The 553,091-nt window shown below is 45.0% G+C and overlaps 6 protein-coding genes and 1 long non-coding RNA gene across 15 annotated transcripts; 5 read left to right on the top strand and 2 right to left on the bottom strand.

Annotated features, from left to right (window-relative positions):
* The first annotated feature begins 5,269 nt into the window (after positions 1-5,269).
* Lats2 (large tumor suppressor kinase 2) lies at positions 5,270-58,755 on the top strand. Its single transcript, XM_021639069.2, has 8 exons — positions 5,270-5,400; positions 16,276-16,816; positions 46,197-46,329; positions 48,256-49,538; positions 50,808-51,390; positions 51,837-52,019; positions 53,950-54,056; positions 56,484-58,755. The coding sequence occupies exons 2-8, from the start codon at positions 16,478-16,480 to the stop codon at positions 56,964-56,966; spliced, it is 3,111 nt and encodes a 1,036-aa protein (XP_021494744.1). The 5' UTR covers positions 5,270-5,400; positions 16,276-16,477; the 3' UTR covers positions 56,967-58,755.
* A 26,295-nt stretch (positions 58,756-85,050) lies between these two features.
* Xpo4 (exportin 4) lies at positions 85,051-180,673 on the top strand. 4 transcript variants are annotated; one of them, XM_021639070.2, is made up of 23 exons: positions 85,051-85,189; positions 103,117-103,222; positions 108,383-108,524; positions 112,900-113,038; positions 122,677-122,793; positions 123,498-123,651; positions 137,024-137,136; positions 142,208-142,365; positions 142,611-142,785; positions 150,612-150,788; positions 151,526-151,668; positions 152,141-152,286; positions 153,215-153,392; positions 158,153-158,312; positions 158,779-158,948; positions 160,858-161,032; positions 164,176-164,469; positions 165,240-165,420; positions 167,292-167,410; positions 168,604-168,734; positions 169,380-169,497; positions 170,615-170,707; positions 172,730-180,673. In XM_021639070.2, the coding sequence occupies exons 1-23, from the start codon at positions 85,121-85,123 to the stop codon at positions 172,925-172,927; spliced, it is 3,456 nt and encodes a 1,151-aa protein (XP_021494745.1). In that variant the 5' UTR covers positions 85,051-85,120; the 3' UTR covers positions 172,928-180,673. The 4 variants fall into 4 exon arrangements, with proteins under 4 accessions (XP_021494745.1, XP_060247100.1, XP_060247101.1 ...); XM_060391116.1 differs by lacking the exon at positions 85,051-85,189 and adding an exon at positions 108,120-108,274; XM_060391118.1 differs by lacking the exon at positions 108,383-108,524 and having other exon boundaries at positions 85,174-85,189.
* Positions 180,674-181,564: 891 nt separating this feature from the next.
* On the top strand, positions 181,565-198,219 carry Eef1akmt1 (EEF1A lysine methyltransferase 1). Of its 2 annotated transcripts, none has more exons than XM_021639073.2 (5): positions 181,565-181,679; positions 186,125-186,323; positions 191,069-191,151; positions 197,002-197,282; positions 197,781-197,958. In XM_021639073.2, exons 2-5 carry the CDS (start codon positions 186,180-186,182, stop codon positions 197,915-197,917), a joined length of 645 nt encoding a protein of 214 aa, XP_021494748.1. In that variant the 5' UTR covers positions 181,565-181,679; positions 186,125-186,179; the 3' UTR covers positions 197,918-197,958. The 2 variants fall into 2 exon arrangements, with proteins under 2 accessions (XP_021494748.1, XP_021494750.1); XM_021639075.2 differs by having other exon boundaries at positions 181,649-181,672; positions 197,781-198,219.
* Positions 198,220-201,895: 3,676 nt separating this feature from the next.
* On the bottom strand, positions 201,896-219,581 carry Il17d (interleukin 17D). The gene is made up of 3 exons (XM_021639086.2): positions 218,633-219,581; positions 217,984-218,279; positions 201,896-202,706 (listed from the first exon to the last, which is right to left on the bottom strand). The coding sequence occupies exons 1-3, from the start codon at positions 218,645-218,647 to the stop codon at positions 202,388-202,390; spliced, it is 630 nt and encodes a 209-aa protein (XP_021494761.2). The 5' UTR covers positions 218,648-219,581; the 3' UTR covers positions 201,896-202,387.
* A 4,196-nt stretch (positions 219,582-223,777) lies between these two features.
* Ift88 (intraflagellar transport 88) lies at positions 223,778-318,954 on the bottom strand. Of its 5 annotated transcripts, XM_060391119.1 has the most exons (27): positions 318,799-318,942; positions 316,887-316,962; positions 314,911-315,006; positions 311,405-311,467; positions 309,068-309,124; positions 307,966-308,019; positions 307,338-307,401; positions 305,564-305,633; positions 303,511-303,601; positions 299,431-299,535; positions 297,213-297,315; positions 295,779-295,893; positions 293,838-294,069; positions 291,105-291,175; positions 288,337-288,423; positions 273,310-273,409; positions 270,389-270,475; positions 268,652-268,838; positions 266,393-266,501; positions 264,193-264,343; positions 263,479-263,594; positions 256,861-256,913; positions 255,601-255,666; positions 248,921-249,027; positions 237,687-237,753; positions 224,602-224,712; positions 223,778-224,366 (listed from the first exon to the last, which is right to left on the bottom strand). In XM_060391119.1, the coding sequence occupies exons 3-27, from the start codon at positions 314,998-315,000 to the stop codon at positions 224,245-224,247; spliced, it is 2,478 nt and encodes an 825-aa protein (XP_060247102.1). In that variant the 5' UTR covers positions 315,001-315,006; positions 316,887-316,962; positions 318,799-318,942; the 3' UTR covers positions 223,778-224,244. The 5 variants fall into 5 exon arrangements, with proteins under 5 accessions (XP_060247102.1, XP_021494751.1, XP_021494752.1 ...); XM_021639076.2 differs by lacking the exon at positions 316,887-316,962 and having other exon boundaries at positions 318,799-318,954; XM_021639077.2 differs by lacking the exon at positions 316,887-316,962 and having other exon boundaries at positions 318,741-318,942.
* A 5,720-nt stretch (positions 318,955-324,674) lies between these two features.
* Positions 324,675-333,499, top strand: LOC132656586 (uncharacterized). Its single transcript, XR_009594339.1, has 3 exons — positions 324,675-324,864; positions 332,421-332,534; positions 333,369-333,499. It is a non-coding gene; the product is annotated as an uncharacterized LOC132656586 (long non-coding RNA).
* Positions 333,500-335,273: 1,774 nt separating this feature from the next.
* Cryl1 (crystallin lambda 1) lies at positions 335,274-444,794 on the top strand. Its single transcript, XM_021639068.2, has 8 exons — positions 335,274-335,406; positions 346,759-346,866; positions 362,381-362,507; positions 412,701-412,862; positions 419,766-419,960; positions 436,207-436,312; positions 443,778-443,884; positions 444,244-444,794. The coding sequence occupies exons 1-8, from the start codon at positions 335,366-335,368 to the stop codon at positions 444,355-444,357; spliced, it is 960 nt and encodes a 319-aa protein (XP_021494743.1). The 5' UTR covers positions 335,274-335,365; the 3' UTR covers positions 444,358-444,794.
* Positions 444,795-553,091: the final 108,297 nt, after the last annotated feature.

A 553,091-nucleotide genomic window follows, 5' to 3' on the forward strand; every position in this document is an offset into this window, starting at 1 on the left:
CTGAGACAAGATCTCACTGTGTAGCCCTAACTGGCCTGGAATTCACTATGCAGGCCAAGTTGGCCTGGAATTTACTGATCCGCCTGCCTCTGCCTCCCAGGTGCTAGGATTAAAGGCATGTACCAATACACCTGGCCTATTTCATGTTTTTTTAATTAAAAAAAAGTTTTCTCTCATATATGTCTGTGCACCTCTTTTGTATCTGGTGCCTGAAGAGACCAGAAGTTGGCATCCCCTGCAACTGGAGTTATAGCCAGTTGTGAGCTGCCTGATAGGTGGGTCCTCAGAAAGGGCAGTTAGTGCTTTTAACAACTGTGCCATCTCTCTGGCCCCTGTTTTTGTGTCTACCCCCCAGGGGGGGGGGCTTGTTTTCTTTTTTTACTGGAAGGTTTTAGACCATACCAAAAAAAAAAAGCATCACCTTTTCTTCGGAACTTCTCCAGATACAGACCTGGAGGTGACACAGAAGTTGCAGGCAACCATAAATGTAATGGGGACACTTGAATACAATCAGTCGGCTGCAGAAGGGCAAGGCCAAAGATGGCATGTGTTAGAAAGCTGTCTACCTCATTCACATGAATTGTCAAAAGAATGGCTTAAAGCAAAATGTGACTCCATCTTCAAGAAGCTGCTGCTTTGAGCTTTCCTGGGAAGAATTCTTACCTTATTGAGCAATGCTGACTTATGCAACCGCACACTTCATCACTCATCTGAGAAGCGCAGTGGCTATTTGGGGAATGAAAACACCTAGGGAGGCATCTGGAAGAGCAGGTCTGCGGGGTCCTGCTTCCTGACCTGCCCCAGCCATACACAGGAAGCTCGTGAACATTTCTAGGACATGTACATTTCTAGGTCTCTCTTCTACAACGGCTACAAGTAAAGCAATTAGAAATAATTTAAAATCAGGGAAGAGTTCATTTGCCCGGCTTTAACACTGTAAGAAAAGAGTGAGAGCTACTATTCTAGGGATTTAGCTCTGACATCCAAACTGTTACATTGCTGAAAAACAAACAAACAAACAAAAAACTTAAATGTAGCCCAGGGCTGAAAAATGTGCTTCCCTGGGAGAATGCTTGAAAGGCCCTGGGTTAAGATGGTAACTTTTGTTGTGGTGGTTTTGGCTTTTCTAAAAAAATTTTTCTCACATTTATTTATTTGTTTATTGTCTGTGTGTGTGTGTGTGTACATGCCACTGCAGTCAGTTCTCACTTTCCACCACGTGGATCCAAGGGATTGAACTCGGGTTGCCAGGTTTGCTGGAAGCCCCTTACCCACTGAGTCTCACGCCAGCTCTTCTTTGCTTTTCTGAGATACCATCTCACTTGCTATGAGGTGGAGGATGACTTTGAGTCCTAAGCCTCTTGTTACCATCTCTGGTGTGCTGGGGTTCCTGGCCTGAGCCACCACATCCGCAGCCAGACTTCTGATAGAAGAGCTAAAAAGCAGCTGACTACAGAACTGGGGGAAACTGAGGCATATGAAAAGCGTGGCAAAAAAATGTTTTCCATTTTCCATTTATACTCCACCTTCTTCTGTTTGCCAAAATGTGGGGAGTGTTTTCTAGACACCAAGCAATTCTCTGTAGATAAGAGTGTCCTATAGACATTTCCTATTGTCATTGGGATAAAAGTCAGATTCCACTGCTTGAAGGCTGTGCTATTTTAGATTCCCATTGGTTTACAACCATCTGTAACTCCAGCTCCAGGGGATCTGTTGCCCCTCTTCTGGCCTCATTGGGTACTGCTTGCAAATGGTCCATATAGAATGAAAAATAAATAAGCTGGTGTCTGCCTCACGCCTTCACTCCTGGCACTCCAGAGGCAGAGGCAGTTGGATCTCTGAGTTTGAGGCCAGCCTGCTGTACAGAACAAGTTCCAGGACAGCCAAGGCTACACAGAGAAACCCTGTCTCAAGAAACCAAAATGAAATAATTAAAAAAAAAAAGTTTTAAGGGCTGGAGAGATGGCTCAGTGGTTAAGAGCACTGATTGCTCTTCCAAGGGACCCAGGTTCAATTCTGAGCACATGGAAGCTCACAACTGTAATTCCCATTCCAGGGGATCTGAAACCCTCATACAGACATACATATAGTCAAAACATAAAATAAAAAAAAAAATAGTTTTTTAAAAAGATAATCATAATTTTATTTAGAGTTTCAAAGAAATGATTTTTAAAAAAAGTTTAAAAATGAAGTTAAAAAACATCCTGGAAACGTATCACCTAACTAGCAAAGGCCATACGTGGTTATGTGGTTAACTCTCTTCCTGGAGTTATACACGTTTTAGAACCAAAACAACCAAAGCACAATGGAGAAGGAGCTCTCCATAGCTGACTCAGAAGCAGGTAATACTTCAGTCACGCATTCCTACAGGCCTCTTGATGTAGTCCAAGCTAGGCTGGAACTCTCCGTCTCCCTACCTCAGTACCCTGCATGCTGGGATTGCGGGTTTGCACCTCCACACTTGAGTAGACACAGTTCATGCTTTCCACTTTGATATCTGACATAGTAAAGATAGCTTTAAAGTACATCTGACATGCTTGAAGAGGTCATAGTTTCCTGTTGTGCAGCCTGGTTAATGGGACAAAACACATGGGGATAAACCAGCCCCCAAATGAAAGGCATCGGTGTGGCATGCCTTCTTCCTACTCATCCAGGTCTTTCATGATCTGACCCTGCTCTACATTTCCATGAGAGTGCAGAGGGAACCATTCTCCAGGGAGGCAGATTTGCTGAGTCTCCATCACACTGGTGATAAATAAGGAGACAAGAATGTGCCTGGAGATAGAGCCTGTTCTCCAAACAACTGAGGTATGAGGGAGGCTGAGGAAATAGCCAGGTGTTTTGCACTCAGAGACAACATAAGCAGGGTGTTAGTCTTGGGGGACATTCTCCTTGAGTGGACCCCTAAACTATGTTATCCTTACTTCACTGGTGAGTGCCAGCCAGATCTATGACCCCTGCCTCTGCTTTGACCTGGTTTTTGTGCTCTTCTCTTCCTCCACAAACATCTCTTCTTTCTGACACTCCTCTCTCTTCAGACACTACTGCTGGGGGTATGGCTTAGTGGCGCAGTGCCTGTCTAGCATCTGTGAGGCCCTGGCTTCCATCTCCAGCAAGAACACTAAAAGCATGAAGGGGTTAATTTGGCTTGTCTCCATATTTGTAAGTACACTGTAATCATGGTTTCTGGTGATTCCCTGGAGAGGGCCTAGTAATTCAGTGCTCCCGAGGTCCTATGTTATATCTACCTAGATTCAAATCCCAGCTCTTTGATCCAGCTGGGCAAATTACTTGGGCTCCCTGCAACTTCAAGGACTTTTATCAGAAAGGGTTAATAACAAGGTTCCTTTAAAGATTGGATGAGATAATGCCTAAGTTTAGAGCATCACTCTGGGAGAACACTGCAACATGGTACATTCAGATAATATAGCAATCTACACGTGGTGATTTTATTTGTTTGTTTATTTATTTATTTGTGTCTCTCAAGGGCTGGGGCTAAAGGCATGCACCATCACCACAGCCCGGGTGGTGGTGGTGCATACCTTTAACCCCAGCCCGGCTATACACGGTGATTTTGTCACTAAAGAGGATCTTGTCCTCAACCGGCCTTGTGTTATCCCTTTCTCTCCTCAGCTACATACATCATGTGAATGTACTTACTTTGCTAACTTAAAAATATTTTTTGTTGTTGGCTATCCTACTATAGATGTATCAAAAGTTATAAGACAAAAATATCACCTAGAATTCCTACATTCAGAGACTATATTTTTCTATTATTATTTAAAGGTTTTTTTTTTCTGTTTTGTTTTTCGAGACAGGGTTTCTCTGTGTAGTCTTAGTTGTCTTGGACTTGCTTTGTAGACTAGGCTGGCCTCGAAGTCACAGAGATCTGCCTGACTCTGCCTCCCTGAGTGCTGAGATTGCAGGTGTGGGCCACCGTGCCCAGCTTGTTTTGTTGTTGTTGTTTTTTTTTTTTTGGAGAAAGAGTTTCTCTGTGTAGCCATGGTTGTCCTGGAATTCTCTCTGTAGAGCAGGCTGACCTTGAACTCAAAGATCTGCCTGTCTCTGCCTCCGGAGTGCTGGTGTTGGAGGCCTGCGCCACCACCAACTGGCTTAACATTTCTTACCCTTTAAAACACCCCGGGAAGGCTGCCGCTGTGCTCGGTGTTGGGGCAGGAAGTACACAGGTGTGTGCCAGTTGGTCGGCTCCTCTTTTACAGACCATCAGCTGGAGGTGCACTGGGCAAAATGTCAGTGTAACACACAGGGTCAGACTGACAAAGGAAATGGGTGCTAATTTGCAGGAGGTTTAATTATTAAACTTCAAAGGATAGAGAAATGAGGACCCTGAGGAGATTCTCTGGAAAAAGCCTTCAGGGAAGTTGACAAAAGGGGGAGGGGTCGATGAGGGGCAGAACTACAGGCTGCCGAGGCAGTTAAAGCAGTCCCGATACAGCTTGAATTTGGCTTGCGTTCCTTCCCCAGTACAAAAATAAAATAAAAGCTGGAACAAACGAACTTCATCATTGTTTCTTCCGGAGCCGAAACTTCAAATGTCACGTTGTTCAAGAGGAAACCGGATTGACTTTTAAAACCATTAGTCCTCACCATCACTTACCACAGAACCGTAGGTGGTGGCAAGCGTGATGTCAGAGAGCCAACAGGATGAAGGACTTGGCTTCCACGCTGTTATTTCTTCTCAGCGTCTGTCCCTGGACCGCATCCCTAAATGGAGGATCAAGGAGTGGCCGAAGCGTAAACGCCAGGTTCACGGGTTGGTTCGCGCGTCGCTGTTGGGTTTCCCAAAACCAGAAGGTACTTTGCGCGGAGCGTGCTCGGGGAGCGGGCTGGTCAGCCTGCGCCGCCGGGGCTGTGCGACGCCTCAACGGCCGGCGGTCCCGTCCGTGGCTGGCGCCGGGGCCTGTGAACTTACTTTCCTCATCGAGCGGTCCGAGGCGCTCGGGGAAGCCGGCGCTCGGGGCCGCCGACTTGCGACGCGGGCGGAGCGCAGGGCAGGTGGCGGCCCGGGCGGGCGGGCGGGCGGGCGGCGCAGGAAGCGGCGGCCGGGGCGGAGCGGCCGGCGGGGAGCAAGGCCGCGGGCGCCCCGCCCGGGCTGGTATGCGGCCGGGAGTGACGCGGGAGGAGGGGTCACGTGACGCCCGTGGAATGCCAACAATGTAGCGAATGTCCCGCTCCGGTCTGCGCGTCGGAGCCGCGGCGTGAGCGGCCCGGGAAGATGGAGCCGCCGCCGCCAGCGCCGCCGCCGCTTCCCCGGGCTCCCCCGACCCTCCGGGGCCAGCAGCCGCCGCCGCCGCCGCCACCGGCGCCCGGTCTCCCCGCGCGCGAGGTCCCGGAGCCGCGGGCCAGGACGCCGCCGACGGTGTGAGGGCGCTCGCGGAGGTGAGGGGCCGCGGCCGGGAAGTTGGTCGGGACGGGGCTCCGCCCGTCCGCCCCCGCGGAACGGCCGGCTCGCGGGGAGCCCCGGGCGGGCGCGGGGCGGCGGCGGGCGGCTTTGTTGTGCTGGCGTGGCGGCGTCCCGAGGCCCGGACCCCGCGCGCCCCGCGGCGCCGACCCCGCCCGACCTGGGCCTCGGGCCGCCGCGCCGTCCGCCCCGCGCGCCCGCGGCCTCGCGCGCCGCACCCCGGGCCCTCGGCGGCGCGGTGCCCGCCCGGCGCCCCGTCCCGGGCCGCGCCGTCCGGCGCTCGGTGCGAGGCCGTTGCGTAACGCCTCCGAGGAGCCGCCGCCTCCCGGGCCGCCCTGCCCGCTGCGCCGCGCCCCCGGCCGGGGTCGAGCACACGCGAGCCTCTTGCGTGGCCGGGCTCTCGCCGGGGCCGCCCGGCCGCCCCTACCCGGGGCCGCTGGCTGAGGACGAACGCCTGGGAGGGTGAACCGCAGAGAGCGGGACGTGCAGATTTTGTTGACGAAAAGAGTTTGAGCGCGACTTTCACGTCTTTCAGCCTTTTCCTGCGTGCCCGTTCACTAGCGAATCTACTAAATCTTGCTCCGTATTTTTAGTTTAACCCCAGGTTAGGTCTGTAAGTGATGCTCACCGTTTTTGAGTGCTAAATGTGGAGACGAGGGTACTTCTTACGAATTTTTTTTTTTTTTTAAAAGCAACTGTTGTAATAAAAAGCGCTGACAAAAAAATTGCAGAACAGGAATGCAGACACTACTTAGAAAGCCTGTTTTCACGTAACTCTAATTAACAAGACATTACAGTGTTCAGCCTCTGGTAAAATTTTGTCTGGTTATTCAGGTATAGAAAACACTGTTGTGCGAATCCGCCATGGTTCCCTTGAAGTTGCTTAACTTTGACCGTATTTCCAAATGTCAGCTTCATGTGGTACCAACAGAGGTTGCCGTGCAGAATTATTAGGAAAGAGTTACAGAATCACAGAAGTTTTGAGCTGAGAGTTATTCTTCAGCTTCCCCAGCTAGTTGGAATAATGTGAGTGAGAATTGGAGCTGTCGGTATTTCTCTCCTTCGCGAATCACAGCCTTGGTGGGAGGGACTTTCCGTGGTAGGCGGGGAACAGGTTTACAATAAAATGCCTTGTTATTTTAAATGCTGTGTTGTAAATAGCCTGCCCTAGGCTCTTAAAACCCACTGGAGAGTGGACTTGGAGGGGTTGGAGCTGGTAAATCCACAGTAAACGCGTACGAAAGCTTTGGGGGAGCTTGGTGGGGGAGGGTAACGGGGGGGTAGGAGTTGTGTTTGCATTGGGAAATTTGGACCGACACGACGTTTTGTATTTTATGCTTTTGATAACGTGAGACTTCTAAGCAGTATTCCATACTATTTAAAAATAGTATGCTTGAAGGACTACAGATGAATGCGTTTATATTGTCTTGGCTATAAATCTGTTCTACGAACGGATAAGCCGTTTCTAGTCCACAGAAGGATTGGGTCAGCTTCATGGAAGCTGTAGAAATTCCCAGAAATCTCTGTCCTTCTAAAAAGCCCATCGCGTGGTGTTTTATCTGGGGCATCTGGAACTGAGAGCAGTGTAGGGGCTCTGCTCCTTTCCTGTGGGCGCCTGGAGTTAAGGACCTGCTTGGGAAGCTGGCTTCCCTGAATGCTATTCCGCTGCTCCCTCACTGCTTGTAAGCAGAATGGTATTTGATTCATTGTTTCATCTTGAAGGTATAATAAAACAGTAATGTTGGAAATGAAGGTAATTGGTGGTGATGCTAAAATTAGGAGGGAAAGTTGGCGTTGCTTAATGCTTGCCATTCACTTGGCAAATGCTTTATGTTGGTTAATGTCTAGACTGTGTCGACTTAATTGTGAGAGTGGTGGGTATTTTTTTTTTTTTTGTAAAGTTAATTAACAAGTAGTTTTTGTTCGTGTGCCAATATTTGACATACATAAGGATTTTTCTGGAGGAGAATGAAAGCCATCGTGTTTCATAGCTGGAGTTCGCGTTTCTTGTTAGCCCTGACTGCTAAGCGGCCGTTGCAGACCCTGAAGAGTGGAAGTTGGTTTTGAATGACGTGGGCCTGGCTTTAGAATACTGAACCTCTGCCTCCTGGCAGTTATCTGAAGCAGGAACGCTGAGGGCTAGCACTTCCCATTACTAATTAACTCCATTCTACCTCCTGAGTCTTTCTCCTGTTTTATTTTATTATTTTAACACCACCTGCCTCTCCCCAGCATTGTCTGACTGCCCTGATAATTCCTCACTCGTGGGTGTTCAAGCCTTCACCCAGAAGTTGGAGACTCCCAAGAAAGAGCAGCTCCACACTCCTCCATCAGGCTGCAGTCCTTCAGCTCTCTCAGCTGGTGTAGAACGTGGTCGTTCACCTGAAATAATCATGCTCCTGCATCAAAACGGGCAAATGTGATTTAAATAATAACTGGAGGTTTTGGTCTAACAAATAGTGTTTTAAAATATACCCCCCCCACACACAAACAAGAAAACAAAACCCTAAACCATATAAACAAGAAGAGAACTGGAAGTGGGGTGACATTTGCCATTCCAGTGCAGGGGAGGCTAAGGCGAGTTTGAGGTCAGCCTGCACCACATAGGGCATGTTACAGACAAGGCTGGCAAAACAGCTCGAATTTAATGACCTGAGTTTGAGTCCCCAGAACCTACATGGTAAAAGGAAAGAGCTAACTCCTGCAAGTTGTCCTCTGACCACCACAGGTGTGCTGTGACGGACACATACACACAGGAAAAAATAATTTTTTAAGTAGAAAGACTAAACTGGAACCAATGTGTATGATTAGTGTTACCCCAGCAGGTCCAGCTTTTGGCTGGTTCACTGTGCTTGATGTGTTTGGTGGCCCTTGGACTGGGAAGCATGAGGAGAAAAGAGAGTAAGAATTCTGGAACATCTGCTAGCATTCTCCAGGATGGGGTTGAGGACTGGACCTGGGTTTGGTAGGAAGCATGGCAGGAATGCTTAAAATGCTGCGCTCAGTTGTTGGGAGCCGCCCAGCTCAGCTGAGGGTTTGGTAATGGGCTCCAGTTTCGCACTGAAATGGTGTTATTTTGTCATTTGCTACAGATTTTCTCTGTTTGGGGTCTTTGTTTTGCTTTGTTTGAGATAGGGATTCATTGGGAAGCCCTAGCTGCCCCAGAACTCTCCAGGTTGGCCTGGAACTCACTGTGTAGACCAGGATAGCCTAGGACTTTGGCAGTCTTGTTCCTTCCTCCTGAATGCTGGTATAACAGGTGTGAGTTACTTGGTTGTTTCCTGTTTTCTGTTTCAGTGTCTTGTAGTTTCCTTTAAAATATATCTAAATCAGTAGTTAATGCCAAACATTTCAAAAACAAGGTTTACTTTATTTGCTATTCCCAAGGGTCATATTTATGAACGTATTGATGAAGGAAAAATCCCCATCTGTCAGGTCTTGTTAAAATGGTGTGGGAGTAGCTCAGCAAAGCGCATCTCCAGCTGTCGTCTTCGTTTGACTGATGAGTATTTCCATGAAAATTCATTTAAAAGTTTAAGATTTGGCTATGAAACCAACTGTCTTTAAGCTGAACCTTAAAATACAAGGTCTCCAAGCCGAGAAAAGAACTTCTCTTTGTTGTGACACTGAAAGCGTGCTTCTTTCTAAATGGTTCTGTCAGGGACCCGGGACACCAGTAGGTGCTGTTTAACCACCTGTCAAAAAGACAGAGTTCCCTGCAGTGTTCAGGACTGCAGGGAACAAAACGTTGGGGAGAGATGGGGAGAAAAGGCAGAGCACTGAGGAAAACCAGGTGGTATGTGTATGAGGTGCCAGGAAAGAGTCCTCCTTGCCTGCTGGGCTTCACATTGCTCATGAGCCTGGAAAGGGGAGGCTGAACCGAAACACTTGACTGCTGCTGCTCCAGGCCCGGTCACCTGGGCTTTCTTAGCTCAGCTGCGCTCTGACAGAGAAAGGCCTTGACTTTTCCTGCTCTGGTACACTGTTTTTATGTTTTTATTTTGAGACAAGGGCTCGGATAGCACAGGCTGGCCACACACTCACCATGTAGCCGTGGGCTCTGGACTCCTGCCCTTCCCGGGCACCCCCCTTGGTGGGCTTTGTTCTGTTTGTTGGGGGAGGGTGGGCTGGTTCGGAGTGTTTGGAACACACAGGGCTACTGTGTAGAGGTCTTCCCTTGGTGTTGCAGTGTCCGCCTTAGAGTGGCAGAGGGGCTAGCATGGTGTGGGAACCTCCCCTGCAGTTTAGGCTCCAGTCTGAGTGGAGCTTTGCCTCACTGTTAGGACCCAGTATCTAGGGTCAGATATTTCATCTATGAACCATGGTTTAGAAAGAGAACCAGTGTGTGTGTGTGTGTGTGTGTGTGCGCGTGTGTGTGTGCGTGTGTGTGTGCGCGCGCAACACGTATGCATGCTTGAGTGTGCAACTATTTACAAGTGTGTAGTTTAGTCATTTGACATTAAATGTGTTCTTGTCATTGTGGCAAACAGTACTTGTCTATTACCCAAAACTTTGTCATGGTCCCTCAGTCAGTCACTTCCTGTTCCCTTGCCCCTGATTAATCTCCGCTCTTCTGTCTCTGCACTTGCCTGCTGTAGGTATGGAGGGTCAGCGGGATGGTACGGTATATTTTGTGAGCAGCTAATGTCACTCAGCACCATGTCTCTAAGGTCATCTACCTTATGGCCTGTAACGGACTTCCTTCCTAAGGCTGAATGTTAGGGCATGGACATATGCTGTGTGATGATCTTGGAGAACTTGCCTTTTTTTAAAAAAATTAATTAATTAATTAATTTTAACAGAATCTCAGTATGTACCCCTGGCCAGCCTGGAACATGCTGTGTAAGAATAGGTTGGCATTGGACTCACAGAGCTCCACTTGCCTCTACCTCTGGGATTAAAGAGGTGCGCCACCATGCCTGGCCCTGCTCAGTCACATTTTTTTTTTTTGGCCTTTGGAGTTATACTTAGAGAAAGGGCATTGCCGTGGATGGAGCGCGTTCCTGCCCAGCCTAGACCTCTGTGCTCTGCAGAAGCTGCTAAGGCCCTCGGGGGAACTGCTTCTGACAGGTGTCTCCTGAGTGTGTGTGGCCTTGTGTCAGGCAGCAGAGAGGGCGAACAAACAGAATGCTCCTGCCTGTCTTATACCTTGATTGCAGAAGAACACACTGGTCTCTCCTATAGGTAGAGATTGCATTGGGTTAGTTGTGGAAGTGACAGTTGGTCCCTTGGGTCAGGAAGGCCCTGCTGGCAGTCTCAGGGTCAGTGAACCAGCCAGATATTGGAGTCTCTCCTCAGTGGAATATAGGCCGGTGACATAGAAGTGAGGAAAGACCTGGTGCTTTTAACGAGCACGGGATCTCAGACGTGTGCAGCCTGGTGCTTGGCTGCAGGTCTGTGTTTCATTTGGCTTGGGACATGACTAGACTGGCTTTTTTTCCCTTGTACCTTTCTCTTCCACGTACAAAGAAGTCCACTTTCACTTTCCTAGGCCATCTCACACCTAACGAGAGAGACGCATGGATGTACCTGCTCTGTGCTCAGCTTGGCATCTGTTTTCAGCCATGCTGAATTTTGGCTATTTCTCGTCTCCTGCCCTGAGTAAAATTTTGTGCCTGTTCATGCTGAACCCTTGGGTGTGTCTCTGTCCCATACTTCCTCAGCCCTGCCCTGTGAACATCATTAGTTCCAGTGGGTCCTACCTCTTGGTGCTTTTGGGCTGGACTGCTTCTCTTTACTTCCAGATACTAACCTGTTTTACAGCCCAAGATTTTTTCTCTCTTTTTTTTTTTTTTTAAAACAGGTTCTCTCTATGTAGTCCTGGTGCTCCTGGAACTCACTCTGTAGACCATGCTGGCCTCAAACTCAGAGAGCCACCTGTCTGCCTTTCAAGTGCTGGGATTAAAGGCGTGCACCACCATACCTGGCCTTTTTGTCATTTTTTCATTAACACGTTTTATACAGTTCTTAAATAATTATTTTGTCTGTCTCCTGTCTTGAAGTTTACACTGCATAGTCAGAGGGTGGTCATTCTCTAATTAAGCCGGTGAGAGGGGCACCTCAGGAGGCTGTTCAGTTTGTGCGCTGGTTAGAAGTCCTGCATGTGTGAGGGTGCACCTCATATCACAAATATAGCGGTTCGTCTGAGCGTGTGCTCAGCATAGTTGAAGACGGGGCCACTCTGAGGACCTGCACAGCCACGCCTTCCTTGATAGCGCCGCGCACATTCTCTGTAAAGTACACATGAACACCCTCTTCTGGGACTGATCCCGTTTTGCCAGCGCCTGGGAGTTGGTCCAGTTTCTACCATCCTTTGATTTAGACTCCTGCCTGACTCTGCCAGGCTATGACAGGTGGTATCAGAGTTGGCTGTATGTGGTCAGGGCTGTGCCTACCAGATCTGGAAAGCATCCCAGGGCAAGAGCTGATGAAACACTTTTTTCACAAGGTGTCAGTCATATCAGCTGCCATGGGCCCGCCAGGGACTCTTAAGAAGTCTTGGTGGGGGAGTGTTGTCTTGAAGCAGACCACTCACTCCTCCTCCTTAGTCCAGACCCCAAGCTTATGCCAGTGTGGCCTGAAAGGCAGCGGCACCATGTCTTGGTTAGTTCTGGGAGATTTGCACAGGACAACAGTACCTAGCAGTGAGTGACGGCTGCGGCCATATATGGCATGGATGAGTGAGCAAGAATCACACCCACAGTGGCTAAGCAGAGGCCAGAGGCTGCATAATCCTACAGTTAAAAGCTACAAAAGCTGGCCAGACTGATCCTAGGGGTTAGAGGTCAAGAATATTTCTTGGGGCTGGGCAAGGGGTAGTAGTGGCCCGCCGCCTGTGTGGCTGCTGCTTCTGCGATGGGAGCTCCCCTGAGTGCTGTCAGCCTGGTGTGTGTGCTAGGAAAAGCTAGGAGATCCCCAGGCCTCCTGGTCTTCCTGGCTTCAACAGCCTGGTGTAGAACAAATCCCTGGGGAAGCTTGGAAGGCTTGAGCCCACCAGGATTCCTTTGTTGCCCAGTGACCGGCCTTAGCTATGGGATGGGCAGGAAATGCGGCTCGCTTTGGTTTTAGAGAACTTTGTGTGGCTGTTTCCTTCATAGCACTTGCTCTGGCCTAGCTGTGTGAAAGGGCTATCCTTCTCCGTAGTCTGCTAGGTCCTTTGGTGGTAAAGTCTGGCCTGTCACAGACCGTACCTTACCAAAGGAATGTTCCAGGAGGGACTTCTATCCTCTGTCCTTTTGACCCTATAGCATGTGTGAATGGGTAGTTACAGGCTAGTTAATGCCTGAAACTTTTATGGTAGCTACCTGAGACTTTAAGCCCAGATCTTTGGCTGGGTGTGGCCAGGTCCTGAAGCTCTGTTCCACATCCCAGCATCTGTGGACTGGAGTGCTGCACTGCTCAGTCACCCTCAGGATTCCTGGCCAGGGCCCTGCTCCTAACCCAGCTGTGCACATTTGCCAAAGGCCCTTCTAGAAGGAATCCTGGTGCCTTTGTGGTTTGTCCCCAGTCCCCAGTTCCCAGGAAAGTCCCAGTCTCACTGTTCTGAGCCCTGTGGAGGAGCTTGCATTCTTCCTTCCAGCAGGAATTTTACCCCTCCCCCCTCCCCAGGCAGACTCCTTACCTCCGCTCAGTTTCTCTGACTTTCCCGCCATCCTTCCATTCTGTGCTGGGTTCCCCTCCTTTGGGGCCTCTCTTTCTCTGTAGCTCATTTGCTGACCTTACCCTCTGCCTCACTTCACTGTAAATTGCTGAAGGGGAGGTTCTTAGTCACTGTCAGTGCCCGAGGCTTAATAGGCCTAGAATCTAACCTGTAGGGGAGGCTGAGGCAGGAGGATTTTGAGTTTCAGGTCTGCCTTGCTATTTAGCAAGGCCTTGCTCAAAAAGAGATGCCCCCAGGGGCTAGAGAGATGGTGTTCTTCCAAAGGTCCTGAGTTCAATTCCCACATGGTTCACAACCATCTATAATGAGATCTGGTGCCCTCTTCTGGTGCACAGGTACACATGCAGGCAGAGTGCTGTATAATCAATCAATCAATCTTTTAAAAAAATTATCCCCCAGGGGCTAGAGAGATGGCTCAGGGGTTAAGAAAACTTGTTGCTCTTTCAGAGGACCAGGGTTCCATATGTGGTACCTACATGGGCCTCAAAATCATTCATAACTCCAGCTCCAGGGAGTCTAATATCTTCTGACTTCAGAAGCACCAGGCGTGCGTCAGGTGTGCATACATACGTAGAGGCAAACCACTCAGACACAGAAAACAGACCTCCCCTCCCCCAAAAGAGTGGTGAGTGGAGGGCAGGGAGGCTGCACCATGTCAGGTCCTCTTGCACTGTTGTCTGTTGTAAAGACAGGTGGTTTTGCTTTACCTGTCACCTTGACACAACCTAGAGTCCCTGGGACCGCTTAGGGAGGGATTGCTTGCTTGGTTTGTCCTGTGGGTCTGTTGGCTGGGAGACAGTTTAGATTGTATTCACTGAAGCAGAAGACTCACCCACGTGGACCAGGCCATTCTCAGGGGCTCCTGGGCTGTGTCAGTGTGAGCAAGCAGGAGTATGTGCACTTACTCTCTTTGCATTTGACAAGTTCCCACTGTATAATGTCCCATAATGATCTGGGCTGTGACCTGGAATTGTGAGCCAAGCAGACCCTTCCTCCCTAATTGCTTTTTGTCAGGTGTTTCTCCTAGGTGTGTTCTCTGTTTTAATGTTTGAAAGAAAGGGAAGGAAATGAAAGCTTAGCAGCTGGGACTTTTGTGTGAGTTCTGAATGGGCAAGCAGCAGTCTCTGCGAGTCCAGCAGCGCTAGCCCCTCCCGGGGTCCGCCACACATGTGCTACAGCCTCTTAGAAAGCCTTCTGTTTCTGTTGGAATGTGAGTTATGGTTTTAGAAACCTAGGTCTTTCAGAGCAGATGCTCTGACCAGGAAGCCCCTGGGAGTGAGTTGTTTGCAGTGTGCCCCATTTTCCATCAGTTAAGCAGCGCCCTAGGCTTCTGGGCCATAGCCAACCTGGGACCCAAGAACTCAGCTGTCCCGATCTCATAGTCCACCATCTGCATTGCCTTACACCGTTTCAGGGCCTCAGAGTACTAGAAACCACATATTAAAACAGATTTCATGTTGAGAATTTGAGTCTGGTTCTTTTAATGGAGTCTCCTCAATTGTACTGAGAAAGGGGATCCAGCAGTGAAGATGACTGTCTAAACAAAACACGGTCATTTTAATGTCAGTTCTAGTGTTTCCTAGTCTATATGGTTATGTAAGTTAATGCATATAAAGCTTCTGACAGTGTCTATCCTGTAGTAAGTGGTTAGGGTGTTCTTCACCAGAGCTAGAAGTCCCAGTTCTTTGCCTGTCTTTAGAGGGAGTTCTTTTGGGAGTCAGTGTGCTTTGTTTATTGAAACTCCAAAGTATGTCCTTTGAAGTCAGCTTTCTGAGTTCCTTAGAAAAGGAGAATCGGCAGGAGGAGGGGAAAAGACAGGATGGGTAAGGGGGCATTGGGCTTTGGTACGATCTGGAGTGTGCCATCCTGTCTTTACCACAAAGAGCACCTCTGCAGGTGAGGACAGTTTGTGAGTGAGTGAGGGCACAGTGAAGAGTGCCAACGCCTCACTGTTGGCATTATCCGTGCTCCTGCTTTGTGACTCTGTTACCTCTTGATAAATGCATCATCAAGTGGAAAATTGTAACTGGAAAACACATTTAATCCATAAAGCCTACAGCTCAGCTCAGCAACACGGCACGCTGAAGAGCATCATGCTTTCTTCTTGTCATCTCAGGGCAGCTGGTAGCTGTGGCCACTGACTAGCATGGAGAGGAGTCTCAGACCACACAGTTAGCCCAAGGAAAAGTCCAAGTGCAAATCCTGAGGAAAGTGTCCCCCAAGGGCCTGTTTCTTCTGGATGACCACAGTTCAAGACTCCTAAGCACGATTTTCCTAAGTAGAGAACTCTCTCTAGCACTCTGTCTTTTTAAAGATGTGTTTATTGCCAGCATGGTGGTACATGCCTGTAATCCCAGCACTCTAGGAGGCAGAGGCAGGCGGATCTCTGTGAATTTGAGAACAGCTTGATCTACAAAGTGAGTCCAGGACAGTCAAGGCTACACAGAGAAACCCTGTCTCGAGAAACAAACAAACAGACAAAACTTTATTTCATGTGTGTGAGTGTTTGGCCTGCATGTGTGTATGTGCACCATATTGTGGCTGGTGCCTAAAGAGGGCATCAGATCCCCAGAACTAGAGTTAATAAGGGTTGTGGCCGACCCCATGGGTGCTGGGAATGGAACCCCGGTCTTCTGGAAGAGTGGCAGGTGCTGTTCACTGCTGAGTCAACTCTGCAGCTCCCTCATGGTCATTCCCAAGGTGTTGTGTGGAGCACTGTGAACTGCTGTAGAGGATCCTTTCAATGTGAAGGTTTTTTCCCCCCCCAGAAAAAGGGGAGGGCTTCATTAGGAAAATTTTCAAAAAATGTGAAGGATCAAAGCCTCAGGTGGGTGAAGATGTTGGACAGTGGGATGGGTCAGGAATTGGTTGGTATTAGGAACAAGCTTGAAATTTACTTGGTGTGTTTAACCCCAAATCCTCAAGCTGTGGTTTTCAGAAGCACATGATAATGGGCTTAGCGGTTGTCAGCCTGTGTGGTGTTTGTGGAGACGCTGGCTGTGGGCTTCCTGTTACTGGAACCTTCCTGGGACAGCTCCAGAACCAAATAATAGTACATGACACTTCAGAGATTGACATGCCTTTTCTTTACTTTCTGGGTCATATTTTCCAAATCACCATGCACTTATGGAAAGTAGCTTTAACATTATGTGAAATTCACAAATGAATATTTTTGTCCCATTTTCTTTTTCAGAAAGTGATGCTCTTCAAAATGAAAACTCTGGAAAATATTAGGTTTTCTTTAGGAACTGCAGAAATTGAAGGACAGAACATTTTTGAAAGGAAGTTGTTCTGAAAGCATGTTTACAATTAACTGACACTATTGACTGTTCTTTTTAAAATAATAAGACACTTTGAGAAGATTGTATTTATGGTAAAAGGAAACTGGACTAACGATGAGGCCAAAGACTTTTCCTGCCACAACTTACTCTGGAAATAGCCGGCAGCGATTGCAAGAGATCCGAGAGGGGCTGAAGCAGCCATCCAAGTCTTCTCCCCAGGGGCTGCCACTGGGACCAAACAGTGACACTTCCCTGGATGCCAAAGTCCTGGGGAGCAAAGATGCCTCCAGGCAGCAGCAGATGAGAGCCACCCCGAAGTTTGGACCTTATCAAAAAGCGCTCAGGGAAATCCGGTACTCCCTACTGCCTTTTGCCAATGAATCAGGCACTTCAGCGACTGCAGAAGTAAACCGGCAGATGCTTCAGGAATTGGTGAATGCAGGATGCGACCAGGTGGGTCCAGGCGCCAGCATCCCTTAGCAGCAGCTCTGTGGAAACTTTAAACTGTTTAACACCTGACCTTTTTGCGTGTCCCTGAGCCAATTGCCACCTTCCCTCCAAGGGTCTTAGCCTCTCTTCCTCCTTGAAATTGTTCCTTGTGCCTTTTTCCTTGTGTGCATGCATGGAGCCCAGGGCCCTGCGCATCCGCTTCCCTGCTTAGCTGTGCCGTCTTCCAAGTCTGTTCTTAGCCCTTTCCTTGGGACCTGCTTGAGATTATTCTGAGCTTCTGTGGGGAAGAGACAAGCTTCTCTTGCCTTGTTTTTGGTTTGTACATTTATTTCTTTCCTGTGGGAGTGCTGCTTATATTTAACATGTATTAGCAATTGCCTCTTTTCTACTATTTTTTTTTAATTTTATTGTTGACAGTTTTATACCTGTGCTTATTCTGATTTATTATATTTACTTAATTATTTTTTAAAACAAAATGCCATATAGTTCGCGATGGCCTTGAACTCCTGATCTTCCTGCCTGCACCTTTCTAGTTCTGGGGTTATAGGAGTGTGCCACCATAGGCAGGAGTTTTCTCCTATTTTAAAAAATGGAATGTACGCTGTTATGGAAGATACAGCCATGTTCATAGGGTCAGAAGCATTGTTAGACAACATGGGATCGTGAAAATGTGGCTGCACACCCTGCCTTGCCAGGCTCAGAGCCAGCGTTGTCATTGGTGGAGTGTACCACTCAGAACTGCATGTTTAGGACCCCTTCACAGTGTGTGTATCTGACTGTCATAGCACAGGCTAACCATGTCACCCTTCACTTCTGGAAGGAATGTCAATCCTCATGGAGCTTACTGCCTTAGAATTTAGAGAACTGACAACTGAGATGATGTGTTTGTGAAACAGCCCACTTTTGGTGACGGTCGTCTGACACTTAGGGATGTGCTGGAGTTAGCTTGGCCCCTACAAGCAGTGTTTAGTGGAGGCCCTGTCATTCAGCACAGCATCTTGAGTGATGGATGGCCTGCTGTAGCAGTGCAGGCTGACAGCAGCTGCATGGCCTGTCTTCTTGTGAGAGTGTGAAGTTAAATACGCTGCCAAATGCTGCTCTCTGACAGAACATGGTAGTTTAAAAGTGAGGAAGAAAAAAAAAAAAAGAAAAACAAACAAAACAAGAAGTGAGGAAGAGACTGCAGAGTGAGGGTGAGGGGGGAGCTTTCAAGTCAACAGCAAATCTTAGGATCCTCTCCAACTATAACTCAGTTGGAAACAAAAGAGACAACCAGAGCCTGGTGGTTTTTTGGAGTTGTACTTCAAATGTAAAAGAAGCAAGTCAAATAAATGATCCAGAGTACAGGTGGCATCTTATTAAAGTAAAATCCATTAGTGATAATTGCAGAGCAAGAAATGAACTGCGTGCTTCTCTAAACAGTGAGATACAAATCCAGGGCAACTAAGGCTTGAGACGCCTGCACAGACCCCTCCACGCCTAATTTATGTTAATTGCCAGCAGAAAGGCCTCCCATTTACCATATTTAATCCTCCTGAAATAATCAGTTTGCTGTCTAGTATTACTTTAAAACTTAAAATAGCTGTGCCTCCCCCCTCCCCTTACCATCCAAGTCAGACAAGAGTGCATTTGCTTTGGGAAGGTTCTGGTAGGAAAGTCATTATGTGAACACAAACAACAGGAGGGGAAGATTGACAGTGCCCTGGAGCTGTGTATGGGTGGGTGGAAGCTCATTGTTTCAATCTGGTGTGCTAGGTGAAGCGCATTCTCGCTCGCACCTTTTTCCTTTGTCCCCATTCCATTAGATGCACTGCTTAGATGCAGCTTGGTTCTTCCCTGCTTCGCCTTACATCTTTAGGTTTCCTGTAAAGCAGAGCGGCTGTAGGACGGTGTTCCCCATGGGGCGCAGTGGCGGGGTCCCATGCCTTTTCCACACGCACACTCTTTTCTGAGCCAGGTTTTGATACATGTCTAGGCTGGCCTTGAACTTCTGACCTTAAGTGAACTGCTAGTTTTGCTCTACTGCAGTTAACTCCACAGGTAATATCTTTTTAAAATTTTTATTTAATTTTATGTGCATTAGTGTGAAGGTATCAGATCCCATGGAATTGGGGTTACAGAATTGGAAGAGCAGGCAGTGCTCTTAACCACTGAGCCATCTCTCCAGCCATAGGAAATATCTTACCACCTGTACACATGTGTTTTCCTATATTATTTGTACTGTGAATAGTTGAAAATAGTTACTTGAGTGCTTGAAATGGGAATTTTCTGTTAAATATCCTATAAAATAAAATTTACATCTTAAATGTGTATAATTTATGAACTTAGAGCCCCATGAATTTTCACACATTAATTATACTCATATCTGTTACACACCATATCTAACATGAATAATGCTTTTGTAATTAACCCTTTTAAGATGGAAGTATCTGGAAAAATGGAAAGATGCTAGGGTATTTTCAATGTAACAGCGTTTGCCAAATGATGCACTGTGTACAAAATATGCATAAGATTTGCAAATAAATCTCTGGGGCCTTATAGATAGGCAGCTAGGTTAATACAGGAGGAGCTAGCTGTTCTTCAGCTAGAGATTGAGGCCTCGGAAGGTGAGGTGGCTTGGAGTTCGGGCTTAGCCATGTAGTGTCTGTCACTAGGCTCAGTGCTAGGTGGCTGCTGGCTTTTCTGTGTCCTGTGACTTCTCCCTCTTGTTCCCTCACATCCACTGAGGGTGTAGGGTAGGTATAACATCTGCCTCCTCTTTTGTGGCATTTTGCTGGCCGAGTGCACAGCCCTTGCAGGCACTGGTGTCCCTAGTGCTGCAGCTGCAGATCTGATCCTCAGCATACTCCAACTGCCCATTCTCCACCGGGGACAGACTTTGTTTATTTGAGGAACGGGGTACCCTTTTGTAGCTTCCCACCTTTTTCCTAGAGGGATCCTAGTGCCCATCAAGCTTGTTTTATTTTAGCAGCAGGCTCTTCCTGAAGCCCCTATGTGGATCTGAGTTGTTCCTGTTTAGCCCTCCATAGCAATTTGACTCACAAGGCACTTGATTCTGGAGCCTGTGTGGGCAAGGTGTGGGTACTGTGGTCTCACTTCCCCACTTCTGAGGTTCCTTATGAAGACTGGGTAACATGAAGAGAGCCATAGAGAGCTGGATATAGTATGTACACCTGAAAACCAGTGCTGAGTTTGAGTCCTCCCTGGGCTACAGAGGGAGACCTCGCCCTCAAGTAAGGAAAAGAAAATAGAAAAGACTGAAGAAGGCTGAGCGGAGCTGCTGTCCTCAGCTTTGTGAGGGGATCTGCCTCAGTGAATCTCTGAAGTACAGATACTGGACAGTGAAAGGACAGCGGATCTAGATCTCAGACACTGCCTCCTCCTCCTCCCCTTCCTTTCTGGAAAGGGGTCTACTTTTCAACATGAATGCTCTCCTGAAATACGAGTAAGTGGGGAAGGAGGCAGGCAAGCTTGTTTCACTTCACGACACTAGTGACAGGAAACGGCTCACAATGGTCTTTGGGTGTGACAGTTGTTTGCTTTACCACCTTCTTCTTTTTTTTAAAATGACTTTCAAATCAAGTTTGGCACTGCCAAAAGGTAAAGCACATACTTTTTGAAAACAGATTTTTAAAAAGGATTTCAGGGTAGCTCAGTGGCAGAGTAGTGCCTAGCCTATGCAAAGCCCTTCATCCTACCAGCACCTCAGCCAGCCCACTAAGAAAAAGACTAAAGTTAAAGTGACTTTGAGGAGACGCAAGAGTTTCTGCCTCTCTGTCATCCCCGCTCTGCAGTCTTCTCTCTAACTGCTTGGTAAGGAATGCCCCTCTGTGGTCGGTTAGCAAATACAGACATTTGTAAGACAAGAATAGATTGCCTGTAGTATCCCACTCCAGTCTAGCAAGGCCCAACCCTGCTTTTAGCTTTGGAGATTGGGTATATTCAGGGTACTGTGGCTGTAGAGAGATTGCTTGTAATTTTATAGACATAGATATGACCACTCTGTAACATTTTGGGTTTAAAATTAGTCGGTGTTTTTCTAATTTAAAAAAGTTTGTATTATGTTAAGCAGTATATGAATATAGTAGACATGCCTTTTTTGTTTGTTTTTCGAGACAGGGTTTCTCTATATAGCCTTGGCTGTCCTGGAACTCACTTTGTAGACCAAGCTAGCCTTGAACTCACAGAGATCCACTTGCCTCTTCCTCCCTGAGTGCTGGGATTACAGATGTGCACCACCATGCCTGGCTGACATTTTGTTGTGTTTTTTTTTTTTTTTTTTTTTTTTTTTTTTTAAACAGCAAATTAGGCTTATGTTGTATGTAGTAGCTAGTTGTGGCTAGCTTTCTCCCTTAGTACCCTTGGGTCTTTTCACTTCTGGAAGCATTTCCCACCATCCTCAGAAAGGTGCTGGAGAACCCCTGTCCCTTTTGTCCTGCTCTGGTCCTATGGATTCTGTTCTCAGAATTCCTGGTGCTGTCCTCTCTGCTCTACCCCCAGGCTGTCTGCAGGCAGTGTTTCAAGTGAGCTTTTCCCTCATCGTCTCTTCTCTTATTATCTTGTAATTCTTTCATAGTATTCAGCAGAGCTTGTTGTTGAATGCTAGAGCACTGTAGGCCTTAGCTCAGGAAGCAACAACTTTTTTCTAGCCACCATTTTCTGAAACTCAGAGCCAAGCAAGCATAAAAATACCCGTAAGCCAGTCAAGGGGCAGACGTTTCATCATGAACATTTTCGTGTCACTTAATGCCATTTCAAAACATGACTTTAAAGCTTGCATTGTAGTCTGCTGCTCAAATAACTGTGTTGCATATTTTATCATAAAAAGCTGGAATGAGCCATGTGTGGTGGTGCATGCCTATAATCCCAGCGCTCAGGGAGGCAGAGGCAGGTGGATCTCTGTGAGTTTGAGGTCAGCCTGGTCTACAAAGCAAGTCAGGACAGCCAAGGCTGCACAGAGAAACCCTGTTTAAAAAAAAAAAAAAAAAAAAAAAGCTGAATGAGCATCCTTCTCCATGAATTTGAACAGATGGCACTGATTTTCTTGGTGTAAATTTATATTTTTTTTTACCTGTATTGCTGAAGTAACAGAATAATAAGCTTAGGCATGCATTTCCTGGTCACCTGGACTACGAAACAGCCCTGAGAGAATTGTTTCTCTATGTACCCACTGCAGCTGCCAGGGTACAGAGGTGTTGACCCTCGCCGTCCCTCAGTGAGCTGAGAGCCTGACCTCCATGCCTCTTCCCCTGGCCCCAGCCCTCAGCATAGATGCTAGTGTTTTCTATGTGCACCACAATAAGAAGATGGCTGGCAATCACAGATAGGTTTACTTGAAGCCCATTTTGTCACCCTCAAGTTTTTGTCACAATTATGTGGTGATCAGTTGGTCTTCCAGGCTGTAGCACAAACGTAGCTCAGGTTAGGAATCCTAGCAACCTGACAGGAGGTCCAATGGGGGCAAGGCTCTGAGTTCTAGCCTTTGATTTGCAAGGCCAGTTGAGGACTTTTAAAAAACTTTCTGTTGTCAGCAAACCATTTTGTGGACGTAGAATAGAGAAGGGGCTGGAGAGATGACGCAGTTAAGAGCACTGACTGCTTTTCAGAGGGATGGATTTGATTCCCAGCACTCATATGGCAGCTCACAACTATTTGTAAGTCCAATTCCAGGGGATCCAACTCCCTCTTCTGGCCTCCTGAAGTACTGTATGCCCAGCCATAAATGCAGGCAAAACACTCAGGTTTTGTTAAGTGTTCTTTATGTCTTTCTTGGGGTGTGGGAAACAATGGGAGGCTGCTTTTTGACCCATGTCCCTCAACTCAGTGCTGCTTTAACAGCCAGCCTCACTGTGTCAGAAACAAGGTGCTCAGTGATGCTCCAAGTGTCAGAGGCAGGAGACTGGACACACTGAGCTTGCTGGCCTTGTCACTGCTGCTACTAGATCTGAAGCTCCCGGGGTTACTGCTGTAGGTAGATAAAGGCTGCTGGGGCGGGGGGGAGGCAGGATCTGCTGTCATGTAGGGTCCGTAGTGTCTTTAAGGACCTGGATGCCTTTTGACTGCTCTTACAAGTGCGGCTTTCCTCATCCAACATGACGAACAAGAGTAAGTTGGGGCAGCAAGAGCTTGTACTCTGCTAGCTCATTGTTCGATAGCTCCCGCTGAGCTAGGACCTGAGTGCTGAGGAGCCTCACAACAGGCCCATCACAAGGCCACTCCTAACAAAACTGTGCTGTCAGTCAGGAAAAAAGAGAAGACAGATCTTGTTAGGGTGTCTGTATTGTAGCTGCATCATCTGACATTATCACCAGAGAAAATGACTGAGTTAAATGCTCCTACATCATGGCTATCTTGAGAAGTGGAAAGAATGCCTGCCTGCCTGCCTGCCTGCCTGCCTGCCTGGTGGCTGGGACATGTTGGAATATGGTGGCAAAACCCAATGCCATCTGCCATATTTTGTTAAATAATAAGATCATTGTCCTCTGAACAGCTTTCAGGCTTCTGGTCCCCGTTTCTGTGGAATCATATGACGATTTCCTCATACCCAGAGATCTGTAGGTTGGATAGCCATACATTTGGCTGTTATGCTATTACAAGAATTATTAATCATGTGATAGACATAGAAGTTTCATTTAAAAAATAAGTGATTAACAACAAAGATTTTACCCCAGCCAGCAATAAACAGTCAGTGTAAATTTGACATAATGTCATCTGGTTTATAAAAGCTTTTATTCAGCCAGAGAGCTTTGGCTTGTGGCATTTGACATCTAGGAGTTCCCAAGAATGGGGCAGAGAACAGATTGAGCCCTGGATGTCAGTGGTCACTCTTACAGTGTCTTAGAGGAATGCTGTGTGGCTCTGTCACCTTCCCTCTTTGCCTCCAGCCTTCCTTCAGCCTTGCTGTTGCTTCATGGTTTTCTATGTTTCTTTGAAAATGTTCAGGCAAGCAGCAATAGCCTCCCCGTGGCTGGAATGAGCCAGTGAGTCTTGGTGGGATGGTTTCTGATTGGCTATATTTACAGCTCTGCCTTTGGGCTTACCAAGAGATTAAGAGTTAGAAGCAGGGAACCACACCTCTTCAAGACGCTACTAATGATTTTGGGCTCCTTCCCCAGGCAGGAGGTTCCTCCACTTCTGCTCTCTCTAGTGCCTCTCCCTTCCTACAGTGCTTCTTGCCCCCTTACCCTCTCCCTGGTCCAGGAAAGCCCCAGACATTCCTCCTAGTGTCTGTATGACCTACTTGGGTTTGGCACTGTTATCCACTTCAACCGTTGTGTTAGGGGTGCTCTCCTGAGCACTGGCTACTTTTTCAAAAAGCTTTGAAGCATGTGTTTTCACTGTAGATCCCTGCTCAGCCTCTAGGCTCTCTCATGCTGTTGCCTTGGCCCAGTGGTTCTTCCAGCAAGCTTCCAAATGTAGCATCCAGCACCTCATTTGGTACCCTGTGTCCCTCTTCCCCATTCCTTCTGATCTCACTTACCTGGTAGATCTCTATTTCTTGTGTTCCTGGTTCAGGCCTCATGCTTCAAATGGGTCTGCCCTTTTACACCCTTTCACTTAGCTGTGTGACCTTATTCTTTCTGCCTTTTTTTCATATTGTCATTGCAGCTGGTGTAAGCTCCTACTCAAGCCACATAGTCAAACTCCCACTATCCTGTGGTCTCTGCAGCCATTTGGTTTAGTGCAGGCTGGCCTCTGTGTTCTCAATTCCTGTTTGTGTGGGTGCCATGCATGGAATCATGGTAGATTCCCCCTACAAGGGATCACCACCTCAACCCAGTTTGTCCATAGTTATCTGAGGTGATGTCAGTGTTAAACTGCATAGAGCCGGAGCTATGGAGGTGTGCAGCTGAGCTGGGGTCGGGGCAGGGGGGAGGACTGTCCCTTCCCACTTAGTACAGCATAACATCCTCACATAGGAAGGCTGAGCCATCATCAGCCCACCATAGACAGTTCCTGTGACTTTGGTTCTGTGAGTTTGTAACCTTGTTTTAGAGAATTTCAGGAAGACAGATAGCAAGTGCTGCTCCATGCTCTGTGAGCTAGGGTTTTCAACAGTGTTCTTTCTGCTTTCTCACCTAATCTGTCTCTGGCTTTTTAAAAACAAAACTTCAGTTGAGGTTTAGTATCTAGGTGTTTACAACCAAATACCGGCATGCAGCCCCTCATAGACACTCACATGTACTCTTCCCTAAGTGACACGGAACACAGGACCGTGGGCTGGGAAGGCGGCTCCATGGGTAAGTGCTTGTGTGCAGGTATGCAGACCTGACCTTAGATCCCCAGTACCCACATGAAAACTGAAAGTTCAATGTCAGCCTGGGCCACATCATGAGGCCTGGTCCAAAAAACACCATTTTCATCACCAACACACTTCAGTGTTTGTTTTAGAGATTAAAAATGCTTATCAAAGCTGGGAGTAGTGGAACATACCTGTAATCCCAGCACCTTAACATTTGAGATCAGCCTAGGTTACATACTGAAGATCTTATCTCAGAAAGCAAAAGTGAGCCCTTGGGGGGTAGAGGCAAGTTCTGTAAGTTCAAGACCAGTCTAGTCTGAAAACATAAAATAATTTCCTGTGTACAGTTCATGTTCTAAGAGTGTCACAGTAGTAAGCAGTTACTCCTCTCCACTCTACCAGGCCTCAGATTTGAAATCTAAGGTGTATGCGGAGGAGACTGTGAGGTGGCTCAGTATGGGAAAGCACTTGTGACCAAACCTAGTGGCCTGAGTTTCATGTCTCAGGACCTACATCATAGGAGAAAACTGACTTCCACAAGTTGTCCTTTGACCCCCACCTGTGCTGTTGCACGCACAGAGACACATTGACAAAAATCTCTAAACTCTTGAAGAAGCCAAGTCAGCAGGAAGCCTGTTTCACATGGGGATTACCCTCTTTGGAGGTAGAAGAGATGGCTGACCTAGGATTCAGGTTCAAGGCCTTCAGTTCCCTGCAACCCTGTGCCAGTTGCAGAATGGATGCATAAGAGAGAGGGACCTGAGAGGTTCTGAGTGGCAGTGGCTGTTGGACCTCTAGGTAAAGAATATCAGACTCCAGTGAGGATGGCCTCCCGGAAGATGCTGCTGTAGGTAGATGCATGATCGAGGAGACCCCATTGTCATGGCCTGGGTGGCCTTCGCTGAAATAGTTCACCTTCCCTCCCACCTCAGCCCTGGGTCTGCCTTGACTGTAGTTGCTGTTTTCAGTGTTGAGCCTCCTCTGGTCGTCCCCACAGGATTGCACCCTGACCTCAGCACCCACATGTGACAGTTGTTATGGCCACAGTCTCCTGCTTCAGATCAGAAAGGTGTCTTCCTTCAGTCATGTAACAAGGTGTTTTGTTTTTAGCAAGTACTTGCATTCTAATTGAATTCTGAGTATTTTACATTTGCTTTAGAGAATGCCTGAGTTTTAGAAGCTTTTTGGTTTGACTACCAATTTACATAACTGCTAACCAAAAAAACTTCCAAGTCAAAACTAGTCCCCATCCTCTGTGTGCCGGGAGCCTAGGGAAAGTGATCCAGACAGCCGACACAGAGGCAGCTAAGCTGCTTTCAGTTTGACGGCAGAAAGAGAAGTTTGCTCCTTCACCAAAGGGATGGCATTTTCCAAAGGCACGTTTTTAAGTTTTATTTTTTTATTTTATTTTATGTGTATGGTATTTCACCTGCATGTATGTCTGGGCCCTATGTGCATGTAGTGCCCATGGACACCAGAAGAGGGCATCAGATCTCCTGGAACTCATGTTACAGATGGTTGTGAGTCACCATGTGGGTTCTGGGAATCAAATCCAGGCGGTCTGGAAGAGCAGTCAGTGCCCTTAACCACTGAGCCATGATATTTTGTTCTGTTTTGTTTTGTTTTGATGCAGAGTCTATTATGTATTCCAGGCTAGCCTTGAACTCACGGAGATGTGCTTGCCTCAGCCGATGAGCTGAGATTTAAGGCCTGTGCCAGAAATGAGTCTTCATAGGCCTGAAGAGATGGCTCAGAGGTTAAGAGCACTGGCTGCTCTTCCAAAGGTCCTGAGTTCAATTTCCAGCAACCACATGGTGTCTCACAACCATTTATAATCAGATCTGGTGCCCTATTCTGGCCTGCTGGCACACATGCTGTATAAGTAATAAATAACTAAATCTTAAAAAAATAAAGAGTAAGAGCTCTTCCTGAGGACCTGAATTCAGTTCTCAGTACTCAGTAACCAAGCAGCTTACAACTACCTATAACTCCAACTCCAAGGCAGGCAACACCTCTGGCCTCCACAGACAACTGCACTCGAGTCCCATAAACTGATACACGGACGCATACACCTAACTAAAAAGTTGTATATGTAATCATAAAGGAAGGTGTCAGTGACTGATCACCCCCAAGCCCATTTTTCAGGCTGTGGGGAAAATCGAGCTGGCAACTGGTGAGTACAACCATTACAAGCTCTCCGGGGATTCGGTCCAGGACCCTTGAGGACTAAAATCTGGGGTGCTTAAATCTCCTATATAATGTTCTGTTTTGTTTTGTTTTGATGCAGAGTATCGACATGAACTGTAGTCCCTGCAGACGCAGGCTTTGTCTAAATGGCTTAAAATATGTCATACACTGTAAATGCTGTGGGAGTACTTGTTTTATACTGGGATTGAACCCAGGATCTTGGGCAGTGGTTACATTGTATTTAGTGAATAACAACAACAAAAAACCTGTACTTCTTGAATCCAGACATTTTTTTTCTGTTAGCATATTCATTGTACAAAGCAGTAAGTTCCATGATGATATTTTTGTACATGTACTTTGGTCATACTGTCCTTTATTCTTCTCCCTCTGTTTCCCCAAGCACTCTTTCTACTTAATTATTTTTCTTAATTATTTTCTTAATTATTTGTCTTAATTATTTTTCTTCTCTCTCTCTCTCTCTCTTTTTTTTTTTCTTTTTTTGGTTTTTCCAGACAGTTTCTCTGTGTGGCCCTGGCTGTTCTTAATTATATTCTTATTTTAATTTTTTAGTATGTAATATGTTTAAGTAATGTATGAATATGTGTGTGTGGTGTGTGTGTGTGTGTGTGTAGATCTGTACATTTGTAGTATTTGTGAATGTAGGCAGTGTGAGCACACGTGTGCAGAGGTCAGAGGACTTCCTTGGGTAACAGTTCTCATCTTCTCTTGTTTGAGATGAATTTTTTAAATTTCTGGATGCATATGCCAGATGCATGCACGTCTCTGGAATTCTCCTGTCTCTTCTGCCCATCTCCCAAGTAGCAGCACTGGGAGTAAAGAGACACATACCACCACGGCTTTGCCAGGTTTAACTGGGGCTGGCCTACAGTTTCAGAGGTTTAGTCCGTTATCAGTATGGCAGGAAGCACGCCCGCAGACATGGTGCTGGAGGAGCGGAGAGTTCTGCATCCTGATCTGCAGACAGCAGAAAGAGACTGTGAACCACACTGGGCAAAGCTTGAGCATATATGACCTCCAGGCCACACCTCCTTCAGCCAAGACCATACCTCCTAATAGTGCTGCTCTGCACAGACAAGCATTCAAACACGAGGGTCTGTGGGGGCCATTCCTGCCAAACCACCACATTGGGAATTAGTAAGGCCAGAGTTCATTTGCTTGCCGTCTCGTGCCAGCACTGTGTCAGGACGTCTGGAGTTGTGAATGCGTGCGCGCTGTGGTTGGGTTGCAGTCCACTGTGCTCGCTGTTCTGGATGATGCACGGCTGTTTGCCTCAGTTCCGTCTCCGGCATTGTGCCCTCTGAGGGTCAGCTCTTCAGTACACTCTAGAAGCCTGCTGTCTTCTGTATCTGAACTGTGGGGTGTCAGGAGGGCCAGGATCCTCAGCAGACCCCACCCGGCTCTCCTCCAGGCACTGGAGCATCTTTCCACTCTTGTTTCATCCATGCAGCTGACCTGGACTGCCCTGCCACATGGAGAAAGGAAGGAATATGGTCCTTTCCAGCCACTCACAGCAGTCTAAACCTCGGTCAGTGCAGAGAATTGGTTCTGAGACTCGTCTCCTGTGAAAAGCAAACTCCGTGGGCATTTAAGACTTGGTATAAGGCTGTAGTAGCGGGGTTTGATGGGACATGTAATCCCAGCGCTCAGGAGCCCGAGGCAGGAGGCTCAAGTGTCTGAGGGCAGCCTGCACTATGTAACTCTGTCTCAAAAACAAAAAGGCTAAAACCACAGAATGCCCACATAGCATTTGTTCAGAGCATATACGCACTGCCTGTGCAGTTTAAGTAGTCTTTGTACGATGTCTAATGTTTGATTTCATTGAAATGCCATACACGTAATTGTTACACTGTGTTGCTTAGAGAATAACAATAGAAGTGTGGACATTTTCAGTACAGATGCAATTAATTTTTAAATTTTTATTTTCACAGGCTATAATCTAGTCTGGCCCCATCTCACAATCCTCCTGCCTTGGTGTCCTGAGTACTGAGATCACAGGCCTGTGCCACCACACCCAGACATTTTTTAATATTTTTGTATGAGTGTATGGTATATGTGTGTGTGTGCATGAGTATATGTGCAGGGGTGTGTGTCATGTGTGTTCATGTGCAAGTCACAGGAGTGCCAGCTCTCTTCAAGTCACTGTCCACACTTGTTTTGAAACAAAGTCTCTCAGTGACTCTGGAGCTCACTGACAGGCAAGGCTGGCTGGCTGTTCAGCAGGACCCCAAATCCCCATTTCTGCCCCCAGTGCTGGGTTTGTAGGCATGTGCTACTGTGTCTATAGTCTTTTACGTGGACGCCAGGGGTCTGACACGGCAGCTGAGGCCTGCAAGACGCTGATGGAGAGCCCTGCTGTGAAGCCTTCCTAATGGGAGGTTTCCTGCTGGAGATGTTTGGGCACTGCCTCTGCTCCAGAACACTTTCTCTCATATCAGTCCTAAGGTTGTGCTGGATTCTTAGGTCAGCATTCAGCTAAGGCAGCCTCAGTAGTAGCAGGCCTGCAGAGGTTTAACAATGGTGTGACGCTTTCAGTGCCTAGAATGTTCCAGTACTGGACTTTGATTTGTATAAATGACCTGCAGAGAATAGCTGGGTGCATGACTAAAGTGCTCCTGCTGACATTTGTCTATGGGAGAGCGAAAAGGAAGGCCACTCGATCTTGGAGGTGCCCATCGGGGTGGGTAGAATGAGAATGGTCCGCTTAGGCTAATCTATTTGAATGCTTGGTCCATAGTTGATAGAACTGCTGTTTGTGTATGGTGGTTTTAATGAGAAATGTCATTCATAGGCGCATGTATTTGAACACTTGGTCCCCAGTGTTTGGGGTGGCTATGGAATTTCTGTGACGTGGACCTTGCTGGATGGAGGAAACACGTCACCATGCGTGCTTTGAGAGTTTATAGTCATAACCCCATCTCCAGTTGCCCTCTGCTTGCTTCTGCCATCATGGAGTCTCCCCCCCAGCATTGTAAACCAAAATACGATCTTTTTTCTTGAAGTCGCTTTTGGTCATGGCATTTATAATAGCAGCAGGAAGTCACAGGACAGAAAAGGACATCGCAGAAACTCCTCCCTACAGTTATGCTCAACAGTCAATGAGCAGGGTCTAAGCCCTTGAAAACTTACAAAGGAAAGGGTGGAATAAGAGGCCCATAGGATAATCGATGTTGATGCAGGGCCAAGTGCTGCAACAGGCTGTAAACCCTGCCAGCATCCTTGGAAATAAACATTATAAGCCACATTTCAAAGTGGCCAAGAGCCAGGCATAGTAGACACATACATGCAATCCTAGTACTCAGGAGGCCGAGGCACAGTGATTCAGAGTTCAGCTATGCCTGGGCTATGCACAGAAACCCTGTCTTCAACAAACAAAGGAGCCAAATCAAAAACTGCATTAGCAGTGTCCCCAGAAACATGGTTGGGAGGTGAGAGGGGAAAGCTGTTCTAAGCGTTGGTTTCATCATAGAACAGCCAGTTCAAAGAGAGAGATCTTGAAAGGGGCAGAGAACCTCCCCTATCAGTGGACTGGGGTAGGGTCATGGGAGGAGAAGAGGAAAGGAGGGTTGAAGGAGGGTGGGTTTGGGAGGGGACGAAGGACATCGCAGAGAGTAAATAGACGACTCCAGTATAAACACAAGAGGCACCCATAACCAGCGAAGGCCAGGGACATAACTGATAAAGCTTTCCTATGCATGGCACCCGGGAGCCCAGGCACTTCTTGTGGCCCAGGCAGCACTGCTCTTCCCTTTGGATTTTCTTAGTTTGTTTTAGGGTTTGTTTTTTTTTTCTTCTTTTTTTCTAAGACAGGGTTTCTCTGTGTAGCTTTGGCTGTCCTGGACTCACTTTGTAGTCCAGGCTGGTGTCAAACTCACAGAGATCTGTCTGCCCCTGCCTCCTGAGTGCTGGGATTACAGGCATGCTCCACCACGCCCTGCTTATGTGTTTGCTTTTTTGAGAAAAGATCATACTATGTAGTCCAGGCTAGCCTCCTGCTGCTTTATTGGGGCTATCATTGGTGTGAAGTATGGTGCCCAGTTTGATTAGTGGCTTTGCATGACAGAAAGATAGCTGAATATCATGTAGAGGCTGTACCATTGAGCTATAGCCGTAGCCCAGATACAGCTGAGACCATAAAGTCACTCACTGGAAAGATGTCTCTCTTTGTTTTTTTTTTTTTTTTTCTTTTTCTGTTTTTGTTTGTTTGTTTGTTTTATTACAATTTATTCTCTTTGTATCCCAGTTGTAAACCCCTCCCTTGTCTCCTCCTTCGTCCCCTCCCAAACCTACCCTCCTTCAACCCTCCTTTCCTCTTCTCCTCCCATGACCCTACCCCAGTCCACTGATAGGGGAGGTTCTCTGCCCCTTTCAAGATCTCTCTCTTTGAACTGGCTGTTCTATGATGAAACCAACACTTAGAACAGCTTTCCCCTCTCACCTCCCAACCATGTTTCTGGGGACACTGCTAATGCAGTTTTTGATTTGGCTCCTTTGTTTGTTGAAGACAGGGTTTCTGTGCATAGCCCAGGCATAGCTGAACTCTGAATCACTGTGCCTCGGCCTCCTGAGTACTAGGATTGCATGTATGTGTCTACTATGCCTGGCTCTTGGCCACTTTGAAATGTGGCTTATAATGTTTATTTCCAAGGATGCTGGCAGGGTTTACAGCCTGTTGCAGCACTTGGCCCTGCATCAACATCGATTATCCTATGGGCCTCTTATTCCACCCTTTCCTTTGTAAGTTTTCAAGGGCTTAGACCCTGCTCATTGACTGTTGAGCATAACTGTAGGGAGGAGTTTCTAAAATAATGGTAAGGTCAGGACCAGCACTAGATAGAAAATCTAGGGGACTTGGGCACTTAGTGAACAATAATATACAGCAGTGTGTCCTCTTTTTATTTGTTTTTGGTTTGTTGTTGTTGGGGGGGGGGTCTTTGTTTTTGTTTTAAGCTTTGAATTAGACAATAGCCCGCTAGTATTTTGCCCCTGAATTTTTCGACTCAGGAAAAAAGCACAACGGGTATTAATTCCTGGAGCATGGTAGAGGCGCTTAGCAGCAGCAGACACTGTGGCCCACCCTGCCATCACTTCTCACACAGGCACTCGGCGGTTCAGAAGAGCCGTCTCAGGGTGCGTCCACTGGGAGATCCGTGTGAGCTTCTGCCGTGACTGCCCTCTTTTAATGTGAGCGTATGTGGTGGCCACATTAGACATGTGAGTTTCAGAGCCAGAAAGTGGCTCAGTCGGTACAGTGTTTGCTGGGCACGCCTGAGTTCAGAGTGGAAGCGCTTAGTGAAAAGCTGGGCATGGCAGTGTGTTCTTGTGACCCCAGCACAGGGAAGTAGGACCAGGAGAACTCCCAGGAACTCCTGGCCAGCCAATCTAGCTGAATTAGCCAGCTCCGGTAAAAACCCAGTGGGCAACAATAGAGGAAGACAGAGAGTATCAATCCCTGTCTTACACACACAGACATCCCCCCAACACCAAAACAAGACAAAACCCCACAATGCTCTGTTAGGAGACGTGTGTACCTCAGAAGGCTCCAGTGCAGCAAAATGAGAGAGTCCACATTTCATGAGTGTGAAAGCCCTTGGGAGAATTCAGTGGACGCAGGGACTTGGATTTGGACTGAGCCAGGGCTGACACATGCTGAGCCCTAAGAGTGAGAAGCGGCAGAAAGCCTCCTTGTCCTGGCCCACTTGATGCTTCACCAGTGCCTATTTCTGTAGAAATGATCACAGCCGGTGCTGTGAGGGAGCCACCATTGCCATGTTGACACATCTTTGCCAGCATTTTTTTTCATACTAATCTTACAAAAATAGAATCATTTTGTACATACTGTCTATTTTAGCTTTGTGTTGGGAAGCTTTTTTGAAGCCCAGTGATTTGTAGTATTCCTATTTGGAATCTCTTGTCTTCCTTTGTCCTTTTTCCTCTCCAACCTTTTTTTTTTTTTTTTTTTGACTATTCACTCGACTTGAGGCTTACTGGTTCAGTGAGTAAGCACCCTGAGGTGCTGTGACAGTACCTGGGGCCTCGCTTGAAGAGCAAGCCGCATCCTCAAACTCCTGCACCTGGAAGGGTACTTCTGTTTGGGCATTTGCTGTGCTTTGGATCGGATTGCCATCTATGTTTTTGTTGCACACTTTGCTGATGACGTTGTCTATTTAACAATAGTTGTCATTACATTTTATTCCATAAAACATAAAAAACAGAACAGTGTATTCTACTGAAAAGATTGCAGAACTTTGCAAAGACACTGGATTATTGGCAATTTTTTATCTATAAGCAGAACTCTGTGTTCTTTTAACTAACTGTTTTGAATTCTGTCTACAATAAGCCTAAGTCCTTAGACATCATTTGTGAGAATAAGAAAAAAAGTCACGTGGTGGGGAGCTGGGACCGGGTTTCAAGAGCAGTCTCTGCAGAGCTTCTCAGAGGAGAGGGTGGCGAGGAGCAGCCCCAAGGGAGAACTCCATGATGCTGAGTCAGGGGGAACAGCACCTGCCCACCTCTTGGAGCCGACGGTGCAGCGGTGAACTGAGCAGGGCTGCCGTGCTTCCCTGCCTTTCTCTCCCTCCTTTCTACTTGGAATGGAGCCTTTCATGCTGGCTTGGAACAGTGGCCTTAAGCTCAGTTTCTGACCCAGAGAGCTGGCAGGACGAGGAACAGCACAGTGGCCAGTCTTGGAACCCACAGCCTCGGTTTTTGCTGTCGCTGCAAGACACCCAGTTGGTGATGTGTAATGTCACCAGTGCTTATGAAAGCTGTAAGGGTAATGTAGCCTCTTCTCGTGTTTGTTTCAGAAACTATTCATGCATGAGCATGTGAGTGCATGTGGAAACCAGAAGAGGTCAAAAGAGGGCATCAGATACCCTGGAACCGAGTTACAGAAGTTGAGAGCCTCCATATAGGTGCTGAGAACCAAACCTTGGTCCTCTGCAAGAGCAGCCAGTGCTCTTAAGCATCTCTCTTGCCCCTCCAGAGACTTTAAAATCAAGTGCTGCGTGGCATGTACCACAGGGCTATCTATGCTTTTCACAACTCTTCCCATGTGCCCACTCCACAGAGCTTCCCTCCTCAGCCAGACTGTTCACCCATACTCTGTTTTGGCTTGTTATCCAGAGACAAACTATATCTGATTTACGTGGTAGGATTTTGTGATCTGTCTTCTCCATTGTGTGGTTGCAGTTTATCTGTGTTGATGGATGAGGCCAACTCATTTTAGCTGCTGAGTTGTGTGTGGTGACACGTTGAAGAGCATTAGGTGGCCTAGTTACCATGTAGACAGGAGAGGTGCAAGCCTGCCTCTGCTTGTGTGGGGCAGTCACCAAGAGGGTGAGCATGCCATTTCGGGCAACTTTGAGTGTCTTTTAACTTTGGCCTGTGTGTCTCTCTGCAAGTCCCCAGCCTTGCTGCTTCTCTCAGGCCTCCTGAATATTTGCCAGTGTAACGGGTGCAAGAAACCTCTCCTATTTTATCCAATGAAGCTCTGTGTTTACCAATGACAGTCAGTGTCTTGACTGTCACTATTTGGGTTTGGGTTTTGTCTGTTAAAGGTCCCTGGCATTGGAGCTAGGATCTTGCTCTTACTAGGACACACATCCTGTCACTGGGCTCCAGCTCCCATTCAGACTTTACCTGTGTGAACCCAGGAAATGACTATTCATACTGAGATTCAGTCTCTTGATTTTGAAAGCTAAATGCCCACAATTTAGAGTAAGGAGACATAGGGACCATGATCACAGTTTCTGGTTGGTTTTTGCTGTTGTTGTTTGTTTTGATTTTTCGAGACCGGGTTTCTTTGGTTAGCCCTGGCTATCCTGGAACTTGTTCTGTAGATCAGGCTGGCTTTGAACTCATAGAGAACCACCTGCATCTAGGCTTGTACCACCACTGTCTGGCTCAGTTCCTGGTTCTAAGCACGTCTTGGTCTTGACTCATTCTGAGGGGTGCTGCCACCCAATGGGAGAGACCCCAATGTCTGGAGTAGCAGAAGCTAGACAAAGGGATTGGTCAGGACTGGCAAGACCCTCCTGAGAGCCCCAACAGAGTCTCAAGAGGACTGTCTGGACCATAGTTCAGGGTGGAGATTGGCCATGGCTGCTGGACACGATGGTAAAACCACAGGCACTGGCCTGTTAGAACAGATGGCTGCCTCTGCCCCCTTGGATAACTGTCCACAGAGTGGTTGAGTGGTCCATTATACGTAGTTGAGGATGCAGAAACACAGCTCTTACGTCAAAGGAACTAAGCTATATTCATTCTGGAGCCAGAATCAGAGCGACCATGGTCCTGGAACAGAGATTTAGGAACCACCAAATACATGTTCCAACTTGTTAATGGTCACATGAAGTTTTATAGTAACAGAATAAAGAAAGTCATAAACCAAGACTCCTTCAGAGGTCATTGGTGGAAACATCAGGTGGGCAGAGCAGGAAGATAGCAGCTGTTGGCCTCAGATGCCATCTGATGCCATTCTTAGCCTTTGGGATGGTGGAGGTTAGAGGTCTGTTTGTACATTGCAGAGGGATTTACCTCATAGTCACAGTTGTGTTAGGTCGCACACAGGTGGATGAGGAATGGCAGCTGGGGGAATTAAACATAGTGCAAAGTATGCCAGGGGTGCTAAGTGGCTTTTAAATGGCTGGGTCAGGAGAGGGGACAGGTAAAAGGGGACCCGAGTTCCCTCAGTGGTGGAGACTGCTTGTGTGTGTGCTGTGGAGGAGTGTCAATAGCACCTTTACAAACCTGAATATATAAATGATACAGAATTCGAGGGAGTCTCATCTGGTGTCAGCACACAGGAATCCCTGTCCCTGTGCGTATGTTCGTTCTCCAGTTGTAGATGCTTTCAGTGTGCTTTGGATGAAGAACTGGAGGCCCTGGTTCAAACAGTGGAGACAGTTGCCATGGAGAAAGTTGTAGGCAGAGGTACACATGATTGAACCTTTTATTATTTTGTCAGAAGGAACTTATATCTTAGTTTCCAAGCATGCAGCACATCAATTTCAGGCCCCTTTTATTTTTTAAGTTTTTAGGTTTTGTGTTTGATGCATGTGTTTCAGGCACATGTCACGGTGCACATGTGCAGGTCAGGACAGTTCTTGGGAGTTGATCTCTTGTGATGCCTCGTGGGATCTGGGGATTGATCTACCTGCTGAGCCGTCTCATGGGCCCAGGCCCATCATTTAAGAAGCCGCTTACCTAGCTGTGTTTCTCCATCTTTCTCCTTGGCTGGATTTATCTGTAGAGGCCTGGCATGCTTGTTCCCTGCCCAGAAGAATGATTCTAAAAGGGTCTTCAGTGTCCAGGTCACTATTTAATAGGTGTGTGTCCTGGAGAAGAAGAAACAGTGTACTTTCAGCCAAGTGTTAAATGGAACCATGGAAGCTGTTGCAGAGAGTCTGACCCTTTGATAAGCAAACAATGGGGGAGGCTGAGGTGGAGAATCACTTCAGCCCAAAAGTTCAAGACCAGCCGCCAATATAGCTCCCATAGGCTCGGTCTAACAAACAGCAAACCCTACTGATGTGCTGTCATTTTAAAATCATACTATAGTGTTCAGAAAAACACGTAGGAACTAGGCAGAATGTGTGCCTAGTTTGTGCAAGGCTGTGGTTCCTGTCCCTACCACTGAAGGTGGGGGCACTCTATAAAATAATTGAAGTTTCATGATTAAGATACTTGTACATTTTCCAAAGCTCCATGGTGTTATGACTTTTTCAAGTGCCGTCTGGAAATACAGGAGGGTGCTGTGGCCTGCAGCTTTCCACAGGACACGGGTCACTGGCTGCATTTTGCAATAAGTTTAGGGAGGCAGGCTTTGAGTGAGCTGCATCATCAACCTCTTCCCTTGGCCTTGTAGGCTGCTCTCCTCAGCGGTAAAGTGAGGCAGCAGTGTCTCACTTCAGCTGAGCGCACTGAAGCCAAGTGTGCTAGGCACCCTTATAATCCTAGCACTGAGAAGGAAGAGACAGGAGGATTCTGTGAGTTGGAAGCTAGCCTGCTCTACATATTAGTTCCAGGCCAGCCAAGGCTATATGGTAGGCCCTGTCTCAAAACAAACAAACAAAAAACAAGGGGTAGGGGCGGCAGTGAATGGCCTCCCAGAAGATGGCATGAGGTTGTCCTCTGGCCTCAACATGGACATAGAGGACAGGGTCTCTCTCTTGCATACAAATTACATTTGAAAAAATCTAAATAGTAAAACAATTGTGGCAAGTTTCTGAAGAGAGTGTGTTTGTGTGTGTGTGTTGGGGGTGGGGATAAACTGTGCCCTTTTCAAATAAGTGGGACTGTCAGAGCAGTAGCAACACTTGTCTGTGAGTGAAGGGCCGGGGGCTGCCCTTCTGCTGAGCTGCCTTAGCTCCAGAGCCATGGTGGGCTCCCAGGCCACAGGGAAATCTGAGGCTGTTTGAACCTTGGCCCTCTTGACTCCGTGATGTGCGAGTTAGTCCTTTCTAAATGTAGTCTCAACTCTACCTGGAACACAAGTGGGAAGATGATCCTTCCCCAGGAGCAAGCCTGCCACCCTTGTCCACTTTGAGGGAAGCAGGCAGCAGGCTGTGCGAGCGGGGCTCTGCTCACTGACCGCACTTTATGATTTCCCAACTCCAGCAATCACGCCAGAAACCACTCTGTTACTACTAAGGTGCCCAAGAAAAGTGTGAATTAGAACTCCAGGTAATTCCCGTCCGAATCTCCTCCTGCTTCAGTCAGCCTCCAACTCTGGCAGAGAGCTCCTTTTGTCTTAGTCAGCTGTTAGTGTGCACCCAAGTCTGGGGAGTGTTGGTCGATTATGGCGGAGCCAGAGGACTGAACTTCCATTCTGACAGGGAGAAGAGTGCTCCCCAGCCTTGGACTACAAGAGGGGTGCTAGGAGCAGGCCCTGGCTGTGTCTGCTCCGCCCTGTTCAGAACCCACTGTCAAGGTCAGGGTGCTTTCCTTCCAGTGCTGTGTACAGTCCTTCAGCATCTTTTAGGTGGTAGTTTGTAGAGCAGCCTCCTGGCTCCTGCCTAGCCCCACCCCAGTCGGACATGCTGGCCTCTACCTCAGGTCCTGTCTCCCTAGTTTGGTGTTAGGTTTTTCTCATGGGCATCTGCCTACTTGACAAATGGTCTCTAGAACCTTCCTCAGCACTCCTTTTCTACAGATCTCTCATCCCTCTGCCTGCAATGTACCTCTCCAGGGCTGGCTGCAAAAGGCTTCTTGGTAGTCTGTCTCTGGGTGATGATCCTGGCTTGGCCCAATAAGGATTTCTTTCCTTTTTTTCTTTTAAAAGGGGGGTTACTTCCACTGAAAATAAAGTACATGGTTGCTCCCTCTGTAGACTTTGTGTGTTTGCTTTGTTTTGTTTTTTGGGGTGGGGGCAGGGGCGAGTCATGCACATTAGCCTACGGAGTACCTGATGTCCTTAAAAGCAGGAAGGTCTTGGTTGAAGGATAGAGGTAGATCCTGTTGGGTGAGGCTCCATTGTAGGCTCTTGTGAGTTGTCATCTGGGGTTGTTGGCGCGGAGGACTTGCTGCCTGCAGCTTGGAGCTGCTTTCCTCCGAGAGGAACTGGCTGCATGCTCACACATGCTCACCCCTGAGGGTACCAGTACTGTTGAGAACGTGGCAGTGGTCCTTCGGTAAAAGCTACAGCTGGGACTGTGTCAGGTGCTGCTAGAGGCTGAGTCTCCCTCCTTACCTGAGTAGGTTTTGTAAGAGCTTTTTCTGTCTTGTTGGATTTTATTTTTTAAAGATTGAAGTGCCTTTTTTCACAGAGATTAGACATTAATAAGAGTTTGATATACCTTTAAGAAAAAAAAATCAAGCTATAACAGTGCTTTTGAGGTAAATATTAACTCAGTTAAATACTTTAGAGCCCATAAAGACACAGAGTGGTAATAATACTTCAGTGCTGTTTACTGATGGAGTTGTAGGAAACTGGACTGGGATACACTGAGGTGAAAACTCAGTTTCTACTCTCACTCACTGCATCAGCAGGCAGCATCGGATTAGTATCCCATTCCATGGGAACAGTGTTAATAGCGTAAATTTAGTTTTTTAAGAAAATATATTGATCTTTTTTTGAGGTGTTTGGTTTTGTTTTGTTTTGTTGAGAAACTAGCTCTTAGCTGTCTTGAAACCCATTATGGAGACCAGGCTGGCCTCTAACTCACAAAGATCTGCCTGCCTCTGCCTCCAGAGTGCACAACTATGCCCAGCAGATGGAAATAGTTTAACCTGAAGAGCAAGTTTGAGTTTAAGCAGTTGAAAACTTAGAAGATCAAATCACTCAAATTTTCAGATCTCCAGGGGGTTGTATTTTCCAGGTTACACACAGAGAAAGCGTGGTTGTCAGTTACTGGCGCTGAGTAGAGAGCCATCCTGTGGCTTGAAAGCAGCAGTGATTTCTCATCGCGTAGGACTAGGTTGGCTAGGCCCTGCTGAGCAGCTTGGTTCTGCAATGTCTGTCTGCTGGCCTTCCAGAGAGCTGGGAGCTGGGACTGGACGGACACAATAGCTTCACTCATAGGTCACAGCTGCAGCATGCTGGCTGTGTCAGCTGGGTGGCTGGCTGCATGGGCCCAAGGAGAGGAGACGGAAGCCACCAGACTTACTGAGGGTGAAGCCCAGAACTGGCATAGCATTGCTTCACGTCAGTCTATTGTTTGGAGCAGTTAGGAGATCCTTGGCTTGTGCAGACCGAGCGGGGGAGGGGAGGGGTTGCGGATGCTCATATTTGGTCACATAGCCAGGGAACAAGCATAGAAATATGGACCCACAAACCCTGACAGATGTGTGTAGTGTGTAAAAACTAAAAGAGGTTGTGGATAAGTTTCCATCAGCTAAACCCTGGGTTCTTATATTTGTCCATGGTGGCAGAGTTTTTCCTTATTTTGTCAGACGTCTCTGGATGTTTATGAGTTGAATTATAGGGTTGAAAAGACTTTAGGTCTACTTAACTCACACTCGTCTGATTCACTTTTAATCCGGACAGCTTCTGTGATCTGTCCGTCCATAATTAGGAAATAAAGGAGCACAGGCAGTTTTTATTCTAGTGAGATTTCATGTAAGCAAATGTTCTTGTCTCTAACAGAAAAGGAAGTTATTACTTCAAAATGAAAACAAAATTAAGCCAGACTTATCTTCCCTGTGTTCTACTTAAGCTCTGTTCACGAGCCTCCTTGGTTGGTCCCGGGAGACAGTGTTCTACCCTTGTTCACACTGATCTTCTGCAAGTATCTATTGATGGAATCGTGACAGTGGGGCTTCTGCATGCCTACGAGTTCACTAGTAATTAGCCTTCTTCACTACTAGACATTCAGGGTCTCTCTTCTTCCCACTGAGGGGCAGATAGGCTTTGACAGACATCATTACCGAGATAGGCTTTTTAACTATGGCTCATTTAAATTAGCCTAGAAGTCAATTTCAAGAAGAAAAAAATTTATTTTTTTTTTAACTTAGTGTATGTGTTGGTGCCATGTGTGGGAACAGCCTGCAGAAGCCGCTTCTGACTATGGGCGTCCTTGGGGCACACCTTCTCCTGAGATGTCTCACCAGCGTAACTTTTCACTCTTTTTTTCCAGAATTATTTGATCTGCATGCTTTGTCTACATGCATGTCTGTATGCCACATGTTTGCCTAGTGTCAAAAAAGGGCACCAGAGGCCCTGGACCTGGAGGTGCTGCTGGTTGTTGACCGTCGTGTGGGTGCTGGGAATCTAACCCAGTCCTCTGCAAGAGTAACAAGTGCTCTTAAGCACTGAGCCATTTCTCTAGCTCGTAACTTTTTATTCTTAAAAATATTTGCTTGAAAGTAGTTTCATGGTTTCTACTGCCTCATGGCTGTGACGCCATACCAGTCTTTTAAATATTTACTAACCTTATTTTGGTGCTGACAAGCCAGGAGATGCTGTTTTATTAGTGTTTCTTTGATCATTGGCAAGGCTGACAATTTTTCATGTTGGTTTAGTTTTCGGACAAATTTCTTCCTCATTCCCTACTAAGTTATTTTTGAAAATATATTTTCCTCAGCAGTGTTTAGCATAGAGCCCAAGGGCTAAAGAAAGGTAGGTGGCTGAGCTGCGCCTCCCGCACAGGTCCAGAGGCTGTCAGGGCTGAGGCACTCCTGCGGTCGCACAGGTGTGAAGTAGTAGCTCTGTTTTCTGTCTTGTGCACCATCTGAAAATGCCGAGGCTGCTCCTTGCCTCTCCTGTGCTTCTGGCTGGGATGTGTTCTCAGAGCCCTGCGGAGCCCTCTAGGCTGTCTCAGAAAGTGCAGAGGCTGCAAAGATGGATGTGCAGCCTGAGTTTTACACAGCCCTCGGGGCCCCTGTTTCTGGTTAGAGTCGACCACTGTCAGCTGGTGCTCTGATACACTGAGTTCCACTGTGCTTCCAGAAGGTTCCTAGAAGCAACTTAGAGAAAGGCAGCAGTAAGCCTAAGAAGGACAGTGGGTGGAGCAGGAGGCCCTGGCCACTACTTAAGCCTCTCTGGCATCCCTCCACCCCACCCGAGCCTGGGGAGCCACATTCTTCCCCTTTTTTCTCTGTTCTCTCCAAGAAATGTAATCCTTCAGGCTTTGAAACAATAGTCACCACAGCCTGCAGACCCTGCCCCATTAGCCACTCTCTCCCACCCTTGGACTAAAATCACAAGTTCTGTGAGAGACCCAGAGACAGGCAGACACAGACTGATTGAAGACACTGGAAGATCTAGCAAGGCCAGAGCACTCCATTTCTAGTTTTTCAGCCAAACCTCATAGTTGGAATGTTAAAAGCATGGGATATGGTTTTGTAATGTTTGAAAAATGCTTCCTCACCAGGAAGGGCTGGAGAGGATCTGCATAGGAAATTCTTTCCTTTATACATAATAAATTGTCACTGAATTTAAATAACTTGCAGTCACAAGGGATGCCAATAAAACCATTACACTCTATAGCAACTTTAAGTAAACCCAGCTTCTGCCTGCCTCTGAGCTGGGCGAACCTGTAAGAACAGACTCCATCCCACAGCAGTCCCTCTGGCCTTCCTCGTGGTGGGGAAGCAAGCCACAAAGTGAGATCACTGGCGTTTCCAGCATGGTGGGAACCTCCCAGCTGGTTGGTTCCTGTCATGTGGGTAGCTGGGCTGACAAGGCAGGGCTTCCCATCCCGAGGTGTGCCTGGATGGGGAAGACTATGAGTGGTGATGCAGCAGGAAAGGAGGACTATGAGAGCAGGAAAGCCCTGGAGCTGGGCAGGTTCCCTCAAATGACAGGCCAGTCTTAAGATTCTGGCAGGGTGTCAGGAGGGCAGCCGAGCCTGGTGCCCAGGAGCTGAGTTCCTGCACAGCAACCAGGGACTTGACCTGACTGGGGCTACAGGGCAAGGGAATAAGAAACGACAGCCAGACTTGGAGAAACAAAAAAGCTGGCATGGGGATGTCTAAGCTCTCAGACAGAGGAACTGTAGTGTCTACGGTATACAGTTGAACAGAGAGGCGGGGTCACTGCATACAGCCGAGCAAGGAGGTGGGCTGGTACATACAGACCAACAAGGAGGCAGGTTCTCCTAATGTCAGTAGGAGCAGACTCTACAGGAGCAGTCTTCAGGCTGTCATGGTGGAAGGAACTCTGATGGACAATCTGTGCATGCTATCAGCATCCACGCATGGACCAAAAGGGCAGCATGGCCAGCTCCACAAGCCTAGCCTGGGCTTGAAGTAACCCAGACAAAATCAGAGAGAGGTATTGGGCCTGCTGGAAGGAGTTCAACACGTTGCTTTATGTAATTATGGCTAAAAGAACAAAATATGAAGTATTAGAGGTATTTGATGCCAAATGTGCATGAATCTACAACTGTCATCTGTGTTTTCTACCAGAGACTCATGAGATGCTTCTGAGAAGTCTACCAGCTGATGTTGAAATGACCTTGGAACACAGGGACACCAGTGGTCTCCCTCAGTCCTTAGAACAGCCCTAGGTAGCCTCATTTCCCAGATGAGGAAACAGATGCTCAGAGTAGGTAGAAGATTTGTAAAGGCTGCACAGATGCTCGGGGGAGAGAGAGAGCGCACATGTATGCGCATACCCATTGAATAGTTTGCCTCTCCACCTGAGCTCAGCACTATCTTTTGGAATGACCGTAGAGAGTTCTAGATCAGGACTCCACACTGGCTCAATGTTCTGAGAAAGGAAGGGGAGAGGTCCGGTTACTCTGCTTGAATTCAGCCACACCCATTGTAACTCTGAATGTACTGTCCTTGAATGCTGAGACCTGTGCTCCTGGTGGGCTTGGAAACAGATTCCTGGCTTCCTTTAGCTGGGAGGAGAGCTCAGTAATAGAGCAGCACCAGCACATGTGAGGTCCTGGGTCCCACCCCCAGCACCCCAAAAAGAAAAGCTCATAATTATTTGGATATGTGCAGGGGCATATTTAGTTAGTGTGTACAAATTGCAGATTTAGCTGGGCGGTGGTGGCGTATACCTGTAATCCCAGCATTCGGGAGACAGAGGCAGGAGGATCTGAGTTTGAGGCCAGCCGGGTCTGCAGAGTTAAGTTCTAGGATGACCAGGGCTACGAAGAGAAACCCTGGCTCAATAAACAAAAAACAAACAACAATAACAAAAACCCCTACGGATTTGCTAGCCATGTAGTGATAGACAGATATAAAGGGCAGAACTAAAAGTTTCATTTGTAAACATGTCGGCTCATGAATGTCACTTGGTTTTATGATTTAAAACATGCCTGCCATTCCAAGTCTTCACCCACCGTTACAGTAGGCTCACAGATCTTGAAGTTGAGTTTAGCTTCATACACAGGTGACAAGCTCTTTTCTGCTGCTTTTGCTTCCCTGGCTGTTGACAGTTCCTGAATGTGAAGAGCTTAGGCAGGTAACTTACCCTGAAAGGACAGAGCCAGTTCCTGAGAGCAGCTGCAGTGTTAGTGCCAAAAGGCCTGTGGTTAGGGGCAGGGACAGAAGACTCCCAGGTGGGAAGCTCAGATGCAGCCATAGCAGCCTTCCCCCAAGTACTTGAGGGTTGTGTAGACATGACCTCATCACATAGCTTAGCCGTGAGGTAGGAAAGGTGAGGTGTTACCACCAGGCTCCAGGTGAGCTGGAAAGTGTTTCATGTCTGAGCTGTGCTGCCGTCTCCCCTGGCAGTTCCACAGTGAACGCTGGGCCTTCTGTCAAGCAGAGCTCTGTCTCATGGACTCCCCACCCCTTTCCCAGCCTACTTCTTGAGCTCTCGCTTCTCCCCTCCTCTCTATGTAGTGGCACCTTGCGGCTCTATGTAGGCTCATCCCTGCTTCCTTTGGCCCTGCCATCTCGCTAAATCCCAGGTCTGGCCAAGAGCGTTACAGTGAGTCCAGCCACTTTTCTTCTTCGTCGTGCCACTCATCTGTCAAACAGCCAGGAACAGAGAACATGGTTTAATGTTAGATGCTCACACGGTTAGTATGCAGTGCTCGGTTTGTTCTAGGCACCGTGTGAAGTGGGTGGATGAAGCTGAGAGTGATGTGGACTTTTAGACTCTGCCAGATTTCTTAGTGTCTTATTTTTTTTCTGGTTTTTCAAGACAGTTTCTCTGTGTAACCTTAGCCTATGTAGCTAGTCTTGGCCGCCCTGAAACTCATTCTGTAGACCAGGCTGGTCTTGAACTCACAGAGATCTGTCTGCCTCTGCCTCCCGAGTGCCAGGATCAAAGATGTGCACCACCATGTCCAGCTGGTTTCTCCCGGTCTTAAAGAAGTAGACTGAGATAAATGATAAATGACCAGGTGCCATCAAGCCTGGCCAGGAACAGTGAGGAGCGTGCTCTCTCCCCACAGGATTTCTCTGTCCCATAGCTGGACCGCCTACTGCTGAACAGCCATGCATGTGTGTGTATGTGTCCCTGTATATTCTCACCAATCCTGCCCCCCTTTCGGGGCCTTCTCCCACATTTCCCTTTTACCATGCTTGGTGCTCTGCCACAGCCCCCAAAGCCTCCGCTGCTTCTTTTGCCTGCTGAGCTGTCATCCTAGTCCATGCTGCCCTCGCTGTGTGCCCTTCTGCTTCCTTGTTCTCTCCCCCAAGCCTGGAGTACTGCCCTTCACTACCCCCCCAAACCCTGCTTCATCTTCAGCTGTGAGGGACATGTTTGAAAGTTCCCTTGGTGTTGCAAATAGGCAAAGCCCAGAGATGGCCCAACCCTAGATGGGGGTTCCTTGTCACAACACATGCCCCTGGTGTTGCTACCACCATCCTGGCGTGCCTGTCCCATAGCTCCTTCCTATTTAGTCTGTCAGCCCTGAAGTAACTTGCTTCACTTGGACCCTCCACCTTCTCCAAATACATTTGCACTTGAAAGAAGCTCTGCACCTACCCATGTCTAACCTTTGGATAGAGAGGAGCCATCTCCTCAGCTCCTGGCCACTTCACCAGCCCTCTCCTGTTACTTGTTCATTCTACAAACACGTTTAAGGGCATGTCCTGTGCAGACAGAGCTTGAAGGGCTTCACAAACACTGCCTTGGGTAACTCCTTAACTGCTCTGGATGGCAGAGGATCTTGTCAGCAGGAGGTAAGCATCTCGAAAGTGACTTGAGCAGCTTCTCGCCGCACCCACTGCATTCCCACTGATTGCAGAGGTCACATAGATGAGCTGCGGCAAGGCTGGTTTCCTACTGCCATGCTTCTTCTTTAAGGTAAACTTGTCTGTTTGAGCTTCATTCTGGATCAGCCAGTCGAGTCACTACAGTTCTGTAAAGAGCCTGAGTCTCTTTCAGATCCACCACCAGAGACCCTGCACATTCTTGACACAAGCTCTTATGGTCTGCAGTGTGCTCTGTGCAGATGATTGCAACCACTTGGGTTGCCCCAGGTGGTCTGCAGCACGGGACAGGGCCCCAGCAGCCCCACAGAGGAGGCTCTGTGTTAGTGAAGGTGATAATGACGCTGGTGACATCCCTTGCTTCCTTCCTAGGAGATGGCTGGCAGAGCACTCAAGCAGACAGGCAGTAGGAGTATTGAAGCCGCCTTGGAGTACATCAGTAAGATGGGCTACTTGGACCCCAGGAATGAGCAGATTGTTCGAGTCATCAAGCAGACCTCCCCAGGTGAGGCTGGCTGTGTAGTAGGAAATGATTCGTGGTCTGAGAGCAGGAAGTCCTGCCCAGAGAAACCAGACCTAGTCAATCCTGAAATTTAACCTAGGCTCACTTGACCCCCTGACCGCCTTTACAGCAGCCTGTGTTACTATCTAAAGAGTTGATGTCTGCTGAAGACTTCCATCTTTCAGGGGAAGAAGAGTTCAACTTTAAAAAAATCTTTTATTGGGCCTAGGGCGAGTCTCTGAAAAGAGAGGCACATCAGCTCTAAACACCACACTTTTTCTCACATTTGATAGCAGGCAGCTCTCAGGGCCTGCAGCTGTGAGGCAGTGTGTCAGCTCTGGAGGGTCTGGGCTGCCACTCTGCTTCCCTGGCTGTTTCTTTGTTTGTTGTGGGTTTCTTTGTTTGTTTGTTTTGTTTTGTTTCCCCCTGTCCCCCCCCCCCCCCAAGAGAGACAAGGTTTCTCTGTGTAGCCTTGGCTGTCCTGGATTCATTTGGTAGACCAGGCTGGCCTTGAACTCACAGAGATCTGCCTGCCTCTGCCTACCTGAGTGTTGGATTACAGACATGTACCACCTCGTCCGGCTTTTCCCTGGTTGTTTTTGATGTTCCTGTTCAGAGATGGAGTAGGTGGCCTGTGGTTTCTGGGGTATGATAAAGGATTTATGTGATCTCTGTTGGGTGGAAGAGATGAATGAGAACATGGCGAGGGCTTTCGAAGTGTTTGTTGTTAGGAGATATACAGTTGAGGTTTCTTGAGAAAAGGCATTTCCTTCAGCAGGTCCTAGCTGGCCATTGTTCTTGGAGTTCTGGAGTGTGTCCTGAAGAATGGTGGTGCTGGGCAGTAGGCCCAGCTCTGTAACTACTGCCTTCCTAGTTGGCCTTGGTGTGTGTGTTAGTGGTATTTGCCGAGCAACGCAAAGCCTCTCATCTCCTGTAACTCCTGTTCTGTGCCAAGGCTGCTGGGTATTTCTATCAGGTGTGTGTGTTAGGGGGTGAGGTGGGGTGGGACTTAGGCCTACAAGTGGATAAGACTTTGGATTTCAGGGTCTTCTGCCAGATCAAGCAGAGGAGTCCATGTAGGAAGTGAGAGGGCCATCGTCCTTTCCAGGCATCTACTCTAAATGAGGAGAGATTTTTCAAAATGGAGATGTCAGGGATAAGGAAGCTGCAATAGCCATCTGTGTGTCTGGGTATTGGTAGAAAGAGGGATTCTTTGTAAGAAGTTTCTAAGGAATTTTTTTAAAGAATTTTTTTTTTTTTTAAATGAAGGGTACACTTGATTGCAGTATTTCCCTAGATCTGGAGTCACAGGCAGTTTGGGAGCTGCCTTGACGTGGGTGCTGGGAACCAGATCTGGTCCTCTGCACTCTTAATTTACTGAGCCATTTCTCCATCTCCTCTTCATGCTTTTGTTCTTAGTTAATGCTGGGGTACATATCCCCTTGTTTGTCCTTAAAAAAGACAGAAACCCAGCAAATTTTAAATTTGGAAATAGGTGAAAGAAAAGTGAGTATAAAAGTGAGTGAAAGAAAAGCGTGTGTGAGTCTGCCCATTGTTAGGGAAAAGTAGACTTAACCATGACAGTTAAGTAAATTTGGCTTCTCCCAAATAACTGCATGTCATGGGGAAAACACTGTTGGCTGTTTTGTTAGTCCCCTAGCATGGCAGGAGACTGAACTAGGGTGCTGTGTCCCCTAAGGCACTGTACTCTCTCTGGCCCACATCCCTCCCATTAGCTCTTGGCCTTCAGCCCCATCATCCATTTTCCCCCTACCTCGCATGGATGACCAGTTACTGCTGGGACAGGATGAGCCCTGTTGGCCCTCCTCCATGTACCCAAACCCAAATTTAAGGCTAGTGTGAAGACGGGCCTACAGGTAGCAGCCCACTATGTGTGCTTAAGCTGACTTCTCATTCTTTCCTCTTTAGGAAAGGGCCCGGTGCCCGCTCCGGTGAGGCGGCGGCCCAGCTTTGAGGGTGCAGGGGAAGCATTCCCACCCTGCCACCAGTTGGGCGGTGCAAGCTATGAGGGCCCCTCCCCGCTGGAGGAGATGCCCCGGCAATATTTGGACTTCCTCTTCCCCGGGGTCAGTGCCCCTGCTCACCAGCATCCTCCCAAAGGCTACAGCGCAGCAGTGGAGGCGGGTGCACACTTCCCGGGCACGCACTATGGCCGTGCTCACCTGCTCCCGGAGCAGCCTGGGTATGGGGTGCAGCGCAGCCCCTCCTTCCAGAGCAAGACACCACCAGATGCCTATTCCGGCATGGCCAAGACACAGGGTGGCCCTCCCGCCAGCCTCGCCTTCCCTGCCCATGCCGGGCTGTACACCTCGCACCACAAGCCGGCAGCTGCTGCGCCCACAGCCCACCCGATGCATGTGTTGGGTGCCCGGGGTCCCACGTTCGCTGGCGATAGCCCCACACAGGCAGTGCTGGCACCATCCAGGAACAGCCTCAATGCTGACTTGTACGAACTGGGCTCTCCGGTGCCCTGGTCCGCGGCCCCGCTATCACGCCGAGATTCCCTGCAGAAGCAGGGTCTGGAGGCCTCCCGGCAGCACGTAGCCTACCGGGCCAGCCCCAGCAGGACCAACTCCTTCAGCAGCCCGCAGCCTGAGCCCTCGCTACCCGCCCCCAACACGGTCACCACAGTGACGGCAGCGCACATCCTGCACCCTGTGAAGAGCGTGCGCGTGCTGCGGCCCGAGCCCCAGACAGCTGTGGGGCCCTCGCACCCCGCCTGGGTGCCGGCACCCACAGCACCTGCCACGGAGGGCCCAGAGACCAAGGAGGGCAGTGCAGGCCAGCACTTGCTGGAGGTGGACTACGGTGGCTCCGAGCGCAGGTGCCCTCCACCCCCTTACCCCAAGCACCTGCTGCTGCCCAGCAAGACCGAGCAGTACAACCTGGACCTGGACAGCCTGTGCACCGGTATGGAGCAGACCCTGCGCGGCGGTGCCGAGCAAGACAGGAATGACAAGAGCCACAAGGGTGCCAAGGGGGACAAAGCTGGCAGGGACAAAAAGCAGATCCAGACCTCCCCCGTGCCAGTGCGCAAGAACAGCAAGGATGAAGAGAAGAGAGAGTCTCGCATCAAGAGCTACTCCCCGTATGCCTTCAAGTTCTTCATGGAGCAGCATGTGGAGAATGTCATCAAGACCTACCAGCAGAAGGTCAGCCGGAGGCTGCAGCTGGAGCAGGAAATGGCCAAAGTAATGTCTCACTTCCGTCTTCCTCTGTTCCCGCGCCCCTCTGTAGCAGCTGTGCACCTTCATCCCATGCCCAGCTCCTAGACCTGGGGAAAGGACACACACTTGGAGAGGCCACAGATAGTGGTCTCCCCCTCTTCCTCCCAGCCTCAGAAGAAGCTGAGGACCCTGGCTAGCAAGTAAATCAGCAAAGTGATTACTGTAGTGTGTCCTTCCTCTTGAAGAAAGCACATCTAGGATTACCTGCTATTAACATTTTACAAGGATGAAAAAACTTTCCCAAGTTAGGTGTTTTAGAGAAACCTACAGTATCATTGGTCTGTTAATCCAAATTAGTAAACAGTGTTTTTGGTTTGCTTCTTTGAGACAGTGTCTCACCTGCAGCCAAGAATGAACTGGGTCTCCCAGGGCTGCCCCAGCTTCAAGTGCTGGGGCTTATGGGCATGTTTCCAGCACCAAGCTCGGGGTAGTTGTTCTTGTTCTCTCTCTCGGCTCTGCCCTCTCTCTTTCTTTCTCTCTGTGTTTTAGATTTCTTTTCATGTGCCTGAGTATTTTCCCTACATGTGTGTCTGTATACCACGCTTGTTCCTGTAAAGTCCAGAAGAGGGCACTGGATCCCTGGAACTGGAGTCACAGGCAGTTGTGACCATGTGGTGCGGGGGACTAAATCGGGTCCTCTGGAAGAGTGGCCAGTGCTCCTAACCACAGAGCAACCTCTGCAGCCCCAGTAAATGTTTTAAACATTCTAAATTGACACTGTAACGTACTAGAGAAGGTAACTTTTATGACATTACTTTAAATTTAAATGTGACAGTAAATTTATATCACATAGACTAGTCATTTCAAATTCTAAAATGTAAGTTTGTGTCTCCGTTTTTGTTCATCCAGTGTCACTGATTGTTTTGTTTCCCCATTCTCTTTGAACTACTGAAATCCTAACTAGATTATAGATTCCAGGAATGTTTTCCACAGGATTTCTTTTTTTTTTTTTTTTTTGTAGTGGTGGTAGTTTTCCTTGGTTTTCCCCCAGAGAAGGAATTTTGTTTTGATGTCATATTTGCATGAATGTGGATGACTGTTGTGTATAGAGACAGATGTCCACCTCCACATATAAAGATCAAGGCTGGCTGGCAGCTCTCCTGTAGTCTGGCAGGCCTAGTGTCTGTTCTTTCTGAAGAGTCCTCGAAGCTTCAAGGCAGCCCTGCTCCACCCCCTCACACTTGGCTGCTGTGGGTGCATATGACATGACTGTCTGATTTTCCTTCTGTGCAGGCTGGACTCTGTGAGGCCGAGCAGGAGCAGATGAGAAAGATCCTCTACCAGAAGGAGTCTAACTACAACAGACTGAAGAGGGCGAAGATGGACAAGTCCATGTTTGTGAAAATCAAAACTCTGGGCATTGGTGCCTTTGGAGAAGTGTGCCTTGCCTGTAAGGTGGACACTCACGCCCTCTATGCTATGAAGACTCTGAGGAAGAAAGACGTCCTGAACCGGAATCAAGTGGCCCATGTCAAGGCTGAGAGAGACATCCTGGCCGAGGCGGACAATGAGTGGGTGGTCAAGCTCTACTACTCCTTCCAGGACAAGGACAGCCTGTACTTTGTGATGGACTACATACCCGGTGGGGATATGATGAGCCTGCTGATCCGCATGGAAGTCTTCCCTGAGCACCTGGCCCGCTTCTACATTGCAGAGTTGACTCTGGCCATTGAGAGTGTCCACAAGATGGGCTTCATCCACAGGGACATCAAGCCTGACAACATCTTGATTGACTTGGACGGTCACATTAAGCTGACAGATTTTGGCCTCTGCACTGGATTCAGGTGGACTCACAACTCCAAATACTACCAGAAAGGTACTGCTTTCCTGCTCCCGTGTACATCTCCCACGCCCACGTGGTGGGTAGCTGCTCCAGGCAGTTGCATAGCCCTCCTGGCACCTACCCATTTCAGAGTCATCTGTTGTGTTGTTACTGTAATTTGGTGTGGCGTACTCCCCTTTAGAGAGGAGCAGTATGATGTGTGAGGGTGTTTTCTTTGCTAGTGGGCTTTCTTACTATCTTTTTTGACCACTAAAGGCTTTGATAAAGGATCATCACACTGCCCTATTAAAAGAAACCTTGGAAAATAAATGTCAAGGCTCCTGGAGTAGTTGCCCAGTGAAAGATGTGACTGGCATGTAGAAAGCCCTGGGTTTGTCAGTGAGAGAGGAGTTTGTGCTGACGTGAATTGATGGACTCGCTGCAATGTTGAATATCAAAATTCATGCTCTTTTCTATCACTTCACCTTTTCCTGGAAAAGGGAACCACATCAGACAGGACAGCATGGAGCCTGGTGACCTCTGGGATGACGTTTCCAACTGTCGTTGTGGAGACAGATTAAAGACCCTGGAGCAGAGAGCCCAGAAGCAGCACCAGAGGTGTCTGGCGCATTCTCTAGTTGGGACACCAAATTACATCGCGCCTGAGGTGCTTCTCCGCAAAGGTATGGCCCACTGCCCTCCTCAGCTCCCAGCCTGCTCCCTCTTCAGCTCACCACCTGACTTTGTAATTCATCGAGCATTTGATGGTTTCCCTAGCAACAAGGCTCCATCATCTTCTCTATGTTCTGGAAGGGTCTTTGCTTCACCATGATTAAGCCAGTATTTCCTCACGAGGAGTGTGGGTTGTGGGCTTTCTACCTCAGATCCAACCTAGTAACTCTCCAACTAACTGGCTTTTTCAGTGTCAGCTAGGAGTTGGGGAGATGATGATGGTTAACTGGTTAAGAGCACTGCATGCTCTTCCAGAAGAAACAGGTTCAATTCCCAGCACCTACATGGTAGCTCAAAACTATCTAACGCCAGTTCCATACAGTGCCCTCTTCTGGCTTACACAGGCACTGCATGCACTTGGTATACACACATACATGCAGGTAAAACACCTATACCCATAAAAATAAATTAATTAGGGGCTGGAGAGATGGCTCAGAGGTTAAGAACACTCGCTGTTCTTCCAAAGGCCCTGAGTTCAATTCCCAGCAACCACATGGTGGCTCATAACCATCTATAGTAAGATCTGGTGTGCAGGCAGAATGTTGTATAAATAATAAATAAATCTAAAAAAAAAATAAATTAATTAACGTAAACAAATACAGTCAGCTGATGAAACTGTTTGGGGCTCTGGGGCCACTGCCCTCCGTCGCCCATTTCCACACTCTAGCTTACCTCTCCTTTGTCCAGGCTGGGCTATTCCATGTGTGGCATATAAATTCTCCCAGTTAGGCCCAAAATTTCTAGGAGGTGATATTACCTCCTAGGTAAATTCCTATGAGGTAAAAACCTTAATAGGCATCAGGTTACTACTTGCTGGTGAACTTGGTTTCCTAGCTAGATGGCCTGGAAAAGTGTCTGCTTCAGAATTGGAGGGTCGTGGCGTGGGCGTTTGTGGTTTGTAGTGATAGTGAGCTGTCAGCTTGACCCTGTGGTTAATCCAGACACAGTCTTTTTGTTCACATTGTCCGACCAGTTCAGGATGAGGTCTTCTGTCCCATGTACATGAAGGTGTCACCTTGCAAGTGCTAATTCTGGTGCCCCAAGAGGTCCCACACCACAGCCATGAGTGCTGATCTGTAGGAACTATGGGCTGGGGTTCTTCTGCAGCCACCAGTGTGGGGGTGGGGGGCTGATGACGAAACAAAGGTAGGGTCCAAAGCCTGAGCCAGCTCCTCCTGTTCCAGAGCTTCCTAGCAAGTGGCTGAGAGTGGGGCCCTGAGGGACAGTGGGAGGGCATCGGAGATAAAGGCACCTGCTCCCCAGCCTCTGTAGGCAGCTCTGGGAGGACGCCTGGTGAGCTGCTCTGTTGTCCACTGCCACGGTGGCCACCTACTTTTTTGTTTATTTTTGTTTTTGAGACATAGCCTCCATGTTCTTCAGCATCATTTTAAACAGATTCATAAACTTCCCCGGGAAGCCATTCTGCTTTCTGCACCTGCCACATACCCAGTAGGTAAAGCACTGCCAAGTCTGAGTTCAATCCCTGACTCCCACATGGAGAAAGGAGGAAACTGAATCCCCCAACTTGTCCTCTGACCTCCAAACATATGTCGTACTTACATACAACTACTCAAAGTTCTAAAAAACCACATTAATTCCTTAGCCTTGCCTTCTTGCTATAAAAGCATTCTGTGTTTATGAAGACCAGTGATTAAAAAGAAAATCCAGAATCCTAGTATCCGTGGCCCCATGGTACCTGTTAGCGCCTCTGTGAGAGCCCATGGAGCTGACAGTCTGAGGACCGCCTCAGGACATGTGTTTATGTGGTCTCTCCCTTTAGTGCAGTGCTAGCTCCGAGCCCTCTCACGCCGTCACAGTCAGCCCGGGTGCTCAGGACCTGAGGAGTCTGGACAGTGGGACTGAGGCAGTGCTGTTTTTCAGGGTACACACAGCTCTGTGACTGGTGGAGTGTCGGTGTGATTCTTTTTGAGATGCTGGTTGGGCAGCCACCTTTCTTGGCACCTACTCCCACAGAAACCCAGCTGAAGGTAAGCAAAGGAATATATGTTCATACGGTGCAGAGCACTGTGCCTCTGCAGAGCGCTTGGTTGGCTTTGGGTAGACTAGAAATGGCAGTTATTCATAGTGGGGGTTTCCAAAAAAAGGTTCTCCTATTTCTACTCTACATTTGAAATTTTGATAACAAAACAACAGAGCTAGACCTGAGTTTTAATGTGTTTGTAGACCTGTACTTTTATTTAAACCGTTGATAGCTGTCTGCCCTCTGTTGTTTCCCTGCAAGAATGACACACAGATGTCAGTGGTGGCCATGAGTCAGCTCCCTGACTGGCCTGCCCTGCAGAGAACACACAGCTCTGCGGCTTGAGAAGCCTCACGAGGCTGTAATTACCAGAGAGGTGGTCGGCTAGTTGTGTGTGTTCCGGTATGCTCTGGAAATCATCGAATCTCTCGGTCATGTAGTGATTCATTTAGATTCACAGCCACTTGCTTTCTGATCTGTTAACTCTTCCTGGTTCAGCTGAAAGGCTGAGCTTGTTAGTTAGTGCATTTACAGAAGCACACTTCTAGGGACGTTTCTCTTTTTAATGTCCAGATCAGTCCATGGCAGAGCAAAAGAACTTTGGATCAGCTGGGCATGGTGGCACATACCTTTAATCCCAGCACTTGGGAGGCAGAGGTAGGCAGTCTACAGAGTGAGTTCTAGGGCTACACAGAGAAACTCTCTCAGGAAAAAAAGAAAAGAAACTTTGAATTAAAACACAATTGTTTTTCCATGTTTTGCTAACTAGTTGAATTGCTGAACTAATTTGCCTACAGGATAGTAAGCCAGATTCTTTTATTATAGTGGTAAAATAGATATGACATGAAATTTACATTAGCTATTTAGAAGTGTGTGGTCTGTTGGCCTAAGTGTGTTCACACAGGACTATACAGACCATTTCTGATGTTTTCATCTTACATAGAAACTTTGTACCCATTAAATAACTGTTCCCATCCCTTTTCCCCAGCCACTTACAACCTGTGTCTCAGGATTTGCTAGGTGCCTCATAAATGAGGAACTGTTCACTCATTTATCTTAATTGCCTTCTTTCACTTAGCATAATATCCCCAAGAACCTCAAGGTTCATCCCTGTGCGTGCGTGCGTGCGTGCGTATTTCTTTGCTCTTTTTTTATTTTTTTGAGACAGGGTTTCTCTGTGTAGCCCTGGCTGTCCTAGACTCCCTTTGTAGACAAGACTGGCCTCGAACTCCTCTCTGCCTCTCGATCCACCTGCCTCTGCCTCCCCAAGTGCTGGGATTACAGGAGTGCCCTACTGATGACAGGAGTGCCCAGCTAATTTCCTTCCTCCTAAGACTGAATTGCAGTCCTTTACCTAAGTGCCCATGATTTGATCATCCGTTCATCAGGAGTCTGGATGGCCCCTGCCCCTTGGCTCCTGTGAGTAGTGCTGTTGTGCACACGGGTGCACAGTCCTCACCATCATTCTGGATTTATACCCAGAAAAGGATTTCTGTTTCCCTCTTAGAACTGCCAAACTATTAAAAACAACCACACTATTTGATATTTATGTATTCACTCAGTCCTCCTGTTTTGTTTGTTTGTTTCTGAGACTGTCTCACCATATATAACCCAGTCTAGCTTCAGACTTGAGACATCCTGCTGTCTTAGTGTCCTCAATTCGGCAGTTACACATTTGAACCACCGTGATTGGTAGCGTGTTTTATGTTCGCTCCGATAGTGTGCCCGGGCTGTTTTATCCCCATCCTTGCCACCACTCAGTGGTGTCCATCTGCCTTGGCCTCCTGAGTGCTGGGATGGCAGACATGCCCCGCCAAGGCCAGCCTCCTTTCTCTCAGTGAGCTCTTAGATGCGTATCCCCAGCTGTCCTGGAGCTCACCGCCATAGACCAGACTGGCCTTGAGCTTGCTGCTGGCCCGCCCTGTCTGAAGTGCCGAATCACTAGGTGTGTACCACCACACACAGCACAAAAGTTTGTCATTCTCATCAAGTGCAACGTACTCTCTTTCCTGGTGGTGTCTCAGTATCCAAGAAGACCTAAGTGACGATTTATAGTTGTAGCCGTCTAAAACACTGTGTAGACCCCCTCTTCACACAGCAGTCAGTTACACTGTCTACTTCCACTCTGGGCTTGAGCCTGAACCATGCCAGACGGTCAGGTTTTTCTTCACAGTATACACAGCTTCATGACAGATAAATGTAATGACCACCCAGGTGAGGACCAAGCCAACGGGGGCCAGTTACCTCAAAGAAAAAAATTCCAGAGACCAGCCGCCAACCTCAGTAAATACCACGTGAGGACTGTGGTGGCGCAACGAAAACCCATTTTCTTAGCCGAAGTGTGAGAGGCCCAAACACCCTTGCCGTCTGGGGCCGCAGCTCTGCAGGCTCAGGAATGGTGGAAGAGGCGCTAACCCAGCTCTGCTGCCCACAGGTTATCAACTGGGAGAACACGCTGCATATCCCCACGCAGGTGAAGCTGAGCGCGGAGGCCCGCGACCTCATCACCAAGCTGTGCTGCGCAGCCGACTGCCGCCTGGGCAGGAACGGGGCAGACGACCTCAAGGCGCACCCATTCTTCAGCGCCATCGACTTCTCCCGCGACATCCGGAAGCAGCCCGCGCCCTATGTCCCCACCGTCAGCCACCCCATGGACACCTCCAATTTTGACCCGGTGGATGAAGAAAGTCCCTGGCACGAGGCCAGCGGGGAGAGTGCCAAGGCATGGGACACGCTGGCATCCCCCAACAGCAAGCACCCAGAGCACGCCTTCTATGAGTTCACCTTCCGCAGGTTCTTTGATGACAACGGCTACCCTTTCCGGTGCCCGAAGCCGTCAGAGCCGGCCGACAGTGCAGGCCCGGGGGCTGCGGAGCTGGGGGCTGCGGCTGAGGGCTGCCAGCCGGTGTATGTGTAGACAGCTGTGGCCTCAGTTATCACATTGAGGGACTCTCGTCTTTCTAAAAAAAAAAAAAACCAAAAACCAAACCATTTTTTTTTTTTTTAAGAGACAGACTCACGTTTAGAAATCGTTCATTTCTAGTTCTGGTTTAATGGGCAACAGGGAGGGCCACCATGACTTCGGATTGGCCCTTTGAGGACCTTCACTGCATTAAAACGATATTTTTAAAAATTTAGTACTATATGGAAAGAGCACTTATTTTATGGATACCCATTTTTTCTTACTAAATTATAAGGATTAACTTTGACAAATCATGCTGCTGTTACTTCCAGTTGTGTTTATCTGATAGCACTTGTCCACATTTAGAAAAGAAGTAAGAACTGAAGAACATGTGATAAGAAATCTGTGCAATAAGTGAGCGAGTGAGACTGAGCTCTGCTCCGAGTCACGAGGGTGGTTTATCTCCACAGTGGCTTTGCTTTGTATTTTCCCACATTTCAAAATTGTCATGTAATGTTTAAAAGCTGCTTTTGTGGTTTTTTTCCTTCGCATATCATAGTTACTAGGAAGAGTGAGCAAAGAGATGGTGGGTGTGACTCCCGCGTCTGGTGTGTGGAAAGTGCTGCATGAGCAGAGTTTTCTATTATAAAATTACCGTATCTTGCCATTCACAGCAGGTCCTGTGAATACGTTTTTAAATGAGGTATTCTAGACAGTGTGCCGATATGTATTGTGTGGGTGATGAGTGTAGCGTTATTGCTAAAGAAATGCATATGTGTAACTGAAGTGTGATTTTTTTTTTTTCTGTGTGTTTTGGATATGACTGGGTTCTTTGGTAGACAAATGTAAACATTTGTCATATATAAAACACATCAAAAGGGATTAAGTCAGCTATGCCAAAACATTGAACATAGTCGTAGCGCTGTCCATTTCTCTAGACCAGTGTGCTGTCAGTCTTGGTATGTGGAGAGTTGTAGCTGGGACCCTACTACTTAACCTTTTCACAAACAGGGTTCCCACAAAAGGTGAGGTGAGCATTGTGCTTCCTGCTAGTCAGCCAAGATGTCACCATGGAGCTCCACCTGGTGTTTCTGTCACACATTGAGGTGTCGAATCTTAGTACAGCTTAAGCAATACGTTTTTCTAACTTTGTACAAAGAAAGATTTTCTTCCAAGTGAAATTGGACTACAAAAACAAGCCATACAATTTTTTCTTAGACATATGGGTGTATATATAACTATAGGAAAACACACAAAATATTCCTTATTTCAATTAGTAATGGTTCCTACTTAAAGTGATTGATATTTGAGTACATGCAGTTTCTTTTGCTTTTTAAAAGATGGAATGCAGCACATTTTCACTATACTATTCCACATATTTCCTTAAGGTTCTAAGCATAATGTATCCGTTACTTAGGATGTATCTAGGCAGAAACACTTACAAATTTATGTCTAAGAAACATTCCGGTGTCCTGGTTTACATTTGTACGGATGGCATATTCTGGCGTCTGCTGCGCTTGTATCGTGACTTACAGTGTTTGTACGGATGGCATATTCTGGCGTCTGCTGCGCTTGTATCGTGACTTACAGTGTTTGTACGGATGGCATATTCTGGCGTCTGCTGCGCTTGTATCGTGACTTACAGTATTCTTGCTATTGAGTTGTAGTGCCGTGTTACTTACAGCGCCCTGACATAGTTTCATGTGGTAGGTTCTTTCTCAGGAACTCAACTATTATTTATTGATATATCATTGCCTTTTAAAGCTTCTACTGGCACAATTTCTTATTAAAACTTTAAACCCAAGCCTCTCTGTTGTTGGTGTTTTGTTGGAACTTGTAAGGTCGATCTAACATAGTGAGAATGCCGGAGCCTCCCCGATGCAGCTTTGCAACATCAGAGGCAGAGAGTCCAGATCAACCCGAGACCCATCACGTGGCACCACCTGTAACCTGAGGAGAAAACAGACCTGGCTAGGGCTTTGAGAGGACTGAGATTCAAGTACAGATGGCGATAAGCTCCAGTGTGAACAGCTCAGCTCCACCTTGTTGTCATGACAGCCACGGAAGAGCAACACTGTAAGGTCTGAATATGCAGTGTCCCCTCGGGCTGTGGATGCTGGAGAAGTAGCTAGATGCCCTGACCCTGGTGGCTACAGGTGCTGAGTGCAGTTTTAAAGTAATCATCGGCCATTGTGTTTCGTCTTTGTTCTGTTTAGTAGCCCTTTATTGATTTTACGGTCTGCCTTTTTATTTAATTTATTTTCTTTTTTGGTGTTAATCTAGGCCACAGATCTTTTTCTCATCCTGTAGACAGACCGTATTAGTTATCTTTTGTTGCTGTGATGAAATGCGTCGGCCAAGGCAGCTTATAGAAGAAGGCGTTTGTTTGGGCTTGCAGTTTAGAATGGCCTTGTCTCAGAGCCTGCCTTTAGTGACACACCTGCTAAGACTCCTAAACACCGCCAACTGGGGACCAAGCATTTGATGCCTGTGCTTACAGAGGACATCTCATTGGAATGATGACACAGATGTCTCTTCACTCCCAGTTCCCTTCTCTAGCCGTCCAGCCTTAGCCTTCTGTGTGCTAAAAGGAAAGGTCTATGCCATCACACCCAGCTTTATGTGAGTACTTGAAAAGTACATTTAAAAAAAGAAATCTTTTTCCATCTCTTGCTCCTTCTCTCCAAACAACCATTCTTGCCTTCTGCTTTGTTCTGGGATTTCCATTATATCCTCAACATAGTTTAGTGATTTATCTTTATTTGCTTATTTTAAATATTTTCTTTAATTTCCATTACTCTCTTTAAATTTTCAGAGGGTTTGGTTTTGTTTGAGTTTTTCCTTTTTTATGGGGTAGGGGTTCCTCCCCCCCTTTTGTTTCCTGTTTGAGTCTCTCCAAAGCATCTGCCCAGAGCCAGGCTCCTTCCAAGAGTGCAAATGCCTCGTCCTCCCACAGTGTGGATGAGGTTGCTTTCTAACCCTGACAAACAGCTGTCATCTCTGGAATCCTCTTTGTCTCTTTTCCTGTGTTGGATCCTAGTTTTTAATGATTTGTGCCGGGGGAGGGAGGATTTTTGTGTAATGAAAATAAATACCCCTTTTCCTACCAAACTGAAAATGTGCTTTAGCATAAAATTCTAAAGTAAAAACTCAGCATCACAGCCTCTATCCTCTTACTCCCTGCTTCCAGCATCACAGGCATCTAAGACCATTCTGTTTGTCTGGTTGCTTTGAGTCAGTCATGCTATGTAGCTGACCTCATGCTCATGATCCTCCTGCTGTTGGCTCAAACCAAGTCTCACGGTTATGGGTGTACCCCCAGCTCTGCTCCTCACACCTGGTGGCTGCTTTCTCTGAGAAGCATCCAAGATGTTCTCTTAATCCTTCATGAAGATGGTCCTTGCCAGAGATTGTTGCCCCCCTTCTTCAACACTCAGAGCTGTCATCCTTGAGACTGGTCCTTTAATTTTTAGAAATGCAGTGATACAGTTTCTTTGACATTTTGTTTGTTTGTCCTTGTTAGGGTTGCTACAACTGGGGTGAAACTCTATGATCAAAGCAACTCCAGGGGGAAAAGGGTTTATCTGGATTACAGTTCCACACTGAAGTAGTCCATCACTGAAGTAAGTCAAGGCAGGAATTAAAGCATGGCAAGAACCTGAGGGCAGGAACTGACGCAGAGGCCATGGAGGGGTGCTGCTTACTGGCTTACTCTCCGTGGCTTGCTCAGCCAGTTTTCTTTTTAAACAGTCTCACAATATAGCTATGGCTGGCATGAAATTCAATACATAGGCCAAACTGGCCTTGAACTCACAGAATTTCCCTGCCTCTGCCTCCTAAGTGCTGGGACTAAAGGCTTTTGCCACCACGCCAAGAACTCAACTTGCTTTCTTATATACCCCAGGACTGCCCATCCAGGGGAAGCACCACTTCCTGGAGGGCTGGACTCTCTTATATAAATCATTAATCAAGAAAATGCTATATATAACTTGTCTACAAGCCAATCTGAAGGAGGCATCATCTCAGTTGGGGGGCCCTCTTCCCAGAGGTCTCTAGCTTGGGTCAAGTCAATAAAAAGCTAACCAAGACAACATGATTGAATCCATCCTGGCTGTGGAAGACAATGTACCCCTCAGTTCCTTTCTCTTCCCCAGAGCTGAGGAAACAGCTGAAAAGTTCCAGCCCTCTAATCCTGCCGTGGTCTTTCAGATGACCAGAACCCAGCCTCTGCCTAGGAGCCAGCAGGCAGGAGTCTACCATTAACAATGACAAGGTTTGGGGAGCTGTATTGGTTAGAGCTGTCTTTAGGAAGTAGCTGTATTAGTTACATTTCTCAATGCTGTGGCCAAAGCAACTACAGAAAGAGTTTATCCTTGCTCATGGGTCCACAAGAGACATAGTCCCTCATGGCGGGGAAGTCAAGGCGGCAGGGCTGTGAGGCAGCCGTGTCCCCTCAGAGAAGGAAGAGAGTAGACAGGAAGTGCCTACCTATAAAACCTCGAGCTTTGTTCTCAGTGACCCACTTCCTCCACTGAGGTTCCACTTCCTAAACCATCCACAACCTTCCCAAACAGGGGAACATGTGAGCCTATGAGGACACTTCACAGTCAAGCTACAATAAAAATCAAATACATATTTCAGAATAATCACAACAGCTTGCCATTTATCTCTTTTAATACCACTTTATTGAAGGTTCCCTCGACTTTGTCATTCAGCATTGGATTAAACTTTTTGAGGTGTAGGCGTTTTTTTCATTCCCCAGAGCTCATTCTTGTTTGCTCATCCATTCATTCTTGTCTTATCCCCTGATTATTTGTCTTTGTCTGTTCCCTCTAGGTTCTTGTGGAGGTTTTCCTCGCACGATTCTATCTTATTTGTTTGAAATAATACCATTATTGAGATATAATCCACATGTTATGGAACTCATCCATTTAACGTGTCTAGTTCTTTCAGTGTGGTACATATCTGTAATCTCAGAACTTGAAAGGCTTAAGCAGGAAGAGGTGGCTCAGCAGTTGAAAGTACTGGCTGCCCTTCCAGAGGACCCTGGTTGCACCTCCAGCACACACTTGGAGGTTTACAGTAGTTTTTTAACTCCAGTTAAAAGATCCACTGCCTCTTCCGGCCTCCAGAAATGGTACCACATGCACACGGTACACAGACATAAAGGTAGGCCAACACCCATACACACAAAAATCTAAAAAAAAGAAAAATTAACAGGTCATCAAAAGAAAACAAAAACATACAAGTTAGTATGTTCCCCACATATGTAGTTGCACAATGAACATAGCTCTGTCACTTCCAAAGAAACCCTGTTCCCTTCAGCAACCACTCCTCGCTTTTCTCTCCCCTCTATGGATCAGGGAGCCATGGGTCTACTTTCACTCTCTGGCTTTGCCTCTTAAGTACCATGTGTACGGTTGTTTCTAGCTTCTTTCACTTAGTAAAATATAGAGGACTTTTAATTAAGAACACGGCTGTTCTGGCAAGCGAGCACATCCAAAGACCTTTTGGGTCTATCTGATCCAGCTGGAAGACAAATATGCCTTTAATCCAGGAGACAGGCAAGGAGTTCTGAGTTCAAGGCCAACCTGGTATGGAGCAGGTTTCAGGTAAAGAAAAGCTTAGGTCCAGGTGTGGTGGTATGTACCTTTAATCGCAAACAATGAAGGTGAAGTTAGTTTGTAGAAGGAAGCCCATGTTTGAAAGTGTTGTTTAATTGAGTAGCAGAAAAAAAAAAAAAAAAAAAAAAAGATCAGAGGAAATTTGACAGAATAGGATACGGCCAACTCATAAGAAGAGAGAGGAAAGGGGCAAGGAGAAGAGGCAGTTTTACTGGGACAGTAATAGAGAGGCAGGTTGTAGAGAAAGAACACAGGTGAGGATTGAATGAGCCAGAAAGTGAGAAGGAGCCAGATTAAAGCAGATTGCTTGAGTTAGTTTGAGGCCAAGAACAGCAATTCAGAGGCTGAGAGAAAAACCAGATTGAATAGGTCAGCTGGGAGAGGAGTTTGAGCCAGAACAGCTGAGTTGACCAGCCAGCCCAGAGCTCAGTAAGATGAAGAAAGGGTGAGCTTATTCAGCAGTAAGTCTCAGAGGCTAAAAACATTTGAGGCCTAGGTTAGATTGTATGGAGGCCAGAAGTTCCCAGGACTAGGTGTAGGCTGGCAGAAGGAGGCAGTAAACCTCTGGGACAACAGTTGAACCAGTGGAATAAAAGAATAAAAGTTACTTTAAAAAAAAAATGTTACTTTTACAGAAAAATGTTTATCTGCACTGTAGCACCTGTTGGCGCTTCATTGCTTTCATGGCCAAGCAATGTTCTGTTACGCGGATATTTTCTTTGTTCCGTCATCAGTAGATGGACACTTGGGTGGTTTCCACACTTGTGGGCAGTTTTTGGATAGGCATGTTTTCATTCCTCTTGGGTATATCCGAAGTGTAGAACTGCTGGATCAAATGGTAACTCTGTGTTCAGTTTTTTGAGGAATTGCCGAACTTTTTCCAAAGCAACCTGCCCAGCCTGTATCCCAGGAATGCAGGGCAGCACCTCGCTGTCCCCACCCTCAGTGACCTTTGTCATCCATCCTTAAGCTGTAGGTGGCCAGGGAGTATTATTTCATGGTGGGTTTCATTTGCATTTGCCTAAAGACTAATGATATTAAGCTACTTTTCATGTTATTAGTTGGTTTTATGTCTTTAATGGGAAAATGTCTCCAGATTCATCACCTGTTCTTTAATCAGATTTTATTTTGTTCACCGCTTATGAGAGAGATTTATATATTCTGTACAAGTACCTTATTGGGAATCATTCCTAGGACATTTTGATTTTCATGTTTATTATTTTATTATTTTGATTTTCATGTTTATTTTTTATGTGTATGAGTGTTTTGCCTGCACGCATCTGCAGTGCCCACAGGGGCCAGAAAAGGGCATTGAATCCCCTGGGATTGGAGTTACGGATGGTTGTGAACCACCATGTGGGTACTGAGAATTGAACCTTGGTCTTCTGGTTCAAGGGCAGCCAGTGGTCCTAACCACTGAGCCATCTCTCCTGCCCTACTTTTTTGTTTTTGTTTTTCCTTTTTCTTTCTTTTTCCCCTTTTCCCTTTCCTTTCTTTTCTCTTCTATTCCCTTTCTGCCTTCCTTCCTTCCATTTTTTGAGACAAGGTTTCTCTGTGTAGCAGTGGCTATCCTGGAGTTTGCTATGGACAGCAGACTGGGCTCCTCTGCCTCCCAAGGGCTGCCACCACCACCCTGCTTGATTTTCTGTTTCTGAATGTTGTCTTTTCAAGCACAAATATTTAAAATTTTGATAATGTACATTTTTCTTGGCAGTACTGGAATCTGCTACTGACCTACCTTCCCAGCTTTTCTGAGGTAAGATCCTCACGCCATGAATGTGGCCTTGAATGTGATCCTTCTGAGCTGGTATTACAGCTGTCTATGCCAGGATGCATCTAATAACTGATTTCTTCAGTTGCTTGTGCTTTTGGTGTTGTGCCCAACAAGTTTGTACTTAATCCAACATGGTGAAAATTGTACTCTTTTATTTTTCTCCAGGTATTTTCTAATTTAACTCCAACAGTTGGGTAGATCTGTGATTTTTGACTGGTTTTGTGGGGTGAGGAGGAGGAGCCAATTTCATAAGCTTGAGTTGACCAGAGCCACTTGTCCAAAAGATTATTATTTTTAAAGTTTTCATTAGCAATATTAATTATATATAATAATGGGTTTCATTATAAAGCTTTTATGCATGCACATAATGTGTTTTTACCGTGTTTACCACCATTAACTTTTCTTTTTAAAAATATTCATTTGCTTTAGTATGTATATGAATATTTTTCCACAGGTGTGCATGTGCACCAGATGCCTAAGAAGGACAGAGGAAACATTAGATCTCTTGAAACTGGGGTTATGGATGGTCGTGAGCCACCATGTGGGTGCTGGAAACAGAACCCAGATCCTCTAGAAGAATAACAAGTGCTCCTAGTGTAACGCAGGTTCACGGGACCCTTAGAGACCACGAGAGCTTTATTACGAGTGATCAAACTCGGGACCCAAGTCTCACTGATGCAGCAGTAGAGAAGTGGGACCCCAAGCTCTGAGTGAACTGGATTTTTAAAGGGAAAGTCTGTGAGCAGGGGGTTTCCATGGCAGCAAGCAGGGGGGCACAAACAAGCTTTAGCGTTACAGGATTGGATAAAAGTTAGAGGGGCGAGGTGACCTTCTCTGAGGCACATAATCACAATTGGTAAGGCTTATACTCACAATGGCTATTCTTTTAAACTCTATCTGAAAACTGGGGAGAATTTTCCCACCCAATTCCCAACCGATTCTCATTGATTATTGCCAGGGAGATTGTCTCTATTTTCTATGAAGCATTTATTCTGTATTATTTCCTGGAGGCTGTTGCTAGGAGAGTTAACTTTGTTGTCTGCCAAGTGTACATTCTGTGATATTTCCTGGTACTGAATCCAGCTCTAGTCAAGATGGCTCTTTATTTCAAAATGGAGTTATACTCAGGCTAACTCAAACTCTTCATTAGCCCTTGAGCCATCTCTCCAGTCCCTAAATTCTAAATTCTTCTGAATACTAAGACAATTCAATGGGGAAAAGAATAGTCTTTTGAGGAAGGGGATAAGAGGGAATAGAAGGGGTTTAAGAATGGGTAATGGGGGCTGGAGAGGTAGCTCAGTGCTTAAGAACACTGGCTTCTCATGCAGAGGACCTGGGTTCAGGTCTCAGCTCCCACATGGCAGCTTATTACCATCTGTAACCCTAGGTCCAGGAGATCTGATGCTCTCTTCTGACCTCCGTGGGTACCAGGCATGCACATGGTTCTATACAGACATACAGGCAAACCATCCCTAAGATAAAAATAAATCTAAGAAACATGCAACAACAGAACACAGAAAAGCAGTTTACTAGGCTGGACTATTATATACTCAATGATCCAGGCTCCATCTCAAGTACTAAATAAATAAGCCATCGATTCAGAGGTTTATTTCTGGACCCTAAATTGTATATAAATATATTTCTGCCACCTATTCTTTTTTGCCATTTTTGTTTTGGGTTTGGGTAGGTGTGGTTTGTTGTTGTTTTGGTGTTTGTTTTCTTGTGGTTTTGTTGTTTGGGTGTTTGTTTGTTTGTTGTTTTGTTTTTTTTATTTTTGAGATGAGGTCTCACTCTGTAGCCCTGGCTGACCTGAAACTTACTCTGTAGATCATGCTGGCCCTGAACTCACACTGACTAGTCAACCTCTGCCTCCTAAATGTGTACCACCATAACCAGCTCCCCACCTTTGTTTGTTTTTTTTTTTTTCTTTTTTAAGTTTGGGTCTCACTACTAACTCCGGTTGGCCTGGAACCTGCTGTGTAGACCAGGCTAGACTTGATTTCACAGTCTTGCCCACCTCTTCTCCATCTATTTTTATATATAGTATCAAGCAGGGCAGAAAGCTCCACTTGCAGTCTGTGAGTACCTGTGTCTGCAGTCGCTCTCCGTTTAGATTCCAAGACAGGGTCCCTCCCTGAGCCTCTTGCCTGCCAGTTGGCTAGGCTGGCTGGTCAGCAGACTATAGGAATCCTTCTTCTGTCTCTGCCCTCCTCCATCAAGCTCTGGGACTGTAGGCACACGCCAAGGCACCTGGCTTTTTACATGAATGAAGGGACCCTAACTTAGGTGCTAAAAGGTACTTTTCTAAACCACCTTCCGAACGCTTCCTGTACTCTTTTTCTTTATTTTTTAACTTAATTTTTCCTGGACTTCATTCTCCCTTATTCAATCAGCTCTTTTGTTGAAGAAAGCAAGGGTAGGAGGCAGGAGATTATTTGAGTTCTAGTGATTTGCCGAACAGGACTTTATATCAGGAAACAAGGCATCCTGAGTTAAGGATCCTTCCAGATCCTTCTAGAAATTGCTGGGAGTGGGAGCCACCTGGTGGCCAAGGCTATGTGATTAGGCAAATGCCTTAGGGTTGCTGGCTATGGTAATTCCCAAAGTATCAAAACTGTTCACTTAGGACGCTGCCCTTTTTTTGCTTTGTTTTTTAGACATTTCATTCGCATATAGTTACACCAAACAATGAGCTCTAGTGGAGCATGTGGCTCACACCTTCAGTCTCAGCGTTTAGAAAGCTGAGCCGGGGCTTACAGAGTTCCAGACCAACCTGGGCTACAGTGGGAGAGCCTGTCTCAAAAGGCCAGTAGTACGGGGAGCCAAGCAAGGTGTTCAAGGCCAGCCTGGTCTGCAAAGCAAGGTGCAGGACAGCCAGGGCCACACAGAGAAATCCTGTCTCAAACAAACAACAAAACAACAAAGATCTAAAGATAAATGAGTGAATAAAGAGACTTTATTATTGGGATTTGAGTATAGCTCCAATATACAGTACAGTATAGTAACTAGACACCGTTTCTGAATAGTATTTTGTCTTGTCTGTTAGGGGATCACTGTCCATAGTCTGCTAGAGTACTGTTTCTGTGGCTGCAAACAGAATAGAGCTGTGTGGCCTTCAAATCCACTGGGAGAAACTAAAGACTTAGGCTCAGTTCAAAGTTAGGTTAAATGAATTTATTCCTAATGTTGGCAGAAGGATGGCCGTCTTAGAGCCGATACAGCATGCTGTCTGGAAGAGGGGCTAATGTGCAGTTTTAAGCCTGACATCAGAAAGGTGTGTATTACAGCTATCCATGAAATCCACAGCTGGGCGGGAAAACATGTTTTACTTTCCTTAGTTGTTTATTGCTTTCCCGCTACATAGTAATGAAAGACCATTTCATCCCTTTCCCACAATGATGGGCAAGTTTTACAGAAGCAAAGGCAGCTGTTAATACTTCACAGCCCATTACCTGTTCTCACCCCCTCTGCGGCCACTAGGATCTCCCAGGCATCCCAGAGCAAAAGGTCAGTGGGTGACTTCAATACCCAACTCTCACCAATAGACAGATCATGCAGGCAAATCTAAACAATTTCTGGAGTTAAATGTCATAAATAAAATGGATCTAGCAGAGATCTAGAGAACATTTCGCCCAAACACAGAAAAATACACTGTCTTCTCAGCAACTCTCAGAGCTTTCTTTAGAACTGATGACATACTTGAACACAAAGCAAGTCTCAGTGCATATAAGAAAACTGAAACAACATCCTGCATCCTATCTGGCCACATGGACTAAGCCTGGAGAGGAACAAAAACAGAAAGTAGGTAACTCATGGAAATGGAACAACTCACTTCTGAGTGAACAAATGAGTCAAGATAGAAATCAAGAAGAAAACGTTAAACTTTGTAGAGCTGAATTAATTGCGAACACAACATACCCAAACCTCATGGGACACCATGAAGGCAGTTCTAAGAGGTAAGTCCATAGCACCAAAAAAATGAGACCTTACATTAGTAACTTGACAACACAACTGAAAGCTCTTGAACAACAAGAAAAAATAATACTCAAAAAGGGTAGATGGCAAAAAAACAGTCCAACTTATGGCTGAAAGCAATGAAATAGAAACAAACAATACACACACACACACACATACACACACATATATGTTGGTATAATGTTCTTTTGAAATGTATGCACCTTACCCTTGTTCATTCAAATGCTGATTTCGCACCCCGCCCTGGTTTCAATCCTGATATTGTATTGTGAAGCATCCTGTATCAGCTTTGTATAAACAGGCCAAAATAAACCAACTAGCTACGATGTTGTGCAATGGGAGGAGCCAGGGGACAGGAAAGAGAGGAGGAGCAGAGGGCAGGAAATGTGTGGGAGGAGAAAGGGCAGAGGAGAGCGAGGAGAGAGAGCTGGAGGAGAGATCTTGGAACTACACAGAGAGATAGACTGGACCTAAGATTTCACAAAAAGCAAGTATAATGTGGAAAATCTAAATGTTAGGAAGCTATGAGGGCTTGGAGGTTTAGGATAGAGTAACTATTGCCCAGCATTGTATTCTAGGTTAACTAAATAAACCCAGTCTCTGTGTGGTGATTTGGTTCTACAGCTGTTTAGGATTAACAGCAGAATTACCAGAAGATATATCAATAGCAAATATAAATCACCGCTTACAACATATATATATTACATATATATATATATATATATATAATCAGTGAAATAAAGAGTTCATTTTATGAGGAAATCAGTAAGACTGAAAAAACATTAGTCAAATTAAAAGATGGAGAGCTGGTGTGAGGGGGGCCGCTGTTGATCCCAGCACTCAGGAGGCAGAGGCAGGTGGATCTCTGAGTTTGTGGCCAGCCTGGTCTACAGATCTACAGAGTGAGTTCCAGGACAGTCAGGGCTATACCAGAGAAAACCTGTCTTGAAAAATAAAAAAAATAAAAATAAAAAAAAAAAGAGGAAAGAAAAATCCAAGTTAATAAAATTAGAGATGATATGGGGGACATTATGACAGACACTGGGAAATTCAGAAAAGTATAAGGACATATTTTAAAAACTTGTATTCCACCAAAATGGAAAACCTAAAAGAAATGGATAAATTTTTGATATACACAACCTACCAAAGTTAAATCAAGATCAGATGAGCAATTTAAACAGAACCATAACCCCAAGTGAAAATGTCCAAACCAAAAAGAGCCCAGAGCCAGTTCTTTCAGTACAGAAAGAACTCTACAAAACCTTCAAAGAATTAGCATCAGTACTCCTCAAACTACCCCACAAAACAGAAACTGAGGGAAGATTGCCGAATTCTTCTTTTAAAATTTTATCTGCACAAGTGTGAAGGTGTCAGATCTCTTGGCTTTGGGCGTTACAGGCTTTTGAGCCACCATGTGGGTGCTGGGAATTGAACCCAGGTCCTTTGGACGAGCAGACAGTGCTCTCAACCACTGAGCCATCTCTCCAGCCCCCCAAGTTCTTTTTACTAAGCCACTAATAAGCTGATACCTAAAAACTCAAAAAAAAAAAAAAAAAGAAAGAAAACTACAGACTGCTGTATCTTATGAGCATAGATGCAAAAATTCTCAATAAAATACTTGCAAACTGAACTCAAGAACACATCAAGAATATTGTCCACCATAAGTAAGCAGGATGCATCCTAGAGAGGCATCGTTGGTTCGACTTATACAAATCAATAGATGTAATTCACTAGATAAGCAGTTTGAAAGATTAAAACCACGTGATCATCTCATTGCATGCAGAAAATGCCTTTGAGAAGTTCAACACTCTTTTATGATGAAAGTCCTGAAAGAATAGAGATAAAAGGTGTAGACCTCAAACCCAGCAAAGGCATTTACAGCCAGCCCCACAGGCAACAGTGAAGAGCAACTCACAGTATGGTCATTAAATGAAGGATAAGACAAGGCGGTCCACTCTCTCCATACCTATTCAATATAGAGCTGGAAGTCTTAGCCAGTGCAGTAAGACAAGTGAGGAGGATCACAGGGATGCAAGTAGGGCGGGAGGAAATCAAAGGATCTTTATTTGCAGGTGATATAGGGGTATACATAAAAGATCCTAGAAACCCTATAGGAACTCTTACAGCTGGTAAACTGTTGCAGGAAAGTAGAAGAATATAAAATTAACACAAAAATCAGTAGCCCTCCTGTACACAGACGACAGACTGAGAAGTCAGAGCAACACTACCGTTCCCAATAGCCTCAAAAAAAAAAAAAATAATTGGGATAATTCTAACCAAGCAAGCAAAAGACATATAATAAAAACCTTAAGACAGCGAGCGAAGAAAGAAAGCGAGGAGGGCACCAGAAAATAGAAAGTTCTCCCGTGCTCACAAATCGGTAGGATTAATGCAGTGAAAATGGCCATCCTACCAAAAGCAATCTACAAATTCAACCCCATCTCCAACAAAATTCCAAAACAATGCATCAGAGCTTTAAAAAATAATTTTTTTTTTGAGACAGGATTTTACTGTGTAGCCCTGACTGTTCTGGAATTCACTCTGTAGATGAGGATTACCTTAACTCACATAGATCTGCCTGCCTTTAGAGTGCTGGGATTGAAGTTGGTGCCACTACTGGGCTCACTTTTTTAAAAAAATAATATTTTTTTATCACTTTTCTTTTTTTCTTTTATTGAAAATACATTCAGGGGCACAGGAGAAGAAGAGGGAGGGAGGGTGGGATTGGGAGGAGGTTGGGGAGGGAGCTGCAGCTGCACTACAAAGTGAATAAACTATAATTAATAAAAAGGAAAAAAAAGAAAATGCATTCTTTTTTCATACAGTATAGCCTAATTGTAGTTTCCCCTTCCTCTGTTCCTTAGAGTTCCTCCCAACCTCCCATTCCGTCTGGATCTATTCCCTTTCTGTCTTTCATGTGAAAAATAAATAAATTTATTTATTTCAATAATATAGAGAGAAAGAAATTAGGAAAAACAATACATTCCCATAAGTCCCCCTAAAATTAAATATTTAGGAATATATTTAACCCAAGAAGTGAAAGACCTCTACAATGAAAAACTTCAGTATATTGGAAAAGGGGCTGGAGAGCACTGGCTGCTCTTCCACAAGTCCTGAGTTCAAGTCCCAGCAACCACATAGTGGCTCCCAACCATCTATAATGTGGTCCAATGCCCTCTTCTGGCCTGCAGATAGAGCACTCATATTTTTTTTTTTTTTTTTTTTAGATCTTGGAAAAGGAAGTCACAGAAGAGAACTAGATCAGAGTTTCTCAACCTGTGGGTCACAATTGCTTGTGCGCCACCTGAGCTTTTCACTGGGTCGCCGAAGACCACTGGAAAACACAGAAATTTACATTATGATTCGTGCAGTAACAAAATGACAGGAAGTAGCAATGGAAATAGCTTTATGCTTGGGGGTCACCACAACATGAGGAACTGTATTAAAGGGTCACAGCCTCAGGAGGGTTGAGTCAGAACCCCACCTTACTGGATGATGGAAAGACATTCCATGTTCCATGATTGGCAGCATTAATCCTGTGGAAATGACTATACTGCCCAAATACATTTACATATTTAATGCGATACCTATCAAAGTTCTAATATGTCACAGGTTTAGAAAAAACAGTACAGGAATTCCTGTCGCCAAACCAACCATGGAGAGCTATTGCAGAAGAGGAGGCACACGGCGGGAGGTACCCAAACTATGCTGTAGTATATAACACTACAGAGCTGTAGCGATGAAGACAGTGGTCCCTGCACCAAAACAATCGGGGGAGCCATGGAATAGACTAGAGGACCCTGAAATAAACCCACAAAGATATGCCCGCTTCTTTTGTTGTTGCCTTGGCTTTTCAAGACAGGGTTTCTCGGTGAAGCTCTGTCTGTCCTGGAACTCACTCGACAGACCACGCTGGCCTCAGCAGATCCACATGCCTCCACTTAATTTTTGAGAGAAGGGAAAAACTTAGAGATCCACATGCCTCCACTTAATTTTTGAGAGAAGGGAAAAACTTACATTGGGAAAAAAAAAAAAAGATAGCATATTCAGTAAATGGTTCTGAAAATGAGAGTTTTTGCCTCCAGCAGAATGAAAATTGAATTCACATCTTTCACTGTGTACAAAAACCAATTCTAAGTGGATCAAAGACCTTAACTTAAAACCAGAAACATGGGGCTGAAGAGATGGCTCCGCGCTTAAGAATGCTCTTCCGGAGGACCCAGGTCCAATTCCCAGCACCCACATGGCAGCTCACAACTGTCTGTAATGCCAAGGTCTGACACCCTTACACAAATGCAGAAGGAAAAAAAAAAACCCACCAATGCACATAAAATAAATAAATTACAAAAAAAGCAATAAACAAAAAACTCAGAAACACTGAAATTTCTATGAGAAACACAGGGATACTGTTCAAGATACTGGGGTAAGCAGGAGCTTTCCAAACAGAGTAGCAACAGCTCAGGATCTAGCCAAGTATCAACAAATAGGACTACATGAAAATAAAAACCTTTCCATAGGGCAAATACCAGAAGAGCAGCCCAAATTTAAAAAACAAAGATTTTTTAAAAAATTATTTTGTTTTTTTTTTTGAAACAGGGTTTCTCTGTGTAGCCCTGGCTGCCCTGGAGCTTGCTCTGTAGACTAGGCTGGCCTCGAATTCCCAATCTACCTGCCTCTGCCTCCAGAGTGCTGGAATTAAAGGCTTGTGCTGCCACCACCCAGCTAGGCGCCCCCCCCCCCCAATCTTTTAAAAGTCATTAAGAATAAATGAAATGGGATGTGAAAGAACAATACGAACAACCAATTTAAAAGAAAATCAGCTCTTTTACAAGACAAACAAGATGGGCAAACCCTTAGCGAAACTAACCAAGAGAGCAAAAGCCAAAATCGAGATTAGAGATGTTAAACCGGCACCGATGAAATTCAAACAGCAGAGGGAGCTGTTGCTACGCTTTTGCAAGGGAGGCTTGCGTTCATTTCAAAGGCTCGTCGGATTTCTGGGCAAATGTTTCCGCTGAAGCAAAAGTAGTGGAGGGAGCTGTCTGAAAACGGCAGGGTTTTTTTTCCTAGTGATTTTCTTATACGTTTATGTTTTTCTCAGAAGGTATTGTTAATACTATATAGTCACTTATATAGTTAATACTATATAGTCACTTATATGGTGACTTACATTGCAGCTTCCGTTTACTTGAAGGTTTCATTTGGCGCCACCTCTCTTCCAGGCTGAAAACAACGTAACGGAATAAGCTAACCACTCTCAAACGGCAGTGTTTTACTGTCTTTGAACTATTTGAGCATATTCATTCATTTCATGTTAAAGCATCAAAATGATGGCGGGCAGTGTTATTCTGAAACATTGTTCTGAGCATCGTTTTGCTGAATGGCTGAACGAATGGCTGAAATCGAAGCCTAAACGTTTGCAGAACTTACAGGGGGTGCAGCACGTCCAGAAGTTGGTCACAACTTTGGGTATGTCCAAAGAATAAAGCAAACAGGCTTATCTGTTTGGTTACATACTTCAGGTCATTATTATTCACTTTTTAATTTAATTCAATTTTTGTACCGTTTAACCCCCTGACTTAACATTTGGACCTTTGGAGAAAACTTGACACTATGGAAAAAACAGGGAATTGCTTCCAATACAACTCTTCATTCTGAATAAAGATAATTACTTGACAGAAGCTAAAGTCATTTGGGAAGAGGGTCTCCCAATTGAAAAAAAAAAAGGCTCCATAAGATCGGGGGGGTTCTCCACAAGCCTGTAGGGCATTTTTAAAAATTATCATTAGTGATCAATGCAGAAGGTCCAAGCCCATTGTGAGTGGGTCTGGGTGGTCCTGGGTGCTATTAAAAAAAAAAAAAAAAGAGCAGGTTGAACAGAACAAGCCAGTAGATAACACTCCTCCATGGCCTCTGCCCAGTTCTTGCCTCCAGGTTCCTCCCCTGACTGCCTTCAACTATGAACTGTGAGGGGGAAGTCTAAGCAAAATAAACCCTTCCCTTCAGACATATATATAATTGTGAAGTAACAGAAAACAAGAGCCAAAACGATTACAGAGTGGAGTTATAGTTTACTTTTTATGTGTATTGGTGTTTTGCCTGCTTGCATATATGTCTATGTACGGATGCCAGATCCTATAAACACTGGGTGCCAAATATGACCAGACTTTCTTGGACTCCTCCCACCTCCAATTTCTTCCCAGAGTTGCCAGAGTTCCTATCTCTGCCCAGAAGTCCTGCCTTGGTCTCCTTTGCTATGGCCATTTAGCTCTTTATTAAACCAATCAGGTGTTGGGGGGAGTATTTACAAAATATGATGCAGCCAAGGAATAACAATACCAAAGTTCTGTCTGTACTCTCTTCTGCTGCTGGAAATTGAACTCAGGTTCTCTGCAAGAGTGGCCAGTGCTCTTAACCACTGAGCTATCTCTCCAGCCCCAGAGTGAGAGAGTTGAAAGGTGAAGTTCTCAGATCTCTCTAGCTTTATCAGGCTCTGTGTTTTGTATGTTAGGGAGGGGCGCGTGGAAGCTGCTGGTTTCTACAGCCGCAGTGTTCTTGGCATTAATTATATCTCACTTAGTGATACCCCTTTTCTTAAAACCTGGAATAAGACAACGATTTCTGTTCCCAGCACTCATATTGGAGGATTTGAAGCCTTTGCTGCAGGTAGGTTTGATTTTGGACTCTTTTCAATCACAAAACAGGGGACATCCTGTGTTTTGACCTCTTTGAGAAGTAACATCAGCCCATGAGTCAGTTATCTGTCTTCCCCCATGTCATCAGTAATCCCTCCTTACTCTCCACTGCTGCTAACCATCCAGTTTCTGGACTCTAGCATCCCTCTTTCAATGGTCCCTTTTCACTTGCAGCCCAGAGGCACTCTTCAGTTCTGGCAGTCCCTAAGTCATTCTAGGTTTCAGACCCAGCAGGCTTGACCTTGATAAACTTTCCAAGAAATAGCACTGTCCACTTGAAACACACCATCATCAAACAGTAACTTCTTGAGCTTTTTACATGTATTATTCACTTTTCTGTTGCTGTGATGAAATACTCTGATTTTGGCTTATCGTTCCAGGAGGATGGAGTCCATTGTGGTGGGAAAGACATGGCGATAGTCAAAGAAAGCATGGTGCCAGGAGCAAAAAGCTGGCTGATCATATTCCATCCACACATGGGAAGCAGAGATGTAGGTGCTCGTTCCTTAAGCCTTTGCCTTCCTTCCACCAACCCCCAACACTCTGTAGGAGAGAGAGATGGTTAGAAAGGAGAGGGGCCAGAGATCTCTTTAGCTACTTCTGGTTTATTAGGGTTGCTGGGTTCTTTGGGGTGATACCAATCTCAGTTGCCAGGTTATCCGGCAGCAAGCATCCTTCTTCCTTTTCTGACCATGTCCACGAAGCACCCCCCCCCGCCCCCGGTGTGTGTGTGTGTGTGTGTTTTCCTGGAGGTATCTGTTCAAAGCTGTCATCAGCTATGGATAACTAAGGCAGTCCCATATCCCACACTTGGGATTAAAACAAAAACGTATTTACATAACATGAGTTTTAAAAGTATTTTATTTATTTATTATTTATACAATATTCTACCTGCATGTGTGCCTGCATGTATTGCCTGCACAACAGAAGAGGGCATCAGATCTCACTTTAGATGGTTGTGACCCACCATGTGGTTGCTGGGAATTGAACTCAAGACCTTTGGAAGTACAGCCAGTTCTCTTAACCTCTGAGCCATCTCTCCAGCCCCCCATAACTGAGTTTTTTAAAAAACCAAACCTTCTACTACACAGAGGTAAGACACAGGAACTGGGGTGAAGCTATGAACCCAAATCCTGCTCCCAGGGATATATTTCCTCTGGCAAGGCTCCACCTTCCCAAACAGCACCATCAACTAGGGACCAAGTGTTCAAATACATGAACCTGTTCTGTTCAAACCAGAACACCTCCAAAGTACAACACTGTTCTGAGAGGGTCCTTACAGCAGCCAATGAGTTCTTTAAAGCCTTTGAATAACTGTCATTAACTCAAGTGAAACTCCCAGCACTTGGGAGGCAGAGGCGAAGAAACTAGCATGTGAAACCTTGGAACCAGCTGTGTGGTGTCAGAGTGGGTGTAGAGTGATTCAGCTGATATGTATGTATACACATGCACACAAGTAGAAGATGATTTAGCCTTAGAAGAGAAAGAATAACATACACCACAATGTGCGTTAATCTTGAGGACATCATACAGAGATGATTCCATTTCTTTCCTGTTTTGGTTTCTCACTTATCTTTCTTGCCTACTTGCTCTGCTGATGCCTTTCCATATTGTACTAACTACATACACAAGAGTGGGTGTGGTACAGATAATGAAATAGTGTTCTTTCCTACATCAGCTGAGACCATCATGCCACTTAGTTTTCTCATCCGTTAGGCTGGTATCTTGCATTTACAGATTTCATGTTCGATGCAAAGATTTTTTTTGTGTGTGTGTGTGTGTATGCATGGATGCGTGCATCTGTGGGAGCAGATTATACATATATATGTGTATATGGTGTGCGTGCACATAGGTCAGAGGACAACCTTATTTTATTTTTTGAAACAGAGTCTCTCCCTTACTTGGAACTCCTTACTAGGCTAGGCTGGCTGGGAAGCATAGGGATCCATCTTTGTTTTCTTTGTGCTGGGATTATAAGCACATACTAAGACCAACCAGCTTTTCAAGAAATTATTTACTTTTATTTATGTGTGTGTGTGTGTGCCTGAGTGTGTGCATGCACACTGTGTACACGCACGGAACCCATGGAAGTCAGAAATGGCACTGGATTCCCTGGAACTGGAGCCATGGGAGCTGTAGTGAACTGAACCTGTGTTTTCTACAAGAGCAGTTGAATGTTCTTAGATGCTGAACCATCTTTTCAGCCCTCCCTCCCCCCCATTTTTTTTCCTCTCTAGGGACTGAGCTCAGGATCTCATAGTTGCAAGGCAAGCATTTTATGGACGAGTTATCTTCTGTTCTGGGTTGCTTCTCTATTTCTGTAAGAAAAACCATGACCTTGAGGAAGGTGTTTATTTCAGCTTGAGGAAGAATGTTCATTCAGTTTATGGACCATCATTGAGAAGCCTGGGCAGAAACCCAAGGCAGAAAGCTAGAGGCAGGTACTGAAGCAGAGACCGTGGAGAAATGCTGCTCACTCACTTGTTCTCCATGGCTTGTTTAGCTTTTCTTATACAGCCCAGGATCATCTGCCCAAGGGGGGACCACCCACCATGGGGTAGACCCTCCCAATTAAGTCAGGAATCAAGAAAATGTTCCATGGACGTGCCCATAGGACAGTCTAATGGAGGCAGTTCCTTTCCCCGGGTGTCTCCAGTTTTTACCAAGATGACAAAAACTAACCAGTACATTTTCTTCAGTCCCACAAAGGTGATTTATTAGTCAGCATTGCATAGATTACTAGTGGAAAAAATACAAGTTTTTTTTTTTAGCTTATGGCTTTGGAGGTTCAAAGTTTAAGACTAGGTAGTGGTGAGTGTTGTTAGGCCTCTGTGAGGGCAGTGAATTGCAATGACAGAAATAGTCAGACCTCAAGGCAAAGTAGAGAGACTGGCAAGATTCCACATCCTTATGCCCTGTAGCTGGGGTACTGGCTCACACCTCTAACCCCAGAGGTGGGCAGGTCTCTAAATTCAAGGCTAATCCTAGAGTTTCAGGACAGCCAGGGCTAACAGAGAAACAAACAAAATCTCAATAGAACTTCCCAATGCAGTTATCTGATTCTGGGCTTTTGTGCCTGGGTTTGTTGTTGCCAGAGATCTGGATTACTGTTCCAAGCTTCTTGTTTTGTCTATTCTGATTTTCAATTTTTATTTATGATACAGTTGTTGGAAGATTGTGTATCTTTAAAAATATTTATTTATACAGTATTCTGCTTACACGCCAGAGGACACCAGATCACATGATAGACAGTTATGAACCACCATGTGGTTGACTGGGGATTGAACTCAGGACCTTTGGAAATACAGCCAGTGCTCTTAACCTCTAAGCCATCTCTCCAAGACTGTGTGTTTCTATGATTTAAATTTCACCTAGTTTATCCAATGTGTTGACATACAATTCTTTATAGTGTTCCTTATGTTTATTTCTGTAAAATCAATTTTAATGTGCCATTACATTTATGATTGATTGTACTTTTTCCTCCTTAAATGACCTAAAAGTATAGTTTTGTAAATATTTTCAAAAGCTACTCTTAGTTTCTACTTTTTTTTTTTTTTAGTTTTTACTTTTCTCTACTGTTTTTAGCCATTTATTTCTGATTAAAATCATTATTGTTTCATGTGTGCATACGTGTATGTGTGATTAGAGAACTTGGAAGCCGTTTCTCTCCTTCCATCATGTTGATCTGGGGATTGAACCACACACAGGCCATTAGACTTGGTAGCAAGCACCCTTATCCATGGAGTAAGCTGGCCTGCCTCTCCTTAATATTTATTATTTCTTCATCCATGCAGTTTTAGTGTAGTTGTCCATTTTTCCTAGTTTAAGTTTTCTTTTAAGAAAAGGATTTTATTTTTAATCATGTGTAGGCGCTCAAGAGTGCAGGTGCTCTCAGAGGCAGATTTCCTGGAGCTGGAGTTACAGATGGTTTTGAGAGAGTGGACTTACATGCTGGCAATAGAACTTGGCTCCTCTTGAAGAGTAATAAACTCTTAACTAATGAGCCATCTCTCTATTCCTCTACTTTAAGTTGTAATGTTAAGATTTAATTTTTTTTCTTCCTTTCTGTTTTACAAAGTCTGTGTAGCTTAGGCTGGCCTTGAACTTGGGATCTTCTTTCTTTAGTTCCCTGAATGGAGAGACTGAAGGCATGTACCACTATGCTCAGCTTTGTTTTGTTTTGTTTTGTTTCTTTTTTTCCTGTGTAGCCCTGGCTGTCCTGGAACTATGTAGGCCAGGCTGGCCTTGAACTCAGAGATCTGCTTACTTCTGCCTTCCCAGTGCTAGGATGAAAGGTGTGGAGCACTCTTTGTTTGTTTGTTTTTTAATGTTTAGAACTGCACATTTTCCTCTTTTTGAAATTACGTTTATTTGTTCGGGTGTATGTCTATGTGTGTGGGGATGTCCGTGCCATGGAGCACCTCTGGAGCTCAGAGGACAACTTGTACTTCTCTCCCTCCATACTGTGGGTCCTGGGGACTGAGCTCAGGTAGTAGGTTCGGTGGCAAGAACGTTCATGCATACAGATACTGTAACTGTTAAGTATTGTCTCATAGTGCTTTCCAGTTTCCCTGGTGGATTCTTCTTGACCAGTTGGTTGTTCTACATGTGTACTGCTTAATTTCCACATAGTTTTAGATTTTCTAATTTTCCTTATGCTATTGATTTCTAGTGTCATTTTTGGAAAAGATACTTCATGTTACTTGAATTATTTGTTTTTTTTTTTTTTTAGACAGAGTTTCTGTGTGTAGCTCTGGCTGTCCTGGAACTCGCTCTGTAGAGCAGGTTATCTCAGAATCCGGCTGCCTGTGCCTCCCCAGTACTGGGATTAGAAGTGTGTGTGTGTGTGTGTGGTGCCTGTGTAGTTCAGAAGAGGGTGATCCTCTGCGACTGGAGTTACGGGCGTTGTGAGGCACCGTGTGGGTGCGGGGAATCAAACATGGGTAGCCTGCAAGAACACGTGCTCTAGAGCCAGGGAGTGGAGGTGGGGTGGCAGCAGCAGGCTGGGGTCACACCTTTAATCCCAGCACCCAGGAGCAGAAGTAGGCAGACCTCTGAGAGTGAGACCAGCCTGGTTTATAAAGTGAGTTCCAGGAGAGCCAGGGCTATGCAGAGAATCCTGTCTCAGATAAACAAAAAACCCTGAAAAAGAACAAGCGCTCTTAATGGCTGGAGACAGCACTCCAGCTCCAATAATAACATTCTTAATACCCCAATAATCTGTATATTGATCTGTGACTCTTTGACACCAATTGTTATCCTACAATTCAGTTAAATTCTAACTACTTGCTGGGTGCAGTGACATATGCCTGTAATTCCAGCACTTGGGAGGGCAGAGACAGGTGGATCTCTGTGAGTTCAAGGTCTATAAAGCATCCAGGATAGCCAAGGCTACACAAAGGAAACCTTGTCTCAAAAACATATAAATTAATTCAAAATAAATTAATTCTAACTACAGATTCTACAGATCTTGTTCCAGGTTTCTTACTCCAAATGCCAGTCAAAATTCCATAGATATGATCTATTGTCTATAAATTGAGAGTTAAACCTCCCCCACTCTGGTTTGGTAACTGGCTATAATGAAGGACAAAAACTCAGAAAAAATATTTACTTCCCTTGTCTGTTGCTGTGACAAATACCTTGACAAAAGCATCTTCAGGGAGGAAGGGTTTACTTCAGCTCACAGTTCAAGGTACATCCTGCTAGGGAAGTCAAGGCAAAGGCAAGAGCTTGAGGCATTGGCTAGACTGCATCCACCGTCAGGAAGTACTCCTGCTCCTCCACAGAGGCCACTTAGGGAGAAAAAGTTCCGATCCTCTATCTGATGGCTGGATGCTCCTAAGCTATTTAGGTCCCCCATCTTGTCATCTCATCAGCTCAAACTTGAGGTGTGACTGAAAGTGGCTAGTTAATGATGACTAAAGGTAATTCTGTCCATCACTCAGCAAATCCCAGGCTTTTGGATGCTAAGAATCAGAGCAAATATATTTTTAAGTGGCATAGCTGGAAACAAGTAAGATGACAGAAAACTAATTATTTAGAAAGATGCATATATTCTGTGCATCACAAGCATGTCTGGTGCCATGGGCCCCTGGAACTGCAGTTACAGTTTTGAGCTGCCATGTGGGTGCTGGAAAGACAGGGGTTCTCTGGGTAGCCCTGGCTGTCTTGGAACTTGGTCTGTTGACTGGCTGGTCTCAAACTCTGAGATCTGCCAGCCTTTGCATCTACATGGTGGCTCATACTTGCTAGATCCCCTGAAATTGGAGTTCTAGACAATCATGAGCCACCATGTAGGTGCTGGGAACCTAACAGAAAGAGCAGCCAGTGCTCTCAACCACCAGTTCCCCTCACCTGCCCTGTCCAGTTGGTGCTGCTTGTTGGGATGTTGACTGATTCTGCACAGAAAATCATAGCTGCAATGAGCTTACGGGTACAATGGCCATGTCATGTCCATGGCATTTCACAACATTCTCCTGATTCCCTGACTCTTACAGTCTTTTCACTCCTCTTCTGGATGGTTCCTCAACCTTGGGGACAGGGGTTGATATAGATCCCATTTAGAACTGAGAATTCAATAGACGCGAATTCTCAACACTTTGGCCAGTTATGAATGTGTATTAACTGCTGACTAGTATAGAGAAGCTTCTCTAGCCAGGGTGGAGGGCAGGACTAATCTATGAATATAAACGTAAATGTGTGTGTTTAAACTCAATTGGTCTATTTTTACCAATAACAAAGACCCAGGAGCCAGATGCTGGGTGAAAACTGCTAGTTCAGAGAGGCAGAGAAAGCACCTAGCTGGCTTTCCTACTCAGCCAGCATCCCAGAAGGAAAGAGCCCTTCTCCATGCTGACTTCAAAACCATCCAAACAGAATGTCCCTCCTTTCTATTTCCTGTGCATCTTTTTATCCATCCTCCAGATTTCCTCTTATTCTGATTTTTTTTCTATGTTCACTTCCTGTGAACTGGTTGCTTGCTCTGCCTCTTGACTATTGGCTGACTTTATTTAATCCTGTTTACAGAAAGCTCTTGGATTAAAGGTGTATGTTAGGGATGGGCCACACCACAACTAGAAACAGGTTTTCCAGTACACCATCTCAGGGGTTCATAGTGTAATCAAATATCCTGCAACAAATATGTTGTTTAACAAAACAACAGATTGTAGTTTCTTCCCTAGGAGCTGGACCTGGACCTCCTAAACTGCTGGGATCTGACCAGCTATAAATATATATATTTTATATTTTTATTAATTACAGCTTATTCACTTTGTATCCTACCTGTAGGTCCCTCCCTCTTCCCCTCTCAATTCTACCCACCCTCCCTCTTCTCTACCTATGCTCCTCCCCCAGTCCACTGATAGGGGAAGTCCTCCTCCCCTTCATCTGACCCTAACCTATCAGGAGTGGCTGCATTGTTTTCCTCTGTGGCCTGGTAAGGCTGCTCCCCCCTCAGGGGAAGGTGATCAAAGAGCAGGCCAATCAGTTCATGTCAGAGACAGTCCCTGTTACCATTACTAGGGAACCCACTAGGACACTGAGCTGCCATGGGCTACAGTTGCAGGGGTTCTAAGTTATCTCCAAGGATGGTCCTTGGTTGGAGTATCAGTCTCAGAAAACACCCCTGTGTCCAGATAAATATATATTCTAAAGGATTTTATGAATCTAAGCAGTTATCTTAGTGCTTCACATAATGATGCTTAATAAATACTTGGCCAATTATAGCAATCTGCAAAAAAGATTATAATATGATTGTAGCAAATACCATTGTTCTTCTGCAGAAATATGACAAGTGATTATCTTATAAAAATGTTGAGGCTTAATAATGCTTTAGGTGGGACCTTGGATTCAAAACATTTGTTTTCTGAAATTAAAGAAGAACTTTACAGTAAGAACTCCTTTAAGAAGGTGGAAAAGTATTTTATCAATGTCAGGGTGAATGTGTTTCCTTTCCAGCTAATATTAATTTTAATTGTGTGAGTTACAAATATCCCATATAACTTGGAACTGAGAGTTTTGGAGAAAATTTAAAGTTGTAAAATCTCGGTGTTGGATAACACTTCAGAATGTATCCACTTAACAGCTCCCTCCGGTGCAGTGCCTGACTCTCATCACTCCTTGATTTATTAAGCAATAGCACTTTGGAAACTGAGGTGCAGACATATGTCAGGCAAAATGCCTACACACATAAAACAAAATATATATATTTTTAAAGGCAAGGACAACCCATCATGACCCACAATGGGCTGCCAAACCCACATCAACCATTAATGGAGAAAGTGCTCCACAGACCTGTTCATGGGGTACTCTGATGGAGGCAATACTTCAATTGAGATCACCTCTTCCCGGATAAGTCTAGGTATCTGTTGACAGAAACTAACCAGCACAGTGTACATTAAGGTCATGTGAAGCAGACAAGGCTGCAGAGGTGGGAGGGCAACTTTACAGAGTCAGTTGTCTCCATCTGCTGTGCATTTCAGGACTGAAGTTAGGTCCTCAGGCTTGAGCCATCTGGCTGGCCCAGGGTCACACAAATGTTAACAGGAAAAACAACAACCATTTTAACTAACTTTGCATCTGGTAATGAAGTGAAAGCACTTTATTTCTCAAGCAATATAAAACATGTTATTAATTTACTTTCTAAAAATTAGTAGAGAAGTTTAATTCAAGGGAAAAAAATTAGCTGTACATGGTGGCGAATACTTTTAATTCCAGTAGTGGGGAGGGAGAGGCAGGTGGACCTTTGTGTGTCTGAGGCCAGCCTGGTCTACAAAGTGAGTTCAGGACAGCCAGGGCTACATAGGAAAATTCCATCTCTCTCTCTCTCTCTCTCTCTCTCTCTCTCACACACACACACACACACACACACACACACACGAAAGAAAAAAAAGGTATGGGGTGGGGTGGGGTGAGGAGGAGGAAAAAATAATCACACCTGTTTCAATACAGTTAATAATGCAATTCTAGGGGCCGGAGAGATAGCTTAGTGGTTAAGAACTGGCTGCTCTCCCAGGGAAGCCAGGTTCAATTCTCAGTGCCCACAAGGCAGCTCACAACTGTCTGTAACTCTAGTTCCAGGGATCTGACACTCTCACGGTGACAAACATGCAGGCAAAACACCAATGTACTCAAAATTTAAACGAATAGGTCATTCTAAAATTAATGCAATTCTGTTTCAGACACACACACACAGAAAGGCTTTCAACAGAAGGGACTCACAAACGTGGATGTAGTTCCAGAAGGCAGAGCGGGCACTCATTAGCAGACTCAGAAAAAGGAGATGTCAGCTCAAGACGAGCGCGACCTTTTGAACACTGAAGTAGGTGAAGTCAGGACCACTTGCCTGGATGTAGACTTAGAATAGCAAACAAACGAAACCCGGAAGGACTGGAGAAGACCGCGTTGCCGTTACTGTAACGCACCTTTCATCAGAGATTGTACACTTAGCATTGCTATTATGAACTCCTGAGGCATAAAGCTGGTGGCAGCTGAGCTTTCACTGGATTCGGGAAACCAAGCGGCTAAGGAGAGGGTTTCAGTCCAGGAAACCAAGCGTTCCATCCCTGGATGCTCCCTCCGCAGAGCAGTAGGAACCGCGAAGCGAGAGGCAGGAAACGCAGGAGTTCTGGGCTTGAGAGCGATGGGCGACCGCTTCCCAGGCTAAGACATGCAGTTTGGCGCTGGGGGGCTACGCGCGAGAGAAGCAGCAGCTGCACTGGCCGGGCACGGGCACCTGAAGCCCACGGGCGACGGGCTGCGCGGCTGGGACCCCGCACCGCGCGGCCCCTCGGGGCAGGCACTCGCGCATGCGCAGAGCCCAGAGCGGCGCGCGATGCCCGGCCACGGCTGACAGAGCCAACCGCCCGGCCTCGCCCGGTGCCGGCTGCCGCCGCCCTCACGCCAGCGCCGCGACCGGGCTCACGCTTGTCTCCTCCTCGCCGCTCAGGACTCCGCGGTCCCGTCAGGCCGCCGAGGGCTCGACGCCGACGGCGGCTGCGACGGCCCCGGAGGCGCGAGAGGCGCCGTGGTCGCGGCGGCGATTGGCCGGCCGCGGCGCCTGCTCCCATAATGCAGCGCATGGCGCGTCATTGAAGAGAGACCATGATGGCGGCGGCGCTGGGGCCCCCAGAAGTGATCGCTCAGCTGGAGAACGCGGCCAAAGTTCTGATGGTGAGGATGCTGGGGCCCGAGGACCGCGGGGTCAGTGGGACTCCGGCTGGCCCTCCCGCAGCAGGCCTGCTGTCCGCTGGGGTGGTGGCCGGGAAGGGCCTCGGGATGGACCCTGGAGTGGAGGTGGTGGTGGCGTGGCGCAGGATTCTCCATCCTACTTTCCTCCTGCCTTGGTCCCTCACTTTCTAGAGCTGTGCCCTTTACTGACCGCCTTGCTCCTCAGCCTGGCAACTGGGGTGTAGTGGTGTAAGATGGGAGTTTCCTGGGCCGCCTGCTTCGCTCTACACCGCGCTGGGCAGACTGGGTAGCAGAGCAGAGCATGGGGAGGGAGATTGGGGTGAACCTCGCAGGACTTGGGTCAGGGAACATTCTTGGGACTGCGTTCAGGACTCTGGGAAGTTGATTCTGTTAGACGAGGGATGGGATAGTCTGGGTACTCTTTGCAACCCTTGTTCCTTTCCTTGTGCATGGAGTTCCCTAGCTCTTTGCCTGACATGCAGGCAGTTCTAGGTAACCGCAGCCGGCGGCACGTGGACGGACCGGCAGGAGGGAGGGTAATCTTTAGGACCAAGGTCGTTGGGGCAAAACTTGGTTCAAGACTGATCTCCATGTGGGTTTCGAGTTTTGGAAAATTGGCTCTATGGTACTCCTTAACTGAAGTCTTACAACTACTACTAAATAGTTGGATGAGTTTGTTTGAGCAGGATGTCGGGATTATAAACAGTTCTACACAAGAGAGCAAAACGAAGTATAAACTTTGTTCAGTTACTCAGTAAACTGTGTGTCTTATGCTTGCTGACTCACCTTGACTTTTTTCTTTTTAAAATAATGACAACTGCGTTTGTAGACTTTTTTTTTTTTTTTTAACTCAGATGTCTATTTTATTTACTGACTTGACACGACTTACACTTTTATTGAATGCAACCAGATTTTGTTTTTACCCCGGAGTTTTTTTTTTTTTTACTTCAAGGTTAGTGTTAAGGATTGTGTTGGAGCATCGTGTTTAAGGAAATTTTAGCTTGGATCTGGAGAGATGGCTCAGTGCTTAAGAGCACATTCTGCTCTTTCAGAGAACCTAAGTGGATTCCCAGCACCTTTGTCAAATGGTTCAGCCACTTGTAACTCCAGTTCCATTACAATACATATTCTATAGTTTTTCCTTTTTATTTATTTACTTTTTCATAAATGACATATACTATGAATATTATCTGTGACTTAAAACAGTGTTAGCAATACCTTTGTGAACAGTAGCAACTCAAGCTATCCAGACGTGTGTGTGGATGTAGGGACAATTACAGGTTCCTTACACCTGTTTCTGCCACTCTTCAGAGATTACTGTTTCTTGAGTCTCCACATGGACCATCTCTAGTATTATAAAAACATACACACAGGCCTACTTACTGTGGTGGTTTATGCCTTTGATTCCAGCACTTAGGAGGCAGAAGCAGGAGGATCTCTTTTAGACTAGGCCTGTTCTGCATGAGAGTTCTAGGACAGCCAAGGCTACTTGGCTGTTAAAAAAAAAAACCAAAATAACCTAAAACCAAATTAAAACGAAACTAGTAAAAGAAAATATATCAGGAAGAATAAGTATAAAAATAATAATTTTAAACTTTAAGACAGGTTCTCTATATATTCCTGGATATTCTGGAACTCACTACACCTAAAACACACAGATCCACCTGCCTCTGTCTCCTAAGTAAGGGCTGGGATTAAAGGCCTGAACCACCCTGTCTAGAAAAAAACAAAACAAAAACCAAAATGTAGATCTTATAATATGTGATAATATATAGTGTTTGTTTGTTTTGTTGCTGGGGGAGGCACAGTTTGAAATGATCAGGCTGTCTTGGAACTCCCTATGTAGATCAGGCTGGCTACAGAGTCACAGAGATCTGCCTATGCCACCACACCCAGCCTGATTTTTTTTTTTTTTAAATGGAAAGATTTGAATGGATATGGAAAGATGTTCAAGATAAGTGGGGTAAAGGTACAGAAAAGAATTTATGACCTATTTTGGTTTCTTTAGAAAAATTAGCAGGGTGTGGTTGCTCATGCCTTTAATCTCAGTACTTTGGGTGTTGTAGACATGCTGGATGCTAGCCTGATCTACGAACAAGCAGTGGTTCTCCATCTTCCTTGTACTATGACACTTTAGTGCAGTTCCTCCTGTTGTGGTGACCCCCAAGCATAAAATTATTTTTGTTGCTACTTTATAATTTGCTACTCTTATAAATTGTAATGTAAATGTGTGATGTGTAGGATATCTGATATGTGGCCCCTGTTTGTGACCCAGATGTTGAGAACCACTGGCAGAGAGTTCTGGGACAGCCAGAGCTACACAGTGAGACCCTGTCTCAAGAAACCAAAAAGCCAAAAAAAGAAGAAGAAAAAAATCTGTGTATATTTGAGTCTACAAAGAACAGCAATGGAAGGTCTGAACTAAATAGTTCAGAATGATACTGTAATGTGATTGATGTGACAAGAGCCCTCAACTTCTGCTTTAATATGTAACTTGAAATTTTTATAATATAAAACATTATTTAAATCATAAATAATTTTTGAACTCAGGTCTCCTGTAAGAGCAGTGCATGCTCTTAACTGCTGTACCATCTCTCTTGTCCCCCAGAATTAAATTTTTTTAGTTGATCATTGTATGTATTTTGGGAGAACCAGGTGATGTTTAGATACATACATACATGTACATATACAGCATAATGTTCAAATAAAGGTCTTTTATCTTAAAGAAAATTAGAAGTGTGTCATAGATCATATTAAGGCTGGGTTTGTAGTTTTGCATTTGTAGGTCAGGTTATTTTGTTTCTATAGACTTGTGTAATTGCTGCTAGCTTATCATAATTTTGTCAACAAATACAGAAATGCCTTTCAAGAGAAAAAGTTAATAGAAGGGAGACAGGGATTTACTCTATTCACTTGTAATTGTGGGAAAAGTGAGGTCAGCTGTAAAATAATAATATTTCAGAGGAGAGCCTTTCAAAGTTTAGAATGTGTATAATCAGTCTTGGGTGACTGTTAAAATTCCAGATCCTATTGCCTTGCCTAGAGAAGTTCTGATTAAGGCAGTATTTCTTTTTATTTCCTGGTCTTGGATGGCCGAAAGCCTTAAGATCTGAAAGCTCAGCAGAGTTGTTGGCTCCTGCTGTACAGGCCAGCTATAAAGCTCTTCCTACCAACTGGCTTGGTGTTCTACCAGGGCTAGCTACATAATTTGCAGTGCAAATGAAAATGTTAAAAAGGGGATTGAAAGTGCTGCTGAAAGTTGTAAAATAGTTAAATGTTTTCTTGTAAAATAGGTGGCAGGAGATGGCTTAGTTGTTACGGTGCATACTGGGCGGGCATGAAGACCTGCATCCAGATCCCCGGTAGCCAGATGCGGTCAGACATGTCTACTCCCAGTACTGGGAGACACAGACAAGCAGATCCCTGGGACTTGCTGGCCAGCCATTTTCAAGAGTTGGTAGGCTCTGGGTTCAAAAAGAGACCTGTCTCAAACAGGACAAGGTGGAAAGCAGTAGAGGGAAGCACTTGACATCAACCTCTAGCCTCCACAAAACACGTGCACATGTGCCTACTTGATACACATGTACATACACATCCATGATAGGCATAATTGTGACTTATGAGCAAGACAGTTCACAAAACATGGTATTTTGGTGTCACAGGGTTTTTAAATTATTATGATTATTATTAAATTTATGTGTATGGTTGTTTTGCCTTAGGTATGTCTGCACCATGTGCATGCTTGGCTTCTGCTGAGGTCAGAAAAGGGTGTCAGATTCCCAGGAGTTCCCAGGCTCACATAGGGTTGTGAGCCACTATGGATATTTTGAATTGAACCTGGGTCCTCTGGAGGAGCAGCCAGTGCTCTTTACCACTGAGGCACCTTTCCACGCCTCATAATTTTTATATAATATAGTAGTAGTTGATGTGATATCTTGACTGGTCATGTTTTTCTGTAAGTCTATTAAGCTTATTGGTGCTTTTGTTTGTTTTGTTTTGAGATAGGGTCTCACTATGTAGCCTTGGTTGGCCTGGAACATATACCAAGCTGGCCTTGAACTCTAGAGATCTACCTGCCTTTGCCTCCCAAGTGTGTGCCATGTGCCAAGAATTTCAAAAAATTCTTTTTGTAAGTTGATTTTCAGACAGTAGAGTTGAAAGTGACATGAGTGGCCCTTGCCAATCATAAGAAAGACTGCAGTTTTTTTAATTTTAGAAAGATGTTTCTACTGATGCATCTATTACTGTAGCTGCTATATTTTAGTATTAGTCACATTAGAGTAGTTTTCTAGTTAATTATTTTGAAGTATATTTGGAGCTTAGGATTCTTGCAGATTTTTTCCTAAAGTTTTTAACTCTATACAAAGCAGTCTTACATAAATTTGAATTTAGTTTAGATGTAAATATATGTAGTATTTTTGTTTTTCTTCTGACAGTTGTTCTTGGTAGAAGTCATACAGTACATTCTTAGAGAGTCACTTCATGAGCTGTGTATAATTAAGAGTCCCTGAGTAAGCCAGGTGTGGTGATGCACACCTATAATCCAGCGCTCAGGAGGCAGAGGCAGGCAGATCTCTGTAAGTTTGAGGCCAGCCTGGGCTACAGAGTGAGTCCAGGACAGCCAAGGCTGTTACACAGGGAAACCCTGTCTCAAAAAACAAACAGAACAAAACAAAAAACCCTCTGATTATACATCCTTCTGTTTTATCTTTAATTACAAGAAAATAATTTTAAAGTTCTTCCTCAATAGAAATTAGTTCATGTAAAGTTTGTATTAAAATAGCATCTTAGGCTGGTAGGATAGCTATAAGTGGTAGAACTCTTGCCCAATGTGCATCAGACCCTGTGTTCAAAACTAATTTGAAGCTGGGGCAGCCCAGGGAGACCCAGTTCATTCTTGGCTGCAGGTGAGACACTGTCTCAAAGAAGCAAACCAAAAACACTGTTTACTAATTTGGATTAACAGACCAATGATACTGTAGGTTTCTCTAAAACACCTAACTTGGGAAAGTTTTTTCATCCTTGTAAAATGTTAATAGCAGGTAATCCTAGATGTGCTTTCTTCAAGAGGAAGGACACACTACAGTAATCACTTTGCTGATTTACTTGCTAGCCAGGGTCCTCAGCTTCTTCTGAGGTTGGGAGGAGGAAGGGGAGACCACTATCTGTGGCCTCTCCAAGTGTGTGTCCTTTCCCCAGGTCTAGGAGCTGGGCATGGGATGAAGGTGCACAGCTGCTACAGAGGGGCGCGGGAACAGAGGAAGACAGAACAAGTGCAGCCAAGTGGTGGTTGCCTGGTCTTTAATCCCAGCACTCGGAAGGCAGAGGCAAGCATTTGTGTGAGTTAGAAGCCAGCCTGATCTATAGAGTGAGTTCTAGGACCAGCCAGGACTACACAGAGAAACTATTAAAAAAAAAAAGATTTTCTGAGTTTTTAGTTACTTACTTTTTTGGTAGAAATTTAAAATTAGTGCTTGTAAACTGAAAATTTTCTTAAAGTGATTAATTCCCTTGCTTTGTTCTATAATTTATTTACCCAAGTTCACTCAGTGTGGGTGGCAGTTTCTGTCCTGGTACTTTAGTGGCCAGGCTCTGGTGATCGATTGGTAAGATGGTTTCCTAATGGAGGGTCCTGCACAGTCTGCATATGAAGTACCCTAGCATGTCACTACTGCCACTCAGGCCTAGGTCCTACTTCAGCTACTGGGGGGACCTTGGTGCCCCAGTTTATCCTCAAGTATGTACACATGTGGTTGGCCAGCATTCTGCCGTTACAATTCACATGCTAGTTTTATAGAAAACACAAGTTCCAAGATAAAATTATTAAGAATTTCAGGACAGTGACAATAGTGATGCCCATTTGAGAGTAGGGTCCTGTGTGACCATGTAGAAGCATTTGAGAGTAGGGTCCTGTGTGACCATGAAGCCAGCTTGTCTCTTGTGTTAGTGGGCTACCATCTGTCACCGTAGAGTCTTACTTGTCTGTTCAGTTGGCTTAAGATGGCCTTCTTTGGCCTCTGCCTGGTTGACGGTTTATTTCTCTGTTCCTGGAGTTGTGTTTTCTGATCTAGACTGAGTGCTTGTTGGTGGCCCCCTTTGCTCTGGTGACATTCCTTAAACGTGCAGTGATGCACTGTGGGACTGCTGCAGCTAGCAGAAAGTCCCTGGAGCTTAAGGGGTCCTGTGAGTTGCTAGCTCACTTTGGCCTGCAGCAGTGAGCTTGTGGAGGGCCACCGTCAGTCCTCTGCGGTGGGAGTATTTGAGCAGGGTGCTGTGGGGAGGCCGGGAGTGCTGTGGAAGTCTGGACACAGTCTCAGGTGTGAGCACATCTTTTTTCTTCCAAAGGACAGCAGCAGGCTTTGGATAAGGTACTGGCTTGCCAGGCTCCTTAGAGCATTTCTCTCACTGTGTTCTTCCTCCACAGTCATTTCACAGACAGTTCCTTCCCCTGAAGAAGGTTCTTCACTTTTCAGGGAAGCCTTTCTTTGTTGACCGGGAAGGTGAGACTCAACCTGTCCTATACTGACCTACATTTAGAACTTCCAAATGTGTTATATGATCAATACTGGCCTTCCTTGGTAGATTCTTAATATGTATTTAGTTTGGGGACCTTTGCTTTTCTTTGATAGCTTATACCCAGCTTCTGTCACAAGGCTTGTCATAGAGTAGTTGCTTTAGTATATGTTGAATGAAGAAAATGAATGATTAACTGCAGAAGAGAGTAGGCTGTTGTGACCCAAAGTATAGGCAGCTGTGGCCTATACTAAGTCCTTTTGCTATTATAATTACTTTGAGTTTGCCTTGGAAGTTGTGGAAAAATGTAAGACTGTTGAAGGTGGCCAAAAAAGGTGGTGAGATAGATTCTGAACAAGATTGGGATGAGGAACTTTTTTTTTTTTTCTTTTTGAGACAGGATTTCTCTGTGTAGCGTTGGCTCTCCTGGACTCACTTTGTAAACCTGGCTGGCCTCGATCCTCCAGCCTCAGTCTCCCTGAGTGCTGGGACTACAGGCGTGTGCCACTGAGCCTGGCTAGGGGTGGGGAATATGTTATTCTTAACTTTTTTAATGCCAAAATAACTGATGAAGGAGAAGTGACTTTATATATATTTGGGGAAGCTGAGGTCTACTTTCCCAAACAGGCTTAGACTTTTTCCTCAACGTTCATGTTAAAAATTAATAAGAACCTTATTATAATCTATAATATAGTCATGTTTAATTATGAAAGTATTTCACCTGTCAGATGGCATCATAGAAAAGTCACACAGTGTGTGTATTTGTGTGTGGTGTGTGTGTGTGTGTGTGTGTGTGTGTGTAAAATCACATGTAGGAAAGTTATTAAAGTCAGGAATTGAAAGGCGATATGATAAAGGGTCTGGAATATGTTTTTATTGTGAGAATGATGGTCTGTGATTATTAGGAAGTCAGGTAACCTTGGTGTCTGTTTTTCAACTAAAATAGGGAAATGAATGGTACTGGAAACATGGCTGAGTGGCGAAGAGGACCTAACTTCAGGTCCCAGCACCCATGTTAGGTGGCTTACAACCTCCTTTAACTCCAGCACTGGGGATCCTATGCCTCTGGCTTCCTAGTGCACCTGTACTCACGTGCACCCACACAGAGACCCCTTCCTAAACATAATTTCAATTAAAATAAATCTTGCAAAATTAAATAAAATTGTCAATGAATTTTTTAAAAAGGATGAAACAAAATTAGGGGTCAGCTCAGCAGGTAAAAGTTCTTGCCATCAAGCCTCATGACCTGAGTTTGTTTCCTGAGGCCTGTATGGTAGAAGGCGGGAACTGATTCCTGTAAGTTGGTATGCTGAGATGCACACATGCGCACCCACACACATAAGTGCAACATGTTAAAACAGGATGTCTTGGGGTTGTGTAAGATTAAGTAATTTATGTTAAAATTGCCTAATATAGTATCTGGCACATAGTACATACTTTATAAATAATAGCTAGCTTTTGTACTTTAATGTATCATATAGCCTCACATCCAAAGCGAATAAAATCAAGGCAGCCTTAGAGTACTAAATGCATATTTATTGACTTCATGTTCGTGTACTGTGACCTGCTGGAACTTGCTTTGCTCTCCAGTGTGGCCATGTGGGGCTGTTGACATTTGAAATGGTGCACATGGCAGTTTGCCACATCCTGTGTGGCTTGGGGTCCTAGAACTCTTGCTAGAGGAAGCAAGGGAATGAAGACAGACAGATGCGTGTGTAGTGAAGCTGCAGTCGGTGGAGGCTCTTTAATGCTCCCACTCTAGTGGGCCTCAGTGTGTATGTTAGGTGTAGCACAGGGAGAGGGGTTAGCTAGTCTGGGTAGGAGTCTCTGTAGGTAAGCAGTCTCAGTGTGTATGTTAGGTGTAGCACAGGGAGGGGGTTAGCTAGTCTGGGTAGGAGTCTCTGTAGGTAAGCAGTCTCAGGTGTATGTTAGGTGTAGCACAGGGAGGGGGGAGCTAGTCTGGGTAGGAGTCTCTGTAGGTGAGCAGTCTCCGGCTGCAGACACCTGGGAGGAGGGAGCTGCAGCTTCTTGTTTGGCACACATTGTTCTGAGCCATACTTGGACTCCCAAGAAAAGCTTTGCCATTTCTCTTTTGACTATCCTGTGTGGGGAATAGCTCTGTTAGTTTCCCAGGGGCTCATTAGTCTTGAAGTCCGCAGCAGGCTGTGCCCATGTCAAAACACAGAAAATTCACTCAGGACCTTCCTCACTTCGGGCTTCCTCTGTACCCTGCAGTAGTGGCTCTATGCTATACAGCACATGGCTAGAGTACCACTGTATCCTACACTGTACTCTCTTTACACCCATCTTCTGGTTTGTACATTATTGATCACTATTTGAAATATGCTGGCTCATTTCTCCCAGTTGTTGTCACTCCCACTGTCCAAATACACTAGTAATAGAGTCTAGACATCCATTTTTAAAAGGTCATGTCTTCCTATTCTGGTTCCTTTTCTTGATCTTGTATTATTAAAACATAACACTTTAAAAACATTGATAGTACACATATTGCTAAAGAGAAGATGGATATATCTGTTGCTTTGTGTTTGTAAATTTCATTTTTAGATTTATAAAACCAATTAGAATGATCTCACAGGCTGGATATGGTGTGTATATCTTTAATCTCAGCACTTGGGGAGCAGAGGGAAGTGGTTTGTGAGTTTGAAACCAGCATGGTATAAATAGTGAGCTCCAGGCCAGCCAGGGCTATATTCTAAGATCCTGTCTTAAAAAAAACAAAACAAAAACAAATGAACAGACAAAACACAATGATCATACAATATTTTTTTTAACAAAAATCCCTTTTAAAATATCTTTATTTTGAGGCAGTTCATCAACTTATATACGGTCTCAAAATAAAGTTGAAAACATGTTACCATATTTGTGTATCTACTGTTTTGAGGCAGGGTCTCACTACATAGCCTTGGCTGGCCTGAAGTATGAAGAGATACCCCTGCCTATGCCTCCCCAGTCCTTGGTTTAAGGGTGTATACTACCATGTCTGGCCATCCTCTTGTGTTTTGAGGCCTGGTTCCTTTTCAGGACCTGGGGATGATTAGGCTAGTCTGGCTGGCCAGTGAGCCCCAGAAATCTGCCTGTCTCTGCCTCTCCAGTGCAGGGTTGTAGGTGTGCCCCACTACATGAAGCATTGATGTAGTGCTGGAATCGGAACTCAGCACTGACTGTGTCATTTCTGCAGCTTCTTAGATATCATTGCAGCAACATAGGTTGCTCTGTATGCTTGACATTGAAGGAATTCTTGTATTAGGACGGACTGGATAACAGTGCTTACTTTGTTGAGAGAGATTTTAGTGTGTGTGTGCGCGCGTGTGGATGTATTCATGTGTGTGTGCCTATGGAGACCAGAAGAGGGCTTTGGATCCTCTGAGTTGCAGGCTCTTATTGGTACTGGGAAGAGAACTCTGGTCCTCTCCAAGAGCAGTATGCACTTGAGCCATTTCTATAGCCCCCATTCTTTAACTGGTTGTATGATGTGAGATGCATTTGTTGCTTGTGGCCCACTAATAGATCCACCATTTTTATGTGGTTTTAGCAAGAGAGTTTAGGTTTCAAGTTAACAGAAAAGCATGTAGACTCTCTAACATACCCTTGTACCCCTTTTCTACATAGCAAATCTTGATACATTTTGTTTAGTCTTCCAAAAAAGTATAACTCTTTGACACTGTTCCTTTGCCTGTTTCTTCTTCCACAAAGGTACATAGAGTTAAAGTTACTTTAGCTTATGTGGAGGTGAGCATCTAAAATCTCAGCCTTTAGGGGGTTGAGTGTTATGCTAACTTTTTTAAAAGAAGACACATTTCTGGTTACTCCAAATAGGTCACAAAAGACAGATCAAAGAAATTATTCCATCCACATGAACCTTAGTGAACCAATGGGATTAACTGGAGTTCCCTATAGAAGCATGGGTGAGACACTACAACAGGAGCATGGGAAACTTTTGGGTATTGACATAAATGAAGAAAAGTCTATCTTCCTCAGCAAGTGCTCTAGTGGCTTCCATATACTTGAGGACAGGCAAGACCTGGTGTGCCTGGTAAGTCTATGGTGAGCTCTCTGTTGGGGGGCGTCGTATATCCCATATGTGTGATCTGTGAGCTGCCTTATGGGCCTTCCAAGCCCTTTGTCCACAAGGGAATGATAGCTTTGTCTTGTGAAGGTCTTGTGCAGGTGCTTAATTATAGGTACCTCTGATTTCAAGAGGACAGCAGACACATCCTACCTAGAGCAGTGTGCAAAACACTGAGGCAGGGGAGCTGAATCTCAGTCTAAAAATGCCTCAGTGTCTGAGTGCTGGATCAGGGTGTATACTACTAATCCTGATTTTGAGTGTGTTTGTGTTTATTGCTTATTTTTACTTTCTGCTCTAAATTGTTTAGCATATTGGCCATTTTTCTATTGTATTTTGATTTGCTTGGATTGGATTTGACAGTGTAGAACACAAACCCCACAAAGAACAGCGTCTTCAAAAAGATAGCTTTGGGCCAGCAAGAAGACTCAGTGGGTAAAGCTGCTTGCCACCAAGCCTCATGTCCTGAGTTTGATCCCTGGAATCCACTTTGTGGGAGGAGAGAGCTGAAGACAGCTTTATTTTTGTTTCACATAAAGTATGGAGTTAGCATTGATCTGGGATGCCCTCAGGTGCTCCAGATTCTTTCCTCTCTGTCTTCTTACTCTCAGGGCAGGTGTGTGTGGGGTGTAAGCAAGGAGAAGATCATTAGGAAATATAATTTTAGCAGGGTGCGTCGCCCTGTAACTAAAGTTGGGGTTGTCTTACTGGAGAAGAATAGGCTCAGATAATGAGGACATGAGTCATCTTGTTAATTTTTTACAAACTTATTAATTTCTTATTCATTTAATTAGTGCATAGGCATACTTTTACTAGGGTGTGCTTGTAGGGGTCAGAGGACAACTTGGTGACATTGCTTTTCTCTATCCTGTGGGTCATGAGGAATCAAACTCAGGTTGTCAGGCTTAGTGGCAAGCACCTTTACCCATTGGGCTATCTCACTGACCCTTTTACAAAATAATTTAAAATAATTGCAAAGCATTAGTTTCTGTTAGGTGTGTTTTACTCCTTTCTGGGAGTTTTCAATTTTTGCTTAGTGACCCTATGTAAATTATGATGCAGTCTCTTATCTTCTAAAGATTGACTGGTCTTTCATTTTATTTGTGGTGACTTTAATGTTAGAAGACGAATTGTAATATAATTGAGTTTATTAATTTTAAAAAGGATTTGTACTTGTTATTTATAGTTTAAGAAGTCTTTTCACTACTCTGATATACATGTATTTTCTTCCTAACATTTTATTAAAATTTTGTGTTTCATTTTTAGATCTTAAATTATCCTATATATAAAGTGAATTTATTACTTTGTACAATATGTGTAAAGATTTGGTTTTATGTCTTTCTTTAACATATCCAGTTGTCACTGCACTGCCAGCTTGGCCAGTCTAACCTGCCCTCATCAATGTGTCTTACTTAGGTCTAACTTGGATTCTTTAACTTAGGTCTGTTACTTGGATTCTTTCTGTTGTAGTGTTTTTCTTCAGAGGCTAGGTGCGTGTGCATGTGCTGCAGAGATGGGATTAGAAGCCAGGCTTCTCTGATTGTATATTTAGAGACTGTCATCAGAGTGAGGCATAAGGCTGTGTAAAGGGTTCTGAGACAGTGTAGAACTGTCTGCAATCAGGAAAAAATTAAGACGGAAGAGGAAAGATACATAAAGAAATATATAAAGCTGTGTGGAAAAAAGGAGGGCGTGAGTTAAGACAAAGTTGTGAGGAATATTTGCAACAAGTTGGAGAAGATGGTAGAAGATGAAGGGAGTCTTAGCAAATGCAGAAATAGAGTTCAGCATCCTGGAAGGCTTTTAGGTATGGTTCTCATGTATTTACCAAGCTTGGTTCTTGATATACAGTAAAGTTTTATTTTATTTTTATTTTTATTTTTCCTTTGAAAGTAAAAAGATTATTTCTGGGAGAAAGTCTGTCTGAGAGGAAGACATAGTTGGAAGGATAACTTTGGAAAATGTACTGGAGGAGCTTGAGGGATTAATCAGGGCCACGACTCTCACTTGTTAGCAGAAAAAGACAGTAGCTGAAATCTGTAGAACTTTTTGTAGAGCACTATGAAACAGGATAAGCAGGCTTTCTTATTATTTATTTAATTATTTGGGTTTTGCTGTTGTTGTTTTTTGAGAGAGGGGCTCAACTATTAGGCTGGCCTTGAACGCATAGAGATCTGCCTGCCTCTGCTCCTAGTGCTAGGAGACAAGGTCTTCCCTATGTAGTCTAGGCTGGCCTGCAACTCATAGGGAGCCATCTGCCTCTGATTCCTGGGTGCTGGGATAATAGAATAAATGTGTCAAAATCAAATCATCTCATAGGACTAGTTGTAAAATTAGATAACAACAATTCTAAGAGCCAAAGGTTCAAGGAGATATAAAGGGAACACTGAAAGTTGAATAAATTCTTATTAAATCTTCACTGATTGAGTCAAAGGCTACTAATTTGTGTGTTTGGATGGCACATGTAATTAGAACATGAAGTCACCTTCATGTTCTAAGAAAGTGTTAATTTCATGTTTATGCTATGACTGGGCATTGGTGGCACACAGATTTAATCCCAGTACTTGGGAGGCAGAAGTAGGTGGATATCTGAGTTCAAGACCAGCCTGGTATACATAATGAGTTCCAGGACAGTCAGGCCTACGCAGAGAAACCCTGTCTCAAAAAATTGAAAAAAAAAATTTTTTTTTAATGGTATAACTTCAAACCATGTTTTCTCTTATCTTCGTAGTATATTTTTCTGTCTACAAATAGTATCTGATTATTCAGTCTTTTTTATGACCTGTGCATAATAATATATATAATAAGCTAAGAATATTAGTTAGCATTTTCTGCTGGGCATCTGAGAGGCAGTACTTCTCAGTGTTTATCTCTAGGGTAAGGTTTTTTGTTTGCTTGTTTGTTCTTTTAGACAAGGTTTCTTTGTACAGCTTTGGCTGTCCTGGAGCTCTAGAGTTCAAAGATCTGCCTGCCTCTGCCTCTGAATGCTGGGACCAAAGGTGCACGCCACCAATATCCTGCCCTGGGATAAATTTTAATGTCGTGTGAACTTGAGATCAAATTCTGGTTATGATTCTTACTGACTTGACAATCTCAGGATCTAACAATTTCCAAATCTTAGTTTCTCCATTTAAAAGAAGGAAAATGATTTGTACAACAATGTTCCTGGAATTAAGAGCTAATATGTGAAAAGAATTTATCATTTTGCCTGACTTTTTATAGTGATTGTAAGTTGTGACTATTACAGTTTAGAACATACTCAGCTGCTCTCTAGGGAAAGAGCAGAAGTCTGTAGACTGGGGATTGGAGCTGGTGTTTGTTCTGAAGAAAGGCTTAGCAGCATGGGAGTAGCAGCAGTTAGAATTGGCATGGTGCTAAGTATATTCCATGTCAAACACATTTGGATAGAAGCCATTCCAAGACTTTGACTCCCTATACATATTCAGTATACTAAAGCAGTGGCCATGTCGTTTAACCCCTGCATTAATAAATCTCCAGAATTCCAGTTTTGGGTTCTTCTGCCTTTGAGTCACTGTAGGTGTGTTTACCAGACTTTGTAAACGGATGATTGCTTGTCTGTGCTGGTGGGATGGTGAAGTTGAGACAGAAGTAGGAATCTTGTATTTGGGTTTGTGAGCTCTGGGTCTTGTGCTAGCCTATATTTATAGGCACATATTCAGTTTTCTCCCACCCTGGCCTTTGTTTTCCTCAAGATTGAGATTGAGCTCCTGCCTAGCGCTGCTCTATGCTGCCACCTCCCATTGCTGATAGCAAATGTGAAGTGGGAGCTTTTGCTGCTATTATCAATGAGAAAAACTAAACCAAAACAGCTGCCAAAAGGCCTCCTTGACCATTCTTTAGTGAGTTTTACAGGCCGTTTAAAGCATCCTTGTGTCTGAATTGGGTCTTGAAGAAGACTTGAGGGACGTCTGCTTTTCTTTGAGCCATCTAATGTTTTGTTCAGTGAGAACTTGTTGTCATACTGCCTGGATTAATCCTAGTTCAACTTGGTATTCTAGTGTGGCCATGGGCACACTACTGACATTTTCTGTAGCTTAGTTTCCTTGTGAAGCACAGGGGCCACTGTGCATTAGTTTCTTCATGTGTAAGAGGTACATTTTAGGACACTCAGTGGATGCCTAGAATCTGTAGTTTCTATTGGTTTCTCTTGTATAGTTCCCCCTACATATTCCTACCTATGAAAAAGTATGATTTATAAATTAGGTTCAGAAATAAGCAGTAATAATAGATAGAGTAGTTGTGGTAGTATGGTGTCTTAAAATTGCCAGCATCATTACATTACTTTTGTGTTTTGGACTCATTGTTATGGAAAATAAGTTTTGCTTGGACATAAACACGGCGTACTGTGACAGTTGGCCTGATTATCACTATGGCTGCTAAGAAACTAATGTGTAGGTAGTACATGTGCTGGTCAAAGAAATGATTTTGTTTCTCTGTCTGGATGGAAGGGTCTGGCACCAGAGTTAATCATAACATTACTTAGAATAGCACATATTTCAGAATTTATGGGTTGTTTATTTCTGGAAGTTTTATCCTCTCTCCCCCTCCCCCCCCAGATTACAACTCACTTGTACATATGTGAAATGTGAAGACCTACAGGAAGTACTGTAGAGTACTGAGGTGGGGTGGACCGTTGCATCTTCCTAAACGTTGTCAGAAAGAGTGAGATTATAGATCCTTTCTTTCACCATCTGTTTCTTCTAATAATGCTTGCAATGCTAAGCATCTCTCAATGTTAGGTACCTTTATTAAGTGCCGCTTTCTTTTCTATGTGGTAGTTTCAAGGGACTCACAGGTGAGTAAAATTAAGTCCCTGGTGCCAGAGAGCCAGCAAGGCAAAGGCAAGAAGCAAACAGAGCCTTTATGGAGAGTTGGATTCCTAATACAGAGAGAGGAAGATTGTGTTCAGTGAGGGAAGGATGACAAAGGGCTGAAGAAGGTTTTTGAAGGCTAAGTTGGGATTTCTGAAGGGAAAGAACTTAGGCAAGTATGGAAGGGTACTATGTAGGTCAGTACTACTGGGGGAACTTTGAGGAGAAAATATATGTATTTTATCATACATGCACACTTTGAATAGAAGCTGTTCAAACAAAAACTTGGTGTGAACACACACACACACACACACACACAGTCATGCTTTTACTTGTTCTTTGGGACCTGGCCAATTTTTAAGTTTCCTCATCTCCCACTCTCTCTCCCTGAGTGTCTTCGCTTGCTCTGTGCCTTATTATCTTGAGATGCTGAACATGAAGCTCACTGGCTCAGTGGGGCTGGCTGATCAGGGAGCATCCGGGATCTGTCTCCCACCCCTCTTTTGATTCTCATACTGAAGTGACAGGCATGCATAGTCATGCCCAATTTTTACATGGATGCTGGGGATTTGAACTCAGGTCCTCATGCATGCATATAGTGCTGTTACCCATGGAGCCATCTCTGCATAATTTTTGTGATTTTCTTAATAAGATAACTTGCTATTTGGAAGTCATTGCCGAATAATTTTTAAGCACTTTTACAGTTGTTGAGACTGCATATCCTTTTATTACCCAGGCTGCTTTTGAACTCTTGCAGTCAAGTAATCTTTCTGACTCAGCCTCTCAAGTACTTGGGACTATAAGCACACAGAACATTTTTTTTTTTTTTTTAAAGAAAGAATTCACAGTTTTGGATTTAGGAATCTAAAGTAAATCCTGCCAGATGTGTTGACATGGTGATTTTGTGTGTATAATATCTAAATAGGTGGTTAAATACTAACCTTTAAGTTATGTGCTATCTATCATACCTTTGCTTTTTATAACGTATATTTGAAGAGCAGAGTATTCTTGCACCATTAGCTGGAGAAGGAGTTTTTATTTATAGAGTAACCAGCATAAGGATAATGAGAGGAAAAATGATCCAGACACTGCCCTGGTAACTCAGTGTTGATTTATGCACGGCTGTATGAGTGGGCAGTGTTTACTAATATGTAGTGTTAATGATGGAAACCTTGAGAAACACAACTAATTTTGTTCTCCTGATGAGAATAAAGAGTTTTCAGACAAAAGGACAAAAACTTTTACTGTAGCTAGTTGCTCCCAGCATTTTGTTACTAAAACCTTATTGAAAATATTAAGGAATTCAACTCAGTTCTGTAATACAAATACCGTTTTTCTCTGGAGACCTGTAGAGGGTGCTGTGCACTTAGGAATAATGTGCACTAGCTTTAACCAGCTGCAGGAATCCACAGAGCAGTCAGTGTTCAGAGAGACTCGCATTACAGGTTACTCTGCTCAGCTGAAAGATTTGTTTTCATCTTTAAGATTCTTTGCTATAGTTAAATTTATGAGCTCTTCCCTTCTTTCTCTTTCTCCCCCTCTCCCCGCCTTTTTTTTTTTTTTTTTTTGAGATAGCGTTTCACTATTTAATATGTGTCCTTGGCTGGCCTGGAACTTGCTCTATAGACCAGGCTGGCCTGAAACTCAGATCTACCTGCCTTTGCCTCATTTCAAGGAATGCACCACCTTACCATCGTGATTGCCTTTCATTATATCGATTGGAATATGTGGTCCGGGTAGACTGTAGAACAATGAACCATTCCCAGTCTCTTCTCTTATCTCAGGTCTTATTTCAAAAGAATTAAACCATGTAATGGGAATATATTTTATCCAAATCTTTCTCAGTAGAGAAATAGCTTTGGAAGACGTGTTATTGCACCAAAAGGGAATTTTAAAGTCTGATTGAATTTGTTATTCAGAGAATGTGTACAATGTTCCATGAATTCCCAACTTTTAGCATTTACAGGTTTTTGGTAACTTAGATTCAATTTCTGCAGTTCTAAACGGTTTTGGCGTTTTAAGTTTTGAAACAAAGGATGATATTTTTTTGTTGTTGTTGCTTTTGCTTTTTTGCGTTTTTGTTTTTTGAAATGGTTTCTCTGTGTAGCCTTGCTTGTCCTGGACTCAATTTGTAGACCAGGCTGCCCTTGAACTCAGCCGCCTGCCTCTGCCTCTGCCTCCCTGAGTGTTGGGATTTGTGCTACCACGCCTAGTTACCTATTAAAAAAAAAATGGTCTAGCTAAATATCTTTTCTTCAAATTGTAGGCAGCTTTAAACAGTTCTGAGGCGAAGCTTGTTTCTTTGCAAAACTGTATTTTTATATTTATTTTGAAGTTCTGTACTGTAGTTCCTTAAAAACTTACGTTTTTCCCTTCTCCTCTGCCCCCTAAGTGAAAAGGTTTTCTCCGCAGTGGGTGAAAGGATTGCTGTCTACCAGCCTTCTCATTGGGTTGCTGTTTTTGTTTTTACTCTAAAGGCACCACCTTCCATGGTCAGTAATGAACAACGCCAGCATGCAGAGCATATATTCCTATCATTTAGGAAATCCAAATCACCATTTGCAGTTTGCAGGCATATTTTGGGTAAGTTTTCACTTTTAAAATATTTTTGCATAATCAGAGCTGTTTTTTCCTATCTTGAATGTTAGTTGTTATAAATCCCTTTTAATACAAGCTGGTTTGTGCAGTTAATAATTTTCACTAAAAATTTTCCTATTGTAATTGATGTATTTAAAGTGTTTTGTGAGACCAGAAAGGAAGGTTAGGGAGACAGATCTATTTTTTTTTTTTTCAAATGGCATGCCATTATTACAGGAATTGCAATTAAGTTTTCTAATGTGAGTTTGAAAAATAAAGGTTGTTTAGGGGAAGTTCTGTATTTTCTCTTTTTTAGTTTTTTTTTTTTTTCAGTTTTTCTTTTTAAAAACTGGTGTATACTCAGCTTCCTTAGCCAAATTAGTCACTTCTGGGAAGGTTATCAATATAAATAAATAAGGCAGCGATTTGTACTTTGTTTCGATTATTTTATGAGTTCTTATGTCTAACATATACAGAAATGGTCTCTTACAAACCCAGGAATGAAAGTTCTCTTGTCCAAGATGGCCTTTTTAAAGAGTTGTATATGATGTTGCCATTCGCCTCTTCTCTGCTTTTTGATGATAGAAAGGGAGATTTTTGGGGTTTTGTTTGTTTTTGTTTTTCAAGGCAGGGTTTCTCTGTGTAGCTCTGGCTGTATTGGAACTCGCTCTGTAGACCAGGCTGGCCTTGAAGTCACAGAGCTCCACCTGCCCTGCCTCCTGAGAACTGAGATCAAGGTGTGCGCCACCCCTGTCCAGCATTGCTTTTATTTTATGACCTGGTTATAGTTGGCCTTTTTGCTTAGTTGGTGGTATCTTTTAATGTCTGCATTTAAAGTTCAGAAACTTTTTGAGTTGGTTTATGACTACAAAATTGATGACTTGGTAGGAACTAAGGCCTGTTTATCCCTGTGGTTTGGTGGGTTACCTGTTACCAGTGCTCTGGCCCCCATACAGAAAGAAACAGGGATGGTCATCTCTTCTAAAATGTTTACATACTAGGCTTATAAACTGAGGGTCTTAAGTTGCAGTGGAAAGGGTTCTGCTAAACTATGAGGTCTGGCTGCCAGTGGTCCCTCTGCTCATCGTCAACTTGAAGAGGCCAACCTCTGGGCCTCTGTCATCTGTGAAATGAGAACGACACCATTTGCCTTCATGTGAATAGGCATGGCTATCTTAATGTCTTGGGAAGTGCCTACGTTGACATGTATGAAAAAGCATTTTGTGGACAATAAAGTAAACGTAACCACATTACTTTTGCTTGTTTATTTATTTTCTAAGAAGACAGTCTAAAATATGTGGCTGTTTTGGCTGTCAGGAGCTAGCAGCAGTAGGAAGATAGCTGTGTTACTCAGATCTTACCTTTAGAACAGAAGTTGTAATAACTGCCTCTAATGCAAAACAAAGCCATTTTAATGGACTTATCCATGGTCGAGTTTTATTCTTGAATGGATTGTTTCTGTTATTAAGACATTTTGTTCTTTTGCTCATGTAGTGTATTTTAATTAATGCTAAATAAAAGGAAGAACTGGAACATCAACTTGAAGACTTTAAAAGGGCTAATACCTCATCCTTAACCTGGAATTATCGAAAATAACAGATGCGAGAGACCATTGTGTTAAGCTATTAACATAAATAATTGGAGTTTGAGTTTAATGGCAGATAACTTACCTGCCTTGTCTAGGGTTCCCCCAGCTTTTCATCTGCCTTTTTGTTGAATGCAGCTGTCATTGTCGATTATGTTATAAGCATTTTATTTGCTTATAGCACTCTGGTTTCTGAGCGTGTGTATTTATGATATATGGTGGCTTTCATAAGAGCTGAGCTTGTCTGGACACACTGTAATGAGCAGTATTGCTAATTCTAGTTGTGCTTTCAAAGTCAGCTTGGATCTCACCTGTTAACTACTTGAAAGATGGAGTACACAGCAACATGCACTATCATTAATGTACTGTGGAGCCCTGGGTTACATTAACGTTTGCATCTAAACTTGACCAAAAATCTTTTTAACCCCTTACTCAGTTGCCACCGGCACAGAAGGGCAAATTCCTCTAAGAAGACTTCTCATACAAGTGGCAGTCAATCACAACTCAGAATTTTCACATTCTTATTTAGGGATTATGTGTCATTTTGTAGAATGTCTGGGAAATATGTTCCGATAAAGGGAGAGTTTTCTCTTTGATGCTTCCCACTACTGTCCTCTTAAAACTCTTCCTCTCTTACTTCTGGCTTCAGTTTTATGTGTTTCTTATTTTACCTCATTTCTTTTTCTTATTCCTGTTTTTTAGTTTTTGCTTTCTTGTATGTGTGTGGGCGTGTGCACCTGTGTTGTGTTGTACACGTGTGTGCCTACTGCATGCTTGTGTGTTTCGTTACTGGAGCACTTTTAGGTTATTTCACTTAAGAAATCTTTGGCACTTACAGGATCTTTCTAGTTTTTAGGGTTAAATGTTTCTTTTAAAAACAAACAAGGCTAAGTTTAATTCTTACTTAAAGAATTAACAAAGAAATGAGAGGGATTGTCTTATTACTTCTCAAGTTGTAGCACTACTTTGCCTCCTCAGAAAGAAATGGATTCTACTCACTTATCTTGGCAGCCAGCACAAAATGAAACACACCAGCATATTCAGTTGGGCTAGTTGACTTCTATATTTGGAAAATTGTCATTGGTAATGCTGCCAATGTTATCTTCCTCAGCTGAGACTTTGCTGCTGGTCAGTAAATGCAGGTGTCACCATGCGAGCAGAGCTGGCATTTCAGATCTCATAGCCCTGTTGTTTGAACAGAAACTCTTGAGGTCAGACTACAGTGCTGATCATCTAGAGTAGGCTTGCTTTTGTTTTTAGAACATTTTTTAAAATTAGTTTCCCTTTATTTTTAATTTTACTTCCGTTTTTCTCCAAAGGGTACAATCACATTTCAGACAATTTTTATCATAGAATAAAAATGATGTATGGCTCCATAATTATTAAAGTTATTATGGTAGCAAAGTAGCCTCCAGTAGTTTATCATAGCACTGTGGTAGCCAGCCACAGCTCTTCCTGAAGGAATGTAAGAAATTCTAGCTGAGGTGTGAGTTCAGCAGGAAGACCTCACAGTGCTGGCATCTTCGTGCAGAGTGAGACGAGGCTTGTGTGTCTGCAGGAGTTCTGCTAGTGAGTAGTGGCCAGTGTGCAGAGCCTTTCCCAGCTCCTCTCACAGTTCTGCTGTGTGTTTATCAGAGGATGTGATACTCAGTTAGGAAGAACGCTACTTTTTCAATTAGGAATTTAGCTTTCTCTCCAGAAACAGCTCTATCCTTAGAGACAGCTTCTTCTGTAAGTTAGAGATTCTCATTTCCTGCTAGGTAGGTGGTGAAGAAAATTTCTTGGAATCTTTCCAAGAATGTTTCTTGGAATCTTTCAAAGGTTATTCTTGTGTAGGACAGAAAAGGGCTAGGATAGAAGTACAGATAGTTTAAGGTAAGTGTGTCTCAGCTGATAGAAGGTGCCTTCTTGGTCTTGCCTTTGGTGTATGCTTAGCAAGGACTAACGTTACTTAGGGAGCCATGTGACCTCACATTTCCTCTTTCTGTTGCCAGCTAGCATCCTCTAGCTGTTCTTCAGCTAGAGGATGGAACAGCTGAATAAGATGATCTTTGCTGTTTCTAACATTCTGTGAGGCCTTCATATTTGCCTTCTTGTTAAAATCTGTAGTTAAGGATTTCACTTAGATGGAAGTGAAAGACAACACCTCAAAAAATATACAGTGAAATTATTTAACTCACCTTTCTCATACACAGCCATATTTCTTCCTAAAGGAGTTAGATATAACCTGTTTCTGGCTAAAAATTGTTGGAATCTTTGATCAAATCTACCACTCCATCCTCACTTCTGAAAAGTTAAACTTTTTTTTTAATAATGTCACATTTTCAAAAGCTATTTGCTTTTAAAATTAGTCATTTATTATATTTTAAAGTTCCTAAATTTTTTTTACTTCTAATCATCTCAATCAGTTTATGTTAAGGTAGTAAGGACTAATCAAACCTTAGAAACAAAAAAGGCCCAGATTGGTTCTTTCTACTTTTGGTGTATCCAGACCACCTGTCTACAATGACATGTTCTTACACAGGCACACCTTCCTCCAGTATTTTCACAGGTAATGTGTTACGAACATTGGTAACATTTTTAATGACCTGAGCTTGAGTTAGAAACCAGTGCCTGACAATACTTCTTGCTCTTCTGAGTTCTTGAAGGCACCATTCTTGTGGCTTTCAGATACTCATATTCAGGGATTTTGGCATATAATCTAAAGTCTAATCAGACTTTTTAAGAGTTTCACGTGGTTATTTTTTAGACCTTACGAGAATTTCTGCTTTTTCTTGACTTTATTTTGACTGTTTCTCCCTTTTGATAATGCTGTTTAAAAACTGTAGCAGTATTTACTAACAGAAAAAAATAGAAAATTAATATAAAATATTTCTTCAGCATGTTAATTTTCTATTTCCCCCCGATTCAGGTTTTAGTTCAGATGCTATACTTGCTAGGTAGGGCTGGGTCTTTCTAAGTGTAGCCTTGGGATTTTACTCAGTTTGATCAGTACCGCAATCAGAAAATTAACAAGAACTTCTCACCTTGTGTAAATGTGGCTCATGGTATTTGACCATCTTGAGACAAAACTTGGATGTGGTTGTTTATTTCTGAACTTGCTATTGAGGTGGGTCATCCTGCTGAAGGCTTTCTTACTGAAAAGCTACAATATTTTAGCAGCATGGCTCATCACAAATAGTAATGTTCTAAGACTGGCTTAATAAGATACTTTTCCAATAAAAAGGTCCGCTTTTGCACAGAGTGAGAATCTCTTAGTACACTTTCTGATTGCTTCATATTTTTATTTTTACTTTTTAAAGCTGTGTTATTTTTTAGTTCTTCATGCTTTGGAAGTAACAGTTGAAGAGAGGTGAGGAAAGTTTGTGAAAATTGTGATCGGTGATTAGCTGCCACCTGCCTGAGGTGTCTTCTGAGAGGAACTAACCTCTTTGTGGTGCTAGAGCAAGGTCACTGGATTAAAAACAGAACAGGTAACCATCTTGTTCCTTGTCTGAAAAGTTCTGTCTTAAAATTAATAAATGCAGAGTAGACACGGTAACCGGAAGCACTGCTTAAAGAGGCTTTAATTTCCTCCCCAGAAACCAGTAAAGTGGACTATGTCCTTTTCCAAGCTGCCACAGCCATAATGGAAGCCGTTGTCCGGGAGTGGGTTCTCTTGGAGAAAGGCAGCATCGAGTCGCTGCGAACATTCCTCCTAACCTATGTCTTGCAGAGGCCTAAGTAAGTACGTGGGTGGCACCGCCAAAATACCTGTGCTCAGCCCTTGTATCTGTCCTTCCAGAGCCCTACTTCAGTGGAAACGTCTCTAGGCAAGCTCTGCTGGGCTCCTCGTGTGAGCATTCATGCACGTGATTGTAGCTTGTTTTCATGCTTGTTGAAAATCACCTTTTACTTAAGTTTCTGATACTAAAAAAAAAAAATTAAAGATACTGTTCTTGTTGAATTTTGAAGAATTTGATTGAGAATAAAAGCTGACTTTTGACTGTCAAAACTTATATTTGCTTGTTCTTCGATGCTTGGTAGGATATTTTATTGCTCTAGTATGTTTGGGAAGTTTAACATGGGCTGAGTATTATAAGATGTAGCTGCATATCTACAGAGAGGAAGAGGAAGAAATTAAGCCACCAGCCAGCCACGTGCTACATATATATGTACATAGAAATACTTTAGAAGAAACAGCACTAAATTCTTTGTTTATGTAGAAAAAGATCAGATTTCAGAAGTGAGGTAAAGTGAATTTTCTTTAGTGTTTAAACATTTTTACAAGAGTATAAAATGGCTCTTGTGGAATTGACACATTTTTGCTATATTTTACTAAAAATGCTGGGTTTTTTGATCTTTGCACTGACAAAATAATTTGAAATACATTTTGATAATGTATTCTTGTAGTTAAAAGTAGTAGAACTAAACATGAAGGTCCATGTTCATCTAAGTGATATTTTTAAAAAGATTAGGGCTAGCTATGTAGTGCATGATTTTTCTCTTTTTTTTTGCTTTTTTCTTTCTTCCTTCCTTTTTTTTTTTTTTTTTTTTTTTGCGAGGAGTGTTATATCATACTTAATTCCAGCCCTTGGAAAGCTGAGGCAGAAGATTTGCTAAGACAGGTTTCAAGTTAAACTGGCCTGCAGTATAAGACTGTTTCTAAAAACTGGAAGGAAAAAAAGAAAAAAGAAAAGAAATATGCCACTAGTAGCTTTAGTATTTAGGCCCCTATGTCTGAAGAGCACTCATTGTGGCAACCCCTCACTGCCACCCATGTCTGGTTATTGGTATAAAGCCTCTATTTTTCTGGGATTTTGTTCTGTTTTTACTTTCATAGAAGTGATTTGATGACACTTTTTATGTGTTTGAGTCAACTGTCATAACATAGTGGTTTTCCTAAGCAATGAAGGTCACAACAGAACTTCAGGCCTCCTTGACGGCCTTTTCCTACTCCATTACAGGAAGCCCAGAACTCTGCAGAGTAGTATGGTATTGTATAATGTATAATATAATATGTATGTAATCAAGATATTCTTGATGTTTGCATTTGTGCTTTCGTATGCTATCCAAATCAGTTCCATTCTTCAATCATTTTCATTATTTTAGAAGCCATCTTAGAGTTGATTACAAAAGGCTTTAGGTTGAAATAGTTAACTTTTTCTTGACTGTGTGTGTTTGAGTTAGTGCTGACTGTATGGTTTTAGGTGGTGGAACCCAAGATCTTATGAATGCCAGTTAAACACTGCCTTCTCTTTGTACTTTTTTGAAATTTTTTTTCTTTTTTTTTTTTTTGAGACAAGGTTTCTTTGTGTAGCCTTGGCTGTCATGGAGTTGGTTTGTAGATCAGGCTGGCCTCGAACTCACAGAGATCTGCCTGCCTCTGCTTCCCTGAGTGCTGGGATTACAGGCGTGAACCACCACGCCCAGCTTTGATTCTTAAAACTTTGAGCAAAGATGACACAGTCAACACCCACTCTTTCTGTGGAAGCTCAGTTAACATTTTGTCACATTTGAGCAGATTGCACGCCCACTTGCAGTGCTTTCACATTTAAGCACTTGAGTATGTCTCACACTTCCATATTCTAGACCTAATTGTCATCCTTATGTTATTACTTAACATGATTCTGATTGTATATTCCAAGTTCCTCAGTTACTTTACTAATGTCAGGTATATTTTCTTACTAATATGCAGTTGGTCTCTGGCTCTGTTAATGTTTGCTTTCTATATTTAGGAAAAATATATTGTCTGTCTTTTCAGTTCAGGATTTAATTACATGTTAGATGTTATGTTCTGTTATCAGCCTTTTTTTAAGTTATTTTATATGTGTGAGTACTTTAATTTTTTAAGATTTATTTATTTTACTTTATATATATATATGAGTTTTTTGCTTGCATGTATATTTATGCACCACATGTGTGCCTTTGGGGGTCAGAAGAAGGCATCACATCCACCGGAACTGGAGTTATAGATGGTTGTGAGCTACCATGTGTGTGCCGAGAACTGGACTCATGTTCTCTAGAAGAGCAGGAAGTGCTCTTGACTACTGAGCCAGTCTCCAGCTGCTGTGTATGAGTATTTTGCGTCTATGTATGTGTGTGCACATTCTGCATGCCTGGCACCCAAAGAAGTCAGAAGAGGGCTGGAGAGTTGCAGGTGGTTGCCACTGTGTGGGTGTTGGGAACAAGCCTAAGTCTTTTGCAAGAGCAGCAAGTACTTTCACCACTGAGCTAGCTCTCCAGCCCCTGTCACATCTCTTTACAGCGTGAGTAATTCAGCTCATTTTTGTCTTTAGTGACATGGGCATTCTTATTTTATAGAATGCTCTCTGATGTGGATTAGAGTCAAGTAACAAATCTTGATGTACTTACTATACAGGTAGGATTCTACAGACAGCTTATATAGTATGTACTGTCTAGTGTACTTAGGGAGTGTGTATTTGTGTCCTTATCATTACATGTACAGGCTTTTTCCTTACATCCTGATTGAGGTAAAGTTTGTATCGGTTTGATACACCGTGCCTCCTTTTCAAGAGATGGTATCATGATAATCAAGAAAGGAATGTATATTCTCATTTTGCCACACTTGCTCAGTTTGTTATTAATCTTTTTACATTAACTTTCTGATAATTAATAGAGTTAATAATATTTCTTGAACATGTTAATTTACAGAAACCCTTGCATAAAACTCAGTAAATGTTTTAGTTTTCTAATTCTTGCCAGTAGAGGTTGTTGTTGTTGTTGTTGTTGTTGTTTGTTTGTTTGTTTTTTAAAGGCAGGGTCTCACTAAGAAGTCTTGCCTTGGCTGGCCTAGAACTTGCTATGTGGACCAGTGCTTTGCCCCCTGAGTGCTGTTAGTAAAGGCATATGCTACCATCCCTGACCCAAATCTGTATTTGGAAGGAAAATTTTGACTTTAGTCTTGATGTAGGGCCACATGTTTGAAACTGTGTAATAAATGGCAAATCCTGAATTGTACATATGCTAGTGCCCTTAGAGTAGGGTGGTTGATTTTCAGGATAGAGTTAAGTAGTAGTAACGGATAAGTCATGTCACATGCTGGTACCTTGGGAGCCTTTAGTAATAACTTTCTGGAGAAAGTGACATCAGAATTTTGGCAGAGGGAATAGAAGTTCATAGGCTTGGAAGTATAAAAGTGTGGAGCCAGGAACTGAGGAGTTCCATATGCCTGCTGTACTGAGTATATGGAAAGAGTGAGGTCAGAGAGCAGAGCAGCCACTTGGCTGTCACAGATTTTAAAAGCTCATGACTGTATGTTTTAACTTGTGCCCAAACTGTGACACCTTTGAAAGTAGCACTTTCAATAATTATGTCAGACAACAGGACACAGGACTTTTCTAGGAAAGCTAGGACTGGTCTTGTTGCCCATGGTACGGGATGTGGCTTGCCCCAAGGGCACACAGTCGCATCTTTATGGCATTTGAGAGGTTTAATTATATAGTTGGTGTTTGGGACCCTGACCTTTAAGAAGGGCTTCTGAAAAGGCATTTAAGTCTAGGTTCCCCTGTGATTGATAGGTGTTATATGGTCAACCAGAGGTGACACCTTTCTTAGGGCCTTGGAGAGTAGGAATTTGCCTTTTCTCATTAAAGGGCAAGGGTTGAGAAACTGTTGATTGGAGATGGTACAAAATCAGAATTATCTTAATCTTACTGATACTGCCACCTTAAATACTCAACAAGGAGCCGCCTAAAGCATTTGGTCTGTTTGTAATGGATACAATTCTAGGGTTGAACAAGTTCTGTTGTTTGTTTGATGTTTGCTGTTTTAAACAGGTTCTCATGGTGTGGCCGAGCCTGGCCTGAAATTAACTGTGTAGCCTTAGAGTAGGATAGAATGCCTTTTTACAGTAATTCTGACTGTTATTTCCATTTCAAACAAGAGAAATAGACAAAGTGTCTATTCTGGGCTGCCCAGGATTATGCAGCTAGTAAATAACAGAGCCCATCAGATCTGTGAGTTTCTACATAACTTAATAGACTATGTTACTCTCAGGTGCAGGTCATATTATCAGTAGCTTCTGGTATAGTGAGAAACTTGGTGAGTGTTCCCATCAGATGTAGGTAAATGTCTTCACAATTTTTATGTTTTGCAGCCTCCAAAAGTATGTTCGGGAGCAGATTCTATTAGCAGTAGCAGTGATTGTAAAAAGAGGATCATTAGATAAGTCAATTGACTGCAAAAGCATTTTCCATGAAGTCAACCAATTGATAAGTAGTGGCAATCCCACTGTGGTAAGTATGCTTAATGCTTGCATCTGTAACCATTTTTCACTCAGCCTGTCATTAGTAGGGTTCTGGTAATAGTAGTATAAAAGAAAGGTATGCAAACTAATGTGCCAAGGAGTTTTTATTTGTTCAGAATTTCATTCTGATCTGTAAATATGCATGTGTAATGCAGATACACTTAGTGTTTTCATTTGAGTCAGTGTTTTTCTGTGTTGTCATTGTGCTTGTAATCATTTTAATTGATTGGGAAACTTGATGAGTCAGTATACCATAATAATCTTTTTTTTTTTTTTCTTTTTCCTGTGGGTAGGGAGACATGGACTTAGTACGTAGCCCTGGCTGGCCCGGAATTCACTCACAGAGATCTTCCTGCTTCTCTCTGCCTCCTTAGTTCTGGGAGTAAAAACATGTGCCACCACACTTGGGTTTCAAAATATTTTTAATCATTCTATTGAATATTTCTCCATTTCCAGTTTTAATAAGCTTTGGAAAGTACCAAAATAATTATAGAAGTGGTTGAGTTAAATATAAACAGTATCTGGTGTAATAAAAATCATTGATTACACTATGACTTTCGGGTGGTTCTATCAGGTGAGCAGATGTCAGGCCATTGTTCGTGACCAAATTGCTTAAAGGAGCATGATTTCCCCATCCTGTCCACATTTAGAGAATGTCTGGCTGTAGTAAGTCATCAGAGGCTGGAGGAGCAGGAGGTGCTATCTGACCAGCTCTGATCCTTGGGGGATCCCTATAGAACTGGAGTTGGTAGTGCCTGGCTATTCTGATTCTTAGGTATCAGATCTTTAAATATTCTCTGTAGGTTTTTTAATTATCACAATTCGTTTTTTAATTACTTGAGAAATATCTGTGTGAGGAGTTACAGTTCTTCAGGGACCCTTCTGTAAGGAATGATACTTGTTTATTTGTCGTAGTGGGACTTGAACCCAGAATGTCAGGCAAGTGCTGTGCTGCTGAGCACTGAGGCTGTCTCTGTTTCTGAAATGATGATCAGATCACTTGCATGGGCTTGGTAGTATTCCTTTTCACGGTCATGGATGCAGTCTGTTGGTCATGTCCTGCATGCCCGGAGTTGAGTTACTGCTCCCCTTTTAGATTTTGCTTTGGGACATCTTGTTGCCTGTTGGTAGTCTGGCTTGCTGCAATGTACAGGATTAGACTGGAGCAGTGCCATTGAGACCTGTGGCTAATGCTCCTTGCCTTAGTTTGTTGATTCTTGTAGGTAGAGCTTTGGTACAGGGGTTTGCAACTTGCCCTTCCCTCCTGCATATCTCTTCGCCCTGGGAGAACGTAGCACAGGTAACTTGTCCTGCCTTCCTTAGGAATGAGCACGCTAGGAGCAGAATTCTCTTCTTCCTTTTCATTTGGGTAGATGTAGCACAAAAAGAGGTTTATGGCAACTTGACAATTAGTCTTGTTTGAGCCACTGATAGAACTGAAGTTCTATAAATGATAGAATAGACAGTGCAGTTAGAGAACATTTTGCTATATTCACAGTACATACATTTGGATAAATTTAACATTCTTAATTTTTTTTTTTTTTTGAGACAGGGTTTCTCTGTGTAGCCTTGGCTGTCCTGCACTTGTTTTGTAGATTAGGCTGGCCTCAAACTCAGAGATCAACCTGCGTCTGCCTCCCAGAGTGCTGGGATTACAGGCATGGCCCACCTGGCTAGGTGCATATATGAATAAATACATGAATATATATGTATATATAAGAATATATATAGCTGGGTGGTACAGTGCAGGCCACCATGCCTGTCCTCGATATTCTTGAAATAGTCAAAACAAAGACACATATACACATTTTGTGAGTCAGGGTCTTGCTTTGTTACTGGCTAGTCTAAAACTCAATGTTGGGATAGACTGGATTCGAACTCTTGAACTTTTTTTGTTAGTCTGCTCTGTCCTAGGACTGAAGGTATGTTCCACTGTACCAAACAAGATTTTTCTTTCCAAAGTAAAATTTCTGAATAATGGGACCAAGAAATTCTACAGTATTAGCAACTCAGTTTGTCTTAATGATAGGGTGAAATGATTTTGCCGACCACATTGAAACATTAAACTTAAAAAGCTCTCTGTTATGTGGTGAGTGAAATGCATACATTGTTCACACATCTTTGTCCTGTAGTGAAAACAGCTCCTTTAGGAGATCCAGAAAATGATATTGTAGAGCAGTGAGATGTTTTAATGTATCTTTCTCTTGGACAGTGAAGAATTTGTGGAAATGGCTCAAAAATTTAAGGCTTCCTTTGTCTCAGAGACATGAATAACCTTAGAAGAAAGGATTAGGGCTTTGGTAGGAAAGTTGTGTGTGGAAACAGTCAGTGGCCAGAAACCTTAATATATGGTAGTTTATGTGATACATGAAGAGATGCCAGTAATAAAAATCATCTGGTGGCTTTTTTGTTTAAGCATTTTAAACTTCCATTTACTATTGTATGTATGTACATGTGTACATGCCATTACACATGTGTGGAGAAAGGATTGTTCTTTCCTTCCACCAGGCGTTCCTGGTGGTGGGTGGCAATCACCTTTATCTCCTATCTCCTGAGCCATCAGCTGGCCCTATTTGATGGTTTTCTGTAGATTAAGAAAGCGTTTTCCTCAGGGGCTGTTAAATCACACAGCTCAGCTCCCCTCCTACCACTTTTAAAAATGGCGTTCCACGGACTTCCGCTGCCAGAAACTATAATTTGGCTGCTTCCCTTCAAAACATTGGCGTTGGTTGTTTATCCTTCAGTACTAGTCTCGTGGACAGATTTCCATGGATTTGGAGCAGATAGTTGTAGAGCACTGATTCTTTTATTACTTAGTTACAGCTCTGCCAATTACTACCTACTTCTCTGGAACAAATAAATTCTGTAAATTGGCTAGGCGTATCCTCTCAGAAGTGTTAGCACAGTTTCCGTAGTCAACCTTCCCTTAGAGGATCTTGGGAACATAAGTTCTAATAAATCAGCCTATCTAACTATTCTAAGTGTTGAAACACAGAAGACAGTACCTACTAGTGAAAGTTTGACTATTTGTGTATTTAAAAAAATATGATAACCAGCACATTAGCTTTCCTTTTAAGTGCTTTAAAGGATTATCATGACAGTGGTTTCTTGAAGATAGGTTTATGAAAAGTTTCATAAATCTATAAAACCTTGGGAGAGGACATTTGAACATATTGCCTTGCTTTACCACTATGCTATATCTTTAGCCTTCATAAAACCTTTTTAAAATTAATTTTTATTTTTTAATTGGAAATAGATGGTTTTATATAATATATTCTGATTATGGCTTCCTCTTGCTCAACTTCTCCCATATTCTCCCCGCCTGCCCAGATGTACACCCTTTCTTTTTCATTAGAATACAGTTATCTAAAAATAGTAATAAATTAAAATAACATAAAACAAAAAAAAAACCAGGATAGGACATAAAATCTTTTCTAAGGAGCATTTCTTAGACAGTAGAGCTTTCTGTATGCTGTGGTGTATTGTTGGTGTAATCAACAATTAATGTACATACAGTTAATAACTATGTCCATCCAAGTTAATCCTTGTGAGCAGGCGGTCTTACTTCCATGGCTGTGATGGGTCCTGTGGTAATTCCATCTCAGCTGGGAACTGTTAGGCCAACTGTCAGTACAGTTGAGAGAAAGGAAAACTCTCCTTCCTAGAAAAATAGCTTAGATTATTTTTTTTAGGCTGACAGACAAACTAAAAATTTAATCTATTTATGTTTGCCTTATTTCCTTTGAAAGTAGCAAGCCTATGCTAAATCATTTTCAAAGATAGTTAATGCAGCATTTAAGCCTCCTTTCTTCCTCTTTTTCATGTTGGGCAGAAGTGGGTGTGAAATTCACTTGTCTACCCAGGGCTGCCCTGGAAGTGATAGCCAAGTTAATCTCCCTTATCGCAAAGTCTCATTGATGTTTTCTTAGAAGAGCAGCTGGAGGTCTGCTCTATAGTAGGGCGGCCTTTCATACAGTTTATTCTTGGTAATAAAGACCCTAAGGCTAGAGCCGGGCTATTATAAGAGACAAGCCTCCCTCGGACATGTCAGCTGGAGTTAGGGTCTTGTGTTTGTGAACTGGGAAGGCAAGCTGTCTCTAAGGGGGCTTTTTCCCCCCCTCTTTTCCCACAAGCATGAAACAAATAGATGAATGGCTTTGACGAGAAATGTAAATGCAACTATAAGAATTTTAACATGAAGACAGTTTTCAAAATTGTTGTCCAGTGAATAAACCTTTGAATTTGTAGTACTTCAGAGAAAGAAGCAATACTTTGAAAACAGTTTTTCTTTAAGAGCAGGTGTCATGTATCCCAGGTTGACCTAAAAATTTAGGATAGAGCTATGGATACCTCATACTTCTGAAGCTTCTGTCTCTGTCTCCTAGGTACCGAAATTGCAGCCATGTACCATTAACACTCAGTTCCATGAAATGCCTGGGGCCAGAACCAGGGCTTCATGCACACCAGGCAAACACTCTACCAATGAGCTGTATTCTCAGTTTATGAAGACTTCTTTTTGTAAGACAGACCTTATTGCCCTTTTTGCTTCATTGATCTGAATTTATAAACAGCAAAAATGGGAGTGGGACTTAAGAGGAATTATTCAGTAGTTAACAGTACTTCTTGTGGATGATCTGGGGTTGGTTCCCAGCACCCATGTGGCTGACAACCGTCTGTAACTCCTGTTCCAAGAGATTCGATGCTTTCTCCTTCTGATTACATACATACATGCAAGGACTCATACATATATAAATTAATATTTAAAAAGAATTAGGAAACTTCGTATATTTATTTTCTACCTCCTTCTGTATCCCGTGCTAAATACAAATAACAGGATTCGTTGATTGAAGCAATATTTAATGAGCCTCTTTTTTTTTAATGATCCTCTTCTAAGTGGTAATTTATCTTGCAGTTCTAATTTCACAGAACTAGACAGCAGTCAAGAGGTAAGACTAAAACAACCCATTTATATGACAGTTACAAAGATAATACCTTCACTCTACCTTATCCTAATTGCTGCTTTCATTTAACACACATCATTTCCACCCAGAGTAACTGTATTAGGTAGGGCGGAAAGTAGATGACTTTATCAGAATGATAGATGAAGTGCCTTGCCTACAGTTAAATGGGAAACACTGAATTCACATTTCTGTTTCCCTGCTCTAAACAATAGTTTTCTTATATTCCTACGGATTCCTACAAACTATTTTTACCTGTAATGTATTTCAGACATAGGCATAATAGGCCTGTTCCTTGGTTTCTAGATTGTTAGCAAATAAGGATGATGAGTGCAGAACTGCCTGCTGGTGGTTGTCATGTCGCCGGCATCAGAGACTGTAGACTGCCACAAAGGCCACTTGAGGAACCCTGTGAAGCAGACATAAATCAGCACACACTGGGATCTGATAGCCCCTTGTCGAAGTACCGAGGGCCTTTCTTCTTGAGTGGCTTCAACGCAGTCATTATTGCCATATAATTGCTATAAAAGGGCGCCTTCTAGAAAAATGTACAGAGTGAAAATTTTATTTAAAAATATTTTTTGTTGTTGTTGCACTTAGAAAATAACAGATATGTGTTCTTAGATAAATGAAGCATTCTTGTGCTAACTTCTTAAATTCTGGAAAGTTTGTTCTGTGGTTTCAGTCAGATCCCTCTCTAGTATGAAAATCTCCCGTTTCTCAGCCAGTTTTCATCAGATTTCACTGAAATTCCTAACGATGGCTTTTGTTTTTACTGTGTCGGTCACTGTCTGTAGCATAGAATGCTGTCTAGCCGTGACTGACAAAGGGCAGGGACAGCACTTGAAAGTGCTGGTTGTTGGAGGGGGAGGAAAAGGCACTGCACTTGTGTCCCCTGAGCACTGAGTGCCTGCAGCAAGCAGACAGGAACCTTCTTCAGTGGTAAGTGAGACCAAAGTGGATGCCTTTTCCAGGCAGGGAGAGTTCTGCATGGGAAATTCTCCTTTGGAGCTGCTTTTTGCTTTGCTTTCCTGTCTTATTACAATACAATGAGGGTAACTTCACCTTAAGGCAATTACTAAGTACTGAAAGTGAGTAAAGATAAGAATTAGAGACTTATACATTCATGATATGCTTAATTCTCTGTGAATAGGATCAATTATTTTGTTGATACATAGCAGAGTGTTTTGCTTTGTTCCTTTATAATCAGTACTTAATTCACTTTATTAATTCTCACATATCACTGATGATTGTCACTTTAATCATTTAAAAGGAAGACATTGTAAAATGAAGATTATTTTACTTGCTAAATGTTTGAAGAGTAAAGACAGGGATAAATTCCTCTCTATGAGAGGTGCCTGTGCCCGATTTTTCAGACTGTCTTCCTCAGCCCCACAAAGGTATTTAAACAGGCAGAGATTTTTCTTGAAGATTTGGGATTGAGGGAACTTTTGTGTTAAATTAAGTGTATATTTTGAAATAATTGAATGTGAGGGAAATGAATGAGTTTATTCATTTGTTATCCTTTAGTTAGAGTAGTATAGTATAATTAGAGTTTATGATACTAACCTCTTTTCTATACAAGATTTTCAAATTAACGAGAAATTGAGCTGTTGGTTTTTTTGTTGTTTGTTTTGTATTGAAAATATCTTGATTAATTTTAGTTCTTTGAAAAGTGAACGTTTTAGGTATGGCTCAAAACAGCATTTGATATCTGCATGCTGTATAATTATCTTCATGTATTAAGTTTCTAAATGATGTAATGAAATACAAACAGTTTGTACTTAGAGATTTCTTTTTTGTTTTAGAACTAAAGTAGAAAAAGGAGTATAAAGTATATAAATTGTTAGTGTTCTATAACTGTTTACGTGTATTAAGAAACTAAAGAGCTATAACTTACAGACTAGCTCCCAGACAATAAGATTATAAGTAATTTTATTTTCTTTTAACTTTTTTTAACCTTCTAGTTTTTCTAAGATTAAGATATGCTATATTATTTTCATAGGCTGAAAAAATAATTTAAAACAGTATATTTATGTTCAGGAAGCTAAATCTGTGATGAGAACACATTTTGTTTTTGATGCCCACATATTGAGAAAAAGGGCTAGAGGGCTGGCTGTTCCTCCTTACGAGCCTCTCCCACCTCAGGAGTGCTTTTCTCACTTTTCCTTAATCAATGTACATTCACTCTATAAAGAGTGAGGGTGGGCTAGCGGGAGGGGGACTGAGATCATATTCTCACTTCCCTTTGTGGGTTAGTGTGCATCTCCTTAATGTGAATTTCCTTTGTTGGATGGTAATGTTTATTGATGCAGCTGGCCTCTGTCAGCTCCCTGTCTACTGAGCTTTACTTTAAAGCTAAAGGAAACCTACTTGTTGGAAGCCTTGGGCACCCAGGAAGGGGCACTAGCTTTGCCTTATTTTTTCTCCATTTATTTGACAATGAATATAAGCTTAGGGAATATTCATTTCATATGAAAGCAAATCTTTATTGTGATTATATGTTTTAATAATTAGGCATTGTACTGAAAATCTGAATATGACCATAGTTTTAAAATATGACACTTTGTGAAAATATATGGTAAGCTGTAAATTACTTATGGAAACGTATTATAGAGCATTATTTATAAGGATGACGACAGTTTGTATTTAACAAGTGCTTCTGGGTTTTCAGAAGCTAAGTTAATGTGTCAGTTGTGTTCAGTAATTAATAATCTGAGATTCTGAAGTTAATTTTCTTGCTTTAGGAAGACATGTTTTCAAATATTTTATCTCTTCATAATAGTATAGTCAGCGAGCTCTTATTTAGAAAAGATGGATGGCAAGTAAGGCTAAGAGTTACAAAAACATAGGTACTAAAATTGTCTTCAGAATTACAGAATCTTAGGAGTTACTAGGTCTTGTGAGTTAATGTTTTTCTCCAAGTTTTATTAATTTGTATACTATTTTATTTAGTATATTTCCCCACCAAATCTCTCAAATACACACATGTGTGTATGTGTGTTTATGTATATAATCACATTTGAAGATAAGCAATCTCATATAAGTGTATCTGTGAAGTATTGACGGTTGGTGCTTTTATTTTCTTTTTAACTTTTTAGGGAGTATTTTTGAGGCAAGGTCACACTATATATAATCTTAAGCTGGCCTCAAATGATCCTCCTGCCTCAGCTTTCAAGTACTGAGAATTTGCCTCTGCTTGGCTAATGATTGGGACTTTAATAATTTAAAAGAAGCCATTGTAAAATAAAGATTATTTTACTTGCTAAATGTGTGAAGAGTAAAGACAGGGATAAATTGCTCTCTTTGTGAGGTGCTTGTGCCTGATTTCTCAGACTGTCTTCCTCAGTCCCACAAAGATATTTAAACAGGCAAATTTTTTTTTTTTGAAGATTTGGGGCGGAGGGAACTTTTATATTAAATTAAGTGTATATAGTGAAATAAACTTTGAGTTCATTTCTAAACTCATCATTAGGAGCACTTGCCTAATGATCGTAATGACCTGGGTTGAACCCTCAGTACAGCCAATAAATCTTAACAAAATGTAAATGCGTGCACAGGAGTGTCTCGAGAACCTTCATCACTGCAGAGGGCCCCTTTGGTAGATACTGCTGGGTTCTGCAGCCGCATGGAGCTGCTCACCTGTGCTGTGCTTACTCCGATTGAGTAGGAGATGAATAGTAACTACTTCCCTGGAAACTTTTAAAAAAGTTTTTAGGAAAATTGAAAGTGCTTTAAAAAAGTACATCGTTCATCCACGTAACTGTTACTTACCTTAAGCTCTGCAAGTCTTTAGGAATTTAACTTTATGTATATTTGCTAGGATTTGCCAAGCTAAGCATCTGTAAGGTCAAGGTACTAACATGAGAAGCATTTCTGAACAAAGATGCTGCAGTTGGTGGGTGGGTCCCACTGTGCTCAGCTGTCGAATGAGCCTGCAGAAATAGGATCATCTTGACTTTAATCTTTCGGGTGTTCAGAGGTAGTGTGCATATTTCTGCTTAACCCCTGGAAATGTGCCAAAATAATTCATAGCCTTATCTCCATCCTTGTTACCTTGACTCTGAATGGTCTGTGAATTTGATTAATGAATTGGTGGTCTCAGTCTGTCTGGATCCAATGAAAAGGAAGTTTCTTTCTTTAATTTAAAAAGTTTTGAGGGTACTACCTGTTTGCTCTATTTTGGAGACTAAAGTCTTTGTTACCTTTCCTCTGTTTGAGAATACATTTTACATTCATCAGATCATAGAGTGGGGACATGAGTCTGGATGGTGGTGGCCTCCAGTAGTCCTCTGCCCTCTTCAAGTCACAGTTCTTTCAAGAGTGAAATGACATACTGACTATTGTGTAAGTTAAACAAAACCACATTTAACAGCTATTGAATTATTTAACAATTATTTAAATGCCAGTTGGATTCTAATTTGAGTAGAATCGTGTCCTGAGTTCCAGTCCTGTGTTGAGAGGCATAACTGGAGTCCGGATGCACTGCCAGCATTTGCCACACTACTTTGAAGGGAGAGCCAGTCTCCTTAGTCACACCCAGTTTTCTGCTGGCTGGTTAGGGGCTCTGAAGCTGTAACACACAGAGAGATTATGGTTGAGCAAAGTGAAATGTTGAAATAAAGCTTTGAAGAAGTAATGGCTTACAGTTATTTCTTATTGAATATAGCAAACTCTGGCCTGTTCTATTCTAACTGCTCTGTTGAGTGAATTCTCAAGTTCAAGTAAAACTAGCAACATTGGACTGAGTATGGAATTCCACGGTAACTGCAAACGAGTCTTTCAGGTATTTATAATATTATTTTGTGTTTTAAGTATCGGACAGTCCACTTTTTATGTAGTTTGTCCCTACTACTACATTTGTAGTAGTGAGAGCATTTGTTTTAGATGTTTGAATGGTAGCTTATACTTGAAAACTTGTGCTGAGATTTTATAGGGTATAGTAAATTGCTAAGTTTGATTATTGTAATTGATAAATTAAAATTATTCAGTTCTCATCTTTAGGCAATGAAAGAGAATATTATAATAAATATCCCTTGGTTTCTAATTTTCTTATCATGTTTAGATATAACTATTTCAATTGATAGGGTTCTGCTGCTCTTAAAAATAGGACTGGCCCAGTGCCAGAAAAGGTCATGTATTTAAAATGTTATTGCAGATGGTGTGGGCTTTGTCTCTAGCGTGTATTGTTTGGCTCTGGAGTAGAGTTATGTGAAGGCATTGGCTTAAGTCCTAAGGCTCTGCACTATAGCAACTGACTGCCAGCTCACATTCAGCCTCAGCGGCTCTCCTGCATGGAGGTTCACTTGTATGACAGTGAATGGTGTCATTTGAAAGCACACTGATGTTAGAGGCCTCAAGATGGAAAACGTTCTTAAGGAAGTAGTGCCATCTAATGGAGACCTTAAGGTTCTTGTTTGTTTGATGATTTTAGAAAGGAATGCATTTTGAGTAAGCGTCATACAAAACTGTGTGATTTATTGACCATAGGAAGAAGACCTTCGCCAGATCTTCATGTTAACGGTTGGAGTTCTGCAGGAGTTCAGCAGGCGGGAGAACCTCAGTGCTCAGATGTCCTCAGTGTTTCAGCGGTACCTTGCACTTGCCAACCAAGTCCTGAGCTGGAATTTTCTCCCTCCAAATTATATCCTTTTAATAACGGGAAGGGTTGTATTTGTGGTGACTGTGTAGAAGATGTAATCATGAATTTCAGTCCTTTATATCCTTAGATTTTTTTTTTGTGTGTGTGAAGCATTCTATTGAATGGAGGCTTGTTTTTTTTGTTTGTTTGTTTGTTTTTTTAAAGAAATGGAATGTATTCTACCATAATATAGTAGACTGTAGAAAGTGTAAAGTCGTGTTTACTATGTTGAAAGCATATGTATGAAAGCATTTGGTGGCTAATAAGGCTGTAGCTGACTGAGGAGAAGCATAGTATTCCTGGGAAAGAAAAGACAGATTGTGCAAAATGAATTTTTAATCAGCAGTAGAACCATTTTCTCCTCAGGTATATGATTAAATTAGATTGTTTGACTGACTTTTCTTTGTTAGAGGGCTCTGGTTTTGTCTTTAAGGATATTGCTGTTGAAAGTCATGTGCTTTGGAATACTGTGGTGCCTGCTTGGAACATCAGTCAATCAGGCAGACCTGGGTTCGAGCCTCAGCTGATCTCTAGCAAATTGCCAAACCTTTCTGTTTACTTGGTTTTTTTTTTTTTTTTAGGCAAGGTTTCTCTCTGTAGCCTTGGCTGTCTTTGAACTCACTCTGTAGAATAGGTTGGCCTCAAATTCACAGAGATCCACTTGTCTCTGCCTCTTCCTCCTGAGCACGGGTATTACAGGTGTGTGCTGCTGCTGCTGCTGCCATTTTTGAATCTTAATTTTTCCAAACAGAGAATATGTTGGTTGTTGACTAAATTAAACAGTATAGACTAAATTAAATAAAATAGAATAAACACAGAAATTAGCTGCTGTTATGGACCTTTAATCTGCCCTTTCCTGGGGCTCTAGGAGAGGCTGTTTCAGAGAAAAATGCTGCTTCTAAGAAGATCAGAAATGGTTACTAAGTTTTATCAGAACTTTGGGGTGAAGTTTATCTTTGTTTCAAGAGTTAAGATCTGTTGCGTTCACATACATAGGTTTGAGACCTGTAAAACTAAGTCTTAAGGCTCATGGTAAGCTGTGATTTCCATTTTCAAGTTACTATATTTACCTACTAGAAAACTAACTGTAAAAGGCAGGTGGTATGAGATAAAGTGAGCCACTGACTCGTTAAACCAGGAATTCTCCGGGCTTCTTTGCCAAGGCAGTCACATTGGAATGAAGCTTGATATCAAATTAGTCATACTCTCCTTTATGCCTGTTCTTTATCTTTCACCTGTTAACCAATTTTATGTCCTTAATTTATACATTTAATTCTTTCAAATTGTAAATTCTTTAGAGTTGTTCTTTTTTGCTTGGATTTTTGAGAGAACTGATTCTGTAGCCCAGGCTGGCCTTGAACCCATAGCTATCTTCCTACTTCAACTCTGTAGTATGTTAGGATTTTAGGCCTGAGTTGCCACTCCTAGGCACATAGTTTCCTAACTTCATTTTAAAAATATTTTTCTTTCGAATATCACATTGTTTGCTTCAGGTTTTATTTTCCTCCCCCCCCCCCCCCTTTCTTTTGAGGTAAGACAGAACCTTTAAATCTAGCATCTGGTCTTGAATTCATGTTTTTTTGTTTGTTTTTGTTTTGCCTCAGTTTCCCAAATGGTAGAATTACAGATATACGTTACCACTTCCAACTTTGTTTTTGTTTTTTAATTTTATACCTTTATTTACTTTTACTGTGTGACTATTTTGCCTTGCATGTGTGTCTTTTCACCACATTTGTGCCTGGTCCCGTTGGAGGTTAGAGGAGGTTATCAGATCCCCTGGAACAAGGGTTACAGGTGGCTGTGAACCATTATGTGAGCAATGGGAACACAGGTCCTCTGCAGAAACAGCCAGTTCTCTTAAACCCTGAGTCATCTTTCTAGCTCCTTATTTTGTTTTTAAATGATGGTTTGGCAGACTTTATTCAAAAGAGGCTATTGTTATAGTTTAAGTACCACTGTAACAGGATTTTATTATAAAGAAAGATTAGACAGTTTTGTGCCCTAATTTTTTTAGCTTAAAAAAACAAAACAACTGAAGGAGCAATCACTGAGCCTGCTGGACTGTGCATGACTGTGTGAGTCCTCTTAGAATATGTTATGGTTCTTAGCTTTGTGTTTTTGTGGGACTCCCACAGTGGAAGTCAGGGTGTCTCTGACTCTTTCGCCTGACCTTGGGACCTTTTCCCTCCTACTGGATTACCTTGTTCAGGCCTGATTTGTATCTAGTCTTACTGTAACTTATTTTGACTTTGCAAACTAGGGTTTCTTTGTGTAGCCCTTGCTGTCCTGGAACTAGCTCTGTAGACCAGGCTGGCCTCTAACTCACAGAGATCTACCTGCCTCTGTCTGTGCAGGGATTAAAAGTGTGCAGCAGGGGCTGGAGAGATGGCTCAGAGGTTAAGAGCACTGGCAGATCTCTCAAAGGTCCTGAGTTCAGTTCCCAGCAACCACATGGTGGCTTGTAGCCATCTATCTGGTACCCTCTTCTGGCCTTCAGGCGCACATGCTGGCAGAATACTGTATAAATAATAAAGAAATAAATCTTTAAAAAATAAAATAGAAGTGTGCAGCAGTACAACTTGGTAACTTGTTATGCTGTGTTTGGTTGCTATCCCTGGGAGGCCTGCTCTTTTCTGAAGGGAAACAGAGAAGTGGATCTGGGGAAGAGGGAAAATTGGGATGGGGGTGCTGGCAGGAGATACTGCGGACAAGGTGTTTAAAAAAAAAAAAAGCAAAACAAAACAGGTAGAAAGCAGTTAGGAGCAGTGGCTGTTCTTCTGGAGGACTGTGATTCAGTTTCGAGTACATAACCATTTGTAACTCATTTCAGGGAATATGATGCCTTCTGACCTCCTCATGCACCGACACTCATGTAGTGCACAGACATACATGCAGCAAAACACCAGTGTACGTGAAGTAATTTTTTATAAGAATGTCATGTATGATAGCACATACCTGTAATCACAGTATTCACTTGGAAGGAGGATTGTTATGAGTTCAAGGCCAGCTAGTTTCATAGCAAAACTGTATTTTAAGAAAATCAACAAAACATAAAGGTATTGAAAAAACTTGGAACAGATTTTAAAATATCACTAGTGTCTTGTTTTGGGGAAAAATATAGTTGGCAAAGTCACTATTTTGAAAAGAAAACAGTTTCCTGTTTGGAATTTGGAAACAAAGTTTGACTCATTAAATATTTTGTGAAACTTAGATAAAGCGTTGAAAAATAAGCACTGCTTCAGTGTTGCCAAAGAAAGTAATTCTCCTCTAAAGGCCTTGAGGGTTCCTGGGTGAGCTGTGCAGTCTGTAATCTCTGCCTTCATGGGTTAGCGGCAGGACAATCAGAAGTTCAAGGTTATCCTAGCCTACATAGTATGTTGGGGCCAGCTTGGATACATGAGACCCAACAGAAGGGAGAAATCAGGAGAGATAGCTAATCTGGTTTAAAATTAAAAAAAAAAGAAAAAAAAACCTGCTTCCTGCTCTTCCAGAGGATTCGTGTTTGCTTCCCAGCACCAATGCTGGACAGTTAACAACTGCATATCTGGCTCTAAGGGGTTCAATACTCCCATCTGGTCTCCATGGAAACCCATACACACATGCACAGATACATGTAAATATTAGAAAATAAAAGAAAGAAAAAAATTTGAGACACTGGCCTTCATCTCTCAGTTCTCGTGCCTCAGCCTCAAAAGTTCTGGTGTGCATCACTGTGCACCCAGCTAGGAGGTACATTTTTAGTTGGTACTCTTTTTAATAATATTCTGTTGAGTGGTATACCAGTTTTTAGTTATCATTCATCACTTAATGAATGGTTGATACTTTATGGCTTTGTATGTTTTTGATCCACTTTGAGTAACTTTTCTTGTATAGAAAAGATATAAAATAGATATCCAGGTGTTGAGGAGGTGATTATTAACTAGAAAAGTAGAAGAGCCTGGTACAGTACCTTATTGGTCAGGGCCTCTATAATTATTGGTTGGTGCCTCTATAATTACCAAGCCAGGTCATACTGCTCTTCAATTTGGAGTGCTGAAGAGTCCCTGTGGGAGAAATTATTTCTTGGAATCATTTGGCTTATAAAAATAAATATACTTATTCATCTTACCACTTTGGCATTTACTTCATTACCAAGTGCCGTATACATAAGTGGGAGGGTGAGCAAGTCATAATTGTTGTGTCATTGGTAGCACATGGGAAGAGACCAAGGCTACTGTTAACCGTGAAGAGGGCACAAGAAGTCCTCTACAGCAAATAGTTAGCAGATCCTAAATGTTAGTAGTCACCTAAACAGAAACGCCCGACTTCAGTGTTCACAGTAATATTCTCCATAAAGTGCAAACAGCTCAAAGTCCATCAGCTGAGAAGTGAATAAATAAAATGTGGCCTATCCATATAATCAAAAATTATGTTAGTTAACAGAAATAACATACATGCTGATACAGGTAAAGTTTGAAAACACTGTACTAAGAGTCAATTTTGAAAAAAGCCATTTAGGGAGAATGTTAATACATGATTGCATTTATTTGCAATGTTCAAAACAAATTGGATACAGAGTACGTAGAGGTTAACCTAGAGCACTGGTGTTTGGGAAGATACAGGAGATAACTGCAAAGCATACCAAACTTCTTTCTGGGATTATGCGTTTGTTCTAAAATTAGATGTGTCGTGGTACATAACTGTGAATATAGTAAAACTATTGAGTCACTGAACAAATTGTATAGTATGTGAACTATGAGTCTGTGAAGCCTTTAGAAATACCTGGCATGCCAAGGCTTGTCATGCTGCTTCACTGGTTGGTTGGTGTCCATCCCTCTGCCTACCTCTTAGTTTAATTGTATTGGAGGGAATGGTTTGCAATGGAGATAGAACCTGGGGAGTCATTACTGTGATATGGGCCATAGTCTTAAAAAAACAAAAAACCAAGGACACTGAGACCAGCCGAGTACATGGGAGAAGCGAGCCAAGAGAATTGGGGAAGAAAAGATAAGTTTAAAATAAAGATAGTTAACATCTGTTTCCAAGGGTTACCTGGAGATTGTTATAAATGCATCTCAAATCTTGTAGAATTAATTGAACCTGTGGAAATCTGTTTAGAGGGAGAAGGGCAAAGGTGTGCTCAGAGATTGAATCATGCCTAGTGAGTGGAGAAAGAGATAAAGTGAGTGTAGAGATTCCACGGAATATCAGCTGTGCTGCCTACAGACTGGGAGTTTGATTCAGGATGTGACTCATCTGTACTTGAAGTACTGGAGAGGAGAATGTTTATTGTCCAAGGGAGAAGAGAAGTAAGGGTTTCCGAAAGATGTGATGCTGTAGTGTTAGGCTAGTGATACAGTGATACAGATGTTCAGATAGTGTAGACTCGGCTGAGGTAGTTAAGGAAGGGAGGAAGCCGTTCATGTGGGGACATGCTGTTATGATACAGGGTTTTATTAAATTCTGGTTGGGTCAGCCCTGTCTAAGACGGTTTCAGACTGGAGGAACACAGTGTAGAAATTGGCATCTGGTAGAATATTTAAAGATGTAAAGCAATATTTTGAAGTATTTTCTTCAGTCCTGAGTAATTTGTTTCACAATTACTGTTTTTATTGCTATCTTATATGATACATTGGAAAGAAAGTAGGTAAAGTGTAGAGGAATTTTAATTCAGAACATGGCTGCTCTGGCAAGAGATCACATCCAAAGACCTTCTAGGTCTGTTCTGTGTGATTCGGCCAGAATACAAACATGCCTTTAATTCTGGAGACAGAGACAAGCAGATCTCTTGAGTTCAAGGCCATATATATCTCTGGTACAGAGCAAGTTTCAGGTAAAAAAAAAAAAAAAAAGCTTAGGTCTAGATCTGTTGGTACATTCCTTTAATCCCAAACAATGAAGGTAAAATTAATTTGTAGAAGGAAACATCCATGTTTGAAAGTGACTCTAATTGAGTAGCAGAAAAAAGTGATGAATCAGAAAGATTTGACAGAATAAGATAATTCCCAACTCCCACGAGAAGGAGGAAAGCGAAGCTACAAAAGGGGCAGTGCAGAGAGGAAAAAGAGGCAGTTTTATTGGGACAGTAATAGAGAGGCAGGTTGCAGAAAAAGAACACAGGTAAGGATGGAATGAGCCAGAAAATGAGAAGGAGCCAGAAGATTAGAGCATATTGCTTGAGTTAATTTGAGGCCAAGCAGAGCGGTTCAGAGGCGAGAGAAATCAGATTGAATAAATCATCTAGGAGAGGAATTTTACGCCTGAATAGCTGAGTTGAACCAGCCAGCCCAGGCCTCAGTAAGATCAAGAAAGGGTGAGCTTATTAAGCAGCAACTGTCAGAGGTTGAAAACTTTCTAGGCCTGGATTAGATTGTATGGAGGCTAGAAGCTTCCAGGATTAGGCCGAGGCTAGCAGACAAAGACAATAATCCAAGACAGCAATTGAAACAGATGAATAGAAGTTAGAAGTTACTTTTACAGTAAAGTGAGTAATCAGTACTTGAAATTATGTATGCATTGTCCTTGTCAGAGGTGTTTCCACATTCTAAAAAGGCCAATAAGAAACACATTAAAAAAGAAACAGCAGAGTTTCTGACTCTGGACCATTGGGAAGAGTGAGTCATTGAACTACAGATGCTTTAGTCTTTGTGTACAGTTAATTATGTTTATTTGTATCGCTCTTGGACATGTTCTTCCTGCCTGCCTTCCTTCCTGCCCCATGATGTACCCTGTTCTCCCATTGGCTCTAGACAGTGCCGTAGCTATCACACAGTGCTTCTATGTCATTGCAATACAGGGGTGGTTCCAGTGCAGGGACATGGAGCAGTGGTACTCAGAGACAGAAAGGAAGGTGAACCAAATTGTTTGTTGCTTCCAAAGCTGGTTTACATTCTCTTTCTAGCCCCACACCGTGTTCACATAGTACTTTGTGTGGTTTAAGTTAGTGCAAGAATAGAAGGAATGGAATGAGTATCTTTTTTTAAAAAAAGTCTAATATGTGAACTTGCTTTTATAGTCTTACCTCAACTGCTTAGAAAACTTAGGCCAAAGATGTCTCAGAAGCTGAAGCGTGTGTGTCAGTGGCAGCCTTGCTTGGTACCTCTTACATTTTGGCTCAGGAACGTAATTCATTTATTCAGTTGTAAGTTTGGGCCAGTCAGATTTAACTAGTATAACTATATTTTTCAATAGAAAAAGATTCATTTAAAATTAATTAACACTTGTAGGGAATTCTGTCTGCTGAGTTCTTAATTCCGTGAGCCAGCCTAGGTTATTTTGGTTCAGTCATTCTCTATGAATGCCACAGTAAGGCTGTCACGGAGTGTGCTCTTCAGCTTAGGGTGTAATGTTGCTTCATTTGGAAAGTGTTAGTGGTGTGAATAGAGCTGCCCTGTGAATTATATAGGGTTTTTGTTTTTGTTTTTTTTTTTTTTCTGCTTTAAGTTTAACTGACAGGTGAGTCATAAAGAAATCAGGACTTATGTGAAGAGTTTTGGCTTATTGAGTCCTAAACTGAATCCCCGAAGGCCTTTCTGTGCGTTTTAACTTAGGTAGCAGAGTCTTTGTTGTTTTTAGAAAGCATATCCTGACCATGTGAGTTTAACCCTTTTCAGGACTAATTGAGGCAATTTTTGACATATGTAGTAAACCATTAGCAGATTTGTATTCCTAATTGCACCGGTGAAATGGCAATATAAATCGGTTACCCTTAATGGAAAATACTGGTTCAAGCATTTGAACATACAAAGGTGGTTTTACATGTTCTTCTAACAGTGCTCTTGATAGTGTTGTATGTTTCTTTAGGTAAAGATCACATATATTTGTTTACAGAAAGATCACATGTTCTCATTGAAAGAGGCTCAGTGATTAGGGTTAATACTGTGATTCCAGTTCATCTCAGCTTGAGCTGTTTTTTGTTTGTTTTTAATTCCTTGAAAGAGTGAGCATGGTGATTGGATGAAAAATGGCCCCCTTAGGCTCATATACTTAAATGCTTTGTCCCTAGTTAATGGAACTGTTTTTTAAATTTTAGGAGGTGTCACCTTGTTAGAGGAGGTTTGTCACTGGGTTTCAAAAGCCCATGTGTTCCCAGTTAGCTCTCTTTCTTCTTCATACTTGTGAATAAAATATGAACTCCTAGCTATTACCCTAATGCCATGACTGCCTGCCTGGCTGCTGCCATGTTCCCCACCATGACGATAATGTATTAGCCCTATGAAAGTGTGAGCAAGCCCCCATCAATGCTTTCTTTCATAAGTTGCCTTGGTCATGGTATTATCTCCCACCAGCTTTGATGATTAGCATTGCAGTTCTAATGCATGAAGAAAGAAAGCTAACTGGGAATGTAGAAAAGAGCTTAATGGCATAGAAATGTAAAATAAAGGGTTTGGGTTTTCTGCGCCCATTCTAGCTACCAAATCATGACACGGAGACCTATTACATTTGTTAGTAAGCTTCAAGCACTATAATTGGGCAGCTCTTGAGCTATTTTAACTTATCCACGCTAATCTGGACTACTTCCCAGCCATTTGCCCTGTTATCTGCCATCTTAATCTTGCCCTGGCTGCTCCTGCTCTATCTGTGTCCTCATATCAACTCTCTTACTGCCACCTACTCATGGCAGCTTTCTCCTCTGTCCCCCACCTGGGACCCTCCTCCTGGGATTGCAAGTCCCATCTTAGGTCTCCTGCCCCACTGTAGTTTGTTCAGCTCTTTATTAACCTGTCAGAGATGATGGAGAACAATTTTTACACAACATAAACCAAGAGATGCTTTAATAATAATGACAGTGCCCACATCTGGACTCATCCAGATCTGTGGATATAGAAGCCACCATCTGAACACACAGTGCACAAAACCATCCCCAACAGAAAACCCCAAGCCAACCTCCAAAGCAGCATCCTTGTCATCAGTACCGAATTGTGTATGGTTTAACTGAATAAAAGTAATGTCAGAACAATTATTATATACAGTTGAACCAGGACGCAGCATTACTGCATATACCTGTGGTATATAGCTGAATTGAGGAAGCAGCCTAAGCTAATGTGGGTAAGAGCAGTCTCTGTTCATGGCCACGCTTAAGGCCATGAACATGAGGCTGTAGGGGAAGCTAGCTTGGATAGTTTCTGCACAATATCAGCACTATCAATACATTTGAACCAGAACAGAAAGCTTTGCTATTCCCCTGAGCCTGTCCTATGGAAGGTTTTGCCATTTTCATGGGTCTAAGGCATTGGTGGGGACCTTAACATAGCTTCTCTGATATTTTTGTTGTTTTGGGTCTGTGGGTGTTTTGAGGACACGGTCTTTCGTAGCCAAGGATAGCCTTGAACTCCTGATCCTTCTGCACCCGACTCCTAAGTGCTGGATTACAGGTGTGTGCCCCTCCTGGGTTGGTAACAGCCTTGATCCTGATTCTGTAAGAACTGTATCTTCATGATTTTGAGCATCTGCTGCATTGTTTCCCATAGCAGCTGTGCCATTTTGCATTATTCTTGCAGTGTACAAGAATATACCGGGTCTTCCATGCCCTGTATCCTCATCTGCACTGGTCTTTGTTTCTGTGGCCATCCTCCTGCCTGTGTCACCATAGTGCTGGGATTATAGGCATGTGTTCCCAGTTTATGCAGTGTTGGAGATTGAACCCAGGTCTGCACGCAGGCAGAGCGATCACTTTACCAACTGAACCACATTCCCATATTTTTCATTCTTTCACCATCACAATGTGATACCCTTACTGAAGGTGTTGGTAAATAAACAAGAACTTATTTGCATGTGTAAGGACCCATGTATTTTCAAACTAAAGTCCTTCCCTATAGTTGAGATGGATGTACTTGCTAAGAGCCGTCTGTTATTCAAGAACGTGACACAGAAGACTTAGTAGGATTAGCCAGTGAGAGTCACTAGTAGGGAGTGATTAAACTTGTCCTCTGGCTCTTGGCCTGTTTTGTGTTTGTTGGTCCAGTGGTTACAGAATAGGGCAGGTGGTATGGATGTGTTTTCTATTTCTCAGAAGTTTGTGGGCTTTCTGTGGAAAATTTGAGAAGCTCTTTGTGGAGGGGGTAGGGAATATAGACTTAGTTCCTGCTCCAAGATACAGTAGAATTTAACATGCAGCTCTGGCTGATTTTCCAAGGGATTAAGATGGCGCAGAGTTTGGAAGCCTGGTTGAGTTTTAGCACCTTAGATCCTTTGCTAGAACCTGGCTGGGAATGAGTGGGCTTGTGCTTAGCACAGTGTCAGAGCCATGCCCTGGGACACAGGATTAAAAACAGAATGCAGCTCTTTATGGATATCTTATAAGGTTATATTTTGTTGGTTACAAATGAATTATATAAAATATAAATTACACACATATTTAAATACTTAGAAAAATAAAGCTCAGGAAAATTTGGGATTTACATATATTTGTTTTGGTAAAATAATAGCTGTTTACTGCTGTCATTATTCTTGTGCTACATAAACTCTACCTTCTATGTCCTACATAAATGAAAGTTTGTTTAGAAATTGATCAATTATCGACAGACCACTCTTGTATTGATGACATGTTTTTAAAAGGTGACCAATATAATATCTATACATTAGATAATATCAGAACATGTTTCTTTAGTCAGTGCGAACCAAACTTTGTGATTGTGTAAAAGAGCAATTGTTTATTGAAGTTATCTTTTAACCAACTTTGTTTTATTTAACGTTCAAATAAATTTTTAATTAAAAGTACTTTATTGTTATTATATGAGAGAAAGTAAGCACATGCTGTCTTGGCACAGAGCTCAAGTACCACGATACGTGTAGGGTCAGAGGACAAAGATTGGTTTCCCTCCTTCTAAGTCAGGCAGGCCATCAGACGTGCACAGCTAGTCGTTTCACTTTCTGAATGATTTTGCCAGTGCTTAGCTTTTATTGTTTAATTTTTGTTTTTTTGAGACTGGATTTCTGTGTAGCTCTGGCTGTCCTGTAACTCACTATATAGACCAGGTTGGTCTCAAACTCACAGAGATCTGCTAAGTGCGGACATTAAAGGCGTGTGCCGTCACACCTGCCTCAATATTTTTTTAGGACATTATTATAAGAGTAGAGAAGTTAGATCTCTAGATTCTGACCATTGTGATTTTATCTGTTTCTTTCTTTCTTTCTTTCTTTCTTTCTTTCTTTCTTTCTTTCTTTCTTTCTTTCTTTCTTAAATATATTCTACATGAGAATTACTTGGGATAGAAATAGCATTTTGAAATACCTTAAAATAAAAAAAAATTGAGAATTACAAAGTAAAAAATTATATTACCTTAGTTCTTTATTATCTTAGTTCTTTATTTTGATATATATGACTTATCTACATATATTTCAATATGTCTAGATCTGCAAGTATGTGTTCCCCTCATAGTGCCATGGGATCTCTGAACTATACACATCAAACCATTTCAGGCCATGCAGCACTTAATAATTGAGTATATTTCATTACTGACCTTTCCCAAAGGAAAAAAAAATTACATTTAATAAAATGGCACTAAAACTCAGAAGATAAATGGGTTTGTTTTCTGTTTCAGAAGGTATAGAGCCTTTATTTCTTTGCCCAGATACTCTGTTGAACACCTGCGTTATTGTTAGTGTCAAAGGCATATCAAAGAGAATAGCTAGTAGACTACTTTAGAAATAAACAATAAATGTCATCAGTAAATCTTTCAGTCTGCTTTTCAAAAAGATAATCAGACTCCAGCTTGTGTGCTGTATTGACTTTTAGCTAGTGCCTTTGAGGATATAAATTCACTTTATATAGGTCCCTCTTCGGTGTTGGCCAGTTGGTCTTTGCACAGCTCAGGCTTCCTTCCCTTAGGGTTTTATTCTTTGTGTCCACAAGGGGGCAGATAAAGGAAGAGAGAAAAGCTTAATGAGCCTGTTCAGAGTTTTACTTTCATTAGTCAGAATAGCAGGAGTTTGGGGATGACAGAAAGAAGAAACAGTGATTTTCTTTCTTAGTACAATTCAACACCCTTCCAACCCCACTTCAGAGACAAAAGCATTTTCACAAGCAACCCTCTTTTAAAGAATGATTTCCAAAGCTTGGGCTTGGTGGTGCATGCTTGTAATCCCAGCACTTGGGGAGGCAGAGGCAGGGAAATCACTGTGAGTTTGACAGTCAAGGCTACACAGAGAAACCCTGTCTTGAACCCCCCCCCAAAAAAAAAGTTTTCCAAAGCGTTGGTATAGTCTTCAAGTTTTTTCTATAAATAATTTCTCTCTAAAAATGAGTTGGATTTAAGAAAATGTTAGCATTTGAATATATGCCTGATTTTTGCAGTGTTATCTTAGATGCCTCTATTAAGATTTCTCATTGCCTAGATCAAACTTTGCTTCTCAAAGAAGCAACATTTCCATTCCAGGCAGCCTTCTCGTTTGTTAAAGCCTCAGTTACTGTGACAGTGCCATTGTGTGAAGCACATTCATCAGCATCTACAAATACATGGATATGATTGTTAATTTATTTACAGCAAATTTATTCTATTTTAAGCGTATTTGATATCGAATACCTCACCACCTCATATACTGTTTAAGTCTGGAGAATTTTACTTATATGTGCATGTGTGTGTGTGTGCATTGGTGTACATGTGTATGTGTGTATGTCTATGTAGTGGACAGAGGACAATCTTAGAAGTCATTCCTTGGGAGCTGTCCATACTGTTTTTGAGACAGGGTCTCATTGTCCTAGAACTAAGTGGCTTTCTGGCCGACCAGTATGTCCTGGGATCCAGGCCTCTCTTGAACCCACGGGAATTTTAAGTAAACATGTGTTTTCTGTCAACTGCTTAAACCTTTGTTTTGACTTGGTGTTAGACTACTGTGACCTCAGGGTTTTGGGGAGTCAGGGTTGTTTTATTGTTGTGTTTTGTTTTGTTTTTTTCCCCAGTATGGGTCATAGTTGGTCTTTCATGTTCTTTTCTTGTGAACATATTTTTTTTGGAAAGCTTTTTTTTTCCTATAATCTATATGAGGCACATTTTGTGTATATGATTTTAGCTGTTTAAGATATTGGGTGAAGTAATGGGGCACATTTTCAGAAATTAATTCTTAATTCTTTGTGTTTAGATTCTGGTGTCTGTTTTTAAGTCATGTTTTTTTCTTCTGTTGCTCTCTTAAGGTCTCTAATGTCAGGATTTCTATATCCCCACAGTGTGACACACACAATGACTGAAACCGTTATGTTACATTCCTATAGCATTCTTTTTTTCAGCACTTAATGCCTTTTACTCCTTAGCTTCATGCATGAATTATGTAGCATATGTGAAGAGGCTTAAACTGTTTCCATTGCATTCTTTCTTGCTGGCTGCTGTTATATTTAGGGTATACTTATAGTTTAGACGAAGTAAGAATGTTATTGTTGTTGACCTTGACACTAGATAACTGGGCAGACATTATATAGCTATGTTTGAATCCTCACAAAATGTGCTGTTGAAGCCAACAGAGTCCTGGCGGGAGACTCTTCTGGACAGCAGAGTTATGGAGCTTTTCTTCACAGTAAGTCCTAGTCCTCAGCTCTGGTAGCAAGGGACGTGGTGAGAGGAAATGCCTTTGTGTTTCTTAAGTAAAACAAAACAGATTTCTACTTTTCATCGTTGGTGTCTCTTCTCACTAACTGACCCAAGAATTATATGACAGAGTTCTCACTACCGTACAAATACTGTCTCATTAATAAAGGGCTTAGATGCTACAGCAGTACTTCTTAGGCTGTATCATCACCAGACTCCTGTGCATTCTTAATTGAGAACTTTGTACTAGCTTTTGTTTATGTGGGTTACATAGCTATTGTTACCTAATACAGTGTTATCTCATTGCAAATTCAAACTCATAGACACAGAAGAAGATAAAGTTTTGGTCTTTGTCCAAAACATAGCATGTTTGTCCTTCCTTCCTTCTGTTCTCCCCTCCACCCCTCTTCTCTCTCTCCCTCTCTTTCTTTCTCTTTCTCTTTCTTCCTCTCTTTCTCTTCCTCTCTTTCTCTTTCTTTCTCTCTTTCGTTTTTCTGTTTTGTTTGTTTTGTTTTTAAGTCCTGAACTTGGCTCTGTGGAGCAGGCTGGCCTTGCTGAACCTCACAGCAGTGCTCCACCTCTGCTTCTGCTGGGCAGAGTCGTGTGCCGCCACAGGCTTGGCATCTTCTTAAAGTAAAAAGCAAACTGAAAAGTTCAGACTGAGAACTTTAAAAATATCAACAAGATACTGCTGTATCATAATATAAATGACCTCAATGAACAAATACTTTGGAAACAAGGGTAGTGAAAATAAAACTACCGTAAATGGGTTTTGTTTTGTTTGCTTTATATTTTTGCAAGTCTCTCTAGCAACTGGTTTAATAAAAGACAAAGAGATTTTTCTGTTTTTTTTTTATTTTTAATTATACTTTATTTACTTTGTATCCCCCCTATAGTTCCCTCCCTCCTCCCCTTCCAATCCCTCCCTTCCTCCCTCTTCTCCACACACTCCCCTCCCCAAGTCAAGTGGGTTCCATAGTAATGGGAATAGGGACTGCTTCTGACATGAACTGATTGGCCTGCTCTTTGTTCACCAACCCCTGAGAAGGGAGCAGCCTTACCAGGCCACAGAGGAAGACAATACAGCCACTCCTGATGAGACCTAACAGACTAGGATCAGAAGGAAGAAAAAGAAACCCTCCCCTACCAGATTTTTCTGTTTTATATTTCATTCACTTGGTATTTTAAACAATGTGAGCCTCAGAAAAATCCTCTGTGAGCATGTATGCAGCACATAAGAAAAAAGAGAGGTGGTTAATACTCTTATGGACATGGTCTGCAGTGGCTTAGCTTGAGGTATCCCTGACCTACGTTTTGAGAACTGTTCCCCTAGTGGACTATACTCACAAGACTTGAGCTAAGTTAATATTTAAAAGCAATTTATCTTAAACATTTCAATTATAACTTTAAAAAAAGGCCTCGTAGTATCAGCTAGCTACAGGAAGCCAGCAGTGTATTCCCACATGTGCCAGTGAGTTTTAGAATTAAAATATATGTGTGTATTGGGCATTAATTTACAATTACAGAATAGGTATATAGTTAGATCAGTGACTTGTACAAAATAAAAATCAATAAAATCTAGGTAAATACCAATTAGAAAGAAAATAATAAGATATTTTTATTTTTAATGTATGAGTGCTCTATCTGCATGTACACCTGCATGCCAGAAGAGAGCACTGCCCTTTATAGATGGTGGTAAGCCATTATGTGGGTGCTGGGAATTGAACTCAGGACCTCTGGAATAATAGCCAATGCTCTTTTAAACCCTGAGCCATCTCACCAGCCCAGAAAAAGACACTTTTGTTTAATCTGAATCACTATAGTTTATCTTTTCATGTGTTTTGAAGTATGAATGAGCCTTTTGTGATTGAACCATTTAAAATATTTCAGTACTGTGATATCTGTTTTAAAATGTCCAAAACCTGTTTGTTCATCCTTGGGCATACACAGAAAATGCTTTTTCTGCTGTAGTGGCTTGTTTTGGAGTTCTGGAGATTGTACCCAGGGTCTTGTGTGTGCCTTTAAGCATTGTGCCACTATGCCTTGTCATGCCCTTTATAAAAGATGTTTCCTATGGAAATGTTCAATCTACGCATTAATCACCTTATAGTTTCCTTTTTAAAATCAGAGAAAAAAAAATTGAAAACATAACCAAGATCCAGTGGTACTTGCAATTAAATTTTAAGGACTTTGTGGGCCACCTCATCTCACAGAAATTATTTTGACGAGTTCAAGTTGACTTCTTTGTAGTTGCTGAACAGAAAGTAGGCCTCCCTCCAGCAGTTTGTGAATAGGTGAAAAACTTGCTGGCCTGCTGCAAAAACTCCACTGGGTCTGAACAGCTGTCTAGACAAATCAGACAGCTGCTCCTGTCAGCTGTGAACTACCACATGCAAATAACTTTGAATTCAAAAGTTAACCCTTTTCTATTTTGTCATTTTAGTAGTTTGAGTGTAGCTCTTTGCATTTTAAACAATTTTAATTTGTTGCAAAAAAACACGACTTAATCTTTCTATTTTAGTTTTGCTAAATGTACTGTCACTTATTAGATACCATTATTTTGCTAATTTCAGTAGATAAATATACTGTTGCACAGAGTGAAGACTTGAATTTATTGACCGTGTCTAAAATTTAAGATGATTTTGGTTGCATCGCTCCTCAGAAGTTTTCAAAGTTGTCAAATTTTTCTTTTCCTCCTACTCTCTTAGACAACACTTTTCCTGATTGTGACTCTGGTATTTTGCCCTCTGTGTGGATAGTAGCTTTCTTCGCTCTGTGCTTTGCTATCTCTTCATACTCCACACTATCCTTACCTCATAATCTGCATGCTTACTGGCTATTCCTATGTTGTTGGCACACTGACATCTGTTGTTTAAGCACATCAGACGGAAGCAGAAGTCTGTTCTTGGTGACTTATGCCTTCTATATGCCTATCGTTGAATGGCCTCTCCGTTTGTCTTCCTGGGTGTCCATCTAGACTTGATCTCTCCTTGCCTTGCTCCCTTTGTATACAGAGGTGGTAGATCAGTTTTTTACTTGTTTGGTACCATTTAGATTGAAGTCCATGCTTGATTATGAGGGAATGCTTTCATAGTGCTAAAACGAGTAGACCATAAGTCTGTATCAGAATAATTATGTGTTTAACATGAGTTTTATGTGGCCCCTATTTCAGGAAGCAAATTAACCGTTCGTATCAGGAGAGTTATTTTTATTTTATTTTAAATTGTCAACACTAGCTCTTTCATTAAGCACATTTTTTTCTTTTGTATCTGTCTTCATGCTGGTTCAGGAATGGTCACCAGGCTCCTGTGTGGAGCAGATTATGTGACAAGTTTCTCTGTCCCACCCTGAACTCTATATGTTGGTAGAATCTGGCCCTGGGCATCTCAGTGAACTTTTGATTAGGATTCAGAGCACAGACACAGATTTATTTGTTTTGTTTTGTTTTGTTTTTAAGATAAAGAGCTTAAAAGAATATATTCAAGAGTATGCAACCAAGACGTACATAGGATTTTGTGTGTTGTATTTTGAATTTACTGTGTAAAGCTTAAAATACATTTGTTTATAGGTTGGAAAGTATTTTTGTTCTAGACCAGAGATTGGCAAACTCTTTCTATGTGTTCTTAGGGCCCACCGTAAATATTATAGGCTCTGTATATAATATGGTCATACTCAATTCTGTCAGTGTAGTGAGGAATCCCAAATGCAAAATCAACAATCAAGACAAGCTGGTAGTCTAGTCAAATTTTGTTGATGGTTGTTAAAATTGAGAACTTTGTATAATCCTTGATATTTTTTTTTGAACTGTGAAAACACGAGAAAAACCTAACCTCTACATCCACCCAGACATATGCAGGCAGCCAAGTTTGTCCCATGGGTCAGTGGCTTGCCAACCCTTGTTCTGGATCAGAGTATAACATCTTAAGCCTATTCACAAGTCATTTAGCTATATTTTTAGGGCTATTCTACTGGTTTAAATTTCTAAATTTGACCTTAAGAAGCCAAGAGGGGAAGGTTAGTGGAATCAGTTCTCAAGGATTTACAATGTTCACTGTGTCCCATACTGTACCAGTGAATGTATTTCAAAAACAAAACATTCTGGTTTCAAGTAATTCACAAATGACTGACAGAGTTGACGACAGCGTAACCTGAAACAGAGAACAGTGGTTCAAAAAAGAAAGAGAGGGCTAGAGTGCTTCAGTTAAATGCCTGTGGGAACTAGCAGATGGCCAGTCGGACTTGGACATGAAGATAAATAGCCCCTTTATCATTTCTTCCTGGCATTTTCTGTTGTATTTTAATGTTAGATCGTAGAAGTGGAATCTTTAATATCTGAAAACTTAGTTGTACTGAAGTTAAGGAGCAATAGAACCTTTTCTTTAGCGAAAGCACTGTGTAGTGGATGAGTATCAGTATGACATCATTGAAATAAAATCTAGTTGCACACTTAAATAGATTTATGTATTAGATACAAGTTTTATTTAAAAAAAACATTTAGTATTAATAGGGATGATTTGGATTAAAATGAAAGTCATACAAATCAGAGTGTCTCAGAATTTATGCATTTGCTCCCTGTCTGTGAATGGATGATGTTCAGGGATGGATGAGAGATACCTTTGTCGGTTTTCTAAGTGTGCAACTGTTCACTTCCTCTAAGGCAGCATCTATATACTGGATTGAACTTGTCTGCTAACTTTAGCAAGAAGCTGTGGCAAGGCATAGTTAGCATAATACAGATGACTGTCGTCGTTGCTGTTTTTAGCAGAAGCAGTATGTCTGACTGGCTAGCATCTGTTTTCTCTCCTTGTCGTAATATGCCGGAGACAGTTCAATTTTCAAAATGTAGGTAGCCCTCAGCTAAACGGTAACTGATATGTTTAAACTCATGGCCTATAATGTCAGTTGGACTGAAGGATGATTTTCGGGTTTAGTTTAACTGAGTTCTTTTCTAGAAATGACCAGCTACAGTGAATTTTTCTCTTACCTCATTTGACATGGTTCACACGTGACCCCTACAAAAGAAGAGTTTATTTTTATGGATTGGCAATTCTTTCTAACAGGTACATCGAAAAATCAGAGAAGATTCAGATATGGCCCAGGATTCTCTGCAGTGCCTTGCCCAGTTAGCTTCTCTGCATGGACCCATCTTCCCCGACGAAGGATCCCAGGTTGATTATCTGGCACATTTCATTGAGGGTTTGCTGAGCACAATCAACGGGTAGGTATGCTTATCTTCAGAGCTGACAGGGAACCTTCCCTTTCCTCTGGTGATTACAACGGAGGTGGGGGAAAACCACTAAGGATTTCCGGCTTTTTCCTTTTCTGTGTACTGAAGTAGAACCATGTGGCTAATCTGAAATTAATAGAGAGACAGGCCTTTAAGAGTGAATGGGTGTGATATTTTTGTGTGGAAATGTAACTTGTCTGCTACTAAATTACTTATCCTCATTCCTTGGTTTATAGAATTGAGATAGAAGACTCTGAAGCTGTAGGGATCTCCAGCATCATTAGCAATCTGATAACTGTGTTCCCTCGGAATATTTTAACTGCCATCCCCAGTGAACTTTTCTCCTCCTTTGTTAACTGCCTCACACACCTCACTTGTTCTTTTGGGCGGAGTGCTGCGTTGGAAGAAGTGGTGAGTGACTGCTCTAAGATCTATCTCTATCTGTTTCTCGTAGGAAGTTTGTGCTGCCTTTAGAGCTCTGTCTCATGACAAGCATTTTAACTGAGTACTAGTGGTTACTGTTAAAGTTACATTTTTGTATGTAAAGTAGTGCAGAGTGTATGGAAACATTTGCTTTAAATTTTTGTGAATTTAAGTTAGCCTTGGAAATTATAATTTTGAGATAAGTAGAATTAAATGTTTTGTTGAATAGCCCATTTTAACAGTATTTAACAAGCCTACAAAGTACTGCTAAATTATATATAATTAAATTTTATGTTATTGTAATACTTTTATTTATGACTTATTTGGAAATTATGTGATGTGTATTGTTTAATGCTGTATTTTGGTAAACTGATTTATAGTCAGACTGGTAATACTAATGATTCTGGGGGCAGGTATAATTTTTCAGATGCTTTCCAATTTCTATCTTTAACTTTAGGAAATATTTATTAAAACCTTGACAACACAGATGCTTTGTAACAGTTACTATGATAAATAACTGCAGTGATCATTAGAAATAATTGACTTATTTCTACAAAGTGGTTACTTGTTTGTTGAAATTGATTTTTCTTGTTATAAACTAAAAGGATGTTAAAAAAATCACGAGAGTGAAACACTATTTGTAGATACCTGTTGGAATTTCATGTTAAATCCTGAATTTAAGTCTTACTCTGGCAGTGTTTGGCAGTTTGTAAAGCTTCTGAGCTGTTCAAAGAGTTAGGGATCTGGGAATGATTGTGTTTCTATAATTAGGCGCTTTCAGGATTTAATGAGTGGGTGCGAGCAGGGAGGACAGGGCTTTATGTGATGGGAAACTGCACCTTAGAGTAGTAGGGTTTATAGGCATCGTATGTGGAATTTGCATTTCTCAGGATGGTAGTTTTTGTTCTAAACATGGAAGCCCATATTGAAGTTAAATGTCTCAGCTTAGGCAAAGCCCTTTCACAGGCGCAGACTCAAATGTGAGGTTTCGTGTAACATGGCTTCATTGTGTTCCTCTGGGTTTTCCCCTTTTGGGCAAGGTGGAGTCAGGATTTAGTATATTGGTCGCCTGTTTAGACATGCAGCTACCTTAGGTTCTCTAAGAGGGCTCTAGATTTCGTGGACTGGCTAGAAGAGATATTTTTGGTTTGAAGATTTTATCTTTGAAATTTATTTTGAGCAGGAGATTTTCTCTCAGTTTGGTGTAGAAGTGTCAGAATACAAGAAGCTAAATCCACTTTCAAAGAAGCAGATGCTTCTTATGCCTCTCGAAGGAGAAGGCATGCCATGCTCAATGCTAGGATGTACCTAATGGGTTCTGCTGAAGAAAGTAGTTCTTTATGTTTTTTAGTTCTCTCTGTTTATCTGTTTATATTTGAGTTATTTCTAAAGGCAACTGGCTTCTAATTATATAGGACAGAAAGAGTAAAGTTGTCTGAAGCTCTGCTGTGATTGTGGAGGCCATGCTAGGAAAGCCTGGGAAAGTTGACGGTTGAGGAAGAGTTAAAGGCCCTGTCATGGGGCCTGCATGAATACTGAACAGATTTCCTTAAAAGGCAGTTAAATCTCCGTGTTTTATCATCTAGAGAATGATGTGCATACTAGAGACTATTCAGCTCATAGCTGAAGGTCATAAACAAATCCAGCCAGAACAGATTGGATCTTCTTACTATGTCATCTTTTGTTTCCTTGGCTACTGGGTACCAGTTCATAGTTGTTGCCCTGAGATGGAAAACAAATAATTTTTAAGGAAATGTTGGAAAAAGTGAACATATAAATAAATCATTCCACATGGTGTGGACTGATGATACATTTGGAGGGAGACAGTGATCATAAGGGCTGAGTGATCATAAACATGGGCTGTTGGGTGACTTTTTCATCTTTGTTTAGTGTGTTTCCTCCTCAGTGAAATCAGACCAGGCTGGCAGTTTTTGTGGTGCTCCCCACCCTCCAGTCGGCCTGTTTGTTTTGTGGGGGGCTGGGATGAGTTTTGAGAGGGTCTGGATATGTAGCATTGGATATCAGTCTGTGTTTTCTGCCTCTGCTTCTGCCACTGAGCACTGGGATAACAGGTGTGCGCTGCCATACCTGGCTTCCTTCTGGTGTGAAAATGTTCATTTGAGGCCAGTTTGTGCTCAGTGAGACAGACTGTCAAGAAAGGGGCTTTTTTAAAAATGTGCTTTAAACTAGGGAGCAGAAAGCAGCGTTACTGGAGGAGATGATGGTGCAGTGTAACTGTCTGTTGTGGGTGACTGATTGAGAAGCCTCCCCAGCCCCCACCCCCACCCCACTGTGATTCTGATCGCTGAGAAGGCACACACTGAGGACATTGTAGCCCCTGCCTACTCTTTGTGCTTGCATTTCTTTAGCCTATGGAATTGTAGGAAAAGCTGGAGTGAGGCACCGAAATATTTTTTAAACTTTGCATGTTGAAAGAATATTTTTTCAAAAGATAGTGATAATTTTGGCTCTATAAGAATATTTGGAAGAAAACTGGCAACTTTTGCATCTTAAATAAAGATTAATATTTGAAAGTATTTTAAGATTGAAAAATTGGATATGGTGGTGCACATCTTTAATTCCACACTTGGGAGGCAGATTGGTCCATAGAGTTCCAGGACAGCCAGTGCTACACAGATAAACCCTATCTTAAACAAGAATAAAGAATTACTTGCCTTATTTAACTCAGATTGGATCATAAATCTTACTATGCAATGCTTTTTTATTTGGAGTGAATCAATTTTAATGCTTTACATGTTTGTAAGTCTTGGAAGACTGTACTGGAAGTACTGAGCCATTAGAGTAAATCTTATTTACCTCACCGTCTCAGTGTTCTTTAATAGGGTATTCATTGTTTTATTTTTATTTGATGTATTTATTTGATGTGTTTGCCTCTATGTATGCCTATGAGGGTATCAGCTCCCTGAGAACTGGAGTTACAGGTAGTTGTGAGTTGCCATGTGATTGCTGGAGTTGAACCAGCTAGTTGAAAAACAGCCAGTTCCCTTAACCACTGAGGTATCTCACTATCTCCTCTGTTGTTTTTTTTTTTTTTGTTTTGTTTTGTTTTGTTTTTTAAGCCACATTTAAGTGAAGTGATACACACTAGAAAAGAATCTAAATACAACAGATGAATAATAGCATAAAAAATATGGTTCTTAAGTCTTTGGTCTATCAGTGATTTTATTGGTGTTATACTATACAATACAAACACTGTTTGTGGTGTGTCATTTTGCATGGGTTGTGCCACTATCTAAATATTTTAAACATTGTGAAATATTTTATTCATACGACATATACATTTTGTGTTTAAATGTAAGGGTAATATAGAGAGATACCCAGTGTGGCGCAATGGTTCATGTTGGTAAATCCTAGCACTCAGAAGGCTAAGGCAGCACTATGGTAAGTTTGAGGTTAGTGAGGACTTCACAGCAAAGAAAGAGTGTGTTGTTAGAGCCCCTTTCTCACCTATACTTGGCTGTGGAATGTGTATTTTTCCTTGCTCCCCTTCTGCTCCTATGATCAGGTTTCTGTTACATAACTTGATTCTGCCAAATGATCCCTTTACCCCAGCTGGTGTACATGGCACTTTATTTTTCTCAGTCATGTGTGGTAATTAACTTTATTTTTATTCTCAAAGTTCTTATAGGCTGGAAGTAGGAAATTCTGGAGTTCAGTAAGACTAAGGAACTCCCTAGAAATTCTCCTTATAAATAAAATTCTCTGTGAAATTAATTGTTCACATCAATTTTATTGCATTTTTTTTGTGTACATGAACCATACTTAGGAAAATAGTCTGGATCTGTGTGGTGGTCTCAATAAGAATGGCTCCTGTAGACCCAGTTGTTTGAGTGCTTAGTCATCAAGGAGTGCCACTACTTGGGAAGGATTAGTAGGTGTGGCCTTGTTGAAGGAAGTATGTCACTGAAGGTGGGCTTTGAAGTTTTAAAAAGCCCAAGCCAGGCTCAGTGGCTCTCTTCCTGTTGCCTGTGGATTCAGGTGTAGAACTGTCAGCTACTTCTGCTCACCATGTCTGCCGTGTGCTGCCTTGCTCCGCACCATGACGATGGACTAACCCTCTGAAACTGTAAGCCAGCCTCAGTTCAGTGCTTTCTTTGTTTGCTGTCCATGGGGAAAAGCATAGGGGATGGGTTGTGGATGGCATCATTACTAGTAGGGGCGAATCTGGAATTGTCCATAGGTAGCAAGCAAACTGGTAGGTACCTCAGTATGATGTTTACTTGTCTACCTTGAAAATATTTGATACTAAATTTATAGAAATAGATAGTGATATAAAGACTGTATCTAATGCACCTCAAGGGTCACAGTCAAAACATAGAATGATTTAATACACTCTTCCCTTACCATCAGTCTGCCACTTCAAGCCTATATCAAGGCAGTAGATGTGTTATTGCTGGACTTGCATTAACACATGGTTCTCACCCAGAGTCCATGGATTCCATGGGGCTCATTTTTGATGGTGCAGATTTTATTGTTGTTGTTATCACTGACAGGGTCTCCCTATGTAGTCCTGACTGTCCTGGAACTTGCTATATGTCTTCCAGGCTGTCACAGAACTCACAGAGATCCACCTGCTTCTGTTTCTGCCTCCTAAGTGCTGGGTTTAAGGCATGTGCTACTGTGCCAAGCCTCTTGTTGGTATAAATGCTGTGGGTTTGGGCACACGAATAATGACATATGTCTTACCTTAAATACCATTTGATGGCTGTAAAAATGCTGTGTGCTTCATCTATTCATCCTTCTTGGGCAATGAATCTTTATCCTCTCCCCTCCCCCCTCTTCCCTCTTCCTTCTTCTTCCCTCTTCCCTCTTCTCTCTTCTTCCCTCTTTTCTCTTCTTCCCTCTTCCCTCCTCTCTCCCTGTCCCTGTCTCCCAAGTGGTGGAATTTTAAGTGTGTGCACCACCACATCCAGCCATACTACTCTTGCCTTTCTCTGAATGTTTTCTACTTGGAATCGTATAATGATGTTGGGATTTAATCTGAAATTACATTCATTGTCAGGCAGAGGCCAGAACAGATTCCTGTACTGAAAAAAAAATTTTTTTAAGATATATTTATTTTACGTATATGAGTGCTCTATCTGCATGTATACCTGCATGCCAGAAGAGGGCATCAGATCCCAGAATACATGGTTGTGAGCTACCATGTGGTTGCTGGGAGTTGAACTCAGGACCTCTGGAAGAGCAGACAGTGCTCTTAACCGTTAAGCCATCTCTCCAACCCCAGAAAGATTCCTTTTCTAAACATTCACTTGAGAAAACATTTCACTATTTTTGGAATTATGTGTTCAACATTATCAAAGCACAAATGTACATTTGTTTTCTGTGTCTGAAGCACTGTATATCCATGTTTCTCTACACCTTCAACTTAGTTAGAGGCAGGGAGAGAAGTGCTTATAATCATCTTTTGATTTCTACTCTCCCTTCACATTCAAATGAAGTAAAGTGGGGTCAAGTAGGTCTCATAAGCTCTAAGCCCCTCTCCAAAGCCCTTCTGGCAGAAGGCCTGACAGTGCCCAGAGCATGAGCACATAGTGTCTAGATCAGTCTCCTTAGTCATCTGTCCACATGCTGCCAGCAGGCTTCTGGGTCTGGGCCAGAGTGGCCATGGAGCAGAGCCAAGGTATTATGAAAAAGCACCAGCTTAGGTTTCACGTCTCTGGGATTAGAGTGGAAGATCCATTTGCCAATTGTCATCAACCAAATTTCTCACACTTTGCATGATGAGTTACTTTATTTGGTATTCAGACGGAACCAGATTTTTTTTTTCTTCAAAAAAGAAGCTCAGTCTTTACTTTAAATTACTGTCCAGTGTATAAGGACTTGTGTATTCTACTTGAGACCATTCTAAGATTGAGGCTTCATGGAGGTATTATGGAAAATTCTTTTAATAATGTGCATGTAAGGCTTTAACTTTTTAAAAAAGACTTACGTTTTCATGTGTCTTGAGTATGTACTTAGAAAAATGATAGTAGGTCTTTAAAAAATGTCCTGTTTTTCTTTTTGAGACTAGTTCAGAGGATGCTACTCCTAAGTCCTGTTAGATATGTTACCAGTCTGTTTATTTTGGCAAGATAAACTGTTAAGACCTGACAAATGATGTCTGCAAAGCACATGCCTTGTTAAGTATATAGACAAGCCACAGATGTTTCTATGGGAAGAAAGCATCCCATTCACTTCAGGGTTCCAATGCTTAGCTCTTAGTAGTCAATGAAATTAGAGAGGGAACAGAGCTACCTTTCCCATTGCTTATAACCAAGATTGTGCTTTGGTTTTCAGCTGTGTTTTTGTTTTTCCTGACTTTAAAAAACAGTGTATCTTAAATGAACAGAATAGTTTTCACATGTGTGTGTATATCATACTTTGGTCATATTCACCTGAGCTACTGCCATATTGCACAGTGCAAGCAGTATGGGTTTTCTTTTTAAAAAGCTGTGTCATGTACTTTTATGTATATTACAGTGGTTTCTTGCAATTAAAGGGAAGCTTGATGTCTGCATTCCTCCCAAGGCCATCTGGCCTTCCATCTTACTCTGTGAGAGGGCAGTGTCTTCTCAGTTGCATTGGCATGCTCTGCTGTGGTTCCAACTCATCCCGCTTTTGGACCTTTGTAGCTTCTGAAGTAGTGTTCTTGAAGCAGGGTGTTAGGTCAGTCTGAGGAGGGATTTTAGACCACAAATAGCTCTGTAGTCTGTTAATGTATGTGTCTGTTTTTGGGAAATACATCCCTTATATCTCAGTGGTGTAGTTTGGGCATGAACTTTTTACAGGGAAAGCAGCTATTCATGAACAAGAAAAAAATGGAAAATGCAAATTACAAATAACCACCTGAATAGTTAAGACCATGACAGTCTGTGCAGCATGGGGGTCTTGCCAGCAGACACATCTGTAGTATGGTGGTGTGCATGCCCATGGGGCAAGAGGAGTAGCACATTCTCCTTTATAAGAAAATACTTGACTGATGAAAAGAAGAATCATTCATTTTTGCATTTCTTAATACTCAGCTAACTCTAGTGAATGAGATACCTTTCACATCTCTGTATTATGAGTGAGTCAGAAGCTATTATGTTTCTTGATATTCTTTCCCACTCTGTCCTTTTTACTAAATTCTTTCTTGTTAAGGAACTTCTGTGAGGTCTTTTTTTTCTCATATAGTTCTTAGCTATCTGACAGGTCAGTCCTTTTTTTTTTTTAACCAATTTTGAAGTTTGTAGCTCAGTGGTAGAGTACATGCCTAGTGTATATGAAGTCCAGTACTGAAAAAAAAAAAAAAAAAACAAATATATAAGAAGTTTCTTAGCTTTTCCAAGGCAATACTATTTTTTATTTTGAAAATATGCATTCCATGGGGGTGGAGAGATGGCTCAGTGCTTAAGAGCACTGTCTACTCTTCCAGAGGCCCTGATTTCAATTCCCAGCAATCACATGGTAGCTAATAACCATCTATTAATGTGATCTGGTGCCCTCTTCTGGCATGAAGGTGAACATGCAGTTAGAGCACTCATACATAAAATAAGTAAATAAATCTTAAAAATATATACATTCCACAAAGTACTGAACAGTTCATCTTATAAACATTAATTCCACATTGCCAAAGAATTATTTCTTTTGAAATTAGGGAAATTTTAGAATGTTTAATGAATGCTTAATATGGAATAAAAATAGAAATACGTATTTATTTATTTTTTTTCTAAAAACATTCTTAAAACTGTTTTTGTGCATAGCTGTATAACCCTTGCAATGCCCATTTTCTTTCTCTGGACACTTGTTCTATGAATGCTCTTTCCTTTTAGCTTGATAAGGATGACATGGTATACATGGAAGCATATGATAAGTTGCTGGAGTCCTGGCTGACTTTGGTCCAAGATGACAAGCATTTCCATAAAGGCTTTTTTACACAACATGCAGTTCAAGTTTTCAATTCTTACATTCAGTGTCACCTTGCTGCTCCAGATGGCACGAGGAATTTGGTAAGTTTTAGGCAAGGTGGGATGAAAAATCACCATAGGCTCTATTTAACCATATTAGACAATATGAAACACTAGAAATTTGGGATAAGTTCCTTCAAAGATTTGCTCAGAAAAATGTGGTTCCTTTTATCTGCTGGCTTTTTATATGTGGGATGTTACTTACAGTCACCTCCCTTTTAAGTTTCCAGTTACCCACTCTATCTTGCTGAGATATTCTATAGAAATAACATCCTATAGTCAAAGAACTAGATAATTTTTTTTTAATCTGTTTACCTTTATTTTATGTGCATTGGTGTTTTGCCTACATGCATGTATGTGTGACAGTGACAGATCTTGGACTTACAGAGGTGGGTGCTGGGATTTGAATGCTGATCCTGGAAGAGCAGTCAGTGCTGTTAACCGCTGAGCTATCTCTCTAGCCCCTAGAGAATCTTAAGATGCTAATTTGTTTTAATGCAGTGGCAGTCCCCAGTATAAGAGATAGACTATAGTTATGCAGCTAGCTATTAGCATGTGCACAAGGAAGCATTTCTTTCCTTCCTTTTTTTCAAAGCTCTCCTCATCCTTTTGATGGCTACCAGAGCTGCTGTCATGGTTAGAAAAGAGTCCTAGAAAGCTGTACCTGCAGGTTGACTCTCTCTAGCTCTTCCTGAAGCCATTTGACAGGGCACAGGCACATATGGCTTATAGAACATGATGCTGCATTTCCTCACTATTTCTCCTCTTTTACCAAATAGACTGCCAATGGTGTGGCCTCTCGAGAGGAAGAGGAAATAAGTGAACTCCAAGAAGATGATCGAGATCAGTTTTCTGACCAACTAGCCAGTGTAGGAATGCTGGGAAGAATTGCTGCTGAACACTGTATGCCTCTTCTGACAAGGTACACACAGTCCAGGAACTGTGGAGAAAGCTCTCTGTTCTCAGTTCCCTGGAGAGCTTAAACACCCCACCCTGTGTCCCAGCACACTGGACCCAGTGGACAGAGCATGTTGTGATTGCATTCTTTGGCTTGTACAATTGGAGCCCAGGCACTGTAGCATAGATGGCAGGAATTATGGAAAATGTCATGAGAAATGACCTGGAATAACCAACTTCAAATGCCTGTCATAAACATTCCTTGTCTGTAAAGTGTTATTTTAATTCTGTGTCACAAAATATACATTATAATTCCTATAGTGCTCTTGAGGACAGTTGTGTACTATAATATTTTTGAATATATGTGTATGTTTCGTGCTAACATCTTAGTTTGTGGGTTTTTTGTTTGTTTGTTTGTTTGTTTATATGGAAGTTATTAATTGCCGTAGGCCTTCCTAACCTGAACTTATGAAGCTATTGTTTCTTTCCTCTTTTAGTTTATTAGAAGAAAGGGTAACAAGACTCCATGGTCAGTTACAACGACATCAGCAACAATTACTTGCTTCACCTGGATCAAGCACCATTGACAACAAAATGCTTGATGATCTCTATGAAGATATCCACTGGCTTATTTTAGTTACAGGTTAGTTACTTTTTTCTTCTTAAAATGTAGTTACCCGTGAAATCATTTAAACCCTAAAAGAAGCCTCATATATGAAAAATAATAGTTTAGAGCTGGGTGTGGTGGCATATCCCTGTAATTAATTGTAGCCCAAATGGAAGCTGAAGTAGGAGGATTGTGATTTTTGAGGCCAGCTTGGGCTACATGGGGAGACCCCATTTCAAACATCAACAAATTATATATAGTTCATACATGGTATTGAATGGCTTGGATACAGCTGCTGTTTGACAGAGAGCAATAGACATTTTTTATAAACCACTGGCTACTGTGTATCCAGGCCTGTTATCTGCCAAGTGTTTGCTTTGGATCTCACTGTAGCCTGCCAAGTTAGTACTGTTGTTCAGTGGTGTTATTCATCATCATCATCATCATCATCATCATCATCATTCCCAGCTCACAGACGAAGAAGCTGAAAGTATAAGAAATGGTCATAATGCAGTTAATTTTGGAGCCAGAATGCAAATCTAGGCAGTCTGACTTTTTCCTTGACCACTAGACTTAATTAGTGATTCTGTATTGTAATCAAGGAAAGAAAAAAAAACACTTGACTTTTAAAAAGTTATGTATGGATAAATTCTGATATAATAGTAGAATTCCCATTAACTTAACAGAATAAATTGCTCACGTTTTCAAAGCCTACATGTCACCATGCATTATGAGATTGTTGACTAAAACATTTGTCCTTTATCCTTTGCTGTATTTTTGAGGGTTTTAATTATCTGAGAAATTGACAGTTTCTGCACCTCATCTTGAAATTAACAGGTTAACATTACAATTTATTTTTACATCAACCTATATGATGTATATAAATCAAAACTGAAAGCATTTATAGTGCAATTTGATAAATAGATTTGTTAAGTGTTCATTTTTAATTTTTTTTAAACTGAAGGCTACCTCTTAGCTGATGATACTCAGGGAGAGACTCCGCTAATACCTCCAGAAATAATGGAATATTCCATTAAGCATTCATCTGAAGTTGACATTAATACAACACTTCAAATTTTGGGATCTCCAGGAGAAAAGGCTTCTTCCATCCCAGGGTACAGCAGAACAGATTCTGTGATTAGGTAATATGAACTCTATAGCTGCGCTCTTGTAATTTATGCTGTCTCATAAACTCTTGAGTTGATGGGTAGATGACTGGAGGGGTAGGCTCACTGTAAACTGGATACATGAAAGAAACGAGAACTTGGAGAAGCCTTGAAACAAGGATGGCAAGGGTACAGTAGCAGGAGTTGGCAGGGCTGTCCAGTGCTGAAAAGAATAAATGTAAAATGATTCTGAATGCAAGACTTAGAAGCAGGCATTCACTATAATTTATTTCAAACGTAGTGTTTGTCCATCAGTAAGCAGTCATGATGTATTTACAGGCAACCTTCAGAGGAAAAAATAGTTCTTAGAAAGCAGGTGAGCCTCAACAAGTATATATTGCTTATGAAATACGGAAACTGTGTCAGTGGCTTCTTAAGGAAAACTGTCATGATATTACAGAAATAGTTATCTTAAATATGTGCAACTTGAGAGCACTGTCACCAGTGACTACAAGACAGCAAGAGTGCCTCTGAGGATTCACTTTTGTCTTCCGATTAGTAATGGCAAGTTTTCTTTAATTCTTAATGATGGAACTAAAGAAGTAAATCTGAATTAATGCTATTCCTAGATCTGAAAATTGTGTTACATTTTATTTCATTGTCTTTTAGTCTCAGTTGCCTGTAGTGATAGTAGGGATGATAACAGCACTGAATTTTGTCAATTACTCAAGGTTTGGTCCCACTTTTTTTTTTTTTTTTTTTAATGCAAACAGAAGTGGACATTTAAACCTCTACAGTGGAAGATACAGTTTTTGTTGTTGTTGTTTTAAGTCCAGATATTAAGCTGATACCAAGGAAATGTTTAGAACTTTATTTTCTTTATTGGTACATTTTCTTGTTTGCCATAATATTAGAATTCTTAAGCAGAAGTTTCTTTCTTTTGAAAGAAGTTACTGTTGTGATTAGATTTTATGCTTTTGCTTTGGTTCATATCCTGATGACTGTTATTTCTAGGATGGTTCATTGCAGAGCTCTACCATGGGTGCTATGTTCTATTTCTTGTAGTAAGTACCATGAGGAGCATTTCCCCTGTATTAGGGGTGCTTCTGATTTTGCAGATCAGAATTGTAAGTGTGACAGCAAATCGTTCTCATATTTGAGAACATAGACTATGGAGTGTTGGAATGGCTAGGCTTTTGTTGCTGTTTTTAAAGAGCTAATGTGAATTGATTTGATATATGGGAGAAGCAACCTGTGCTTCACCAAAAACGTAGATCCTATTTCTTGAAAGAAAATGTCATTTAAGAAAGAATTATTAGCTGGGTGTGATGGCATGCACCTTTAGTTCTAACCCTCGGGAAGCAGAGGCAGGCTCTGTGAGTTCAAGACTAGCCTGGTCTACAAAGAAAGTTCCAGGAGAGCCAAGGCTCTATTACACAGAGAAACCCCATCTTGGGGGTGGGGGGGAATTATTAGTGCCTTCATGGCTTGGTCCCTTTGTGGGCACATGGGATACATTTATGAAGAAAAACAAACAAAACCTGCTTCCCCTTTTGAGTTCTTGTTAAGGGAGGACAGATGAACAGGTGATGGGATATGTTAGAGAACAGGAAGTACTGTGGGTGAAGAGCCAAGTAGGGCAGGGCACCCGAAGCACAGACTGCTGCTGGGGCTGCTGTGATCTTAAGTAGTATGATTCACATAAGCTGTGTTTCCATGACTTCCGAGCAAGGATTAAGGTTGGTAAGAGAGTCTTGAATGTGCCTGGGGGAAGAACATTCTAGGCAGAGCAAAAATAAAATAACTAATGCAAAGGCCCTGGCCATACTTGCCATGATCAAGTAGCAGCCAGAACGCTATGGTAGACCAAGCTGAGAGAAAGGGATTTTTGTAAGAGATGAAATTGTAGCAATAAGTAGGAAGAAAACAATTATAGTCTTCAGGTCTTGTAAGACATCTTTGCAGTGAAGAAGATTGGGATACTGCTGTAAATTCTGAATAAGAGAGTAAGCCACACATTCCAGAGCTTTCCCTAATTACCACTCTAAGGGAGAGTGTTGGACATGGGGAGGCTGCCTGTGGATCTTGGTCATAGTTATCAAGGAAAAACATGACAATGTCCAGACTAGGTGACAGCAGTAGGCTGTGAGATGGTAAGGCCTGCCTCATCATGCTGACTTTTGGGTGATTATATTTAGGATGCAAATGTAATAAGGGACTGATTTGGGAAACAGAGTACTGCTAGAATATAAAGTATTTGCGACAGTATACCTGACAAGGGTATTTAACAAGAAATATTAACAATTAAAAAGTATTTGGCTCAGTTGTCTCTTCAGCTCCACCTTTTGATGAGACATAAGGATTCAGGAGTCCTACTTTATCTGATCTACTGGCAGAATACTTGGCAATCAGACTGCTACTTGAAGGATGAGAGGAAAGAAGGCAAAAGTGGCAGGAAAGGTCTTGTGTGACTGTGATTGTGGGGTGGAGAGGCTAGAGAGGCATTGGGTTCATGAGATAGGATTTGCGGGAGGGAAGTGAGCGTAACTGTTTTATAGCCACTGTCTTGTGGAAGGTAGAGTTAAATGTGATAGGCCAAGTTGGGAAGTAGTTAAGTTTGAGTCTTGGGGAGAAGATGGGAACTGGCCCTTGGGTTTGAGTAGTGTATCTGAGAGAATTCTCTAGGCTGCTACTGGTTTCTTTTGTGCATGGTGTAGAGAAGGGAAAGTATGCAGGAAGACTCTGCTGCTACTACCCTTTCACCTTTCTTCCACTAGACAAAAGAAAGGCTTGAGCTCACTTAGTCTGAATGGGCTGGCAGGTGTATGGGTGCCCACAGAGTACCACAGAAAGGGTAGTTCCAGATACCTTTGTTGATGGCCATGTAGCCAACAACGTGTCACACCAAAGGGGCCTGACACTGACTTGATCTTGAGTTTTGTCATATAACTTGTAAGTAATTCAAATAATGGATGACCTTGCTGTTTAAAAAATAACTTCTTTTGGTAATGGAAACAAGTTTGTTTGTTTGTTTGTTTGTTTTCTTTCTTTTCCCAGTGTTTACATCTCTTAAATGAGAAAGGAATCAACTTTTCCTCCACTTTGGCTCTTTCTGGCAATGAGTAATATTTATTCACAAGCTTATAAATCAAGTAGGAAACATAAAACCTTTGTGTGTTATCCCCAGGAAATACACAAATTGGGCTGAGAATGTGGTAAACCACCTTTGCCTAGCATGTGTAAGCTTCTAGGTTGGAACCCTAGCACTGGGGGAATTGTTTCTTAATGTAAATTTGTGTTACATTTTGTTCTACTATATGCTTTTGTTAAGTATATAATAAATAATAAATCAACCCAAAAGGCCTTTAAAATACTGATAATTTTATGGTCTTTGGAAATTCATGAAAAGTATAACAAATATTTGTATTATAGAAAATAGTCTAATTGGTCAGTAATATTCTTTGGGGAAATTAAAGTTCAAATAAAAAATTTTGTTTTGAATAGATTAGCAGTGGCTGTCAACACTACAAAGACTGAATTGCAATGTGTATTTTGTTTTGTTTTGTTTTGTTTAGTTTTGTTTTTTCGAGACAGGGTCTTTCTGTAGTCTTGGCTGTCCTTGGAACTTACTCTGTAGACCAGGCTGGCCTGAACCTCACAGAGATCTAGTAGATCTCTGCTTTCCAAGCGCTGGGATTAAAAGTGTGTGTCACCACCACCTGGTGCAGTGCTTACATTTAAAGTACCTATATAATAATTTTATTTCAAATTCCGTTAGGCTTTCAATTATATTTAAAATAATTTACTCTTAGAGGAAATTTTTAATACAGCATTTTTGATAAAATGTTATTAGAATTTCTCTTACTCTTGTTCACATACACTCTAAAATTTAGAAAGTTTGAACACTGGTTTATGAGAAGCATGTGGATAGGGAAGGGGAAAGAAGCTTTTAGGTAGAACTTTTCTGATTTAAAGAAAGCCCTGAGAAGAGTCTCCATAAAGACTGGGAAGCAGTAAGCAGACAGATGGTGGGGCATGGGAAGTGGTCCCAGCACAGCCATGGGGAGGAGCTCTTTCACAGGGGCAGGGCTGTCAGCAGCACCACATGTCCATCTAGTTTGATTTTGCAGGAATCTCAGAGTTCTGGAGAGCAGGAAGGAATAGAGCAGAGCCAAACTGTAGTGATTAGAATTCTACTTTGGGCACTGACGTTCATTGCAGCCTGTGCTTCCTTGTCTTTTGGCTAAAGTCAAGTTAAAAATGTGTGATTTTGGCTACATTCCTTCCCCATTCTCATAGTACGGGAATGGACAATATTTTTACCTTAGGTTAGTTTGTTTCAGGAAGGCTTTTGTTTTAAGATACTATTAAGAATCATGATTGTGAGACAATATGCAAGACCATGAGTTTTGAAGACAAGCCCCGGTACTAATAATACTTAGTTCTTAAAGCAACAGAACCCGTCCTTTGTGATACGGAAATATAAACTGTGTCCCAGAGGAGTGCTGAAAGGTTATGGTTCACACTCTGAACATTTACTTGTATATGTTCCTTCATTTCGAATCCGGGAACTGCACGTTAGACAGTGGTGCTGAGGCTTACATCCACAAGTTACAGCCTGAGCAGAGGGTGCTTCTCCTCCCTTCTTTGTCTTTACTCTGGAAGATCAGAGATAATGTGAGGGCTTTATCTACAACCCTGTTGGTGGAATTTCACACATAGCCTGGGATAAAGAAACAAAAAAGATTTCTTTGGAAAAAAATAGGGTTAGCAGAACTTGTGTTTTCTCCCCACAGGCTGTTGTCTGCTGTGCTAAGAGTCTCAGAAGTTGAATCTCGAGCAATAAGAGCAGACCTCACCCATCTACTAAGTCCTCAAATGGGCAAAGACATCGTTTGGTTTCTAAAACGCTGGGCCAAGACTTACCTCCTGGTAGATGAAAAACTGTATGATCAGGTGAGGAAGTAAACCCATAACTCTTTCTGGGCTTATGGTCGTGGCAGTTTAGAGGTAGGATGACTGTGGCTGTTGGTTTCACTTGGCCGGGTTTGGTGGTGCACGCCTTTAGTCCCAGCACTTGGGAGGCAGAAGCAGGGGGATCTTTGAGTTCCAGGACAGCCACAGAGAAACCCTGTCTTAAAAAAAGAAAAGGAAACATTGCCATTGTCATCTTCATGTCTATATTTATTTTTAATATGTCAGTTTGTTAATAATTACTATGAGACCAAAACTGACAGAAAAATTAGTTGAAAAACATGGATGCATTGAGGTTTATCTTTTTGATTCAACAAATGAAAAATGATAAAACTAATGTGAAGTGAGCGCCTCCTCCGGCATTGATGTTAGTTTCATTGTTGATTTTCTGTGGACTAGTTTTTAGTTGACCTTTCTAACTTTAGAAAATTTTATCTTTTCTCTTAAGATAAGTTTGCCATTGAGCACAGCATTTGGAGCAGATACAGAAGGTTCCCAGTGGATTATCGGCTACCTCTTACAGAAAGTCATCAGCAATCTGTCAGTCTGGAGTAGTGAGCAGGACCTTGCGAATGATACTGTGCAGCTCCTTGTCACTCTGGTGGAAAGAAGAGAAAGGTAAGGAGTGAGGAGGAGCAAGTTAGCTAACTAGCTAGTTAATTAACTTAAACACACACACACACACACACACTTTCAGGATCTGGTGAAATGCCTGAAAGGTTACATACACTGGCTGAGCTGGGTGGTCGTGGTGCCTTTAATCCTAGTACTCAGAAGGCAGAGGCAAGTGGATCTCTTAAGTTTGAGCTCAGCTTGTGTACAGAGTGAGCTCCAGGACAGCCAGGGTTACATGGAGAAACCCTTCTTGACAAACAAAATAATAACAAGAGAACACTGGCTACTCTTCCAGAGGACCCTGATTTGATCCCCAGCACACAGTGGTAGCTCACAACTGTAAGTGACTCTGGTTCCAAAGGATTTGATGCCCTCTTCTAGCATCTTTGGGCACCAGCCATATACAGTGTACACAGACATACTTGCAGGCAAAACACTGATACACATAAAATAAAAGTCTTTTAAAACCCCATTTTCATGTATAATATTCTCATCTGATATTTTTGAGTGTGCCTCCCACATACACCTTCTCTCTCTCCCCGACCCACCTACACACACATAAATACATACACCCACACGCATAAATACCTAGTACATACTCATACAGGGTTTCTCTGTGTAGCCCTGGCTGTCCTGGAAATCACTCTGTAGATCAGATCCGTCTCAACTCATAGATCTACCTACCCCTGTCTCCTAAGTGCTGGGATTAAATGCATGATCCCCCATGCCTGATTCAGTATTCCCAGTTATTAGTGAGAACAACTGATGTTTAAACTGATTTTACAAAGTAAAACTTTTAGTGCTTTCTATAGAAAATTGTAGGTGTACTTGAACTTTTCTTAATACATGGGAATGTTATTGTTGTTGATGCTGTTGGCTTTGACTGCTGTTTGAATATTGCTCATAAAGGATCTACCTTCTTGAGCATGAGATTTGGTACTGTTCTAGCTTCTTGCCCTTGTTGCCTTGTTCTCCCTGGGAATCTGATTCTACCTATTCTAAACAGAGCGAGTTACCTGTGGAGCTTGCAGGGCAGCTCTATCACCAAATGGCACACCCTCCCCTGGATGACTGCTCACTAGAGCCCCTTTCACAAATTGGGGGCAACCACAGCACCAAAGAGTCCCCTTAGCCAGCAATCAGTCACCACTCTAGAAACTGGAAACAGGTTTCCTTGGTCTTAGCCGTTTCCTAAGCCTCTTCCCACCTTCCTTCCGATGGAAATGGCTACATAGCCATGCTTATTTCACAGCCTGAAAACTAAGTAAAGACTTTTTTGTTCTTGATCAATTTCTGGGCTCTGAATAAAGACCAGTGTAACCTCAGAGTCCATATTGAGCTTATGATACTGCTCTTTAAAAATTATATTCAGAGTGCTGAAGAGGTGGCTCAGCAGTTAAGAGCTCTTGATACTCTTCCAGAGGACCAACATTTGGTTCCCAGAATCCACGTTGGGTGGTTCACGGCCATCTGTAATTCCAGTTTCAAAGGATCTGGTAGTGTCTTCTGGCAGCTATATATGTGCGCGTGTACACGTGTCACACATAGACATACAGACACATATGACATGGATATGACGAGTTACATCCAGTCATATCCATGTTCTTAGTCTTCAGGGGGCTGAGGAGGGAAGATTGCCAAAGTGTGGCCGGCATGGAATAAAGCAAGGTATTGCCTCAGATAGTTTTAAAATTAGATGCCTGTGCTTCATCCCTTCAATGTGTGTGTTGCCCGCATGAGTTTGCGTGTACCAAGTATCTGCGAATGCCTGAGAGGCCACCTGATATCCAGAAACTGGAGTTGTAGGTGGCAGTGAACCGCCATCATGGCTACTGAGCCTTCTCTCCAGCCCTGTACAGTTCTTATTTTCTTAGTAGATATAATACAACTTACTTATAATTTCTACTTGTAGGGCAAACTTAGTAATTCAGTGTGAAAACTGGTGGAACCTAGCAAAGCAGTTTGCAAGCCGAAACCCACCTCTTAATTTCTTGTCAAGTCCAGTGCAGAGGACACTGATGAAGGCCCTGGTCTTAGGAGGATTTGCACATATGGACACAGAAACCAAGCAGCAGTATTGGACGGAGGTAAAAAGTCCCTTCTCTTCTGGCTCTTCTGTCACCCTGCAGATGTTAGAAGATAGTCTGGGGGCATAAATAGCTCAGCAATACCTTGTCTCATGATCTTTCTCCTCATCAACCATTTGAAGCTTATCATTTGACAAATATTGTCTTAGGGCTTATCCAGCCCTGGTTGTTTGACACACGGTTTCTATTCATCAGGTACCTTTTCCCAACCCAGATGAGAGCATGAATTGGTGTGTCTTTATTAAAATGTTAAAAGCATGGTGGGTAGTTCACAGATAAAGCACTTGCTTTAGCCTGCCAGTGCCTTGTTAGTCAGCCTGTCCCTAAGAAATGGAAAAAAAAAATGTGTCATGAAGAACTACAAGCCATTTTTTGCCTTGAAAAGGAGATGAAAATTACAGTGTGTTTTTCCTTCCTGGCACTTCTCTTACCATAATGGCCTAAGCAACAGATTCTCACTGCCTTGCATTTAGGAGGATGCCTGCACGAACAAAGAAAGTTTTAAAGGTCTATAAGGATGAGTCTATGGCTTCTGGTAGTTAGTGACAACCTTTGGTACTGTATATCCAAATTTCCTCAGTATATAAAACACCGATTTGGGACTGGAGGGATGGCTCAGTGGTTAAGAGCACTATCTGTTCTTCCAAAGGTCCAGATTCAGTTCCCAGCACCCATATGACAGCACACAACTGTCTGTAACTCCAGTTCCAAGGGATCTGACACCCTTACACCAGTGTGCATAAAATTAAATTAAAAAATAAAAAACCGCTGTATTATAGTAGGGGTATATTCTCTATTAGGAACGCATGCCAACTTACTGCATTTCAAATTATTTTGTTTATGTGAGGTCACTTTTTGAGCTTTGAATTCAATGTGGGCATTTTCTATAATAATTTTTGAATCAAGTGTATTTGTGGAGGTCTGGCCTCTGGTCCTTATGTCTAGAGTTAATATCTGTGGAGGCAAGGGCACAAGAGCAGACAATTATCTATGACCTCATAGCTAAGCTAAACAGACTGACTTTTTTCTTTTCAAGATTTAAAAAATATTTCCCCCATGGGTCCATAGAAATGATTCTTTGGTTAAGAACACATACTCCTCTTCCTGAGGACACAAGTTTGGCTCCTAGCGTCTACTTTGGATGGCTCACAGCTGCCTGTAACTTCAGGTCCAGGAGACCTGATGCCTCTGGTTCTGTGAGCACCTGCATGCATGTGCACATTACCTACCACATACAAGTGGATACATGTAACAAGAGGTTGACCATAGTCATCTTCCTCAGTTGCTCTCATCCTTATTTTTTGAGATAAAGTCTCTTACTCTATCCTAAACTCTGATTTCAGCTAGGCTGGCTAGCCAGCAAACCCCAGGGTCCTCCTTGTCTCTGTTTCTCAGCACTGGGATTATAGGCACTCAGTTTATATGTGGGTGCTGGGGTTTGAACTCAGGTCCTTACACTTTATGTGGTGACTTGGTTACTTTTCTGTTTTATTGCTTGGAGAACACACCATGACCAAGGCAACTTATAAAATAAAGTATTTAACTGGGGGCTTGCTTACAGTTTCACAGAGTGAGTCCATAACCATCATGGTGGGGAGATGGCAGGAGTCTGGCAGGAATGGCACTGGAGCAATAGCTCATGTTAAGAAAACCGTAGAGCAAATAGAAGCTAACTAGGAATACATCCTAACCCTCCAACAAGGCTATACACCTTCTAATCCTTACCAAACAGTTCCATCAACTAGGAACTAAGTATACAAATATGAGTTTATTGGGAGCCATTCTCACTCAAACTACCACATGTAGCAAGTACTTTACCAACTAAGCCATTTCTTCAGGCCCATAAATACTCTTAACACCAGAAGAGGACCCATTATCTCAAGTTGTATTCTATGCCAAAAATTGTGGGGAAAGGAGGGAAAAAGCAGACAAGGCCCTTATATTTTGGTTGTATTACAGTAGAAATTGGCAGACTGGCTCATAGACCAAACATGGTTGCTGTGTCTATACGTGGGCTTTTCTCAGTTATTTATTGCTCAGTGTTCATGTGGCTCTGCCAAAATGCAGAGTATACAGACTTACTCTCTGGCCTGTGTGGAGTAAAAGGTTGTAGCTCCCCTGCTGAGAAGTTCTGTTTTGTTTTTTTCTTTTCATCTTTATAATTTTCTCTCCAATCACCTGGGAAAATATGGAGAGGAGTGGGAGATTTCAAAGAATGAATTGAGCATGCACACACAAACATACACACACCTCTATAATCTCTTCCCTTCTGAAGCAGAGCAAGAGGATTGACACCAGTTTGAGTCCAGCCATGGATTCACAGTGGAACTATTAAAAAACAGAAAGGGGAGCTGGAGAGATAGCTCAGTGGTTAAGAGTTCTGTCTGCTCTTCCAAAGGACCCGGGTTCAATTCCCAGCATCCACATGGCAGCTCACAACTGTTTATAACTCCAGTTCCAAGGGATCTGACACCTTCATACTAAGGAACTTAAATTATTTAAAAAGGAGGGAGGGTTGGGATGGAGAGATGGCCAGGTGGATAAAGCACTTGTCCCATAAGTTTGAGGACCAGAGATGCCCAGCACCATCTAAAAAGCTGAGTGTACATGAAGGTTCACTTAAAATCTCAGCACTTAGAAAACAGGGACAGTATCCCCAGGGCAAATTAGCAGGCTCTAGATCAGAGAGATGCCTTGCCTCAGTAAAGAAGACCCCAATGTAAACACACGCGCAATAAAACGAAAGTGAAATTGTGAGAGGATAAGTGAAATATTAAAAAAAAAAAAACTTTCAAAAAAATGGGATTAAAAGAACCATATTCTGTGACATGGGAGTCGTTTCTTTGTATATGTCATAAAGTGCCATATCCTCAAAATGGGCATCATACCTTAAACCTGTAATTCCAGCACCTGTGAGTCAGAGGTAGCATTCCTGAGAAATCAAGACCTGGTCTCCCCAGCAAGAACCTGTTTCAAAGACTTAAGGGATAGGGAACTTAATGGTTCATATAGTCTCTTTTTTATAGTCTCTTTTTTATGTGCTCAATCTGTTTGAGTAGAAATATTTTGGGAACAGGTATTCATCTAAGTTAAGGAGCACACTGTGCATGTTAGGAAGTTCATGCTGTGATGTGCCTCCACAGGTTCTGCAGCCTCTGCAGCAGCGATTCCTGAGAGTGATAAACCAAGAGAACTTTCAGCAGATGTGTCAGCAGGAGGAAGTCAAGCAGGAGATCACTGCCACACTGGAGGCCCTGTGTGGCATTGCTGAGGCCACTCAGATCGACAATGTAGCCATTCTTTTTAATTTTTTAATGGACTTCCTTAACAATTGCATTGGGTTAATGGAAGTATACAAAAATACTCCAGAAACTGTCAATCTCATTATAGAAGTTTTTGTTGAAGTTGCACATAAACAGATATGCTATCTTGGAGAGGTAAGCACATTCTAGTTTTATTCTTTCAAGATTAAAAGTCTCTGAAGCAATGATACTTTATTCTTTGCTTCACTTATAATGCATATTTGTATTTCTCCAAAATAGAAATTCAAGCTGAATGAATACAGTTCTTATATGCAAAATGTTATTGTTAGAGAAGGGCTAATATATTAAATATAGCTGTACTCTTACTATAAGTGTACTTTTATTATTGGTCTTTGGTTGTTTTATTATTGTTATTTTGGGGGGATTGTTTGTTTTTGTGGTAGAGTCTCCCTATGTAGTTAAGGCTAGCCTCAAGCTCACAGAGCTCCATTTGCCTCTGCCTCCCAGGTGCTCAGATTAAAGGTGTGTACCGCCAGTTCCAGCTCCTTTTATTATTGTTAAGGTTAGGTTAAGGTTATTGTTATGCTGTGTGCATGTGGTTTTTGTGTCAATGTGTCTGTGTGTGCCAGAAGTCAAGGGTTGGGTATCTTCCTGTATTTCTCTCCACTTTACTCTCTGAGACGAGGACTCACCCCTACAGCTCCTCACACCAAGTAGGTGGCAAGGCACTCTTGTCTCCTCCGCCCTGGTACTAGGATCATAAGCATGCCCCACCGCTGGGAATCTGTGTTCAGTGGTCATGTTTGTTTGCCAGACACTTTACCAACTCTCAGCCCTTTAGTATTATTAAAAGTAGAGCCACCCTTCTAACTCTGAGTAGATTTAAATTTCAGCTTATTTACCAGATCCTACCAAGTAATATCACATGTCCTATTTTCTTACAGTCCAAAGCTATGCATTTATATGAAGCCTGCCTTACTTTGTTGCAAGTATATTCTAAGAATAATTTAGGGCGGCAAAGGATAGATGTTACAGCAGAAGAAGAGCAGTACCAGGACCTGCTTCTTATTATGGAGCTTCTCACCAACCTTCTCTCAAAGGAGTTCATAGACTTCAGTGACACAGGTAAAGTTTCTTGTAGTAGTGTTTACATTTTGTACTTTAACCGTCTTTGTTAAAGCCACAGGTCATCTTCTTGCAGTAAAACCCCATGAGGAAGTTAAGTTTTACAAAACAAATGGAAGTAAATCCCTTCGGTTGAAATGATGTTAAAGCTGAAGACCTTTCTCTTGTCTACTTTCAATATGAATATGATTTTTTATTTATTCAGTTCTCTTTTTTTGTATATAAACCAGTTTATTCTACAGCTTCCAGTTTTTATCTAAAAGAAAAATGGCTTCTGGTTCCCTTTTCTTCCCTGTTAATTCAGTTGTTAATACGTGATAACTGCTGCTTTTCTCACAATGCTATTCTGACCTTACTGATGAGAGAACAGTGTAGTCATTAGATCACTCACCCACACGCATGGAGCTTAGGAAGTTTGAATTCCCATTCAGAACTCAAATATGTATCTGCACACCCTAGTCTGTACAGCAGTGGTTCTCAATATGCAGATAATCCTGCATGCCAGGTAATTACGTTATGATCCATAACAGTAGCAACATTGCAGTTATGAGGTAGCAATGGAATAATTTTATGGTTGGGGATCAACATGAAGAACTTCATTAAAGGATTGCAGTATTAGGAAGGTTGAGAACCACTGCTTCAGAGGGATATTTCATTGGCTCTTCTATGTCCTCTGAGATGATTGCCCATCAAACCCAGCATTTTATGGATACAGCATGGGAAATTCCATTGAGGTGGGAAGTACTAGATTCCAAATTTGACAGGCTACCTAATATTGTTCTCCAAGAGTATGATACAGGGATAGTCAACTAATCTGTGCCTTTCTGCGATGAGTGGGTAAGAAAATAAAGGCCTTTTAAAACATTTGTTTCTTGCCAGCAATTTGTTTCTTGCTTGGCAATCAGTAGATTAAAATATAATAATAATAACAACTGTACTTGGGCTGGAGAGATGACTCGGTGGTTAAGAGCACTGGCTGCTCTTTGAGAAGACCTGGGTTCAATTCCCAGCATCCACACGGCAGCTCACAACTGCCTGTAACTCCAGTTTTCGGGGATCTGACACCTTCACACAGACATACATGCAGGCAAAGCATGAATGCACACGAAATAAAAATGAATAAATTCTTTTAAAATAAGTGTTCTTAAAGACAAGGACGGCCAGTCAGTGGCTCTCACTAGTGCGGCTCACCTCTGCTCTCTTCATGCGCTGCTGCAAGGAGAAGGGTACAGGCAGGGAGGGCCATTTATCCTTTAAATGCTCACTCACCCTTGCCTTCAGTGCAAGCTCTCCACAATGCTTTGAAAGTTTCTCCCCTCACTCGTTAACGTGACCACCCAGCCAACTTTGCCTTCAAACCTGAGAGATTATAGTGTTTTATAAGGGAAAGCATCATCTCTAGCATTGTGTCATGCAGGCATTTGTGATCAGAAATATTTTTTGATTTCTGGTGAGGTTCTCTAAGCTGGTGCTGTAGCAGCCCACATTAATCACTGTGTCCAGTCCTTGATCCTGTTGTAGCTCTGTTGGCTTTCTTGGTTCATTTTTTCGTTCACTGCCTGCCTTGTTGGTTTCACAGTTCACCAGGCTTACCTAAGTTAGCTGGAGGTACTTAAGTAAGATGCCACGCATTAATGTTAATTTTGATTTCTAGAATGTCTCTTGCCCTTACTTAGCCACTATTACTGTATCCCCTAACAAAATACAAAATATGAAAGGATGGCATGGGCTGGACTTATCAGATTTCTTTGTTATCCATTAAAGAATTTCTTCAAGCTTTTGAGTTTGACTGTTATTTGTGTTTTCATAAAGGAACATGAGCTTTGGAAATTTAAATTACAACAATACAAATAAGCTTTTTGTTTTGATAGATGAAGTGTTTAGAGGACACGAGCCAGGACAAGCAGCAGGCAGATCTGTATCAGCAGCTGATGTCGTCTTATATGGAGTGAACCTTATTCTGCCCTTAATGTCACAAGATCTTTTGAAGGTAATTAAAATAATATGAACATAAGCATATTAACATTTCTACTTCTGTAGTTTTACAACACTTCACTGTGCTTAACCTCTTAGTACACCGGCCCTGTGCATACCGATGGTTAATGTCAGAAATATTTTGCTACCAGTTGTAATTGTATTAGAATTTGTCATTTTGTTTTTAAACTTCATTCTTGGCCAAAGGAGCCAAACATGGTGGCTATTTTCTGAGCCCTTCCATGAAGAAATGTGATAGTAGAAGCGAAAGTTAGTATTAAAAAGTTTTGCACATTATGACTGTATCGTGCCTTGGCTCCACCAGTTGGTCTTGAGGGTGGGTGCCTGTTGAGGTTCCAGAAGCCCTCCAGGGGAGAGCAGGTTATGTGTTATGCATTATCACAGAAAGACAAGGACAAGGCAAGAAAGAGCACGGACATTCTCGTGAAGAAGAACGGGCGTGTGTCTATGAGTGTATCACAGGCACGTTTGTGCTCAGCTTTGCATATGAGAAACACTGTGGGAGAGGTAGTGGGACAGGAGAGCAGAGGCAAACATCTGGATGATGAAGATCAAGAGAGTTAGGGGTGTCTCTCCCTATGTATTTTTCTCCCTGAGGAAAGTCTATTGGGCAATTCCTGCGAGCCCATGAGTTTTGTGACAAGTCTTAAGAATGAGAGACTTTATTCAGATTTGTATACTGGATGGCTTTTAGTGTTTGCCTGTTCCCTTATGTCAGCCATTGTAAACATTTGGTACACATTTTCTCTGGTTAGACTAGAATGTCTACTTTTCCCTCAGTTCTTCAGGGTTTTCCAGGTAGAAAGATAGAAATGGACTGACTTTTATGCATGACTTTTAACAGTTTAACATGTTTTCTAACATATTTAAGTGGAAATTAACACATTAACTGAGGACTTTGTTCCCAGATCATTTAGTGTGTTTGACTGCTTTGTTTATTTGTTCAGGGTCAACATGGAATATCAGGACTTGTCTGTATCTCCCATTAGCCTCCCAGAACAGAATTATTTCTGCTATGTATTTTTCAAATAACAGTTACTGAAACATTCCCTCTACTATAACTTATTTTACATTTCTTAATGTTTTCTATATTTTGTATACATCTTAGATAAATTTGTGTGCTATTTAAGAGCTTATTGTTTTATTAGACAGTATTGAATATAAAAATATTTAATATTTCTTTTTCAGTTTCCAACCCTTTGTAATCAATATTACAAATTGATCACATTTATTTGTGAGATTTTTCCTGAAAAAATACCCCAGCTTCCTGAGGATCTGTTTAAGAGTCTGATGTATTCCCTAGAACTAGGAATGACGTCGTATCCTTTAAATGAGCATTGTTACTTGGGGAGGGGAATGCCTAGTTAAAGTTTTTTAAATGATTGTTTTCCTCAATCTTTATTCCTTTCTCAACTTTATTCCTTCAAAAAGCTATACCCTCTGTAGTTGCTTTAATTTCTTTTTTTCTTCCCTTTTCTGGAGAAAGGTTTTCTCTGTGTAGCCTTGGTTGTCCTGTAACTCACTCTGTAGACCAGGCTGGCCCTGAGCTTAGAGATCCACCTGCCTCTGCTTCCCAAGTGCTGGGGTCAAAGGTTGGCATTACCATGCCCAGCTGTTTCTTTTGTGAGTTTACATGATCTGTTCTTTTCATACATCTAGCACCTGGCACCTGGTCTTAAAGTCATTCCTTCATTGGGTCATGTGATAGATACAGTGTAGCTGATTCTCTAGTCTTAGCTTGCTGACATTATGATTTCATCATCTGTATGATCATGTGCAGAAACAAGCTAGATATCACTGGACCTGGACTCAAAACTCTGAGAGACCATCTTAACTGCTAACTCAGTCAAGACATTGCAATACCCCCACCGTTTGTATTCATGTGTGTAATGTAGCTGTCATTTTCTGATCATTTATAAAGTCGGGTATGTCTGATACAGTTTGCTCTTTGACCACGTGTTCAGAATGAGTTCGGAAGTATGCCAACTCTGCCTTGAGGCCTTGACACCATTAGCTGAACAGTGTGCTAAAGCACAAGAAACGGATTCACCACTCTTTGTAGCAACTCGGCATTTCCTTAAGGTAAGATGTTTTGTTGATAAGTTGGAAAATCATCTGCTTAGCCAAGCTGAGTGGTACTTGCCTGCCATGGCAACTAATGAGGAGGCAGAGGCACAGTACTGCCTCAGGTACAGAGTGAATTCAAGGTCATTCTGAGCAACTTAGCAAGACATCCTCCCAAAGTAAAAAGAGGAGCTTTTATTTTTATGTGTGTGGTGTTTTGTCTAGATAGATGTCTGTGTCACATGAATACCTGGTAACTGTGGAAACCAGAAAAGGGCATCAGATCCCCTGGAACTGGAATTACAGATTGTTGTGAGCTACCATGTGAATGCTAGGTCCTCTGGGAAGGCAGCCAGCACTCTTAACCATTGAGCCATCTTGCCTGGCCTATGAAATTCTTGATTCAAAAATAAGATGTACTTACATGCGTTTAGATAGGAGCAGGTATTTTATTCACTGTTTGTTGTTGTTGTGTGTTGGTTTTGTTTGGTTTTGGCTTTTTCAGACTGGGTTTCTCTGTATAGCTGTGGCTATTGGGGAACTTGCTATATAGACCAGGCTGGCCTCAGAAATTCACTTGCCTTTGCCTCCAAGTGCTGGGATCAAAGGTGTGCGGAAACCAGTTCTTCAGGAACGTGTTCTTTTCCACTTCTATATTGGGTTTTTTGTTGTTTTGTTTTGTTTTTCAAGACAGGGTTTCTCTGTAGCCCTGACTGTCCTGGAACTCGCTCTTTATCTTTAGACTTGGCTGGCCTCGAACTCAGAGATCCACATGCCACTGCCTCCCTGGTGCTGTAATTAAAGGTATGCCCCCTCCGTCCGGCCTATTTTGTGTTCTTGAACTATCCTGTAAATATCATGGGGAATTTGATACTTTTACTTTAGATTCCACAGAAAATAACATCTGTGTGTTTTCCTTGGATTAAAAAAATGATTGCATAAATTAATTGGTTAATGCAAGAAATAGACTATAATTGCCATCCCTTTTTCAGGACAGAGGGACCGGGGTTTAAATAGTTATGTATTGCTCACAACCATAAATATAAGTTTGGTTCCCAGCACCCACAGCTGTCTCTCCAGCCACCAAAAAAAAAAAAAAAGTGTTTTATGGATATGTCTTATTATGTACTTTCAGCTGGTTTTTGATATGCTGGTCTTGCAAAAGCACAACACGGAGATGACTACTGCAGCAGGAGAAGCTTTCTACACATTGGTGTGTTTGCACCAGGTATTGTACCCCCTCTCCCATGTGGGGAGAAGATGGCCTTGCACACCAGCTCTCCATCAAGCCAGGACCGAAGACCCAGTTCCATGTCCCCCAAGGAGGTGTTTCTCAGATTCCCCATGAGCACTAGGATTGTGTTTTATATTTATGGACAATTTGTTTGTCAGTCAAAAGAGTTCTTTTCCCATCTCTGTTTTGAGCCAAGAATTTGGCCTTGGCCACCTGTGCTAGGAGGTAGGTGAATGTATGCAGTTGAGTGGTGTCTTTGAGGGATTGAGACTTCATAAAAGTATCAAGGTCAATCAGATTGGGAGGCAAGAGTTCGCCTTCAGAGAGTGTTAAGAACAGAGTAGTGTCTTGTGTAGTGTTTTGATTATTTGTTGATCTTTTAAGATCCTAAAACACCATTGCTGTGCGATTAGTGTAACAGAAGCTCAGCTGTTCTCCGATCTGAAAAAAATGCCTGCCATGTATATAAAGGAACAAGTTGGGGCATGCACAGCTTAATTTTCCATTTCCCTCATACCTCTTAGTATGGTCAAGTGATTGGTGGAGAAGCATTGCCTTCCTAAAACCAGTAGAGCTTAGTAAAGGCCCCCTCTTCCAGACACTATGTACTGTGCATACCCCAGGCCGCAAGTGCCCTCGGCCTTCCTTTTCTGTGCTGGTCTCCTGTGGCAGCTTCCCACCAGTGTTTTCTTACAGCATGTGCTCCTTTCTTTCACATTGGTTACTAAGACATGATGGGCTTCTTTTCCCACGTGTGTGAGTCAGTACATTCTAATTACCTTTTTGAGGGTCTTTAGATGTTTTAGAGAAGCACAAGAGGGACTGGGAGGGTGGCTCAGAGGGCACTTTAGGTACTTGCCACTAAGCTTGACCACTGGAGCTCACGCCTTGAGTCCTGTGTACATGTGCAAGGAGGGAACCAGTTCTGCAAGATGTTTCTACACACACACAAATAAAGAAATGTAAAACGTTTCTTAGAAATAATACTGAGAGGGAGGGTGAGACTGCGAGGAGAGAAGGGAGGGGCCTATGACCAAGATGTAGATTTAATTAATTTAATTAATTAATAAAAAGAAGTATGAGCATGGTGAAAAGAGAGGACCAGTTCTGAAAGCACATATATATAGCACAGGCACTTTGGAGCTGCCAGTGTGACTCTGCGTGGCCCCAGAAGCGCTGCTCTTTCTTGGCAGATGGGAGATTGTTTGAGATGATACTAGCCTCCTGAGCAGACCTGTCCTTTGCAGAAGGCAGTTTAGGCAGCCACCCTGGCTCTGTGCTGTAGATAGTAGGGCCAGGGTGTTGGGAGACTGTACCCTACTTCCCTTTACTCTATATAGTATCTAATTTTCCAACTTGGATGTTGTAATATCCCAGGAAGCTCATGAAAATTAATGTCAGGCCAGCTTTCTCCACAGCACTTCTCTGTCCTAGGTGACTTTCCGTTAAGACCCTGCCACTCACCTGTATACTAATGTATGAAAGAGGATATTAAAAATAGAAGATGCCATCACTGTGTTATCTGTGTCCTTTATCCAAAGCCTTGTCCATACAGTGATGGCTTGACTTTCACAGTGTTCTGCTTCTACTTTGAAAGAGTTCTCAGCCCTTCTCCATGTTCCCTGCTGCTGTGCCTCTGCTGTCCTCAGAACTGGGAGGACAAGCTATTTATTTACATGTGCTGCTAGTGAACTTTTCACCTTCATATTACAGGCCTAGGAGACACATGCAAAATGCAGACTAACTAGAAGAGGCAGAACCACAAAGCTGGGACCATGTGGGCCTGGAGCAGATTACTTGTACTCTTGTTTCATAGCAGTGTGGTTTTGAGTGTATTACCTCATCTGTAAATGGAATATTAATAGTGTCTCTCTTATAGAAACATAGGTATTAAATGAATTAGCCCACAGAGAAGGCGAGAATTGTACCCAAACACTAAACTATTGGGAAGAGTTGTCTGCCCTGGCTAGGATCCCCAAGAAAGACATTCTTATGGCTATCTTGTTTTTCCTGCAGGCTGAGTATTCTGAACTGGTTGAGACATTACTGTCAAGTCAACAAGACCCAGTCATTTACCAGAGATTAGCAGATGCCTTCAACAAGCTCACTGCAAGCAGCACTCCTCCTACCCTGGATCGGAAGCAGAAGATGGCCTTCCTAAAGAGTTTAGAAGAATTTATGGCAAATGTTGGTGGTCTCCTTTGTGTAAAATAAACAACAGAGCTATATGCTTAACTTAGATCCTTTCTGCAAAGTGCACTGAATTGCTGAAAGTTGACTTGAGTCTTGTCCTGTTCCTCAGTTCATTTGACCATTTTGGATTTTGGAGAGCCTGAGACTTTGACGTGGAGATGGTGAAACAGGAGAGGTCAACTTGAGATCAGCTTCTGTCATTAGGTGTTGGCCATGATCTGCCATATACTTGTCTTCTAGATTCTGAATGGTGATTTAAAATTTTCAAAATGCAATTCTGTGTATGTGCATACAGATATGGGCACCATGAAATTCATATTCAGTGCCTTTTCCCCTTTTATCAAAGCATAGATGGCTAGCCAAAGTTGATATGTTCTTGGCGTTATTTTTCAAAATGTCTCCCTCATCACTTGAGCTGGTTGTAGGAATGGATTCTTGGGCCCTGCTGTGCATCATCAGAATATTTGGTTGTTAGACTCTGCAGTCTCTATTTTAGTAAGCTCCCACCCCCATCGTTACCCTCAAAGTTTTGAATCAATGCAAGAGATGCTATAAGAGATTTTGTGCTTTCCAACATTTCCTTCCTTCAGTGATTATGCAGGAAGAAAAGTCATCACCAGGTGTTTGTTAGTTTCACAGTTCATCTTTTCCCTGCTTCCTCACTTCCTTCCCTTTCATCCTCAGTGTTGCAGGTTTTGTATAATTATTGCAGGTTTCTAATCAGACTGTGATGCCTGAACTTGAGGAAAAAGTGTGTATATTTTTGTTCCATAAGAATAACTTTAGGAACTGTAGCCATTTCATTGCCTTAATTTTAAGAGGAAAAGAGAAACCAGATTTGTTTTAGAGCGAAATTAAGCCTTGACACTTAAAAGTTGGCTTAGGGTATTAGCTGCTATGAACCACTTGCCCCTTTGATTATGTATTTATGTAAGTTTATCAGTGAAATGAAAGGAGCATCCCTGTGTGGTTACCTTTCTCAGTGTGTTTCTGTCCAGCCACACAGCCCATATCTATTCTGAATGGCTTGCTTAAGCAATAACTTTTTACTAATTGCATAGACTATTGCACATTGGGGCATTAGGGGCAATAATTATGCTAAAGTGGGTGTTATCCTCATGTCACAGGAGCCACACTAATTCAATTTCAAAGACTAAAAATTTAACCTTAGCTAGGCATGGTGGCACATGCCTATATTCCTAGCATTTAGGAAGCTGAGTGTGATGGCCAGGCTAGTCTAGGGACAAAGTATGATCCGTCTTTTAAAAAGAGAAAAATTCACTTTAGATTCTCTGGCTTTTCTAATCAGGATTTTTATACTGCTGCCGTGTTCCTCTTAATTTTTGTGCCTGCTTTAATTATTGAAAGGAAAGCTCATTTATACACAGCAGGCCTCTGACCTGCCCACTGCTGAACAGGCACACAGTGCAGTGGCAACAAGAGGTCTCTACCCAGGTGCATCCGAGACTGCCGTGGAGGGGCAGGCTCCTCTGCTGATCTTTACACCTCTCTGCTAAAACATCCAGAGGTACTGGCCTCCTGCCTGAGCTGCACAGTGTGTGCATCTTAACAGGTGATGCTCTGGGAATTTTCTGTAACGGTATAGACAGAGCATCTAAATTCCATCCCCCCTGTACATGTGACGGTAGGTGTGCACGGATACAAAGCTGAGGGCCGTGAGTTTATTGAGAATCCTTTATTGGTCACCATTTAGTAACAGTAAGTACGGAGAGAAAAAATCTAAACATTGCAAAGAAGAAAAACAATATTCTTTTAACTACATGCTTTCTATTTTAAATACTTGGAAAGGTTGTTTTTAGAGCTTTTTTTTCCTCTTTACTTGAAGTGATCTGCAGCAGCAGTCACTCTGTTCTCTCGTTCTTGATGTTTGTGTTTCCTCAGCAGGTGTTGTTTGTGTGTACCTGTGTGTGTGAAGGGTATGGGCCTTTTGCCAGAAGGCCCTAAGATGCAACCGAATAGATAGGTCACTGCCAGGACAGAGCAGTTACCAAATTCAAGTAGACATGTGTATGAATGCTTTGGTAAATAATCAGGCATCTTCTATGTATAATAACTTCTATTCAGACAGAACTATATTTATTAAATTTGCCCAGATCCTGGTATGATGCTCCAATTCTGTTACACCTTCAAAGACTTATTTTAGATTGGACCAAATAATGCTCAAATGATCACCAGAATGTTGATTAGTGGCAAACTGAGGCTAAAAAGACACCGCCATATTTTAGATAATGGGACTGCCACTTGTTGTACCACCTAGACATTTCAGGGTGTTTGTGTATTTTGTTTGCTTTATTCAGTGTTTAGTTTGTTTTATTTTGCCCAGTTTTGTTTTTAGCTTTGTTTACTAGGGCGTCATGAACTTCTGACCTTTATAAAGGCTCTACTTTCTTGATGCTCTTGCTCCAGTGAGTGTTGAGGCCACTGAATTCATGCTTAAGAGCTACTTTTTCAAATTAAAACTGACTGTTAAGTTGTTGAAAATATTTTTGAAACAAAAGCTATATGTGCCCTTTTAAAATACGTATTAAAAGGACGCTGTTAAGTATTTGATTTTTTCAATTTTTGTGTTAAATTTCATTTGTTCCTAGAGTATCTTTTGGCCTCTATTTTTTCAGTCCTTTTGTTTACTTTGCCTCATTTTATGCTTATTCACCATTGTTTCCCAGGGCACAATCACTGAGTAGTCACACGGTCACTAGGGAGGCTGCGTGCCAACAGTGGTGCTGATGTAGCAGCTCCTGCCACTGGGCTCTGTAGGGCTCTGGAAACGGTAGGGATTGATGTCTTTGTGTTGGGTTGCTGGCTCTCTGGATAGCTCAGCTAATTGATAGTATTTGACAGTGTCCTTTCCAACATAGTAGCTGACTCTTATTCTGGTGGAAGACTGTTACGTCAACATGACTGCACTGTTTTTGTTGGGTACAAATGACATTTTGTGTATACTTTGTAATTTTTACCCCAAACTTAACTTTAAAACTTCAGATTTATTATATGGAAAAATATCTCTTACTCTGTTCAGATGAGTTAATTACTACTCTGTCACAGTTTTACCCAAAAACCAAACAGATACAGTTTTCAACACTTTTTTGAAGCTCCTTCTGTATAGTCAACCTATCTTTTGTTTGTTAATAATTGTATCAGTCCCTCAAGGACTGAAGGGAAGCTAGCTGTCAGTTTTGAGTTTTCGGGCCAGAGTCCCTTAGGGGATAGATAGTGTTGATTGAACCCTGAAAATATTTTTCTTACATTTTTACATACATTTTGTTTGTTATCTCTGTTATTAGAGGTAATTGTCATTGGCCCTTCCTAAGGTCAGCTGTGTCTTACAAGTAATTATCAATATTGGTTTCTGAATAAAACATGCAGCATTTCAAGTCTGAAGGAACTGCAGTGTTATGCAGGGGTGTCTCTCTTTTTTTTTTTTTTTTAAGGAAGAGTAATGAACTTATTTGGATATGAGGTTTTTAATATTATAATTTTCTACAAAAGTTCCCACAGGATAACAGAGATGATTTGGGGATGTAATAGTATTTTAAATTATTTGAAAATGTAAGTATATGTTCTCTTGACTTTTTCTGAAACACTGCATTTCTTTAAAACTTGACTTTCTAGAACTAGAAAGAAAAAAAATATCCAAATTAGACATCTTGTTGCATTTAAGTTTATTTAAAGGGCCGTGGCTCAGGTTGAATTTCATTTTACTTTCTGCATAAGAACTGTGGCGTCTTCCCGAGTGATTATAATGGGAAACCATGACATTTGTAGCCAAAGAATATATTTGGTTCAGGTAAAACTAGAAGATTAATAATGGACATTCATTTTGTTACTTTTGAAGATGGATGAAGAGATGTTTCTATTGTGTAGATGTGTATGTGGAGTTGTGAAGACTAAGGTCTTCAGCTGTGGTGGTGATTCCCGCCTGCAGAGTGGGAGGTGTATGGCTGGCATTTGGCAGCTCCCTGACCCACTGTGGCCTGTTCTTCACCTGTTTCCAGAACTTCCCAGTTGTGGGATGATTTGGATTTCTTGTCCTGTCTGCATTTTAGGCCTTTTAGCTATTAGGAGCTGTCAGGTGTGTTCTGGCGGCAAATTACCCTAGCTTGAAGTAATTTACCATGTCTGCACTATGTACCTACTGGGGGTGGGGGTGGGGAATCTGACCTCAAGTGTGCTCTGAGCCCAGGTTTCCTGGTGTGGTGTCTTTTACCACGAAATTATGACAAATTGCAAATCCTGGTATGGTGATCTTGTTCTCTGTACAAAGAAAGAAGCTCTGTGCAGTGAGCTGTGGTTTAGTGGCCACAGAGTGTCAGCACGTGTAATATTTTTACATTTCTAAAGATTAAACTTTTAAACTTACACTAAGACTTTTTAGTTTTTTTTTTTAAGAGACCCAGGGATGAGTATACTGTTTAAATATTTACCTCTATTAATATAACTAATGAAGGCATTTAATTTTTCAAAAGATACTGCAGTATGATTTTAGGAAATAAACCTAAATGTGTTGAACCGATTATAACCTGAATATCAAATTGATAAAACTTTATTTGTATTTTTTAATCCATCAATGGGCTTTAAAATATGTGTTTTCACTAAATATTTTTATTACATTTTTGGTTTGACCATGTGTGATTTATTCATGGGTGCTGTCTTAATCAGGGTTCTATTGCTGTGAAGTGACACCATGACAATGGCAATTCTTGTGAAAGAAAGTGATTAATTGGGGCTGATTTACAGTTTCAGAGGTTTAAACATTATTATCATGGTGGGGAGCATGGTGCATCCAGATCTGCAGGCAGCAGAAAGAGAACCTGTCTTGGAGCCCACTTCTTAACACACTTCCTCTAATAAAGCCACACCTCCTAATCCTTTCAAATAGTGTCACTCCCTAGTGACCAAACATTCAAATCTATGAACCTATAGGGCCATTCTTATTCACACCACCACATTTTACTCCCTGATCTCTATAGGCTTTTAGCAATATCATAAAGACTGCAAAATTCTCCATAGTCTATTATAGCAGTCTCAACAATATTTAAAAATTTCAAGTCTCAAAAAAAAAAAAAAGGTCTCAAGTCTCTTCTGAGACTTAATGGAGCTCCCTTAAATGTAATCCCCTGTACAATAAAAAAGTGGGTCATATACATCCAACATATAGTAACAGGATATACATTACCATTCCATAGAGGAGCATAGGGAGGAAATACTGGAACAAAAACAAGAACAGAAACCACTAGGGCAGACTCGTTGTCTGGTGTCAAAGTGCTCTTCAGATCTCCATCTCCTTTCAGCTTTGTTGATTGTAGCACACATCTCCTCTTCCCTTACTCTTGCTTCCCCCCCCCCCCCCCGAAGCTTTTCTCAGCAAGTATCCCACAGCTGTAACCTCAACATCTTGGGGGCTCCAAGGAAATCCTGGCTCCACCTTCACAGCTTCATACAATGGCTTCCCTGGACATCCATTCAGAGACGTGCCTGACATGTTTGTGACCTCAGCAGCTTTGTTTAGTCATGGAGAAAGATTGCCAAAACCCTTTTATTTTCTTTATTTTTTGACTCTAAAGCCAGAACCATGTGGCCAAAGCTGCTAAGCACTGCTGCTTGTTGGGGCTGGCACTTGGCTTCCTAGTTCCCTACTTCCCTTACATTCGAACTGTTGTTCATGGTTTCCTTTCCTGCTTAAGCTTTTCTCTATTTCCTTTTAGCTGGGTGTGGTCTTGCCCTCAGGTTGCCATACCCTTTATCCCATCTAGCATCAGGCTTTGCTTTAAGTTTTTTGTCTCCTTGAGCACTGACTTTAGCTCCATCACAGTTCCTGGGGCTCTTTTTTCCCTCAAACTACATTTTCTATTTTTCTTGCTCAATTTGTGCCTTTTCATTACAGATCTGCATAAGACTGACCAGTAGTAATCACATGACAGTCAATGATACTAGGCTGCTTGAAATCTTCTCTTCCAATGACAGTAATCCACAACTTCAGTTTAGCCTTGGGCAGATTTTTGGACAAGGGCAGAAAGCCATATCCATATTCACCAAAATATCACAAGAACAGTCTCAGGAACTTGAGCCAGGCCAGCCTAAACTATAGCACTCTCTTAAATGCTCCAGGTATGGCCCATTCAACCCACTTAAAGCATTCAACAGCTTTCATAATCTGAAGATCACCAACAAGCATATTAGTCAGGCCTGTCACAGTAATACCCCACTCATGGTACTACTGACTTGTTCTATTGCTGTGAAGAGAACCATGACAACTCTTAGCACTGGCAATTTCAGTTTCAGAGGTCTAGTCCATTATCATCATGGTGGAACATAGGTAGACAGGGTGCTGGAGAAATAGCTGAGAATTCTACATCCAGATCTGCAGGCAGTGGGAAGAGAGAGCAACTCTGGGCCTGACTTGGACTTTTGAAACCTCAAAGCCCACCTGCAACAAAGCGACACCTCCCAATTCCTTTGAAATAGTGCCACTTCCTGGTGTACAAACATTCAAATCTATGAGCCTATGGGGGGCTTTTATTCAAATCACTGAAGGTGCTTGGTTCTCTGTGATGTGTAGACACTACACTAGGCATATTGTAAATCGTTAAAATTGTTTCTAAGCGGTGACTCTGAAGAGTTTGTGTGGGTGAGTACAGGGGTGGGAAGAAGTTGAATGCCCTAGAGCTCAGGTATGGGCATTTGTAAGCTGATGTGGGAACAGTATGCGGCCTTAACATCTGACCTATCTCCAGCCCAGGTTCACCCCAAATAATTTCAAAGGAAATAGATGATACAACTGAAATCAAGACCTGCATTACTTTGTAGGAATATCCCAGAATCCTCAGGATATCTAGTAACTCAGAGAGAAATCAAAATGTTCCTAATCATCTCTAGTGTTCTCCCATCCCATGGCTTAAGAAATAATTTCAATATGATTGGTTAAATCGGGGGTGGGGGAATTAAGAGTAAAGGGCTTAGGGGTTGAAGTCCTCTTTGGCCTTCCAGGGTGGTGGGGAATTGCCAGGGTTTTTCTGCACACCTTCATTCTTTGCTCTATTTTAAACCCTCCATATACATGGAGTAGGAACCAAATGTCGTGTGTGTGTGTGTGTGTGTGTGTGTGTGTGTGTGTGTGTGTGCGCGCCCACGCGCGCTGCTGTGCACTCCAGAGCATGTGAGCACACCTGGGCAGAAAGGCAAGAGGAGGATGTCAGGTGGCCTGCTCTATGACTCTCAGTCTTAACTCCCTAGGGTCAGGGTCTCTCAGTGAGGTTGGGTCTGGGCTAGCAGCCAGATGCCTAGGTGATTCTCTTCTCTCCCCCAAATGGTGCCAGGGTTACGGACGTGCACAGCCACAGTAGGTGGATGCTGTGGGTGCTGGGATTTGAATTCAGGTCCTCCTAACATATGCTGAACCATCTGTTCGGCCCCAGAAGCTAATTTCAAAAAGGAAGAAAATGTAATTTGAAAATATATATTTAACTTGATTTTGTTTTGAATAATCATGTTTCTTGTGTTTGGAATTTTGTTTCCTCTCTCCATGTTACAGGCAGAGAACCATATATGTAGGCACGAAACATCTGAGGGCTAGCTGGAAAGGTCCAAAATATAAAATTGTTTTTTAAAAGTTATATTTAAAACTACTAAATGGTATTTTACGTAAATGCAATATTAAATGGTTTGGGTTTGACCTATACATGTTGATTTCATTATGGAAATGTTTCTTTTTAAATATATTTATTAAATGGAAGATTCTTGATAGGATCTTGTGCCTTCTGTATTACCTAAAATGACATCTCCATTAAACTTTACTTTAAAACTAAGTGGAAACAAAGAGCATAGTTGATGAAATCCAAGAGGTAAGTCTTGTGCTTGAAATTCTATACTGCATTTGCTATAAATCTGAGCAAATAAGTCAGCAACCTACTCATCTGTGTGGAGTGGATTTTAACAGAGAGCATGACCAGCTGGGTAAAATCACTGGCGTTTCCAGAGATGACTAGGGGGGAAACTACTATCAAGGCAGGAGAGATGGTGCAATGATTAAGAACGCTTGTTCATGCCGAAGAGCCAAGTTTGATTCTCAGCATCCATATGATGGCTCACGACCACCCACCATTCCAGTTCCAGGGGATACATCATCTGTCCTCCTGAGCTCTGAATGCATATACTGTGTAGCGTACACGCACACAAAACACCCACACACAAAATAAGATTTTTTTAAAGCCCTTTATCAAGTTGCTGAATGGCACCAGCAGCTGAGCGATTCATTCATGTCACCAATGATTTAGAGCCGCTCACCCAGATCACGAAATCCGTGAGAACAACAGGCACATAATGTAGGGCTGCCGTTGGGGAAGGAAGAAAATGACCTGTGATCTGACAACTGCTTAGTTTCAATTAAGGCCTACTGTGTGCCAGCTACCATGAAAGGTAGTTTGGTTGGTGTAATGTGTTCATATACTACCTGTGACTTCACCGAAAGTTCTGAAAGGCCAACGGGTTTGGAAGATTTTCTGAATCCTGTTGATATTAGGATCCTTGATTGTTTCAGTCAGTGTTTCAATTGTAAGACTGCCTGGACAACCACTGGTACAAGACAGCCAGACTACCCCAACCTAATGAACGCCCTCCCTGGGGAAGCCACCCGGAACCCGCCATTGGGCGGCGAGAGCCCGGCAGGGCCGCCTCCGCCCGCTCTGCGCCTGCGCACACGCGGCAGCGCCGCCCCACGCACGGCTTCTTCCGGGCGGACTGCGCATGGTCAGTGGTGAGTGGCGGCCGCGGAGTGGGGCGGCCGAGGGCTGAGGGCGGTTCCGGGTGGGGTTTGTGGAGACGGAGCGGCCACGCGCAGGACACGGGCCTTAGCGAGGGCTTGGCCGCCAGGGCCGTCCATCCACCTTAGCACGAGTTTGTGGCTTGCGTTCTCGGTGGAAGTTTCCTCTCGGGTTGTGACTGGGTTCATTATTTTGAGAGCATCTCACTGGAGCCAGGCTGGCCTCGAACTCGGTGATCCACTAGAGCTAGCGTTAATGCCTGCCGTCATCACACCCAACAGTCTTTCTCTTAAAAATAAATTAGAGGATAAGTTGTATTCAGAAGCGGGAGGGCAGGTTTGGCTAAGACAGACAGCCTTGTATGAAAATGAAAGCACACGACTTCATAGCAGGTTGGGGAGTGGGGTGGCAGCGCACTCTTTAATCCCAGCACCCCGGAGGCAGAGGCAGGAGAATCTATGTGAATTCGAGGCCAGCCTGGTCCACACAGCGAGCCCAGGACAAGGCTACACAAACAAACCCTGGCTCTATAAACAAATAATTTTTTTTAGAGGATATGTACCAGGCACGTTTAACCTTTGGCATTGCAAAATGACTGTTGTCCACAGAATCCGTGCTCAGAAAGGAACAACTGAGTTGCAAAAAAAAAAAAAAAAATTTATCCTGGGCGCACGTGTCTGTGAGCCACAGGTTGAGCATGCCTGACAGGCGGTTTTCTTCCATCGTCTGCTACTATAGGTCCCCTCCCCCCCTGCAGTTACTGACGACCCTGGGGTGAAACTTTGGTAGATTCTCTTTCTGCTGGCTTATGCTGTTTTGACCTAAGTGTCTTGCAGAAGTTAGGATAGTGCTGTATGGAAACATACAGCATAGTCAGCTTTTTGATGTTGTTTCAGTAATAGATTTTTATACAAAGAGTCCCAGCCAGGCGAGAGGGTGGCACACACCTGCCTGTAATCCCAGGAGGCAGAGGCAGGCGGAGAGCTATGAGTTTGAGACCAGCCCCAGCCTGGTCTATAGAGCAAGTCCAGGACATGCAAGGCTACATAGAGAAATCCTGTCTCGAAAAAAAAAAAAAAAAAAAGAACCCCTGCTACTAATGATCTTGCAGACTTCCTTTGCTCTTGGCGTCCCGTCTTCCTGTAATCCCGTTCCCATGCCTTCCTGTCAAGGTAAACTGCCACTTGCTGCTTTACTTCTTTCAGCTGGTCCCCAGTGCTAAGCCAGACTGTCACAGAGCATTCCCCACATTGCCATTTGTCTCCGAGGTTTCTCAGCCTCAGCATTAAGGACTTCTCCAGCTGGATATGTCTTTAAGTGGAGCGCTGTCCCATGAGCTATAGAAAAGCCAGCAAAGGCCAGCTACAGCTGTCTACAGCTGGCCTTTACCCACTGGTTGCCAGCATTGCCCTTGATTGTGAAGCCAAAAATCTTTGCAGATGATGGCAAGAGTTTCTCCAGAAGAGTTACTCCTGGTTCTCCCGGGGGAACCACTGACCCAGAGCCAGGAAATACCAACGGCCCTTTCAGGCCTGCTTGACAGAATTTCACAAACCCACTGTGTAGAAACAGTATAAAACAGCCACATGGGGTAGCACATACCTGTGATCTCAGGAAGCTGTGGCAGCCGGTCATGAGTTTGGGTCTAGCCTAGGCTACATAGGACAGTCTGGGCTATATAATGAAACCCCTTCTTCCATATTCCTTCCCCCACAAAAAAGGTTAATAATGACAGAAACTTCTGCCTTACACTGCTACTTTAGTAAACACAGAGGTAAGCACTATTTAATCTTACGGCTGTGATGTACTTGTTTTCAGTTGCATACTTTTGGGCTCTACTTAAATGAAGTTGCTTGTATTTTCTGTGTGTTGTCCTGGGCGTTAACCAGTTTTGCACATGCTGTACGAGCACTCTGCTACTAAGCTATACCCTAAGCCCTCAGTATTTTATTACAGGGTATCACCAAGTTTTAGATATGTATATTCATATACATGTATGAGTATGTATATATGTAGGATAGATTTTTAGGACGAGGAGGGACTGCGATAGGCAAGACTGCTGTGTATGCAAATTTAAAATTAATATTTTAGCCTTTTTCTGGAAATTGGTGGGATTTAAAAAAACAGCAATATATGAAGGTCTTTTTATACTCGTGATCCTTTCTCACCTAAGAAATTTTTTGGCAGCCAAGCGTGGTGGTGCGCTCCTTAATGCCAGCACTCAGAGAGGCAGAAGCAGGCGGATTTCTGTGAGTTTAAGGCTAGCCTTGTCTACAAAGTGAGTCCAGCATAGCCAAGGCTACACAGAGAAACCCTGTCTCAAAAAACAAACAAAAAGTCATCTTTCATACATATGCATATAAAATAATGAAATCAAACATTTACTGATAGTAAGCATAAATTTTATTTTTTATTGTCTATGCTTGGGCCCTTTGCATGTATGATCCCTTGGAGCTGGAATTACAGATGAGCCAGCACATGGGTGTTGGGAACTGAGCCCAGGTCCTCTGCAAGAGCAGCCTCTGCTCTTAACCACTAAGCCATCTCTCCAGCCCCATAAGTTTATTTTAAAGCAATTTGCTGTACATACAGTTTTACTATTCAACAAAAAGACAGAATTGCATACTAAGAGACATACTTGATTCTTTTTACATAATGGATTAAGTCATGGCTGAATATTTACTACTGCAGGATGTAGAGTGTCACCAACATTTCCAAGAGCTGGTCAGCTGTCTTGTCATTAGTTAGAACACTTCAAATAAGTGTGTGCTGTGAATGGTAGGTATCTCATGAGTGTCATCGCAGGGACTTTAATTACAAGGGAGATTTTATTAAATGACTTTTTATGAAACTCAAGTTGACTAGTTCCAACACCATTTTGTTTTTCAATTTTAAAAAAAATTCTGTGTCCTTTTGTGTGTATGCGCAAGTGCCCAAGGAGGCCAGAAGAGGCACGGATCCCCCGGAGCTGGAGTTACACAGTTACCAGCCTCACAGTGTGGGTGCTGGGGACCAAACTCGGGTCCTCTGCAAAAACAGTGTGTGCTCTCAACTGCTGCACCATTTCTCCAGGCCCACAAACAACAGTTTTAAAAATCAAATATCCGAACTCAGCACAACCCAAAGATACTAATTTGATTCTTAAGTGCTGAGGAATGCAGTAGGAAAATGTCAAGTCTGTTTTCTGTGACTCATTCTGTAAGAGCAGAGAACTGCAGAGAGCAGACAGCGCGGTCGTGGTGTGGCAGGCTTGTGTCTGCGCTGAGCTGTTCGAGGCAGCACGCACTGGCGTTGTGCAGTTTGATGCTGGGCCTCGTGTGTGCAGAAGCAAGGCAGTTGTGAAGCGCAGCACGGTTCCACACAGGACAGCCTCGGAGTCATGTGCTGACTTTTCAATTAACTTTTGGTTGTTGCTTGTTTAGTAACCTTTTACCAATGCCACCCCACCCCCATGCACATTTAGCTATGAAGCCTCATGGATGAGGTCACAATCCTCAGTTTAAGGTGTTAAAGAACATCTAGGCTATGCATATATGTTTTTCAAGGCTTTGGGCACTAGGTAACTAAGCACAGTGACCCCTTCTCGGGGACCAGGCATTCGTGTGGTGCACGGACATACATGAAGGCAAAACACCCATACAGGTTAAAAAGAAAAACGAAGGGAAAAGATTAAACATAAAAAAAGCTGGCTTAGTGGCACACACCTTTAATTTCAGCACTGGAGAGGCAGAGGCAGTGTATCTGAGACTGAGGCCACCTGGCCTACAGAGAGAATTCCAGGACAGCCAGGGCTGTTACACAGAGAAACCCTACCTCGAAAAAAAAGAGAAAAGAAAAAAATAAAAAGCAACCAAACAAAAGAACATTTTAAGTGTAGCTAGGAAAAGGCTTCCTGTTTGTAGAGATGAAAACTGCAATGTCAAAGAGGAAAATTGGGGGATTGCTGAGGTGGTTCAGTGAGGAAAGCCTGTTGCCCTGAGTTCCGTACCCAGAGCCCACATGGCCAAGGTTTTTATCAAAACGGATACAAAACTGTAAACTCCACAGGTCCAAGGACCTCAGTAAACCCAAAGTACTAGTGACCTATAGAAAGTGCACCAGGGGCAGAAGTAAATCTTACAGAAAACTTACAGACTGCTGGGAAAGAAAGACGCAAACGTGAGTGCTTTCATTAGAGCACACTGTGTGCACACATGCAGGTGTGGGTCGGCACCTACGGGGAGGTCAGAGGACCCCTCCAGGAGGGGCTCCTTCCTAGTCCTCCTTGTTTGCTTGTTCCTCTCCGAGACAGTGCCTCCATGTAACCCTGGCAGGCGGAGCTCTGTGAGTTCGAGGCCTGGTCTACAGAGTGAGTTCTAGGACAGCTAGGGCTACACAGAAAAACCCTACCTCAGAAAATAATAATAATTTTTTGTCCTCATTGTTTCTGGGTGGACAGAGGAAACAAGTCCATCCACATATTCTTGCTCTGCACGTCGCTGACAGTTTGTGAGATGAGTGATTCGGAAGATGATGAGATACCGCAGCTTTCTTCCCACACCTTAGCAGCTCTCCAGGAATTTTATGCTGAGCAGAAGCAAGCTCCCAGCCCAGGAGGAGATGACAAATACAGCGTCGGGGCAATAGAGGAGAACTGGGTGAGTGAAAGCATCCATATTGGGAAGCAGCACCTTGCCGCTCCCCGCTGCCTGGCCACTGCCCTGCCTGTCTTCCCTCTACCCCCTGGCACGCAGGAACCGAGAGCTGTATAGGGAGCAAGGGCAGAAAGCAGACATGGCCGGCCGGGACAGTACGTGCAGGTCTTCCTGGCTCTGACCAGCAGGCCGGCTGGCCATCAGAGGAGGAGTGTACCGGTAGTGGGACAAGAATGTCCGGTCCATAAGTAACTAATGCTTTGTTCTTGGGTAGAGGCTCACCCTGTTGGTTTTCATAGAACCCGGCAGGCCAGGAAAAGGGGTAGCTGAACTGAAACGTGCAATGAGAGGCTGATGAGAGAATTTTTAGGAACAGGATAATTTCTGATTTTATGCATTAAGATAGTACGGGGCAGTGGTTCATACCTGTAATCCTAGAGCCCAGGAGGCAGGGTCAGGAGGGTCAAGCAGCCTTAGGTCCACCTCGGCTACATCGTGAGTTTCGGGACAGCCTGGGATACATAGCCAACCATTGTCTCAAAAAAATTAAAGTTAAAAAGTAGGAATTAAAAATAAGACTGTTGAGGAAAACCCCTAACCTGAATACTTTGAAGTATCAGCTGAGTAACAAGGTCCTAAATGTGTCTGCTGACTGTGAAGTAACGGTCTTTCCCTGTCACTGGGTAGTGGAGAAAGGTCTTATGTCTTGTTTGTTTGCTTTTTCTTTCAATTTTTGGCATTTTGTTCCCAGTTTAGAGCTTTAAGGTATACCACTCCCAACCCCACTTAAAACCACATTATAAAAATGTTCCTTTTCCTTTACTTCACATGTTCTTCCTAATCAATCGCCTCGTTCTCATGATCTTCTTTCCTTGTGTGTTTTTGTTGTTTTGTTCAAGGCTAGCCTTGAACTGCTGATCTTCTGCCTCCACCTGTAGGTATACTATCACACCTGACTTTTCAATGTGTTTTCACCTTTATCTTAATCTTCTGTGGATAAGTAGCATGAATTTGAAGTATTATTCTTTGGGTGATCTTTTTCTTCTGCTTAATCTTTAGAATATTACATAGTTCTTTTCTGACTACAAAAGTAATGTATGGCTGTTGTACAAAATATATAAAAGCATGAACAAAAGCTAGTTCATTCTCACTACTTGCTTATCTAGTTTTGAGGCTTTCATTTAGTTTGTTGATAAAATTGAGGAAATACCCCAAGGGGAAGGGAATTTTCTTAATCCCAGCACTCAGGAGGATGAGGCAGGCAGATTTTTGAGTTTGAGGCCAGTCTAGTCTACAGAGTGAATTCCAGGACAGCCAGAGCTACACTGAGAAACTCTGTCTCGAAAAGCCAAAAAAAAAAAAAAAAGGATTGGGCTTTAGTCCCACCATTTTGTTGGTGTTTGGAGGTGGGGTTATGTAACTGGCAGACTTTGTGGGTTTCTTTTTTTCTCTTCCATGCTTCTCCACCCTTTTACTTCTCACTTTCCACCCCCTAACACTAGCTAGGAGAGAAAAAAGGATAGAGGGAAAAGGGTCATCATGTTGTTATTTCTAGACCACTTCCTGCTGATTGGAGGTGCCAAGCTCCTTGGGGCAGGTTTGTCTCAACCATCAGGACATCTAATTTCCTCTGGGTTCTTTGCACAGGACTGCTTAACAAACCACAACCAACAGCAACCAACAACAACCCCTACCATGGCTCTGGCTTTATACATATTCTGAAAAGTTCCCAGGATTCCAAACGTCACTCACTCACAGAAGCCATCTGCAGCTGGCAAAACCACGCCTCTGCTAGAGCACGAGGCAAACCATAGTCAGGAGCTGCAGAGCAGCCCCATGCTCCCACACCTGGGGTTAAAACAAAAACATTTCTATAATATTCCTGTGTTTTTAAGGAAACTAAAATTTGGGCCTGGAGAGATGGCTCAGTGGTCAGATGGCTCACTATCTACTCTTCCGGAGGTCCTGAATTCAATTCCTAGCAACCACATGGTGGCTCTAAACTATTATACTGGGATCTGATGCCCTCTTCCTGCATGCATGTGACCTGCAGATAGAACACTCATGTGTGTAAAATAAATAAATCTTTAAAACAAACAAACAAAAAACCCAAAATTATCAGTACAGGGGTAAAAGGAGCAATAGTTCTTGAATGGAGTTGGGGAAGGAAAGAAAGGAAAAAGAAAAAAATTATTTTTCTTATGGAATGACAAAAGGAGAGCGAAAAGCATTGGCCCCTGATAGTGTTGGATGAGGAAGAAGAGGGGTCGTTTGGAGCCTCCCTGCAGACAGCTGTGTGGCTTAGCTGTCCCCTGCCTCTGGTGCAATGAAAGGCTCCTGTGATGTTCCTTGCCCTGGGGGGCTTTCCACCAACAATCCACGTAGAATCTGTGTAGACACAGACATGAATTCATGTGTACAGGGAAATGCATATGCACCTCTGTCTTTGGAACCATTTGAAACTTGTTAAGAAGCACATATTCAGCCATTGCTATGCAGACTAAATGTGAAATACATAAGAATCCTGGTTTTCGTTAGTCAGAAAATGTTACTGATATAAAGAATTGTGCATACTTTCATCCCATTTGCTATTTTGAGTAACAAATTTACTTGTGGTAATTTTGAAGGCTGCCTTGTTTTGAGTCATACAGACCTGTGACTAGTAAGCCTTTCCAGATAAGCCTTTGAAAGGACCAGGAGTAAGACTACATGCTGCTAGGGCTGGGGGTGCGGCTCGGTGGCTAGAGTGCTTGTTTTCTGTGCATGAGGCTCTGGGTGCTTGCCCAGCCCAGCACATACAAAGCCCTGAATTCAATTTCAGGAGTCCAAAGGAAAAAGAAAAACATTTAGCCAGCTTGGTAGCTCACACCTGTGACATCAGCTTTCCGAGGGGCTGAGGCTATGAGTGTGACATCAGTCTGGCTACATGAGAAGTTCCAGCCTAGGTTGTAAGCCCCGTCTCCAAATAATGATTTAATACCAGTAATACAAAGCAGCAACACCAGGGCTAGAGAGACTCACAGGCAGCTGACAACTGCTTGTCACTCCAGCTCCAGGGCTCAGACACCCTTTTCTGGCCTCTTTGAGCACTCACGCACACACACAGGAGCACACAAATAAAAATCCAAAAATAATATAAGTAAATAAACAATCAAGGATAGGGTAATAGTAAATATGGCAGGAGTGATGGCTGCTGTGATGACAAAATGCTAGAGTCTCAGTGTAGACATGGCCTCAGTGGGGCAGAGGCCATGGAGACAGCCCAGTGTGGCTTCTCCAGAAAAGAAAACATCCAGAGTGACAGCAAGTAGGGGAGCTGCATTACCTCCACTTAAACTTCAGTCCTCATTGTCTGCACACAGAACTAGAATCTGTATGGAGTAAAGTGTTAAGTAAAAATAATAAAAATGTTAAGGTGCAGTATTTGTGATCTAGGGTAAGAAACAGATGATGGGTAAAATTGATGACATAAAATTAGCTTGTAAAGAGACAAGACAAGGAGTGTTGGCATGTACTGCTACCAGCCTACAGAACCATTCATTTATTTTTGTGCGTGTGAGTGTTTGCTTGCATATATGTATGTATATGTGCCATGTGCATGCCCAGTGCCCAAGAAGGTCAGAAGAAGGTATTGGATCTCCTGCTTCTGAAATTGTAGATGGTTGTGACCCACCACATGGGTGCTGGGCATGGCCCGGGGTCTCTGCAAGGGCAACAGGAGGTCTTAACCACTGAGCTCTCTCTCCAGCCCATCAGTTTTCACTGCCTCAGGAGGAAACCCACCTCTCCCCTTCAGCTGTTAGGGCACCATTCTGCAGTCCTCCCATTGCCTGGCAACCCTCATCTACTTTCTGTTCCTGTTCTGTTGCCTCTTCTGTGTATTTCATAGGAGCGGAGTCACTTAACACGTGGGATTTTTAGTCTGATTTTTTCCCCCGGTGTTTTCTCAGTGTTTCCAAGACTCCTATACATTGTAGCACATGTCGGTGGGCCCCCTGGATGGGCCATGGTCCACTGTGTGGGTACACACTGCGTTTTTGTTACCTGTTTCTCACAGGGCAAGCTCTTGGCTTGTTTGTATCCTTGACTGATTTTCATTACTTTAAAGATAACCTGCTAGAAGGAAGATCCCCATTCATGCCAGGCAAACACTGACCTGCACCCCCAGACCTTGGGCAGATGGTAAATCAGAGACTGTGTTTGCATGACACCTTGGTCTTGTTAGGAGAGAGAGGTGGAAAACTGGGCTGACCACAGAGGAAAACCAAAGTGCTTTTCCGACAGTAACAACATCCTTCACTTACAAATACGAATATGTAAGTATGGACCACCAGAAATTTAAAGACATCAAAACTAAAACCACAGCTGTAAGGAACAAAGCAAGTAACTTGGGAAACATGGAGGAGGTGAAGACGGGAAGCTGTGGAAAACACTGGCCGGCCATAGGTGTCCTCAGCATGTTCTGCCTCTGTCTGGAGCAGTTTGGGGCGGCTGGCTCTGAAAGCCTAATCTGGTTCAGGTGGGGTACCTGCCATCAGGAGAGCATTGGCTGGCCATCGGTGCTAGCTCTGTGACCTTAGCGGTCACTGGTGGAGATTGTGTTGGTGTACTGGGGTACTGGACCTATTAATAACTTAGAAGAAAAGTCAGTTGCTGACAAGTTAAATATGTGTGCACTGGCTGATGAGGGACAAGCTGAAAGGCCGCTTGTGGGAGTGCTGAGACGGTGTCAACTGTTTGTGTTGTAGCAGCTGAGCCAGTTCTGGTACAGTGAGGACACGGCCCTGCGACTTGCACAGGAAGCGATTGCTGCTGCAGGAGAAGGCGGCAGGTGAGGTTCAAGTTTGTTCCTTTTTCTCTTCCAGTTTGAGGAGCACACGGAAACACAGTCATGTCACGTATGCACAGATGAATGTATAAATGAATTTTGAATGTCCTTCCTAAATAAGATGGTTTCTTGAAAGTGTGGATTATAATATGTAAATATTGTCACTCGGGGAACTGGGATTAAAGGTGCACTTTCACCACTGCCTGGCAGTATTCAGAATCTTGATGTGCAACTTTCCTTTGTCAAACTGGACCCTAGAGCACCCCAAAAGCCCACATTTGATTTGGGAGGTTATCTTAAATTATTTCTCTGATTTCCCACATCACTACTGCTGTGTGTGTTTGGTTTGTATTCTTGTTCTTGTAACTTCTATTACTTAAGGATGGGATATGATTCTCTCATCTCCCCTCAAAGACTCATCCCTAGTGACCACCTATGACCACCTACTAAGTATCCCCTCCCCTCCAGATGACATCCAGCTGGATACTAAGCTTTCAGCTCATGAGTCATGTCTCCTTCCTGTACACCCTCTGTTGATACTGAAGTGATTTTTCCTGTTTATTCGATATTAGGTTTCTATTGGACTTCAGATGTTTACTGAGACCCATCTCTTCCTTCATATCCAAGAGTGGGTGAGACACTAAAAAGCTGAGAGAGCTGACCTAAGGGTGGACCTCATCTATTCACTCTGTTTGGCCTGTGCTGGGGAGTAAGTTGAGGGTCTACCCATGAGCTCAGCTCCCAGCCCCTCCTTCTGCTGTGTTCTCTATAGTGAGATCAGGATGAGCTATTTCTCAGGGAGCCCTAGGTATTTTCCATTATGGTGGTTGGAGGTCCAGGCAAGATTCTCCTCATTCCTGTTTGGAGGTTACACAGTATCTGGTGCCCGGAGGAAGAGTGGCTTCCAGTTGGTTCACTGTGCCTAATTTCTCTTCTTCTTCCTGCCACTGTGGTGCTAGAGCCCAGAGCCTTTCTTGGATGCTCTTCCACCAGCTGCATCCGGGCCATCTAATTCCCACAGGGTACCGCTCTTATCACCTGTGTCAGGCATTTCCCTCCCAAGCGTCCCCCAAGCTACAGAACATTCCTCCAGGTTTCTCCAGTTACTTCAGGGAATGGGGACATGAAAGAGAATCCTGGGAACAAGCTGTTTCTTAAACAAACCTTTCAACAGCTTCTGTTTATAGCCCCACCTCCACTCCTGGGTCTTGAGTTTCCTGGGTCTGCGTTACCCTGCGCCCCTGGGATGCCGTGACCTAAGTGAGGACTGCTCAGCTCCCCTGGCTGCTAACACCAGGCCAACGAGCCAGCCACCACCCCTGCCTGCTCCTCAGCCTCCTGAGTGTAGCTGCTTTAATCCCTTGTCCTGTTCCCTTTGGTCTCAGAAACGTATGTCCAAACAACAAAACAATGAAAATTTGCTTGTTTGCTTAACCTTGGTGGTAATACATCTGGACTGAGTGTGCTCCATATGTCTTCTTCAGCTGGAAGTCTTGTTTGTCTGTCTTTTGCTGTTTATTTGTTTTTTTCTTAGCTTGTTGACTTTCAGCCACTGATAAATACTTGAGACAGTGGCTTATTCAGGAGGTTTTGGTCATGGTGGGTTGCCTATGGGAAGCAGCACATTAAGGCAGAGGTGACCAGAAAGCAAAGCAGGGAAGCGTGTTCCAGTGACCCCGCTTCCTCTCATAGCCCCTTCTCAGGCCAGAGGCCAGAGCTTCAAACTACGGATCTCTATAGGGCATTTGAGGTTGAAGCTATAACATTTGGTGATAGTATTTTCTTAGTTATGTTGGATTTTCCCATTAACTATTGGTTTTATCACTAAATATTAATCGGAAGCAACTTTTTTTTAAAGAGGGTCTCATCTTCTTGCCTCTCCCACCCCAAATGCTTGGATTTTAGGTGTGTACCACCAAACCTGACAGCTTTCTTTCCTGAAAGGTGAGGTCAGTGTCTGCAGGACACTGTAAAAGCGGCACACACTGAGGCCTGCTGACGCCTGCCCTCCCGTTGTCCTCACCAGCGTCACTGCTGCGGCGACACCTCTGGGGTGCTTACTGTTATACTCTGCATTTTTTTTAACTTGTAGTTTTTTGGTTTTGGGGTTTTTTTTTTTTTTGAGGGAGGCCCGTTGCCTTATGAACCTTTGAGAATGCTGAGCAATGAATTTTGATTATATTTACTGCCTACTCCTCCCAGGTGGCGCCCTTCCCACCTGCCCACCTTAATTCCTTCTTTTCTTTTTGGGCCAGTGGTTTTTTGAGACAAGGTTTCTCTGTGTAGCCTTGGCTGTCCTGCATTCACTCAGGCTGACCTCAAACTCACAGAGATCCTCCTGCCTCTGCCTCCCCAAGTGCTGGGATTCCAGGTGTGGGCCACCTTACCGGCCTTTTCTTTTTTAACCCATCAGGTCCAGTCTGTATGGACTACGGCCTTCACTGGAGTGTGATCAACCACCAGGGGCTGTAGCCTTAAAGAAAGCTGACTGTCCCTTTGCCAGCAGTGTCCACTGCCAGAAGCTCCTTAGCTGGGGGTGGTACTTGGTGTCCACCTCTCCTCTCTGTGCTGCAGTTTTGTCTGACCTGAGCTTGCACATGTCTTTCTGTTGCTACTGTTTTGACACAGCATCTCACTGTGGAGCTCTGGCTGTCCTGAAATGCAATATGTAGACCAGGCTGGCATTGAACTCACAGAGGTATGAGCCGCCACACTCAGCTCCCTGCACAAGTCTTGAGCGTGCTGTCTTAAATGCTGTGAACTTGTGTGTTTGAGTGCCATCTTCGTTCAGACAGCGCTGCTTTTCTTGTAGTCATCCATCACCATGACTCCTACATTCTTTCAGCCTTTCCTCCCCTCTCCCCAGGGAATCCCAGAGCCTTGGGAGAAGGGAGTATGATATGGATCTTTCAGTTAGGGTTTATCCTCTACATATTAAAGTTGCCACTGAGGCCACAGGGGTGTCACCTGTGTGAGGTCAGCTTGCAAGGCATGGCCAAGCAGGTATTTGCACACAGTCCCTCTGGTTCCACTTCCTGAAAACCCTCATGCCAGCCATCTCTTCCTTGCTCTCTTCTCTCATTTCTTCCATTGTTATTTGTTGTTGTTGCTGCTGTTGTTTGAGACAAAGCCTCATGATGTAGCAATGGTCAGAACTGACTGGCCTTGAACTCCCAGCCTGATAACCTCCTGCCTCAGCTTCCTGAGTGCCAGGATTTCAGGGATACACCATCTCAGCCAGACCTTACTCCTAACAGTGTTACCATGCCCTGCCTGAAGTATTTAGAACTTCTAGAACCTTTAGAACTTTTCAGGTGTGACCTGCTGGGAGCCAGGCCTTCAAGTAAAACATCGTTACTTTCTTCTCTTCCTTAAGCCCCTCTGTGAGCATCCATCCGGTCCTCAGCTGCTGTTATCCTCATTGAACAGTGGCACTCTCTCCTGCCCCGAGGCTCCTTCTGCTTTTTTGTACTGTACACGGGGCTCCTGTCCTCCCCTGGACACAGGGTGTAACACAGGGGGTTACTGTCTGCTGCAGGAGTGTTTGGCCAGCAAAGCCCTCACAGCCTCTGCAAGAAGCGTGTCTGGTTGGAGAGATGGGTAGGAGTTAAGAGCACTCACTGCCCCTGCAGAGGCCCTGCATTAGCTTTTTGGCACTTGCATGGTGGCTCACAACTACCTGTAACTCCATTTCCAAAGGATCTGAGTCTTATGGCCTCTGAAGATCATGAATGCATGTGTGTACATACATGCATGTACACATACCCAAACACACACATACATAACAGATAAAACAAGAGGTTGGAGAGATGCCCCATGGTTAACTTAAGAGCGCTGGCTCCTCTTCCTGAGGACCTGGGTTCAGCCTGCCACCCACATGGAGGCTTATAACTGTAATTCCAGTTGTAGAGGAGCCACGCCTTCTTCTGGGCACCACGTGTACATGTGGGACACAGACATGTGTGCAAGCAAAACACTCATACACATAAAGTGAAAATATGTTAAGTTTTTAAAAAGAAAAAGAAAGAAAAAAATCTCACATTCTAGAAGCTTAAATGTAAAATTAACTCCTTTTCAAGACATACTTGTTTCGGTATGTGTTTCTATATGATGTGTGTATACACGCTTGTGTGAGGGTACAAGCGTGCCACAGCATGCATGTGGAGGTCAGGGCACAGCCTTGGGTGCCCATTTCATTTTCTTTACATGGGTTCCAGGCATGAAAAATAAGGTCATCAGGCTTTACCAGCAAATGCTTTGCCTGTCTCTCTGGGCCGTAAGTCTTTTAAACATGGCAGTACATGCACATAACACAATCCAGAAGCCAGAAAGGGCACAGAGGGAAAGGGCTGGGAAGGCCAGCCTCTCTTCCCTGTAGTCTCCAGCGCCAGTCCTCCCCCAGAAGTCACCGAGGGCTCTGTGCCCATGAGAGCTGGGCTGGAGCCCAACCTGCAGCCCTAGCACTCAGGAGGCCCCGGGCAGGGGATCAGAAGTTCAGCATGACCACAGCTGCAGATCAAGTTTGAGACCAACCTGGGCCGTCTCAGACAGACAAACCAACCAAAAAGCCCACAAAGACTTAGATTGGGCTAGGGTTCAACATGAAATAATAGGTGACCTCAGGCTTTGGGTTAACTCTATCTAACTTTGGTCACAATGTGTCTCTGATACGTTTTAATACTTTCCCATAAACTTAAGTATATACTTTCATGCCTCAAAATTATGAATTCCATGTTTTGGGTTTGATGTTTTGGTTTGGTTTGTATGTGTTGTTTTGTTTTGTTTGTTTGTTTCTCTGTGTAGCCCCGGCTGTCCGAGAACTCTGCAAACCAGGCTGGGACTAAAGGCGTGTGCCACTACACCTGGCTGCAGCCAGACATTTTAAATATCAGCTTCCTCAGAAATGAAGACTGTAAACTTTTTTAAAACATCGCTGACATTTACTTACACTGTTACTTCCTTTAAGAAAATGTGAGCTTAGCTTGTTAAGAAAAATGTTGGTTTCTGTATTAGCAAGAAAGGCGTCTTTAGAGTTCCTCTCATCAGGCAGAGCTGGAGAGCTTATAATCCTACATTTTATTTTCAGAGTTTTTCTTTAGACCGAAGGAACTGGGCTAAAAACATGGGCGCTCTCAGTGTTCAGCTGCATTCTGTTGTTAGTGGCTTGTATATTTTGTACAGGTTTCTAGTGATTCTCTTCTTGTGTTGATCTCACCAAGAAAAGTTGAAGTTTGAACATGTGCAGTAAATGCTGTTTACAAATACTGAGATTTAGAAGAAGACTAGAGATCTTTGGTGTAATTTTGTCTAATATGAAACATAGTCACTGTACTTGATGCCCTAGTAATTGTGTGAACTGACAGAAACAGCCTGCAGACTAAACAGGGCAGCCGTCACCAAAGCTCACACACCAGGAACTGCGTGGCTTAAGGTGGTGAGGCTTCAGGAGACCGACTGCAGCCTTATGTATGACGCCTTCAGAGAGACTAGCCTTAAACCATCATGAGATGTCCCTTTTAGGGAATGAGCATATGCCATGTGAGATGTTGTGAAAAGGGATCAGGTGCAGCAGTCATAATTACATACAGTGAAGTAAGTCCTAGACTTCACATGGATGCAAATGCAGTGGATGGAGGGACAGCATATAAACCACTGAATGGGCCTGAGTGTCCTGTGTGTGGAAATGTGGATGTGTGTTCACTAAGGGGATACGGAATCTTCTTTTAAGCTTTAAGTGGAACCAAATTAAAATACTTTTTCTAAAATCAGAAAAAAACAAAATCTGAGCACAGAGACTTTTTGAAAGTTTTTATTTACACCATTTGTGATCTCAAGTCACGCACTCACTTCCAGAATCGCGTGTGTGAGCGCGCCCAGTGTGTACCAGAAGCTCCGGGCGCTACACAGGCAGCACGTCTCTGCACACATCTTTGAATACGACAGGCGGTTCGCCATATATGGGGAGGAGTTCATCTTCTATGATTACAATCATCCACTGGACTTGCCTGGAAGAATCGCTGCGCATAGTTTCGATATTGTAGTTGCAGATCCTCCTTACCTGTCTGAGGAATGTCTCAGGAAGACATCCGAAACGATCCGGTTCCTGACTCGGGGCAAGATTCTGCTGTGCACGGGTGGGTACACCTTCACACCCTGAGAGCCTGGGTCAGGGTGCCAGCTTTAAGTTTGCAGAAACCTTGGCACTGCATCCTGAATCTGCCACTTACTGCATGACCCTAACCAAGTCATGTGACCTCTCTGTGCCCAGAGGGCCATTACAAATTGAGTGATGTGGTCCATGTAAAGTGTTTACCATGGGCTGACCTACACACATGGATACATGGTAACTATTCATTTTTGCATAGCCACTACCATATGAGCACATACATGCACACACATAGCACATCTATGTATCACACAACACATACTTCCACACAAAAAAATGTAGGCAGTTTACAAACATGTCAGAGGAAGTAAAGGAATATAAAGACTGTATTCTGTGTCCAGTGGGACTGTCCCTTCCTGCATGTGCCAGTTATGTGGGAGTCTTCCTCTAGGGCCCACACAGAGCTCAGATCGGCCACACTTAGGCTTTCATTTGACTCTTAGCTCACTTGGTCTGTTCTTCACAGGAGCCATCATGGAAGAGCAGGCAGCCCGGCTCCTAGGTGTGAAGATGTGCAAATTTATTCCAGAACACTCTCGAAACTTGGCCAATGAGTTCCGCTGTTATGTGAACTATGAGTCTGGGCTGGACTGTGAAACCTGAATTCACATGGCATCATGTTATAATAAAAGGACTCCAGGTGACATGTCCATTTCCTGCTTTATTCTCTTTCTGTTGACACATTGTGACCTCCCTCTCTCTGCCCTGGACTGGGACTCTATTGGCTTTGGTTTTTCAAGACAGGGCTTCTCTGTGTCCTGGATTCACACTGTAGAGCAGGCTGGCCTCAAACTCATAGAGATCTCTTGCCTCTGCCTCCCAGAGCACTGGGACTACAGGATTGTACCACTGCGTCCTGCTCTTGCCTTAATTTTCAAAATAAAATAAAACTTATCTTTGCTGTTTCTGTTATAAGCTTGGGCTGTTTGCAGCGACCCTGGCCCAAGGACTCAGAGTGGAGAGACATGTTAGAAGCTGTCCAGTTGTTCAACACCTGTAAAAACAGAACGTGCAGCCTTTCCTGTGTAGTCACTGGAGTGTCCTGGCAGCTACTCAGAGACCTGGCCTGCCTCTGGGAAGCAGGTTGATCCAAGCAACCAGAGCTCCAGCTCATCCTGCGCTCCACCTCCCCTCCGCTCTGAGGTGAATGTGGCTGCTAACCCAGCATGTGGCTCAGCTCAGCAGCTCCCTCCAGACTGAGAGAGTGATGAGTGCCGAGCCAGCCTCCAGAGCTGGAGGTGTGATCCTTGCTGTGACAGCTCTTTCCATCCGTCCATCCTCCAGAAGATACACAGCAACCAAGATACAGCTGTCTGGGACAAGGCAGCGCCTGTCGGTAATCCCAGCACTAGAGAGGTTGAGGCAGGAGGAGTGTAAGCTTGAGTTGGCCCGGGTCACATAGCAAGTCTCCAAACAAACCATGGCTATGTAGAGCTTGGAGAGCTCTGAAGGGACATCACACTTCGTGGGAAACCACCTTCCGTAAGTTTCCCATCAGTGTTTGCCAATGGAGAACAGGATAGCAATGCCAGGGATCAGGACTGGGCATGGCAAAGAAGGCTGAGAATGGCCACAAAGGGGCATTCTCTGTGGTCCTGGGATGTTCTGTCCTTTTCTGTGGTGGCAGTTTCACAGATCTGCTGTGATCATGTCACGTGGTGCACATGGATCTGGCTGACGCCAATGGCATCAAGGACAGAGTCAGCACCATTCTCCAGGCTGTGACATCACACTACAGTTACCCAACATGCTACTTTCAGGGTGCCAGGTCTCAGGCCCTCCACATGTTTAGATATGAGCTCTAGCTGGACTGCAGAAGGATTTCTGATGGTTAGATAAAAGCCAGTGTTCCTCTGGAGCTCACGAAACCAGCCTTCTATCCCCCAAAGGAGTCCCTCGCCCCAGCTAGTCTTTATAGCCACATGATCTGTCCACCCAAGCGCTCTTGCTATCTCACCACTCTCACTACCTGTTCTCTGCTCTCATGCTCTCTCACTATGTCCTGTCTCTTGCTATGTCCATTATCCTCTCCCCCTGCCCTGGCCATGTCCAGTCTGGCTTCCTTTCTCTGCTCTGGACTCTCCCAGATGCCCCTGGATAGATGCTGTCTCTTGCCCACAATAAAAACCTTTCCCCTAATGGAGCCATCATGTTGGCACCCTTCATGGAAAATGTTAGAGGTACACAAGGTGGTTTGGTGATTTTTGAGACCTACAATCTGTCAAAATCGAAAAAAAAAAAAATTAAGCCCCGTCTCTGGGAAAGGATGCCTTGCTTTGCCGACACACGTCACCCCCCCACCCCCCACCCCCACTGACCTGATTCTCCAGGCAGAAGCTGCTCTATCAGCTAGCCCTGGGCGGGGCCGCCATTGACTTGCAGGAGAGGAGAAATGATCCCGGCCGTTAGACACCTATGCTGGCTAGTTTTGCCCATGAAGTTTCAGGAATCACTCAGTCTGAAAGTTTTTCATAAAAGGATAGCAAGAGCACTGAAATGAACTAAAAAACGAGGCCATTGACAAGGGGCCATAGCCACAACTCACGATGCATAGCCTGGTTCAAGTGTATGCTGGCTAGTGTTTTGTCAGCTTCTATAAGCTGCAGTCATCAGAAGGGGCTTCAACTGAGAAAATGCCCTATAAGAGATCAGGCTGGGCCGGGCGGTGGTGGCGCGTGCCTTTCATCCCAACCTTTTGGGAAGCAGAGGCAGGCGGATTTCTGAGTTCCGGCCTGGTCTCCAAAGCGAGTCCTGGACAGCCAAGGCTACACAGAGAAACCATGTCTCAAATAAACAAAAACAAAGAACGAAAGCAAGCCTCTGGGGCATTTTCTTAATTAGTGGCTGATGGAGGAGGGCCCAGCCCATTGTGGGCTCATGGCCCTGGTTTCTATAAGAAAGCAGGCTGAGCAAGCCAGTAAGCAGCACCCCTCCATGGCCTCTGCATGAGCTCCTGCCTCCAGGTTCCCGCCCTGCTTGACTTCCTTTCTTGTCCTGACTTCCTTCAATAAGGGGCGATGCAAGCCAAATAAACCCTTTCCTTCCCAGTTTCCCCCGGGCCACGGTGTCTCCCCGCAGCTACGGTGACCCTAGCTAAGACGATGGGCTTGCCTCTGCAGCAGAAGCCTGTCTCAGCTAATCCAGAGGCAGAGCCCTGGCACGTGGGAGTCTGTGCTCAGGAGCAGGGGAAATCTGTTACCGCTCCTCAGACGCTGGCCGTCCTGTTCCCACACAGCAGCACTTTAAAAGAGTGCTGTCTTTATGAGGCACCTGGCACATGTTGTATGTTGTTGTATGTTCTTTAAACAACAGTCCCTGTGTTATTGTTTCCATATGAACCAATTTGCCAGAAAGACATTAAATGACAAATTATGTGTAGAAATGAAATGTCCAGTTGAGGAATTGTACACAGGGGAGAAATCAGAAACCGCATTGTCCTGTAAGCTAGTGTTTTCATCCAAGAGGCTGTGCAACTGTTCTAGGAAAGAGAGGCAGGGTACAACTTGACTCATCAAAAGTGTCAGGCCTACAGAGCCAGGTCACGAACTGCAACCCCCCCCCCCCCCCGCCCTCAGTGCCTGAGCTTGAGCAGGGCCCTTAAGCATGCAAGGCAAGCACTCTAGCAGCTGAGCTTAGCCCTCAGGCTTATTTAAGAAGCAGGCAACATGCTTCATGGCCTTTGGACCCTGGATGCTCTTCAGCAGTGGTCAATCTGTTCATCTGTGAGCCGTTTCTGAACCTCATCAAGACCTGAAGCTGTTTGGGCAGCTCTCTCAAAACCGGTGGGGTGCATTTCTTTGGTCCTTTATGCAGACCAACTTCACCTCTCACGCTTTTTATGTGGTTTGAACATTAAGTGCCCCCTCCCCCCCCCCCACATCACACACACAGGCTCATGTGTCATTTTCAATTGAACAACTTGTGGACCAGCCTGGGCTACAGACATGAAAACAAACAAAAAGGTCATCAATCATTGCAGAAGCCCCGGGGGTCCCTGTGCTCACAGCTAAGCACTGGGGAACCAGGAACGTTAACCACCCAGGATTGTTCCATTCAAAGGAAAGGCCGCATAACCTGTTACCTGCCCGGAAGGCTGGGGCAGATGTGGTTAATGATCTTGGCACTTCCTGTGTGATCCTTGTTTTTCTCGCTCTGTAGACCCCATCTTTATATACTTAGAGCTGCGATGTAGTCACATCAGATCGTTTATTAGCTTTCCTTGTGCTTTGCCGTGCACACGGGACTGAGTCAGTTATCACTGGGAAAGTTTGTCCTTAAACTACTCCAAACAAGTTCACCTAAGCAAAATCGGATGGTTACACTGGAGCACAGCTAGTGGAACCAGCTACCATGGCTTTAGCGATTTAAAAAGAACTTTTACAAATTTGCTCAGGGGCAGACTTCCCAGCTAGCCGGGAGGAAGCTCAGTTTAATGCCTGAGACTGGAGACAGGGCCCTTCCCCTTCCTCTGCCTCCTCAGGGTTGGCTTGATCCAAAAGCCGGTAAAACTAAGCCTTGTGTGAGCTCCCTGAGAACTAAGATGTCACCTTCCACCCCCTGCCACAAACTGAGACCAGCGGCTTTCAAAATCGAAAGAACAGCACCAAAAAGTTTAATTGCCATAAAGTTGAGACCATCCATATGCTAAAGAACAAGAGCGAGTTTGGTTTCTGGAACCTGGAGGCGCCTCACATCGTCCTCTCCCTGGACCTGGGAAAGGCTGTGCACAGACCCGGAGCGTCCAAGAGGCTGAACTCAGCTGCCCGGCGCAGGTAAAAGAAGTTCATCTGAACACCACAATTATACACTCAAGAATCCTATTAGAGGACATCGGAATGTTTGTGGTTTGCTTGTAATATCAAAATATTTTTTAAAAAAATAACATGCTCGCTCTAAATTGCTAGTATGAAAACAGTTCCTGCTACTCTTCAAAATAGTCATAGGCATGTAGTGTCTACTTTGAAAAATAAAAATCTATTGAAAGCGTATGTAGCTGTCCCTTTGGAAAAGGCAGCCGCGGGAAGGTTGGGGTACAGGGGACTGGCTGCGCGCAGGAGCTGGGCCTGGCAGGCCTCAGCGCCCCGCCGGCCTGTCGGCGGGCCCCAGCAGCAGCTTGGCTCCCGGCTTGTCCAGGCTGGAGTTAGCGCCGTCCGTGGCCTTGTCCGGCTCGGGCACGCAGGTGCAGCCCACCGGGATGGTGACGTAGTGTTCGGCGTACACGGAGCGGCCCCCCGCGCAGGCAGCCGTGCGGCGCAGCACCACGGCCGGGGAGTAGACAGGCGCACTGCGAAAGCGGAAGTCCTCCTCTCCGAAGAGCCCCGTCAGGCAGCCGCGGCACAGGCAGTAGGCCTCCGGCAGGTACCTTGGAAAGCGAGCAGGGTCGTAGGAAATTCTGCGGACAGAGTGAGAGAGTGAGGGCCACGGCAGGGGCATCACCCTGAGTTCAAGGCCACCTTGGGCCAAATGAGGATGGTCTGAGCTAGGCTGGGCCTGACGTAACCAGCAGTTAGCATCCAAGTCAGGCCTACCCGAACAATTACTCCACAGGGCTAAGATTGCTCCACCATGGCGCTTGACCTCTGTCATATTTCAGACACGGAAGGCAGCATGGGCCACTATCCCCGAGTGCCTATAAAACTACCCTTTGTCAAGGTCATGGGCACCACGGGCAGGTGACCACTGTATCAAAACAGGCCATCCTGCCCTCCCAGGCTGCTGGGTCAGCCCTGAGGAACCACCTCTGTCAACCAACTCCCAAGCCTGCCGGGCTCTGCAGCTCTAGCTGTGGTCCCTTCTAGGAGGCAGGCAGGTACCAGTTCCTGCAGATGGCCACCCTGTGCAAAGGCCGTCCAGTGGCCCTGTCCCGGTGTGTGCTCTCCAAAGGTGCTCAAGCAGCAGCAGGGGACAGACAGGAGGGCCGCCGGCCAGGGAGATTTGAAAAGTGAAAATAATGGTTTCAATTCCATCACTCTGATTTTTCTCCGAGTCTTCCAATTCAGATGCCAAATGTAAACATCTCCAGGATAGCCTGTGGCCAGATCCCGGGAGAGGCCACAGGTCAGCTACAGGTGGCTCACTTGGAGACAGACATCCTGGGATAGCACAGCAGCCACCTCCACAGCTGCAGAAGCCCCTTCCTGACTGTCCCCCTGCAGAGGGCAGCATTGTCTCCGTTGCTCCTGAGACTTAGGTGTGCCTGAAATCATGTCCATTAGTCTGTGCATCTAGAACACAGGTAATCCCTATGGGTCTGTGTTTTCCTCTGGGCTCTAGAGACTCTTGAATCCATCATCATCGCCTTAACCTTAACCTTGCTAACATGTCCAGCAGCAGACACATCTGAAGACCCACTATGTGCCAGCAGAGGAAGCGCCACAGGGCAGCCTCTGAATCTGATAACGAAGGCAAGATGGAGAGGGGGCAGGCTTGGCGCTCTTTCTGTTCTAGACCTCGAGGGGGGTGGAGGGGGCCACTGGCTGTAATGCAGCTTAACCTTGGCCACCCAAGGGCATGCTTTCTCCCTGGTCCTTAATACTTATGAGTACACTTGCCAACAAAAAGACCTCCCTTTGCACTCAGTGCACACATGCCAAGGAGGGAACTGGCCTGCAGAAAGAATGTCCTGGAAATGATGGTGCTGTCTAGGAAAGTGGGGTCTGGGGGCCAGGAAGGCGTCCTGGGCACGGCACCTTTCGACTCCCTTCTTATACTGTTCCAGGGAGCAGAGAAATGGCTGGGTGAAAGCATATGTTATGGGTGGAGAGATAAAGGCAGACATATCCAAGCAAACAAACCCACTCTGCCACCTGTGCCTCCCTCCAGCACAGGGTGGAAATCTACTTTAAAGGTTTGTTGCTACTGTTTGCTCAGGTTCCACCTTCAGGAGTATGGGAGCAGAGTGAACCCGGCACACCCTTGCCGGGACCCATCTGTCTCCTGACGTCCTTAATAGCTGGGATGCGTGATGTCTCTGATCATCTCCAGCGTTTATCCAGCTCATATGTGAGTTCTATTTCAGGCCGTTGGAATTCAGGCAGAACACCTCTGTACCATCCAAAGACGCACACAAAGAAACAGCTGGACTGCCTGGCCCAGATCAAGGGGGTAGAAGGGCATTTGGAGAAGAGGTCAAAGTCAGAGACACATGTCACAGTAGGAAAGCACAGGGCGAAAGGTGCAGAATGAAGAGTGATGCCTGTGTCAAGAGCGTGGATCAGACCCTGACAGGTTCAGGGAGTGAAGCGACCGACCCACTACCACTTCAGAAGGATCCCCCCAACTTCGTGGTAGAAGCATGTCTGCGACAAAGAGGAAGATCTTGGGGTTTGAATCTGGGGATATGGTTCGTAGTTAGATGAGAGTTCATGGGGGTGTATGGAAGGGGAGCAGGCAAAGGAGGAAACACAGTCTGCGCATAGAGACTGGATCCCCAGGCCAAGACAAAGCAGAGCCTGTGAGCAGGCTGCTCAAAAACTTCAATGGGGGCAGAGCCAGCCCGTCAGACATACTGATACAGATGCGGCCACACGCTATAGCTGTAACTTTCTGCTGGAGACCAGCTAATTCATAAAGAGCAGAGGTTTGCGTGGGGATGGTGGCACATCCCATCCCCGGGAGGGAGAGGCAAGCAGATCAGAGCGGACTGCATGGTCTGACCTGACCACTCTCTAGAAGAGAGCTGTGTTTAGCATTCAGCTTATTGATTCTGGAGTCTGGGAAGCTCAAGAACATGCCTTCCTGAATGGTGGGGCATATCAGGCGGTGTTTAGGACAGAATGATTGTGTGTAAGCATGTGTGTGTGAACAGAAGCACTGGTAGAGGCTGGGTGTGAGATATGAGAGCAGGTGTGAGAATGTAGGCGTGCTCCAGAGGACCCGTGTGTGTAGATGTGAGGCTGTGTGAGCACGTGTGGTACACAGATGGGCATGAGCATGTCTGAATGTGTGACCATGTGAGACGAGAATGTATGTATGTATGTGTTGATCGTGAGCGAGGACATGAGAGCATGTGTACTCATGTATGTGGTGGCAGGCTAGGGTACAGGTGTAACAGTCTGAAGGGAGTAAAGGAATTTGATCCCGAAGCTCCCTAGATGGGAAGAGAAGACAGGCCGACCAGCACCCAGTGAGAACCCAAGGGAACTCTCGGAAGACCTACACGAGGTGCTTCTCTTCGGCATATCTGCTTGCCCTGAGACCATCACCAACCCCTTTCGATCAATGCCAGCCAACATCCTGGTGTCCTTCGGGAAGAGCCAGCACTCAGGTGTCGCTCTGGCTAGCTATGTAGGTGAAGCTATTCCTGCCTGGGTGCCTGATAGCCAAAGGCTCATCCCACTAAAAATATCCAGCCTGGCATCCCAGCTCGTCCCCAGGCCAAACCTTAACTTTAAACCCTTCGGATTAAGGCTAGTGACAATCCCCCACCCCACCCCCACCTGACACCTGGGACAGAATGAAGGAATGAACATGGGTGTTCTCAAAATGTGTCTTTGAGACCTGGATTGTTCCTTCACACAGGAAGGTACTCAGCACAGAGAGCAGATGAGCCGTCCATGGTAGTGGTCCTCACTCAGAGGGGCCAGCACCACAGAGAGGCAAGTACCTCCCCCCACCCCCCACCCCCGCCACCAAGTGTGCAGACGCCAAAGCTTCCTGCCAAGTCAGGAGAATCACCAGCTCTGTGGGGAAGAAACAGCAAGCAAAGCCACCATCGGGACCCTTTCTCTTCCCAAACATGGACATGTAGCCCAGCAGAAAGCCAGCCTGGCCTCCGAGGCCAGTCCCCTGCTGTCTCCACATTCGCTGAATGCTGCTCTGTGCAAACTTAGCCCAGGCCCTGCTTGAAACACATCAAGTTTTCCCCACTGACGAGCCTGAGGATCAGCCCTGGGCGAGTGTGAAGTTGGCCCGGGTGAGTGGCAGCTGGCGGGGCTTAATCCAAGAACAAAGGACAAGTCCTCCAGAGCTGATTAGAGGCGATGGAAGCTGAGCTCCCGGAGGACCGAACGTAAGTGACAGCAGAGACAGAAAAAGAACACTGACTCTGCGGCCTGGGCATGGTAGGAAACCATTCTAAGCTGCCAAGGCGGGACTCAGAGAACAATGAGCACGTTCCCAGCAGGAATCTGCCACCTGATGTGTGCCTGTGAGGGCCAAGTGTAGCTGCCATTGGCTCAGTCTCCCGCTTCACAAACATTTCCATCTCTTAGCAGCAGAGCCCAGGCACAGCTGATTCTCTCCAGGCGGCCCAAAGATCTCCACGCCAAGCTAGCACGCCAGGGGGTCTCGACCAGAAGTCCAGGGCACCCATGAGTAAGCAGGGACGAAATGGCCTCAGTAGTCTGAAATCATCAGCACTGAGGGCTAGTGAAACGAGTTCAACCCAGCAGATTTTCTAGAAAAGGCAGGAAACAGTCATATATCAGTCCTGGGAAGAAGATGTTGGTCCAGTCTAGTCACTGACCAGTGACCCAGACCGATTCATTGCTGCTGGTTGAGGGGCTGCTCTGACAGGAAAGCTACCTCTCAGGCTTCCTGATGGCCCTTGGACCCAGGCCTTGAGTCCCCATGATCTTGGAAAATTCCCTCAAGTAAGCATATTCCTTTAGTCCATAACATCAGCACATCTTTGAAAATCCCAGCTTAGAACTTGGCAAGCTGATTCTAAAACTCACAGGGAGGAAAAAGGGCCAGAATTGTCCGGACACATTCCAGGGAGAATGAGGGGGTGGAATCTCCAACAACAGACTGGAGAAGATTAAAAGACTATGGGAAGACAAGACGGTGGGTGACCCCCAGGGACCTCTAAAGGATAAGCAGCTTCCTTCACTAAAAGCTGAGGCTCCTCTGAAAAGACCCCGTCAGTGCAAGCCAGGAAGGACAAACGAGGCCACCAACATGGGGTTTACATGGTACGTGCATTAGAACCAAGCATGACAAACATGGGGTTTACATGGTACGTGCATTAGAACCAAGCGTGACAAACATGGGGTTTACATGGTACGTGCATTAGAACCAAGCGTGACAAACATGGGGTTTACATGGTACGTGCATTAGAACCAAGCGTGACTCTTGTTTAAAAATGCAGGTTCTGGCAGAGTGTAGGATGTGACACACAGGTCAGTGTACCACTCAGAAGGCTGAGCCAGGAGGACTCTAAATTTCAGGCTAGCCTGGGCTACACCTAATATGGAACCCTGTTTCCTGAGAGATGTGCCAATCATCCTGACTTGTTCATTATATAATGCACCCATGTATGGAATCCTTGCACGTTGCCTCACGGTTATGCATAATTATTATGCTAATAAGAGTTAGTACATATCCTGGAAGACCAGAAATGAATACGATTGCCAGTCTCCTTGCCCACCATCTGAGTATGCGGCTCCGTGCTCACTCCCTGTCTCCTGATCTGTCCTGCTCACTTAAACGCGGCACCCTGTCTCGTCCACCGAAGCCTGGCTGTGCTGAGCAGCAGTGTCCGACCACATCTGCACCGGACGGCTAGCCATGTCTCCACAGACAGAGTGATGGCAGCTGGTGTGCAACAGCTGGACCACACGCTTCCCAGGGCCTTTTCTGTACGAGCAAACCAGTCCCAGACTGCCCTCCCTGCCGACAGCGGTTCACACAGAAGGTCATTATAAGCCGACTTGGCACGGCCGTGGGACGGCTGTGGGACTTAGTTGTGCCTCGCTGGAGGCACATAAGTGAGGTTTTTAAAAATAGCAATGCTCTTCCCCCAGCCCCTAGAGATTCTGAATTAATTGCTGTGGAATGGAGCCAAGACATTGCTACTTTTTAAAAAGCCTCCCAGATCATTCTCAGATAGCCCTGTTCAGGCTGTTTGGTCTCCATATTTAAGAAAATGAAGCCAGAGCTGATGATGCACAATTGCAATCCCAGCATTTGGGAGGCTGAGGCAGGAGGATTGCCACAAATCTGAGGCCAACCTGGGCTATGTAACAAGACACACTGTCTCAAAACAAAAAGAAGTAACGAATTACAGAAGGTTTGAGGGTTGGGTCTACAGTGCTGGCCTCATATGAGAGAAGCTTTAGGCTCCATTCCCAGCACTGGGGAGGAAAAAAGGGATTTGTAACCATTTAATCGTCCATATTCTCTTTGGAGCTAGCCCTGGCTGGGCCTGGCGGGGGTCACTTCACCACAGGGAAGATCTCCCTGTGGATAAACTACTGTGCAGGGATCCAAGGCCTACAACAGTGGGCTCTGTGGATGGGCAGGGCTAACTGGGGACACTGGAGGCCACAAACAGCTTCCCTCTAGGGGGAGGCTGTGGCCAGCGGGCACATCAGCTCCACCCTCCTTCCATTTGCTAAGGCCCCAGGGAGCCAAAGCGCTGCTGTGTCTGCTGCCAAGAAGCACTGAAAAACACTTCTCTGGCCGCTGGAAGAAAACACCGTGCATTTCTCATGGAAGAGGACATGGAAAAGTTCGGCAGGGATGGCACAGTCCTGAGCAGGACCTAGATCCCATGGGCTCCGCCTGGCCAGGGAGAGTTGGAGGTCAGGTCTGCCCTCGCTGTGCCACCCGAACCTGGCAGAGCCTCGGCTAAGCCTGAGGCGGCTCCAGGCAGATGTGGCTCTTCTGCCAGCGAGCTACCCAGGGCTCCGGCATCAGGGAGGCTCCTCTGCCCCCCGCCCCCTCACCTCTGTGGGGAAGTAGAGGTACTGAGATGATGGCACCTGGCCAGCTGGCTCAGCCTCGTTGTCATCACCAGGTGGCCTCTGGGTACTTAGCATCTAGCCCACATCTGCCACATGGGGACGGGCCAGCCTGAGAATCCACCTACTCGGTGTAAAACCTATCCACAGGTGGCCAGCAGGACAGGGCACTAGGAAAGAATCTGCAGTCCAGGGCGCAGCAGCGGGGTCTTGCACAAGGGAAGAACGGAATGGGAACGGCAGCCCAGATTTCTCGAAGGCTTTCATTCTTTTGTCATGGCAAATGTGACACTCGAGCAGCTGGGAAGCATCTCTTCAAAGGAAAAACTCACTCATGCCCACAGGATGGCTCAGCTCTCCAAGGGAAGCTGCAGAATGTGGGTCCAGAGCCACTTTTGATGTTCCCGACCTTGGGACAATGGGGGAGGCGTCTGGGTGTGCGAGGGAGGAGCCCACCTGGTTCAGCGGGGCAGCTGTCGGGTGGAGGGGCGGCTCACATACACTAGCCTGGCCTCTACCCTCAACCCTGAGAGTGCCTGGTATTTTCTCCTTGACAGCTTAGGAATTCTGGGAGACGTGTCCTCTCTCCTTCACCTTTTTAATGTGCCATCTGTGGAGGACAGATATCGGAAGGAATGTCACTTCATGGCCTGTGTGGGACTGCCTGCATTTGCCCAAATCCTTCTCTTGGCATGGGCACACACATTCTATTCAGGTGAAGAGCGCTGAAAGAGGTATCCAGAGAGTGAAATATTGTCATCCTCCCTGGCAGCACTCTGCATGCTAAGTAAAGCCCCGGCCCTGGGAGCAACCAGCCATCAAAGCTGATGGTAATCCCGGAACAATGCTCCATGACAATGCTTTTATTTTTATTCCTTGACAGGTGATAGGTGCAGCAGAGCTGGCTGTATTCTGAGCAGCCCACTGGAGGAACTCAGCTCTGTACTTGAGCAAAGTCAAGGTCACTTGTCCATTTCAATATATATGTGTGTTGTCTATGTTGGTATATATAGCTCTAAAAACACCAACATCTCTTAGTTAAGCTGCTTGGGGTGGGGGGAAGTATGCTTCCAATAAGGATGAACAATATGAAGACTTCCAGCCAGGTCAAGTATTCTCTCTGCTCAGGTGTCTGTCCCTGTCCCTGTCCCAGTCACCCATCTTTTTCTTAACAGAACGTTATCTTGATAAGCTGGTGTAGGAAGGACAGAGTTCCTGTGCTACTGAAGCTTGTCCAGAACGTTAGCTAAAACACAATGCAGATATTCCTGGAGGGCAGAGAGGTTTGTGACGCTGGCTTACGGTCATCTGGAGCAACTCGCAGGCATGAAGCACAGACACAGGAAAAATGAACTTCCTAAAGCAAAACAACCACAAAGAAAACTTGACTTACGAAAAAAGCCTCTCCACCGTAAGTTGCAAAGAGATGAGAGTCCCTGGGCCGGGCCCCGGCGCTATGCTGCCCCCTGTTGGCCAGAGTCACCTCTGCAAGGACTCTCTGGTCAGTTCATGGAATTCTGTCCTGGAGGCTTGGCACAAATTTGAGAGCGCATAAAGGCAGGAGGGTGTTTTTAAAAGGCAAGCGGGAACCCTTTAAGAGCGGACCCGCCGTGGGCATGGTTTCCTCTACTGTTAAGCTGCAGACTCCCCTTATCACCCAGTAGATGCTTTCCTAGAAATGTGCCCCCGCAGGCCGGACGTTTACTGCTTATGAATTAAAGCTTCGTTTATAAATTAGTACTCTGAGTTAATGGAAATAAAACAAAACCGTCAATGCTATAATGAAAGCTGTGTGAGCCTCTTTGTGCTGTACTCACCCTTCCCATGAGAGGGTGAGTACCTACCCGAGATGCAGGGAGCGAGGCAGGTGCCACTAGCCCTGGGCGGCTACACACGGGTCACCTGTACACAGCAGGCAGCGCTGGGATGTCACTGTGATAATTAAGGTGGCTAGTGAGGGGCTGCAGAGAGGGCCGCACGCAGTGTGGGTGCCCTGGGCAAGGGGTGGCGGTTCCTGTCCCAGGAGGGACAAGGCTTGGTGACGCCACTGAGGTTGTCTGCATTTGGTGTTCTCAGATCTCGGCTGACTCTGGGTCATTCACGTCACTGACAGGGAAGTCGAAAGGGGGCGAAGGCAGCAACGATCTTGATTTCTTTGCCTTTTTCCAATGTTATATCTATTTGACGTCTGAGACATCAAATATGTAGTCCAATGGCCTCGAAAACATGATTCTCCTGCCTTAGCCTCCTGCAAGCTGGGATGGCAGGTGTGAGCCATACCCCCTTGCTGAGCAGAAACTGTTGATATAAAGTGGCACTGGGGACCGGTGACGTCCATGGTTCCAGTGTGGGCCTGTAACGCCCTTGTTGACATTTGGTGGGTAAACGTGACCTCAGGTTTGGGAAAGAGGGAATAACTAATGGCCATTTTCAGGGCAAAGGGCTGCCTTTCCTTCTGAGACTGTAGAAATCAGCAGCTGCACACAGCAGACCAGTTTGTCGGAGCCCAAGAGCACCCTGGTGGCTGAGCCATCAACGGGCAGGGGTAACTTTGTCTGCTCGCTGGTACAGGAAGTGGAGACCACAGGACCTGCACAAGTACATGCAGAGAGCGGAAAACTCTCACGCACTGAGATGCGCTGCACCCTGAGGGCAGACGCTGGTGTGAGCCCCTCCTCCCTTGCTAAAACTGTATCTTCAGACACGCTGGTGGTCACGTGTCTCAGGCTGTTCCATCAGGATGTTGGAAGAGGTGTCAAGGCCAACCTCAGCAGGCTGGCACAGAGCAGCCAGGGTGCCCAGGAAAGGGTGGGCTATAAAGAGAGCCATCGCAGCACGGGTTCTGGCTGAAGCCAGTGGGATTTCTTCCTGTGGAGAACTCTGGGAGGAAGTTACCTTGGAAGGAGGGAAAAGTCAGGAGCATGTGGACTCACCTCAGGGCCTTCCAGAAAAGCGCACAGACCAAAGAACATTAACAAGGGCCTAAGGTCACCTCAGCATCCACCCACACACGCCTGCCGCACATTTGCTGGCTGTTGGTCACCAAGAGCAAACAAACCCTGTTTGTTGTGAAATAAATTTAGGTGTAGGCTCTTAGCGTCTCTGCAGGAAAAGTTATATAAAAAAGCAACAAATAAGGCCTAAAAATAAACTATTTTACATTGTTCATATCCTGGAGAAAACATGTTTTTAGCTTAGTACTGGAAGAACAGACACGCTGACACTGCTTGGAGTACCTGCAAGTATTTCTCTCCGGTGTGTCGGCACACAAGCTGCCTTCAAGTCTACAGACTCAGTGAGCCAGCGGGAGAGTTCAGAATACATCAATCTGCTGTCTAAAAAACCTTCCTGCGCAAGCATGTTGATTTTATTCTTGGCATTTTTGTTTCTTAAGCAAAGGAGAAACAAACATATTATGCCACAGGGTAAATGAGAAAGTATTTTTATGTTCCAGGAGATGAATGTTGCTTTCCTAATAAACACCCCGGGACCTGGACGGATGAAGTCAGAGGTGTCTGTTAGGTCTGTTACCTGGTGACAATCTCTTAATGTCCAAGCTGTGACATCCTCAAGTTTAGCTCAGTCATGGAACCACAGGCCTCTGCAAACCCTACCTCAATGTTCACAGCACCCCTTCTGGGAGGCCCCAGCCTGTCACACCAATGCTCTGGGCATGTCTCCGATGCAGCTTCTGCCTTTTTCTCATGGCTGGGAGACTTCCCTTCTCTCCATTTAACAAAGAAAACATCTTCAGTAGGCTCAGTAGCACAGGCCTGCAGTCCCAGATACTCAGAACACTGAGGCAGGAGGATCACTTCAACTCAGGAGTTTGAGACCAGCCTGAGCAACACAATGAGACCCTTCTCTTTAAAAAGCTGCTGGTAGAGACAGGCATGGTGGGGCACGCCTGTAATCCCAGCGCTCAGGGAGGCAGAGGCAGGCAGAGCTCTGTGAGTTTGAGGCCAGCCTGGTCTACAAAGTGAGCCCGGGACAGCCAAGTCTACACAGAGAAATACATAATAATAAATAAACTTAAAAAATAAAGAGTGTCATGATGTGTGTGCTGTGCCAGTTCTCTTTCGGCACAGAGTGGCTGCGTGCTAGTCGCACCTTTTCCCTCAGGGACGCCGACTGATCTCCCGTCCGGATCTAAAAGCTACCTCCTTCTTCATAGCTCTGTTTTACACAGCTTCTTGTCTACTGGTGGACAATGTGATGCCTTCCACCCTTGCTGCCACAGCAGCGACTAGTAGCCTTGCCCGCCAGTCATCTGGTGTGTAGACACCTGGGGCTGTAGAGAAATACTGATAAGTCAAATCATTGGGCCCGCGTGCTGTCTGACCCTGAGGGGGAACGGGTGCGCGAGTGCACACACTCGGAGGTGGCGGCAAGCCTGGAGCCCAGGGCCTGAAGCATCACGGGTAACAGCCAGACCTCCTCTCAAGACATACTTTGATAATTACATTTCCTAGTCTCCTATTCCAAGTCATCCCAATTCCACCCCCACCACTACCCCCCACCGCCACCCCCCCCCACCCCCACCCCCGCTGCACCAGGACTTCCTCGGCTCCCTTCTTCCTCCACTTTTGTCAAAGCAGCCTGGTTGATGGGTGCAAAACACAGTTTCTCACTATGGTTTCCACATGTGTTTCACTCCCTGGACTGCAGTAATCGGCTCTTCACTCAGAGAGAGGAGCATCACGTGATTTTCCTTGCCTGCACGTGCCCTGACCTTGGCCCACCTTCCCATGATGTCACTGGCTTTACTGGCTCATGGGAGCTCACTGGGAAAGGAGCCCTTGTGACATGGGTTGCAAACATGTCTCCCTCTGGCTTGCTCTGCAGGCCATCCTGTTCTGCCAAGACGACATAGCATATAATTATATAACTGCATTTCTTAATCTTATCTTTTATGATGTCTGGGACTGTGAGCTGCTAAACAAGCCTCCTCCACACCAAGATTATAAATAAAATTGCTCGTGTTTTTCTTCCTCTTTGTGGCCTTATTTTTTACACTTCAATCTTAGAAGCATCTGGAATTTGTTGCACACAGCAGTGAGATCCAACCATGTTTTCTTCCAGCTGGAGACCCAGCGGTCCTGAAACCATAATCCCCATCCCCACTCCCAGAGGCTGCTGATAGTTCAGTGCCTGCTTTAAAACCTGGATTCCACCTACAGTGAGTGAGCTTGCCTGTGCTGTGGTATTTCTGACTATGCCTGTTTTCCTACCCATCTTCCTTAGCATTCTGCTTTGCCTAGAGGAATATGGTCATCTCAGTCCTCCAGCCCCACAGGGATTGGGTCTGGGAATCTAGGAGAAAAGCAAGTTCCCCAGACACTGGGGTCCCATCTGTACAGTGGTGTAGACTTTGCATAGAACCTACACAGTCCCATCTGTAGCCATCTCCACATGCCCGGTAATGTGACCTGCCACAGCCATGCTCTGTGCACTGCTGTAGACTGTGTTGCCTAGGGAGTACTGAGGAGAAAGACCCGCAGATTCAGCACGGATGTGAGCTTTCCCAGACAGCCTTGATCTACAATTGGTTGGCTCTGCGGATGCAGAATCTGCAGCTCTGAGGATGGTTGAGTGTGCCACCTCTGCGGCAGGTGCCACTCCTGTACCCGAGCTGGTGGCATCTGGGGGGCGTACTTCCACTCAGCCACCGAGGCTCTCAGAAGCTCCTTCCACATCCCTCTCACAGATGAGTCTCCGTACTTCCTGAATTGTACTTAACTCAGGAGGTGAATGGCAACAGGAGGGAGTGCACAGAGAGGTGGGGAGACAGGGCTAGCTTCAACAGTCAGCATCTGCAACAATGGCCCAGCATGGTCCCCGGAACCCTGGCTCCCTTCTAAGCACTGCAAGCTACTGTTTGCTCACAGGGCAGATTTGTGTGTGTGTGTGTGTGTGTGTGTGAAGAGAGAGACAGGGACAGAGAGACACACACAGAGAGACAGACAGACAGAGACAGAGAGGGAGACAGAAGGGGAGAGACAGAGACACAGACACACATAGACAGCGAGAGAACTTGTCACTGCTGTTGAATCCTGTAGAAACACCCAAAGCTATCTGATCTGGCTAGTGGCAGATGGGAGCACCCCCACCAGATCCAGTCACCCCAAGTTAGGGGCTCACCAACCACTTCCCTTTCTGCCCCTTCCCTTCTTTCAGATGCGGCCATGGAGAGCACCAGTGCCAGGCTGCAGCAGGAGCAGCCTAACCTAACTTTCCACGTAGGATGCCAGAGAAAAGAAGCCCCAGCTTGTCTTGCAGCTTTGTGCTCTCTCTCTCATCCATGTCACCTGTCCATCTCAAAGGCAACAGGACTCAGCAGGCACAGGCTTAATTCCATGCTTCCTCTTCAGAAACTTATTAGGGACGGTGCTCTACGGCCTTGTCCAGGACCAGAGGACTTGGGACCTGCTGTGGGCTAAGGCCTGCAGGGCCCTTGAGGCCAGCCTCAACTCCAATACTGCCTCCCTGAAGAGCTAGGATTTATGACAGAGGGTCTCCCGTGCGGGCCCACTTCCACGGGGGCAGAGCTGTGAGAAGGGACGGACTGCAGGTGGACTTGGCTTGAGGTTCAAGTGGAGCCAAGAGGAAGTCTAAGCTTCAGCTTCCTTTGGCAGCTGAAGGGGTTGGGGAGCTGGGGGAGGAGCACAGCTCAAGGGAGCTGACTAAATTGGCCCCAGCAGTTACCCAGGACATAGTTCATGCCCTTGGTGCTCCCTCCCTCCCTCCCTCCCGCTCAGCCAGCCTCTCACCAGCCTTCTCTTTTCATTAGTATCTGCCCTGGTCCTGTTTCTTTCCACTGTCTCCGAGGAGGCCCGGCTGTCTGCTGGGAGCTCTGCAGCATGCCCGCCTGGTACCATGTGTACCCGCATCCCTCACTGACCTGCTACAGTCTGTGTCTTAAGTACCCCTCCAGCAGAGGCTTGCTCCTCGGGGTGCTGTACTGGAAGGTTGTGGAGCCTTTGAAGATCGGGTCCAGCTGGAGGCCTTTCTGTCACTCAAGTGTGTTCTTGAAGGAGAAGGGGACTCTAATCCCTTCCCCTTTCTCTCTTTTGCTTCCAAGGAAGGAGGTTCTGCTCTGCCTCCTCTCCCCGAAGCACTGCCCTCTGGTGTCCCACCAGAAGCCTAAAGGCATCAGGTCTGCCTGGCCATGGACTGAAACTAAAACTGAGCCAACCATTTTTTTTCTTTTCAAGTTCATTGTCTAAACTTTTTTGCTGTTTTTGTTTTGTTTTGTTTTCTCTGTTCGAAAGAGCCCTGGCAGCCCTGGACTTGCTCTGTAGCCCAGGCTGGCCTCAACCTCACAAAGACCTACCTGCCTCTGCCTCCCAAGTGCCTCAATTTAAGGCCTGCGCCACCACGCCCGTCAGCTATTTGTTTTAATTATTTACTTACTTACTTTGTGTATGAGGTGGTAACCTTGATATGGAGGTCCGGGGACACTTGCTGGGGTCTATTCTCTCTGTGTGGATTCCTGGTATCAAACTCAGGGCCTTAGGCTTGCCAGCAAGCACCTTTATCAGCTGAGCCAACCTGTTGCCCCAGGTCATTGTCACAATAATGGCGAACTGACTAATAGCATCCTCTCTGGAATACAAGAGCAGACTGCCGTATGGTCTGGGTAATCAAGAACCGTGTGTGATTCCAGCACCCAGGGGCATCTCTGTGAATCTGAGACCAGCCTGTCTACACAGAGAGTCCCAGGACAGCTACATAAAGAGACCCTGTCTACAAACAAAACAAAACACACAAGGTGAATAAAGTGTAATTAATAAAAACAAAAAACAAAACAAAAAAAACCTACGCCACTGGGATGGGGGCAGCTCAGTGGCGGACCACTTTTTAGCAAGAATCAGGCCCTGAGTTCTGGATCTGGCCTGACAGGGCAAGCGAACATAAGCTCTGACGGTGGCTCTCTGTAGTCACCGGGTTCTTCTCTGCCCTGGCCACAACTGTCCGTCCCCGGAGCCACCCCCATCCTCAAAAGCTCTTGTCTGAGGTGCGTATCTTTCTTATCTGCAGGGCAGTGTGAGGGCTCCCTCCTCAGTGCTGCTTTTTGCCTTCTGCCCTGAGCTCAAGGGACAGTGGCAGGATCTGCCCAGGTCACGGGGCCACACTCTAGCTCCGTATCCGCACACTTCCCTTGTTTAGACTCGACCCCTGGATCAGGTCATCCTCAGACTCCTGCCATCCTCCACGTGTTTTGAATGTCAATTTCACCCTCAAAACGACGTTCTCTTCCTCCCTCCACTTCAAGCTACCACACACTGGCAGCTTTGCTCGGCACCTCATGTTCTGTCCCCAGATGAGTTTCCCCAGACACTCTCTCAGAAGAGCCTCCTAGCTCTCCGTGCTCAGCACCTCCAGATCACACTCCCACAGGCCTCCTGTGCGAAACCCCGTAAGAATTAATGAAGGGTCATTTGGCTTGGTTCCTCGTGGTGTAGCTCGCAAAGAGCAGGTGCTCAAATGGTATTTATTGCATAACAAACACAAAAGAGCTGGCAGGAGGACACAGCGTTTCTACCTTTGTAGAGAGCCTAGTTATCCCACCTGCCTCTCCTGGTTCCTTCCTGAGCATACAGACCAGAGGACACCAACCCTACCTCGCCAGCCTCCCATGGTTCATCCCAAAAGTTCCACCCTGCCCCACCCATCAGATCCGCCCCGCCCTCCTGCTCCTCAGACCCCACCCATCGGGCTCCACCCCACCTGACTTGCACCCCCCACCCCCGACGCCCTTGCCACACCCCTCCGGCTGCAGCGGGTTCCGCCCCATGGCCCCGCTAGTTCCGCCAAGGCCCCTCAGGACCCCGTCCTCCAAGGCCCGCCAGGCTCCGCCCGCCCCCGCCCCATCCCGCTGGCTCCGCCCACCCCGGACCCCGCCCCTCCGGCCCCGCCCCTCGGGCTCCACCCTGCCCCACCCACCTGCCTGCAGGCCCCGCCCCGCCCCGCGGGCCCGCTCACCTGTACGCCCAGGGCGACACGCTGCGCAGGTTGGTGGGCGGCCGGAAGCGGCGGTCGGCGGGCCTGCCCCCGGCCGGGCAGCTGGCGTTGCGCGCCTGCTCGCGGGGCCCGAGCTGCAGCGTGTGGTGGAAGGCGCTGAGCACGCCCGCCGCCAGCCGCCCGTACAGCTGCTCCAGGAGCTCCTCCGGCCGGTCCGCGCAGTCCCGCGGCCGCGCCGGGCGCCGCCCGGGCCTCAGCGCGCCCGCCGCGCGGCCCGGCGCCAGGGCCAGCAGGAAGCCGACGGCGAGCATCCAGACCTGCGGGCCAGGCCGCGCTCAGCGTCGCGGGACCCCGCGCACCGTGAGGCCCTCCCCGAGCATGGGCGCCGCGCGGGCCGGCCCCCGAGCGCCGTCCCCGCCCGCCCGCCGCCCGCGCGGCCCCCGGGGCCCGGCCCGCCGCCGGCCCGCGCGCCCCCGGCCCCCGCCGCCGCCGCCGCCCCGAGCCGCAGCCCGCGCGGGGGGCGGGTGCGGGGCGCGCGTGCACGTGTGCGTGTGCCTGCCGGGCTGCTGCGCCGCGGGCTGCGAGTGCCTGTGAGCGGCCGCCGCGCCCCGCGCCGTGCCCTCCGCCCCAGCCCGGCCATGCCCTCGTCGCTGCCCGCGAGGGCTCTCACCAGTGTCCCCAGCATCGCGTCGCCGAAAAGCTTCCCGGACCTGCTAGGAGGGGGCCTGGTGGCTCTTCTGCGAAGTAAATAAAGGCGCCGCGCGCGCGGGGCGTGTGGCCTGCGGGCTGGGTGTGCCCCTGCACCAGTGGACGGGCGAGGTCCGCCTGGCCGGAGGAGGAGGTGGTGACTGGCCTCGACGTCTCCGCACGGACCAGTGGGGCCGCGGGGATGCAGGCGGGAGGCCGACTTTGGCGCAGAGGAAACGGAGCTCCCTAGGTATTAAAGCGGGCCAGGAGCTGGACAGGCCACTTGGAAATGAATGAACGCAAACCTGGAAGGACGCTCCTCCTAGGGACCACTTCCTCTTCGGGGATTGAGATTAAAAAGCAGTTCTGTTCGGCTGAGGAGAGAGAGACTGTTTTCCCCTAAATACTCATAAAATGACTCCGTGCCTCTTATGCAGCTGAAGGCAGAGTAATAAAACCCTCCCCCAACTGACACAGGGCTGTAAGTGGGCATCACTTGGTCTAGCTTTGCGGTGTTGGAGAACTCAATCATGATAATTAATTGTGTGAGCAGACATGTAAAAGGAGCCTAAGGTTCTGTGAATAAATTCAGGACATCAGCTCAAATGAAGGACTATATTGTATCTTAAGAGAGCTGGCTCGCTTACTTGTTCATTCTACAAATATGTCTTGCTTGCCAGGCATCCAGCTAATGAATATGATTACTTTTGAGCATTTACGCTTTGAAAATAAAAACAAATGGTTGAGACTTAATTGAAAGCTTTTTGAAAGTGTGTGGAATATTTTTTGACGCCCTAAAATGGCTTACACCTTTGGGTTTTAACCAAATTGTAAACCAGTGTTTAAACTGCATTTCAGTTAGGCTGTGCAGAAAAACATTTGCCTTCGATGTTTTATAACTGAAATGCTTTGTAACAGCTTTTACCGCTAAAAGCCCCTCTGGACCTTACAGCTTTAAACAATTTACAGTTCCTAGTAAACACACATTTGGGTTTATGTGAAAAGCTTTTCAAACAGCGCATAAATTGTTAACATTGTCTCCTTCCTAGTAAACGGGAATAAAGACCTTGGCACTCGCTGCTGCTTATTTTCTTTTTGGAAACATAGTGTGGGAGTATTTCAGGGGTGAGCTTGTCATTACCAGAGTCCCATGGGACTACTTACCACTGTGCCCTGCTTCAGCATCCTTCCCACTCCTGGTGGCACAGGGCCAGTCAAAGTACAGTCCAGTTTCTCCTCACTGGACAACTTTTTACCTTCCAGATTACCTGTAACAGTTTTCAGTTTGGAAGGTCCCAGTTACTGAAAACGTACACTGATTATAAGATTCATTGTGATTAAACAGACGCAAAGCTTATACACAGGTGCAGGTTCTTTAAAAAAAAATCAACTAAACAAAAACCAAGTTCTTCCCAGATCCCGGCATTCTATGAAGATATAAGACACATATTAATGATGAGTTCAAACTTGAGGCTGGGGAGATGGCTCAGGCTTATGGAGTACAGGTGGGCCAAGATCTGTCCCTGGAGCCCAAATAAAGCTGGAAGGAGAGAACCCACTCCACAGAGTTGTCCTCTGGCCTGCGTACAGATATCTTGAGGTACGCATGCAATGTGACATTTGTGCCACCACACACACCATTTCACACACACAATAATTAAACAGTATGTTAAAGATTAATCCAGTTAAGAGCACTGGCTCTTGCAGAGGACCTGTGTTTGGTTCCTAGCACCCAAATGGTGACTCACAACCATCTGAAACTCTAGTTCCAGGGGACTGACACCTTCTCACCTCCGAAGACACCTGGTACACACACGATGCACAGACATACATGCAGGCAAAATATTTCGTAAGCATGAAATAAAAATTTAAAAATTAGTCTAAATACATAGTGGTGGGAAAGTGTTGGAGAACACAGTCTCCCCGTGTTCCTCAGGTAGCGGCGCGTGGTCCGCGCATTCTTAGTTCTGTGTCTCCGCTACTGTGGATTTAGCTTGGTGTTACGTCCCTTGCTTCCCTCAGCTGTCCCAAATCTAGCAAAGCTGCAGGACCGGCCTTTGAGGTGCCTCTGCCTCCTGAGTGCTGGGATTAGAGCTGTGTGCCACCACCACCCTGCTGTTTTTGGTTTCTAATCCTGCCTCATCAGCCTGAACCCAATAGCAGCCGGGTTCTGAGTGCCCAGTTGAATATTTCTTTCTCCCTTGTCTGATCTCTGCTACCAAATCGTGTGGCCATATCCAAGGTCCCCTCATCAGTGTCTGATTCCAGCACCCAAAATATGTCCTGTTCTGCACTTCTCAGACTTCATCTGTCTTCAAGTCATGCCATTCTCCGTAACATTCCACTTCTTGGTCCTTAGTTCTTGTCCAGTTTCATAGCCCATCTTTATCACATTCTTATAATCACATTCTTTTAATCTCTTATTTTGCAGTACTTGTCTGCACTTAATCCACCTCTTAAAATAAGAACCACATGGGCTGGGGAGATGCTCAGCCAGTTAAGTGCTTGCTCTACAAGCACAAGAACCAGAGTTCAGCACTCCGGAATCCATGTAAAAAGCTGGGATCAGCATTTGTCTCAGATTAGCTTGTCTGTTTGTAGACATGTCCCCCAAGGTCTGTGTATTCAAGGTCAGTCACTGGGGCTGTGTCCTTGAAGGGGTGAACCAGGAGATGACGAGCTGCTCTGCCACAGGCTGTGCCATGAGGTGCTTACAACACTGTCTGAGTCAGTGTTCTATTGTATGAAGAGACACCGGAGCCACAGCAACTCTTAGAAAGGAGAACATTTAATCGGGGGCCGGCTTACGGTTTCAGAGGTTTAGTCCATTATTGTCACAGCAGGGAGGGTGGTGCTGGAGGAGGGGCGGGGAGTTCTACATCCAGAGCCACAGTGCAGGAACAGAGGAACTATGGGCTTGCAACGGGCTTTTTTGAATCCTCAAAACCCACTCCAAGTGACACACTCCTCCAGCAAAGGCCACACCTCCTAACCTTTCCAATTACGCCTCTGTCTGGTGATCAAGCATTTGAACGAACATATGTGGGCCGTTCTTATTCCTACCACCACGGTACCTGCACAGGCTCAAAGCAATAGGACCAAGTAACCAGAAACAAAACCAGAAACTCCGAACTAAGACACCCCCAGAGGCTGGCTACTGCAGGCCTTCGTCATGGTAGTGAAAAGTGAATTACATTAGTTATTTTTTTCATCACTGGTCAAATACCTGAAAAAAGCAGCTTTAGGGGAGACATTGCCCTTAACTCATTGAGAGAACACAATCCACTGCAGTGAAGCTGTGGCAGCAGGATCTTCAGTGAACCAGGAGGTGGGCCAGCCTGTGGCTCCCACGAGGTGCCACCTCCCCCAGGGCTGTCACCAGCTGTCCGGATGTTCAAGCCCACGTGCCGGTGGAGAGCATGTCACATTCCGTCAATAACACGACCACAGCCTTCAATACAGATACTCTATTAAACTTCCTGCCTTGACCCATTCATTTTATTTGTTCTCACCAAATCTCTCACGTTCTTCCATAGACACGTGTGAGCCATCGTCACCATCGGTGAACAGTGGCCACCTTGCACGGGCACTCCTGACTCTTCTGTGATGCATCTTAGGAGCCTTCTTGGCCCCAGGGATTAACACTGGCTTGTGTTGTCTGGGGTTCTGAAAGCCTCATTTCCAGCTTCTCAGTATACTCTAGCTAGGGACCTTTCCCCAGTAGCTCACCGACTTTGACAAGGGCACAAGGTGATATAATAATAATACACAGCACAGAATATTGCCAAAGTCAAATATCTTAATGAGAGTTTCCATGTAAAAGGCTGACTGCTCTTCTATGCCATTGATCGGACTGAGCTTTCCTGGCCTTTCTGTCTCAATGTACCTATACCCCATATATATTATATATATGTAATATATACAATAAACATTATATATAAATATATAGTAATATATTTATTTATTTATATTAGATAGAAATTATACATAATATATAAACATTTTCGAGAATTTCAAACATCTCTATCACCCTCTCTCGTCCTCCTCTCCAATTCATGATCTATTATTATATGTATATACTTATATATTTGTACATGTAAACATAAACTACTGAGTCCGTTTAGCTTTGTTTCTGTGCAACCAGGGCTGACAGCTGGGACTGGACAACCTAGGCAGGCGTTCACCCCTGGAGGGGACAGATTCTCCCTCTCGGCAGGCACTGACCGCCTGAAGCTCTTCTAGAGGTGGGACCCTGTGGAATTGTCCCTGTTTGCACTGGCATGTCAGCTGGTAATGTCATTACGCTGATCTTGTTCAGGCGGCCATACCATTGAGAGCTCATGTATGCAGCTTCTTCGTCATACATGGAAGACACTCTCATGGCAGTCTTCTGCTCTTACAATCTTTCCGCCCCCTCTTCCATGATTTTCCCTGAACACTGGGTGTAGGGATTGCACTGGGGATGTATTAGTTGGGCTTGGGCACCCTACAATACTTTTAAAGTATTTCCGGGTGAGGTGGCATTTGCTTAGAGTCTTTAGGTACTCAAGACGCTGAGGCAGGAGGATGATTTGAGCCTACAAGTTCAAGACCAACCATCCTGGACAAGAGTTTGTCTCAAGGTAAACAAATTGGAGTGGCCAATTCTTTGGAAAGTCTAGATCCTCACAGATATATTTAAAGGAAAACACATGCCATCCTGCCCCAACCTCATGCCCTAAGCCAGGAGTGGGCCGGCTAGTTCTGAGATGGCGCTGCACTGTGCCTACACTAGTGGGAACCACTAAAAATAGCAAGGTTACTGTTAGGTGTTTTCTCCATTCTGTTTTGTCATGCTGCCTTCAAAATAGAACCGTCTTAATAATGAGACAAAATGCCAACAACTACAAACAAAACCTTCCAAACTCCAAGTAGCTTGAATAAAGATCACACCTCTATCTTAATAATTTCTACACCATGAAATATAGGAAGCTCACTACTGGAGCTTTATATATAGTAATGAAGGTAAATTTTATTATTGTGTATGCATCCTTTGCTGTGGGCGTGCAGATGCTATGTTCTACAAAACTGCTTTCTCACTGCGGGTCAGCGTTACTAGAAAGGTAAGGAAGTCATTAGCCTGAGGGAGTAGTTTCCTGGTTTTTATTCCATAAAAATGGCAGCACAAATCCATCCTCAGAGAAACAGAATACACTTTTAACAATGTACAAAATTGAAGTTTGGATATTTGATCCCAGGTTTAACATGAGCATTACTTTATAAGGCAACTTCTTCCTTTAGTAACTGACTTATTGGGCCAGGGAGATCACAGTTGGAAAAGTGCTTGCCTTGCAGGAGGATCTGAGTTCAAGACCCAGAGCCTATTTGAAGAAAGCTGGGTGTGGTGGCAAATGCTTTTAAGCCTCAGCACCAGGGGAGCAGAGACAGGCAGATCCCTGGGTTACTGGCCAGCCAGCCTTGCCTTCATGGAGAGTTCCAGGCCGGAGAGACCCTGCCACAAATCAACAAAGATGATGGACAGTGCCTGAGAAACACCCGAAGCTGTTTTCAGGCCTACACACACATACACACACAAAGAGAATGTTGGAGTTTGTATTATTCTGGAAGCAAGTCATCTCCTAACTCTTCATCAGCAAAGTCATCCTCGTCGATTCTTTTCTTGGCTGCGGTTTTTGGTCTTTCTATTTGAGGGCCCAGTGGATCCACGTAGGAGGCATCTAGGTTTCAGAAGAGATCACACCATTAGAGTAATAGAGAAAACAAGAAACCTGAAAGCAGTCTAACTCAGTCCAAACCCAATGACTCAGAGTGAACAGAAATGCTCTTCCAAGTCTGTGACGTCAGTCTGCACACGTCAGGTTCTCAGCAGTTCCCCAGGACACACTTGCCACCTCCCGGTCTTCTTTAGACCAGCTGTGCTGGAGGAGCTGGGCGGGGGAGGCCAGCACTTGCCTATTTCTTTGTTACTGCTACTTTCATAAGGCTCATCCGTCCCAGGCAGAGCCCTGAGCTTGGCACTCAGTCGCTCACTTTTACTACCGGCGCTATTGCTCTGGCCACTATCTGAAAACAAAGATAAAAAGGCATTTGTTTAATATGCCGAGGAGTCATGACACCGCATTTCACGTCTCAAATCATAGCGTCTGCCAAGAAACAGGTATGCTGTTTCATCAGAAGCCAGCTTCTGGGGAGGAGAATTCATGTTTGAAAGATATCCCCTGTTGAAAATCTGAACACTAGGAAACGGCACGCGAGCATCTGGGATCTGCAAATGTGCTCACCTAAGTCTCAGTTTTGTTTTACTCGAATTTATTTGCGTGTCTGTGTGCACTTGTATGTGAATGGTGGTCAGAGGATGACATGTGGGAGCAGGCTCTCTCCTACCGTGTGGACCTCGGGGAACTGAACGCAGGTTGTCAGCCTCGGTGACAAGTGCCTATCCCTCCGGGAGGCCATCTTGCTGGCCCTAGGTTTAAAGAAGTCATAGGAGCTGAGCAATTGCCCTGAAGGAAGGACAGACAGAACAGGCAAGACCAGGTTCATCTCAAGGCTGGCCAGCGGCCTTGAAGGCGCAGCACCAGCTGTGAGGCTGTTGTTCACGCGTTTCTGAGATAGGGTCTCATGTAGCCTGGCTCAGGCTGTGCTTAAACTCACTTGGCAGCTGAGAGGCACCTGGATTTATCTTGCTGTCCTCACTTCCCTAGTGCTGGGACTGTGTGTGTGACACCACGCTGGGCTGTCAGCCTCTGGAAACTGTATTGCAGGCTGGTCATCTGAACCCAGGGTGGTTAGAAAACCTGCAAGCACTCAACTCAAATTTTGGTCTTGAGTTCTTAATGAAAGCTTCATAATTGAAGCTGGAGAGGTGAGAGATGGCTCAGTGGTTACGAGCTCTTCCAGAGGCCCCAAGTGCATTCCTCAGCGCCCACGTGGAGTGGCTTACAGCCACCAGTCCAAGGGATCTTGACCTCATGGACACTGGAACACAGGTGACACGCACACGCACATACCCATAGACACATTAAGAAAATCTTTAAAAATTCTATTTCCCCTTTCCACTGACATTTCTTAATTAATATGCGAATGAGTCTATGAGTATTTTAAGTTAATTTGTACTTTCACTTTCTGGTAGAATGAAATCAATTCTCCACACAGAAGTAAGCGTAGGTCACTGGAAACTCTCATTGCACAGGCAGTTTTTTTTTTGTTTTGTGTTTGAGACAGGACCTCTATTATATTCTTCTGGCTCTCCTGGAACTCACTATGTACACCAGGCTTGCTTTAACCTCTGATCCACCTGCCTCCACCTCTTGAGTGTTGGGGTTAAAAGCGTGCTCTGCCTTGTGCAGCTTGCTGTAGACAGTTTGTTCTGGTGTTTTGAGACAGGGTCTCACAGCTTGGCTCATGATGCACCTGAGGGTATGCTATGAATACCATCCAGCACAGAAGGTTAAGAAACATGAATGAGTCTGAGTGGATTCCGTGCTTAAATAATAAAATGAAGGCCTGCTGAGGAGATGGCTCAGTTGGTAAAGCACTTGCTATGTAATCAGGAAGACCTAACTCCATTCCCTAGAACCCACGTTTAAAAAGCCAGGAGTGAAGCCAGGTGCAGTAGCATGTGTCTTCAGTCCCAGCACTTGGGACACAGAGGCAGGCAGATCTCTTAGTTTGAGGCCAGCCTGGTCTGGTCTACACAGCAAGTTCCAGGAAAGCCAGGGCTACACAGAGAAACCCTGTCTCTAAAAACTAAGAAAGAAAGAAAGAAAGAAAGAGAGAGAGAGAGAGAGAGAGAGAGAAGTACCTAATCTCATTGGCAGACTTCACGCCAATCAAAGAGTCTTAAAAACAAGATGGACTCTTCTGAAGACAATGCCTAAGCTTGAGCTCTGGTCTCCCCACGTGTACACACAGATGTATATCCACCCACACGTGTGCGAGTGTTCATGAGCGCGTGTGCACAGCCCCCACTAACATTAAATCACTGTGAGATTGCCTGCTTCACCGAATTGAAAGCCAGTGAGTGACTGGTATTTCTGAGGGAAGCTATAGTATGAGTCAGGAAATACAGGTCTGGGGAGCAGCTCTTCCTTTCCGCGGCCACGGCCGGAGAGGCAGAGGTCTGGACCTTGCCTTGGGTTACCTCAGTTTGTAAACCTGGTTTTCTCACTGTGCCTTGCCCTGGTGACTCCCTCCTAAGTACAGATGGAAGGCAGGATGACCGACAAGGCACAGGCACATATGTAAGTAACTTCCTCCTAAAGGTCAAAAGGTGCTGCTGGTAGGTTATCTAAGTATACTGAGACCTTGTGAGCACACAGGCATAGCAGAACTGTCATAAAGACCAGCCTGTCACCTGACCATCTGGCTTGTACATGGGACCAACATCAGAGGACCTCTGCCATCTGTCCACTATTTACCCATCACTTCTGCACCTACCTTCACGGTAGAGCCCTACATCTCACTTTTGCAGTTGACCTAACCTTGCGCCTTGTTTCTGCAGATGCAGAGTCTCTGGAAGCTTCTCCAACAAGGTTCTTTATCTAACACCCCTACCCTGCCCCTACCTCAACCCACAGACTATCTGCATCTCCATCAGCCTTCTGCCTTTGACTCTAGAAATGCCTCTCTGAACTCTGTGGAGCCTCCTTAATTCTTTAGTAATCATTATGTGATCTACACATGCATACATGTAGACATAATAACTGTGTGACATGCAACTGTTATCTGGGTTAATGTTAGTTCTTAAGACAGGGATCAAAGAACTTAAGTTTGCCCAGCCATCAATCAAGGAACTTCAAAATTACTTGGCAAATTGCACCCAGCGTAACTTTGTTGTTTAATTCTGACATTGTGGAAAGACACAAATGTGTCCATGTATGTTCCTGACATAGTGTGCTCATGACAGTAACCCTGCAATCCAGGCTTCCTGAGTGCCAGCCCAGCATCACATAATAATAGCTGTCTAGCTGACAGAAGGTACAGCATGTGACATGCGGCCTTTCTTCGTATGCATAACCCTACCTTCTACAGTTCCAGCCTAATAATGTAGTGGGTTCTACCAACTGTGGCTGTCTTAGTACATGGAGTAGCTGAACATTTGGAAAAAGTAAACAGATAAGCTCTCTTCTCCCCCACCCCTCCACCCCCCATCCTCAGCCCTGTTCCGCTCTGGAGCAGCGTGGGCTTCTTGGCCCTTGCGCTGGTCTCAGGAATGCTCCCAGAAGCTTGCTCACAGCAGTGCTGCTCGGCTGGACCCAGCCTGTCCTGGTGACCAGCTGTAACATTTTTGTGTTACAGTTTTTACATGTGCATTTTTCCCCCTCGTGACAAGGTGATCTTTAAAAACATTTTTAGATTAATTTTATGCCTATGAGTGTTTTGCCTATGTGTATGTATGTGCACTGTATGAATGAATGCCTGATGCCTGTGAAGGTCAGTAGAAGGGATCAGATCCCCTGGACTGGAGTTACAGATGGTTTGAGCCACCATGTGGGTGCTGGGAATTGAACCTGGGTCCTCTGCACGAGCAACACATGCTTTTAAGCCCTGAATCATCTCTCCAGCCCCCATGACAAAGTGATCTTTTCAGCACAGAGTCTACTCACTAAACTAAGTAAGGTTAGGGTCTAACTATACACTTCTACCATGTTTTTTGTTTTGTTTTGTTTTGTTTTTGTTTTTTTTCCAAAAGTAAATTCAGTTCCCGAGAGAGTCAGTCTCTGGTTATTTAGAAAGAATATGCTTCCTAATGAGGCAGAGAATCATGGAGAGTACCTTGGAGTATGCACACTCCCACTTAGCTTGGGCTATGCACAAACCATTCTCTGAACAATGCAACTAGCAATCTGCTAGCAACCTAGGACTTCACCTGACCAGAGCTGTGTATATAACTGCTTTAAAAAAGAATAAGAAGTTACTCCCCTGAGCAACCCTTTGATAATCCTTTGTTTCTGCTGAACACATCCTAGAGTGCCATCTGGGAACTACTGGCCATGGGCCAGTCCAGCCTGCACTGGTTTTGAGCAATTAGGCTCACTATGTCCTCAAGTTAAACTTTTAAAGAAAATCCTCTTCTTACCTTCTTATGCCTGTGCATAACAGGGGCATCCGTAAAATTAAAATTGTATGTATTATGGGAAGGGTACACGCAGTGAGCAAGGGCTTATGGAATCCAAACTTGCCAGTCAGAAGAGACAACCACCTAAATTATGCCCATACTAACCAAACTCCCCTTGAGTTGACCTCCAGAAAAGAACACCCCAAAGCAGTAATTGGCGCCCTTGAGTCCACAGTCTTGACGGTGCTTGTGTCAACTGTTCTATTTCTTTGCTTTGATGAAGTTTCCTCGCCACCCTGCAATCTACATGTGCTTTCATTTCATTAAGAAGCTAAGAACCTGGAAACAACTGGCCTAGACCCTGCCCACTGATAACATAAGAATGAAAATTATTTACAGTGGTTGATAAATTCAAGGCAGTAAAAAACTGTAAAGAGAACATTAAAAGTATTGTAATTCATTTTTGTTAATTTTCTAGATGGTTTGAATAAGGTCGAGATTTTCGATCAGATCCAAAGCCATGATTTGCCCAAACTGAGTCATATTACATTTACATAAGTAATGGAAATAAGAAGACCACTTGGGCCTCTCACCTTCAGCACCAGTGACGGTGTGGACTGTCTGGAGTGTTGGAGGAGGAAAGGGCACTGACTCTGGGCACCCGACAGCCCTAGGCTGGCTTTTACCTAAATATTTCCATGAAGTCACACCCATAAAACATTTTAAACTACTAATAACATTCCTTGCATTTTTCTCCTTTTATGGATCTCTGGACACTTTCTACTTCATTATGACTGTACTCTGGCCGCACCTCTGGAAGTTATGTTAGGGCATCCAAATTTTAGGGCTTCGAAAGGCAAAAATCCTCCCTAAAAAGATAGCTAGGAAGGCTGATAGCAGATCCTGTCTAGGGTAGGGAGCAGGGATCTGCAGTAACTGCCATAGTGTGAGTGTGTGTGTGTGTGTGTGTGTGTGTGTGTGTGTGTGTGTGTGTGCACACGTATGCATGAGGACGTGTGCACAGAGGATGAGCTCAGATGTCACTCATCAGGTCCTTGGACCTCGCTCTTGAGGAAGAGTCTCTCATTGGCGTGGTGGCTGCTGATTAAAATGGGCTGGCTCATGGCAAAGCTGCAGATATCCTGTCTCCGCCTCCCGGCACCAGGATCACAGCAGATGCCACCACATACAGCTCATTAGGTGGGTTCTGCTTGCATGGCGGGGACTTTACAGATTGAGCTATTATCTCTCAGTCCTGATAATCTTTTAAAGCATGTTCTGTTAAGGACATGGACACTGGATTGTGTTATTTTATGTGTTGGGTGTTTGGCTGCACATAACCTGTGCATCACCTGCATGCCTGGTGCCTATAGAGAGACCAGAAGAGGGTGCTGGATCGTATGGAACTGAAGTTACAAATGGTTGTGAGTGTTAGGAATTGAACGCAGGTCCTCTGCAAGAGCTCTGAACTGCTGAGCCATCTCTCCAGCCCCAAGGGCACAGCCCCTGTTATGCACAGGCATAAGAAGGTAAGAAGAGGATTTTCTTTAAAAGTTTAACTTGAGGACATAGTGAGCCTAATTGCTCAAAACCAGTGCAGGCTGGACTGGCCCATGGCCAGTAGTTCCCAGATGGCACTCTAGGATGTGTTCAGCAGAAACAAAGGATTATCAAAGGGTTGCTCAGGGGAGTAACTTCTTATTCTTTTTATTTCACAGGTCTTGGTGAACATTATCATTCCCAGCAGGGTGGAACACTTCAGACCCCAGTAGGGGCATTTAGTTTGTACAGACTTGCCATCTAGACAGGCAGCGGTGTACACTGGGGATGCGGAGGCTGGAGGATGGCTAGACATTTGGGCCTCCTTTGACTACATAGCAAGTTCCAGGACAGGCAGGGCATGGTACACAGGGAGACACTGTCTCAAGAAAACAAACAAAAACAAGCCCACCCACTCAAATTCAGAAACAAAAACAAAACAGAAAGAACCTTGTCCGTCTCACCGCAGCTTGCCACCCTGGGTTTTGGCTCTTTAAGACAATGGGAATTTCGAGTCAGCTGGCCTGTCTTCCGGGCCCAGTGAGGCTGCACGCTGTGCTACCACGCACACCAGGGCACTGTGCACCCTCCCTCCCCGCAGCCTGCTCACTCCTCACTCACTAGATGTAGATACCGCAAACCCTTCTAGTTAGCAAGGATGAAGTGATCAATGCCTACCCGTAATTCTTCCACCTTGCCTTTCTCTTCAGCTAAGAAGCCCTCAAATGTCACTTATCAGCTTCTCATTTTTGAAAGAAAGTACTTCCTAAAACAAAGCTTTTCTTAAAAAAAAAAAAAAAAAGCCTGACCACTCCTCAGAATATGTCAGGAGGAGGCTATATGTAATGGCTACAATCCTTTCAAATCTGTTCTTCAAAGATTCTCCTTTATAAGCTCTAACTCTCATTTCTTAATTCATTAGACATTTGAAAAGTTATTTTTTGTCTTTCTTCCATGCCCAAGATGATACTGATATAAAAGTAACTGAGAAGATATAATCTTGAAGTGTGAGGAACTATCTCTAGAAATACCAAAACAAATGGACCCTGACATATACACAGGACACCTGTGATACACACACACACACACAGGTGATTCTTACCCTCACTCCTTCCCTGTTGATCTAAACATACTACACAATCACTGACCCAGAGGCTGTGGGAAAGCTGACTTTGGCAACTATGGTCACTTGTACCACCCATGAGAGGAGAGGGAGCCTATGCAGGGACTCAAGAAAGAGGTAAGAAGAGTCAGCTGATCTATTTTTAAATAGATTTAAAATAAATATTTTTAAAACACTGATCTATTTTTAAATCATATTTTGAATTTTAAAGGCTTAAATACCTGACCTGTAAAGCAGATCTGGGAGTAAAGGGAAGGACAGTGGCACTTACTGAGTACCCACTGTGGCTAAGAACTTGATATAGATTAATTCGTTAGGAGACGGGTACACTGGGGCATTGTGGTGCACACCTGAAACCCCAGCACTTTGGAAGATGAGGCAGGGGGATTGAGAGCTGAAGGCTAGCTTGGATTACAGAGCAAGACCTCTTTCTCTTTTCCTCTCTTCCCCTCTTTCTTTTTCTTTCTCTTTCTTTCTTTCTTTCTTTCTTTCTTTCTTTCTTTCTTTTCTCTCTTTCTCTCTTTCTCTCTTTTCTGAGACAGGGTTTTTCTCTGTGTAGTCCTGGCTGTCCTGGAACTCACTCTGTACATCAGGCTGCCCTTGAACTCAGATCTGCCTATGTCTGCCTCCTAAGTGCTGGGACTAAAGGCATAAGCCACCACAATGTGGCTCAGCAAGACCCATTTCAAAACAAAATCAAAGATAGGAAGCGAAGAAGGAAAAACAAGGAAATAACTGATAAAATAAGTTTGTGTGTTGCTGGGCAGTGGTGGCACATGCCTTTGATCCCAGCACATGGGAGAGAAAGGCAGGCAGATCTCTGTGAGTTCAAGACCAGCTTGGTCTATGTAAACTCACTTCTTCCTCTTGGCAACTCCCATGAAGGTAGGTCCTATTTTCACTCTCATGTTACTGACAGGAACTATGACAAAGAGCTTAGTGACTTGCTCAGATGAACTTACCATATGGTTTGATAAAGGAATTCATAGACACCAAGTGAGTTCAGAGACTGGGGAACTAACCATAGTGAAATTAAACTCAGGACAAGCTAAGGGCCAGAGGAAAGGCATATGTTCTACTGAAGATGCAGAAGTGGACCACAAAACCACAAAGCTGTTAAGGGAGATAGATGTTTCCGGAGGTAGCTGAGGTATAAGGCTAATCAAGCTTTAGGAGAAGATCATGGACACAGAATCTCACAGCTTAAGAAGTGTATTTGCTATGACCACACTTTGATAATAAGGAAAATTCCTAGGTACTATCTGTCACTACTATGACAGAAAGCTTAGCTTGAGCAGGGTTTGCTGTGCTCCAGGCTTGAGTCTTTTTGTACGAGCAACTAAGAAAGGGTCACACAGCTCTCAGTGGCTGGGGAAGGCAGAGCAGGGTATTCTGGAGCATTTGACTGTCACAGCCTTCGAATCCTTCTGTCTAATAACTTGGTCTGCTGCCCACTCACTTGTATAATGTGCACAGATGTGCTCAGTCCAGATTATCCATGGCTTATAGAGTTACTAAGCCAGATGGAACCTGCAGAGCAGCTCAACAGTGGGTACTAACACCTGTGAAGATTCTAAGACTGCGGGACTTGGCTTGGTGTGTCCCGGGACCCTATAATGCCGCCTGCGGCAAAGTGGTCAGACACCGGGGTGTCTGGCCAAACCACCAACTTCATCTCGCCAGTGAAGGGCTGCTCAGGTGGAATCGGCAGGAGCAGCACTCAGACAGGGCAGGCCCCAGTCGGGCCCTCAGGGCTTGCTTCTCCACCACAGGGGCCTACTCCAGCCCTCCAGCTACAGGTACAGCGCCTCCTAGATATGACTGCAGTGACTACTCCAGGACACGATCTAGGGGCATCTCCATTCCTGGGGCCACAGGGGTGTCGCCTTTTCATGCTCTGTTTGCAATGCCAGGAAAAACCAGAAACAATATTGAAAGCTGTGCTAGTTCAAAAACCAAAATCAATAACAAAAAACAGCCCATTTGGGGATTGTAATTTCCAAATCAAATTTGGACTTCTATAAAACTAAAATGTCCCTCAGAAAGTTGACTGAAAAGTGAATTTCTGTTCACTGAGCCACAGTGCTTTCTTTTCAATATGAAATCACTTGGAGCATAAAAGACACATTTTCAATGGACGAATTCACATCTAGGACATTGTCAAAATCACATGAAAAAACACAGCAAGCCACTAAAATTACACAGAGCAAACCAGAAAGAGCAATTTAAAACAAAGCCTTAATGACATAGTACTCAGATTAATCACAAAAGCATGCTGGGAAGGCAAATGCTGTCCTGAGGTACTCTTGTGGCATGAGGACAGGGACACAAGCGAAGCAGACATGCCTCTTAAATGGAGGTATCACACTAGCCGAGAGCAGCATTATCCCCGCCCTCAGTTTATCCATGAAGAACAGAAATACCAGGCCTATCAAGACTTTGAAACTGTAGAATATGTGGCTTTGATTTTGGATGCTGACATTCATCGTGGCTTGATTTGATTTTTCTTTTTCTTTCTTTCCTTTTTATTTTTTATTTTGCATGTCTATCAATATGTTGCTAAACCCTGACCCCTAAACTCTGCTTGTAAAAGAGCAATGCATTTTTCCACATAGTTAAAAAATATTTAAGATCACTTCATTTTAGCTAATTTTATAAAAATAAATTTCTGACACTCCTGGGCATGCTTGTGGCCTCAGCACATGGGAAACTGATGCATTAAGGCTAGAAGTTTCAAGCCGTGGTGTTTACATCCAGCTTAAACCTGGGCCGACCGTAGCAAGGGTGTTTCCACACACCTACAGCAATAGGTGTCATGTATTTGAGGATAATTCCTGCACCGTAGAAAGAGGCATCTCAAGGTCACATCTTGTGTGGCAGTGACGGGGTGAGGCCCAAGGCTGGATGACTACACGGCCACATGCTGGTAACTGGCTATGGTAAGACCAGGAATGACCTTCCCTGTAGCCATATCACACTTAGTTTTTGGTATCAACTCAAAGTGGAGCCATGGTTCTTCCAGCATGGGCTGGGTTGCCACAGTAGGAATAGCAGGGCCAGGAGCTCCTAAGACTTGGTAGTGAGACTCCGGGAGTAGGCTTTGGCCGTCTAGCCAGCCTTTCCATGATTCCAGACCTACTGTGGGGAGGAGGAGGTGAGTGTTTTCTGATTGGCAAACACAAACCCAGAACTCTCAGAGGCGAGCCCTGCGGACAGCTATGTAATCCCAGACACGCCTTTCGAGTGCTGCCTGAGGTCCTGCCTTCTGTATTTGTTTGTTTTGAGACAGGGTCTCCCTGACTACCCCAGAGATCCACCTGCCTCTGCCCCCTGAGTGCTGGGACTAAAGGCTCCTGTATGTTTTAGCTTACAACAGGCTTTCTGATCTATGGACGTGTGGAGGTCGAGTACTGCCATCCTGGAAAGACTGCCAGGAGTCACAGGTTAACCACAGGAGTGTGGAGAAGGGGCTGTTTCCCTCCAGGAACTGCTAACTGGGAGCAAGGGTGCTGCCACCGTGGGCTTGAGGATGTCCTGGGGTGGAGGCAAGGGCCTCCCTGGGCAAGACAGAAGAAGGCAGCCACAGCCTGCTCGTTCTGGGCTCAGGTCGGGTACTGGCAGAGGTGCTCACCTGGGCAGCAGGAAGAAGTACGGACGTCAGGACTGACATGCTTGAGCTGTTAGAAACTAAGGAACAAAGGGCCGATGCTGAGAAGCCGCAGCACCGGGGAAGGTCCTGGGGTAGCCCTTTAAACTGGTGCCAAGCAAGCTAAGTGACCTGAGGCCCTGCTTAGAAAGTGCCACCAGGGCTGAGTCTCTCCTTAGAACAGCTTTTTGCGAGCATAAAGCTCACTTGTGTGCTAGTATTTGTTTTGGCCTAAAATGAGCTAGATGGTAGAAAGCAAAATTGATTAAAACTGGCAGTGGAACAGTGGGGAGGCTGGGAGGGTGGGGTGGGGAGGCTGGGGCAGCTTCCCAGGACACATAGGCATCTCTTCTCTCACTCAGCTGACTGTGGAGGAGTTAAGGTACAGTATGGAGGGGCCACCAGCAGGGCTGGGCAGTCGTCCTGTAGCCTGCTGAGAGCCTGGGCAGACTTTCCAGACTACTGCAGAAGCTCATCCTTCACAGACCTGGCTCCCCATGGCAGGCTTTCAGAGTGGAGACCCAGGAGACTCAGGCTTCCAGAGGGACCTCACGGGCTTACACATGAAGCAGCCTGGAAAACTCATGTGGGTGGTTAGCGTTGGAACAGGCTAGTCTTTATTCTGAAAACTCAAGCTTTTCAGAGAAGTGTTGTCCGCAGAGTATGACGAGGCTGCGGCTACTTTTTTTTTTTTTTTTTTTTTTTTTATTTTAAGTTTAGTTTAGTTTTTGGATCAGGTTCTTACTCTGTAGCCCAGGCAGGTCTGGAACTCACTAGCATAGGCTGGCTTCAAACTTGCTGTAGTGATCCTCCTGCCTCAGCCTCCCAAGTGCTGGGCTTGCAGGTGGAAGCCACTTCCCGCAGTGTGGTCCTGGAATTTTAACCCACAGTGACTGCTCTCCTAAGGATCTGCTCTGAAAGGGAGAGTCATTCAAAAGGGCCCGGGATACACACCCTGACCTTATGGTTGTGCACTATCAGTTTAGTCTGGGAGCCTCCTAGACTTTCTTTCTTCCCCGGGAGGGTGGGGATGACAGGGTTTTGGTGTGTAGCCCACGTTGGCCCAGAGCTCCAGGTCCTCTGCCTTGGCCCCTCAGGCTGAGATCTGGGCACCATCTGGCCTGACTCAGGAGTTTCTTTTAACGTGTCTACAATGCTTGCTGCACAATACTTGGCTAATCCCACTTTTGACACCTACAGTTCAAAAGTCTGTAAGCTATGAAGGCAGGTTTTCAGGTGGCCACATGTGAACTTTCTGGGTGTAGGACATGGTTATGCTATGTTCAGCCTTTACTGTCCTTGGTGGAGCTGTTCATATACGGCACTAACTTCTGGATTGACAACCCGCTCAGCTCAGAACCTCTGAGGGGCCTGTGGGCTTTACAGCTGTCTCCAGCTAATGAAGGTGTGGTGGCCTTGATCCTTCAGTCCAGTCTAACTGAAGGGTGAGTGAATTCTGTAAAGCAGGAGTTGGGGAGGTACCTGGGAGTTAGGGACAGTAAGGAGACAGGAACGTCCATCAAGCCAATGGATGCCGACGGGGAGGAGCATGGCTCCTGGAAGCCACCTTTGATACTCCTGAGACCTAGGCTCTCCACTGCTCCTCCTCACCTCTCTAGTAAGTGCCGTGGCTCACAGGCCAGGAGGTGTCTGGAGAAGGTGGCTTGGCTTTTAAAGAACTATGCTGCCTGGCAAGAACTATATGCCACCAATAACTGCTACTGTTTAAACTTATCTTTATCAAAGTAGAGCTCTGAATTCATGACAGAACCTTTATCTCAACTGCCGTTTCCACTCACAGGAAAATCAGAAAACCCACGTGCATTCCCTCCCCAAGCAGCCCTGGCAGTGGCATTGGAGCTGTGGCTTTCTAACTAGATGTCAACTGTCTTGCCTGCAGGGACCACATCCTAGTCACCTCCACTTGTCACGGTCAGACTCCTGGATGAGAGCAGCTGTGAGACAACACTGCTGCTTAGTGAGACAGAGCAGGGTCACGGCAGGGCTGCGCCATGTGTGGAGATGAGAGGATGCAGGGAAGGCCAAAGGTCTTAATTTAACATTTATCTTGTTCTTCAATTAGCTTCTTTAAAACCATCACATTTCTCTTGTCACTACTAGTACCTGAGAAAAAGGAGTAGAAAATTTACTATAATGCTTTATTAAAAAAAGGATGCCCTGGGGAGCCAAAATCAAGAAATTTTAAAATGTCAAGAACTTCAAAAACATGTAAAGTATTTATGGCTGGCTCACAAGCAGAAATCTGCTGTTAAGATCAAGATGGGACTTGATCCACATCTCCTCTTTGAGGGGTATGCCCACTGAGGCCAGACTAAAGATCTGGGCTGTCAGCATCACCCAGACCATACTACTTCTCATGCTAAGTTCTTTACGTGGGACTTTAAAATTACAACACAGTAAAACCTCATTCATGTGCCCTTCCCCAACCTGAACTTGATTAAGCAACAAGCAGAAGCAGATATATAGATCTAAGAACTAAAATCTGGTAACATTTACAAACACATATACCAAGTTAGAATAAGTGAGGTTTTACTGTGTAAATAGGCAGGCAGACAGAGAACACAAAACATATGAAAGACACTTGAAGATGGTTTCCGTGTTGCTAGAAACCTGTCAAACCAGTGTTGTGGCGCACAGAAGGCACTCACCGCTGCCAGCACTCCCCTCTCGCTTGCCTCGAGGGCCTCCGCTGCTGTCTCTGCCCGACTTTATGCGCTAAAGCAGAGAGAAGACAAGTAGAGAAGATTATGTGACATTCCTTCAGAACAGCACAGCCAAAGAGTGAATTCAAAACTTGTACCATCACGTGACCCTCGGGATTAGTTCATCCACCTACATGCTGATTCAACAGGAAAAGGACTGAATCCTTTTGAAAGTACAGTGCCACTCCCCAGAACCTGCAGAGTACACAAATGGCATTTCACTCAACCACCACCACCTCTGCACAGCCAAGCAATTAAAGAGTCAAACGGCATTTTCCTGACGAGAAGGGTCAGGACTCAAACATAATAACAGTTTGAGGAAAAAAGTAGAAAAAGAGAAAAACATGTATGTACCAAAGACTATTATTTCCTATCTTATCCCTAACCTGTAGCAGTCCGTTCGAGGGTTCAAAAAAGAAGGCATCCTGACATTTGATATTAAACTTCTAAGATAAAAGCATTATTAAAATCTCACATATAGCTAAGGTTTGGCCAACATGTCTAGGCTGTGATGACTCTGTGTGAATGTGAGTTTGACTGTGTGTGTGCTCATGTGCATGGAGCCAGAGGTCAATGCTGAATGTCTTTTTAGTTGCTCTTTACCTTAATTTTTGAGACAGGTCTCTAAACTTGGAAGTCAGGGACCTGGCTACACTGTTTCTGCCCTTCTGTGTTGGGATTGCAGATGTGTGCCGTGCAAAGCCTTTTCCATGGGTACAGGGTCCCCAGACTTTCATGGAAAGCTGTGATATTCTTTAAATTTCTTTCTATAATATATGGTTCTTCTGTGTTTTGCTTAAATGTCAAACTTTTTATTTAGAGTTATTTTTTAATTAAGTACTTTAACACATAAATATTTTATTTATACACACATATAATTTGTATCAACCCAACAATTTATAAAGAAAATGTAATAACTGTAAATATATAAGCACTGAATGTTAGAGCTCTCAATTTCACAAAAATAAACGCCAAAAGGTCACATAGGTCCTGAAACAATAGTAACTGATTTTAACTTTCTTTTCTTAGCTAGATCATTCAAGCTAAAAATCAATAACCAGCAGAGTTAAACTACACTATAAAATAGACTTAAAATACCCACAGAATATTCTATCTAATGGAAATGGGATATACATTCGTCTCAGAAATTCATGGGATAGTCTCTAAACCAGGTTATATTGTAGGCTACAAAGCAAGCCTTAGAAGCAGCAAACAAATAAAAACAATGCCTTATAATACCTTTTCAAATAAAACTAGAAGTCAACAGCAGGGGGAAACAGAAAACACATGGAGTTGGAGACTGAACGATACTCTTTCGAGTGACTAGTGGGTTGCTGAAGAAATCAGGAGAATTTAAAAATTATTAGAATCAAATGAAATCTCTACTCATCAGAACCTTTGGAAAACAGCTAAGGCAGTTCTAGGAGGAAAGCCTATGGCTCTGAGTGTACACATTAAACATTAGAGGGCCAATGGGACACATAGCTCGGGGGTAAACACGCCTGCCCTGCAAGCCTTGCGACCTGGCCTCAATCCCCAGATCCCACTTTAATGGCAGCAGAGAACAATCGACAAGGCCGTCTGAGTTGCACATGTGCACTATCGCCACCCCCATCTCTCTCTCTTACACTCACAATAACACTTTTTTTAATTAAACAGAGATGAATGGCTGTGATGGTGCACGCCTTTAATCCCAGCACTCAGAAGGCAGAGACAAATGGATCACGGTGAGTTCGAGGCTGGCCTGGTCTACAAAGTGAGTCCAGGACAGCCAAGGCTACACAGAGAAACCCTGTCTCCAGAAACCAAAATAAAAATAAAGAATGCTGAAATAAATAACCTAATGATGTACCTCAAGGTCTTAGGAAAACAAAACTAAGTTGAATTCCAAAACAATAGATGGCAACATTAATAACATGAGATGAAAAAAGTGAGGTTATTACAGATTCTAAAACTCCAGAAGATTATTACAAAAGATGTCAAAAATTTACATGCCAAAGGACTAGAAAACTTAGAGATAAATTCCTAGGCACATAAAACTAACCAAAATTAAATCAAGAAGATAGAACTAACTTAAACATACTTATACCTAGCAATGACACCGATGGTGTAATAACAAGTATAAAAACAATGCAGATGGATTCCCTGCCAAATTCTACCATATATTCAAACAAGAGCTAACGCCATTGTTCCTCAAATTGCTGTATAAAACAGAAGGAGAAAGAAACTATACCAGACTCGTTCTACGAATCTAGCATTGCCCCAATCCCAAAACTGGGTAAGGACACAACAAAAACTGAGAACACACTGGGAAGGTGGGACATGCGTGAGACAACCCCTCAGGCCCGGGACCCTCCAGCCAGGCACCACACAGCCCACAGAGCACCCCAGAGATGACCCCAGGCACCCAGAGGCCCTGGGCTCTACTGAGATGAGCAAGTAGTGGGGAGAGACAGAAGAGGGAGAGAAGCAGAATGGTGTGTGCACAATGAGGAGAGGAGAAACTGCAGACTCGAGGGCAGCGAGGAACAGCTGAAGTGAGTAGCTGGCGATGTCACCAGAGGCCATGGTGAGGTCCTGGCCCATGCTGTCGAAAGGGCCATGTCTGTGTCCATCACCCTGCAGCGCCAAGATTCTGTTACCACCAAAGGCCAGGTGGACGTCCCTGGTGTGGGCCCTTGCCTGAGACCATGCTGATGTCCAAGGGCTTGCAGAGCTAGGTCCGACCGACCGTCAGCTGTAGTGGTAAGGAGGGCTGGCCTCACCCTTCACCTGGGCAGTGCTGGTTAATTGACCCAGGTAGCATGGGTGCAGGAGAGCTGGCCCCGATAGTGTGGTGTAGGAGAGTTGTCAGGCTGACCAACTCAGCTGCCACCCAGCCCCAGCTCCAGAGCTTTAATTAGGCCCACTCCAGCATCTACCCCATCTCTGAGCAACTCAGCTGCCACCCAGCCCCAGCTCCAGAGCTTTAATTAGGCCCACTCCAGCATCTACCCCATCTTTGAGCTGCTGAAGAACGTCAAGAGGCTGGTTGTTCAGAACCACAGCTGGAAGACCTCCATGTCACAGGGCAACAACAGGATATCCTGAGCAGTCCCAGTGAGGAGCCAGTACTAACAGTGTGGTAGAAGCCAGAGGTCTCCCAGACCAAAGGCTCTCACTGCAATGACCATTTGAAGAAAAGCTGCTTGGGCCAAAATGTACACTGTGACACACCATGACACACTACAGCTTCCACAGCGAGATTCTGTCTGTCTGTTTGTTTTCTTTTGGGGAAGGTGGATATGGACGGACAAGGAGATGAGTGGGATTAGTGGGTGGCCATTATGTGAAATTTACAAAGAACCAATAAAAAGTTTAAAAAATGAAAACATTGTGAAATAACTTCACTGAAGAACATAGGGATAAAAATTCTCAATAAAATACTTGAAAACTGGATTCAGGAACACAGTAAGGAGATGATATACCATAACTGAGATGGATTCATGGCAAGGATGCAGAACAGATGCAACATAGCACATAAGCAGATGTAAGCACAGAAGTCGCAGGATCACCTCAAAAGGTGCAGAACGGCCTTTGAGAATATTCCACATCTCCTCATGATAAAAGCCTTGAAGAAACTAGGAATAGAACGAAAGGCCCCAAGTAGCCAAAGCAATCCTACACAGAAAGGGCCATGCTGTGCGAATCAAGATATCAAAGTTCAGAGCCATCTGAATGTGAAGATGGCTCGTGCATCCTGCTCAGCTGGCCCTAGGTTGGAACAGGACACTTAAGAAAGTCTGAGCTTCCGTAACCACCCAACTACTTCATCCACCATACTGTCCCTGTTCTCATCTACAATCTTCTACTCCCCCACCTGATCCCTGTTTTACTAACAACCACTAAGCAGAGACTTAATGTCCACGTAGGCTCCTGGCCTGCCCTGGTCAGCCCTTGTCTGGCTCATCCTTCTAGTTCACTCCCCAGGAGAAGCCTAAGCCTCTGTGGCTCCTGTGACTAACCTCCTTCCCAGGACACTGGGAAATGGCCAGGCACACAGATGGACACCACAGGGCACCAGCACTATACTCAGCATCCTGGCGCAAGCCCACAGAATGACCTTCTCTCTCTTCTTTACCCATGGCAGGTAAGGTCCTGCCTGCTGCATGAACGAGAGGTGGGAGCATCCCATTAGGCATGTGGCCTCCTTCCTCACCTGCTAGACTCCAGCTCTTCTATTCAGAGATGCTGTGTGTCCCTGGTGGCTCCCCCCTTGTCTTTGCTGGCTCAGGGTTTTCTCTAACAGCCTGTGTTTACCCAGCTCAGCATCCATGTGCACTCAATCAACAAATAATGGCCAGATGGCTCAGTGGGTAAAAGCATGTGCTGCATGAGCCTGATCACTGAGTTCTACCCTGAACCCACAGTGGAAGCAAAGAACCAACTCTTGGTGTTGTCCTCTGACCTTCACAAACCGTGACACATGCAAACTCACACACATTCTCCCTGTATCACCTTGTAGCTCACACACACATACACACACACATTAAACAAATTTTTAAAAAAACAACAAATCAAGCCAGGCGTGGTGGTGTATGCCTGTAATCCCAGCACTCTAGGAGACAGAGGCAGGTGGATCTCTGTAAGTTCGAGGCCAGCCTGGTCTACAATGTGAGTCGAGGGCAGCCGAGGCTAAACAGAGAGACCCTGTCTCAGAAAAACAACAACAAAACCCACCAGAGGGGATCTTACGGGCCAACCACTGTTAACAGCCATGACAAAGATTTTTTTATACAAACCACCAAGATAACACATAGGTTCAAAGAAAAGGAACCCTGAAGCCTTAGTCAGCTGCTCACTTCTGACACTCTACCAGGTAGAGGTCTGACCAACAGCACCTCGGGCGACTACATTCTTTCTCAGCAGAGGCAGAGGAAGGCCTCTAGGGACAGAGCCATGCCAACAGCAATCCCACCAGGCCAACCCTTGTGTGCCCTCAGGGTTCCAGAGCTGGGAGTTTGCTTTGTCTGTCAGTGTGGAATGAGAAGTAAAGCAGCCTCGGTAAAGCCAAGATAGAACAGAAAGAACTCAGACAGGGCCAGGCTGCAGAGCAGCTCCTGCTGGGCTGGGCAGAGGAAGACAGTCCCCATCAGCCACCACACAGAACACAGTAGCCGCAGCCAGCAGGGTGACTGGGAGCAGCCCAGGCACCTCTGAGGTGAGAAAATACGGGTCAAATGGGTAGTTTATTAAGGTAGTGATGGACTGGATCCAGTTTGTGAAGTTAGAGGCTTAGAGAGGTTGGAGAAGCCTTCTGGAGAAAGAGCATTAAACTATGAAAGTCCAATAGGTACAAAAGCATAATCTTTGTAAGAAGAGCTGATGCAAATGGCAGTCTGCAGCTGAGCCCTGTGCCTCCACAGTGACAGCCTGGCGATGGTAGCCTGACATATCTGACCTATGGTCTGCCTCAGATCCAGCCAAGAGCCAGGTTCATTTCAGAAGTACAACAGCGGCTTGTTAAAGAGCGCTGTGCTGTGCTGCCCCACGGGAGATGCAGCTTTGTTAATAAATTCACAGTCACACCCCTTCCAGGTGTGATGGTAGGTGTGGAAGGAGGCACTGGGGCCACGACAATGATGGTTCTTAGTTCTTAAGTGTTTAAGTGAAAAACTGTCATATAATGGAATAAAGAGCAAAAATGACAGCAATCAACAATTGGCTGGCGTTGCCAGTTGCCTATGTTATTTGGCTAAGTGGGGGTTAAGAGTTGTAAGGTAGTATTTTTGTAAGCCACTCCCTTTAAGAATACACACACAATTTTTAATCCCAGCACTGGGGAGGCTGAGGCAGGTGGATCTCTTGAGTTTGAGGACAGCCTGGTCTACAGAGTAAGTTCAAAGACAGCCAAGGCTACACAGAGAAAACATGTCTGAAAAAAAAAAAAGAGAGAAAATATGGATTATGTATGTTTATATACATTTGTGAAAACACTTGGAAGCCTGGAAGCGTAACATGTCAAGTGATCTTCACAAGTGTTATGAAAAATTTTTACCTTTTTCTTTACACATTTATTTGAATAAAAAGTAGTGTCAGCACTTGGGAGGCAGAGGCAGGAGGACTGTGAGTTTGAGATCAACTTGGGTAACTTTGTGAGATCCCATCTCAGTAAACCAAAATTATTTATGAAGTACTCTGCCTGAAGTCCCCCATGCCCTGTGGTACTGGGACCGAGAATAGGGCTGCTTACACACCAGGCAAATGCTCAACCACTGAGCTGTAGCTCTTATCCTCTTTTAACTAAGACACAGTCTTGTTGAATTGCTCATGTTGGCCAAAAATGTGCCATCCTCCTGCTGAGCAGCTAGGATAAGCTCCCAGATCCAGCTCTGAATTTTTAAAAGAATATTTATTGTTTAAATAATATGAAAAATAGAACAGCACTCTTATTTTGAAAAAAATATGCCAATCCCAGTTAGTACTGGATGGGGGGTGCTAAAGGAAGAGGAGGGAGAGAGAAAGACAACGAGCTAGCACACGACTTGGAACAAGTTCTGTGGGCACTGTGGGTCCATTTCTCACCCATAGGAAATGTCGATGAAGACTCCGACTCCAGCATCACAAGGTCAGAGACCATTAGTTACCACCTCTGGCCTCTAAAGGCCGTCGATGAACATCAGCTGCTGTTTTCATCCACTGGGCTGCACCCAGGTGTCCCACATCCTCAGCAGGCACTTCAGCTCTGAGCCACAGCCCCCGGCCCCACAGTTCTAACTAATGTCTGGCTAAGTTGATGTAAAGGGGAAGCCGCTGCTGGAAACATGGAGTAGGCTGCTAGGGCCACGCAGGAACAGGTCACCTAAGCACCATGCTTTGGCTCTCCTTCCTGATGTTAGCAGAAGGAAGACGGATGGTCCCTCCTTCCTCCTTTTACTTCTGAGGACAGGGTCAGTTCTGAATTCTTAGCAGTTCCAGGTAAAATCTGGGTGTGCTTAAAGTAGTCTTGATTTCAGTCACATGGCAATTGCAAAGAATATCTCTGGCTAACTTCTCTTGCAGGAAGAACTCACAAATAAAATTATAGGGGTCAAGAACTGCAGCAAAAACCAAAACCAGCCAACCAAACAAAACCCTAAAAATATGACTGGCTATAAAAATTATCAACATTAAAAAGACATTTGAAAACTCCAATGTGGAAATGTTCAGGTAAATTAAATGTGTGTGTGTGTGTGTATATATATATACACACACACACACATATCTATATGTATGTATATATGTATGAATCAACAATGATGTCTCTAAAAAAATTTTAATTAGGGAAAAAGCCCTAAAGATTGATTCTAAATAAGAAATGCAGATAACAAGCTTTAAGTTCAACATTAAGAAAGAACATCCTTAATTTAGAAGTTTATTATATTTTCTTCCATAACTAATAATGCTTTTTCCCTTACACGAGCCAGGAACCAGAGGCCTGCCCCATAGGCTCACAATCTGAGAACAACAAACTGAAATGGGACCCACACCAATCATCTGGGAAGCTGGCTTTCACCCCTGTCAATTCTTCCTCTTTCAGCCCTTCTTATTTCTTGACCTTTCTTGTACACTGCTCCCCTCCATCCCATGTTGACAAGCCAAATTTAAGTGAGAGAACCCAGAAAATGTTTCTTTGACATATGATGCAAGGAGAAATACTGAAGAACACGGGGGAGAAAAGAAAGAGAGGCGGGGAGCAGCGTCTGTAGAAGCCACGTAGGTTTCAAGGAAACGGAAGAGGTCTTAGTGTTCTCTTGATTCTTCATGGATGTGGACTAAGCCTTTAAGTATAAGGAGACTGATGCATGTCAACGGTGGACTATGGAATATTAAGGGAAAGCTGCGAATGCAGACAAAGTCTGGGGAAGCAGGCTTCACAGGTTGCAGTGAGGCCAGGGAGCAAGCATCTGAAGAGGCGCTCAGGAGGCACAGAACCTTAGTGTGGGTAATAGGGGAAGAAACATGGGAGAGTCTGAGTGCATCACCCAGGGACAAGGGTTAACCGCAAGCTGCGCGCTGTGGCGCGCGCCTTTATTCCCAGCGCTCAGGAGGCAGAGGCGGGCAGATCTCTGAGTTCAAGGCCAGCCTGCTCTACTGAGTGAGTTCCAGGACAGCCAGGGCTACACAGAGAAACCCTGTCTCAAGGGTCCCTGTCAAATGTTTTGTTCCTGTGATGTTTAAATAATCTCTTCACCAGATCAATCCCATCCTTACAACGACAAGGCTTGCCAAATACTGTTCTAATCCCCTCCAGAAGTAACGATCCTCAGAAGAAACCATTCTTTTTCACCATAAAAACACATCTTTATTTTTTTCAAAGTACAGATGAATATGAAATAGCCCCAGTTCTATACAAGAAACAAGTAAAAGCTACTTAATAAATTTATAAGTATTTTGATGCAGAGGAATAAAAAGCTGAGTAGTAAATTCAAATTTGGTAAAGTTCTTTAGTCCTTGCGGATATTAGTCCAAAGATGTCAGTCAGATTTTAGAAAGAGTCCTGTTACTATAGAGAGACTGTACTAAAGCAGAGGGCAAGAGAAGACAAGTGCCAAGGGAGATAAGGAGCAGGAGCAAAAGAACTCTCACAGAAACCAAGAAGGAATGGCCACTACACTGACTGAACCCAGTTCCAAGTAAAGATGGGATTAATTAGTGGTGAATGGCCAGGAATAGTTCCTAATCAACATTTCCTAAAGCTTCTGCTTACACCAAGGTAAGCCCAGTGTGGCAGTGCTGTAGTGGCACACACATGGAACTCTAGCAGGCAGGCCGAGGAAAAAGGACTGTCATCAGTTTGAGGCTAACCTGAGCTGCACAGGGAGTTCCATGTAACCCGTAAGGATGGGTTACATGGTGAGACCCTGTCTCAAAAACAAAATGAAGATGCTCATGAACTGCCCGCAAGGAAGTGTCCCGAAGCTAAGAGGCTACTTCTGAGTGCTGGGAAGGAACTCTCCTTAGGGGTCGAGGAAACCAGGTACCAGGGCGGGAGGCTGCATGAGCAGCCGTATCTGTGGATGCCTGGGCTCGCTGCAGACTATAGGCACTCAGAAGTGAGGCTCTGTGGTTCAGTACGGACACTCTGGCTCTGCACATGCACCCAAGCTTCTATATGAGCTCAATCCCAAAATGTGCTTTGTCTAAATACATACTTTTGGGTTCTTATTAAATACATAATTACAGTCATTGTCATTTGAGCTTCTACTTACAGCAATTATGTGTCACAGCTGTCTAATTTTATTAGCAGTCAGACACAGTTCAGGGACTGGCCATTACAACAGGCATTAATGGTGTGGCCTACCTTAGCAAATAAATACCAACTTGATGTTTTAAAGACTTTTAAAGCAAAACTAGTTTGCTTATAATATTTTTACAAGAGATCGGTCATACCTTAGAAGCAAAGACAACCAGCCACTTTTTGCAAGCATGTGTGGGATCACATCTTCTCTAAAGCAAGGATAACTGGATTTTTGAAGAGAGTCATTGCCACTACATTATTCCTCACTTAGAAACTTATTTCTAGCTGGGCATAGTGGCACATGCCTTTAATCCCAACACTAGGGAGGCAGAGGAAGGATCTCTGTGAGTTCAAGGCCAGCCTGCTCTACATAGTATGTTCCAGGACAGCCAGAGCTACATAGTGAGACCCTGTCTCAGAACAGAACAAACAAAGCAAAAAGCTTTATTTCTACTATATCAATCTTAGCTTTAAGAACAGATGAAAGGACTGGAGAGATGGCTCAGAGGTTAAGAGCACTGGCTGTTCTTCCAAAGGTCCCGAGTTCAATTCCCAGCAACTACATGGTGGCTCACAACCATCTATAATGAGATCTAGTGCCCTCTTCTGGCATGCAGGCACACATGCAGGCAGACTGCTATATAAATAATAAATAAATAAATAAATAAATCTTAAAAAAAAAAGAACATGATGGAAGGCAAATATTCAAAACTCACAGACAACCTCCATGGTCTAGGCTCCAATGGAGGAGAGACGAGTCTCAGAGGAAAGTGGGAACCCTGCCATTCCATCTCCACAGAAATACACTACAAATGTCTGCCATGGTGCTCTGCATTATGCTCTGCACACAAAGACACCTAAGGAATGAACCAGTGATGCCACGGCAAGCAACAGGTTTGCACGGGACACAATTCTCGCCAATAAAAATCAAGTTTCCAAATTAACCTCTAAGTACTCCATCTTCTGGAAAACAGCAACTCTATCTATTAGTAGCTCCCCAGGAAAGGTTCCTCCCTTAGAACCTGCCCTGCTGTCTAGAGCAGAACGGAAAATTCCACTCTGCCTCTTCTTTCCTTGCCTTGCTGGGAGCCAAGCCCAGGACTTGTCTGCTAAGAAAGCACTCTACCTTGAGATACAGCCCCAGCTCTTCTACTTGGCTTTCTATATTGTTTTTCATGTTATCATTACCTAATTTGCTAGGGAAAACAACTCTCATTCAATAGTAAAAATACAATGGTTTAAATGGAAAGGTTCTGTCCAGTCCAGTGACTGCAATTATACACATATCATTCTCAGATTTTAGTTTGCCAAGTGAAGTTAGCTCTGTATTGGCTCCTGAGATATTCTTGTTTTGCAAGCTGGCATACACAGTACAGATACCATTGCAAACTTTGAACAGAAAGTCTTTTAGCGAATGCTCCTTCCTCTCAACTCTCCCCCCCACCCCCACCCCGCTGCCCCTGGTTCCCCCTCCCCCCCTCCCCGTGCCCTCCAACCCATCTCTTTCTTCTTTCATGTTTCAGGTGTTCTTATGCCCACCCCCATCCTTTCTCATCATCCATTTTTACCCTCTCTTGGTCTCCTTTCTAGGGTTTAGGACTCACAGACACCGCCCCCACATATACACTCACACACACACTCATTCACACACTTACACTTACACACACACACCCTCGCCTTCACACACACAGACTGGGATGCACATATGAAGGAGAACATGTGGCCCTGTCTGTCTGAGTTGCCTCACTTAGTACTACAGTCCCCAGAGCATTCATTTTCCAGCAAATGCACTGTTTTGTTACAGCTGAGTAAGGTTCCAACTCTGCCTTCTGATGCAGGCTCCTAGCCATGTCCATTTCAGCTACAACAGGCTGACATTTTGAAAATTAACAGACAGTAGTTTTCAGCCCATGTGAGATACCTGTTCCCTCATTTCTTTTATTTTTTCCAACCTCTTGAGTTTTGTGGCATATTCTTGAACTTCTTTTAATCCAATATCTGTGCAGAGACGAACCAAGAAACGCAAACCTAAAAAAACAAAAACAAAACATTTCAAGATGCACAGAGCAGCTTCAATTCCATACATTAGTGAGCCTGCCCTTTTGGCAGAGGCTGGATGTAGACAGCATTTCATTTTCTCTTAAAATAGAATTATAGCTGGCAGTGGTGGCATGCACTGTTATCCCAGCACTCGGGAGGCAGAGGCTGGCAGATCCCTGTGAGGTCAAGACTGCCTGGTCTACAGAGTGAGCTCCAGGGGAGCCAGGGCTACATAGGGAGAGCTTCTCTTACCTGCTACCTCACCCCAAACACATAATTACAGCTTTCAATCCCCACCTGGGAGAACTGCCTCCCCTGCCCTCATGCCAGTCCACAGGAAGAGCACAGCTGAGGTAAATCACTGGATGAGAACTCAGCTCTAACGTTTAGTAAGGTGCCAGTGAAAGATGCATACATACACGCGTAAATATTCATAAGGGGGACTGTACAGATAAGGATGACGATGACACACCAGTAAATGTTCTTTTACTGTTGGTAAATTCATCTTTTTAATCAATTTTAATCACATTAGAGAAACAAGCACATTATAGTCAGGCTTGAAGCCAACATTAAACATGAAGAAGATAATTACGAGAGAGAGTGAATGTGTGCCCTCGGAGCTGATACCATGGTGAGGAACTAGACCATTCCTACACTTTGCCTCTGCCTATGTGCTCTTCCCATCCGCCCCATACATCCACTCCTGGAATTTTTGTGTTCATCCCTCATTGCATAAAACAGTAATAAAATTCTTTCATCACTTACATACATTTCACTCAACATGTTTAGCTGTGCTTACACAAATGGCCGCGTCTTCCATCCTTTAAGAAAAGTTTCCCTAGACTACACATTCCAAAGTGGCCCACTCCTCGCCCACCTCACATTTCACACCTGCTGCGCTTCTGCTTCTGCCTCTACTTCCCCAGTGACTTTCCAAAATCAGTGGCTTCTGGCTGGTAACTTCTACAGCTTTTTTCTCAGTGCTGAGTATGAAATCCAAGCATCTCTGTATCATGCAAGCATGGCCACTTAGTGACTGCCCCAACCCAAAGCTTCACAGCCGTCACATCCCTTGGCCCTGGGGGCATTGCTCTTGTTTTCCTGATTTCTCTGTTCTCCTTACCTCCTTTCTCTAGCCCATAAGTTTCTTCTACTCCACTTGAAGGTCGTGTGAAGCCTATTAATTTATAATCTGTGCTGGCATGTCTCACCCATTTATCCACCTCAGCCAGGCTATGTCTTAATAATTTAGAGCTGGTTTCTCACTCCAGATGCACATTTTTCAGTGTTTACCACAATCTCCTCTACATATCACAGTTGACTTTGTTAGAGAAGTCAGGATAGCTCACCCACATCACAAGACCGGAGAACACCTGCCCCATGCTGACATCACCACCCCAAACTCTCTTCCACCTACGTTTCCTCTCCATAAATACTTAAGTTATGCTTCTCTTTCGCCTACTTTAAAGTTACTCGTTTTGACTGTTAAATATCTTTCGTGTTTAGTGCGTGCCTGGGAGGTGTGCATGTGTCCATATCCACTTGTGCATGGGTGTCCATGCGCTTCCATGGTGCTGGGTGTCTTCCTCAATTGCTTTCCACCTCTCACTGGACCTGGAGCTTGTTGATTTGGTCAGACTGGCTGGCCAGCAGGCGCCAGCGATCCTCCTATGTCTGTCGCAGCAGCACTGAGGTTATAAGCTTGTGCCACCACGTTAGGCATTTTACATGGATGCTGGCGATCCAAAATGAGGCTCTTATGCTCGTACAGAAATCAGTTCACTGACTCATCTCCCCAGCTCTGACTCTGTGAAATATATTTTAAAATGTTATTATTCTTTCATGAGTATGAGTGTTTTGCCTGTTCACATTTATCTACATATCACAGGGATGACTGGTTCCCATGGGGGCTGGAAGAAGGCAGCACATTCCTGGGATACAGACAGATCCAAGCTGCCTTGTGGATGCTCTCGGGAGCAACGACTCTCCGCTCAGCAGTGAGCCATCTCCCCAGCCCCTCTGTTAAATTTTTTTTTTTTTAACAGATCAGGCTGTTCTCTTTATTTTATCCCAGATACTCCCATTCTCTGAATTCTCCAGATGCATGAAAGGGGCAGCAACAACTCTAACGGGGAAAATAGATGGCACAGTTGCATTTTAACAGCATCCTCTCCTTTTTCACTGAGAACTGTGTTCACTGAGAACTGTGACCAACACACTGGCTACAGAAATCATAATATATATGCTAATTTATTGCTCTTCACAAACAAATATGGCGATACTTTTCACAAGTGGGAATAACTCATGTTGAAACAACAGTTCCACACAGGCATATTCATATCCCTTCACTTTGCTTATCTTTTGACAGAAATTACAGGATTAATGTAGCTATTAATCCAGATGCTATCATTTCAACTAGGCAAAGAACCTGTAATAAATGTGTTCTTGTTAAATACCTCTTAAGCATATTTCTTGTTCTGTCCAGCAGCCTCAGCACATTCTTCGAGACTCCAGTGGGAAGTGGAACCCTGTGACACACACTCTCAGCCACTTCTGCTCACAGCTCTGGCCAGCACCTCCCTCCCTCTCCTGGTGCATCTATTCCTGGAGTTTCCTTGGGGTCAGTGCCATAAACAGCTTTGCTTCTGTTGGCTGCGCTGCTATTTATGCCTCCCCCCCCCCCCCCCCCCAGTTTTTGTCTAAATGGTAAGTAAAACTGTTTTCTATGCTTTTAAAAAGCATATTATGCATTTGTCCTTGTAGGGTCATGATTTTTAGACAGCATCTTTTTTTGTCTCTGTGTAAGAAAACATGTTCCACCTGCTATATTTTTCAGAACAGTTACATTTGAAATAGACTGTCCCTGATCCCTGTTCTTTTTGATGCTGCTCTCCCTGGTCTTTCTTCCCTGCCTGGCAAAGCTGTGCAACCTTCCTCCTGGGCCACATCCACATCATTTACCCTGGCAACTGTCTCCCAGTCCTGGTAGAGTTACGAGCTCTGAACTTTCATAGCACTTTGAACGTTTATATTGTTTCAGTGAAATGATTACTAGAGAGTCGTAAGGAGCAGAAATAAATCCATAACACAAACTGTTGTATTTCCAGGACACAGGAGTAGTTGATAAAAGTTTTGTAAATACATAAATAGCTCTCCTTCTGGATGCTTCCACTTAGATCTGTGGAGCCATCCAGATCTAATGTCCACTCTCACACAGATTCTGCCACTAAACCCTGCAAACACATTCAGAATCACTGTCTCCATTGCTACTACTCTCACTCAAGTCCACGCACGCACTATAACTGGCATAGACATTGCCTGTCTCTGTTATTCTCCAGAAAACAGTCAAAGTGTTCCTTAAAAATATTGGTGTTTGTGTGTGCGTGCACATGTGTGCATGTGTGTGCACATACGCACGTGCCATGTATGTGGTTTCTCTGCTTCCACCTTTTATGGATTCCAAATACTAACCTCATTTTGACAGGCTTCTGTGGCAAGTGCTTCACCCGCTGACCCGTGTCGCTGGCAGATCTCAGTTACAGAACCATGAGTCTACCTTATTCTGGTGACGCTATGAAAACATATGTCAATCATTCCTCTGCTTAAAGTTCTCCAGCGGCTCAGCCTCCTCTCTGTGAAGAGACTGCAAAGCCCTGCTCTGAGGCCCTGCAGCCTGTGTTGCGGAACTTCTTGGCCCATGCCCTCTAGGTCTCACATTGTGGGTCGCCTGTGCCTGGCCTATAATGCTCCATGTCTTCATCACTTGCTTTTTCTGATTCTTCCCAGTTCCACTTCAAAGGCCACGCAGAATGGATGGCTGAGCACCATTCCTCCGTGCTCTCAACCTCAAACCTGCTTCTACCTTCATGTGTTACACCTGCTACAAACTTTCTCTTCCTTGTAGGGCATTCAACCTACCATGCTAAGGGTCTATGCTACCTTCAGTGTTGAATGGTATCTAGAATACAGTGATCACGCATAAGAAACTGTATAGAAATACATAAATAAATTTCTGATCAGTAAAACACAGAAAAGAGCAGGCCTAAAATAATTTGAAATGTCATAATTACTATGTAATTATGCCTGTGTATACACTTAATAATTCCCAATGAGAAAGTAGTTTATACTTTGTGAATAATAAACCACTGTTTTTCTCATCTGCTTTCCCTCAGAAGAGCAGTGTAGAGGGAAGTTATAGAAAATAAAAATGACTAGTTCCAAGGCCAGCCTGAGTTACATGGTAAGTTCTAGCCTAGCATGACCTACAGGAGACCCAACTTAAACAAACAAAGCCCAAAGCAGTTTTGGTAGCTGGCCTCTGAAATGTAGGGTATCATCTCTAAGTCTGTAAAATAAGCCAATTTTTAAATGTACAAGGATTCTTATTTTGTATGTATGGATGCCTTGCCTGCATGTATGTCTGTGTACCATGTGCATGCACTTCCATTATCAGAAACGATTCTACCTCAGATAACATTCCACAAATTCCCCCTAAAGGCTCCAGTTATGGTAGTCAATTGATTACACTTGTTTTGAAAATTATACAGGCCAAAGTCATCTTAGATATTTCGTATATGTATATAATAGTTCATTTAATTTTTAAGGCAACTCTTAAAACACTCTATAAAGGAAAAAAAAAATGTGGCCTTGCTGGCCCTGAGCCAAGGCACTGTGACTGCTCCAGTGGTTTTCATCAGAAAGCAATTCTACCCTTTAAGGGACATTTCACCAAGCCTGGAGACTTCAGGTGCCACCAATATCTAGTAGGTGGAGGCTGAGGACTCTGCTTACACGGCCTGCACATAGGATCAATTGCTGGGGCCACAAAGGTTCCTGTGCCCACAGACCCCTGGGGAAACCAGGACTGTAAAGCACGTGATGGCGGGAGGAGCTCTCCTTAGTGGGGGAAGATAAAATAAATACATGTTTTCCTACAAGGAAGGCTGGGGGTAGATTTTGTTAAGGACCTGGTGACCTTTTTGCTGTCTGGGTGTGGCCGACCTCACCCACCTTGTGCTTTAGAGGCAGACATCACCTAAATTCCCAAGAATGGTCATCCCAGACTCTTCCCTCCCTAAGCTCTATTGTGCACCTGGAACTGGACTGATTGGACTGATTGTTGCCTGGAAACCTTTTCCTGAATTGTACCATGTTTTAAATAAATACACTGACAAAGGGGGGCTGGCATTAGACTCCCCTGTCTGATACCTGCAGGGACCCCCTCAAACAACCAACTCCAGGTGCCAGGCAGGCAGGTAGGTTCTGCTTTCATGCACAGCCTGGACCTCTGGCTCCTGAGCAGTCTCTAATGTGACAGGCTAGAACCACACAGAAAGGTTTATAAAAAGAAACTGGGCCAACAGATGCCTAGCTCCACTGCAGCCCTGACCAGTCTCTACAGGAACAGCTATGTTTTGTAAGAGTTCTACAAGTGATGGCCCTGGGGCCATTTCCTCGCTGGTCCGCCTACCGCAGCTGGGAGGTGGTGAGCTACCTCTGATCAACCTGGGACACCTTGATCCTGCACCTCTCCTCAGCCCTCTGTGGGGTGGTCCTTACAAGAGCCAGCTGAGGCTCTGCCTGCTCCTTGGATCAGGCTGCACCATCAGAAACTCTGGGCTCAGAAGGGATGTCTTTACTGTAACGTGTTGCTGCATGTGTTTACTGTTCTTGAGGACAAAACGAAAAAGACTTTTCAAAGATGTTCTCTTTGCTGCGAGGCTGTTCTCCACACCTCCCACACTTCACAATGACTGTCCTTACCATGAATGAAAAGACTTCTCAAGGAATTGCTTTTTGCTTCTTAACAAAAAATGGTAAAAATTCTAAACTGATTATGACTTTCCTCTTTTCTTTGACTGCCAGGCAACTCAGAACAAAATCGACAGTTTAGTGGCAATAGGCAGTGAATGAAGGTGGCTATTTTCTATTTTTCTTAGACGAGAGTTTGTAGTTCCTGCTGTAATACTTTTTGTTGTCACTGTGAAAGGCTTCACATCCACAGTGTGACAAGAGAGGATACATGGATGGTCTGCACAAGCACACGCATTATACACACACACTCCAATAAAAATCCTACAAATGCCTTCTTTAGAAAACACCACTGTTTATATGAACTCACGTAACTGAGGATGACCTTGAACTCTGAACTTCTAACCCTTTACCTCCTCCGCACTAGGACTTCAGTCATGTGTCAGCACCTCTGGTTTTAGTTGGTACAGAGCTCGAAACAGGACTTTGTTCATGCCAAGCAAGCATTCTGCCAACAGGGCTACCGTTGCTTTCCCCAAAATTTGTTCTTAAACCTTTTCATAAAAGCTTGAGATGTAGAGTTGTTTAATAATAAATAGAATGTGTTATTATAGTAAACCTACCAATTGAATTCTATAAAAGCGCACACTTATGGAGTCAAGTTTTCTGATCACATAATAACTTTTAAACATATATACCACAACTAAGGCACCATTTACACATACTGTCCCTAAAGCAAATTTACTTATCTATTAAAACACGGAATGTGGTAGCCTTGCCTTCAAAGCTATAAAATAGAAGGTCACTTACACTCAACATTCTCTGGAAATTTCCTGTGAATCTCTTTGTAAGTATCTAGTGCCTTTTGGTAGTTACCTGTAAAGAAGGAGGAAAATATAACAGTAGCTAGTTACTTAGAGTTATAGAAATTTTATTAAATTTAAGAAACATTTTTACTCTAATCAAAAGCACTGGCACATTTTAATGGTTCAGTAGGTGTTCACGTTTGCCACAGCAAGTCTGTATCTTCTTGAGCAGTCTCTGGGAGAAGGGTACATATATAAAGTGGGTGTCTCCTGCCTGTAATCTTGGCGCCCAGGAAGGAGGATGGCTGCCGAGTGCAGAGCAGCCGAGTACACCGTGAGTTCCGGGCCAGCCAGGGCGACGCCGTGAGAATGGGTCTCAAAAACAAGAAAACGAATCAACAAACAAAATCAAAAAAGGTCAGAGTAGAAGGAAATAGTTGACAGAAATAACCCAGCGGCTAACTTTAAGACCCACTCAGAGCTCGGAGGCCCTGTGCAAATGAATGCGCACCTCGCAGTCACAGTGTCCATCTGACGGGAGCCACGGCAGTGCTAAGGAGTGAGTCCTCCGGTGCTCAGGGCAGCACTGAGTTTGGGAGGGATGCCCGGGCCACCCTGAAGACACTAGCAGGGATAGGAAATCTCCCACTCACAGGCAAACACTGACAACCTCAGCTGTGCTTCCTGTGGGGTGAGGATTATCTTTTTCTGGGCATTTTGTGGTCTGTGGGAGGGTTTATAAAGTTCACATTGACCTCCTAGTTGAATCTGGCATTCTAAGCTAGAGGCACCTTCATTAGGACAGAAACACAGACCTCTGTACCTGGTGAACTTTGTTATACACAGCACCCGCTGTCCCAGCTCTGAATTAAGAATCCCCCAGGCAGGAAATGGAAATAGAAGCTAATATAAAAGAAATATTCTGTGGTTAACTGTGAGAAGCAACCGTTTTAGGGGAGTTCCTGGAAGACATGGCGAGACACACGCAGCAGGCTGGGCGTGCTCAGTGGTAGGAGGCTTGGTCTTAAGTTCAAACCCAGGGGCAACGCCCTGCCCTTGCCCCAAACAAAAACAGAACACCCCCCACTTTGTAAGCATAATTCTTTTGTATGTAGCAATTATGATTTATATACATATGGTTCAATTATGTATAGTTATTTAGAAAGTTAACGTTTAATAAATATTCAACTGGAACACATATACGTAATTATCTAAAAGAAAAGGCACAAACTAAATAAGGAATGAATTAAGTCAAAACATTTACCACTTCTTCTAAAACAGCTAGCTATCATCAGCTGCCATTTCACTTGTGTGGGTCTATAAAAGAAAGAAATTAGTGGAAATTAGAAATGAAACAAAAATAGTGCGACAGTGAAGCAGATTCATTAATCTTCTACCTCTATTTCCTTTTAATACTTCTGACCTTTTGTTTATTTAATCTTTATTAATAATACACAGGCTCACAAATTTAGAACCTAAAAAATATTTAATCTTGTGTTAGAACTTCTATTAGTTTAGTAAAAAAAAAAAAGGAGTGAAAGAGAATTCTATTTATTCTATTCTATTTATGAAAAAACCTTTAGCAAGAAATCATATTCTTTTCTAAAGTGAATAGTCATAACCATGATCTCTACAAACGCCCAAGACAGGCATGGCAGCAAATGGTGGGATTCTCAGCACTCACAGAAGGCTGAAGGAGGAGGAGTGCTATGATTTTGAAGCCATCCTTGGCTATGCAAGGAGTTCTAGGCTATCCTGGGCTACAGTTGGAGAGCCTGTCTCTGAAAAACAACACTCTCACATGATCTGCGTGAGGAACAGCCTAGGGAACTGTTCGATACTCGGCCCTTTGATTCTCCTTTCTACTTACCCAGTGCCTTCCAGACAGCCTTCCAATTCCAACCTAGCTTGGTGGTAAGCCTACCAGCTCTGGGATTGGATGGACCTGAGCTTCAATCTCAGCACTGTGATGTTGCGAGTTATTAATTCTGAGTCTACTGCCCACACACCTACCCACTGCAATCTAAATAAAATACATAGTTAACTGTACTACTTTTATCTCTGAAGCCTGTTGCTTCTCCACCCATATGTTACATCCAAGGTTCTAGCCCAGTTTATATGTCTTCCAGTTCCTTTATGCCTCTCCTGTCCTCTTCACTAGGCCTTGCCTTGAGCTTCAGCAAATCCAGACAGGAGCATGGTTGCCTGTGCTAGATAGACTCCAGGCCACACACACTGCCTTTGTCAGGAGGCCACCCTAGCCTCTGACATCCTTCCACAACCTGCAGTCTACTGTTCTGTGGCAGCTCCTAACAGCAGACTCAGCACTGCACTACCACACGGGGCTTTATTTTTTGAGTGCCAGGGTCACCCTTTCTCCTCATATGTAACCACCACCTGACTTCCAAGGCCGTTAGCTCGTGATAGCACAGCACCCACTTTTGCTTCCTTTAGATGTCCCCCTAGGAGCAACGTGGCTAGGTCCTACAATGAATCCACACTGCTAGGTTCTATGGTGACTGTTCCTTTTTGTGGAATTGCAAACTATTTACATGAAATACCATTTTAGCTTTTCACTAGCAATCTGAAAGACTACTGCTTTTCCACATCCTCCCCAACACTTGTTACCCACCCACCAGAGTTCTACTTTTCCCTCATAATTTACTTTCTTGGTTTGTTTTTAGTCCAGGCTAAACAACAACAACAACAACAACAAAAACAAATAAACAAAAAAAAAAAACCCTCTGTTTTTAAAAATGTACCTTTTGAGCCAGGCATGGTGGCACACATTTTTAATCCCAGCACTAAGGAAGTGGAGGCAGGCAGATCTCTCTGAGTTCAAGGTCAGCCTGGTCTACATACTGAATTTCAGAATAGCCAGGGCTACATAGTGAGACATTGTCACCCTATTATTTTTATTCTTTTTTTTAATATTTTATTTATTTTCATTTTTTATGTGCATTGGTGATTTGCCTGCATGTATGTCTGTGTGAGGGTGTCAGATCTTGGAGCTACAGACAGTTGTCAACTGCCATGTTGCTGGGGATCGAACCTGGGTCCTCCTGGGTTCTTTCCATCTGAAAGAGCAGTCAGTGCTCTTAACCATTGAGCCATCCCTCCAGCCCCTATTTTTATTCTTTATAAATTTTATACATGTATACGATGAAATATGATCATACCTATCCCTAATTTCTGTCTCCAACTTTCCCAGGGCACCCCCCAACACATCCCGTTCCCAGTTCCTGTCTTCTGTGCTGTCCATCATGCATGGGTGAGACTTAATGCTGGATGAAGACAAGCATCTTTGCATGTGCTTATCTGTAGCTTGTGTACCTTCTTTGAAAAAAAAAAAAAAAGTCCTCAAAACCTTTACTGATTTTTGCTATTGCTGAGTTGTAGGAGCTCTTTATATAATCTGGGTGATGATTTACTCTGTGGGTTGCTTTTGTACTCTTGTTTCATTTGATAAGCAGAAGATTGAAAATTTAATGAGAAGTCTACTTGTTTATTTCTGTGTCTTGAAGCCATTTCTAAGAGTTTTGCCACATTCAATGGCATGAACAATTTTCACCAGAGGTTTTTTCTGAGTATTTTAGAGTTTTTAGTTTATATTTATTTGGGTCTTTAATCTATTGTAACCTAAGAGTTTATTTTAATTTATTTTTTTGTCATTGATGTTTTTGAAATAGAGGACTGATATTCAAGCCCAGGCTGGCCTTGAACTCTCAATCCTCTGCCTCAGCCTCAGAGTAGTGGAACTACTGATCTGTACCATTGGTTGTTTTCAAACTTTATTTTTTCTGCCATGTAAGAATCTAGTTTGTCGAACATTTTTTAGTTGAAAAGACTGTCCTTTCTCTATTACGTGGTCTTCTACCTCTGCGGGAACTCAATTTGGGCTCTCCAGGCTGTTCTCTCACCTGTCTTTCTAGCCCCTTTTCTGCCGCACTACTTCCATTATGGCATTATGCAAGCACATTTTGAAAATAGGAATCTGAGTTTTCCAACTTTTTCCATTTTGGATTGACTATTCAGAGTCCCTAGGGATCTGTCTGATTTTTAGGGTGGGTTTTCTAATGTCTGTATAGTAATGTGGAGATTTTGATTTCTGATTAGTACTGTCAACAACCCTGGTCTTCCGACCCATGGCCACAGTGTCTTTCCGCTTTTTCATGTTCTTGAGTCTCTTTCAAGAGTGACTCACAGCTTTAAGTGCATGCTATTAGCTACACGATTTAATGAATTCTTAAGTCACACTATTCTTTTTAATGCTATTATAAATTATATTATTTTTACCAATTTCATAGTTGTTCCTTTGAACCCTGTTTATTACAAGTCTACTGAAAACAAAAAGATTTTTAAAATTTATTTAATTTTATTTTATGTGCATTGGTATAAGAATGTCAGATCCCTTGGAACTGGAGTTACAGACAGTTGTGAGCTGCCATGTGGGTGCTGGGAATTGAACCCAGTCCTTGGAAGAACAGACAGTGCTCTTAAACACTGAGCCATCTCTCCAGATCTCAACCAAAAAAAAAAAAAAAAGGAAAAAAAAAGAAAAAAGATTTTTATATCCTAAAATTTCACTGAATTCATTTATTATATTTCAGTTTTGAGATTTTGATATGTAAGATCACCTTTTTGTTTGTTTTTAGGGATAGGGTTTCACTGTGGAGCCTTAGCTGCCCTGGACTCCTTTTGTAGACCAGGCTGGTCTTGAACTCACAGAATCCACTTGCCTCTGCCTCCCGGGTGCTGGGATTTACAGGCATGCGCCACCGTGCCTGGTGGCTAAGATCACCCTTATGGTCAGAGACTTCAGGACTTTATATATACCATCTACTGTCTCTGACCTTTAAGGTTTCTGCTGATGACTAATTAATCTTATTCAGCATGCGCTGTGTGTGATGACACTTCCTCTTGATGCTCTCAAGACTTTCTCAATAGTGTGGCTAGAGTGTCTCATTGGGAGTCTCTCAGATCTTCCTACTTAAGAGTTTACTGACTTGGTAGCCTCACAGGTCCACAACCTCCCAAATGTAAGAAATGTTGGCCATAATGCATTCCAGTAGTCTCTCTGACCCCTTTTCTTCGTCTTTGGGAGCTCCCACAATGCCATGATGTCTTCCGATAACAGGCATGAACATACTGAACAACGTTCTCTAAAACTATTATAGATAATAGGACTGCACTGAACAATGGACAGAGACGAGTAGAATTTCTTTTTCCTTTTTTCTTCATTCCTTTCTTTCTTACTTTTTTAGAAACAGGTTTTCACACTGTATCCCAACCTTTGAACTTGTGAAAAATCTCCTGTCTCATCTCTCAGGCCGGGATTACAGATGTGACTGACTATAGTCAGCTTGGGCTAGTATTTATTAATATTTTAGGATGTAATTTATAGATATACAGAAAATATAAAACTAAGGTATAGCCTTAAATTAGAAACATACAAAATTACTAAAAACCACAAAAATATAAGCGATACAACCAAAGAGGCATTTTTATCATAAATATTACAAAAAGAAATAAAATTGGATTGAAGCCTTTGCCAATTCTCTATAATATGTAAGGAGGTAGTGACAGAACAAATTAGTATTCCCATCCTTAGGAGCTTACATTCTTACGGTAGAGGCGGGCGCTATACAACAAATACTTAGCGCATATCGCCACAATTGGTATTATCGGTTGAAAATAAAAATGTGTTTCAAAAACAATTTAGCATACCAGAAAGGAAATTACAGTTTATAGTGCAGAAAATACATAATCAAAAATATAGAGGAAATGTCACTAATGTGCTCCGAGTGCCCCTGTCCCTAAAAAGAATGGGAACACATGAAGGTAAGTGCAGAGAAAAGTAGGGAGAGGAGTATAAAGGAGCTTCACGTGAAAGACCCCCATTTTCAGGGAAACTGAAGCGTAAACCACAGAGGAACTGAAGAGCTCTGAGAAGAACGGGACAGGGAAACACTGATGACGAAGGAGAAGTGTTGACATGACACAGATTCATGTGGCATCAATTTACCAGGCCACAGAATTTATCTGGATAGCTGTTCCCAAAGGAATAAACGGTTGGATTAACCAAAGAACCAAACTTTGGGAGAACGGACAGGACAGCAAAACAAGAGATAATGAAACTGAGGATACTAGTAAGAAAGGGAATAGATATGACAAATTAGGCATTCCAGAAAGGCCTTGTTCAGAACTGAAGCCAGGAGGAGGCTGAGATTTAAAGAGAAAAAAGGAGCAACAGGACTGGTGGTTTCAGGCTCATCGGGGAGGCACACTCTAAAGCAGGGAGTGTGGACCGCAGAGACAGAAGTCATGTTTGGACAGCTACTTGTAAGAGGGTTTATAATGCCCATGTGGTTAGCACTCGTAAGATCCACATGGGCCAACTGCAGACAAGCCAACCTCCATGGATCGATGAAATGGGTAGAAAGAAATGAATTGTATTAAAGGAATGACTTGCTACACGTTCTCTTTTAGCTTTTGAAAATATTTGGTATCTTTATAAGGAAAAAGTGGTAAAATGAAAAATAGTTATTTAAAAAAAGCACAGGCTGTTCATTTAATTAAGCCCATTTGAAGCTAAGTGCATTTACTTTATGACCCTGAGGAAGTCTCTTAACCTCACTATTGCTTGTTTTTAAATTACATTTATTTATTTAGTATGTGTGAGTGTGTGTGTAATAAGCATGTGTGGGTACATGTACATCCTATGCACATTCAATGACACATGTGTGGAAGCTATAGGACAATAACAGGAGTCAGTTCTCTCCCTCTACCAGGGTCCTAGGGATTGCCTTCAAGTGTCAGGCCTGACGCTGAGCCATCATCTCCCTGGCCTCTTAGTTCTGGCATTGACATAGGATCTCACTCTTTAGCCTAGGCTAACCTCAAACTCATGGAAAATCATCTTGCCTTAGTCTCCTGAGTGCTGGGATCACAAGCCTGAGCCACTGCACCTGCCTGGGGGTGTCTGATACCATCGTATGATACATAAAAATAAGAATTAAGGATGGACCCTGATGGAGTGTGTCTTAATGAGGAATGGTCTAGTGGCTAGGCTGGGGTAACATTAAGTAAAATAAGTGTAACTTTAATTATAAAGATGTTTTGAACTAAAATTATTACTCTTATACTGGTAATTAGTTTTATAGTTATCAAAACATTTATGTGAAACCAATGTAATAAAAAGTAATTGCCTAACATGAATTCTACAGAGATTACTTAACTCACTGGGCCTTCTGTTATCTTTCCAATGATTCTAAATTACATTTCATCTCATAATTTAATCTGGCCAAAGACAAAGCAGGGTATGACACATTCCAATTATGTTTGAATCAGACATGTGGAAAACATTCTGATGTGAACTTAAAAAATATAAAAAAACCTTGAACATTATAAAACTGTTCAATTTCTAATGTTCAATGTACAGTAATTGTAAACTGAAGCCAACACAACTTCCTTCTACTACGACTCTTCTAGAGAAAGTCACTTTCTGATTTGTGAATAAAGTCTACTTGCTCACTGAGGTGCAAATAAGGAAAACAGATAAAGTATATAATAAAATGTATTTAAAATTCCTATGTGGGAGGGTAGGATTGCGGAGGGAATGAGGGAGCGGGATACAGCTGGGATACAGAGTTAACAAAATGTAACTAATAAGAAAAATAAAATTAAGAAAAAAAAAATTCCTATGCAACAGAAGATATATTTGTCACAACAGAGACAAAAATAAATTGAACAGAATACAAAAAAAAAAAACAATTTGTTAAGATATGTTCATAAATTTATTGAGCTTATCAGATACTAATTTTTTTAGGGATAAAAAGTCCCAATGTAAGACATTAACTAAATATAAAATTCAGTTACTTACTGTATAAGGGAGGCTCTTTCAAAGTACTGAATGGCTTTTTCGCAGAATTGAGTACCAATGTAATAAGCTCCAAGCCACTCAATGACCTCAATATTAGAAGGGAAATACCTGTATGACTAGAGAAAATACAGAAGGTGACGATAGAACTCCAGTAGCAATATAGAATATATTCTTAATTACTTTGCCTGTTAAATGGATTTATTTATATGAGCTATCAAAAGAATTTTACAAGTTTTAAAACTATACAAGACTTGAAAAACTTAGGCATACTTGACAGTTTTCAATTATATTGATCTGTGTCATATTAAATATATAAAATAATCAGGTGATGAAAATCATGGTTTAAGAAAAAAGTTAGTATTTTTCATTTTAATTAAGATGAATCAAAACTATAGTTTAAGAATGTTTTATTTGCTGGGCAGTGGCACGCCTTTTAATCCCAGCACTTGGGAGGCAGAGGCAGGCGGATCTCTGTGAGTTTGAGGCCAGCCTGGTCTACAAAGAGAGTTCTAGGACAGCCAACGCTACACAAAGAAACCCTGTCTCAAAAAACAAACAAAAAACAAAAAAAGAAAAAGAAAAAAGAAGGATGTTTATTTTAACTAAACTATTATTAGTTTTAAACTAATAAGCCTTTCTAAAATTTTAGGGCCTGTTCCCTTTAAAACGCATAAAATGTCAGAAACCAGAAGGGAAGCGAGACAACACACTTACCTCGTAGTAATACTGAAAAGCTTGGGACTTGTCTCCCTCACTGTCGTACAGCTCCCCCAGTTTGGACAGAGCTTGGGAATCTGTTGGAACAACGCTGATCAACTGCATCAGCCATTCAATAGCTTGATTGGGATCTTCCATTAACTCGTATCTTGGACAGCATCAGTTAAGATTCAGTCACCAGTAAACAACACTGGAGATATTACAATGAAAATGCTTCTGGGCCTCAGGAACATGCTGTCTGCACCATTGATTCTAGACCTCTCCAGGAGGTGGGAAATAGAGCTGTGCTGCCCAGCAGCACCTGTGTTCTCTAAGATCCCTCCCCTTTAGCTCTCTGTAGTTTCATGTAAACATATTTAGGAACATTAATAATTTTAGGTACTATCTACTGTGGACATAGCTTTCATTTTTCTCACAAAAGTTTTAGAACAGAGAGCAGCACATACATATTTACTATGTTTTTGCAAAGCTGGAGATGGAGTCAGGGCAGAATTACTCAAAGCACTGTCTAGGAACGCCTGCATGTTTTTCAATGACTCCAGGTCTCTTAAATTCCTCAGCACACTGAGGTTTGTCTTCCTTCATTTCTCTAGTGTTTTCCCTAATTATAGTATAAGCCTAAGGACAGGGTATTTTCTTTCAGTAGCTTCTTTTAGTACCTAGAAGTCCTCTGCATATACACAAATACTGTGAATCAACCTTTATTGGCGATTACTTATTTATATCTGATAGTCAAGGAAATGAGCACATTCCAATACAAAGTTTGTTTAGCAAGAAGTCTCCTGTGGTTTCCACAGTTTGTTTGTTTCAGGGTTTTGGTGTTGTTCTGGGGATGAGGTCTAGCCAGACTGTTGCTAAGCAGGCCTTGGTCTCCAGAGCCTCCTGCCTCAGCCTCCAAGTGGCTAGGATTGCAGGTACTCGCTACCACACTCAGCTCGCTCTCTTGTTTTGAACATGACAAGTCGAACATGGCCACGAGAGAAAAAGCAAGGAGGTTTATTTAAAGAGTCTCCATGTATCAACTAACCACTGCCCAATCACTACCTAGGCACATGATGTTTAGCTTCAGGAGAAAGGGACAGAATTGTACTTCCGAGGGTACAGCTCGGTGGCAGAGCATTTACCCAGTACGTGCAAGACCCTGTGTTCCACATTCACTGCTAGAAACACAATAATGAACATAGGAAGTAAAGGGAATAACTATTGTGTTCTGTGCTCTAATTTATAAAAAATTAAAATCTATTTTCTTTGAAGAGTGGGTGGCACTTAGCTTAACAGCGTCCCTCACCTTCTCTAAACATTTATGCGAGCCATATCAAGGTAACTGCATGACACATGAAAGCCTACCCAAACATTAACTCTTCCCAGCAGCAGGGTGAAGTTTACCAAAATGAGAGGAATCAAAGTGCTTTTGCAGGACAGTGAGAGGCATTAGGAACATCAACACGCCTGCTTTCTGAACTGAGTGGGGAAACAAGGAAAGCTAAATGCTGCAGAAGCTGACATGCCAGCAGCGCTCCACAGCAGTGCGCACAGATCAAACACCAGGCTAACCCTGCACACACACGTGCACCTGGCGTGAGTGCTGATGAACAAGGCTCTGCAGCACTGAAGAATGCAGTTCTCAGGGAGCTAAATTCACTGTCTCCACGCCCCTAACTCAACAGTGCTAGTTAGCCACGAGTCTTCCATATCCTACACGAGTAAGAATTAACACAATGCTAAAGCGCTTAATTAACTTTCAATCAGAGCCTATGTGTACTCAAAATGCTGCTTTCAATTCCTTCAATTATTATTATTATTATTATTATTATTATTATTATTATTATTATTATTTTAAGGCACAGTTTCTCTATGTAACAGTCCTGGCTGTCCTGAACTCACTTTGTAGACCAGGCTGGCCTTTAACTCACAGAGAACTGGCTGCCTCTGCCTTCCAAGTGCTGGGAATAAACGCTTGTGCCACTATGCCCAGCCAATTATTATTTTTTTAATAAAAATAAACAACTAATAGTTTTAATTTTTAACTAATTCCTTTTAGGATTCAAATGATCTTTTACCAACTGAACTACTTTCAGCAGTTTAATCTGTTATATTATGCTCAGCAATCATCTCCATAGCTAACATTATTTAATAATTGATATTCACTTTCCAGTTGAGGGAATTAATAATGCCCTTAAATTTTCAAGGAAGATACACATTTGCTATCTGGCAAAGAACTTGAGCGCTGTTCCGAAGAATTGCATGCAGTTTCAGGAAGGAGTCCAAGGCTTCATCCAGACGGTTTAGCTTCTTATAGGTGAGGCCTTGAGAAGAAAGAAAGCAGCATCACCAGCAAATTGTATTCAAAGCAACAGGATAAAATATGTAAACATATGTAAATATATGCAAGTATTCATCCAGAAGAGAAAATGAAAAGGAACTGAGGAATTAAAAAACAACAGGGGTGAGATTTCTGCAAGCAGACAGACGTGCTGCAGACAGCTTCAGGGATTTTTAAAGCGTGTGTGGCGAGGGAAGGGAGCACAGCACCTGGGGCAGCAGACAGTAACACACACAGACACACACAGACAAAGAAGGGAATAAATACTTCAGCTATGGCTCCAGATAAAAACCATAACTAATAGACATTTAAAGTCAGTGGATATGAAGAGATAAATGTGATGACCTGTGGTAGGGGGCTGGACTGTACATGATGGGGATAAATGCAGGTCCTTACTTCATTATAAAAAGAATTCAAAAGACTCGAAGGGGGGCTAGTTAGAAGAGGAAAGGGATCAGCAGGAGTGGGGACACAGGAGAGGGTAACGGGACTGAGGAGGTAAATATCTAGAAGTACATTATGTTCATGCAAATGTCGTAACAAAACCTATTATTATGCATGATTAATGCGTGCTAATAAGATGTTCTAAAAATTCAAAATTTGCTTTTAAATTACACAGGAAAAATAAATCTGTCTAACAATATGTAAAATTTATAAATAAAACAACCCCATCAACATCTAAGAAGGCAATTAAGCTCCTCCAGGAAGGCCTGTGCCCTTCTCTTCTCTATCTCAGTCAACCCTCTCCAGACCTCAAATGTCACACCCTCCATTCCTTCTTGCCATTTCTCGGTGGAGTACCTCAACTAACTACTTCTCCCTAGTCCCACACCTCATCTCCAGGGTTGGCAGTGGGTCTTTCTCCTTTTGTCAGGAAGATAACGGACTAATGGGCCAGTCTTTAAACAGACCAATTCAGATTGGTTGCCATGTAAAGTAGAGTCCATCATTCTTACTAATGAACACAGATTCTAGTCACTGTTTCCTCTTTCTATGTCATGTACATGAATGTACGTATGCACATGTGCACACGGACATGTTGAGGCCAGAGGCCCATGCTAAGTCTATTCCTCAGGCACTCTCCACCTGACCTTTTGAGGCAGGGTCTCTTACTGAACCACTTCATCTAGACTAGTTGGCCAGCGAACCCCAGCTATGGCCTCTCTTTGCCTACCAAGCAATGGGTTACGGCCTGGGTTGCCTTGCCTGGCTTTTCAGGTGAGTGCTGAGGATAAGAACTCAGGTCCTCCTGCTTGTGGCAACAGTCATCTCCCTAGCCCAGCTCCCACTGAGCGTTTATCTGCAAATTCCTAAATACCAGGAAATAGTTTATAAGAACATCCAAGGAAAGATAAAAGAAAAAAAAAAAAACCCCAAATACAAACAAAGTGTATAATCAAAAATAACACGTAGAGAGAAGCATATTCAAAACAAAACAAAATAAAACATCGGTAACTAAAGAAACTAGTCCAGTATCACAGGTGTGTATCTGTTTGTTACACCTTGGAAATAAGAGTGCCCATATCAGGCAACCCTGAAAGACAGGAAGGGGATGTGGTGGAGTTGAGTTTCGTGTCTTGTACAAGAAATACAAACAGAATTTGAGGTGCTGGAGAGGTGGCTCAGTGGTTAAGAGCACTGGCTGCTCTCCCAGAGGACCCGGGTTTAGTTCCTAGTACCCACATGGTGGCTCACAACCATCTATAACTCCAGTTCCAGGGAGTTCTGGCCTCTGTGTTTCCAACCAGGCATGGAGGCAAAACACCCACACACGTAAAATAAAAATACTAACAATTCTGAAGCAGATTTGGCAAAATGTTAAAATGTGTCAAATTTTGGAACTCAACACCCTCAAGTGGTTTTTGTATATTTGACATTTTTCTTAATTAAAAAGGAAGATCAGTGTTTGTTTGTTTTCCTACCTATTTAAGAAAAGTTTAAAAACATGATCTCAAATCGCCAGAAACTTGGGGACGTAGTCAGTCTTCTAACTGTGGTCTTTTTGGAGAACAACATAACGCTGACCCAGATTTTACGTAGCATGGCGTTTGAATCATTAACTCCACTTGGAACAATCTGTTATTTTAAAGAAAGCCGACAATTCCTTAGTGCAATTTGCCGTCTTGAACTTACCAATGTTATAAAGTGCTTCAGTACAAGAAGAATCGTTTCTTAGGGCCTCTTTATAGAATTCAGCTGCCTTCTCATAATCGCCATTTGCAAAAACTGTATTTCCTTTATTAGTCAGAGCTGATGGGTTATATCTATCCGAGTTCACAGCTAAATCTGCATAGCTGCTGGCTTGGGAAAATTCATTTTCCTAAACGAAGCATAAAAGACAGACTAAATTTCTTCAAGTCTCTTCAGAATGCTCTGAGATTACTGAAATGATAAACACTTTCTGAGATTATAAATGACGGCGGACAGAAACAAATATTTTAAATATCTTGGTTTTGACAGGCTACGCATAGCTGTCAAGTTCAAACAGCCAAGTTTTCTAGTCTCATGGTTTGATAACAACAGTATTTATACGGAGGTGGTTCCATCTCACCGCCCAAACCCCGTGTCCTCATTTGCTGCGCACCGCCTTCCCACCTGAAGCACTGAAATAGCTGGAAGGGCCTCAGCCGTCCCCTGCTCTGCACCTGGCTACGTCAGCTAGGCGTCTGTACTTAGGCCCATCCACCGCGTTCTCTTCCTCTCTCAGCCAAAAGCTTGTTCGGGACATCGCCGTCATTCACATGAGGCCCATGAGCCCTTCAGTTCATGGTGGCACGGCCACCTGTGTCAGGTCAGCTCAGTGAAACCGAGACCTCCCACAAAATGCCCAGCACAGCACAAGCTCTGCGGAGTAGGAGTGGTTATCACTCTTGCCTCCCTCCAGGGTACTTTAGAGAGAAACCCTGTGTCTGTTAGTGGCCATGCTCTTTCTCCTCTCCTAGTCTCTGGAAACTTGTATTCTTTCTGTTTCCCTTCCGATCCTGGGAACCGCATGTTCAGTGGGATTGTGTCTGGCTTCTTCTATTCGGTATGTTTGTAAGATCTCTGTACTGTGCACCAATAGTCTGTTGCTTTTAACGGCTGACTAACATCCAACATATGGATATAGCACATCTGGTTTATCCCTTTGTTGCTGATGCATATTCGGTCTGCTTTCATTCATCTTATGATTGTTACAGATAATGCTGCTGTGAACATTTACATGTGAGTCTGTGTGGACTCTGATTACGACTTATATAAAAATTGGCACCAAGAAGTGGAATGCAGCTGTGAAAAACTAAAACATCTACCACTGTCTACTGGAAAGCAACCAGAACTTGGAAAAGCTCTGAGGCTGCTGCTGCGGGCTGCAGAGGTGGGGAACTCTGGAACCTGCAGAGGAGGGAAGGAGCTGCTATCTCCGAGGAAAGGGCAAATCAAGTTTGTAGCTGGAAGGCAACTGGCATAAGTGGCGCCCACCTACTTTCAGGAGTCCCAGTGATTGGCATCTAGTAGGCACTCAATGAATGCTTGTTATAGATGGCACTCCGCAACCCTAAGTCATTTAACCTGAGATACCACCTTCTTCATCAGCAGCACAATGGGTGGAAATGTCTCTAGTTCAGCTTGTAACTGTTAGTCCATAATTCTCTGGTGTTTTCCCCACTACCGGTGTTTCTCCCTCCCTTCTGAGAGACGGTCTTTTTACTCACGTCTGTACACTCGGGCCCTGGCAGCACTGGCACAGTCAGGTCCTCGGCATACTTCACCCCAGTGACATTCTGCACCAGTCTTCTTCGGAGGCCTTTCCTTCGGCTCATGCTTAGGCAGGAATTCAGTAATGTAAAATACCATATAAACAACTCTTAGCTGCAAATAAGCAAAACCTACCAGATAATACAGGAATGAGAGATTGGTCGCAGCTGCACTTTTCACCCTACTGTCCTTCTTTTCAAACATTTTCAATGTCTCCACAGCCTGCAAACAGAATGTCTGAAGTTACTACCATGTCACACAGCAGCATCCAAAGGTCTGTGTGGAGCGGAAGACAGAGGGTACAGGAGGGAGCAGCGTAAGGTCAACAAGACAGTAGGTGAGATGAGAATTTATCGAACAGGAAGACAGAAGTTCTACAACTAGAAATAACCGAATTTATGAGCATATAGAGGGTTTAACATGATTAGACACGGCTGAAGAAAGGACTAATGACTGGGGGGAAAGGCCAGAAGTGGACATTGAGCTATGTGAGTTGGAGAAGCATTATGGCTGGAATGAAGGCCTCAAAAATTTACCTAACATAGTCCAATTTCCTCCTGACAAAATGCTCTGGGGCTTTTGGTTGCAGCTTTTACACACCAATCTATGAGCCATTTTCTAATAGAGAACAACCAGAAAATGTATATAAGTTACTATAAACAACTTGGAAGGCACTGGAGAGCTATGGAGGTAAACAGAACTCGAGGGCCAAGATCCCATAAAATGTTCTGAATAAAGAACAGCAAAAGGATGACTATATTTTAAGAAAACTGTTCTTTAGAGAGAACACGAGACAGGCGAGCACAGGGACGTGGGCTTTTATACATGTAACTGAGGTGCTCAGAGAAGAACAGAAATGAATGGCTAAACGGTTTTCAAAATCAATAGTAGAAAACAATTCTGGGAATGCTACCAAAATATTATTTAAAGTAGATAAATATAATTACATCTTCAAGTGTGAGAAATGAAAGCACATGATTCGGCACCTGCCATGTCTGATATAATGCTATCTAGATGGCAGGTAGCACAGCTGGACACCTTTCATGAATAGTGCATGGAGATCCAACCTAGACGTGACTGGGAAGGAAAAGGGGAAAAGGGAGCATGGGTCTTATTTTCATCCTTTTTAAAAAATACATTTTATGCTTGACATCTTGGTCTCTCCTGTTTAGAACAAGTACCTGTGTCTAACTAACAACCCTGCCTTGTTTCACTCTTGCCACCAGCTACACCTACTGCAAGGAACAAGAAGTATGGGCCATGCAGTGCTTGATTCTAATTGAGTAACAGCAAGCATGCCGATTCAGGTTCATAAGAACAAGAGTTTTAAAATACCGGATTCCAAGGTTAAAGGTGTCAACCAGAGGTACAATGCCTATCTAGAATGTATAAAGGTCTTGGTTTAATGCCTAGTATCACAAAATAAACAAAACAACTAAATTTCACAATTTTGGCTCCCATATGAGTATACTAGTATTCTTTTAAAGGGTTTTCAATGACCTTAAACTAGACATTTCTAGGCTAGTCTAACACTGGAAAGGAAACATGCAAACGTCATATCCTGTCTTTTCCAGCTGAAGAGGGATAATGGGGAGTTAGAGGCCTACATAGGCTTCAGAGCAAAACCTCTGCCTCAAAAAACAAAACAACCACACATACTCCCCAAACAAAACAAACAAACAACAACAAAAAACAGAAAAAAGACATTCTGAATAGAGGAGCAAAGTAAGCAGGATACAAGATCTGGGTTAATTTTAACAGAAACATTTAAGAGTGCTTATTTTTTATTAAAATACTATTGTATTATTTGACATGTATTAGTGTTTTGCTTGCATGTATATCTGTGCACCACTTATGTGCATGGTGTCCATGGAGGCCAGAAGAGGGCATAAGATCCCGTGGAGCTGGAACTGCAGATGGTTGTGAGCTGCTACATTAGGTGCTGGGAACCACACCCAGATCCTTTGGAAGAGCATCTCCAAAGGATAAGCCATCTCTCCAGCACCAAGAGTGCTTAGGTTTAAAAATAGACAGTTATGAAGTATGAACTATGGCAATATACTATTAACCTTCTCTAAAAAGAAAATAAAATTTAAAAATAAAATGCCAAAACAGATAAATAAAATTTTCTCCATTGTGTTATTTACAACAGTAAACTTCATATTCATAAATTATTTTTCAGGTCCCCACGTCACTTCAGCAAGATAACAAAGAGCGATCTGTCTCACATCATAGAATTCCACTGCAGCAGAACCCACAGTGGCTGTGTGTGTGTGTTTGTTTGATATACGGTTCTGTGAAGCTCAGGTTGACCTCAGTCTCACCAGTGGCTGAGGAGATCTGGCACTTCTGATCCTCCTGCCTCCATCCCCCAGTGCTGGGATTACAGGCATCAGCCTCTGAGGCTGACGATGGCATTTAAAAAAAGGATTTATTCTTTTTCTAATTGTGTGTATGTGTGTGTCCCTGAGAGATTATATGCATGTGAGTACAGGTGACCAAGGAGTCCAGAGGAGACTGTCAGATCCCCTGGAGCTGGGTTTATGGGCAGCTGTGAGCCACCAGATGTGGGTACTAGGCACCAAACTCAGAACCTCTGCAAAAGAAATACATGCTCTTAACCTCTGAGCATCTCTCCAGCCAGTGGTGGTTTTTTTGTTTGTTTGTTTTGTTTTTTTTTAATGTTACTTACTTACTTTACATCCTGATTGCAGTTTCCCTTTCCTCCTCTCCTCCTAGTCTCTCCCTCTTCCCTCCCCCTATCTTCAGAAAAGGGAGGACAGTGCTTTTTTTCTTTTTTTAAATGGCTAATGGTGTGATGGCACAGCAGTCCTGAAATTTCAAGGCCTGGACCAGCATAGAGTTTGGTAATTTAACAATATGCCATATATGCAAAGTATTTACATTTTGAGAAAGAGAATCAACATGTAAACACTTGTCAGAGTTTATGGGGGAGAGCTCAGGGGAAGGGCGCTTCAGTAACAGTCTAGAAAGCAGGTTCCCTGTATTCACTGCTTGGAGCAGCCAATGTGCGTGCGAAACTGTGCTGCACTTACTTGGTTAAAGTCCTTCTGCCTCAGGTATGTAATTGCCTTGTTAATCTCCAGATCATTGGCCAGCTCCACGTACTGAGAGGCTTTCACTACTTCCACACACCTACAAGGAAGGGCGACAAGAAGGAGCACTCGCTCTCATTTCAGTCATTTCGGTTGGTCTCTGTGTGTGTGTGTGTGTGTGTGTGTGCATGTGTGTGCACAATGTCTGTACCCTTTTCTTGGGTGCACACACGTGTATACGTGCACATATGGAGAGCAGCAGTCAACGTCCACTGCCATCCTCTCTCATCACTCTCCACCGTGACCCCTCTTACAGCAGACAGCATTTCACCGGGGGCTGGCTTAGTCCATCTTCATCACGTGGGGAGTGTGGCAGCAGGCACAGCAGGCATGATGCCGGAGAATTAATTGTGAGCTACATCCTGACACGAAGGCAGAAGGAGAAAGCCTGGGCCTGGCATGGACTTTTTGAAACCTCAGAGCCACCCCAGTGACACACTTCCTCCAACAAGCCACACCCCCAATCCTTCTACTCTTCCAATTAGTGCCACTCCATAGTGACTAAACATTCAAATATATGAGCCTATGAGGGACATTCTTATTCGAATCATCACACTTCTCAATTTTAAAAACAAGAAAAACAATGAAGGGGATCACACATGAGGACATGGATTAATTTACTACACCTGCTTCAGTGACTAAAGCAAAATAATATGTCACTGAGGGTGTGGTTCATTGGCCTAGACCATGGTTGGAAACAAAGAATCCCTTTCTTCAGCAGAATGTTCTCCTGAAAAGCATCACTTATAAAAGAGCCTTCTACTTAAAACAGGGAAAGAGAACTTGAGGCCCCTCCGACACTATCGCTCCCTGAATGACATCTGTCCTCATCTGAAGATGAAACTGAGTTCTCAAAGAATAAACTGGAAACTCAGGTACATAAAGCACATATTTATTAAATGTCTACCACATGTCAGACCTTATGTTTTAGTATAGGGGCTGCAAGAGAGGATACAAATCTATCCCTCACCTGTGAGGAAAGAACAGTAAAGCAAGCTCTTCACAAAGGAGTTCAAGACCGGTGAGAGACACCAGATCAGAACGGGAATCCACAGACACTGCAGCTCACTCTGAAGGACAAGTATGAACAACTTGAGAAAAAGAAAGATGCAGAAGCCAGCAGCTGGACCTATTAAAGAGATTCAGTTGCTGTATATGGGGCAGAAGCACTCAAAGAGCAGAAAGAAAGATGGCCTGGGAAGCAGGCAGAAGCTATATCATTCAGAGTCTTTGTGGCAGGAAAAAGAATGCATGCTGTATTCTCAAAGTCCCAGACAAGGACTGAGGATGGTAAGAAAGTTGTTACTGCAAATTCTACACTCAGGAAAGTTACTCTAACAGGTGTAGTGAGAATTTTAGTTTCCTAAAACACCCAGTTATGTTGGAAATATGTTTTTGCTTTAATCCCAGGTGTGGGACATGGGGGTGTCCACAGCATCTATGATTTGCATCATGCTCTAGGAGAGGCATGATTTTGCAAACTGAAAATAGTTTAATTTGCAATTCTAGGAACTCTAGAGAGGGTATAATAAAATGCCAGAGCCCCAAGAGAAGTGGCAGCTGCTGCCCCCCCCCCCTGTTGCCCCTGCTGCTGCTTTTGCTGGTTGCTAATTGCTGGTTGCTGGATTGCTGGTTGCTTTATCCTGAGGACAAAGATTGGACCTGCCCCAAGGACCTCATCCCCCCTCATCAACAGGAACTAGTCTAAAAAGGTCTAGATCTCTTTCTTTTCTGTCTTTTTTTTTCTCTCCTACCTAGTGTTTTGGGGTTGGAAGGGATCAGAGTAGAAAAAGGTAGTAGGTAAAAGAATCAAATAAAATAACCAAGAAGTCATGGAGAACAGTCAGAAGATGGGCAGACATAATGGATGATTCCTGAACAAAAAGACCTTTGAACCTATACAGGTAGAAAGAGACACAAAGAGGTCATTCTGAGAGAAAAGGGGGCAAAATGGATGGGTGGTCTCTGAGATAGAGGACACGGAGCTCAGTTTAGCTTTCCGGCTTAGACAGTAGGATCACTTGCAGTCCCATCCCCTCAGATGGGCAATTTGGGATGGAACCTGTGAGTTCATGTTAACACAGGCTGAAAGAGAAGATATGCTTGGGACTGAAAAGCCCGAGTTACACAGCATAAAGAACATGTGAAGACTTGAGCTGGCAGCTGAATGTGTGAGCCTCCAGTACAATACTGAGTTTAGAGAAAGTATTTGGGACTTGACAGATGTAAGGGGCAGGAAGAGGCAGAAGTGATGAGGTGAAAACTTTCTGTTTTTTGTTTTTGTTTTTGTTTTGGTTTATCAAGACAGGGTTTCTTTGTGTAGTCCTGACTGTCCTGGTACTCACTGTGTAGACCAAGCTGGCCTTGAACTCAGAGATCTGCCTGCCTCTGCCTCCTAAGTGCTGGGATTAAAGGAGAGCATCACTACCACCAGACTAGAGGTGAAAACTTTTCTACTCACACTTCTAACAGAATGTGTAGCAGCTTCTTCTACACAAAGCGTTTCTCTCAGCAAAAACAAAACAAAACAAAATAAAAAACTCCTAGCTGTTGTATAATTTAAGCCATTCTGTAACTGACATAATGAGCACAGGGCTGTCCTACACTTCGGATATCTGTGGTGAGGGTGGGTCCAGGATCACACAGCACCCTGACGCTGCTGCAGAGAAGAGGCTCCCACAGGCCTCAGGTCCCACATCTTGCTATCATGGCACGCAGAACTGTACCAGTTTATCACGAAGAACTTTATGACGGATGAACAAGAATGTGATGATGGCTCAGTGGTTAAAGCACTTGCCCCAAAAGCCTGACAACTTGAGCTCAATCTCCACACCCAACCTAAAGGAAGAAAAAGAGAACGGACTTCACAAAAGCTGTCCTCTTATCTCTCTGTGCACGCATTACACACAGACACATGCAATAAATAGAGAATGTGATGTATCTTGGGTGAGATCTGGAAGGGTCCTTAGCAAAGGAGCTTCTAACTGGGCGTCTGAGGGCTTTAACCTGCAAGTATGCATATACTCATACATACATACATATATATACACACACACGCACACTTTTATGTGTGAAGGGCTTCAGATATCCGGAATGTTGAGAAAATTCTTCCTTCTACTTAGAATATTTATTCTCCACTTTTTTTTTTTTTCGAGACAGGGTTTCTCTGTGTAGCCTTGGCTGTCCTGACTTGCTTATAGACCAGGCTGGCCTCGAACTCAGAGAGATCTGCCTGCCTCTGCCTCCCTGAGTACTGGGATTACAGGCATGCACCACCAACACATGGATACCTGTAAGCTTCTTGAATAAGAAAACTTTTTTAAAAAATTGACCTATCATTGGTCTCAATAAACAATTATTTGCTTTTGTTATGTCTGCTGGATTTATAAGCATTAAAACCCTAAATGATAAAGAAAAATGAAATGATTAATTTCATTCCTACTAGAAAATTTATAGTAATTTCTTGTTTGATTAAAAAAAAATTATGCTAGGCATGGTTGCGCATGTCTTTAATTCCAGCACTCAGGAGGTAAAGCAGATCTCTGTGAGTTCCAGGCCAGCCTGGTCTACAGAGTAGTTCCAGGACAGCCAGGGCTATTACACAGAAAAACCCTATCTCAGAAGATAAAAACAAACAAAAACAACAACAACAACAACAAGAAAAAAACACACTTTTTTCAGAAGTAAGACACCTGTCAAAACAACACAAAATCTACAAGTTAGAGGGCACGTAGTCGGGGCTTTCTACAGCAGCTTTACCAATGAAGTGGTACCCTGAGTGAGCACCACTGCTTTCCCCGTGTGGCTTTCCCACATGTAGCAGGCAAGGCCATGGGCGTGGCATGTGGAGCTTTAAAGGCCGGCCCCAGCACCAGGAATTGACCTGATTCTTTACTTGACGTAAACTGGCTATATGCTGCTTCAAGGAAGTTACTTTTGTCTTGGTTGCTTTATAAATTCCATTTTTCTGAGTCAAACCACAGGGTTTTGCAACTACCTCAGACCATGCTTCTTTCAGTAAGTACCCATCCCAAATATACAGCACTCTGGACAATCCCCACTGATCTTTGGTCTTTCGGTGGTCTTCTGGCACATTGGAATTGGTTCTCTTGTACTGGGGTCATGTTGTTTGGGATACATATACAAACATACAAATGGTTTAGGTAAAGGTGCCAAGACCACTCAATGGAGAAAGTAGTTTTTCAACAAATAGTACTGGGAACACTGGCACTATACAAATAAGGTCCAACCTCATGCAAATGAATGAGGTTGGACCTTAATTCAATTACAGAAGTTAACTAAAAACTGATCACAGACCTAACTGTAAGAACTAAAACTACATAATTCTTGGAAGAAACCATAGGCAGAGTTTTAAAACAGGGCTAGTGAGACAGTTCTGCAGGTAGAGGCATGGGCTGCCAAGCCTCCCCACCCAAGTTTCAGCCCTGAGACCCCAGCTTAAAACAGACTCTCACTCTAGACTGTGACCAGTACCTGTAACAGTCTACACAGTGAACTCTAGGAAGCCAGGACTACATAGAGAGAACCTGTCTCAAAAACAAACAAACAGGGCTGGAGAGATGGCTCAGAGGTTAAGAGAGCTAGCTACTCTTCCAAAGGTCCTGAGTTCAATTCCCAGCAACCACATGGTGGCTCACAACCATCTATAATGAAATCTGGTGCCCTCTTCTGGTATGCAGGTGTACATGCAAACACACATTGTATACATAATAAATAAATAAGTAAATAAATAAATAAATAAATAAAAAACAAAACAAAAAAACCCAACCAAACAAAACCCAAAAACTCTTCAAGAAAACAAGAAAATATTTTCATGAAGTTGAGATACACAGAAGTATCCTCAAGAGGACCTACTAACTAAACAAACAGAAACAAGGGCAATAGTCTTGAATGGCACTTAATACATAAAAAATAATTGATATCAGATTAACATCAGATTAGGCTTCAGTGAAGTGCAAATCAAACATCACAATGCCATAGGCTCTTTGGTTAAGATGAGTAACTATAAATTATGCTAAGACTTTCTATATGCTATAGAGGGAGAGGAGCCAGGACTTGGTAGCATCTGGTGAGAGTTGAATGTACACATGCCCTCAAGATTATCCCACAGAGAAACAAGGGCCACACCCACAATCATACAATAATACTGACAGCAGGGTCAAATTCCAACTGAAACTACCACAATGCCCATTAGCATGATATACAGTGAAGCAGCAACATCAGAAGCAATGAAGCTGAACCCACGAGGACATGGCATCCACAAACATGAAGTAAGAAAGTCATGAACAAAAGGACAGAGCCAGTACGACTCTATCTCTAGTAAAGATTCTGATATGGTTTAAAGCTAGAAAAGCTACAGTAAGCATTCAGAGAAGCCTGCCAAAGTGGTTAAAGAGGAAGAGCACGGAAGGGGAGACACCAGCCACCCTTGGTTGAGGAGGCAACCTGGTGATGGCACCAGGATCTTTTATGGTGTTAAAAGTGTTTACATTTTACTTATCAAGCTAATATAGCAGTCACATGGGTGTTTGTTTCGTGATAGCTCATTTAGTAATGTTGTTTGGTATAACCTTTATTTCTTAGATGAGGTCTACCTAAATTGCTCAGGCTGGTGTGATCACCTCAGCCTCCTGAGCTGGTACTAATGGCACTATGCAGAGCAATGTCAGACACATGTAACAGAACTCCCAGGACTGTAATCTAAACACACAGAAAAGTTGATTTACGTAGTCTAGACTACAGACTGCCCCTTGAGGATCTGTTAAATCCCCTGATGATTTTAATATGCATCCAAAGAAGGCACCACTAGCAAAAAAAAAAAAAAGTGTTGCATCTATCAGAATCACTTATCAGGTCTGGGGGAGGAGTTATCAACATGTAACTGCTCACTCCTCAACTCAAAACCCTTCTACAGCTTTATGGAAGGAGGGGTGACAGAATCACATCAGTCATACTGCTCCCCCACTCCCATGCAGTGCTAGACAAGTGCTTTACCATCAAAGTAAGTACCACCTGTACTGCTAGCAAACAATCAGAGCAAAACCAGAAGTGGGTGCTTGTCTGTAATGCCAGTACGGGGGGGGGGGGGCAGATGTGGGAGGGCCACAGCTGAAGCCCAGCCATGGCTATATACTACCTCATAAAGCCAAAAACAAAAAAACAAACAACAACACCCAAAAACCATCAAGGCTCAGTGGGTAAAGTGCCTGCTTCTCAAGTCTCATGACTTGAGCTTGGATCCCCAGAACCCATGTAAGAAGACAGACATGTGTTTCTAATTCTAGCACTCCTACAAGCCGATAAGGTCAGAGTCAAAATAATCCCTTGGAAACTCCTGGCCCACCTAGCCTGGAAGAGAGTGCAGCAGCAGCAAACAGGAGACTGCCTCATTAACAGGCACAAGCAAGGGATCCCAGAGGCTGGAGAGGCGGTTCTGAGGTTAGGGGGGACATGTACTGCTCTTCCAGAGGACTGAGGTTCATAATCGCCTGTGTCTCGAGCTCCAGGGGATCCACTGCCTCTCTTGTCCTTCGTGGGACAACCACAGCAACCCCACTCCCCATGCATATATAAATAATTAGAAAAATAAAATCTTTTAAAAAAGGAATGCAAAGCCGAGCACGGTGCTGCACCCCTGTGATCCCAGCACTCAGGGAGGCAGAGGCAGACGGATCTCTTTAAGTTCAAGGTCAGCTTGGTCTACAAAGTCAGTCCAGGAGAGCCAAGGCGACACAGAGAAACCCTGTGTAGCCTCGAAAAAAACAAAACAAAACACAACAAAAAAAGAAGTGCAAAACTGAGTTGTCATCAATAAACTTAAGCTTAACCTTTTGGAGGAAACAATTTAAGTCACAAACATAGCATCAAAACCTGAGGTATGTGCTCACTGAAAATTAGCCCAGAAAGAAAAAAAAAAAAAAAAAATCAATGACCCTTTTTTAGAGAAAAAAAAAAATCCCTGGTTTTATAACTCAATAGTATTAGTAAAGTTTTGAAAGCTGAGCTAGCAGCATGTTGTGGGCACAAGAGATCATAAGGACACCAGGAATGTTAATCATGCATTGGTGTCTCTTCAAAGGAGGGAATACCTGTTTCCTCCCCAGAAACCTGAGAGTGGATGTTGTCAGTAGCCGGTGACCTGAGCTAGGTGTAGGCCAAGCCTCACTCGAATCCCCCAGGGTGCTGATCCTAGAATCTTAGCTTTGTTTCTCGGTCCACAGGACCCATCCTTGGGGGAGTTGTCACATGCACTTTACAGCCTGCTGACCCCTATGCTATCTTGGCCAGAGACCACACCCAATCCTAGGCCCTTCAGCTATAGACCCCATCTTCATGGTAGAGGTCACATGTACTTGGCAAAGGAGTTTCTACGTAGTCATGTTTCAAGCTTAATTGTGCACTGCAGTGTGGAATTATAATGAATATTGCCTGGAAACACTTTTCCAAAGTATTCTGTATTTAAAGAGTCTTACAATAAACACCTAGCCTCAGACTCCTGAAGTTTGATCAAGCCCAAGTAGAACTGAACCAAGTTTTCCTTCTTACTTCAGAGGAATCGTTTCCCTGCCAGCAGTAAAGGTTGCAAGGATTTCCGCTCTCCACACTGGCATAGTCCAGATTTCATGGGCTGAAATGTTTCACAGCAAAACTAGTAACCACTTAAAACCTTTTAAGCGGAAATGAGCTTGAAAAAGATGGTTTGAATGAACAGAAAGTAGTCTTTGAACCTCAAAAAAATGCTTCCCTTTAACTGAATAAATTTAAACATACAAACACAGAACTCCCTACGAAGCTAAGTTAAACAGAAGACTTGACTGGCATCTTTCTTACAAATGTCAGTTTAAAATGATATAAACAGAACAGATATCAAATAGCTTAATTTAAATGTTTTATTTAATTTCAAGTCTTAAAAGTGCTCCAAACACTGAACAGCTGTCATGTCTTGAAAAGACTGTAGCTTAATCATCGGCAGCTGATAAAATGCAAGAAAAGAGCAAAATGTGGAAAGTACAACACTGCTTGTGGCATGGAATGGTTCCCTGCATGCCAACTCCCAAGAGTCCTGCCTTCCTGCACTCACCCGTTCAGCCCCTGGTGGTAAGTCCCGCCCGCCCTCTGCCGCTTGGTCCCTTTCTTTATTATATAAGTGTATAAATAATGCTATTGGACTTCCCACCTCTTTCACATGTCAAGTAGGAACCTTTTCTTCTTCTAGCCACTTTTAGGATGCAGACATGGTCAAACGTTCTCTCCTAAGCAGGAATAGAGGTTAGAAAAAGGGTTCTGACATGTATTCAAATCTAGTCACTTTATCCTGAGATACAGCAATAGAATCTTCCTTGAATTTTCCTTTGCAAACCATCTTCTTCCCAAAACTGTGGGCTTCTGCTGGATAAGGTTGAACTCGTATTCTCTGGATAGCCATTTATTTGCTCAAGCTCAGTCGATCAAGATAGACTCCCTTTTCTCAGCGGGGTTCTAAAAGTCTCTCCTGATCTGGGTGACCCCAGGTCTTGTAAGGAGCATCACATAGCCCTCAGGCCAAACCCTTCCCTGATAAGGAAACTGCTCTAGTAAGCATCTAGAAATTCCTAGAAATGCCCCATCCTGCTAAAAACCTTAGTCCAGCAGTGACCTTCAATTGTACTTGGAGATCCCCCAACTAGCACAGGATAATTAAATACTGAATTTTGCGTCTTGTCAAAGGACCATTAAGTATCCCTGGCCCCAGTGAATCAAACACACTCATCGTTGAAATCCCTCCTGCCCAGGGTTTATATTGCCCTTGATTTCACATCAATAAAGGTTCGTGCTTTCAGTTCAAGACCACTGAAGTTTCTCATTTATCCTTTCCCTGGCTGCTTCTCACCGGGCCTGCCCTCCCAACTTGACAGGCCTGTGTCTCGGCTGCGAACCGACCTGGGCTTTCGCACCCCTGCCGTGCTTATCACAGCAGCTTGACCAAGAGCTGTAACACCTTGGTATTGCCATAGGCTTTTGAATGCCTGAGCTTGCATTGCCACCACGAGATATTCTAAAAGAGCTACTCTAACACTGTGGAAAACGTTTTCCACAGTCCAGTTTAGCACACTCAGGCCTCACTGAAATGCACTCTAGGTGCCCTTAACCCCCCGTTCTCTGTCTGGAAGCCGGGTTCCAGACTGCCTGCCGAAATCCAGGCTCCCGCCCAGCAGAGAACACCACCAGCTAGAAGACAACTTCACCTACATTCTACCTTTAACTCTTACAATTTAGACACCTCACTCACTTCCCAGACCTACGTATTTTCTAGAAGGCTGTGGACTGCGGCTTCTGACAGATTCCATGGTCCAAATTCACACCCTAACTTGGAAAGCAATTCAGGTGTGGCTATGCAGTGCCCGAAGGACACCAGGCTGCTGTGGCCATCTGGCATCATACCCCTCGGAGGGTCCTCTGAGGAGCATCTACTCAGGTCCCGCCACTCCCGCCAGGTGAAGTGCACAGCTGTGTCCTCCAAGGATAGCCAGCTCCATTTCTGCTTCCGGACACCCACTGACTATGCTCCCTATGGTTTTCTTCACAACAGAGTGTTACAGAGTGACAGGGGCTGCAGCAGAGCCTCCGGGACCTCCTGAACAGGAATGGAATATGGCAACGGAGCCCCAAGACAGTGGGCAGATAGCAGGTTCAGAGTCTTTAATCTCAACCATAAACTCTAAGGTTGTCTCCAAAGTGTAACATCCACTGTGCTCTTGCTATCTGCAAGTGTATTTATAAAGATTAGATAGATACATACATACATAGACATGTGTGTATGTTATACCATGAATACAAAATATTCACCTATACACACATATTTTTATATATGTTCATGTCAAATATTGTCAAATCCTGCAAGGCTTGGAACCTTGACTAGAGGTGGTGAGGACATGAAGAAAGGACAGACGCACATTTATAAGGTACAGTACAGCGTGAGGAGTTAGCTAGTTTCAGTACAAAGTCTCTGTGGGTGACCAGTCTTGGGCAGTTAGCATCAGAGAAGAAAACTGCCGTTGCTTGTCTTCGCACACACTGAGCAAAGCTTTGCTAACCCCTTCAGCCTGGCCCATATGTGTTTTTACCAATGGGATAATATGTTAATTGTCCCATAGGTCCAAGGCCTTGGGGCCCTCAGTATGTGCCCGTGCGAACAACACACACTCACTCAGTTTTTCCTTTGCTCCCTACAAAGAATAATTTTTAAAGATTATATACATATCTTTCAAGCTACTAAAATAAAATTTGCACTTGAATTTCCTGTTATCTGAGATCTAGCCAAAAAGAAAGAAAGGAAGAATGAGAGAAAAGAAAGAAAGAAAAAAAGCATTTTAAGATAAGCTCTCATGTAGCCTAGGCTGGCCACAAAATTGTTAAGCTAGTTATACAGCTAAGGATGGCCTTGAACACCTGATCTCCACCTCCCAAATTCTGAGATTACAGGCATGTACCACCATGGCTGATATACACTTTTTTTTTTTTTTTAACTGGCAGATCCCATATAAAGGAATGGGTGCTTATCTGGATAAAAAATAGGAAAATAAGGCATATTTTAGGTTGTAAATAAAATCTTAAAAGCACATGATAAGCAGTACATAAGGGACTGAAGAGATGGCTCTGGTTAAGGGCACAGGGCCTGTGTTTCATTCCTGACACCTACATGGTGGCTCACTTGTTTAGCTCCAGCTTCAGGAGAGCTGATGCTCTCTTCTAGCCTCCGGGGGAACCAGGCACACACATAGTCCATAAACATACATGCAGGCAAAACACCCATACACATAAAATAATAATTAAAAAAATAAGAAAGAACTATAAGACACTGTGCTCTTTGGTTAAAACAAATAAAAATTCATATTTAAAACTGTGAAGCCATGATAAAACTATATGAGGGTAAATCCCGAACTCAAGCGACAGAAATGAGTGTTCTGCCTAGACCCCTCCTGTACTAGGCCGGGCTATACCACCAATGCGCTAATATGCACCTTTCAGACTGATTCTAATATTGATGTGCTCATTTTCCCACGTCATAGCTGTCTATCAACATTTCCTAAGAAACCCTATCTTTTTGTTAAATGGGAGGCCATCATTTCACAAAAGAAATATATTCAAGCGAAAATTTTCATCTTGGCTGAAGCAAAGGTTATTGGGTTGAAAGGAATGTCTGACGTGAGTGAGTTGAAAAATTAAGAGTAAGATGGGCATAAGAATTGGTTACATTATACCCAATACCTGTGATACTAGCACTTGGGAGGCTGAGGTAGAAGGATGAAGTGAGTTCCAGACTGGACCACTATGATGGTTAATCTTGGTTGCCAATTTGACTAACGTAGAATGAGCTAAAACCCAAATTCCAGACTACCATGGGAGGTTTCCTTGCTTGGGTTATTTGAGATGGGAAGACTTAGCCTATGCGGGCCACACTCTCTGGTGGCAGCCCAGAGACTGGGCTGGAAGACATGGAAGAAGTAAGCTTTTGCTGTTTGCCTGAAAACCCTTACTTTCTCCGGCAAGTTCATCATCTTGCTTTACTTGTACTAGGACTAATTCTGAGATTTCAATGTATACTGAAGAGCAGCAGCTCTGCTGAAATCTTCAGGACTCTCGGGCCAGACTCGGACTGTGAGACATCTGGTTCTGAGGACCAAACAACTGCTGGATTCTGCATTCTCAGCCTTTCAGGCATGAGACAGCCATTGTTGCCTACCTGGACCACAACCTGAAAGTTCTCTATTAAATCCCACATACATACTTTCAAAGTTTATTTATATATATGTTGTATATGGGTGTTTTGTATGCATGTATGTCTATACACCAGAAGAGGGCATAGGGTCCCATGGAACTACAGTTACAGACTGCATTTATAGATGACTGTGACCCACCATGTAGTTGCCAAGAATTGAACTCTGAACCTCTGGAAGAGCAGCCAATGCTCTTAACCACTGAGCCATCTCTCCAGCTCTCTATATTTTTTTCTCATTCTATCACTTCTGTTCCTTTAGAAAATCCTCACTAATGTAACTACAGAAGGAAAGAGGGAAGGGGACAGACAAGCCAGCTGGCTGGCTTAGTGGTGTATGTCTGTGATCCCCAAACTGATGAGATGGAAGAAAGAAGATCATTCAAGGTCATTTCCAGCGACTTAGGGAATTTGAAAGCAGCCCTGATTTAAGAAACTTTGTCTAAAACACATGAAGAAGGAGTAGAGTCACCTAGCCTGGTATAGCCTAAATCTAACATAACAAAAGCACTTTAACAGCAAAATTTGACACTTCTATTTGAGGAAAATTTCAGCTGCACTAATTCTGAGTGATAAAGCAGGGTGTCACTTGACTTGTAAGCAAGCAGTAAGAATACTAAGATACTACTATAATAATAATCTTCTAAAACCATAAAATACTAAAGACTGTCCATCACCCTCCATAATCTCAAAAGAAACAACCAGAAAAAATGGTGCTCTTGAAAAAATAAAAGCACACACACACACACACACACACACACACACACACACACACAAAGAAAGTTTGTATGAGAAATCCAAGGAAGTCTCAGAAATCAAACATCAGAGATAGAAAGTACCAAATCAGGCCAGGCAGCAGTGGTACACAGCTTTAATCCTAGCACTCGGGAGGCAGAGGCAGGCAGATCTCTGTGAGTTCGAGGCCAGCCTGGTCTACAGAGAGAGAGTTCCAGGACAGCCAGAGCTACATGGAGAAGCCCTGTCTTGAAAAACAAACAAACAAACATGAAAATGCCAAATCAGAGAAAAAAGGTGACATGGAGGTTTAAAGTTTGATGGGAATTAATAAGCAGATGTGAAGGGAGCAAATTATCAAAGAGTTTATACAACATGTTTCCCTAAGTGAAACAGAAACAACACTGCAGGGGTCTGAGACAAAGACATAGGAAAAGGGGCTGGAGAGATGGCTCAGTGGTTAAGAGCTCTGTCTGCTCTTCCAGAGGTCCTGAGTTCAATTCCCAGCAACCACATGGTGGCTCACAACTGTACAACTGTCTATACCTTCTACTCCATCTCCTGGCATGCAGGTTTACATACAGATAGAGCTTTCAAAATAAATAAATAAAATCTTTAAAAAGAAATTAAAAAACAAGACAGGGGAGAAGGACAAATTTAAATACATGGTTATAGAATTTCAGTTAGGGGAAAAATCCAGGTCCCCTGCAAACAATGGAAACGACTAGGGATAGGGTTCTAGTCAGCAGCAAATGTAGTTAGGGAGGGACACAGGGCCCAGAGCTCAGAACAAAGGCCTACCCCAGAACCTTAAACTGGCCCAGTGGTCAGTCAACAATCAATGCTGGACACATTAGCACCTGCCTGAAGTCCCACCACTCAGGAAACTTAGGGAAGAGGAGCTCCAAGGCCAGCCTTGAAAACACCCTAAGAACCCTGTCTCAAACAGTAAGAAAGAATGGGGGTACCATCAGGGAGACTGACACAAACGGATTTTAAAACAAAACCAAGAGAAAAATACAGTTACTGCTTTTTAAACAAAAGGGTTCAATCTGGGAAAGAACTCAAAGCAGACTCCAAGATGACAGTCAGCCCCAGGTCACAACAGTAACGTCTTACAGAACAGAAGCAAAGCGTACTTCAGTGAGGGAGAGTGAGAAACTGAATGCAAGGTCAGATTGCTCACGCTGCAATCCGTGCTGAGGGAGGAGGACTGCTGCGAGTTCACTAGACTCATCTGCACAAAGGAAGGAAGAATTGAAGACAGAGAGACAGAAAGGAAGAAAGGAAAGAAGAAAGGAAGGAAGGAAGAAAGGAAAGACAGGAGGAAGGACGGAAGGAAAGAAAGAAGAAAGGAAGAAGAAAGGAAGGAAGGAAGGAAGGAAGGAAGGAAGGAAGGAAGGAAGGAAAGAAGGGAGAAGGGACAAAGAGACTGAAAGACAGGTAAGCAGGCAAGTGGGGAAAAAAAATGTCATGGGCCAAACTGAAGCCTCCAGTACAAACTAGACAAGACAGTTGGGAATGAATGGATTCTGGGTGCTAACCACAAGCCTGTAAGGCTTTCACTAAGGAGGGCACTTGTTCTCTCTCTCAGGAAGAAATGAAAGGTGATCAGAAAGATGAAGTGTGATGCTTCCACACTTACTCCCCTTTTGAAAAACCATATGCATGTACTTCAGGTTCTAAAGATCCCAGCACTCAGGAGGCAGAGGCAGGCAGATCTCTGTGAGCTCAAGGCCAGCCTGGTCTACAAACAGAGTCTAGGACAAGGTTACATGAGAAACCCTGTCTCAAAAAAACCCCAAAACCAAACCAAAACAGAGATTCTGATGCGGTGCCGTGTTTGTTTAAAAGTTCAAAATAAGAATTCTGTAAAGTTCAGATCTGTGTTAATACAAGAAAGAATTTTTAAAATTTCTTACAGATGTTTAAACAAAATTTAAAAAATGAAAAAAAGATTCTGTGCAGAAACTAAATGATCACCTACAAAAGACAATCAGAGAGAGCCCCATGCTCAGTGTAGGAACAGGAAATTATTCACCCCCTGTTCATGTAATAAATGTTCTAAGATTTACCAGTTCTAAAATTCTTTACTTCATTCTGGGAAGCAGTTTATATATGGGGACAATGGCCACTTTAGAGCTATTTCTCAGGATAGAAAGTTTAATACTAATGCCAAAATTAAGCCAGAAAAAGAAGAAAAGGAGAAAACAAAAACAAAACAAAACGGAATTTCTACAACAAAAGTATCAAAAATGGCAACACACTGGCCTTAACCACATGATGAAGAAGAAAAAGACCTCATGACAACTTCACATGTCCCACTAACCTTAACATATAAGGTAACCAGCATGAAAAGTGTAGGTTGATACTAACCATTATGTATTCAGTTTTCTAATGCCAATATAAATTACAGAACACCACACTCACAGAGCTTTACTGAATTTCACCCTTACCAGTTATAGCCCACAGCAAAAGATGCTTCGATTACAGGAGCAATGAGTTTTGCAGCTGTCATGATGTATTTTTCTGCCATGGCTTTCCTATATTATATAAACAAAAGTTATATTTGGATGTGACATAAAAGTAATTTATATTTAATTCTCAAAATGTAAGTATAAAGATTATCTATCAAGCCTGGTGCTGTGGCACATGTCATTAATTCCAACACTCAGGGAGGCAGAGGCAGGCAAATTGCTGTGAGCTTGAGGCCAGCCTGGTCTACAAAGTAAGTTCAGAACCCAATTTGTATATGCAGAATTGTGAGGAGGATCTCCTGATCTAGACAGGAGAAAAGAAAAACAACATCCCTAATTGTTTTCTTAAGTGTGGTAAAATAGATACAATGTAAGATATACCATCTTGGCATTTATTTACTTAGACAGGTCTTGTCATGTAGCCCAGGCTGTGATGGAGTTTGTGGTCTTCCTGTCTTCTAGGGTTCACATGTGAGTCCCTATGCCTGGCACTTAAAATTTACTTTTTTTTTCTTTTTTTGAAAGAGGGACTCTGTTTAGCCCTGGCTGCCTCTGCCTCTGAGAGCTGAGATTAAAGGTGTGTGCCATCACACTTGGTTTATTTAATCATTTTTTGAAAATACAGGTCAGTAGTATTAAGTATATTTACTTAATACTTAATCAACAGTACTCTATTCATTTTCAAAACTTAAAACTCAATACCCATTATATTCATTAAACAGTAGCTTTCACTTTAGACTCAAACCGTACGTACTCTTTGGAAACTACCATTCACATTCTTTTTCTGTGGTATATACTGGTTTTCTTTTTCAAGATTTGTTTTTATTTTATGTGGATCAGTGTTTACCTGCATGCATATGTGTATACCACATGCAGGCCTACTGCCAACGGAAGCCAGAAGAGAGCATCAGATCCTCTGGAACTGGAGCTGAACCACCATGTGGGTGCTGGGAATTGAACCCAGGTCCTTTGGAAATTACCAGTGCTAATTAACCACTGAGCCACTTCTCCAGCTCCCTGAGTCCTTTTGTTTTGTTTTGTTTTTTGAGACAGGGTTTCTCTGTGTAGCTTTGATTGTCCTGGATTTCCTTTGTAGACCAGTCGGGCCTTGAACTCAGAGATCTGCCTGCCTGTAATCTGAGTGCTGGGATTAAAGGCATGTGCTACCTCGCTCAGCCCCTTGAGGCCATTTTTAAAACTGCTGTGTCTATAAATCCAGGAAGACGGACTAAGATAAATACTTTCACTGTAAATTGGTGTATCTACTTTGGAATACAACTTGGCGTTTTCCAGTGATGATGACTATGTGCATTTTATAATACACAAATACATTACATTTATACACATCCATATATACTTTCAAAAGTAACATGCAGCTGGAGGTAAAGGCAGTTGGATCTCTGTGTTGGAGATCAGCCTGGTCTACACAGTGAGTTCCAGGCCAGCCAAGACTATATAGTGTGACCTTGTTATGACTTTGTTTTAATAACACAATTTCTTAGCCTGCTGGTGGTAGCGCACGTCTTTGATCCCAACACTTAAGAGGCAGAGGCAGGCGGATTTCCATGAGTTTGAAGGCAGCCTGGTCTACAGAGCAAGTTCCAGGACAACCAAGACTACACAGTGAAATTCTATCTCAAAAAACAAAACAAAACAGAACAGCAGCAACAAAAATAACACAGTTTTTTTTTCTGGGTTGTGTGTGTGTGTGTGTGTGTGTGTGTGTGTGTGTGTGTGCATGTGCACATGCATGCCTGGTCAGTGTTGCATGTCCTTCTCTATCACTTTCCACCTTGTGCTGACTAAATCTGGAGCTCAACAGTGACTGCTCAGCGAGGCCCCAGTGCTGGCATACCACCTGGCCTTCTACATGGGTGCTAGAGAACCCAACTCATGTCCTCGTGCTGGCTATCCAAATAGTAACCCACTGAGCTGTCTGCCCAGTCCCACACACCATTTCTTTAATGGCCGCCTACACCTTACTTTCATGTCTGTGGGTAGGTTATGTAAATTTATCTGCAGAGCTTTGTCTGTGTTTTGTTATTTCTTTACCTTGTCAGGAAGCAGGGAAAGGCACAGAGGTAGCCCAGGAGGCCCGTACACTGCTATCAAACAAGTCTTTCTGTATGTGGGAGTGGCAGTACCAGGATTGAAGCAGGCTTAGTTGTGCTGGGCAGGTGCTCTCACACTGAGCTGCATCCCCGGCCCTTGTTTGGCAGGACAGGGCTTTACTGTGTAATAGAATAGCCTGTGACTGGCTGACCTCAAACTCATGGTCCTCCTGCCTCCACTTCCCTTGTGCTAAGATTATCTACACCACCACTCCAAGCCATTTTTGTTTTAGTTTCATTTTAGTGTTTGTTTGGGGTATTTTTTTGCCTGTTTGTTTTTGGTTTTGTTTTTTGAAATGACAGTATCTCCCAACATAGTCCAGGCTGTCCTCAAACTTGCTATGTAGAGCAGGGTGGCCTTGAACTCACCTAGCCTTTATGAACTCATTTCTTACATAGCTGTCTTTTTTTTATTTTTCCCAAACAGGGTTTCTGTGTAGCCTTGGCTGTCCTGAACTCGCTTTGTAAACCAGGCTGGCTTTGAACTCAGAGATCTACCTGTCTGTGTGCCTCCTGTGTACTGGGATATAAGGCCTATACCATTGCTCCTGTCTACTGACAAGTTTTGTAAGAATCAATGGGAAAGCAGCCATTTTCTAAAAACTAAAGCCATATTATTTAGTAGCCAAATGTTACCTTTCACGTTCCATTTGCCTAAGATGGTCATTTTTTATAGCTTCAATCAATAAATTAGTATGAGGATCATCCTAGAGAAAAAATTAAGAAAGTAAGTCAGACAAAATTAAAAACATAAGATTTCTAATCAAAAGCTGACAGCCTGAACTTGATTTTGTTGTTTTGATGGTTGCCTACCACACTCTCCATGGAATTAATATATATTTGGAGCAGCAGACAAAACGGTCAGGCCAGAAAGAATAAATATGTGATACTATAAATTCTAAATTTAAATCCAAGTATGTTCATGGTTACTCTCTGCTTAGTGGAATCCATGTAACTGCCTGTTGAGAATACGGGCGAGGCTGGGGATGACACAGCCCAGTGACACAGCACCAACTTGAGCATGGAAGGCTTGGGTTTAGCTGCCAGCACCATATAAACAAACACTGATGGTTTTTAAACAACACACACCTTTTTCCTCAGCATGGAAATAATGCACAAGAATCCACATTTACCCAGCATTATGGTCCAGGAATATTGTCAACATTTTATACATATTGGTCATTTAACCCTCACAATCCTTTAATTGCCCCGTTTTATATATAAAAGAACTGAGCTGCAAGGAGCGTAGGTTCTGAGTAGCAGGCCAGGCATCAGGCCTCACAGCCTATACTCTCTTCACTAGGAACAATAAAACACCTATAGTCTATCAAGAAAAATCTACTTGAGAGAGAGAGAGACAGACAGACAGATAGGCAGGCAGACAGATAGCCAGGCAGAGACAGAGGCAGAGAGAGAGACAGAAAGACAGGGAGAGGGACAAAAAGACAGAGAGAACACCCAGTTTAGTAAAGTATTTGCTGAGCAAGTTTGAGGGCCCAATTCATATTTCCAGCACCCATGTAAAATTTGCAGTGTTGGGGAAGTAGAGCCAGGAATGACCCTGGGGCTTTCCTGACCAGTCAGTCTAGCTGTATCCGAAAGTCCCAGGTTTTGAAATTCTGTCTCAAAAAACAAGGTGGAGAGTTATTGAAAAAGATACCCTCTGGTCTTCATGTCATGGGTACACACATGTATGCACATATATGCCAACAGAGAGAAAGTGTGTGCACATGAGAATCTACTGCTGGGCATGTTGAACCATGCCTACACACACAGTACTGGAGAGGTTGAGAAAAGAGGATTCAGAATTTTGAGACCAGGCTGGGCTACATGCTCAGTTCCAGGCCACCCAAATTTAAGAGAGCCTCAAAAAATAAATAAAGTTCAACTTTATTAAGCTGAAAAATATACCACTTTGACCTATAAATACAGGCAATTTTATAAGGTTCGACTTAATGTAAGAGAATGCTAACAATTTATGCATAAAAACATGGAAAATGTTTTCAAAGTATTAAGAAAAAGGAGGAGAAGGAAGAGGAGGAAGAGGAGGAGGAGGAGGAGGAAGAAGAAGAGGAGGAAGAGGAGGAGGAGGAGGAGGAGGAGGAGGAAGCAACATCCAATTGCCTAGAAACTACTGTTTCTATTTTGGTGTATTTTTCTCCCAGTTTCTCATGTGCAAAATATGAACCCATACTTCTTTACTTAGCATTATATAATATTCCCTTAGGTCTTTAACAGTAACTTTCAGAGGCTGAGGGTATAGTAGATGGTAACTGGTAGAATGTTGGCCATGATCCATGAAGCTATTGAGTTCAGTTCCAAAGACTGTATAAGACTGGGCCTAGAGGCCATGCTTGTAATCATAGCATTCAGGAAGTAAATGTATTATCAGAAGTTCAAAACCATCCTTAGCTACTTAGCAAGTCTGAGGTCAGCCTTGGCTAATGAGAGCCTATGTCAAACAAAACAAGAAACAACAAGGCCTTTGAGGTTCCATGGTAGATGGACAGGGGTATAGCTCAGTGGTCAGGTGTGTGCAAGGCCTTTGCTTTAACCCTCAGTACTACTGTACTGGTTTGCTTCTTACTTCTCTGATAAAAACACTGACCAAACCAACTTATGGTATGGGAAGTTTTATTTAGGGTAGGCTTCAGTCCATCATCGATGGACTCCAGGGCAGGACCCTCAGGCAGGAGCCTGATGTACAGGAACAGAAGCAGAGGCCATGAAGAGAGCTCTTTCTGATTTGCTAGTCATGGCTTGCTCAGCTACTTTACTTATACAATCCAGGGCCACCTGCTCAGGGCTGGCACTGCCCATGGTGATCTGGGCCCTCCCACATCAAACCTTAATTAACAAAATGCCCACAGGCCTCCTACAGGCCAGCCTGATGGAAGCAGTTCCTCAGCTGAGGGTCCTTCTTCCAGGCTGACTCTGGCTGTGTTGGGCTGACAAAAACCAACCAGGAAAAGAAAAGTTCTGATGGGGACTGAGAGGTGGCTCAGTGGTTAAGAGCACTGGCTGCTCTTCCAAGAGGACCCAGCACCCACACGGCAGCTCACAACTGCCTCTAACTCTAGGACCAGAGGACCTAGTATTCTCATATAGCCATACATGCAGGCAAAACATCGATGCAAATAAAAATAAAGAAATAAATCTTTTTCAAAAAGGTTTTGACTAAAATGTACATTCTACTTAAACCATATCCACAGCCCTGTTTCTAGAGTCCCATTCTCAACTCAATTTAAATAGCAAATGAAATGTTTCAATTGCTTCTTGAGAAACTCAAGAAGAAATTCCAAGTAACTCATTTACAGAAACAGGAAGACAGACAAGCAGGAGATGTGCAGTTCTTATTTTCATACTCACACTTGGGGAGATATATTTATCATCTTCATCAATTTCTAATGGAACAGCAATTAATTTCTGGAATGCCTTCTTCATTTTTTCTCGATCTCCAATGGCAAAACAACTGAGAATTAGGTTGAAGCCTGCCTTCAGATTTGGGGCCATACTCATGATGTGCTCGAATGAATTAATGGCATCTGAATATTGACCAGTTTTTATAAATGTAATTCCAATGTTCTGCATTATTTTAATCCTAAACAGAGAAAAATATAGATTAGCTTTAAAAAGTCTGAATTCCTAATGTGACCTTCAAGTTGTTGTACTTTCCCTTTTTCTTTCTCATTTTGCTTTTTTTAATTTACAAAAGCTTTTAAATAGTATAACAGACAGATCACAAAACTTAAAGGTCACTGCCATATTCACACTAGTGGGACAATGACCCATATTTAAATCATTTCTATCACCCGTCACAGAAACCCCGTGCCTCTGTCCAGTTGCCGCCCACCCTCACGGTGCGCATTAGGCAGCCACTAATCTACCTTCTGTCTCTGTATTTCCCAGTTAATGCCTATGAAGAGAATCACAGGAAGCATCAGGTTTAATTCCCGGACACAAACCTGAGCTTTCTTTACACTTTAGTGATTGACTCTTTTTTTTAAAAGCACTAAATAGAACACGCTATTTATTTCCTTGTCCATCAAGTCAGGATCGTGAGTAGCTATGTGGCCCTGGCTAGCTTGTTGACGTGGGACTGTGTGTGTAGACCAGGCTGCCCTTGAGACACAGAGATGTATGGCCTCTGCTTCCAGAGTGCTGGAGTTAAAGATGTGTGCCACCACACCTGCTCTTACCATATCTTCTCATCTACTGACTACTTGGTGAACATTTGGGTTACTTCTACTTTTTCATACTGTAATTAATGCTACTATGAACATTCACATACAAACCTTGAAATAAGTTAAATTTTCATTTCTTCTGGGTATATACCTAGGAATAGAATTGGTGGCCATATGGTAAATGTTCACCTTTTAAGAGGCTGCCTGTCCTCCAAAGTAACAGTACCATTTCACATATCCAATGCATGAAATTTCTAATCTCTCAGCATCTTCATCAATACCCGTCCTTTTGGACCATTCTAGTGGATGTGATCTTTCCTCATTTCCAGGTGTATCTGAATATAATCTCATTGTTTGATCCTAACTAGCTGACTGGATCAGGATCACTCATCCTGTGAATGTAATCCACCTCAAGTACTCTTCCTTAAAGGACTCTCTTGAGTAGTCCTCAGTACTTACTGCCTTGGCTAAATTACTGTGGCACCCACTTTCTCAGTTATTATTAAGCACATAATGTATGCCTCTAAATGATGTTTTCCTGAAATGCTCAAATTCTTGGTCTTCTCTAGGTAAAAGGTACTTCTAGAGTACCCTGTGAGTTAGGTGATACCTGCTGAAAAGAAGCATCTACAAATAAGGGCTGTCACGGATGAACTGTCTTCTACGCATAGGGAACATTACACCAATAAATCAGTTTCTGTTCTTCAATATTGAAGGAGTAGAAAATATCCCAACTTCTCCACCTTTTATATCCCACAGAATGCATTTAGGCAGCAAGAAGCGTGTGCCGGAGGGTCTTGGTTTCCGGCCTTGCACTGTAGTTTGTTATATGGTCAGAACTCTTGTCATGGCTGTGCTGATGTTAAGCTGTATGATGTACTACCAGCCTGCATGTTTAGTTTTATTTGACTTGATCATATACTACTCCTCTAACCTTGAATTTGCCACTACATAGATGTGTGCAAAAAGGTCACAGGTGAACCAAACAAAATAGCACATCTAAAACATGAATCTAAAAACTTCCATTTACAAACACTTCAAAGTGTTCAGCCCAGTGACAGCAAACCACAAGTCATCTTGTGTCTGAAGAGACGCTTTCAATTCAGTCAGCAGGTTTCACACTTACCTCATTTCTTTATGGACACTTGGGATCTGATCTAAGGCCATTCGGTAGAACTTAATGGCTTTGGAATAATTCCTTTGCTTTAAATAGATATTTCCCATGTTCACTTTTAGTCTTCCTAATAAAAAAAATGAGTATGAACATTCACATGTTTGTACTTTTCCTACAATATTATAGACAATCTTAGCTTATCTTCTCTACAGCTTTTTTCCAGTTAGTAAGCTTTAAATGATTTAAAATTTTAATGTGTGTGTATATGTGCAGGTAGAGGCCACAGCACATGTGGAGGTCAGAGGAAAATTCATAGCATTGGTTCTCTCCTGCCACTTTCTAGGGCCTGGGGACTAAGCTCAGGTCAGTAGCCATATGTACAGGCAAGGCCAACCCACTGAGCTATCTCACTGGCCCAGTTATGATGTCTTATACGTACAATCCTAACATCACAACAGTACATCACTGTCAGATGTTCATGCGCTTATCTACGGAGAAATGGAGCTTAAGATGGATAGATTTCTTGAAAATACGGCAACTGTTACAAACTGAAGGGCACTGTGTTCAGGAAAACACAAGACAAGAGAAGCAGTTCAGTAGCACAAGCACCTGCTGTGCAAACCTGAGGGGCTGATTCCATCTTGGAATGTATAGAGGAAGAACAGAACAGACCCCCATGAGCCGTCCTCTGGCTTAAAGTACAGCCTACGAGACACACACTTATATTTGCATACATACACATTCACCACACACATTTTAAAAAAGATATGAAACAGCTGTAAATTAGTCAATAATGACACATAATTTTAATGTTATTAAAGGAAACAACACTCTAATAAACCTTGATATTACAACAAAAATTACACAATAAAAATGTACACTCATCTCTTGAGAACATAGTCACATAGGGAGTGTTCCACATGGTTGCCATGCCTCCTTCTTCCTATGATGATAATATATATTATCATATATAATATATAAATATATTATATATATAATGTTATATATTATATATGTTATATATGTGTATATATTACATATTTTATATATATATAAAATGTTATATATATGTTATATATATTTTATATATATAAAATGTTAGGGTCTCCTTATATAGCCCTGGCTGTCCTAAAACTCCTTATGTAGACCAGGTGGCCTTGAACTCAAGAGATCCACCGACCTCTGCCTCCAGTGCTGGGATTAAAGGTATGTGCCACCTCACTCAACTTGGAATATATTTTTTGTTTAGCATTAGCCAGTTTATTTTATGCTAACTGCATTTCTTCCTGTACTTACATGGATTTACACACATAGTATCATTAAGCAAGACACCACATCATAAATATAAATTTAAAGAATAGATCATTTTATTATAAAAAAAAACCTATAAAGTGAGGAACTGTAATTAATACAAAAGAACTACATACCTATATTATTTATACCTACCTGCATTGCTAAACATCTTATTTTTCACTATGACTTGATATGTGTTTAGTGCTTCTGCATACATTTCATTAGCTGAATACTGACTGGCCAAGTTGAAAAGAACCTAGGAAAGAAACATTATAGAAAGCCATTCTAAGCCCCACTCACTTGCAGTCATTCTGGAGTTTAAAACACTTGCTGGGTGGTGGTGGTACATGCCTTTGATCCCCATACTCAGGAGGCAGAGGCAGGTGGATCTCTGTGAGTTCAAGGCCATCCTGGTCTACAAAGGGAGTTCCTGGACAGCCATGGCTATACAGAACACCTTGTCTCAAAACAAACAAACAAACAAACAAACAAACAAACCAAAAACAAACAAACCAAAAACAAACAACAACAATAAAAACCCAATAACAACAAACCCTACTTGAACACATCTACTGTCTCAAAATACCCACCCAATCATGTAAAATTTCCTTGCATTACAAGTAAATAGGGCACAAATGATGGAGGGCTGTTCTCTAAACTTCACTTACTGTTCTATGTATTTTTATTTTAATTTGGGTAGTATTTGCCATTCAGTAATCTTGGGAAGGCCCACAAAGAATAAATGTACATTGTTAGTGCTACTGGTAGAAAAAAGAGATAATCAAGAAAAGGACTAGTTAGTTTTCCTTATAAATAGAAATGAACTATCATGTAGAAATAGCCTAAGCCCTAAAGTGAATCAAAGAAGAACTTGTATAACAAGATCTTTTTCTGAGACAGGATCTCACTCTATAGCCCAGGCTGGCCTCTAGCTCACAGAGATCTGCCTCTTCGGTCTCATGAGTTCTGGGATTAAAGGTGTCCACCTATATCTAGTATTTTTTTGCATTTTAGATGCTTCCTTTTTCATTATGTATAAGGCTCAGCCCACTGAAAATGCAATCTTTTAAACAGCGATGTAAACATCAAGGAAGAAACTTTTCAGCATTAAACACATTTTGTAGAAATTAAAGGCATTGATTTTTCCCACTGTCTTCCCATATTCATTGACTTAAAAATCTATACTAGCATCTCATTAAGACAAGCCTGAGTATAGCATAAATATTAACAATAAAGGGATAAGAACATGAGCTTGCAATTATTTACTAAGACAACTGGGGGCTGGGAGTGCAGTTCATGATGAGGCGCTTACGTGGCATGCATGAGGCCCTAGGTTTAATTCCTGTCACAGAGATAAGAACAATGAAGTGAATAACCAATTAAGCCAAAGACAAGAATGTCTCACAAACTAAATATATTAGTATAATCCTAAAGAAATAATCAAATTTAAAAAATAAAACTAGGCAAACCCAAAAAGACCAGGAGAAGCAAAGGAAAGAAGGTGCTGGCCAGTGGATAAAAAATTACAGTTATAGTAAGAAGTTATGGTGTAGCTGAGCATGACTGCACAAGCCTATAATCCCAGCATGTAGGAGGCTGGGGCAGAAGGATGATAAACTCGAGGCCAGGCTGGGCTATGTAGTAAGAAAATGTCTCAACAAAAGAAAGTTGCAGGGTGTTATTTTGCACTAAGAGAACCAGAAATAATGACAATATACTATGTATTTTTAAAGGCTAGAGGAAAGGAATGTGACTGCATTTACAATAAGGAAATGACCAATGTTTGAGGAGACAGATATACTAAATCAGACGTAAGCATTAGACAATGCATACATTTGTCAAAATATCACATGGTACTTGGTGCTGTTTTACACAAGGGTGGCCCTTACATATTTGAATGCTTGGTCTGAAATTAGTGGAACTGTCTAGGAAGGATTAGGAAGTGTGGCTTTATTGAAGAAGTGTGTCACGGGGGGGGTGTTTGAGAAGCTCACATCCTTCACGGTCAGCTTTCTCTCTCTGCCTTGTAGATGTCATCTCAACACGTAAATTCTCAGCTCCTTCTCCAGCTCCATGCCTGGTGGCCTGTGGCTACGCTCCCCACCATGATGGGCACAGACTCACCCTCTGAACTGTGAGCCCAAAGTAAATGCTTTCTTATGTAAACTACCTTAGTCACAGTGGTTTGCCACAGCAACAGAAAAGTTACTAAGACAGTACCCCGTAAGTCTGTACAAATTTCTTGTAGCAGGATGTTCAATACCCTGGCTTCGATCCTTTTAACACTGGAGAAAGAAACAAAAAGCAACACGGGCAGAAATACAGAGATCCTGGTGAGCACGCTGTACTCGGCAGGCGCGCTGACACTTACGGAGTATGTTAGATCCAAGTTGATGTTCTCTGGAGTTGTGACTTGCTCTCGCTGTCTCACCAGGACTCTCTCTTTTCTTCCCGCATCTTTGGCCTTTTCTAAGGCCTGAAATAAGACAGAGACTTGGTAAGACAGGTCTGTACATTCACCAGTATTTATGCATCTCTGTGATGCACGACTGAATTCATCCTCTACATCAGACTCCCCTGAATGCCCCTCTGCAGCCTCATATAAAATCCCGCAGAATCTTGTTAGGCTGGAGCTCTGTGTCATAGAGCTCTGCATCTACGTGGCCTTGCTGGGAAAGGGTATATCACGTCAACCCTGTACCACACACTCTCTGCCTCCTTTTAGACTTGATTATGCCAATGTAACTCTTTTTCCCTCCCAATTCCTGAATGTTTGGGTACTTTATTTAATCTTAAAAGGTAAGGATTTGGATAGATTTTGTTTCTTTAGGGCTGCTCAAAATTCAACATGCTAAGAGATAACTACGGCCTACTATGGCAGGAAATGTTTACCTTGGATCTTAGCACACTCACAATGCTATGGACCTTTTATTGATTTCCACAAAGAAGTATGATAAGAGACTTATCTTTTAAGTCATGGAAAGGTATACTTGCATGGTCTGAGAACCAAAGTAATGTGACAAACCACGGTAAAAGAAAAGGTTTAGCAGCCAGGTTTGGTGGTGTGACATTTAATCCCAGCATTACGGAGGCAGGGTAGGCAGATCTCTGTGAGTTTGAGGCCAGCCTGCTCTACATACTGAGTTCCAGAACAGCCAAGGCCAGGTAAAGAAATCCTGTCTCAAAAAACAAAACCAAAAGAAGAGAAAGAAGTAGAAGTAGTAGTAGCAGAAGAAGAAGAAGAAAAGAAGGAGGAGGAGGAGCAAAAAGCCAGAAAAATCACATGTTCAAGGCCAACCTAGGCAACAAAGACTATCTCAAAATAAAAAAAGTAAAGAATGCTATGAATATAGCTCTGCCACACCCACGCCAGTGTCGCCATAGTAGCATGTGCTACAGGGCGGGAGACACGCTTTCTTCCGAAATTCACTCCCTGGAAGGTCCCTGGCAGATTCATCCCACTTGGAAAAGAGATGTATTCTGAGATTTCTACGCTTTTTCAGTTGTGGCTCTGGGGCTGGATTAATGAGTTTTTTTATCTTTCTTTGTGATTCCTGAAACAGCACAACTAACTCTATAAAGAAATTTATTAGCAGTAGATTATTAAACGCTTTAATAAAATGTAAAAGAAATAAGTTTAAGAAAAGTAATAAATTAGATTTAGTATTAATAGGCATTAAGAATAGTGAAAAAAATAATAGGCTCCTTCTTAAGAAAAAATAGCATGAGAGGTGCAGCTGGCGGGAGTTTCCCCTCCCTTCAGTGCCTTGTTTCTAAGGAAGATTATGAATCTTTAGCAGGACATATGGGAGGATGGTTAACAAAGGTGTAGTTAGATTTTGATACAGAGAAAGATTTTGGCAGGCATCTGACTTAGCTCCTGACTTTCCTCTTCACTGGTTAGCAATAATGAAACTACATTTGAGGTTTCTTTTTCTTTGTTTGCTCTGATCAAAAAGTTTTTAGGCCAAGATTTCTTGTGGGCACTGCTTTATGTTTGACTGCATTTTGAGTTAAAATGTAAACTTTGTATTCTTGGTAAAAGTCTGAATGTTCTGGGAAGTATGCCAATTTTAAGGTGCCTTTTGTGAAATCATTATAAAAATACTAGCTTGATTTCAGTAAAGTGCAGCAGAGTCAAAACCATCAAGGTGTCTCTGCCTGTCAATTCATCACTAAAACTATGTCTTCCTGTCCAAAGCCTTGTTCTCCTGTGGACACCGGGAGCCCAACTGGGCCGGTCCGTGGCAAGCTCCATGGTAAGAGGGCTTACCTAGCATGCACAAGGACAAGAAAATAAGGGAGAAAGGGAAGGAGAGAGTTAAGGGAGGAAGGAGGGAAATTTTTATGTTAAAATGTGGTGGAATAATATTCTGAAAATATCTCTTACAGACTAAGAGACTGGAGCTTTTGCTGGACCTCACAGCCAGAGTTAATGATGGCCCTTGGAATCATTTAGGACTGAAGACGGACACCCTACTGTCTACTCAGACTTTGCTGAAGAACCTGCCTTGGGTTCAGTGACTCAGACCCTTTTGGAGTCGAATGTCCCAGGCTCACCTAAGACCACTGCAAAACACAGATATTTACATCATGATTCACAACAGTAGCAAAATTAGTTATAAAGTAGCAATGAAATTAATTTTATGGCTGGGATCCCCACAACACAAGGAAGTGTATTAAAGGGTCACAGCATTAGGTAGGCTGAGAACCACTTCTTTAAATGAAAAGCGTAAGAATCAATGTAACAACCTTACTTGCTTTAGAGGTCTCTTTTGGAACCTAAGCTAACACATCTGCAATCTTAAATTACGTTCTCTTCCATGCCCTTACCCAGATAATGCCCGTGTATCATTTGCTGAAACTAGCAAACACAGATGTTGAAAGCAACTTCCTAAAATCTACCATAAAGATTGAAAGCAGCCATTTATGGATACTGACTGATCAACAGTGGTGTTTGTCGTACCATTTGCTGTCAGGAAAAGTTGAGATCAGTCGGAACCAATGACTTAATCCTTTGTAGAACTGTTAAAAGATTTCTGTAAAGTATCCCATTCCTTCTCCATGTGATGCTTTCTGTGCTGTTTAATAAATACAGAGTGAAGCCCTTCGTTAAGGACAGGCACACAGACATACACATGAGGACAGACAGGAATTCAGATACAGGCACAGATTCAGACTCATGCAACAGATAGAAGACACAGGAAGTATGAAGCAAAGAATTCAAATCTAGATTTACTCTTGGTTAAATGACTCTAAGGCAGTGGTTCTCAATCTTGCAAATGCTGCGACCCTTTAATCCAGTTCCTCATGTTGTGAGACCCCAACCATTAAAGTGTTTTTCGTTGCTATGTCATAATTGTAATTTTGCTACTGTTATGAATCATAATGTAAATACCTGTGCAACCCCTGTGAAAGGGTCATGATGCACAGGTTGAGAACCACTGCTCTAAGGGGAATTGTTTTTATTTCTTGCCTTAATGCATTATTTGTTAACTTGGGAGTTAATTGCTAATGTGTTTGATCTGCATATTATAAAGCAGAGTTGGATTCCTGAAAAGCAAGCCAAGATTTTGTGGTTTACTCACAAAAACAGGCTGGCAAGGTTTCAATGAGAAAACAGAACTTAGGAAGCTGGGCATAGTATTCTATGCCTACCCCCACGCCTAGCACTCAGAAGGTAAAACTGTGTAAGTAGGAGGATCATAAGGTCCAGGCCACTCTTGGCTATAGTGAAATCCTGCCGCATTAAAAATGGAAAACAGTACTCTTCAGTACACAATGTGATTCATGAGTCACGGTAGCCGAGTTCTGGAAGTACTACATAACATTAAAAAGACCAATGTTGGAGCTGGGCAGTGGTGGCGCAGGCCTTTAATCCCAGCACTTGGGAGGCAGAGGCAGGCAGATCTCTGTGGGTTCGTGGCCAGCCTGGTCTACAGAGTGAGTTGCAGGGCAGCCAGCAGCCAGGGCTATTATACAGAGAAACCCTGTCTCTAAAACAGCTCCCTGCCAAAAAAAAAAAAGAAAAAGAAAAAGAGTTGTGGCTCGAAAGACAGCTCCAGGTTAAGCGCACTTGCTGCTCTTGAAGAAGACTAGAGTTTGGTTCCTAGCAACCACATGGCAGCTCACACAGTCTGTAACTCCTCTTCTAGGGGATCCAACACAGCATGCTTTCCTGGCCTCCATAGGCACTGCACACATGTGATATATAGGCAAAATGTTCATGCACATAAAGAATAAATAAATCTTTAAAAAAACGACAAAATTAAAGAGTCATCCAATTGTGGTGTCATGATTCGTAATGCAAAATTCTCAAAATGAATGCTTTAGTCAAACCCTGAGGCCAGTCAGCAGCAAAAGGAAAAATGCATGTGAATGTACGTACTTAAAAGTAGATAGACATCTACACAGATGGCGGAATCGGAGTCCTCCTCGGGTACCAGCTTACCAGTTTTAAGTCTCCACAACTGTTGGCAATACAGCTTTCTTCTACTAATTCATTTACTTTCTTTTCCAACTGTCTAATCTTTTCTTCTGGACTGTTGAAAAAAAAAAAAAACAATTAAATCATTCAACCACTAAAATCTATAGCACAAGTTGCTTTTTTATTTTTTTTAAAGATTTATTTGTTATGTATACAGTGTTCTGCCTACATGTACACCTTCATGCCAGAAGAGGGCACCAGATCTCATTATAGATGGTTGTGAGCCACCATGTGGTTGCTGGGAATTGAACTCAGGACCTTTGGAAGACCAGCCAGTGCTCTTAACCTCTGAGCCATCTCTCCAACCCCACAAGTTGCTTTTTAACATCACCAACTAAATGCTATTAAGCTTTTAAAACAGATTTCAAATAAGGATATACATAGAATTGCAAAAGACACCCATACTGTTGTACTTAATAATTACATTAGAGAATTATTCATAATAAATAAACATTAAAATAAAATGAACATTTACTTAGTACCAGTGTAATAATTACACACTGAAGTAAATGTGACACCCTAACAACTTCAATTACTGAAAAATAATTAAAGTTAGAAAGATCACAAAGGAAGTAAGTCAGCGAGGAAGGAAAGCATGTGAGTTTGTGGTAGAAAGCTACCAAGATCTTTGCTTTGTTGAAAGGGACTGAAATCTTGGAACTTTTATCTGCTAAACTTTTCAATAATGTAGTTATTCTGAACTCTCACCTCTCTCTAAGCATCATACTGATAAGCAGGCTCTTGGGAAAAGCCAAAAGGAGGGGTTCCTTGTTAGTGGAAAGGTAACTTGTATAATATATATAACATCCCCGAGTACTGCTTCAGACCTTCAGTTTTAAACCGCCGTGGAGGGCTCGGAACACAGTACAGTAGAAGAGTGCTTGCTGGCATATCCCAGGCTCGGGGTTGGGCCTTCAGCACCACAAAGCCAACCAACCAATCAACCAAACACACACACACCTGGAACTTGACACGCTGAGTTTGAATCTCAGCCCCGCCCTTTGCCAGGCTCCGCAAGTGAAGTGCTGGGCTTCCATTCTTCTCTCAACTGGTGATAGTAATAGCTTCACTCTCATGTGTGAAGCTCACAGAAAACTCAGTAACCTGCCAGCTGCTCTCTATATACAATGTGTCTATCAAGGCCATAGGCAGCAGTGAATGCACACAGCTGTAAACCCTGGAGCTTTTGGGGTTCTGTCTAGACAACTATACAGAGTTCTCTATAAATGAATTGTTCTGTTGAGGATGAGGCTGTAGCTCAGTGAGAAAGCATATGACTTCAGTCCCCCCCCCCCCAATTAAACTGCTCAATAAATACTGACAAACTTGAGGGACACCACAAGAAGTCCCACAGAATCAACTAAGCAAGGCTTAGTCAGGGAGCCTGTGCAGGTCTGACCTGGGCCCTCTGCTATGTTATGGTTGTGTAACTTGGTGTTCCTAACAGTGGGAGCAGGGACTGTCACTGACTCTTTAGCCTGCTCTTGGAACGCTCTCTTCCTACTGTGCTGCCTCATCCAGCCTTGATATGAGGGTTTGTGCCTGGGCGTCCTGTAACTCGTTACGTTATGCTGTGCTCAGCTGATATCCCTGGGAGGCCTGCTCTTTTCTGCAGGGAACCGGAGGGAGAGCAGACCTGGGGAAGACGGGTTGTGAGGTAGGGGTTGGGAGGAGAGGAGGACGGAAAAACTGTGGTGGGGATGTGATACACGAGAGAAGAATGAATAAAAAACAAAAAATAATATGGCAAACTACCCTTTCAAAATAACACAACATTTATAATCCTGTTAGGCCTTCAAAGGAATCACTACTCACGAAAGTTAAAACACAACTTCAGTCAATTAACAGTCCAATGGAACTGCACAACCTCACTTGACTATCCTAGATTTGTATTTCTTCACTAAGTCCAAGAATTGAGGATGAAGTTTATCAGTGTACTGCCACACAGCTAACATTATGTATCTGGGAAAAAAAACCATGCAGCAGCAACAACACAGCAGTATAAGGCCTTGCATACCTGTCTTCGTTTTTGGCTTCCAAAGGAGGAGCAGGGCCCCTGGACTGGCCGAGGGGGTCAAATGCAGAGCCTGAGACACAATTCAAAAGTTTAAGTTTATGATCCAGCAAAGTTGAAGAGAAAGTTACCATTTATTAAATAGTGTAAGATCAGTGGTAAGACCTATACCTGTTTATTAAATGGCAGAAGTTCAATAGGTAAAACATTACACTTACATAAATATTTTGTGGAAATTGTTAATATTTTAACACACATGAAATTATAAACAAAACTTATAGATTAAAAAACAAAAACAAGGGGGCTGGAGAGATGGCTCAGAGTTAAGAGCACTGTCTGCTCTTCCAGAGGTCCTGAGTTCAATTCCCAGCAACTATATAGTGGCTCACAACCATTGATAACGTGAACTAATGCTTTCTTCTGGTGTGCAGGCATACATACAGGCAGAGCACTATATACATAATAAATAAATAAATCTTTTCCCCTATCATGCCTTGATTTTGTTTTTTTAATTTATTTTTTTATAATTTATTAATTTTATATATTGATTGTGGCCCCTCCCTTGTCTCCTCCAGGTCCAAATAAATAAATCTTAAACAAACAAAGAAAAAATTTACTCCTTTGGTATTCACTTTCTTCCTTCAGAGATCTCTCCAAGTTATCAAGCATGTAAGGGATAACCTAGGATTAAATTTATAATCTTTCTTCCTTCCTTCCTTTCTTTGCTTTCTTTCTTTTTTTCTTTCTTCCTTTCTTTCTCTTTCTCTTTCTTTCTTTCTTTCTTTCTTTCTTTCTTTCTTTTCTCCTTATAAATAGGCTGGTTTAAATCAAAGTGATACAGAATTGAGAGTACAACAAAAACAGCAGGCTCTGGCAGGATTCCAGACTGGGTCTACTTTAAATTCACAGCTGAGGTAGTAACTGCTGAACAGTCGGGACAATGAGCCATTTTTTTATTACAATGTGCAATAGGCTCCAGGATAATACTTCATTCTAGCTGTAGGTGGCAAGATGTTATGGCAGGGAATCCAGATGTTTAAATAGGAATGGAAGGGGCCTTTATCTCAGATATGAGGAACAGCTTAATTTTGCCAAATTTCTTAATTCCACCTGTGGCCAGGGACGCTTCTCTGTGGCCTTGGCTTTTAGCTCCTCAAGTTTCTTCTGCTCCTCTTTCTGCTTCTGTTTGAAAGCCTTATCTCCCTCATCCATCTCCTTGGCCTGCTTCTTGGGCTGTTTCAGGGGCTTCTTTCTCAGCAGCCCAACATGGCACCTTCAGCCCCTTCACCAGACCCTTATAATTTTTCTTATTGGTATAATAAACATTAACTCTTGTTGGATTTATTTTTAATTATTTAACTTACATATTCAAAGAATATTTTCACCTTTCATTTTTAGGATCAAGTTTTAACTTATACAAAATTATATTTTTATAATTAGGTGTAGAGTTCAACACATTTTGACAAATTACACACTGGCGTTAACTACCACCCCAAATGAGCTACAGCACAATTTCACCAGCCCTTTCCTCTTAGTCATCTATTTGAGCAGGCTGTCCATATGTATTCCACGCTAGAGAACACATGGCACACCTTCCCTAGCCTCCCGAGTGCTGGGGTTACATGTGTGAACCACCACAGCCAGCTTACCCCTTTCCTGTCTCAATGGTACCTAAAACCACGGTGCATCTTATAACAATTGCATGCTTGATTTTATTTAAAATTGAAATGCTAAGCATATACAACACTGGGGTTGAGTGCTGGGGTAATGAACCAACCTCGCAGAGCTGCCTTGGAAAAGCCAGCTGCTCTCACTGCTGTCATGGGCCGAGCAACTCCATCCTTCAAAAACAAGAACCATTTAAAATGTATCTGTGAATAAGAACTATTCCTACTGGCAAGCGTGCACATAGCACACATCCTCTTTTAGGTCTGATTTAATAACCATCTCCTCAGGCGTTACCTCTGCAGCTCATGCAGCAACCCTCTCTCTTTCTCTGTCCCTTTAAATGCCACACTCAACTGTTCTTCTCTTGGTTTGAAAATAATAAACTAATCAGCTTTTATGTCAGCCACTCCTGTACTTCTGGCTGGTCTCCCACACGCCAAAGAGAATACATAGGGACTGCTGAAGACGGCAGCACAGGAGAATGAGATACAGCTACTCCAGAAGAGCAAAGCATCAGTCTACGTCAACTTCAACAGGATCTCACTTGATACTGGAGCATGCAAATCCAAAGAAAGCATACTTCTGAAGATTCAGAATAACACAAATCTTAACCCACACTGTAAAGGTGTTACTATGTAAGTCACATCCTTGTTAAAATACAAGAAGAGAAAAAAACCTTTGGTAATAAACTCTAAGTCACAAGAAAGGCACAAAATAAGCCACACAAGCAGACATACCTGAATAGTCCCTGTCATTGGTCTTCCCATTGATGACGTCAGGGATGTCTTGGACTAATTAGCAGAAAAGAAAGTTAAACAGATTCCTAAAAAAGCTGCCTGAAACTTTACAAATCAAATTGTAGGCATTTCTCTTAATTTTTTCATCACCATATCTATCCATAAGCACAATCAACATTTTTCCATTAGTCACCTCATAGTGCGGGATCAATTTACAAAACTCTTAAACAAGGTGAGTGGTAAGCAACTAACCACCTGCTTATAAATAAAGTTTTACTGGACTACAACAAAGCCCCATGGATTTACACACTGCTCGTGGCTGCTTTTGTATTCCAAGCACCATTGCATGGATAGTTGTGACAAAGACCATTTGATCTGCAAAACTGGCAATATCTGTCCCCTCACCTCCTCTGACTCTGAAACAAGACCAAACGCAAATCCTCCTTAGGCCTCATGCAGAAGGCTGTAAAGAAGTGCTGTGCAGGCAAGAGCTCTGGGCCTCTGAGCTGGGAAACCATTTTGTTGACCTTAGAGTACATGATTATAAAGACTTTTAAACGTTACTCTGCTTTAGTCTTTCATTTTTCTACCACTTTTTTCTTATTTTATGTAAGCCAAAACATATTTAGGTAAGTTACGTAAGATCAAAAGGATTATTAAAGGGATTTAGAGACTATTTTCTCCAAAGGGTCAATAAGATAAAACCCATATATACATCCCTGAAGCATTTTCTTAAATTTCATCTTTTCATTTATATTGATGGGTTAAGTTCTTATAAACACTATTATGCTTATATAACACCTAACTTCATGTAGAACTCATGAAGGGAATAAAACAGAGTTGGTTATGTTGTGTAGGAAACAGAAACCAATCAGCAAACAAGAAGATCTACAAACAGAAAAGGGTAATAAAATATAGTTGTGCATAAATCAAACTCACTAAAATACCCAAAGCTATTACTCAAATTAGACTTTTTAATATATATAGCTGTACAGCTAGGTCATGAATTGGCACAGATTATTTAGAACTGCCTCCTATGAACTTACATTTAAGAAGCCTCTTAGTATTTTCTAAATACTTTTAGAAGCCTAAAAGAACCTACCCCATATCCCGTAGCTATGGGCCTGCTGACCGCTGTGTTTGGTATTTTAGCAGTTACCTTGGGGAGGAAAACAAGCATTGTTAGCAGGACTCAGATCTGGCTACATACTCGAAAATGCAAAGAGACTCATGACAAAAGTATGTCGTATTTTGTGGTCCTCCCCAGGGAAGAACACAGTAATTGGTTGTCCAATGCCAATGCCAATACCAAATGCCCATACACACAAATTGCATCGTACAGACTGAGCAGTATATTTAGGAATATACACATATATACATATATGCATGCAGTAACAATTAATGAAAAAAGGCCCATGAATTTGAAGGGGAGTAGAGAGGGACATATGGGGGAATCTGGAGGGAGAGAAGAGAGGAATGTAATTATAATCGAGAGAGAAGGAAAAGAAATATGTCATACTTAGAATGATTGCTCAAATACAAGGATGTTCAGGCATTGAAAGTGCTGAGGAGGAGACTCAGTTTGAAATTCCTCTTAAAGGAAAGGGACTTTGGAATGGCATGAGGTCCTGATAAGCAGGCCCAGGTTCCATGCTTGCATCCATCACTCATTCAGTGCCCACTGCAGACCAGCCATAGACCCCAACAACAGACCCAGGCTTTGGCATCTATAAAATAAAAACAATTCTCCCTCAACTATGTTTAATATCTTTGAAATCAAATTTCTTTAACTTTTAAGTAAAAAGGATATTGCATACAGAGGTTACAAAAACATGTCATACAATTGGCACTAGACTCAAAAGGGACCACGTGAAAATGTCCCCAGCACTTTGGGTGTTGAGCATAACTGAATATCATTCAAAAAGGAATTCTGCTTCTTGCTATACTGGACTACTATTTTACAATCCTTCCCCCTGAGAACAACTAAGAAAGCCAAGACAAAATGTTTGTTAAAAAAACCAAGTTTGGGTTGGTGAGATGGCTCAGTGTGTAAAAGCACTTGTCAGGTAAAACAAGAGCACTGAGTTCAATCCCTGGAACCATGGAGAGGTAGAAGAGAAAGTCTCCAACCAACTGCTGTGTGCACACCAGGCCCGTGCATGCTAAGACACACACACACACACACACACACACACACACACACACACCCCACATGCTGTTTGAATGCATCAAAGAACTACTAAAGTCAGACATAAAATCTTAAGACAGGAAGAAAAAAAAAAAAGAACTGGGTCAGTTCTTCACCCTCAAGGCTTCTTTCCCCAGGCATGGCTGAGAAGCCAAGCAAAGCTCTCACACTCAAACTCAGGTAGTAAGTGTGGAAGGAGAGGGCCTGCCAGGGAGACAGCCTGGTAATACTGCAGGCTTCAGTGGACCATCTCAAAAGGCTACACACGAGGGTCAGAAAATCAAACAGAGAGCAATCAAATGGAAAGCTATCCGGAAAGCATACACACAGCAGAAATACTAGACAAGCACGGTCCCATTCAGTGAGTCAAGCAGAAGACCAGCAGTTTTAGTAGAAGGCTGAGAACAATAAAAGCGGAGTGAGCCGACATGGTGCCGCACACCTGTGACCCTGGCTTACATGGGAACAAGTTCAAAGCCCGTCTGGCCTACATGGTGATACTCCATCTCCAAAACAAAATAAAACCAAAAACAGGAATAGGTGGCAATTACAGTTCTGAAACAATACAAAAATCTTCTATTGTTAGCAACTAGTAAAACTGGTTTACGTGAGCACTCATAAACTGAAATAGACCACTCAAGGAGGAAAGGACAGCCTTTCCAACATTCGAAAGTTGATACTTTATCTTATAACACACCCATAAAATTAATTCAAAACATACTAAAAACCAAAACTACAAACCTCCTGGGAGAAAACAGTAAGAAAAAGAAAAGCTCACAGCCTTAGTCTTCATAGTGATTTCTAGGACATGATACCAAAAGCATAGGCAACAAGACAGACAAACAGGACTGCACTGAGCCAAAAACCTTTGAGTACTGGAGAATATAATCAACAGCAACAAAAATAATCCACAGAAATGGAGCAAAATCTTGGCAAATCATGGATCTACACAGAGGACAACACAGAGAATCTAAAGATGAACCTCAAGAACATTTACTAAGTAAAATGTGCCAGCATGCAGCAAGCAAGCACTGCATGAGTCCACTGTGTGAAGTGTCCAGTAGCAAAGTCTTAGAAACAGAATGTGAATGGTAGTTCCTGGGGTGCTAGGGGAGCCACAGGAGGAGACCCCCCCGGAGACCCCCACAACAACATAAACGTACTCAGCATGACTGGGCTGTGCACCTACACATAACTATGATGGTAAATTTTGTAACATGGTATCTACAATTTTACTTTTAATTTGCTTACTGGAGGTCTTCTGCCATGGCTGGTTCTCACTGCTTGCTGAAAACCTGTGTCATTCTCCAACTCCTAAAGTAAAAAGGCAAATTTAACATTCACAATAAGTGTGACAAAATTTAAACTCTTCTGGTTCATATTCAAGACTCTCTATAATTCATCTTACCCCAAATAGAATAGACTCAAATAAAATATCCCAAAAAGACTCCTGTCTTCAAATTCTACACCCCAAATCCCCAATTTCAATGCTTCTACTTCTCTGGAATCTTGGGAAACATTTTTTTTGCAAAAAGATCTTCCAAGGTGGACTAATCATGCTGGTGTGTACCTTTGACTTCACACTTTCCAGGAAGGTCCTCAGTTTTATGGACGAGAACTGCGTACTTAACATCATTTAAAATAACCAAACCCCCTAAAAGAGCTAGCCATCACCTAGCTAAATGTCAAATATTCAAGAACATGACTATTCCTCCTTTCTCCCTCGTGGCTGGGGGAGTGAGATTCCAATCTTTCCCTTCCTCCCCTCCCTGCCCTTCCCTCTCTTCACCCTTCCTCTAGTATTTCAGGGTCACACTAACTATCTAAAAAAGCTGCAGGATGGAAAGGGCCATGTTCTCTAGAGGCAAGAAGGCAAATATTTCCTGTGTTTCTTTTCTGTTTGTCCATGGAAAAAACAGAAACCTGCGTCGCAGGTGGGAACCAATGTCTCCATTGAAATAAACTTTTCTGATCTTGAGCTCTAATTAACTTCCCTCAAGGAAGCCTGAGGAAAGGACTATAGTCAAGCAGGGTATGTGTTCTGAGTAACCTGGCATCCTATGTCCAACTGCTCATCTTCTAAGCTCACTTCCTGCTTCCGGACTAAGTTCAGATACACCGAACACAACCCTCACAGATGCCTTTGGTTTAATTCAGTCTGCTCCCTGAAAAGCACACTTGCTGCTGTGGTTTGGATGTGGCTTCTACCTCCGAGATTTAAGGACAGAGGCTCAGTCCTCAGTGTGGGGTGCCGACAATGTGGCTCGTTAAGAGGTGGGGCCAAGTAGTGAGGTTACTGAGTTGCTGTGCTTAGACATGACTACTGCTGTTCCTGAGAGAAGAGAAGGTTGTGAGAGTAAGGCTGGCTCCTCTCCACTATGGCTGTCTACCTCACCATGTGAGCTGACTCTCTTGTAGACATGTCTGTGTCATGACACAAATGGTAACATGCCAAGTAACATTTATGTTACTAAGGAATGGTAATTAATGTGATATTGATGAGGATGAGTGATACAGCTGTCTATTCTTGGATGTTTGGCCTCAAAATTGTGGGCTAAGTATTTCTTCTTTTCTACATGGCTCCAGGCTCGGGTATTTTGTTATGAACAGTAAGAAAAGTAAATATAGCCAATGTACATAACATAGTCACTATCAACTAAAACTAATATCGCCATAACCAGGATGCGAGTAAAAAACTTTAAAACATGGTATTACATATAAAATTATAAGTTCATATTAAATATACAAATTAAATGTGTGCACAGCTCTTGGTCATAAAACTGGGAGCTTTTATGTGAAAATACAGTCAAAGATAAGCAGCACCATAACTGATACTTCTACTTCAGTAGATCTTTTGGCAAAAAGATGCCTCTTGAGATCCCTAAACTATTAGTAAAAACGGGTTAGCCAAGAAATCTAACTAACCCACAAGTTAAAAAAATAGCCAATCAATACACCAGTTACAAACAACAAATACCACTCTTCACTTTCTCTTTGTGCCTTAATCACCAACTTGCATATGAACATCTTAAGCAAACTTCAAGTGAACAGTTATACACTGACATGTTTCCTTCACAGCGTTAGTTAGGATGGAAGAAATCCATGAATAGGCCAAATGTCATTTTGCTGTGCAATTTGTTTAGGAGTCTCTTAATTCTTGTTTCAAATTGAGTCATGAAGACATACCATGACAACTTGAGAGGGTAGACAGTTTCTGACTCTTTAAAACTGATACTTTTATGAGTCATTAATTCCACTCTGTAACTCTATCCTAAAGGAGTTTAATCAAAATACAGAAATTATACATTCACATGTTTTGTTGAAATGTTATGTACAATAGCAAAAAACTTGGAGGGAAAAACCTATGATAGAAAATAGGTCTAGATGTCTAGCCAGGTGAAGCACATGTCTTTAATCCTGGCACTCGGGAGGCAGAGGCAGTCAGATCTCTGAGTTTGAGGCCAACCTGGGCTATAGAGCAAGTTCTAAGACAGCCAAGGCTACGTAGAGAAAGTCTATCTTGAAAAGCAAGCAAACAAACAAAAGAGTCTAATCAGCTGAACATTTTCAATGTTATGCAGCCATGAAAACCTATTCACTTACACAGGTAGCATCGTAACATGATGTTGTTAAGTGGGGAAAAAAAGCAAACAAAGTTGCCAATCCTAAATATGATAAAAGATGTATACATATGCAGAAATAAAAGACAACACCACAAAATGTTAACAGTAATTATGTCTTTCCTGTTGGGGGATGAGAGCTTTTGAGGCAGGAGTTTCAATAGTAGACCAAGCTGGCTTTCAAACCATGATCTCCCTGCCTCGGACTCCTAAGTGTGACGATTACAGCTGTATACTACCATATCTGTTTCACAAGTGGTTGTTTCTGAGATTTCTTTGACTCTGATTTTTCCTCTATACTTACTTCTACTTCCTAATTTCTCTATAAAAAATTTTATGCACACATAACAAGAGAAAAAATAACTACATGGCAGTTAAAAATTAGAGCACTACAAAGGTGGTCTCTGCTCTAAGATTCTTGAAGATAATGCTGGAGTTGAACCCAGGGCTTTGTGCATACATGCCAGGAAAACACTCTATGAATTGAACTGCATTTCCATCCTACAATCCTGAGACCATGACCAGATCTTGTATGTCAACATATCCCAAATAAGACAATAGAGACTAGAAAAGCAAAAACAAACAGGCTAGAGAGATGGCTCAGTGATTAAAAGTACTTGCTGCTTTTGTAGAGGGCCTAGGTTTGGTGCCCAGAACCATGGATCACAAGTGTCTGTAGCTCCAAGGATCTGATGCCCTTTTCTGGCCTCCATAGGGACCAGGCATGCACATAGTGCACAAAAATACATGTAGGCAAAACACTTATACACATAAAACAAAAAATTTTAAAATATTTCAAAAACTTTTTTAAACAAAAAACAAAACAAAACAAAAAAAAACCCAAAACTGATCTTAGGTCTCTCCGGGTTATCTAAGCCTTTTACTTATGCCTATAGCTAGAGCTGAGTACAAGCACACAGCTATGCTAACTCAGTCACACAGTTGTTCTCATGATCTTCCTTCTGCTGCAGCCACTTCATTGTGAGGAATCATGAGGCTCTTCAATAAATAGTTTTCTAGTTTTTAATACTTTACTTAGTCTGAAGCACACAAAAAGCAAAAACCACTTAAACTTGAAGTCCTCATGAATCAGCTGAACTGGTTAACAAAAAAACCAATGTGAACAAGTGTTCTTACCTCAGTGTCGTAGGCTGGATTGTAGTCATTAAAACCAGAGTAAAGGTCATCCTCATCTGTTTCTGGCGCCAGGTGCACATTTTCCATCATTTGTACCTGTTGATAAAAATGTTCCTGGCATAAGAATTCATTTTTTTGGATGCCAGAAATTGAATTCAGAGTCTCATGCATGCTCAGCATGCTACAAGTCACATTCAGTCCTAAGAAATAATTCTTAGTTCAAAATATCTATCAAATTCGTTCATATTTTATAGTATCCTTTTTTTTATTAAATTTGCCAAACCGTCAAAACATATATCCAACACCCTCATTTCATATTTATTCCACATCTTCTTTGTAAGTGACAGGCAATGAGGATTTCAAGTTCAGAAAAAAATGAAATTATCAATTAAAATGTAAGGCAAAACCCATTACATCCCCAGCATTAGCACTAATTTAAAAAACTAACAACACACAAGGTCAGCAAGGATGGAGGGCAACTGGAGTACCTGTAGGTGTGTCTATATCATTAGTGAGAGCATAAACAGTTACAACCTTAGGAAAAGGGCTGCTACGTCATGCTGTTAACTTTTCATGACCTAGAAATTCTATTCTCGAGTATTTTCGTGACAGAAATGAAAACATATGTGTACCAAAATATTAATGTAAGAATGTTTATAGCAGTGTTATTTTTTCCTAGTGGCCCCAAATGGTCAGCCCCGGTGGCCTGCAACAGAATGGACGAACAAAACACGGCCTATTTATGCCATGGAGTACTAATCACAACTAGAAAATGCCCAGCAGTAAGGAACATGGAACAGACGCTGCGCTGAAGGGAACCTTATGAAAATAACACACTGGCCATCGCTTCACCTCTGTGAAGTTCCCAAAGAGGCAAAACCAATCTAGAGTAGAAAACAGAACAATGGCTGTTTCTTGGGCCTGGGTAGGACAGAGTGAATAGAAATGGGCCTGAGAGAATGTTATGAAGTGATGTTAAATATTCTCTATCTTGATAAGGATTTGGGTCACACTGGCATACAAGGTGAAAGCGCAGCAAAGGGACTGGCGGGTAACACCATGGTAGAGCATCTGCCTAGAAATCCAGCAAATATGAACTTAGTTCTGTTCTTCTTTGAAATTATATCAAATATACTTTGTAATCATATATTTGTAATTATATCAAAATTTAAAAATTTAAACAAATGTCCAAATATATGCCATATGCAGTGTATTTAAGGGAAAGTTTAATGTCTGTAATCTATTTTGAAAGGCACAAAAAGAAGATACATTGAGAGAGACAGATGAGGGGATATATAATAAGGAAGTGTAGAAAATGATGGAAGGCACCAGGTGGCAGCAAGCAGAGTCACTGTAAAAGTCTAAACTTTGCTGCACAGTTGGAAGTCTTCATAAGTGCTTAGAAAGATGAGCAGGCAGAACACCATGTCATTATAAAGCATACTTGTAGGAGAGGCGTGTGAACTGTACTATGTGAGCATCTGGGAAAGGGTCCCAAAATGCCTCTGAAATCAAGTCAGTGCCTTAGGAAAACTGGGAGTGTTGGTGGGGAAGGTAGTCAGTCAGGAAATGTAGCGCTGAGCTACAGTGTCTATCTAACTTGTATCTTCAGTGTGCTGGTAAATTCCAAAGAAAATTCCGTTTCCTCTTATTGTCTGGCATAATACCAAGCGTATGTGGGTTCTCAGAACCGTCTGAATACTAAAATTGGGCTTTGGAGATTCAGATACTGTAACGCCCCCACCACATTTTAACCTGTATGTGCTGCGGGCTTTGTTTCACCGGTCCTCCTGGGATCTTTTTTCCTGGTAGGCTCCTCTGCTAGCTCAGGGACAGCCTTTTCCTTTCAGCAATGATCACTTTAGTGTGGCAGGGAGCTCAGGCACGGGTTAGCCCAACCATGAACTCCAAAAGTCCAGCAGTGCACATTGGGGGCCTTGTTTATCTGCTCAATAACCAGAGAATCTATATCATACCTCAGTTCAGGGGCCAGTAAAATGGTTCTGCGGACAAAGGTGCTTGCCACACAGGCCTGAGTTCCATCCCCAGAACCTGCATCAAGGTGAATAGAAGGAACAGACTTCACAGAGCTGACCTCTGACCTCCAAGGGTGCATTTGGCATATTCTAACCCCTTATCCTCATCATGTACACGCAATAATAAACAAACAACACACCCTTTGGTTCAGAATTGTTTGGCATTCTTTAACACATGAAGTAAAAATTCAGCACTCATTTTGGGCTACCATCTGGTGTCCAGCCCACTGTTTGGCCTAGGCACATCTACCAGCTCCAACAGCGTGCAAACTACCTTTTTTGTTTGTTTGTTTTTGTTTTTTGAGAGAGGGTTTCTCTGTGTAGCCTTGCCTGTCCTGGACTCAATTTGTAGACCAGGCTGGCCTTGAACACACAAAGATCCACTTACTGCTGCCTCTCCAAGTGCCAGGATTAAAGGCCCCACACCCAGCAACTGTTATTTTAAACTAAGATCTTTCAAATACTTGGTAGATTTTTTTTTTTTTTAATTATACCTACCTTTGATGACCCGGTCAGTTTCACAAGTGTTTTTTGTTGTTTGTTTGCTTTGGGGGCTTGTTTTCTATTTGTTTATTTTATTCTTTTTTGAGACAAAGTCTCATTATGTAACCCTGGCTGGCCTTGAAATACACCAGGCTGGCCTCCAGTTTGCCAAGATCTGCCTGGTTCTGCCTTCCAAGTGCTTGAATTAAATACATGTGCCATCATGCCCAACAGAACCCTGAGATTTGAACCTCACGGATAGTTGTGTAGCATTTTCTAAGTCAAAATTACAGTGAACCATGCTCACTGTTTACTTCAGCTCTCTTAAAACAGTTGTTCTCAGCCTTCCTAATGCTGCAGCTCTTTAATACGGTTCATGTTGTGGTGAACCCCAATCATAAAATCATTTTCATTGCTACTTCAGAACTATAATTTTGCTGGTTATGAATTGTAATGTAAATATCTGATATTCCAAATAGTCTTACATGACCCCTATGAAAAGGTCATTCAATCCCAGGTGGGTCGCAGCTCACAGATTGAGAACCACTGTCTTAAAAGCTCAAGACTCTCCCTTTTACACTACCATTCAGGCTGTGGTGGCATTCTAAGGAAGTAGATGCAAAAAGTTTAGAAGTTCAAGGTCAGCCTCAAGTACACAGCAAGTTAGCAGCCAGCCTAGGTCTTAATAAAATGTATCGGTCATTGGGTTTCAGTATATCAAAAGGTGTACAACCATCACTGCTAATTTCAGAACATTTTCTTCATCCTATAAAAACAAAAACCTGAAGCTCTTTAGCAATTACTGCCCATCCCTCCTTCTCCCCAGACCCTGAAAGCCATTAAATTACTTGACACTATAGATTAGTCAATGATTATTGGCTAACGAATAGTCTAAGATGACAAAATGGAAAAATGGCTTAGATACAGTGCAAGTATCATACCATCTTATAGGTGCGACTGAGCACCTGGGAAAGCTGGTGTCCCAGAACCAACCCTTAGGGGACATGTTTTGATCCTTGTAGGACTGTGCTTTACGCATTCTTTTCTGTATGCTTGCCTTCACTCCTGATAACTAGGCAGTATCAAAGCTGGCCTGACTCAGGTGTTAGAAATGTTTGCTGTTACCCACTGTGAAACTCTTTAAAAGTTTCACTGGTGCCATGACATCGCTAAGCCTTGCGACTTTGGCCAGGGTCGCCAGGCCAGGTGGAGCAGGGTTGTCCAGCCCCTGAGAAGGAGCACAAAGTGCTGGCTACCGAAGTGCATCGCTAGAGCTCGGCTTGCTCTCGCGACCCCGCCGCCGCTACGCACCGGGCAGGCAGCAGGGCAGCAGGGAGGGCGGCCGCGAGGGTCTGGGCCCTTCTCCTACCTCGCGCCGAGGGGAGCGGGCTGACCACGAGTGGGCCGCGGGAAGACGCGACACCTAAGCCTCCGCAGGCCAGAGCTGGACGCCAAGCCGTTGCCAGGCGCGAATCCAAGGAAGCCGCTCCCACAGGCCTCTGCGCCGCGGAGGCGAGGCCGGAAGCTCGGGGCCGGAAGTGCAGGGCTGCTGGGACCGGCGGGCCCGCGGTTCGTGGGGGCTGCTTACCGTGATTTCGGAGGAGCTGTAGGCACTAGGGGTGGTCACAAGAAGGAAACCCAGGCCGTGTGACTCCCAAAGCAACCATCCCGGGAGCGGGCGACCGGAGCGTGATGGCCGGGTGAATGAAATGTGTCCCGGAGCCATCGCACACGGCCTGGGACCCTTGGAAGGCTGTTTTGTGTGGGACAGCGCGTAGAATTTTATTCGTCACACCGTAAATTGTCAGATGATCCTGTCTGGGTGCTCTCTTAAATAAATTTAATCTGAAAAATTAAAAGTAATGGTAATGTAATGCCAGGTGTGATGAATGCACATCTGTAACTCCATCACTTGGAAAGTGGAGACTGGACCATCGGGAGTACAAGGCCAGCAGGGGCGACTCGAGACCCAATCTTAACAACAAAATAATGAAGCTGGGCGGTTGGCGCAGGCCTGTAATCGCAGAACTTGGGAAGGCAGAGGCAGGTGGAAACTCTTGAGTTTGAGGCCAGCCTGGTCTACAGAATGAGCCCCGGACAGCCAAGGTTAGGCAGAGAAACCCTTGTCTCAAAAAACCAAACAAAAATCCCATAAGTTTTCCTCCGGAACAGAAGCTGGGCATGTTGACTTGAAGTCCACTGTAAAAGACTAAGGTTTCCTAACCTTGCTCAGTTGTGTCAGAAAGCCATTGCATGCATAGCACCCACCTTAGCGGCCCACGGGGCACATGGAAGTGTAGGGGACAGACTTGCAGGTTGATCCGGCTCAGGCTACTTGGTGTACTTTGAATATTAAACTCTTTTGTTTCTGATCCAGATGTTTTGTACTAACATTAAAAAGGTAAGAGTGATAGGCTAATGTGTTAGTTTGCAAATGGGGTAAATCCTACAGCAAATTGTAAGTATGTTAATTAGCAAACAACACAGGGACCTTCTTTCAAGTTACTTCACTTTAATACAGAAAGATTAAAAACACAGAGTTACTGAATCCTATTTTGTTTGCTATTTTTGTTTTTATGAGACAGGGCTTCTTTGAGTAGCCCTGGTTGTCCAGGAACTCTCTGTAGACCAGGCTGGCCTTGAACTCACAGACATCTGGCTGCCTCTTACTCCTGAAGGCTGGGATTAAAGGCATGTGCCACCACTGCCCAGCACTGAACCTTTTTTAGTGACTGCATATCTGGGTGCCCAGGCCTTGTCTAAGAGGAAGCCATTATTATGTTTTTGTTAAAATAAAAGTTCATCAGATAATAGGTATTTTTGAATTGTTTCCTCTGTGGTTATTGAGTGAATTGTCAAGTTTGTAATTGGTTACATATGCAGCAGGATGCACAGGAAGCAAACAAGCATGAATCCCATGACATGAGTAATGGAGCAAAAGTGAGCTCCACATATGAATGTGGAGAACAAGAGGAAAAGCAGGTTTGAAGGGGAACTGAGTTTAGCCTTGCACACATTGAGTGTCAGATGCCTGTAGAATACACAAAAAGAGATGTCCAGTAAGCAATTACATATAAAATATAAAGCTCAGAGGATAGGGCTAGGGGTGTGGCTCAGGGTTACCACACTTGCTTGGCATGTGCAAGGCCCTGATTCAAATTCCCACCATCATAATACACAAACAGAGCTCAGAAAAGAGACCCCCATCTAGAGATACATATTTGGGATTCATCAATTCCTAAAAAAAAAAGATGGTTTGGAATCCTTTGAGTGAGTGGATGAGATGTATTTTAGGATAAGGGCATGTGGAAAGACAACTTGAAAGGACAAGAGAAGGTAATGAGGGTGGGAAAATATGTAGGCCAGGTTGGCCTGCAGGTCACTATGTGTATCCCATGCAGGCCTTGAACTCACGGTTCTTCCCCAGCCTCTCGAGAGCTGGAATTACAAGTGTGCACCACCATACCTGGCTCATGCTTGAGATCTCACAAGTCACCCCTTGTCTTCGGTGTTTTTTCCTCCAGTCATCTTGGCCTGGTCTGGTGTTTTTCCAGTTGGCTTCCATAATCACTACTGCATTCATTTGCTAAGGTTGCCATCATAGAAGGCAGCCTGCAATCATTCCAATAAATTCCATGTGCATATATACATATATATGTACATATATATATATATATATATATATATATCCATATGGAGAGGGAGAGAGAGGTTCATTCCATAAGTTCTATGACTCTAGAGAACCCCGACTAATACACTACCTTTAATAAGCAAACTTCAGTCTCAATCCTGTCCATTTTGGTTAGATTTTTCAGGTCTTTCCTCAACATACATTGGGAGCTTCTGTGCTAACCTACGCCTGTTTTCACCGTTTCTTCTGTCCAGGAGAAATAGAATACTTAGAGGCAAAGATGAAGTTTAAAAAACCAACCAACCAACCCATTCCTATTAAGCAATGCAATGATCTGGAGCAGTTCTGCCCTGGGGAAGAGACACGAACACTGGATAGGACTCTGGACTTGGCCTTGCTAAGAAAGCAGAGACTGCCTTTGGGAAACTTCTGGAGGGTAGTGTGTAATCATTCCTTTTCTCTTCTTTGTAAAGCTGGGTGTGGAACCCAGGGTTCCCTGAGTAGAAAGTACATGCTTCTACCATGGAACCCCACCCTAGCCTTGAACCAACATGTTTCCAGTTTGTCAATAGGCAATCCTGGGTATAGGGACAAAATGATTATTACAGTTGTTGATTGAGGGATCTGGTGCCCTAGTAATCATTTTAGAAGAAACCAAGTCTTGGTTGCCTCTCACCTCTCAGGTGATTTAACACTGACATCATCATCACTAGTACTGAGAACTTCTGGACATGCTCTGTTTTTCTCAACATGTTCCAGGGTATAGGATACAGTTTTCTCATTGGCCTTAGCTCTTTTTTTTTTTTTAGGAACCTGGCATGTTGCTCAGCATTTGGGAGGCAAAGCAGGAAGATTATGAGTTTGACACTTGTCTGAATAAATCTCTCAGTGCTTGAAAGGTAGAGGCTGTACAATAAGAAGTTCAAGGTCATAGTAAACTAAAGGCCAGCATGGGCTTCTTGGCTTGCTCCTCATTGTTGTGATAAAGACCATGACCAAAAGCCACCTGAGCAGCTTTATTTGGCTTATTCCGCTCACAAATTACCAGGGAAGTGAAAGCAAGTACTCAAGACAGTAACCTAGATGCAGGAACAGAAGCAGAAGTCACAGAAGAATGCTGCTTATGGGCTTGCTCTCAATGACGTGCTCAGCCTGCTTTTTTATACACCAGGCCCGCCTGCCTAGGGATGGCTCCACACATCCTGGGCCCTCAGTTGGCTTGCTTACAGGCCAATCAGATGGAAACATTTTCTCAGTTGAAGTTCCTTCTTTCTAAATGACTCTAGCTTGTGTCACGTTGAACACAAAAACTAGCCAGCATGGGATACATGAAATCCTACCTTAAAGACAAATAAAAACAATAAAAAACAATGGAGCTCAGGAGGCTCCATATGTTCTTGAGGAACTATTGACACTTATTGGATGCTGGAGGAGAGAGAGACATTTTCTTCAGAGGTATAGCCACTGGTAAATGGTCCATGATCTCATAAATAACCCCTCATCTGTGCTCACATAAGCAGCTCCAATTAAACTCTGCAGGTCACCAAAACAAAGATGTGAAGGCAGAAGAAAAAAGGTTGGAAAGAGAGAGAGGATCGGCAGGAGTGGAAGAAGAACAAGAAAATGTAATGGGCAGATGTGGTCAAAATTCATAATGAAAATGTAATAAAACCCATTATTGGGGCTGGAGCCAGGGCCTAGTGGTTAAGAGCACCTCTTTCTCTTGCAGGATCCAGTTTCAGTTTCCAGAACCTACATAGTTTAGTTATCATGCACTAAAAATAAATCTTAATGAAATTCATTATTATATGTAATTAATTTATTCTAATAAAAATTGCGAAAGAAAGTTTTTTTTTAAAAAAAGAGGGGGTACAGAGCAAAGGAAGGAGGTGGCCTGGTGTGAGAATCATGAATGCAGGCTGCAGTGGGGAAGTGAATGAAGGCCACTGCTGCAGTCTCAGGCTTCTGCTCCCATCACTTAGCTGGGCTGTGGACACCTGTGCCTTCCTGTTTCATCACTGTGAAGCTGAGAAAGAAACTGATGTTAGGAGTTTGCGTGAAACTTTATGTAGTATTATAAAAAGAATTTGTGTGTGTGTGTGTGTGTGTGTGTGTCTTTGATCGAGGAAAATCTTTGTGTATTTTGTTCTGGGGTTGGAGTGGCCGACCTGGCTGTGTTAGGTGCAGGCGCTACCACTGATCTATATCCTGAGCCCACAAATATTTTCAAACCATCACAGAAGGTAGCCAGGTTACAAGAGACCCTGAATCCCCATCTTCAGCATAAGCTTAGTAATATTTGTAGATACACACTTTGTTGATCATTACATTAAAAAAAAAAAAAGCAGCTAATGAGATTTAAAATTTTTCAATTTAGTTGGGAAAAGGAAGTTTTTCTACAGAAAGAGAGCGACAGAGAGATTGAGAGATCACAAAAGTGCCCTATATAACTTAGGCTAGGCCCAAACTTGGGATCTTCCTTCCTCAGCCTCCCAGGATATGTAAAAAACAACTGAAGAAGGTTTTTACAAAGACTTCTTAATACAATTGCTATGCTTGGAGGAGGGCTGGCCCTGGACCCAGAGAAGTAAGTGTGCTGGAAAGCGTGTTAAAGTCAGGGTCCTGGCTCTCTCTTCAGCATTACCATTGTAGCTCTGTTCATCTTTGGCCAAGACCTTTCCTGTTCTAGAATCATCTTTTCACCTGTGAAAGAGAGAGTCGGACTTGACCTCCTGGCACCCTAATGGCCTTTGGGTCTTTGATCTCGGTCTTTTATTTACTTGTCAGGAAAGCAGTTTGACCCTGACCCTATACTGCCTCATTGTTCACAAGGAAAAGAATTTCAACAATTGCCAAAGGGAATGCAGGTCAGGCTCAACAATGAGATTCCTCTAAACGTATTTCTCACTGTAAGAACGAGTAGAATGTTCTAGGCTTAAGGCACCACTCTGTAATCAGTGTAAAGGCGATTGCTGATTAAAAGTGAGGGGAATGCTGGGAACATGGGGAAAAAAAGACATGGAAAATTAGTAAATGTTCAAATTGCTTTTATAGATGGAAAATGGCTAAAAGGGACTCTGTGGTGCCCTCTAATTGCTGCCCAGGAGCCCCGGAGAGTGCTCAGAGCAGAGTGAAGCCCGCTGGAGAGCCCACACTAGGTCCCTTTCATGGGCCTTACACAGGGCTTGCTTGTTGCAGCCCAGGCTTGCGATGCCTGAAGCCAGTTTCTGAAAGGACGGTCTGTGGATCGTGTGTGCAAAGTAGATTTCCACCCCTCGGGCGTTCCCTTTTTCTCCTTCAAATGTGCTTGCTTATAAAAAGTCCTACTCCCTATAACATGTCATTTCCCTCCCTCCGCTTGCCTGCGTCAGTAACGGAACTGATTTCATAATAATTCAGCTTTCACCTTAACGTAGGACCAGTGAAGGCTGGAATGTGGTTTGGAAAGAAACAAATATGTCCTTTCCGACCCAAAGTAAACTCGCCCCTGTTCGGCCTCCAAAATCATCAACAAATGAGAACATCAGAATCTCCAAAGGGATATTACACAAAGATATTTGGTAATAAGAAACAGTGGAACTGGACTGAAGCTCTAACTCGGCGGTTGAGGGCTCGCCCAGCACCTATAAAACCCTGAGACCCAGCTTTCATTTTGTTCCACAAAACAAAAGTGAAACCAAACAAACCAACCTACAGAAAAATGGGACGCGTGCTACTTTCTGAATCAGTCTTCTGTTACTGAAGGCCCAACAGAACACACTCGCTCTTCACTCATCCATTCGTCCGTGGGGAGCCCACAAATGTGTAAGTCAGAGAGGTGGTGATCCTGGCAGATGGAAGAGCTTGTACAAGGCGTGCCGCCCAACCCAGAACCGCTAGCCACGGGTGGCTGCTTAGACTAAATTTAATGCGGTTCAAAGGAAACTACTTTAAACATTTGTTGGAACGGTCCAAGATTGGTGCTCTGTGGGGAGAGTCCTGAGTGTTCCTGAGAGAAGTCCAAGAAGACAAAACTAGAGCCTGGTGACCTCAGTTTTTTCAAAAACACAAAATGTGTTTTTGTGTCCCTCCCAGGGGTAGCGGATAGGGGAGTAAGTTTACTGAGGAACCTGTGTGACTCCATTTTGAAGGCAAGAACCATTATGCTGTATTGTTAAAAATAAGTTTCCATTTACTGGAAGAGCTGAGTTGCTGTTTGTAAGTTTGTTTCTTTCCTGGAGCTGACCTGTCCCAACCCATGACTTGTGTTTGAGAACACCCTACCCTCTCCCCCTCCTTACTCTCTTTAATCACCTCCTCTAATTGAATGGCAACCACTTGGTATTTTTTTGAGTTTTTGTGTGTGTGTGTGTGTGTGTGTGTGTGTAGTTTTGTTTTGTATTTTCTTATTGTCCCATTGTCTCTCTTCTGTAAACCTGCTTTGAACAAATCATGATTTTACTCCTTAAAAGGGGCCCAGGAAATGGGCTGGGCTGCTCTCTTTAACCCGGCTTAGGAGGCAATCCCTGGCCAGCTCTTGGGTGCACCCCATAAAATGAAGCTTGCTTCACCTTGATTCAAAATTGTAGTTGTGGTCTTATTCTCACCCAGTAGGATTAACATTTTCTTCATTTATTTTTTATTCCTTACAACTGGCTGTTGTTACTTGTTACTGACTCTGTTGTGTGACTTATATTGTTATATGACTCAATGAAAAACATGTTTCTGCAATGTGTAGCTTTTCCTCATGAATGTATACTTTACTCGTGTGATTCTTTGTAACTCTCAGAATACAGATTCTCTAATGTGCTGAAAAAGTTGGCTATTTCAGGAGACTTTAGTCCAGCTCATTTTTAGGCTCCATTCTTCCAGGTCCCACTGCCAACTAGAGCAGTAAATAAACTTTAGTTCTGTCTGTTCTCTGTTCCCTGTTTCTCCAAGATGCAAGGTGATGAGTCCAGGTCCACCCCCCCCCCCATCCACTGCCATGGAGGCTCTTGTCATCACACCTTCCCCTCTTTGATAGACTGTAGCTCCTCAAATTGCAAGTGGAAATAAACTATTCCAGTCTGTCTTGGCCTTTGTTCTATTGCTGTGAAGAGACACCATGACCATGACAACCCTTATGAAGGAAAGCATTTAATGGGGGCTGGCTTACAGTTCAGAGGGTTAGCCCATTATCATGCTAGCCTCATTCAACTGCCCACGAGCCACATGGGGCTACAGGCCACTAGATTGGTGAGGATGAAACACAATATTTCTATCATATAGAAAGTTGTACTGGGAGGCAGAGGCAGACAGAGCTCTGTGAGTTCAAGTCTAGCCTGGTCTAAAAAGAGAGACCAGGACAGCCAAGGCTACAGGGGAGGGGGGGATGTTGTACTGGATAGTGCTATAAAAATGGAGAGAATATTAAAATTACCCAATGGTACCAGGAACAAGCTGTTTTCCCCCTTGCAGTCCTTGGGATTACGTGTGCTAGGCAAGCACCCTGACTGGCTACCTAAGTAGATTGGTTGGCTCCTGTCTTGCGATGGATGAGAGTCACTCTGTTATGTCTCCCAACCCCCATCAAGACAGTGACAGAGGTAGGAGCTGACACACAGGCAGCTACAACAGGAAAACCAGCAAAAGTTCTGGTAGCAGCAATGGCCATGAGAGGCCTTGGAAAGTTCTGGAGAAGGTTCAGTGCAGGGAGAGTGAGGATGCTTAGAAGAGGTGAGGAGTATGGAAGGCTGTGAAACCCAGAGAAGAGAAATGGCAGGCCTTGGGCATTGGGAATAGTCCCAGGGGCTGTGTACATTAAAGGTCAGAGGCTCATGGGTTGTACCAATATATCCATGTCAAGGCTGGGGAATCTTTACTCCCTAGCAGGAGAGCTGTAAAGCTAGAGGTGCTACTTACTGCTGCTTGCAGCTGCTGGAAACAAGGGCCACAAAAACTGCCCGAGCAGCAACAATGGGAGAGCTTCTCCTCCATTACCTGTGATTACTGTCTGGACAGAGCAAAAGAATCCCGGCTGGCTGACTCTAACACACCACCAGGTACTGCATAGTGTATACATAAAAATAGAGCTTTACCTGACTCATGATTCCTGAAACTGGGAACTCCGAGATCAAGGCTTATATCTGGTGGGGTCTTCCGGCTGTGCCATTCCACAGTAGAAGGTGGAAGGACAAGCAGGCGTGGAGGGAAGAGGACTGAACTCCCTCTTATCAGGAACCCATTCCTGAAATGTTAGCATCTCTCCAGTCCCTGCAGGCTCTGCCTTCATGGCCTAGTAACCACTTAAAGGTCCCCCTCATGTCACTGTTGCATTGGAAGTTATTTGCTACAATGCATCAGTTATGAAGGACGCGTATAGATCAGAGCTGTGCACTTTGTCTTCTTTAGGTGACTCATTTACTCCAAAATTCTTTGCCCTCTATTTTTTGTTTTGTTTTTGCTGACCTGGAAGTCACCATGTAGACCAGACTGTCCTTGAACTCATAGAGACCCTCCTGCTTCAGCCTCCCAAGTGCTGGAATTAAAAGCATGCACCACCACACCTGGCTGTTTTCTCCTTTTTATGGAGAAGGTAACAGAACACATGCGACAGAAAAGCAAAAGCGGCCTAACTTGGGAAGAACCTGGAATGGGAAATTGAGGCACAGAGAAAACCAGTGAGGGAGGGGAACAAATGAAAAAAGCATATATGACACTCATGTTTGAAGATGCCATGATGGAACCCATTATTTTGTGGGCAGACCTAAAACTTTGATAATAAAGAATTCTTGTCCTCTATTTTCAAATTTAAGGTAGATATATGTTGGGAGGGGATGTGAGAGAGAGAGAGAGAGAAAAAAAAAGGAATCTTTGTCATTACACAAATCTCTTTACCTATTAACAGCTTTGAAAGGGGCACCTAAGTGTGTCCTCTGAAACCCAGGAAAGAAATCAAAGGACACTGTGGGCAGCCCAACAGCAGGTCAATTGCTTAGAATTCTCTAAGCTTGGCTTCCATTTCTGCACAAGCAAACAACCCTCAACCCTGGGCCATGATGTAACTGCTCCTTTTTCTTGCCTAAGACAGTGTGCTTATTGACTTAGCTTCTCGCCTTTGGATAGATTTCACATTCAGGGTCTCCATCACCTCTTGACAACTCACATGCCGCTCAAGAGCATCCGGAACCCACACACATTTAAAAAATTGTAACTCCCTCTCTTACTGAATTCAGAGATTACTTGGAAGGAGGTCACCGTAATTACACACGGTTATTAGAAACAGCACTTTCTGACAAAGAGCCACCGTCTGTCTGAATATAGTTCCAGGCTTATCAAGTTCCCTAAACAATGTGACGATTCTCACAGCTTTTGTTACGCACAGTTGGATAGGCTGTGTGTTGCCCAAGGGGAACGTAACTGCCTAAGGCGGTCCTATTTATATCCTGGGCATAATAGATTTGATACTTAAAAGAACTGTAATAGTAAAAACAAACTTCCAGAAGGTGGCAGTAAAGTGTCTTGGTTTGTTTTGAGAAAGCAAGCAAGCAAGCAAACAAGAAAGAAAGAAAGAAAGAAAGAAAGGAAGAAAGAGAAAGAAAAATCCCTTTGAGGCTGGAGAGACGCTCAGTAGGTGAAGTGCTCAGCACATGACCCTGAGGACTTGAGTTTGCATTCCCAGGAACCATATAAATAAACGGCCAGTTCAGCGACCTGTGTATGCAGTCCTGGTGCTGGGGAGCTGAAAACAAATTCCTGGACCACACCGGAAGCACAAGGTGGAGAGCAACTGGGGAAGACACCTCTGTCCTCCACACTCAGGTGTACAGATATGCACCCACACATACACACATGAACGTGTAAGAGCAAAAACTGTGATGAGTTTGTGTTAATCGGGATTTGTGTTTAAAAAAAGAGACTAAACATTATTACAGTAAGAACATATCATGAACTGAGACTAGCCAGACTCAAATGTATCCATCTCAGCAGTCATCTCTACCAGTGGCTCTCAACCTTCCTAATGCTGGACCCTCTAATACAGTTCTTCACACGTGGTGACCCCCAACCATAACATTTTTGTTGCTACTTCATAACTGTAATTTTGCCATCGTTATGTTATGTGTTGTAATGGAAACATCTGACATAGCTTATATGCAACCCCTATGAAATGGTCGGTCAGCCTCATGGGGGGTCTCGACCCACAGGTTGAGAATCCCTGCTCTATGCCGTTAGAGCAGCCGTTCTGAAGGTGTGGAGTTTCACACGTGGGTCCAGTATAGTGTAGAAGGGAGGATAAGAAAGGGTAAACAGCAGGTGATGAGGAAGGACAGGACGCAGGTAAAGGACACACGGGCCATGAAAAAGGAGGTAAAGCAGCTGTTTCTCTAGTTGAGGCGCTGTTGTGGACTCGGGTGTGGTAGGGTAGTGTGCAGATACCCAAACCCCTAGATGCAGAAGGCTCTTAAGTAGAACGGAGTAGTATTTACCTGTGCACATCCTTCAGATTACTTACAGTGCCCACAAAAATGCCAGCACTGTGGCAATAGTTGTTACACTGATTGTTGAGGGAGCAGTTACAAGAGGAAAGTCTGTATGTGTTCCTTTAAATGTAGCTCTTTTTCAACAGTACACTTAAAGCGTGGTTGGTTGTGAATCCGAAGGCATGAGGTGCCGACTCTACAGGGAGAGCTGAGCTTCACGACCACTCGGAAACACACAGTGATGGATTAGTATTTGACTTCAAAAATCTAAAAAGCAGCAAAACTGAGGAGGGGGGAAATGGGTGAGTAAGTGCTTGCTCAGCCAAGGCAAGAGATGCTGCTGTGTTGAGATCAGCAAAACTCTGAGTTGTTAAAGTGAACACAGATGAGGAACACGTGGGAGCCTACTGGGAACACGTGACTCCAGACCAAAAGGACAGGGCCAGTCTTGTGGGTCAGCAAGACCCCACAGGAAAGTGTAGCAAAGCAGGCTACCAAGAAGTCAGAAGGAGACAAAGGAGGCAAAGGGGTAAAGGGCTCTTCCTGCCGCTGGAGTTAGTTTAAATGGCCCAGAGTGTCCCTCTGGAGGTTCCTACCAGGTGGCCCAAAGAGACTTACCTGCCTTGAGTATCTATGAGATTCAGAAATCACAAAGCATTCTTAGAACAATCAGTGAGCCAGGAATCATGTCTTCTGTTGCCAGCCCCTCCTTGTCCTCCAACCTGACCCAGAGGGAACAAAGCAGCAGGATGGCTACGGAGGTGACTGAGAAACAGCCCTATCCTTCCTGACCCTCTCTTCCTCCCTCCCTGCAACTGCTGTTGCTGCCATGGGCCCAGGAGATTTAGCTTCTTGACTAAGGCTGGGTTTATAGCTGAATTCCCTCCAGGCTTCTTTTCTTCCAAATGTGGCAGGGTGATCAGCAGCCCACCCCGGCTTTCCTTAATTAAAGTTGAGAGAATTGAGTCTTCCATTCACGTTTGAAAATGGGAGACAAGATTAGAACTGGATCTTGATTGCCTGTCTTTTCAAACACGAAGAATGTGTTGTTCAGAGTTTTTCAACCATGCTCAGCAGTGTCGACAAACGAGATCTGGAGTTTACCCTCTCACTCTGTCTCTCTGTCTGTCTCTGTGAGACAGGGTTTTTTTTCTCTCTGTGTAGCCCTAGCTGTCCTGGAACTCTCCCTCTGAGTTCAGTCTCCCGTTGTGTTGCTCAGGCGGCTCTGGAACTCCTGGGCTCAGGTGTCCCTTTGGCCTCAGCCTCCTGATCAGCCTCCATTACAGGCATGTGCCAAGCCTCTCAGCTTGCTTACTGTTCTGAATTTTATTTCACCTCAACTTGTTCAGAAAATAATATTCTTTGCTCTGGGGTTTCGCTGTGTTGATTTTTGTATTCTGTAGAGTGTGTGTAGAACAGACTCAGCACGTTAAAGCCTGGCAGATTTCACTGCGGTGGATATCCTTATCTGCATAGTGTCACTCACTGTCCAGCTGGAAAGGAAACAAGACAGGAGAATGCTATGTTCCTTCCTTGGTTCTGGAAATAAGTGAGAGAAAGTTCTCAGGAGCATCATTAAAGATTAAACCTATTATGTGCTTAGTAAGGAAAAAAATAAAACATTTATCATTTAGTTAGAGGCTAAATATTAAGCATTTATTGTTAACAAGCTGATTTGCATACTAAAAAAAACATTAAGTGAATGAGTAACCGAAACCTGAGGGCTATACTCTGCAGGGCTGGTGACCAGATCCCACGAGCTCAGAGGAAAGAGCAGTCATCATGGATGGTGTCATCCTATCTGCCAAGGGGAAATTGAGTGGTCTACTTAAAAGAGAAAGTTTCAGATCATTTCCGGTGAAAACAGTCTTGGATTTGGAGAGGCTGTGGATAAGTAGAGCTCTTTCAGCACCCCAAGGCTCAGCTCAGTGGTAGAATGCTTGCTTATCTTGTGCTAGGCCTGAAGGTCAATCTCCATGTCCTCTTCTGGCCAAAGTAAATGAATAAACAAACAAAACCCTCAAAAACTACTCAGACATCTTTCAGCACTTCAGATCTCACCTTCCCAAGAGACCTTTGCTAACTGCTGATTCAAAACCATATATATTGTGCTGCATATTTATCTTTGTTTAGTCTCTGGGTCTTTAGTTAGAAGAAGCTTGGTGAGACTGAAGGTCTTTCTTTATTGGTCTTGGTAACCACTGTTCTGAATGCCTAGAATTGAGCTATCCAATACTGGATACACACAGCTATTTAACTGAAAATAGAATTAACTAAAATGAAATGGATTTTCTCAGCTATTTCAGTCATCTTTAAAGTACCAGTCAATACATGAGGCTGGTGGCTACCATATTAAAAAAAAAAATTAGTCAGCTTTTAGTCACTTCAACAAAATACCAGAAATGATCCTTTCTTTGCTTTTTTTTAAGGGACAGCTTTATTCGAGTCTAAGGTTTCACTGATGGTCTCTTGGACCCACTGCTTTGGGCCTAGGCCAACACAGTTCATTATGATAAAGCAATGATAGAGGAGACTTGTTTACTTCATGGTGGTCAGGAATTAAGTCCCACCTCCTAAAGACTCCATCACTTCTCCAAAATGACACAGGTTGAGGACCAAACATTCAACACACGGACACGTGAGAAACTCTTGTCTCCTGGCTCCTAGAGACACTTGCTCCTACTTCAGTACAGAAATATAAAAATTCAAAGCTAAGCTCCACACATGAGAGAGAACGGAGAGTTTGTCTCTCTGGGCCTGGGTTATCTCACTTAATGAACACATTATTTTCCACTACTAGGAAGCTGGCCAAGCCCCATCCTTTTGAGTTTTCTGGCAGTGTCGTTGTGCAGGTCTGACTCATGAAATAACTGATTATTGATGGTTAAGTCATTCTTCACACCCTCTTTTCTTTTCCAGGAGACCAGAAGATGTGGTTGGACATTCTTACCCTCAAGCCATATGGTTCATTCTCCAGAGAGCTGTCCCCTATTTGGTGGAGGCCTTCCCAAGTCACCCACTAACCAAACTCAGGTGTGGACAGAAAGGACTTGTTCGGAATAACATACGATGCTTCTTTCACCCAGAGTTCCCAAGATCAGGTTATAGCGAGGCTTTTAGGACCCCTGCTCAGGAACAGGAGACAGCAGCTCCCCTGCATTAGTCTGTTTTCTGGTGCTATAACACAAACCTGAAGCTAGGCTTTCTGCAGAAGATGTTTATTGCCTCACAGTTGGGGAAGCTAACAGTCGAAGATTAGGGACCTCCATATTGGCTTCTGCTGGTGTCCCCTTGGCTGCATTGCAACACAGTGGATCTCCAGCATGGTAGAAACAAACAAGCAAAAAACAAATAAACAAAAATACTTATATTTTAAATTCTGTAATGTATTAAAAACCGAGGGTCTAAGATTTTCACCCAGTTGCCAGCCAACAAATGAACTTGGTATTGTTTTTGTTGATGAAAGACCTACAGATTAAGAGACAGATAGTTAAAGCAAGCCAGTGTTAGGTTATTTGCAAGGGGTCCTTTTAATTTTTTTAAATTTCAATTAATTAATTAGAGAAAGGTCCATAGCTAGTTGTCTAGGTTGGTCATGAACTTCTGAAATCAATCAATGAGCCTGCCTCAGCCTCCTGTGTCTCTGAGATTAGCAACGAGCACTATCAGGCATTAGAAAGTTTCTTGAAGCCCCAAATCCACAGCCCCGCAAAGGAAGGGCCTGCTGTTTACAGTGGGGAAAGGCCTGGAACTTTCATTTGTTCAAACAGTAAACCTTGTAGTGGGTGCCCCACTCCCCCGTAGTGAGCAGTGCAGGGTCCTCACTTTGGTGACCAGACCCACTTAATTTTTTTGTGTTTGTTTCAGGAACTCTTGGCATCAGGAGATGGAGACTTTGGAGTCTAAGCTGTGGCAGGTGCTCTCCCAAATGACCAGTGACCTTGAAATGATCCACAAGAGATAGCCACTGACAACCATGATTAAACCAATCAAAAGTATATGAGTCTTTTATTAATGGCTAGACCAACAGTGGGCTTATGCCTCCAAAATGTCTCTTGGTGTTCAAGATCAGGGGTACAGCTTTTTAATAGTCAAAACCACAATTGCTTTAATGCTAGAGATGGGGTTCACATCAGTGAGGGATTTGGGGTGCCCTAGTAACATCTGTTTTCTTGTAAAACTCAGCAGTATTTTTCAGACACTACATGAAAGTTCTTTTTTTATATATACTTCCTCTTAGTTATTTTAGTTTTAGCTTGTGCAAACATTATTTTAGTTAATATGCCCAGATCATGGTCAGGATTAAGGACAAAAGAAAAAAAAAAAAAAGAAGCAGATATGGTACTTTGGGGGGTGGGTGTTGAAGACTGAGGAGTGTCTAGGCAGACACAAAACAGGACAAGATGGCATTACCTTAGTCATTTTTACCCTCACCTCCAGAAAAGAAGAGGCAGTTTAAAGCTGCCTTAGGTTGTATAAGAAAATGTTGGATGTCTGTGTCTTAGTCAGGGTTTCTATTGCTGCAACAAAACACATGACCAAAAAGCAAGTTGGGAAGGAAAGGGTTTATTCAGCTTACATTTTCACATTGCTGGTCATCATCAAAGGAAGTCAGGGCAGGAACTCAAGCAGGGCAGGAACCTGAAGGCAGGAACTGTTGTTAGTTCCTGGTTTGTTCAACACGGCTTGCTCCGCCTGCTCTCTTATAGAACCAAGAACCACCAGTCCGGGGATGGCACCACCTAAGATGGGCTGGGCCCTCCCGCACTGAGAAAATACTTTCCAGCTGGATCCCATGGAGGCATTCCTCAACTGGAAAGCCTTCCTCTCTGATGACTCTAGCATGTGCCAAGTTGACATAAAACCAGGCAGTGCAGTCTGCAAGAGTCCCTTGCAGAGAAGGGCTCGTTTGATGGGTGAAACGGGTTTCCCTTGTGCCACTTTTCATCTCATTTTAACGAGGCTCAGAATCTTCAAATGTTTATTGATAATTTGTGAAACTGTTTAAAAACCTAACCTCTGCTTATCTCCATATTCCTGACAAGGGGGTGGTAATAAGCAAGTGTCTATTCTCCGGAATCTGTCAGTGTCACTGTGTTCTGGTTTTAACTATAAGAGCCAGAGGTCAGGGCAGTAGACTTTTTATTTTTGCAACAGTGTCTTGCTATCTCTAAATATAGGCAGGGTGGGCCGGGCCCGGGTTCTGGGAGAAGCCGGCGCAAGCCACCACTCCCCGCTTGCCTTTTCTTTTCTTCTTAACACACATAGCACTGGACGCCTCTGGAAGGAGGAAGTAAGGCGCACAGTGGCCGTGGCATGCTACAAGGAATTCAAACGCGTCTCGTCTTCCTTCCGTTTCTCAGCGTGACCTATCCGGAGTTTCCGTTAGTTGCTGTTCTTAAGAGCCCGGGCCTCATCAGCGAAGCCAGGCAGCAGGCACCTCACCAGACCTGGATCCTCCAGTGTAGACTAGAATGTAGACAGAGAGACAAACTGGAGCTAACGTCGTTAAAGGGACGTTGTCTTGAAAGTGTCTCTGGGGTAGAGCTTTGGGCCAAATTGGCAGTAACCGCTCCTAGGGACGCTGGTTTAACAGGTTTCTGTTAGAAACTGAAAAGTAAAAATTGCTCAGCTCCGAAGTGGTCAGTCCTCCCTGTTTTCACCCACGTTCCCACGTTCCGGGTGCCAGCTCCGCGGGCTCCGCCCCTCTTGCGCCTTGGCCCCTCCCAGGAGCTCGGCAGCCAATGGGCGAGGCCCTACGAGCTCGGGCACGCCCACCCCGGCGGCGGCCCTTAGCCCCGCGCGCGGTCTGCTCTGCTCGCTCCCTCCGCTAGCGCGGCTGTGCTGCCAGGCCCGGATCTGCCATGGCGTCTCCTGCAGCGGGCGGGGTGGTGATCGTAGGCAGGTAAAGGTCTCGGCGGTGCCGTGCTGCAACGGCTGGCGCCCTGGCAGCGTCCGGAACGCAGGGCCTCGCGCGGGCTTCCGTGAGTGCCTCGGGTGGGCATCAGGCTGGACCTCGCTCCTCCAGGCGCTTCGTGCGCTCTGGAGCCCTGAGCAGAGCTGATGCGTGCCCTAAGTCGGTGCGGGTCACCGGGAGGTTACCACCTAGTGGTGCAGACTGCTAGAGGTGCCTGGCGTCAGGTACTAGCCGAATGCCAGCGGTGGTCCTGTGAAAAGTGTGCTCTAAAGTTTTTAAGAGACCTCATGTAGCTCAGGCTGGCCTCAGAGTCTCCAGGTAGCAGAGGCTATCCTTGAACTCCTGATCCTCCTGCTTCTACCTCCCAGTTACTGTGATTGCTGGTGTGTGCCACTATGCCCAGCTTGGAAACAGTGCCCTTCTTCTTATTAAGCATGCAGACAAGAGATTTACCCAAGATGATAGTTGGAGATTGGCCTGGGTTGCCAAGGAGTTTCGTTCATCTGTATCACTGGGCTAGGCTGGCAGAACCCTTGTCGGTGAGGACCAGGGCTTTCCTCACGTGTGTGTGTGTGTGACTTTAACAGCCGAAGCTCATCTGCACTGATTTCTGTTCTCATGCTTCTGTCCATATGTAGCAGCACACAGTAGCTCATATCGGTTGGCAGCTATTAGAGGAGTGCCTTCATGTGCCTGTTTATACTTTTGGCCACCCGTTGCCCTGCCTGCAGACCAATGCCACGCTCAGGGTTCTCCCCTTTAGAACCCTTTGGAGCAAGGTGTCAGAATGTCCGTGGCCATTTCCTCTCTCACAGATCTGTGGAATTTACTGTACCTTTGTCCTTTGGGGGGGGGGGTGCCAGTGGTTGAATGGTCAAGAAATAGCAAATCGTGCACTTTGCCCCCGTGGTGAATTGTGCTGCCTCGCCTTCTGTGAGAGCAGCAGGCGTTGGTCGATGCCTAGGTTTTTCAGATCTGTCGGGAGTTAAGTGGCTCTCTGCCCGCACCTAACAGGTGCCAAGTAGGATTTGACTTGATTCTGCAGTTGTCTGGCTGTGGGTGGTTCACAGTCTCCCAAAAAGGAGCTACTCAGCAGTTGGTTATTTCTGAGCTCAAGGACAGGGAACTAGAAGGGGCTGAGACCTGTGGCCATTGTCTTCTAATATGAAAATTCTGTCTTTTGCTTACTCCCCTCCCCCCTCCCCAACTTTCTTTCTCCTCTGCCTATCCAGTTATCAGTCAATCATCTACCTATCTATATTATAGCTATTACCTGTCTTCTACCATCTATCTCATGGGTGTTAACTTTTTTTCTGACTTCTCTATCGTTCACCATCTCTGACTTTCAAGGCCCCACCGGTGACTCAAGGGAACATCCATTTAACAGATGGTGCCCAGAATGTAAATCAATTCCGTAAAACCTGAGTGAAGAGCTTGGCAAGGCTGCGCACCTGCACACCTGTAATCCTTGGGAGGTGGAAACATGAGGATCTCAAGTTCCAGGCCAACCTGGACAAGGATCCCAGACAAAAACAAGAACAACTTCGAAATAGACCTGCCTGGGGTTTACTGTAAATATGTTAGAGAAGTTTAAAAGATAGTGTGTGTTACAGCGTGAGTGGAGGTCAGGAGACAGCTTTGTGGAGTTGGTTTTCTCCACACCTTTAGGTGGGGTCTGGGCATGAAACTCAGATTAGGTTGCTGGGTTTGCATGGCCAGTGCCTCTACAACCCAGCCTCCTCCTGGCCTCCATTTACATGCGGTTCTGTGCTGGTAAACCTATTCTAGACCTGAGCTTGTTTAGGACAAACCTGTCCGGGGGGTTGTGGGTGCTCAGGGCAGGGCTGAGAAGTAGGCACTGTGCTGCCTGGTGCTGGACCTGCCTCTTCTCTTCACCAGACGTAGTGGCTAGCACTCAGCTCAGGGATGGTCTTCTCTAGGATACATTTGGCTTCTGGAGACTTCCCTTGTGTGCTGATGCTGTGTTGCCCACATTTTCATGTTAATTCCTGTCGAGTCTTGCAGGGTCTACAGACGTCTGAACATTTCTTATTGAGACCCCCACTCTTATTGAGTCCCACACGTGTGAAGCCTTGGAGGACGCTGCTTGATATTTGTCTTGGTAGAGTTTCTATTGCTGCACGAAACAACACAGCTAAGGCAGTTTGGGGAGGAAAGAGTTTATTCCGCTGACATTTCCAGGTGACAGTCCATCACTGAGGAAAGTCACAACAGGAACTCAAACAGGGCAGAAACCTGGAGGCAGGAGCTGATGCTGAGGCCATGGAGGGGTGCTGCCTACTGGCTTGCTCCCTATGGCTTGCTCAGCTGCTTCTTATAGAACCCAGGACCACCAGCCCAGAGATGGCACCACCCGAAATGGGCTGAGCCCTCCCCCATCAATCACTAATTAAGAAAATGCCCTAGAGGTTTCCCTGCAGTTATGGAGGCATTTTCTCAATTAAGACTCCCTCCTCTCTGGTCACTCCAGCTTAGGCCAAGTTGATATAAAACTTGTTGATATAAAACAAGTTGGTATAAAACAGAATTGTACTCTGGGGCAACTGTAATTTTATTATAATATTTTTATGAATTATCTGAGAATTTCATAAGATGTATTTTGATCATATTCACCTTCTATACCCACCTTCCCATGCCCTCCCAATGTTGTGTCTTTTTTTTTTTAATTAAAAAAATTTTTATTTGTGCTGCCTAGGTGCCACAAATAAACACCTTTCTCCTTTCCCCAGAAGCCATCAACTGTCAATAGGTCCTCAGTTAGGGGAAGGAGCTCTTAAGCTGTATTTTTTTAATGTGAGAAACTTTTTGAGACAGATATTTCCTTCAAGGTGCTGCCCTAAGTACTTCCTGAAAAGTTTCTCCATTAGTTTTTCCGCACACGGAGAACCAACCATAAGTATACACCCTGGTCGCCTCTGAGTCAGCAACAGTGCTAGTGGGCCCTTCCTTGGAAACATTTAGTAATGGCCAGCTTTATGTAGCTCACGTACATCAAGAAGTTAGCAGCAACTTTACTTCAGCTTGCCCTCATAAAGAGGTAGCTGTAGACAGACGATTTTAGAAGTAACGAGAGTCAGGCCTGTGATGCCTGTAATCCTAGCACCCAGGAGGCTGAGGCAGAAGGATTGCTGTAAATGTGAGGTCATCCATGGCTACATAACAAGATAAGTCTTGAGAAAGAATAAATAATGAATAAATGGACCCAGAGTGGACTTTTTCACAGCTGGCTGGCATTAATGACAAAACAACCAGAGGATCAACTTTGTTCCTGAACGCTTCCTTGATGCTTCGCTGCTGTGTCCCGTGGTAGCTTTTGTGATAGATTTGGGAAATTTGAAACTTTGAAATGCATCAAAATGGGAAAGACCTTGCATTTCTTCTACTCTGGGCTCTTGTCATATGGATTTTAGGTGTCTTGAAGTCCAGATAAAGATGCAGAGTGGCAGAACTCTAAGGACAGGGAGCTAATTAGTTGTGTGGCACTGGGGATGGCAAAGCAGAGGGAAATGGCAGCGACTCTGCAGCCGTGGTGTTGAGGTGACCATGATCATTGTGCTTCAGTTGCAGGCCACAGTGGGTACCTGAATGTTCTAGCAGCTGCATTAAAGAAATTGAAGAGGGCTGGAGGATTGGATGGCCCAGTGATTACGAGCTCTGGATGCTCTTCCAGAAGGCCCGAGGTTCAATTTCCAGCACCCAAATGACAGCTCACAGCCAACCGCCTGTAACACTGTGTCTAGGGGGTGCCATGCTCTCCTCCGTCTTCCTCAGATACTTCACACGCCTTCTGCACATACACACAGAAAGACAAAACACCCACATACACAAAACATAATACTAAAAAATAAAGACGTACAGAAGATATTGTTAAGTGGGGGCATTGTAGCACACCCCCTTAATCCCAGAACTCAGAAGGCTTCAGCAAAAAGTGAGTCTGTGGCTTAAATAAAGTAAATACAAGCAACAAAAGCAGTATACGTTATATTGGAGATGCAGCTGAATAACAGGTACAGCAATTGCCTGGTGTAGGGAGTGGGTGGGTCTTGGGTTTGTCCTTGCAGCACTATCCAGCAGAGATATAAAGAAATAAGGTCAAATAGAACCAACCCCCATAAAAGCAGAAACTGGAAGCCATGATATAGAGACAGAAGACCTGGTGCAGACCCGCGCAGGCCCTGTTCATCCCTCAGTCTCTGTGAGTTCATATGAGCTTTAATCATGTTGATTTCTTGGTAGCCTTCATCTCCTCTGGCTCTTACACCCTTTCTGGCCCCTCTTCTGCAAGGTTCCATCTTGAGGGGAGAGATTTGATGGAAACATCCTGTCGAGGGCTGAGTGTCCCGAGGTCTCTAACTCTGTATGTCTGGCTGTGGGTCTCTGTATTTGTTTGCGTCTGCTGTGGGAGGAAACCAGAAGCCACCAAACTCTCACATATGGGATTCCAGTATTCAAACAAATGGGTCTGTGATTCTTGTGCCTTTTCGTGCTCTTTCCTTCTGTGTTGTTATAAATAAAAACAATGTTGGGCTAAATATCATTTATTATTAGCCCTATAATTATTATGGCAGTATTATTTAACCTGCTATCACAATAAGACACAGACACCTGTTAGATTTTATAGTTACCTTATTTACTTTGGGCTGGGCAGATGTTTCTACCTGTGCTGTCTCAATAACCTCACCATCCACCTCCCAGCCCCCATCTGATGCCATCCTCCTTAACCATCCTCAGCTGGGCTGTCTTCCATCCATAATCTTATGAATATTTGCTTTTATTCTTCATCTGGGCCTTTCCACACCATTATTGGAGTCCTTCCTCCTGGCCCACGTGATTCCTTCTCCAAATTGTTTTACTTGTGGGAGTAAGGTTGTATATGCTTAGGCCTTAAACATGGCTTTTTGCTGTTTTCACATTCTTTTTATAAAAGGAGTAAATTCTCTGGGCAAACAAGCTTCACAGTAAATGTCGTTCATTATTGCGGGATTGTTGACTCAAGACTTAAGCCCATTCCCTTCCCACATCCCCCTGGTTTACCCATATTTATGCCATACTTCATATAGTGTAAATGCCATGAAAAAGTTGTTTATTTAGGGAGTAATGACGAGAAGTCAGCATGCTCAGGACAGATGTCTGACCTGTGGAGAGGTGTCTTTCCAACCTTGCTGTCCTACCTGGTAGCCACTCTGACTTGTGGATATGGCGTACTTGAACTGTGTTCAGTTCTGCTCAACTGAACCCTAACATTTGCTTGCCTGTAATCTAAACTTTAATAGCTACACATGGATAGAGTCTACCATATTGATCAATGCACATCCGGAGCTCTCTTTGATTAAAAATTTGTATATATACAGTATAACACATCTTATAGTAATTATAGAAGATGTTGATTTTGTAGAACATGGAGTCAAATCTGCCACAGTTGAGAAGTGCCGAATATAGCTCACCCATCCTTTTAGTTCTGGAGAGGCTGGTTGTTATATCCAGAGGCTCTTTTTGCCTTGCTCCTCCTCCTCAGACTGTTCTTGACAGCAGACCCCTAAGACTGCTTTTACATTGATGTACATCCCTATTTATCCAGCTGAACCCAATGACTGAGTGCCAGTCTATTATGGGGTCCACTTAAATACAACATAGCTTGAATACCAAGTCAACGCAGATGATAAAAATTTATTGTAATCAAGCCACTACTGATTGACCAGGACCACAGAACAGACTCGGAGGCTGAACTGCAACCCAGAGCCAGGAACGTCACAGAATATTTAAGCTTGCAAAGCACAAACATCTGTGCCAAGTTATTGTCACATTTTTGCACCAATTAGGATTGGAGTTGGTTCCTGTGCCTGGAACATGAACTTGTTTGATCCTGCAAACAAGATGGAGAGGGTGTCCTTGAGATGGCTGGACTTAGGCAACTGTTTCCTTACAGCAGAAGCTGTTCAGCTATTGTGAAGTCCCCAGCTCCCCTAGGCTCTGGGACCTTGGATTTAGTCTGCCCCTCGCTTGATTAAGTCTGAAAACAAAATGGCAGTACTTAGACCAGTTTTTTTTGCTTGCTCCCAACAAATTCAAATCTGAACCTGATCAATGGTTTTTTTTTTTAACACAGATGGTGCTGTCTTCTCCTTTGGTTGTCTGTCTGTCTATCTATCTATCCATCCATGTATCTATTATTTGTCTATCCATGCATCCATCTATATATCTATTATATATGTATCTGTTACTATCATCTATCTGTCTATCTATCATCTGTCCTATCATCTATATATCTGTTATCTATCTATATATTTATCATCATATATCTATTGTCAGCTATTTTTCTATTATCCACCCATCATCTATATATCTATTACATATATATCTGTTACTATCATCTGTCTTTCCTATCTTCTATATATCTACCATCTATCATCTATATATTTATTGTCTACTACTTATTATCTATCATCTATTTTTCAATTATCTATCTATCTATCTATCCATCCATCCATCCATCCATCCATCCAGCTATCCAGAGCAGCTGTTCATGCTACAGGGTATGTGCAGAAGTCGGAGAACAATTTTCAGCAGTCAGTTCTCCTGCCACCTTGTGGGATCTAGGATTGGGGTGTGCAGGCATGTGTGCCACTGCTTCTACTTGCTGAGTCATCTCGCCAGCCCTGCACTTCCTCACTAGTGTTGGAACATCCTCTTGGTTACACAACCAGACCAGCTAGGACTACATAGTGAGACCCTATCTCAAAAAAGAAAAAAAAAAAGTTGGACTGTCCCAAAGCCCTTTGACTTCTGCATCAGCCTTCACTTTTGTGGAGATCTCGTCAGTCTCATTCTTAGAAATGTCCATACAGCAATGCCCACATTGGCATCTTAGGCCAGACCTTGACTCTGAACTCATTTCCCATCAGCTGTGTGCTAGATGCATACCTCTTTAATGTCTGCTGCCCACTTAAAAATACCCTGCATTGAACCCCTGATTGCTTCCTGAAGTCTTCATCCATAGAGTTAATGACATCTCCTGCTTTCTAGTTCTTGGAATATAATTTGACACCATCATTGATTCTTCTTCCCACCCACATCATATGGGCCACCAGCAATTAGTTTGAAGATACGCATCTAGAACCCAGCTGACCGCTTTTCACGCCCCCTTAGCTTCTATCACCATATCATGTAACAACAGCCTCTGTGCTCCTTACTCCCATGTTTGCCCAAGTACAGACATTTCTTGACTTGTGCTGGGGCCATGCGGATAAATCCATCTTCAGGGGAACATATCAGAAGTGGAAAGTGCCCTAAATACGACCTTCCGTCTACACATCCCGGCTCCATGTCACAGCATGCTGTGAGCTGTCTAGTTTCCTTAGTGATCTCAAGGATGACTGGCAGCTGCAGCAGCTGATGCTCAGCAACTTGAGGTGTGTGTGTGTGTGTGTGTGTGTGTGTGTGTGTGTGTGTGTGTATCGCAGGATATTGCCGCAGAGCCCAGAATAGCTTTAAACTCAAAATCTTGATAGCCTCTTGCCTGCTGGCGTGCATTACTGTGCCCTGCTCCAGACAGCTCCTTTTAAACTCTTAAAACCAGTCTGTTCATGCCTGTAATCTAAAGCCTTTCATTAGCTCCCCATCACATCCAGCAGAAAAGCCTAAATCCTGCGGTGGCTCCGAGGAATGTAATGAGATCATGCCGTGCCCTCTGCTCTCTGACCTCCTCCTCTGCCACTCTTTCCTAACACCTTCGTGCTAGCAGTGCCACCCTGTCCACCTGGACCTGCAAACACACTCCAGCTCTGCCAGACACCTTTAGGTTTGATCCCTCACCCCTGCAACTCCCCAGTGAGAGAGTCCCTCGGTGGTGCGTTCAGATTTCTTCTGTCTCCCAGTTGAGACCATTTTCTGCTCAGGGTCCTTTTTCCTGCCACTTTCTCTTTCCCATCACTTCGGTCAGTTGGTTGTCTTCCGCCCACTGTAAGCTCGGTAGCCGGAGCGGTGCCTGGCAAACTGCTGCTGCTCCCGTGTTAACCCCATGGGAAGCATTGCTGACCTTTGTCTAGAGTTTGTCACTAGTGAATGTCAGCTTTTTTCTATTGTCAACAACTAACACTTATCAAGCTCTATGATGTGCCAAGATGACAAAGGTTCCCAGAGCGCAGCGTTCATCCTGTCAAACAAGTGCAAAACAAAGTCACAGTGCCGATTAGTGCCTTTCCCCCCTCTCCTGCACAAAACCAACCGACGCTTCACCTGCATGCTGCGATATGCCCCAGAAAGAGCTGGTTGCCATCGGTGACCCTCCCCGTCCTCGGGATTAAGATGGAGCAAGGCCCTGCTTGGACATGTCATTTGCTTCTAGGCACCGTCCACCACTCCCATGCCTGTCTGCATGTGGAAAATGGTCCAACAATGGCGTTTGCTTGCAATCGTCCAGGGAAGGCTGTCTTGACACTTCTGTACATTTGAGCTCTGTATCTGGAGATTTAACCAAACATGAACTGAAAATAATTGACAAAAAGAGTGCCTGAGTTCATGTGTGCAAACTTTCCCCATTGGTACCCTCAAAGCCTGTGGTTCTCAACTTATGGGTCTCAACCCCTTTGGTCTAAGACCATCAGAAAACATGGATATTTACATTGCATGGAACATGGCCACCTACTGGGACAGGGGCAGGAAGACCCAGGGACGAATCCCTCCCCAATGCAGAGAGCCACCTCATTTTGTTCTCTCTGTACCAGTGACTCTAGGTTGTGACAGTTTCTTAGGTTTTCCTTGTTCTTGATGACCTTAACAACTTTGAAGTACACCAGGCAAGACACTGAGTTCTGTTTATTCTCCTAATACTTTGCCCCTGATTAGACCGAGGTATTGAGGGTAGGGCTCAAAGGTCAAGGGCCATTCTCATCACAGCCTATCAAGGGAGTGAACAGTCAGCATGACTCACCAAGGCTGATAATGACCTTGAACACATGGCTGAGGTCCTGTTTGCCAGGCTTCTCCACAGCTGAGTGGCTTCCTGTTTCCTCGCTTTCTGTACTTTTGAGAGTGGTTCTGCCTAAGCTATGTTTAGGGGTGGGATGGATGATATATTAGTCAGAGTTCGGATCTGACAGAATGAATAGACATATCAGTATATTAGTGAATACATAGGTACATATGTAATTTATTATAGGCTGTGGTCCAGCTAGTCCAACAATGTCTGTCTCCCAGTGGAACATCCAAGAACCTAGTAGCTGTTTTGTCTATGAGGCTAGCTTGGCTGTCTCAGCTGGTCTTCAGTATGCGCCAGAATCTAAAAGAAGTAGGCCTCAATGCCAGTGAAGGAATGGACATGTCAGTGAGAGCGAGGGCTATCAGGCAAAGAGCAAATGCTTCCTTCTTCTGTGTCCTTTCCCACAAGAAGATGTGGCCCAGATTAAAGGTGGATCTTTCCATGTCTAAGACCTGGATTAAAGATGGTTGTCCCTACACAAAATGATTCAATTAAGGAAAACCCATCACAGGTGTCCTCAGCTGCTTGGGTTTTAGTTATTTCAGATGTAGTTAAGTTGACAATTAAGAATAGCATCAAAGGGTGAGACCTCCTGTCTCTGGGGGTGCCACAGCAGCATGAACTGCTGGAATTCTTCCGCAAGGCTACTTTTATTTATTCAGTCATTTCTGTGTACTGAAAACTGGATTTCATTGCCTTGGCCCCTGAGCACCATCTTAAGGGCTGCATGTGTCCCTCTGACATGCTGAGCAGGGCAGCCATTGACTTGAAAACTTCCCTGCTTTCTGGTGCTGTGGAGTGCTCCAGGGTCATCTTTCATCTTGCCTGCTCCGTCCTAGAACTACTCACTTCTCCAAGGCGTCCTGCTTCCTTCGACTGAAGAATGGGATTAAAAGCCAGTTTGGACACTGGATATGTTCTGGACTCCTTTTTTTTGGATACATATTTTACTCTGTAGTCCATGCTGGCCTTGAACCCATGGCTAACTTGTCTCGACCCCCAAGTTCTGGGATAACGGGTATTTTATATGTATACCATGCTCCCAAATATGTTCTGTGACGTTGTTTTCAGCCCTTTGGAAACACTGGCTTTCTGTTGTTTTGTCTTTCAGTAAGTCTGGAAAGGTAGGAGCAACATTGACTCTTGCTCAGGTCGGAACTTATCTGGTAGTGTGGGCGAGGCTGTGGCTTTGCTCTCCAGCGCTGTATGAACTGGGCTGGTGCACATGCCTGGGATCCCGGTACTGCAGAGGTGGTGGGAAAGGTACCAGGTCAGGGTTTTCCTCAGCTCTCTGGCCAGCCTGGGCTGTTACAGGAGACCTGGCCTGGAAGCAAGAAAAACAAAAGTTGGATCTTGGGGGTTTCTCTTCTTAGGGAAGCTTATACCCGTGCTCTCTCTTAGCCCAAAAATATTTAAAAATATCATTTGATAAGAGCTCCAGCTCTTCTTTATAAAAACAAAACAAAATCAACTAACCAAACAAACAGAAACAAAAAAGTAAGGACTCTTGAGTCGGATCTCCTGGCTTCATCTCCTAGCCACATCACAAGCAGTTGGCCTGGAATGAACCCCTTGTTGCCTCTGCTTCCTCAAGTATGAAAGAGAAACTGATGGCATCTAGGGTCCCTGCAGAAATGAACAGAGGTGAGACCTGGAAAGTATCTCCTGCTGTCTGGCACCTGTTCCGTGCTCGGATATGATAACAGAGGCAGTCATTATCTGGGGATGGAGGGAGGAAAGGGAAAATGCAGTTGTCCTCCAGTACTCATGAGTGAGGGCTTCTAAGGTCCCCAGAAGCTATCAGCATAGATGCTCAAGTCGCTTATGAACATGAAAGTGGCAGCATTTGCAGAGAGGTGACACACATCTTCCCTTTAAGTCCCTCTGGATTTCTGTACCACACAATCCAACATAAGGCCTGTGCAAACAGGTGTCCCCATTAGGGGAAAAGGACAGGGAAAGTCTCCGCCTGTGGCGCTGGTGCAGCTTTGCCCGTGCACATGCGCAGTACAGGTGGAGGCAGACAATGGATTAAGAGTTAATGCTATCAAGATGCAGATCTTTCAGATATTTATTAAATCTTGTAAGAGTAGGGCATTGTGGCTGGGCGGTGGTGGTGCACACCTTTAATTCCAGTACTCGGGAGGCAGAGGCAGGCTGATCTCTATGAGTTTGAGGTCTACAGAGTGAATTGCAGGACAGCCAGGGCTACACAGACAAACCCTGTCTCACCCCCACCCCCAAATGGGCCATTGTATAATTTTTATGGCTGCTTTAGATGAGACATGAAAATCTATTGGATCAACAAATGACTTGAATCCTTTTTTGGCTTTTCTCCGCAGTGGACTCATTGGTCGGAGCTGGGCTATGCTCTTTGCTAGTGGAGGCTTCAAGGTAAAGCTCTATGACGTCGAGCAGCAGCAGATAACAAACGCCCTGGAAAACATCAGGTAGGCCTGGTTCGCACATCTGGAGGTAATCGGATAGCCCTGTTCCCCTCAGTCCCCTCACTCATCAGGCCCTCCAGGCTATGACTATCTGTAATTGCCCGTTTTCATGGGGCAGCTCTTGCAGTGACTCTGAAATGATGAAGGCCAGGTTTAAGGTTCGCTGGAGCAGAACATGGATCCAGACCGTGGACGGGGCTCCAATGCAGTGGCTGGTGAGGGAGGAGTGGGAGAGCCAAGTGTGAATGCCAGCCTTCAATCCCTCGTGGTGCCTCAGCAGTTACACACATGTCTGTCAGGGAAGCTTTCAGCTCTAGCTTTAAGCTTTCAGAGGTGCTTTAGACTCAGTAAAATTGCGAGGAAGGTATGGCGAGTGCTCACCAACTTACCAAAATTCAATGCTTGCCACCTTCGCCATTCCTCTCCCTTGGCAATCTGTTACAGTCGAGGAAACTGCCTCGACACGCCATCGTCAGCCAGAGCTCTTGGTCGACATTCAGGTTCTCTCCTGGTGGTGTGTATTCTGTGGGCTACCCTCGTGTGTTTCCATTGTTACCGGATCATACCGAACAGTCCCACTGCCTGAAAATGCTCTGTGCTCTGCCTTTTCGTACGTCCCTCCCCTTAGTCCTGGCAACCACTGATATTTTTGCCATTTTCATAATTTGTCTTTTTCAAGAATGTTACATGGTTGGAGTCAGGTAGTTTGTAACTCTTTCCAGCTGGCCTCTTTTATTTAGCAGTGCACATTTAAGCTTCCTTCGTGTCTTAATGGCCGCTCACATTTTAGCACTGAAAAACAAACAGTCCATTGCCCGGACTGTTCGTTCACTTTCTGAAGAGTGACTTGAAGAATGAATTCATTCTTAGAAGCAAGTTTGGGAAGTTATGGAAAAAAATGCTAAAGATATTCATATGCAGATTAGCGTGGATATGTTTTACATACCCATTAAGTAAATACTGAAGATGACGACTTCCTAGATTCAATGGCAAAAATAGATTCAGTTCTAGAGGAGCCACTGTACTAACTTCCGATGTGGCTGTGCAGCTTTGCACACCCAGCAGCAGGTGGGAGCCCCAGTGCTCTACCCCTGCCAGGCTTGGGTGCACCCCGTGTTCTGGGTGTCAGTGACTCAGCGTGTGTCTAATGGTCTCACCTTGGTTCTGAACTGCTGATGGTGTATGACATCCGTTAAGTTTCTGAAAGCTTTTTTTTTTCTATCTGTATATTGCAGTCCTTTCTTCATTGCTAAGGATTGAACCTAGGGCCTTGTAAGTGTACATATGCGCTCTACTTTTATGTAGACCCAATCTCTTTCCTTCCTTTCATTAAAAAAACATGTTTTTGGTTAATGGGTGAACCTTAAAGCTTTTCATTTACTGTGACTCTCTGGCGCATGATAATCATTCCTGCTTAGAATCCTGTGTAAAGATTTTGTAAAAAGACTCTTCAGAAATTCTGGTCCACCATTCTTCTGGGAGTAGAAGTCTTCAGAGAATAATACATTAGTAAAAGCACATTGAGGATCTCTCACCAGAATCTACAGATGCCCAGGTCCCTAGGAATGTGGCGTAGCATCTGTATTGAACCCACTCATTCTCTGTAACCTCTCCATCACTTCCCGATAGCTCATGATTCCCAGTACAATGCAGATGCTATGGGCATTGCTGTGCTTGTTGTTTAGGGACGATGACGAGAAAACAGTCTGTGCACGTTCTGTATGATGAAAAATGTTTTTCTGATCATTTTCCAACTGTGGTTGGCTGAAGCTGAGGATGCAGAGCCTGCAGATGGGGACCAGCAATACTTTGTCATCTTTTAGTCCCATACGGAGTAAAGCTCATACATAGAGCTTTGCAGGCCTTGCTTTGGAAATGGCAGCTGGTAAAAGTGCCTATTCCCAGAGGTTTCAGGTCAAAGCCTGGGCTCAGTAGCCAAACACTAAGATAAGCTCTGTAGTCCATCCTGGTGCAATTACAGACACAAGTTATAGTGAAAAGCAGGGAAAGGAGGTTTCTTCAGTGGCCACATGGGAAAAAATGGAGTCTAGTGACCCCCAAGTGTGTCTTTGGGGAGTCTAACAAAAGGCTTAAGTTTAAACAGAGGGAAAGTGTTCCGCATAACTGAGCAGCCCTGGTCAAGGTGTGGTCCTCTCCATCACCGAGCCTTTATTGTTTAGCTCCTGGTCCTGCAAGATGGCCTGATGAGCTAGCAGAATCATGACATCACTTCCGAGAAACAGGTTTTTCCCTGGGCTGCTGCCTTTCCTTCCCTCAGTGTGAGTTTCCTGGAGAAATTTCAGTTCTTTAGAGATCCATCGTCGCAGTAGTCTGATTGCCGAGGAACTCGTGTCTGTCCTGTAGCATCTCCTCCCCTGCTGGGCAGTTCCATGCCTGGGCACTGTAGGGTGGTGACAGCTTTTCAGCAGGCCTAGACTTGTCACTGGGTTTCTAGTGATTGTGTTTGTGGTTGGCGGGCCCCCAGAGCTGAGCGGCATTAGCTTCAGAACTGTCCTTATGTTGTTGGTGGCTGCCAGTCACCTAAAACTGCCAGAAGCTAATGCCCAGGGAGCGCCGCTGTAAAAATGATGGCTTAGCATCATCTGTGGATCTCAGTGTTTACACAAGCACTGCCCTAGGCTGCAGGCACCATAGGTTCAATCTGTGCGTTTTGTCTTCAGCGAGCCTCGTCTATCAGTGTCACACGACCTCTGTTAGCCACCACAGGTGGCGTTTCTTGTCTCAGAGCCTAGAGCAGAACAGGCTGTAGGTGTTAGAGTGCTTTCATAGGTCCTTATCCTAAGCTCTAGATGGCCTAGAACCAGCAGCCTAGGCTTGCTTCAGACACAGGGCAGTTCTCCTCAGATCCTCCTGCCCTCACTACAGACATAAGACAAGATGGCCAACCTCTTAGGTTCTCAAAAGAGAACTCTTCTGGTGGTGCTTCTTTTCTTTCTTGATTTTTTCGTTCTGATAATATTTTTTACAGAACCCCCTCCCTCCCTTGTGATTCGGCTGACTCCCCACATTCCGATTCTTTGTTTTTTGAGACAGGCTCTCATGTAGTCCAGGCTGGCCTTGGATTCTTTGTATAGCCACGGGTGGTCTTGAACTTCTGGTTTTCCAGCCCCCACCCTGAATGCTGGGGTCCTAAGAGTGTGTCACTGGGGCTGGCTTTATTCTCTTTCTCTCTCTCTCTCTCTCTTTTTTTTTTTTTTCTGAAAAATTCACAGCAGGGGCTTTCGAGCTGCCTGGTGAGCTGGCTTGGTGGTTAAGAGCGCTTGCTGGCCTAGAAGAACACCTGTGCTCAGAGCGCCTGCCTCAGGCCACCAGCACAGGTAATGCTAGCTCCAGAGCACTTTGCTCCTCCTCTGGCCTCTCCAGGAACCAGCACTCGTAACACACATACATGCAAGCACACACCACATAACATGTACACATCTATTTTAGGCAGTCTTAGAAAAATCCCATGTATGTTAGAGTGACCTGGGCAATGCCACTGAGCTACCTGCCCCCTATGTATTTTTGGAGGTGGTATCTGTTTATGTGTCTCAGCCTGGTCTTAAACTTGGTATGTAGCCCGGGATGCCCGGAAATTTACAGCCTTCCGGTCTCTTCCTACGACGTCCTGGGATTGCAGGTATATACTGTCACTCTTGGTAACTAATCTTAAATAGTAGAAATCGTACACACTGACCTGGAAAGTGTGAAAACAAATTCAGAAAAGGAGACACCGACATAGATATGTATACATACACTCGAAGCCAGGCATAGTGGCTCACATCTATAATCCCAGAACTTGGGATCTGAGGCAGGAGGTTAATGCAAGTTCCAGGTTACACAGCCACAGAGGGAGAGAGACCCTGCCTCAAAAGAAGAAAACAACAAGGTGTTAAAGATGTGATTATCATAACTCCTACCCTGTGTCAGGAGATCTTCGTGCAGGCGAAAAAAATGTCATCCAAGAGTAATATTTTCCTAGCCCATGGCATCGTGAGAAACTTGTTCCTGGCTGAGGCAGCATCTAGCGGGGAGGGGCCTTGCACACGTCTCCTCCCTTCCTCTTTGTTCTGCCCTGGGCTCTGTAGGCCTTGGGTCTCAAAGCCCATCAGAGAGACAGGAGCACTTTTAAGAAGACAAACGGAAACCCAGTAAGCAAAGTGCCAACGTGCCTGTAGATCTGAGTGCGTTATGTCTTAGGACTTGTAGCTTGTTGCCTTCCTGCATGCCCTCCAGACACCGGCACACCCCGGTGCAGGCCATGGGGTCATCTTTTGACTGCCTTCCCCCACTCAGGAGTGAACACACTGTCTTGTGTGGCTCAAGCCCTGGACTGTGATCACTGTCTTTGGGTGACATCTCTGTTTGACATCACCTGCCTTTCTCTGTGGTCACAGGGACTCATCTCTCTCTCTGCAAAAGTATCAGCTTTTTATACAGTTCAGGAGTTAACAAACCACTGGAAGCGATCTCTGAGAGAAGGCAGTTGCCCTGTCCTCTGGCTCCTAGACAGAGGACAAACTCCTGGCCTGCAGGCGACCCACTCTCTTGTTTTCACCTGGTCAGTCCCCTTTCTGCCCTGGCCTCAATGTCATCTTAGATTCTGATTCCACGTGGAATCCTTGGGATTTGTCTGTTCTCCTCCTTGGGAACTTCCTTTAAGTTTCTCCATGCTCCTTAGGCCACACAGCTGGAATAGTGGGTGAGTGTGGGGATGCATGCCTGTGACCCCAGCACTGGGAGGTTGGGGGCAGGAGATCGGCAGTGTGAGGTCATGAGACACAGTCACAAGACAAAATAAAACAACAACAGCAGCAAACCACTCACTGAGCAGTAGACCACAAGTTGGCCACAAATTATTCCCATCTGTCAACACCGCCCACACCATTTTCATTGCTTTGCAGTCCTGGGGATTGAACTTGGGGCTCAAGCAGGCGAGGCAAACACTCTGGGCTGGCCCCTCTGCAGGGTACCTTTTGTTTTGTTTTGAAGCAGAGTCTCACTGTGTGGTCCAGGTTGGCCTCGGCCTCCCCACCCAGGATTATATGTGTGCATCAACCTGGCACAAAGTGGCTTTCTACTCTGACCTTGGACTTGGACCTGGCCGTGCAGACTGGTCAGTGGGACATTATCAACTGTGACTCAGTGGAAGTCTGGAAGGCACAAGGGACATCCAATGCCGACACTTGTGGCTGGGAAACCTTCCTCCACAGTTGCTCACTGTCACTTCCTGGCACCACCCGGCATCAGCTGTGCTACAGAGGATGGGAGCAGCTTAGACCAGCAACCACAAACAGATGGCCTCCCTGCAGCCATGTTAGATAGCCCGGACAAGTGGTTGCGGGTAGCCCAGCTCTGATGGCCAGAGAGGAGAGCTAGCCTACCCCTTGCCCGCAGCTAGCCAGGGCAGTGCTGGAGAGCTTGAGGGCTGACCACCTCAGCTACCACCCAGGACCAGACCCAAGGGTGGCCTTGATCTACCTCATCTATGATCTGCTGGCATGTGTGAAAGGGCCTGTCCTGCAGATCCAAAGCTGCAGAATCTCCATGACACAGGACAAAAATAGGATAACAGAGAGGACTCCTGGCTAGGATCCAGTATTGATAGTGTAGCAGAAGCCAGAAGCCTCAAACCAGACAAAAGACTCATTGCAATGTTTTTTTTTGTTTTTTTTTTTTTTTTTTTGAGGCAGGGTTTCTCTGTGTAGCCTTGGCTATCCTGGACTTGCTTTGTAGACCAGGCTTGCCTCAAACTCATAGAGATCCACCTGCCTCTGCCTCCCTAGTGCTGGGATTAAAGGTATGCACTGCCATCGCCTAGCCTAGTATATATGTTTTTAGAAAAATCATATATACTTAAGGAAAAAACATGTATACATAAATACAGGACATCATAGATGTGTTCATGAAGGGGCTGTGTCTCTAATTTTGTTGATGACTAGCTAATAAATTATAAATAAACAGAGAGGCAGAGACGGTCTAACCAGGACTTGTGGGGTGGAGGTACAGCAGTGCCCTAAGTCCTGGGTTGTGGATTCAGCTGGGTTGTTACACCCAGTTATCTGGGTGTTCACAGATTCTGCTGTTACTTGGCCGTCATCATGACTGTTCAAACAGTTGCTTCATTTTCTTTGTTTGTTTTCCTACCCAAACAGAAATAAGCCTCAGCTGATCTGAGGACTTCACATCTGGAAAGCTGGGGAGGCCAGAACACGTGCTGCGGCTGGCCCCAGATGGGCCGTGGGCGACTGTCCCTGAGCATCCTGGGAACGGGGCTTCTGTTCAGTACCGTGCGCTTGGGTGTGGACATGCCAACCAGAGGGTTTGAGGTTCTCCTGGTTTACATAGCAAGTCCAGGACAGCCAGGGCTACTTAGAAAGACGCGGTCTCAACAAACAAACAAACAAACAAACAAACAAACAAACATGTTGAGGCTTGGGGCCAGGAGGTGGATTGATGGTAAGCGTGCTTGCTGCGCGATCATGAGAGCCTGACTTTGAATCCTTGCGCCCATACAACAAGTGCCAGGGATGTGGTCTTGCCCACGTCGGCTTCCTTAGCACCGCAGTGGCATACAGACAGAGTTGCAGGGGCTTGCCAGCCTGGCTCAAAAGTGTGAGGCGGCGTGAGAGAAGGGTGCCTGCCACCCTCTGCCTTCACACGGGTGCATGCACATCCGCACACCTGCATATGTGCACAGGCAAGAATCAGGAAAGTCCGTTAAGACATAAGTTTCAAACAGAATGAGGTGGCACTTGCCTCAGCGTTCTGACTCACATTGCTGTAGCAGAACGTTAGAGACTGCCTGTGTTATGAGGAGAAAACACTCCCTGTCTCCAGGCTTAGAGCTCGAGAGCCAGTGCCGGGCAGCTCTGGCCGTTCAGGCTCTGGGAAGGGCCTTGAGCCTACTCTCACACAAACTAGTCCCCTCCCGTGAAACCTGAACTCTTCTCTTCACAGGCCTACACCTCACCTCCCAGCAGGCCACACAGCCTACACCTCACCTCCCAGCAGCCACAGCTCCTAAGCTTCCACCGCCTTTCATTACCGTTACAGCTTCCAGCCCGTGAACCTTGGGGACACATCCTAGCAGTAACAGTGTCCTCATGTGTCTGGCTGACAGGCAGCCACGGTGCCGCTTTCACGAGGGGGCCCTGGTACCTGATACTACGCTGTACATTTCGGCAAAATTGATTACCCTGAGACTTAAGCAGACCCCTCCTGTTTTCCTGGCCTCCAAATCCCAGAGTTGCCACCAGCCTCTAAGGAGCACCAAGAGAGCCCACGAGAGGAAGAGGAGAGGAGACAGGAAGGCCCACTCCTGCCTTTCGGAGCCATGGACTTCCGTGGGCAGCTGGAGGCTCTTTCTTCTTTTTGCAGCACATTCAAGCTTAGATGCCTCACTGAGAGGGGTTCAGAGTCCCAGGGCTGGCTGGCTGGCTGGCAGGCTGGCAGGCTGGCAGGTCTGACTACTTGGTGGGAGCTTCCGAGCAAACTGCAGATAGACTTGGAAGGTTTTAGAAAGCATTGTGCTGGCCTCCCGTGGTTAATTTTTAAGGGCTTGGCATGCCCACGGCAGCGGCGCCGCAGTCATTCCTCCGGATCAATGGGCCAGGGCTTCAGTTTTCCATTGTCCTCACCTATTTAGACAGGTGCTTTTTGTTTGAGAAAAGCAGCCTTGTGTAGAGCAGGCTGTCCTAGAACTTGGTACGTAAGGCCAGGCTGGCCTGGAACTCACGGAGATCAGCCCACCTCTGCCTTCTAAGTGCTGGGATTAAAGGCAGGAGCCACCAGGCCCAACCCCTAGTTGATTTTAAAATTTCTATTCATTTTTATTTCATGTGCATTGGTGTTTTGCCTGCGTGTATGTCTGTGTGAGAGTGCCAAATCCCTTGAAACTGGAGTTACAGACTGGAGTTATAAGCTGCCTGTGGGTGCTGGAAATGGAACCTGGGTCCTCTGGAAGAGCGGCCAGTGCTCTTAACCACTGCGCCCTCCCCAGCCCTCATAGTTGCTGATTTTTAATAAACATCTAAAATAGAAAATAGAAATAAGGGGCCAGCGAGATGGTAATGGACAAAGGTGCTACCAGCTGAATTTGATTCTAGGGCGCTCATGGCAGAAGGAGAGAACAGATTTCTACAAACTCTCTCCTGACCTCCATATATCCTGATGGAGTATACACGGGCTGTGGCACATGTATGCCCACACGTACAAACATGTGTACACATGCATGCCCACCCCTGCACACAGACACACCTCAAACCAATGAATAAGTAATAGGGAGCTAAATAAATGTAAATCAGTTTCTTTTAGGTTTTAAGAAACCATCCTTATCTTACAGTGATGACTGTTCACATACTTTTTTTTTTCCTTTTCAGTTTTCAGTTTTGAGGTCGTCTCCTGTGTCTCAGGCAGGCCTTTGCAATAATCCTGAACTTAGCTTGGTCTACCTCCACCTTCCATAGTGTGAGCCTGGCATCTAGTGGTAGTTTGGGCATATTGCAGCCATTGCCAGCACACTGTTCGTGGAGGCTGGATTTAATCCCAGTTAGAGTAGTTACAAACAAGGTAACAGTAACAGAGGCTGGAGAGAACATGGGGGAAAGGGACTCATATGCTGTCGGGGGAATGTAAACTAATACAGTTTTTGAAAAAAAAAAAAATCTTTGGAGTTTCCCGTATGTGACCCAGGTCTACTAATTCTCAAACTATATCCAAGGGAAATGAAGTCAGCACATGGAAGAGATGCCTGCTTGCTTCCTGTGGTACTGAGTGTGGAAACTAAGTTACAGAATCAGGAACTAAGTCATAAAATCTGTGTAGGTGCACACAAAATGATGAAGGCCTAAGGAAAATATGGATACATGTGCACAGGATGGAGTGTTATGCAGCCACAAAGAGGATCGATGTGGTGTCGCTCCATTAAGTGAAACAAGGCTGTCACAGAAAGGCAAATAGCCACCACAGTTCTCTTATGTATGGGAGCGGAAACGAAGTCAATCTGGATGTAGATTAGTGATTAACAGAGGTCGTGAAGTGGGGATTGGGTGGAAAAGGTTGGACTTAGCCATTGCACACAATGTATATTTGGAAATATTACACTGAATCTCATAGGGACAGTTAACATGCATTAATAAAAAGTATAGGATCTCAGTGTTGGCCACCTTTTTTTCATACATCTTCTGCAAAGCACAAGGCAAAATTATTCCAAGATACACCACAGAAGCAAAGAACTAATTCAAGCGACGGGAAATGCTGACAAATGGCGAGGTTTGAGGAGTGCCATACAGAGTTGTAAACCCAAGGAGGACTCGGGGACCTGCGTGCCATTCTGGAACCTCCAAACTTCTCATTGCACTCTCCCAGCAGTGGGGTGAGGTGTGGCTGTCAGTTCCCCCGGTGCTGGAGTTTATCTGCCTACCTACTGCCTGCCCAGGGAGGAAGGGCCTCCCCGGCCTTTCTGTAATTCATCATCCTGAGTCTGATCTTCAGAGCTATGGTGGTGCCTGCTGCTGCTTCTGCTTCATGAAGACGCCTGCCAGAGTGATGCAGAAGAGGGAGGTGTCTGGTTCTTTTTCTTTTTTCTTTTTAGTCTTTTGAGACAGGGTTTTCCTGTGTAGTCCTCTCTGTCCTGCACTCACTTTGTAGACCAGGCTGGTCTTGCATGCACAGAGATCCACCTGCCTCTACCTCCCCAGAGCTGGGCCTAAAGACCTGTGCCACCATGGCTCGCCTCCATTGCTTACCTAATGGGATCCAGTGCTTTTGGAAGAAAGGCTGTATGTTTGCTCCGGGTGATGAAAAGATGTGAAGACTATGGCAGGCCCCCAGAAGCTTGAAGATGTTTTTGAGCGTATTTGATCCTCACACCTAATTCCTTACAGGAGAAGATGAGTGTGCTTAGGCACTCTAAGATGCATGTGCAGCTGGGGTTGTGCAGCGCTCGCCTAGCATGCAGGAGGCCCTAGGTTCTGTTCTCAGCGCTGTTAAAAAAAATCAGTAAGTTGAGATGCTGTCAATCAAGTAGAAGATGGGCTGTGAGCGGCGGAGTTCTGAGTAGGAGAGAGTTTTCTATTGTGTTCACTTAAGAAAGGCCAACAACAGGACTGCTGGATTGCCGCAGCTGGTTCCGCATAGCAGGCCACGATGTTTGTTCTTTCCACTTTCTTACTTCAGTTATGACACAGGGCTTCTCTGTGGAGTCCTAGCTGTCCTGGAACTCACTATATAGTACAGACTGGCCTTGAACTTAGAAGGCCCCTGCCTCCTAAGTGCCGGGAGTAAGGGCATGTGCCGCTAACCTGTTTTTTTTTTTTTAAAAAAAATCTTGATTTTTGAAAAAAAAAATCATTATAGAAAAGTGACAGTCACCATAGTAAATCTCTCACCTATTCATCTGTAATGCAAGATACTTAATTTTAAAATTATATATGTATGTATGTATTAGTTAGGGTCTCATGCATCCCAGACTGGCCTCAAACTCACTATGTAGCTGAGAATGGCCTCCTGCCTTTTCTTCCTGTGTGCTGGGGTTGCAGGTATGTTCACTACATGTGGTGCTGGGGATTGAACCCGGGGCTTTGTGCATGCTGGGCAAGCACCCTGCCACTGAGCTACACTGCAGCTCAATAGTTGAGCTACTTTTAACTGAGCAAGCTGAGTTTCTGTTTGGTAGCTCTACACAGCTCTTCAGATGTATGGACATTTTTATTCTGGTTGTGTTTCAGAGTTATGTGCTGGCTTTGCTACAGATCAAATTTGCACAAATTGTATTGCTAGCTCAAGACCAAATAATTCAGATGTGCCATGCGTCCCCTCATCCAAGGGGTCTGTCTAATCTCCGGGCAAAACAAGTGCAGGGCGCGTTGAGGTGACAGGGAATAGAGCTCCCCTGATCTCTTACCTGGAAGGGCTGATTGTAAGACCGTGTGAGGGGCCAGGGGAGACAGAAAGGAGTCTCTGCAGGTGTGTCACCGTGGCAGCAACAGGGGAGGGGACAGTGCAGGGGACACCGGGCTGCACTGTCAAGTGGCTGCTCTGGTAACACACTGCAGTTCCTAGCTGGTTGTCTCAGTGAGCAGGTCGTTTCCCAAAGCCCACCATCCCGTGCCTCCAGCACTGGCTCTCCTGTGCCGCTGCTGTCCCCACTGTGTCTAGTGAGGAGGTTTCATTGCAGACTGCTCAGGTGCCTTTCGGCACAGGCTCCCTTGGTTTGATCAGCCTGGAAGATCTTTGTCTGGGTCAAGTCCCAGCTTATTGCTGACCATGGATGCTCAAAGGACCCGGCGTGGCATGTCTGTTGGTGACTGTCACGGTTTGGATATGGAGTGACCTCCACAGGCTCATGTTTTGAATACTTAACCCCTGCTGGTGGCGACATTTTGTGACGTTTAGGAAGCTCTAAGAAAGCAAGGCTTAGCTGGAGGAGGTCTGTGTTGGTGTACTTTTTTTTTTTTTTAAGATTTATTTATATTATGTATACAATGTTCTGTCTGCATGTATGCCTGCATGCCAGAAGAGGGTGCCTGAGCTGATTATAGATGGCTGTACCATGTGGTTGCTGTGAATTGAACTCAGGACCTCTGGAAGAACAGCCAGTGCTCTTAACCTCTGAGCCATCTTTCCAGGCCGTTGGCATACTTTTAAAAAACTTTTATTTACATTTTTTTGTATCTCTTTCTCCCTATTCCAACCCAATCCCTTCCAACACCCCAACACCAGGTAGGAGAGAGAAAGGGTTAGTGGGAGAGGGGACACAGTTCTCTTAGCTGCTTCCTGCTGGTTAGGGCCCTTGGGTTCTGTGGAGCCAGTCCAGTCCTCATTTCTGGAGATCTCCATCTTCTTGTCTCACTGCAACAACAGCAGTAGGAGCTGAAGAGGGGGAAGCAGCAGCAGGCTTGTTCTTTCCCAGAGCCACCACACTCTCTGGGCTCTGGCATTTATTCTGTTTCCAGGGTTCTCAGAGTTAAATTATCTGCAGCCGGCAAAGAGCTCTTCTCAGAGCCCACACGAGGCAATTAGTCTACTGCTGTGGACTATCTGAGTCAGTCCCACATCCCACACCTGGAATGAAAACAAAAACACGTTTATATCTACAGATTATTGGGGTGAGTGGGAGTTTCCCTGGGCACACAGGCATATGTTTACATATACATATACACAAACGCATAGACATATACAAACAGGTACACACTGTCTCAGGGTTTCTATTGCTGTGAAGAGACTCCACGACAACAGCAGCTCTTATAAAGGAAAACATTTAATTGGGGCTGACTTACAGTTCAGAGGTTTAGTCCATTATCACGGTGGGAAGTGTGGCAGCGTGCAGGCAGGCACGGTGCTAGAGAGGTAGCTGAGAGTTCCACATCCTGATCTTCAAGCAGCAGGAGACTAGACCAAGCTTGAGGACAGGAGACCTTTAGGCCACTCCCACAGTGACATGCTTCTTCCAGTAAGGCCACACCTCTAATTGTGCCACTCTCTCTGACCAAGTAGTCAAGCACATGGGTCTGTGGGGGTCATTCCTACCAAACCACCACGTACACAAACACATATGCAGGGGTCTTTGGTGCCACCACGGCCGCAGGAGGCCAGAAGGCAGGTCGGTTTAACATGACGGAGTATCCAGTGTCGGTTCAAGCTTCAGGAGTCTGACCCCAAGCAGTTTATTGTAGGCCTATTTAGGCACAGCACAATTTGGTGAAAAGTTTCCTGGTGATAATTAACTCAAGCCGGTGTGCACAGTAAAGCACCAAGTGAGCTAAAGATCAGATGTGACGACAGAGACTCCGTTTCATAAAGATTGGTTGTATAGACTGACTGTGGAAGACACATTTTGAGAATGGGTCTGGGGGAGGACCCGGTGTTGTTTCAGTCCTACACATACACACAAAGACACACGCACACACACACATCCTGAGACAGGGTTTCACTGGATGGCTTTGGCTGGCCTCCAACTGACAGAGGTCTGCCTGCCTCTGCCTCTGGAGCCCTGTGTTCTAAGTGCCAGCCCAGCACCCTGGGTCTGGAGGGGAGCAGCATTTGTAAGGAAGGATGCCTGTGCACTTTCCCCTCTCATTCTTTGTGTGCGGGTCCCTCAGATCTTTAGGTGGTGAGCCAGGACAGCAGTGTGCCAACTAAATCCTGCCAGACGGGACTTGTAAAAACGAGACAATTGTCACAGGAGGAAAGGTAAGGAAGTGTGTTCGCGTGCACTGCAGCTGAAGAGAGAGGAAGCTGGGTGCCGGCTGAGGTGCCTTACACTGTGAGCTGTGATCCCGGGCTGTTTGAGGTGTTATCTTCAGGGTGTCCTAGAGATCAGGAGGGCCCCACACATGCCAAGTGGCTCCCTGTTGGTGGAAGAGCATGCCTGTTGCTGTTTTGCCAACACCACAGCTTTGACGTAGGTCTGGCCATTCGTCTGTGTGATGCGGAGGACTCCCATCCTGAGCTGCACTGCTTTCTGACGCCATCTGACAGGGTGAGCCCGCTGCCGGAGGCTTCCTCTGGACCATACAGGGAACGCTGGAGCCCTGAGTGAGCTCTGTCTGCCACAGGTGGCTCTTGCATCCTGAGTCCCCCTCACTTTCATCGTCCTGGCCCGATCCCCAGTAGTGTGCCCCTGCTGGCTTGGGGCTGAGGGACATCAGTGTCTCAAAGATAAAAAAAAAAAAAAAAACGTGGCAAGAAGAGAAGTGCCACAACCTGTTGAGAGAAGGATGGTGGTTACAGAGGCCAGTGAGGAGGGCAAAGAAGGACAGGGGCCGGTTGGGCAGTGGGGACCAAGGTTGAGTAAGTGTCTCGTGTGCTACACAGAGTGTATCTTTCAAACACCTGGAGTGTTTGAGTGTTTGCAGCCTGTGAGACGGATGTGTGCTGTGGCTTGACCATGGTAGACAGTGTGTGCCCGCGTCCGAGGTCAAGTGGTGCTCTGTGAACGTGCACCAATTTGATGCATTTGCCTTTCACAAGGTAAAAACTATGATGTGAAACGAATTAAAAGGTGTCTGACTCGCTGGTAAACACAAATCTGCAGCACAGTTTGGGGGCACAGGTGCTGCCTGGGCAGCTGGGTGTGGTCATGTGTCCGTTGGGCCTGCTCGGCGTTTTGTGTAGGCAGTGCTGGCCACAGAGTTTGTGGATACATGACGACGTGGCTCCCCATTCACAGAGCACGAACCCCGTGTGACCACACGGGTCGCACAGCCTGAAGCTGCCCCCTCCCCAAACCCTCTTTCTTTCTTTGGCAGTGTTTTACTAGGTGGGCCAGTCTGGCTTCACACACCCACCATCCTCCTGCCTCAGCCTTCCACGTGGTGGGGTTATAGATTCACTATGCCTGCCCAAGATAACACTTTCAACTAACTCTTCCACGCCAGGGGGCTGAGCCAGGAATGAGAATGAACTGACGGCTATACCCACACCCCACCGCTGAGTTTCACTGTGTTTTTTAAATTTAATTACGAATTTCACAGTGTGCTAAAATATGTCTCACAAAATCTGTCCTCTCACTATGTTAAATGCAGTTCATGCGTGAGGCCCGGCCACCTCCCGTCTGCAGGAGCTCTTCATCCTCTGGAGCAGAAACTCTGCACTCAGCCCTCCCACTCAGCCCTGGGAACCAGCACCCTGCTTTCTCTTCCTAGTGGGCTGCTTTTGGTACCGTATCCATGCGTGATCTGTTGCAGGATCTGTCTTTTTGTGACTGGCTTATTTCACTTGGCGTGAATATTTAAGATCAACTGCATACTGTATGCCAGGCTTTCTGCCCTTTTAAAGGTTGAGTGTATTCCTTTTGGCTGGAATGCATTTTCTCTTTTCACCTCTTGTCTATACTCCATCTTAGCTGTCTCTGACCCTTCCACAGTACTTTCACATGTTCTATACAGAGCTGGACGGAACATCCTTAAGATTGTATTTTGGGGCCTGAGGAGACACTTAAGTTTATATAAAGTTTCTGTCAGGTAAAGCATGAGGACTTGAGTTCAGATCTCATGTGAAGACCCTGGCGTGGGGTGCGGGGAATCCCTAGGCCTTGATGGCAGGCAGCCTAGCTGAATCAGTGGGTCTCAGGCCCCAGTGACGATCCTGTCTCAAAAACAAAGGGAATGGCTCCCGAGGAATAGGATCCGAGGCTGACCTCTGGACCCCACACACTGCATGCGTGTACATGAATGTCTCTGCCCCTCCATTCACCCACATATGCACAGCCCCCCCCCCAAACACACACACACACACAAGGGCTTGTTATGTAGAAGCTTCTGGATCATGTTGTGTGCCTCTGTTGTTAAGGTTTTGAGGAGTCTTCACGCTGACTCCCATACCTGTGGCATCCTTCCTCCTTCCCTCCCTCCCTCCCTCTCTCCCTTCCTTCCTTTCTCCCTCCCTCCTTTTTTGATAGCAGTGCCCAAAAGGTGTGAGGCCGTATTTCCTTGTGACTCTGCACTGGATCTGCCCATCTTTGTCCTTACACTGTTTTTAGTGGCCACAGCGACTGTTCTCTGCCTCTTTGCAGGAAGGAGATGACATTGCTGGAGCAGTCGGGTTCTCTCAAAGGCTCCTTGAGTGCAGAGCAGCAGCTGTCGCTCATCAGTGGCTGTGGCAATCTAGCAGAAGCAGTAGAGGGCGCCATGCACATTCAGGTGAGTCAAAGCCGGGCCTCGCAGGTCAGGTTTAGCATTCGGAAGTGAGAGGCAAGATGCAAGGGGGGGGGGGGGAGGGGAAGATGTGCTTTTTTTTTTTTTTTTTGTCCCTTCAAGGTCAGAATTTTGTTTTGTGTGACAGGAAACAGGGTCATCAAAACATCCCTTGTTCAACTGCTCACCAAACTATTATGACTGTGTCTTAAGAGTTGTTAGAATATTGAGGAAGAATATAGGGATTTTGGACTGGTAACACTGTTTTATTTTGTTCTGTCGCTTGGAACTTGCTATGTAGGGCAGGCTGTCCTCAGACTCACCGTTCTGTCTCAGGAGTGCAGAGATTAAAGGTGAGGGCACCAGGTCTGGCTTTAGCACAGTCTTAAATGGACACATTGTTGCTCTAGTAAGTAGAAAGTTGGAGGAAGTAACCTAAAAGAAAACCTTTCATTGGCATCTAGAGTTTTAGAGAGCTTCGCTGAAAGGGAAGGTGGGGAAGAATTCCCCTAGACACTGTTTGCTCTCCATTTGCCTGGAGAATGGCGGTGGTTGCTTGTGGCAGAGCCCGGCCTCTAGGGGCTGGGACTGAAGCTTCCCCACCCACTGTCCCCACTGCCCAGGTGCCCACCCTGCAGGCAGTCCCTGCCCCTGTCTTAAATGCAACTGTCACTTTGCACTGTAAACTTGGGTTGCATTACCTAAGACTCAAATACTCAAAGACTCTGATACTCCCCAGTGTTTGTGTGCTAAAGGGAAACTGAGGACGTGGAGAAGCCAGAGAAGCCAGAGAGGCCGAGTGTGTTTTGAGTGTGGACGTTGTTCCAGGAGGCTGGCTCCTTGTCTCTGTGGCTCTGAGTTCTCCACTCCCTTTACCGAACATGTGGCTGAGTAGAGGAGAGAACTGTTCTCAGTTCCCCTCTTTCTAAAATACAGCAGTCCCATGGACCAACGGTTTCAGTTACCTGTGGTCAAGAAGGGTCAAAATATGATTGGTTCAATGGCGAAGATGGCACAGTCGTATGACGCTTTTTCACTGTGTTGTTCTATGCGTCTTCACTGTTCGTTATTGCTGTTAGGCCCTCACTTGATAAACTGACCTTTCTCGTATACCTGCATGTTTAGGAAAGATAAGAGGAATAGTGTTTGGGACCCTCTGTGGTTTGGGCACCCACAGGGTGTCTTGGGATATCCCCCAGTAGATTTTTGGGGGATTGTTCCCTCTCCCTTTCCTTCTTCCTCCCCAACTGTGCCCCACATCTTCCTCTTTGAGACAAAGTCTGTGTAGCTCAGGCTGACCTGAAACGTGCCAAGTAGCTCAGGATGGCTTTGAACTGGCAGCAGTCCTTAGCGTCCTGAGTGCTGGGATTACAGGCACAGGCACCACTCTCAGCTGCCTGTCTCTTGGGTTGGAGTAGGCTGTATGAAGTGCAGGGCCCCGTGAGGGGCAGAGGGTGTCTGCGAGCTTGCACTATAATATTTCCAGTTTCTCATTTCACAAAGCATTTTGGTGCTGGCTCCCACCAGGTATCTCTTACTTTCAGTGAATTATCACATCTTGGATCTTTCTAGCCAGGTGCCCAGAGCACAGCATCTTTACTACTTCTGGGATGCTCATAAGTACAGCTTTCTAATTCATCCATGAAGTTTTAACCTCAGCCACGCATGGTGGTGAGTGGTACTCCCTGCACCTGAGAGCAGGAGGCAGGCGTTGCTCGAGGTAATGACTCATAGTGAGAACCCACAGTGAGTTCAAGGCCAGCCTGGACCCTGTGAGACCATCTCAGCCTTCCCCAAAACCTCCACCTTCCCCGAAATAGAGAGAAATAAAATTTATCACATCTTCAGTTACCAATTCTCAGTCAATCATTGATGTTGTTTTCTCTTCTCTAGCAGGCAGCTTGCAGTTTGCAGTGAGGCAATGTTGTTGCTCCCTTTGAAAGCTTATTTACATATATTCCAGTAGTATCGCACATAATGTCACACCCCAGGGATAATGACTATGTCTGTGCTCAAAAGCTTTCTTGCTATGTTTTCCGTGCTGGCCTTGAATTTAGAGTTTTAGGTAATGCTCCGTGGCCTCAGCCTCCCGAGTGTAGGAGTACAACCATGCCTGAGGCTTTCTTTGACTTCTCTCTCCATTTTTGAAAAACAGTCTAGCAGATAATTACCATAACCATCTAAAAGCATATGTGGAGCTGGAGAAATGGCTTCGAGTTAAGAGCACTTGTTGCTCTTTCAGAGAATCCAGATTCAGTTCCTAGCAACCACTTAGTGGCTCACAACCATTGGTAACTCCAGTTGTGGGAGACCAGACACCCTCTTTAGACTTACATCCATCCATCCAAACAAAACTCTCATACACATAAAACAAAATAAATAAATGAAAAAATATTTTAAAAAACGAAAATCTTCAATAACACGAAGACATTGTAGTAGCTCAGATATAAAGTCAGTCCTTTAAGGGAAAATCTTAACGGGACATAATGCTATCGTATAAGGTCCTTGACCTAGCAAATGCTTCATAAATGATAGTTATTTTATAGATTACATATTGTATAATTTGTGTGCAATTTTTGACAACAAATAAATGGCGTGGAGCAAGAGATGGCTCTTGCTACGCAGCTGAGGCCATAACTAAGGTCTGCTCCTGTTTTCCAAGTAACGAGTGTGTTTATGTTGAGCTCTGTCTGTGATGTGGAACACCAGAGCTGGGAGAGGAGGGGAAAGGAGAGGGATGATTCAGACCCTACTAGGTTTAATTCCTGTAAGAGACTGCATTGGGAAACCATCTCCAGGAACTCAGAGACAGAGAGAATGGGTAGGGTTGGGGAGGTTCGAGGCAGAGGATTTGACAAGTGGAGTTTGGGGAGGGGAAGGGGGTCAGGGTTGGGACAGTATTCAAGAAGAGAGGAGCGGAAGAGATGATTGTGTACGTCCTGGGAGGTTAGTGTGACCAAGACAGGTGCAGTGGGGAGGAGAAAGTGCCAGAGGCAGGAGGTGATTCAGGGTGGTTTCTAAATGCCAGCTCAAGGCTTAGTTACTAACATTTCTAACATGCCAAGGGCGGTAATAACACTGGGGCACTCAGTGTTTTCCTTCAGAAACAGAATTTCGGTCATAATTTATATCCTGAATAGAATCTTCCTAAAAGGATGGCCAGGAGAGGGAAACTAATCAGAAGGGAAGGTGGGAGGAAAACACATGGAAATCCCATTTGCCAGATGACTGATTTTCTTGGGCATGTTTGTGTAGGTTTTGTCTTTTCTTCGTCTCTCTCTCTTTTCCTTCCTTCCTTCCTTGTTGGTATAATGTTCTTTCTTTCTTTCTTTCCTTCCTTCCTTCCTTCCTTCCTTCCTTCCTTCCTTCCTTCCTTCCTTCCTTCTTTTCTTAATTTCTTTCTTTCCTTTCTTTCTTAAGATGGGTTCTTATCCTGTAGTCCATTCAGCTCAAACTCACCTGAAACTCACTATGTAATCTAGGATGACCCTGAACCCAAGGACATCCTCCTGCCTCAGCCTTCTGAGAGCCAGGATTATAGGCACAAGCCACTACACCTGGCTTGTAGTTTCTTTACACAATAATTTTAAAAATTCTTATTTCCTTGTAGCGTTGGATATCAACACCAGGCCATTGATACTGCTGAGTCTTCTGCTGCTGAGCCATATTACATAAGTTCTCCATTGCTGAGCTACATCCCATGTCCTTGTTTAGACCAGGTCTTGCTCTGTAGTGAAGGCTGTCCTTGAACTTGTGATCCTTCTTCCACCATGCCAGGCAAATGATAAACTTAATAATCCAAAGTCTGTAATTAGTACTTGTCAATGTTTCAACTTTTGTTTACCAGGCAAATGAATGAACAAATGAACAACCCCCCCCCCCCATAGGCAAACCAGTAATGCTGTGCTACATGTTTTAAAGAGTATGTTAATGTTTTTAATATCCGGGAATGTTAAATATACAAGTTGGAGAAGGCTGGGTGTGGTGACTCCTATAATTGTACCGTTTAAGAGGCAGAGGTAAGGGGACTGATGCAAACTTGAGGCCAGCAAGATCTCACTTCAGAAACAAACACTTATGTATATACTTACATACACACACGAGATAGACATCTCAGTGAGAACTGAGTGTTTTCTTGGATGCATTATCCTGAAACAAACCCACCTCTTGCTATATATAATCTCCTCAAGATGGTATCAAATAGAGGTGAAGTGTTTGGATGTAATTTTCTATCTATGAATGTCAGGAAAGCTGAAGCTTCAAACACCCGTGGGTGCCTGTTCCCAGGGCCTCACACGATTAGGAAACAGCTCTGTCACTGAGCTGCATCCACAAACCTCCAGGACGTTTCAGTTTTTGTTTCTATTTGGAGATGGGGTCTAATGTGGCCCAGGCTGGCCTCAAACTTGCTATGTAGCTGAGGCTGGCCTTGAACTCCTGGCCTTCCTGCCTCTTGCTTAGAAGCACTGGAACCACAGGTATGTGTCACTAAGCCTACCCCTCTGGAACTGCCCCAGGAAGTGTGCCCGTTCTCAGTTCCCACATCTCCCTTTTCCTTGGAGAAAACAGGTTGCTTGCAGGCTGCTTTCTTTTCTCAAATTTGTTATCCCAGGGAAATGTTCCAAAGCAAGAGGGAGAGCTTAAGGATAAGAAGACACGTCCAGGGAGTTTGCCTGCCAAAGCACCTCAACCAAAACCAGTCCCTGTTTTAGGATTTGCTTAGTCCCTGTTGCAAAGCCACATTGAGGTGTGTTTAATTCGTCCACAGCGGATAATCTTCTCCTCAAACCCCAGAGGGCAGGAGTGCGGGTGACAAGGTTTCCTAGCACTCTGGAAAGTCTGGGAGCCTCTAAGAAGGAAACCTGAATTTCTAAAACGTAGTGCAATTTTGAAATCAGATCCTGCCAGGCAAGAAAGTCTACTGTATGGGGAAATAAGCTGCTTCTAAAAGCCTGTCTGAGAGTGGCACCCTCAAGGGCACTAGGGCTCAGCTGCAGGAGCACTCCTCCTGAGGTTCAGCGGCAGGAGCACTCCTCCTGGGGATCAAGATGGCGGTGGGGGCCATGAGGGCAGCTTCTTAACTCAGGAAGTTGAAATGGAGCTTGCTTCCAGAGGCAAGGCAAGGCAAGGCCGAAGCCCAGACGTCCCAGTCACGCGGTTCCTGCAGATCCTGCAGATGAAGGGAGTTCTCGTCTGAGCCTCGCCTTTCCTTTCAGCTTGGAAAACGCTGGGCTTACTTGGAGAGGGCCTGAGACGCGGGCAGGCGTCAGTTACAGGAAGCTGCGCTCTTAAGTGGCAGCATGTTTGAAATGCCTGTGTTAGTTTAAAGAATAGCAGCTCACTGCACCTCTGCTCTTAGTCACCCAGGCTCACAAAGGCTCACACATGATTGCGGCCGTGGGGATGGGGCAGTTCAGGGAGCACAGGCCGCTGAGGCGGCAGCGTTGAGCTGGCACAGGGGTGTGAACCGAGCCTGGACTTCCGCGGCTCCCCTCTGGCATGTCTCTCTGAGACAGGCCTCACTAGGCATGCAACACCTGTTTCATATGTTAAAATATTTTTTAATATATGTTTTAAAACAGGTTATTGTTGTTTGTTTCATTGCCGCCTGGGGATTGAATCCCGTGTCTTGTGCCTACTAGGCAACCATTCTACTGCTGAATGTAGCTTTAGTTCTCTTACACTTTTAAGAAATAAAACTGCACTTACTAAGGTTGCATTTATATATTTGTCTGTTTGCTTTGTGACACGTAGCTCAAGCTGGCCTGGAACTATCTACGCAGCTACAGTTGGCCTTGAACTCCTGCATATCCTGCCTTCTCCTCCCAAGCGCTGGGACAAGAGGTGTGCCTTATTGCACACAGGCAAGGGGTCATTTACATACCAGAAAGCGAGCTGGGCTCAGTGCTCAGTACCATGTGCATGTGACAGATGCCTACACAGCCGGTTTGGGGTCCACACAGGCCCAAGGGGCTAGAACTTGCATTTAACCACTTGAGTTTGGCTGCGGGGAGGATAGTACATTAGGTTGACTGTGTATTCCACATCCGAGGACCCAGCCAGTCAGAGACAGAAGGGTTTAGAAGAAAAGTGTGTGGACTGGTGAGGTGGTTCAGCAGGTGAAGGTGCCTGCGGCTTGCCACCAAGCCTGATAGCCTGGGCCCCACACGGTGGGAGGAGAGAACTGACTCTGGAAAGCTGTCCTCTGACTTCCAGGTATACCGTGGTGTGCGCTCACACAGTAAGTAAATAAATGGAGTGAAAACGCACCATCAGCTCACAACAGCAGCCTCTAACTCCAGCTCCACAGGCACCAAAGTCCTCTTTTCGCCTCCACTGGCACCAGCACACGTGTGGCCTGCATTTAGACAAACACACATGTGCACATAGTAAAAAATATAAATATATTAACTCCATCCCTGCCCCCCCATACCCAAACAATGCAGTTGGGTGTGGTGGCACACATACACCTATGATCTTAGTGTTAGGATAAGGGAGGCGGATTGCTGTTAGTTCCAGGCCAGCCTGGGGTACATACTCCTAGCCAGTGAGAGACCCTGTGTCCAGCAAAGGGTAGAAGGCGCTTGGTGACCGTGTGTAAGTGTACCAGGACCTGTGTGCACGCTCCTCTGATCTACCCGCCCCACCCCCATATTAAAAAATGAAAGATGCCCTTCCCCTGAGATTTTGACTGGAGTTTGAGTGACTGTGGATTAGTACGGAGAACTGGCTCGTGACAAAATTGCACCTTGGGATCCATGTGCACGGATGCCCCTTTATTTAGTTAGTGTTTAAATTTTCCTCTCATGTGTTTTTTAGATTTTAATACCAAAGTTGTATGCATTCTGTCAGATATATTTTAAGTACTTAGTAATTTTAGTTCCATTTCTGTCAAAAATAACTTTTCCAGTTGTTCTGTTCATTAGCCGTATGTCACGGGTTTTGCCAAACTCATTATCTCTTGCAGGGTTTCGGTGTTTTTAAAAGTATTTTCTGATAGAACAGTCATATGTCTGGATAATTTTCTAATTGCTCTGACTTCCATTGATGAATTTTTTGGTGCTGACTAAGCCGTCTCCTATGGTATCTCTCAGGAGTGTACTGTCTGATACCCATGTCGCTTTATCTTGTTTTTTATTATGGAGAAAGAATTCTGGTAGTCATGACTAACTGTGACATTAGAGGGCCGTTTAAAGTTTATTTTTGGTGCCTTTTATCGGCTTGAGGAAATTCCCTATATTTCCAGTTTGTTGAGCATTGATAATGAATGGATGTTGAAATCTGAATTTTGTCAAATGCTGTTCTTTGTTCACTAAAATAAAGAACTGTGTGGGTTTCTCTATAATCTGTTATTACTGTATCCACCCCCCTTCTCTTCCAAGAGAACAAACCCAGGGTCTTATGCTTATGGTGAATTTTATTGTATTATTTTAGAATAATGAATCAACCTTGCATGTCTAGAATACTTGGCTATGATGAATTACTCTTTTTATGTTTTCTGGGTGCATTAGGTTAACATCTACTTATTAATTTATACATACCATTTATGTGTTTATACTGTGTGTGTGTGTGTGTGTGTGTGTGTGCATGCGTGCTTGTCTGTATGCACAGGCACACACAGTTCTTTTCTTGTATGGTGAGGTTCCAGGATTGACCTCAGGTAATCAGGCTTGGTAAGAAGTGTCTTTAGCTGTTGAGTTGTCTCATGGGCTGCAATTGGTTGATGATTATTATTAAAGATTCTTACATATGTCTTTATGAGGGATATTGGTGTGAAATTTCATTTCTTCATCTGTCTGTTGTCTTAGTATAACTCTGGGTTCATAAACTAAGCTAGAGAAAGGCTGTTCCTTCCATAGACCTGGAAATTATTTTATTTCTTTTTAAATGTCATGTACACTTCACTGGTGAAACTACAGAGTGGCTTGGTTGGTTGGGACTTTTCAGCAATGGTCTTCGTTTCCTTAGTGCGTGCAGGATCCGGGTTATCTATGTCTGCTTGGATAACGTTAGAGGTTGTTGTCTCTTTGGACAACTTTGGAAGTCATCTCGAGAATTCTTCCTATGTCATCCAAATTTGTGAATTTATGGGAATATGGTTATCGGTAATATTCTTATTGCTATTTTAGAGTCTCAAATTTTTATTCATGTATTCTTCTCTATTGCTGAGATCCACAGTCAATGGAGTCTCTTTCTTTCCTTTTCTTAAGTGGCTTTATCAACTTTATAAATCTTGTCAAAGAACTAGTTTTGTGTTTTATTTATTTTTTTTCTAGTTGATTTTCCCTAGGGTACACTGGTTTCTGCTGTCACCTTAATTTGCCACCTTTTGCTCGTTTTGTATTGGATTTTTCTTCCTTTTTTATAAGTGCTTAAGTCATAAATGTAGAAAATTGGTAACTTGGATTGAGTCCTACATTTTCTCCTCCTTTTCCCTCTACTTTATCTGTCTCTCTGTCTCCATCTCTCTGTCTTTCTCTCTCTCTGTGTCTCTATCTTTGTGTCTCTTTCTCCCTGTGATTTCTACCTCTTTTCAGCTTTGTTGGGGCCTCATTTCTGTAGAATATGGTGATGTGCTTGGCTGTGTCATTTATTGCTGTGTGCCCCATTACCTGGAAGGTGTGCTGTCTTAAAGCAAACACACTTCCTACTTTGCACAGTGGCTCTGGCTCTGTTCTCTCTTGACATTGGTATTGGCTAGGGCTGCTGTTTCCCTAGGTTTAGCTGGACCTGGGGCACCATTTCACAACAAACCTCACACATCTGCCAAGTTGATGGGTGCATATTGCAGTCCCTCCTCATGGATTCTTATAGATCCATGACTGTTTTCATGACAGAGTAGCACATGTCAAACACTGCAGTTTCCATGACTAAGTCTCAGAAGTCATGGGATCATTCCTCCCTCATTCTCTAGGTCACACAGACTAAAACCTATTCACCATGAACAGGGACTCTACAAGGCATGATTTCTGGAGTCACTGGTTTCCATCTCAAAGACCAGCGGCCATACATCAAAAACAGGTTGCTCTTTGCCATTTTCACCCAACATTTTACTGCAGCATCTGTCTCGCTTCTAACATTTCTTGTCTGTTCATTTTATCATCGGAACATTTAAGATGCCGATCTTCACTTAAATTCCCCATTGAATGGTCCCCAGCTCTAGATTTTCACTGGATCCAATTCCATCACCCATTTTTTTCTTTCTTTTTTTTTTGTGTGTTTTCCTGATTCTTCCCACTGGATTGCTTGTTGAGGAATGGAGTCCCATCCATCTATCTTAGTCAAGAAGTCAACTTCGGGTGCATTTTGCTGTTTCCATAGTTACTTGAGGTTTGCCACAGCGCCAAATGCCTCTGTGTCCTTTGTGTCCCAATCTCATGAGCCCCCCCAGCAGCAGCCACTTGGCTCCTGCACACTTTGCCATCAAGGAAAACTCTGTCTGTCCTCCAGCTGCACTTAGACTTTCCCGGGAGCCCCATGGGAAGAGCTTTCTGAGGTAAATGTCACTTTGTGTCTGGGTCCTCAAACTTGCACATACTCTGTTTTTATACACTGTTGCACACCTCTTGCTATGCGTAGTTTTATGTTAGTTAAATTTTGGCATCAGTACGTATGTAGCTTTCATATTTCAATCAAAATATGAAAGCTTTAGGTTTAGCTCATCACAGATGAAGGCATAGAAAACACAAACACGGCATCCTTCTCCATTATTCATCATGAATAATTTCCGAGACTTTTGATGAGTGCTTGAAGACTAACTGTGGAGACTGGCAAAGCCTGTATGTCCATGTTTCCCACACACATACACACTAAGACAAAACTAATGTATAAACTGCTCCCTACCCCCCAGGCAGAAGTGGAATTCTAAGGTTTTTCTTCATTTTATAAGCGGGATCAGAACACCAGTACTTAAAATAAGGAAAGTGGGCTGGACATGGAGTCACATACCTGTTAATTCATTAGCCACGGGGGGGGGGGAGAGGAATGAGGTGGGAAGGTTGTTATCATGAGTTTGAGGGTGCTCTGGCTGCATCAGCGAGCCTGAGGCCAGCCTTGGCCTCGGTGTGAGAACCTGTCTCAAGAACAAGCAAACAGGACTCCACTTATCCAGACACTTCATGTTAAGAACTTTAGAGGCGGGGGTGAGAATCTAGCTTAGTTAGTAGAAAGCTGATATCTGCAGGGCCCAGGGCCCATCCCCGGGGTGTATAAATTGGATGTGGTGGCACACACCTGCAACCTCAGCACTTGGGGGATGGAGGCAGCAGGAGCAGAAGTTCAAGGTTGTCTTTGGTTACATATAAGTTTGATGCCAGCCTGAGGACTAAGCAGTTGTACTTAACAATATAATATATCCATTTCTTCAATGCCCTTAACATACTGACCTTCACAACTGTGCATTTCTATGGGTTGGGAAATTATGATGCACACCATTCCGTCATTAACTGTGTTTTCACAGCTGAGCCTTAATGCCAAGGAAACAATATAGTTTAACATATTGAGGTAATCTTTATGGATTAAAGACTGTTGCCCGACTGCTAAAGGTTTATGTCTAAAATAACTTAGTGGGAGCTCAACTGGGCAGCAGTGGGCCCCTTGTCCTGGGCTTGTATAAATGCAGCTTGGTCTTAGCCAATTATAAAGGGCCATTGAGCACTCCTGGATAAGGAGGGATTTTCCACCGGGTTATCAAAGGAGACCACTGCTCCGACTTTTATTAGTCAGGTCACCCCGTGCAAGCCTCCGCTGCACAGCCCAGTGACAGAGCCCCAGAACCTCTGTGATTTGGGGATGCCTGCTTCAGGAATCACAGGTTGCTCAAATTAAACTGTTAAAAGTTTAATGGGCCTCAGCTTGTCTTTTCAAGTGCTAATAAAGCTTACTCCAATGCAAGGCTCAGCAGACATTCTCTTTAAGGTCTGGGCCATAAATATTTTAGGGTTCGAGGGCTGGGTAGAGTCTCTGTTGCATAGTTTTTATTTGTTTTTGTTTGTGTTTTATAATCTCTCATTGTTAGTTTGAGGTGGGGGCCTGCTGCCCCAGGGCCGTGTTTGCTGCCTCCTGCTGACTATGCAGAAGGTGCTGTCCTTATGCCAGGCCCTCTGTGCCCCTCCCCAGTTATCACTTCTAGTCCAGCTTGGTCCTTCAAGTGGTGAGCCCTGGGATTCAGGGCTCAGCTCTGGCATTAAAGAGACCTTAGGGTGGAAACTGACGTCTCTGTCCTATCGTCCTGAGGAAATGGGAATAACAGTGATATGAGAGTTATGCTTTCATTCACCAACAATTTCCTCCCTCCTTTCAAACTTCCCTGGTCCTCCTGCCTCAGCTTCCCAAATGCTGAAATTACTGGCCTGTAAGAACATTCTTTATTTTATTTTATTTTTTTTTTTTTTGACACAGGGTTTCTGTGTGTAGCTCTGTCCAGGAACTAGCTCTGTAGCCCAGGATGGTCTCAGACTCACAGAGATCTGCCTGCCTCTGCTTCCTGAGTGTTGGGATTAAAGGTGTGTGCCACCACCACCTGGCTGTAAGAACATTCTTGAAGGCCATATATAACTGTCCATGAGCATCTGTGGGAGACTGGCTCCAACACTCTTCTGATACCGTACTTCTGAATCCCTTGTACGGCATGGTGTGGTATTTGCACATACATTATGCACACCCTTCCGTATGTTTTAAATCATCCCTAAATGATTTATAATAATTAATACAGTATACACACTAAGTGAATAGTGGTTATATTGTCTGTTTTAGAGAATGATGACAGGAAGAGAAGTCTATACATTCTCAGTAAAGGCACTTTTTTTTTTTTGAATGCTAGGGATAGAATCCAGGGGCTTGTGCAGCCTCCCACCAATGAGCTGTATCCTTAGAGCACAAGAATGATTTTTCAAATAATACTAAGTATGGAATTTAGTTGACTTCTTATTACAAACCACAGGAAAGTAACTTCAAGCAGAAAAGATTTGTTCATGAGTGAGAAAAGAGGAGCAAGCTAGGGCAAGCTATAGGTACGCCATGCAAGGGAAGAAGAAGCTTTGCCAGTGAAAGGGAGAATTTCAAGTAAGTCACTCCATACACAGCCCCCAGGCCCTGCGTACTGACTGAGGCAGGGCTTGGCATCACCTGACTGCAGGAGAGGCCACCAGAAGACTGCCTCCCTGAGTCGTGAGATACCTCACAGAATGTTCCAGAGAAGCTTTGATAGAGCAGTCTGTACACACAGGGCAGGTGTGACGAAGACTTTCTGGTGGGGCGTTCTCGAAAGTCCTTGAGACAGTTCGTATCTCCTGCAAGGCACAGACTCTTTCCCCTTTGTCTTCTTGGCTCTGGGTTTGGTCTGCTCCTGACAGAGAATGACTTTATCTTGGTATCGGCAGTCTTCTCAAAGCTGAAGAGCAGGTGGCGACGGGAAGAGATTGTGTGTGGACTGAGGCCCTGGGCAAGGTTTTTGAGGTGTGTCACTACGAAAACCACCTTTGGGGGAAGAAGGTGCATTTGGCTTTGTCACGCATCATAGGTCTAGACGGAGGGAAGTTTATGTTGGTTTTGGCTTGAGCCTTACTGGTAGCACTGAGTGTGGAGGAAGGCGAGGAAGAGAGGGGCTTCCTGGACACTCTTGGCCCACCTGGTCATCAGAGAAGTCTGTTGTGTCTTAGAGGGCTCAAGGCTCCAGACCCAAGGAGTGCAAGCTCCGCAGTGGTCCATGTGCAAGCGGCCTCCACTCAAGGGTCATTCAGAAGAACACAGCTTCATTATGTGACTTGCCAAAGTGTGAAAAACATTCTGATCATCTTCCTTCTTACCACATCCTTCATTTTCACTCTCGCTCTCCTCTCTCTTACTCTGCCTCTTTAGTCGGGGCTTGTATATGCAATCAAGGAATAAAATGTGTTATCTGTGTACCTATGAGACAGAGGCCAAATTCCTCTGTGGTTATGCACAGCTCCATAGTGCACAGACCACTGCCATAGGACTGATAAGACTGTATAAGAGCTGGCAAATCTTTATCGCCCATTGGTGTCCTAACGCCACACTGCAGGGTGTCCATCATGGTTGTGGCGATGCTGTACAAACCGACTGTGCTCCAAGTCTCGCACCAGCAGTAGTTACGCTCAGCACATACTGTGTAAGCATCGTAATAAACAGCAGTGGTTTTCGTCTCTGTGTTTACTGCAGTATGCTTTTCATTTGTTATTATTTTACTTTATTTAAGACAGGATCCCACTGAGCCAGGCTGGCCTGGAACTTACCAGGTGGCTTGGCCTCAAACTTGTAATAATGCTCCTGTGACACACACACACACACACACACACACACACACACACACATATATATATAACTTTATATAGATCTTGTAATCCTGTAATGCTAATCCTGTAATTCTAGCACTTGGGATGCTGAGGTAAAGGATCAAGAAGTCAAGGTCATCCTCAGTTGCATGTGTAGTTAGAGGCCAGCCTAGGCTACATGAGGCCTTCTCTCAATCTCTCTCTCTCTCACACACGCACACACACACACACAACACAACAAAACAAAACAAAACAAAATAAAAACCAAAAAACTTAACTTCGAAACAGTGTGTGTGTGCTTCGGGAAGCAATTTTACACACCTCAAACTTCCCATGTCTTGTTTTTACATGTGGTACTAGGAATGGCTGGGATCCAGGCATACCAGGCCCTTTCTCTCCCACTGAGTCACTGCCTCAGCCGCCACCATGCCTCATGAGTGACCATGTGTAGCATCTGACCAGGACTAGCTACCTTTGTGTAACTATGCCCTGGTATGTTCACACACCACAAAATAACCTCCTCGTGCCGCTCTCAGAAGTAACACATGACTATATTAGGTGCTGTGACCAAATCTGGACTTGAGAAAGTGATTAGTCAAGGTAGTAACAAAGGGAAACACAGTCATGGGTGGGGAGGCCACCTGCTTTGCATTCCACCTGATTGCAGGTAAGGTCTGAAAATGGCTGGCATGGCTGGCCCTCCGGCAAATGTTTACCTATAAGCGCTTCCGTGACGAAGGAGCTAGAGTGATGACTTGTGCGTCTCAGACTGCGTGACCTGCAAAATGAATAGCAAACTATTCCATGGCAATTTGCTCTTGCTGACCTCTGCCTTCTGAGACAGAATGAAGCCCATGTCCTGGGCAGAATGGAGAAGGCAGTGGACTCTGCTGTCGGTATGGAACCAGGTGTCAGGCAGGCAGTGGTGGCCTGAGGCTTGTTGGTGAGCCGAATGAGGATGGGAAGTGGGGACGCAAGGGATCTGACATTGCCTAGGGCTGGGCCCAGGGACAGCCCTAGTACTCTGATTGACATTCCTCAGGCTGGGCCAGCCAGTTTTTGGAAGGAATTTCAGGGCACCCTCGTACACAAACCATCCCTTTAAAAAGTATTGGCAAGTCATGCTTGGGGCCACGCACCTATAATCTTAGCAATTGGGAGGCCGAGGCAGGGAGATTGGCAAGAGTTGGAGAAGGCCTAGACTGCACTGTGACCTCAAGGCCAGGGTAGGCTATATGTAGAAGCCCTGTCGTCTCAGCAAGCAAGAACAAACAAGAGTGTTGGGATGGTAACAGTCCCGACGCCAGAAAGAGGAAAGCATGTCTAACTCAGTTATCCTCTCGTTAGGTTTTCGTTTAGCCGTCCCTGGCTTCATTTCCTGTGGTGTTTTTGCGTTGGCCACCGTACCGCGTCCTTATTTTCGTATAGCTTTAGAGACGGCTCTGTAACCAGTGGTGGTATCACTGTTCTCAGAGTCCGTGGCGCTTCTAAGGCAATGGTTCTCAACCTGTGGGCTGCGACCCCCGTGGGGGTCAGGCATTTGCATCACTATTCTCGATAGTAGCGAAACGGCAGCTATGGAACAGCAATGGAATAGTTTTACCGCGGGGAGGGTCACCACAGCGTGAGGAACTGGATTAGAGGGTCGCAGCGTTAGGAAGGCCGAGAACGGCTGGCCGAGGGTCCTAGGAGCAGTCTCCCCAACTCCACCCAACTAAAGAGTACAAAGCAATGTTGTTGTTTTTTTTTCCATTAAATTTTATTTTATCTGTATGGTTGTTTTTCTTGCATAACTGTGTGTGTACCATGTGAATGTTGTGCCCTGGATGGAACTGGAGTTACAGACAGTTGTGAGCCACTATGTGGGTGCTGGGAATTGAACCCAGGTCCTCTAGAAGAACTGCCAGGGCCATCTCTCCAGCCTGTTGCCTGTTGTGGGTGACACCGCTGATCTGACTCCTAGTTCCCCTGATTCCCAACAACCACAGAACCAAACCAGTCTTGCGCTTTACGCAAACACACTTGCTTCATTGCTCCCTGTAGCACTCCTCCGTGCTTCCAGTTACTGTTTAAAAGGATGTTTCATTCTAAGCCAGGTGTGGTGGCACACCCTTGCAATCCCAGCACCCTGGGAGGCAGAGGCAGGTGGATCACTGAAAGTTTGAGGCCAGCCTGGTCTACAAAGTTAATCCAGGACAGCCAAGGCTACACAGAGAAACCGTCTTGAAAACAAAAACAAAAACAAAACAAAACAAAACAAAAAAAGGAATTGGGTGAATATTCTTGTCTGGCTGGCTCTTAGTACATATTGTTAGGTGATATTTTGTCTCCCTTGCCCCTTTTAAACCCATGTATTTTATCTTTTTGTATGTGTATGTGTGCTTTGCCTGCATGTGTGTATTCATACCACGTGTGTGCCTAGTGCTGAAGAAGGACGGAAGAAGGCATCAGGTCCCCTGGAACAGGAGTTGTGGGTGCGGATGGCTATGAGCTGTCATGTGGGTGCTGGGAAATGAAACAGGTCCTCTGCAAGAGCAACAGCTGCTTTTAACTGCCGGGCCGGCTCTGGAGCCCACTTTACTATTAAAGATTTTATTTATTTTATGTGCATCAGTGTTTGCCGGCATGTATATAATAAGTGCATTGCATGCTTGCCTGGTGCCTTGAAGGCCTGAAGAGGGCACCAGATTCCTTGGAACTGGAATTAATGGATCATTGTGAGCCACCATGTGGGTACTGAGAATCCAAACTAGGCCCTCTGGCAAGAGCTCTTAACTTCGGATCCATTTCTCCTGACCCCACCTTCCTTTTTAGGAGTAATCTGTCAGTGTGGCTTGATTCCAAGTTTGCCAGTGATGTGTGTATTGCTTTCTAAAAGGATTAAATAAAATATGATCCCAACATTGTTCTCTCCCCTCCACTCCCCCTTCTGATCTCTCCCCTCCCTCCTTCCCCCTCCCTCTCTCTTTCCCTCCTCTCCCCTCCTCTTCTCTCCCCTCCTCTCCTCTCCTCTTCTCTTCTCTTTTCTCTTCTTTTCCTCTCTTTTCTCTTGCAAGGCAGAGTCTCATGTAGCCTGGGCGGCCCTCAAGCTTGTTACGTAGCTGAGGCTGATTTTGAACTCCTGGTCCTTGTGTCTTTACATCCCATTGTGTCTTTACACACACAATTCAACACTGATATTCTTGCTTACTAAAGTTGCTTGCACATGCCTATAATCCCAGCACTTGGGACACAAAAGCTGGACAATCACCATTTTTAAGCCATCTTAGACCTGTCTTAAAAACAAAACAAAACAAAAAATAGAAACAAACCTAATGACCTTGCTATCCTCTGAGTTTAAACAGAAAGCCAAAATCCCTGCAGTGGATCTCACAGAACATTTTTTAGAAGGATGGAACAATGATTTTCTGATATAGTCTTTTGACTTTACGCCAATTATATCATCAGTGTGGACAGAAATCTCATTATCCTTTATGGTCTACAAATTGTAGGTTGTTCAGTTAATGCTCAAAGTAAAAATAAATAGGTATCTAAATTTTTTTTAATAAAAAAATATATTATGTGGAATGGACAAATTCAAGCTGGAAAAATAATTGTTTGATCTTATCAGACTAGAGACACAGGATGCCATCAAGAGTGGTCATGTCCTCTCTTTCTCCCTCCCCCTCTCTCTCTCTTTCAGTGCTGGAGACCAAGTCTAGGGCCTCACGCATGCTAAGCAAGCACGCTCTGGAGCACACACAGTTAAAGCTTCAGGAACACTGAGGAGTTTAACTACGGTGACATTTGCATTCATTTATTTTTCCCTAAGTGTTTTCATTGATGCTTGGTGCTGTGTGGCTGCTGTTGGCCGAGTCCATTAGATCTTGTGTATTGTTCTGAACACACCAGGAGCTCTGCCTGTGTAATAGGCGGATGAGGAAATCTTTCCAGCAGCTTAATATTGATAAGGAACTCCTGGGGCAGACCTCCATGCTGGGCTGAGACCGGGAGACTCTGGAGTTTGGGTGGCTGCCTGAAACGTTGTCCACTATTGTTTGTTTGGTTTTCCTGGCTTTTGGGCTTTCTGCCACTCACCCTGTAGCACCCTGGGACTCGTATCTGCTGACTCTGCACTGCCTTGGTTATTTATTTTCATTTGAAAGTCGATGTCCACAGACTGAAGCACTGTGGGCGGGGGCGGGTCAAAAAGCTTTTTTCAGTTGATGGTTTCCCTTTCTGGAGTGCAGTTGTGCTATATGGGTTCCGTGTCCCAAGCAGAGGCCTTCCTGACACACAGAAGCCAGGACAGTTGGCACCAGTGAGTTGCCTACACACCTGGGACATGAGTCACAGAGATGGCCATTTTGGTTCCCTGGAGGACAGAGTTTGAGCCCTGCCTTCTCCTTGTCCAAAGTGGGTAATGGTGTATACAGGAAACTTCAGAGATATCTGTCTGCACTTGGAAGGTAGGAATGAACCTTACTGGAGGCAGCTTTAGGTATTTCTTCAATTCCCTTAATTAATTTAGTTCCTTTAATTCAATGATACTCAGCATGTCAGAGCACGGTACTTTGGGTATCATTTTCTGAACTTAACAGTAGCCTTATCTGGAGTTGCTGGGAACTGAATAACTAAATCCATCTGGGGTTGGGAGACAGGGGTGGTGACTGTTGCATGAGAAGGTCCAGGAACATTTATTTCCCCCAAGTTTCCCTCTTACTCCTTCCTCAAGCTAAACCTTGAGATACATGGTTTGGTTGTATAAAAATATATATCCCTAATTACAGTCATTTACCCAAAGGAGGATGTCCCGCCTCAGTGATGTGTACCGTCACCAGGGCTGGGTCAAACCATGCAGCACGCAACGTTCCCCCCCATCAACTCTGCTTTATTAACTTGTTGTTGCAGAATGTGGACCGTCTTAACTTAGCTGTCACAGAGGCGTCCACAGTTTACCCTGCAGCTGGAGAGAGCAGGGAGGGTGGGCACCCTGTGACTGCTGCCACAACCTCAGGGGGGCACCAGGTCAGAGAGAGCGCCTTACTAGACACAGTTATGGCAGAAAGTGGGATTATGAAGATACGCCCTCCGTTCCTTAACATTCTGGCAAGCCAGACACGGCTGTGTCTGTAAGCCTAGCAGCTGGGAGGCTGAGGTAGGAGGATCTCAAGTTCAAAACCATCCTGGGCCATATAGAAAGCTAGTTGGGGCTACTGATCAAGACACTGTCTTAAAAAACAAAACCCCAATTAAAAAAAAAAAAAAAAAGCAAAACTCCAAACTCTAGTGTCTGTCTCAGCCCTAGTCAGTTTCCAGCAGCTCCTGTCTCTTTCGACTGTTGTCCTCTGTAGAGCTCAAGACCACATCCGTGCTGGATGCCTTTGTTCCGTTTCTACTCCCTCCCCAGCCCCCAGGCGGGGAGTCCCTTCCCTAGAGACTAAGAAACACGTGGAAACTGATGCCTTTCATTAATGACACTGTGAGTGAGCAGCAAGAATGTCTCCCTTTCTTACCTACAATGAACCTGGTTTTGGTACCCTCCTGAGAAGACTTTAGACTATGTGGGAGTCATTGTTTTGTTGAATAGACAGCGATAAAGCACGAAATGAAGTATCAGTTACCTTGAGCCTGCTACCTCACATGTGGCCCTCTTACGCCTTTCCTCTTCCAGTCTCTGCATTGTTTTACGGGTATTCCTCCTGAGCACTGCGACCCGGGTTTCAGGTGGCATGATTGTTGCTTTGTCACAGGGACCGTGTTAGGCAGGCCAGGGCCTCTGGCCTTGGCATCCCCATCTGCTCCTTGCCTCCTGGTGGGCTTTGATTCTGTCAGGCAGGGCTCCTGGTAGCTCTCTGAGATACCCGGACTCTGAACTCTTCCAGCTTAAGGCTAAGCTAAGGCTCAGGCAGCAGAGGAGTGTGCTGACCAGCCACTGTGAGATCTGACCGGGGTTCCCTGCCTGCTGACTCTTCAGTCCATGGCCATTACCAGGTTTGTACTATTTTCCCTCACATGGTGAGGAAAATGAGGTATTTGTTTCCATACCTCAGGCAGCAGTGGGAGTGGGGGAGGATAAGAATTAGACTGAAGGTCATAATTTTGACTCGACTTCTTTCTGTCCTAAACCCAAATATCCTGCCGGCACATGAAGAAGCTCAATAGTGAAAACAAAGTAGGGGCCTGCTGGTTTCCATTCCCATTTGAAGCCCAGGCTTCTCTCACCTGACCCCACCCAGAGACCCGAGGTTCCCTGGGGCTACTCATCCTTCCCAGTAACCCGTAAGCCCCACATTTCATTGTCTGCTTGGGTCTAGGCTGCACGGACATTCAGGTAGGCCATCGTCTCCCCATTGCGCCCCCTCCACAGGGGTTGCCTCAGTGATGAGGCAGAAATGTGCTTGAGGGCAGCTGCTCTGTCCTTAGCTTGCCGGACCCCTCTCTCTAGGGGTGCAGACAGTGCTGGAGAGAAAGATCTGGCTACAGGGACCCTCCCCTTTGCATGTGGAGGCAGAGATAACATGGCCTCCTCATAATGCTGCCACAAGGAGGAAATGCTTGGTGCATATTCAGGCTAGAGATACAGTGTGGTGCTGGCTGTCATCCGGGACTGGTTTCTCCTCGAGCATCTGCAGTCTGAAGCCTCACCATTCATAACGCTCATGGCGTGAGATTCTGGAGCACTAGTGAGTTAGAGATGTCCAACCCTCAAGGTCTGCGCAAATATTTTAAGCCGAAGAAACTGTGAAATTTAATCTTTTTTTTTTTTAAGGCAGGATTTCTCTGTGTGTAGTCCTGGAACTCATTCTGTAGACCAGGCTGACCTCGAACTCACAGATTTTAGGACAGGAGATATACAACCTGAATAATCATTATTATAGTTTTTGTGTGTTTTTAATATACATGCTTATTTCTGGTGTTTGTATACAGTTTTCATCAATGTGAACAAATTATTGAATATAAATATCCTTATTTGAAAAAAAAATCTTGTTTGCCTCCAAAAGAACATCTGTGGAGGCTGGAGAGAGTGAGGAGCACTTGCTATATTTGTGGAGGGCTGGGATTCTGTTCCCAGAACCCACCCTGACTCCAGTTTCAGGGATCCATGCCTTCTGACCTCCCGGGCACCAGGCACACATATGGTACACTTACACACATAGGCAGAACACAGATGCAAATACGATAAACAAACATAGAAACCATTGTTTCTTTTTTAGGAGAGAGTATGTAATAGTTTTATTGTTTCAATGCTTTTGTCTTAAGAATGTGGGTGACAGGAAGCTCGGGTTTAAATGTAGCCGTTCATAAGCTTTTATCCTTTCTTTTGGTTTTTACCTGTTACTAGTGAGAATTCTTACATATATATGTGTGTGTGTGTGTGTGTGTCTGTCTATCTGTCTCTGAAGAAGTAGAAACCGCTAATATCCAATGCCCGATGTCCTAGCCCGTGTGGTGCTGAGCCTCTGGGGGCAGAGCATGTTCTATCCTGGTTGTCAGTCCAGGCTCAGAAGGCTTCAGCTTGACTTCTTTCCTCCAGCTTTGGCAGCTGCCCTGCCTCTGAGGTGGCGCAGGTCTGTGCACTAGGGAAGAGACAGGCTTGGACCGTGTTTGACTATCATTCAGGACTAGGCTTGAGCTGTGCAGTCAGAGAGAGTCTTTCCAAGGGCCGGGGGAGGGGGGGAGGTTGGATGCCTCTGTTGAGGCCTGCCTAGTCCCTTTTACAGCTCTGTTTTGGTGAGGCTTCCAGAGAGATTTCTGCTCTTAGGATGTGTAAGAGGAGGAAACTGCTAATAAGGGAGATGGATTAGCTCTGTTCCGGAGCTGTAGGCCTTTCAGCCGACGGCCTTCTCCAGGGCCAGTAGGTATAAGAAACTGACCTCTGTACCATGTGGTCTTTCTGGGTCTGGGTTAGCTCACTCAGGATGATTTTTTTTCTAGTAAATTAAGTGGGTGCTGTCTATGACATGGATTCTGTAGCCTGCTTTCGATCACTTTGCCTTAGCCAGGCTGCCTTGTCTGGCTTTAGCAGATGAGAGGGAGCTCAGTCCAGATGCAACTTGATGTGATGTGATTGGTTGGGGGGGCAGCTCCCCTTTTCTGAAACCAAAGGGAGGGAGGATAGGGTGAAGAGGGTGAGAGGGAGGGACTGGGAGGAGAGGAAGGAGGAAACTGACAGCGATGTCAAGTATATATATAAATTAAAAATAAAATCTAAAAATCAAAACAAAAGACCCCACCAAAGAAACAAACAAAAAGGCGGACCTCCAGTCTAAACTTGTGTGATATGTTCTAATGCCGAGGTCCTCTAGCCATGCTTTGAATATGTGTTGTCACACCTGAAACTTGTGTTGAAATCCCATCCTATCTGAGGCCTTTCAGAAGTGATTAGGGCCCTCCCTCCATGAATGGATCAATGTACTCAAACAATGGGTTGTCTCAACAGGGGGTCTGCTGCAACACCCAGCTTGGGTCAGGTGTGGTAGCACACACCTGTAATGCCAGCATTCAGAGCCTGAGACAGAATGATTGTTGTAAGCTCAAGGCTAGCCTGGGCTATATGGCAAGACCATTCCAATAAACAAACAAGCCGGCATGGCCAGGTCTCCCTCCAAACACATAATACCCTCCGACGCCTTGAACTCTGCCAGAAAGGGGGCCATCACCAGAGGAGGCTCCTCACCTGAGACAAGAACTGTGAGCTGGAACAGAACCTCCTTGCCTTAGACCCACCGGGAACTGTGGTCCTGTGTTATTAGCAACAGGAGCTGGACCACAACACGCCTCAAGGCTCATTGGCCTTGCGTTCATACGCAGTTTGGTGTAATGATGTGGCAGAGGGATGGGCCTACCTGCTCAATGCCTGGAGAACCCATGCCTCACCAGCGTGCCTTTCCTGTGAAGCCAGGCCTTGGTGCAGGGAGGAGACGGTCTCCAACCAGACCTTGACAAGTTCCTGCAGACAGATAGACAGACACACACACACACACACACACACACACACACAGGGCTTTCAGGGCAGGGAGTGCTGTAGACATCTTACTGTCAGCCTCATGCTGTGATGGATACAAGAAGGAAGGTATATAGCTAAGAAAAGCTGCAGCTGCTATGGGACTCGAACCCCAAGTTTCCCCAGGTCTGGCCTTTCTATGGTATGCACCAACTCATTTCTTCATTGTTCAAGGCAGGTTGGAGTAGGTGTTTGATTGTTTTTGACTGAAAGCACCTGACTGGTAAATATGGTAAAGAGCATGCTGACCCAGACTTGACCTTCTAGAAGGCTTCCTGGTCTCTTTAAGAGCTCGATTGCAGGGCTGGAGATGGGAAGTGTTGTTTGTGTGTCTATAGGTGCGTATAAGGAAGGACCAAAGTAAAGTTATGTTTATAATCACTGTTGGGCTTGGATTTGAATGACATGGATGGATATATTGAAAAGAAAGCCCCTAAATTTGAACTGTGGTTCTTTTCACCTAGCACCCTAGAAACTGATGGCAAGGTACAGGAAGATGGAGGTGTTTCTAGAAAGAAGCCTTGGAAAACTGCTTGTAGTATGTTCTGTGAATGGCCAGAGATGTGGATCTAACCAGGGGTCACAGGTTCATACCAGAGATAGCTGAATAGCTGAGGCTTGGCTTCGACGTGGAAAATAAATTCTGAGAAGATGTGGGATCAGGAAAAGGCTTGCTGATTGCAAAACTGGAAAATTTCAGCAATTTAGCTTCTTCTGTGAAACTTAAGGAGTTAACATGCTTTAATGTAGATAAAAGAGCAGCCCTGTCAAGGCAGTGATGTCTGTCTCTCCAGGTATTTTAAGGTGAGGCTTGTAGCATTTTAATGAGAGAATCTAGATGTACAAACTATGTAGAGTAACATAATGGGAACATCAGCTTTGAAAACAAAAAACAAAGCAAAACAAAAATGCCAGCGCTGGTTGCTGAGGGGGCCCAGCAGGAAAGGCTCTTGCTTGCTGCCAAGCCTGATGGCCTGAGTGGGAACCCTAGGGTTCACATGGTAGGTAGAAAGACCTGACACCCCACAAATTGTCCTGTAACTTTCACATGTGCATCATGGTGATTGTGTACATGTGAACACACACACACACGCATGCACGCACGCGCACACACACACCCATGTACACAAAATGTAATTAAAAAATTAAAAAACCTAACTTCACAAATATGGCTTCCTATTTTAGGTCTGTTATGTCTTTTGTTCTCAAAGAATCACTACTTGACGTTAAATAAAAATTATATATATATATACACATACATACATACACACACAGATATGTTCAGTAGAAGGGAAGTGGAGACAGATTACTCTTCAGAAAAGCTTTGCCAGGACAGGTACAGTATGACTGTCATTGACAGTCCCACGGGGCTCTGGAAGGAGAGAACAAGCTTTTAGGTCCAGAGAAAAGCTTTGTTAGGCAGAGCAGGCACTAACAGCAAGCCTGGGTCCTGAGGCGAAGGGCCTTCAGTTCTGGAAGACAAAGGAGTCTCTTGTTCCTGTAGGTTTCAGGGAAAGTTCATGTATGTGACCTAGCCTACCTGCTAGGTGTCACAAGGCACAAAAGCACTAGGTAAAAGTAAAGTTTTAGCTTAAGACTGTCTTGGATCTGTGTATCAGGAGGTGCTGAGCTAGCATGGGGGGGTCAGGGGAGGGGAAAGGAGCCTGCCGAGCCACAGAAAGCTAGCTTTTCAGCTGGCCAGAGAGCAGCAGTGGGGAGTGGCTCGAGAAATGTGACATTTGTCATTTTGGGTTGTCTTTGTTTTTGAGACAGGGCCTTATGCCGAGGCATGCCTGAAACTCACTGTGTAGCCCATGTTGGCCTTAATCTTACAGCAGTCTTCCTGCTTCAGCCTCCGGAAGTGTTGGGGTTGCTGTCATGAGCCACAGTGGCTGCTTATAGCACACATGCATACGCAGGTGTATGTGTATGTGTGTGTTTCAGCACTGAGGTTCATATCCAGAGCCTTGTGCATGAGGCCCATACACAGATCTGTATTTTCGGTCCCGGTGTTTGCTTTCATTGAAGGTAAACACAGCCATAGTTTTGTACTGGATCATTTTGAATTTTATGTGAATGTTTTCCTTCTGTGTTATTCTGCAACTTGTCTTCATTCATTGCCATGCAATGTCACATGATGTAGCTGTATCTCTGTTGATAGGCGCCTAAGCATTATTACATTGTTATAAGTTAATTTATAAAGAATGCCAAAAGCCAGGCATAGTCGTACTTGCCTGTAATCCTATTGCTCAGGAGGTAGGGGCAGGAGAATCAGAAGTTCAAGGCCAGCCTGGGCTACATGAGACCCTGTCTTGAAAAAAATACATTGTATACATTTATGAAATTCTCAAAGAATCAATAGCATATTACATTTAAATAATAAAAATACTTTAGTGAGTACTCACACATATATACACATCTGTATAAATGTTTATATTTGTATAAATAATTAAGGTATGTAATTAACTACACATGGTACGACTCACACATACACAGACACACACAGAAACACACACACTTTTCTGTAACATACTAATTCATTTTCTCACCAGAACCACGTGAGAGATGTGTTTGCCACCCTGGTGAAGGTGTGCAACCTGTGCCTCCTTTATCTAAAAGGCTGAGAATTTGAGCTGCTTTTACATTCTTTCCTGCCTGTGGCACAGAACCCATTTGTTCATTAATTTTGTGTCACTAATTGCTTTTGTATTTTTACATACTAAACTCTTCATTTTAAGGGTGCCCTGCTGTGTTCTTGGTGTCCCTTTTTGCACATAAATCATCATTTCTAATACGGCTAAACTTATCAACATTTCCCTTTCTCTCTCGAGCTTTTGAATGCATTTTAAAGAACTTCTTCGCCTCTGCCAATAGGACAGCTGGAAGCCCTTGAGCTCCTGACTTCAGGAGGCCCTCGGATCCTGGCTGCCAGGATTCTGGTAAGCTGGTTGCGGGCTAGTGCCAGGCTTGTGCTGAGAAGAGATAGCCAAAATAATGTGCAGGTAGGAGTGGTGTGAGCCCACCTGCTTGGGAGCGGCAGAGCCACAGTGTGATCTGTGCCTGTCCTTGTTTGCTCTGACTCTTTCTCAAGGGTTGTCCCCATGCAGGCCCAGGGGTCTCCAAATGCTTGCTCAGGGCTTTCCTTTTCCTCGGGGAGAAAATGTAACCCAACCTCCCAGTTACTCCAGAGGAGTTCCTAGGAACTCTTCACCCCAGTCCAGCCCCAAAAAACCTTGCACACTCAAGTGTTTTGGTTTATTGCTGAATCGCTGTGTCTTTGTTTCTGTGAGGTTCAGGGGTCCAAAGAGGTCGAGCGACTTGCCTGAGTTCACACAGCAGGTCAGCAGGGTGGGGAGTAGTTGTGGAATTCTGTGACTCCTTGCTTAGTTTTCTGGCTCTGTTCAAGCTGTTCCCTGCTGTGAAACTTTTGTTTATTTGTCCTTTAGTCTGGTAAACTCGGGGAATAGTTGGGATGTTTAAAAGTCCGAATCCTTTAAATTGTGGCTATTGTCCAACTTAGAATGTTTGGGAAGGGCCGGTAAAGAAATCATTTTGCCTTTCAACATAAACTGTTGTTGTTAGTACAACTTGAACATCCCTAATCTGAAAATCTAAAATCCAGAATGTTTCAAAACCCCCAAGCTTCTTGCATGTGGACACGATGGCACAAATGGAAAATTTTACAATACTTTCTCATAAAACTTAGTTCCATTCACAAGTATGTTTGAATTTCAGGGTACTTGCAGAAGGCACATGTAACTAGGCTTCTGTCACCAGAACATGCCTGAGATTGTCAGTGGAAATGGTGGAGGGCTTATTTTAGCTCATGTCTCGGAGGTTTTAGCCTGTGTCTGTTAGGGCTGAAGATGTTGCAGTGTTCACAGGAAGGAAGAGGTTATGAAATCACCCTGTAGGTGAGCTTTGTCAGGGTAGGTACATGGCCACAGGCAGCCAAGATCTGGCCTTGAAATGGGAGAGCCTTAGGAGGGAGAGGTTGTATGAGGGTGGTCCTGAAAGGAAAGAGCTGCCAATTCCCAGAACATGAAGAGAACTATAGCACCACACCACAGGTAGCACTCTCAGTTCTTAAAGAAGAGAGAGCTATTGATTCCGTCAGTTCTGTGGAGCAGGAAAGTTGTAGCTTGTAGTGTTGGGTCATACAGGACACAGTGGGTCCTGCTGGGGAACAGATCCTCAGTCTTGACAGTTTCCTTTAGATGCCAGGGAACAAGGTGGGGTTTCTTACAGGATTTATTTTGAGAGGGGCATGTCTTTATACCACATGCCTTAGAAGCCATAGGCATCTAAAAGTAAAGTTATGGGACGGAGACATGGTTAGGAGGCCAAGAGCACTTGCTACTCTTGACGAGTTTCTCTCAGCTGATGGTGAAGACGGCCAACTGTTTTTTTTTTTTTATGTCCAGTGAAAAGTTTTATTATATTCTTTTTTAAATTTTATTTATTTTTATTTTTTATTATATTCTTGAACATTGAGATTTCCTAATGTGAAATGGAATCAAATGTGATTAATTTGCATCAGATCAGAGAACTTTCCAGATACCAGACAGTGACTGGCATTTTGGGAGAACTTTTATAATAGCAAAACACACTTCAAAAAAAGGTAATGCAGCCGGGCATGGTGGCACATGGCTTTAATCCCAGCACTTGAGAGGGAAAGGCAGGAGGATCTCTAGGGCCAGCCTAGTCTACATAGCAAGTTCTAGGACAGCCAGGACTACATAGAGAGACCTTGTCTCAAAAACAAAACAAAGTAAAACAAAGAAAAGTTAATGCATCAAAAGAACTGCTACAGATCAAAAAGATACCAGGAGTGCAGTGTTAAGATGGCTAGCTGTTAGGAACAACTGATTCACACACAGTGTATAAGAACCCGAATCCACGAAAGCCTGAAGCAATCCTCCTCATCAAATCAGCAAAGTTGTTAAAGCAGCCTTGGTGAGGGTATGCTCCCACTCTTGACGGCAATGTGACAGGCTAGAGAGCTTTGGTGGCTTCCCTTATGTCAGCGCCTTAAGGCCACCATGACATGTCACCACAAACTTGGTTGCTTAAAACAACAGAAATGGGGTCTTTCAGTCCTGTTGGCAGCAGCAGGTTGCCCCCTCTGTAGGCTGTGAGCCACCATCAGCCTGCCCTCTCCCAGCTTCCAGGAGTTGGCCTTGGTGTCCTCAGGCAGGAGTCCTGCTCCCAGTGCCCCCAGCCTCCCACTCCTTCCTCTTAGGAAGATGTTAGTCAGTGGAGTCTTGGGTCCCATAGGCCCACAGAAGACCCCATTTTGGTTCCATCCATGGAGGCCCTGTGTTTTAGTAGGGTCATGTTTATAGGCACCCGGGGTAAGGCTTCATCAAGACCTTTTTGGCATGTCCTCTTATTCTTTTTTTTTTTAATTTTTATTAATTATAGTTTATTCACTTTGTATCCCCCCTTACCTCCCTCCCAATTCCTTCCTCCCTCTTTCCCACCTGTGTTCCTCTCCCAGTCCAATGAAAAGGGAGGTCCTCCTCCCCTTCCCTCTGATCCTAGTCTATCAGGTCTCATCAGGAGTGGCTGCATTGTCTTCTTCTGTGGCCTGGTAAGGCTGCTCCCCCCTTGGGGGGAGGTGATCAAAGAGCAGGCCAATCAGTTCATGTCAGAGACAGACCCTGTCCCCATTACTATGGAGGCCACTTGGGTACTAAACTGCCATAGGCTACCTCTGTGCAGGGGTTCCAGGCCATCTCCATGGGTGTTCCTTGGCTGGAATATCAGTTTCAGAAAAGACCCCTATGCCCAGACTTTTTTTTTTTTATGTCCAGTGAAAAGTTTTATTATATCTGTCCCGTCCTTGTGGAGCTTCTGTCCTCTCCAGGTCTTACTATCTCCCACTTCTTTCATAAGATTCCCTGTACTCTGCCCAAAGTTTGGCTATGAGTCTCAACATCTACCTTGATACCCTGCAGGGTAGAGCCTTTCAGAGGCCCTCTGTGGTAGACTCCTGTCCTGTTCCCTGTTTTCTCCTTCCTCTGATGTCCATCCTCTTTGCCTTTCTGAATGGGGATTGAGCATCTTAGCCAGAGTACTCCTTCCTGATTAGCTTCCTTAGGTGTACATCTTTCTGTAAAGCAAAGGACACTGTCATCAAGACAAAATGACTGCCTACAGATTGGGAAAGAATCTTCACCAACCCTATATCTGACAGAGAGCTAATATCCAGTATATATAAAGAACTCAAGAAGTTAAACAGCAACAAATCAAGTAATCCAATTTAAAAATGGGGTACAGAGCTAAACAGAGAATTCTCAGTAGAGGAATATCAAATGGTAGAGAAACACTTAAAGAAATGCTCAACATCCTTAGTCATCAGGGAAATGCAAATCAAAACAACCCTGAGATTTCACCTTACACCCATGAGAATGGCTAAGATGAATAACTCAAGTGACAGCACATGCTGGAGAGGGTGTGGAGAAAGGGGAACTCTCCTCCACTGCTGATGGGAATGTTAACTTATACAACCACTTTGGAAATCAATCTGGCACTTTCTCAGACAATTAGGAATAGCGCTTCCTCAAGATCCAGCTATACCACTGCTAAGCATATATCCAAAAGATGCTCAAGTAGACAACAAGGAAATCTGCTCAACCATGTTTGTAGCAGCTTTATCTGTAATAGTCAGAAGCTGGAAACAACCCAGATGTCCTTCAGTTGAGGAATGGATACAGAAATTGTGGTACATCTACACAATGGAATATTACTCAGTGATTAAAAAAAAAAAAGGTAAATGGTGGGAACTGGAAAAGATCATCTTGAGTGAGCTATCCCAAAAGCAGAAAGACACACAGGGTATATACTCATTCATAAGTGGCTACTAGACATATAATACTAGATAAACATACTAAAATCTGTCCTCTTATTCTTAGTGGGCGCACCCTGTAACTGCAAGCCTAGGATTCTGCTGTTTAGAAACAGTCTCCATTTACACAAAAGTTTACATTCTAGTGTATTTATCACTGCAGTGTTTGTAATGTTGAAAACTAAAAACAGCCTAAGTGTTTTTCAAAAGTTGAGTAGAAGGCCTGGGAGATGACTCCATGAGTATAGTCATCGTCACCAAGCCTGACAACTTGAGTTTCATTCCTGGGACCCACTCAGTGGAACGGGAGACAACTTCCTGAACAGAACACCAACAGCTCAGGCTCTAAGATCAATAATAAATAGGACCTCATGAAACTGAAAAGCTTCTGTAAGGCAAAGGACACTGTCAGTAGAATGAAATGGCAGTTTACAGATTGGAAAAAGATCTTCACCAACCCTACGCCCTCTTTCTTCTTTGAAGGCAACAGAAACTACAAATTTGATGGGTGCCCTTTCCTGTGTGTATTTTAACACTCATCATACATATTTAAATTTGATTTAAATGTGACATGCCATATATAATTTTGAATTTCCTCTTTTACTAGACCTTATGCTTTTTGAAGTCTGTCCTTACTGGCATGTCGATTCCCTTTTATTGATTTTAATGTCAGTTAATGTGATAGTCATAGGTTATGAAATCCCTGTGTGATGGGTATTATGTTTTCTTACTTGTTTGCCTTTAGATGCAGCAATGTCCCATACAGCTCTGTGTGCCCTCCTGTGGCCTTTGTGACTGTGTTTGTTTCTGCTTGCATGCTGCATGTTACCTGGCTTGAAGGACTTATGCAATATCCAGCTCATGTTGCCTTCTGTCATGTCACACTGTCATAATGTCCAAAATGTATCATTTTTCACATTTTTCCCCCAACCACAATAAGGAAATCTATTCACAACCTCTTCAGTGCTTGGTCTGTTGCATGTTTTAGAATTTTTTTCAGGTATGAAGTGATAAGCATGGTTTTAATCTGTATTTCTGTAGTTAATACTAAAAACAAAGACAAGAGCTACCTATCTGTGTTTAAGGGGATGGTGGGAGGAGGTTCTTGTTTTAGCAAACTCACAGTCACCTTCCAGCAGCTTCCGTTGCTCCTTTGGGAAACAATGGATGTGAGGTCTGTGTAACAGCTGACTCAGAAGGGATGGTGAAGTGCCTCCAGCCTGCGGGAAGCTGAAATAAAATGCTTAGAGGACAGAATTTACTAGCTCGGTGTGCCTGTGCGCTCCTGCACTCCAGCACAGGGGTCAGAGGTTGACATGAATTCAAGGCTGGCCTTGGCTACATAGCAGGTTCTAGGCCACCCATGTTTCATAGCAAGACTCTGACTCAAATAATAAAATGAGGGGAGAAGGGAGAGGCAGAGACACAGAGAGAGACAAAGAGAGACACAGAAAGATAAAGAGAGACAGAAAGAGAAAGAGAGGGGAAGAGGGAGTGAGAGAGGGAAGAAGAGAGGAAGAGAAAAAAAAGAGGCAGAGACAGGAGACAGAGAAAGAGAAAAAGAGAAACAGGAAAAGGAAGTGAAAGAGGGAAGGAAGGAGGGAGAGAGAAAGAAAGATGGATGGAGGAAGAGGGAGAGAGAGAGGGAAAGAGAGAGGAGAGAGAGAGAGAGAGAGAGATTAAGTCTTAATACTAGTTGACTCCCTTCAGAATGACATGCAAGGCGAGTCTTACTTATTTTTCCAAGTAAAATCAGACACTGTGAGCTTGAATAAACTACTGTGGAGCGAACCTTCATTCTGCAGTGACAGGAAAGATACATTACAGACACGTGTGGGCTAATATGCCCCCCAAACCCTCACAAAATACCACTTTTTAAATTTTTTTTGGTGAGGATTTGAGCAAGACTTGCCTAAATTCTTTGTAGAGAACACACATTGCTTTTGTGGTGATGCAAACATACTTCATCTTTTAAAAGAGGCTTCACACACAGCTGTCTCTGGTAATTATGGTGACGTGTGAGTCACTAAGATCTGGCTTCATGGATGAGAACCTGAGTTTAGTTGTCCTGTTCAAAGCCTGGGGGCTGGACAGACCTGGCTTCCAGGCCCACTACTGCTTGCTACATTTAGCTCCATGAGTTTATTTATGAAACGTCATCTCCATCACTGGTCTCCTGGGCCTGTGATCAGGCAGCCCGTAATGGTGGGAACATAGGGTAGCCAGGAAGAAAAGCGGAAGAGAAGTGGACCTATCATATAGTTCCCTTTAAGATGGTACCCCTCCCACTGTGGGGGCCCCAGTGACCTTTTCCCAGGATCTACCTCCTAAGGATTCTATCTCTCAGTAGGGTCATAGACTGGAGACTAAGCCTTTGTCACATGTGTGGGGATGTCATCTAAAATACAAACTATAATGTTACTCTGACATTTACTTATTTATTTTTGTGTGTCTGCCTGGGTAGTGCATGTGTGTACGTATATGCTTGTGCATAAGTGGGTGTGTTTGCCTGTGTGTGTGTGTGAGTGAGAAGGCCAGAGGTTGATACCGAATGTCTTCCTCCTTTGCTTTCCACTTTGTTGAGACAGGGTCTCTTACTGGCTTTGGCTGGACTGGCTGGCTGTCCCCGCTGTCCCACAGCCCGGGGCTGGGGTTGGAGGTGCAGGTGGCCACACTTGGCTTTTATGGGTGTACAATCTCAGGCCCTTATGCTTGTGAGGCAGGCACTGTACCAATGGAGACATCCCCCAGCCACACTCTGAGGGTTAAATGAAAAGGCATCGAAAGTGCTTGCCTTGTGACAGGCATCATTCGATAATAACATGCCAGCATTTCTCCACTCTTTCACATGTAGGTGCAACCTTTGGCTGAGCCCTGAGAATGAAGGCTGTGGGCAGGCACATTCCTGCAGGTATTAGAAAATAAACCTGTGCGCCCATTGCTTTAGGAAGGAGTGAACCTGGTCACCTCCCCCGTGGGAGGATTAAATGGACCGCCAGACTGCAGGCTCCCTGATGATGTGAGCCTGGGGTTTAGGCATAGCCACAGGCCCAGACAAGGCTGAGCAGATGAAACCAGTGATGTGTCTTTGAAAATATGGTGAAGAGTGAGGCGCCCGCTTAGGTATTGCTCTGAGTGTAGGCTGCTGAATGGCTGGTGCCCGTACGTAATGGCTTCCTAGTTGATGGAGGCTGCCAAGGGAATATTCACACTGGCGAGTCACCGAGAGTCTCCTCTGCCTAAGAGGTTGGAAGGGTTCCAAGCTTTCCTTAGGACACTGCTGAAACCTGTCATAGTTTATTTTGTTGCTTTGCTTCCACGCCACATTCGATCTTTGCATTTACTGCGTGAGTGCTGAAAGACTATCCTAACATCCACCCACTCCAAGCCAGTCATTAGTATCCTTAACCTGGAGAGTTCTGTGGGCGCCCCTCTCTGCCAGCTCCCTGAGGCAGATGCCTGGCACATGTCCTCCGTGCCAGAACTCCCCCTCCCCACCCAGGTCCACCCAACCACTATGGGGTGACCCAGCTTCCTGAATCCACTTTAGATCTCTTCTTCTTTCTCGCCTCTGTCATTGTTTTAGATTTCCAGACAGCCATTCTGATTGGTTCTCCATCAATTTTAAATTTCTTCCAACATTTCTTCCTACCAATAAAACACAGGGTGGATGGCTTGAAGTGGTTCTTCATCTCTCTCTCTCTCTGAATCGTTCACTGCATATCTTGTCTTTCACAACCCTCAGTGCTGTGGAGGTCTGAGCATGGCTGTGCACAGGAACCTACTGAATACATCTTCTAGGAGCAGGCGTCCTGGCAAATCCCCTTATTAAGTATGGGCAAATGCTGTCTAAGCACCACCTCCATACTTGGGGACAGAAATGAAGCTTGCTCTAGAGGATCGTGAATTCAAGGCTGGCATGGCTTTCATAGTGAGACCCTGGAATGAAGGAATGGAGAGGGAGAGGAAGAAAGAGGAGGCAGGAAGGATGTCCTATAATTGCAAATAGGAGGGTCTGAAAAATGAGGTATAGGAATCTGGGGAGCTGGCTCAGTGGTTATGTGCACTGGCTGCTATTTCAGAGGTCCTGGATTTGATTCTCAGCATCTACATGGTAGCTCCCAACTGTCTGTAACTCTTGTTTCAGGGGATGTGATACCCTCTTCTGGCCTTGGTAGACACTAGGCAAGCATGTGGTACTTAGACACACGTGCAGCCCAAACATCCAGGTATATAAAATAAAAGTGACTAAATCTTTTTAAAAGAGTGAGCTGTAGTTCTGGGAAGATGTCCTGGACAGTAGCGAGCTTGCCGCACACACAGAAGGACCTGAGTCTCATCACCGGAACCCACATAAGATATTCTGGCCACGGCTGCAATGGTGGAGACAGGTGGGTCCTTAGGGAATCTACTGTAGCCAGCCAGGCTAGTCTACTTGGCAAGCTCCAGGGCTGAATAGACCCTCAGAAAACAGAAGAAACAAGCAAACAAGAGCCAAGGTGGACTGTCGCTGAGGAATGACACGAGACGAGTTCTGTTCTCCACAAATGTTGACCCTGATAGCACCTACACACACACACACACACACACACACACACACACACACACACCCTTTATAGGCCTGGGGGCTGGAGAGATGATTCAGTGGTTAAAGCATCCCCTCCTCTTGCAGAGAGCCCAGTTTAACCTTTAGCACCCACGTCAGTGGGTCACACCCCCCGTAAGTCCAGAAGTGCCATCTTCTTCTGGTCTCACATGGTGTACAGTCACAAATATAAAACAAATAAATTAAACATAAAAATGCCCCACACGGACCTAACAGAATGCATCCTGAGACAGGGATGTGGCTTAGTTGGTGAGTGCTCGCTAGTGTGCGTGAACACTAGGTGTGAGCCCCAGCACCACATAAAACAGGTGTGGTGGTGCATACATGTAAACCTCACCCGTGAAAATGGAGGCAATGGGATCAGAGTGTGTGTCGTCCAACTTTGAAGTTAACCAGAATTATTTTGGCTCCTTCTGTCCCTTTGACTTCTCTTTTTCTAAGTTTAAATTTCTCTGCTCGCTTGTCTGTTTATTTTGCAGTGTCTCGATGGACCCTAGAGTGTTAGGCAAATCTGGCCGCTGAACTTCAGCCTGGCCTTTGAGCTTTTGAGACACGGTTTTGCTATGAAGCTCAGGCTGGTCCCAAATTTGCAGTGTTCCTATTTGTGCCTCTCCAGTTCAACTTATTTTTAAATTGATATATAAAAATAGAAACTTTGAGGCTGGGGGGCGTGGCTCAGTGGGTGAGAGAGCTTGCTGTGCAAACACGAGGACCTGGGTTTGAATCCCAGCACCCGTGTAAAGGAGCCGTGCATAGCTGTGTGCCCTGTAACCCCATCAGGGGCAGGGACAGATGGATCCTGGGAGCGCACTGGGCAGCTAGCCTAGCCCCAGATGGCACGCTTCAGGTTCAGTGAGAGACCTTGCCTCAAAGGACTATGGCTGAGAGCAATGGAGGAAGACACCTGCTAGCCTCTGTGGCCTGCACGTATGCATCTCTAAGCCTGTGCACCCACACAGTCACATGAGTGCAACGCTTCCCACACACAGACGACACACCTCTGGAGGGTGTTATGCACTGTTCTGATACATGCATAGATTTTCATACTGTTGCTGTGTACTAAAATTTAACCTGTCTCCTTTGTTTGTAGTATTTGTATGATTGTTAAGATTTCTCAATGCCGGGGGTTGAACTCAGGGATCTGAGCATGTCCCCAGCCCACAACAGACCTGCCTTACTTTTTGTATCACTTTCAGGAATTAATTTGCTGAAATCTTGCTTTCTTGCTTGTTTTAGACAGGGAATCATGAAGTCTAAGTTGACCTTGAACTTGTTATGTAGCCAAGGATGGCCTTGAACTCCTGGACCCCTGCCTCTACCTCCTAATCGCTCGGATCGCAGGCATGTGGCACCATGCGCAGTTCTCTTTTCTCTGGTTCCTAAAGGGAGGGTCCTGGATTTTAATAAAATCTCATGCCTCATGACAGGCACTCTCACCAACTGAGCCACCTCCCGGCCTCAATTTTTCTATTTTTATCTATCAATAAAAAAGTAAATTGACCTGGAGAGGCACAGATAGGAACACTGTAAGTATGAAACCAGACTGAGCTATACAGCAAAAAACTCTGTCACAAAAGTTCAAAGGCCAGCCTGCATTCCAGGGTCTATGATGACACTGAAAAAATAAATAGACAAGCAAGCAGAGAAATTTAAACTTAGAAAAAGAGAAACACACACACACACACACACACACACACACACACACACACACACACACTATTATATAGTGAGTCCCAGGCTAGTTTGGAATATGGAGTGGGACTCAACAAAAGAACCTCATTTTCCATGGTAAGTAAACTTTCACCCTGTGTTAACTAATTTTTATATATTTGGATTTTCCCAGTTGTTCTCCTGGTGTACATTTCCACTTTAATTTACTTCTAATTGCGAGAGCATGCCTGATTGATTTCATTGCCAGACGTATCTTTATGCCTACCCCATATGTGCACTTGGGGAAGGGTAGGTAGGCTGTTGGAGGAGCAGCCTATGGTCAAACAGATCAAGTTGGCTTCTCTGACCGACAGCTGTGGTAACAATATAGCTTTTCCTGTCTGCTCTTCCTGAGAAATAATTAGTAAGGTTTCCAGTGGCAGCTGTGAATTTGCCTACTTTTCTTTCTGGTTCTTAGTTTTTACTTCACATATATATTTTTTAATTTTATAAGGAAATTAGCACTTAATATCCAAAACATGTTGTCTAATGTGTTTACTTTTTATTTGAGAAAAGTGCTGCTTTGATAAGAAAATTAAGGAGGTTCAATGATTCCCTATAAGTGTTCTAACACAGTAGCTGCTCTCTCCTCCCCTTCCAGTACACCCACCCCAGTGAATGCAATTAGTAAAGCACATTAAAATATGTTATTCATCATCCATAGTTCATGCTGGGGTTCACTCTTGGTGGCTTCTGTCCTGTGGGCTTGGACAAGAGCACACTGGCCTGTGTCTGACCATGGTGTCCACAGAGTCTTCTCACTGTCCCGTATGCTCGCTCTCCCCTCGTTCTCCACCCCGTGCTCTGTGTGTAAGAGGTGCTGCTGTTTAGGAGTCCTATGTCTTCTTGGGACACTGCTGTCACTTCTCCAGGATTTTTGTGCTTCTTTGTCTGAGTCAGTTCTTTGTTCTGAGATCTGCTCTTCAGATATTAATAGTTTCTTTTACTTTCTTTCATGTTTACAAGGGATTTGTTATGTATTTGTTTCCTTTGCTATAACAAAATACCCGAGGTTGAGGACTTTGTAAAGAAAAAAAAATATTTATCCTACTCATTAGACCACCGGGAGGGCAAGAAAAGATGTTTTTTCAGCTCAGTTTTGGAGCCTAAAAAATCTAAATGCTGTCATGCATTCTCTGATGAGGGCCCTTTTGTTCGAATCACTTGGAAAGATGGGAAACCTAGGAGAGACAATAGACTTGCAATTTTGTAACTATTCTCTCTCAAGAACTAACCAGGTTCCCATAAGAACTACATCACTGTGAAGGGGAGTACCCACAATGTCCTTGGCCCACATTGTAGCTCTTTTTTTTTTTTTAATTCATCTCTCACATACTGCATCCCAACTCATCAATTGTATACTTTTTAGCCATTAATTACTTACACTTCCCATCCTTCCCATTCTGTTTCATCTCCTGTGTTTTGACGCGTGTGATTGCATGTTACAGAGGTCTTGGATGCTCTGTCCTCGGCCTTTCTGCTCATTGCTGTGGACGGTTTCAGTTAGCCAAACTCAAGAATGCAGACTCCTTCTCATCTGAGTTGTGTCTACTGGAGACATTCTTCATCTCTTTGGTTTTTGCTTTTGTTTTGTTTTTAGGTATAGTTTTGTTTTTTGGTTTCTAGCATTCTCTTAGGCTTCTGATACTCTGCTGAGATAACACATGATTTTGCATTTTTCATTAACCCTTCAACATATCAATCATAATTATTTAAAATTACTGCCAGTTCACCCTGATCTCTGAGCCGTATCTGGATCTCCTGATGACCATGTTTCCTGGCTATATGCTGATTTTACTCGCCTTTTCATATGCCTTGTGGCTTTTAAAATCAGTAGGTGCTGATGTAAACGGTTTTTAATGTCTAGCACGGGCACACCTGATGGGATCTGAGTTAAGCCGGTTAGAAGTCGGGTGAACTTTAAAGTTGGAAGTTGCTATGGTTGCCCTGGCTGCATTGGGGGTTTCCGGTTCTGTCAGTAACACCGTGTGCTTAAGGTGAGAGCTAGCTGGCTACAGCTCCTGTGTGACCTCTCCAGGTCTGCTCCATCCACAGCTCATAGTCCTCCCTCTGCACATCCTTCATGAAGGTCTGGTCTCATGCTCTCCTCCTCTTTCCTTACTCATGGCTTACGACCTGGGAGCCTGGGAAGATCGCAGTTTAGCTGTGGTCCCCAGTACGGTGTCCACGAGGCTTGGTGGCCTCTTCGCCCATCTGTCAAGCCCCTGGTAATAGAATTTTAATCATTTTTTTAACCTTTCTTTTTAAACAAGTCTTTATGTGTATGTGTATGATGTATGTGTGGACTGTGATGTGTGATGTATGTTCATGTGCTAACAACTCACGCGTGGAAGTTGGAACACAACCCTAAGTGCCCCCGGTCCTTGCCTTCTACCTTGTTTGAGACAGTGTTGTTGTTGCTGTTTTATCATGTTTAGTGTACCAGGCTAGCTGGATCTTTAAAAAAATTCTTTAAGAAGGGCTGGAGAGATGGCTCAGTTTGGAGAGTGCCGCCTTGAAAACCTGAGAACTGAAGCTCAATCTCCAGGACCTGTTTCTGTTTGTAACCCCAGAAGTGGGAAGGTGGGGACAGGAGGATCCTTAGCACTTACTGCCTAAACCAGCCCAGATTAATCAGGGAGTCCCAGGTCCCAGGCAGAGAGGCCGCCTCAAAAACCCAGACTGGAGGCTGACCTCTGCATATGCACACATACACATCCATCGCCCCTTAAAAACAGACCCTTAGAAACCTAAGCAAAGAAAGACATTCTTTCTTCTCCCCCTGTGCAATCTCCCACCATCCACAGTCACTCCGCCTGTGTACAAGGACCTCCCAGCACCTGCCTGCCCTGCTTTCTCCTGTATTCTCCATTCTTCAGTTGGGTTATTTTATCCTGATGTGTCTTCAAGCTTATTAATCATTTCTTCAGCTAAGTCTTCCTTTAAGTTAATTGTATTTTTCAGTTGTTGGCTTCCCATTCGATTCTTTTTAGAGTCTTGTTATATTATAAAAATGTTTAAAACCTTTTAATTTCTTAACTGTATTATTTATTGTTATTTCAAAGTACACATCTGAGAATGCCTTCTCTGAATGTCATTTGGTCCTATTTCTGTTTTCACTTGCTTTCAGCCAAGGAGTCCCTAGTATTTATTTTGTTTCTCTGTTTAATTGTGAGCCATTGCCAGTGTAGAAGACAAGGCTCCAGCTGATGCTCTGTCCCTAGAGAGTTGTTTCTAAAAGGCAGGGGCGCTGGAAACAGGTTCCCCCCTTGTGTACTTGGAGGTGGGGCTGAGTTGAGGCTGCCCTTCAGTTCTTAGGAACACTGGTCTGTTTCTTGTTCCCGTTATTCCTAGGAAACAACCGAGGGCGGGGGGGTGTACCTGATTAGAAGCCTGAATACTAGCACAACCCTCTTCTCCTGGCACTCTGAGCATGTTAAAAGTTCTGCTGACCATTTCAGCCACTTTACCCCTGTGCTTTGAAACAGACAATTGCTTATTCAATAGAAGTTAAGATGAGTGCAAATGCTTGTCTCTGGGTTCCTTCCTATCTGGATATACTTTCTGTCTGCTTGCTTACAATTTTTCACACTTGTGGATATTTCCAGCATCTTAAGTGAGGATTAATTTAAAACAGAAAGAAAACGCTAAAGTCTCACTTTGTAGCCTAGACTGGCTTTGAACTTATAATCCTCTTAATTCTGGCTTCTAAGTGTTGGAATTATAGTTATGTGCCACAACCACTCCAGACTCAAATGGATCTTTCTTCCTTTCTTCCTTTCTTCCTTTCTTCCTTTCTTCCTGTCTTCTTTTCTTCCTTCCTTCCTTCCTTCCTTCCTTCCTTCCTCTCTCTCTCTCTCTTTTCTTTTTCTTTTTCTTTTTTTTACATTTTTCAATTCTTATCAGATGGACTTGTGTAAAACAACTTACCCTGCCATTTTCCAAAGTTAAACTGTGTCTAGGAGTAGTTTCTTGTTTTTAAAGATTTTTATTGTTTCAATGTGTATATGTGCACATGAGTGCAGTGCCCATAGAAGCCAGAAGAGGGCATCAGATACACATGGAGTGTAGAGGAATGTTAACTCAGAACATGGCTGTTCTGGAAATGAAGGCAAAGTTAGGAAGCACCCATGTTTGAAAGTGATGTCTAATTGAGTGGAAGAAACAGTGACGAATAAGAGAAAGACTTGACAGAATAGGGTATGCCCAACTCTCCTGAGAAGAGAGAGGAAAGGAAAGCTACTTAAAGGGGCAATGAGAGAGACACAGAGAGAGACACAGACATACACACACACACACACACACACACACACACACGGAGACAGTTTTTTTTTTCAGGACAATTATAGAGAGATAGGTTGAAGAGATAACAAGCTAGACAGACGTAGGTGAAGACAGAAAGAGCCAGAGATTGAGAAGGAGCCAGGAGATTAGAGCAGATTGCTTGAGTTATTTTGAGGCCAAGGAGAGCATTCAGGGGCTGAGAGAAAAGCCAGATTGAATCAATCAGTTGGGAGAAGAGTTTGATCTAGAACATCTGAGTTGAACCAGCCAGCCAGAGTTCAGTAAGATCAAGAAAAGGTAAGCTTGCTCAGTGGTGAGTCTCAGAGGTTGAAAACATTCTAGGCCTAGGTTAGATTGTACAGAGGCTAGGAGCTTCCAGGACTAGGCCACGGTCAGCAGACAGAGGCAGTAACCTTCCAAGACAACAATTACACCAGGAGAATAAAGGTTCCTTTTACAGCAGAGCTATAGGTACAAGTGATTGTGAGCTGCCCAAGCCACTGAGGCATCTCTTCAGCCTGATTGGCATGGCACAGTTTTTGGTGTATCTATTGTTGTGCATAGTGTGAGGCCCCTGCTGGTGAGTTACAACTGTTGGAGGCGTCTGCGTGTTATTCTGCTCTTGGAAGTGTGTCTTGTTCTGTCCCAGGAATTCTGCTTCCTCTGTGGTGCTGTGGTTGTATGCTAGCTTTACCAAGGACACATTATCAAATGTGTCTGTTGTGATCACATCTTGCCAGCGGGTAAGTGGCAGTCTGTATTGGCACCAGGGTGTGGTTTTGCTCACTTCAGTCACAGTGCGTGTTGCCTCCCCTGCTTTAAGTCGTTTGTCTTTGTCTTTCATCTCCCTAGAGCGTCCCTGGACAAGCACCCCACATCTTCTCACCTGCAGAGGTCCCTCCAGAGGCCCATTCCTTAACAAGGTGTGCCCTGGACACGCATGTTAATGCTGGTTCCCTCTTTCAGACATCCACCTTCTTCCCAAAGCCCCTCTGATGCACCCACTTCATCTCCTGCCACCATCACGGGTGCAAAGGCATTCTTATAGAGCGAGAAGGGCCTGCACTCAGACTCTGAACAGAGGCTCCCCAAGTCAGAAGTCACATAGCTAAAGCACAGACCCTCAAGCTGTGGGGAACAACTGTATGCTTTAAACCCATGGGCCCAAGGACAGCTAGGGAAGGCAGGAGTAGGTCTCCGGTTTCTTCCCCCAGCCCTTTAGACATAGTGGGAGACCACGGTAGATGAGTGAAGTCATCAAGCCTGAGGGCCGTACATGAAATCAACAGATACAGTCCCACCGCAAGTTTTCATTAATAATCAACGAATGTGTTCGCTAAATGTCAACCTGGGCTCAGTTCAGGCCCTTTGTCTGCACGGTGGACATAACTCCACAGAACTGCCACCTCACACACCTGCATACCCACACACACATTCTCATACACATGCATACATGCACCTCACACATGCATACATAGGCATCTTCCACACATACATGTACACATACACAAACAGAGGTGAGAAAAGAAGCAAAAAAGTTTAATGCAAAAACAACTACAGATTCAAATTAATTAACACTATGTCCTTTTGTCCAAGTGAAAGGACTTAAGACCCAAGGACTGCTATTCATTCATTCTTTCACTCACTCATTTGTTCATTCATTCATTCATTCATTCATTCTCATAGTGCTCATACCAGACACTGTACTAAGTGTATTTTTGAAGGTGGAAATACAACATAGACAAACAAAAAAGAGAAATAGAGTTCACATTCTTGATTTTTTTTTTATAAGACTGATGTTTCCCTAAGTATAAACATCTTTTCAGTGAAGATGGTAGCATTCTGCTGATATGTACATGCACATGATACTAAGTTGGTGGGGGTTGGCTTCCTGAGATGGGGGCCTGAAATCATGACACCCCTGTGTCAGCCTCCTAGGCTCTGTGATAGAGGGCACACCCCACCACACCCAGCTTGTCTGCTAATCTTTTTGGCGTTTTGGTGCCAGGAGTTGAGCTCAGGTCCTTCTGTTTATGCTGGGCTGGTGTTCTGCCATTTGACTATAGCCCCAGACTCTCACTGTTTTTATTTTTCCTGCATGTAAGACATAATCTATTCATTCACTCATTTGTTTATTCACTTATGTATTTCGTGTTGACATGTATATGTGTCTGTGTGTGCATGTTTGTGTATGTGCAGGTACCCATGTGTAGGTGTGTTCATGTGTGTGAGAATGCACGTGGAGCTAGAGAGCAATCCTGGGTCCTCAGGGGCTGTCTTTAAGATACAGTCTCTCACTGACCTGGGGCTTCAGGATTTTATGTGGCTTGTCCCTTCAGCCTTTCCCTTCGCCCCTCACCAGGCCCTGGAGTAGACTTCTGTCCATGCAGCCCCAGCATCTGCTCTAAGGCTGACGCTTTTTTATTTTTATTTTTTTATTTTGGCGGGTTTTTGAAACAAGGTTTCTTTGTGTAGCCTTGACTGTCCTGGAACTTCCTCTGTAGACCAGGCTGGTCTCAAACTCAGAGATCTGCCTGCCACCACCACCTGGCTGATTTCTGTTTGTTTGTTTGTTTAAGCGTGATGATTTTCTTAACTTTCTGACAGTGCAGTACTTCATCTAAAAGGATGGTTTGTTTTGTGTAGAATTGTTCCATACTTGAAGAAGGAGGACTTAGTTTCCAGCACATCATATTTTTAGAACCAGAAGTCCTCACATGTTCAATGGGAGAAGGATTTATTTCCACATGGAAGTGTTCTCCCCACTCCCTTTTCCCTAGAATGAAACAGTCTATTCACCCGAGTTTTCGGGGTCATAGTGTATCTTCGTTTCTTCACGGCTATCTTGGAACCAGTAGGAAGCCCTGGTGAGGGGCGATGCTGAGCTGCGTTCTATTATATGCCAAAGGTCATGTAGGCAAACCCATAGACAAGCCACACATGCACTTGTAGTCATTATCTCCGCTTCCTCTCCTCTGTTGATGGGAGATGGACCACCAGGCCTGTGGTTCAACAGAGGCCTGTGTCAGTCACGAGGTGACGCTTTCCCTGTGTTCTCACAGGCAGTCAGCACAGACTCGGAAGTGGCTGCGGTTTTCCCCTCATCAAGCAACCTGTGCAGACGCTGGCTGGGGCTGTACTAAGTCAGATCTGCGAAGATCTATCTACCTGTTGGAGGCGGTCTCATCACTCTTGTGGGTGGTGGACACAACCCCCAAGGCTGCTCCCCACCCCAACACTTCATCCAGAAGTCCCTGGTTCCTTCACACATCTGTCTGTTTTGAGGCGAGGTGTCGTTCCTGGGACTATGTAGGCCTGGCAGGGTTCCTACAGCACCCTCCTGTGCAGAAAAATGCATTTGCTGGTTTTCAGTAAAACATATTATAAAGGCTGCAAATAAAAGACTGAGGTGTGGGGGAAGGAACCGAAGCTTCCAGACCCTCCCTGGGGCTCACACCCTCCACAGCTTCCCACCTGTTTGGCGGGGCAGAAGGTCATCTGAACCCGTCCTCTGAGTTGATAGGGAGACCTACCTCCCTGAGGAAGGGTGATTGGAGCGAGGGCTGGAGCAGGCCTCTCCATGCAGCAGTCTTTCCTCCAGGGCACGAGCAAGACCCTTCTGGAAAGAGGAGCATACCTGCTGTCTGTCAGCAAAGGTCAGAGAGTTACTTTATGGCCAGCTAAAGGCTGGAGAACATTGAAGTTTCTTTGGCAGCTGTGGGTCAACAAGCGTGGGTGGAAACCAACACAACACCCTAACGTAGCACACAGCCACAGCTAGGCTCTCAGTTTTGTGTGGCCTTGTGAGACAGGACAGCAACACCGGGTCCCTACCCTACCTTCTTGCTGCTTTCAAGGAAACTCCGTGGATTTGGTGAGCTCCTGTTTAAGACCCAATTGATGGCTGCCTCTCTGCCCTACAGCTCACACTGTATGAATGCTTGGTTTCTCTGGAGATTAGGAAAAAGAGAGTGTCATGCTAGCCACTCATGTTTGACTCTTTATTGACACAGACTAGAATTACGTTAGAAATTGAAGGTCAGAGTGCCTATACTTGTATTAGACATTTTAAATCCTATTTTATTTTATGTTTTAAGACAAGCCCCACATAGCCCAGGGTGGCATCAAACTTCTGATCCATTTGTCTCTGGTTCTCTAGTGCTGGGATCGTGTGTGTTTTCCGTCATGTCTGGCGAGCAGTAGAAATCTTGGCCCACCAAAACCACCAAATAAGGCCATTAAAGAAAAATGTTTTCAAAAAGAAAACAAATTTTTAAAAGATGAAACAAGTATCAATACATGACAGGCAGGACTAGGACTCTCTCTTTTCGAAGGGCAGTGAGGGATGTGGTGTGTATGCAGTCTTGGCATGGGGAGGCAGAGGCAAGAGGATCTCCAAAATTTTGAGGCCAGGCTGGTCCACATATCGGATTCCAGGCCAGCCATGGCTATCGAGCTAGATCCTATCCTAAATAAAATAATGCAACACAAACAAACGAGCTGAGGAAGGCTAGCTTCGCTCGAGAAGGCCAGGTGCCACACAAAACCAGGCCTGTAACCTCAGCAACTGGGAGGTAGGAACAGTGAGACCGAAGAGTTAAGGCTATCCTCAGCTACACAGTGAGGCCAGCCTGGGACACGTGAGGTGTTGCCTGGAGCAAAGAAGAGTGTGTGTGCTCTCTTCAGTGGTGTAGGTGAGGACAACAGATCAAATGGATGAGAAAGGAATCAGGAGCGCAAACAAGCGTGGCATCTAATTGTCGACATTAAACAAAACAAACGCTGTGGCTTTAAAGTGGGCCTTTAACTTACTGGAAATGGCGAAGTGTCTTCTTTAAGATGTAGCAGCGGGGCATGTTGGCAGAGCCCTGCAACCCCAGGACTCTGGAGGTGGAGATGGAGTTTGCCTGGGCTACCTAGTGAATTCTGGGCCAGCCTGGGCTACAGAATGAGGTCCTGGTCTACTGTGGCTGGGCAGTAGTGGCTCGTACCTGTAACATTTGAGAGGTCGGAGGGGGAGGCAGGAGTTAATGGTCATCCTCAGTTACATGGAAAGGTCAAGACTAGCCTGAACCACATGAAATCCTGTCTAAACACACATACACACACACACACACACACACACACACACACACACAGCCTAAACAAAAAACACCCTACTAAAACAAAAGAAGTCTCAGTGACTTGTATTTAAAAAATGTCACTTCTCTTGAAGTTCCAGTGGAACATTGGCTTAGGACACGGCTCTTAGACAAATGTCACTTCTTCTTCCTGAGAAATACTAGAAACGCCAAAAATCACCAGCATAGAGATACAAGTGAACTGTTTTTATTGTATTATTTTTCTTTCATGTCAAGCATCTAAATTCTAAATAAATGATCCCGCAAAAGGTACACAAGCATCCCTGGAATGAGGATGGGAATAGGTGCTCAGAGGGACAGTGCTGTTCCATGCTTGTCTCTGAGGTTCTGTGATGTCACCGGAGGCAGGATGGCTTTTAAAGCAGACAGCATTAATCTGTGTAAGCAGAACACCTAAGCTCCGGGAACTGACCACTGGGCATGCTGTGCCCAGCTACGTCAACCCCACTCCCACCCACCCCTGGCCAGCACGCTCTGCCCTGCTGTTTCCCTTGGGAAAGTTTCTGTGTGTAATTGGTTTTGGATCATTGCGGAGACCTCTAGGCTAGCAGAGTGAGCACATGTAATAATACACTTGAAACAAAAGCAAACACCACCACCACAACAAAAGCACTTTAATTTGATTTAGGAGGAAATGAGCCCCCGGTTCGGGCAGAGTACCGTTTGTTTGGCTGAGCATTGGTCTCCTTTTTTCACATTACACTGCTTCTCCTGGTCCCTTTTGTGTCTTTGCTGCTTCTTTCCCTCTCCCTGTTTTCCTGTCTAGGGCTTCAGGGTTGTGGACACAGGAAGCCTGTTAACCAGCAGGTTTTAGAGGTTGTGCTCTTGAAAGAGACACTGAAGAGAAAGCAGTGGGAGCGGCGACTGGCCCGGAGAAAGCGGGAGATTGTGTGCTAACATCAAGCCTACCACGAACCCTGCATTCCAGTCCTAACTTGTGCCCTGAAATCTCTTCTGGGTGCTGTCAGCGTCTCTCCCCAGCCTTCCCGAGTCTTATTCCTCCACTGAAAACCAGCTCTTAGAACCATGGTGTGTAAAATACCACAAGTCCTGAAGTCTTCTGGGTTTTCTTGGAAAGCACACCTAGGTTTTTATCTAGCTATGTTTCATGAGTCACAGGATGTGGGGTGACTGGGTGAGGCAGGGTGGGGTGGGGCTCATTAAAAAAAAAACAAAAAAAAAACAACTCAAGAAAATTTCATCTTTGCCCTTCATGGCAGACGTCTGTGGGCATGCGTGTCCTGTGGCCAGTGGCGGGACTTGAAAAGCAGGTATCTACTTTCCCTGTGCTCTCTCTGGGATCATCCCGTGAGCTGACCTGCTGTGACTGTGCAGATTCTCCGAAGCACAGCCCTGCTAAGTTCTCAATGAGACACTGAGGCTTGTCTGTGATTTACTTTTAAAACGTTACAATAAAAAGCCATACAGTCATAACACCATCGTTCAGTATCTTCTGTTTGGGAACGGAAGGGAAGAAGTCAGCATTGACGTTTAGCCTCATCTGTTAGCTGCAGCTACTGCCTGGGCCTGGAAGCTGGTGAGAGCTGAGCCAGGATGTGCTCAGTTGTCAGGCCCTGAGTGTAATCTCTAACTGTGCGTAAAGAAGGCAGAGGCTTATGCCTGGGATCCCAGAGGGAAAGAGAGAGGAGGGGGAGAGAGGGAGAGAAGGAGATAGGAGGGAGAGATGGAGAGAGGCAGAGAAAGAGAGAGAGGAGAAGGAGAGGGAGAGAGAGTGAGAGAGAAAGGGAGAGAGGAGAGAGAGAGGGAGAGAGCGTGTGTACGAGAGAGAGAGAGGGAGAGAGCGTGTGTACGAGAGAGAGAGAGAGAGAGAGAGAGAGAGAGAGAGAGAGAGGAAGATCTGGAGTTCCAGGAGGGTCTGGAGTTCCACATCAGCCTTGGTTACATTTTGACTGGGAGGCCAGCCTGAGCTATGGGACACCGCTTCAAAACAACAAACAAACAAACAAACAAACAAACAAACAGAAGAGGCCGATTTTGACAACCATTAAAAATGAACAGTTAAGAAGTTTTGTCCTAATTTACTTCCTAAGTGCTCACTGTTTGGTTTTGCTGCCTAAATCTCAGAATACCTGTGGTGTTGGTTGTATATGATCGTGTCATTTGTTGGAGGTGCCATTTCCACTCCCTCAAAACAAACCCAAACAAACAAACAAAAACAGTAATAAGTCAGCCCTGTTGGGAGGTGTGGCCAGAGTTTAATTAGACAGAGGGAAGACGACTGCTCACAGATGATGGCAGCCACTGGAAATACTTCACGTGTAGCAGCCTTTTATACACATACATCTCTCCCAGGCAGACTGACTGGAGAAGCAGGGGGTGTGGATGAGAGACCTGACTAAAATGACCCACTCCCTTTTTCAGACATGATGGCGACCTTAGTGGATAGCAGGGAACTGAGTCCAGCACGTGACATGGCTGAAGCCTGAGGTCTGTGGCTCCATCCATCTCATTCAACTGGGTTACAACAGCAAGAGCAACCAAGTTTCAAGCCAACAGGCCACTGGAAACCCTTACATAATTGTAGCAGGTTTGGGTTTCCTGTGGTTCAAGTTTTCTTGCCTCTGTCATGATCAAACGATCTGGAAAAAGGCATAGAATTTCAGAGGAGACGCTGCAGGAAGGCACACAATAAGTCCTTTCTTTCCCCGGCTCATACAAGCTCTGTGTCGGTCTTCACCTCTGGCCTGACTAAAAGGCTCCATTTAAACCGAACCCACCTCACAGGCTTAACTGATCCAGGAGTGACTCAATAGGAACAGCCAGCTACTGTAGCTCTTTTTCCCGTTTTGATAAGGGGACAGAACACAATGGGCTTTACAGTTCTTAAATGACTCCGTTCTTTGCTTCTGTTTGAGATGTGATGCTTCTATGTCCTTTCACTCCTAATAAAATTTCACGTGACCTGATTATACTTTTAAAAAGTATAAACAAACACAGTGTGGCCCCCTTCCTCTTTGAATAAAACTTTTAAAAACATCTTTTTAAATTTTTATTTTATGTGATGGGTGTTTTGGCTGCGCGCATATCTGTGCACCACGTGTGTGGCTAGTGCCCATAGAAGCCAAAAGAGGGCATCGGACACCCCAGAACTGGAGTTACAGATGGTTGTGAGCTACCATGTGGGTACTGGGAACTGAACCCAGGTGGTCTGCAAGAGCAACAAATGTTAATGTCTGAGCCATCTCTCTAGCCCCTGTTTTATTTGTTTGCTTATTATTTACTTGTTATATATTCTTGTGAGTATCTAGCTAATCTATCTATCATCTATCTATCTATCATTTGTTATTCTTCTGAGACACGATGTAGCCCTGTCCAATCTCAAACTGTGCAGCAGATGGTGGCCTTGACCTTTCTGATCCTCCTGCCTCTACTTCCGAATGCTGGGACTATAGGCTGGCTGACATAGTCTATTTACAAGGAGTAATTCCGATAGGACTTCGACACTGAGTTTCCATTGTTGGCTTCTTGAGGCGTTCTTTGTGCTGCCTTAAGTGTCATATTCCAGGGAAATTGGCTGGGTGAAGTGACCAAAGTAAAAGTACTAGTGTGACTCCATTGATGGCTGTGAGTAGCTAGGACAGAGGTTCTCAACAGATACCATGCACATCACAACTCATAACAGTAGCAAAATTACAGTTATGAAGTAGCAACAAGATCTTTTTATGCCTGGGGGTCAGCAGAACATGAGGAACTGTATTAAAGGGTCGAGCTACTGAGCGAGGAGGTGGAGGATCCTGACATTTGTAGAATGCCAACTGTGGGGCACACCCACTCTTTGTATCTGGACTTCAGAATAGTAATTCTGAGCTTTAGGAATAAGTAGGATGCCTGTGAAAAATGTAGGCCTCACCCGTATTAGGTCTGGGATGGGGGCTTGAGATTTTTTTTAGGTAAGGAGCACCTAGTTGATTCTTAAGAGCATCCTTGGCTCTTGGTCTACTGTGAATAGAAAGGGAATGTTACAAAGGGGCGTTGGGGTCCCCTTGCCTCCCAGGTGGGCAGGGGCTGACTGCGGCTAGAGTGACCCTCAGTGTGATCTCATGCGTGTAGGTGGGCACTTCTTCACACATCGCTTCCATCCAGACGAGCAGGTATTCACCTGAACCCCAAGTTCCCAGGAACACCCTGTAGCTGTGGCCAGCCTGGGCTGTTTGAGATTGCCATCTCAGTCCCACCCAGCCCTGCAATTAGAATTTCAGAGCGGTTGTTATCGGCAGCAATTAATCCAAATGAACTCCTCTATCTATCCAGCTGCCCACCCCGTTTAGTGCTCTGTGATTGTTGAAAACAAAGATCTTTTTCAGAAGCACCCCCAATTAGAAGTGAGTCCTGGCCCGCCTCCGGAGTTACAGGTTTTCCCTTGAAGATCCTGGATGTGATGGTGGGGGTGGATAGGGGAAGTATGCGGTGATGAAAGCACTCAGGTTTATAGCGGTTTGCCGGAGGGCTCCTGTGAGCTCTGCCGTAGGAGTTGGATCCATCTCCGCAAAGGACTTTCTCATCATGAGAATTTTCAGTTGGCAGGTTCCCTGCAGCCCTGGTTCTGGGAAATGGAATCGGTGGCGTCTCCAGGTGCTGGGCAGAAGCCTGCCCACGGAGCTGACCCCAGCCCAGACTTCTTAGGATGAGAAGTTTCAGACCTCAGTGGAGGAATCCTTGTGTTCATCATTCCCTGCCAGGGGTGTTCCTGTTCTCTTAGCTGTCCTTCTGCTTTAAACTCCTCCTGCTGGGTTTTGCAGCGGACGCTGGGTCATCTTTTCTCACCTCTGACAAGGTCTATAGCTGAGGTTCCGTTAACAAAATAGAGACCAATAAGAACACACATGCACTTAATAAAGTTTTCTGTGGCTTAGGGACAGGTCAGAAGTGAGGATCCAAAACATTCCAGGTGGTTTTGAGCAGTGTGAAGAGTGAATGTTTGCTCAGGTAAAGGAGTGGACACAGGGATTCTGACCCAGGGATTATAGACGAGAGAGTGAACAAGGCTTCCTGGGTAGGTTCTTCCTGTCCTTGTCCCTGTCTTCAAAGCTAGGATGCCTTTCTATTCTCCGTGTGTCTCAGGATACTTCCTGCAGAGGGTCTTTGCAACCTGCTTCTAGGACAGGCAGAAAACTGTTCTTTATGGCCTTCTTGGGAGGGGGAGGCCAGGGAAAAGCCAGGCAAAGCTGCTGCCTCAGTTGTGCTCAAGGTGACCTATGCTGGGGTTATCGGACTCCATCATTTCTAAATTGGTTCATTGTAGGAACAAAGCCAGCACGACCCGACTGGTGTCTTGACCAAAAGTACTCATCCACACGTGTCCCTTCCAGGAGTGTGTCCCGGAGAACCTGGACCTGAAAAGGAAGATTTTTGCCCAGCTGGACCGCATCGTGGACGAAAGGGTCGTCTTGAGCAGCTCCAGCTCGTGCCTGCTGCCTTCCAAGCTGTTCACGGGCGTGGCCCACGTGAAGCAGTGCCTCGTGGCTCATCCGGTAAGCACACTGCGAGCTGTTCCTTTGTGGCGCTGGACGATCAAACCCAGGCCCTCTCGCATGCTGGGCAAGCGCCAGGGAACACTCCAGCCCCTGGGGGTGTGGTGCATCTGGGGACTTAATTGTATCTCATTCTGTTTTAGGGCCAGTACATTGCGATGATCTGCAAGTATCTTGAACAGCTTTATTAAGGTGTAATCCACATACCACAGAAGCTGTTAGACAATATTATACAATCTGGTGGTTTTGTATCCATTTAAGATTGTGCAATATCATCATTTAAAAAAACAACAACTATGATCCCAAATTCTTCGGAATGTTATCTGTGTATCTAAGGTGTTATAGCATAAAACAAGCGGTATTTACTGCTTTAAGCCTCAGGGCACTTATCATGTGATACAAGGCTAGGTAAGCAGTCTCATCATCACAGTAAGAGTGCTGCATTACAAATGTCTATGTGGGCTGCTGGGGGTGGCTAAGTGGATAAGGTGTGTGCGGTGCAAACACGAGGGCCTGGGTTTGAATGCCTAGAATCCACGGAAACAACAACAACAACAACACACACACACACACACACACAGTGGTTTTTAAATGTACATGCTATGCAGAAGTTTGCAGACATGTCACTTGCCTTGTATCATTTATTGAAAGTCATTCACAGTAGGGTCAGATCTGTTAAAATGCAGATCCTATGGGTGTCACTGTCAAATTCTGATTTAGGACGGCTGAGTTGAAACCCTCCTCCCCTGCTGCTCCCCTTTCAGCCATCCACTGTAATTGACTAAATCTGTTTCCTCATCAGAGACGCCTTATGTGGCGAGCTGGGACCTGGGCTCTGATTAGCAGGTAAAGGGAGGGCTCAGTGAGTTGAGGTTAATGTGTCACTGTAAGGGCAGGGAACAAGCAATGGTGTGTGTGTGTGTGTGTGTGTGTGTGTGTGTGTGTGTGTGTTGGAGTCCTGGCCATGAGCTCAGCATGACCATGAAGAACCAGGACAGCCTGTTTGGGTGGAAAAAGGTAACAGAGCTCCAGCCATGATAAATATGATGGCATATTGTGTCATTACCAGCCAAAGGCTGCACAGAGGGGCAGGGCCAATCTGGCTAGGTTGGTGAGAACTGAGCTGGAAGCTGAGGTTTTGCATAAGCAAAGGCCGTGGGGAGGAGCAAGCAGGAGTATGTAGGATGGGGTCATGACGGCATCACGGAGAGCCCACACACGGAGCTGGTGGGGGTTAGGAGGAGGCCAGAGGATTAGAGGCCACAAACTGGGCCTCTGTGCTGGTTACTTCCCTTGCCGATTTGGCCAGTTACCTGTCGGGAAGTAAATCAAGGGAGGAAGGGGTTATTTTAGCTCGTGGTCTAGGCGGACAGATATGGCAGAGAAGGCATGGAGGAGAGAAGTCAGGGAAAGGCTGGGGGAGGGTGTGTATAAATGGCAGGCCCATTACATGGTAACCCCCTTTCTCCACTGAGAAAACCTTCCAGAACAGCACCAGCAACAAGGGACCAAGCTGAGCTAATTCAAACAGATGAGCTAGTGGTGTGTGTGTGTGTTCATGTGTTTGGGTAATTTGCCTGCGTGCCTTCTGTGTGTCCGTGTACCACATGCATGCCTGTTGTCTGCAGGGGCCAGAAAACGGTATCAGATACCCCAGAACTGGAGTTACAGACAGTTGTGAGCCACCATGTGGGTGCTAGGAATCTGGAGGAACAGAGCGTGCTCTTAATTATTGAGCCATCTCTTTAGTTCTAAAGGACGTCTCACGTCAAACCAGAACAGTATTTCTTAGCCAAAACAATTGGGACCAAGCATTTCAGAATTTGGATTTGGGGATGTTTACATAGTTGTTACTAGTTCTTAATTCAAAAACCCCCAAATCTGAAAAGCTCTGAAATTTAGATTTTTGAACACAGTGTCAGAGCTCAATATAGTTCAGATATCCAGAACATTTCAGGGATGGGGAAGCTCCCCCTCCACCCACCACAGCAGTATTCTAGGGGATCCTGAGCATTTCCCTGTAGAGCTGTGTGAGCTTAGGGACACAGACGCAGCACCGTGCATTGGAAATGCTGCTTTAACGGCCTCCTACAGTCCGGACCTCCACAAGACAGTACATATGGCTATATGTGATGCCTGAGGGGCTCAGGGCTGGGGAGCAGGGAAAGCCTTCTTCCGAAGAGAAGCAGTTCAGAGGAGGTGCCAGACTGGTCAGTGTGAAGAAAAGACTCACCAGACACTAAACATCAAGACGCAGACAGTCCAGCCTCCAAGTTTTGCTGTGTTGTGAAATACAGTGGGAAGAACGATGATCCATCCTCAGAGTTGCTGCCACAGAACCGAGAGAAGATAGAATAGATTCTGTTCACTTACAAAATGTGCAAGTGACAATAGAGTCAAGAGGGATGCTAATTGAAAGCACCCACGTGTTCCCCTGTGAATACAGATGTCACACACACACACACACACACACACACACACAATCCTTCTGAAAACAGCCACTGATTACTGCCGTGGAAAGCACCTGCTTGTAAGAAAGCCACTGATTTCTAACCCATTGCTTTGCATTTAAGTTGTGTGAAAAAAAAGAACACTGTTTAAAGACTTCAGAATGTGTACATTCTCAAAAAGACTTTTCTACCTTGTTTAGGTGATGATAAATGGCATAAGGCAAGTTTAGTTGGTCTATGGCTTTATGCTATACATGCTAATACATGAAGCCCTGGATTCAATCTCTCTCGATGTATGAAGCTGGGGGTGGTGGCGGCACAGGCCTGTAACCCCAGCTTTCAGGAGATGGAGGCAGGTGGAGTCTGGGTCAGCCGCACGATGAGGCCTGCTCGGATTTATGAAACCCTCACTCAAACAGAAAATAAACAAATACTGAAGATACAATGTTCTTGGACCCAGGACCTGGAGGATCTGAGCTGGATTTGAGCTGAAAGCATCCTTCACTGAGGACTAACTTTCACGGCAGAAGATGCCCCACAGGCCTCCAAAGGAGGGAAGCCACCAACAGCCCTACCCAACTGTGATGCCTGTGCCTATCGCGACGCGACCGGTCTGAAAGTGCAGCAGTGGCACTCACGTCCTGGCTGTAACCACTGGCTGTCTGATTGGACTTAGGGAAATTAGCCAACTACTAAGCGCCGGTGAAGTGATGGATTTTGGAGGAAACATACTGCCACCACTTTACCAAGCCTCCATTAATTCCTAATACACTCTAAATATTTACCCTTATCCCTACTGGCAAGTTTAGTGTTCACCCTTCATCAAAGAAATTTCTCTTTGCAACAGAGACCACTGCAGAAAACCATAGCCAATTAAAATGCAGTGAACAAGAGATCATATGGAACCCAGTGAGCGCACACGCGCACACATGCGCACACACGGGCACACGCGCGCGCGCGCGCACACACACACACACACACACACACACACACAATGTTTTTGTTGTTTTTTATAAGGACTTTTTTTGTTTTAGGCCAAAATTGATGCTAACCAAAGCAAATCAGATCACCAAAGTTAACCATCTTTGGATTCTGTCATCCTACTGCATGTTTTGAGTAGGCGAACCCTCTTGAATAATTTAGACAGCCCTAAGTCGTCAAGAATCGTTCCTAGTCTTTGAGAATCTACATTTTCTCCCAGTTCCACAGACCAGACCAGAGTGGCTGAGCTCTCGTCCTCAGCCCGGCAGCCCTCTGAGATCTTTGCCTGGACAGGAACTCAGATGTCAAGAAGAAGGCCCAGTCATGCCTCTGCAAGGCCCTGGCACCCTGTATATTTATCACTGCAGAAGGTCATGGCCTCCACCTCCACACAGGGAAGCTCAGCCAGCGTGTTAGGACAGCCCCGTGTTCTCAGGCACGTTTTCTTTTGCAGGGGCAGGGCAGGATTTTTGTCATCTCTGTTTCAGGGGTAAGTGAAAGGTACTGAGCAGTGGGTGTGCGCTGTTAGCACAGAAGGCATCAGACGGGCTTCAGCACGGGGCTTCCTGGACTGCCCCCTGCTTCCAGAGGCTGCAGAGGATCTGCTACGTGTTGCCGCGCGAGAAGGGGAGGGGCGTTCATGCACCCATCTTCCCGGTTCCGGTTCTTCGTGCCTTCAGATGTGTTTTAAAGCAACTTTCCTCCTTGTAGGGAGGAAGCCAGGGTTGGTGTGTGTGTGTGGGGGGGTGTGTGGCACCCAGACTGGCATGTTGGGGTGGGGTCGGGGGGTGTCTTGCCGTGTAGTCCAAGTTGTTCTCAAGCTCGAGAGACCTTCTTGGAATCTGGGCTGCACGGCGGTTCTCTCTGGCTGGACACTAAGTTCGTCCCATTGTTTTACATCCTTGGCTGAGCGAGCCCTGACGTGCTTCTGGGCATCCTGGCAGCCGGCTGGAGGAGGCTGGGTGCAGGATGTGTTTCCCTGGGGGTCTTCAGCTCACTTTCCGGGAAGTTTGAGAGACGAGGCCCCTACGGCCTGCGGGTGGAAGACTGCCCCGCAGTGTCTAGAGACCGTGGCCCCATCGCCTAGGAGGGGCAGGAGGCCGCTGTGGGTGTTACCAGGGATGCTCCGCCTTGGTCAGACCTATGAGAAGAATGCCACCCCGGCGGGCTTCGAAGTGCTGTCCCGTCTGAAGTCTGCTTCCTCTGGCCTCTGGGGCGTTTTGCTGTCTCTTTTTGACTGTCCACTGTATGGCCCAAGGCACTATCGCTGCTTGTCTCCGACCCCAAACAGGGGCTGACTGTGAGGTCAAGTGCTCTGGGCGGACTGACAGCACAGTACCTGGGGCCTCCTGGAGGGCAGTTTCTGCGCGCTCAGCTTCCATTTCAGGAGGTCTGAACGGACCAGTGTTTGACAGCTGTACCACATTTTTTTTTTTTTTTTTTTTTTGGACTGGCCTGGGACTCTCAGTGTAGACCAGGCTGGCCTGGGATTCTCTGTGTGGACCAGGCTGGCTTCAAACTCACAGAGGTCTGTCTGCTTCTGCCTCCTGAGTGCTGGGTTAAAGGCATGAACTTCCATGCCTAGCCCAGCCACACGGCTTTCATACTGACTATGGGAGATTACACCAGAATTTTGAGCTGGAAGTGGGGTATCAGAGCACTGTTTTAAATCTCTCTCTCTCTTTTTTTTTTTTTACTTTTAATTTTGGTAACCTACACCTACTATAAAATTGACGGTTTTAATCGTTCTAATGGGTGGCTCACAGGCATTAAGTACGCACATACATTGTGTGTTTACTGACTACCCATCCTGAGAACCTTCTCTTCCCCTTAAACATCAACCCGGTCTCCTGTCCCCACCACCGCACACCTGAATGTTAGCACGCTGAAATGTCTCCATGACATCAAGAGATGTGTGTCTGTTTTTGCTGCCCGCACTCACAATGCTGCGAAGACCTGGAGCCCAGCTCCTCCTGTCTGCACCGGGGTGCAGGTCATCGGGTGCACTTTCCACTTTTTATGATCCTGATGTTCTCATGTGAATAATTTTGTATTTATGTGCTTTGTGTATGTGTGTATACGTGATGAGGTCATAAGAAAGCTTGCAGGAATTGGCTCTCTCCTTCCAATATATAGGCTTATATTTATCCCTTGATCAGTCTCACTAGCCCCTAGATTAAATCATAATCTAGATTTTTAAAAGGGTCATAGGCTAAGTGGCTTTATTAGAATCCAGCAGGAGACAGGTGATTAGATTGGAGCGTTGATTTATATAAATTATTTCTTTAAAGTTGATCCAGGGATATAGCTCAGTGGTAGAGTACTTGCCTAGCATGAATGAAGCTATGGATTCAGTTCCCAGCACTAGAAGGAAAACCTCAGACTCATACTTGTAATCCCAGAACCCAGGAAGCTAAAATGAAGGAATCTCTATTAATTTGAGTCCAGTCTGGATTACATAGTGAGTTTCATATTGATTATTAAAACCAAGTAAAATTTAAAATAACATAAAAATAATAACACTTATTCCTGGGTAGACCAGTTGTCCTCTTGAAGTGGTCCCTTTCACCCCAATGACCCCATTGGAAGTCATTGTGGAGGATTTGTGTGTAATCGTCTATAGTCTTCACTGTGTTCAGAGGAAAAGCCATTTTCATGGACCAGATTGTCATAATACAGGCTGGTTAGACACTACTAAGCTGTGTTTTCTTGGGATGTTTGATAGTTCTTGATGAGGAATAGCCAAGGAACCAAGTGTGCACCAAGAAAACGTGAGTTGAGGGCCATGCCAGCATTGCCACTGGGTTCCTCCTGTCTTCAGCCAGACCAAGGTTAGAGCTGCTGAGGTGCTGGGTGGCCTGCTGATTTCTAGAACAGGATGGGACATTAGATAGCCAAGGTTGGTGAGGTACACTGGAAGGAATCAGTGCCAGGCTTTGGGGGATGCTGTTTATGGAGTATTTTTGCTTCGTCTGTAGCCCAGGGCATTTGGAACTCACAGCCTGAGTTAGTGCGTACCTCTCCTCTGCCTCGGCCGCCCAGGCTCTGGGGTTACAAGCATGAGCCACCACACCTGGCTTTCTCTTTTATGTTCTTAACACAGGCACAGGAGAGTGGCCGAGCCTGAGGAGACTAGCTTGGGAAAGCAGCTCTGGACAGTGGGAAGGATGAAGCTGTGTCAGTTACTAGTACAGAGAAACCTTGTCCTGGGAGGCTGAAGGACTTGGGATTCTCCATAAATGTATACACAATAGCAAGGAGCACCTTATGTGCTCTTTTTCAAAAACAAAAACATACGATTTTGTACATGCATTCCTTTCTAAGTCTTTGGATGTGGAAGCTAGGAACTTTTCCAAAGTTGCCTCCTCCACCCCCAACTTGCCACTTGACATAGGGGGATGGAATGGAGCAGAGCAACATCTGACCATTGACTGTGGCCTTGATCCTCTCATTCTTCTCCCCCTCTCCTAAGGTCAATCCACCATATTATGTCCCACTGGTTGAGCTGGTCCCTCACCCAGAGACAGCACCAGCCACGATGGACAGAACCTATGCCTTGATGAGGAAGATTGGACAGTCCCCAGTGAGAGTCCTGAAGGAGATCGATGGCTTCGTCCTGAACCGCCTGCAGTATGCAATCATTAGTGAGGCCTGGAGGCTGGTGGAGGTGCGTGCCCTGTGTCCCTCCATCCTTCCCTGCTCCTCCTGGCCTCCAGCCCATCTTTCTCCTTCTCCACTGTGTCCATTCTTCCATTCCCCTTCCTCCCTTTTCTCTCTTCCTCCCCTCCTTCCTCTCTTGCCTCCCTGGCTGTGTAATACAGGAGTCACTTTCTTGGTCTCTGAAAGCTAAAGGACACTCAGGGTCCTTGCTCTACTCTGGAGACCCGGGGCATTCCATTTGGAGACAGCACACATCATACAGTGAGATCCCCTCTCCAAGCTGTGATTTGACAGCAAGGCACAATGACAAACCTCTGTCCTGCCCCTTGTACAAAGTTACCTGTGTGTGACGTGTTGTGTTTTCCCACAAATAGATTTTTACCTCCTAATGTCAAAACTTTTCAGGATGAAAAAGTATTCTTTTCATACCAAGTAAACTTGTACTCCCTTAAAGAATCCAGTTTATTCTAAGAACAGGGGAAACCATGGCAAACACTAAGCTTGTTAACAACAGGTTTGCCTTACATATGGGTAAGGAGCATGTGTGTCTGTGTGCTGTGTGTAACCATAGGTTCTAGGATTTATGAGTTAAACTAATCGCAACCTAAAATATAAGAAAGATGCATCTTTTCTGAATCTGGACAGACCTTTGCTCTGCTGTTTCCTCAACAACACAGTATATGAGCACTGTACTTACACTGTGTCAGAGCCACGGGCCATCTAGATTACATAAAGTGTGTGAAGGACAAGTGTGGTAAGCCCATCACTTGTGTATGGAGTTCAAGGTCATACCTGGTTACATATTGTGTTTGAAGCCAGTTTGAGCTACATGTAAACCTGTTCTAAAACGAACAATAAACAAATAGCAAAGAAGTTTATGGAAGGATGTGTTTAGATTTTCCACAAATATTAAGCCATTTGTGTAATAAGCTTGATCACCAATTTTTGGTATCTGTAGGGATCCTGGAACCACCCCACGGCTGTCAAGGTCTCACTGTAGAGATTTTGCCTCATCCTCTAGTTACAGTACTTTACATATGAGAACACTCATGGATAAACATGTTCTCACGCACATTGCTATGAAGGTTCGTGGCCTTTGTCAGGAGAGAGGGCAGAGTGGCCCCAAGGATGTGGAGGTGAAAGCCACGTGGTCTAGGGGTCAGAAGCTCTTGCCAAGCTTCACATGGGTCAAGCATACAACGGCCATATCCACGCAGGTCATAGCAAAGTGTACAAGGGGCTGCCTGGCTCTCGGGTAAAGAGGGCAGTGCTTGGCGCGGGCCATCCACGCTGGGTGTGGCCCCACGGCTCCTTGTAGAACGCACAGGACGGGAACCAGGAAGTCTGCTGCCCCGCAGCTTTAGTGGGTGTTATATTTCCTGTCAGCATTTCCTCCCTCCTCCCGACTTCAACAGGTGTGATGGCATATGTGACTCTCCCAGCCGGAGTCATCATGTGACCCCACTTACCTGTGCACTGGGAGTGCTGTGCTCTGACTCAGCCTTGACATCTGCCTCCCACTCTACACCTGCAGGATACGTGCTGGGAGCCCACACTCCCTGAGTAATGTCTTAGAGGCCATCCAGTGTCGGGATGTCTTAAATCCTGCATTTAAAATCCCTTCTTTGAGGTCTATTCAGAATAGGCCAGAACAGCAGTCTCATAGACTCAAGGAAAATTTAGCACCACAGTGGCAACACGGCAAGGAGGGGTGGTGTGACCATGTTAACTGTTTACTGTTTAGTTGTTGGTGCCCGGAGTTAAGTCTTGCTTAGTTTACTCGAATAAAGCTGTGAGCCAGCTTCAGAAGGAATGTAGAGCTGTGCAGGACTTAGGCAGGAAGGGTGCACAAAAACTGTTTTTGACCGCGGAGTGACTGCCGACGGAAAGACGTGAGCAGGGCTGTGTCTCCTTGGACTGCTGAGGGAAAGCAAACTGGGAGGGGTGCTGAGCTCACTGTCCTGGAAGCTCCTCCTGGTTTGTGCCGCCTGCCTTTTTCCAGGAGTCCACTGCAGGCAGAATGATGGGTTTCAGGTATGATTACCTCCCAAGAAGGCACGTGTCCAGTGTGCCTCTGCTGTGGACACTCATGCCTGGAGCGAGTGCTTGAGTCTGGCGGGTACAATTGGTGTCAGCAGGAAAAAGCCTGGGCGGGTTAAGGAACTGTGACTAGAATCCAAAGTCTTGCCTTTCAAGAGATTCTGGAAGAGAATCCCCGCTCACGGACCAAAGTGATCTGAAGATCGTTAGGCCTAAACTGAAGGCATGTCTCCAGCCTGCAGGGGCTCTGGGCCCTCCACGTGGACCTGGAGCAGAAGGCATGCGGAGAGCATGGGGGTGGGATCCAGGGCTGTCCTTCCTTTCACCATAGCAACCTAGCAGCGGCTCTTTAACGATTCTCCCAGGACCTTGAGCAGATTCGGTGACCCAGATGTTGGCTCTCTGCTGAAACAGCTGCTGGCATGGGCTTCTGGGTGCTTACATGGACTCCTTCCTTTCTGCAGGTCTTCAAAGCCAAGTGATAGGCTGAGGTGGCTCTAGAGAAATCCTCCCCACAGTCACTGTGCCAGCTACGGGACCCCTCTCCCATAGAAGGCGGAGGTGTATCTGGCACTGTCTGCTGGGGTTGACTGTTGTGTACATTGTTTTAGGACAGTCCATGCTGCCTGCGGCCTGGTTTCTCTTCAGACGCTTCAATCAGCAAAGATTGGAAAACCTTTCCAAAGCCCCACCCTCCTGCTGCAAACCTGCTCGCTGTTCCCTGGTCCAGGCAGGAGTTAAGTGACTCTGACGCACAACTTTGGACAGAGCCATATGAACTTGAATTTACATTTTGGGGTGTATCAACTTGATTAGGGTGTTTCAACTTGATAGGGGTGTTTTAACTTGGGGTATTTAACTTGGGGTATTATTTTAATTGAGGTATTTCAACTTGAATTGGGATTTTTCAAGTTTGCTTCCAAACTTGGTAACTTCAATATCAAAAAAAGCAGAATTTAGGCTAGTCACCAGCCTTAGGAAACCTCCCCACTTCCCCTCCCCTTTCTTTCCTCCCCTCCCTTCCCCTCCTTTTCCCTTCTCTCCCCCCTCCTTCCTCTCCCTTCCACTCCTTCCTCTCCCTTCCGCTCCCCTCCTCTCCCCTTTCCTCCTTTCCCCTCCCCTTCCCTTTCCTCCCCTCCCCTTCCTTCCTCTCCCTTTCACTCCCCTCCTCTCCCTTCCCTTCCCTTCATTTCCCTTCCCTTCCCTCGTCTCCCCTCCTGTCCTCCCCCCTCCCCTCCCCCCTTCTCTTCCTTTCCCTTCCCTCCCCAATTTCCCATTCCCTTCTCTCTTCCTCCCATCCCCACACTCTCTCATTGGCGTTTGTAGGCAAGGTCATTTAAAGGAGTTCAGTCTGGTCTGGAACTCATCATACAGTCTGTGAGCCTTGAACTACTTGATCCTCCTTTACAGGCAGCATAAGGTCTGGCTCAAAGCTTCTCTTTGCACATAAAGCCTGGGCTGGGTTCTTCACCTGGCTGGGATGCCTGGCACTCAGCCTGGACTTCCATATGTGGGGTGGGTTCCCCAGTCTCCCACCGCCTGTGGGTGCTCTTGTCCCTTTGTTCTCTAGACTCACTAAGCAAGTTGGAAGTGGGAGAGGCTATTTCTGCTCCCCACAAGCCTGGGGCACTCATTGGTGGAGGGAAGCCTGCTAGTAATGGACCCTCAGAGCATTTTATCCAGGCACCCTGGTGCTAGGTCAGCAGGCCTAAGCAAGTAATTCGCTTCCTTGTCACCTGTGTGACAGTGACTCTGAGCAGATCCAAGCCAAGTGTGACTATCTATATCCTGCCCCTAAGTTAGGGTCAAGGCTGGGGTAGGGCAAGTAGTGGGCCTGGGTTACTAGCACCCAGAGTAATGATGTTTTGAGGCTGATACAGAAAAAGCAGACGGAGAACTTCTAGTGGCTCGCTTGCTGTGATTCTGAGAGTTGCGTTGATTTCTTGGTGTGGAGCCAGCCTTGTCTGCAATAACTCTCCCTTGCTCATGTAGTTTACCTTTTAATGCTTTTAGCCAGGCAGTGGCGGCGCATGCCTGTAATCCCAGCACTCAGGGAGGCAGAGGCAGGTGGAGCTCTATGAGTTTGAGGCCAGCCTGGTCTACAGAGTGAGTCCAGGACAGCCAAGGCCACACAGAGAAACCCTGTCTCAACAAACAAAAACAAAAAGTGTTGCTTTTAATTGATAAATAATTGTGTTTAGTTGTGGAATGCACAGTGGTGTTTGACTCTCCATTCTGTCCTCCATGTTTGCACCAACGCCCACTCTCCTGTGGTCTGCCTGTCCTCCGTATTTGCACGGATGCACACTCTCGTGTGGTATGCTGTTTACACGCTGCTGAGTTTGACTTACTTACTTCTGAATTCACAGCAGGCATTTACCGGTGTTCTTCTGCTGTACTGTGTGACTTTGATTTCAGGGTAGTTCTTTGTAAAGAATTACAAAGATTATGGATGTGGATTATGAAAGGTTCTTCCCTTTCTGAAAGGGATTTATTTCTTTAGATGCTTGGTAGATCTATAGTGGAATTATTTGAGGCTGGAGAAATCTTTCAGGAACTTTTAAATTAGATGTCTAGTTTCTTTAGTTATAGAATTGCTGTCTGTTTTCCTCTTGGCTGAGTTTGGATTGTTTATGGTTGCTTCAGAAATGGGTCCATTTATTCCAAGGTAATGAATTTATAAGTGTAAAGTTGTTGGTAAAATTACTTTTATCCATTTTATGGCTTCAGAGTCTATAGTGAGATCTCTGGTTTTATTTCTGAAAAACATGATTTGTGTCTGCTTTTCTTTTATTTCATTGTGTGGGGTTTGTCAATTTTATTTATTTGTAAATTTTATTTTGAGAAGCAAAACTGTGCTAGTCAGCTTTCCATTGCTGAAACAAAGTACCCGAGATAAGCAGCTTCAAGAGAACAAATGCTTATTTGGGCTTAAAATATTGGGGGGTTAGGTCTGTGATTGGCTGGTGCCTGTTGCAAGACAGCATATCAGCATGTGAAAGAGGAAGCCTGATTATGTCTTGGTGATCAGATTGGATATAAAGGGTGGGGGGAGGCCAGAGTCCTATATCCCTCTGGAGGCACATTCTCCTGACCCAAAGACTAGGCTCCACCCTCTCCCAATAGTGCCGAGCTGGAGACTAAGGCTTTAACACTCTGGCCTTTTCAGGGAGCATTTAATGTCTAAACAGCAGAACCTTTTCTTTCATTGATCCGTGTCTGTTTTTGCAGTTTTAAATTCCAGTCAGTAATTATGGAGGGCGTATTTGAAGTTTTGCAGCTGAGCAACCAAGATCAATTCTCAGAGAAGATGCAAGGGAGGAATGATAGGGCAGAAGGCTGTCCCGGGGATCTGTCCACAGCAAGTAGTTTGTGAAGGGGTCACTGTGCCATGGCAGCATTTCTAGGTAAGAAAGAATGTGTGGGAGTGAAAGGAGTGCTCTGGTCCTGCCTTTGCACACCTGGCCGTGTCGTGCTGTTTGCCGCTGTCCTCACGCCTCAGGCCTTCTGGCAAAGAATGGTATCCAAGGATATGAAGGAAGTATTGTCCAGTAGATGGTAGTCCTGTTTTGTCCTTTCTCCGAGTTTGACTTCATATTTGGGGCCCAGAAGACCTTCATGAACTGGCAGATGCCGGGTCTGGCTGCAGTCTAGTAACACCAGCATTTCCTGCCAGGGCTGGTCACTGGGTAATGAGATCCTTTTGGCCGGGAATGTAATTTCAGGTTCATAGTCCCGAGGCATTAGGGCAGTGAGGGAATTTGTGTTGTGATGAAAACTCTTTGGCCAGACAGTAGCTGAGTTTATTGCCCGTAAATTCTTTCCCCATCAGGGCAAAGGAGGTGGAGGAACCTGGAATGACTCATGAAGCCATCACCAGGTTCTCAGCCTGTTGGCATGTTTTGGTGGTAAGCCTTAGAAATTGCTTGCCTTGTGCTTTATCCTTTTGAGCAGTGTAATCCCTAGCAGGATTCCTGTTCTCAGGGCACTGCGAGGACGAAGAGAAAGCATTCCCTTTGCATTTGAAGGGTTTAAGAATAGATCGACAAGTGGCAAGTGAGAATTTGTTACCCTACCAGAGGGACATCACAGGACAGTGAGGTTCAGATGCCTGTGTGCCCTTCTCTGTAAGGGGGAGGGAAGTGAGGGACTATAGAACATATTTGAGGGGCGGTGATCTTAGGCAGAATGAGTGACCTGAAAAACAGACAGTGGTCTGTAAACCATTCTCTTGTAAGTTGCGTGGATTCAGGATATGGACAACAGCTTGTGACAAGGTCTGCCCAGGTGTGGTGGCATCGAGGTCTTCGCCCTGTGGTAGGCAGGCTTACTTTCATAAACTTAAGAGAGACCAAAGGCAGTTGTCTTCCTCTTGGGCGAGTCTAGTCTTCGGGCAGGAAAAGGAAGGGTAGCCTACATACATACAGTCTTCCAGCATTTGCCAGCACACAAGACACCCAACTTAAAGTCAGCACAGCATGCTGGGCCGTGGGGAGGGTCTGTGGACCCCTGCATCCTGTGAGACTGGATTAAGTTCTTAGCCTCTTGGCTTTTCACAAGGGGTATGGTCTGTGGCATCTGACTGAGACTCCCTGAGGGTGCCAGAACTTCATCATCGTCCGTCACTTCAAATATGAGGGCCAAGTGCTGGGAGGGCTATTCCAGTTAACAAACTGTATTTCAAAGATCATGCTGTCAGATTAGCAGCTGATTACTCACCCAGCATTGCTGGGAGAATTAGGAATCAGCCGGGCCCACCCGGAACAATCGCTTTCTTTCCCATTTCCCGTGATTGGATATTTTCAGATCCGCCAGTCAGTTCTCCACAGCTTGAGAAACATGCTATTATTTTAGACTTCACAGAGTAGGAGACTGACCGTTGGTGAAGTGGCTTGGTCCGCGCACTCCAGCTGGTTGGGAGTTGAGACCCGCTTCTGCTGCAGGCTCTATGAACCTTACCTGGGTGCTTATAAGAAATGCAGTCGGAGCCTGGCAGGGTGGCCCACGCCTGTAATCCCAGCACTCAGGGAGGCAGACGCAGGCAGATCTCTGAGCTCCTCAGTGCAGTGACCGTGTCCGGCAGTATGTCTGTCAGGCTGACGAATGACTGTGTTCACTATGACCAGCTCCCTGTGGGTGAGCTTCTGTGCAGAGGCGTGGGGAACAGGCACCCCTTCTGAGCAGGAGAGCTTTGGGGGAGCCCAGAACTATACCAGAGCCACACTTGCAAGTCGGCACCGTTTGGCAGCCACCCGGAGAGGCTTCCGGAAGTAGAGCAGCTGATGTCTATACTCTGGCTCTCTGAAAATCTCCACGGAAGCCCGCGATCTGAATGTTACAGATGGCGTGTGCAGACGGTCGCCCATGTGATCGAGTGGGACTTATCTCAGGAATGCAGGAATGGTCCCACACACATGCAGATCTGTAGGTGCAGTACACCACCGCAACCAAGGGCAAAACCGTGTGACCCTCCGGGTAGGTGCCAGAAAAGCATTTGTCAAAATTCAGCATCCTCTGTGATAAACAACAACCCCCAAAGACTATACGTTGGGCAAAGAAACCCATGTGCCTTGGCTCCCAGCACTTGGGAGCCAAAGGCAGGTAGATCTTTATGAGTTCAAGGCCAGCCAAGGCTCCATAGTAAAGCTCCTCCCTCCCCCATCTCAAAGAAAAGAGATCAGAAAGATGAAGTGCAGCACAACAAAGGCCATGTAAGACAAGCCCACAGCAAGCGTTATAAGTCAGAGTCCACACATCAGTCCAAGCTCAAGGACAAGCACGGCTGCCCACCGCACTGCGCCTGTTGGAGATTGCACTAGATATCCTCGCCAGGCAAACTAGGCAAAAGAGGAAATAAGTTGCGTATAGATGGAAACAGAGATATTAGATCACCTCCGCCAATTATGTGGTCCTGTTACAGAAAGCACTAAAGATGCCACAGAGGAAAAACCCTGTTAGAACAGATGAAGTTGCAGTCCTCAGGCAGAACTATGAAGCTGAAAGTTCAATACAGCATATAAAAGCCTTTCTATGCACTGACAGCAAAGTATCCAAAAATTAAAACAAACAAACAAACTTCATTTATAATAGCTGCAGAAATAAAAATACTTAAAATAAATTTGGCCAAGTGAATGGCATGTCTGTGTCTGACCCCTGTAGAACCCTGATTAAGAAAAGCAGGACACAAATGGAAGAGTAGCCCATGTTCATGGATTAGAAGAATTGCTCCAGTTAAATGCCCACCCCATCCCACCAGGAGACCTCTAGATCCAGTGTGATTTCTGTCAAATTCCATAGAGACAGCATGGCCTTTTTGGGGAAGACTCTAGATACCACATGAAGTGTGTTAGGATCTGGACACAAAAGGTTGCTGGGATGTGGGGCTCCGGGAGTGCAGGCCTCTTCCGGGAAAGAGTGGGTAGCCCCAGGCAAAGAGGGGGCACTGTGGAGGTTTCTCCTCAGACAGGGACAGGTCGCTTGGCTTTTCTTCAGGTTTCCTCTTGCCTGCGGAGCCGCTTGGCCCTGTGCGCGTTCTCAGGGGAGCACACTCATACCTTAGAGCCTGTTAGAGCCATTTGGAGGCTGTCCCCCGCTGCTGCCGCAGCTGAGCCTATTGGCCGAGAATCGTCTGCATTAGAACTCGTCCTAGCCTTGTTTTATTTTCTTTTATTTATTTATTTTAGCAGACCACTTGTTCAGTAACAGGGCTTGTTTGTTAGCATTTTATGAGTAGCCCCATCAGTGGAATGGAGAGCTGGTCTCCGGTTTATTATCTCAGAGATGTCACCATGTCCTTAAACAGCTAACCAGGCTGGGCTGTAGCTCAGCAGCACAACACTTGTCAGCTCTCGAAAGGCCTAGGTTCAGTGCCTGGCGCCACAAACAAAACAAAATGCCCAAACAAATAGTGCAACCTCAGGGTCTTCTCGACTAACGCTTGAGAGCCAAAAGAAGGGAGGAATGAAGAGCAGGCAGGCGTGCTGGCAAGCTGTAAGTGAAAATGCCGTTTCCACACCACCCTTCGAACCCTCACACAGGTGAGCAGTCGGTCGTAAATGTTGGTTGAAGCTGGGGAGTTAGTAGACAGGGTCTCTGAGGCGGAGGAAGAAAGGGAGTGTTCAAGGAGTGCCTGGTGAGATGCCACCGTCCACCAGCTCAAAGTGGGAGCCACTCGGAGCCACTGGGACCTGAAACTCTTTGAGATGTCTTTTGATTTTTGTTGGTTTCTGTTCTAAAGGCAGGGTCCTGCTGTGTAGTCCAGTCTGGTCTCACCCAGCCACCCACCTGTCTGAGTGCTGAGATGACAGCTGTGGCCCAGCACATCTGGCTTTTTCGGGAGAGGCAAACAGAGCTTTCGCTGTGCTGTATCTTTGGTGCCAGAGGCTTGTACTTTTTCAGTCAGACCTCTTTGTACCAAACTTTATTCCCAGGGACCCCCTCAGCTGTGGTTCAGGTTGAGTGCTCCTAATAAAGTCATCCAAAATCTGAAATATTTTCAAAATATAAAACTTGGTGATTCTAGCTGGGCATGGTGGCACGTGCCTGTAATCCCAGCACTCTTGAGGCAGAGGCAGGTGGATCACTGTAAGCTTGAGGCCACTGTTTTGTTCTTGTGTTTGGTTTTAAGGTTAAGACATTTCTTGTCCTTCAGACTCTGTAGGATGGTTCATCGTCTCCCAGAAAACCCGGTCATCTACACGATGTACTGATAAAAAATGCTATGGAAATTATAATTGTTTTGTTTTGATTTTTGGTTCGATTCTATTTTAAAACTTCAAAGAAAATTCAAAGGGGAAACTACATCTAACTTTGCCCTGTCCCAAGGCAGATTCTTTTTTTTCCCTGCAGGCTTTCATCCATCTGGTACCTAATATGAATGCTTTGCTCGAGGAGTCACTGAAGTTTCGTGGCTCCCTCAGTTCATTTGATCGACTTTTGAATGGTTGGGTGTTTCTCCCATTGCAGGTTTGTTTTGAGGTAGCTTCTAGTCCTGTCATGACCTGGACTCACTGACCTCTTGCACCTGTGTCTTAGTCCTTGGGGGTCTTTTCATAATCTGGGGTGTGGACTCCCCAGGCCAGGGAGTGACTTTTTTTTTTTAACCACTTACTAGATATGAACAAAATGCTCTTGAGAACAAGTGGCAGATGGCCCTTACTGGTGAGTCTGCTGGGGACCCAGGTCTCCTGCCATGCAAGGGGCACCTGGGTCCCCAGCAGACTCACCAGTAAGGGCCATCTGCCACTTCTCATCTTCTTTCCCCCACGGCTCTAGCTCCTTAGCGTCTCTCAGATGGCTCCTCACAGGATGTGTGTTTTCTGAGCATGATTCAGTGTCCTGTTGCATGAGCTAAGTGTGGGCTTCGGTAGGCTCTTCCAAAGTTGGCAAAATCTGCCTGTGTCATCATGCAGGAATGTCTGTGTCCTGCTTGTAAGTGTTGGCAAGAGGCCATGCTGCTCATAGACCTGTGAGTAACCATGGGGCAGGAGGCAGCTCCCAGACTCTTTTATTTTCTCCTTATTAAGATTTACTCCTGCCTCACATTTCCCCAGAAGGTGGCCTGGGTGGTCTGGGAGTGGTCAGGCCAGGTCTTTTTTGGCTCCTGGAGCTGGAGTTACAGGTTGCTGTGATCCACCTGATGTGGATGCTGGGAACCAAACTCGGGTCCTCTGCAAGGGCAGAGTGTGCTCTTGACTGATGTGCTGTCTCTCTAGCATCCCTACCTCCCCAACCATGTCTATGGAGAAGAAAATGCGAAACAGAATATATAAAACTATACTGATGGAGAGAACTAATCCATGGTCCCACTTCACCTCTTGTGGAAACTGCATTGCAATAGTCCTCAGTTTGCAAGACCAGTGCTCTAACCAGGAAACTATGGAGCCCAAACAGTTCTCAGTTTGAGCCTCCAGACCTGAAATTCTCTGTCTTCGGGCCATCTACAAGGAGCTCCAGGGATGATGTCTCTGAGAGGGACAGCCCTGAACCTGGCTCCTGTTGGAGTTAGTTCAGTACCTGAGGGTTGTGTTCTCCAGCCTGCCCAGGAGCGCCTCAGGAGAAGACAAATTCCTGCAGCTCCAGGTTATTCCATAGAAGTAGGGGTTGAAGTGGCTCCTTGACCTGTAACCCCTCAGTGGCTGTGATATATCAAAACAAATCCATCTTCCTTCCTGTCCCCTTTAGGTGACCACAGGTGGCATTGTTCCATGCCTTCCTGCACACAGCGGAGTCTGGAACTTACTCATGATACAACCTCTTCTTGCCCTTCACCCTTCATCTTTCTGTAGTTTCTCAGTTAGGACACTGGGCTTGCGCCGTAACAGTTGGGCTGAAGGTTGGGGAGGGCGGGACTCATGTGGAACCTTATCTGCAGGCCTGGTAGCATGGGTTCCTGAAGGCAACATGGTGGCTCAGTAAGGACTATTTGTTCAGAGATACTTGACAACTCAGGACCAAGCATGGTGAAATCAACAAAGCAAAAACACAAGAACAAAACTGGGAAAAAAAGTTTAATTAGGTAAAGGAATGTGGCCAGGATTAAAATGGGAAAGGTGAAGGGGAAACAAGGGTAAGAATGCACATTTAAGAAAGTTAAAAGGATGAATGGTCAAAGAGAAGGAAAGATAAGTGTGTGTAGCTGGTGATCCGTAGTGGCGACAGACACAAGTTTTATCAAATATTGTGCACCATGCAAGGCTCACACCTGCCTTCCATCTTTCTGTCAGAGTCCCAGTCACCATAGCGTGCATTGCCTTCCTTACTGTTGGTCCTTGGATGTGTGTGTGAGTCTTCCCCTTGCTCTCCCACCCCACAGATCACCGGTCAGACAGTGGAGGTGCTTCTGGGGGACTTAGTGTATCAGCTGGCCTGAATGGCAGGGCGTTATTCTCTGCGGCATCTAACTGGTTAAGAAGTCTAAAGAGATGAACTGAGGCCTCCAAAGAGTCACCAGCCCACAGTCACACAAGTCACTGCCTTGAAATAAAGCTTGTGCACACAAGTGTATAAACAGTGACCTGTGTGTGAGTTCTTTACCCACAGATACAAGGAACTACAGATTGGAAACATTTTTACAAATTGAACATAGAGTTGTATTCATTGTTCTCTAAACAAAATCTCATGACTTCTAAATTACATTTACTTGTTTATTGAGTGAATTCGTGTGTGTGTGTGTGTGTGTGTGTGTGTGTGTATTCATGAATACATATGGAGGTCAGAGGTCAACTTCCAGAGATTGGTTCTTTCCTTTGACCATGAACCAATGTTTGAACGCAAATTACCAAGTTTGACTGCAAATGCCTTTACCCACTTGAACCCTCTCACTGGACCAAATTATTGCCTAGTGTTTATTCTGTGTTAGGTGTTGTAAGTCACCAAGAGGTGAGTTAGAGTTTTTGGGGAGATGTGCGTGGGCTTTAAGGCCGTTCCACACCAGTTTATTTGAAGGACTTGAGTATCCATGGTCTCTGGTAAGGGGAGATAGGATAGTCTGCAATAAGATATCCGTGGACACTGAGGGAGGGGTGTGTGTGTGTGTGTGTGTCCACTAATAGAATCCCCAAACCACTAATTATGCTTAAAATGTGTGTTAGAGCAACTGAACACTTTTTTCTCTGCCTCGTGTTGTCTTACTTCTCCAATGACTGTCTCGCCTCTCCCGGTCCCCAGCCTGATGCATCCGTGTAGATTGTGGTAAGTCCTAGATCTTAAGAAAAGCAGAAGTTTTCCAGAGAAAGGGGATTCCTTACCATTGCGTCTGGGCCCGCCTCACCCCGAGGCTTCTCAGAACATGATACAGAAGCCAGGCTCTGAACCAACAGTAATGGCAGTGTTCATTGCTCCGCATGAGTCTTTAAGACTCTGCTAACCTCCTGGGACTGTTCTTTGTAAACGTGTCTTGAGAAATTTGCCACAAAATGGAGGAAATACCGATAGCTATTCTGATAAGTATTAAACTGGGCTGGCATCGGGTTCCATGCTCCAAACCAGTGTGCTGACCTCTGTCCAGGTCCCAGGAGTCATTTGTTAGCATGGCATTCCAACACTAGCACTTATTTCTACCTCTTCTGCCGCTGAGGACATTTGTGATACATAGCATCATATGCGTTATGGTACAGTTGGGTTGGAAATGAGCTCAGGAGCAGTACTGGGCCAGCGTGTCCTGGGTGTGGGGCCTGTAGTGCAGCCTCTGGGGGAAGTGTGCATGTTTGCCTCAGTGATGTGAAGTTTCAGTCAGCGAGGAACGGGGTTGAATGGAAATACCCGTGGCCATTTTCTTCCTCTAGATTAGCTTCTAGGTAAAAACACAAGCTTGAGGAATCCCCTTGGAAATTCTATACAGGGCAGAAAGAAATGCAGAAGTGGAGATAAAGAGTGAAGCACTCTTCCCTTTTCTGTCTGCCTCATGGGATAAGGATGGAGGGAAATCGATCGGTCTCCTCCTCCAGACGACATCAGAAAGAAAGGCAAGCTGCTGGGAATCGATGGGGCACTTGCCCAGCACACGTGAGCCTGGCCAGCTCCCTTCCATTCCCAGCAAAAGAGGAAAAACAAAACAAAACAAAAGTTCCCTACTTTGGGTAGCTCATTGCTTGAGAGTCTTGAAAATATTTTAACGTTGGCTCTAAAATGAGTAAACCCAATTGTAGAAGAAAGAGCTGGATCGCGTTGCAAGCACCTAGTGGTGTCAGTGTTTGTACCTGTCACAGGTTGGAGGCTAATGTGAAAAAACGTCAGGCATTTTGGAATGCTGACCTGAAACTTGAGGCTGAAGGAGGGGGTCTTCAGGCCACCCGGCTGCCTATCACTGCATTCTAGGGCGCTCAGAGTGCAGGAATCCTCCCACCCTCACCTTGAAGGCAGGCTAGGAGAGCAAGAGCTTGCCAGGTGGGAAGCAGCAGCTGGGAAGGACAGTTCCACACTGCATGGGTCTCTAGATGGTTCTGGACATTAATGGAGGCCTTCCAGAGATTCTCTCCTCCTTGGGCACTCTCCCTTCTTTCAGCTTTGTTTTGGGGAATGAAAAGAACAGCACTTGTCAGCATTTGGGTGAACTGAATAAATTCCTTTGCTCTTCTATGCAGTCCAAATAAACCCCCGGTAGGGTGGTACCCAGTGGACCCACATTGACCTACATACATCACGGCACCCTGTGTTTGGAAGGAGAGTGATGAAAACTTCCTTACACAGTGCTGGTGCCCAAGGCAACGAGGGTGATGCAATGCTCTGGGGAGAGGCAGAGCATTGCCTAATAAAGTAGAAGATGGAGCATGGTCCCAGCACTTGTTCTGAGACATAGGCTGGGGCTCTAGAACATTCTCTGTTGCCTTGTGTACAGGAGTTGTCCATCAGAATCAACAGGAATAGACAAACTATAAGCACACATAGAATAGATGCCTCTTTAGTTTTACTCTTGGGGTGCTGTGGATGGAACCCACATGTTAGGAAGGCAAGCCTCATCCTCCCCCGCCTCCATGTGTACCTTAAAAACACCACCCTGAGAAACAAAACTAAGTCACGTGAGAATGATACCATGCAGCTGTTTGGTTAGAAATGTGCAGAGAGTGATCTCTTTCACTGAGGGGCATAAACTGGGGGCCGGTCTCAAAAGCCAGGATGTGGTTATTGCAGAAGGTGGGTGTTGTCGTTAGGAAGACAGTGAGCAGGCGCCCATGCCTCATCTTATCACAATTCTCCGGGAGCATGTATGTCTTCCACGCGTGCAGTCTCTCTGTGCTTGCAGCTGGATGGAAAGTGGCTCTCTAAAGTTGAGTTGCACAGTCAGACATGCCTCTTGTCATTCCAGGGTGGTGGGTTCTCCTTCATTTTGATTCTGCAGCTCTGGCCTCTCGCTGAAGCTGTTTCAAGTGAACTGGAGTGACCCAAATGCACAGGACCCAAGACTCCCCACGCCTTGTATTTGTTGGGGTACAGTGTGTGGTGGCAAACCCACTTTGTCAGCCGCTCTAAGTCTTGTTACTTTTGGAGTCTGGGAAGTGGACCGTGCCAGCTGACCAGGCCAGCAGGGGGCGCTTCAGCCTCTGAGGCCCAAATCCCAGGGGCCTAAAGGACAGAGGGTTCCTCCCTGTGGAGCCATGAAGACCATGATGAACTTTCAGATTCCTTTTTCAGCCTGGCAAGGCCCATCCTTAAGAAGGAGGTCAGACAGTCCTTTCAGGGAAAGATCTAAAACCCAGACTGAGGTGACGTGTCTGGTGGGTTGCTTGTCTGAGCTTGTCACCGGGAGCAAGGTGCACGGGGTGACAGTGTATATGCATGGATCTCCATATAGGAACTGGGCTCTCCAGCTAAGAGCTAACAATGGGCCCTAGTGCTGCTTATGCGAGAGGTGGCCTTACAGATAGCAGGCCCTACAGGGCCCTCCCTGAAAGAAACAGCCCAGGAACGAGCCCCTGAGTGGCAGGTTCCAAAGGGACATTGCCAGTCTAGCCAGCGGGAGTCTTGGGGAAATGTTTCTTTTTCCTCCTATCTGTCTTCCCGAGAGTTGAGATGCCCAAGATACAGAGGTCCCCAGCAGGGAAGTAAATCTGAGATGAGTTGTCAGAATATACCACTAATGATTTCAGCCCCGTGCCCAGACACACACACAAATTGGCTGGCTTTCTAAGCACACACACACACACACACACACACACACACACACACACCAGCTTTCTTCTTGCTTGGCGGTTCACATTTGCAGAAACCTCTAGGGCCCCACCTCAGCAAACAAACCCATCCTAAGCTGTGTTTCATCAAAGAATGGCATTTCCTACAAACTCATTAAAAGCTGGAACAAGGCCTGACTTGCAGGCAGGTGATTCCTGACAGCCGCTTCCCACTCTTTTAGTGTTTAAACACACTGCCACCTCCTGATCAAATATCCAGAACCCCCTCCCTGGCCTTTTCCTTGGGTCTCCATTATCCTTGCTGTCTCCAAAACTCCGGGTGACGTGTGGGGCTGGTGAAGAGAAGGGGTACAGACAGACTGCAGGTCTCAGTATTTGTACCATAACTGCCTTTTTTCAGGACCCATGCCTATAGGATAACTTGGTTGTACAAAATCCATTAAAATATTGTAGTGCATTGGCAAGTAGTTTGTTTTAGGTGCGCGTGTGTGGGGTTACTGCTTACAAGAAGTTAGAACAAGCAATGTTAACAAAATTGCCTTTGCAAAGAACTCACCTGTGTTTTCTGCCTTTCTCGCCATGCAGGAAGGAATAGTATCTCCTAACGACCTGGACCTGGTCATGTCAGATGGGCTGGGCATGCGCTATGCATTCATTGGACCCTTGGAGACGATGCACCTCAATGCTGAAGGTAGGCCTGGGCCAGAGCTGGGGCTCTGTGGTGTTGACTGTTTCTTCGAGCTTTATTATCTGCTACTTGGGAAGTTTTTGTTTGTTTGTTTTGTTTTTGTTTTGTGTGTGTGTGTGTGTGTGTGTGTGTGTGTTTCGAGACACTGTTTCTCTGTGTAGCCCTGGCTGTCCTGGACTTGCTTTGTAGACCAGGGTGGTAGCAAACTCACAGAGATCAGCCTGCCTCTGCCTCCCTGAGTGTGGGATTACAGGTGTGCACCACCGACCCTGGCTGTGCCATTTCCTCCTAAACAGAGCAATAACTGCAGTCTCTAGAAAGGGACTCAGACAGAGCAGAGGCACAGAGCACTGTGAGCTGAGTGTAAGTCTGCGTGGGCTCCGTGAAGCTCAGGGCACAGGATCCTGAGGAGTCCTTGATGAAATCGAAAAGGAACAAAGGGAAGTGCTGTGATGGGGACCTTGTTAGGTATCTTGGAAGAGAGGCTGTAGCTTCCTTGAGGTGTTGAAATTGATTACAGAGCAAAAAGGAGGACAAAAACACCAGAGAGTGGTGCCAAGTGGATCCCAGTGATGCTTATGGGGCCATCCTCTGTCTACGCAGGTGTGCCTGTGGGTGCTTCCACAGAGCAGTGGGATGGCCTTCCCGAAGGCTAGGAGTCACAAGGCCTTCCAGGAGAGGCCTGGCAGGGTGGGGCAGGCCAGACAACTGTCTTGGAAGCTGACTTCAGAGGCCTGGAGAAGTCAGTATGACCTGGTAATTCCAAGAAAGATAACTTGGAAGGATAAGAGTGAAGCAGATTTCCAGTGATCCAAAGATGACCAGCTGCTGAAGCCCATACCAAATTAAAACACAATGGTGTACCAAAATCTGAAAGATGTTACCTACCCATTAGCTATCTCTTGCCATTAAAATGATTGTAACTTTTTTCCCCCCATTACATAGCTCTCACTAGCCACAAACCCATTATCCAGCTGCTGAATTCTGGGACTTTAGGATTGAGCCATATCCAGCACAATGGGAAATAGTATTTATGTTTTCTTCTTTTCCTTTTTTCCTTTTGTTTTGCTGGGGAATCAAGCCTAGAGCCTTCTATATGCCTGGCAAGCACCTCTCCACTGAGCCTCGAGTAACTTTTATTATCTTTTTACTGCTCTGTTGCTGGAAACTCATACAATTACTATATGTTACTTTAACAGAGTCCTCATTAAGTGGTAAAAGAGACATAGAAAGAAAAAAGGAATGTTACCTGGAGTGTCAAGACCATATTTCACAAGCGATATTGAGAAGTGAGATTTCCTGGGAGGCCAGAGGGGTATGGATGGTTCCCATCATTTTGTTTGGTTAGGTTTGGTTTGGGGATAGGTCTCCTGATACTGATAATGTAGCCCAAGTTGGGCTCAAACATCAAATAATCCCACGTGCCTCTGCCTCCCTGGGTGCTGGGATTACAGGCGTGTGCCACCGTGCTCTGCTGATGCGTCTGTTTTTTGAGTGGGTAGGCAGACAGGAGTGTGTGTGACTGATGTGACAGAAAGAACTTCATCGTAACTGGTGCTAGTGGTCCAGGAAGGGAGGGCTCATGCCCTTGGTAAATTAAAGGAGTGAACCCATTACACCAACTCTGCAATAATAGTCCAAACACTGAGTGTTCCTTAAAAGCTAAGAGCAGCCAAAGGAAGGAAGGAGCCTCCCAGTGGCTGCCATGCTTGTGTGAGGATAGCCATTGAACACAAGAAGAAAATACCAAGAGGACGCCTTCATACAAGTGGGATAAGAGTTTTAAAGTATCACTGGAATGGTTTCAGATCATTTTTGATGTCTTTTCAGCCAGACCTTATGAGTGGGGAGCATAGCCAAGCATTTGAAATGGACATGGATTCTGCCTGATAACCACCATATTTCTCTTTCTTGAGAGAACTGAGAGAGGTGAGGCATTGTGAGGAATCGATAGGGAGAGAACTGAGAACAGCTTTGAGTCTCAAACAAACAGAAACAGAAGCCGGTGGGTGACCCCAGGCATTCCAGGATCAGTGAGGTTGCAGACAGGAAGGAGGCCACAACAATTTTTCAGACAAAACTGATATGATAAGAAAGCTTAATTGGCTTAATATGATAATAAGAGTCGGATGCAGTTTTCAACTTCTGAGCATTCCAAAGCCTAGAGCTAGAAAGCTAGAAGATCTGGCCGGGAACCAATGGCCCCTATTATTCTGGTGTCACCCAGAATCTATCCAGGTTGGCGTGGGGAGGAAGTTTCTCGGTTTTGTTGACGCGGCTTTTATAAAAGCACTGGTCTTGGGCCAGCAGGAGTTTTTAGTCTTAAAAGCTACCAATTTCCCAAAGCACGTGCAGATACTTTAAGGTTATTTAGCTATTTCTAAAACTTGATGATAATTCTGTTGGAGAGAAAACACCAGGGCAGGCAAGCTGTAAAGACTGGCAGCCACCAGGAGGAGGGGGAGAGCTGAAGAGGACAGTCTTGTCTTTTGAGTTGGGGTCAGAAGAGCCTGGGCAGTGAAGCTGGAGGCAGAAGGTTGGAGAAGCTTCAGAGAATGAATAAGAATTCTCAGAGTTCTAGGGAAAATCTCTGCAGGCTTTGGCCAGTATCTGAAAGAAAGAGGTAGAAAGAAAAGGAAGAGAATTGGAAAGGCCTTGTGGCAGAGGTGCTTTGAGAAGCTGGGGGTGGAGTTGGGGGAATTTCAACTAAGTAGGAACGCAGTAGGGGAGAGTGATCGCTCAGCCTGTCATCTTTTCTTTTTCAAAACATCCTCTGTGAAATATATGCTTTCAGGATAGAGCCAGCGAGACAGTTAGCTAACCTCCGCCCTGGCTTTCCCATTTGTTAGCTGCATGCGTGAGCTTAGAGCAACCACTTGACTCTGTGTACCTTGGTTTTCTCATCTCTTCCGTGGGGATGACAACCAGTTCTGGCAGGGGCGGGTGGGAGTGGGGGTATGTGTGAAGAGGCCACATGCGAGCACAAGGAAACCACATGGAAGGCAGTTGTCTGGGTGGATTACGTGTGTAACCCATGGCCTTTTTGTTTATTCTGTCTTTATGTGGTGGTGTTGCTGGGCCGTGGAACCCAGAGCTCCGGGCACGCTACACTGAGCTACACATCCACCATTTGAGTGTTATCTATATTCAGCTTGTTGTGTTTAATTTATTACTCTTCCAGCATTTGTTTTTGTTTTGTTTTTAGTTTTCTTAATTCTCCCCAAAAGGTTGACCCAGGCCTGAGGGAGAAATCCAGAGTAAGTACAGATGAGGCAGGTTTTGATTGCTGGAGACAGGGAACCTTAGAATCAGGCCTGGTTTGTTTCTTTGCTGAGCCTCTGGGCCCTGCCCTGTCCCCCAAAGCTCTTTGGACTTTGTGTCTTGCTGTCCCTGTGGAGGGCCAACATCTGAGAATCTTGCAACCCCGGATACCCCTGAATTGGTTGTAGGCTGGCTCCTTGTCTTGTAGATACTTACCTAGTTTTTTTAGCAGGGAGTTTTGTTCCTCTGTGTCAAGCCATCGTTGCTGGTGGGAACAGCTGAGCTGAAAAGGGGGGGTCGGGGGAGCTGGTGCTGGAGTGGGCCCTGTTACCATGATAATTCTGTTCTTGGAGGACAGTCAATATTGTCATTCTGTTTTCGGGCCCTTCTGACCTGTTTTCATAAAGCCTGTGAAACTTTCTCTCAACTCAGGTGAATCCATGTAGGTGGGGGCTCATGGGCTGGGTCAAAACTAGACCCCTCCGAAATAGGTTGCAAGCAGGGCTTTCCAGGAAACCCAGTGTTGGGAGGCATCATTCAGGTCTGGATGGTGGGCCATGTTTCACCCCGTAAAATCAACAGGCAGGAGGGCTTGGTAGAGGTGCTAGGGTTTAGGAAACCCCATGTTTTACCTGAAGGGTCTCACAGATTGAGAACTATGATTCAACAAGATAAGCTAAATCTAATCTTGAGAATCAACCCCTGCTGTGTCGTCTTTGTCCATACAAGCATCTCCCAAAAAATTAGGCCCATGGGCCAGAGAGTCCAGAGCAGGGCTAAGAGTCCTGGCTACTATTGCAGAGGATCTGAATGTTATTCCCTGTGCCCACATAGACTCACAACCACTGCACAGACGCAGCAGCCAAGACACCAACATGCATTAAATAAGAACAAATAAGCCTTTAAAAAAAGATTAGGCTTAGCTTCTGCCAAGCCAAGCTTTCCAAGGGCTGTGGAAGAGCAAAGCTCATGCGGACAGGGGACACGAAAGCACAGAAGGAAGGACAAAGGGAAGGTTGGACTGGCAGGAGAAAGGGTGGCGGTAAGCTAACATGGTAAAAGGGTTAGGCCAGGCTTTTTCCTTTCTGGTAGAATTGCTATTTTTAGAGAAAATTTCCACTCAGGCTTTTTTTTTTCTCTCTCTTTCATGTAGAGAAGTCAAATTCTGTTGCACGGGGGGAAGGTTGTGAGTTGTATTATAAGCAGTTTTGCCACATTTTATTCAATGTTGAAGAAATAAATGTCCTATGGGAATTGGAGAGATGGCACTTGTTTCTTTTGCAGAGGACCAGGATTCGGTTCTCAGCACTCACATGGCAGCTCAGAACTGTTCCTGGTGCCCTCTCCCCAACTCCACACACACTAAGCGTGCACACACACATACAGGCAGGCAAAACCCTCCTTGGCTGATTAAATGTGCAGCCATAGTCAATTTTCCCCACTTCCTTCTGTGATGCTGTGGATTGTGGAGTGCTTGGGGACCAGCGTGTGGCGTTGTTTGGGAACAAGCATGGGACCTTTAAGACGTGGGATCCTGAGCCATCTCAGTTCTCCACCAAGCCTGAGGATCTGATTTGCTCCCCAGGACCCATGCAGTGGAAGGAGAGAGGCAGCTTCCACAACCTGTTCCCTGACTTCTACACAACGTGACACAAACACTCGCGCGCACATGCACACACAAATGTAACAAGTTTGTTTTAAAAGAGGTGGCGTTCATTTAGAAATAAGTCAGAGCACTGGGGGTGTGCCCTTGAATGGGGAGCTTGGGAGGCTGGCCTCTTCTTGTCTGTATCCTGGCTGTCATGAGGGGAGCAGCTTCTCTTCATCACCGTGGTGTTCTGCTCACCACAGGCCCAGAGCTATGGAGAAGCCAACCAGCTGAGCTGAGCTGGGACAGTGAGGTGTGGAAGGCTTGTGCACAGCATGGGTATGGCAGGTCTGGCGCTGGCCCTGCTGGTGGCATTGTAAGTGATGAGCACAGTCCTGAAGATAATTGACACACTGATTATCTTAGGGATCTTGTCAAAATGGTGGGAACTGACCAACTTTAATCATTTAACGTCTCTCTGATATATTCAACTCTGGGTCTCTTGCCCCTGTTCCAAATGAATACATTGCAGTTGTGGCTACGCTTTATTATCATTAGTGTGTGAATAAGCAAATAGGGAAAATGAAACAAATGCTTCGGGTTTGTTGTTGTTGTTTGTTTGTTTGTTTTGAAGGGAAAGCCATGCTTACCCCGTTTTCTGGTCTCTGGCAACTTTAATCCATTGGACAAGACTAAACGTTGCTAGGCATTTACAGGAACTTGCCAAGTTCTGGACTACCAAGTCATCACCTGTGCTGTGACAGCCTCTCTTTAAAAATTAGCCACGGACTAACTGCAGGTGCTAATGATCAGCATTAATATTTCACCCTTCAAAACAGTTTCTCAAGCTGGGTGTGGAAGGCACACACCAGAAACCCCATCATTTGGGAAATAGAAATAGGAGGGACTGTGTTCAAAGCTAGCCTTGACTTCAAGGTGAGTTTGAAGTCAGCCTAAACTATATGAGACCCAGTCTCGATGCATACACACACACACACACACACACACACACACACACACACACACACACACACACACATAGGGAGAGACAGAAAGAGAGAGAGAGAGAGAGACCCTTCCAAACAGTTTCTTTTATTAAAAAATTTCTTTGGTACACTGAAAAAGAAAAACTATTTGAAACAAATAGAATAGAAACCCAGACAATTTTGGCTTTTGTTTCAGTGTAGAACAATTAAAACTAAACCCTGGAGAAGCAGACTTTCTTTTTGAAGAGTCTCTAGTGCTGGTTTTTGTCTTAGGTCAATCAAATACAGCCTCTACAGGGTAGATGGGAGCAAGCTTTGGGGTCTGTGCAACTTCTGCAATTCTGTGTTCCAGTGACCTGGTGCTGAGGTTTTGTGGCTCTGGAAGAGAAGGGCCTGGGGCTAGCTCAGTGGTAGAACTCAAGTCCAGTCCCACAAAATGGGAAAAAAGCAATGGGCACAGTCAGCACAGCCAGGACTTACAGACGCTTTGGCCCCAGGCATCCTGGGCCTGGCTTCCAGCTTATCTTGTCTCTATCCCTCGCCTACTCTTGCAGCCCCGAGGCTCAGCATGTAGGGGAGGACGAGGAGGGAACTGAGGGGCCTGGAGCAGGTGGCTACACTTTGGAAAGGTTCCCAGGCTAGACCAGGCTTGTGCTTTCCTTCAAAGCTCACCTGGGTTCCATGTCTAATCTTGGCTGCAGCCCACACGGCCCTTCCTCATCCTCACTTATTCCACCAAAACCCTGCAGCAGGGAAACTGATGAGCCTGGCGGGGCTGGCACAGCCTGTGCGCAGGGGGTCAGGCCGGCCTGGCTCTAGCCTTCCTTAAGAAAGTGTCAGCAAGCACAGCCTCCGCTCTTATAAATACCAGATAAAGTGTAACCTGACCTCGAGGCGGCTTTAAGAGTGTGATAAGGAGGGAGGGACTTGAGTTTTGACATCTGAGGTTCAAAAAATAATGAATTGAAGGCATTCATAATGATTCGTGCCTGGAGTGCCAGCACTTGGGAAGCTGAGGCAAGAGGATTACCATGAGTTTAAGGCTATTGTGAGCTACAGGGTGAAACTCTGTCTCAAAACAAGGAGGGAGGGGAAGGAGATGTGCTTATTTAGCATTCATAAGACCCCTGATTCCATCCGAGTGGCACGTGCCTGTAATCCCAGCACTTGAACAGTGCAGGTGGGACCAGACCTTCCAGGTGGTCTATGTAGCCTGGGCTACACGAGCCCCTGTATCAGAAAGAAAGAAAAAGGGCGGGAGGTAAAAGAAAAAGGAAAAAAATACACTGAAGTCCAGCATACACTTTAGCAGTACATGGTTGAAGGAAATATTTTCTACACATCAGAGCATGAGCACTACTGACTGAAGACCCCAGAGATTCACTGATCCAGGACCCCTGGGATGCACTGGCTGAGGACCCCTGAGGAGCACTGACCCAGGACTCCTGGGGTACACTGACAGAGGACCCCAGAAAGCTAGGATAATAGCTCATGATGGCAAGGTGCTCCTGCTTGCCCAGGTCAGAGTTCACCTCTGCCCCTTTTCCAGGACAGATCCTTCTGCAGAGGTCTCAGTTTGGAGTTAGAGAACGTTGGCACTGACGTGTAAGTTCCCATTTTCATGCCATTTCAGGTATGGTGAGCTACTGTGACAGATACAGTGAAGGAATGAAGCGCGTCCTCAAGACTTTTGGACCTGTTCCAGAGTTCTCAGGGGCCACAGTGGAGAAAGTTAACCAGGTATGTGGACTGTCCAGGAGCGTGCCAGCTGGCACACACTGGCTGTCTCCCTCCCGTGCCACCTATGGGAGGGGCTTGGTCAGTAGCAACAGTCTTGACCCTTGATCCTGAAGGCTGCTTTTTCCTGACTGCCATAGTCGACCCTGGTCTCCAGGATACCTTAAGGGCAAGGTGATGGCAACCGGCAGCTCATGTTGACTTGTCTGGGGGGACTCTCAGGACGCCTGGAGCTCACACTTACTATGGAGTTTGGAAGGAGTATACACAAGGCTGGCATAAAAAGGGAGGCAGTTACACTCTCGGCAGAATAGGTCCTCTGCATGTGTTCTCTGCTTTTTCTTCCCCCTTCCCTCTCCCAGGACATGTGCATGAAGGTTCCTGATGACCCGGAGCACTTAGCTGCCAGAAGGCAGTGGAGGGACGATTGTCTCATGAAGCTCGCCAAACTGAAGCACCAGGTGCAACCGCAGTAAACTTGTCGTAGTGCTGCCACCACTCCCTCCTGGGAGGCTCTCTTAAGTGAGAGGCTCTCTGTCCAGTCTCTGTGCAGCGTGGAGCCGCCCAGGACGCTGGCCCGGAGATCGGTCTGCTCCCCCGTGTGCCGCCGTGGACAGCTGGAGAGGCCAAGTGCCCTCTGGCCGCTCCCGCCTAACCCCGCACTGGGCTGTCAAAGCACTGCCTGGGTTCTGAGGCCTGGGGTTCCTGCCACCTGGGCAACTGAAGATTTTCACCTCTTCTTTCCAGTGTGCCTACACACGCACCTCCAGGCGGTGACTGCAGTTTCCTGTTATCAATCTACTTTAAACATATTTCTGTAATTGTTTTCTAATCCCCCTCTGAGTGTCCCAAGACCCTGCGTTATAAAGCAATCACTTTCAGTTTATTCTGAATAAAAGTGTTGATTCCACAATGACGGTCTGTTTCTAGACACACACACACACACACTGAATGAACGAATGAATGAATGAATGAATGAATGAATGAATGAATCAACTAACGAACAGTCCTCTAGTTTGGGCCAGTACATTCCCAAACTAGTTCAACGGTGCCCTGTGATTCTCAGATCTGTTTAAGAAGCACTGTGGGCTGCCTAACCCTTGAGATTTCCACGTCTGTAGTTTGTTCCCGGCATAAGCTTCCAGAACATTCTGAGGACCCCAGTACGTGTGACTCTCCATGGGAACTCTGGTTTCTGGGTGCCATCACAGGGCTCCCCAACAGCTCCGGCAGGGCACTGGCCTTGCCGTCTTGGGTGGTGAAGATCTCGGGGTCACATGGTACGGAGCTGTGTTTCCTCCGGGTGGAGGCTGCTGTGGTGTGGAAAAGCAGCAACCCTGCTTAGGGTCCTCCACTCAGAGGTGGTCATTTTTGCTAGCTTGTGAGCCTCAGTCAGTGCAGCCCTGTGTCCTTAGCACACATGGAAGATCTGGGGTTACCACGCCCAACAAAGTGACCATGAAGCAGGCTCAGTGTCCCAAGGACTCACACTGATGCACACTGAGGCCCTGCAAGGGAGGCTTCAAGGATGGGAGCCTCCAAGCATGGAGGTGTCAGCCAGCGCCTCCCGTCAGAGGAAGAACATGGAGACACAGCAGGCTTAGACTGGCTCAGCTCACAGAGGCCCGTGCTAATGGTTAGACATCTCTCTCCCCAGCACTCTACCGGTCTGGGCTGTTACACGTTCACTCTGACAGCATCTGACAGCAGAAGGGACCAGACTGGATACAAGCTTGCTGTTAGGCTGGGAGGTGATGGCTTGGGGATGCCTGCAAGTAGGAGTGGCCTGTCATGGCTGTGAAAGTCAGTGAGAGGTGTGTGTATGGGGGATCTGAATGTGCTGTGTTTGAAAACCCCACCGGGAAGATGACGTGACAAGATGGAAAGGAAGCGGGGAACCCTGAAAGACCTTGTCCTCTTCCCCTGATTGAGCCTCAGGTAATCCTGGAGCTCCAGTGACTCAGCCCCTCTCCTGATCTCATTGCCTCATCCAGCAATGGGGGTGGGGTAGGGCTTGCTCCTCCCTGCAGCTGAGGCGCTGCCCCTCTTCCTTCAAGGCACTCCCCAGTGCTGTTGCGCAGTCTAGGCTTGGTTCTCAGGGCCACCTTCCTTCCTGAGTGCTGAAAGCCACATAGTCCCCAGGCCCTGCCTGAGCTTCCTGTGACCTAGCTAGGCATGGCACATGGGTAGATCCCGCTCGCAATCTGCCTGGCTCTTGGCATTGATGAGCCGTGAGAGTCCAAAGGCTAGCCATGTGCACCACTGGGCCTGAGACTGCATGAGTGACCCCTAGGAGTGCCAGGCAGGGGGGCTCACTCACGACAGCATTGCTGTTGTGGGACAGAAGGTGGTGCCACTTGGTTTTTGTTGTGTGTCTAGGTTATATTTCCGCACTTTCGTTGTCATGTCTTCCTGGGTGAAAGCCGGGCATGTTCGGAAAAATCCGAAGCATCAGAACCTAAGGGATTTGGTCAAATGGGGATCAAAAAATATTTGGAAAGAATTTCAGAAAGTTTCAAAAAAGCAACATGTACAAACTTTCTCCCCCCACCATTGTCAAAGCTACGGAGCATGACAACCATTCCCACAGCACTTACATTGCACCAACTCTTATGAATCATCTAGGGATGACTTACAGTATGCAGATGGATGTGCGTGGGTTTTTTGCAAATACAGGGCCATTTTAGGTAAGGAAGTTGAACACCTGTGGACTTGGAACCCGCAGGGATCCTGGAATCAATCCTATGGCTGCCCAGGGAGGGCCTGATACATGGCAGAAGAGCTCCGTGGCCTTATGTAGCTGTCATAACATGTGGTAAGGAATTGTTAGGTATGCAAATGCTGTCTCTCACCTAATGGAAAATAACGATTAGACAGTTCAAACCCGAGAACAAATAGAGGGGAACACAGAGGAAGATGGTTCTGGAAGCAGCTGGAAAGAGTCAGGATTTGGTCAAACATGAAGCTACAGGGGAGACTGGGTGAGACCAGCCTCACACAAACTGAGGAAACACATCTGTCAGGGGGATCACACTGGCTGGGCATTTCTGCTCCCGACTTGGCAGGCTGGCGGCTGCTGTGAAAGAGCCCGGCTGCTCTGGTGGGCCAGTGGATGTGTCGTTCCTCATATCCTTTTCCCCACCCAAGAAGGACCCACCACCTGGGCTGATGGGTCCAAAGCTGCAAAGGAGAGGATGCCACTTTGCACATCATTTTCTGTCTGCCCAGCCTCCTCCATCCATCTGGCTTTGCATCTCACAACCTTGACGTTTCTGAAGAGTCTGAGTCTGGGTTTATCTGATGGTTTTGTTTTTGTTTTTTTCAATGAGTAGACTGGCATCTGGTTTGAGATGAGACAAAGTGTCCCCCTTGGTCATAGTTGGGGTCTGTGATGCCTGAGTAATATTGCTGGGCCATCATTGATAGGCTTCATAGATAGATTTCTGTATTCCAAATTGCTATTATATATATATATATATATATATGGGAGTTAATCAGAAGGACCTGCCCAATCAGATATCATCCTGACTAGTTTCTGAATCATTTTCTTGGGGTTTCAAAGCCATAAATCTCCATCAGCATGATGAATGTCCCCAGTGCCTGTCCCAAAGCTCCCAGGCCAGTGCGTGGTGACTGTGCATGGTTGCCCTGTGTGGGTTGCTGCCAGTGGAGTGCCTACAGTTTCTTCAGCTTTAACCAAGGACCGAAAGCTTGCTGTAACTGCTTTGAGACAGGGTCTCACGTAGCCTAAGCTGACCTTGAACTCTCCATCCTCCTGCCTCCGCCTCCAGGAACCATGCCCGGCCTCCTTGTCTCCATTCTAAAAGCCACAAGTCTGTAATCGCAGAGCTCCAGAGCCTGAGATAGGAGGATCACTGAGCTGGGAGAACAGTTTTGTCTCCCAGTAAGTGTCAGTGGCCACCTTGAGATTCCACCTGCAGCCTCAGATAGACTCAAAGGTCTGGCGGAGGCAGCAATGGGAGCTGCTCTCCTGTGCTGCAGCCACCTTCACCAGGAGGCTCATTTTTGGTGTGACCTTGCCTTGTACCCTGCATTTAATGGTGCCTTTGTCATTCTGCCCTTCACAGTGACGGCGCTAGCTAGTGGCTTTGAAGCCAGCTGAGGTGTGGCCTTGAGTCTCATTAACCTTGTCAGAGAGTGGGCCTTTATGGAAAACCACAGGAATGACCAAGACTGTCCTGTTAGGCATCACAACTTGTTAGAAATTTACTAATTTTCAGTGGATTCATGTAACAGTTATTGAATATCTATTGCATGTCAAGGCCTATTTCAAATGTTGAAGATAGAGCCATGAAGGAAAGAAAAGCCAAAAGGAAAGAAAACCAGAAAACTCTGCCCATATAGACCTTACATTATAGTAAACAATACAAACACAAACAGACAAATCAGTCAGCAAGACGTAGCACCTGTCTTGCTGACTGATTTGTCTGGATAAAAACAAAGCAAGGGGCCTGTGGAGTGGCTTAGCAGGTAGAGGTGCTTGCTGCCAAGCCAGACAGGCCGAGTTTGATCCCAAGGACCCACATGGCAGAAGGAGGGAACTGGTTGCCACAGACTGTTGTCTGAATGCCACATTCATGCTGTGTTCTGCAGTGTGAACACATACACACAAAAGAAAAGAAAAAGGGGTAAATGAAAGGGGTGGAGGGAGAGCTGTGTATGTAGAACAAGTTCATTTTGGGAGTTGGCTCCTCATAGCCACGCTCTCTGCTGTGTGGGAAGGCAGCCCTCTGCCAAGGAGTTGAATCTTGTGCTGAGCTCACCATTTTTCCCTCATCTTGGGTCTCGCTCTGAGGGGAACCTCATGTTCAGATTCAAGGGACACCTTACTACGTACTACAGCCTGGGCTGGGAGGGAGGGACCTCAGTGGGAGCCGCCAGGAGGCCCCAGGACAGTTGGGGAGTGGGCCAGGAAGATTAGAGATAGAGACAGATGAGGAAGAATGTAATTCTTTATTACAAACAATAATCTGTGGGACTCAGAGTATGAGGGCACGCTGGAGCTCAGGCTAGTCTCAGGGTCTGATGTTTGGCTCAAGACACATTCTGTGTCTTCATCACGCAGTTGCGGATTCTAATGAGAGGCCATACTTGACCTGAGAGCAGATTCCCTGATACAGCCAAGATGCCTAAGGGGACATTAGAGCACTGTGGAATAGATTGGAAGATTAATGTCTCCCAGCTCCAGCTGGTGGCTGGCTCGGAGAAGTCACAGGACACAGTGACTAGAAGCCTGGGCTCTGGGGACAGACTGCCTGCCCTCTGCAGCGCGTAGCTTTTAGAAAGCCGCCCACCCTTCTTCCCTTACTTCCTGGGCTCCAGCTGTCTTACACTGCAGTGAGATGTTTGCATGATTGTTACGGTGTGGGGGGCTTACGATGCAGACCCAGGAGCTAGCAGGTGCGGGCCACCGAGACACGGGGACGGCCTCAGCAGCGCGCGGGCGCTCATCGTTTTATGTGTTGTATGGTGTGAATGACCTGTCCCCAGCCTGCTAACACTGCAGGAGGTGACCACTGTCTGTGCCTTGCCACACACTCGGGGAGACTCTGGGAAGGGCAGTGGGTCCTTCTCACCTCTCACTGGCAGCAGAGAGAGTGAGGCTCCAGGTCTGAACATCGTATCATCCCTGGCAGTGTCGCTTCTCAGGGTCAGCACCACAAAAATCATCCAAATGAAGAGGAAAGGAATTTTTGCAGTGTTGGCGCTTAAACTGCTGTCCATGCGAGGCAAGTCTACTATCGCTGAGCCACACCCCCAGCCCCGGGAAACTTGTGGTTGTGACTTTCACCTGGGTCTGAGTAAGATAGACCACAGGCTGGTTGGCTTAGTCAGCCATTGTTTCTCATGATTCTGTGGGCTGCGTCAGATTCTGAGGTAAAAGTTAACCAGGTTTGTCAATGCCACACCTCAGCTTTAAAACCAGCACTTTAAGCTGTCTGGAAAGAAGGCTGTGTGTAGCTAGGACTCCCAGTGTCTTAGGGACATCTGCCGTTCTCTTCCCAAATCTTTCCTGCCAAAAGCCAATGTAGAAGGGAAGGGAGCCAAGGCCTGTGAAGGACCTTTTCTTCCCTGCTCTTTGTTTTCCTGGTGAAAAGGTGCCCTCTCACCCCCCACATCTCTGGAGGTGAGGTGAGGAGGCCCCTTGCAGAGCTAAGCTACCTCTTTTGATTTTTCTTTTGGCTTTTGACTTTCGGCATTCTTTAATTGTTCCTGTGAGGTGCGGATGTCACCTCTTCATCCCCTCTCTGTCACTCTCCAGCAGTCTGAGGTGGAATTCACTTTCCCAACTAGAATGCTGGCTTGCCCACCCTTAGGTGGGGGCATCTATCACTGAACCTGGACATCCATGATTTGGCTAAGTTACCTGGCTAGTGAGCCCCAGGACCTCCTGTCTCTGTCGTCCAGTGCTAGAACTGCAGGTCTGCACCTCCCGCATGCCTGGCTTTAGATGGCTCGGTTCCCTTCACTTGCTCGACAAGCACTTTGCTGCCTGAGTAACATCCTCAGGCCTACCATCGCTCCTTTTTTGTTTGCTTGCTTTGCATTAGGACCTTGTGGATACTAAGCCAGTGCTCTACCACAGAGCTACACTGGAGCCCTGACCTCAGTTTCTTAACAGGAATATGCAGAGGGAAATGTATCCTCTTTAAGTATTTGGTCACCCAGAGGTATGCTCAGTATGGGAAAAGTGGGTAAGATGCTGACTCCTTTTATTTCTCTGCATTTCCAGTGTGAGTTAGTAGTAACTAGCATGAAGGTGATCAATGAGGCTTTTAGATCCATTAGCAGTATTATAAGCTCAGGAACGCATGCTTTAATAGGTGTGGCTAAGACTGAGGGATGCGAGCATCGTCTATTGAGACTCTTGAGATTTTTTTTTCACACAACTTGTTGGTTTGAGAGCATCTTAGACTGATGATATGTCACTACTGGGAATTTTCAGAGTACACACTTTATCCTTGCAGTCTTTTATATTTTCTATGCCTTTAGGAGAACATATCTAATACCTATCTCTATATAATATGTATATTATATATTATATTCCTGTTCTTGATCCAAATTTCCAAGACGGTCATTACTAGGAGTGGCCAGAAGTTGAAAAACTAGTCATCAGTTTGTTTAACAAGCCCTCGTTGAGACTGGACCTTGCTCAGATTCTCTGAACTGAGGGGTGCATCAGTCACCGGGGTGTTGAGCTCGGCAGCCGCTGGGCAGAAAAAGGTACTGTTCAGGTGGATTGGCAGAGACACCTCCGGTGGGGGGGTGACAAGGGAAGTAGGGAAGTTCAAACAAGGACTCAGACACAGTGAAATGGGAAAGACCTTCCCTTCGCGCTGATATCCATCCGAGGCTTCGACTCAACAAGCGAAACAAAACAGGCTAAGCAAGCGCCCCTCAACTGAGCCACTCCCCGCGCTAGGCTCTCCTCTCCCGGAAGGAGCCGAGTCTGCCTCCTGAAGTCTCGCCCGCGGCTGGGACTGTCGCTGTTGTGATGTCCCTAAAATCTTCTCTTTGGTCCTTCACAGCGCTTCTTGAAAAGCAATAGAATTTAAAGCTACCCTTTAATGGGGAAAAATAACCCCCATACAAACAGAGCCAGGCGGTGTGATAAGAGGGCCCTGTGACAACAGAGCTGGTCAGTGTCACACACCCCCGCAAGCCAGCCCCAGGTTCTGTCATCCAAAGGTAAGTCCATATGCTAGTTACACGCAACATTTTTAGGGGAAATGGTTTCGGAGAAAACATGTTTCTGAAAATGCATTCTAGAAAACGAACATTTAAAAACCTTGGTATGGTTCTTTAACTATTAAAAACAAAGCCAGGAGCCCGGTCGGTGCAGTGGTAGACTCTGCAGGCCCAGATCTGGGGAGGTGGAGGCAAGACGATCAAGAATCTAAGGTTAGCCTGAGCAAGACAAGCCTTGTTTCAGAACACACACATACACAAGACAGACACAACAGTTGTTTAATATCAGCACACTCCACAGGGCTGGGTGAACAGAGAAGCCGGCTGTCATCCAGCTGCCGTGTCATAGATGACTGGCTACCGTGTACCCAGTTAGAGAAAAGAAGGTAAGCTAAAAGGACATAAGATGCCACATTATTTACTTATGCATTATATATTAAAGTAATAGTCTAAAACGTTGGGCTAAATCAAGTGAATAATTTTTCTTTTTCTTTCTTTCTTTACTTTCCTTTTTTTTTTTTTTCTTTTTTTAAAGAAAAGGTTTCTCTGTGAAGCCTCGACTGTCTTGGACTTGATTTGTAGACTAGGCTGGCTTCGAACTTACAAAGATCTGCCTGCCTCTGCCTCCCAGAGCGCTGGGATTAAAGGCGTGTGCCACCATGCCCGGCTTGTATAAATTTTTTCGAAATAGAAGACTGTCCTCTACAACTGGCCTGAAGGCATGACCCACCCTCCCGCGGTGTCAGGTCAGTCCCTCACATAGGCCACGCCTTTCTGCTATTGTGAATACTCTCTCAGCTCAGAGAATCGGAGAAAAAAAAAGTACAAACCAAGGGTTATGAAGCGACCTTGAGGGAGAGTTCAATGCACCTGGACATCTGTTGACCACACCGATTCTTCATCCCCAGCACCTAAGTCAGAATCTGCAGAGACAGGCCCAGGAATGCCAGCTGAGGTGAGGGAGCAGCTACAATTGCCCTGGTCACCAACAGCTCTCTGGAAATCTCTGGAGAGCAGGTTCTCCCTACATCCTGGGTGCCCGTGAGATCTTAGACAATGCTGGCCTAGGAAGACCTCCCTCCCTTCCTTCCTTCTTGGGGCTTGAACCCAGGGCCTTGTGCATGCTAGGCAAGTGCCCCTTTACTGAGTCACACCCAGCCTAGGAAGTCCTTTCTCAGACTGACTCAGTGTGCCTCGATGAGTCTCACACTGGGTTCTGAGTGTCACTTTGGTGCTGTCCATCACATCGTCTCTGGTCCTTGACAGCAATTCTGAAGTATCTGAAGCTCTGAGGTTAGCCTCAGAGCTCTGCTGTGTGGTCTTTGTCGTGGGGAGGGTGCAGGGACAGAGGACTGGTGACAGTAAGCAGTGCCCCTTTGGAATGCCTTATGTTCAACGAGGAAAAGGTGCTTCCAGCTGCAGCTGAGTCAAAGCGTCATCCTCCCGGGACGCAGAGACCTGGAGTTCTGACACACTTAGAAGGAAAGGTTATTTATTGATCACTGTGGAATCTGGTAGCCAGAGCCCTTGTTTTTCACTGAGAAAAATGCTTTGAACAGAAAGTTCACCTTTCACAAGAAAAGCTGGTTACCTTTGGCCATAAATGCACTTTCTCTTCTGCTTACCTACAGTAGATACTACAGAAGGTGTGTGCTGTGGCTTGAATAAAAAAGTGTCCTCCAGAAACTCATGTGTCTGGGGCATAGGTACCAGATAAGTGACGTTACCTGGAAAGTTCTCCAACAACTAGCAGCTTGCTGAGTAAGCCATCTCCCTAGCCCTGCTATCTATCTATCTATCTATCTATCTATCTATCTATCTATCTATCTATCTATCTATCTATCTATCTATCTATCTATCTTCTCTCTCTGTGTGTCCATCTATCCATCCGTCTGTCTGTCTGTCTATCTATCTGCCCGGATTAGCCTCGGACTTGCTATGAGGCTGGGGGTGACCTTGAACTCCCAATCCTCCTAGCTCTACCTCCCAAAGCCTGAGATTACAAGCATGCATGACTGTGTCCCACCTCCACTCAATGCTGCAAACTTTCTCTCTGTACTTTGAAAAGGGAAGTGATACCCTCCCCGCAGGTAGGTCAAGTTGTTCTCGCACTTCCCACCCTGCCCCAGGCCCCAGTGCTGGGATTACAAGGTCTGCACGCTACTCCTGACACACTCCCAGGTTCACTGTCCTCTCACTGCTGCCCAGGCCCAGGGAAGCCTCGCCGGTGGCTCAGTAGCCCCACAACTGTGTTTTCAGATCTGTCACTCAACACCCACATTTCTCCACCTGCAGTCTATCCCTTTGCTCCTTCCTCCATCCCTTCTTACAACCCCTCTACCCTATCTCACGGTTGGTTTCAATCACTTGTCCAGCAAACTCAGCATCTGGCACATCCACGGGTTTCCGCAGTCTCCGCCAGCGGCTTGTTTGCTTTTTGCCTGTGCAGTAATTTTGTAAGTTAGGTGTGTGCTTGTAGAGACTCTGAACTGCACTGACTTCCGTGTGAAGCCCCTGGGAGATCCCTGCTTGTAGGTGTTGCCATTCAAGCTGTGGCAGTCCCCTAGGTCTCCCTCTCAGGACGTGGCTCTGACTCCGAGGCACAGTCCTTCTAGTTCTTCAGGAAGAGCCTGCCCTGTTTGCCGAACTCTAAGGATGACTTGGAGTTGCACCCCTTGAGGCTACTGCTGTCCAGCATTGGGACACACACACACACTTGTTAAAATAGCTAAGACCATACAGGGAGCAATCTCCGTGCTTTCTAGGACTCCCTTTAATTTCCGTTTTCAGAGAGCTCTGAACTTGGTAGCTCCTTTCCCACCATCTTTCCCACACAGCTCTTTTCTTTCTGTTCAACCATCGTGTGTACTTACCGCTGCAAGAAAACCTGCTAGGACTATTTACACACACAGGTGGGCAAATTGCTGCTGCTCAGGATGGGTTACCAGGACTTGAACAGATGTTTGGTGGAAAGGAACTTCTAAATTATCTTGGCATCAGCTGGGGGTGATGGTGCAGGCCAGTAACCTATACACTTGGAGGTAGAGGCAGAAGAATTGCTGTGAGTGTAAGGCCAGCCTGAATTTGTTTCCAAACAGAGCTCTGTTTACACACAAACTGCATTTGTACATATTGGAAAAAAAAAAAAGTTTCATGAAGTACAAGAATGCTGGGTGCACTAGTTTGGGGTAAGTTTTCTTTGGATGATAAACATGGAACTGCTTGAGCAAATGACTTCTACTCTTTGGCTGTAGGCACTGAGCCTGCTGAGGTTAGTCTGTCAGAAGGCGTGTGGTTGCGTCACACAGACATGCCTGTCTTGGAAACAGGGATGCTGTCTGTTGGGTCTGAGTCACGGTTCCTGCCCAGGTGTGTTTTAAACTGCCTCAGAATTTCCTCTGTGTGCTCGCTGTTTTGTAATTACCTTTCTGAGTTGTGTTACCTCTGCAGTGAGCTGGGAGGGCTGATGAGGAAATGAGATGAATTTGGGTGGACTGGGCTGACAGTCTTTTTCTTTTGTAGTGAAAGGGCAGGGACAGAGGGTAAATGCTTGGTGGAATCGGGATCCAGAGAAATGAGACAAAGTTCACAGATGCTGTTTCTTTTAAATTTAAGTGTGTGTGTGTGTGTGTGTGTGTGTGTGTATGTGTGTGTGTGTGTGTGTGTAGCATGTAGGCCAGAGCACAGCTTGTAGGAATAGGGTCTCTCCTTCCACTGTTTGGATTCTAGGGATCAGCTCTGGCCATCAGCTCAACAGCACGTTGAGCTGGACCATCTCAAAGGTCCCTCCCCCCTTTTTTGGACAAGGTCTTTGTAGCCCAGGCTGGTCTTAAATTCTCCACAAAGCTGCCTCCAGCTCCTGATGGCATACCATTGTGACCAGTTATCCGGAGGTAAGGGTTCCATACTTGATAGGCTAGCACTCCACCAACTGAGCCGCCTTCCCAGCTCAGCTGTTTTTGATGTCGATTCTGGCTGATGGTGCGCCATTTGCAGAGATTTTTAAAACACTTTTTAAAAAATAAGTCTTTCAATGTAGTATAATTACAGTACATTTGGTTTATAATCATACCTACCATTTGTTTTCTATTTATCCATTTATTTGTTCATACTTCTTTTTTGAACCTCCATTATTTTGGAATTTTTAGATTTTTAATTTATGATTCCACCATACCCAAATAACTGTCTAATCATTTTTTTTTTTTAACTGCTCTTTCAGTGTTAGGTCAGTGGATAACATTGCTGCCCAGGCCTGATGACCTAAGGGTTTCTTTTTAAATTTTGTGTTTTTTAGATTTTTAAGAATTTATTTTGTGACTGTGTTTTGCTTGCTTGCATGTATGTATGTATGTATATGGAGGTCAGAAGAACCATCGGGTTCTCTGGAACTGGAGCTATGGGTAGCTGTGAGCCACGAGTGGTCTCAATCACATAGCCCTCTCCCTGCTGCTCTACCTGAGCTGTATCTCTGGAACCCTGACAAAGCTGGCAGGAGAGACCTGACCCCACAGAGCATATGTCCCCACACCACACACACAATTATTATTATTGTTATTAACTATTTTAAAAAATCAAACAAAAACATCAAAATCTTAAACTTTTGACATTGCCCATGTACTATTTTTTTTAAAAAAAATGATTTCATCAAAGTTTATCATGGGATAATGGGGGACCAATGAGTTTACTGAGTTTAATCATAGAGTGTGGGTGAGGGCTTCCTCATAGGGGCCACACAGAAAATCTTCACCCTGCATGGATGGCGGCTTTCCCGCAGCCACATAGGCAGTTCTCTTAGCCTTCCTCAGCCTACGCAGTCTAGGACTTCTGGAGACCGGAAGCCATGTGCAGTTAGGGTGGACTGCACACAGTGGCTGGGAGAAGTAGCTGGAGTCTCCTGGGAAGGAAACAGGTGATTGATGAAGATGGCGGCTGTCCTGCTCGGAGGACCGCCCTCTACACTAGACAAGCAGACGATTCTGCTCTTTCATGAGGACTGCAGAGTGTTTGCACTGACGGATTTCAAATCTATTTTAAATCTGATTCATGATTCTTACTCCCACATGCCTTCCCAGAACTAGACACAGAACCCTGACTTCAAGTCATTGTGGCTTACTTATTTCATGCAACTAAAGTTTGCCGAAGCTGTAGAATCTTGAGGCTGTGTGCTAATTCTTATATTATCATAGTCATGAAGCTTGATTTCATAGGGCTCAAGTTTTAGGGTATTGTGATCAGCTTTATGAACCAGTAGGGCCTATTCACACAAACAAATGTATTCATTGCCCTTTTAGCACTCCTGCCATTTCTGTACTGTGGGAGAAATCTTATTTCTTTTGACTGGAAAAAAAAAGTCCTTTTAGGATAGCAAAGTTTGTTGGTGAAAAATCTTAATTTGGTCCTGAATTTTGAATGCTATTTTCTGTAGCTATGGTACTTTTGTGTTGGCAATTATTTTCTTTTATTGTTTAAAATAGATACCTGCATTATTTTTGTTTCTTGGCTTCACCTGATTCCATTCATTATTTAAAAACAGCATAGAATGTTTCAACGTGACCGTGCAGTGGAGACTGCATTTATATTATTTCAACACACACCAGCTCAATCCTGTTAGCAGAGCGGTGCTGTGTGGGAAATTCCATCATGCGTGACCTCGGAGCTTCTGAGGCTGTATCAGAGGCCACTGAACAACCCAAGTCACTTCCTGACTTCTGAGATCTGTACACGAAGACCCAATAAAGACAAGTCTTAGCGTGGTTGCTTTCCTTATTGCCATGACAAAATGCTTGATGCTTTAGGGAAGGAAGGGTTATTGTGGCTCAGAGTTTGAGAGGGACAAGGTGGATCATGGGGGAGATTCATGGCAACAGGATGTGAAGGCAGCTGGTTCCATCGCATCCACAGCTCAGAAGGCACAGAGTCCTCAGCTGGCTTTCTCCCCCACACCCTTTTTATACAGTCCCGGACCCAGCCCCCAGGGTAGCGCAGCCCCCAGGGTAGCACAGCCCGCACTTGGAGTGGGTCACCCCGAGTTAAACCTCGTTGGAAATGTTCCAATAAGCATGCCCACAAGTGTGTCTCCTCGGTGATGCTAACTCCAGCCCAGATGAGGAAAACTTAGGCCCCTTGAAAGCCTGCCGCTTTGAGCAGACAGCATTCCATGGGCGACTGAAACACTCTTGTGTCCTAACTAACTGGTTCACATACAGGAGACATACACCCAGCTATGCCTGTGCTTCTGTGAAGTATTCCTGGGCTTGAACTCAGCGCCTCACGTGAGCTGGGCGAGTGTGCTGTGCCTGACCCTGAAATCACCTCTGTCCAGATGTGGAGCATCCTCTTACTGTAGAAAGTCCATTCATGACTTTGGCAGCAAATTCTGTCATGAGAGATGAGTTTTGCCAATTTCGGAACTTTGTGCAAATGGAGTCACCTGTGAAAACTCTCCAGTTGGTCTTTTTTGTTATTGTTATCTCATTGTAACGTGTCTGGGAGTCACACACATGATTACACACAGGAAGTCTTTTTAAAAATCAATGAATGGTGTTTTTCACCGGGTGGACATGCCCGGGTTTTCATTCACCTGCTAATGGACAATGGGCTTGTTGGGGATTGTCCCTTGAAAGTCTTGACTTTTAAGAATGAAGCCTCTGTGAGTATTTGCATACAAGGCTCATTGTGCGAAGTGTTTTTATCTCTGTGCCTGAAAGCGTGACCTGTGCGTCACATTTGTGTTAGTCAGCCTTCTGTCACTGTGATAAAATACTTGGGGTAAGCAACTTACATGTTTCCGAGGTTTGTGCCCGTGACAATACATTGCATTGTTTAGGGGACAGTTGCCAGGGAAAACCGCTTACCTTAGAGTGTCTGGGGCACAAAAAGAGAAGGAGAGGAAGGCCAGAGTCAACAGCTGTTTCCTCAAGGGCCCAGTGTTGGGGAGCTAAGTTCTCTCAAACGCTCCAGCTCTCCTGGGTTCTGTGCTTTGACAACAGAGCTGCTGTCCCAGGACTAGACCTTCAGCACGTGGGCCTTGAGGCACTTAAATAACTTTTTAAAATTTGTTCAACTTTACTTCCTGCTCGTAGCTCCCTCCCTCATCTCCTCCCCATCCCACCTTTCCTCCCTCTTCCACCCATCTCTCTCCTCTAGTCCTCAGAAAAGAGAGTCCTCCTCCCTTACCAACGGACCCCAGCCTATCAAGTCTCTTCAGGATTGCCTATATCTTCTTCCCCTGTGGCCTGAGAAGGCCACCTGGCCGGGGGGAAAGTGATCGAGGAGCAGGCAACAGAGTCCATGTCAGATGCAGCCCCTGCTCCCCTTACTAGGGAACCCACATGGAGACTGAGCTGCCATGGGCTACATCTGAACATGGTCCTTGGTTGGTGCACCAGTCTCCATAGCACCCTCCCCCACAACTCTTAAGTTTCGAATTATGTTGCTAATGTAGTTCTACCTGTAACGGCACAAGAACCAGTCAATGTGGCTGTGCCACCCCAGATCCTATCAACAATGAATAAGTTCAGTTCACGTCTTTGTCAGTACTAAATATAGCTGGTCTTTTAAATTTTAACCACCTCAATGAATAAAAAGATATCTTAATGTGGTTTTATTTTTAAAGCAAATTTTTTTATTAATGTGGTTTTAATTAAGCTTTTCTGGGCCACTGAGATGGTTCAGCAGGTTAAAGTGCATCCTACCAAACCCTGAGTCCTCAGGTTCTGATCCCCAGAACCCACATGGTAGAAGGAGAGAACTGACTCTCACAACTTGCCCTCTGACCTCCGCACATGCACCCCTACATACGCACACGCATGCTCGACTTTTGTTTGAGAGAGAGTCTCATTTTGTAGTTCATTATGATTTTGAACTTGGAGTCCTGGCTTGCCCTCCAAAGTGATGGGATTACAGGTGTGTGCCACCTCGTCCAGCGTCCGGACTTTTCACTTTAAGCTGCAGACTCAAAGTGCTCTTTGTGTGCGTTGGGTAGGAGTCCTTTGGAAGGTAATGGACACTGAAGCACTTTTCTAGTTTGGGGCAGCTGGAGATTTGTCTAAGCCTCCCTTAAGGATGTATCTTATCTCCAACTGCTTCATGAATGCCAAGCTCAGAAACTCTAAAAACCGAACATAGGGAAGTGAGTTCACTTGGGGGGGGGGGCAAAGAGGGTGGGCCAGATAAAACGTGAAGGGGAATCCAGCTTTCCCCCTTAACCTAACCCAACCAAGCGGAGAGGACCAAAACCTACTTTGCACACTGCCTTGAAGTTTTGTCAGCAGCCGTGGACCTGGGAGTTCTGGGTATGGACCTTTTTCTTTTCTTTGAAAACAAACAAAGCAGGAAAAACACCTAAAACAACAACAACAACAACAAAACACCACAAACCCATGAGTAGGAAGAGATGGCTCAGTCCATAAGTGCTTGAGGAAGAACATGGCTGAAGTTTTATCTCTTACCCTCTGGGGAAGTAAAAACAAGAGGATCCCTGGGGCTGGCTGGGCAGTCACTCCAGCCAATCAGTGGGCTTCGGGATCAGGAAGAGACTGTCTCAGAAACTAAGGTGGAGACGTAATTGAGAAAAACCATCTGATGTCACCTAGGCTGGCTTAAAGTGCATGGCGATCATTCTGCAGCAGCCTCTCGAGGACTGAGTGAGAGTCCAGGCATGAGGCCCACACCTGGTGTCCAGAATTATTCTCACACCTTAGATTCCAGAACTTTGCTCTAAAATTTCAATGGAAAAATTCCTTCCAGAAAAGGGGCTGTGGTGTGTGTGTGTGCCTAAGAAAACACGGCTGAAGTGCACACAATAAAAACATACCCACAGACTCCCCAGGAAAGCCTCCCTCACTGCTCCTCTGAATGTCAGTCAGCTCCTGACCCAGGCTGGTTCCCCTGAGTGAAAGTCCCCCCAGCAAGGCGCCTGTCAATTATCTGTCCTTCGGATCTCAGGGCAGAACTGTCCTGTGGTCGCTCCCCACGTTTTCCTACAAATTAACTACACACAGGGTCTGGAAACAAGCTCTTTAAGTCTCTGCATGGCAGGCAGGGGTGTGACTCAGGGGTGGAGTACTTGCCTAGCATGAACAAGATCTGGGCTCCAGCTCCACCATAAGAAAAAAAAAAAAAAGTAATGGAAACATGTTTGAGAAAAGCTGGCTGTTCTAGCTTAAATTCCAGAGCTGATCACAGGCTGACTCCAGGCATCAGCTGTCTGTTGGGGAGTTTTTATTGTGTGTATTTCACTTGTGCTTTCTTAGGCAGTACCGCATCCACATGTCTGGAAAGAATACTTCTGTTCAAAGTGCAGAGTAAACATTAATGGTCTGGGGTGAAGGCAGGTTGATGCCAGAGACGGGTGTCCAACCTTCCAAACTGAGTGCCCTCTGCTGTTACTTCAGTGTGTCCCCACCAAAATGAGGCTCGGTTCCCCAGGGCAGCAGCCTTTCAGAGGTGCTTGGGTCAGGAGGGTTCCACTCTAGGGAGGTGACTAAGGAGTTAATTAGTTATTAAGAGTGGGTTAATTACTGTGACAGCAAGCCTGCTGCCTCTCCTCCCCCCTCTCGAGGAAACTCTTTCCTGGATACTCTCAGTGCATTCCACCATCCCCAAAGTCACCCTAGCCGGACCTCCACAGCTGTCTCTTCTCTATAACCTACCCAGCATCAAGCATTTTGTTATAGCAGTGGAAAAGGAACTAAGCCTCTTTATTTTGTGTTTCCCCAAGGGTGAGGATGATATTGGTGATCCCTTGCCACTTCCTAGCGTTTTTTTCCTTTCTCCCATCTGAACCCACCATTCAGTCCTTGTTATGTGTGGCTGTGCCGTCCACAGAACCAGCCTTGACTTGCTTTGTAAATGGTCAAGGCAATGTCTGCCAAGACCAGCCACCTTTATGGCTGCCTCATAGACCTCCCTGGAAGCTGCAAGGTGTTGAAGGAAGGCGCTCTTTCCTAACCGTGTTTGTTTGGGAGAAGCACGGAAACGAGACGGTTGTGTTTGTGCCAGCTTTCAATTAATGCCTTAGTCAAGCCGGAACCAAACAGCAGCTGTCTGGTCTGCTGGCTCCATGCTCAGAGCTCCACACTCTGCTCGCTTCAGCTGCTTACCCACGACAGCCCAACCATGTCTCCACAGGGCAGAAGGAGCCTGTGGGGAGACCCCCCACCAGCTGGAAGGGCCGGGCTGGTGGGATCTTTTGCAGCCTGATCTGGGAACAAGAGCCGCTTCCCCTTGGTGCGTTGAAGACTCTAGAACTCTGCTGGTCTTGAGGCAAAACAGCCGCTGAGAAACAGGGCTGGCGCTGTTAGCGCTTGTGCAATATGGAAAACAGACTTTCCTGAGACAGGACCTGGGTGGCTCTCCTGGTTCCAGCGTTGACTTAGAAAGCTGGAATATTACACAATGGGATACTACTCAGCAATTAAAAACAAGGAAATCATGAAATTTGCAGGTAAATGGTGGAACTAGAAAAGATCATCCTGAATGAGGTATCCCAGGAGCAGAAAAACACGCATGGTATATACTCACTTATATAGTCCTATAAGATAGGATAAATATACTAAAATATGAGCAACTAAAGAAGATAAACAAGAAAGAGGACCCCGGGGTAAGATGATCAATCCTCACTTAGAAAGACAAATGGGATGGACACAGGAAGTAGGAGAAAACAAGAAACAGGACAGTAGCTTACCACAGAGGGCCTCTGTAAGACTCTACCTAGCAGTGTCTCAAAGCAGATGCTGAGACTCATAACCAAGCCTTGGGCAGAGTACAGGGAATCATATAGGATAAAAGGGGGAGTTAGTACAATCGGGAGAGGACAGGAGATCCACAAGGAGCAAATATATCTGGGCACAGGGGTCTTATATGAGACTGTTTCTCCAACCAAGGACCATGTATAGATATAACCTAGAACCCCTGCTCGGATGTAGCCCATGGTAGCTCAGTGTCCAAGTGGGTACCCTAGTAAGGGGAACAGGAACTATTTCTGATGTGAACTCAATGGCTGGCTCCTTTACCTCCCCCAACCCCTGAGGGAGGAACAGCCTTGCTAGGCCATAGAGGAGGACATTGCAGCCAGTACTGAAGATACCTGCTAAGCTAGGGTCAGATGGAAGGGGAGGAGGACCTCCCCTAGCAGTGGACTTGGAAAGGGACAGGGAGGAGATGAGGGAGGGAGGGTGGGACTGGGAGGGAATGAGGGAAGGAGCTATGGCTAGGATACAAAGTAAATAACCTGTGATTAATATTAAAAAAAATAAAAATAAAAAATAAATAAAAAAAGAAAGCTGGAATATTAGGAGTTTAGCACCCCAGCTCCCCGTGACCAGATTGGCTTTCGCTAGACAGGGTCTTGCTCTGCAGCTCAGGCTGCTGGCAAAGGCACCATCCTCCCACCAGTGACCAAGTAGGGTGGTTCTTATGGGACTGCCCCAGCACTCCTGGCTTATACAGGACTCTCAGTCTGACTGGTGCTCCTTCCTTATGATATAGGGAGTAATCTGAGGGCTGTCCATGGCCTCTCAGCCTGAAGTTACACGTGCTAAGGCTCACAAGAGGGGAGCAGCCCGGAGGACAGGTCTCGACTAATGTCTGTTTTGAAGGCTGGATGAGATCCTGAAGAGAGGGCGAGTGGCAGGGTGTGACTCAGTAGTGTGGGAGAGGAGCACAGCAGCCCATTCAGAAGCTGTGAGATGCAACCAGCTGGCCAGACTTTACGGAGGGGAGGAATCATGGGGAGCCAGGATCTCCCGGTCTCTCCTCACCCGCAGGAGCTCCGTGTGGAGACGGCTTGGTATCCGCTTTTGTCCTACTCTTCTTCCTCTCTTGTTTATTCCCTCTTTGAGCTCAAGGCAGTCAGGAGCTATGCTCAGTGTGTGTGTGTGTGTGTGTGTGTGTGTGTGTGTGTGTGTGTGATATGTGTGAAGATCAGAGGACGACTTGAAGGAGTGAGCTCTCTCCTTCCACCATACGGGTTTCCAGGATCAAAATCGGATTATCAGGCTTGGTGGCAAGCACCTGTACTGGCTGAGGCATCTCATCAGCACAGAGCAGCCCTTTTTAATATGTCGTCTCCTGGAACCGTCACACACCCAGGTGACTCCTTGGGCACATGGCCAGGGACTCCACAGGGTCCCCTGTTGGAGCGGCCGTCTTCTGGTGACTAGCCCTACCTATCTCTTGCACCTCACTTAATCACCGATGAGATCGATTTCCTCAGTGTTTCCTGTTTCGAAAGCTTTGATACGTGCTCTGTTCTGCAACTAGATCAGCCATGCAGGCACCGGTCTGATGAGGACATTGTGCCACTTGGAAGAATGTCACGTGGAACGGACAGCCGGACTGCTGGGTTTGAACATTTCAGGTTTTGCCTCCAGGACGTGAGTTCCTGATTTCTGCTGAGCTGAGTTGCGTGTTGAAACTCCCTCACCCCAGCTGCTACCCCAGTGAGGGATCAGAGAGGTTCCCGGCCTGGGCTACTGCAGTAGTCCAGCCTACCTTACCTGCTGTTTCATGCCCAGGGACAGGCCACCTTCGTCTCTCACGGGGCTCTCGGGCTCTGTGCACACTCTGGCACAGTGCCCGCCTTCCCTCTCTATCTGCTTTCCCAGCCCTCTAAGCTCAGCTCCCTGCACGCCCTCCATTTGCCTTGGGTGGCTGAGAGCCTGGTGTGCTTGACCCCAACCTGTGAGATGCTCCCTTGGATATCAACCCAATAGCCGACTCAAATGCTCACCAGCTCTTCAGCTCCCTCCTGCCCCATCCAGGCGGAGTGTGCTCCCTCCTCCCCAGGTCCCTACCCCTCCTATATCCCTGGCGCCTTGCCAGAACACAGCTAACTTCTCTACCCTTAGGCTGTGAGCCGCTGCAAGTCTGAGATCTGGCCTTTGAGTCACCCACAAAGCATGCTCTGCGAAGCGGGTGTTGATAGAGTGAGCCCTGTGGATGGGGCTGCCCTGAGCTGCTCCGGTCTCTCCAGTCGGGTGGCGGGGAGAAGCTGGAATCCATGCCGCCTCAATATTTAAAAACCCCCTTTCAGAAAACATACATGTATTTATGTAGTGTGTGTAGACAGGCAGGGAGATGAAGCTCACTGGCTAACAAGGTTAGCCAATCAGGGAGCTCCAGATTTATCGAGAGACTGTTTCAGAAAGTAAGGTGTTTTTTTGAGGCAGACAGCAAACTTAGTCTCTTTCATAGGCATGTGCACACATACATGAAAACAGATACATGCAAAACACACCTGCACACACAAAAATAGAAGAAGAAATGAACACTCCAATCCAGAGCATTGGAAAACTGGGGGTACAAGGACCCCTGGGGTCCTCTGGCCAGCAGCCTAGCTCGCCTGGCACTCTCCATGGCAGTAAGAGACTTTGTCTCAGAACCCAAGGTAAGGCAGGCATGGTGTTGCATGCCTTTAACGCCAGCATTTGCGAGGCTATCTTCTGGCCCCTCACGCACGCGCATACACATATGCACCTGCACACACATGAACACACGCACATACACAACACCCTGGTTTTTCTCGTTTCTTGATTGTTTGCTCTTTAAACAGGCGTTCATCCGCACGCACAGGAGCCCACCCAGCTGACACCAGGGAGAGGGTGCTGTGGAGGCAGGCCGCGGTTTTTTGAGACCTCTGGGTGATTCTGCTACCCAGCAAAGCTCCGAGGCCTCCGCTGGCAGTCCAGGGGCATTTGGTGAACAGCTATGGCAGTCCCTGGGCCCCTCTTCTTGGGAGCCAGCAGATCGCACCAGTGAAATGATGACCCCAGAGGCAGTGGCTGAGTGGCCAGCAGGTACAGGGGGGAGCGCTTCGGGACTGATGTGGTAAAGAAAGCCATTGGGGCAGCAGGCTGCCCCCTCAAAGTCTGAGTGTGACTCATGTGACCCATCCGTCCCTTCTCTGTGCAGTGAGAGCTCCCCGTCTGCACTGAAGAGCAGCAAGCCACCCATGGTAGCCAGATTTCTTCTCTGCGCTCTGGGGGTCACGAAGGTAAGAGGCAGAGTGATTCCAGGGACTGTTTCAGGCAATGGGGACTCCAGAGTCAGCAGTGCTTAGTGCTTGAGGCTCTCCTAGAGAGCCTGACCAGCCTGGATGAAGGGAAATGCAAAGTCACCATGAAGTCAGCATGTCACGTGACCAGGCAGTGGTGAGAAAGGGTGAGCTTCAGAGAAATCTATGAACCATTCGGGTACCCAGCCACACACTTTGCCAGGAGTCTTGCTCCATGGCCAGTGTCCTTTGGAGCCTGGTACAGGCCGGAAGTATGTAGAACAGACACTGCCAAGCGCGCTAAGGTTTCACAGTTCAAACAGCTGAGCACAGCTCCATGTGCCCCTTAAACAGAGGAGCCCAATCCGCTTACTTCCTCCTGCAGGTGTCTGAGCAGAGAGGGACGTGTGTTAGTTCATAGAGGTTTCCAGAATGGAGGTGAGCCTTGACAGACTAATTGGGAGAAGGATGATTTACTGAAGAGAGACAGTGGCGGAGGGATCGTGTCTGATTCGTTTGTGGCTGGGTCCCGGTGTCTCCGTATCATTTTGTAGATACCCACACGATGTTGGGTGACCTGAGGGAAATGGAGTCATGGGACTCGATGAGCAGTGTTGAAGAGCTAACAGCTGCTGTCTGCAGGTGGGGGTTCCAGTAGAGGGGATGCTGGGCTCTGACTGCAGCACCCGTGGGTGTCAGGGTACAGCAGGCATGTTCCACAGGTGACGTGGCTCCATCGTGGGGGCAGGCAGAAGGGTGACCTGTTCCATTGGCTAGCGTGTGAAGTCGACCATGAGGTATGCGGCAGACAAGGCAGAGCAGAGCGGGGGCGTGGCCCGAGAGGCGGGCGTCAGAACGCTTTGACACGTTCAGAGCGGCATACACAAGCGCTCGGTGGTGGCACAGAGCCTTTGCTCTTAACGTGTGACCAGAGGAGATAGAGCCGTAGTGACGCTTCGTTCGTTGAAGAAGGTGAGTGTGCCCACAAAGTAGGAGACACACAAAAGGATGTACACAAATGTTCATAACAGCATAATCCATGATAACTTAAAAAATGACGGCAGCTCAATAGACAAATGCATCGACTCCGTGTGACACATCCACACACACACAAACACACACACTCACACACACACACAAACCAAAAAAACAAAAGACCCAAACCAACAAAACATTGATACATGGTACAACCTGACTGGACCATATGAGTAAGAAGTCAGACATTAAGGGACACGTGTTGTTTGAATCCATTTCTACGAAATTTCCAGAGTAACAAATACACAGAGATGAAATAGCTTAGAAGTTTCCGGGAGCTATGAATGTATAAATGGTGTGTGTGTGATTTTTGATTTTTCAGGGTAATGAAAAAATACCCTGGTAGACAATCATGATGCTTTCACAGCTCCCGAAACTATTGGCTGTAAGAAGGCTTTATGGTGAGTGGCTGTCTCAGTAAGGCTGGGACTCAGAGACAAGGTGGCGGCTGGGGTGTGGCTGGGTAGTACAGTGTTTGCTGGAACATGCCAGGCTGTGAGTTCAGTCTTCAGGACCAACAAACAAAACAAGGTGAAGCCAGGCATAAAGGTGAACTCCTGCAATTCTGGCACTCCAGCGGTTGAGGCAGGAGGATTGCAAATCCGAGGCTTGGGCTACAAACAAGTAAGAAAATGATTGTAGCCCAGACACTGTGAAACTGTTATCTTTGTCCTTTTCTGTCACATCCAAGGCTTCTAGTTGACCCTCCTAACTGGCCACAGGCAGACAGTTCACAGCCCAGCTCTCTCTCAGCCCTCGAAGCCTCTTATAGAAGAGACACGGAGAAGGAGGTAGGCAGGCTGGGGATGGAAGGGGTCCCAAGAGCAAACTCCACTCTTGGCTGGCTGTGTCTCTTAGGCGCCTCTGACTTCTCGAGTCCATGGGCTGTTCACGGCCTGGATGTGAAGGCCGATGGAAAGCAAGTACAGAACCCAGAGTTCCCTGAATTGCCCTCTTCCATCCCGTAAGATGTTTGCTGAGCTCCACCCAGCTCAATACCCTGGGTCTGAGAACTTTTGCAGGCTTCTATGGCTCCAGCATGGGAACCAGCCAGCTGAGAAAGGGAAAGGGCTGTGCGTGGTGCTTGGCCCCGGTTCTGGCTGAAGACTGGCTTTAGGCTCTCCATGCACCTTGCGGCAGAAGCATTTACTCCTGATGTTCTGGAGGTCAGTGTCCAGCCGCTCATGATGTGGCTACAGCCATCGGACCTGTCATCTGCTCCCTCTGCTGGGTCAGGAGAATGACAGCTAGGACTGCAGGCTGCCAGCAGCAGGACCAGAGCCTACAGCTCCCTCCAGCACCGCCCCAGCGATGCCCAGGTCAGCGTTGTTGGTGTTGGCCCCGAGAACACATTCCCACAGGGAAGAAAGGCAGCAGTGTCCCGGCTGGAGCAGGGCAGTGCGTCACGGCCAGTGAGAGCTCAGCAGGGAGGCAGCAGGGACACACTGAGGGACACTGAGCCATCTGGGGCTCGGCGAAGCACAAAGAGAATGAAATGGACACTAGGCTCCATTGTCTGTGTGGGGGAAATGCTAAGTTCCCTCCGGCTAACTTATTATTCTCCACGCAGCCTTTCTCCATCAAAAATAAAATACACTGGTTCCAGAATACCTGTGAGAGCGGGAACTTCATACTCACACTCTCTTTTTTGCAGGGAGTCAGTCCCAATCATGTCCCCACAGCCAGACGGGGCCATTTTCTTCATCCACGGCTGTCTTAGGTATCTTAGTCTTCTCCTCTGCTGCCATAACAAAATGCCTGAGGCTAGGTCGTATTTAACAAAAGGAGATCGGAGTAGTCCACAGTTCCCGAGCACGCTGGCAGAGCACAGTGCCGGCCTCTGCTCTGCCCGGATGAGAGCCCTTTCGCTGCATGGTGGTGGAGCGCCGGACATCATGGTGACAGTCTATGCGGAAAGAAAAGAACACGTGTCAAGGCCAGAAGCCAGAGAAGTTGGGGGCCTGGTTTGGCACTTTCATTACATCCTGGGCTCTGAGGAACTGTGTGGGGTTACTTCCAGCTGAAGGCAGTGCCACCGGGGTGCCGCCACTCACTAGGCTCAGGCTTTTAACCATCTCCCTCCAACACACAGGCTGTCAGGGACAACATGGCAGAAGTGAGGTCAGGAAACAAAGCTTCAACTCTTTTCAAAGTAGGCCTGGAAATGTGAGTAGGCCTCCCAGGGCCCCTGCTAACTCTCTCCTATGACCCTCAAGTAGACTCAGGGACATCTCCACCTACCCCCAGCCAGCGTTTGGGATGGCCATAATGGCCCCCAACGTTGGCCTTGGGATGAAAGCTGGTTAACAGGCTTCTTTGGGAAACCAAGGCTACCAAAACACCTCCACCCCAGCAGTCGTCAGCCATGAACTGTAATGAAATCCAGCGCCTTCCCCAGACCCTCCTTTCGCCTAATGCTGAGGAGGCCCGGCGTCCTCCTCTCACTTTGACCGCTGATGAGGCATGTCAACGAAGGCACACAGTGCAGGTCACAGCAGCTCTGGAATGCCAGCCAGCCATGAGCCAGGGGCGTTGTGAGATAACGTTCAGGTGCTGGAGAGGGAGGGGAGATACATCATGTCAAGTTCAAAGAGCAAACTGGGTTTGTACTCTGGGACTAAATATATTTCTAAAAACAAGAGAGTGAGTGATGAGGCTGGCCTCAGTCCTTTGGGGTGTCTGCTAAAAATGAAAAATGTGGTTTGGGGAGAGGGAGGGAGGAATAAGAAGACAGCTAGCCCATCCTGTGGGCTGTTGTGAGCTGTGCCAGCATGTCAACGCCGACAGCGGTGTGACATCAGGTGACCCTCACGTAGAGGGTCGGGCCGAAATCTCAGTTTACACACCCCGATAAAGGTGCCCCAATAACATAAAAGGTGTTTAGGAACACAGAAGCCAGAGGAGAAGGTGGAGATCTGCACACTCAGCTCATTTTCTCTGTAAACCTGGGAAGGCTCCTTTTCAAACACAGCTCCTACTAAAAACAGCCCTGGGCGGCTTCTGGGTTTTGGCCTCTTCCTTTTCAGTCAAAGAGAAAGCTGGTGTTGAGAGATGCAAGCGTTTCAAATTGGGAGTCTGTAAGGAGAGAAGGGGGCAGGTGAGCCAGTTCTAAGCCAATTCTGTGAAGAAGACAAGAAAGTCTGAGGTTGTATTCACCCAATTTGGTTGTGCTTGGTCGTTTGGGGAGGCATAAACTAGGGCTATCAACATCAACAACAGAAAGAGCCCTTGGCAAGAGGCACCAATACAATTTTTTAATGACCAGCTCCATAGAGTGGAGGTTTTTAGTAAACAGTAGGCTGAGGAGACAGGTGATGCCTGTGTTATTGCTGAACAAGACGCCGGAGTTTCTGGGCCTTTTTGTTCTGGTAACAATGGGCCCTTGGCCAGACCCCAGGAAGAGGAGCTATATTCTCAAACGCTGATGAATCCCAGCTGGTTCCCTTGAGGCTCACCTCAGCCCAGCGGGCAGGCTGCCCGTGTTTGATGTGGGACGGAGATGTACAAGCCTCAGGTCCTGCCTGAAGGCTCCTGGGCTGGAGTAAGATCCCGGGGCTGCATTTTCAGCACAACACAAATCACTGCTTTGCACGTTGAGTCTGAGGATCCCTGGAGCGCCATCTCCAGGTGCTCAGTGCAGAAGAGAATTTGTAAGAGAGGCACAAGCCTCGGGGGCTTCACGGTTATGAGAAGCAGTTGGGGAATGCAAGGTTCTTTCGCAGGCTGAACCTGCTGTCATTTAACATGAAGGTGGGAAGGTGCCGGGCGCCTTTTTCTCGACCCCGGGGAAAACAGACAAAATGATGTGCATTAACATCTGGCCAGATTTATTAGAGGACTTGAGGGAGAAGCACTCAGGGCTGGGCCAAATTCCACTCGATCATGTACAAAAGAGAATACTGCCTGCCCGCATACCTCCCTCAGGGGAGAGCTGCACCTGCAAACCCAGCTCTGACTCTAAGATGGAGGGACGCTGGGCTGTACACATGCTGAAGCCTGTGGGTTTCCAGGAATCAATCACGCCGATAGTTTGTCATAAAAAGAATAACATGAGCACTGAAATGAACTTAAAAAGGGAGGTCACTGACAAGAGGGCATGGCCGCAACTCATTAGACATCATTTTATATGTGTGTTATATTATACTCATTATGCATAGTTCATGTGTGCTGGCCAGTTTTTGTCAACTTGACACAGGCTATAGTCATCAGGGAGAAGGGAGCCTCAGTTGAGAAAATTCCTTCATAAGATTGGCTGCAGGCAAGCCTAGTGAGCATTTTCTTAATTAGCGACCAATGGGGGAGGGGGAGGGCATATCTGGGCCAGTGTCCCTTGGTTCTCTAAGAAAGCAGGCTGAGCAAGCTAGGGGGACCAGGAAGCAGCGCCCTCCATGGCCTCTGCATCAGCTCCTGCCTCCAGGGTCCTGCTCTGTGTGAGTTCCTGATCTGACTTCCTCCAAGAATGAACAGTGATGCGGAAGTGTAAGCCAAATAACCCCCTTCACTCCCAACTTGCTTTTGGTCATGGCGCTTCAGCACACCGTAGGAGCCCCAACTAAGACAGAGCTGTGTGGGTTTGTTTATTTAACAAATGTCTAATGGGCACCAACTTTGTTCTAGACCGGCATTCCCAAGGACACCGACAGTCTGTCTGCTGTGACGAAGTTTAAGGGAGGAGGTAGGAAACCAACTAATGAAGTTGATAGATGCCTTAGCATAGTGATAAGTGCTCTGTAGAAAGCGATCAGGGCCCCTGGAGAAGGGCACGCTGAGACAAGGTGGTAACAGCTGGACCTTTGGGAAAGTGGCGTCTGAGGTGACAGAAAGAGCAACTCTCAGAAGATCTAGGGTGGAGATGCCAGTGGGTGCAAAGGCCCTGGGATGCGCTCTAGGAGAAGAAAGAAGGGCAAAGTGACCAGGACTCTGAGGAATAGAAAAAAGTGTGACAAGAGCTTGGAGAAGCAAGGACTAGGGACTGTGTTTCAAGCCTTAAGTAAGTAGGAAGATTTAAATGGGTACAGAATACCCAGATTCTGCTAATTCTTCACCAGAATACGCAACTCTGGTTTATTATTGCCATCATAAGCTATGAAATACAGTGTATATTAAGTTGATAACATAGAATACTATATAATTACCCCCAACCCCCGTGATCTGCACAGGAAATAGTCTGTAAAGGAGAGGTGTTAGAGAAGGGACGTTAGAAGTACTGGGGACGTGGACTTAGACGTCAATAATGGAGATGGACAGGATCTGGCAGATCTGTAAGGTGCTCTGGAGAGAAAATGACAGGACTTGTTAGGAGCAGATCCTGGAGAAAGAGTGAAAACCAAGAGCGGCTGAGCGGTGAAGGACCTGCTGATCTGAGGAAGACTGAAGCAGGAGGAAATCAAAGAATTGTCTACGCAAGTGTCCCCCATGCTTTGACCATGTTAAGCCTGCGATGTCTCAGATGAGGGTGGTGTTGTGCAGTGGGCCTTCACCAGAGAAGACTGTTCAGACGGGTTTCAGCCAATAGAAAATCTTTATTAGCTGGCCTGAGTGGGGGTGGTGGTCCACACCTTTAATTCCAGCAATCAGGAGGCAGAGGCAGGCAGATTCCTGTGACTTCGAAGCCAGCCTGGTCTACAGAGTGAGTTCCAGGACAGCCAAGGCTACCAGAGAAACGTTGTCTTGAAAAACAAAACAAAACCAAAAGCACAATGGGGAGGAAGAGGAGAAAAGAAAAGAGACTTTATTAGCTACCAGCAGCTACATTGGGTGTTCGGGATCCCAGTGCAGCATTGGGCCTTTCTCAGGTGAGCTTTTAAGCACAAAACCGAGCCCTGGGTTGCCACACTTCAGTTAACAAGAACAGTTACCCGGAAGCGGAACCACAGAAGCCAAAAGGTACAGTCAACATCTTCAGAGACTTTCCCAGCACTGTGTGATTTGACGGATTAGGTCTTTGTTTTCTTTTTGGAAGGCAGTGCTGTCTACATGCTGAACTTTACAGCCTGAATGGGACTTCCATCAGGGAGTCAGTTGTGCTAAGGTCTTGAGGCTTGTTACACATACAGACGTTTGGAAAACAGGACTGAGATTGGAGTTGGAGAAAAACAACTGGAAGACAGAAGGCCTGTGGGGAGGCTTTGCCTTTAAACCTACAGGTTTAGTTCACTTTTATTTACTACTAATGTGTCTAGTTTTTTGTTGTTGTTGTTCTGTTTGTTTGTTTTTTTAAATAATTTCCTGCTTGAGCCTTAACAATACCTACCACTCAGATTTCTGGCCAAGTGACTAAGTCCAAGGAGCAAAGGTAACACGATTTACTTTCTTAGAAACAAAAAACAAAACTGTTTCCTTTAAAAAAGTAACCCCACAGCCAGTTTGCCGCCAAGGCCGACAGGCCGGGTTTGACCCCCAGGCCACACAAGGTAGGCAAGAACTAACTCTTGCAACTTTTCCTCCCACCTCCACATGCACACCCTGGCACACATACAGACACACACAAACGAGATACATTTAATAACTTTTAAAAGTAGCCCTAGATCACGTTAAACTGGATCTGCACGTGAGCAGGCACACAGGCCCGAGCCTCCACACGTGAACTGAACTTAGGTTGTCAGGTTTGGCAGAACGTGCCTTTACCTGCCCACGAGTCGTGCCAGCCTGAGGCTGGACTGTTTTAACCGGGTCTGTCTATACAATAAAAGACGGGGGTGTGCAATTTGTTCTACAGTGGCAACACTGGGAGAGCTTCACACACGGAGGCAAAGTGCTCTCCGTGGGACACTTCCCCGGCTTATGACTCTAACACATTTTCCTGAGGATCACGTATCACACAGTTCACTTACTTGAAGTTGATAAGCCGGTGGGTTTCAGTACACTCACAGATTTGTGCCATTTGCAAATCAGTTCTGGGACATTTTGATCACTCCACAAATCAGCCCCACGGCCTGCATCATCTGTGCCTCCTCCTCACTCCCTCAGCTTCAGAAAACCATGAATCTACTCCATTCTCTATACCCACTCGTGTAAATGGAACTATACCTCATTCAGCCTTCTGTGACCGGCTTCTTTCACTTACCGTAATATTTCCAAGACTCAGCGGCCGGTGTCAGCACAGCATTTCCTTTTATGGCTGACAATGATATTCCTGCATCACGTTTTATGACCCAGGAACCTGTATAAAAGGACCCGCCATATTTTATCCGGTTACTCTCCAGGTGACAAGCATTTGATTGTTTCTGCATTTAGGTGATACCAGTCATAAAAATCTCTTAAGTTAACTTATTGCCTGGCTGCTATAGGAGAACACATTTACTGACAGGCTGACAGGAGCCTGCTGTCCCTCTAATCCACTGAGAGAGAGAGAGAGGACTTGGTGGTGTCAATTGTGCAGCTCTTTGTAAATTTTACAAATTGACCTTCGTTATAAGGTCGGCAGAAACATGAAAATATTGATATCTGTCCCGAGTTAGCGCAGCATCTTGGAGCCGGCTTAAAGCCAGGTGTAGGAGACAAGCCTGCCAAGTCAGAGTTGAAAGCGATTTCCTCGCAGCTCCACCTGGCGAACCCTGAGCAAAGCCCACAGTTCCCTGCATTCCGGGGTCCCCAGGGAGCCTCCGGCTGTGTGGGAGCCCGTCCACCTGTGAAGCTCAGTGGGAAACAGATGCTGCGCACAGCCCTGGGCACCAAAAGATGAGAAGGGCAGCGCCAGGCCGCGCCCGGGAGGAAACAGATGTGGTTGCGTTCTCCTCGGGGCCGGACTCTTGAGTCCTTCCCGGCTGGACTTCAAAGCAGGAAACATCCACCATTAGTAGCGGATGGGCCTGGCCGTGGAGGAGAGGCTCCGGGGCGCACCTGTGGAGAGGCCACCGCAGCGCTCCTGTTCTCTGCAGCTTCGGGGAGTGGCTTTGTCTGGAACAGGCCAGGCCAGGCCGAGCCCGCGGAGTTCAGAAACGTCTTCCCCCGTGGGAAGGCTTACTGCCAAGGACAGCGCCGTCCTGCGAAGGGTGCTGGTGGGTCAGAGCCTCGAGCACAGGGATGGAGACCAAGACGACGACGCTGAGCAAGGCCATCTGCTCGGTCAGCAGGGCACCAGGCACCGGGCACCAGCCTGGCAAAGACCCACAGACCAAGGACCCTCAAAGTGTGACCGTGGGGGGAAACAGCCTCAGGCAGGAGAACTCCACGCAGAGGGAGGGGCCCTCCTTTCCAAAGAAAAAGAAATGTGCCCTGAGGGGGCGTGAGGAGCCAGAACGGGCAGTAGGTTGGGGGTGGGGTGGGGAGAAAGAAGGTGGCAACAGCCCATGGTTGGGGAGTGTGATGGCTTAGCACGTTTTGTGTGTTCGAGAATGGGTGAACATGCTAAGTGTGCAAATGTGTGTGCAAGAGTGGGTGATGTGTAAACTGGGTTCAGTAAAAGTGCGCATAGGTGCGTGTGAGAGTGTTGGTGAACATTGTGTGTGGGTGAGTGTGCAAACAGGATCGAGTAAGTGAGCACATGCCCTTACTAATGCAGGTGTGTGAGGACGAGCGAGTCTGGGTAGATGTGCAAATGTGTTAAAGTTAGACATGAACACGGATGAACATGCAAACGTGACAGCTGTGTGAACACCCTGCATGCACAAACACTGTGTTTGTGGGCCTTGCCTGTGAACATGTGTGCAGCCCTCCAGGTATATGTGAGTATGTGCATGTGTGAGCGTGTGAGGTGTGTGAGCATCCTCAGTGGCACATTTGCGCTGGGGTGATCTGCAAAGCCTGTGGACCTGTCAACAGTCTCCACCGTCACTGATTTGGAACTGTAGTGTCCGCCGTCATCCCGGGTCCATTGAACCAGAGGACACAGCCTCTCCACAGCCCTAGGTGGAAACGACTCGCCCTTGTGTGTAGACGCCAACACTCCCAATCAGTGGGTGGATTGTTTTCAACACGGTCGTCATCAAAAACCCCCATGGGATGCTCCTGTGGTAGGATTCTAGGTGTGAGTTCTGCCCACCGGGGGATGTTGGTGTCCCCCTGTCCCCACCACCCTTCTTCTGTCTGGTTAAAGCACTAAGGAGGCTGTGTCTTGTCGAGAGCGTCTCCCACGAGTACCCGCCTGGGAGTTACGTTATCTGATTCCCCCTTCAAGTCCGTGGGTGGCAGGGAACGAGTGTCCCTACCCCAGCAGCTGTGGTCTGTGGAGGGGCTGGCTCTTCTCTCTAACATGAGAAAAAAAATAGTCCATGGTTAGAAGCAAGAGGGGAACAGCTTGCTGGGTACTCGAAGGCAGGGTTTTTAAAGGCGAATTGACACCTTGGCATCTGTAATCCTAGGGGCGAGAGCAACAGTGGTGGAGAAAGGCGGGTTCCTGAAGCTCATTGGCCAGCTGGCTTAGCCAGTCAATGAGCTCCGTGTTCAGGTATGGCTGTATGTACACACACACACACACACACACACACACACACAAGCTTTCTTATTGGGGTGGGGGGAGGGAGTGTTTTGTTATTTTTGAAATGTAAGACCTGGGGTCTCACAGCTCAGGAGTTCAAGATCTCGCCCTTCCCAGAAACTCCCACAGACCATGCAAAAGCAAGAGGTTTAATTTAACCATTGTGCAATGGGGTCACCCCTGCCGGTCAGCAAAGAGTGGCACTGGGAGACAAAGGCCTTAGGTTTTTAAAAGAAAAATTTGAAGTTGCAGTTTTGGCAATTCAGGATTGGATGAGGAAGCTAAAATAAGATAATTGGTTAGTCTTAGGTGCTCAAGCTTGGCCAGTCCTGCCAAGTGTGGATACAGCTGCAATTGAAGGTGGGGGTGGTTAGGTCATCCTTGAAGATTGGGGCTTCGGGGTCTTGGCTGGAGGTCAGGAGCTACTCAGAAGAAGAATTGGGGCCGTCTGGGTTGGTTGCTAAGAAACATTATCTCAAAGACAAGGGTCTGGTCGTTCTTTTTGCTGAGTGAAGGTCATTGCTTCCTCAATGTTTTTCTATATGTCCTCACAGATAGGGTCACATTTCTCCAATCTCTGGAAAGGTACTAAGAGGCTTTAGCTTAACCTGAACCTAAAACTCAAAACTATAGGCTTTAGAAGACATACAGGTTACAAAGTTCGTCTGACCCTTTCAGAAACAAGGTCTTTCCTCATCGCTAAGCCTGGCCTCAAATTCTCCATCCTCCTGCCTCTGTCTCTCAAGTGCTGAGGTGACAGGCCTGCCCCACTAAGACACTCCAGTCATTACTTTTGACACCAACTGGCTCCAGCACTTACTAAAAAAATAAAACCAGAAGTTTATTTATCCAGCACTTGGTTTTACCCTGAACAGGTCTTCTCTGTGGAAATATTTGAGAATAAGATGTGCTCTCTCAGACGCAGATTATCTATGTTTCTAAGACATGGATGACACATCCTTGACAAAGATAAGCTTTGTTAAGACATTTCAGCAATTTTAATTGATTTTGGTCGTGTAAGCAATGCATGCACAGACCATAAATTTCCTTTTAAAAAGATTAACCAACAGAATCATAAGATCTCATACAATCCTGTCACCAGTGGTTACCAAAGAACATAGGACATTATGGCGCACACACACATACATGGTGTAAAGGGGAGTCTTATTCTAGTCTCTCCTTGAAGCCTGTAGATGTATGTTGTCTGTGTGCCCTGCTATGTTCGGAGGGTTTTTTCAGTAAAGGTGTATTTAAATTGTAGCAAATAAGACTTGGATGTCTTGACTCCCTGGGGTGTGGGAAATACAACTTTTCTTTTATTTATGTACTTATTGCTATTTTAGTGGAGGCTAGCTTTCTCAGAAAATTCTGTCTCCTGAGGCTTGTCTATTCTTTTCCTTTTACTTTAAATGTTTTATTATTTTATTTTCTGTGTATGAGGTGTTTTCCCTTCATGTACGTATGAACATGTATCACTTGTTCATGTTGGCTGAGGAGACCAGAAGAAGGTGTTAGATCTCCTGTGACTGAAGTTACAGGTGGCTGTGAACCACCACAGAGGAGCTGGGAATCAAACTCAGGTCCTCTGGAAGAGCAGCTACTGTTCTTAACCACTAAGCCATCTCTCCGGTCCTGGCTTTTGTATTTTTTTAATTAAAAATAGATTTTATTTATATAATATGTTCTGATCACAGTTTCTACTCCTTCATCCCCTCCAGGGACCTCCCCATGTCCCCACCTCCCCACCCATCTAATTCCACTCCTTCCTTCTCTCTCTCGTTAGAAAGCAAACAGGCAAATACAGAAACAAACCAGAATAAAACAAAACAGAGAAAAGGAAAAAGCATGAGAAACGTATTTAAGAACAGAGCCACACGAACACACAAAGCAATCCATAAAAACACAAAATCTGAAGTCATAATATATGACAAGGCATTATGAGACGAAAAAAAAATCTCCCAAAATACCACTGAGTTATGTACTGCTGGGCACAGGCCCTGACCGCTGCTGGTGAGGTTTGTGTGTCCAGTGAGACTCCGTTGGAGAAATCAACGTTTCCTTTGCCAAAGGTCATCACCTGGAGATCTCTTCTTGATTAGGGGTAATATTCACCTCCACTTAGTGCTGGCACCCTGTGACCTCGCTGACCCTGTGCAGGCCGCCCCGGTCTCTGTGAGTCCTGCTGTATCTGGAAGACGCGGTTTCTTTGTCGTCCTCCATCTCCTGGCTCTCACACTCCTTCTGCCTCCTCTTCCACCTAGGTCCCTGAGCCACGAGGGGAGGGGTTTGATGATGACATCCATTTCGTAATTCTACCAGCGGCCACATCCCCATTTTGAAGTTGTCTTGTGATTTTTTTTTTTCTTGCTAGAGAGGGAATGGAACACTTCCTGGACTCTGTGCTAACAGTGCTGTTGTGAGTTTTCTATGAACTCTTTAATTCCCCACAAGTATTGTCATTCTGCTGCCTTCCTTTGCGAGGATGATGAAGACTCAAACCAAGACTGAAGTGCTGCCCAAGCCTGCAGCTTTTCTCCTGTGTGTCCACCCACATCTCTGTTGGGGATGTTGTCATACAGCGTTTGCACATTAAGGCTTCAGTTTAAAGTGACACCTCCCTCTCCATTGGCCCTACCCTCTAGCCAGCAGTGTTCCTGGGGAGAGTGATGACCCATCCCGTGTGCTCTGGGTGCTGGAAGGGATGAAGTGGCCAGAAAACCAGAAGGAAGTGCGTGATGCCTCATGGGGCCATTAGTTATAGGCTGTGCTGTGGAGCTGAGCAGGAAGAGAAAGGAGGTGTCAGGTTTGGCCAGCTGGGGTTCCTAAGAGAAAATAACTTTCAGTAGGGTGACAGTCATGAGAAAGGGACAGGGAATGAACTAGGCCTTTCATGAGGGCTGAGCCACAGAAATGTCTGCCAGTGGCAGCGAGTCCGTCACCGCGGTACAGGTTAAGCCAAGCGTGGATCCTTACAGAATAGGCCAGCGGCACTGGTTTGTGTATTACTGTACTATCCTTTTATTATTATTTTAGACCGTATTTTTACTCATCAAAAAATCATAAGCCATGCATAGTGGCACACATCTATAATCTCAGCACTTGGAAAGTAAGAACAAGGACATCTTTGGCCACAAAACAAGTTCCAGGCCAAGCTAGGCTACACGAGGCACTGCCCCAGAAAAGAGAAAGAAAGACAGAAAAGAACCACTGTGAGCAGAGCAGCCTCGGATGGCTCCTGATTAACCCTGACCACGTTGTGGGCCTCCTGATGGGACCGTCTAAGTTTGGGCGTGTTCTAGAATGTTCAGACAGGAGCAAACTCAGCCGAGGAAGCCTTCCCAACATGGGGTCTCCACTAAGAACTGTATGATGAGTCTGAGTCACCCAGAGCAGCCAGCTTCAGGCAGGCTATCGCAGGGGCCGACTGAGCCAAGCAACATCTAACAGCCACTGCCGTCAAGACAGCTGTCTCTGTAGGCCGCTTGTGTCCTTCCGAGGACCTGTTCTGCTGCCAGGCCGCCAGCCTTGACAGTCTTCCTGGCTTAGTTAAACTCATCCAGGTGAGAAGAGTATGGGGCAGGGAAGAGTCTAGGCTTGGGAGGAGCGTATGAACATGCTGAATGAACCGTAGAGACTTTTATGGAGAAAGAAAACACCAATGAATTAAGTGACCTAAATTACACGCCCGGATCATCAAACAACCGAAGGCGGGTAATTCTTCCTGTGTGGACTCAAAGCCTTTCTCCAAGGTGAAGAAATAATCTGCACCAAGAAGCTGCCTCCTTCTGCCTCCTGAGGACGCCAGGTGAACTTCTGGGGAGCTTCCTCCATCTTAAATTCTGCTTGTTTCCCAGTTGAATGGATCTCTGAACCTTGATTTCATGTTATTACAGGGCTCCAGATTAAAACAAAACAAAACTTTCTGATATAAACCTGGAAATTACACTGAGCTACTGAGTTAATTCTAAAGTTCCATTTCTGCTCATCCAAATACCCTTTTGGTTGTAGATGCAAAAATGCATGAAACTAAAACATTGTAAGAAGGCGTAGGTGACGTCTTGTGTTCCGGGTGTAGCCTCCCGACCTGAGGCCAGCACCCAGTGAAACAGCGTCCTTTTCCTTGGATTACCTTTCCGGAGCCAACCACAGCCTGCAAGTTTCCTTCACGAGCCACCACCATCCATCCCACTGGAGGTGGCATTTAAGGGGAAGCCAACTGGCCACTGCTTATGTTCTACAGAAGAAGAACCTGGAATGCTTAGAGAGGAAAGCCAGGGTCTCATGGCTGGTTAATGGCCTGGGCTCCTGTTCGCAGCTCCACGCCCATAGCCTTTTAACACCCTTGAAACCAATGAGAGGCAGCCCTACCGAAGAGCGCAATGACTCAGTGCCTCGCTACTGCACATCTGATATGCACCAGGGACAGTACCCAGATAAATGACTGCTCTCCTCACCTAGCTACAGAGGACACGTTAATCACAGGCCCTTGTTGCTCAGCGTGAGTGACAGCAATATCTGAATCTATTTATCTCTCCAGCCACCCACCTCTCTGCATGGACACATCTATGCTGACCGTGTAATCACTTGGTGGGAGGACTTAATGGATAGTATTCTTTAAAGAAGCTCACAGAGGAGAGCAGGGAGAGAGGCACTCGGGACGCCAGCCTGCTGGTGCATTTGCCTTGGTGTCTCTCACCTTTTCTGGACAGTCCTGCCTATAGAACACAGCTACATGCATTTGCAGTGACATAAGTACAATGGAAGCAAATTGAGTGTTTGAAGCCAGGTCTTAGGTAAAGGTTTAAGAAGGGGGAAGATCTAATGCTCCTGGCTCCTGGCTATATTTAAACTATGGCTATGATTAAACAGAAATCATCAGATGCCAGTTTCAGGCCTCTACCTTGTTTCTTCTTGGGTGTATTATAGGGGAAACAGCACTGAACCTGGGCTGGGAGGATCTGGGTCCCAGCGTGTCCCTCCCCTCAGGCAGCCGGTGACACTGATGAGTCACCTGAGCAGTGCTGAGCTGGCTCTTCACTTATACACCAGAACGAAGGCTTGTGTGCCCTGCCTGCCTGCAAGGCTGTCATTAGGATTAATAATAATGCTCCGATGATTAGTGTTTGCAACACTTTGCACCCGCCCTGTGCCTTAATTACCCCCATTAAAGATGAGACAGCCGTGGCTCAGAAGAGTGAAGTAAGCTGCTGCTGGACACTCGGCTGCAAAGTGCTGGGTGTGGGGTGTGAACCGCCCTGGCTCAGGCAGGGCAAGGTCCCTGGGCTTCTCCCAGCGGTGGCTGCTCTGGCTCCTGTCTGAGTAAAACCCTGTCCAAAAAAAAAAAAAAAAAAAAAAAAAAAAATCACCCTGGTGTCTCGGGGCAGAGGGTCACTGCAGTGGTGGCTAGCTCTTCAGGTACTTTGGGGAGCTCAGAAATATTTGAGCCAGTCTCGGTAGGTTTTGTTTTGCCTTTGAGCGTGTGGGACTTGGGGTGGGGGGAGGAGATGGTGGTGGTATATGCCTGTATGTGGGTACAGATGCAGGGCAGAGGTCACCGGTGGGTGTTTTCTGCTTTTGCTTCCCACCTTGTTTTCCGAGACAGGCTCTGTCAGTGAACCCGAGGCGCACTGCTCAGCTAGAGCGGCTGGCCAGCACACCCCTGCAGTGTGCCTGTCTCCACTCCCTGCACCCCTCCCGCCTCCCCCAGTGCTGGGGCTGCAGGCGTGCTCTGTGTCACCTGGCGTGTAACACGCGTGTTTAGACCCACACCAGGTCCTCATGCTCGTCCAGCAAACACTTCACCTACGGGGCTTCTTATGTACGGGAGGTGGAGAGGATGTTTTCAGTGAGAAAACAGAAGTGGGCCCTTGTCTGCACAGTCAGGCCTGCGTCTCTACGCCCACTCATGGCCCTCCAGTGCCCACCTGTCCAAAGTCTGTGTGTTTGTAAACAGCAGTCTTGATATGTACACACATGCACACACACACACACACACACATACACACACCATTTGGTCATAAGCATAAATTTCAGAGTCCCTATATTAATACTTACAGGGGTAAACATTGGGCTCTTAAGAAGAGTATGTTTGTGTGTGTATGTGTGTGTGTGAGACATATAGACAAATGCTGGAGGAGCTTATTGTACATATATGCGTGTACACAAGGCACGGGAATGAAATGTTCACCAAAAGACCTATAGAGAGGGCTGAGGGTGTGGCTGGCCTGACCGATCTCTTGCCTGCGGAATGAAGTCCTGGGTCAGCACTGCATCAGCCTGGGGTGGTCATGTATGACTATGAACCTAGCACTTGGAAGGTAGAGGTAGGAGGATCAGAAGTTCAAGGTCATCCTCAGCTATACGATGAGTTCAAGGCCAGCCTGAGCTGTACAGAACCCTGGCTCGTAAATAAAAATAAAAGAAGAAAAACAAAAGAGTCATCGAAACCAAAGACACACCAGCATGTCAGGCAGCCTCTTTATCTATGCCCAGCAGCCCTGAGAACCGTCAGGAATGCTGGCGTGTGAGCCCATGCATGCGTGTGGATTCCCTCTCAACTCTGTCTATATACAAGCTTGAATTGGCTTTATCTAAAGTGCTATGGACAAGAAGCATTTAATATTTCAAAGTTTCTCAGATTGGGGAGTTATTTTTAATTGCGTAAAGAGATGCCTTGCTGACAGGACCAAAAGTCTAAACATGAAATTCATTATGTGTCTTATCCATCTTCGACATAGCCTGAGGGTAATTTTACACAGTATTTTCACTGGGCTTTCATTTTCACTGTGATCTGTCAAATGAACCAAGGATAGGAATTCTTCACTTGGGGTGTCTGTCAGCACTCAAAGAAGTGTTGGAAGCCAGGCACTGTGACACGTGTGCACAGTCTCAGCCAAGGCAGAGGATTAGAAGTTCAAGGTCAGTGTGGGCCACATAGTAAGATTCTGCTTTGAAGTAAAAGAAAGAGGGGGAAGGGAGGGAGAGAGGGAAACGTTTTCTTTAGTGATGTAGCCACCTGCCCAGCAGGACCTGCTGTTCCCGACATACCTCTATGTGAAGGCCTGCTCCGACACTCATGGGCACAAATGGAGCTAGAAGGGGAAGGGGGAAGGGGGAAAGGGGGAGGATTGGATTTTGGAAACTTTATATAACAACTGTCTGACCCGCTGCTGGGTCGGGGCCCAAACCATCAAGACAAACGGCATTCTTCATAGGCACTATCGTAGCCCCTGCACCCCAGAGGCAAAACCTTCCTGTGAGGAGGCAGGCTCCCCTCCCCACTGCACAGTCTGGCCCCTTGCAAGCTCCCAGCTTCCAGCTGTGTTGGGTTCCACCCTGTCCTCTGCCCTCTGCTAGATGGTTTTCCCAAAACAGAAATCTGGCCTGTTCACACCCCTCTTAAAGCCTCTCCCTGACCTCCAAGCCCATCGCCAGAGGGAGGAAGTCCAGGCTGTCCGGATGGTGAGGAGGCCCTTTGTGCCTCCTTCACTCTGCTACTTCTGCATTCCTGCTGCACATGGGGCACACCACAGGTGTCCCTACCTGCTTAGACTTCCTCTCTAAAACCATAGGCAGCAACCAAAACATACAGTTCTTGCTATAATGACAACCTATAATCCCAAGGACAAAAGAAAAAGGTATCTAAAGAAACCAACATAAGATGTTTCTCAGATGACGTGAGAGTTTTAAAGGTGGATTTATTTATCTATTTTTATATGTATGAGTGTTATGTCTGGGCACCACATGCAAGCCTGGTGCCCACAGAGACTGGAAGAGGGCATTGGGTCCCTGGAACTGGAGTTACAGATGGCTGTAAGCAGCCTTGTGTGTGCTGGGAATTAAGCCCAGGCTCTCTAGAAAAGCAGCCAATGCTTCAACCCCTGAGCCATCTGTCCAGTTCCTGAGGTAAAACTTTTAAAGAGAATGTAATATGTGATTTGAAGTAAGAATAATGACAAACAGGTTTAATTTAAATTTTGGCCAACAGCACAAGCTGTGGTTTAATTCAGAGGACAAGAAAGGAGATCTGCCACATCTTTCTCCAGGGCCCAGTTCTGTACGTGTAGAACTTGAAAATATGATATATTTTCAAGTGAAACAATCCAGACCCCAAAAGACAAATATTGCATGTTCTTGCCCATCAGAGAGGCTCTTAGATCCAAGTCTTTAGATGTGAGTACACATCCTGGAGTAACTAAGAAACCAGGAAAGTTAAAAACAGGACCATTGTTGAGATGGGGGGGGGGCAACAGAGAAGGGGATAACGGGATACAAGTGATTTGACTGGGGAACTGGGAAAGTGGGGTGTCTTAGTTAGGGTCACTATTGCTGTGATGAAACACAATGACCAACAGGAAGCTGGGGAGGAGAAGGTTTATTTGGCTTGCACTTCCGCAGTGCCACTCATCACTGAAAGAAGTCCGGAGAGTAACGAAAGCAGAGCAGGAACCTTTAGAGTTGTTGGTAAGGATTGTACAAAAGGCTCACAAAACATATAGGATAATTGTTACCCCTCACCCCCACATACACACATTCCTTGGAAGGTAAGTCCCTATTGCTGAAGGCACGACACACTTCAGAAAGAGGGCCCAGATGCTCCTGAGTGAAAATGACCTGATACCCCCTTCCTGAGGGCACCCTTTCATGGTACTAGGAGGCACCGTGCAAGCTTGCAGGGGAGGAGAGCAAGCAGCAGCCCTACCCAGCTACGATGCCTGGGAACCCCAACAATGACCAGCGTGGCATGACACCCCTAAGGGAGCACTGGAGGCACATACGCCTTGGCAGTAACAAACCGCTCTGTAACTAGATTTAAGGTCTAGTAGGCAAGAGAGCAGCCGTGCCTTGTACTGGAAATGTAGCCAGTTACAAAGGGCTAATAAAGTCATGGGGCTCAAGAAGAGCTACAACCACCACAATACCAGAACAAGCACAGTTCCTTACTGTTCTAAATACTTGTTCTTATACCCGCAGATATGTAGAGTCATCACCCCTCTTCAAGCAAAGTCTCTTTGCAACAGATGAAGTCCATTACAGAAAGCCACAACCAATCAAAAGGTGGAGTTCTGGAGCCCAGGCCCAGTGGCTAAATCTACAAAACACTCCTGTACCTAAGGCTCAGGGAACATTACAGAAGAGGAGTCAGGAAGACTGTAAGAGCCAGAGGGTCAGGAATTTTCTATGGGGTTGTGTCTCCTAGGAATGTCGGAAGCTACACCCACAAAGTCTCCCCAACATGAGCTGAAAAAGGACAACAGTGGACTTGCTAAAGTAGACTGGGAAAAGTCCGTGGGTCCTCAGCCCTACACAAAGAACCACAGGCAGCTAAGGAACACTGAGAAGAAGAGACAAAGCCTTAGCCATGAAACAGTATACCAGCTGGTTATCCGACACCAAATAGTCAGCCCTGAAAGCAGGCTTACAAGTCATATTATACAGACCAAGCCAGTTATATTTATGTATTTAGGAATCTGTATGTATATACATAATATTGGATACACATATAATGACGATTAATGAAAAAAAGAGGCCATGAATTTAAAAGAGATGAGGAAAAGGTGTATGGGAGGATTTGAAGGAGGAAAGGGAAAGGGGAAATGATATAATTATAGTATAATCACAAAGATAAAAGAAATGCTTTAAAGTAAGACGTTAGGCAGGGGATGAAGTCATGAGGGCAAGGCTCTGTGAGTACAATTAGTTGCTCTATGGAAGGCACTGAGAGAAAAGTCCTCACCCTCCTCTTTGCAGCTTCCAACTATGGAGGCACAACATTTCCTGTTTTCCATGAAGATGCAGCCCTCACCAGAAAACTGAACCCATGGTGGCCAGGGACTTTCCAGCTCCAGAGCCGTGAGAAATAGGTCTGTCTTTTTGTAAGTACTTTCTCCAAGATTGTTGTGGGAACAGCACACAACAGGCTAACAGAGTGAGGTAAACCATGAAAGACGAAGCTTTCCAGGCCTGGGAGATGGCTCAGCCAGTAACATACTTGCCACAGAAGCTTGAGGACCTGAGTTTGATTCCTGGCGATCAGGTAGAAAGCTGAACATGGTGTCATTTGTCTGTAATCCCAGCACCGGGGAGGCGAAGGCAGGCAAACGCCTGAGCCTCACTGGGCAGCTAGACTAGCCTCATCAGTGAGCCCCAGGTGCTGGCGAGAGACCCTGTCTCAAAGCCACAGAGAGAACCTGTGGACCAGCTCCTGAGGTTCTGGCCACCACCTGCACCGGCGTGCATGCTCAGCCACAGAGATGACTTCATCAAGAGCAGACTGAGACACTAGGGAGCTGGAGGGAGAGAAGCAGCCGTTCTGATCATCTCTCTGCTGCTCACTCGTGCGAAGAGAGGTGTGAGGAGGCTACACCCTTGCTTTATTGGTGTAACTGTCAGCTCTGTTTACTGGCCTGCTCTCTCGGTGTAACTGATACCTTACTAAAGACCTTTAGTTAAGTTGTGTAAGTGTATTTAAATTTAAGTGGTTTGTATGTGTCTGCTATGTAGCATACAAATACAGCATTTGAGTGTAAGTAGCAACAGTTGTGGGGAGCCCTCCCCTCTCCTCCCTTCCCCTCCTCTCTTTCTCCCTTCCCTCCCTCCTCTCTCCTTCCCTCCTCTCTTCTTCTCTCCTCTCCTCTTCACCATGACCAAAACCAATTTGCTCCAGCTTATACTCAGATCACACTTCATCACTGAAGGAAACCAGGGCAGAACCTCAAGGCAGAACCTGGAGACAGGAGCAGCTGCAGAGGGAGGGATGGACGTTGCTCGCTGCTTTGCACCCTGGCCCCGCAGCGTGCTCCGTCTGATTTCTTCCAGCACCGAGGACCACCAAGCCCAAGGCTGGCACTATCTATAATAGGTTGGCCAGCCCACATCCATCACTAATTATGAAAATACACTACAGACTTGTCTACAGGCAAAAAAGAGTTAGAAGCATTTCTCAATTTGAGAGACCTTCTTCCCAACTGATTCTAGCAAAAAAGCAAGATATGCCAAAAAAATTTCAATTCTGTTATTCAATACGTGAGTGTGTGCGTGTGTGTGTGTGTGTGTGTGTGTGTGAGAGAGAGAGAGAGAGAGAGAGAGAGAGAGAGAGAGACTAGAACTTGTTTAAGGTTGTGGTGCCCTAGGCTCCAATCCAGTCTTACCACTTACCTAGCTGTGCAACCTTGGGCAAGTCAGCACTTATGCCCGCAGGCCCTTTCTAGAACACAGAGATCATTGTTTAGAAACAGTGCTGAGATGGATGAAAGGAGCCGACGCCGAGGTTAGCCCTGCATCTGAGGGCAGCAGTGTAGCCTGTGTGACTTGGGAAGCTGAGCCTAAGGAGAGTGAGGAGGCCACTGCCACGTTCAGAGAGTGGAGGGTGACCCCCGACTGGCTCAGTCCGGAGTCCAGAGGAGAAAGCCAGAGGCTGTGCCCAGGGAATGGACGCCGTACCCAGCACTAATGAACTGATGGAAGAGGCTTCCTGTGACCTGAATAAGAGCATCTTTGCCTCCATGTGGAGAGCTTCCCTGCTGCCTGGATACATACATATATATCAGGCACAGGCTAGAGTCCAGAGATAAGCTGGCCTAGCAGAAAAACTGGTTGAGAGCACAGGAAACGGAAAGCCTCCAGCACCAGCTGAAGCTGCATGCACCTGGGGCTTGCATGAGCTACCCCGGGGTGGAACAGGATGACAGCCTGGACCTCACCCGCGCAGGGCCTCCAATGCCCAGCCTTCCCATGTTCATGCTCTGGCCTCGTCTTCCCTCCTCTGACCTGCAGACATTTCCCCGTCCATGATAGAGGAATGCAATTCCCTCTGGGAGCTTTGTCACAGACAGCTGTACACAGAAGCTCCCTGGAGCCTTGGGCGGACTGAGAGCTCACACCCATCACTGTCCTGTGCGTCTGCTTCCTGCCACAGTGCGCCTGAGCCACACGGAATGAAGACAAGCCTCAGTGGTTCAGTGCTGGGGCTACAGGCATGAGCCCCACATCTTTTCCTTTCTCCTTTTCACTTGTTTTTTCCCTCAGGAATCTTGTCACAGTGATGAAATGCTGGCCAGCATGCCCTCCAAAGCAGAGACAGCTAGCTTTACTTCAAGGCACAGTCGGAAGCGGTGTGTAAGCCGTGACACTGAAGAGAGCAGAGCCTCTTCTGCCTCCGAGTGTTATATTAGATACGGTGATATCATAGGCTAATACCACTGCGCAAATTACACTTCACTTGACTAGTTAGCTTAAGGGATTGACTGCTATGGTGGATTTTTTATTCCTTAAAAACACTTTATAATCTGTGTGTATATGTATGTGTGTATTTGTGTGTGTGAAAGCTCATGTTAGGGGGACAGGTGGGGGGAGGCATGTGTATCTCCAGGCCAGAGATCTACCTCATAGATTGCTTCTCAGATGAACTTTGGGAAGTAGGGTAGTCTGCTGGCCAGTGAGCCTTGGGCATTTGCCTCTCTCTGCCTCCCCAGGGCTGGGATTTCAAGTGCACACCTGAGGCCTGGCCTTTTTACATGGTTCTGGGGTCAGACTCAGATCCTCATGCTTGGGTACAGATGCTTTACTGACTGAGCTATCTCTTCAGCCCCAATTCCATGACCTCTTCAAAGATTTACTTATTTTTATTTTACAAATATAAGTGTTTTGCCTGAGTGTTGTCTGTACCATGGGTGTGCCTGGTGCCCTTGAAAGTCAAAAGAGAACATTGGATCCCCTGGAACTGGAATTAGAGATGGTTGTGAGCCAACAGGTGTGTGCTGGGAATCGAACCCAGGTCCTCTGGAAGAGCAACCAGTGCTCTTAGCCGCTGAGCTCTTGCTCCATGTCCCATAAAAGCTTATAAAAGACAAGTACATCTATTTCTCTACAAATACTTTATTTATTTATTTATTTATTTTGCACTGGGAATCGTGGATGGAGCTCAGCACCAGAGCTCTTGCCTAGCATGTGTGAGACTCTAGGTTCAGTCCCCAGGACAGCAAAGACACACAGATGCTATTCATTTGTAAAGATAAATAAATGAATAGGCAGTAAACATTAAATTTAGAATCAACTTTTCTAAAAGAAATTTTATTAATTCTAATGAAATAATAACTAACAGTTTCATTAAATAAAGGATTGAAATTCTCACTTTCTGTTATCATCCTTGGTGGCTCTGCCTCTTGGTGTGTATCATGTTAGAACTTAAAACAAGAATAGTCGTGCAAAGTAATGTGTTTCGGGGAATAAGGAGACCACGTGGAGTCTTCCGAAGCTCCCGGGGTTTCCTAAGGCAGGTAAGTTAACCTGAGCATAGACGGCATATCCAGAGGGGTGAAGGCATGCGGATGTTTGACAATGTGTTTTGACACACATCTCGTGCTGTGGAAGAGACGTGGTGGCTTCTTCCTGGGAAGACTTGAGCATTAAAATGAGGAAAGCTCCTCTTTTAGGACCTCTGTCCTGACTCCAGATGCTGTTACCTGGTGTGTGGAACCTGTGTGGTCCCAGGACCCTCAAAGCAACGGCAACTAGGCACCGCCTCCTCAGGAGCAGGCACAGCATTCTGTTCAGTAATGACTCCCAGTTCTCTCCAGAGTGTGGGTGTGTTTGGTAACGTAGCTTCATCGGTGCCTGAGTTTGTGGTTGGAGTAGTTCCTTTTCCAGATCATCCTCTGAAAAAGCAAATGGCTTAGTTACGATAGTCAGTGGACAACCTTTTCAATCAGAAAACAAGCAAACAACAACAACAGTGCAAGCAGCTGGGCCTCACAGCATACAAACGACCACAAAACTGAAAACTATAAAAATGTTGCGTGGATAACTGCAAAAACTCCCAGGAGAGCTAGGAGACAGTCTACCTCGGGTCACATCATATACCATCTGTTCTCTTGCTGTCTTCCAAGCACCTCTGAAACACTATGAAGGAGATACAGGCCACATGGGAGGGCACTGTCTACATACCTGTGCTCTGGGGACAGGGTGGATCACCCAGTCCACCATCTACATGCTTTTGACATTCTTGACTTGCTGTCTAGTTGGGGACACGAAATCTCCCTAGAAATAGAGCGTCACCAACACAGACTCATCATCTAATGTCAGAAGTATAGTTGTTATCAACAAAACTCCTCCCGGGAAACCTGCGACCCTACAGACACCCCTAAAGGCATCAACAGCTCCTGGATGGGACTTGGGTCTGCCCTTCAGAGGATGGAATCCCAAGAGCAAACAACAGCGCTCGGCGATCAGTCACTGTGGTCTGAGGGCAGGAGCTTTACTCTAGTGGCTTTCTCATTCAGTAAATTCACTGTTTAGAAAGCTTCCAAGTCTTGGAGGAAAGGAGAAGATAATAAGAAAAAGGAAAAGTAACAATGGAGCTGAAATCATTGAACACCTGTTTGTGGAATGGGGCAGATCTAAGACCTTTTTTTTTTTTTTTTTTTTTACATTCTGACTGGATTTCCAGCTCACAGTGTGGATATTACTTCCTAGAAATTCCTCCCTGAGACCAGAAGATGATGTTACACAGCTGTTCCTTCTGGGGCCCTGGCAGCTGTCTGGTAACCTTCAGCACCACAGCCTGTGGTCCTCATTCACTTCAAGTCCAGGCAGTTTTTCATGGCAGGGCTCAGCATGTGCCGTTAAATGCTGAAAACGCTGGGAATTCTGGGCAGAGGTGGCATAAGTGTCTGCTGAATAAATGCACTTCTCATTCATTAAAACAAAAAAAAAAAATGAGTTTGAAGAGCCAGGAGGCAGCCAGGCGACCGGTAAAGTCATACGGTAAGAGTCAGAATAGCCAGAGGAGGATCTCAAGAGGTGTGCTGAACTCGGGGAGGACCAAGATTCAAACCACCCAGAAGGCTCAGGTCGTGACATTCCCTTCTTTAAGGCAAAGGTTGTTTATTAAGGCAGAATCAGGTTTGAAAGGCAGGGGAAAGCTTCTTAGCAAACAGAAACCAAAGCATATCAGGTCTATGACACTGCTGGGCACTTGAGGATATATATATCCTCAGGGCTATCCTGAGTCAAATTCACTGTAGAGTTTGTTGGAAATCCTGTTCAGCTTCACGTCCAAGCCTGGGAATGCCTGTCTAACGAAGCCCTCCTGGGAGCAGAAAAGACCCAAGCCAAGAGATAGCAGATGGCTACAGCTGGAGATACTTGGGACCAGGTTCATGTCACTGACACATCCTGGAACCAAGCTGGGAGGAGCCAGGCAAAGGCAGCTCCAGCCTTCCTAAATGGTTCCGTTTCCATTATATCACCAAGCAGGCTAGGTAACTTATAGAGAATGTGAGTTCAAAACCCGTGGTTCTGGAGACCGAGGAGTCCAAAAGCATGGCGTGGGGATCTAGTGACGGCCTCTCGCCTGCGTCACAAGATGGCAAATGCCTCTCGCGGTGAGACAGTGCAAATGTGCTACTCTGGCCTCTTCCTCTTCTTACACGGCCATTAGTGCCATGGTGGAGGCCCCATCCCATGACCTCATCTAATTTTGCTCTCCTCCCACAGATTCCCACCTCCAGATAATGTCAGCATAGAAACTGGAACCTGTAGGCTCCAGCAGGAGCACTTGACAGAGCATTCAACTAACAGGAGCATGACTGCAGGGTCCATCACAGCGGAAGTTCTGCAACCACAACTTGGGCCGCTACTGAACTGGGCCTGTGTTCCGCAGTCAGACCCACAACGTAGTAGAGTAAGCGGATGCGGGCACCTGTGGCAGCAGTTCCGGCTCCAGAGCAGCAGGGGCGCCATCACCCCAACCAGCGGCAGCCAGGGAACTCTGCAGGTTCTGCTGTGCTCAAAGGCAGCTGGGGATAGGAGCCAGCGCCGGCCCCCACACCCACTGGGGTTGGCGTCTTTTCTCCCGTCCTCATCCCACGGTCACATTTGGAGAAAATGGCTTTTCTTTGGGGCTAAGGGCACGCGCCACCTCGCCTGGCTTCCTAAGGGTCTGACAGGGCTTTCTATTATGACGCCGAAGTGCGTTCTCTTTGCTTTGGGGTAAAATGAAGACTCTCTGTTTGCTTTGCTTTGATCGTCTATTTGTGTAAGGAAGTGAGTACCAAGCAAAATACGAACGGATGTGGACACTTCTGCTGAGCTCAGCAATGTCTTTAAAAACAAATATAACACCAGAAACAGAAAACCCCAGGATCACGCACCATGCAAGCTTCGTACAGGGGGTGATTAAAGCTGTTGCCAGATCCCAGAGCGCACTCCTCCTGTGGAAACAGGTCCGCGATACACAGCCAACTCCACTCCCAGCAAGCCTTCTTTCTTCTGACCTCTGACTTCTGACCTTCTGTCCTTTAAAAAGCAGCTTCACAGAAACAGATTTTATGTTCCATATAATTGTCCTGCCTAATAATGTTACTGTATTAACCTTTTCAAGCTACGGATAGTGTATGTGAGTGTAAAGGTTGTTATTGTAAGCTGTAGAGTGTTCGTCACTGAGCGCGTTCACAGTCTTGTGCCATTGTCTTCTTCTAGACTCCTGCCATCACCCACATCAGAACTCGGCACCCACAGAACTCTAGCTGCCATCCCCTCTCCCCAGTCCTCGGTGCTCACCCTTCTTCTGCCTGACTCCATAAGCTGGCCTATGCTAGGCATCTTGTACAAGAAGAATCATTTTGTGTTTGTTCTTTGGAGAGTGGACTGTTTCACTAGCATATTTTCTAAGCTGCTTCTGTACTGAAGCTTGTGCAGAATGGCTTTCCCTATTACTCCTGGGTAATACTCCATTGTAGGGAAACTGTCTGTCTGCTTATATGACACTTTAGACACCAAATGTGTGTGGACAGTCCACACAGAGCAGTTCTCCAGCTACTGGAGGTCCTACAATTTAATTCAATCACGATACTAACTACCCCCAAGTCAGTGCAAACTCCATGTGTTACAGAATGCAGTGTCGCAGATGGTCTCCACATAGGATCCCAGGACAAACTCAGGCCCCCACACAACAGCCCCTCCTCTGGTTCAGAAATGTGCTGGAACAGCTAAGAAAACACTGTTGGGTTGTTATGAAGGATACAACTCAGAAAGGATGAAACGGAAGAGACTTAAGGAGAACTGCCTGTGGGAGGGGAGGGGTAGGGCCCTCCCCCACCCTCCAGAAGTGCGGCCCTCCCCTTGTAAGTCTGTGTGCCTACCTACCTGGAAGCCCGCTGACCCACCCCCTTGAGTTTTAGGGGGCATCCCCTATAAAGGCCTACTTACTTCCATCATTGGCTTGTGGTAGTCAGCATTACCCTCTCTTTCCCACCCACGGGAGCTGTGGGTGGTTTCAACCTGCGTTGTCTTGATTTGTTCCTTTGCCAACCAGCCTCCATCTCATCACTATCAGGGAGACCCAGGCATTTCACTAGTTTGCAAAGTGATACTTATTGCTTTGATGTTTTCTTATAGACTAAAGACTAAGACTAAGTCTCTCTTATTTCAGAACACACACACACACACACACACTTGACCTTTTGGTGATAACATATAGCCATACTTCTCAACTATACACACCTGTTCTCAACTCTTTGAGGTTTGTTTCTAGGAGTGGAAGCGCTGGGTTACAAGGCAGACCCATGTTTAACTTTTGAGGACTCTCCAAACTGTTGGCCGCAGCGAATGCACATTTCACATCTCTTGCACCAATGTGTAAGGGCTACAGTTCTCCTAATTCTTCTTTTCTCGTCCTTCTTTTTACCTTTCTCATCTTCTTTCTTTCCTGTAGGTGTGAGCTGACACCTTATTGCTGTGTTTATCTGCATTCCCCATGGCTGGGCTGTTTTGCGTGTCTTTTTTGGAGCAGCATCTGTCTCAGCCCATTGCCCACTCTGAGGTTGGTTGTAGTGATTCTTTATGTCTCCACATCACACACATGATTTCCAGTACTTTCTGCAAGTTGTTTGTTATAGTCTAGATATGAAATGAGGCCATGTGTTGAACGCTTGGTCCCCAGGTAGTAGCACTAATTTGAGAGGTCATAGGGATGTGGGGGTGTGGGGGCAAGCTACAAAATGTAGATCTCAGGGGCCATGCCTTTGAAGGTTAGACCCCTTCCCTCCCTGCTTCTCGGCTACCACAGCTTTCTCCATGCACACCCGCTTCAGTGATGCTCTAGCTAACCCTGGGCTGAACGCTCTGGAACCTTGTCTGTCAGCTGTTTTGATCACAGGGACACAGATGGGCAGCGTCTTGTGTTGTCTTAGCATTTAAAGTCCTTGTATGAATGATGGTTGGCTTTCACTGTCAACTTGACTAGATTTAGAGGCACCAGGAGTGAGTGTGTCTGTGAGAGAGTTTCTGAAGGCAGGACCTACCTTGAATGTGAGAGACACTGTCCTGTGGGCTGGGATCTGAAAGGAGAAAGGCAGATGAGCATCAGCAGCCATCTCTCTCTGCTTCCTGGCAGGCTGCCTGGTGCTCCTGCCCTATACTCCCCCATCAGGCTGAGCCTCACTCTCAAACAGACCCCAGCCAACTGCTGCCCCAAGCAAGAATAACGAACACAACTTGTGGATGGCTCCCTAAACTCTTAGTACTAGCAGGTCCTCTCAGAGTGACTGCTGCAGGGAGAGTTCACTGGTGACTTTCACAAACTCCTCAACGCATAAGAAGTCTTGGGAAAAACACTTAACATTTCTCACCAGCCTGCCAGCTAGCTGCATGGGGACTCTACTCTTGTTCCTGCAACAAAACCCCTACTCAGATGATAATGTTCCTTTGTGCTGGAGTGTAAGAGGCTTTCCAAATTTTTCTCCAGTTTTCTCAGTCTTCATTCTACCGGGTTCCTAAGTTGGTTGGTTTTCTATCCCTAAAGCAGATGACCTTATAAGGAGAAAAGGTTTCAGAACACTGTGGTGGACTTTGTGCTCATCTCACCATGGACCAGAAGTGAAAGGAAGCAACGGAGGGACTGGGGGTTCTAATGTCCCCTTCCCTCTTACTCAGCCTCCCCACAGGCTGGGAACCATTGGCCTTTTCAGGATGGCCAAGATCCAAACTACGGTCATTTCAATCTAGGGGCCTCAGCAAACAGGAAACATTTTTTTAAGGTTGAAGTGATAACTTAGAAGAAGAAAGTCATTTAGTCCCCTCTCTCCAGTCAATCCTTTCTCTTGCTCTCTGCACCCAACTTTCTCCCTGCATCTTGCCTTGGCTTTTGTTTTCAGGTTTAATCTTTGTACTACATTTGTACAGGACTAAACATACTTCATTTAGTTTAGGTGGGTGGTTTTTTTTTTCCCTTCCCTAATTTTCTATCCTCCCCAAAGACTCCACCTTAAAACATATACATTCTTAGCAGCAGAACTCAAAAGATAAGTTTGTAAGTAACTTCCAGCAAATAAAACAAAAGCAGCTGGTAAACCACACTTTAACTCTGCTGACCTAGTTGAGGACAGAGGGAAGTGCTCCGTATTGAGTAGGGCTGCAATCCGGAAAAGCATGGGCTCGGGCCAACTTGGAGTGTGTTAAGGTTTTACAAAATGGCATCTGGATTTATGGCTTTCAACCAAAAGGAATTACTTCTGGTTTTTCGTAAGGGATTAGTGCTGGTTTTGGTGGAATCTGAGCTGTTTCATAAGAAAGGGATTAGAGAGAATGCAGGCAGGATACACGAGTCATGACAGATTACATATAAAGCAATTTTTTTTTTCTGGTTTCAACTCTGCCATAGTGTCTTTTTTTTTTTTTTTTTTTTTGAGGCACGCAGGTGTAAAAAAAAACAAAAACAAAAATCTAGTTGATAGTGAAAGTGTAGAGCATAAGGGAAGTGTCACGCTTCAGAATGGCCACTCTAACTGTCCAGGAGTTCACTGAGATACAGAGTTTGAGACTGGACAAGTGTTTGAGTGGCTTCTTGTACCCTAGCTGTGTGATGCTTTACTTTGTGAGTTCATGAGAACAAGACGACTTTATTTTTCTTAAAGTAAAAATAATGTGTTAAAATGTAATCAATTAGAAGCTGGTGTGATAGCCCATGCCTGTAACCTCAGCATGTTTTCATTTGAGGGGCTGAGGCAGGAGAATGGCCAAAAGTTCGAGGCCACCTTGAGTTACACATTGAGTTCTGGGCCAGCCTCGGCTACAGTGTGAGACCTTGTCTCAACCAACAATAAGAGGATAGAAAAGAGATTGAACATGGCAGAGGAACCCATTGGTCCATTGTACAGGAGGCCAGCAGAGACCAACATTGCTTCAAGGAGCTCAGTTCAAAGTTTGGCTGCAGATGTGTTTGAGGTCTGACTAACAAGGGCCTCCTGGTTCCATTTAAGGCCCTCCAACGAGCTCAGATTTATTTATTTTTTTAACCTTGACAATTTACACTGGGAAAACCTTCCATGGACTCCCCCAGAAACTAGCACTATTGCAATAATTACTCCATGAAATGACTTTTATGTTGCATCCTTAAATGTATCCGAGGCATTTTCACAACATGCAAGAAAAAACAAGGCCAATATCTGTATGTAGCCATAGAAAGGAAGTCCCCAGGATAGTCTTCGTCCCTGGTCCAGTGATCAGCAGGAAGCCTTCGGCATGGAAGTATTTTGGTCCTGTAATCTGTGCTGCCTGTCGCTGCAGCCATGAAGCTTGCGCGGGCCACAGACTAGTCTTCCCACCTGACTGAAATCCCATCGGCTTCATCTTGAAGTCAGAGGTTGAGGGTTCTGGGGAAGGAGGGGGGTGGGTTGCTGTGACTGAGTCATCCCTGACACTTCCAGACTTTTTGCCTTCCAGGGATGGCATGGAGCTGACTCTGTCACAGGTTAAGCTTCCCTAGCTTCTGGGAGGACATGGAAGGAGCCGTGGGAAGACCCTGGGCTTCAGCTACTTGCCCTTTAAAGGTCTCCAAAGACCTTACGGCCTGTAAAGAACGTTTCATTAGGAAATGAAAACCACAGTTAAGAAACTGGTTTAGAAACCTAAATATTCTTCAACCTATATGTAATGAATGCATCCACCATGAAAATGCCTCAGAATGCTGCTGTTGCTATGGAGAATGAAGTTATCCCCTGCGAGGCTGTGAGTCTCTTCCGTGCACCGACCACAATTCCCACAGCACTGAGTGAACACGGGCACGATCCATCAGCCTGCGAGGTAGATGTCTCCGCCTTCTTACTAAGCACACGCAACCAGCTTCTGGTCCTCACTGCGCCAGCCCAAGGATTGCCACCAACATCTGCTGTTCAGGATTAGAGGAACTGGGGCAGGGAACGAACGGGACCTCAACGTTCAACCACAACTGCAAAATCCATGTGTCCCCAATCAATGAACAAAGCCACTCCACACTCCACACTTTCCCCCGCCTTTGGGCTTCTTTGGATTCAGCTTACTCCCCCAGGAAATTGTGCTTAGAGATTAGTGAGTATATTCATCTCTCTCCTAGACATCAAAAAATCCAGAGATACGCTTGCTCCCAGGCTGACAGCAGGCAGCATTTGTATGGTTTCTGCCATTTACAAAGCTAAGCAAATTTCCTACCGGTTTGTATACTAAAAGTTCAGAGTGGCTGGGCATGACAGCACATGCCTTTAATCTAGGCACTTGGAAGGCAGAGGCAGGAAGTTCTCTGTGAGTTAGAGGACAGTCTGGTCTACATAGTGAGTTGCAGGTCTGCCAAGGCTACATAGTGAGATCTGTCTCAAAACAAACACACTACCTCTCCTATAAAACAACCTGTCCCATTTCCCCATCCCCACCCCGTATTTAGGGATCTAGAACTAAGTAAGAATAATTTAAATAAGACTGAAATCTCCAGACTGGAGTTTAGCGTTTAGAATCTATCTATCTATCTATCTATCTATCTATCTATCTATCTATCTATCACATCTATCTATCACATCTATTTATGTATCATTTATCTATCTATCAATCACATATATCTATCATTTCTATAGATATATAAATGACAGAACCTATGTAGGTATAGATGATAGTGAGGATGCAAACACAGAAATATAGAAGCAGAAGGTTTTACTTTAAGAAATGGCTCCCATGATGATGACAGGGCTGTGAGCACACTACCTTCAGGGCAGGTTATTGAGCTGGAGACCCAAAGAGCCATTGCTGAATCTCTACTCTGAAAGCTGCGTTACACAGAATTTGCTCTCTTTCAGGGAAGCTGTGGTGGTTTGACTAAGAATGACCCTTATAGGCTCCTATCTTTAAACACTTGGACCCAGTGGTAGAACATTTTGGGAAGGGTTAGGAGGCATGGCCTTGTTGCAGGAGAAATGTCACTGCAGGGGTTGGGTGGGGCTTTCTGATTCCAAAAGCCCATCCCCTTCCCAGTGCCTTTTTGTGCCTTATGGTTGTGTCTCAAGATGTGGGAGGGAAAGAAGCTGTGGAGTTGGATGGTGGAGAGGTGGGGAGGATGTGGCAGGGAAGCCATGATCAGAATATATTGTATGAAAATACATGTTTCTCTTTTTAATATTTATTTTTGTGTATATGAGTGCTCTGTCTTTATGTAGACCCCCTCACGCCAGAAGAGGGCATCAGATCACATTATAGAAGGTTGTAGTTGCTGAGACTTGAACTCAGGACCTCTGGAAGAGCAGACAGTGTTCTTAACCACTGAGCCATCTCTCCAGCCCCCAAAACTTTTAATTAAAACAAGGTGAGCTCTCAGCTGTTGCTGCAGCGCCATGCCTGCCTGCCTGCTGCTGTGCTCCTCACTGTGAAGGCCGTGGACTCATTCTCTGAAATGCCAAGGCCTCAATTAAACACCTTGTTCTATACACTGCTTTCGTCATGGTAGCTTTTCAGAGCAACAAAAAGTGGCTAAGACAGAATTTCAGTGTCTTCTTTCTGTCCAGGCTTTTAGTGGTGGATAAGGCCGCCATATTGGGAACATAATCCTATAAACTCAAGCTTCACTAATTTCAATGTTAATCTCTTCGGGGTGTCCTGCTACAGTCTGGATATGGGATGGCTTCCACAGGCCATGTACAGAGAGCTTGGACACTAGCCTGTTGTGCTATTAGGATATAGTGAAGCCTGTAGGAAGTGACGCCTCATGGGAGTAGAGTAGGTCCGTGGAGCAGGGACAACAGACTCTTAAGGGATATTGAAATATCCTTAAGGGATATAGATATTTGTTCACACTAGTGGAAACTAGTTTAAAAAAATTCACCCTCACAGAAACATGCAAAACAGTGTTTAATATAACATTTGGGCACTCTGGCTCAGACAAGTTGATACATAAAACCAACTATCTCACCCATGTTTGCCTATGTCAGCCTGGCACTAACACATCTCTTTAAACCATATTTAATTTGCCAGTAGAAACAAGGTCAGAGTTCAGCCCAACACAACTATCCGGGCTACAAACAGAAATACACTCTTTCCCACAGAGGAAACAGTTCTTGGAGGTATCCAGCCCTCTTTTTAATAAGCCATAACTTACGACAAAAGTTAGCCACGTGTAAGTGCCACGCTCTGCGGTCCATGTAGTCTATGCATCTTGAAAAGGGATAAGAAGACTAAAACAAATATATTTGCTTAACACATGTTTAGAAACATGTTCATAAAAAAAAAAACAAAACAGGAATAGAGCTGGGTGCGGTGAAGCACGCCTTTGGTCCCAGCACTCAGGAGGCAGAGGCAGATGGATCTCTGTGAGTTCGAGGCCAGCCTGGTCTACAGAGTGAGTCCAGGACAGCCAGAGCTACACAGAGAAACCCTGTCTCAAAACAAACCAACCAACCACAGGAAAGAATATTCCTGACAAGACTCATAGTTTCTGTACTTGGTCACATGTTCACAGGGGAATTTATGGCTACCTTCTTCCTACTGCACAGTCCATATTCTACAATATCTTCTCCTTGGTCATGGTTGTTTTCCGTTGGTGGGCTGACCCAAATCATCAGTCCTGGATTGTACTATTTTATGAACAAGCAAGCCTGCCTTAAAGTTAGTTGTGATTTTCCGTCAGCCTCAACCTCTGGGCATAGAGATGTTGAAAGAAGCCTGACGGAATTCGTTTTCCCCAGACACACTCTTTCTCCCCTCCTTTGGAGGAACAGCCCAGCATCCCTTCAGGAGTCAGGACCCAGCTCTCCAGCTAGCACGGTAACTCAACTTTGCTGTTTGACTCTGACCTGGACCAGCAGGTTGTTCCTCAACAACTGGTTCCTGAGAGGGATAACCAGGTGATCAGAAGGTAAGAATATAGAAAAGTTTGGGATCAGGAGTTCTTGCATAAACCATATCTTATGCCAAGCAAACCTATAAAGAAGTACCATATCTTATGTATTATTTGCGTGTTTGGGGGTAGAGAGAGAGTAAGCAGAAAGCTAAACCAAGGAAGAAGCTAATAAAGCAGTGTTGTGCAAAAAGGACACAGAACATCTCTGGAACATTACAGACTGAGATCGCAGCAGCCTTGGTTCTGATAACCACAGCTCCTTAGGGTGGAAAGAGTTGGGTTTTAGGATCTGAAGCCACAGCTTTCCCAAAGCCTGGCCCCAGGCCATTCCTGGATCTACTGAGCATCAGGGCCTCAGGGAAAGCCTGGGGCCATCTAGTCGGTAGTTCCTCTATTGCATCTCAATCCGAGCATCCTCCTCTGGGCCCAGGACCTCTAGGCCAGCGGAGTATAAGGTCTGAGGAACAAGAAACTAAATGTGTGTTGGTGTGTCACTAGGAGCAAAGGTGAGAGATTTTGGTCTCACATTTACCCCTCGCTTCCTGGACGTGACTTATGATGGGAGAAACAACAGATATATCTGCTAATGATTCAGAGGCCTTTCGGAGGGCCTTGCCCCTGCCCTGCAATGCACCACCTCCGAGGGGGTTCTTCAGCTAAATCCGTTAAAGGCCATTCCTCCATTCTAGCAAGTTGGTTGCTTCATAAGAGTAGGGAACATGGCGAGACAATGGATTCTATGTGCAATGCTCATTGTAGTTTATTTGCTGTGAAGTGAGTTCCCTGGCCGGAAGCACCATTGTATGGAAGACCTTGATAATGGATAAGAGGTTTTATAACACTATGGGTGGCAGCTAACTGACGTTTTTTTTTTTTTGTTTTGTTTTGTTTTTTTGTGGGGAGGTGGTCTCTGTTGGTCAGTGTTGGTCTCTGTTGCTGGCAGATTGGGCATTCAGCTGTAGCCATAGCCAGGTCAGCCTTGGGGACTGGAAGCCCATGTTTAGCTCATGAATAACTTCCCTCCCACCAGCACGGCCACATTGGTCATGAGCCCATTGGGCAATGAGAGTGCTGGCTCAGGAAAGAGGCTGAGTGGTATCCATAGGATGGGTTATCCTAATTACTCATCCTCACCCACCACACTGGTGAGCATTTGTTGGGGACACTCATAGCTTCATCAGCTTTGCCCACTCAGAGAGTTTCTATCCATGAATCTCTTCCCTGAACTCCCTTGTGCTCATTTTTCCAACTATATTTCTTCCAAGACCCCGACCATCCAGGCAAGCCACTGCTAACAGCATGGGACTAGAGGACTGTTGAAACCTTCTCCCTTCTAAGACAAGAAAAAGCTCAGCGTTCACATCATGTGGGTCACCAAGGGAATTTACTCAGTCCCGTGACTGCCTTGTATAACCTAAAATATCAAAAGGCCTCAGGAGAGATAGTTAACATTAAAGTGGAGACAGTGGCTTATGTGAGACAGCTTATCAAGTTTTTCTCCAGCAACAGTTCCCACTCTCCATTCCTTCTTAAGCTCCCCATTAGTGACCATCCTTCCCAGCATGGCTCTGTGTAAATCCCCTCGGGACTTCTTATCATCCCAGTGAAGTTTTCACCATCCGCTCCCAGATCCATTCTCATTCTCACAGCCCAGCCAGGAACTTGCGCCTCTGTTTACAGACACAGATCTGGGCCTAGAGGGGACCCACTGAGAGTTCCAGGGCCTTCTCTGTCTTGGAACAAGGAACCAGACAAGATAATGATAGAAATGGGGACAGTTTGCTAAGTTAGAGAAAAATGTCCCCAAGAATGGAAAGTGGTCTAGTGAGTCCAAGCCTCAAAAGACTCCCCCAGCCCCCGCCCCTCAGCATCATGACCATTTCTGGGTTGTTTAAAGATCAGCCACTTTCCCCACATTTGGAGAAATGGGAATTGGCTTCATTTCTATGTTAATTTTGATGTCTCTTTTTCTACCCTTATTCTCCTGCTCCACCAAGCCCATATTCATCATCCTGAGCAACCTCTATCTTCATCTCCATCTTAGCTGTCACCACCATCCACCCAATTGCTCAAGACAACCTGAAGCATACTTCTATTATCTGCACATCTAATTGGTCACCAGGCTTTGTCATGATGGTATCCAAATACACCATTTTTTTTTTACCTCCTTCTCCACTGCCCTCTTTTACACCTTTTCATCTCTCCTGGAATATTCTTAAAGCCTTCCAAGTGGCCTCCGTGCCTCCTGTTTCCCCTCTGTGGTGGTTTGAATAGGTATGGCCCCCATAGACTCATGTGTTTGAATGCTTGGCCATAGGGAGTGGCACTATTAGGAGGTGTGGCCTTGTTGGAATAGGTGTGGCTTTGTTGGAGGAGGTGTGTCACTGTGGGGGTGGCTTTGGGGTCTGAGACGCTCAAGTCAGTTCACTTTCTGCCTGCTGCTCTGGTTGTGGAACCCTCAGCTCCTTCTCCGGCACCACGTCTGCCTGCACACTGACATGTCTCTCACCATGGCAATGCTAGACTAAACCTGTGAAACTGTAAGTTAGCCGCACTTAAAAGTTTTCCTCTATGAGAGCTGCCTTTGTCACGGCATCTCCTCATAGCAACAGAAACCCTAACTACGACACCTAACCTTCCTCCAAACTTAGCACTTCTCCAAAACGCTTTCCTTAAAGAAGGAAAGAAATTAGGTCTAGTTGCTGCCTTCACTCAGAATTCTTTAACAGCTCCCATGGCTGACATGGAACACTGTGTCCTCCCTGTGGCTCTGTCAAAATAGCTAGTCTCATTAAAGAGTGAGGTGTTCCACCTACACAAAATTTTAAGAGATTTATGCTTTGTCCACAGGTAGAAGAGAGTTAATTATGTTCATAATGTTAAAATATTTTAGACATATGAAATATGTCTTTCAAGCAGGTAACCCTGGGTACAAGATCTCACTTCTGAGGGGTCCCCACCATAGATCCTGATTCCTGGGCTGTGTTGCAACAGGAGGAGGCCCTGGGTCACAGGCTGAGGAATGCTCTAGGCTAACAGCTTCAGCTGAGTCCTGGCACTGTGGCTGATGAACGGGCTGCCTACATCATGTCTTTTACCATAGCCTCCTACAGTCCACCCGCACACCGAGCACTTCCCCTCCTCTATCCATGGGACTGTGGCTACCGTCTCTCCTTTTGAATCCTGTATCTTAGTCTTACCTAAAAGTCCAAGTCAGCGGGCTGGTCCTGAGGGCTGGGAGGGCTGAGAGGGCTAAGAAGGTTGGGAGGGCTGGTCCTGAGGGCTGGGAGGGCTGGGAAGGGCTGTGATCTCAGCTACTCTGCTTACTTTCTGCTCTCCACCTTTGCGTCCACACCTGTGCCCGGCGAGGAGTTGACTGATGTTTAGCTTCAGTGTCTGTGTCTTAGTTAGGGTATCTATTGCTGTGAAGAGACACCATGACCAAGGCAACTCTTATAAAGGAAAACATTTAACTGGGGCTGGCTTACAGAGGTGTAGTCCATTATCATCACGGCGGGAAGCATGGCAGCGTGCAGGCAGACGTGGTGCTGGAGAAGGAGCTGAGAGTTCCACATCTGGATTGGCAGGCAGCAGGAAGTGAACTGGATTGAGCTTCTGAGACCTCAAAGCCTGTCCCCACAGTGACACACTTCCTCCAACAAGGCCACACCTCCTAGAGGTGCCACTTCCTGTGACAAGCATTCAAACACAAAAGTCTAAGAGGGCCATTCCTGCTCAAACCAGCACAGTCTGTGTTTCAGTGAGCTCATCTTTGTGGGAGTGAGGGTGTCTTTGACTCTTTTGCCTGCTCTTGGGAGCCTTTTCCTCCTTCTGGGTAGCCTCACCCATGTCTAATATGAGGGTTCGTGTCTAGTTTATTGCATCTTGTTATGGCATGTTTGGTTGATATCCCTGGATGCCTGCTCTTTTCTGAAGGGAAACAGAGGAGGAGTTGATCTGGGAGAGAGTGGATGTCAGGGGTGGGTACTTGGAGGAGTAAGAAGGAGGGGAAACTGCTGTTTGAATGTGTAGTGTGACAAAAGAATAAAAATGATTGCTGAATTGGTTTATTTCAAAATTACCAGGTCTCCCATTTTATGTATGGTTCAGTTCAGTTTGTCAGTGTTTGATACGCGTTTTTGCATGGATGCTCATGAGAATTGCTGGTCCATGTTTGTGTGTGTGTGTGTGCATGGGTATAGGGGTTAAGGTTGACCTTGGGTATTTTCCCCAGTCAGTCTCCACCTGACCTTCTGAGACAAGGTTGCTTCCTGAACTTGGAGATTACTGATTTGGAGAGGTTGTCTGTCTAGCAAACCCCCAAACCCTTGTCTCCCCTGCCATGCATCCAAATGTAAAATTAAAAGTAGGGGAACCCTATGCCTGCTTTAGCTCCCAAATAATGATGCGAAGACCTATTACATTTATTAATAAGCTTCAAGCACTGTAGCTGGGTGGCTATTCTAACTGTCAATGCTGGTCTGGCCTACTTCCCAGCCACATGCTCGTTACTTGTCATCTTAGTCTCGTCCTTGTCACTCCTGCTTCATCCATGTCCTCATTGTCACCTTCTCTTCTCTCTTCCTGGGACCTCCTCACTGGGATCAGAAGTCCCACCTGAACTCTCCTGCCAACTATGACTATTCAGCTCTTTGTTAACCAATCAGAAGATGGAGAACATGTTTTACTTGTTGTCATTGAGATAGGAGATGCTTTGTAGAAATGACAATGCCAATGTCCAAACCGCAACCAGATCTCTGGGTACAGAACTTTGCATTTGAATACACAGCGCACAAAACATCCTCCAACACCCAGGCACTAGCAACACAGAGGTGCATAGCTGTGCCTTGTATGTGGGTGCTGGCCAATCTGAATTCAGGTCCTCATGCATGCTTAGCTAGCACCTTACCAATCGAGCCATCTCCTCACGACCTGTGATTTTTCTTCTTGTAATGGTTTTATCTGGTTTTGGTATCAGGATAATGACAGCATCATAAAAACAACTTAGAGATTTTTCTTCTTTTTTTATTTTCTAGAATCGGAAACATTTCTTCTGTACATTTATGATGTGATATATCCTTATAAATTTAACTTCCTTGCTAGATTTAAAACCATCCAGATCTCTCATTTCTCTTTACTATGATTTTTTGAGTTAAAACAAAACAGCAATAACAACGAACCTCTCCTGTGTAAAAACAGCACAGGATACTAGCCATGTGCAAACAGTAGTGACAGTGGAGGTGGGGGGGGTAACACTAGTCCATCCGTGTCATAGTGGCAGATGCAGACTGCTGGAGTTAATTTTTAAAACTGTGTTTGTTTCTCAGTTTCTCTTTTTAACCTGACTATTACACAAATAATTGAAATTCTTGTTTAATAATAAGCTTCACAATACAGTAACTGCACAGTTATTACTTTATCCCCTAACCTTCTAAGCTGATCTGGTTTCCTCCCAGCCTACAGCCCAGAGATACTTGCACTTTGTAGCTTTCCTGATCCAGCTTCTTCTCCTGATCTCTCTTGGACCTTTCCTGTGGGTATTTGCCCTACCTGAATTTCCTCCTTCCTCCTCTAGCTGCTCTATTGGCATGTCAGGAGACAATTGGGGAGCAGTATTTACATAATATTAAGACAGGAGATTCTTGGAACAAAGATTATAACCAGACATGGGAGGGATACAGAAACCAGCATTTAAATGACACAATAGGGTTATACCCACAACAAGCCTTTATTGTGAAGCCTTCACAAGGACCTGTTGGAATCCTGAGCTGGAGAAACAGCCGCTTCCTTGGTTAGCAGAGCCTGCAACCCCTGGCCTTGCAGCTATGAAACTCCATTCCAAATGTGGAAGATGAAAGCAAGCCAACAGAGCTCATGGTTGGGCTCCTTTGGCCTCTTGGGTTGAACCTCCATGGGCTTCACGAGGGCCTGGCCTTCACAGTGTCTGCCTGCATCTTCTCCAGGCTTTCCTGTGCCTTCCGGCAAGACAGGGTTGACTCCCTTAAGATATTTCTTTCCCTGTGACCAGGGTTTTTGTTGCCATTTCTGTGCCATAGAGAGGGGTAGCAACCACTCTGGAATCACCTGGGACCGGAAGGGAAAGAGAAGAGCCACAGTGCAACATGAGCAATAGGGCGGTTGGCCTTGAATACGCCCCTTTTCAGCTTTGCATACAACTTGCACTGACATAGAGCCCTCGCATCGTAACAGTGTAACAGTGCCTTCTTCTCCAACTGCATTTAGGGCCTTCAGTCACTTGTCTTTTGTTCTTGTTACTGATAGTGATTATTTTCTGTTTGTTTGTTTTTGTGATCAGTCTTGCTAAAGGTTTACCAACTCAAACTCTCATTTCCCCTCTAAGCTCAGTTTTAGCTTTATCTTACACATTCTCATATGCCTGTTTTATTGTCACCTGGCTTGAAATTTTTCATACTTTGTAACATGCAAATACTTAGGATTTTTTTTTTAGAAAAATTTTCAGGTACATGATTGCTATTGACTTCTAATTTAATTACACTGCAGTCAGAGACCATATTCTGTAAAACAAAAAAAACAAAACAACAAAAATGTTTCGAACTTTGAGACTTATTTCATTATAAAACATGTATCCTGCCCTATTGAGTGTTTCCTGTAAACTTGAAAAGATATTAGAGATTATGTTCCTTTAGTAATGATGCTCTTTATAAACGTTGATCCATTCTTAAGGTCTGCCGGTTCCTGTGAGCCATGTAAAGCATATGCCCTTGATTGTGTATTTACTGCCTCACACTCAACTCCGCCAGGCTTCTTTTGTTTGTTTGTTTAGTTTGGGTTTTGGTAGACCCTCTGTGTAGCCTTGGCTGTCCTAAACTCACTTTGTAGACCAGGCTGGCCTTGAACTCACAGATATCCACCTGCCTCTGCCTCTCCAAGCACTGGGATTCCAGACGTGTGTCACCACATCTGACCGACTCTTTGATGTTTTACAAAGCTCTGTTCTGAGACGTGTACACTAGAACCAATATATGTCCTGACAAAATACACAGAAGTGAACACTCCAGCCTGTGGGACCTACTTGGTCTCTGTCACAGCTATTTCATTTCTGGGAAGCAGACTTAAACAGATGGAATCCCTCAAGACTTTAAGACGGTGACGTTTGTAAAGAGAATTTCTGCTTCCACTACAGAATATATGCATATGTGAAAAATATTGACATAAGCAGTAATGGATTTTAAAACAATTATACTTCTAATTTATTTTTCTTATATTCTGTTGTTGGTAAGCTGACATGTATTACTGGAGTGGGTAGTGAGTGTATTTATTTTAAATGCTTTGATTCTGTTATATTCTCATTAGGTTTTTGAAAATTTAAATTGGATACTAAACTGAGTGTCATTCATTAATTTTACATTAAACTCTCATTCTTGAATAAGGAATGCACGATTACATGATTATTAGCAGAAGAGTCAGTGAAGAGGGTTGGCTAAAGTTAAAGTGGTCCTGCTCAAAATATAGTGGCTTACTGCTAGCTTGTGAAGCAGCCATTGCATCTAGCCACACACCAGGTTAGTCCTGAAACAGGTTTGGCCAACTGCTGGTGCTGGAGGACTGCACCTCCACTTCTATTATTCGTAAGAATTTTATTCTAGTTCAGTTGTGTGTGATGTGTTGTGTTAGTTGGGTTACTGTGAGTACAGGTAGCTTCAGGGTGTGAGGTCCCCTGGAGCTGGAGTTACGGTGGTTGCCACCAATGTGGACGCTGGGGATTGAAGTTGGGTCCTTTGTTGGAGCAGTGCCTCCTCTTAGCCACACAGCCATCTCCCCAGCCCGCTTCCTCTTTAATCCAGATATTACATTTCTATTCATTCATGTGGGTTTTCTTTTCTTTCCTTTTTTTTTTTTTTTTTTTTTTTTTTTGGACTTGTGTCTGTCATTTTGATATGTGATATATGTTTGCTCCTCTACTTTTAAATTTTATTCTTTGGCTCTTTCTTTCCTGCCTCATTTTAAGCCCATAAGATGCCTTTTAAGATTCCATTATAGTTCCTCAATCATGCCTTTTCAGTAGTTTACAAGAGGCATCTATTTAGAATATTGTCCTGTCTTACAAATAAGGAAGAATCTTATGAGTGAGATCTGCCTCTGTCCTTTGTGTTATTTTATCTACCTTTCATTTATTTATTTCCACATATAACCATGCATTACATCTTTTAAGTTTTTAGTCTTCAATTTTCCATCTACTTATTCCAACATCCGTATTGTCTTGAGGCCTGTTTTTCTTACCTGTCGCTTTTCCTGATTATGGGTCACAGACCCCACTTTTCACAAGTCTATAATCTTCTCTATGTTTCACATTGTGGGCGGTGTTTTGTATGGACAAGGTCATCTGCTATTAGAGGCTGTTGAGGATTGCTCTTGTGTGGTTTTACTCGTGGTTGGGGCGGGTCTGTTTAGGTTCTGAGCTTAATTACAGGGTGTGCCTTTCCCTCTAGGATGTGGCCTTTCTCCTGAAGCATGTCCTTTCTAGGTTCTTAACTGAACCGACAAGGTGTGCAGGAAGACGCCTCCACTGTGGCCAGGGCAGAGCTGAAACATCTGCCACCTGGGCACAGCCTGTACCACCATCATCTTTGTATCAGCTCACAGCCAGTGAGTCAAGCCCGCACAGGCCAGCTACACACCAGGAAGTGCCCTGAGTCTCCACCAGCATTCTTGGGCTGCTACCATCATGATTCCACATCCCTGCCCTAAAACTCTGCCTGCCATTGCAGTTTCCTGGTGCGCCCCAAACTCTGGCTCTGCCTGTTCAGCTCAGTGATTCTCCCGGTCCCTTGGATCTTGATCTCTCACACTATTGCACAGAGGATGCTTTTTTAACTCTACCATCATCCAGCCCCCTGGGTGATGGAGCCTTCTTTTAGGGATATTCCCATTTTATATATCAAATACAAAGAAAATTCGTAAGAAAATGTGAGGTAAGAAAACATAGATCCACCAACCCAAGAGATCCATGTTCTGTACTGGAAATAATTATGGCCTGGCTCAGGCTTGGAGGAGACTGTACGTAGCAGCCATGCTAGAAACACCTTTCTTTTAGTTTCTTAAATGTTGCTAAGCAGGTGAGAAGCGATGGGAGTTACAGGTGTAACCTGCCCTGCCTTGCTGCTATCAGGGGACACCCTGGGCAAGCGAAAGAACAGGGTTTTTGGAACAGGTTTTTCTGAGACAGGCTCCACCTGGCACTTGAGCCTTAGGCAGGTAACCTGAGGCCTCTGAGCCCATTTCATCATAGGAAACATAATAGGGGTAAGGGCGCCCACTTGCATGGGTGTTCTGTAGATGTGAGCATCGAGGATGGGGAACGAGGCTTGTAACAAGTGCCCAGTGGGGTGGCATTGTACCCCTTGGGAGTCTGTTTATACACTGTCTTAGTGTTTGGGGTTAGCCAGTAGATGGACGGTTCCCTCACCCCCTCTCCTCTAATGAGGATGGGGCAGCCATGTCTCATACCACACTCCACAGGCAGTTGGCAAGATGGCTCCTACAGCACAGGCTGGGGTTACTTCACGTCCTACGGGCTGGGCTTTCGTTTTCTGCTCCCACATGCTCTGTGGCTTTGGAACCCTCCTTGTACCTCATACCTCTCATCAGTTAATAGTTAGTGCTGGCTGCGGCCATGTCACAGAGCTGTCACTAGGCACAGGGAGGTAATTCAGAGGACCATTCTGCACCTTCCAGGTCAGCACACAAGGACAGTCACTCACTCTTCCCTCCCTCTTGGCTGTTTCATGCTCTCCATCTGCCACCAACCAACTTTAGCAGAGCCTCAAGTAGTAACCAGGACAGCATTGGCTGTGAGCTGGGCAGGACACCACTCCCCAGGGTGCGTGCACAAAGATGAAGTACAAGAGGCCCCTCACAGGTGCCCCCAGGCTTTGCTGCTCTTACTGCCCCAATCCTGCAGGCTGGCTCCAGCTCCTCACAAGCTTCGAGGCTTAGGCTTTTTAACAAACCTACTTTATTTAGGGTCTGAAACCTTTCTACCTCCCTTCCAACCCCCCAACACTGGGTAGGAGAGAAAGAAGGTTAATGGGGACAGGGGACAGAGTTCTCTCGTCTACCCCCTGCTGGGTAGGATTATAGGATTGTTTTTTCGGGGCAATTCCAACATTCAGTCAGGAAATCCAGAAAACCAGCAAATCAGCAAACAGCAAACGCAGCAGCAGGGCCAACCAGCAGCAAGCAGTCCTTCTCCAAGCAGCCGTGTCCTCTTCATCTGGGATATCCTATTTATACCCCTCAAAGTCCCAAAGTCCTCAGAATTCAATGAATTTTAGCTGGCAAAGACCATGTCCACACGAGACAATTAACAGATGCAGACAAACTAAAACCCCCAACTTGGAATTATAAAAAAAACATGTTTATGTATCATAAACCAAAAAGTCCACAATACAGGCTTGTGTCCATCATTCACGATGGGTTACCCTGTCCCTCTGGCCCCCTACTGAGCCACTCTGTACTAGGGATGCTGTAGTTGTTGAAAAAGAAGAAAACCCTGTCCTTGTGGAGAACACATTTTGCTGTGGAAAACAGAAAATCAAGCAAGTGGTGAAAACAGAGTTGGAGGGGCTCAGGTGAAGTGTGTGTGTGTGTGTGTGTGTGTGTGTGTGTGTGTTGCTAGGTAGATAGCCACCAGAAGGAGGTATTTGATGGGGATAAGGGTCAAATGAAGAAGAGGAAAAGACAGAGGCAGGAAGATGGTTAAGTGGTGATCAAGGAACAATGAGGCCACTGGAGCCCAAAGGAGACCACAGACAGAGGCCAGTTCTGCCTGGGAGGTTACCATGCATATATGGGTCCTCACTCCCCGTGAATATGAATGGTCACTAGGGCTAAAATGGAGATGGATCCCCACCTCCATTCATGAAAGAAGAATAAGGGTCTGTCTACTGCTCGGTCAAGCTCCTTCCCACAATGACAAGACACAGAATAGAGTGAGAGTGTGAATACCTATCATTGATGGTATTGATAGCTGCATCAAGCTATCATGCCGCCTGTCACAGAGGTGGTGGCAGATGAATACAACCAGCCAGGCCAGCCAGGTGAGCTGGTGCTGGCCACTGCTGGCCATATCCACTGATTCCTCTGGGGCCAGAAAAATCCAAACAGCTCACACTCTCTACCCACCTTCCATCATAACCTCTAAGCTCCCAGAAGAACCAAAGCCAGTTTATACATCTTTATTTTGCCAACATAACCATTTCTTGGGTAGAACCAAGGTTGATTTTATGGGATGTTTAACCACACTAAGGGCAGTGTTCATCTTTCACCACGTGAAGAATACTTGGTACAGGTTGCTTTCATCATATCTATTTGCCACGTAGGAGGAGCTAACGCACCCTTCACTCTCGGATCAGCGTGCAGCTCAGTAATGGAGACTTGCCCATCGTGTGCCAAGCTCTGCACGCCACCTCCCATGGCATGAAAACATCCTTTCCACCTCCTCCGCCAGAAAGCCATATTATGTATTTGTACGCTCCTTTGACTAAGTCTTCCAAGGATGTCAGTACTGATAATGTTCTCCTAGACTGAGTAGAACATTCTAGAATTGCAGCTGTGCTATCTTGGTTGTGCAAACTAATAGCGCCCTATTAATCACAGGAAGAGTCTGGAGGATAAACAACCAGATGACAAGGAAGAGGAAGGGGTGTGACTCTCAAGGCATACATTTTGTTAACCAAATTCACATAAAAACAAAGGAAAACATAAAGGCAGGAATGTTGGTGGTAAATAAAAACTTTTATTTACATTTCTTTTATCTTCTTCCCTACTCCACCCTAAACCCTTCCAACACCCCAGCATCCAGTAAGAAAGAGAAAGGGTTAGTGGGCAAGAGGACACAGTTCTTTCTTTGCTGCTTCCTGCTGATTAGGGTCGTCCAGTTCCTTGGAGCCAGTTCATTCCTTGTTTCAGGAGCTCTTCAACTTCCTGTCTCACAACAGCAACCAGGAGCAGTAGGAGCAGGGGGAAGGGGGAGGCAGGAGCAACCTTGTTCTTTCTCCAAGCTCCTCATGCTCTGGCCTCTGGCATTTATCTCTCTCCAGAGTCCTCAGATTCAAACTATCTGCAGCTGGCAAAGAGCTCCTCTCAGACCCGAACAAGTTTGCCACTGTGGATTATCTGAATCTCACATCTCACACCTGGGATTAAAACAAAACCATGTTTATATCCACAACAGGGGAAGGAAGGGAGGAAGGGAAGAAAGAGAGAAAAGAAGGATAGAGTTGGGGCTGGAGAGATGGCTCACTGGCTAAGAGCACTGGCTGCTCTTGCAGAGGACCTAGGTCTAGTTCCCAGCACCCACCTGGTGGCTCACAACCATCTGTAACTCTAGTTTGCAGGGATCCAATGCCCTTTGACCTCCACAGGTGGTACACATAAACCCATGAGGGTACGTATAAACACATAAACAAATAAATCTTTAAAAAAGGAGGAAAAGAGTTATGGTCACAGTCACTTCACCTCTAGATGATCTCCACTGACCATCCAGGTCAGGGTTTATCTATGACACATTTTCTGACACTCTTTGTTCTTTATACTTTGTTTTCCAACAAGAAAGAATGAGCTTCCCCCAGCATGGCACAGTGTTCATTACCCAAACTTAGGTCTATTCTGTTTTGCTTCATGCATCATTTGTGGCATTTGTTTTCCTTCATCTCCATGATATTAAAGAAATGTTGGAAATATGATCAACTCAACATATTTTCCCCCAAGTCTCATTAAAATCTCCACAAAATTATCTGGCGGATGTCAAAATCCCCGTGGCTAGAGCTAGGGTGAGGGCTCACCAGATGGTGTGAGTGGACAGCAGATGGACGAGTGGTGGCCATCTCAGCAGACCCCAGGAAACTGCGGCCTCATCATCTTCGTGTGTAGCAAACCCCATGAATGCTGCCTACCGTGGAGTGGGACCACTGAGGACAAAAATGGGGCAGGGCTGAGATGAGGACCAGGCCCGAGTCAGCGAGGGGCAAGAAGATGACAGCCACGAGGCAGGAAACTGCTCTCCTGAGCTGATGGCGACAGTAGTGGCTTCTCTGGTGTGGTTGGACCTCAGTGCCTCTGGCCTTGAGACTATAGGGCACCTGGTCTTGAAAATGGGGGTTCAGGGAACATCTACATCCTGGACAGCAACCTCAGTGAGACACCAGGACCCCACCGATCACTCTGGAGGGAAATCTGTGACCATTGCAACCAACCTTTTAACTAAACTTCCCTGCAGCATTAGTAATACACTGGATCTCTGAGGTTAAGAAGAGAGAAAGCAAACAGAAGGGAGTGGAGAGAGAGGCAGGGAGATAAGGAAATAAGAGATAAGGAAATAAGAAAAAATAGGGAAAAAAAGCTGAAAATAAAGGTGATCAAGGTAGTGTCCACAAAGGGGTAAAACTAGGAAATTAAAGTATGACAGTTGCAATTTACAAAATGAACAGAAGAATGATATCACAGGTGCCAGAATGAGGCTTTGGAAACAGCCTCTCCACCGACACCCAGAAGCCGGCAGAGCCTGCCTGACAAAAGTCAATGGTTTTTTGAATGTTTAAGTGTGATCACAGCACAAGTAACGGAAGTGAGGGCAGCTGAAGCTCAGAAGGGTGTATGATTTGGAAAGTGAATGTCCCTTGAAGGTCTGCACTTACAATTTTGGACTCTGTGGCGACACCCTGAGAGTCGGTGGGACTTTCAGACGGCGAGGCCTCATGGGAGGTCCTTACACTCTGAGGATGCTGGTCCTTCTTCTTGCTTTTTTTGTTCCATCACATGCTCTCCCCACCCCCAACACCGACGCCCCATTGCCATCCAGCACACCCATCAGAGCCAAGGCAGTGGGGTCAGAGATCATAGACCAAAACTTTCAGCTCCTGGAGCTAGGAAACCTTTTCTCTTGAGTATCACTGGCATTTCATCTTAGTTACATGCAGCTAAACTACCACAGAGGTCCGTACAGCATTGCAGAGCAGATGTGTGAGTGGTGGCTTTCTCGGTCTGATTAACATCTCCCCAGCCAGTGGGTGACCTCTCTAGCTCAGCTTTCAGCACCAGTGGGGGTGTGTATGTTGTTCTGAGGGCTCTGAGGGCTCCGCCCAAGCTGGAAGCAAAGACTAAAACACACTGTCGGCAGCTTGGCTAGTGATAAAGAAGCCCCAAGCTCTGAGTCAAACCGTGAATGTGGAGAGGACTTTCCCTCTCTCCTTTCCTCTGGATCTCTAAGGAAATCCCTCTGGGATCATGGTTAACCACAAAGTTGACCACAGACGGATACAGAGAGGCATGCCTGTAAAACCAGCACTGTGTGGAAAGGGGTGTCAAAGCAGGAGGACCTCAAGTGTGAGACCAGGACTATACACTGATACTGTCTACAAATAAAATATATAAATAAATTCAGAAAAGATCAATGGCCCAACAGTAAGACAGAAAAAAAAAAAAGCTATAAAACTCTCAGAAGAAAATATGGAGAAAGTTCACGACCTGAACCTGATGATTTTTCAGATAAGATTCACACACAGGTAATTATGATAAAAATGTGTAAGTTGTACCTCAACTTAGAACTTTATGCATCAAGAGCACAATCAAGAATAAAAAGATAGTACAGAAAATAAAGACATCTGGGAATTATTTCTCAGATGAAGGTCTATCATGGAGAACCTTAACTTCTGTAACTCAAGAACAGCAAAGTGAAACCAACTTAAAACCCTGCAAAGTACTTGCATAGGTATGTCTCTCAAGTGCTGAAAAACTGAGTGAAGAATGGCTTCAGTGTCGCTCATTAGGGAACGAAGCTCAGAACCTGTGCGAAGCCGTAGTCACGCATCCTGGACGGCTGTCCTCAGAACGGCACTGACCGGCGGTGAAGACGGGGACAATTAGAACCAGAGTGCACTGTGTTACCACAGCTTCACAAAACAGTCCGTGATCTCTCAAAAGCTAAACACGAAACTACCAGCTGATCCAGCAATTCCAGTCCTAGGGTGATTCATAGCAGAAAACAGACTCAAACATCTACTTCTATGTGAATGTTTATGGCAGCAGTAAGCACAGAGATGAGAGCAATCCCAGAATCCATTAACGGGAGTGTCAGACACAATCTCTTTCAATCTCTCCGCCTGCCCCTTCCCTTTCCCCTTCCCCTCCTCCTCTCTCTTTCTCTGTGTGTGTGTTGGGTGTGTGTGTGTGTGTGTTAGGTATATATGTGTGTGGTGTATGTATCACCATGTGTGTGTTGTGTATGTGTGTGTATCTGTGTGGTGTGCTGTGTATGTGTGCGTGTGTATGTGCTGTGTATATGTGTGTGCATGACCATCGTGGGATATTATGGACTGTTACTCAGGAATAACACTTGAAACATATTACAATGCAAGGGATCCTTGTAAACACTGTGTTAAATGACACAAGCCAGACATTACTCCACTTTCAGAAATGTCATCAGAAAAGATGAGAATGAGGACCAGGAAAGGCGTGGAGGCATCATGGCGCCTTGACTTCATTTTCTAGCCTCCAGAACTGCCAAGCTGCTTTAAGCCGCACACGGGTACCTTACTACAGCAGCCCTGGGAAACTCATACCTTCTCGAGTGACGATGCTCCTGGAGCAGCCACGCCACGGCTACAGCCTCTGATGGCCATGTCTAGTCGATACTGGCGTCCTCACTTCACTGGCCTCCACCTTCTCTGTCAGCACAGTCCTGCCTCACTCACACTGTCACACCACAGAGGTCTGCTGACAGTCTTTGCTGAAGAAAGTGTTTGCATCCTGTGATTAGCACAGGTGTAGTCATGCACACCCATAATCCCAGCGCCAGAGATGAAAGAAGGGGAATCAGGAGTTCAAGGCCAGCCTCAGATATAAAGAGAATTCAAATCCAGTTTGGACTACATAAAACCTTGTCTCAATAAACAAGTAAATATACTTAAATCATATAGCATTTAGGCCCAACCAAGTACAAAGGAGCTTTTCCTTCATCCCTGGTTAATCCTACTCCTATTGCCCATAATACTTTTTCAGACTGGTTTTCTCCATTTTTCTGCTGCTAAACCAGACTGTGGCTCTGAGGTCCACTCAGATCATACCCCTGTGTTTTCAACGCAAGCCCCTTTCCAACATTGTGGCCCATTTCCCAGGCAGCTCTCTCTGTGCTGTGTTTATCCTGTCCTCTTGTGAAGCAGCACCCTGGAGCTGAGTCAGCAGCACAAGCTAGCCTTGGTTTTGCCGAATATGTCCCAGGGTCCTCCTGAGCTGGGAGGAAGCTGCGACAGAACACTTTATTTATCTTGACAACTGAATTTATCTTGACAACTGAGGGCCCATCCACCTGACCTGCTGACCTCCACCTTTGCACCGACCTTCCCAGCTCAGCCACCCACCAGCACTGTGACACCTTGATCTTGTCAGCTTGTCACCGCGCTGACCTGCTCCACCTCCGGGATCTCCTAGCAGGTGGGGCCTCTCCTGGGTGGAGTGTCCACCCTCCCTCTCCCTCACACCCCGGGAGCCTGCTCCTCAGGCAGCTGCTCCTTAAGCTGCTCTTCTTGGTAGTTTCCTCTACAGGCGGTCATCATCGTCTCTGTCACTCGTCACTCCCGTTCAGGATGGGAAACTAGAGGTTAAAGGTATACCGTGTGTGAATTCATCCTGGTTGCATTTAAGTCACAGCTCTGGTGAGCTCAGCTTAGGAGTTCAGATGATGCTATCTATAAGATCCCATTTTCTGTGTGAATGTTAGATAAGGTGCTATGGGCAACACAGGTCTGAGAAAGTGTGGTTGCCCGTTACGCCTGCCTGTTGCTGATTTGTACCACTAACTGCTCTGAAGGAGAGAACTGAGTGTCTGATGGAAGAGTTTAGGGAGTTTGCTAAAGATCTCCAGGTTTGTCACACTCCTGGAAGTTTCCATAACAAACGTATCAGGGCAAGAGTGAACTCTAGCAGTGAATAAGACCTTGTGACAAAGAAAAGGATAGAACTGAAGATTACACCCCCCTCCCCCTCCCCCAAAAAAAAGAGGAGTCTGGGAGGAAGCACCTTCTGTACAGGCGGGGCCACATTTACCCCATCGAAGGCGGTGGTTCTCAAACTTATGTTTCTCAAGTAGCAGAATTCTTCTCCCAACCAAAACCGAAGGAAAGCAAGCAGAACTCGATTAGAGCCAGGTGAGAGCTCTGAAGTCTCATCATTCAGACCCATGTGTTCTGGACAGGATTCCAACGGCCCTTGTCAGAGTGTTGGGGGAGGGGTGGTGGAGGAGCCCCAGGCCTGGGAAAACCATTCTCTCCAAAGTCGCCATCTGCGGCCACCCTGCCTGGCCACCCGCTATGTGTGATTGTTAAAGTATTTGTGCTAAGCTACCTGGAGCTCAGTGTGCTGTTGGGATATCTTCCAGAGCTGCACTCAGACCACCTCCTTATTTGACTTCCCCCTCCTGAGATTTGCACTCTCCACACCTGCTCTCTGCTGTTAACTCACACAGCCAGACACCCAAGTTTGGGAGCACCCGTGTTGCTCTCTGTACTGTCTCTCTTCATTATTTGTCCACTCGATCAGTGTTTAGTAAACAATTACTAATTATGTATATATGTACACAGGCAATGGGGAAGCATTTGAACTGGGAACAGTCTCCACCCTAGAACGCATGGGGTCCAATGAGATTACAGCATGTCCCACAGGAAACGCACAAGGCTAGAAGAACACCCAGCACCCCAGAGGGTCCTCCTGCAAAGAGTGTCTACATTAGCCTGCTGCAGTGAGCCTCGGACACAGTCTGGAGGAGTAACTGCATTTTTGAAGGATGAATGAAGTAAGCTAAAGTCAAAGGATTCAGTAGAGAGACGGGCAAAGCTCAGACTGTGGAAAACTTTGTGCTTTATTCCCATTGCACCGACACGACATCTCCAAGCAACAAAAGGGTCATGGGTAACATTAACTGTCAGCTTGACATAACCTAGAGGAGATGGACCTCTGGGGATGTCTGCCGCACTGGCTATTTTTCTGTCAGCCTGACACAAGTTGGAGTCATCAGTTGGGAGGGAGCCTCGACTGAGAAAATGCCTCCATAGAGTCAGGCTGTCGGCAAGCCTGGAAAGCATTTTCTTAACTAGCAACTGATGAGGGAGGGCGCAGCCCATTGTGGGTGGGGCCATCTCTGGGCTGTGGGTCCTAGATTCTATCAAAAAGCAGGCTGAGCAAGATATGGGGAGCAAGGCAGTAAGCAGCGCCCCTCCATGGCCTCTGCATCAGCTCCTGCCTCCAGGTTCCAGCCCTCACTGCTTTGGATGATGAACTGTTACACGGAACTGTGCGTGAAAGGGACCTTTTCCTCCCTGAGCTTTGGTCATGGTGTTTCATCAGAGTAATAGTAACCCGAACTAAAAAAAATTATCTGTGTAGGATTATTTTAATTACATTAGTTGATGTGGGAAGACCCACCCACTGTGGGTGGCACCGTTTCCCCGGGCAGGATATCCAGGAGAAAATGGGCATACACTAGCATGCATCCATTCATTGCTCTGTGCCCTTGGCTGTAGACGTACTGTAACCAGCTCCCTCCGGCTCCTATTGCCGTGACTTCATGCCCTGAGGAAGTTTCCCATACATTGTCTCCATAAGGCAGATTACAACCTTATGAACACTACTGGGGACATGCGGAACACTACCCCAACATCCACCAAAGCATGGGAAACACGGAGCGAAATGAGCTACAAGGAAGGTATTACCCACAGAAGAGCTAAAACGCAAGACCGGATGTCTCTGCGTCTGATCTCAGGGGGTACTGTGTACCAGTCTGTCCACCCTCAAAAGACCCTGAAGGCACCACAGGCTTCTGTTTGTTGGTTCACCAATAGTGGGGCTCAAACCCAGGGCGCTGTACATGCTAGGCGAGCACCCCCTGCCTAGTGACTGTCTTAGTTAGGGTTTCTATTGCTGTGAGGAGACCATGACCACAGCAACTCTTATAAGAGAACATTTAATTTGAGCTGGCTTATGGTTCAGAGGTTTAATCCATTATCATCACAGCAGGAAGCATGGTGGCATGCAGACAGACATGATCCTGGGGAGGTAGCTGAGAGTTCGCCATCCGGATCCACAGGCAGCAGAAAGAGACAATGCCACAACAGCCTGGCTTGAGCATCTGAGACCTCAAACACTGCCCCAAGTGACTCATTTCCTTCAGCAAGACCACACCTCCTCCACCAAGGCCACATCTCCTAATAGCACCACTCCTGTGGGAAGTTAGGGTCCATTTTAATTTAAACCCCACAGTTACACAGGCCCCTAGTCCCACAAGTACTGATTTTAAAATTAAGAATAGGTTTTAGTGAGTAGAAATATATGCTGATACAGAACCCAGGAATAAATAGCGACATAACTATATTTGAGAATGAGCCTAGCTAAAGACATTCAAGGCTTCTATACAGACACTATAAAAAGCTACTGAGAGAAAGTAGGAAGACTGACCAAAGCCTGATGAGATGGCTCAGTGTAGCTGAACCTGATGACTAGAGAACCGCATCATGGAAGAAACCAGCCTTCTGCACGTGCATGGTGTCATGCATGTACCCATACTTAGAGACACAAGATGAACAAATAAATAGAATGTGATAAAAAAGAAGTGAATCTAAATAGATGGGAGCCTGTATCATGTGTACTTGATTGGATGACTGAGTATCATTAAAATGTCCATTGTCCCCAGAGTAACCCAATGCAATTCCAAGAAGTCCCAAAGGCCTGGATGTACAGCTCCATAGCAGAGTGTTCAGCTCACCACACACAAGTCCCTGGGTTCAATCCCGAGCACCAGGGGGAAGAAAAGAGTCATGCAATTGTGTGTGTTTATGTGTGTGTGTTTTATGTATGTGTGTGCCTGTGAGCTTGTATACAGCTACACTCACCTGTGGATACCTGAAGAGGCCAGAGATTGACATGGAGACATCGTTTCTTGATCACTTTCCCCACCTCATGTTCTGGAGACAAGGTGGTGTCACTGAACCTGGTATTTGTGGTTTCTGCTGGACAGGCTGCCTGGTAAGCCTGTGGCATCTGCCCGTCTCTGCCCTCCAGTGCTGGGGTTACAGGCAGGCACACGGAGGTTAGGAATGTAGGGTCCTAGCAAGCAAGCACCTCACTCGCTGAGCCATCTCCCCAGCCCAGCTACATCCATCTCTTTCAGGTGTGCCGCCTCAAGCTTGCAACCCCAGCATTCCAGAGGCAAAGCAGGAGGATCAAGAGCTGGAGGTCAGTTTGGGCTGCGTAAAAAGACCCTGCCTCAAAACAAAAACAAAAGCAAAGCAGCCTAAATAAAAAAGGAGTAGCTATGGCTTAGCAGTTAGGAATTTTCCTGTCATGCATAAAGTCTTGGGTTCTGCCCCTGGGGCTCCCTCATGCTCCTCTCCAGCCATCTATGTACAAGTGGGAAGTCCATTAGATTTTTAATTATTTTGTTTATTTGTTGTTTGTTTGTTTTTTGAGATGTGGGCACACACACACAAACAATGAATGGGAGTGGGAGAAAGAGAGAGCTATGGGTCAAACGGTACAAAGCACAATTTAGCTTCTAAAGTTGGGCAGGAGGTACATGGCTATAATCTAGAATGCAGGAGGCTAAGCAGATAGATCATGAGTTTGAGACCAGCCTGGGCTTCTTGGTAATGGTGACATAGCTGATTATGCTTGGAATCTACTAGACTCCTGCGCATCCTCCACACGCAGGCCACCTGTGTGAGGTGATGGCCACATTTAGTTTGATTGTGGTGTATATATCAAAACATCAAGTTACACACCCTGAAGAAATAAAGTTTTTTGTTTGTTTGTTTGTTTGTTTGCTGGCTGTATTTCAACAAAGGTGAAAAAAACCTTGGTGTGGAAATGCAAAGCGCCGAGAATAACCAAGGTGAACTGGAGAGAGCTTGTCCTTCCAGTCAGTGTTGGCACAGGCTGGTGAATCACCAACAGAACAGAACACAGCTAGCAAGACATAAGTGCACATTGATTGCATCACTCAAGACCAAGGGGATGAACATAATTTTTGGGGTGTGTGTGGTTTCGGGTACTTAGTTGACTATCTGAATGAGAATAAAAATGAACTTTCTTCTCATCCTTAGCAAAAATCATTCTATGTGAACTTCAGTTTTGTGTAAAGGAAGGGGACCCGAGAAAGACTAGCATCAAGGAAAGCAGCCAGTAAACTTCGGGAGGGACGGGAATCCAGAGCCTCTAGCACGCTCGCAGGCACCCCACCACTGAGCTACATCAGCTTCCCCGGATTTTAATGTTGGATTCGGGATTACTTATGACATAGCAGACTTTTATTCCTTCGCTGTCACGGCTTGACTGTGTAACGTACCCCACCGCTGCTCTCCCGCTGGCGGTGCTGCCATGGATGGTGCTGGAGACCTCAGCAGGTGGTGGCCTAGCTGTGGAAAGCAGGCCACTGTGGGTGTGTGCCGGGTCCTCAGGCCCTTTCCCTTCCCATTGTTCTCTGCCGCATCCTGTCTCCTCAGAGGTGAATGGCTGTCTTCTGCCAAATGTCGTGAAGTTCCACCTAAGCACATGGGGCCAAGTGACCTTGCACTAGAACTTGAGCTAAAATAAATAACGCCCTTCTTTCTCTCGGACATGTTGGTCACGGATTTGCAGAAGGAGGCAATACACTCACAGCTCCAGAGGTTGGACATCCAAGATCAAGATGTGGGCAGATGCCTGCTTCTCCCGGTGTACTCACATGACCCCTCCTAAGTGTGTACCACTGGGCTCTCTTTGACATCCTGATCCTCTTACAAAGACCCCATTCAGATTAGAGTCCATCCTGATGGCCCCGTTTCAATGTCATTTCCCGACGTAAGCCCAGTGTCCAAATATAGTCACTGGATGGTCCAGCTTTAATCACAAATTTACGAGGATACCACTCAGTCCGTGACACTGTACCCTCTGTGTCTCCCCAGACTCATATTTAACATTCTCACGTGCTGAATGCACTTACCTGATCCCAGGTGTCCCAAATCCCAACCCATCCCGGAACCACTCCAAGTCCCAAGTCAACATGGTCATGCCGGTCAGGTGTGGGCGGACCCAGGTAGGAGGAAATCCCTTTCTGGTTGTGAACCTGCAAAACCAGGTTTGTTATGTGTTTCCGAAAGACTGAGATGGGGCAGGCAAAGGCAGGCATTCTCATCCCAAAAGAGAGAGCTCAGAGTGAAGAGAGAAATGAGCCTTTGCAGTGGGGCAGAAGCCTCACCTCTGGGGCCCACTGAAGGGCAGGATAGGGCACGCTTCTGCCTCCACCCCAGAGCCTGCAAGTGTTTGTCTTTGCTTTGCATAGTTTTCTGTTCCGGCGGTTTGTATATATTTTAAGCTGGAGGTCTATTGGGCAGAGAGTTCCAAGCACGATTTTGGGATCTGTGTGTTACTAGAGCTTATGCTCATGTGTGCTAAGAGGTAAAGGCCAGTTTAGTCTGGAGCAGTGCCAGGGCTGAAATCACAACCTTTTCCTCGATTCTAGCTTCAGATGAAACAATTCTTTATTATGAAAAGATTGACTAGCCAGGGCTGGAATGTAGCTGAGCGGCAGGGTGATCCCCAACACCATAATTAAAGAAATAAAATTTTAAAATTACTCTGTATTTAATGGAGCTTGACTTTTAACTCACTCCATGCATGGAAACAGCTTGAGATATGCTAATTGCTCTAAGCACAGAAACCAAACCTTAAAAATAAAATGATGAAATTGTTAGTAAAAATAAATACATAAAAGTTTTTTCTAACTTTGATGTTTTAAATAGCTTAAGCACAAAATAAAAACAGTACAAAGAAAAATAGATTTTAAAAAATTGATTAAAGCTATAGATTTGGGGGACCCTACAAACCCAGCATTTATGAACTCAAAATGAGGCAAATTTAAATAGTGTATTCTATACATCTCTGTTAATATAAGGAGTTTTCATCAATTAAAAATAAGAAGTAGAAATTAAAAGGTAATAAAAGACACAAATAGACAATACAAACAGCCACTCAACCCTTGCAATAGGTTAATCTTACTAACATTTTAAAACTTTGCCAAGTTGGTGGTGGTACATGACTTTAATCCCAGCACTCAGGATGCAGAGGCAGGCAGACCTCTGAGTTCCAGGCCAGCCTGCTCTACAAAGCGAGTCCAGAACATCCAGGGGCAGAGAAACCTTATCTCAAGAAACAAAAACAACAAAAAATGTTTTAAACTTTAACTAAAAAAATGAGACACAGCATTCTGTATAGATTCGTGGCACACATCTTTAATCCCAGCACTCAGGAGGCAGAGGCAGGTGGACCTCTGTGAGTTTGTGGGCAGCTTGGTCTACAGAGTGAGTTCCAGGTCAGCCAGGCCTACATTGTGAGACCTTGCCTCAAAAACAAAACATAAGACATTGCGTTCTATCAATCATACTAGTCTAGAGAGAGAAGATAAAGTATAATTTCTAGGCTAATAGAAAGCCTAGAAATATAGAAGGGGATCTGAGGCAGTAGGAAGCTAAGACTGTAGTCAACAGAAAAAAAATCAATCAAACAAACAAAAATAGAGAAGAAGAAGGAGGAGGAGGAGGAGGAGGAGGAGGAGGAGGAGGAGAAGAAGAAGAAGAAGAAGAAGAAGAAGAAGAAGAAGAAGAAGAAGAAGAAGAAGAAGAAGAAGAAGAAGAAGAAGAATAAGAAGAATTGGTAGCTAACACCATTCCGGCTCTCAGGTGGCAGGGGCAAGAAGCTTGCAGAGAATTAGGGACTAGCCTAGGCTGCAGAATAAGACCCTGGCTCAGAAACACCAAAAATAAGTAAATGAACAATCAGCACTCTCTCTGCTTCTAGCACCTGTGGTGGTCTAATGAGAACTGTCCCCAACCCCACCCCACCCCATAGCCTCATATAGTTGAATGCTTAGTCACCAAGGAATAGTGATTATAAGTGAGTATTTACCATGTGTGTCTTTCTGCTTCTGGGTTACCTCACTCAGGATGATCTTTTCTAGTTCCATCCATTTGCCTGCAAATTTCATGATTTCCTTGTTTTTAATAGCTGAGTAGTATGTATATGTATATATACGTATATGTATCTAGACACATACATACACACACATATATAGGTATGTGTACAGGCATATATACATATATGCCTGTGTCTACGTATATGTGTATAGATATAGATACATATCTGTGACTATATAACATTATATATAACACATGGGCTTAAAGATGTCACGTTCAAAAAGATTCATACCTCACCTTCCAGAAGCAGCAAGAGCCCACACGAGGTTCTCCAAGTCAGGACAGAATAACATTTAAGTCAGAGACCCTAAAATGATTCTTTCACAAAATCCTACAGCAGCAATAAATACCAGAGATAAGCCAGATGTGGTGTTATTCAATGACAGACTAAGAAAAAAAGGCTTTTCTGGGAGCAGAGTCTTCGGTGTGTCCAAGACCAGCCTTAACCTGCAGCCCCCTGCTGTGGCCCAGCAAGGCATTACTGCTGGGGGTTTAACAGACTCTGACACCACTTTACACGAGGCTCTGAGACTGCCCTCATCCATGATGGCCTAGCACGTGGCATTTGGGAGACTGCCAAGGCTGTAGACCACCTCCAAGCCCATTTTTGTGTGTTTGCATCCATCCATTGTGCTGAACCTCTATGTATGGGGCTGACGAAGGCCCTTTATGCTGGGCAGTTTCAGCCTAATGACGGCTGATGATGAGTAGGGACTAGGAGAACGGGTAGGCCTCTGTAAAGCTGTGAAGTGGTTGATTTCGCGTGCGTAGTGGCCGAGAACCTCAGGCCAAGAATGTCACTGAAGAGCACTTCAGACTCAAGAAATGAACAAACGAATGGCTTGGCTTGTTCCAAAACAAAACAATAAAAGGGCTGAGGGAATGGCTCAGTCAGAATGCCACACAAGCGTGGTTGACCTCAGCGCCCACCCACATTAAAGCTAACTGTGCCCCATAATCCCTGCGCCGGGGAGACAAGGAACCCCAGGTTGAGTGAGAGACCTCACAAACAGGGCAAACGGCTCCTGAGGGGGAGCACCTGAAGTTGACTTCTGGCTTCCATGCACACGCATACACGATTACGAACCCAAGATGCAAACTCAGTTCTAGGAGCAGGTGGTTCTCTCTCAAGAGGCAAACTGATCAAGACAGGGGCAGGAAGAAAACAGAAGAGAAACCACCCTGTGGATTAAACGAAACACCAAGAAGCTTGACGCTGGCTGTCTCTGCCAACACCTGGAAGAGGGAAGCAAACTGGCATTAAGAAGGCAAGAGCTCAGTGAAATGTTCGTGGATGAAAGCAGCTGGGGCGAGACACACTGATGTTTAAACACTAAGAACACAGCAGGTTCGTCCGCCTGCAGATTTGCTGAGAACAGTGGTTCTCAGCCATGTGAGATCAGCCCGGAGAACTTCTAAACCCATCCATCCCTACACCCTGCTCCCCCCAGTCTATTAACTCAGAACCTGGAACAAAAGTTTCAAGTTCAGGACAGAAGCTACTCAAGCAGAGGAGAGAAGAATGGGAACTATACAGATCATTATACCAAAGAGTTGAATTTCAGACATGTCCGGCTTAGCTTTAAACAAATGGGTTAAAAAAAAAAAATCCAAGAACAAAACAAAAATAAATGTCAGCTAGAATGTTGGTAACACATATTACTAGGTGTTGACATTGCTAATTTGTAAAAATCTGTATGCTCTATTTTTATGTCTAAAGATAGATAGGACCAGCAGCTTCCAACAGAACACAGCAAACGGCCAATAAAAATGGGAAAACCAACCTGTCTGAGTAACCACTTCCATAGTTAAAACTGCTACAATTTTTGAATTAGCAATAAATTAATTAAATGTAAAAAAACTGAGACTAATAACAAATAGCCTTATAAAGTCAGTTTTTTAACCTAAAACGCATACAAATGCATCTGTCCCAGGCAAATCACCGCCAGCTACTTGTGGTAGTGACATCAGACACAAGCGCTATTCCTGAAAATACAGGAACAGGTACGAAAACTGTATTACTGCCACAAAATTAGATACCACGCAGGACTGGAAATTTATCTTAAAAGTCTCTTCCAGTATAAAAACATTCCCATTTTGTTAAATTTAAAAAGAAAGAAATGGCTCCGGGTCATAGTGGCAGGGGCTGTGAATTCCAGGACAGCCAAGGCAACATAGTGAGACTATGTCTTAAAACAAAAAACAAACAAACAAACAAGAACCCTACAATATAGTAATATCATAATTTTAAAAAAATTTAAAGCACCTGGTACACCTAGTGATGGTGCATGACTTTAATCCTGGCCCTCAGGAGTTCAAGGCCAGCCTGGTCTACAGAGCAAGTTCCAGGACAGTCTTAACAAACTTGTCTCAAAAAACTTAAATAAATAAATTCAAAATTCTGGTAAACAAAATGGCAAGAAATATAACAGTTCCAACACGAACCAACTCAAGGACCACAGTGTAACATCTATTAAAACAGGGTGTCTAAGGGACATGGGCAGCCAAGCCCAGCAAGTTCTCACAATTGCAAGATTAGTAGAATGCTGAATGCCCTTTGCTTGAGAGCTATGTTCCTTAGTTCGTTACAGATCTGGAGCTTCTAATCCCTTGCTTGTAAAAGAAAAACTCTACTGATCAAGGTTTTGAAGTAAAGGCTGAGCCTCATAGCCAAACTTTCAGCAGTGTGCAGGGAATCTTATGAAAGAAAGGGGAGAGAAAGACCTGGAAGGGACAGGAACTCCAAAAGGAGACCAACAGAACCAATAAAACTGAGCCCTGGGGGCCCTGCAGAGACTGATACCCCAACCAAGAACAATGCATGGAGAGGACCTAAAACCCCAGCTCAGATGTAGCCCATAGACTGACTCATTCTCCACGTAGGGTCCCTAATAGGGGGAGCAGGGGCTTTCCTGGCGTGAACTCAGTGGCAGACTCTATGATCACCTCCCCCTGGGGTGTGTGTGTGTGTGTGTGTGTGTGTGTGTGTGTGTGTGTGTGTGCAGCCTTGCCAGGCCACAGAGGAAGACGATGCAGCCAGTCCTGATGAGACCTGATAGACTAGGGTCAGATAGAAGGTGAGGAGGATCTCTCCTACCAGTGGATCAGAGGAGGGGCATAGGGGGAGAAGAGGGAGGGAGGGTGGGATTGGGAGGAGACCAGGGAGGGGGATACAGCTGGGATACAAATTGAATAAATTATAATAATAAAAAATTTTAAAAAGAAAAGTATGATTAAACTGAAAAGAAAAGGAGAGAGACTCTGACCTCTTGTTGGAATGGCTAGGCAGGAGAATGTATGCAAAGCACTTTATACGGCTTCATGCAACATCATAATCCACAACAAAAGGGATAATTTACAATTATTCTGAGTTTTTGGTTTTGCTCCAGTCTGGAAAGAAATGAGATCCATACCTGACAATGGTGTAATGGTGCATTTTGTACCATAGGAAAAAGGAAACAGAACCAACAACAGAGGGAGAGAGAGAGAGAGAGAGAGAGAGATATTACTGTTTTACCTGGGCACTTTCTTATTAGATTGACTCAGACAGACTGGACTCTCACATTTTCAGGAAAAGCTGGTCTGTTGTGGAAAATGCCTGATCCTTGGTATTTAGCTTAAGTAACTCCATTCTAGTTAACCCTGTAGCCTAGTAAGAACTCATTTTTAAAACCAAAACCTCTGTTCATTTGTGCTTAACCACAGCTCTAATTGATGCATTTAAAGTATAGTGGGCTGGGGACAGAGCTCAGTGCAGAGTGTCTGTCTGGTCTGTACAAAATCTTAGGTTGTCTCTCTGAAAAGTTCTTTCAAAATAATAGCAGTTACAGTGACAGTGACAGTGTTGGCGTTTATGGAATGGTTATTCAAGGACCATATTCAAGCCACCTTGTGGAGTCAGATACTCTCTTCTCAACTTCACAGAGAGTGAAGGGCGGAGAAGATAACCACATACACACACACACACACCAAAACAAATAGTAAAAACTAGTAGAATAGGAGGTACCAGAACAAGATTCTATAGATTTCAACGCTGTGCTATAGACCTCAGTGTCTTTGGAGACCTCCCGAATGAGGACAGATCCTGGACTGTGACCTCAAATCTACCACACAGAGGGGCTTGCCTGTTCCTGAATCTAAGTTTGCCCCTCGCAGGCTGCATGAGTTTCACAGGCACCTTTCTCTCCTCCTCTGACCGACCCCTCTGTACAGCACATAACTTTGTGTGTTGGCCATCTCAGCGTTAACCTTCTTTTTCTTAATTAGTTGCTAAGGTCTTAATTCTCAGGAGATGTCATGGGAGGCCGTGGTTTTCTGGGCCCCAGTGCTGTGGCTGTGACCTGCAATGAGCAGCAGCTTTGGGTAGATAGGAACATGCATTTTCCTTCCATCTTTGAGTTGTTCTTTGTTGCCTGTGGCCACCGGGTTCCTGTGGGCATTGGAGTTCTGAAACGGGTGATGAACCTTCAGGTCACCTAACCCCAACACTCTGGGGATCTGAAATTAAATCAGCCAGGAGAAAAGGGCAACACACCTGTTCTCTAAGGACTAACCACAAACCAAGTGTACCTCCTCCAACTGATCACAGTCACAATAACTTTTGAGTTTATTTGTGTGCATGTGTGCACACTCGCTGAAAAACACACAGCATAAATTTCCCGTCTCTGACATTGCTAACTGTACAGTTCAGTGGCATGAAATGTATTCACACTGTGTGCAAACATTCCCATAATTGAGCTTTAGAATCTTTTCACCCACATTAAACACTGGCTCCTTCCTTCCCCTCCCTCAGTCTCCAGAGACCCTCTTCCATCTCTCTAAGTTTGCTGGCTCTAGGAGCCCTACACATACAGAAGAATACTACTACTAATATCTTTCTGTGGCCAGTGCATTTCACTTAGCACAATGTCCTCAGAATTTGTATATGCTGAAGATGTGCCTGGATTTTTCTTAGATTTTAATGCCTTTTTAAAAGAATAACATTGCTTTTGGATGTGCACACTGTGCAGACACTTGGCATGTCCACCTTGTGGCCTAGCTGTGTTTACATGGGTATGCAGGGGTCCTCTCCTGGTCCCACTCCTGAGTCTCTTGGGTAAACACTCACACACAGTTCTGGTTTTAGTGTTCTTATGCTGTTTTCCATAGTGCACATAGTGAAACTTTAAAGAGCAGAAACCCTCCATAATTCACCGTTGAGTATATGAAGGGAACGCATAGAGCAGAAATATCTTCCCAAGGCGCACAAAAGTGGATGCTCACAAGGTAACAAGGGCCAAGTAGGCCATCTCCTAAAGGATGAGAGTATCCATGGGCTGATTATAAAAACAACACTGTCTTCTGTTCCTGTGCTGCGATGAAGACCATGACCAAAAGCAATACGGGAGGAAAGGGTGTGTTTCAGCTCTCTGGTCACAGTCCATCACCGAGAGAGATCAGGAAAGGAAGTCAAAGCAGGGATCCGGAGGCAGGAATTGAAGGAGAGACCATCGGTGGACACTGCTCACTGGTTTGCTCCACCTGGCTTGCTCAGTTTGCTTTCCTGTGGGGCCAGGACCAGCTGCCCAGGGGTGGTGCCACCCACCCTGCACTGGGTCCTTCCACGTCGATCACAGATGTGCCTATGCACCACTTTTGTGATGGCATTTTCTCGATTAAGATTTCTTCTCATCAGAGGGCTCTAGCTTGTGTCAAGCTGACAAAAAAAACCCAACAAACCCAACCAGGACAAACACATTAAAAGATGGACCTGAGGGTCACAGAAGTGAGCAGTAGCTATAGTCGGACCACCTGAGCTGCAGCCCCATCCCTGGCATGGTGCAAGGAGGGAGCCAACCCCCAGAAGGTATCCTTGGACCCCCACATGTGTGCTATGGCATGTGCATACCACACCCAAACTTCAAAATGATGTAACAAAAAGATGACTTGATCTAGACATAGAAGTTTATGACTGTGAAAATGCATGCATGACTTATTTTAATAATATAGAGAAAATACATTAGTCAGACAAATGGCTGGGCATTGTAGCACATCCTTGTGGCTCCAACACCTGGAAGGTGAAGAGGCAAGACAATCCTGAGTTCAGAGTTATCCTTGACTACAGTGATCCTCAGCTACATAGCCAGCCTGGGCCACAGGAGAGCCTGTCTCAGAAAAACAAGCAAGTCAAAGGAATACTGAACTTCAAAATATGTTCTCGACTGGCATGTTTTTAAAAACAGATTCAGCATTATTTGAAATAGAGGTTCATTCCCCTTAAAAATAGATGACTACACGCCTTAATTTCAGCACTCGGGGAGGCAGAGGCAGGCGAATCTCTGCGAGCTCATGGCCAGTCTGGTCTACAAAGGGAGTCCAGGACAGCCAGGGCTACACAGAGAGAAACCGTGTCCTGAAAAACAAAACAAGATGACTACGGTAGACTTAAATACCACTCTCAGTTTTCAGAGCTCAAGAAATACTGGCGTTTAGAGAACATAAGTAGATACGTTTTGTTTCTTATTGCTAGAGTGTTTCATGACTGTACAAAAAGAAAATCAAGAGCTTCAGTCAAACTTATACGGGAGAAAATTGGTATAGTTGACGGCATGGTGGCACGTGGCAAGCACAAACACTGTGTTGTTAAATGTCCTCGGGAAGATGCAGGTTGGAGCGGTGAAGGGCTTCAGTGGTCGAGGGCGCGTGTTGCTCTTGCAGAGGACCCAGGTTCAGTTCCACTATGCACACGGTACACAGAGCATATAAGGGGGCAAACGTTCATGCCCTTGACCTTAAGGAAAGAAAGAAGAAAACGTGGGAGGCTGGTGTGGAGAGGCGGCTCAGCGGTTAAGAACACATACTTCTCTGGGAGAGGACCGGAGTTCAGTTCCCAACACCCAGCTCACACACAACTGCCTGTGACTCCAATGTCAGAGGAATCTGAAACCTCTGGCCTCTGCAGAGTCCTGCACAAAATCATGTGCACATACTCACATGCAGACCACACAAGTAAACACAAATGAAAATCATAAAAGTAAACATTTTATAAAAGAGAAAACACAGTGAAAAAGCCAATAACATGGGTCACTGAGGAATGAAACTTGCCACACAAGCCTACTGAACTGAGCCAGGTTTCCAAAACCCACTAAAACGTTTAAACGGAAAAAGGAAATCCTTTTTAAGGTATGCGTAAATATCTATCTAGTTATTGTACTAGTCATGGTTCTCTACATGAGCAGAACTGATAGAATGAATATATATATTCATGTATATATATATATAGCCATATATATATGGATGGGGCCCAGCTAACTCAACAACATCTGTCTCCCAACAAACAGTCCAAGAATCCAATAAATATTCGGTCCACAAGACTGGATGTCACTGTCGGCTTCAGTACACATTGGAATTCTGGAGAAGTAGGCTCTAATGCCAGTGCGTAAATGTCTCAGCAGCAGGATAGAAGAACTTGCCAGTGACAGTGAGGACAAGCAGGCCAAAAGCCAAAGCTTCCTTCTTCCATGCCTTTTAGATAGGTTGAGAAATGTGGCACAGATTTGGAGAGGTTCTTCCAACTTTAAAGGATCCAGATTTTGGGTCTTCTCTCCTCAAATGATCCAGTCAAGACAATTCCTCACAGATGTGTTTAGTTTCTTGGGTGTTTAGTTAATCCCAGATGTATGCAAGCTGATAACTGAGAATAGCCATCAGCTATTTACTGGCGAGACAAGAAATATAAGAAACCCCCTGGGTCATTGCAGAAGGACACATGGCGTGAACCTGACAATGCATAAGCTAATAGACATGAACTATGGGTTTTTCTGTGTGCAGAAGGCCAGGGAGCAGGCCCAGTCAGCTGCCGACACGGTAATGGCGCCTCTGTGGGGGTGTGGTGTGGAGGGAACCTTACTTCTACATATTTCTCTATTATTTATCACCTTTATAAATGAGTCATATGTTGTCTGTGGAACCTTTTAAACAATATAAAGAAGCAAACTACTGCCTGTGTGGGTTCATCACTCCCAGGAGTGGGAGTTCAGACCCAAGGTGAACACAGATTGAGAAGGACAGAGAGAAACAACGTGTGTGTGTGTGTGTGTGTGTGTGTGTGTGTGTGTGTGTGTGAAGAGCTGGATGACATGTTGACATCACCCCGTAGTCTCCCTCCGCTGGTTGATGGAGACAGGTCTCTTGGATGGTGTCTCAGTTACCTTTCAATTGTTCCATTGCTGTGACAAAACACTACGACCAAGGCAACTTACAAAAGGAAGTGTTTAATCTGTGGCTCACAGTTCCAGCATGGCAGCAGACAGGCAGACGGGCATGGCCCCGGAGCTGTAGCTGAGAGCTTACACACTTATACACAGGTAAGTGTCTGCACTGGGAATGGCGTGAGCTTTTAAGACCCTAAAGCTCACTTGTTGGAGGAGTGGCACACCTCCAGCAAGACCACACCTCTCAACCTTCCCAAACAGGTTCCATCACTGGAGCACCAGCATTCGAATATATGAGCCTATGAGGGCTCTTCTTATTCAGACTCTTATTCCACCACAGGCAGAAAAGGTGGTGCCTGGGTCTTGCAGCAGGAACTACCTACGTGAGGGAAGGGACAAACAGCAGTATAAGAAGAGTCGAGGGGATAATAGAATGTCAGCGGGCAAACCAAGAAAGGCCTTTATAAAAGAACACTCTCAGCCCCATCAAACACCAGAAAGGGGAGGATTACAGGCATCAGCAGTGTCCCCAGGTGCCAGCCAGGGATGGCTGACTACCCCCCTAGGGTCATAGGGTAGCAGTCAGTCTGCAATGGGTCAAAGAGTGTGCGAAAAGGGGGAGCATATGCAAAACAGTCTTCCCAGAAGCAAGGCTGTGGGAAAAAAGGGAGCTGAAGTGACCCCTGGGAGGTGAATGAAGAGCCTACGGGTTCCAGTGTGAGGAGGCCAAAGCCAGAGAGCAGAGATGGAGCACAGAGGGCTCTTTCCACCCAAGGAGACCAGGGCACCTCCACAGCCATCCCAGGCTGGGTGGGCTGGGTGGAGGCAGGCTGGCTGCCCTGAGGGGGGAGAGCGGCCAGGCCAGGCCAGGCCAAGGAGGCAGCGGAGGTCTAGGGAGAGGGAGGAAGGGTCACCGAAGCATGGAGTGGAGAGCCCTGAACTGCGAGGGTGTGTCAATTCCTTTCTTCTCTGGTCTTTGTAGTGAGGAGGATGAGCTGTGAGAAGTGGCCTAGCAACCTGAGGATAAATTTAGCATGGAATGAGCAGTACAGACCGCAGGAAAGAAGGAAAACTCACCATGCAGGGGTGGGGGAGGGGGAGGAGCTGCCAAATGGACACTTGCAGGACTTGGGGTGGAGAAGAAAATCAAAGTCTGAGAGTGCTGGACAGGACCAACAGGTTAGGAACCAGGCAGCAGAGTTCAGGGGTGAGTAAGGATGAAGGTTACGGTAAGAAAATAGACTGCTAAAGCTTACCACAGATGCGGCTTTAATTTAATATAACACAAAATTCCCAAATACACAGCTTAATTTTTTTCCCATTTAGAGGAAACCCAGAAGAAGGCTGCTCCAGAGTTCTCTTGGTGTCTCTAAAGATATCAGTGACCTGGGTTTTGTCCAATTTTCCCTCTTGCCATCCTAGCAAAGAGCTTCTATTCTCAAGGTCACCATAAGACAGTAGTTCTCAACCGTCCTAACGCTGTGACACTTTAATATAGTTCCTCATACTGTGATGAGCCCCCCCCCAGCCTTCATAACTGTAAGTTTGCTATTGTATGAATCATAGTGTAATTATCTGTGTTCTCTGATGGTCTTAGGGGACCCCTCTGAAAGGGTCATCCGACCTCTGGGTTGAGAACCACTGTTTTGGACTGACTCTATCTGCTGTGTGCCAGCTGTTACATGTGTGTTCCAAGCAGCTGCATGCTTTAAAAGGCAAAATTGCCTAGCTGCAGCTGAATAAGCCTCCCAGGAAGCCCAGCCCAACACATTCCCTTTCATCTCTTTCTACCCTAATCTAGTCACCAGGTCAGAAGCAAAGAAGACTAATGAAAATCTGTGGAAGCTTTTTCCCTCTTCCTTTAAGATGGTGTCTTAACTCTGCAGCACAGGCTGTCCTCAAACTCTTTATCCTCCTGCCTCAGCCTACCACGACTGTTCATTTGTGGTAGCGATGGTCCTGGCTGACACCGGGGTCTTACAGCTCTCCTCCTTGCTGTGACCAAAAAACTGGCAGAAGCCACATAAGGGGAGAAGAGCTCACTTTTGCTCAGGGCTTCAAGGGACTTTCAGTCCAGCATGGCGGGGAATGCATATTTGCAGGTGTTTCTGCCCGTGGTTGGTCATGCAACAGCAGCTTTTTACACAGCACTGACCATGAAGATGACTGGAACACTCAAGGCCTGCCCACAGTGGCCCCACCTCCATGGGTTCCAGAAACTCCCCAAACGGTGCCAGCATCCGAAGACCAAGTGTTTAAACACATGAGCCTACGTGGACATTTCACAAGGGTCGAGCATTAAGGAAGACAGACGTGGTAGGCAATTAGTAGATGTCCCTTAAACCAAGCCATTGCACATGAGGCTCACAATAAAATCGAATCCCCCCTCTCTAAAGTAAGCTTTTTTGTTCCAGGCGGAGTTGCTGCCTGGACTAGAGTCCTTTCCGGTGATCTTGGGAAGAAGACGTACTGGGACCTTAGCACGGTCACTGCCAGGGGTCCCTTGTTACTTGTCCATCTGATTTTAAGCTAACATGAACTCTAGCTAGACAGGGCTAAATGATCTGGGCAGCGTAGGGGTCATGAGAGAACGGCACCTTTCCGAGCACCGTGCTGGGTGGGACCCCGCTGCCCACCAAGGCGGAAGAGTCCTGGTCCAGCCACCACCAGCTCCCTCTAGATCCCACTCACTGCTAATGGAGCAAAAGAGAATTCACCGAGGAGTCCAGCCAAGTTCCAAGGGCTGAGTGAGTGGTGCGTCCCTTCCTCTTCCAGGAGCACGAAGGTCTTAATAGTAAGTCACGCCTCTCCAACACCTGTAGGGCTGTCCTAGACATCCTAGAGAATGAGCAACGGGAACACCTGACCGGCAGTTTGTACAGTTCACAAATGAAGATCCTCAAATAAAACTAATTGAACACAACTGAAAATTCGTCTACAACTGGATCCCCACCCTCCAGTCACGGCCAACAATAAAAACCACTCTGTGCCACCCCTGCTTGCTTCATCTTACTTTTCTCCTTAGTTTTACACTCTGAGGAGGAAAGGTAGTTTTCACCAGATCTGTATTTTTCTTCATTGACATACAGTAATTGCAATTTATGTGTGTGGTGGTTTGACCAGAAATGGCTCCCATAGACTCAAGGTGTGGCCTTGTTGGAGGAAGTGTGTCACTGGGGGGGGGGGAGGGGAGGGCTTTTTGAGGTCTCAGAAGCTCAAGCCAGGCCTAGTGGCTAGCTGTCTCTTCCTGCTGCCTGCCCATCCGGATGTAGAACTCTCAGCTCCTTCTCTAGCACCATGTCTGCCTGCATGCTGCCATGTTTCCCGCCATGATGATAATAGACAAAACCTCTGAACTGTAAGCCATCCCCAGTTAAATGTTTTCCTTTATAAGAGCTGCTGTGGTCATGGTGTCTCTTCACAGCAATAAAACCCTAGCTAAGACAATGGGGTATGGTGTGACATCTCAACATCTGCATGTGATGTGTAATTAATCGCCAGATCAGAGCAACCATCAACTCCATCTCCTCAGACATGCACCATTTCTTTGTGCTGAGAACATTTAGAATCTTCTCTTCTAGCTATCTTTTAGAAATAATTGTTTTATGTGTTTGTTGTTTTGCTTTTTTGTTTTGAAACAGGGTTTCACTATGTATCCCTGGCAGGTATGGGATCACTGTGCAGAGACCAGGCTGGTCTTAGGCCTTGACCTCACAGAGATCTGCCGACCTCTGCCTCCTGAGTGCTGGGATTAAAGGCATGTACCGTCATGCCTGGCCTTATTTTTTTCTTTAATTTATGTGAATATGTGTGAGCCTGTATGAGTAACCAAATATCCCAGCACTGGAAATACTTGAGTTGTGAGGTTTGGGTGCTAGGAACTGAACCCCAGTCCTCTGCAAAAGCAGTAAGCATTCTTAATCACTGAGCCATCTCTCCAGACCCATCCAACCTTGTTTTTATATTTTATGGCTGTGCTTGATTGTAGATAGATGGATAGATGGATAGATAGATAGATAGATAGATAGATAGATAGATAACCCAAGTCCTCTGTGCTCTTAACTGTTGAATCATCTGCACCCTCTAGTAAGTACTTTTAAATAGTTAATTAATTGTTGTCAACCACAGGTGTCTGTCTACTTCACTACAGAATATTAAAAGTTATTCCTCCTATCCAACTGCACCCCCTCTTTCCATCAATTAGAATTATATAAATAAGTGAAGTTGTGTGCTTGTGAATTTACCAGTTAAATGAATGAAGAAACAAACCTCTCCTCTAGGAGATATTGTTCCAAAGTGCCCTGAAGCTTCAGAAACACCCTTGAGAGATCTGTGATTAAGTTTAAAGGTGGGGGTGAATTTGTGTTCCTCAGACTGGGAGAGAAGATCCTAGGTGCTTTGGGAAGTCGAAGCTTTCAAACAGGTCTGGGAGATGGGTATAGTATCACGTCTAGGATCCCAATGCTCAGGCAGCTGAAGCAGGAGAACTGCTATGAGTTCAAGGCCAGCCCAAGGTACAGAGTGAGCTCCAGGCTAGCTTGGGCTACTGATTAAAATCCTGACTTATAAAAAATAAAGAAGAGAAGAGAAAAGACAAGGAGAGGAGAGAAGGGGAGAGGAGAGGAGAGAAGGGGAAGGGAGGGGAAGGGAAAGTAAGGGAGAGGAGAGGAGAGAAGGGGAGGGAAGGGGAGAGGGTAGGGGAAGGGAGGGAAGAGGATGGGGTAGGGGAGGGGAGGGGAGGAGAGGAGAGGAAAAAAGAAAAGAAAAGAAAAGAAAAGAAAAGAAAAGAAAAGAAAAGAAAAGAAAAGAAAAGAAAAGAAAAGAAAAGAAAAGAAAAGAGACCATGTGTATATCTTTCCATCTTCCAGGGAACAGGGACTGGTCTGGTGGCTGCAACCAGGCTGCCTCTGTGTAAGTTTTGTCTGGTTCCATGTTGCTGCTGTCTCCATCTGGTTCAGTCATGCTCAGTCCTCAGATGCTGACTACAAATACAGAACTGAAACAGATTAGGACATGTGCAGGAATGCATCCAGGGAAAGAAGCTATGCGGTGAGAGAGGGTTTTCCTTACAGACTGGCAGAGCCGTCTCATGCCCTAATGTTCCTGGCATCCCAGCAGCCCCTGAGTTGGAGACAGACTCCGCAGGGCCACCTGGCATGCTTCACATGTCGCAATTCCCCACCCAGGCTGAACACCTGAGAGCTGCTGGCTCAACAGCCTGGGAACTGCCCTGCACTGTCTGCCCGGCAGAGCGTCTGTGTCAATCGCTGCACCGCTGTTTGTTTTCGGTATGAACGCCAGTAGAGTTGGGAGGGCCCAGCCAGAGCAGTTAAAGTTCATTTAGACTCCGAAGGACAATTCTCCTTTGGATTAAAGGTTCGAGAGGCCGCCCTGTTTTATGGAGGCCTCATTGGTGGCGATCATTGCTTTTGTTTTCCTGTTGGCTCGGTGTCCATCAGAAGCCTGACATGATGGCTGACTGTGCACACTCAGTATTTGACCGGCTCCCAAAGCCTCTGGTACTATGACTTGGGGCAGGTTTTTAACCTCTGTAATCCTTGGTTTGTATGTCTGTAAAATGGGGATAATAGTAGTCATCCTTCATGGGGTTGTTGTTTGGATGAGCTAAGGTGGTGATTAGCAAGGGCCACATCTACATTCAGAAACAGGCAGCCACCTTCATTCTGTCATCACCCCCTATAAAGTAACAGCTAATAATGACACAAAGGCTTGTGGGGGTTTTCTATGCACCATGATAGACTATCGTTCTCTCTTCAGACATTGGGAGCTAACTAAACCAGACTCTAGTGCTCGCTCAGTGCTGAGGGTGCTTGCCCACCTGCTGAGTTCTGAGAGAGCCTCAGCACATATGATACGAAGGCAGAGAACCACGGCACCCAAGGAGCAGATGAATAGGGAAAACATTCACTCTGGGGCTTTGTCTGCTTTGGCAGTTAAGTCAACAGATAGTGTGTTGGGTTTTGAGAACAACAGCAGGAGCTGAACTCTCACATACAGAAATACTAACCTCCAAACCTGTTTTCAGAGACTAGGTCAGACTGGTAGATTTTGGGTAGATTTTGCCTTTAGAACGACTGTGCTTTGTTCATATTTTTAGAAAGGAGGGTCCAACAGTAAAAGTGGTTAAGCACACCTCGGAGCACATCGTTGCATCCATGGGAAAAACAACTTAGAGAGGTAGACACGTGTGTCTGCCCTTAAGCGTGTGTGTCTGCGTGCATGCATACCTCCTGTCCTGAAATGTGGGGGACTGAGAGGGAGAGGACAAGTGAGCTTATAATCGGCTGTGAATGTTTAACGAGACTACTTAAATCAATTTCTCCCCCTCTTCCCAGCCTCCTGCCATCTCATTTTGCAGAGAGTCACCAGCTCCCAGATAAAGCCCGTCTTTGACAGGGAACTGGCCCTGCCTCTCACAAGAGAAGCACATGAGCATCCTGAGCCTGTTTTCTTGACCCCTCCATGACCCTCTGCAATGAACAAAGCAAAACAGTCCAGGAGATTTTCTTAAAGTTCTTTTGTATCTTTTTTTAATCCATACAATAGCAAAGATTAAAAAAAAAAATGCAGATGTTGGCCCCTACCATCTTGGCATGGTCTTGAATGCACAGGTGTGATGGCCGTCTCTCTAACAGTTAGTGACTGCTGTCTGAGGGTCTGGGTGTTAATAGGACACCTTGGCTGAAGCCCACCAGGCCTGGGACAACCCCTGCAAAAGCTAGGAAGCCCTCAGAGCCTACCAAGCTTGCTGAAGACACTAAAGCTCAGGGCAAGCTGAGGAGCACTCCCAGACTCCGCTATCATTCGTCCCTTGCAAACTCAGTTGCCATTAATCAGTCACAACATTTGGGGTAAGATGAAGGCTGCAAATGGAGGTGAGCTTGACGGAGCCCCTGCCCTTTGAGTTGCAGGCACCTGCTGGATAGGAGATGGACTAGCTTTCTGCAGAGCAGCCCAGGGTGGCGGCCGGAGGCCACAGCGCTCTAGTTGGCCAGCCTTACAAGTGCTGGCTCCTGCCTGTGCTGACCACAGCACATTCCAGATAGAACTCTGAGCAAGGCCCCTGCGTCTCCATAGACACTGGGCCACCAGCGAGGTGAAGATGCCCAACTGGGAGCAACGTGAAAGTCAGTGTCACCCTGTATCCCCAAAAGCCCACTGTATAGTGGGAGACAGTAAGATGTGTCACCCATCAGCACAAACACTGTCAAGGGAGAGGTTCTGCAGGACAGAGAAGTCAGTGCTAGTGCCTACCAGGACCAGGAATTCAAACAGGGCACGTCCCTAACACCAAACTCAATGAAAGAAGACTTCCTAAAGGTGGACAGAAAACCAGGCAGCTAGCAACTGCCACTCTAGTCCCAAGCGAACTAACATCATCTTCTAGCCTTACAGTCACCTCCATGCATGTGGCACACATACACATAAACACACACACATATAGATAAGATAAAATATAAATAATTGAAAGGTGGTCAGAAAAAATAATGGGGAAGGGCCAGAGGTTCCGCTCAATAGTGGAGTGTCAGGCTCTGGATCTGACTCCCAGGCACTACCACCACCTTCGGAAGAGGAAGGGGAGAAGAAGGAGGAGAAGGAAGAGGAGAAGGAAGAGGGTGAAATCTTTTTATCATTCTGTTGAAACTGAGTGCCTCCAGAGACGATCACACATCCAAGAGTATATAAGTACAAACTGGACTTGATGGGCTAAAAGGGATGAAGGGAAAGGGGGTTGGTATGATAGAAGCAGGGGTTGGACCTGAGAAAATGCTGGAGGAGGGGAGCGAATATGATCAAAATACGTTGTACCTGAAGGACAAATTTTAAAATGTGAAGAAAAAAAAATCTTCTAAGAATGTTTTGAATAGAATTTAGTAGTGATCATAAAATACCCTGAGTGTTCTCATAAACACTCCCAGGAAAGTTGGAGTTTGCTAGAGGGTTTGGTTTGTTCTGTTTGTACAGTATGTCTTGGAATTGTTTGGAGAAGTAGTTTGGGCTTGTTTGCTATTTTTTAGAATAATGAGTAAGCAGTTGGCAACAGAGGAACTCAGACACAGCAGTCAAGTTCTCAAACAGTCCCCAGTAGCTCTCTAGACCTGAACCTAAGGCAAGAAAGGCAGAGAAAACAGCAAAGCAAACCATTGCATTTCTGCATCAGACCAGCCAGTAAGAGAGACTTCCTTGCGTGGCCTACATCGGCTGACTGGTCATTTGTCATTCAGGTTAAACACAAGACAGAAGTGGGCATTGTTCCGATGCTGGCCCTGATAGCATCCCAAGAAAACTGGTGAGAGAGAGAGAGAGAAGCAGATCCTGGTCAATGCTGTCATTTGAGTTTCAAAAGCATGATTTCTCTCTTAAAGGAACATCTTCAGTTTCCAGGGCCAAATGCATAGTTCCTGAGAGCAGACTAAAATTTTCCACTGGACTTGCTTGGGAGCAGAACTCTATTGGGTGGCCAGTGGGCTGCCAGTCTCAGCTGTCCCGGAATTCTAGACACTGCCCATTTCACATTCTCCAGCATCTCCCCCACCACGACTAACATGATGAAAATAAAGGTTACAGCATGTCAGAGCTCCTGTGTGTGTGTGTGTGTGTGTGTGTGTGTGTTATTTAGTCCTCTAGGTAACCCTGTAACAAGGCTACTGTCATCACACCCCTCTTCCCACCAGTGAAGCCTGTGAAGCCGATCCTCTGGGGAGTCACTTGCCTGGGGCCACCCAGGGAGCAGATGGATGGCAGCCAGGCCCAGCTGGGCTCTGGCAGGGCTCCGCAGCATCCCGAGGCCCGGCCCTGCAGCTGCTGGGTCAGCTGCTGTTGCTCAGGGTTGCCAGCACCTTTCCGGCCTCCAGAGAGTTGCTCTACCTGAACCTGCACATCCACTTCCTCAGCCCATCCTCCGTCCCCTCCTGGAAGCTGTTTCAAATCGTCACCTCCACTGACCTGCCTGTGCTGAGGGGCCCCTGCTGCCGGGTCCTCAGAATGTAAAACCTTTCATTCAGGTTCAGAGTCTTCCATTCTTCCAGTGGTTAAAAGGTGACATTTCACTTTGAAATTCCTCTACTTAGGTACCTAATGGAAGGCATACTTCCCCAAGACTGAGGCAGGAAGAGAAGGGATGATTAAGGGGACATGGAGAAAGGAAGGGAGTTCCTCACTGAGATCTGGTTTCTCCATTTCTGGCAGGGTCAAGAATTTAAGCACAAATGTCAAAATGCAAACTGCTGGAAATGGTGCCTGGCTCATACAGCAGTTCTGCTTTTACGTTCTGAGGAACCCTCCCCCCGGTTCCCACAGCAGCTAGACTAACATCCATTTCCACCAGCAGTGTGTAAAAGTTTTCTTTTCCCACATGCTCACCAACACTTGTTATTATTTGTTTTCTCAATGGCTGCCACTCAGCTCTACCACTACTGGGTATTTATCAACATATCATATAGACATATCACAACATATGTCATGTATGTTGTGTCAACATATCACAGACACATTTGCACATCGATGTTGATTACAGCGTTACGCACAATAGCCAAACTGTGGGACCTGTCTAGGTGTCCAAAGGCAGAGGGAGAGGGAAAGGAGTGTGGCACATACACACGCGTGGAATTTTAGTCTGCCATAGAGAAGTGGGAGGTGCTTTTATTTGTAGGAAAATGGAGGTTGACATTGAGTTTCAGTTTCAGACAAATAGATAGTGCTTGCTTTCAGCTGTAGATTCTCAATTTTATAGGTTACATTAAATCATGTATGTGTCATATGCATGAAAGCAGAAGCAAAATTGTCTAGAACCAAGGCTACTAACAAGAAAAAGAGAGAGGACAAACAGAGGGTAGGAGGGTGTGGAGGAGCATGGTCAAAGTGTATTATATACGTACCCTGAAAATGCCTTTATAAAACCCACTATTATGAACAAGAATATACAAGAGAAAAGAACAGAAAGACTGCCTGTGTAAGGATGACACTCCCTTCATCGAGAGAAATCTCAAACCAGCGTTTTACAAGGACTAACGGACAACGGTTAAAGCCAAAACGTGTTCTTTTAAGGGCCCCCTTGTCAGCATTTCTCTGATAGCCCTAAACCTGAACAAGTCACCTCATAATACCACCTATTGTTTTATTACAAAAAGGAATTAAGATCAGGGAAGCAAGCAAACTAGCTAATTTTTTTTAAAAGTTCATTTTCAAACTGCCTAGCCTTTGAATTTGGTTGTAGATTATACCCTTCAAGAGCAACATGACTTCAAAATCCTGTAGATGGCTATTGCTAAGACGTACATATATATTGTGTGTTCATTTTATATATATATATATAATTCATTATCTATATTTGTATGTACATTTATATATATTATATGTAATATATATAATGAACTTTTAAAATACACACACAAACTTATGTACATGTGTGTATATACATATATACACACATATATATGTATATGTATACATATATGTGCCCGTGAAAGCGTATACTACTGACCTACTGATGCAGTTTTGAGACTGACAAGACTGTTCTCCACCCAGGTGTGCTTGACCTGAAACAGTGGCTCTTCAGTTCACAGTCCCCAACCAGAAAGACACAGGTAGGAATGTGGGAGTAAGCAAAGAAGAAGTGAACTTTCTTGAGGGAAAGTGAGAAATTCCTGAGTAGGGGCAGTTCTCAAAACAGGGAAGAAAAAAAAGACAACAGACTGGTTTTGTTTGGGCTTGTTGTGTTGTGTTATGTTGTGTTTGTGTTGAATGAGACCTACAGCAGCAGGAACTGGGCAAAGACTGAGGTAATTTCTGCTGAGACTGACTTAGTCTCTGGGCTGGTGTGGGCCAGGCCAATGGAGAGCCTGCCTGTTCTATGCCTGTATCCCTGGTCCAGGCAGGGAGATGATCCCACCTTCTTTGCACGCCGACCTCCCGGTTAGGGGCTGCTGAAAGCTCTCTTTGCCCATTGTCATTAATGCTTTGTTAGCTGATGACCTTGACTGTCTGCTCACTACGCACTGACTCTCCAGGTGTCGAGCCAGCTATTAAGTAGAACTGCTGACACCATCTATGACCCTATTGACCCCAGAGACTTAATAAGGAATTTGAAAGACTTCAGTCTTTAAATGTGGCGAGCAGAAGAGAATATTTGGAGGTGTGTGACTATGCTCAACGTATAGTATATGAAACTGTCATAATAAACCCATTATCTTGTATAATTAATATAACAAAATATCAGTGACTAGTGCTATATTCATGATGAAAAAAAGAAGTTGGGGAGTTTAGGAAGAAAGGAAAGGGTTGAATTCTCAGTTGATTGGGTCAGCCAAACCCTTGGCTCTCCTTCTTCTTTTCCTTGGCCTTGAAAAGAACTTTATCAGTTACTTTTCTATTGCTATGATAAAGCACCACGACGAAGGCAACTTATAGAACAAAGAGTTTATTTGGGCTTGTGGTTCCAGAGGGATAAATGTCCCTGAAGCCAGAGGGGCTGAAAGCTGGAAGCTGAGAGTTTGTATCTTGAACAATATGCAGGAAGCAGAGAGATCAAACTGAAAATGGAGTGTTCAAATGCTCAAAGCTCACCTCCAGTGACATGCTTCCTCCAGGAGGCCACCCGTCCTAAACTTCCCAAACATTGCCAACTGGGGACCGAGTAGTCAAACACCTGAGGTTCTGGTGGACATTCTCTTTCAAACCACCACAAGAACAGTGGCTCCGGGAAGAGTAGAAATTCCCGTGTTGTGCTCTCATCACTGTAAAACTGAGATGAGCTAATTCTGCGCAGCTGCCGAGAAGGTATCTGTGGTTCATCCTTCATGAACATGGAAGCATCCCTTTCCACACTCACAGAGAACTGAATGCTCTTCAAAATGTCCAACGCCCAAAAGCACGTAGTCATTGGGCCGGTCATTTTGTAAGGATTCTATAATACATTTTCCAAGCAGGGATGAGATTCCAGGTTAAATGAAACCCGATTCCAGCTGGACATGGTGATAGGATTGAGGGGAAAGAGCAACAGGACAAATTCTTGTCCCCAGAAATCAGAGGAAAGCACACGCTCCTGGGGGAACAATGGTTTTCATTCCTCACAGCCTCTCCCCTCACCCCACTGGCAGCGTGATCACTGCATGCAATTGTCTAAAATTCAGTTGTTCCTTCCTCTGCGGTTCTTGATACCTGTCAATTTGTCACTTTTGTCAGAACATTGTAAAACTACAGGGTTTGTGTTCAGAATAAACATTCCCTGAGCTGAGACTACTTTCACTGTTAGCCGTTTCCCAAAGTTTTAGACAGTGAGTACCTGCATAGAAGGAGCCAGAGCAAATGAGTGTGTTAAAGCGTAATTCACAGGGAGTAACAGATGGCCAGGTGGGACTCACTCACTTCTGTGCTTTGGAACATGCACAGGACATGTTGAGGCTCAAATAACATGTTTTCCAATAACAAACTTTAAAAGAGAATTATTAATCCAGGCATGGGAGGGTGTGCCCATAATTCCAGTATTGAGGAATGAAAGCAGGAGGGTCAGGAGTTCAAGATTTTCCTCTCCCTAGAGAGACTCTAAGGCCACCCTGGCGTATACAAGAAGCTGTTGAAAGAAAGAAAGAAAGAAAGAAAGAAAGAAAGAAAGAAAGAAAGGAAGGAAGGAAGGAAGGAAGGAAGGAAGGAAGGAAGGAAGGAAGAAAGAAAGAAAGAAAGAAAGAAAGAAAGAAAGAAAGAAAGAAAGAAAGAAAGAAAGAAAGAAAGAAAAAGAAAGGATGAATGAATGAAAAGGAGGGAACTTGGACCTGGAGAGATGGCTCCTCAGTTAAGAGATCTCGCTGCTCATCCAGAGGAACTAGGTTCAGTTCCCAGCACCTGTGTTAAGCTGCTCAAAACCATCTGTAACGCCAGCTTCCGGGGACCTGATGCTTCTGGGGTCGCCTTCACTCGAATATATTCACACGCAGATGCACACGCACCTACACATAATAATAATAAATAATAATAATAAATCAACATAAAAAAGAAGGAACTTGATGAGTCCCCCACACACTGGCATCCTGTGGAAGCATCAGAAACGGATGTCGTAAAATGATCGCAGGTAAGGAAAAGATGTTCCCAGAAGATGACAGAAGACCGTTCAAAAGAACCAAGCACCTGGGGTCAAGAAAGAAATAAGAGAAACACCGCTGAGGCTCATTTAGGAAGAAAAGGGCTTCAAAGACAAATGGGTTTGCATTTCAAAGCTTTCATCTGTCGCAGTGTTTTTCTGAAGACTTTGAAAAGAAAGCCAAATCACGGCAAACCAATACAGCAGTGGCGCAGGTCTCCGGCCTGAAGCTAGAGCTGCTCTGCGGGCTCTTCAGCCAGGTCATCTGCCCCAGATCTCCAGACTCCCCGACAGCACGACGTTGCTGCAGCAGATTTCCAGGCCTATTCCGCTCACAAGGGCGACGTGAAGAATTTACACACGCTGGAACCACTCATGCCACAGAGCTTTCTGATGGCCACAGACTCGAGCCTTCTTTAAGGCAAAGGAGCCAGAGAAGGAACTGCTGATAACCGTTAATTCAGAAGCAGCAACCCCTAAGCCTGACTGATGGGAATGTCCTGCAGAAGGAAGCAGGGAGACAGTGGGAAGCCCTCGAGAGGTCTTGCAGTGGGACTAGACAGAAACTTTCTTACCAGATCCTTTCCTCTGCAGGGAACTAGACCTGGAGACTTGACTATGAACTGTCAGCAGTTTTTGGTGGGCTCGGTGTTCTTTTTCCCTCCTCTACGAGGTTTGACAGCTCTTCCCTGATGGAGCCTATTTTTCCCACTTTATTTTCATACTCATATTCGGCCAGCCGGAGCCCAGCTGGCGCCCGGGCACCCCTGTAAATGCCAAGAGCCTCCAGCTTTCCAGACAGAACTGCTGCAGGAGCCTATTGAAGGATGAAGGGAAGGAAGGCTTCCGAGCCCTGCTTCCAGAAGAGAGCTGGAAGTGTGAAGCCTTCAGGATCCAGTCCCAACCTGGTCCCTCACCAGAGAAGAAGGACCTGCAAGAGACACCTTTAAGGCACAGACTCCTCAGAAGCTTCCTGTTCCTAAGGCTTCTGCCCTAGGCCAGGAGCTCACTCAAGACAGCCTCCAGGACTGGACCCGCAGCAGTAGGCAGGACTCAGGCTCCAAAACCCTGCACTTCGACAGCAGCCTCAGACATCTGCTGCTCCCAGGACCCAGAACTCCAGCCTTCAAGGCCCGCCACTCCTGCTAGACCTGTCAGGGACCTCAGACATGCACCGCTAACGCTTGCTTTTGCTGGGCTCCCTAAAGCCTTCTAAGTGCTTTTGCACTCTAACACTTTTCGGAGCCGCTGTGGCTCTTAGCTCATGGCTCTCAGTCAGCACCCTGCTGCTAGCAGCAGTTCAGGCTCGTTCTGTTTAACTTCGGCACAACGAACTGTCTAGTGATTGTATCCCTACCTAAGGTTGTTAGTCCACGGCAGTAAAACGCCTCCCGTTTGCAGTCTCTGCAGCCTCCCCACTCCGTTCTTGGAGGAGGCTGGGACCAGAATCAGGAGGATGCGGGAGATGCTCTCCACCAACCGCTTCAGTGAGGCAGAGGCAGGACGTTGTCGTTTGAATATGGTTCTGTGCAGGGGGAAATGTATAACTGACCGCTCTGCAGGTCATATTGGGCAATTGTCAAACATGCTTTAGATACTGTAAACAGGTCTAACCCCTGCTCTTTTAAAATAGATAACCGATAGGCTTACAAAGGAAAGGAGTGACGTCTCTACTGCTTGAGTGGGAGGCATCCCTATGGCTTGCCCGGGTACTTCCTTCATAGCTCCAGGCCCTCACCATGGGATCTAGCCGCCATGAGAGGAACTCAGTCTAAACTAAGACATAAGACCCTGTGAGGGAAGGAGCCTAAAGGAAGAGAGACCATCCCCAACACTCCATCAATCCCAGCTTCTAACTGAACACATCTGCACAGATGGCTCCATGGAAGAGCAGCAGAAAACCCAGCTGAGCCCAGCCAATCTACAGTCATGGGACGCAATAAGCCCTCTGCTTTTTCAAGTCACCGAGGATTGGAATGGTTTGATCTACAGCAACAGATCACAAATAGTCATATAACACGTTGGCTCCACCAAACAACGACGGAAACAATGTTTTCAGACCAATTTTCCTGTTGTCAAGAATGACCTTCTACAAGGGATGCCCTGGAGAGCCCAGTCATCCTTCAACCACATAGATCCACCTTGGGGTTTGCGTGTGTTGCATGACTCCTGCCTGCCTGGGGAAACGTTCGCCCCAGTTAAAACCCTGGTTACAGACTAAAGAAACAATCCCAACCAACACTAACTTGTGAACCAGGGACTTCCCTGGGGTTGCCTACAGAAACAAAGACAGCTACACCACCAAAAAGCCTACCCATCACAGGTGAAAACTCACAAAATATACATCCATGGAGCTCCCTGCCCAACCAGCAGGCAGCTCCACTGAAGAGAATCTCCTCTCTTGTTTGCTATTAATAGCCATGGGCGTGGGCCTTATGAATCTTTAAACTTTCTGAACCTCCCAAACCTTTCACGTTTCCTTAATTTCTCGAGTCTTACCTGTTGTTTTAAAAACAAAATCCCAATGTTCAATTTTACAGATGGTGGGGTGGAAACCTGCTAGCTCAGAGAGGCAGAGAAAGCACCCAGCTCACTCTCCTACTCAACCAATGTCCCAGAAGGAAAAAGCTCCTTCTCCACACTCTTAAAAACTCTTCAAACCAAATGCCCCTCCTTCCTGTGTTTTCTTATTTCAGCTGGTTGCTTGCTCTACCTCCTGACCTATGGTTAGGTTTACTTAGCTCTTACAGAAAGCTCTTGGATTAAAGTTATGTGCTGGGGCTGAGCCACACCACAATAAGAAACAGGTTTTTCCAGTTCACTCGATCTCAGGGTTCACAATCTAATCAAATACCCTGCAACACTTAGCAGCTTCTCTGGTCTCTCCAGAAAGGTTTGCTTCCTTTTAGAGGAAATGAACATAAGAATTCTCAAATCTTATCTCCTGGGTGAATGGAGGAGAAAAAGATGAATAACAAGTGGCAAGCCTCTGGGCACCCAGATTGTTCCCATCTATGCGTTTAACTCACTTACCCCTCCCCCTGTCCTGAGTGCCTAAATCATCTGACTCTGTGAGTGCAAATTCAGAGCTCGGCATACTGGTGCACACCTGTGATCCCCAATATTCCAAAGGCTGGGCAAGGAGGACCTCCAGGTCAGGGCCAGCCTGGTCTACCAGAGAGGCTATTTCAAAATAAATAAATGAGTAAAGAATACAAAGCCAGGTTTTTACTTTTGTTTTTTCTCCCTCTAGCCTCTTTGCTTATGCTTTGCTCACACTGGCATGCTTCGGAATACTCACTCCACACACTGAGTGGGAGATGTGCCAGAGAAGGACACCACACCAAAGGTCTGGTGACCTCCTGTGTTGCTCAGATGCTGTTTCTCCTTGTTCTTCCCAGGACAGCGTTACGTCTGCCTATATAGCCACCTGTCCGAGAAAGGGTCAGCCCTGCTACCGTGTGGGTAACTGTCTCCCAAGGGCCCCTGACTTCTCGGTCCCCAGCTTGTGGTGCTGTCGGGAGGTGATGGAATTTTTAAGAGGGCTTCTGATCGTCAGGGGCATGCTCTTGAAAAGATAATGAGATCTCAGCTCTTCCTCCATGGAGTGCATCAAAGGCAGGCATGGTAACACATAACCTCAGCAGTGAGAGCTAGAGACAAGAGGATCAGGAGTTCAAGACCAGTTCAGTACATAGAGCGTTCAAGGCCAATCTGGGCCACGTGAAATCCTACCTCAAGAACCATACCACACCCAAAAAAGATCCACTCTTACCTCCCAGCACTACCCACCTAGCCAGCCTTGACTAGAAGTTAAACATGTGTTACTGGTACCACTGCTTCACCTGTCTTTTTTAATATTTACTATTATTTATATGTGTGTATGTGTATGTGTGTGTATGCATACACATATGTGCCCATGGAGGCCAGAAGAGAACATGAGATTTCCTAGAACCAGAGTTACAGGGTGCTGTGAGCCACTGTATGGGTGCTGGGAACTCAAGCCAGGTCCTCAGCAAGAACAGCAAGTGCTCTTCACCACAGAGCCATCTCTTCAGCGCCCCCCCCCCACACACACACACAGTGCTTCACCGGAAGCCATGGGTTCCTGGAGATTATGGCTGCTGTGGACACTTCCTCTGGAAAGATACATGTGAGCACATAGACGCAAGCTTTTTGTGAACGATTGCATGAAGCCTGTGAGGTACAGATCGTCTTTGTACTTTCTCTGCCTGACCACAGATGCCAGGTCAAGATTGCCTGAAGTGAATCTGGTCTCAGGCAACAAGGGTTGAGGTCCTACTTGCTGGCTATGAGCCCTGAGTGTGTGACCCTGCCTGTGGGCTTCAGTGACCTTGATTGGGAAATGGGGACTGCAGCTCTTATACAGCTCAAGGATTGCTGGAAAGCTTAAAATCAAATTGAAAGGAGCTGGAGAGCTCAGTGGTTAGGAGTGATTCCTGCTCACTTTTCCAGAGGACCAGGGTTCAGTTCTCAACATGCAGGTCAGGGCACTCAATACCACTTTTAACTCCAATTGCACCAGCTCTGACACCCTCCTGGGCACCTACACTCACGTGGACATACCTACACAGACACATTTCCAAGTAATTTAAGATAAAATAAAATGGAGCTTCTTCTTCGGGAAAACACCAAATGGCAGATGACGCTGGAATAGCAGGAGGCCAGGAGAACCCAGGGGCCCAGAATTAGGAGGACTCGGAAGCTTCTGGATTCGCCAGCCATCTTAGGGGCCGTGGCTATGGTTAAAGCCAAACACAAGGACTGGATCTCTGTCACCATGCTGGGCTGCCTTGTAAGGACATGAAGATAAAGTCCTTGGAGGAGATCCACCTGTTTTCCCTGCCCAAAAAGGAAAGCGAGATTATCGACTTTTCCTGGGTGCATCCCTAAGGATGAAGTTCTAGAGCTCCTGCCAGCACAGAAGCAGGCACGGGCTGGCCAGCAGACCAGGTTCAAGGTGTTTGTCACTATTGGGGACTACAATGATCACGTTGGTCTTGGTGCTAAGTGCTCCAAGGAGGTAGCCACTGCCATCCAAGGGCCGTCATCCTGGCCAAGCTTTCCGTCGTCCCTGTGCTGAGAGGCTTCTGGGGGGAACAAGCCTGGCAAGCCCCTGTGCAAGGTGACAGGCCGCTGTGGCCGTTTCGATGCATCTCATCCCTGGCATCATCTCTGCTCCTGTACCCATTGTGGGTGGTGCATCCCTGGGCTGGTGGTCCTGGGTTCTATAAGAAAGCATAATGAGCAAGCCATGAGAAGCAAGCCAGCAAGCAGTGCTCCTCCAAGGCCTCTGCATCAGCCCCTGCCTCCAGGTTTGAGTTTCCTGTTTGAGTTTCTGCTCTGACTTCCTTCAATGATGAGCAGTGATATGGAAGTACAAGCCGAATAACCCCTTTCCACCTTTGGTCATGGTGTTTCATTGCAGCAATAGAAACCCTAATTAAAACGCTGTATTAGATACAGTGAGTCATCTCAGACACCTTGAAGTCCATAGGAGAGTGTATGCAGACTCCATGGGATGTGCCATTTTATTCAGGGAGCAGGAGTACTTGGATTCTGATACTCCTGGAAGGGTGGGGGTGGAAGGTGAGCGTATGTTCCAGAAATTATGCCCCAGGGGGAGTAGAAGGTAACTACCTGAAAGGGCCAAGAAACCACCCTAGTGATTCCAGTTCTTCCAGGATGGCCGTGAAAGGCAGAAATGAGAGGTGAGTGTGTTTCCCTTGCCACCCACACAACACTCTTCTGTGAGGGCGACACGGAACAGTGTCATCAGTAGGAGCTGGAGCAACAAGAATGACAGCAGAGATGACGTGATTTGTGGATGAGTTAGAAGGAATGGCTAAGCTCACAGAGCTGGGCTCTTACACGGGGCTTTGGCACAGTAACAGCCGGCAGTACTGAATCTCCCCATGCACTCTCCACTCACATACAAACACCCTCTCTCACCCTGCTTTTCTGCATCACATTTTTTATTTCTTTTACATTTCTTCTCCTGCAACAGCCACAACCTGTTCATTCCCTGTTCCCACAGTACAGTTGATTCAGCCTGGGGGTGTTTGCTGATATGTTCACATAGATTGTTTTAATATTACTGGTTTCTCATATTAAAACACAATGGAGTCTGGAAACTGTGTCTAGTTTTTTTTCTCTAAATTCCCCCTAGCACCATGTCCTGTGATAGGCTGTCTCCCCAGCCGGCACTCATAGATTCTTATCTCTGGATATTATAATTTATTCTGATGCAAGAAAATACTCCAATGTAACTGGCTGTCCTCACCTCAAAAAGCTTGAAGGCCTGAATCACAATGACATCATAGCAGACATCCTTGAATAACAAGCTCAGTGGGTCATAAAGAGTCCAAACCCATCGGATAGTCACTTGTTTGTTCCCAATCAGTCACGAAAGGCAAAAGAAGCAACTAAGTAAAGAAAGCCAAGATGCCAAGGCTGAGACAGCTGGTCAACCTCTTAACCTTTGAGAAAGTGGTCAGACAGTTCTGTCTAGAAAATAATTCTCTGGTCAAAGAGCCTCTCAGCCACTCTTAGGTCTTCCTTATTCCAATCTTATTTTGCCACTAAGACAGCTTGACAATGGTGAGTTTCTCATGCACTGTTGTACAGAACTTAGTGATGGGAACGCTTCCTGAGGAAATTGGTCATTAGCTGGTTTCTGTGTTCAACGTTCTAGACTGCACTCTCCCAAACCTAAGCAGTCCTGCCAATCACCTCGTGTGTGTGTGTGTGTGTGTGTGTTTTTATGAAGTCCAGAGATGGAGTAAACACAAGATATACGATGCTGCTGCTGACATAATAGAGCATGATGTTTATACTAAACCTCTTAAAAAGTAAGAAAAAGCGCACCCAAAATAGAGATTAAAATTATAGTATAATATGAACATTAGTCAATAGTGTGGTGTTTTATTACCGTTACCAAGCATTGTGGACTGCATTTGATTGCATGGCGATGCCTTCATACGACTGGCCCTGCAGGAGGTTTGTTCACACAACCACTTCCACAAACATTAGTGAGCTACGATGTCAGGACAGCTATGAAATTATGAAGCAATGGGAAATTTTCAGCTCCATTATTCTTATAGGAACATGATCATACATGGGACCAGTTACAGGTGAAACAATCATGTTGAATGTGATTCGTCCTAGGGACCCAACAGTATTTTGTTTTCACCTCCCCCATTCTCTCTTTCTCCATCTCTGTGTGTCCAAAATGGCAGGACTAAATCCAATCATAGCAATAATTCCTTTAAATGTAAATGGATAAAAAAAATAATTCAAGGAAAGGATAAGCAGACTTGGTAGGAGGAGCAAGACTCAAGCATATTGTGTTCAGAAAAAAAAACATAAGCATACACAGAAATTAAAAATGGAGAAAGATAAAGATATACAATGAAAATACTGATTACAGCTAGAGTGGCTGTGCTAGTCTAAGACAAAATAGACTTAAAGATAAGTACTCTACCTGAGATTAAAAATACATTTCTTCACATTAATATACACAAATGATCAAAAGATCAACATACCACAGTTAAATACTAAAACATGCATGT

The sequence above is a fragment of the Meriones unguiculatus genome, chromosome 9 (genome assembly GCF_030254825.1).
Source record: "Meriones unguiculatus strain TT.TT164.6M chromosome 9, Bangor_MerUng_6.1, whole genome shotgun sequence".
In the NCBI taxonomy this organism is placed as follows: domain Eukaryota; kingdom Metazoa; phylum Chordata; class Mammalia; order Rodentia; family Muridae; genus Meriones; species Meriones unguiculatus.

Excerpts from the sequence above, each read along its gene's own strand:
- Cryl1 (XM_021639068.2), top strand. The coding sequence starts at position 335,366 with ATGGCGTCTCCTGCAGCGGGCGGGGTGGTGATCGTAGGCAG. Across the intron at positions 362,508-412,700 it reads AGGGCGCCATGCACATTCAG|GAGTGTGTCCCGGAGAACCT; the intron begins GTGAGTCAAAGC and ends TGTCCCTTCCAG. Across the intron at positions 419,961-436,206 it reads AGGCCTGGAGGCTGGTGGAG|GAAGGAATAGTATCTCCTAA; the intron begins GTGCGTGCCCTG and ends CTCGCCATGCAG.
- Xpo4 (XM_021639070.2), top strand. The coding sequence starts at position 85,121 with ATGATGGCGGCGGCGCTGGGGCCCCCAGAAGTGATCGCTCAGCTGGAG. Across the intron at positions 152,287-153,214 it reads CTGGCTTATTTTAGTTACAG|GCTACCTCTTAGCTGATGAT; the intron begins GTTAGTTACTTT and ends TTTAAACTGAAG. Across the intron at positions 165,421-167,291 it reads CATAGACTTCAGTGACACAG|ATGAAGTGTTTAGAGGACAC; the intron begins GTAAAGTTTCTT and ends TTGTTTTGATAG.
- Lats2 (XM_021639069.2), top strand. The coding sequence starts at position 16,478 with ATGAGGCCAAAGACTTTTCCTGCCACAACTTACTCTGGAAATAGCCGG. Across the intron at positions 52,020-53,949 it reads TGAGGTGCTTCTCCGCAAAG|GGTACACACAGCTCTGTGAC; the intron begins GTATGGCCCACT and ends GCTGTTTTTCAG. Across the intron at positions 54,057-56,483 it reads CCACAGAAACCCAGCTGAAG|GTTATCAACTGGGAGAACAC; the intron begins GTAAGCAAAGGA and ends TGCTGCCCACAG.
- Ift88 (XM_021639076.2), bottom strand. The coding sequence starts at position 315,000 with ATGATGGAAAATGTGCACCTGGCGCCAGAAACAGATGAGGATGACCTT. Across the intron at positions 297,316-299,430 it reads ACTTGGATCTAACATACTCC|GTTCTTTTCAACTTGGCCAG; the intron begins GTAAGTGTCAGC and ends TTTCTTTCCTAG. Across the intron at positions 264,344-266,392 it reads CTTTGCCAGATAGCAAATGT|ATACGAGTTAATGGAAGATC; the intron begins GTATCTTCCTTG and ends ATGCTGTCCAAG.
- Il17d (XM_021639086.2), bottom strand. Across the intron at positions 202,707-217,983 it reads GTGTCGCCCTGGGCGTACAG|AATTTCCTACGACCCTGCTC; the intron begins GTGAGCGGGCCC and ends CTCTGTCCGCAG.
- Eef1akmt1 (XM_021639073.2), top strand. The coding sequence starts at position 186,180 with ATGAGTGATTCGGAAGATGATGAGATACCGCAGCTTTCTTCCCACACC. Across the intron at positions 191,152-197,001 it reads GCTGCAGGAGAAGGCGGCAG|AATCGCGTGTGTGAGCGCGC; the intron begins GTGAGGTTCAAG and ends ACTCACTTCCAG. Across the intron at positions 197,283-197,780 it reads CAAGATTCTGCTGTGCACGG|GAGCCATCATGGAAGAGCAG; the intron begins GTGGGTACACCT and ends TGTTCTTCACAG.